At 50.6% G+C, this 485863-nt stretch overlaps 127 protein-coding genes and 5 non-coding genes across 132 annotated transcripts; 66 read left to right on the plus strand and 66 right to left on the minus strand.

Moving 5' to 3' along the window:
* Window positions 1-1499: 1499 nt before the first annotated feature.
* Window positions 1500-1904, minus strand: N0V96_005502 (uncharacterized protein; the record flags this gene model as incomplete). The annotated part of the gene is made up of 1 exon (XM_053199419.1): window positions 1500-1904. One exon carries the CDS (start codon window positions 1902-1904, stop codon window positions 1500-1502), a length of 405 nt encoding a protein of 134 aa, XP_053043144.1.
* A 1240-nt stretch (window positions 1905-3144) lies between these two features.
* N0V96_005503 (uncharacterized protein) lies at window positions 3145-4277 on the plus strand (the record flags this gene model as incomplete). The annotated part of the gene is made up of 3 exons (XM_065757417.1): window positions 3145-3219; window positions 3316-3895; window positions 3955-4277. The coding sequence occupies 3 exons, from the start codon at window positions 3145-3147 to the stop codon at window positions 4275-4277; spliced, it is 978 nt and encodes a 325-aa protein (XP_065613760.1).
* Window positions 4278-4929: 652 nt separating this feature from the next.
* Window positions 4930-7154, plus strand: N0V96_005504 (uncharacterized protein; the record flags this gene model as incomplete). Its single annotated transcript, XM_053199417.2, has 3 exons — window positions 4930-5183; window positions 5231-6963; window positions 7015-7154. 3 exons carry the CDS (start codon window positions 4930-4932, stop codon window positions 7152-7154), a joined length of 2127 nt encoding a protein of 708 aa, XP_053043142.2.
* Window positions 7155-11591: 4437 nt separating this feature from the next.
* N0V96_005505 (uncharacterized protein) lies at window positions 11592-12116 on the minus strand (the record flags this gene model as incomplete). The annotated part of the gene is made up of 1 exon (XM_065757418.1): window positions 11592-12116. The coding sequence occupies one exon, from the start codon at window positions 12114-12116 to the stop codon at window positions 11592-11594; it is 525 nt and encodes a 174-aa protein (XP_065613761.1).
* An 8214-nt stretch (window positions 12117-20330) lies between these two features.
* On the minus strand, window positions 20331-21273 carry N0V96_005506 (uncharacterized protein; the record flags this gene model as incomplete). The annotated part of the gene is made up of 2 exons (XM_053199415.2): window positions 20331-20763; window positions 20819-21273. 2 exons carry the CDS (start codon window positions 21271-21273, stop codon window positions 20331-20333), a joined length of 888 nt encoding a protein of 295 aa, XP_053043140.2.
* Window positions 21274-24693: 3420 nt separating this feature from the next.
* N0V96_005507 (uncharacterized protein) lies at window positions 24694-27396 on the plus strand (the record flags this gene model as incomplete). The annotated part of the gene is made up of 5 exons (XM_053199414.2): window positions 24694-24871; window positions 24942-25609; window positions 25689-26033; window positions 26102-26123; window positions 26945-27396. 5 exons carry the CDS (start codon window positions 24694-24696, stop codon window positions 27394-27396), a joined length of 1665 nt encoding a protein of 554 aa, XP_053043139.2.
* Window positions 27397-28030: 634 nt separating this feature from the next.
* N0V96_005508 (uncharacterized protein) lies at window positions 28031-29908 on the minus strand (the record flags this gene model as incomplete). The annotated part of the gene is made up of 1 exon (XM_053199413.2): window positions 28031-29908. One exon carries the CDS (start codon window positions 29906-29908, stop codon window positions 28031-28033), a length of 1878 nt encoding a protein of 625 aa, XP_053043138.2.
* Window positions 29909-36290: 6382 nt separating this feature from the next.
* N0V96_005509 (uncharacterized protein) lies at window positions 36291-38044 on the plus strand (the record flags this gene model as incomplete). Its single annotated transcript, XM_065757419.1, has 4 exons — window positions 36291-36559; window positions 36627-37003; window positions 37076-37619; window positions 37673-38044. Coding segments are annotated over 4 exons (1562 nt in total), but the record flags the coding sequence as incomplete, so codon positions are not given.
* A 27314-nt stretch (window positions 38045-65358) lies between these two features.
* Window positions 65359-65676, minus strand: N0V96_005510 (uncharacterized protein; the record flags this gene model as incomplete). The annotated part of the gene is made up of 1 exon (XM_053195674.1): window positions 65359-65676. The coding sequence occupies one exon, from the start codon at window positions 65674-65676 to the stop codon at window positions 65359-65361; it is 318 nt and encodes a 105-aa protein (XP_053047013.1).
* Window positions 65677-66170: 494 nt separating this feature from the next.
* Window positions 66171-66849, plus strand: N0V96_005511 (uncharacterized protein; the record flags this gene model as incomplete). The annotated part of the gene is made up of 2 exons (XM_065757420.1): window positions 66171-66495; window positions 66548-66849. The coding sequence occupies 2 exons, from the start codon at window positions 66171-66173 to the stop codon at window positions 66847-66849; spliced, it is 627 nt and encodes a 208-aa protein (XP_065613763.1).
* A 2309-nt stretch (window positions 66850-69158) lies between these two features.
* On the minus strand, window positions 69159-70303 carry GRE2_2 (methylglyoxal reductase (NADPH-dependent) gre2; the record flags this gene model as incomplete). Its single annotated transcript, XM_053195672.2, has 3 exons — window positions 69159-69929; window positions 69991-70220; window positions 70282-70303. The coding sequence occupies 3 exons, from the start codon at window positions 70301-70303 to the stop codon at window positions 69159-69161; spliced, it is 1023 nt and encodes a 340-aa protein (XP_053047011.1).
* Window positions 70304-71116: 813 nt separating this feature from the next.
* N0V96_005513 (uncharacterized protein) lies at window positions 71117-72160 on the plus strand (the record flags this gene model as incomplete). The annotated part of the gene is made up of 2 exons (XM_053195671.2): window positions 71117-71188; window positions 71252-72160. 2 exons carry the CDS (start codon window positions 71117-71119, stop codon window positions 72158-72160), a joined length of 981 nt encoding a protein of 326 aa, XP_053047010.2.
* Window positions 72161-79417: 7257 nt separating this feature from the next.
* N0V96_005514 (uncharacterized protein) lies at window positions 79418-79880 on the minus strand (the record flags this gene model as incomplete). Its single annotated transcript, XM_053195670.1, has 3 exons — window positions 79418-79519; window positions 79574-79775; window positions 79834-79880. The coding sequence occupies 3 exons, from the start codon at window positions 79878-79880 to the stop codon at window positions 79418-79420; spliced, it is 351 nt and encodes a 116-aa protein (XP_053047009.1).
* A 970-nt stretch (window positions 79881-80850) lies between these two features.
* On the plus strand, window positions 80851-81749 carry N0V96_005515 (uncharacterized protein; the record flags this gene model as incomplete). The annotated part of the gene is made up of 2 exons (XM_053195669.2): window positions 80851-81010; window positions 81076-81749. 2 exons carry the CDS (start codon window positions 80851-80853, stop codon window positions 81747-81749), a joined length of 834 nt encoding a protein of 277 aa, XP_053047008.2.
* A 799-nt stretch (window positions 81750-82548) lies between these two features.
* Window positions 82549-83453, plus strand: N0V96_005516 (uncharacterized protein; the record flags this gene model as incomplete). Its single annotated transcript, XM_053195668.2, has 3 exons — window positions 82549-82794; window positions 82857-83192; window positions 83352-83453. 3 exons carry the CDS (start codon window positions 82549-82551, stop codon window positions 83451-83453), a joined length of 684 nt encoding a protein of 227 aa, XP_053047007.1.
* A 1109-nt stretch (window positions 83454-84562) lies between these two features.
* Window positions 84563-85925, minus strand: N0V96_005517 (uncharacterized protein; the record flags this gene model as incomplete). The annotated part of the gene is made up of 3 exons (XM_065757421.1): window positions 84563-84598; window positions 84982-85354; window positions 85525-85925. The coding sequence occupies 3 exons, from the start codon at window positions 85923-85925 to the stop codon at window positions 84563-84565; spliced, it is 810 nt and encodes a 269-aa protein (XP_065613764.1).
* A 1582-nt stretch (window positions 85926-87507) lies between these two features.
* N0V96_005518 (uncharacterized protein) lies at window positions 87508-88482 on the minus strand (the record flags this gene model as incomplete). Its single annotated transcript, XM_065757422.1, has 3 exons — window positions 87508-88080; window positions 88142-88416; window positions 88470-88482. 3 exons carry the CDS (start codon window positions 88480-88482, stop codon window positions 87508-87510), a joined length of 861 nt encoding a protein of 286 aa, XP_065613765.1.
* Window positions 88483-90250: 1768 nt separating this feature from the next.
* Window positions 90251-91684, minus strand: N0V96_005519 (uncharacterized protein; the record flags this gene model as incomplete). Its single annotated transcript, XM_053195665.2, has 1 exon — window positions 90251-91684. One exon carries the CDS (start codon window positions 91682-91684, stop codon window positions 90251-90253), a length of 1434 nt encoding a protein of 477 aa, XP_053047004.2.
* Window positions 91685-93719: 2035 nt separating this feature from the next.
* On the plus strand, window positions 93720-95146 carry N0V96_005520 (uncharacterized protein; the record flags this gene model as incomplete). Its single annotated transcript, XM_065757423.1, has 4 exons — window positions 93720-93993; window positions 94059-94545; window positions 94598-94903; window positions 94954-95146. 4 exons carry the CDS (start codon window positions 93720-93722, stop codon window positions 95144-95146), a joined length of 1260 nt encoding a protein of 419 aa, XP_065613766.1.
* Window positions 95147-99234: 4088 nt separating this feature from the next.
* N0V96_005521 (uncharacterized protein) lies at window positions 99235-100522 on the plus strand (the record flags this gene model as incomplete). The annotated part of the gene is made up of 2 exons (XM_065757424.1): window positions 99235-99240; window positions 99368-100522. The coding sequence occupies 2 exons, from the start codon at window positions 99235-99237 to the stop codon at window positions 100520-100522; spliced, it is 1161 nt and encodes a 386-aa protein (XP_065613767.1).
* Window positions 100523-101414: 892 nt separating this feature from the next.
* N0V96_005522 (uncharacterized protein) lies at window positions 101415-102019 on the plus strand (the record flags this gene model as incomplete). Its single annotated transcript, XM_053195662.1, has 2 exons — window positions 101415-101507; window positions 101570-102019. 2 exons carry the CDS (start codon window positions 101415-101417, stop codon window positions 102017-102019), a joined length of 543 nt encoding a protein of 180 aa, XP_053047001.1.
* A 283-nt stretch (window positions 102020-102302) lies between these two features.
* N0V96_005523 (uncharacterized protein) lies at window positions 102303-103117 on the minus strand (the record flags this gene model as incomplete). Its single annotated transcript, XM_065757425.1, has 3 exons — window positions 102303-102682; window positions 102738-102797; window positions 102964-103117. 3 exons carry the CDS (start codon window positions 103115-103117, stop codon window positions 102303-102305), a joined length of 594 nt encoding a protein of 197 aa, XP_065613768.1.
* Window positions 103118-105078: 1961 nt separating this feature from the next.
* N0V96_005524 (uncharacterized protein) lies at window positions 105079-106803 on the plus strand (the record flags this gene model as incomplete). The annotated part of the gene is made up of 1 exon (XM_053195660.1): window positions 105079-106803. One exon carries the CDS (start codon window positions 105079-105081, stop codon window positions 106801-106803), a length of 1725 nt encoding a protein of 574 aa, XP_053046999.1.
* Window positions 106804-111471: 4668 nt separating this feature from the next.
* N0V96_005525 (uncharacterized protein) lies at window positions 111472-112171 on the plus strand (the record flags this gene model as incomplete). Its single annotated transcript, XM_065757426.1, is given in 2 exon segments — window positions 111472-111946; window positions 111963-112171. 2 exon segments carry the CDS (start codon window positions 111472-111474, stop codon window positions 112169-112171), a joined length of 684 nt encoding a protein of 227 aa, XP_065613769.1.
* A 1537-nt stretch (window positions 112172-113708) lies between these two features.
* On the plus strand, window positions 113709-114052 carry N0V96_005526 (uncharacterized protein; the record flags this gene model as incomplete). Its single annotated transcript, XM_053195658.1, has 2 exons — window positions 113709-113907; window positions 113961-114052. The coding sequence occupies 2 exons, from the start codon at window positions 113709-113711 to the stop codon at window positions 114050-114052; spliced, it is 291 nt and encodes a 96-aa protein (XP_053046997.1).
* A 240-nt stretch (window positions 114053-114292) lies between these two features.
* Window positions 114293-115536, plus strand: N0V96_005527 (uncharacterized protein; the record flags this gene model as incomplete). The annotated part of the gene is made up of 4 exons (XM_065757427.1): window positions 114293-114360; window positions 114417-114582; window positions 114634-114888; window positions 114949-115536. 4 exons carry the CDS (start codon window positions 114293-114295, stop codon window positions 115534-115536), a joined length of 1077 nt encoding a protein of 358 aa, XP_065613770.1.
* Window positions 115537-118417: 2881 nt separating this feature from the next.
* Window positions 118418-119806, plus strand: N0V96_005528 (uncharacterized protein; the record flags this gene model as incomplete). The annotated part of the gene is made up of 3 exons (XM_065757428.1): window positions 118418-118639; window positions 118710-118918; window positions 119038-119806. The coding sequence occupies 3 exons, from the start codon at window positions 118418-118420 to the stop codon at window positions 119804-119806; spliced, it is 1200 nt and encodes a 399-aa protein (XP_065613771.1).
* A 369-nt stretch (window positions 119807-120175) lies between these two features.
* Window positions 120176-121115, plus strand: N0V96_005529 (uncharacterized protein; the record flags this gene model as incomplete). Its single annotated transcript, XM_065757429.1, has 2 exons — window positions 120176-121039; window positions 121110-121115. 2 exons carry the CDS (start codon window positions 120176-120178, stop codon window positions 121113-121115), a joined length of 870 nt encoding a protein of 289 aa, XP_065613772.1.
* Window positions 121116-121352: 237 nt separating this feature from the next.
* Window positions 121353-122677, minus strand: N0V96_005530 (uncharacterized protein; the record flags this gene model as incomplete). The annotated part of the gene is made up of 2 exons (XM_065757430.1): window positions 121353-121694; window positions 122312-122677. The coding sequence occupies 2 exons, from the start codon at window positions 122675-122677 to the stop codon at window positions 121353-121355; spliced, it is 708 nt and encodes a 235-aa protein (XP_065613773.1).
* A 631-nt stretch (window positions 122678-123308) lies between these two features.
* N0V96_005531 (uncharacterized protein) lies at window positions 123309-124481 on the plus strand (the record flags this gene model as incomplete). Its single annotated transcript, XM_053195653.2, has 1 exon — window positions 123309-124481. The coding sequence occupies one exon, from the start codon at window positions 123309-123311 to the stop codon at window positions 124479-124481; it is 1173 nt and encodes a 390-aa protein (XP_053046992.2).
* A 4843-nt stretch (window positions 124482-129324) lies between these two features.
* Window positions 129325-130502, minus strand: N0V96_005532 (uncharacterized protein; the record flags this gene model as incomplete). The annotated part of the gene is made up of 3 exons (XM_065757431.1): window positions 129325-129793; window positions 129900-130289; window positions 130489-130502. The coding sequence occupies 3 exons, from the start codon at window positions 130500-130502 to the stop codon at window positions 129325-129327; spliced, it is 873 nt and encodes a 290-aa protein (XP_065613774.1).
* Window positions 130503-137112: 6610 nt separating this feature from the next.
* Window positions 137113-137403, plus strand: N0V96_005533 (uncharacterized protein; the record flags this gene model as incomplete). The annotated part of the gene is made up of 1 exon (XM_065757432.1): window positions 137113-137403. One exon carries the CDS (start codon window positions 137113-137115, stop codon window positions 137401-137403), a length of 291 nt encoding a protein of 96 aa, XP_065613775.1.
* Window positions 137404-139676: 2273 nt separating this feature from the next.
* N0V96_005534 (uncharacterized protein) lies at window positions 139677-140977 on the plus strand (the record flags this gene model as incomplete). The annotated part of the gene is made up of 3 exons (XM_053195651.2): window positions 139677-139700; window positions 139792-140027; window positions 140101-140977. The coding sequence occupies 3 exons, from the start codon at window positions 139677-139679 to the stop codon at window positions 140975-140977; spliced, it is 1137 nt and encodes a 378-aa protein (XP_053046990.2).
* Window positions 140978-141782: 805 nt separating this feature from the next.
* IMH1 (Golgin imh1) lies at window positions 141783-145648 on the plus strand (the record flags this gene model as incomplete). Its single annotated transcript, XM_053195650.2, has 4 exons — window positions 141783-141791; window positions 141989-142502; window positions 142587-145533; window positions 145597-145648. 4 exons carry the CDS (start codon window positions 141783-141785, stop codon window positions 145646-145648), a joined length of 3522 nt encoding a protein of 1173 aa, XP_053046989.2.
* Window positions 145649-146526: 878 nt separating this feature from the next.
* On the plus strand, window positions 146527-147488 carry N0V96_005536 (uncharacterized protein; the record flags this gene model as incomplete). The annotated part of the gene is made up of 2 exons (XM_053195649.2): window positions 146527-146623; window positions 146677-147488. The coding sequence occupies 2 exons, from the start codon at window positions 146527-146529 to the stop codon at window positions 147486-147488; spliced, it is 909 nt and encodes a 302-aa protein (XP_053046988.1).
* A 9623-nt stretch (window positions 147489-157111) lies between these two features.
* On the minus strand, window positions 157112-158119 carry N0V96_005537 (uncharacterized protein; the record flags this gene model as incomplete). Its single annotated transcript, XM_053195648.2, has 1 exon — window positions 157112-158119. One exon carries the CDS (start codon window positions 158117-158119, stop codon window positions 157112-157114), a length of 1008 nt encoding a protein of 335 aa, XP_053046987.2.
* Window positions 158120-161731: 3612 nt separating this feature from the next.
* On the minus strand, window positions 161732-163865 carry N0V96_005538 (uncharacterized protein; the record flags this gene model as incomplete). The annotated part of the gene is made up of 7 exons (XM_053195646.2): window positions 161732-162112; window positions 162184-162281; window positions 162336-162494; window positions 162562-162977; window positions 163044-163170; window positions 163252-163643; window positions 163786-163865. 7 exons carry the CDS (start codon window positions 163863-163865, stop codon window positions 161732-161734), a joined length of 1653 nt encoding a protein of 550 aa, XP_053046985.1.
* A 2385-nt stretch (window positions 163866-166250) lies between these two features.
* On the minus strand, window positions 166251-167846 carry N0V96_005539 (uncharacterized protein; the record flags this gene model as incomplete). The annotated part of the gene is made up of 1 exon (XM_053195645.2): window positions 166251-167846. One exon carries the CDS (start codon window positions 167844-167846, stop codon window positions 166251-166253), a length of 1596 nt encoding a protein of 531 aa, XP_053046984.2.
* Window positions 167847-170782: 2936 nt separating this feature from the next.
* Window positions 170783-171262, plus strand: N0V96_005540 (uncharacterized protein; the record flags this gene model as incomplete). Its single annotated transcript, XM_053195644.1, has 1 exon — window positions 170783-171262. One exon carries the CDS (start codon window positions 170783-170785, stop codon window positions 171260-171262), a length of 480 nt encoding a protein of 159 aa, XP_053046983.1.
* Window positions 171263-173404: 2142 nt separating this feature from the next.
* On the minus strand, window positions 173405-174574 carry N0V96_005541 (uncharacterized protein; the record flags this gene model as incomplete). The annotated part of the gene is made up of 1 exon (XM_053195642.2): window positions 173405-174574. The coding sequence occupies one exon, from the start codon at window positions 174572-174574 to the stop codon at window positions 173405-173407; it is 1170 nt and encodes a 389-aa protein (XP_053046981.2).
* Window positions 174575-176680: 2106 nt separating this feature from the next.
* On the minus strand, window positions 176681-177487 carry N0V96_005542 (uncharacterized protein; the record flags this gene model as incomplete). The annotated part of the gene is made up of 4 exons (XM_053195641.1): window positions 176681-176822; window positions 176873-177009; window positions 177165-177180; window positions 177264-177487. The coding sequence occupies 4 exons, from the start codon at window positions 177485-177487 to the stop codon at window positions 176681-176683; spliced, it is 519 nt and encodes a 172-aa protein (XP_053046980.1).
* A 721-nt stretch (window positions 177488-178208) lies between these two features.
* Window positions 178209-178802, plus strand: N0V96_005543 (uncharacterized protein; the record flags this gene model as incomplete). The annotated part of the gene is made up of 4 exons (XM_065757433.1): window positions 178209-178294; window positions 178470-178576; window positions 178644-178676; window positions 178744-178802. 4 exons carry the CDS (start codon window positions 178209-178211, stop codon window positions 178800-178802), a joined length of 285 nt encoding a protein of 94 aa, XP_065613776.1.
* Window positions 178803-179417: 615 nt separating this feature from the next.
* Window positions 179418-184054, minus strand: N0V96_005544 (uncharacterized protein; the record flags this gene model as incomplete). Its single annotated transcript, XM_065757434.1, has 3 exons — window positions 179418-181893; window positions 181953-183180; window positions 183232-184054. 3 exons carry the CDS (start codon window positions 184052-184054, stop codon window positions 179418-179420), a joined length of 4527 nt encoding a protein of 1508 aa, XP_065613777.1.
* A 1119-nt stretch (window positions 184055-185173) lies between these two features.
* Window positions 185174-185750, minus strand: N0V96_005545 (uncharacterized protein; the record flags this gene model as incomplete). The annotated part of the gene is made up of 3 exons (XM_053195638.2): window positions 185174-185266; window positions 185349-185681; window positions 185739-185750. 3 exons carry the CDS (start codon window positions 185748-185750, stop codon window positions 185174-185176), a joined length of 438 nt encoding a protein of 145 aa, XP_053046977.1.
* A 1130-nt stretch (window positions 185751-186880) lies between these two features.
* N0V96_005546 (uncharacterized protein) lies at window positions 186881-187343 on the plus strand (the record flags this gene model as incomplete). The annotated part of the gene is made up of 3 exons (XM_053195637.2): window positions 186881-187016; window positions 187069-187181; window positions 187245-187343. 3 exons carry the CDS (start codon window positions 186881-186883, stop codon window positions 187341-187343), a joined length of 348 nt encoding a protein of 115 aa, XP_053046976.1.
* Window positions 187344-188274: 931 nt separating this feature from the next.
* On the plus strand, window positions 188275-188845 carry N0V96_005547 (60S ribosomal protein eL14; the record flags this gene model as incomplete). The annotated part of the gene is made up of 2 exons (XM_053195636.1): window positions 188275-188403; window positions 188531-188845. The coding sequence occupies 2 exons, from the start codon at window positions 188275-188277 to the stop codon at window positions 188843-188845; spliced, it is 444 nt and encodes a 147-aa protein (XP_053046975.1).
* Window positions 188846-189815: 970 nt separating this feature from the next.
* On the plus strand, window positions 189816-190597 carry EGD2 (GAL4 enhancer protein; the record flags this gene model as incomplete). Its single annotated transcript, XM_053195635.1, has 3 exons — window positions 189816-190055; window positions 190160-190218; window positions 190279-190597. The coding sequence occupies 3 exons, from the start codon at window positions 189816-189818 to the stop codon at window positions 190595-190597; spliced, it is 618 nt and encodes a 205-aa protein (XP_053046974.1).
* A 514-nt stretch (window positions 190598-191111) lies between these two features.
* ATP7 (ATP synthase d subunit) lies at window positions 191112-191891 on the plus strand (the record flags this gene model as incomplete). Its single annotated transcript, XM_053195634.1, has 4 exons — window positions 191112-191120; window positions 191267-191662; window positions 191722-191808; window positions 191862-191891. The coding sequence occupies 4 exons, from the start codon at window positions 191112-191114 to the stop codon at window positions 191889-191891; spliced, it is 522 nt and encodes a 173-aa protein (XP_053046973.1).
* A 640-nt stretch (window positions 191892-192531) lies between these two features.
* On the plus strand, window positions 192532-193545 carry N0V96_005550 (uncharacterized protein; the record flags this gene model as incomplete). The annotated part of the gene is made up of 1 exon (XM_053195633.2): window positions 192532-193545. One exon carries the CDS (start codon window positions 192532-192534, stop codon window positions 193543-193545), a length of 1014 nt encoding a protein of 337 aa, XP_053046972.2.
* Window positions 193546-195085: 1540 nt separating this feature from the next.
* N0V96_005551 (uncharacterized protein) lies at window positions 195086-195961 on the plus strand (the record flags this gene model as incomplete). Its single annotated transcript, XM_053195632.1, has 2 exons — window positions 195086-195342; window positions 195652-195961. The coding sequence occupies 2 exons, from the start codon at window positions 195086-195088 to the stop codon at window positions 195959-195961; spliced, it is 567 nt and encodes a 188-aa protein (XP_053046971.1).
* Window positions 195962-197193: 1232 nt separating this feature from the next.
* Window positions 197194-197274, plus strand: N0V96_005552. Its single transcript has one exon. It is a non-coding gene; the product is annotated as a tRNA-Gly (tRNA).
* Window positions 197275-198695: 1421 nt separating this feature from the next.
* On the plus strand, window positions 198696-200459 carry N0V96_005553 (uncharacterized protein; the record flags this gene model as incomplete). The annotated part of the gene is made up of 3 exons (XM_065757435.1): window positions 198696-199379; window positions 199404-200018; window positions 200091-200459. 3 exons carry the CDS (start codon window positions 198696-198698, stop codon window positions 200457-200459), a joined length of 1668 nt encoding a protein of 555 aa, XP_065613778.1.
* Window positions 200460-201407: 948 nt separating this feature from the next.
* Window positions 201408-203666, minus strand: N0V96_005554 (uncharacterized protein; the record flags this gene model as incomplete). Its single annotated transcript, XM_053195630.1, has 3 exons — window positions 201408-202668; window positions 202724-203450; window positions 203513-203666. 3 exons carry the CDS (start codon window positions 203664-203666, stop codon window positions 201408-201410), a joined length of 2142 nt encoding a protein of 713 aa, XP_053046969.1.
* Window positions 203667-206843: 3177 nt separating this feature from the next.
* On the plus strand, window positions 206844-207474 carry N0V96_005555 (uncharacterized protein; the record flags this gene model as incomplete). Its single annotated transcript, XM_065757436.1, has 2 exons — window positions 206844-206852; window positions 207169-207474. The coding sequence occupies 2 exons, from the start codon at window positions 206844-206846 to the stop codon at window positions 207472-207474; spliced, it is 315 nt and encodes a 104-aa protein (XP_065613779.1).
* Window positions 207475-207663: 189 nt separating this feature from the next.
* N0V96_005556 (uncharacterized protein) lies at window positions 207664-208199 on the minus strand (the record flags this gene model as incomplete). Its single annotated transcript, XM_053195628.1, has 2 exons — window positions 207664-207890; window positions 207986-208199. 2 exons carry the CDS (start codon window positions 208197-208199, stop codon window positions 207664-207666), a joined length of 441 nt encoding a protein of 146 aa, XP_053046967.1.
* Window positions 208200-211495: 3296 nt separating this feature from the next.
* N0V96_005557 lies at window positions 211496-211576 on the plus strand. Its single transcript has one exon. It is a non-coding gene; the product is annotated as a tRNA-Gly (tRNA).
* A 586-nt stretch (window positions 211577-212162) lies between these two features.
* Window positions 212163-212272, minus strand: N0V96_005558. Its single transcript has one exon. It is a non-coding gene; the product is annotated as a tRNA-Met (tRNA).
* A 308-nt stretch (window positions 212273-212580) lies between these two features.
* On the minus strand, window positions 212581-213561 carry N0V96_005559 (uncharacterized protein; the record flags this gene model as incomplete). Its single annotated transcript, XM_053195627.1, has 1 exon — window positions 212581-213561. One exon carries the CDS (start codon window positions 213559-213561, stop codon window positions 212581-212583), a length of 981 nt encoding a protein of 326 aa, XP_053046966.1.
* Window positions 213562-214569: 1008 nt separating this feature from the next.
* Window positions 214570-216284, plus strand: N0V96_005560 (uncharacterized protein; the record flags this gene model as incomplete). Its single annotated transcript, XM_053195626.2, has 2 exons — window positions 214570-214597; window positions 215221-216284. 2 exons carry the CDS (start codon window positions 214570-214572, stop codon window positions 216282-216284), a joined length of 1092 nt encoding a protein of 363 aa, XP_053046965.2.
* A 2005-nt stretch (window positions 216285-218289) lies between these two features.
* Window positions 218290-220542, minus strand: N0V96_005561 (uncharacterized protein; the record flags this gene model as incomplete). The annotated part of the gene is made up of 1 exon (XM_053195625.2): window positions 218290-220542. One exon carries the CDS (start codon window positions 220540-220542, stop codon window positions 218290-218292), a length of 2253 nt encoding a protein of 750 aa, XP_053046964.2.
* Window positions 220543-225537: 4995 nt separating this feature from the next.
* On the minus strand, window positions 225538-226755 carry N0V96_005562 (uncharacterized protein; the record flags this gene model as incomplete). Its single annotated transcript, XM_053195624.2, has 2 exons — window positions 225538-226627; window positions 226688-226755. The coding sequence occupies 2 exons, from the start codon at window positions 226753-226755 to the stop codon at window positions 225538-225540; spliced, it is 1158 nt and encodes a 385-aa protein (XP_053046963.2).
* A 735-nt stretch (window positions 226756-227490) lies between these two features.
* N0V96_005563 (uncharacterized protein) lies at window positions 227491-228333 on the plus strand (the record flags this gene model as incomplete). Its single annotated transcript, XM_053195623.1, has 1 exon — window positions 227491-228333. One exon carries the CDS (start codon window positions 227491-227493, stop codon window positions 228331-228333), a length of 843 nt encoding a protein of 280 aa, XP_053046962.1.
* A 700-nt stretch (window positions 228334-229033) lies between these two features.
* Window positions 229034-229720, plus strand: RPL37B (60S ribosomal protein L37B; the record flags this gene model as incomplete). The annotated part of the gene is made up of 4 exons (XM_065757437.1): window positions 229034-229037; window positions 229140-229202; window positions 229317-229388; window positions 229575-229720. 4 exons carry the CDS (start codon window positions 229034-229036, stop codon window positions 229718-229720), a joined length of 285 nt encoding a protein of 94 aa, XP_065613780.1.
* Window positions 229721-230491: 771 nt separating this feature from the next.
* On the minus strand, window positions 230492-231689 carry N0V96_005565 (uncharacterized protein; the record flags this gene model as incomplete). Its single annotated transcript, XM_053195621.2, has 3 exons — window positions 230492-230779; window positions 230948-231250; window positions 231435-231689. The coding sequence occupies 3 exons, from the start codon at window positions 231687-231689 to the stop codon at window positions 230492-230494; spliced, it is 846 nt and encodes a 281-aa protein (XP_053046960.1).
* Window positions 231690-232277: 588 nt separating this feature from the next.
* Window positions 232278-232364, minus strand: N0V96_005566. The gene has a single exon. It is a non-coding gene; the product is annotated as a tRNA-Glu (tRNA).
* Window positions 232365-232728: 364 nt separating this feature from the next.
* Window positions 232729-234124, minus strand: N0V96_005567 (uncharacterized protein; the record flags this gene model as incomplete). Its single annotated transcript, XM_065757438.1, has 2 exons — window positions 232729-233041; window positions 233202-234124. 2 exons carry the CDS (start codon window positions 234122-234124, stop codon window positions 232729-232731), a joined length of 1236 nt encoding a protein of 411 aa, XP_065613781.1.
* A 716-nt stretch (window positions 234125-234840) lies between these two features.
* On the minus strand, window positions 234841-235259 carry N0V96_005568 (uncharacterized protein; the record flags this gene model as incomplete). The annotated part of the gene is made up of 2 exons (XM_053195619.1): window positions 234841-234903; window positions 235056-235259. The coding sequence occupies 2 exons, from the start codon at window positions 235257-235259 to the stop codon at window positions 234841-234843; spliced, it is 267 nt and encodes an 88-aa protein (XP_053046958.1).
* A 2329-nt stretch (window positions 235260-237588) lies between these two features.
* N0V96_005569 (uncharacterized protein) lies at window positions 237589-238512 on the minus strand (the record flags this gene model as incomplete). Its single annotated transcript, XM_065757439.1, has 2 exons — window positions 237589-238249; window positions 238301-238512. The coding sequence occupies 2 exons, from the start codon at window positions 238510-238512 to the stop codon at window positions 237589-237591; spliced, it is 873 nt and encodes a 290-aa protein (XP_065613782.1).
* A 1337-nt stretch (window positions 238513-239849) lies between these two features.
* On the minus strand, window positions 239850-241294 carry N0V96_005570 (uncharacterized protein; the record flags this gene model as incomplete). Its single annotated transcript, XM_053195617.1, has 3 exons — window positions 239850-240562; window positions 240612-241038; window positions 241088-241294. The coding sequence occupies 3 exons, from the start codon at window positions 241292-241294 to the stop codon at window positions 239850-239852; spliced, it is 1347 nt and encodes a 448-aa protein (XP_053046956.1).
* Window positions 241295-245855: 4561 nt separating this feature from the next.
* On the minus strand, window positions 245856-246454 carry N0V96_005571 (uncharacterized protein; the record flags this gene model as incomplete). Its single annotated transcript, XM_053195616.1, has 3 exons — window positions 245856-246062; window positions 246142-246307; window positions 246357-246454. 3 exons carry the CDS (start codon window positions 246452-246454, stop codon window positions 245856-245858), a joined length of 471 nt encoding a protein of 156 aa, XP_053046955.1.
* A 1422-nt stretch (window positions 246455-247876) lies between these two features.
* Window positions 247877-248828, plus strand: AHP1 (peroxiredoxin type-2; the record flags this gene model as incomplete). The annotated part of the gene is made up of 3 exons (XM_053195615.1): window positions 247877-248000; window positions 248095-248297; window positions 248652-248828. 3 exons carry the CDS (start codon window positions 247877-247879, stop codon window positions 248826-248828), a joined length of 504 nt encoding a protein of 167 aa, XP_053046954.1.
* Window positions 248829-250507: 1679 nt separating this feature from the next.
* Window positions 250508-251391, minus strand: RPL24 (60S ribosomal protein eL24; the record flags this gene model as incomplete). Its single annotated transcript, XM_053195614.1, has 3 exons — window positions 250508-250789; window positions 250913-251056; window positions 251341-251391. 3 exons carry the CDS (start codon window positions 251389-251391, stop codon window positions 250508-250510), a joined length of 477 nt encoding a protein of 158 aa, XP_053046953.1.
* A 663-nt stretch (window positions 251392-252054) lies between these two features.
* Window positions 252055-253590, plus strand: N0V96_005574 (uncharacterized protein; the record flags this gene model as incomplete). Its single annotated transcript, XM_053195613.2, has 2 exons — window positions 252055-252218; window positions 252435-253590. 2 exons carry the CDS (start codon window positions 252055-252057, stop codon window positions 253588-253590), a joined length of 1320 nt encoding a protein of 439 aa, XP_053046952.1.
* A 568-nt stretch (window positions 253591-254158) lies between these two features.
* Window positions 254159-255035, minus strand: EGD1 (Nascent polypeptide-associated complex subunit beta; the record flags this gene model as incomplete). Its single annotated transcript, XM_065757440.1, has 4 exons — window positions 254159-254388; window positions 254537-254709; window positions 254894-254918; window positions 254984-255035. The coding sequence occupies 4 exons, from the start codon at window positions 255033-255035 to the stop codon at window positions 254159-254161; spliced, it is 480 nt and encodes a 159-aa protein (XP_065613783.1).
* Window positions 255036-255878: 843 nt separating this feature from the next.
* On the minus strand, window positions 255879-256365 carry cbp4 (Assembly factor cbp4; the record flags this gene model as incomplete). Its single annotated transcript, XM_053195611.1, has 3 exons — window positions 255879-256015; window positions 256072-256256; window positions 256313-256365. The coding sequence occupies 3 exons, from the start codon at window positions 256363-256365 to the stop codon at window positions 255879-255881; spliced, it is 375 nt and encodes a 124-aa protein (XP_053046950.1).
* Window positions 256366-261350: 4985 nt separating this feature from the next.
* N0V96_005577 (uncharacterized protein) lies at window positions 261351-264271 on the plus strand (the record flags this gene model as incomplete). Its single annotated transcript, XM_053195610.2, has 3 exons — window positions 261351-261813; window positions 261864-264086; window positions 264138-264271. The coding sequence occupies 3 exons, from the start codon at window positions 261351-261353 to the stop codon at window positions 264269-264271; spliced, it is 2820 nt and encodes a 939-aa protein (XP_053046949.2).
* Window positions 264272-272940: 8669 nt separating this feature from the next.
* N0V96_005578 (uncharacterized protein) lies at window positions 272941-273474 on the minus strand (the record flags this gene model as incomplete). Its single annotated transcript, XM_053195609.1, has 1 exon — window positions 272941-273474. The coding sequence occupies one exon, from the start codon at window positions 273472-273474 to the stop codon at window positions 272941-272943; it is 534 nt and encodes a 177-aa protein (XP_053046948.1).
* A 2986-nt stretch (window positions 273475-276460) lies between these two features.
* Window positions 276461-276685, plus strand: N0V96_005579 (uncharacterized protein; the record flags this gene model as incomplete). Its single annotated transcript, XM_053195608.1, has 1 exon — window positions 276461-276685. One exon carries the CDS (start codon window positions 276461-276463, stop codon window positions 276683-276685), a length of 225 nt encoding a protein of 74 aa, XP_053046947.1.
* A 2236-nt stretch (window positions 276686-278921) lies between these two features.
* On the plus strand, window positions 278922-281667 carry N0V96_005580 (uncharacterized protein; the record flags this gene model as incomplete). Its single annotated transcript, XM_053195607.2, has 5 exons — window positions 278922-278983; window positions 279079-279158; window positions 279367-279399; window positions 280174-280518; window positions 280583-281667. 5 exons carry the CDS (start codon window positions 278922-278924, stop codon window positions 281665-281667), a joined length of 1605 nt encoding a protein of 534 aa, XP_053046946.2.
* Window positions 281668-282043: 376 nt separating this feature from the next.
* N0V96_005581 (uncharacterized protein) lies at window positions 282044-283115 on the minus strand (the record flags this gene model as incomplete). The annotated part of the gene is made up of 2 exons (XM_053195606.1): window positions 282044-282729; window positions 282851-283115. The coding sequence occupies 2 exons, from the start codon at window positions 283113-283115 to the stop codon at window positions 282044-282046; spliced, it is 951 nt and encodes a 316-aa protein (XP_053046945.1).
* Window positions 283116-284726: 1611 nt separating this feature from the next.
* On the plus strand, window positions 284727-285969 carry N0V96_005582 (uncharacterized protein; the record flags this gene model as incomplete). Its single annotated transcript, XM_065757441.1, has 4 exons — window positions 284727-285215; window positions 285330-285385; window positions 285462-285609; window positions 285718-285969. The coding sequence occupies 4 exons, from the start codon at window positions 284727-284729 to the stop codon at window positions 285967-285969; spliced, it is 945 nt and encodes a 314-aa protein (XP_065613784.1).
* A 797-nt stretch (window positions 285970-286766) lies between these two features.
* On the minus strand, window positions 286767-287469 carry EIF1B_1 (Eukaryotic translation initiation factor 1b; the record flags this gene model as incomplete). Its single annotated transcript, XM_053195604.1, has 4 exons — window positions 286767-286915; window positions 286979-287071; window positions 287198-287272; window positions 287442-287469. 4 exons carry the CDS (start codon window positions 287467-287469, stop codon window positions 286767-286769), a joined length of 345 nt encoding a protein of 114 aa, XP_053046943.1.
* Window positions 287470-289171: 1702 nt separating this feature from the next.
* On the minus strand, window positions 289172-290374 carry EIF1B_2 (Eukaryotic translation initiation factor 1b; the record flags this gene model as incomplete). The annotated part of the gene is made up of 3 exons (XM_053195603.2): window positions 289172-289445; window positions 289582-290063; window positions 290147-290374. The coding sequence occupies 3 exons, from the start codon at window positions 290372-290374 to the stop codon at window positions 289172-289174; spliced, it is 984 nt and encodes a 327-aa protein (XP_053046942.1).
* A 2814-nt stretch (window positions 290375-293188) lies between these two features.
* Window positions 293189-294485, plus strand: N0V96_005585 (uncharacterized protein; the record flags this gene model as incomplete). The annotated part of the gene is made up of 5 exons (XM_053195602.2): window positions 293189-293348; window positions 293432-293557; window positions 293627-293649; window positions 293710-293747; window positions 294179-294485. 5 exons carry the CDS (start codon window positions 293189-293191, stop codon window positions 294483-294485), a joined length of 654 nt encoding a protein of 217 aa, XP_053046941.2.
* Window positions 294486-300662: 6177 nt separating this feature from the next.
* N0V96_005586 (uncharacterized protein) lies at window positions 300663-301854 on the minus strand (the record flags this gene model as incomplete). The annotated part of the gene is made up of 6 exons (XM_053195600.2): window positions 300663-300763; window positions 300821-300891; window positions 300950-301023; window positions 301076-301107; window positions 301158-301699; window positions 301757-301854. The coding sequence occupies 6 exons, from the start codon at window positions 301852-301854 to the stop codon at window positions 300663-300665; spliced, it is 918 nt and encodes a 305-aa protein (XP_053046939.2).
* A 737-nt stretch (window positions 301855-302591) lies between these two features.
* N0V96_005587 (uncharacterized protein) lies at window positions 302592-303140 on the minus strand (the record flags this gene model as incomplete). Its single annotated transcript, XM_053195599.2, has 1 exon — window positions 302592-303140. One exon carries the CDS (start codon window positions 303138-303140, stop codon window positions 302592-302594), a length of 549 nt encoding a protein of 182 aa, XP_053046938.1.
* A 1110-nt stretch (window positions 303141-304250) lies between these two features.
* N0V96_005588 (uncharacterized protein) lies at window positions 304251-306469 on the minus strand (the record flags this gene model as incomplete). Its single annotated transcript, XM_065757442.1, has 4 exons — window positions 304251-305753; window positions 305804-305899; window positions 305940-306339; window positions 306420-306469. 4 exons carry the CDS (start codon window positions 306467-306469, stop codon window positions 304251-304253), a joined length of 2049 nt encoding a protein of 682 aa, XP_065613785.1.
* A 1592-nt stretch (window positions 306470-308061) lies between these two features.
* Window positions 308062-309770, plus strand: N0V96_005589 (uncharacterized protein; the record flags this gene model as incomplete). The annotated part of the gene is made up of 6 exons (XM_053195597.1): window positions 308062-308187; window positions 308289-308424; window positions 308526-308747; window positions 308803-308870; window positions 308944-309326; window positions 309404-309770. The coding sequence occupies 6 exons, from the start codon at window positions 308062-308064 to the stop codon at window positions 309768-309770; spliced, it is 1302 nt and encodes a 433-aa protein (XP_053046936.1).
* Window positions 309771-310501: 731 nt separating this feature from the next.
* N0V96_005590 (uncharacterized protein) lies at window positions 310502-312663 on the minus strand (the record flags this gene model as incomplete). Its single annotated transcript, XM_053195596.2, has 4 exons — window positions 310502-311333; window positions 311387-311594; window positions 311650-311707; window positions 311764-312663. 4 exons carry the CDS (start codon window positions 312661-312663, stop codon window positions 310502-310504), a joined length of 1998 nt encoding a protein of 665 aa, XP_053046935.2.
* Window positions 312664-314536: 1873 nt separating this feature from the next.
* On the plus strand, window positions 314537-315157 carry N0V96_005591 (uncharacterized protein; the record flags this gene model as incomplete). Its single annotated transcript, XM_053195595.2, has 1 exon — window positions 314537-315157. One exon carries the CDS (start codon window positions 314537-314539, stop codon window positions 315155-315157), a length of 621 nt encoding a protein of 206 aa, XP_053046934.2.
* Window positions 315158-317432: 2275 nt separating this feature from the next.
* N0V96_005592 (uncharacterized protein) lies at window positions 317433-318796 on the minus strand (the record flags this gene model as incomplete). The annotated part of the gene is made up of 3 exons (XM_053195594.2): window positions 317433-318238; window positions 318476-318575; window positions 318683-318796. 3 exons carry the CDS (start codon window positions 318794-318796, stop codon window positions 317433-317435), a joined length of 1020 nt encoding a protein of 339 aa, XP_053046933.1.
* A 1402-nt stretch (window positions 318797-320198) lies between these two features.
* On the plus strand, window positions 320199-321177 carry N0V96_005593 (uncharacterized protein; the record flags this gene model as incomplete). The annotated part of the gene is made up of 3 exons (XM_065757443.1): window positions 320199-320211; window positions 320286-320915; window positions 320990-321177. 3 exons carry the CDS (start codon window positions 320199-320201, stop codon window positions 321175-321177), a joined length of 831 nt encoding a protein of 276 aa, XP_065613786.1.
* Window positions 321178-326854: 5677 nt separating this feature from the next.
* On the plus strand, window positions 326855-328584 carry CLU5D (Pathogenicity cluster 5 protein d; the record flags this gene model as incomplete). The annotated part of the gene is made up of 4 exons (XM_065757444.1): window positions 326855-327135; window positions 327163-327815; window positions 327869-327994; window positions 328055-328584. 4 exons carry the CDS (start codon window positions 326855-326857, stop codon window positions 328582-328584), a joined length of 1590 nt encoding a protein of 529 aa, XP_065613787.1.
* A 4473-nt stretch (window positions 328585-333057) lies between these two features.
* Window positions 333058-334711, plus strand: N0V96_005595 (uncharacterized protein; the record flags this gene model as incomplete). Its single annotated transcript, XM_065757445.1, has 6 exons — window positions 333058-333224; window positions 333289-333603; window positions 333827-333928; window positions 333994-334162; window positions 334235-334297; window positions 334352-334711. The coding sequence occupies 6 exons, from the start codon at window positions 333058-333060 to the stop codon at window positions 334709-334711; spliced, it is 1176 nt and encodes a 391-aa protein (XP_065613788.1).
* A 390-nt stretch (window positions 334712-335101) lies between these two features.
* N0V96_005596 (uncharacterized protein) lies at window positions 335102-336172 on the plus strand (the record flags this gene model as incomplete). The annotated part of the gene is made up of 2 exons (XM_053195590.2): window positions 335102-335106; window positions 335635-336172. The coding sequence occupies 2 exons, from the start codon at window positions 335102-335104 to the stop codon at window positions 336170-336172; spliced, it is 543 nt and encodes a 180-aa protein (XP_053046929.2).
* A 2306-nt stretch (window positions 336173-338478) lies between these two features.
* N0V96_005597 (uncharacterized protein) lies at window positions 338479-340283 on the minus strand (the record flags this gene model as incomplete). Its single annotated transcript, XM_053195588.2, has 4 exons — window positions 338479-338660; window positions 338727-339451; window positions 339519-339696; window positions 340061-340283. The coding sequence occupies 4 exons, from the start codon at window positions 340281-340283 to the stop codon at window positions 338479-338481; spliced, it is 1308 nt and encodes a 435-aa protein (XP_053046927.2).
* Window positions 340284-341904: 1621 nt separating this feature from the next.
* Window positions 341905-342454, minus strand: N0V96_005598 (uncharacterized protein; the record flags this gene model as incomplete). The annotated part of the gene is made up of 2 exons (XM_065757446.1): window positions 341905-341953; window positions 342204-342454. The coding sequence occupies 2 exons, from the start codon at window positions 342452-342454 to the stop codon at window positions 341905-341907; spliced, it is 300 nt and encodes a 99-aa protein (XP_065613789.1).
* A 6239-nt stretch (window positions 342455-348693) lies between these two features.
* Window positions 348694-350230, plus strand: N0V96_005599 (uncharacterized protein; the record flags this gene model as incomplete). Its single annotated transcript, XM_053195585.2, has 4 exons — window positions 348694-348913; window positions 348971-349219; window positions 349274-349571; window positions 349624-350230. 4 exons carry the CDS (start codon window positions 348694-348696, stop codon window positions 350228-350230), a joined length of 1374 nt encoding a protein of 457 aa, XP_053046924.1.
* Window positions 350231-351240: 1010 nt separating this feature from the next.
* On the plus strand, window positions 351241-352393 carry BGL2 (glycoside hydrolase 3 protein; the record flags this gene model as incomplete). Its single annotated transcript, XM_053195584.2, has 3 exons — window positions 351241-351506; window positions 351595-351995; window positions 352155-352393. 3 exons carry the CDS (start codon window positions 351241-351243, stop codon window positions 352391-352393), a joined length of 906 nt encoding a protein of 301 aa, XP_053046923.2.
* A 9781-nt stretch (window positions 352394-362174) lies between these two features.
* On the plus strand, window positions 362175-363380 carry N0V96_005601 (uncharacterized protein; the record flags this gene model as incomplete). Its single annotated transcript, XM_053195583.2, has 4 exons — window positions 362175-362320; window positions 362374-362558; window positions 362615-362991; window positions 363057-363380. 4 exons carry the CDS (start codon window positions 362175-362177, stop codon window positions 363378-363380), a joined length of 1032 nt encoding a protein of 343 aa, XP_053046922.2.
* A 452-nt stretch (window positions 363381-363832) lies between these two features.
* N0V96_005602 (uncharacterized protein) lies at window positions 363833-365271 on the minus strand (the record flags this gene model as incomplete). The annotated part of the gene is made up of 2 exons (XM_065757447.1): window positions 363833-364719; window positions 364812-365271. The coding sequence occupies 2 exons, from the start codon at window positions 365269-365271 to the stop codon at window positions 363833-363835; spliced, it is 1347 nt and encodes a 448-aa protein (XP_065613790.1).
* A 708-nt stretch (window positions 365272-365979) lies between these two features.
* N0V96_005603 (uncharacterized protein) lies at window positions 365980-367413 on the plus strand (the record flags this gene model as incomplete). The annotated part of the gene is made up of 1 exon (XM_053195581.2): window positions 365980-367413. One exon carries the CDS (start codon window positions 365980-365982, stop codon window positions 367411-367413), a length of 1434 nt encoding a protein of 477 aa, XP_053046920.2.
* A 653-nt stretch (window positions 367414-368066) lies between these two features.
* Window positions 368067-369370, minus strand: N0V96_005604 (uncharacterized protein; the record flags this gene model as incomplete). Its single annotated transcript, XM_053195580.2, has 2 exons — window positions 368067-369044; window positions 369251-369370. The coding sequence occupies 2 exons, from the start codon at window positions 369368-369370 to the stop codon at window positions 368067-368069; spliced, it is 1098 nt and encodes a 365-aa protein (XP_053046919.2).
* A 601-nt stretch (window positions 369371-369971) lies between these two features.
* On the minus strand, window positions 369972-370581 carry N0V96_005605 (uncharacterized protein; the record flags this gene model as incomplete). The annotated part of the gene is made up of 4 exons (XM_053195579.1): window positions 369972-370075; window positions 370142-370239; window positions 370369-370480; window positions 370545-370581. 4 exons carry the CDS (start codon window positions 370579-370581, stop codon window positions 369972-369974), a joined length of 351 nt encoding a protein of 116 aa, XP_053046918.1.
* A 5699-nt stretch (window positions 370582-376280) lies between these two features.
* SRB8 (RNA polymerase II mediator complex subunit) lies at window positions 376281-380981 on the plus strand (the record flags this gene model as incomplete). The annotated part of the gene is made up of 3 exons (XM_053195578.1): window positions 376281-377497; window positions 377549-377753; window positions 377799-380981. The coding sequence occupies 3 exons, from the start codon at window positions 376281-376283 to the stop codon at window positions 380979-380981; spliced, it is 4605 nt and encodes a 1534-aa protein (XP_053046917.1).
* A 1327-nt stretch (window positions 380982-382308) lies between these two features.
* Window positions 382309-384022, minus strand: N0V96_005607 (uncharacterized protein; the record flags this gene model as incomplete). The annotated part of the gene is made up of 2 exons (XM_053195577.2): window positions 382309-383703; window positions 383807-384022. The coding sequence occupies 2 exons, from the start codon at window positions 384020-384022 to the stop codon at window positions 382309-382311; spliced, it is 1611 nt and encodes a 536-aa protein (XP_053046916.2).
* A 6341-nt stretch (window positions 384023-390363) lies between these two features.
* N0V96_005608 (uncharacterized protein) lies at window positions 390364-391668 on the minus strand (the record flags this gene model as incomplete). The annotated part of the gene is made up of 1 exon (XM_053195575.2): window positions 390364-391668. The coding sequence occupies one exon, from the start codon at window positions 391666-391668 to the stop codon at window positions 390364-390366; it is 1305 nt and encodes a 434-aa protein (XP_053046914.1).
* Window positions 391669-393396: 1728 nt separating this feature from the next.
* Window positions 393397-393805, minus strand: N0V96_005609 (uncharacterized protein; the record flags this gene model as incomplete). Its single annotated transcript, XM_065757448.1, has 2 exons — window positions 393397-393411; window positions 393611-393805. 2 exons carry the CDS (start codon window positions 393803-393805, stop codon window positions 393397-393399), a joined length of 210 nt encoding a protein of 69 aa, XP_065613791.1.
* A 1118-nt stretch (window positions 393806-394923) lies between these two features.
* On the minus strand, window positions 394924-398812 carry N0V96_005610 (uncharacterized protein; the record flags this gene model as incomplete). The annotated part of the gene is made up of 4 exons (XM_053195573.2): window positions 394924-394953; window positions 395075-395690; window positions 396284-398066; window positions 398152-398812. 4 exons carry the CDS (start codon window positions 398810-398812, stop codon window positions 394924-394926), a joined length of 3090 nt encoding a protein of 1029 aa, XP_053046912.2.
* A 1028-nt stretch (window positions 398813-399840) lies between these two features.
* GDT1 (GCR1-dependent translation factor 1) lies at window positions 399841-401504 on the minus strand (the record flags this gene model as incomplete). Its single annotated transcript, XM_053195572.1, has 3 exons — window positions 399841-399911; window positions 399962-400838; window positions 400896-401504. 3 exons carry the CDS (start codon window positions 401502-401504, stop codon window positions 399841-399843), a joined length of 1557 nt encoding a protein of 518 aa, XP_053046911.1.
* A 1114-nt stretch (window positions 401505-402618) lies between these two features.
* On the plus strand, window positions 402619-404715 carry N0V96_005612 (uncharacterized protein; the record flags this gene model as incomplete). Its single annotated transcript, XM_053195571.1, has 4 exons — window positions 402619-402808; window positions 402862-402990; window positions 403050-404519; window positions 404570-404715. 4 exons carry the CDS (start codon window positions 402619-402621, stop codon window positions 404713-404715), a joined length of 1935 nt encoding a protein of 644 aa, XP_053046910.1.
* A 330-nt stretch (window positions 404716-405045) lies between these two features.
* N0V96_005613 (uncharacterized protein) lies at window positions 405046-405320 on the minus strand (the record flags this gene model as incomplete). The annotated part of the gene is made up of 2 exons (XM_053195570.2): window positions 405046-405173; window positions 405236-405320. 2 exons carry the CDS (start codon window positions 405318-405320, stop codon window positions 405046-405048), a joined length of 213 nt encoding a protein of 70 aa, XP_053046909.1.
* Window positions 405321-406766: 1446 nt separating this feature from the next.
* Window positions 406767-408310, plus strand: N0V96_005614 (uncharacterized protein; the record flags this gene model as incomplete). Its single annotated transcript, XM_065757449.1, has 3 exons — window positions 406767-407158; window positions 407215-407792; window positions 408201-408310. The coding sequence occupies 3 exons, from the start codon at window positions 406767-406769 to the stop codon at window positions 408308-408310; spliced, it is 1080 nt and encodes a 359-aa protein (XP_065613792.1).
* Window positions 408311-408774: 464 nt separating this feature from the next.
* Window positions 408775-410051, minus strand: N0V96_005615 (uncharacterized protein; the record flags this gene model as incomplete). Its single annotated transcript, XM_065757450.1, has 2 exons — window positions 408775-409578; window positions 409932-410051. The coding sequence occupies 2 exons, from the start codon at window positions 410049-410051 to the stop codon at window positions 408775-408777; spliced, it is 924 nt and encodes a 307-aa protein (XP_065613793.1).
* Window positions 410052-410878: 827 nt separating this feature from the next.
* COQ4 (Ubiquinone biosynthesis protein) lies at window positions 410879-411760 on the plus strand (the record flags this gene model as incomplete). The annotated part of the gene is made up of 1 exon (XM_053195567.2): window positions 410879-411760. One exon carries the CDS (start codon window positions 410879-410881, stop codon window positions 411758-411760), a length of 882 nt encoding a protein of 293 aa, XP_053046906.2.
* A 354-nt stretch (window positions 411761-412114) lies between these two features.
* Window positions 412115-412774, minus strand: N0V96_005617 (uncharacterized protein; the record flags this gene model as incomplete). The annotated part of the gene is made up of 3 exons (XM_053195566.2): window positions 412115-412397; window positions 412573-412682; window positions 412751-412774. The coding sequence occupies 3 exons, from the start codon at window positions 412772-412774 to the stop codon at window positions 412115-412117; spliced, it is 417 nt and encodes a 138-aa protein (XP_053046905.2).
* A 372-nt stretch (window positions 412775-413146) lies between these two features.
* Window positions 413147-414495, minus strand: N0V96_005618 (uncharacterized protein; the record flags this gene model as incomplete). The annotated part of the gene is made up of 2 exons (XM_053195565.2): window positions 413147-414453; window positions 414492-414495. 2 exons carry the CDS (start codon window positions 414493-414495, stop codon window positions 413147-413149), a joined length of 1311 nt encoding a protein of 436 aa, XP_053046904.2.
* A 653-nt stretch (window positions 414496-415148) lies between these two features.
* Window positions 415149-415809, plus strand: N0V96_005619 (uncharacterized protein; the record flags this gene model as incomplete). Its single annotated transcript, XM_053195564.2, has 3 exons — window positions 415149-415326; window positions 415392-415558; window positions 415621-415809. 3 exons carry the CDS (start codon window positions 415149-415151, stop codon window positions 415807-415809), a joined length of 534 nt encoding a protein of 177 aa, XP_053046903.1.
* A 976-nt stretch (window positions 415810-416785) lies between these two features.
* Window positions 416786-417227, plus strand: N0V96_005620 (uncharacterized protein; the record flags this gene model as incomplete). Its single annotated transcript, XM_053195563.2, has 2 exons — window positions 416786-416802; window positions 416963-417227. The coding sequence occupies 2 exons, from the start codon at window positions 416786-416788 to the stop codon at window positions 417225-417227; spliced, it is 282 nt and encodes a 93-aa protein (XP_053046902.2).
* Window positions 417228-417589: 362 nt separating this feature from the next.
* On the minus strand, window positions 417590-419285 carry N0V96_005621 (uncharacterized protein; the record flags this gene model as incomplete). Its single annotated transcript, XM_053195562.2, has 4 exons — window positions 417590-417631; window positions 417710-419038; window positions 419100-419152; window positions 419207-419285. The coding sequence occupies 4 exons, from the start codon at window positions 419283-419285 to the stop codon at window positions 417590-417592; spliced, it is 1503 nt and encodes a 500-aa protein (XP_053046901.2).
* A 408-nt stretch (window positions 419286-419693) lies between these two features.
* On the plus strand, window positions 419694-421084 carry SHY1 (surf-like protein; the record flags this gene model as incomplete). Its single annotated transcript, XM_053195561.2, has 4 exons — window positions 419694-419711; window positions 420133-420706; window positions 420791-420896; window positions 420985-421084. 4 exons carry the CDS (start codon window positions 419694-419696, stop codon window positions 421082-421084), a joined length of 798 nt encoding a protein of 265 aa, XP_053046900.2.
* A 70-nt stretch (window positions 421085-421154) lies between these two features.
* N0V96_005623 (uncharacterized protein) lies at window positions 421155-423011 on the minus strand (the record flags this gene model as incomplete). The annotated part of the gene is made up of 3 exons (XM_053195560.2): window positions 421155-421317; window positions 421466-422083; window positions 422158-423011. 3 exons carry the CDS (start codon window positions 423009-423011, stop codon window positions 421155-421157), a joined length of 1635 nt encoding a protein of 544 aa, XP_053046899.1.
* Window positions 423012-425252: 2241 nt separating this feature from the next.
* N0V96_005624 (uncharacterized protein) lies at window positions 425253-426296 on the plus strand (the record flags this gene model as incomplete). Its single annotated transcript, XM_053195559.1, has 1 exon — window positions 425253-426296. The coding sequence occupies one exon, from the start codon at window positions 425253-425255 to the stop codon at window positions 426294-426296; it is 1044 nt and encodes a 347-aa protein (XP_053046898.1).
* A 5773-nt stretch (window positions 426297-432069) lies between these two features.
* On the plus strand, window positions 432070-432975 carry RAC1 (Rho GTPase protein rac1; the record flags this gene model as incomplete). The annotated part of the gene is made up of 6 exons (XM_065757451.1): window positions 432070-432099; window positions 432182-432214; window positions 432271-432329; window positions 432387-432567; window positions 432626-432858; window positions 432912-432975. 6 exons carry the CDS (start codon window positions 432070-432072, stop codon window positions 432973-432975), a joined length of 600 nt encoding a protein of 199 aa, XP_065613794.1.
* Window positions 432976-433741: 766 nt separating this feature from the next.
* On the minus strand, window positions 433742-435069 carry N0V96_005626 (uncharacterized protein; the record flags this gene model as incomplete). The annotated part of the gene is made up of 3 exons (XM_053195557.2): window positions 433742-433931; window positions 434087-434315; window positions 434436-435069. The coding sequence occupies 3 exons, from the start codon at window positions 435067-435069 to the stop codon at window positions 433742-433744; spliced, it is 1053 nt and encodes a 350-aa protein (XP_053046896.2).
* A 1604-nt stretch (window positions 435070-436673) lies between these two features.
* On the plus strand, window positions 436674-437913 carry cms1 (the record flags this gene model as incomplete). The annotated part of the gene is made up of 4 exons (XM_053195556.1): window positions 436674-436917; window positions 437072-437295; window positions 437500-437605; window positions 437732-437913. 4 exons carry the CDS (start codon window positions 436674-436676, stop codon window positions 437911-437913), a joined length of 756 nt encoding a protein of 251 aa, XP_053046895.1.
* A 3828-nt stretch (window positions 437914-441741) lies between these two features.
* On the plus strand, window positions 441742-444283 carry RGD1 (Rho GTPase-activating protein; the record flags this gene model as incomplete). The annotated part of the gene is made up of 5 exons (XM_053195555.1): window positions 441742-441960; window positions 442016-442069; window positions 442131-442743; window positions 442793-443956; window positions 444006-444283. 5 exons carry the CDS (start codon window positions 441742-441744, stop codon window positions 444281-444283), a joined length of 2328 nt encoding a protein of 775 aa, XP_053046894.1.
* A 4773-nt stretch (window positions 444284-449056) lies between these two features.
* N0V96_005629 (uncharacterized protein) lies at window positions 449057-450658 on the minus strand (the record flags this gene model as incomplete). Its single annotated transcript, XM_053195554.2, has 4 exons — window positions 449057-449227; window positions 449309-449623; window positions 449713-450537; window positions 450584-450658. The coding sequence occupies 4 exons, from the start codon at window positions 450656-450658 to the stop codon at window positions 449057-449059; spliced, it is 1386 nt and encodes a 461-aa protein (XP_053046893.2).
* A 1153-nt stretch (window positions 450659-451811) lies between these two features.
* On the minus strand, window positions 451812-451895 carry N0V96_005630. Its single transcript has one exon. It is a non-coding gene; the product is annotated as a tRNA-Cys (tRNA).
* Window positions 451896-453834: 1939 nt separating this feature from the next.
* On the plus strand, window positions 453835-455164 carry ISN1 (IMP 5'-nucleotidase; the record flags this gene model as incomplete). The annotated part of the gene is made up of 3 exons (XM_065757452.1): window positions 453835-453904; window positions 453994-454206; window positions 454272-455164. The coding sequence occupies 3 exons, from the start codon at window positions 453835-453837 to the stop codon at window positions 455162-455164; spliced, it is 1176 nt and encodes a 391-aa protein (XP_065613795.1).
* A 1237-nt stretch (window positions 455165-456401) lies between these two features.
* On the minus strand, window positions 456402-458270 carry N0V96_005632 (uncharacterized protein; the record flags this gene model as incomplete). The annotated part of the gene is made up of 1 exon (XM_065757453.1): window positions 456402-458270. One exon carries the CDS (start codon window positions 458268-458270, stop codon window positions 456402-456404), a length of 1869 nt encoding a protein of 622 aa, XP_065613796.1.
* Window positions 458271-474419: 16149 nt separating this feature from the next.
* Window positions 474420-476713, minus strand: N0V96_005633 (uncharacterized protein; the record flags this gene model as incomplete). Its single annotated transcript, XM_053195551.2, has 2 exons — window positions 474420-476530; window positions 476659-476713. 2 exons carry the CDS (start codon window positions 476711-476713, stop codon window positions 474420-474422), a joined length of 2166 nt encoding a protein of 721 aa, XP_053046890.2.
* Between the last annotated feature and the right edge of the window lie 9150 nt (window positions 476714-485863).

Genomic DNA, 485863 nt, shown 5'->3' on the forward strand with positions numbered 1-485863 from the left:
GCAGATTGTCGAGCTGGGTCATCTCTAGACCGGATTGAGCGCCGTCTGATCATGCCTATCACCGAACTATCGGTTAGAAATAGTCGGTCACCACCTTCTCGTGCAGTGGATATATTAGACGTTGCCGTTATGTGTAGATTGGTTGCGTTCTGGGCTCCTGGACCAGGGATGACATCTCCTACCCGTTCCTCGACGATATTCAAATTGATCGTGTCCGATTCCTCGAGTTCCTGAGATATGTTTGGAGTTGCAATAACTGCAGAAGTTCTTCTCGCAGGTCGTGCTGGCGACTGTGGGACACCGAGCGACTGTCGTGTAGAACTTTCATAGTTGCATAGATCCGGGTGTCCCCGTTTGTCGCAGGTCGAACACGGCAATTCCTTATCGCATTTAACCTTTCTTTCACGGCACGGTACACACGACTTAGGGTTACCACGGACGCCTTTACGATTCCGTTGACGGGATTTGAGGAGGTCGCGAAGGGCTGAGCGGTCATCGTTCGGGGTATTGGGAGATCGACGGATTGATAAGTCCATTGAGAACAACAGATGGGCGTTGGTATTGATGTCCAGATTACTCTCAGATAGTCTAAATCAGAAGACTTCAGATCTGGGCGAAATCTCCGGGGCTGTGGATTCTCAAACGCAATAAGAGCAAGGCAATTGCTGCCGAGAGTTCGTGACGTCCAAATCATGGTGTCAGGTTTATACCGGACTTTACCTAATCGAGACGCCGACTTCGGCCTTCGGAGAAACCTTGGCTCGGAGCAAGTCCGGATCCCGAATTTCTGTGGAGAGTCCACGACCGAGTGCGAATATGTCTAGACCAGAAAACGTGTTCAACCCACTTCTTCGCTGTGCTGTTTCAGAATGTCTCGAAGGCCATCCCAAGATTTGCCGATAATTCGAAAAGGCCATATGCCAATGTCAGGAATACCGTCGCTTATATCACAACCACCTACCATGACCTGTTGCTTACTCACTACATTGAAGCAAGAAAAGAGGATCCTAAACGAGGCCATGATGAACAGCAGAACTCTGATTGAATTATGAAATACCAGCTTTCCTTCAAGTATGGTAATCGCCGGGGTTATAAAATCGAAAAGTAACTACGAGATAAGATTTAGAGGGCGATATAAAGAGACGAACTAATACACTTTTACGCTTCTTGTGACCCTGAACTAATGTGGGTCTCATTGATGAGGCTGCGGCCTATCTTAGCGCCAGTTTCATAGGGGGTCGACAACCTGTTTTGGCCTCACAAGTTCACTTCTAGACGTTAATCAAGAATTGTAGAATCAGCAGTATGCTTCCCAGGGTAAGAGTGTCGATGTGCGATGTTTAAGATATCCTATTAGCTATCTGAATACCACCAGATAGACTACATGCCCCCTCTCCTCCCCCCAACCCCCCACCAACAATTTTCGACGTCTCCTTCCGTGATCGAACTCGACTTCGTTCAAAGCCGCTTGCCCCTCCTGATAGGCATTAAAATTTAACTTATTTGCCGGTAATACTCGTGATTCTGGGGTCCTTGGAGTTATATTCGACATAGTGAAGGCCATTGGTTCGAAAGACATTCAGGCCATATTGATCCGGCTCGTTGTCGAAGAAGGTATAGTTGTAGGAGTCAGTGGTCGAGATAGTCAAGCGGTACTTCTTGACCGAGTACCAGGGAGCCTCCTCGAGCTTGTAGTAGGTAATGCCCGTCTTGTTTCGGATCTCTTGGGAGGGTGAGCCCTCGGTGTTCAGTCTCCAGTCAACCTGGACATTGAAAGGGGGGCCGTTGGCAGCAGGGGCGTCGCCGCTCTGGTCGGTAATATCGTAGTGAGAGGCAGAAACCTGGTACTTCTGTCCGCCCTTGGACTCGGACTCTTTCCAGGGAGCAGAGGTCTGTTCGGCCATTGTGAAGATGTAAGGGGAAGATAAGGTTTACGTGAAGGCGCTTGTCTTTTTCGTGGAGGTAGTCGAAGAAGTGTTTCTTGATGATCATAAATTCTCATTAGAAAGTCGAATCCAGGGGCTATTTATACGTAAAGTGAACTGCTCATTGAGGGGTAGATAGTTTTCTCTTCACTTCTTTGATACATTCAGCAGGCCATGATAGGAGGACTCGGCGAAGCTGTGAGACAATGTAAGCAGGATCTCGCGAGACTTCCAAGCCATATGCCGTGATTCAGGTGGCTGCTATACCTATCACATCACCACAAGGTGGATCTAGAGTCTTCACTTGAGTATATCTCGCCATTACCAGCATGGCTTACATGACCTGAGACAACACGACCTCAGCCATATGTGAGGTGAGAGATCAGCTGGGATGCTTGGAGGCAGCTTCTGCATCAATAGTTTCACTGATAGTTTTGTACCCAGGCACTTACCTGATAGAGCGGGGTTGTGCAGTCATATTGGCTGCCAACTGTGCTTCTCAACAAATCCATCTGAGCCAATTATCTTAATTACCCATTATACCACTGCACCTGATTATGGCACAATGCCATAATGATACATACCACAGCTCTGTTCAATTCGGGTTAGTTTGCATGGTGGTTTGTCTAGATACATCAACTAGAGTTATCCGATAGGCTAGTGCCCCGGAATGTGGCGGGCGGGACGGTCCAGCCACGGGGCTATTGGGTCGAGACTCGCGCCTACGGTCGCTCCGCTTTCAGCCAGCCACTCTAGCGGAATTTTGCCTTCGCAAGGTGTTTCGCAAATATTTGGTCACTTAGTAGTGTTAACCTTTCGATTTTCGAGGCACAGCAATCACATCTAATTCTTGACCAGGACCTGCCCACCACTCTCCTTGGCTATCGCGATCACGACGGATGATCCGGAGCACAAATTCAAAACAAGACTCGGGAATTCATCTGGGCTGCAGTTAGACTGGCAGCTGAATCATTGATGGCTCAGGCGAGGTCAGCTGAAAGATAATGACCCGCACACTAGTCGTGAATGGCCTCCCATGCACTCGCACGGCGTCAACCCTGCTTTCGGAGTGTCTTGACTGCCATAGCTGATTCCAGCGTGCTTGCAGCCCAGAGCAATAAGTTATATAGGTTGTGAATTGTAGTATACACATTTGCATGTCAGACTTGTCTTTTCAGCTTCTTGCATCAGCAAAAGATTCCAGCGACGAGTACCAACCATGGCAACCTCAGCAGATCACGAAAATGCAGACACCAGAGGTCAAGCTGGGGAAGAGGTCACACCCCAAATGTCAGTCAGTGGAGGACTTTGGAATGGGAGCATCGGCAAACCATTCCATGAGTCTCTCACCTTGTCTGCTCTAATCAGCAGCAAATCTGGGACCCCACAGGGCACAATCCTTGAGAGCGCCACCGACGACGACTGGGAGCACATTCGCGGAGCAGTGTGGAACGACGATCCTGATTGTCAACTCTTTTCAGACAATCGCGACTCAAACCATTCATACACAATCGGCTTTGACTGGGCACTGAAGTTCAAGTCAGCAGAAAAGGAGTGGAACCCAAACAACCTTGGCTTTACTAGGATGAAAAATGTCACTGGTCGCTCACACTATGGTGACCTTCAGTTTCTTCACTGTATGGCATCTGACAGAGATGAAGAGCCTGAAGTCACAAAAACAAAGATCATGACCTGGATGGAAGTTATGTACAAGCTGGCAACCGGCGAAGATGACAAGATTACCCCCAGCACTGTGGTCTCCCAATCACCTCTTGGCGTTTTGTTTCCTGATGATTCTCTCCCGCCGAATTGGCTGTCTCTATCCTATCTATTGTCCAAGGACTCGAAGTACAAGGGCCTTGACATCGGGCGACGCGCACTCGGCAGTATGTTTCATGTTATCCAAGACTCGTATGCTATTGGCCATGCGAAGCGTGAACTGCTGAACGAAAAGGACAAGGTATCAGACGGTAAGGATCATCATTAGGCCCATCCAATTTCCACTGCTTACACTTCTTCTCTTCTCCAGACCCCCTCAAGTTCAAAGACGGGACAGCGGATCGTTGGGGACCTATTCAGATCTTCCACACTTATTACGGCCAAGACAGTGCTTCACATAAGCATTACGACCACTTCTTTGATCGTATTCCGGATCCGGAGCACTTAGATAATCTAGAACAGTGGAATAATATGATTGGTTGTCGTGACGCCGTTGACAGGTGTAAGGCTCTCGCAGAAAAGAAGCTGGAGGGTAAGAAATGGGAGGGCGATGATGGGGTGAGGCAGTTTCTCGATACAGAAGTGTTTGCGCTGTCTGGTCAGAAAGGCCCAGCCAACAACAAGGTTCTATAATAGCTTTACTGCAAAAGGAGTTAGACCTTATGGATATTTCCACATTATCTAGAAATTAGGATATGCTGGGATTTACGCTCTTAATTCATGTTGAAGATTAATGCCGGTAGTCTGTCATGTTTAACTTGAAAGACTAGCTGTACCGTGCATTTACTCACTATGTGGATCGCTTCAGTTCACTGTTCGTCGCAATAACCACCGACTTGCTTTGGTTAAGCTTCACCCCTATTCTTTGGACTAGGGTTACCACTCCGAGGCGCTTATGCATAAGTAAGTACATGGGCCAGAATCGGCTAGCCCATGTCCATTGTCTCAGGCTATTGCCTTTAGTCCTGCACATCTCAGGCCGCCACCTATGCTCTAGACCTAACCCTGGTATTCAGCTGTTGTTTCGATCACGATGCATACCTACTCAGCTCAAAGAGCTGAGATTGGCAATCACACCTTTTGCCGTTGGTCAGTACATACCGCCGAGCCATCAAGGGAGAAAGAGACCCGCAAAGCCACCCGATGCTGGTTGCTCACCTTTAGCCGGGCCTATTCCTCTCCACTCACTTCACTTCCAACCTCCATCTTCCATACAGGGTCACCTCACTCCGGTTCAACATCCTTTTTCCACTTTTTCAGGACCAATTTTCCATTTCATGCAAAGATGGCTACTGTCCAAATCAACGGCAACACAGCCAACCTCGCCAGGCTGCCTGATAGCGTGCCCAAGGATGCAGAGAGCACCAATTTTATCCTTATCCAGGGTCACAGTGACTTGACCCCCAGCCAAAAGCAGAACCTGGAGGACAGTAAAGCCAATATCCTGGAATATGTCTCGCGAAATACCTACCTATGTCGATATGAGCCGAAAGACCTCAGTGCTATTCGGGCTATGGCCTCCGTCAAGAGTGTCATCCCGTGAGTAGTCGTTGACATTGCAGAGTAGTGATCGCTAACTCTATCAGATATTTGCCCAATTTGAAAACCACTATATCTCTCAAGGAACTTATCGAGAGGGACGACAAAAAGACGCACTATGAAGTGGACTGTGTCCTTCATAAGAGCCCCAACGTCAATGCTGACAACCTGGCAACATCAATCGCACTGAAAGCCAGAGTAGATTTGCAAGATCTTCAAATCTCACCTTCAATCATCAGAGTCACTGTGCATCAAGATAACCTCTCAGAGATTGCTGAACTTGATAGTATCAGCAGAATTGAAGAGGTGCGGCCAGTGGAGGTGCTTAACAACGAGGCGCGCGGAATCCTCAATGTCGATCTTTTGACCTTGTCAAGCCCTTACGAAGGGGCTAACCAACGTATCTGCGTTGCAGACACAGGTTTCGACCTGGGAAGGTCAAATAACGAGCCTGGCGTTGAAGTTCACCCAGCACTTTGTGGGCGTGTTCAGCACTTAGACTCCGTCTGGGCCAATGACCCCAAAGGCCAGAACTTTACATATGAGAAATTCATGGACGAAGAAGGTCACGGCACTCATGTGTGCGCATCCATCTGCGGAAGTGGTGTTTACACAACCACTGAGCCAGAGAACGGTACAGTCACTATCACAGTCAGAGGAACAGCGCCGGCTGCCACTCTTATGGTGCAGTCTTTGATGTTATACAAGCCCGCAGGCAAGTACTGGAAGATGGAGACGCCGTTGGATCTGGCTACGCAGCTATTCAAAAAGCCATATAACCTAGGATTCCGGATCCATAATAATTCGTGGAGCAAGAACTGGGATGACGAAACGGGTCAGCTGGGCTATGAAACCCAAGCAAATGCCATCGATGGTTTCGTCTATGATCACCAAGACTTCATTGTGTTGATGGCAGCCGGTAATAACGGCCAAAAGACCGAAAACAAGGGCCAAATAGGAGCCGCTGCTGCTGCCAAAAACTGTATCACTGTCGGATCGACAGGCTCGACGCGACAAAATGATGGGCAGAACTTTATCAAGGTTCAAGACCTTGGAGATCCCGGAACACAAGTCAACGAAACTGCAATTTTCAGCAGCCGTGGTCCAACCCTACGCAGATCGCCCCATGTGGACGGATCTGACAACACGTCACCCGCAGTAGGTCGTATCAAGCCAGACATTGTTGCACCGGGTGTTGCTGTCCTTTCAGCAGCTTCGAGAGCCTTGAGTCAAATTTCTCGCAAGAAGAAGACATGGAGGACTTCGGATGACAACGATTGGATTTATGCCTCTGGTACAAGTATGTCGACACCACTAGTTGCAGGCTGTGTCGCTTTGCTACGTGAGGCATTACAAGAGGGAGGCAAGAAGCACCCAAGTGCAGCCCTAGTGAAAGCTTTACTTGTCAACGGCGCCGTCAATTATTCCGAAAGTCTGGGTCTTGGCGTCGGCTATGACTATGAACAAGGTTTTGGACGTGTTGATATTGACAGTTCCATCGCTATGATCAGACAGTCATCATTCATGGAGGGCGGTAACGCCTTCGAAGCCACCCAATTCGACGTGCTCCCTTTGCGACAGATTCCAGCGGCAGCCAGGAGATGGGCCAGTCCTGAGATACCGATTCCTTCTGGTCGGAACCGGCTGGTCGTGTCTCTCGCATATCCCGATCCAGCGTCTATCTTTGGGGAACTGCAGAATGATATCAACCTGTATGTTTTCTCAGCTGGGTCTGAGCGACATGGCAATATGGGGAAGAGCTCTGGGCTCGACCATACTAGTAAGCGAAATTTAATGCTGTCCCACTATATGAATACTTACAGTGCGACAGATAATGTTGAGAAGATTATATGGGAGAGTGTCCCTGGAAAGACGTTCAAGGTTGTCGTTTCCATAAATAACAACCTCAAACCAAAGGATCCAGCAGCATTCGCAGTTGCCTGGGATATTCGTCCTCTGGCAAGATTGTAAGGATGTTAGTTATAGCATCAGAGGTTACATAATATTTAATTTCCGTTTCCCTTTATTTTCCCTCTCACTATGTTATCTTCCTGGCCTAACCAGAAGACCAGTGGTAGTTTGGGCCAAAGTACTCCGTACCATCTGGGGTTGAGGGCATAGATCAATGGCCTTGCAGGCATGCACGTGGTGTGGATCACAGACGCGAACGGGAGGCCAGATTACTATTAGATTGGTGGCTGGGAATGGGCTCCCCTTCCCTTAAGTTGGTTTCAATACTATTAGTTTATTGAAAGTACCCCTCTCGTACAGAGTACCAAGAGAAACCAAATCGATAATCAATTATATTGTGACATTCTGCTTTCTATCTTGATACACTCACCCCGTTATATTGTGCAAATCTAATAACTCTTGTACCGCCACTAAAAGATCTTTACCGGGCCATTTGATCTCGACTAGAATGGTCTATTGTTATGAAACTCGCTTTTCAAAAGCTACTAGTATCTTTTTCCCGTGGACAAAATCGTGGTGATGAGCTTAGCTATCGCAATCGAGTCTTCCCTATCTCAATGGAATAGGTCAAACCAGCTATGGAAATTCCGATCCTAACGGAGGAAGGCTGGTTGCATGTTGCCCAGGTTGGCTACATAATTCCCTCCACAATACGAGGATTAGAGTCAATGTTGGAAGTATAGGTGAATTCCGCAGGCGAGGCTCTAATGAGATTACTCAAGTAGGCGGAGTCTCTGGGAAATGCTAAACTGTGACATATAAACCTTAGTCTTTGCTCTTGCTATGTTTAAGTGTCCACTTGCGACAGGGCTGCTTATTCATCTGTGCGCATAAGCGAAAACTTTGATAATCCTATCAGGTATCTGAGACACCATTGTTAGTTATCGATACAATAGTATACGTGAGCGTTGGGTAGTATAGCTTGCGATTTTGACAGTGGGGGCGGCGGACTGAAATCGATATTCGATTCTGCAAGTACATAAGTAAGCCGCCAGGTTATACTCCGGAGTTAGCACTCTATAATTAACACAGCTGCTATTTATTGACAACTTGCTGAGACAACAAGATATCTCTGGACCGGCTTTGTATGTGAGGAGAAGGTAACGTCATGCTGGATCGTGGAGTTATCAATACCCAGCTGCCCTTGTTAGTGTTTCCCTTAAATCGAAGTTCCGTTCGTTACTCGCATAAACAACACGGCCGGCCTCAAGGTTCTTGTAGTTGGTGCGACAGGCCCTGCAGGTCTCCTTTTGCTTCGAGAGTTGCTGCATCGACAACGTGGGGCCATTCCCTACGTCAGGAACGCGTCTTGGCGAGCAACCCACTGCTTCAGGTATGCCAGGAGCCTGTAGAACTTTCTTCTGAGCATGGAGTAGTAAACTCACTCTATTGATAGGTCATCTAGGTGTGGATGCACGAGTCTGACAAGCTCGAAAGCGCCGTCGCGAGAGGCAAAACAATCACCTCATTTCTGGGTCCAACACAATCGAGCGTCGTAGAGAAGATGACGTACTCGAGCATCTACTCAGCTCTCTTTCCCCTCATGCGCAAACACAGTGTGAAGGGCGTCTTAGCTACGGGCATGATATCTATAACCGGACCCTCAGACTCGTCCTCGTTTACCCGCTTCCTGCTGGCCATCTTCGTCCGCATCATCGCGTCGGCGGCGTACAATGCAATCATTGACCTCGGCCGCGGATTTCAGGAGGAGGCGGACGGGCTGTACTGGATACTGTTTCGAATTGGCTTCACTAGTGGCGAGTCGGACGGGGCTAGTTGGAGGGCGGATCGTGAGGATCAGCCGACGTATGCTTGGTATATTGCGAAGCCTAGATAGAAGGCTCATATAATGAGGGCTGCATTAGCGAGGTGGTTAGTTGATGAGGTCAAAGGCGGTGAATGGGTCAGGCAGTCGCCAGCGCTAAGCAAGTCCAGTCTCCAGGAGAAAAGGGTTTAGTGTCAGCAATCACCCATTTGAGCTCGCCTGTAGTTTGCAATGGTGAGTTCAAGTCCTAAGCGGCTAGTGATCACCAAAATGGGGCAGGTGATGCAGTCCTCTATGGATTAGATACTCGATCAGTCTATAGTGATTCACAGAAGTTGAATGTTTTCCATACGGTGTCTCCCCAAGGTAACAGTACTGGAGCTTCTAAGTAGATTTTATGACGCTACACCAGAACTAAGATTGACTAGTTACACAGATTCGCAATATGTATTGAGCTAACGATGGCACGAATGAAACGCGGTGATTGGCGGCAATAGCCAAGATAGCCTCAGAATCTGCACATGCCTTCGTGTCTGATGAAATCAATCTAAGAACTCCGAGGTCCGGGCCACTACATCTCGACTGGGCTTCGATATTAAAATACCACTATACGCGTGGTTACACTCGCATCAGCGATGCTTGTTTGTACTAAAGTTGAAGAAAAGCTGCTGATGAAGCGCTCCAGATGACACCGCCGCCCGGATCCTGACGAACGATAAAACAGACCCAGGCTTTGACGCCAGAAATACACCGTGAGAGCCTATGAAGCCATTCACGCCGGAAATGACGACTAGGCTACCATAAGGCACAGCCGGTTGAGGAGTTCTGAAAATGGGTATTGCGTAAGAGGTTAACGGATGTCACTCATACACTAGGGGATAGATACTAGTACTGAGGCCGTGGGTTGTACTGCCGTTGTCTACGTAGATGATTGTAGATGAAATCAGTTGAACAGCAAGCGGCGATAGAGTTTAGGCCCAGTCTTATACACAATGACACACTAGATTGATGTTGGTGTCAGCGGAGATTAGATCTACTAAATCCTTAGCTACCCCACCAGCTTCAGCGACTTTACGAATGACGGATTCTGCGTAGAGCGACACTTCTGCTGTTCTAGAGGGTGCCCTTTCCTACTACGCTGACTGTAAAGCGAACAGGTGGCAATTTCTGGGGCGTGTGCTAGCGAAGACTCCCTGAGTTTTCAACACTGACGACGGTGAACATCGTGGGCAGCTCTTGGAGTTTAGAGAAGTGTGAGATCAGTCTCTCATAGATAGCAGATAGTTCGGACGGAATGGGCGTTACGGCGTGAAGTAGGAGGAAGCCACTACCGATATATTGTCTACTATCGGAATCTGCGGGGCGTAGCTGAGTGTGCCAGCTAACCTGATTACTTATCTTCCCGATTATCTTTTCTTCAAGGTGCTGTTCGTGACTCCAAAGTGCTGTTGCAGGGCTGCAGTGCTAATTGTCTATATGTATAAGAGAAATGCGGAGCTGTATTAGTCCCGTGGCCTATCGAGGCTAAATAGATCGTCTCAAGTGTTCCTATCCTAATGACAATAGAACGACAGAAAGCTGCCGAGGAGAGAAGCAAGTCTGAGGATCCATATCTTGAAAAGAGATCCTAGACTCTACCGGATGCGTTGGCCTTTCCACGGGTCATCCGAGCTGCGTCGCCTGGGGGGCACGACGTGACGATGGAGGAATGGGCTTTTTGGTCGTGCATATTGCTAGGTGTTCACTGGACCATAATCAAGAAGTTTTCGAGATACTTTTACAGTAACGCCATCCTCCATGGGAGAGTAACACTCAAGAGGAGGTGATGTGGGTTGAGGAGGAACGTCACTATGCTGAGGCTAGCCCTGATGTTTCCGCAATGGTCAAATAGAACGTGAAAACGAATCGATGGCCTCCTTTGCTTGCCCCAGTCCCTCTTGAAGTTTATAAAGAAACAAATGGCTTGATACCCGTGCCTTATATCGAAAGAAGTAAGAACGCCACTCTCAGGGGATATAGTGAATGAAGGTGAACGCCATCTGACCCAATTCTACTTTCTGCGGTGCATGGAATGGGTTATTTGATGCTTTACACACTTACTCTCTCTTAAATGGCTCATTTACTCGACCTGACTCTGAGTCTGTATAAGTAGGTTATGCACTTAATCCAGGTAGGAACACCAGCTTATCTTGTTTAAAGTTTTGTGAGGCAGTCTTCGCTGCCTTTCCGAGTTTTGTGGATGAAGGAGCTCCCTAAGCGGTTTTAACTTTCACCTTAAAGCAATCACATATATTTTCTAATTTCCCTCTCTCCCTGCCTTCTCATTCGCTGAGCACCATGTTTTCCTTCATAACGGGCTCTTCTACCACGACTAGTACTTCCAGCACACTTTTCGCTTTTCCAAAGACCTTGCGAGAACTAATTCACCACTTCGACAGGAGTTGCTCGTCTTTCGAGACTTAGCGAGAAGTTGTAAGCCCTGCGGCATTGGCTACCTATTTTTCGGATACGTTTTGAAGGTCAACATTGCGTTGAAAACAGAATCATCAATGTCGAGACTACAAGTGGCATCTGCTCTCAAAGTTCAGGCTAAATTTCAGTGCGCATCCGCTTATCGGCGAGATTTCATTGTGAATAGAAACAAATCCTTGGTAATATTTTAGATCACTTCCCTAATGATCTCCTCTCGCTCCGTAGGGTGCTGACGACAATGCAACCCGTTCCTCATTATCGCCATCTAGTCTGTCATATCCTCCGCTATATCCCATCGAGCGCTCGATCTGCCCATAACCAGGATGAGTTCCTTGACCGTATGGAGATCCTTCTTGTCGAGGTGCTGCTCCGTCCTTCACCTTCTTATTCTTCTTTGAGACCATCTTCTTGATCTTCTTCGTGAACTTCTTGATGGCCTTCTTGATGTACTTTGTCGGATCGAGGTCTGTCTTTTTCCCGTTGCTGGCGTTGTCTTCCTTACTGCCTCCTTCGGTTCCCCTGCGCTTTCGCCTCCGGCAGCAACAGCAGCATGCAACGACAGAGACTAGGGCAAGAACGCAGACGACGATGATGGCGACTATCCCACCGGGAATGATGCGGATGCCGCCATCATTGTCGTCGTCATCTGAATCGCCATTGCGAGCTAGCAAGTGGTGGATGGGGCTGCTGTAGGCTGCTCGAGCCAAGTGTTGGATGACAGGCATTGTACGGAGATGGTTCTGATATCTGAGCTGGTTCCTGATGTTTGAATGCAGTTGGCTGTAGAATGGGCGATTCAGATGAGTTAATCTGATGCTGAGCGGACAATGTTGTTGTGACTGTGGTGTTAGGGTAAAGAGCGTGAATGAGGATAGGTTGAGTAGTGAGTGACTAGAACAATAAGTTTCCTAATGTTTGGAAACGCTGATGTTCTTATCTTCTCTTGGCCGGATTCTGCTCAAAGCCGTTGTGTCCAAATTAAGCATCATTCACCATTGGCATCCCACAGCATTGTGGCTTGGCGGGCCTGCCGCTGTATGAGGATCCCTTGAATTAATCAATTACCATAAATTTGTCAGTGCGGTAATATCCTGTCCAGTTGTCGGCTGTACCGATGATTGGCCGCTGCGGGGAACGTCTGACTCGCGCGAGCAAATTGAAAGCTCGTGCCGTAAGGCTTTACACCTAACTTGTCGGTGACGCCGTTAAAAGAATCAAATCCCTGCTGTGGGTAGTAGGGAAAAATTGCACTCTTGAAGTCCAGGATCTGCCGAATCAATCAACCCACTCTTGTATACCCTGTGTGCAGGTGAATAGGAGCACGCACAGAACGGCCTTTCCATATGAACGATCCCCAAAGCTCATCTTGCGATTCCCATCTATCTGACATGTCAACGAACGAAGAGGGCATGAATATTGATGTAACCTTTTTAAATTTGACTTGTGTTTGGCGAATTAGATATTCGCTGCTTTTTCCACCCTCGGATATCGCCAATACGCAATTGAATCACGTCCTTAGTCCCCAGACAATAACATTGCGACTTTTTGAACGTATCGAGCACAAATGCGACAATCCGACGTTGTGACAGTACTGAGTACTCAGCGCGATATACTGACTTTCCCATGTTGTCGAAGAATCCGGGGGACAGAACCAAGTCATGAGGTAGCATCTGACCATTGAACAATACGAAGCCTCATGTCGAGTTGACATGTGGAAAAGAAGATCCATGATGTGGGCCGACCTGACCGAACATCTTCAACATGCAACTTTATTTTGTCATACTTGAATGATCAAACCGGCCTCTTGATAATGGTCAAGTTAATATCATCCCGACGAAGTCTCCTGTGCTTATTTTTGGTTCGTGTATGAAGAGTGAGACAAACGTGCAAGTCAATCCCCCAAGTTCTATTTTCAGAAACGCTCCAACTGAACCGTCTGTCTATGATTATGATGGCTACTTGCAAAAGCCTAGCGATAATGATTGGCCGCTGGGGAGAATTGTCCCAAGGCACGAAGGAGTGCCAAAGATTCTCCCACGCGACACGTTTTTTTCGATGAGGACATGTAGGCTGCAGAAAACATGTCTTTACCCCCCCTCCTGTGAAAGACCATTTCTAGAAGTGCATTAGTTTTTGAGATGAACACGTCTAGAGTCTGAGAACCTACATCGGTGCTTAGTCTCATCCCATTACCAGAGGCTGTCTGCAGACAGCAAGTAGAACGGAGGCCGTGCATTCATCACCGCAGGGGCACGAGCATTTTTTGTCTCAATACGGCATGCCTGTTGAGAAAATACGTGTCATATCAAAGGATTGTCTTTGAGTCGTCCCACATTATCAATCTGATTGCATTTCCATAGCCCGCTATACAACTCCAACGAAGATGGCAGTATTGCAAGTATACTGAGCAGAAGAAGAGAGAATCAAGAAGGCCATAACCTAAAGAGAGTTTCGGATGGAAAGTCCAGTATCAGTGAAAAAAGACTCCAGATCTCAACCCAATTTTCCGTCATTGTGTGTCGGCCCCTGATACGCTCGTAAGTCCAACACTTCGGGTTCAGGCTCTGTCTCACGCTGCCTACGACGACGTCGCCGCCTACGCCAAACAAAGTATCCGGCCAATAGGAACACCAGTATGGTGACTGAGAACAGTGCCATGTTAGGATATGTAAGAATGTGGAGCAGATTCTATCATGGTTGTTCCACATACCTATTCCTGATACAAAGCCAAGAATCGCGATACCGACCTCGGTGAAGGTGGGAACGCCCTGTGTCATATTGATGTTGATCGCCGGTGGTTGGTATTGTTTCACACCATCCCCGCTGCCTAATGCCGTGTTCTGGTCAGCTGCTGGGATTTGTGTTGCGATTATGGTCACTGTCGGGGGTGCTAAGGTGACAAAGACGGTATTCGTTGGGCCTCTCGATGCCTGCGGAGGCGGTGGAGGCGGCGGTCCAAGGGGTAGAGGAGGCCCTCCTGGGGGTGGAGGCGGCGGCGGCGGCGGTCGAGGGAAGGGGAGGTGGTGGAGGAGGCGGTGATGGAGGCGGTGGTGGTGGTGGCCCCTCAAGGGGGCCCTCAGGGGGGAGGCGGCGGTGGCGATGGCGGAGGAGGAGGTCCTTCTGGCGGAGGAGGAGGGGGTGGTGAGTTCGGGGAGGTCCTTCTGGGGGCGGCGGTGATGGTAAAGGAGGCGGTGGTCCTTGAGGAGGCGGCGGTGGGGGTACTTGTCGTCCCTGATATTGGTGCCTTTGGTCAAGATTCAGCCTTGGTGGTGGAGGCTTTCTGCGAATTAACGAAAATCCTGCCATTTTGTCAAGTTGGACGATGATTTATCGTGTTTTCGATCCTAAAGGTGTGTTAGTGATCCAAAACTCTGATGACCAATCTGGAGTCCTCTACCGCAGCTAAGATGCCTCCCACGTTCATGTCATTACGCTGACACACAAAAGCGATAGTGTCTAGGAGAAGAGACACGATGTTTTGGAGGGTGAATAAGAGGCATGGACAATCTCGATCGTTCGGGCTAATGGTATATATCGAGGCTATCAACCAGTGAGAGAACACAGGGACGCTCGCTATTGATATTCACTTTTCATCGATTACTTTGTGATAGGAGGCTGTGCCTGGAATCCATCCGGAATACTTTGGTTCAAGTCGCCCTGTCGCTGCAACACTCGGCGCAGGAGAACCCATCTGAACTTCGGCAAGTTGAACTATCCAATTGGTTTGGTTTCAAGCTTTTTACACACGAACCACCTACGTCCAGTTGACAGGAATGAAACAGAATTAAAGTCTACGTCTGATGACCGCGACACATTGCTAAAAATAGCATGATTACCAACAAAGAGCACATAGCGTAGACACCCGAGACTGCATGGAAGATATTCTTCGAAAGTCTTTCAAGTTTTTAGTCGAGTAACCCCGCAGGAGGGGATGGTGTTCAAGCTCAAAAAAGGAGCTCTCATTCTCTGTCCGACTCATACACGCTGCGTCAATCGATGGCTGCAGCTTTCGTCCCATTAGAATGGATTACTTATTCTTAGAATATAGGTAGCATACGCTAGAAATTGGCTTTGACTAACTGCGATGACGGTACTTAAATCTTCAATCGTCGCAGGCTGTGTGTACATTTCGTAAGACTTAAGCAATAGCTGACATCATTTTACTATACAATCGAGACCACTCAAGAGTTTGCAAGTGGTTGGCCACTCAAGGAATTAAGACAATACTGCCCGGCGCAAAGCTCCTCACAATTACAGAATCAACATTCTCCATCACATCTCGATCGGGAATTTGAAACATTGTTTGACGTTATGATACTTCTGTTACAAGGTTCATCTTCGCTTTTTCGCTTTGCTAGAGGCATTCCGGAAGACGGAAGTTGCGCGGGCGAGTCACGAACCTAGCCTTAGACGTGCTGCTTTCCAATACATCTGTAGTAGTCAGCTGATGTTTCAAAATGGGCTCACAGCAACATTAGCAGCGTGTTATTGATCAGTCGTTGATTCGGCGTCGATGTAGAGCCGTCCGTGAGCTGATGATACCCACCCTCTCCTTCTCTCCCCCTTCCCCTCTCCTCTCTCTCTCTCTCTCTCTCTCTCTGTCAGACCAGATTCAGCTGCCGCTTGTCAAAGCTCAAGGGATGCTGAGATCTGGTTATGGAAAATGAGTTCAAGGTCTTCAAAGCATAGTGTTGCCCAAACGCGCTTGTGAAAAGGGGCGTGAGCTTCTATTGGTAAAGAATTACTAGCTCGTAACCTTCTTAGGAGTTAAGATCGCTTCTTCCAAAAAGGGCTTGCAGCCTTTTCACGAGATCGACGGACCGACCGCAAAAGCGCTAGTGTCATCTGGGGGGGCCTTGTCAGTTGGTCTCGGAAACATTCTGTCATCAAGTGCTATCCGTGCGATTCGACTGACAGGCTCATTACCGGCAAGCGACAACAGATAGCTCTAGGGTGTGCCGAACGGTGAAATTGGCGTTGCTACGCCATACTAAAATCTGTCTCAGCCACGAATGTGGATAGATGATCATTGGAAGGGTCGAGCCGGGGAAACATGTTTCACTTGCGTACCTTAGCCTGTAGGCCTAGTCCACTCAGCCCATCGAACCGATGATAAGGTTGACAAACCACTCGGCATCAGGTAATCCGGCAGTTGACTATCCGGGGATGGGTGACGCGTCGGTAAGTTATCCGGAGGCGGCTGAGTGGCCAAGGCGCTCTGCCAAAGTTCTAACGGAAAGGATTAATGCAGCTCGGCGACTTTAATCATCGGGGGTTTCCCGGGACCGGGTGGGCCATTGCGGAGGTGGGGTATTTCGCGTCCCGCAAGGTAGTATCCGGCACGGTCCGATTTGAAATGGTATAAATGGGGTCCGCCGATGATAGTAGATCTCATTGGTCGACTGAAGAAATCATTCGCGATTCTGAGGAAAATTTGACGCCCCGAAAAGACATGTTACATTGTCTTGTGTAAAGTGGTCCAGTAAATGATCATAGGTAGGTGTGCAAATAGCACATGCGGCATAGGTGCCTCGCTCATCAATTAGTCACAAAATAATGAACTCATCAGGACATGGTGTTACCCAACAAGCACAAGCTGCATTCAGCAAAGCTGACCAGGATGAATCAAGACTAAAATGCTGTGAGGTTCCAGGTCTTCTTTCATCCCCGGTACGGAGGCATTGTTGATGTTAACCTGCACTGGATTAACTGTACTCCCTCAGATGATCTACGCTAAGTTTGAACCCACACCTAGTCTATAAACTCAGCAGGATAATCCAGTGAGACCAAGTTCATTAACACTGCGTTAAGTTTGAACAGTAATGCGCGTCGTTCTGGGCAGTCGTCGAAGGTGTCTCACGAGTATGCCTCCCAAGTCCTCTTGTGTGTTTCTTATTAGACCTCTAGCACAGAGAGACTAGCATTCCTCTTGTGCCCAATCAATTGTGGGAACATAATTTCCGTCAGTGCCTGGAGGGCTGACTCGAAATTTTCTGACTAAGCCAGTAGACCGGAGCTTTGGCAGGCCCGGATCAGCTCGCACATCGTTAGGACCTAGAACAGCCTTGAAGAGCAAAAAGTGGTTACATGTTCCATCGAGATATTGTGCGTTATTGGCGCTTACGTAACCTTGGCGACGTAGTTGAACGAATATCAATATCCCTCGAATGCCGGTGGGAGAATAACATCTTCCGAGAAGCAGCATATCTGTATCCATTCATCAACCCAAGGATTGCCAATATTGGAAAAGCCACTGGTCAAGGTTGCTCTAGATACCTCGTTATCGAAGGAAACAAAGTCTGCGAGTCACAGGTACAAATTGGTGAAAGTTGCTTATATGAACCGGGATGCAAGTTTCTTATCTTGAATTCTTCGATTTGATGCTCCATGAAGGGGCGTTGGGCTACAGAATACGGCTTTCTAGGTAATAATTACTTCGTAGAGATGAAGGAAATAGCATTCGCCATACCCAGGTGAATCGCGTCATTGCGGGGTCCGGGGATTTCGACAGAAATTGACGCCGACTGCACCAAGAGGGCACGGGCATCATGGGACGCTCGACTTCGCGGCTTTTCTTCCAATCTCTGTCCAATGCCCTTCGATGCCCGCCTTTTCTTCTGTGGTTAAGTGGATCCCGAACCAATCCTCTAGTGCCTTGACCCTATCGCTCTCGTCTTGACAGTCTTTAACAACACGGGTCTTCCCTCCCAGATTCTCCTTCAAAACCGAACCTACTAACATCCTCTTTCCGACAATCTCCTCGTCACCTTCAGCACCATCGTCAAGAGTTTCCCTCTTTCTGAGAAACTTTACAACCAATGGGCAAAATCTCTGGAAAGAATCGGGTGACGTGCTTGTGTACCAGTTCATGACTTTGAAGTCCGCTTCCAAAAATTCCTGCTCGGAGAAGGCGTAAAAAGAGTTCCACTGCTTCGCTGGTCCATTTCGATACTGGTAAATCCAGAGCTTCGAAGCTTCTGTCCGAAGAACTTGATTCGCAAGGTAGTCCCGCACTAAACGGACCTCTTGAGTACCAAGATTTTGCAATGCCTGAGCATGCTTCAAGGGAATTGGCTTGGTAGCGCCGTCGCCTCCAAATGCTACATCCATCATGTAATGGGTTCTGTCTGGGAAGCCTACAAGGCTGACCATGTGTGTCCTGACTAACATGAGCTGATGACCTAGAATTGGAAGATACACCAGAAGTAACACATACTTACCAGCCGATGTAGTCACCGCTAGGCACACCATCCTTCCGCAGTCGGATTCGAACCCCAGTCATGTATGCCTGGAACCCAAGTGCTCTCAGAACATGGTTCATCAGAATACTGACTTCCATGCAGTAGCCACCTCGGCCCCGACCGCCTGTAACTAACTTTTCAAACAGCAGCTGAGGGTCTAGCTCAACTAGCCGCGATTTGGAGTAGTGTAAAGACAAATTTTCGTAAGGAATGGTTGAGATGGTGTGTACGTGGAGGGCAGTGAGATAAGCTAGATTGCGAACCGGCCCATTGCATTGCCTGTACTTTGTAGGGAGACAGATAAGCTCTTCGAAGAGAGCTATCTGCTCCTGGTTGTAAGCTGATTCAAGCAGCCCTGTCATTATCAGGTAGAGTTGCCGCAGAATGATGAAGGTCGTTGAGATTCAGGTTGTATCTGCGAAGTTATATGTGGGTAGGACGCAGTGCTCGAACTTGATCAGCATCGGAACGATCAAGGATTGTTGAGTCACACGAATTCTACGCCAATGATTGTCCCGGTGCAACCCGAAGATATGCCAACACTAGTCCAAGATCGATTCGAAGACTAATTCTCAAGGCATGAATGATTTCATTCCATCCTACGTCAACTCAATTTCGATTGTTAGTTATTGCTGAGCATAAATAGCATTGTTCGTGGAGGATAGAGACAATGATGCGGTTCTTTAGTGAACAACATGAGATTATCGCCACTGTGCGGATACCTGCATTGGCCACTAGCTGTCATCGCCTCGAAATCGCGAGCTAAGAACATCACGTTGCCTCCCATGATCACTTTGCCAAACCTCTCAGAACAGACTATGGGCGGTGCGATAATGAAACCAATGATTTGAAGATATAATCAAAGCGTCATTTGATCTTTAGCGTGGAAAACCTAGATGCGAAAAGCATACGAGTTCTTTGCATCAAAAGTTGATCAAGCAACGCAGCCTGCTGGAGAGACCCTTAAGTCCGATCAACCGCTAGACCACGGGAATAAAGTAGGTGTGTTCTTCTTTTCTCTTCCTATCTTCAGGTGAAGATTGGCCAGACAAGGTAGGAGAAAGAAGGAGAAAGATCCTTCACCATTGGCGACAATATTGGCAACGTCACGTCATTGAAGGCCAAGCTCCAGCCTACCTTGGGGTAATGTCGGTTTTTGTCGGTACTTTGGGAACTTTTCCAGGTTAGTACAGCTTCAATTCCACTCGTATTTCGTCTCAATAAATACCCATCGGTGCGTTATTTTTCAGACCCAGAGCTCGTGGTCGCAATATCTGACTCCATCTCAAGTACTCACTTTGTCGTCAACTTACTATGGATGAACCGCATGACAATTGCCGGGCGGGCGAAGGACTTTGACCCTGAATTGTTCACCTGGGCATGGCTTAAAGTTGGCCCTGACCCGAATAAGAGGTGCAGTGTACCTCGTGGCGAACGTCACTGGACCGAGACCAAAGAATCCGAAGCAATCACTCTATATTCATTCTCCGTCCAGAAACCCTTGACTGGGTGCTAATGGGGGAAGCTTTTTCATTTGAAAAGCTAATAATATATGATATGTACATTGAAAGATTCAGAAGGCTGCAGCATAGTTTGACAAGGAAATAGGCCTGCCTAGATAAACAAGATAGTCTACCCAATTGGGCGAGCCACAAGAAGAAAGCCTTTCGCGTCCGTTTCTCATTAATGTTAAGGGCTTTAGGCATTGTACACAGCAATATACTCAGCCTGGAGAGTACCCCCAGAGATTGTGCTCGCAAGAGGCGTGGTGCTCCCGTAGTTGTTGTTAGGGAATGCACCGCCAATTGCGAGATTCAGCAGGATGAAGTGAGGCGAGTGGACCGCCTGGGTCCAAACGTCTGCAGGCAAATCGGTCTCAACGACTTGCCAGAATAGGATGCCATCAACGAACCACCTCACAGCCTCGAGCTCAGCGGTGCGGTCAACTTCGAGGGTGTAGGTGTGGAAGTTGCCCTGACAGGCACTGTTGGGGCATTCGCGACTTCCAACAAGGCCGTCAGTCTCTTTGCAGGGACCTCCGGGATTCACACCGCAGTGCATGACACCCCAAACGCGGTTGATGCCATTGACGTTTTCCATAATATCAAATTCTCCAATGGCCGGCCAATTCCTTACATCAGTGTCAGTTCATAACTTAAGACCGCCCCCGTGCTATTGTGGCTCACCAATAGTTGCCGCGGTATGCATTTCCAAGAGTCCAAAATGCTGGCCAATAGCCAACACCATTGCTACCAACAACGGGCAGATTAAGGCTAGCTTGGACACGCATCTTGCCACCAGCTTGAGCCATGAAATCTCCACGTTGAGACTCAATACGAGCAGATGTCCATGAACCAGATGAAGCTTTGATGGCTGTAATCTGCAAGGCTCCGTTGCCGTTGAGACGAAGATTGTTGACGCTGCTGGTATAGGTTTGGATTTCTCCGGTACCCCAGTTGGCAGGTCCACCAGGATAGGAAGTGCCGGTGTCGATGATCCAGTTGCCGGTATTGGGCAAACTGTTCGCAGAGCCGACAAAGTCGTCACTCCACGTGAGACTGAAGCCAGGAATTGTTGGGACTGCACCATGAACAGCGGTAAGACCAACGGCAAGCGCCGCAACGACCTTGTTGATCGCCATTGAATTGAATCGTGATAGTGGTGTCTTAAATAGAACCCTTAGGAGCTGTGAATCAAATTTGGCAGAGTAACAAGGTGCAATTAGATTGTGAATGAAGCAAAGTAGGTGTAAATGAGCGACCTGGTTGTCCTTGAGACTGCACATTACTGTTTCACTTCTCACTCTCACTTTTTTGAGAGAGTTCCTCTCGTTATATACTCTCAAGCGTCTGTATCCTGTCATCCTTCTGGATGGCCTGTAGCCACATGTCGTTGTCCTGGGCTTCATTCCAGCAGATTGAATTAACCGGGTCGGCAAGTACTAGAACCGACTAGCCATACACGTATGGTGGTCCGTTACAACACAACGCGGGGACCACTGCCGAGAACCCCACGATCCATGCATGGTGTTGCCTCCTTTCCACCCCACACGCATTCACATGTCACTATCGAACGATGGTAAAGTACACGGGCTGGAAACGGCCCTTTTCAACTAGTCACACCCTCCTGAAATGTTACCGTAGAAGAAGTTGGAGAAATATATTGCGCAAATGGTGAATTGGAGAAGGTACCCAATATCCAATCTTTCTAGCCCCTAGGATGCCCAGACCGACAGTTCGTCTGATCTTGACTCTTGACAGGCATAGTAGCATTGGGGTTCCCCTTGGCAAGATTCTGAGTCGTCTTACCTACCACAGGGATCCAATTGGGCAAGAATTTTCAAAAGAGCACATACACAGAAATGAGCTATGATCCGGGCTGCTGAGAATCGCTCGCGAGTCACTTGCGGGTAGATCGAATGCATTTTATTTCACCATCTTCGGGGAGGCGCATTTCCCCCTTGCTGAAGGTCAGGTGCGGCGGGCTAGATGAGTCCTTTAGAGCGACGGTGTACTCCATACTGACTGGCAAAAAAAGGTCAAAGGGAATGAGCCTCTCTTGGCGGAGACAAGAAGCCCATGATCCAATATGGTGTAGATTGCAACCCCATACGTCGGGTGAATCGTCTTGTTTTTCCACCTGCTCGGCTCGGGGGTGTCGGCAGCGAGAGCGAGGTGGTCAGCACCTCCAGAGGTGGGTACTAGGCTGCCTGTAAGCATTTGTTGGGGTAAGCAGTAGGCAGAGGAGGCCAACGATGCACACCCTGGCATATGTCAGTGTCAATCTAGTACACAGCATCAGGCACGCGAGACGCGATACATTTACAGGGCAATAAGACGCCCCAAAATCATCTACTGCGGTGATAGACGACCGTTTAAGCTTGTTTCCCCGTACCTGTCGATCGGTCGATTGTCGGTTTCTTTCCCCTCATTTCACATGACTAGGGAGCATTCATATTTCTCAAACCCCCCCAGCTGCCCAATTCGGCTCAACGCCCGACCTTCTTCGGTGCTTTGCCGGCATCATTCAGAAATTTTCTCTGCTCATGAATGACCTTCTCGTTATTGCCCCGCTTGAAGCTTGTTCTCGAATCCCTGAGTCAAGCAATCCAAGATCACGCGGGGACGCGGAGGCGTGAGCTGCTTTGGGGTTAACGAGGTGGGTGAGCAAGGACCAGCCCCGGCCTAAGTTCCGGAACACCATGCCCGCGGGACCGAGTGCAGAGAATTTTGAAGCAACATGGCAGTAAAAATGAAGGGAGAAATTGAGAAGACCGTGGTAGGCGTAAAAGTTCCCCACAACGATCCGAATCTCGGTCTTGAAATGCCGCTGTGCCATCACGGGATCCAGGGGAGCTTCTAGTAAGAGATTTAGAGCCGAGACAACTTGCATGAGGATAAAGAATGGGGCTTTGGGAAACATGGGGTATTATTAGTGTTCACATTTGACGCGCACCTATGATGATAGATCAGTCAAGCTGAGGAGTTGGCCCTGGGCCTAGGCTGAAGCCTTTCATGTGGACTCCACGAAGATTGCTCTCACTGATCGGTCTTCGCTCGGTGACATGTCGGTAGCAGGCAGAACATTCCATATAGAGGCTTCCCGACGAGGCAAGCATTATTACCCATGTCGAAAGCATATTGTTACGTCGTCCGTTTTCCGGCCGCCTTGCCACAGTTTATCAAGCTCCAGTTGGCAGATCCAATTACCCACTCACAACGCGATGAAATCGAAAACTCTCCTGTGGTCGTTAACTTATTCTGTCTACAGGCCGTGACGCAATGAGATATTTCCATCGTCTCGCATGACCGACCGTGCCGAAGGGGACGCGAACACAACGACTCATCTGAATAGCCTTTCAATACCGCGTGCCGTCCCCGAGCGTCACGCACACCTCGCCCGAAATGGGAATGCACGCAAAACTTCGGCCTTGAATCTCGCCTACACTCAATGCACGAGCATTCCATTATCAGGGTTTCTAGTGATAATTTCAAGAACATGAACATGAACATGAACCCGACTTGGTAGATGGAGGTGCATCGGTCCGTCCCGCATCTGACGTGCAGGCGTGGCGCAAAGCTGGACCACATGGCTCTGTGCCAACTCTGCTTCCCATGCTCGCTGCGATTTGGGCCGCAAAATTTGATAGACATAAGGAATCTCCTAGAGTGCGTTGCGATTGGATAAGTTTGGTTTCGTTTGGCACAAATTTCCAGACCAACTTCAAAATCCGTATTTCTGGCGCAGGTCAGTTCACCTTGGGTGACGTGAATTGGTAGACGAGACTTGATTGTTGACCAACTTGCGTTGGAAAAGATATCGAACTCACGCTATCCTGTGTCTGTGCTGCAAGATAAGCGTCCAAAGTCCCTACGGCCTTCCGTTGGCGCAATGCCTCCCGCATCAGTCTAAAGCATCGACCGCTGCGTGGGCGGCGCAGTAATTAAACTCCGGATCCGGTGGAAGTGTGGTTTAAAAATTGGTTCGAGTCGATGGAGGGTGTAAAATCCGTCCCCTATCTGTGTTCAAGCTCAGTAAACTAATTGAATGTCAAACTCCGCTGGATGGAACCGGCGGGACTATTCCGCCGGTTTGAGGAGGCTAGACAAATCTTCGGTGTGGCTGGCATTAAAAACCAACTCCGCCATACCTCGGCACAAATCTCAGATACACCAAGATACATTGAACGGGCTGTTTTTGATCCGACGCAGTGGGGTTTCCCCGTTTCACCGGTGACTTGGTCTTTGTAATCGGTTCTCGATAAGACAAGACTCGGATGACGCCTGAGGTTTGATCTCCTATTGTGGGACTGTGGCGGCCTTGCGGCGGAGTTTTGTCCATGGAAACAGCGTAGTCGAGATTTAACTCAGTTGGAGTATCTGATGAGAGTGTGTTTTGATTCATCATTCAAAATTCACCGCGACCCCCTTTTTACGTAGAAACCGGACTCGACTCATTCAGTACTTGGCTTTTTACTTTTTACTCTACATTCCAAGTGAAGCAGATTCGTAATTGACTTGACTCGAACTACTAGCAAGACCAACATTCGAACACAAGAATCATGTCAAACTCGGCAATCGCGAAGCCATTGACGTTGGCATGTGGTCTGAGTCTGCCCAACCGCCTCACGAAAGCTGCGATGGCCGAGAACATGGCTGATAGTGAAGGATTACCTTCTCCTGCTTTCCACTCACCTTATGCTGAATGGGCCGATGGTGGTTGGGGATTGGTCTTGACTGGTACGCAAGCTGGCAGCTCTGGACTGATCGATCAAGTACGGCGAATCAACTGACTAATTTACGTGGGAAGGCAACGTGGAAGTTGACCAGAGGTACCTTGGTTCGCCCAAAGACATTGCATATAACGATTCAATTCCGTATGAGCGGCAGCTAGATGCGTGGAAGGCCTGGGCAAAGGTCTGCAACAAGAATGGCACCCCGACCATTGTCCAGGTCAACCATCCTGGCCGCCAATCTCCCCTTGGCGCAGGCAAGCGTGGCTTTTTCGAAAAGGCGATTGCACCCAGTGCGATACCTTTGAACTTTGGACAAGGTCTTGTCGCGCGTCTTATCAGCTCTTTGGTCTTCGGTACTCCTCGGCAAATGACTGTTGCTGATATCAAAGATGTTGTTCGTCGCTTTGCCCGGACGGCAAAATTGGCGTCGGACGCCGGTTTCGCCGGTATTGAAATTCATGGCGCCCACGGCTACCTGCTAGCTCAGTTCATGTCCGAAAAAAGCAATAAGCGAACCGACGATTACGGCGGATCACCGGCCGCCCGTGTGAACATTGTTGTTGAAATCATCCGGGCGATCCGTGAAGTGGTACCGAAGACCTTCTGTGTCGGAATCAAATTCAACTCAGTTGACCACCAGTCCCAATCTGAGCTCGATGCCTGCATCGAACAGCTCAAATTGATTACTGATGCTGGAGTTGACTTTTTGGAGGTCAGCGGTGGCACATATGAAGACCCCCTGGTAAGTGGCGACTAATCTCGTAATTACCAAGAATGCCTTTCAAGGTTGGGGTTCCAAGCTAAGTGAAGTTTTCAATAAGATGGCTACTGGCGTTGCCGATGAAAAGAAGTCAGATCGTACAAAGGCACGCGAAGCTTTCTTTCTTGAATTCGCTCGGGCGATCCGCCGCGACTTCCCAGACATTCCTTTGATGGTGACTGGCGGCTTTCGTAGTCGCCAAGGGATGGAGGCGGCTCTCGAAAACAGAGGCTGCGATCTCATCGGACTTGGCAGGCCTGCAGTGTTGAACCCGGCACTACCAAAGAATACCATTCTTGCAGCCACTATTAAGGATGAAGACGCTAAGTTGTACGTGCGCAAGATTGAGGCGCCCTGGTTCACTAAGAAGTTTGGACTCAAGGCGATTGGCGAGGGCGCTGCGACGGTAAGTCTCAACCCGTACAGATGGAATATTGCTTCTCTTTGCGACTCGACTGACGCTCGTTCACTTAGGCTTGGTACGGCGCTGAAATACGTAAGCTGGGAAAAGCAGAGTAGGACTTAAGAATGAGGTGAAAGATACAAAGATTTTTGATACCACTAAAGGCTGAGGGATCGCTGTCGATGTCTCCTTCCACCGCGTCTGTTCTTGATAAGCTACGTATTCTGTGAGAAAAATGAGGTGTAGTTGTAATCGTTATGAAATGCATGGTAGATTCCCATCAACCCTAGTGCTATGGGTATCGGCATTTTACCTCGGACAACATATGGCGTGTGTACCGACATTTGGTATTCACAAATCAACGAGAGTCACCTTCCATCTTCCCGAATGCATGGATGATAGATTCCAGTGGATCACCCCTATGGACCCCAGCTAATGATTCTGGTCTGCTGCTCCAATTTGCCGACCCCGTGATGTCGGTTCGGCCTACCCCTCATCCCCCGCCCATCTCCCAGAATTCCGGTTTTCAATGGGATACCGGATTATTATCCTACACGATAGGGACTCGAATTCCGATACCACCTTCCAGAGCCGTATGCGCTTCAGTTTCAAACATTGCGTTCGTTTGGAAGGTAGACACTGGAGTAAATCATAGCTTGTTTTGGTCTCGGTAGATGGTTACGCACCCCAGAAACTCAGACATGCAGATCCTGCTTGCTCACATATTTCCGAATAGAGAATATGAGTGCGTGTATAAAGTGGCTGATCGAGACGTCGAAATGCAACCCCTTCTTCTTAAGACTGTATTCGGTGTCAGACATTCATCATGAAAACCAACATCTCAACGTTGTGGAACGTAATGGCTTTGGCGGGTTTTGCCCATGCACAATTTGAATACTTCTTCAACATTACAGAATTTCCAAAGGAGCAAAAAGACAATGTCACAAGATGGTTGAACGATGCACGCACGCTTGCAGGCCCAGATTTGTACCCATACTTTGCAAACCGCTGCATTCTCGGCCAAGTCCACCCTGAACTTTCCTCCGCTACACAGATACCAGGGTTCATTGCCCCTCGCGAGGTCTTTGACCGATTATACTACATTGGGCAGAGTGCTGTCTCGGCATGGGCTTACGATACTGGTGATGGTCTCATCGTCTTCGATGCTCTCAACAACGCTGCCGAGGCCGAAGGTATCCTGATCCCCTCTCTCGAGACACTTGGATTCACTACCAGCGACATCAAACATCTCGTCATTACCCATGAACATTTTGATCATTATGGCGGGGCCCGATGGCTCCAAGACAACTTTTCCTTCGCCACATACGCCTCAGCTGCGGCTTGGGAAACTCTCTCGCAAATTTAAGACGGACCGATCAAGGATAAAACCATCTCAGATGGTGACCAACTGACGATCGGCAACATTACGTTCAACTTCTTCGTGACACCGGGTCATACACCGGGCACTGTGTCGACAATCTTCGAGGTGTCTGACAAGGGCGCAAAGCATGTCGCTGGCTTTTATGGCGGTGTTGTCATTCCGAGCAGTGCGTCAGCCAAAGACCAGCAAATCGTGTCCTTGAACCGGTTCGCGGACCTAGCAAAGGAGGCGGGCGTGGATACACTCATTGCCAACCACCAGAACCAAGACCGAGCGCTTTATCACTTCGATCTCCTGGATCACAGACCAGACGGCACTGAGCACCCATTTGTGATCGGCAGAGATGCCTTCGATCGATATCTGAAAGTGAATGGACAGTGTGTGAGGGCCAAGGCTGCTAGAGATGGGCAGTTTCTGCAAATCTCGTAATAGTCCGAGACAGGAATGTCAGTTACAGGCTCATAACTTGTATTTTTTCACACACCTCATATTATTGGTGTTTTCCCGGATACATTGCACATTCGATTTTCTTCGTGCTCAGAAAGGTTGAGGTGCTTGAGTACTTTATATACGGAAAGATAAAATAACAGAATCGAATTTGGATGAACCTTTTGGCCTCTCATGCAGGCAAGCTTCCGCTGATGGACCAGTACACGTTGTAATTGAAACCTTGAGCATCGTAGAAGGGACCAAGGTTAACAGTCTTGCCACCCGCTGTCGCCGTAAAAGCCAATCCCGTAGTTCCAGTTCTCTTGACCGTAGCTAAGTTCAGTGCCGGAGTAGTAGAAAGTGTTTCACTTCCATAATTCCCACTCAGAATGACAGGACCGTAGGCGATTGCGGCGACAGTGGGGTTGTCATTCGCAGGAATAGCTTGCAGCTTCATGGGCAGCTTCACAACCACGGTATCGCCCGAGACCCAAGCGCGGTCGATGGACGCGTATGTTCCAGCGGCACTGCTTATGACTTGACCATTCACAGTAACTTGGGCTCCCGAAGCCCATGCTGGGATACGGACACGCATGACCCATTTACCAGCGCCGGTGACCTTCAGAGTTGTTGTGTCACCGCGGGGAAAGTCGGTCGTTTGGGTGACAGTGACGCTGCGCTGAGTCCATGCTAGAACTGAGGGAATGAACAGGTTAACGTAAAGCGCAGAGGTGTCGTAAAAGTAGATGGAGTCCATGAGTTTTGTGTTTGTTTCCAATCCAGTTCCTTGGCAGCACCAGAAGGAGTCATAGTCTGTACTCCAGGTTCCTCCGCCCCAGGCTGGGCCGACGCCACGACGTCCACCGGGGTTCAAAGGGGTGAAGTATGTGACATGCCCATGACCATCAGATGGGTTCTGCTGACCCAGCAAATGGTTGAGTAAAGCACGCTCATAAAAGTCAAAGTAAGTCGTCGCGCTCGGATTCGTCAACCAAAGCTCTCGCGTTAGCTTGAGCATGTTATACGTGTTGCAAGCCTCGCAAGTGTCCTGATTCAAAAAGCCAGCGATAGCATTAGGTAGCCGAAAGTGCTCTGCCTGGCTGTTCCCGCCAATGGCGTACGAATGCGCGCTGACAGTGATGTTCCACGCGTTACGGGCGATGTCCTGGTATCGACTGGTCCCTGTCGCTTTGTACTCGCGTGAGGCACCGATCCATTTCGGAACTTGAGTGTTCGCATGCAAGCCGTTGAGGCTATCCTGATTCGAAGCTAGAGGATCGAAAATGGCGGCATGGTCAAATCGTTGTGCGACAGTGAGCCATCGTTGATCCCCGGTTTGGTGGAAGATATCGGCCAGGACTTCATTCATTCCTCCAAACTCTGTAGCCATCATGGCTTGCATCTGGGCATACGTGAGCTTCCCCGTGCGGGAGTCGACCCACGCTGCCATCGCAAGGAGAACGTCTCGCGCGTTGGTGTCACCGATGTGACGCCAAACGTCGAGCAAGCCAGCCATGGTCTTGTGAATGGCATAGTAAGGAACGTTGCCGTTGCTGAGAGTGCGGTTCTCAACAGCGGTGATTTCAGACTCCGGAAAGCCAGAAAGGTAGCCGGTGGTAAAGCCAACTTTGCTGTTATTGGCTTGGCACTTCTTCAGTTCGGCAGCAAAATAAGTGGCCCTACTTTTGCATTCGGCGTCGCGTAGCTGTGCGTAGCAAAATGCCCATGCATTCAGAAAGTGACCTTGGAAGTGAGTTCTGAATGGGAAATCCGGGGCATCCCATCCGCCGTTCGTCGCCGCGTTGTTTGTTGACAGTCCATGATTCTTTCGGAAGTTGTACAGCAAGCGCTCAACATCGACCCATTTAAGGTACGTCAGCGTGCGAGCCTGATTGTCGAAAAAGCGTCCACTGCTCAATGTGACCTGGCTCATATCGAAGGCCCAAGCCGAGACACCCTTCTCTTGATTGACAGGAGGCACGGCTTGTGCGGTCACGTCCAAGACGGACGATCCTACAAGTATCGCTAAGGACGCTAGCCATCCCAGGCTTTCTGTCGTAAACCACATTATCGCAACGAATTGGGCTGGAGCTCGACACGGAATTTGGTACCGAAAATTGAATGAAGGGTTCGAGCTTTGAAAGCCGTCATTCTTTGCCGATGTGAGGCAGCAAAGAAGTGCCGATGATTGTTTTATAGTTATCACTTAGTACCTTAAATAACATTGAATCAGCCCGCCGCCCTGATGCTTCCCCATGGGGAGCAACATCGCCCTTACACGAGGCAAACCTCGTGATACTGTAAACCCCACTATCAGCTCGTTCAACGACTGGTGCGCATGGTCGGTTGCGGAGGTGAGGTTACACTCATGAACTGGTGGTATGTTAAGCGCAGGCTTGTGCATGCTGGCCCCTGGTTCGCCTTCCCCGCACGATAAAGTGGATGCTGGCAACAAGTCGATTGGCGCGGTACTTCGAAGCTTTTCTCGTACTTCAGGATTTGCCAAGAAAGATTCTCCGTGAAGTTTTTCATTGGATGTGACCGTTGGTGGGTTAGTATAGAAGCGGGCCGAGAACGGGGAATAGCGTAACAACCAATGTTCTGTTGTAACCACACCCTAGGCGCTGGAATCCAAAAGTGTAGCGCAGGTCATCTTGAGGGTGCATCTTATTAAATGTTGACCGAAAGGAGATCTGCCCATTCTATCAAATTGCTGTGATTCACGACTACCTTAGTCGGTCCACTCGTGGTGCCGGCACAGCCGCTCCAGTAACATGATGGATGCTTCAGGCGAACGATAATTGGGACGCGTGACCTTAGTCTCTATCCATGAGTTAGCCATTTTATGTCAAGAATACTCGGCTAAGTCCACGATGCGACTTCGTCCTCATAACCTCAACATTAGGGTGCTACGACCCCAAGAAGGAGGGTGAAAGGACCTGGGTTACTATTCAAGCGCGTAAAAACGTACATCCCTTTTGGGAATCTGGTGGTGTCCAACGTAGGTTGTAGATCTCACCAAGGGCGATGTTAAGAAGATGAGAGTGAAATTCTGACGGCAGGCAATTTTCGTTGTGATACTGGCAAAGCAAAATTCTGCCAACCTCATAAGATGCCCAAAGTGCTCTCGGAGCAGTCTTCTCCGCCAACCACTCGACTTGGTGCGGGGCTGACGATATTGATGACTCTAATACCACCCATTTTTGGGCTGCTACTTACTTCTTTAGTCGAATGCGTAATAAGTCGGCAACTTTTGCAAAGGCAAGGATGCTTACACTCCTCAGGTTTGAGGTTTTCAACACGCCGACTAGTTGAGTATGGTAGAAACTTCTCTCGACGTCTAGGAGGCTGACAAGACTACTGCGTAGAATGGTTACCGTTGGTTCAAAGTTGCATAAATAAGATGCCCAAATGGCAGATATGTGGCCCATCAACTGCGGCATAAAGTCTGTACATAGGCCTCTAGTTTTTTCTAATACTTGATATTTTTAGTCAAATACATTGGGCGGGTTTTAGATAGGAATTATCCGGGTTATGGCGGAATAATATAAATTACATTACTTCCCTTTATGGCAGATATTTGACTATATTTTGGCGTCATGCCGCAGTTGATGGGATGGTATAACGTGGCATTATCGATTCATCTGCGAAGAAGATCTGCAGCGTGTCTTATCCATGGATACATATGACAAGCGCATGTATTGTAGTCACCGTTGCCTGGCGGTATTGTTAACCTACGTTAGTAAGTAGCGCCACATGCAGCGCGACGAAAACTTGCAAAATCATAGCCCCTGAATGGCAGCATGTGCCCGCAAGAAGCCCGTGAATCAGCCGTTAATGAACTCGATGGATGAGTCACTGTCGAACTCAGTACCAATCTGTCTCCCAGTGAAATACCAATGAGATGGTTGCATTGTGGCAGCGCGAGACTCGTCGCACGCCATCATAACACTATCGCGCCTCCAAACCATCTGTTCAGGTGATAAGCCTTTTTCTTGCTTCTAAGTTGGAGATTGTAGGCTCGTAGATTCTTTGCGAATCTTCTCTCAACATGGTCACTAGGAGTCCATTTATGCTATATAAAGTAGACTACGTATTAGCACCAAGTTTCTCTAAAGGCGGTAACTGCATGATGAAAGAACACAAGTCGGCTACGTCAATAGTCACAATAAAAGTGATGATTTTATGTTTCGCGAGGACTTAGCAAGTGACGACATCACGCCCTCTAAACTCAAACCACCTGCACTGGAAATATCTGTCCGATTCTGCGCCAGCGACCATCGTCGTCTTAGATGCCTCAACATATGCCGATAGGATTCATCATGGCGGCGACCAAGCAACACGTGGCGTAGACACGTCATATCGGTGAAGCAGCTCATGAATTTTATGCCTGGGGTTTCGGCAAATGCCAAAAGTCTATAATCAGAAGGATTCAGAATCAGACCTTGCATGGAATAAGTATGACATATTGAGTCAACAAACTAAAGATCTGCTGTTACTTCTAGATGGCCGGCTCTTAGTAGTTCTAGCTGACTTAACGAGGTGCCAAAAACCAATGATTTGACTTCACTTCCAACTCAGCATTAAAGTGTTCCCGATGGATGTTCACTCGCTGTTCGAGAATGGAACTCTACCTAGTGTAATACCTATACCGATTACAGTGTCCACGATCTGCTCGGTTCGAATTAGACTAACCTTTTTCAGTTTCTCAATCCGTCGAACTCAAATGCTTGATTAAAGTCTGGCTGGAACTGACTAGGCTACACGAGGAGAATATTCTCTTCGCTTTGAAGGTCTTGTTCAACTCGTTGCGCCACTCTGCCTAACGTCTGAAAGAATCTCGAATTCAGTTGGTTGTTATTAGATTGCGGCCTCCCGAGCAACTTTCAGCCTTAAAACATATCAAAATAACATAAATTAGGTAGATGGACTGTCTATTCGCAATCGAATTCCTGAACCAAGCGCTGTGGACGGCCTCTTGAGTACATTAGTAGCCCGGGCTCCTGAGTCCTCCCATGATCATAGAGCTTGGCGGGCCTATAACCACCGAGAAAGTACTATCCATGAATAATTCCGTTAAACTCGATCCTTACTTGACCGGGAATATCCATACAAGTAGCACAATCTGGCCGTGAGAACAGAAGTGGAAGATTAGCATAGTTGGTGAGCTCGATCGGAGTTCGCCGGTCCCCCGAACCGAACCGAGCCGAAGACCCGGCCCGGCGGAAACTACTCCCCGACTATCTTGCGGTGCGGGCTCGAAGTGTGTGGGGCCGCAGCTTCACAATTCAAGAATGAAAAGATTCAACCTATGTCTATTCATCAAAAGCAGAGGATACTACAAAACCAATGAATAGAACGCCACCAATATGTTATTTCACTGCCTCAACGTATTGGATCTTGTGACTACAAACCCCGCGCCGACGACTAAAAGCTATAAGCACCTGTCTCACTCACAACAAACCTCCGAAAACCGAAATGGCAACGCGAACACAGACTATCGATCCAGTAGATGTGAAGAGGACCTTTGCTGCTCAGTTCGAGAGCAAAGATCTCGTCACATTTGACGCAGGCAAACACTACGGAGATTGACGTAATGAGTTCCATCAAAATGGCTGCGTCATCATTAAGAATGTCATCAGCAAGGAGCGTGCTCAATACTATTGCGATAAGCAAATCAAATGGTTGAAGAAATTCGAACTTGGCTTTGACGAAAAGCATCCTACTACATGGACTGCGGATCACCTTCCAGTCAGTTTCAAGGGAGGGTAAGTTGAACCCCTGATTACTCGATGAAGGAAGGTCGGGACTAACATCTCTTATCATTGTAGTATGTATTCTGCGTACGGGGCGTCCCATGAGCAAATGGCATGGGAGGCTCGTATGGAGCCAACCGTCATCGAAGTGTTTGAGAAGCTTTGGGAAACCAATAAACTTACCACGTCTTTCGACGGCATGAACATTTCACTACCAAATCGCAAGGATAGCATGTGGAGTCCATGGCCGCACTGCGACCAGAATCCCGAGAGAAAAGGGTAAGTCGCATTATGAAAAAGTCGTCCCAAAACTCACACTCATGTTTATTAGCATGCAAGCTGTTCAAGGGCTTTTAAATTTCGCACCCAACGGCCCAAATGATGGTGGCCTTGTTCTGATGTGTGGCTCAGCTAAGCTTTTCGACGAATTCTTCGCCCACAAGCGCGAATCCGCCGACCATGAGGATGCCCCACCCCCAAAGATAAAATTCATGGACCTTTTTCTCTTCAACGAGAAGGATGTCAAATGGTTTGAAAGTAAAGGGTGCGAACTCTTCAAGGTGAACATGGCACCCGGTGATTTTGTATTGTGGGATTCGCGGACCATGCATTACGCCCAATTCCCCAAAGGTGATCAGATCAGACACGTGCAGTACATCTGTATGACACCACGAAAATTCGCCAAGGATGAAGCTTTGGAGGCAAAGAAATATTGCTTCGATAATTGGTTTGGCACGACACACTGGCCTCACTGGTAGGTTTGAACCCATCCAAATCTTCTGATGACCCCCCGCGCACTCGTTCACTAGGATTAGCAATATTCGTCCATCACAGGATCCTCCCAAAAGGAATGGCGAGGTCTGTCCCAAGCACCGTAAAGAGCCATTCGAGAAGCCTCAGATAACGGATAAGCTACTACAGTTGGCTGGGGTGAAGGATTATTAATCATTGCAAACAGAATCTGAGATTTGGTATTGCGAGAAGATCTCAGACACTCAGTGTACACTTCAGTGACGGAGCTCACTATCAACTGTCAAGCTACCTGATGACCAAGACAATGGACAGATGGGATAGAAACGTACTTCAGCAACCACATCGCCGTGACATGTTGAATTATACGGTTTGCAGCGACAACAATCCAATGGAACTCGCAGTGACAGCACTGCAAGTTTCAGACTTTGTCCCCAATGGCCAATTGCAAATTGTGCAAATGAGGTACTTCGGAAGGAGTAAGTTTGTGAAGTGCCTCAAAGTACCTGACTGTGGAGAAATCAAATCAGACTCCGAGTCAGCCCCTTGAATAAGGGCTAGCGAAACCAAAGGCGTCGTATTGAGTCTTGAGGCCGGCACGATAGGTGAAGGCAATGGCGGGCTTTCCAACGCTTTGAGTTCATTAGTCTGGACGCTATGTGCGATTGCTTGCGTGCACAGCATCCCATGACACGTCCCGTGCAACTCACATTCAAGCTTGCAGCATCCTGTCTTGCGTAGAAATTCAAGAGGACTTGAAGTGCATTGAGTCGAAGATAACACTCAGTCTCCTTGCATGGAGTCGGTTGCAACGCCGGGGCCAAGACCCTACAGTACTGAAGAGATATGTGCCTAGACTGTCATTACCACAAGCTTTACGACCCGCTCCAAGGAACTCTCCATTGGCCAAAATGAGCATGCCATCACATGAAAATGATCCATGTAGCCTCAATCTCTGCTAGACGAGACTGGAAGTTTCCGTTCTGGCTGGGGATAACGTAAGAAGCGATACCGGCTTGAAAGTAGCCAACTACAAGTATCCCCCCCAACTGACCAGAACCGCGTGGTCGGCACGTTTAGGCATGTCGTTTAGCTCCGACTCACGGATGAACTGACGGAAATATGTTTCCACCAGTTGAAAGTCAGATTCCATCATGAGTTGGGGCGGGAGGTGTGAAAGCGACGAACCATTATCCCGCAAGCCCGGGTGAACCCCCACCTCCAAACCCCAGGGCCGCCATTTCCCCACGGGCAATAAGCCGGAGAAGTCGCACTTCGGCGGGAACCCCGCGATATCGAAGTTAACAATTTTGGGCTTCTGAACACCGCCACAGCTTGGGTTCCCTAACTTGATAACTCTACACCATATCTCCCTGAGCTTCTCTCAAAGATCTATACCTCTGAAAGTATCTCAGGGGGCATTCAAAGCAGTCGCGAGCACTGATTGGCCCGATTAAGACTTATAAAGCACGGTTTGAGCTGCAGTGCTGATGTCCGAACCTTTGCTCTGTTAACCGAACCGCTATCATTGTTAGTCCTAGAGAGAAATTGATACCAGTGTGGAAGCACCCCGCACTCTGTGCGCGACTCATGGCACCCACTGTGATGTAGTCTTTGTCCATTCTTGCCTGGACCTACGAACTTGGGCTACGGGAGGGTGCGCCAAAGCTTGCCTAGCTCGCCCAACAGACGCCTCGACGATCCATGGCGGGAGTTGCCCGAAACCGCGGAGTTGGTATTAGCGGGAAAACAGTACAAGGCTATTCGAAGCGCTCGCTATCAGATATTCAAGTACTTGAGGAAAGAATATCCTCTCCCAGTCTCCCTCGAGGTTGCAAGTACATGTAAGCTTCAGGTCTTCACAGCGGCTAGACAATTCAGAAATATCTTTCACCGAGCAGTACTGAGAAAATCTCCCAAGCGAGCCCGCGACTCGCTGCCAATATGGTCGACACAATTCCAGACGTCGCGGACTCCAAGTCGCGCAAGAGCGATGTTGAACATGTCGAGCAAGATCTCCAGAAGCCGCAGCTTTTGCATGAAGACGGCCAGCAAGAATTCCCAGAGATCTATCTTGAAGCGCTGGCACGGTACCCAAACGACGAATCAATTGATCAAGCCGATGAGAGGCGTCTTCTCCGCAAACTCGACATGAGAATCTTGCCACTTCTTGGAATCTGTTACTTCTTCTACTACGTCGACAAGACCACCCTGTATAGCCCTCATTCCATAGACCACAAATTCTGGGCTCTCTGTAGCTTTTAGCTGATCATGCCACAGATCTTACGCGGCGATTTTCGGATTAAAGGACGGCCTCAACCTGAAAGGCGAAGAATACTCATGGCTTTCCAGTTGCTTCTACTTCGGCTGGCTCGTCTGGGCTATCCCGTCCAACCTGATTATGCAACGCTGCCGCCCAGCTTGGTATCTCTCTTTCAATATCTTCATGTGGGGCGCCCTTCTTATGGCCCAGGCCGCGGCTAAGAACTTCGGCGGTCTTCTCGCCCTCCGCGTACTCTCCGGTGCCTTTGAGGCCATCGCAGATCCTGCTTTCATGTTGATCACATCGATGTACTACACGCGATCTGAGCAGCCCTCTCGTATCTCAGCGTGGTATGCTTGGAATGGAATTGGTGTTGCTGGTGGCGGTCTTATTGGTAAGTTTGGACGATTCTCACGCTGTACATTGTTCTCTCCCAATAACCTTTTACTGACAATCTTCGTTCTAGGATACGGTATTGGACACATTAAAGGCGCCCTGGAGCCGTGGCGCTACGAGTTCCTTGTTGTCGGTGCTTTTTGTGCGTTCTGGGCAATCATCCTCGCTCTCTGCCTCCCCAACTCTCCGCGAACCATCTGGGGCTTCAATCACGAAGAGAAACTCATCATGATTGCTCGCATGCGTCGCAATCAAACTGGCATCGAGCAGCGGCGTATTAATTGGGGACAAATCAAGGAGGCTTATATGGATTACAAAACTTGGCTTTTCACCTTGTTAGGCTTCGTTTCCAACGTTCCCAACGGTGGCATCTCCAACTTCTCCACACTTGTTATTAAGGGTCTTGGCTTTGGGACGCTTGAGACGGCGCTGCTTGGCATCCCGCAAGGCGCTCTTGTGGTAATCTGGATTGGTCTTGGTGCCTTGGCGAACAGGTACATGCCGGCCAACAGTCGTACATTGGTTTGTGCTCTTTTCATGTTGCCAACCATTGGTGGTGCCTTGGGGTTCCTTCTTGCACCAGCCAATGCCTACATCGGCCGACTCATTTGCTTGTAAGATGCCTTCTCACTTGCACTATCGCGAGATGGATACTGACATTCATAAGCTATCTTACTGGTTCATACCAGGCTTCCTTCGTCATCTCTCTTTCGCTAATCACATCGAACACTGGCGGCCAATCAAAGAAGATGATTGTCTCCGGCATGATTTGGTTTGGCGCTTGCATCGGCAATATCGCAAGTCCGTTTTTTTACAAGACGAATCAGGCTCCCTCGTATCACCTCGGTATTGGTTCACTCTTGGTTGCAAATTGCATTGAGCTTGCCCTCTTCTTTGTCTTTCGGTATGCCTTTATCTGGGAGAACAAGCGCAAAGAGAAGCAAAGAGAAACTTTGCGTGCAAATGGCAACTATACCGCGGACGAGCTCAATGCCACAGCATTTACAGACCTGACTGACAAGGAGAATCCCAACTTTATGTACGTATATTGATTAGGGCGGTGTTGGTCTCGTTCTGTTTGGTGTTGGAAACCAGATGGTAGATATCTAAACGTAGCGGAGAACAACAAATCCAATGTTGAGGCTTATGTCGCTACATGCCACTTGACGAAATTAATTCCAATGACGCCCCGTCCCGTATGTTGACGGATTTAAAATGATGTCCAAAAGTATCCGCCTAGGCGCACGATTGTAAATCACAAGGACAGGATAGTCATCTCGAAACAAACTTCAGAACTCAAAACTGTCCGGCATGCCAAGTTAGGAAACAAATCACGGAACCCCTAACTCCTATATAGGCAGGACGCCTAAGCTTTCGAAATTTATTAATCAAGCCGCTTATGTCAGCGGTTCGCCACTGATAAGGATCCGCCTGGACCTACTTTCAGACGGGAATCCTAGTCCAAAGTGGTAACGGTTACCGCTGTCTGACTGTAAAACGAGACGAAATGTTCACCAGCTGAGGTTTTTGTGGATTTCAGCCAAGAGTACCGTGAGCTAAAACTTCTATCTAATATCAATGCTGTCAAGGGGTATTGGAAGCTTCGATAGCTTAGTTTTACTGACACATGTCCCCCGGTCTTGCCCAGCCTTGTCAAACTCAGACAATGATCTCGGCTGCTGGGCTCGTAGAAGGCCCGAACGGCACTTGTTGACTCCCGGCTTGCCATACTTACGAATAAAACCTCTGACTAAAAGGCTATATTTAAACTCTCTTGGTAATACTCGAATCGCGGACTTCTCTCAACTTCGTTACGAACTCTCCTCTCCCCGTTACAAGGCGTCATCTCACTCACTCTGTAGCAAGAAGTCTCATTGTCACGTGAAGCTTCTCGAAAATGTCTCTAATCATCAAGCCTATTCCGAAGAGCATTCTCATTTTCGGAGCAGCCGGTCATATTGGCAGCCCCTTGGCCGAATTTCTCACTCGAGAGGCTCCTTCTATCAAAATGCGACTGGCGACAAGCAGCCCGGGCAAGAAAGTACTGCTTCAAGATGCCTTTCCAAACGCCGAAGTTGTCGAGGCCAATTACTCAGACGTTACATCCCTCTCCGCTGCCCTCATCGACATTGAGGGTGTTTTTGTCATTACTCCAGGAGGCCTGTTGGAAGAGAAGGCCATGACGAACTTGGTCATAGCCCTAAAGCAGGCCAAGAACATCGTACACATCATTCGCTTGATAGGTGTTGGATTACGAAGGCAGAAAAGGTGGATTTAGGTAGGTAGGTAGGTAGGTGGTTAAGTAGGCAATCGGGGCCCGTATTAATAGACCTTTTTACCTACTTATACCCACAAAAGGATCATAAGCTCTACCTACGAACTTCCTCTTTTTTATATACTTAATAAATAATTTATTATTATTAACCTCGTTATAACTAAAAAAATCTAACTTACTTTACGTATATACTAAGATTAATTAATAATTAAATTATATATATATTTTTTATTATAAGTTAATTAAAATATAACTATAAAAAAAATAGCCTTAACTTATTTTACTAATTATTTTAACTTATTAATTTAGTTCTATTTATTTAATTAATAATATATAGCCTAGTTTATATTATTTTAACTCTTTTTTATTAATATTAGTTAATAATTAATTAATTAGTTAAAAATTATTAAGAGCGTATTTTATTATATAAAATTATTTTTATTAAGATTATTATTATAAAAAAAATTAATATTTTTACTTTTACTATTAGTTTTATTCTTATTATTAACCTTATTTTAAAAAATCGTTATTATTATTACTTTCTTCCTCTTTTTACTTAAACTATTTATAAAATAATTAATTTTAAATATATTATAACTAAGTAAAGTTTTAAATTATTAAAAAAAATAAAAGGGGATTACTTATTATTAAAAAATTAATTATAAAAATTATAAAATTAAAAAGTTTATTATTTTATAAAATTAAAAAGTTTATTATTTAACAAAATTTTAAAATATTTTATAACTATTATATTACTAAAAAAAACAAAAAAAACCTTAATAATAATAATAATAAGGTTCTATTTTATATTATTAATAAATTTATTTCTTTTTAACTTAATAAAAATAATAAAATAATATTTATAAAGCGGATATTTAAAAAATATTAAAAAAGAATTACTAATTAATAAAATCCTTTACTTATTACTAAAAATATAATTATAAAAAAAGCCTTTTACCTTTTTTTATAACTTTTTATTACTTTTAATAACTTTCTATTTATATACTTTATTAAAAGAATAAAATTTTTTCAATTACTAATAATAATAAGCTTATTATTATTAAAATAACCTCTGTAACTATTTTATTATTTTTTTTAATTTTACTAACTTTATATTATAAATAATTATAATAATTATTATATATAATTATTTTTTTATTATATATATATAAAATCTATTTTATAAGTATATTATAATAACTACTAGCTTTAGTAATAAATAAATAAAAAACTAATAATTAGCTAATATTACTTCTAACTTATTTATATATTTAAATTACGGAATTATATATAATTCTAATTTATTAATAAGATCTTATTAATCTAATTTAATAAAATATTTTTTAATATTATACTTACCCTTATTTTTTAATAAAAAACTTAATACTTTTATTATTTATATATTAAAATCTTATTATAAAAAAAGGCCTAATAAAAGAGGAGCTCTAAAAAAAACTTTAAAACTAACTTTAATAATTAAAACGTAAAGGACTTCTTAAAAATTAAAAATAAAATCCTTTAAAAAAATTTAAAAACTTCTTTATAAATAATAGTATTAATTTTATAATTAAAAATCGTAATTAAATTATAAATAAGCCCGCTAATACTTAAAAAAATATAATATTTTTTAACTTAAATTTCTAAAAAAATTACGGCCTATCAGGGGCTATATTAAATATTTTAACGTACTATATTAAAATCTTTACTTTTTTTATTTATTATTATTATAATTAATAAATACTAATAACCTTATTTAACGAGCTAAAAAAATAATAAAAAAAGTCTACGTAACCCTAATTAGCTTAATTTTTAATAAATAAAATTCTAACTTTAACCCTACTATTAGCTAACTAACCTACCCCTTTTAAACTAAAAAAAAACATTATTATATAATTATAAAATTAACCTCGTTAAGTAATATAATTTAATAAAGGGACTAATAATAACATTATACCTAATACCTATTAATTAATTAACCTTACTAAGCTCTATAATAATAAAAATAAGTATAATAATAAAAAAATATAACGTTTTTTAATAAAAAACTTTAAATTTTTAAAATACTCTATTAACGAGTAAGAATTAATAAATAATATTATACTAATACTTTCCTTAATATACTTAAAAATAAAGTATTAACTTTCTATTTTAACTAACTAAGTAATACCTCTAACCCGCTTAGTTTTAATATTATATACTAAAAAACTTGAAAATATTTCGAACCTCCTATTAGTTATTAAAACTACTTTACTAAGCTCTATAATTTTTACTAATACTCTATAGTTTATAAATATCTAAATAAGTTAAACTAATAAATTCTATAAATACTAACTAACCGTATTATAATCCTCTATAAAATACTAATTATTTAAAAATCTATTTTTTAATATAAATAACTAACTCCTTTATTATATAAGTAAAATATTAAAATATAAACTTATTATCCTTAATTTAATACTTATATTTATTAATATCTATTATTAGCTTAGTACTTTAATTAATATTATAAAAAGAAAAACGTAACTATAATAAGTAATAATAATATTTTTAAACTATTACTAATAATAAAAAAAATCCCTATTACTTATTAAACTAATTATATTTATAATAGCTTTAATAAAAAGACCTAGTTTATTAACTAGAACTAACAAGGACGTAGCGTTATTAATAAAAAAAATACTTTATTTATTACAAAACCGGTTACTAATTAACTAAATATTTAAAAAAAAATAATATTAAATATATTAAAAATATAAAAAATAATAAAAAAAAACGGGAGATTTATACTAAACTTATACTTATAATTCCTCGCGTTTTATAAAAAACTACCCCTATTAATAATAATAATAATAATAAAAATATTATAATTCAATACTTTAATAACCTTAACTTTAATTATAAAAACAATTATAAAAAATAACGTCTAGATTTTAATAACTTACTTTATAATTATTACTAATAACAAAGCTCTTATAAACATCCTCGCTATTTAAATAATAAAATATAATTTTATTAATACTACTTTTATTAATAAGTTAACTAAGCTTATAAAACTAATAACCTCGTTCTTATTAAGTAAAAAAATACTTATTAAATAACTTCTAAAATATTATACTAAATACTAAAATTACGGAGTTCTTTATTACTAAATATTTTTTAACTCCTTATTTTATAAAAATAATAGCTTAAAATTATTCTTAATACCTCTAGGGCTAGTAAAATAAGTATTTATTTTAATAATAGCGAGCTTATAAAGTTATTAAAATTTATAATCGTTAATACTTTATTTAGTAATATTACTTTTTATATATTACTAACTAATACTTCTTTTTTATATTATTTAAAAGATATAAATAAATTAAAAATATATTTTAATAACGTTAATAACTTACTGATTAAAAAAGATATTATAATACCTATCGTTTATAAATAAAAAAATACCCTTAGTTTCTACTCCTTAATAATAAAAAAAACTATTATTAATTACTTAATAAAAAGCGAGCTATACTATTTATATTAATATTTTAATTACCCCTCGGTTCTTTACCTCTTAAAGTTATTTTAATAATTTAATAATAACATAAAATTCGCTACTTTTAAAAAAGCTTATAAAAGTTTACTAATAATACTAACTAAATATAACTACTCCCTAATTAATTTAAATTTATCCTACGAAATAATTATAATTTTAATTATAAAATTATAATTAACGTAATATATTTATTAAATTATAATAATACGAACTAACTAATACTTTACGTTATTAATACTACTACTTTTTTTTAATTAATAAAATTCTTTATAAATATAATTATAAAGTATATATAAGAAGCTCTTTAGCTCTATTAAATTAATATCTACTTTAATTTACCAAATTAAATTATTATAAACGCTAATAAGAACTTTAGTATTATAAAATTTAAATCTTTTACTTAATTTATATTTATTAAAATTAAAAAAGTACTTATTAAAGCTTATAATAATATTAATAAGGCTAAGAAATACTATATAATACTTAAAAAGGTATACGACGTTATTTATAATAACTACTTATTAATAAATATTAAAGCTATATTTTAAGTTATAATTAAAGTTATTAATAATATTATTAGCCCTAATAGCTTCGTTTTTATACTCCTTATTTTTAAAACGTTTCTATATACTTTTAATAAATTTTTATTATTATTAAATATTACTTAACATATAAAAGTAGTTAAAAAAATAATAAAGGAAGTTTATAAATTTTATATTAATAAATAAATAAACGAAGCCCTAGTTATTTAAAATAGACTAAATATCTTTTATATTATTAATTTATTATTATAATTAAATATGAAAATTTAATAAAAAAAATAAAAAATAAAAAGGCCTATTTAAATTTATTTTAATAAGTAGTACTACTTATATAATAAAATTACTTTACGGCTTAACGAGCTTTTTAAACTATTATAATTAAACCCTAGTACTTAAAAAAAAGCTAACCCCGAGTTATTAATTATAATAATAAAATACGTCGGGCGCTTATTAATCCCTATAACTAACTAATTAATTAATAATAGTTCCCTTATTAATAAAATCCTTAATAAAATCGTTATAATAATTAATAATAACCCTTTATTATATTAAAAAAAATAAAAAAAATATTAATATAGCGCAGCTATAATAATACTTTTATAACCTAGGCCTACTTTATATTTAAAAAAAAATAAACCTTAAGTTAGTTATTAAACTCCGTAATAAAGTATTATAACTAGCTTATTATAATAAGTATATTAATAAAAGTTAAGGCTATAATAACTAAATAAATAATATCGTAATTATAAATAGCTTCCCTAAAACTATATTTATAAATTATAAAATAAGTAAAGCTTTAATAATTAATCGTAATCTTATTAAGAGGGTTTTTTAATAAAAATAATTAAAAATAATTATAAGATTTAATATTAAGTTAATTATTAAAGAAGTTATAGAAAGTTTATCCTTAAGCCTAGCTCGAGGTTATATTATATATAAATTTTATTTATAAATATATTTTTATAATACTATTACTTATAATTATTTAACTATTTATTAAACGGTTATTTATTTTATTTATATACGATCGTCCGTTTTATTTTTTTTATAAGCGTCCGTTCTTTATTTTATTATATAATTATAATTATATAACTTATTTATAATTTTTTTTATTTTAAGAGGAGTTATCCTAAGTTTATTTTTTTTATATATATAGTATAATAATTATTATAAGTTTTATAAAGTAGCCCCTAGTTTTATTATATTTATTAAATTATAATATTAACTTTTTTTTATAAAAAATCTAGTCCTCTAGGCTTATAAATAAGTTATTTATTCTTAGGTTAGGGAATTATTAAGTTTATTTTATTAAAAAATATATTAATATAATATTAAGTCGAATTAAAAAATCGAAGTCTTAAGTAGCTATATTTTATTATAAACTATTACGTATTATTTATTTTTTCTAATAAAAATATAAAAAATAATACTTTATTTAAATTATTATTTACGTAGTATTTAGTATTTAGTTTTTTTTAATTTTAATATTTATAGGATATATTATTATTTAAGTATATTATATAATATTTTTATTAATACTATTTATATTTATAAATAATTGTAGTTTTTATTTAATAATTTAAGCTAATTTAGTATAATTAATTATTTAATAATAAAATTTAATTAGTTAAATTGTAAAGAGTAAGTAGAGGAGTTATATTTTTTAAAAAAAGGGTTATAGAGTTATAAAAAAAGGCTAAGGCTTATTAAAAAGCTTAAGCTAAGTTAAATAAATTGTTATTTAAATTAGAGTATTTTTTATATTTAAAAATAAATAATATTTAAAAAAAAAGTTATATTATATTAAAAGAATTTTTTTAAGAATATTAAAAATATTTTATTAATAACTTACGAAGTATAAGTTAATAATATTTTTAGGGTTATTAACTAGGACGCTATAATAATTAAGAGTTCTAATTTTAATTTTAATTTTAATATTCTTTAAAAAGTTATTAAAAAATTCTAAAGGTTTATAATAAGTTTTTATATATTTTTTTTATATTTATAGTTTTTTTTATTTAATAAAGAATTTTTATATTTTGTCCTTAGTTCTATAATTAATAATTTTTTTAATTTTATATTCTAATTCGTTAAGTTTTATTATAATATAATTTTTTTATATATATATTTTTAAATACTAATTTAAAAAGTGAGATATAAAAAAATTAAATAATATTTTATTATATTTAGGAGTTTTAATTTATAATTAACGTTTAAAACTTTTTAAATAATTTTAAAAAATCTAAGTTTTTTTTATAATTTAATTTATTATTTAGTTATTTTATTTTAATATTATAGTAAAAGAAATAGGTATTATCCCCTTTTTTAAAATTAGTTTTTTTAATCTTTAATTTATCTACGTTCTTTTTTTATATATTAATATATAAACTTAAAATTTAAAAAATATTTTCTTTTAGATTTTTTCGGAGTTTTATTACGTTTATTACTACTTTAATAACTTATAATCCTTATTATATTTTTTTTATATACTATTAGTTAGTATTTATAGTTTAAGTAAAACAGGGGATTTTTTTTATACTTTTACTAATTATATTATTATATACGAATTAGGCTATTAATAATAATATTACTCAATTATTTTAATTGTAGTTTATATAATAATAGAGGTATATTTTAAAAATTTAATTAATTCTTTTTATTTATTTATTAGTTTATAAATAGAAAGTAGTTAATAATTTATAATTTATATTAAGTTACGAAATTAGGGAATCTCTAAAACTTTAAAATAAATAGAGTACTTTTTATTAAAAAATAATTTCCTTTAGTATATTATAAATAGTAATAATATTTTTTAAAAAACGTATATATTAATTTTTTTTATATTATTAGCTTTTTTATAAGGTATAAAATGAGCGAACTTAGTGAGTTAATTAATTATAATTAAAATATTATTATATTATATATTTATAAGTAGTTTTTTAGATTTTAATAGTTTAATAATAAAATTTTATAAAATTAATTACTATATTTTTATAAGTAATTATAATAGTTATAGCTCGTTATATAGTTTATACGGGCTATTCTTATTTTTTTATAAATTGTATAATTTTTAATTACGTTAATAACTTTAGTACGTATAATAAATTTATTATAATATTATTAGATTTATTTTTACGTTTTAATAACTCCTTAATAATCGTATATAAGTATATTATAAATTTTTATAATAAGCTTAGGGGTTATTTTTTTAGTTAGGCTAGTATTAATTTTTTTTAGCTATTATAAAACGTTTTATAGTTAGTATAAAGCTACTATTTTTTCTTTTTTTTAAAAATAACTTACGTTTTTTTAAAAACTATAATTTTATAATTAAGTTTTTTTATTAAAAGCGTTTACTTTACTATTTTTTTAAACCTTTTTAATAAATAATTTAGAAATTATACTTAGATAAGAACTCGCTCTATTTAACTTATTATTTATTTAGATTTTTTATTTATTATAAAGTTTATAAAGTTCTTATAATTTATATAAACTATAACTTTATATTTAGTTTTAAATAATTATAATTTTTATTTTTTAAAAATACTTTAATAATAGTTATTAATTCTTTATTATAAATTTACTAATTTAATTCTATTCTATAAAATACTTTAAAATAAAAAGTAATATAAATAAAGTTTTTTTTTATTTATTTTATTATTTTAGAACTACTTTTTATAATAAAGTCCGAAATATCGGTCTCGACTTTAAAAAAGTTTTTTAAGGTCTAGGATTATAATAATTAATTTAAAAAATAATTAGGTCCTTAATTTTAATAAATACTTTTTCGTATTTAAAGTCCTAAATAAATAAATTATTTTTTTTATATTAAGTTATTAAAAAAGTCTAATAATACTAATATAGTTTTTAAAAAATTATTAATAAAAAGTTAACGAATCCTAAAAAATCTTTATATATCCTTAACGTTTTATAATATAAACTAGTCCCTAATTATTTCTATTTTTTAATACTTATATATAGATTTGTCCTAGTATTATAATATATTTAAAGAAGTCTACTTTTTAAATATAGAATTTATATTTAAAGGGTTCGGTATATAATTTAACGTTTTAAAGTTTTTAAAATATTATATAAATATACTTTTTATATATTTTAAAGTTAGAAAAAAAGATAAGAACATCGTTAATATAAATAATAATAAAAATATTAACGTATTCCCGGAGTATATAATTAATTATTATTTAAAAAGTTATTAAAATATTAATAAGTCCGAAGGGTATAACGAGATACTTAAAGAGTTTTTTACGAGTTTAAAATATTATTTTTTATTTATCTCTTTTTTTAATTCGAATTTAGTTAAATACTTTTTTAAAATTTATTATAATAAACTAGTTAGCTTTATAAAATAGATCCCTAAATTTAATAATAAATAATAAAAAATAATAATTCTTTTTTATAATTTTATTAAGTTTTTTTATAGTTAATAATAAGTCTTAGTTAATATAAAAAATAAAAAGTAATTTAATAAGGGATTTTAAGGGTTAAATATATCCTTTCTCAAGTTTTTTTATTAATATATTTGTTAAAATAGTCTTATTTTTTCTTAGTTTATAAAGTATATAAGGAAGAATCTAGGTTATATTTTTTTTTAAATTCGATCTCTATATCCTAATTATTATATTTTAATAATCCTATTTTTTTTAAGTTTTATAAATAGTTTTATATATTTCTAATACTTTTTAAATATAGTTTAGAGTCGTTCTAATTTTTTAATTATTTATATTAAATATAAACTTCTTAAAATTCTTTATTATTCTAATAAAAGCTATATATCATAATAAGAATTATAATAAATTTATTTAAACCCTTTTTTTTAGTTATTTAATAATTAAATTTATTTATTAGACCTAGCTAGTAGTTTAATTTATTTATAAGTTATGTTTTCGTAACTACGAGATTCCTAGGATAATATCGATATTTCTAATTTTTATAATATTATATTATAATTAATTTTTATAATTATTAATATATATCGAGAAGTATATAGTTTTTTTAATTAATATATCCGTTATTATAATTAATTCTTTCTCTTTTACTATTTATAATTAATATAAGTTATTTTTTTATATTTATAATAGGTTAAGTTTATTTACTATTTTTAATAATATAAAACTTCTTTATACGCTATTATTAATTATAATACGTAGTTATTATCCGCATATAATAAGTTTAATTAATAAGTATACGTTATATTATTATTTAGTTATATATAGGAATTTATTTTTTAATATTTATTTTTTTGTTATTCTTTTATAATTAGCTTTTTTAGTTTTTTTAATATTCTATTTTTTTAATTATTTTTTTTTATTTCGTTTATTTTTATTATTCTCTTTAGGCTCGTATTTTTAAAAAATATAATAAATCTAATACTAGTTATACTTATAATTAGTTTATATTATATTATTATTATTTTAATACTATATAGGGAAGTCTAGACTTAGTCTAAATATTACTTTATAAATCTTATTAAAATATATAATTATTTAATTTAATAACTAGTCGTTAATATAAATATCTTTAATAAGTTAGTTATTATATTTTTGTAAATAAAAATAATTATTTTTTTTTAAATAAGAGGTATTAAAAGTATTTATTATTTAAATATTCTACTTAAAATAATTCCTTATAAAATATATCTTTAGTATTAAATAAGGAGCTATTTCCCTTTATTTAGGGTATTATAAAAACTTTTTTAAGTTCTATTATTTTATAAAACTATAATATTTATTTATTATTAAATAAGTTAATATTTTTGTATTAATTCTTATTAAAATCTTTTTTAAAACTAGTATTATTAATATTAAGATAGGATCTATAACTAATTCCTATTTAAGTATGTTATTAAATAATATTATAAAGTTTATCTAAGTTATATAATAATCTTTTATTAAAAAATAAGATTACTAAAACCTATATAAAGTTCTTTATTAAGTTAGAAATTAATCTTTTTTTTAACTTCTTTAAAATTAAGGTCTAGTTTTTTTATTTATTTTAATTCTATTTTTACGTAATAAGTCCCTAAGTTATTTTTTTAATTTTATAAATAAATTTCTTATTATTATTTTCTTATTTTATTATATAAATAGACTTAGTCCGAATTTTTTTTTATATCAGGGGCCTTTTTTTTTAAACTTAAGAAGTTATTTTTTTTATACTTATTTAAAGTTTTTTATATAATTCTTTTTTTTAAAAAAAATAAAGGGTATTTTTTTATAATAAGGTCCGTATTATAACCTAATAAATATAATAAGGCTAGGGGCTGCCCTATAAGACTTACAATAGCTACTATACTATATATATAAAAAAAAATAAACCTAGGATAACTCCTCTCGGGATAGAAGAATTATAAATAAGTTATATAATTATAATTATATAATAAAATAAAAAACGGATACTTATATAAAAGTAAGATAGATAATTATATATAAGTAGGACGGATAACTATTTAATAAATAGTTAAATAATTATAAATAATAGTATTATAAAAGATATATTTATAAATAAAACTTATATATAATATAGATTTAAACCGGGTTTAAAAAATAAATTTTTTATAATTTTTTTTAGTAATTAACTTAATATTAAATCTTATAATCGCTTTTAACTATTTTTTATTAAGAAACCCTTTTAATAAAATTATAATTAATTACTAAAACTTTATTTATTTTATAATTTATAAATATAGCTTTAGGGAAGCTATTTATAATTACGATATTATTTATTTAATATTTATAGTTTTAATTTTTATTAATATACTTATTATAACTAACTAACTATAATATTTTAATTATTCTTATTTAATAAGTTTATTTTTAAAAAAAACTAATTAAATAGTATAAATAATATTTTCTTATATTTTAACTAAATTACTTACTCCCGGGCTTTTTTTATTTTTTTCTAAATAACTTATTTAAAACTTAGCTAAAGAAATAAAAACGGCCTTAATAAACGTTAATTTTAATAATAAGGTTATACTTAAAAAAAAACTTATAAATAACTCTAAAAAAGAGTTAAAAAAAGAGATATAGATATTATTAAAATATAAACTATATATAACGAAATTATAAATAAGCTTTAGAACTTTAAAATTATATTTTAATAGTTTAAAAAATAGCCCTTAGTATATTTAAGCCTTAAAAAAACGAAATTATTTAACTTAGGGAATAAGAAGTAAGTATTAATATTTAAGCTTTTTTAAAAAAGAAGTTAATACCCTCTAAGCCGTTATTAATATTATTAATACCCTTTTTTAAAAAGAATAATAAAAGCTTAAACTTAATATACTTATTACTTATAATAATACCCTAAGTACTCTTAAAAGATTTTTAATTTAAATTAAAAACTATTAAAACTTTTATTATAAAGACTTTATTAATAAAATTAACAAAGTTATATATATTATTAACTTTTTTTAAGGGACGAGTTTTTAAATAGTTTAAACTAATTTAAAAAGAATATTTTAATAAGGAGACTTTTAATAAATATTTTATTAAAATACGTAATATTTATTATAAATTTAGTAGATTTAAAGAAGTTCTTAGGTCCTTATTCTAAGATTTTAATAAAAAAATAATAAGCTAAACGTAACTTAGCGTAGCTATAATAAACTAAATTAATAAAAAAATTACTTTACTAAATTTAGATATTTTAGTACTTAATTAAACTTTATTAATAATATTAAAATATTTATATTTTATTAAAGATTAAAAGACGAAGTTAAGGATAAACTAATTAAGTTTAATAAACTAAACAACTTCTTTTAATATAGCGAACTCGTTATTAAAATTAATAACTAACTTTATAAATATAAAAAAAAAGAAAAACGACCTAATATAGGACGTAAGTATTAATAATAACCCTAGTACAGTTTTTAAATAAACTAAAAAAACTTATAATAATTAAAATAATAATTAATAAAATACTATTTATAAATAATATAACGGTTTTATAGACCTTAGTATTATAAAAAAAGAAAATAATTATATAAAAAAAGACTTTAAGTACTATAACTATAATAAGCTAGGATATATAGCTAGAGATTATTAATAACTTAAGCGTATTTAATACTAATTTATCCTAGAAAAACAAATTAATATTACTAATAAAAAAAATCCCTTACAAATAACTTTTTTAAATAGCTTATTATAATAATAACTACTTTATTTATTAAAATAATAAGGAATAAACTAGTTAATATCTTAAAAAACCTAAAAATAATAAATAATTAGGATATAATACCCCTCTATTACTTATTAAAACGCTAACTATTATAACTAAAAAAAAATTATTTTAGTATATTAACTAAATACCTTCGAAAATAATAACTTTAAATATATCGCTATATTTTTTTTAAATTTATAAGAATATAAAAAAAAAGGCTAAAACGGACCCTATTATAAAGGATACGCTTTATTTTTTTTAAAAAAAGAATTATATAAAAACTCTAAGTAAGTATAAGGGAGTAATTTTTTAAGTTTAAAAAAAGAGGACTTAATATAAAAAAAATTATAAATAATCTCGTTTATATAATATAGTAAAATAATAAATAAAAACGACCCTTTAAATTTAGAAGACCTAATTTAAAAAAAAGTCCTGACTAAGTTTATTTATATAATAAGATAAGAGGATGGTAATAAAAAAATTTATTTATAAAATTAAAAAATAATTTAGAAACTTATTATATAAAAATAAAATTAAAATAATTAAAAAACTAGACCTTAATTTTAAGGAAATTAAAAAAAAGAATTGATTTTTTAATTTAATAAAGAACTTTATACGGGCTTTAGTAAACTTATTTTTAATAAAGAATTATTATATAATTTAGATAAACTTCGTAACGTTACTTAATAATATATTTAAATAAAAATAAGTTATGGATTTTATTTTAATATTAATTATATTAATTTTAAAGAGGATTTTAATAAAAATTAATATAAAGATATTAACCTATTTAATAATAAATAAATATTATAATTTTATAAAATAATAGAACTTAAAAAAGTTTTTATAATACCTTAAGTAAAAAGAAATAGCTCTTTATTTAATACTAAAAAATATATTTTATAAAGAATTATTTTAAGTAAAGTACTTAAATAATAAATATTTTTTAATACTTTTTATTTAAAAAGGATAGCTATTTTTATTTATAAAAATATAATAACTAACTTATTAAGGATATTTATATTAACGATTAATTACTAAACTAAACGATTTTATATTTTAATAAGATTTATAAAATAATATTCGGACTAAGTTTAGACTTTTCTATATAATATTAGAATAATAATAATATAATATAAACCGATTATAAGTATAATTAATATTAAATTTATTATATTTTTTAAAATACGAGTTTAAAGAGAATAATAAAAAATAAATAAAATAAAAAAGAATAATTAAAAAAAATAAAATATTAAAAAAATTAAAAAAAGCTAATTATAAAAGAACGATAAAAAAATAAATATTAAAAAATAAGTTCTTATACATAACTAAATAATAATACGACGTATATTTATTAATTAAACTTGTTATATATAAATAATTACTACGTATTATAATTAATAGTAATATATAAAAAAAGTTTTATATTATTAAAAATAATAAATAAACTTAACTTATTATAAATATAAAAAAAATAATTTATACTAATTATAAATAATAAAAAAAAAGAGTTAATTATAATAATAAATATATTAATTAAGAGACTATATACTTTTTAATATATATTAATAATTATAAAAATTAATTATAGTATAATATTACAAAAATCGGAGATATTAATATTATCCTAAGAATTTCGTAATTATAAAAAATATAACCTATAGATAAATTAGATTACTAGCTAAGTCTAATAAGTAAATTTAATTACTAAATAATTTAAAAAAAAGGGTTTAAATAAATTTTTTTATAACTCTTAAAAAAAAATATAATATATAGCTTTTATTAAAATAATAAAAAGCTTTTAAGAAGTTCGTATTTAATATAAATAATTAAGGATTAAAATAATTTTAAACTATATTTAAAAAGTATTAGAAATATATAAAACTATTTATAAAACTTAAAAAGATAAGATTATTAAAATATAGTAATTAAGATATAGAAATCGAATTTAAAAAAAGAATATAATTTAAGTTCTTTTTTATATACTTTATAAACTAAAAAAAATAAAACTATTTTAATAAATATATTAATAAAAAACTTAAAAAAAGATATATTTAACTCTTAAAATCTTTTACGAAATTACCTTTATTTTTTATATTAACTAAGACTTATTATTAATTATAAAAAACTTAACGAAATTATAAAGAAAAAATTATTCTTTTTTATTACTTATTATTAAACTTAAAAATTTATTTTATAAAACTAACTAGTTTATTATAATAGATTTTAAAAAAGTATTTAATTAAATCCGAATTAAAAAAAAGAGATAAGTAGAAAATAGTATTTTAAACTTATAAAGGACTTTTTAAGTATTTTATTATATTTTTTAGACTTATTAATACTTTAATAACTTTTTTAAATAATAGTTAATTATATACTCTGGGAGTTTATTAATATCTTTATTATTATTTATATTAATAATATTCTTATTTTTTCTTAACCTTAAGATATATAAAAAGTATATTTATATAATATTTTAAAAAATTTTAAGACTCTAAATTATATACTAAACTCTTTAAATATAAATTCTATATTTAGAAAATAAACTTTTTTAAATATATTATTATATTAAAATAAATTTATATATAAGTATTTAAAATAGAAGTAATTAGGGACTAGCTTATATTATAAAATATTAAAAAATATATAAAGACTTTTAGGTTTTATTAACTTTTATTAATAATTTTTTAAGGACTATATTAATATTATTAAACTTCTTAATAACTTAATATAAAAAGATAACTTATTTATTTAAAACTTTAAATATAAAAAAGTATTTACTAAAGTTAAAAAATATAGTTATTTTTAAATTAGTTATTATAATTTTAAACCCCTAAAAACCCTTCGAAATTAAAATTAACGTTTTAAACTTTATTATAAGAGCGGTTTTAAAATAATAAGATAAATAAAAAAAAGCTTTATTTATATTATTTTTTATTTTAAAATATTTTATAAAGCGGAATTAAATTAATAAATTTATAATAAAGAATTAATAGTTATTATCGAAGTATTTTTAAAAAATAAAGATTATAACTATTTAGAACTAAGTATAAAATTACGGTTTATATAGATTATAAAAACTTAGTAAATTTTATAATAAATAAGAATCTAAATAAATAATAAATTAAATAAAATAAGTTCTTATTTAAATATAATTTCTAAATTATTTATTAAAAAAGTTTAGAAAATAATAAAGTAAACAGTACTTAGTAAAAGACCTAATTATAAAATTATAATTCCCGAGGAAACGTAAATTATTTTTTTAAAAAAAAAGGGATAGTAGCTTTATACTAATTATAAAACTTCTTATAATAATTAGAAAAACTAATACTAACCTAATTAAAAAAAATAACTCCTAAGCTTATTTTAGAAATTTATAATATACTTATATATAGTTATTAAAGAGTTATTAAAATATAAAAACGGATTTATTAATATTATAATAAATCTATTATACGTATTAAAATTATTAACGTAATTAAAAACTGCGCGATTTATAAAAAAAAATAAGAATAACTTGTATAAACTATATAATAAACTATAACTATTATAACTACTTATAAAAATCTAGTAATCGATTTTATAAGACTTTATTATTAAATTATTAAAATTTAAAGAACTATTTATAAATATATAATACGATAATATCCTAGTTATAGTTAATTAACTTATTAAGTTCGCTTACTTTATACTTTATAAAAAAAGCTAGTAATATAAAGGAATTAGTATATACGTTTTTTTTAAAAAATATTATTATTACCTACGGTATACTAAAAAAATTATTTTTAATAAAAGTACTCTATTTATTTTAAAGTTTTAAAAATCCTTAATTTCGTAACTTAATATAAATTATAAATTATTAACCGCTTTTTATTTATAAACTAATAGTTAAATAAAAAGAATTAATTAGATTCTTAAAATATACCTCTATTATTATATAAACTATAATTAAAATAACTAAGTAATATTATTATTAATAGCTTAATTCGTATATAATAATATAGTTAATAAAAGTATAAAAGAATTCCCTGTTCTATTTAAATTACGAATACTAGTTAATAATATATAAAGAAATAAAATAAAAGCTATAGGTTATTAAAATAATAATAAACGTAACAAAACTTAAAGAAATTTAAAAAAAATATTTTTTAAATTTTAAATTTATATACTAATATATAAAGAAAAAACGCGGATAAATTAAGGATTAAAAAAATTAACTTTAAAAAAGGGGATAATACTTATCTCTTTTACTATAATATTAAAATAAAATAACTAAATAATAAACTAAATTATAAAAAACTTAAACTTTTTAAAATTATTTAAAAAATCTTAAACGTTAATTATAAACTAAAACTCCTAAACATAATAAAGTATTATTTAGTTTTTTTATATTTTACTTTTTAAACTAATATTTAAAAGTTTATATATAAAAAATTATATTATTATAAAACCTAACGAATTAGAATATAAAATTAAAAAAAATTATTAATTATAAGGTTAAGAATAAAATATAAAAATTCTAATTAAATAAAAAAACTATAGATATAAAAAAAAATATATAAGACCTTATTATAAACTTCTAGAATTCTTAATAATTTCTTAAGGAATATTAAAATTAAAATTAAAATTAAAACTCCTAATTATTATAACATCCTAATTAATAACCCTAAAAATATTATTAGCTTATATTTTATAAATTATTAATAAAATATTTTTTAGTATTTTTAAAAAATTCCTTTAATATAATATAACTCTTTTTAAATATTATTTATTTTTTAAATATAAAGACGTTTTAGTTTAGATAACGATTTATTTAACTTAGCCTAAGCCCTTTAATAAGCCTTAGTTTTTTTTATAACTTTATAGCCTTTTTTTTAAAAACGTAACTCCTTTATTTATTTTTTATAATTTAACTAATTAAATTCTATTACTAAATAATTAATTATACTAAATTAGCCTAAATTATTAAATAAGGACTACGATTACCTATAAATATAAATAGTATTAATAAAAGTATTATATAATATATTTAAATAATAATATATTTTATAAATATTAGAATTAAAAAAGGACTAAATATTAAATACTACGCGAGCAATAATTTAAATAAAATATTATTTTTATACTTTTATTAAAAAAAATAAATAATATATAATAATTTATAATAAAATATAACTACTTAAAATTTTAATTTTTTTAATTCAACTTAATATTATATTAGTATATTTTTTTAATAAAATAAACTTAATAATTCCCTAACTTAAGAATAAATAACCTACTTATAAGCTTAAAAGATTAGATTTTTAAAAAGAGAAACTAATATTATAACTTAATAAATATAATAAAACTAAGGGCCGCCTTATAAAACCTATAGTAATTATTATACTATATATATAAAAAGAACGAACTTAGGATAACTCCTCTTAGGATAAAAAGAATTATAAATAAGTTATATAATTATAATTATATAATAAAATAAAAAACGGACGTTTATAAAAAAAATAAAATAAATAATTATATATAAATAGGACGGATAACTATTTAATAAATAGTTAAATAATTATAAATAATAATATTATAAAAAATATATTTATAAATAAGATTTATATATAATATAAATTTAAGCCGGGCTTAAGAATAGACTTTTTATAACTTTTTTAATAATTAACTTAGTATTAAATCTTATGATCGTTTTTAATTATTTTTTATTAAAAAACTTTTTTAATAAGATTATAATTAATTATTAAAGCCTTATTTATTTTATAATTTATAAATATAGTTTTTAAAGAAGCTATTTATAATTACGATACTATTTATTTAATATTCGTAACCTTAACTTTTTATTAATATACTTATTATAACTAGCTAACTATAATAATCTATTTTAGTTTTTTTTTATATTTTTTATAAATTTAAGAAAATATAATAATATATTTAAAGTTATTATTTTTAAGAGGTATTTAGTTAATATATTAAAATAACCTCTTTTTTAGTTATAATAACTAGTGTTTTAATAAGTAATAGAATAGTACCGTATCCTATTTATCTATTGTTTTTAAGTTTCTTTAGATACTAATTAATTTATTCTTTACTATTTTAATAAATAAAATAGTTATTATTATAATAAGTTATTTAAAAAAGTTATTTATAAAGGACTTCTTTATTTATAATATTAACTCGTTTTTTTTTAAAATAAGCTAGTATTAAATACGCTTAGTTTATTAATAATTTCTAGCTATATATCCTAGCTTATTATAATTATAATATTTAAAGTTTTTTTTTAATAAGGTTATTTTTTTTTAATAATACTAAGATTTATAAGTCCACTATAATAATTAATAACAGTTATTAAAAGTTAATATTTTTTTTAATATTAAGTTTAAGTTAATTATTTTATATATTCTAACCCTTATATTTAAGGTATTATTTATAAAATCGGTTATTAATTTTAATTATTATATTTATATATTCGTAGAGCTTATTAAGTTGTTTTTTATATAAAAGTTCGTTTTTAATTTCTTTTTTTAGGCCGTAATAGAATAATATTATAAGTACTTCGTTACTTTAGTTAAGTTTAGAAGCGATTTATTAGAATTCCGAAGCGTACTTATTAATAAACCTTTTTTATTTAAAGTTTACGAGTTTTTTATTTAATAACTTATTTTTTTATTAAGATTACTAAAGGTTTTTTAATTTTTTTTTAAATTTAGTATAGTTTATAAAAAATCTTTTTAATATTTTTATTTTATATATAATAATTATTTTTAAAATACTCTTTTATTAAGGGTTTAAACTAAGCGAGGGCGTCCTTTTTTAAAAAAGAGGTTATATAGTAAATTTTATTTATTTTAGTAATAAAAGAGGTTTTATAATAGTATAAATAGGCCTTAGTTTAAGTAAGGAATCCTTAGAGTATGTCCGGGGACCTATTATAGGGTTCTAGTTTAAGGTACTTAGTTCTAAGTATTAAAAGAGGTCGGGGTATTATAAACTAAGTATAAAGCTATTTATTCTTATTTTTTAAGTTTAAGTATTATATTATATAATTATTAAATAATAAGTATAATTACTTTAATAAGCTACCCGGTACTATTATTATTAATAATTAATATATTTATACTATTTAGTTAGTTTTCGTAAAGTAAATTTATTAAATAGGAGTAATTAAAGTATTATAGCTAGTTTATTATAGTAAGTATATTAGTAGAAGTTAAGGTTACGATAATTAAATAAATAGTATTATAGTTATCAATAGTTTTTTTAAAATTATATTTATAAATTATAAAGTAAATAAGGTTTTAGTAATTAATTATAGTTTTATTAAGAGGGTTTTTTTAATAAAAATAGCTAAAAAATAATTATAAAATTTAATATTAAATTAATTATTAAAAAAAGCTATAAAAAGTTTATTTTTAAACCTAGCTCGAGGCTATATTATATATAAGTTTTATTTATAAATATATTTTTTTATAATATTATTATTTATAATTATTTAATTATTTATTAAATAGTTATCCGTCCTATTTATATACAATCGTCTATTTTATTTTTTTTATAAGTATTTATTTTTTTATTTTATTATACGATTATAATTATGTAATTTATTTATAATTTTTTCTATCCTAAGAGGAGTTATTTTAGGTTTATTCTTTTTATATATATAGTATAGTAGCCGCTATAGGTCTTATGGGGCGGCCCCTGGCCTTATTATGTTTATTAGGTTATAATATAAAGGTATTATTATTATCCTAAAAACCCCCTTTAAAAAAAATCTACTAATAAAGAGCTTTTAGGCCTTATTAAGTAAGAAATAATTAAATTTATTTAACTTAGCCCTAAGTATAATAATATAAAAATATTTAAGTCCTAATTTATTAATAAAATTAAAAACCTAGGCTTTAGCCTTATTAAAAAAATCTTACTTAATTATATATAAAAAATATAATAATATCTTTACGTAATTATTAATAATCTAAAAAACTAACTAATAACTAATCCTTATATTAGCCCTAACTTTATTTTAAAACGGTTATATTATTTAATTGCAAAATATTATTTAGGTATATATTTAATTAAATTAACCCTTTTATTATAAAGTTTTTACTTAACTACTAGCTCGGATTTATTATTTATACTTTAAAAAATACGGTTCTATATATTATATAACTATTATATAGCCTCGTAAAATCTAATATTTATTAATAAGTAACGTATAATAAGTATTATTTAAAAATATTCTATATAATAATATCTACCTTCGACCTATACTTATTAATTTTAATATACAAAAGCGGATTATTTAGTATGATTAAAATATAAATTAATAATATAATTAGTTTATTAAATAAGACTTTTTATTAAAAAAAAAGAGACTAAGCTTAAGCATATTAAACTACTAGTTAAATTAAAATAGCATTTCTTAACTAATAAACTACTTATTTTTTAATAATAAAATCGTCTTATTAAAGGGTAATAATATAATATTTAGATAAAAGAACTAAGAAAAAAAAACTAAAATAAATTAATTTTTTAGTATTAAATATAAAATAATAATTTATTAAATAACGAGCTCAAAATACTTATATTATATTAATTTACTAACTAAAAATAGCTTTTAATATATTATTTACTACTTAGTATTAAATAAATTTATTATTTACTAATTATATTACCCTAAATTAATATATTAAATAATAAATAAACTACTTAGACTAAGGCCTTATATTTATATTATTAAACCTAACTATAACTAAACTCTTTGTTTTTATAAATAAGTTATTTATAAATAATACTAATTATACCTCATAACTAAGTTATATTATTATCCTTATATAAAAAAAATAAACTAATAAAAAGCTTTATAATTCGTAATAATATTATTTATTATAGTTTTATAAAAAATAAAAAGATTATTTAGAGCGTATTAATATTAGAAGTTTATAAAATAATTATAAGCGTTAACGTTACTTATACTATTTTAATTATATTAAACTTTATTACTAAATAACTTAACGTTCTAAAAACCCTTATTATAGTTTATATAAACTCGTACTTATTATATAAATACTTTATTAAACTAAGTATTATAAAAAAAAGCACTTTATAATTAATATTATAATATTTTAATAATTATATAAATAATATAAGCTTTATAAAATTTATTAAATTAGTAATAATAATAACCTAACTAATAAGTTTATAAAGAGCATATTAAATAAGTCCTTTAAGTAGTTCGTTAGTAAAAGAACTATTATAATTAAAATAAAAAAAATAAGTAATATATAATTAAAATAATAATATATTATAAGTAATAAGTTATTTAGTAAATATATATACTTCTTAAGTTTTAGTTTAAAAAAGAAATATACGTATTTAAAATATAATTAAATTAATAAAAAGCTCTTTTTTAATTATACTAAATTCTTTAATTTTTTAAAAAGTTTAAATAATTAAATTATATAAATTATAAAATTATAAAATAATTAAAAAAATAAGATATTAAAAATTTTATACGTACTTTATAATAAAAAATTATATTAAAATTTTAATATATAGTTTTTTAACTTTTTTAAATAAAATATTTATAATAAATTTTATAGCTATATTACTAGCTTAAGAATTAACCCTATTCTACTCTTTTTTATTATAAAAATAAAAAAAATAAATTTAAATAAATAAATAAATAAGTAATTAAATAAATAATTAGGGCCCGTATTAACGGACTTTTTTTACTTATTTATATTTATAAAAAAAATCGCGGGCTCTATTTATAAACTTCCTCCTTTTTATATACTTAATAAATAATTCGTTATTATTAACCTCGTTGCGACTAAAAGGTCTGACCTACTTTACGTGTATACCAACAATGGGAGTTTTCCTAGAGATCTCGCCTTCACAAATTCCTACTACCCTCGGTCCAGGATCCCTTCCAATCGAACACCCAATCGCCAAGCGCATTCTCGATGCAAGCGGACTGCCTGTAACCTACATCAACTCCGGAGCAACTTTCATGGACAACTTTTGGATTCAAATCAAGTCAGTCGTGGCAAAGAAGACGCTGATCTGGCCAGAGCATCGTGTGCCCTTTGTGGACCCTCGTGACATCGCAGAGGTTGCGGGCAGACTGTTCTTGTCCAATAATGCGAAGCACATTGGTGCATTTCACACAATGAACAATGGTCATGACTGGCTCACGTTCGAGGAGGTGGCGGCTATGTTGTCCGAAGTACTGTGTGAACCAATTGCGTACGATGGAAGCCTCGAGGCATTTTCCGCTTTCTATGGATCTGTTATGGGACCTCATTTGGTGCAAGCCATGTGGAACTTTTTCAAGTATGAAGAAGCTCATGAGGAATTTTGGTCCCTGAATAACTTTGCGGAGAGGACCCTTGGTAGGAAGCCTACAACTGTCAGAGATTGGCTGGAGGAACACAAGGCTGTATTGAAGAAAGGCACCGGAGATGTCCCTTGGGCTTCAAAAGCGTAGAACAATTTGTGTCGCATGATAAATCGTTCAGTTTCAAGAGTGCCAGTAAATGAACAACCTAATTCGCTATCCATAGCAATGATTCTATTACACGGGCTTCAAGGTCCCAACGCCCCCTGGGTTGCATCTCTCTCGCCATTGACCAGCTTCGGAATTCAGCAAACGGAGGAAATAGCCGTCATATCATAGGGAGAAACAAAGAATGCAATGTTCAAGCTGACTTCCAAAAGTCCACTACTCATACGAAACAAGACCTGCACAGACACACAAACGCTGGTTCACATCGATATTTGCGGTGATCGGATGATCTGAGAGGGTCAGGCTCTCTCGATCCAACGATAGCATTGAGCGACTGGAGGGGAGGTTTGAAAAGTGCGGGTAGAGAATGCTCCCCTTTAACGTAGGCGGTCTTCGCTGCGTTCCCGCCTGTTATACGACTTTGATCGAATACCCGTAGATGGGTGCCACATGTTGAGAGTTATCTCAATTGGACGTGATTAGTCCTACTGCCAAATGCGACATGTTCTCAGCTCTTATATTTCCAATGGCCAAAAAATGAGCGAAGTTGAACTATGAGATCGCTCGGGACGTGTCGCTAACATTGATTCATGCATATGAGAGTCTATGACCATCCACGATTCAGGGCTAGTAGGCACGCGTCCCCATCATAAGCCAATGTTTTGGTTTGCTCCTGAGTTGCAGGGAGCACACGGCACTGCAGACAAAAGGTCCAAGTCGTTGTTCATGAAAATGCAAAAGCAGCTGATTGATTGGTGGGGTTAGATTCGATCAGCCCAGACACTTGACAAAAAGGGACTTGAGAAGCTCAACGGCAGGCAAAACCCCGACGCCCGCTGCATCAATCGCAAAAGGGCGTCAAATCAGCCTTGACTAGCACGTCAAGAGATATTGCTAGAGCCTCATCATGGCCTACTTTATTAGCAATCCGGACTCGGGAGGGAAGGTTGGGGCGCCGGTACGCTAGCAAATAAGTGGACTGAGTCACACTGGGCCGAGTTAACTCAATAATCGTGGGATAGAATGGCGGGGAAAAGCGTTCCCGCCCCGGCTGGGTTCCGCTGGGGAACTAATCTTGGGGCCGAGTTCGGAGACCATCGACTAGGGACGGACGATCCCAACCGCGGTGAATTACCTATAATAGTGAGAATGCCCTTTGATCCGCAGCTGAGAATGGCAGTTATCTGCGACTTTATCATTTTTCGAATGAGAGCGCCTTTAAAGTCTCATCTTTTCAAAAGAATCCTTTCATTGTCGATTCGTTGCTCCTGGAGGTTTGGCCTCTTCCCCTTGCAGTCTACAACCGCACTCTCGAAACCGTTCTTCCCGTCCGAATTTCGCAGAATGGGTGAAAAGTCAGAAGCTTTGCCCAATGAGCCGCCGACACCAAAAATATGCAATACACCTCGAGAACACTCTTACAATACCGAGACGAGCACTGAGAGGATGGCCACTCACAGCAGCATCGAGGGAAGCGTGTCGCGACCAAGTTTAGTAATCGATACGCCGCCAGATGGAGGCGCTAGAGCGTGGATGGTAGGTAGGTAAAACTCAGCAACGCGCAAATGTTGTACCAAACTATACATTATTGATAATGTGTCAGTTTTCAGCACGTTCTTAGTCGTTATGAACACCTGGTTCGTGGTTCGAATCTTGTTGTCGCATGATTTGGGGCGCTAACACATGATAGGGGGGTCGCAAACTCCTTTGGCGTCTTCCAGCCATACTTCACCAGTGTGTTTTCGCGGCCACAGTCTGATGTCTCGTGGATCGGTTCGTTTGAAGTATTCCTGCTCTTTTTCGTCGGGACATTCACAGGACGATGGACAGATATGGGATTTTTCCGTCCCTTGTTTATTGCCGGCTTCTTCCTTGTCATTTTGGGAATGGTTGCTGCCTCGTTTTGTACTACGTACTGGCAGTTTTTTCTTGCCCAGGGTATCTGCCTCGGGCTCGGAAATGGTTGTCTGTTCTGCCCCTGTATGGCAGTGACCTCCACGTACTTTGCGAAACGTCGCTCATTAGCGTTTGGCCTCACAGCTGCCGGGGCTGTTGTCGGAGGTCTTACTATACCAAGCATGGTTCGGGAGCTTTTGCCTAAGATTGGGCTTGGCTGGACTATCAGAGCAATTGCCTTAATTCAGGTCGTGTCCTTGATTGTTGCTGGCCTACTGATCAAGACTAGGATTCCACCACGGCAGGCAGCACCTCTGGTAGAATGGGCAGCCTTCCGAGAATCAGAGTATAGTTTCTATGCTATTGGAGCGTTCATGGTAAGCATCTTGATCCAGAGCGAGCATAAAGCACTAAAAGATATCCAGTGCTTCTGGGGAACCTACTTTGCCTTTCACTTTCTTGCGGCCTTCTCCCGGGACGTCTTGGGACTATCTTACACAGACTCACTTGACCTGCTGTTGGTTCTCAATGGTGTGGGTGCACTCGGAAGAATCATTCCGGCCCAAATTGGGGACATTATAGGCACTATTAACATTTTTGCTCCAATGGCGTTCATGACCGGCACCGTCATGTTTTGTTGGATTGGCGTGCGGAACACAACTGGGCTCTATGTCTGGACGGTTTTCTATGGGTTTGCTGTTGGTGGAGTCCAGTCTCTATTTCCATCCGTGCTTAGCAGTTTGACTACGGACCCTCAAAAGCAGGGTACGAGGATGGGCATGGTCTTCACGGTGGTCAGCTTCGCATCCCTCACTGGATCGCCGATTGCAGGAGCCATTATCGATGCGATGGGGGGGAGATATGTTGGCGCGCAAGCATTTGCCGGTTGTTGCATGATTTTGGGAATGGCATTCGTTCTTTCTGCACGGATTTGCAAAACGCGGAAGATGGGAGCGGGGGCATTCGCCTTAATTAAAGTTTGATATGACTTCTACGAGATCCTCATCGAGTACTTGCACGGTCTCTAAACGGTTATAACACTACGGGAACACGGCAATCGCGGACTACTTTAAATTTTGTGGTAGAATTTCTTGCGATTCATACATGCACAGATTATACCATCGAAACGAGTTTACAATCTGCGTCATGTCTCTCTGCAATGAACCACCGTATTACGAAGGATCATGCATGTACATTTGACTTCGACCTGGCGGTGTCGCATGAAAATATCGAGTAGGAGGAGTCTGACTTCGAAAATGCTGAAGAACTGGGAGCTGGCACATAAGGTATTCAAGTAAAAGCCATTCCGCTATGTCATTGATAATCTTGATCCGAATTTGATACATCAACTCTCTACAGTCCTCTTGAGTACCTTTGAACTGTCGTAGATTGACTAATTCTAAGCCATGATACTCCTACATTCTCATGCAAGTACCTCGCCTGTGAGGAAGATGGGCTGCTTGTTGGAGAAGTTGGGAACGTCTCCCATAATCCCACCAGCTTCGGGCCCAGCGAAAGCAGCCTTGATCTGCTGGAAGCTGTCCCAAGTAACGGTTGATCCAAAGGCGTACAATGGCGGAGTACCGTCAGCGCCAGGTTGGAATTTCGTTACTGACCAGGACGTCACGCCGTACTTTCTCCATCGCTCTTGGATCAATGGCATATGCTTGGTGGTATAGTAGTTGATATCATACTCGGCGTCCGGGTCGTTGGGGAAAACGACAGTGATGGTGACAGTCATGATGGGCGATATCTGTGATGTCTGAGAGAACCGAAGGTCTGTGTGGTGAAAGGTCTGGAATCGATTCTTAGATATAGCTTGTGATAGTTGAGAGTGTGTGAGAGAAGGTAGGACAAATGAGGGATAAGTTCGGAGTGTGAAGCGACATGATATAGGGACTTGGGTACTTATAGTTCGAGCCCCTAACGCTTCAAGACATATCCAGACGATGTCCACAGGCCGCTAAGCCAGGAAAGTTCTTGTACCTAAGATGCACGACGCGAGTAATGAGATGCCGTAAACTACATTCGGTATTCCTTCCGTTCCATTTAGTAAGACTACGGCGATGCCCGTAGTCTTACTTAATCGTTGTCCCAGGCGATGGGCTGTCTGTATGCATATTTAAGTATGCGATACCCTATACCCATTCCTGACCATCATCGCATTCTAGCATCTACTTTCCAGCAGCCTTCACTCTCTGGTTCTCCCTAGTTACCTACTTCATCATACCAGCCATGTCGACCAGGCCCAAGCTTCTCGTTGTCTTGACATCTCAGGATATCATGCCAACCCGGGAGAATTTCAGGACCGGATGGTATCTTCCTGAGTTTGTTCACCCATACAACGCTCTCGCCCTCCATGTGGACCTCGTCGTCGCTTCTCCCAAGGGTGGTGTTGCTCCCATCGACCCCTACTCCATTGAAGACAGCAAAAATGACGGAGAGTGTCAGAGATTTCTGAAAGAACAGAAGGATCTTTGGGAAAAAACGGAGACCCTTTCGTCGTTTTTCGGAAGGTCTTCTGAGTTTGCGGGAGTATTCTACGTTGGCGGGCATGGACGTGAGTAGGACCCAGACAAATATGGCCTCATTGAAAGCTTACACAGATCCAGCCATGTTTGATCTCGCCGTCGACCAGGTCTCACATTCCATCATCCGAGAGTTCTACGAAGCAGGCAAGATTGTCTCGGCTGTTTGCCATGGCCCCGGCGCCCTCGTCAATTTCAAGCTCACAAACGGGGAGTACTTGATCAATGACAACGAAGTCACAGGATTTTCGAATGCGGAAGAAGACGCATACAGCTTTACGGATGCAATGCCATTCCTGTTGGAAACAGAACTCAAAAACCACGGCGGGAGGTACGTGAAGGCGGATCAGCCCTTCGGAATAAAAGTCGTGGCGAGCGGCAAGTAGGGACGACTGATTACCGGGCAGAATCCACCTAGCGCAGGAGTAATTGGTAACGTATTGTTGGAAGCAATCAGGAAGCAGCAGATACCTTGAGACGTTTAGCACTATATAGTCAATGCGAAAAGACGAACAAGTATTTGACGCCGCGGATGTAAATTTCCAACCTAGAGCTAGCATTAGAAGCAATGAGGGCATTTATGAGACTTTGTCTTGATCTCAAAAAATGTAATTGTCTCGTCATATTACACTTTAGTGTCTAGATACGGGTCGGACAGGGAATCAAATTTGGGAATTCACTCATTCTCCGACGAGAACTCCACAAATTTAGAGTTGTGAGGCCGGAACGCTAGCCCCTTTAGGAAACAGCCAAAGACCTCAATGGGACGACGCACCATGAGACAAATCCAACTTCATCCCTTAGCAAAATGGTGCAGAATTGCAAAACTTGCATCTCGCCTCACTAATTATAGTACCAGCTGGAAACTTTCCGGAAGGTCTCTGCTTCGCTCACAGACTTCCCTTCGATATTCGCACATTTGTTAGATTATTCGGGCAAAGATTGTGGGATAGACCCCTGAGGTTCAGACCAATGGTGAACCGAGGGCGTCTTTCGCCGGCATGCCTTCCATGCAGGGCGAGGAAACTCAAGGCAAGTTCTTTAGACCCACCGTACATTCCGATTGCATAATATTTTCCAGGAAAGATCTTTTGACTGACGGGCCGTCGCCATTAGTGTGATCTCCGGCCGGATAGGTGTGGCCAGTGTGCCAGAGCTAAGATAACATGCCATGGATATCGGGATCCTGACGCACTTCAATTCCACAGTGAGAACATTTCAGCAGAACAAAAGGTTATTGCTCGTCGTAGCCGTGTTCTACATGCAGAAAATCATCCAGCCTCTTTGGAGCTGAGCTGGGATACGCGAGCACGATACGCATTTTTCTCGACGTACATCTAAGGATTCACTCGGAGCATGGGTGAGATAGCTTACCATTACCGGAACTCAAAGACCCTAGATCATATTTCAGCGAGCGTCGAAGCAGTCAGTCTAGCCTTTATGGCTGTTCAGCTCGCCAGCCCGAATCTTCTCCTATTAGCCAACTCAAGTTACGTCACTGCTATTCAACGACTCAATCACGCTCTCAGCTCGCTCAATCCTAACGAAGCGGAAAAAGCACTTCAAACCATTTTGCTGCTGGATATGTACGAAAAGCTTGTCCACCGGGATCCGGCACAATCTCAGTCATGGCTGAGTCACGCACAAGGTGGCTTATCACTACTCGGTGCCCGTGAGACGAGTATTGTGTCTACCCCAACAGGCTGTCAAGTTGCAGCTCGACTTGTGACGGCGGTGACCGTAAGCTGTGCCACAGTCGGAGATAAAGTACCTCCAGAGCTTACAAAGATCCGTCGAAATATTGGCTATCGTGTCAAGAGCGTGAAATGGACATTTTTAGGTGTCCTTGCGCACGTCGTCAACCTTAAGTCCGACATCATTCACGGGAGAGTTTCGACATTGGAACTTCTCGTCAAGGCAAAAGGTCTGGACGAAAGAATCAATGCGTTGGACAAAGCCCGTCCACCATCTTGGAAGCCAAAAACCATACAAGTCACTGCAGATGAGCGGATTCTGGAATGTTTCTACGACATCTACCCGGACCACTACATCACTCAAGTCTCGAATGCAATCTGCACAATCCGCCTCATTCTTTACCACCTCATCAAGACTTACGTCCCCGAGGAGAGTCGCCCGAAAGAGGACACATTCCACGGAACAAGTCGCGACTCGGTCAATCAGATATGCGCCTCCGTGCCTCAGTTTATCTTACCAGGAGTACATGAAACAAATTCATTACCTTTTTCGCCTGTACAACAGCTTCACTGCAGCACCTTTCTGGCGCCCCTTTATCTAATCAATCAGGTATCAGAAGACAAGAAAGTAAAGGCATGGGTGCAACGATGTTTGAGCTTCATGTGGGAATCTGGTGGATTCAAATCAGCTAAAGAGATTCTTCATGTCACGCAAACAGCACCAGACCTAGATTACTGGACCGTGTTTGCTATGACCGGTAGCTACGCACTTGGAGCCTAGAACAACACCCCTGAACCTTCGATACATCCTCAGTCGTTCATAAGATGTAGAATGATAAAATGTTGAATATTCATCTCAAGTAGATAACCCGTGTGTAAAGGAAGGAGAACAAGCTCCTGCATCAACTCAAGGTGCAAGCAGGCTGGTATCATTTGCGATACGACAATAGCAACCTCGGGCAAGCTCGATCATTCATCGATAGGGGCGCATGAGTCACTGTCTACTTCTTTAATCCATCCAAAGACATAGCTGAGTCAACGACAGTCCTTTCATACGGCGTCCATTCTAAGCCCAAAATCTCCCTCGCCCGGGACGTGTTGTAACCAAAGGACTTCAAAGCCGAATTGGGCACTCCTCCAAAGCTACTAGGCTCTGGCAACTTTTCCCGCATTGAAGGGAAGCTGTTCCAAAGTGCATTGGCCATCTCCTTATTGCTGTAGAAGCCAGCTGTGGTAAGAAAACGCTTGCCCCCGGCGCCCTGGACCTCCATGGCCCTTACGTGTGCCAGGGCGACGTCACGGACGTCAACCCAGAGCGGCAATCCTGTGGGCGGTAGACCTGCCTTGTGCTTTCCCAAAATGACTTCCGCCAGAAGTTGGTTCGAAGTGTTGATCGCGGAGAGGGACTTGACCGGCAATCTCACGGGGCCATATATCATGGGCGGGCAGATTGTGGACAAGGTAAAGTTTGGCTTCTCGGCCTCGACAAAGTTCCAGGCCGCCTTTTCGGCAAAGACCTTTGAAGTAACATATGCCATCATGCCATTCGAGTAGGCATCTTCGAGAGTCACTGGGCTCCAATCTTCCTCCGAGTACGTCTTTTCTGCACCCATTGCTGCAAATCCAGGGTTCAGAATGGCTGCGAAGGAAGAGGTTACGACGACACGTTTGACACCGGGACAGGAATCCTTAATCGCCTTAAGAACGCCCGTTGTACCAAGAACAGCAGGATCAATGATATCTTTCTTTGGGTCGGTTACATTGTAATGAAACTGTGCATCGTTAAGTAGGGGGTTCAAGGAACGGTAATAGCCAAGTTTCCCAGAGACTTACTGGGCTTGCCACGTGTATCACAGCTTCGAGTCCAAGAGAGCCCAGACCTTCGAAAGCCTCATCCGCCGCAATATCTGGGACAATCACAGTGTTGAGGTTGTCCTGAGAAACGTCTGTGTATGCACCCAGTAAGGCCTGAGACTTTTCCTGAGATCGGACAGTGGTGATAACGGAGTGCCCACGCTTCAGCAGAGTGTCAATGACATGACCGGCCACGAAGCCAGTGCCCCCTATGTTCCAAACAGGTTGTGCATTAGCCTAATTTCACTCTCATAATACACTCATTCGTACCGGTGACAAGAACTTTCGTCATGATTGTGCGTGATAGCAATGGAGGAGATAGGACAAGTGCCTGCTTTGCGTTTGTGGATGACTTGAATAATACTAGTAGTTTGAGAGACGAAACTTGAGAAGGAATCCTGAATATTTTTCCAGCACTTTATAAGTCGACCGCTGCATCATTTCCCGCCGTGAAAAAGTTACACGTACTTCCTGATAAAAATCAGGAGAATGATCCGCGTCAGGTCCGGATGACGAAGCAAGGTGAAATTAGCAAGCAAAGGAACTTTCCCAGTGGCTCGATCTTAGCTTCCACAAGCTTCCAAGTCATTGCAGAATCAGTCATGAACGTTGCAATCATGGAGGCACTGGCCTTGGAATACCCCTAGCAACAGCATAAGGTTCGAAATGGCTTGCGGGGCGTGATGCATGCCGTAACGCTAGCCATTCTCGGACACGGGCAGCAACTTTCAGCGCGAGCTAGGAACCGGCGGACGATAAGAACAGTCCGGCTTCGGATCCGCGGCGGTGTAACCATAACATTACTCAAAATGGCGCTGACAGTTAACTCCACTAGCTCCGATATATGGTTCATCAAGGTTGACTTACATTGGAACATTCCAAGATCAGATCTGTTTAGGAAGCAAGTAGATCTATCAGAAATATTAAACACATCGGCAGGCCCTCTCAGATTCCAATGATTTGGAAACCAGTTGAAAAATGAGTTTGACAACGACCATACTTTCCCTGCCTTTCCAACCTCTATTGCAGAAATTTCCATCTGATTTTATTAGTGTCAAAGTTGCCTCGCAGTTTGAACATCCACTCTATCCCAACTAGAGACAAAATGGTCGGAGGCTTTGCGCGAGATGCTCCTAAGGGGTTCGAGAACTTCATCCAGAAGGTGGCCATTATAGAAGTAAGTGATTCCGGAGAAGATTTTCATGTGAATATGAGCTTAAGTAGACAAAATAACTTGTAGGCTGGCGGTAACATTGGGAAAGCCATCGCAGAGGAACTTCTAAAGACAGGGAAGCATACAGTGACCGCAATCACGCGTAAAGAAAGCACCAGCTCCCTGTCGAATGGTGTCAAAAAGGCTTTTGTCGATTACGAGGACAAAGAGTCTTTGGTCGCAGCTCTGAATGGTCAAGACTTTCTCGTCATCACGCTTTCACTAAGCGCTCCTCCGGGTACTCACACGTCTCTGATTCAAGCTGCCGCCGAGGCAGGCGTTTCATACGTCATGCCCAACGCCTACAATATCAACACACACAGCGCAGCCATCAGGAAGGACATTCCAATCACGAACGCCGTCATGGAAAACATCGCCGAGGTTCAGAAAGCGGGCCTAACTTCGATTACGCTGATGAACGGGTTTTGGTACGAGTACAGCCTCATCGCAGGCCCGGCCACCTTTGGATTCGACTTGAAGAATCGCACGATTACTTTGTATGACGACGGCGAACAAGCTATCAAGGTCGCTACATGCGCGCAATGCGGTCTCGCCGTAGCATCTGTCTTGAGCCTGAAGATCATCCCCGAGGATGCCGATGATAAGTCGATAACCATCTCTCAATTCCATAACAAGACTGTTTTTGCCTCAAGCTTCAACATTAGCCAGCATGACATGCTGGAGAGTGTCAAACGAGTGACAGGGACAGTCGATTCTGCCTGGAATATTGATCATGAGACCACCCAAAAGAGGTACAACGACGGTCTTGAAGAGCTGAAGCAAGGCAAGCAAGAGGGCTTTTATAAGTTGATGTACGCTCGTGTCTTCCAACCGACCGATGATGCGGACTTCTCTTCTGACAACAATCTTCTGAGGCTTCCAATCGAAGATCTGGATGAAGCTACACGCACTGCCATGTTAATGTATACTGCTTAAATTACTGATCAATAGATAAGCCATTTAGCACTCATTACAGGAAAACACGCTATTACCGCCATTCTGCTTCTACTTGCAATGAGCTTCCACTCGCAATCTCTTTCCTGTCCTCTGCCAGGCTACGTACGTAGGGTTCGCCATGCATTAAGATTCGACAGCCAATCTATTAGCTGAGAGAGTGGATCATTTAACGAGATCGGCTTGCTTCTCTTTCGCCGCCTTCTCTGCCTCAAGAGTCTCTGCCCAGGTCATCTTGGATATGCGTGGAGGTGGTTCCCGCTGTCCCTTGGAATTTCGAGGGACACTGTCTGCTGCGACACAATCGGGGCCACCGGAATAATAAGAGCGGCTATCGGCTTGATGATATTAGTGGCTGAACATTACAAGACAGATTCAATGTCTACAGACCCATTGTGTTTGTGACAGACAATGCCACTCTGTCCGCCTTCTCGCCGAAGGTCTTCAACTAGATAACGTCAGCACATACGATATACAAGTTGCAACCTGTCCAAGAGCTTAAAATACATACGAAGTCCATGTTAAATTCGAGAAAGAATAGATTTCGGAAGTCAAAGACACTATGAAGTGATACTTAATCTCACAATATACTGAAAAATCGGTGGGCCTTTGGGCAACGTGTTCTCTTGTTTAACCAACTTTTGTGCCGTTGTTCCTGTTTTCGACGGCTACGTTCACATTTAGCACACAGCACAGCCGCAATGCTTCGCCCAGAGTCCTACGCATTAAGCGACAAGTTGCGTCATTTTTGGCTGCATCTGGCCACCTCAGCAACCGGCTGTCGTTTTGCGAAGGGAAATTTACCGCCAATCCAAGTTGAGAGGTGCTGCGCCGCTGACACTTGGCATGATCGCCATGTGAACAGCCAGGGAAGCAGTGAATGGCTGGATTGATATTCGGACTCTGTTGGATGGCTGCGAAACAGGGTTAGCCGATACGCCCGAGTTATATGGCTTACTGTTCTTTCCACACCCGCCCCCTGTAGTAACGAAACCTTTAATTACGTATGGCGTTTTCCATTCTTACATTCCCGAGGAAAGGAAGTATAATGTATCTTTGCTCAGTCAAGTTTCTTCTACAATGGTGGAATGGCCCTTGATTGATCAATCTAGAGTTTTTGAATATCAAGCTCGAGATGTTTGTACTAGTCAATGTTCGCCAGCAATTCTTCGATCGTATCAGCTCAATTCGCAGTGACGACATAGACGATACCACCTGCACCTGATTTCAGTTAGTCTCCGCGCCACTTCTATTGCATAAAATAAGCCGATTTGTTTCGTTCGGGATACTGACGAGCAAATGGATCTTTTTGGGATAGCGGACGCGACTGTCTGAGACATTGAAGCCAACGGAAACAGGAAGACGCGGGTATGGGTGATGGCAACGGTCGCTCGAACAATGCCGTTCGCAGCTATAAATGTGGTAGAAAATAGTGTTGGCTAGAAGTGATACTGTATCAAATGAGTCATTCAGTACGAGCTTTTGGACTTGGATGGGTGGCTAGTGAACAAAAATGGCAACATCGAAGGGCCTGGATACTGTAAGATCGGCTCGTAACTGAAGTTCGTTTTCCTCACACAGCATGACCTAAAGTACTTTGCCATTGCACCCCAATCGAGGAGACGAATTCGAGTTTGTGAAGGTGAAGGGCAGGTGTTTGCTGGGAAAGGTTGAGACTCTGGAGTTCCGATACATTATCGTGGCACTGGTGTTCTTCACGGAATACCTTAATTACTAGCACTTGCCTGCCGGAAATCAGTACAAATGAGATCACGGGCAGCCCTACCACGAAGCTTCATTTCTATAAAAATTTCTAACATTATCAGTTTTCAGTAGAAGCTAGAATTGCTGCATAAGGAGTTCCCGGTGCACTTGCCCCCGTGCTGCTGACATTGACAGGCCTCCTGACTACATGTAGGTGGTGATTGTAGGTCACCGCCACACCTTTATGAACACAAGGTTACCTATCATTTTGCTATCGATTAGCGCCTCCATATTTGCGACTTTTTGAGGCTTTTGCTGAAACAGAACGACACAGGGGTGAGTCATTGCAGGCGACAACTCTGATCTCGGTGTACGCTGCATCGCTGCGAGATACGTCAAGGTGTCTACGTCCGTACTCAAGAAGATACATTGATTTCGTTGCAATATTTGGCGCGAGACTGTTTTCTCTCCGCTCTATGGTATATGTGAAGCATTGTCCCACATCAATCGCTGAGACTTTTGTTGGCTCTGATTTCTGCCCGCGACTCAATCCGGCCTCTTGCATCTCGTGAGTACACGTCTGTGTGGGAATACCATGTCACAAATTCTTCAAAATCATGCAGAAAACCTTTCGAGTAGTATCAATTTGCCGACCTACGTTATTGACGCCCGCTTGCGATCAACATGTACATCTCGGCCACATCGTTTCGCGTCCTCATGCCGAACAATTGGCCGAATGTGCGGATAATGTCGATTGAAGCCGACCGTTTCCCCTTAGAGTAAATGCATGTTGATTTTTGATTTGCAGTTTGAGTCTGTCCGTGATGGCGTTTCCGGGAACGGAGTATCGTCGGCAAACATTGTCAATAGAAGCAATGGAATGTGTACTCAGGTATTCGCTTTTTGGGTAGCGCGGAACATCTACATGTAAAGTAGGTACCTTAGCTCAGTATAATGGGGTGCATCTCTCTTCAAAATTTCAGCGACCGGATTATATATCTATTTCATCAACTTGGGTTACTGCTGTCGCATCAAGCGTGAAGTTGGTAAGTAGTAAATTTACAAAGGCTACATTTCACTATCTTATGCCAGTACGGAGAGCTCCAAGCTTCCATAATGGATGCACTGCCGGTGACTTTAGTTGTCCTTTGACTTCACGTTTCATATGAAGGATCACATATGACTATCCAATGTTTGACTTCAATCTCCAATTTTTGAAATGTCTGAATCGTTCAACTCTAGTAGAGCCCACCAAGATACATGTAGAGTCGGTCCAAAGGGCTTTGTTCCCGCAGTCAGGCATCGACTCCCTATCTTCTTTTCTAGGAAAGATCTTCATCTTTAAGTTTCAATTGACCTGCGGGTGTTGAGGTTTCTGAATCGAACATTCCGTCTGTATCACTTATCCTATTCCTTCATGTAGCTGTCTCAAAGAGGAAATACCTTCAGACTTCTCCGACTTGCGGCGCAATATGACTCCCGGGATCGCGGAGTGTACGAATACTGTCTCTCTATGCCAGTAGAATATCCGTAGTACAAGCGAGCATTTATCACGAACGTCTCAGTTGAGTTCCATTGCAACGACTCACCGCGCACCTTGATAGCACCCTCTGCAGTGAAGCCGAGAAAAATGCCTGAAATCACGGCTGCTGAGCGGCGACGCCTTTTACCCGACCGTCAAACATCACTAATCCAGCAACACCGCCTACCGCTCGGTGCAATCACGGCTGATTGACCATGACCCGAGGGCCTGGGAATAACGGAGTTGCTCCGCCTTGACCGAATTCGCTGCACGGGCAGCCATATACGGCACTACCGGCATTGGTGAGCAATAGAAGAGAAAGCTCCATAGCGGCCGTGGACCCAGCCTCCAAAGACGCAATCGAGAAAAAGAAAGTTTCAATCCAATCACGGGAGCGGTATCAAATTCGGGTGCGCTGGCCAAACTAACGGAAAGAATTTGAGCGAAAATGGCGCTCGAGATCGAAGGGGGTTGGAAGGTTTGAGGCCGGTGGGGATATTGGTAGAAATTCTAACCCAAGCTGATATGTGATAGCACCAAGCACATGGACAACACCCTTGAGGCTTGCCCACCCATTGGCGTGATTTTCAACTTGCTCCGACGTCCAACTACCGCAAGGATTTTCAGGGTCTCTTGTCGACTCATTAGGTTTTTCCATACGGATACCCGTCCCCTGTTAGCCACGTCAGTGTCGTGGCACTCTGGATAGACCCGAATGTAAGCGCGTGCACAAGTTACGGCATGTTCCGTTATGTATAGTCGCGCCTGGGATTGTTGCATTAACGAATTGATTCGTGACAATTAGATCATGGCCGGTGTATAAGATATCAACCGCTTGATCACATGATTAAGCCCAAGTGCAATAAGGTTGATAACATCACCCACCATCCGGATCCCCATATCGTACACTGTCACAAGTGACATCTGCTTAGCGAACAACAAACAATCCGCGCCAAGCTTTCACTCCGCGTTGCCAAGATGGACGATAATCCGATTCAATGACCTCCTCCGCGTTTTCCATAACACTTGTAGCTCGAGTTACGTTATTCCAACTCGTTTACGCCCCTCACCTCCGTACAGAATCTCGTGACTTGTGATGAAATAAATATCCACTAAGTGACTAGCAGCGCGTGAACTGTTGAAACTCAAATTAGAGTCTCCCTTGGCACAAACTAAGTTATGCTTCTCAGCGGCGGTGAGTACACAGGCCCGGGCTTTTCCATCTTGCCTGCCGCAGTGAAATATCAATATGGGCGGGATGATCCTTTGTCGTTATCAGAGCACTTGAGCACGTTTCTCAGTTGGCAAATTCCCTTCATCTTCAGTCGGCGGTCATGCACAGGTGATGTTTGGAGGTCCTTGCTATTACAGCTCCACCTGCCATTGGTAGACACAGCAGAGCACAGTAACCAAGGGCATTTCACGCCTAAGATGACGAGCTTAGGCAACTGCTTCCGCGAGCGGCTCTTAACGCCTGTATGTCAGTATTTCAGATGTGACTGCTTGAGATATAGTGCTTCATCTCTAGAGTAACGATTACGACCACGTCAATTTGATTGGGAGGACAACTGAACTAGCCTTAGGGTGCCGCGCGTTGTGTCCACACACATAGTTTTCACGTACATTATGTTTACGTACAGAAAAAGGAGCAAAAACTATAGTTTCGAAGCTTAGCATTGAAATCTCTGCCCAGTTCGCCATAGCACGTGTAGATTCCACCACAATGGAGACGCACTTGACTTATCTGATCTTTACTAGCTCGATCGGAGGCCAAAGCTCGGATTTAAAGAATTATCAATCTATTCCGGCAGAAACATTCCCATTGCGGGAAAAAGGCAAAAATCCCGCCAGCTGGCTCCCATTGATGGCCTGGAATGTGGATAATTTTGTGAGTCTAGAACCTCCTTCCAGATCCACCCGAAAGTCAGTCATGAGGTCGGAGATTCACCGACTCCAACACTCCGTGACTCTTCTGAGTGTCTTTGTTGCTATCGAGCTGCTTTCCCTGTCGATTGATAAGACATGGAGCGCTATGAGCACGTGGAGAATGCTCTCCAGGTCTTCCACTCAGCAATGAGATGAGAGGTCATTCCCTGGACAAATAAAGGCATCTGCGTAACATTCAGCCAATAACCTCGAAGACGTTCAACACGATGCGTTGCTGATTTGAACCGAAAAGGTCGAAGAGTAGGCCAATAACAGGGCAACTGACTCGGAAGAGCCCCGTCCCCTTCTAAGCTTCTCCGTAGAGGCGGCGCCCTATGGCCCGAGAGCTAGTTGGCCCACAAGGATCATCCGGATTGTTCGCACTAATATATGGCTTATTACGCATGGGTGGTTCCAGTTGTGCCGCATCCTCCTAATCTTTCAGGTCAAAGCTGGTTGGCCACGGAAATTGTAGTGAGATCTTAGTCGAATTAACGTATAGAGTAGCAGACTTCCGGAGAGACGTGATCGCCCCCAGTTGAGAGCAATCTTATCGCACTCGCATTATTCTTCAATTTGAAACACCGGCCATAGGGAGACCTATAAGCAATCTTAAGTTAGTTACTATGGTGAGTATCATGTAGTTTCGGCTTCTCCGATCATATCGCGTTCCTTTTTCTGGCGAATTTGCCTCGTAAATGCAAGATTTACAACTTCGGCGTGCGCTTGGCACCTTAAGCTTATATCTATGTCATAGATACTCATGGTGGCATCATTCCCAATTTCAACCCATGGCCTGCAAAAAACCTTTGCTATTCGCACAACCGAAGATCTGTACGCAGGCTGACTCATGCGACGGCGAGAACCACAGCGAAGAGTGGGACACGTGCCTCTGCAAACCACTTTGCGTATATTGCCCTTGCCGTTGATCGGTCCCTCTTCCGTAAGGTCCTACAAGGCCAATCCTACCGTAGCAACGCGCCAGGTACCCGCCGTTACAACGGTTAGCCTGGCGAACCTCATCGGGGGCTGAAATGGCGAGCTGCACCCCGAGGAGCTAATTACTTGAGACGATCCATAGATTCCATCTGTACAAAAGTCTAATCATCGGATGCTGGTGTGAGCCAGCTGGACGGTAGACACCATTCCCCACAAGGGACCCCTAGTTAGCGCAAACTATGCGGCGATTCCGTCGCTAAAACAACGCACCAACCCGAGTCACGGTTGGCTTTTTCTTCTTGACGCAGTATTGAACCAAAGTCCAAACTCACCTTCCTTCCAGCGGCGAGAAGCCCGCGGCGATTAAAGCCGCTTCTGCATCGGAGCCGAACTGAAGGCAATGTGAAGACACGCAGACACGCCGAACCAACCCAAAGAGTTCCCGAGATGGGGTGCTGGCCATAGCCTCTTGGCACGACAAGTGCCAACCAACCACAATCCACTTACCCCATTGCGTTGCGACGTCGTATTACTGCACAAGAGAGGAGATTGCGGAGGGGTCCCGTTTTTGAACCAAGAGGTAGCATCCGTCCAAGGCGGCTCAAGGAGCCGAGAATTCGAAAGGTCAACGACAGCTGCGTGAGCGTGATGTTCTCAGCATCGTATGTTGAGGCGACGAGCTCGAAACATAAGGCTCTTTCGGCGTCAAAATAAGATTGATGAAAAGAGTCGGTCGTAAGTCAGAAGAGGTTAGTGAAGTCCCCTCCCGACGTCATTTTGCCTTTTTACTTCCCGTGGCTGGTTAAAGTATAATCGGAGACGGGAGTCGAACGAGTCAAACAACGTTGCGGCCTGTGCGTGCGGGCAAACGTCTCAATCCCACTCTACAAGCGCCGCGTGGGCTGAACCCTCTGCGGCCCGGTTATGAAACACACGGAGTTACTGGGTCGGAAAAATTGAAGTTCAAGGAATAGGGAATTATGGTTATCAGAATATGTACTAATGTCGATAGGTATCTACTTTCGAAGCGAGTCCCAGCCCAACCTCATGGTAATCAAGTATGTGCAGCCATGAATAAAAACGTGGTATCTCAATGTTCGTCCGTCATCGTCCCGGCAAAAAAACTCGAAAACAGTAATGGCAAGAGACTAGTTGGCCTCGGAGCCCTGGGCGCCGCACTTCTTGCTGCAGTAGTAGTTCAGCTCATCGCCTCCAATATGCCAGCCAGCAGAGTTGCACTGGAAGCCATCCTAGAATCATAATATTAGACTACGATCGACTGAACGCGGCTGAAGACAACTTACAAAGGTGCAGTCGGGGCACTTGTCCCATTGCTTGTTTCCGGTATTGCGGTTCTTGTAGTAGTTGCAGGCGCACTTGGTCGCATCGGGCAAGATCTCGTACTTCTTGCTCCAGGTGTAGCTCACACTCCAGCCAGTGCCGCCGACGGGCATCTCTTGTCTGTTTGTCACGCAGACACCAGCGTTGTGGAGTTTTGCGTTGGCACTAGGAAAGGACCGTCAGTATCTATGTAGGATCGAGACAGATTTAGGACAAGGCATACCCGGCGGCCATGAGGCCAACAGAGAGGAAGATGGATGAGAGCTGCATCTTAAACGATTAAGGTGCTTTTGGGACGTGCTTCTAGGAGCTTTGGCGATGATGAGGGGGGGACAGATATTGTGAAAACGTGGTAAAGACGAGATGTAGAAGGTTGATTTGTGGGTAGATTGGGACGAGGCGACGGGAAGTTGAAATACTTGTATGATGGCCGGCTCGAGGGAGAAGCTCGCTATTTTCGCATCTTGCCTCATCCAGGAGGCCCCAATCTATTGGACACTGCACTATCGAATGTGCATTACTCGACGAGAGATGAGCTCGGCGGCCGAGGACGCTGCGAATGACCACCTTCTCTCGCGTGCGACTTTCGGTGTGAATTTCAGCGAGGACTAGATATCCAACTTTACCCGCAAAAGAGATTGATAACATGATCAGGCCATCAAGCTCTCTCCCCCCGTGACACGGCGCTGAATCGTGCAAGTATGGAACTTCCTATGCTTAATAAGGCAAGTAGTTACGGTGACGATGGGGATTTGTCTGGGGCGGCACCCATCTGTTGGTGTCTGGTTCCGACGAAACGGGGCTGATCTTTACCCACTCAGACGGTGAAACGAGGACACATGCGCACGATTGCAGCGGGTTACCTTGAGAGGTACTCGGTCGGAGAAAAGCTACATTTTTTGATACGAGGCGGGTTGGGTCAGCGTACCCATGAATGAGGGTCTGCCACCATGACTCGCAAGGTAAACGCTGTCGTCCGAAAGAAGGAAGATGCATGGGAGGGGAACCCCAACTATCAGATGAACGCCGCTCGCAGCGCGGTGTAATTCAACAGCAAAATGTAGATCACGTCTCGAAATGATTGTTATCAGCTATCGAGATACCTCGATGATCTTGAACACCAGTGTATAAAGTCGTGAGAATCTCCCGGGTCCTCTTGGCAATATCCAGTCTCTCATCCTCATCAACTTCTTTCTCTCCTCTCTCACATCCAGATCTCATATATCATCAGCCGTCCAAAATGATTTCCCCCATCCTCATCACCCTTCTGATGGCCTCGGCCGTCAACGCCGCTCCCTTCTTTTCGGTCCCGCTCAACGAGCGCGGCATCAATCTCACCACGTGGACTCCCGACCACAGAGTAACCGACAACGAGGTTGTTCTCCTGACCAACGGCGAGGGTAAGCCTTCCTCCACTTACGACCACTCTTATACTGTATGCCACGTGCTGACTCCGATCTTGCAGAGAAAATCATCAAGACAGAGGACTGGTACAAGCTCCTCGATGACGAAGGCATCCTCAGCGAGGCCCCGGAGATCGACCATGACTGGATCGAGTCCGCCGCCAACATGTCCGCGCTCGAGTACGACCCCTCCGTCCACGAGAAGCGCGACTGCGCCTACACCACCTCCACTATCATCGACAAGACTGAGCGCTTCGTCGACTGGGACGTGCAGATGTCCCCTGTTGTTATCGGGCCCCGCGGCGGCATGGACCTCACGGTCTCCAAGTCTTACTCCATCGCCAACTCGGTCTCGCTCTCGGCCGGCTTAAGCCTCACCGGCACCAAGAACATGATTGTCGACGCCATCAGCCGCGGCAGCGGCGCCGCCGCCCCTAACATTGGCATCAGCCTCACCCGCACCTGGACCACCCAGTCCGGTAACCTCATCCGCGGCAACGTCGGCGAGGGCTACACCGGTGTCGTCATCACCACCCCCTGGACCACCCGCCGCTACGGCCGCTTCTTCCAGGGCTGCATCGGCTCCCTGCGCCAGACCGGTACCTGGATGGCTGACACCCATGACGAGGGCTCTTACGAGGGCGTTAGCTGGGTCTCCGGCGCCATCACCGTCTGCAGCAAGAAGCAGAGCTGGATCCCCCTCACCCGCTGCCACGGCAAGGGCGAGTTCAAATGAGGTGCTTGCATCACACGGCGAACGCGGACCGGCAAACTATCATCACCTGTGGTGATGCACAACAACAATTACTACTACTACATGACGGGGTTTGGCGCAGGGCTTCTTCGACATCCTCGCCCGGTGTGTCGCGACGCGAATGGGTTAATGAGGGATGAGAGGATTCTGGATACCCATTGACATTTTCTTCTTGACACACATATTCTTGACTGTATATAGCTTTTCCAGAGACGGACATATTACGACACTCGCCGCGCAACGGGCTTTAATAAATTGACGTATCACGAATACTTGACTTCTCGTTTCGGTTTGGTAAATCCTTGTTTTTCAATGCTTTATTGACACTGAGCATTTCAATAGCGATGGCACAATTGATGGTGCGGTCCCCAACGGGATGCTACGGAGGGACCGGATGGCGCCGGAAGACTGCCAGAAATAAAGTGGATACCGACGCCGGCGGTTCACCCGAGACTCGGAGACAGGATGATCGGCACGGATGCGGAAGCCGAAGCTTCAAGGAGACCGACACGTCTCTGTTTAAGGCAATAACCATCCCCGATCGAGACTGCCATCTCAGAAGCGAATGCGCGGAGCATCGTCCCCGGATCCGAGTCATGACGTCAGCGCTCATCATCATCCCTTCGTCACGTCAGCCCAGTGACGCGACGAATATGCGCCGGACGTGTCTTTGACGACCAACAGCTCCAACCCAGAGTTAACGAAACCTCACAAAACCTCACAAGTCCTCTCACATATCTCATATGTTCTCACCCCTACCAACCCTACTCCTACCATTCCCATGCACTCAACAGCCCGTCACATCGCAAAGAAGATTGCAACCCACCCCGAGACTAAGTCCTTTGCAAAGTCTGTCCAGAGAAACATGGCGTCCGGCACCCCCTCCGAAACGGCAAAGGTCCAGGCTAACGCTGGGGCCGACGCGCCCACCTTTGAGTCCATCGGCATTAAGAACAGCGATATTGTCCAAAAGTCTGGGGTATCACTGTCCCAGCCGCAGAAAGTCCTGGTCGGCAGCGTACTAGATGTATGCATCACCCTTTCCCTACGTAGGTAATTTCCTAATCTCCGGCTAATCATTCTCCAAAGCTCTTTGAGGGAAACCCTACCCTGAAGCACCTGTCTTTGTGGTCCAAGACGGCTACGTTCCAGGACAACATCACCGTCGCAGAGGGGTACGACAAGTTCGCCGCCCAGTGGTACGGTCTTCCGGCGCTGTTCAACCCCATCAGAATCCAGTCGCACATCGTCACATCGGCGGGTAATCCCATCGAGCTAGAGTTGAAGAACAGCTACACGGTCAAGGGAATCAAGACCGAGCAGACCATGGAGAGTGTCGTGCAGATTCAGGTCGGCGACGATGGCAAGATTATCAAGGTCAACGACAAGTGGAACAATGATCTTCCCGAGGGGGCATTCTCCCAGGTACGTAGCGCTTTCAATGTATCTATTTCTAATGCCGCCAAGACCCTGCTGGGGCTACTCGGTCAGGCAAGCTTTGCCGTCTTTTGCCGAGTCTCGTTGTGGCGGCCCTTTTGGGTAGGCGGTATCGCACCGTGGGGTGACGTTCGCTGACTTTTGCAGGCTTTACGCAAGCTCAACGCTGTCACTGTACCGGCATTTGTTAAGGTTCCCAAGACGGAGGAAGAGGACCAGAAACTCAAGGCTGAGCGAGAGAAACAGTGAAAATGCATGTAACTCTAAGTTAGCAAACATACACGAGAATACTTACCTGTGCCCAAAGCTGTTTGGCTCGCATCACCCGGGGATTCGCAAAGTGCCTTATACCCCAATTAAGCCATTCGAGTGCTTGAATTTACTTGGATATTAAACCGAGCCTGTAGCATACAATAGTAACTAGCAGTCAACAAGACCCTGATAACTCCATTATAAGCGGCCTAGTCGACGGCAGCACATAGAGACAAATACTTGTCGCGCCATTTATATAGCTATGGCGGGACGAAAACTAGGTCGCTGTCGCCTATGAGTCTGTCATCTTTAATTGAAGACAAGATGGGTCCCATGCCTTTGAATGGAGTGGCAACTTCTGTGGACATTTATTTGTTATCAAGAATGTTTGCCTCCGTATTGTCCATGTGGTAGCTCACGACACAAGCCGTCGATGCTTGGTAGTTATTTCATTTGACACCAGGGTGGTTGAATATTCGGAATACTAGTCGCTAGATCTGGTTGTAACCCCTCTAAAGGACCCTACTCGTTCTCCATCACCAACCATGAACTCATGGCTTCACTTGCCAAGGTCTTGTTCCAGCGCCCCAAAGCCACCGAGAGCCATCTGCGAAGTCCATGTGGTTTTCTTACCTGAATGACGGGGCCGCTCCTGTTATCTTTCATATCATGCCCATTCACATGATCAAAATCAATCCCGAGCTGAGCACCAACTGTTAGTTTCGGATTGCGCGCTCAGCTCGAGCTCCTCAATTCCATACTGACGTCATCGCCATTGCCACAATGTCACAGCCGGGACTTCAAAGAGCATGATCGTGCTGACAGCTGACGGAGCTTCAGGTCCGTAGACAGAGATATTTTTCGTCCACTAGAAATATGGAACATGAACCGCGACTACTTCAGAGACAAGGTCCGGAGAAAGCGCCAGCTCATTGTCAGCAATTCGAAAGTGGACGCGAGCGAGGCAGGTTGAGGCTGATCGGAGTGGAACAAGGTCAATGCTACATCGTATATAACCGCCGAGTCTAGGTGCTAGGCGCAGGACAAGCGTACTGTGTGAATGGTCAGCCGCACCGCAGATCATGGCTGTCAAGAAATACTTTGCTCTACGCCATGACGAGGAAGGTGTTATACCTGATTGACTTTCCAAGAGTAAGACTTTGGGGAAGATGACTCCGTGGCAAGGGGACTCATGGGACAGTCACCCGTCTCATTCACCCTATGAGTGTTTGAATGGAGCCTGCAATGTGTCCATGATAGAAACCCCACATCACAAGACATTGTATAGAAAAGATAACCATACGGTGCACGTGAATGCGGGGGCTCCAAAGGTGGGCATGGCTAGATGAGGCGCCATGCATCAACGTGATAACGTCTCTGGCACTTTGTTGTTTTGAGTAACGGTCGCGAGTAGGACGTGTGCGAAACCATACTAATAACTTCCTCTCCACCATCTAGAATAGGTACTATAGTCTGCTATCATGGGTCAGTTACCTTGAAAAGCAGTGCGCGCCAAAGGTATAACCATACCTCTTTGAGTGCTGATACCGAGCTGCTCAGCCACATTGACATATCCCTCACGTGTGATCTTGCCGCCTTTCTTGATGTTCTTGATCATGTCATCATCACCCTGCCATATACTACGGCAGTATGGACAAGTCACATCGCTTGAGCCATAGCTGCCGCGACGTTTGGTCGCAGCCCAAGTCTCGAAACATTGCTTGTGTATGTTTTGACCGCAAGCTGCGCGGCACCACACAATCGTGTCTTTGTTATCAGATTCGAGCTCGCAGAAGCAGATGGGGCAGTCGCCGTCGATGGGCTTGCGATTCTTGTCCTTGGAATCGTCGGCTTGGGGATCGATGGGCGGAGCCTTGTCGAAGATCTCATTGAGTTCACTGGGGACCAAAGCCAGTTGGTATGTGTGTTCGAATTTGGCGCGGAGGACTCGCGACATGACCTAGCTATGGTCAGAATTATCCAGCAAAGATGGAACAGGTCTGAGGAAGGACGCACATAAAGCCAGTGTTTGCATTGATTTCCCTTCATGGAGTGCGGGCAACTACACGACGGGGTCTGGCCGATCTTAACGGTGTATACATTACCAGTAGAGCCAGTCAACTCAACCTCCTCCTCGGGCGCATCTGGGATACCGCATCGCCGCCGCTCGAGAACGTAGAAGCGCTGTGTTGTTGCTCGATGGTACACCTCGTGGAAGCTTTGAGGTGGTTTCGATCGGTATCGGCGCAGTCGCTTCTCGCCGGTACTCGTGCCGACCGTGTTGGGCTTCTTCACTTTGCGAGACGATGGGGATGAAAATAGTGCATCGTCAGAGGTATCAGCTTTTCGTTTGCGCGCCGACGAGGGCGTCGCCGTTGCCGACTTCGTTGTGGAGCTTCCGGCGGGCTTAGAACGGCTGGAGACGGAGCGGGTCGCAGCCGTCGACATCGAGGCGCGGGGTCCCGCCATTAGGATCGATCGGTGTGGCGAAAGCGTACACACAATGGGCGTTGATGAGGGGCACTTCTCAGTGAACGGGGGACGGGAGTCGCTCGCAGACAAATCGCTGGTGTTCAGTTAAGCTAGGTCGATGATGGAAAAAGACTGTGAGGATAATTCTAAAATAATGCGAAGTTTCGCAAACTTTAGTGATTATCACATTGATTGACAAGAACCTGATTGACCTTAGTGGCAAGAGCGGCTGCCCCTGACCTAGGTAGCTACCTTAACTTCCCCCTCTAAATGGACGACGGCGGGGGAGAACCTCGATGACGACATGCACGGACCTTGGGTGCCACACGCCCAACACACGAGATCATGTGATTGGCATCCCAGACCAAGTCAGGTGACTGAACGCTGCCGGATTCGAAAGGAGCCCTGACGAGAGTCTCGGTCTCGAAACATTGCTTTCCTTAATGAGTTGCCGCCGTGATTATCTTCACAACAGGTTTAACACCTCCTCCTCATGGCTGCGCGCCGTTTTCTTCCTGTCAAAGAGGAAAGGCATCTCTTTGAGGGTCAGCCCCTTTGGCTCGACCCACTCGAAATAGACATGAAGCCAGATCAGAGTGTTCCACGAAGCAGTGGCAACGACTGAAGGGAACCAACGGCCCAGCACGAGAAACACAGACGCAGTGCCAAAGATCGGACAGATGTCGCAGCCGTTTCCGCCACTTAGGTTCCCGCAGAAGTCTGCGCCAGCCCCATGCTGATTCCAATGATCGGGCGCACGCCCGGCAATAAAATTCCAATGTTGACAATCTGCGCCAGCGACGACGGCTCAAATCATGTCGGCAATGGCTGCCGCGTAAAGCCCCACTTTGCGCCCTCTCTTGTTGATGAGAATGCCGGTGAAGGGCAGGACGAGGAGAGCCCCTAGGAATGTTGCGCAGGTATTGACAGCCGTTGTGGCCGTTGTGAGCTCGAAGTACCTCTGATAGCAGATTATTACGTTGAGAGATCCTAACAAGGACCCATCATACGCAGTGGTGACTGAGAAGACGACGCAAACTGAGACGGCCAACGCTGTGGTCATGCTCATCTGCAGGGAGGTGAAGGGTGACTTTTGTTGTAACGGGGACGCTCGAAGGCGATCTTGGATTGCAAATCATCGTCTTCTTGACTTTGAACCCGACAAGTTGACGTTGCTCTGTTATGAGAATCGCTGGACACGCAACGCACTCAAGTCGCCGCCTAGCCTCACATAACGCAATCAAGTTCATATCACTTCCTGCAAGGTGTCGGTCGGAAATATGATGGCTTTGGTGAAAGCCGAGCCGCTCGAGCCCATGCAAATCTGCCGCAGAAAATAGGGTTACGCGCTCGACCACTTGATGCTTCCCTCAAAAGTTTGAGGATAGGAACGTAGACATCGTGTGCAACTTATTTTTCATTGTCTATCAGATACCTGCCTAGTATCTCGATTAAACCTGAGTTGTCAACGCACGAATGCCTAATCGATAACCTCAATCTCAGAGGATTATGAAGTGTGGGTAGAGAAATGCCATTCAATCATGCAGAGAAGTGGATTCCTTTCGATGAGAACCAGACTTTATTCAACTATGGTCGAGTGAAATATTTGCTGGAACCAATCATCAAAATCTTCAGAGGGGTCGCCAGACATCGTGAAATGCTCTTCCGGAACGTCAAACTGTCCGAGACCAGCCGTGGAAGAATCAAGTATAAACCAATCGGTCTTGAACCTAGCCGCAATTTCCTCAAAGTTGATAGCATCAGGCCTAGCAGCAAGCGTCCGATCAGAAAACGACTCTATGCCTCCCACCTCGGAGAAGATGGCATCAATAAGCACCACGCCACGGTGTGCTAGGATATCACTCGTCGTCCGGCCCAGGAGGTGCTCTCGCGCGTCGCGAATCGCGTCGAGGTAACCTTCTTGTCGGTTGTCTCTTTCTTTGCTCTGATCGCATATGACCTCGAACGAGAGGATGATGGCAGCGGTGATGCTGAAGGCGACGTGCGTCCAGAGCGAGACTTCGCCTGATTCTACGATGCTCTTGTGCTCGCGTAGGATGGTGACCGCTGCTGCGACGCAGGTACGGCGCGTGTGGACGTAGGAGTCAGATTGGAACGAGAGGAAGAGGAATGGTCGGTGGATCATGACAATCTGGCGGAATTGATTAGCATCACCGCGATATATCTGAGGGTTCGTTAGGGTCTGATCGAACCTTTTCAGCGGCGGTAATGGCTAGACTCTGACGTGCAACCCCAAGCCAGGCATACTGGCCCTCAAGCAGCTCATCCTTCTGCAGAAGAAAACGCGGTATTGATTGGACCTTCTCTCTCATCTTTTGGTCCATCTTGAGAACATGGGCATACTGCTCTCTTGCTGGCTTCTGGGCTCTCAGGGGTCCCATACCATCCGCGAGCTCGGGCATCAGCTGCGCAATACCACCCAAGACACGAGTATACGTGCTTACCGTCAGTACTTCATCTGGTGCTTCTATCAGGTCCGCATCGTTGGAATTTCTGGGGAAAGAAGTGGAGTAGTGAGACGGATTAATGCCATATGAGTCGGTAAAGGGGATTGCAAAGTGGTCTTGGATGACCATCTGGAGCCAGACCCTACGACCGACTTCTCTTTGCAGAGTATCATCCCATATTTCATCTGGAGTCTGCAAGTCGAGGCTGCATTTAGTGATTTTATGAATTCCCAGGCACTCGGCAATTCGAATCGCAGCGCTGAATAAGGTAGCGTTGAGTTGACTGAGCCCAAGATTGTGAGCTACTTCGGTTGAGATGACGATGGCTTGGATGGAGTAGATTGAAACATTTTGCAGGAAATGAGCCTTGTAGAGAGTGTCGACCATGAAGTTGAATAACTCTTGAGGCGAACAGCCCGGTAGAGTGAGCGGGTATGCATCGCGATGTTTCCAGCTATTCTGCCAACTCAGGAGCGACGAGGAGAGCACCGCGCTATACAGCGCAAGCCACTGTGGCTGGTCGTATACGCCGGTTGCCCAGAACACGGTGCACTGCTGCAGGAAAGTCGGGCAGTGTAAGGAGTTGTGGTGCCATGCTATGTGCTCCAGGTGAAACGAGATGAGTATTTCGGCTGTGACTCTCTCGGGGAGGAGGGCAAGAGATGGAACAGTATGATCAGGTAGTCCGAGGGACGGCGACAGACCTGTTGTTGAGGTTGTGATGGTGGGATCTCTTCTTTGATGGCAATTGCAGTGTAGATGAGGATAGCAGTTTCCATAGCTCCTACCCCATGCCATGTGCTCTAACGCAGTCACCGTGAGCGAACTGCGAGCTTTAGAATGTGAACCTGTGGCTTCGTCTTGTCCCGAGTCATCTTCTAGCCCACTCCCGGACTCAACAAGATTAGCTATCCGTGTGTTCTCAGTGAGTTGCCCCGAACCAGACCGTAGACCCTCCAGTCTAGCTGCCACCAAATCGGCTGCCCTCCTCGCCGAAGTGGGATCGTTGCTCTGAAGCATGCTGCGCAGAGTCTCGAGAAACTCAATCTCGACACTATGGCGAACGGCGTTGCGCCTGAGGTGAACGACTTCGCGGTCGCAATGGAGCCCTAGACGACTGCATCTTGCGCATGGAATCTCTTTGTTGCACTTTCTCTTCTTCCTAGTACACTCTATGGGCGGTGGCACTGTGTCAGGACTGTAGGCCGAGCGGCTTTCTGGCTGGGGATAGATCACGAACCGCGACACGCGAGGGATTGGCGCTGCGACAAACGCGCTGACATGCTATGTGCTCAAGATCGACCCTCCAAAAATTAGCAATTGCACATACGATTGCTGTCCTGTTGCTGCATGGGAAACAAGATTATTTGTGTTGGCAACATAGACAAGTTGGGGCGCGCTCGGAGAACTCAGACAATCAATCATGGCTGGAAATGACTTGTTGAGATTACATAAGCGGATTTGACTCGACAACAGACCAGCACAATACCCGAGCAAAATCGTCGGAAATGATCCAAAGGTCTTTCTTCAATTGCTGGCGAAGGTTGACAAGATGAATATCGGTAGAAAATCTCTTGTTATGGCTTGCCCACTTTGTATTGCGGCTACCAAGAATGTTCACCACCGATTTGACCGCCATAAGCACAAGTAGCATGGGGATTTCCCATGATCAAGATGTTTTACCACCAAGGTTTACTGCTATGGAAAATGAAGTATCTTTTTCTGTGCATCGTTATAGATCAGGGTTGTGTCAATCCTTATGACTTCGCCACCAGTTGTGTTCTAGGCTTCATCGAGACTATAGAAATCGAAATGGTCAGCATCGGCCCTTCAATTAACATCCAAAGGTTCCACTCACATGTCCCTTGCTTTCAATCCAATTGCAGCTCCCTGCTGCGAAGCCGGCTCAACCATGATGTAATCTTTGATGATGCCCGTCCCGTTCCGTAGAGCATCAACCTGCTCGTCGCTGCAGGTGCTCGGGTCAAGGATGTAACAGAAATCTTCGTACTGCGGCGGAATCTCGTTCTTGATTCCAAATGTATCGGCAGGCCCCTCGGTGGCATAAGTCAGGTTCGTCGCGGTATCAACAAGGCCTGTCGCGATGTCCTTGTTGAAGAGAGCGCGGTTGAAGATTTGATACGCGGATTCCGGCTGATACGACGGCACGGCGTGTCCGGCCTGGTAGACTCGGATGAATGACAAGTTGCCATATTGCCGAACCTGGCCGCCTTCGTAAGTAACATTGGTCTGCAGAGGCTCGTAGCCCGCATTGGCAAAGTTCTCTTGGTCTGCCCAGGGAATCGCCAGCGCCACTTGCTCTCCGCCGATCCAGTTGCATGCGAAGTCGCGGTCGCCGAACATGAGAGAGACCTTGATGCCGCTGTGCAGGAGGTAGGCGATATCTTCGATCCAGCCTGGCCGGGGGTAGTCTCCGATACTGCGGAAAGCGGAGGACGACGCGCTTGAGCTACCTGTCCAGTTCAAGGGAACCCCGAGGGCAGATTGGACGTAGGGCTGATTCAGATATCCGGCTGTGAAGGGGGGCGGGAACAGCGTTGGGTCGATCTGTGTTACGTCGTAGTAGTCGCGGCCCGAGACATCGAGATAGGGGTCGCGAACATTTTCCGTGCAGTATGTTTCCGCGTCTTGACAGACACTGTTCACGGTCGCGTTGATGCCGATATTATCTGGGTCATAGACTGCAGAGATTTCACGACAGGCATCAATCCTGTCACGGCAGCCTCCTTCCGCGTAGTAAGCATCGACCATACCCTGATATACCGTCTCGTTGACCGTTTGTATGCCATACGTGTTGTTGAACGCCATCTCCGGATATGAGGGCCACTGCACTTGGCGATCAATGCACCCGTTAACGATGAGGAGTGTGTCCAGCTTCAAGGTGTATTTCTCGCCTTCGGTACCATCCCAGGTGCCGTTCGCGATCTTTTCATTCTGCTCCTGAAAGTAGGCGGCAAAGGCGGGTCCGTACCGGCCTCCATAGGACTGCGTTGCAATGCTGATGCGGTCGTCGTTGGGGTGATAACCCGGGAACTCCTGAAACCATACCTGGGCGAAGTGCCATAGGGCAATAGCTGCATTGCGACTACCAAAGCTCGTCGTGTTCCTTCCGCCGCTGGCCAATGTGCCGGTCTGGAAAGTGACATTCTGTGCTGGGATTGGGGATGAGGCGTTCAGAGTTTGGGTGCTTCCGAGGAGGTTCCTGGTCACGTTTCGCAGTGAATCGTATGAGAAGCCGACTTGAACTGGCTGATCAATGTACAACATGTTGACTAAAAAAGAGTGTCTGAGCAATGAACCAGATTTCAATTGATTGTGAGAAAGGGCTCTCACCTTTGTTATTCCAAGACCACTCACTAGGTCTTGTCGAGTTTGAGTCCGGATTGATATAGCATGGTCCATTCTCATTGAATAGTCCAGGCATCGAAGAGCTGCCGGGACCGCCGTTCATCCATATAGAGAGTGGTGCGTTCTCTGGATCCTCCTTGGCCTCAAAAAACCAGAAGAATGTGTTGATCTCAAAATCTTGCTCCTGGCCAACGCCCTCGAGGGTTCCCGGCGGAAGTTTGATGTATCCAGCATAGGATTTCACACTTTCAGTCTCCTCGCACAGACCGGGCTAGATATGTGGATCACGTCAGCTCCTATTCCCGCCAATGTGCTTGCTTCCACCTTGCCTCTTTGTAACTAATCTGGATGCCTTCATCGAACTTCGACTTCAAGACCGTAACCCCCTGAGGCGCTGGTGGAAATTGAGCGAATGAGTGCGGAGTGAGTGCCGCGGCAAGGGCGATGAACGACAGTCGATTCCTCATTACGAAGACACCAAAAGAGGACCGGATAAAATATGAAAGTAGTCACTAAAAAGAGGCTCCTGTTCTCGAAGACATCGTTCAGTGACTTCCGGCACAGCTTCGATATATATCATTTGATCTTCCCCGCTCGTCAGCACCTTCCTACTTGGGTACACTCTACGCCAGTGAATCATTATCTTCTTGATGCTTGTGCAAGTCGTACCGCCAAGACAGCCGTATCGAATCTTTTCGGAAGCCGATTTGGTTGAGCGACAAAGTAGCAGGGGCTGGGATGCGGGGTCGATGGTAATACCGGCGAGGGCCAAGACTCAAATGGAGGACCAGTTCAGTCTTAGTTTGCACAACGCGAAGAGTTGGCCAATGAAGGCAATGATGCCATGGACGATTCCCGCTTTGAATGCACCGTCGTTGAGGGAAGGTTCCTATCATTAATTGCGGTTGAATGAGTAACCAGGGGTTCAATCTCCTCAGCAGCTACCGGGTTTTTTTTTTTCTTTTTTTCCTTTTTTGGTTTTTTTTGCGGAAGTGCACCAAGAATTGTCTTGGAAGCTGACCGAAGCTAGCGTTGGTTATCATGTGTCGTGACGGCAGCTACCCTGCTCGGAGTCGAGGCATACTGCCACTGCATCCATTCATTTCGCCGTCATTGAGAAGGAATTGTTTTCCAGCACGTTGTTTAGGCGGAATGGACTGCTGCCACTGTATTAAACCTTACTAACAGGGGACGGTTACCGCACGTTCCGGAACGTTCGGAGTGATCAAAGCTAGAACACATGACTTGCACCTTGCGACCTAGGTGGGGCCATGTCTGAACTCGCTGGAGTGAACAGTCGACCGTGTGGGGTGCGTTCCCCTGGAGTCGGAGAGGCGGAGAGGAAAGCCGGGCGGGGCATCGGAAGGAAGAAGCGGGCACCAGGCAGGTGCTCTGGCAGAGCCTCATGGTGTCCGAATTGTCCTAGGATATGCCGTGACACTTCGGCTCCTTATCCGCTTGACACCGTCTATCTCGCCGAGATTCTAACTTCCGATGGCGACATTCCCGTGAGGATGACGCCGTCGAATCGGGTCTCAGGGTTCCCCGCAGAAAGACAACTGATGCGGCATGACGCCTTCTCAGCGCAAGATGGGCAAACCGAGTAAACTGCTTGCTAGCCACTGAGATTCAGAGATTGACGCATTTTCTCAATGCGTCCGCAGAAAGAGGAGAGCGTCTTACAAATGCAATACCGATTCACCGAATCTAAATGCAGTGATTGGTTCCTATTGCCGAAGCAGCGCCAGTTGTTCCAAGAGTTCTCCTCAGATGAGACTTCCGCTTGAATTCGTCATCCAATGGTCTCCACAGCAGAATGTTTGAGTCAAGGCGACGTCTGATGACCCAATCGAAATCAATAAGGGACGATATAAACACCTGTGACTCCTTTTTCTTTTTTGACGCTAAGAGTAATTTACCATAAGGGTCAGATCAAGTCCAAGGAATCGTCACAATGGCCGCGGCTGATGTTCAAGCCCCATTCTACCCAGGCCCTCCGGGCCAACCGGACATTGGATATGCCCCTGATTATGGCAGCTTTGTCGCCAGAACAAAGCGACGCCAAGAGCAGGAGAATCTCGACAAGTATTTGCCTACAGGCTTCCCGCAGAAACTAGAGTCGAAGCTGGTATGGGATGGAAATACCTTGGCTCAGCACTACGACTGGAACTACGTCTTGACAGACGCTGATAGGAAAGAAATTGATGATGCTCTCGGGCACTTCAAGTGTACGTGAATCATCTCATCAGCATGTCGCATAAGACCTCGGTGCATTTTCTAATTTCAAGCACAGCCTCGGAAAAGCCACTTGGAGACATCAGTCAGGAGACATTTCCCTTACTACACCTTCACAAAACTCTGCGTGAGATCTCGGAAGAGATTCACAACGGTCACGGCATCAAGGTCATACGTGGCGTTCCAGTAACAAAGTATACTCGCGAAGAAAACGTCATCATCTACGCCGGAATCTCCTCCCACGTGGCTCCGATCCGCGGCAGACAAGACAACCAGTTCCAAGGCGAGCCTGCAGACGTTGTTCTGGCACATATTAAAGACCTCACTAAGATAGTTGACCCCCATAAGATTGGAGCACCGGCCTATACGACTGACAAGCAAGTCTTCCACACCGACTCGGGTGATGTAATTGCGCTCTTTGCACTCGGCGAAGCCGCTGAAGGTGGTCAGAGCTACCTCTCGAGCAGTTGGCATGTGTACAACGAGCTGGCTAGGACAAGGCCCGATTTGATCCGCACCTTGGCTGAGCCTTGGAATGCCGACGAGTAAGTTATGTCCTGGAAGAGGAACTGATTTGCTGCTGACCTCCATACGAAGGTTCGGAAAGGACGGTAGATCATATAGCACCAGGCCCTTGCTTCATCACCAGCCAGCAGCAGACGGTAAGCCCGAGCGCTTGATCATTCAATATGCCAGACGCAGCTTCACGGGCTACTGGGGTTTGCCACGGTCCTCCGACATACCCCCCATCACCGAAGCGCAGGCCGAGGCTCTCGACGCGCTACACTTCCTCGCCGAAAAATATGCCGCCCACTTGAACTTTCATCAAGGCGACATCCAGTATGCCAACAATCTGAGCATATTCCACGCCCGTGGAGGCTTCATAGATTCTGAGGAAAAGCAGTAAGTGATGTTAGGGGTCTAAATAGGTATTCGCAAGCTGATGTAGATAGGCGGCATTTGATCAGACTATGGCTCCGGGATCCTGAGCACGCATGGAAGACGCCTAATGCCTTGCGGGAGCGGTGGGATCGTGTGTACTCGGGTGTCACGCCTGAGAAGTCCGTGTTTCCTCTAGAGCCTCAGATTCGCAGTGCCAGTCGAGGAGAATTCAAGCCTGACGAGAAGGCAGCGCCGACTTTATGATGCGACGTCGGATACCTTACAGTCTTTAGCGTAGCACCTCAAATCAAGACTAGTGTACTTGGGCAACGAAACTTTAAACAACCTTACGATACTTTTGCTGTTTGCTTTGCAAATCTATTACAGGAGGTTCTTAGCAAGTTCCAGTTTTACTGAGATTTGAGGAGTTTGCCGAAAAACCCATCTAAAAACTCAATATTCGCACGATAATAGAAGTGCGCAGATTGAAGCCGTTGACTTGCGAGTAAGCTAAAGGTGACAACTTTCGCACAGAAGACACGGAAGAGTTGTAATAAAGTGAAGTTATGTAGAAGATGTCGTGAAGTGGGCGTGCCGGTGTGAAATGATGCATGCAAGAGGTAGTCTTCAATACCTGGGGAGTAATCACTCTGGTTTCATAGTCACGAAGCCAAATGCGAGTGACTGACTCTTTAATTATCGCGGGCAGCATTTGCGGAACGGGCGAAGCTGCGTAGGGTTCCCGCCGGTGCAAGCTTACCAAACGATCCGGAACCGTTTTCCAGCCGCAGTTGCCCAAAAATGGACATGACCAAATTCTGGCAACCACTGCAAGTGACCAGAAAAGGCGATTCTCAAAAAAGAAGGCAGCTCAACTTGGACTAGCCCGGCAAAATTTGGCGCTCGCATTTGCTCCGCCGTGGGCCTTTCCGCACGTTGCATCCCGGAAGCACCCCACAAGACGATCGGCCGGCTCGCCGGAACCTGCCACCGCTACCCGGACGACACCACGGCACCCCGGCATCCGTCCTATTGCGGGGGTGCGCCTTCACTCCGCCGACATGCCTAACTATTAGATGCGCTAGTCAGGACGACGACTGCAAGTACGTATGTTGCTGACGATCGGGGCTGGGTGCGTAAGTCCGTGACCCCTATCCCCATGCATAAAGCACAGCGGCTTTGGTATCGTCTTTGGGTATTGCCAAGTTCGGCATGGTGTATTATTCGGATCATCGTCAACTGTTGCTAGCTTTAGCTAAACAAGGGTCGGTTATTTGGATCTACACCCACTTCGCAAGGTCGGCAAGCTGGGCCTACGATTGGCACATGTCTGTTGAAGTGAACAGGTCGGAGGGCTTCGGGCATAATTACTAGTCTACCACATCAACTTATCTTTTAAGAGAGACTAGCTCTATGAATAGCTTGTTAGATGCCCGCAAAGTGCAAGCGCACTACACTGCCGCGTCAGCTGAATGGTGCAGATCACAGCCTCAGGCAAGATAGTCATGTAGACAACGTGGTCAATCGCCAAGTGTTCTGGCCTAGGTAGAGTCAAGCATGGCTCAACGCGATATTATCACGCACGATATGCAGTCTGCTTCCTTTCGCATATGCGATTACAGTTAATCCGAAGCAGATGAGCAGAGTCCGTCGGGATTATCAGCAACTTACAGGGTGGCGAAGTCGATCTCGACATACTTTGGAAAGACCTTGCTCGACGTGAGACTATGTTGCACTGCGGTTGCCAAGCCGAGACTGAGGGCCATGGTGAATCACCAGAAATCCCATAATTGTGCTTTCTCTGGGCGTTGATGGATACTTAAATGTAACAGAACTGCAGCGCGGCGTTCCCTTCATTACAATCTCGTGTATGTACACTTTTGCACGGTGGTTTTATGCTTCTCTGGAAATTATCCAGAAAGCACACATTGATATCATGATACAAGCAATATCAAGTGAACAGATTGTATCAAGCTGTCGAGTTCCCTGTTCCTGTTGCAATATAGACAACAAGGCGCCATGTTCCGCGACCAGCAGTGAGTAAATGGCTGGAAGAGTATCAATCCCAGTCAATCTAGAAAAATTTATATAGACCCTTGCATTGCCAGGGATAATGCGATGAAAAAAGCAGTTTGCACGTGACAAGGCTCGTTGAAATGTCTCTGAGGAAAGCAAGACCCGTCTGATTGGTTCGCCGACGCCGTGACTATGTATGTCATTGGGTGTATCAGTCGAGCTGAGTTCACGAGATCATGAAACTAATGAGGGCGCATGGCTGTGGCATATAGGACGGGTATCGTATCAGAAATTGATATTTGAACCAGCTTTCACTCCTTCATTCGATCGGACTGACTGACTTATTGAATTGGATGTTGCTTCAAAGTCCATACGCTGTTCCTAGTTGATTACAGGCAAAAGCACTGCCTAACCGAGACTTGAATGTAAGTGTTGACACAAACTAAAATCATCTATTACCAATCCAGTTGAAGTTGAATCAGCTCTTCTCAACTTCAAAGCTTGATGTCCTCAAATGACATCAAAGTATGATCATGCACAAATCTGGTCCGAATCTGGCAACGCAATGTTCTACTTGATACACAATGAGGGCTCTCGATGAAGTTGAATAGATGTCAACTCGACATTCATTCAAGTTGGATTTTCTCACGCAGTCTCTAGAGTGATTAAACTTTTTGAGTAGGCGCGAACTGGTTGGTAAGTTCTTTTAGTGAAAACGATGCTAATGACAATTTCTCAACTCGACTGAGTTCATGAAAGGAATACCTCGAACTATCAATTTGTAGTTGCAGAGCCTTGATTCAAGTCAAAGGCTAGTGACGAATGCATGCAGACAAGGTATTGAGGTATGCCTTCATTCCTCATGAGCCTGTGAAGTGGGTCAGCGAAAACTCATTCTGACAATCTAATCTTCGTTGGATTCATGCACCAACGGCTCAATCGCTGGTATTGATCACTAATCATACGAAATGATTAATGGACCTCATGACGGCATGACGTCTTGTGTCATTGAGATTGCCCCAAACTGCCCATTCAACAAGTATTCTTGCCACAACATTTCTTAGGATTACAAGGAATGCCTAGACGTATTAGTGATTACCCTGACGCTTTTGCAACTAGTAGTTTTGGATCTATTATACTATTTAATCTTGGAAAGGCCATGTCAGGACCTCCTACCATTAAAGGCATTAGGAAGTTACCAAAACCTCCAATTAAGTGTACTTCAATTTTAGTCGCTCAGATTTATTTGCTTATGGCAGACATCACCCATTCAGAGTTTCTAGAGATGGAGGTATTGAGGGTGCACGTGATGATGAGGCTCAAGTAACCCCTCGCCAATCGATCTTTCTGCGCACTGCACGACTTGCCAGTTCACCATTGCATAACTTTGGACAAATGAAAGTCACCAAGGCCAGTCATGCCTGCGTCAAGAATGCAAACCATATTGCCTCACTGTCAAGGCAGAGATTGCGAGATAGCTGGACAGCCCATCCTCGGCATGCCTTACACCCGAAGGTTGCCTTGCGAGATGGTGCGCACTTGGTTCGCCAGGAACCGAATTCATGGTGTTCAGCCCTTTGTGGCTAAGTCAGAAACTCAGACCCCATTAATTATGCATGGTACTTTGCTGTGACTGGTCAAATTGCGATGCATCTTATTCATCCCTGTGGAATTGTGTCACTACAATTGGTCGGCATGACGGAATCTCACCTGCAGCTGTCAGCGAGTTCGTTGGCAAACTCCATCGACATGCAAACCCATCGCACAATTCATAAATCGATCCATTCCAATGTCCGTTGTGCCGCAAACCGTTTGCATACATGTATGTTTACGCCAGACCGCTTTCCCCTCTCACGCTGCCCCCGCCTCCCGAGTTCTCGTCACATTGACCGGTGCCACTGTACGCCGACTACATCGCTGATAGTTCGTCCGGACGGGTCGACTTGACCGCCGTCGCAATGCCTGAACAGCCGACTGCCGAGCAATGGGAGAAGCACAGGCCCCTCATTACCAAATTATATACCACCAGAACCCTCAAGCACATCAAAGATGAGCTGTATAAAAGACATGGATTCTATGCGACGTAAGATTATCTTCAGTTGTCTCGGGCCTTTGGTATCTGTACAGTGCTAAGGAAACGTGTACAGAGAGCGCATGTATAAAGGACGCTTCAAGACCTGGGGCATCGGGAAAAACAAGAAGCGCAAGCCCTTTGAGGCATCACTACCCAGAGACGTTGACCAGGGGTCGAATCTTGCCGCCGCACCTCCTAGCGATATCTCAAGCCCTACCTCTCCAATCGAACCACCCGCTTTCTTCTCGCCAGCACTAACGCCATGTGCGTCTCCTCACGAAGCTCATCAAGTCTTTGACACGCGCTCGACGACGTATGTCGAGACCCCACGCCCAGGGACCCTTCCACCGACACCGGCCACGTATGGATACAGATCCCCATTTGAAGTAAACCAGAAAGAAGCTGGCATGACCCCTGACATGCTTTGCAAAGAGATCGTGACATTAGCGACGTTGATCCTCTCGAAGCTCGTTCCAGGGCGGCCGCCGACTATGGCGTGGGACGACTGTACCCCCACAGACGACCATCTCGCGATTTACCGCACGCTTCAAAAGGAGCTTAAGCACGAAAGTTACCTGAGAGGTTGCCTTGTGAACAATCCATCAGTTGCAGTCAAGTCGCGAATGAACGACCATGTCAATGAGCTGTTGAAGTCATTTCACCCTGCGGTACCAATTGGCATTTTGAGCTCATTCAACCAATCATCTGATACTGCAGCCATTAACGAGTTGGTGCGCTGCTTGGTGACATCCTCAATGGTCATCCTACCGAGAGACCACGAGTTTGTCCAATTAGCGCAGAGAGTAGAACAACTCCTCACAAACACTCTGTTCCCAGAATTTAAAGCCTGCATGGAACGCATTTGCGATGATCTGCAAGCCAACGTGCTCAAAGTCCTTGGCAGATGGAGTTTGGTGATGATTTACCTGATTTTCGTCCTGAACGCCAAAAAGGCAAAAGATGAACAGCAGACGGATCCCAAGATCCTGAATATGGCATTGGAGCGGTACACACACGTACAGTGCTCCTACTCAGATGACCCGAAGCTTATTGTTCAATTTGGACACTTCATCCTAGGCTACTGCGTCCTCGTCGCCTCAGAAGTAGAGCTTGCAACTGGCGTGCGCGATATGGCAGAGCAATGCTACGACCGCGCTGAGGCGTACCTTTTGGAGCGGGAGTCTTCGCCAAACTCCAGATACGCAGATATCCAAGATGCAAAGTCCCATTTCGGAAAAGCATGTGCCGTTCTGGCGGACTGTCGCTACGCTCAGGGCTCGCAGCAAGCGGACAAGATGCTTCGTGACGAGATCCACGACTCGTCGCGGAGACTTCTGCTCATGTCGATAGGGTGTCACGTCGATACGGACATGGCGACGATGGCGCAGTTTGAGCGGCAGAAGAAGAAGCTTGAGGGGTGGTGCAAAGATGCGGGTGATTTGGAAAGGCAGAAACAACTGGATTGTATTCGTGACCTCATACTGGGAAACGAGCAACGGCCAAACGATGGTCCTCTTCTCCCTAGATTGAAGGTATTAGCTGGAAATTGAAGTGCGAAGTGGAGAAGAGATGAAGAGAAGGTCACAAGCCGCGGGCAAAAGCCTGGCAAGAGATGGGGTTGGAGAGGAGGATTTCGTTGAGGTCAGTCCGAATCATGATGAAACATCCGCAAAATGTTGTCATTGTGGGAACTTAGCGATGCATATATGTGTACCGCAGTTTGTGTTCTTGATAAGGCGTGGGCTGGGGCAGTCGAAGATTCACGAATTGGCCCGGTCCACTGTTTGGACCAAGCAATCAGTCGCAGATTTGCGGATAAGTGGGCTACGTTGTACGTCATGTCGTCTCTTTTCTGCGTTGATCCATCTTGGTGTGGAAACCAACAGTGGTCGGTGAGACTCGGTGAGCCTGACCATACCCACCGAAACTCAGCGACCCAAAAAGCCGGACGAAAATGTCCGAAAGCTGATCTCATTATTGCGTCTGGGCGGCTCTGTGGCGACCAGATCTCCAATTCTCGCCCACTCAACACTGGAGCCTGCAGGCATGAGTCTTTGGGTTGCGTTTACCTTTGGCTAATTCCTCGTTTCCGCCGTTGTCCCTCGTCACTGGTCAGTTCACATCTTCCATCGGCCCTTCAAACATTTACTTCACTCAACTCGCAGAAAAGTGGCTCAGTTATTTCATTCCTTGTAACGTTGATGTAATCTGAAAGTGACATCATACGCACTTCAGCTGGAATAATCATGGCAATGTCGATGCGGCAGATTCAATACTTAAGCGTATAATGACTGCCGAAGGATATGAGCTTTTCGGATCCTTCTATTAACACAATCTTAATAACAAGGCTTAGGATTAACCATCACCAACGAACCATCGCCAACTCCAAATTCAACCAATCACAAGCTTAGTCCATACCTTGCAACACTTCAACCAATCACAATGTCAGTCAACCGTAACGTTGAGTCCATCAACAACAAGCAGGGCGAATTCCACCCCAGCGTCCCTCGCTCAGAGCCCCTCACAACCAAAGGCGTAAGTTATCAACCCCAATCCTACACATTCGTAATTACTTCTTCTGTCTGACCAACCAATAGCACGCCCCGGGCACCAAAGTCGGCAACGACGCATACCCCGAGTTCCACGCCCAAGCATACCCCGCCGGCACAGCACCCAGAGAAAACACCTTTCAGCCCCAGAACGCGCAAGAGATCCCCGGTCAGGCCCTGAACCCCGAGGCTACCACGTATACGGCCGCGCACGATTTTCCCGGTGCCACGAGCGGGGACGTTCACACTGGGTTGGGTAAGCCTGTGCAGGGCCAGACCAGCGCCGAGCTGCACGGGGCTAACCTCGGTCGCCGTGACAAGGAGAGCGCCGGGCTTGAGGGAGTTGGAGCTTCTGGCAAAGATAACTTTAGGGAGCGGCGTTTGGATGTTGACCAGGAGCCCGACACTCGTGGCAAGACGAAGAATGCATCGAATGTTCTCGGCGCGGAAGAGAGATTGCCTGTGTCGGCTGAAGAGGTTGCCAGCGAGCGTCGATAAGTTAGAGACTTCTTGTACTAGTACCATAATGTCACGAGCATGAATGATGTTCTCACGAGTTTGGGGGGGAAAGAGTGATTTGGTCCGAATTGTAAACATTCACGCCCGTTTATTGCATGTTCTAAGTGCATCCGCTATCCCTGATCCTCCTAAACACCCTAGTAGCCTTACTCGTAATGCATCTTGATTCCAGTGTTCTAACCCAAATACACTACGAGAGAAGAAAATCGCGCCAATTTCCAAAGCTCCATCAGTTCACAAAGATGACGAGGTGTGTCACCATCTAAATGGATCGGTTCTTGGTCTTGCTGGCGTTGGAAGGCGCAGTCTTCTTGAGGGTGAGGACGATCTTGTCTTCAGTGGTGTCGCTGGTGTCGTTCCACTTGAGAGAGTAGATGCCGTTGATGGAGCTGGGGGTCGCATACCACAGAGACTCCATGCCGCCAGAGGAGGCCTCGACGAAAATGAAGGAACCGTAGAAGACGAAGCCGCTGGTCTGGCGGTCGGAAGAAGATGAGTTGGAGCTGAGGAAGCCGACGTCGTGATCCGAAGAGCCCTCGGCGGGGATGGAGAAGGTGAGGTTGGACCAGGTGGGAGGGGAGGTGGAGTTGAGAGCCGTAGTGTTCGGGGCTCCGAGCCAGCCGTTGTTGTCGGTGGGGGTGACTATCAAATACATTAGTTTCTTATTGAATACCAAACCGAAAGATAATGGACATACAGATCACCGGGGCGGCGTTGGAGTCGTTGAACTTGGTGTGGTCACCAAAGTAAGCGTCGCCTAGTCACAATCGTGTTAGTCTAGAGCTTTCTTAGGGGGGGTTTTCGCAACCCGGGCTGGACGGGTTATCAACAAAAGAGAGACAGGAAGAGAATGATGGCAAAGTTCTGAATAGAACTCTTTCAACCCTCTTAAAAGATAAAATTTCTTGAACCAGCCTTACTACCTCCTGCAGAGAACATGGACAGGCCGCCGATTCCTTGGCCGTAGGCGTAGACCTGGAAAGGGCTGGTGTTATCGCTGGCAACAGCGCGGGGTTCCGAAGGAGCCGCAACCGCAAGAGCGGCGAACGACAGCAGGATAGTGCCGAAGAATTGCATTTTTGCGTATGGGTTTGTTAAGTTGTGTTTCGGAACGAAAGGAGTTGTGATGGAGTAAACGACTGGATGAGACTGTAAGGAGACTCGATGGGGGAAAACGATGGACTGAATGAGAGTGATCGTGATGAAAGGAACCGGAGTGGTGGGGGGGCCGGGAAAGTGAAGCTGGAGAGGGGATGGAGTTGGTTAAATAAAAGTGCGGTAAATCGATGCCGTTCGGATGATCCGCCGCAAGCCGCCCTGGTCGGCATGTCATGACTTGCGACTTTACGTGCAAATTTTCGGGCTACGCTACCGCGGCACCACAACTCATCCAAGTCAGGTAGCAAAGGCCCGAAGACGGTTCCTGTTGGCCATGGTTGCAAGGGAAACTTTGGTTTCCAAAACAGGCTGCAATCAACAAATCACTGCGCGGATGCGGAATAGGCGCGTTGACTCTTGAGGCTCCGACTCCACCGTGTTGATCACAGTGGAGGCACAATCAACCCCATCAACCACAGTAGTGTAATTGAGACCATCACAACCTCCTTGAGGCATCGGTCATTGCCGTTCGGCATCCAGTCAAGCTTTTGCCGCGAGATTGGACGGAAACGACCATTGGCCATTCAGATCCAGCGGGAGCGCCGTTGTCGTTTACTTGCGGCTAGGGCCATCCCGGGAGGGGCGCCTGTCAACCGGGGTTTTCAGAGTTCTCGTTTCGGTATGTGGGATGAACAGGGGCCCGTGATAGGGCCCGGGATCTGTGGATACTGATTCCCGGGGTGAGCTTGATATATAGCAGGGATACTATAGGTCTGGCCCATCACATCGCATCCATCATCGTCACAAAAGGGGGATGGTGTCGCCATGGGACCACGTAAGGAGAGGAGGCTGCGCAAGGGACCACGAACTCCTCCTCTCCCGACCTGCAGTGTAACCAACCCACTCAAGGCCATCTACATAGATTGATAGTCCTCGCAGACGGCCACCCGCGAGGCTCAAGCTATGTCGCACAGACGTTCCCCTTCCGCAAAGCGGAGCCGGAAGTTTCTAAATCAGGAGCGATCTGGTGGAGCTCATCGGCCGGCTTGGCTCTCCGGAGTGCCTCCCACCCTCCCGACATGTCGGGCAGACCGGCCACCCAAGTCTGACGGCTCTACCGACGGCACACCGGCCCTTGATCATCCCCCTTCACATCCACTTGATAAACCCATTACGCCTGTCGACAAGTTGAGTTGCCGTGCCTTGCGAGGCTGCAGTGGAGCACAACACCCTACCAACCCCAGCTTCCCCTGACCTATGCCTCGCATAGAGGAAATAAGACTCAGCTGCTTGCGAGTCAGCCCAACTGCGGTTCGTTTTACACGTACCACCTTACGACCCCCGTACAGCCCGCGCATGGATCTCAAAGGGGTCAGTCTCAGGTTAACCCCTTCGGGCCTTCATCGACATGGGAATTATCGTGAAATCATCCGCATCCAAAATGTTTTTCCTTCGCTGAATCTCGAGCCGGACTAGCCTTTGCATTGACGATCTTTAACCTACTGGGGCAAGTGCGAGCTGTGGCTCCAGTGGATAGCTTCGGGATGCCCATGGTATCGTCAGATTCGGTTCAAGCGGCTCCAAAGAAACAGGACCGATAGACGACTTCTGTCATTGTGGACCGAATGAGGAAACACCTGCAGGGTAAACACACCCAAGTTCAATGGGGAAATAGAGTTTTTAGCATCCGTTGACTATCGCGCTTCCCGTGAGCCGCCCGTGAAGCCGACATTGCGTTGCGGGCTCACAAGAATACTTAAGCTATAGACATCCGTTGCTTGTTTGATGCTATTCTCACTCACTCCTCATCCAGCACAGTATTGGCTGCGCTTCCATTCGCTTTCGTCTTTCTCTCCCTCACTCCCTCTCCAGTCCTTCCAACTTGTGTCATATAGTCTTTCTTTCAGCCTTCTCTTGGCACACACAATCACTACATCATCATGTTCAAGTCTATCTTCATGGCCGGTGCCCTTGCGGGCTCCATGGCCTCTGCCTTGCCCGGCTTCGGCGCCCTCTCCGATGGCCCCGAGGCCCAACTCTTTCCTCGCGCTACCTGCAGCGGCAACACTGCTAGCACAAGAAGCGAGTGGTGCGACTACTCCGTCGACACCGACTACTGGACCGAGGCGCCCGACACCGGTGTCACTCGCGAGTACTACCTTGAGCTGACCGACGTCACCGTCGCTCCCGATGGAGTCTCCCGCTCCGCCATGGCCGTCAACGGCTCCATTCCGGGCCCGACCATCTTCGCCGACTGGGGTGATACCGTCGTCGTTCACGTCACCAACTCTCTGACGACTTCCAACAACGGTACCAGCATTCACTTCCACGGCATTCGCCAGAACTACACCAACCAGAACGACGGCGTCAGCTCCATCACTCAGTGCCCCACGGCCCCCAATGACACCATCACCTACACCTGGAGAGCTCTGCAGTATGGTTCTACCTGGTACCACTCCCACTTCGCCCTTCAGGCGTGGCAGGGTATCTTTGGCGGCATCATCATCAACGGCCCCGCCACTGCCAACTACGACGAGGACCTCGGCATGATGTTCCTCAACGACTGGGATCACCAGACCGTCGACGAGCTCTACTCCACTGCCGAGACCTCCGGCCCGCCAACCCTTGACAACGGTCTCATTAACGGTACCAACGTCTACGGCGACGACGACTCCACCACTCAGACCGGCTACCGCTACAACGTCACCTGGACCTCCGGCACCTCTTACCGTCTGAGACTGGTCAACGCCGCCGTCGACACCCACTGGAAGTTCATGATTGACAACCACACCATGGAGGTCATCGCTTCCGACCTGGTTCCCATCACCCCCTACAACGCCACCGTCCTCGACATCGGCATGGGCCAGCGCTACGACATCATCGTCACTGCCGACCAGGCCGACGTCGCCGACAACTTCTGGATCCGCGCCATTCCCCAGTCCGCCTGCTCCGACAACGACAGCACAGACAACATCAAGGGTATCATCTCCTACACCGGCACCATCACCACCCCCACCACCAGCGCCTACTCCTACACCGACTCCTGCGACGACGAGACGGACAACATCTCCCCCTACGTCTCCAAGACTGTCGACAGCGCCAACTGGGATGAGCTCGAGAGCGCCTCCGTCAGCAAGAACACCGCCGGCCTCTTCAAGTGGTACCTCAACAGCACCTCCATGCTCGTCGACTGGGCCAACCCGACCCTTGAGTCCGTCATCAACGGCAACACCACCTGGGAGGACGACGACGCCGTCATCCAGCTCGACGAGGCCAACCAGTGGGTCTACTTTGTCATCGAGACCACCCTCGCCGTCCCCCACCCCATTCATCTCCACGGCCACGACTTCTTCATCCTCGCACAGGGCTCCGGAACCTACTCCAGCTCCATCACCCTCAACACTAGCAACCCGCCCCGTCGCGATACCGCTATGCTTCCCTCCTCTGGATACCTCGTCATGGCTTGGGAGACTGATAACCCGGGCGCCTGGCTCATGCACTGCCACATTGGCTGGCACACGTCCGAGGGTTTCTCGATGCAGTTTGTCGAGCGCTACAGCGAGATTGCTGCCATCACTGACAACTCTACCCTCACCGACACTTGCGACACCTGGACCACCTTCCAGGAGGAGTACTCCATCGAGCAGGAGGACTCTGGTGTCTAAATGGTTTATGAGGAACATCTACAGTACAGCATAATCATTGGGTAGACTAGCATCGGGTTAGCGGTTTCCTTGAGTCTTGAGATAAAGGGGCGGGTTGGCGAATAGGGTTTCAATTTGTGTATTGCATAGTTCAAGTTCCATCCATACACGAAAAAGGAAATATTTATATCTTGACCACGTTTAAAATTTTGATTGTTAGTGAAAATTGATTGTTGGATTGTCTTTGGAGCTATTTTGTGGTCTGAATCCTTACGATGTAATGGAGCATTCTAATATCGAGCCTACTAACCATCGTGATATTCACAGTTTGCCTTGTGAATGATCTATCCTAGCCCCCTGACATGACTATTGGACACTTAAAGTCAGTCAACGGGTGTCATGAAGCTCCGTTTTTCTTGATATATCATCGGCAAAAAGGTCGTCATTTTCTATGTACGGCGTGCTCCTGCCGTCATCTATATTTACATTAACACTTAGTATAAAGCAGGAATAATAATTTTACGCAACTCATTTGGTTCACAGATAGCTTGCAGATAGGTCTCTTGGTATTGGCTTCACGTTTTCTAATAGTGATATTGTAGGGTCTTGCTCGCAATATTTTCGATTTCTGCCGAAAGACTCGAAAATGGCGAGCTCTCAATTGTGAATCACCGGAGGTGGGCATAGGAAAATTATCCAAGTAACCGCAATAGGAGTAGGTGATTATTTTAATATTCAAAAACTTACTGGGCTTTTCGCTCAAGTTCAACATGTTTGTTCAAGCCTATCAAGTGGGCTTCACTAAACAGCTCTCATGTGAATAATGCCTTCTTATTTGGTAGTTGATTATGAGTTTTTTGTATTCTTTTCAGAATACATTTGGTATTAAACAACTGCAAATATATTTTCTCTATATATAGTCCTTTGATTCCAAGTATAGACTTTGAATACATTTTACTTTCTACTGATCTCCAGGAGTATCATACTCATGACTAAGATTCCATAAGTTCCTGCTTCAAACTACAAACAAAGAGTTTCCTCCAGTTTCCTCCAGTATTTGAAAAACTCAATGACCAGGCTTTTATTCTTTGAAATGGCCGAATGAAATACCATAAGATGTACTCGATTTTGCACGATTGCTACCTAGGGTATTCATAAAGGTTGGCCTGAAGAGCTTGGCTGTTTGAGGTCTGGGAAACGCATTTAAGTTCATCTAAACCCTCAGCTAATTCCAGAAACGCTTGTACGATTTATCACTAGCACGAAAGTTGCTATCTACCTCAGCCCACGAGTCTTCCACTGTTGTTTCTTGTTCAAGTTATTTGTACTTGCGGACGTAAGGCTTTATTCTTCAGCATGTTCCTCTCAGCACTGCAGCAGCAGATCCACCTCTCAAGTTCCACCCAACTCCATGCTTGCATCGTGACGGTAGCCTTGTCCCCACGGAATCTTTTCAGAGCCTCTTCACGTGAACCTCCTGCGTTTCAGCATAGTTACGACTGCATTTTAGGGACGCTATTCCTCCGGCGTCGTTTCCCTCTACCCCAATAACGTGTTGTCGTCTTTCTCTATTTGTCCTACGTAATAAGCATGACCCTCGGTCAAGGCGCGACTTGCACTCCTCGACGTCGGATGTCTGCAACTTTTACAGCCACGGGGAAAGGAAAAGCTTCATTGCTCTCTAGTACTCTACTGTTGATACAATCCTACTGCCTTGATAGAATTTTGTCTATCGCCACCAAGTCATGGCGAAAAAATGCAAAACGCTGGATCCTTTGACACAACTTGTATTTATGTTCTTTGCGGTCCACGAGCGTATGTGTCTGTTGTTTCTAAGGACTTGCCACAGACTCATGATGGTGATTACTCATCAGCTTTGAAGTTGTGCCCATCGAAGCTATTCTAGCCTCCTCGAAATTCACCAGGGTTTCGGCTCTTTCAGGCTTGGATCTCATCGTTCTTATGAGAATTACTCGCGTCATTAATGGGGAGACGGACTGCAGAATGCTTTTATACAGACGCACTTGATAACAAAAAGCCGTAGAGAATCATTGAAAACTCGTAGTGCTTGTCCACTGTATTGAGCACGATAGTCTTTCTCGCAGTCGAGAGTTTGTTGTTCATTCACGCCATGCTCAAGCCTTCGAGTGTTCCGTTCATCCCACATCGCCGAGCAAGGCAGACAATCTGCGCTCTCTTCATTAAAAAACCGGCAGCTTCCTATCTGGTACGAGCGCGCTTTGATGCAAACTGGCGAGCAAAAGTTCCATCGATTCAAAGTTGTCATATTTAATTGTAATCGCAACATCAACAAGCAAGCTTGAACTGCCAAAAAGCCTTGAGTTGCCGACGAGTCACCTCGGTAAGCAAGCACTAGTTTATCCATTCGAAATCGCGCATCATTTTATTAGTCCATCTCAAAAGTCTCAAGGCTTGTTCTTTGTCTCTCTCTCTCTCCGATCATGATCATCGCCAAATTCAGATCAGCTTGCGCTGTCCTGAAAACAACATCACACATGGTGTCAGAATAATTGAGCCGCTTTGCACTTGAGCTTTGGTCTTTTCTCGGGGTTGCACTGGGCATAGGTGGTCAGTACATGAATCGCGTTGCAACGATTCGTAAGTGCTGCGGACATACAGTGGACATTCAGCGAAGATCATCATTTTGCTTGATAGCATTCAGCCTATACCTCCGGCTAAGTCCCAAAAAACTTGGTATACACTTAGAAATGTCTATTTTGGTTTATCTCGGTGCTGATGACGACGCAACTATGTTTTCCCCTCCTCTCTCAGTAATAACTCACAGAGTAAGGTTGTTGAGTATAATCCCACGTGTATGGTGTGCCGTCTATCCGACCTTTGTTGGAAACTTTTTTCAGCCCCCAAGGATGGCTTCGTCATCATCACCAGCCCTAGGTCATACTTGTAAGTCACGGGTTGGCAGTATTGGCCTATTGAGGGAGGGCAGTCAAAGTCAAACAGGCCAACTTCAGCCCCCAACGCCAACGCGGTCAAGAAGGGAGCGTCGTGCCGTCGCACCCGCACTTATTATTATCTATAGTTATCGTAGTTGTTTAGCACTATAGACAGGGCTCTACGTCTGCAATATGCGTAAGGTCAGTTTTCCCCCCTCTTTCAGGGCCTCAGCCTCACAAGAATCGAAGAGCCCCAACCAAAAAGAACCAAGGGGAAATTGCAAGCATATTTTCGGAATGGGTGTTTCTCTCGCCAAAAGCTGCAGCAGGGTGTTCCAGGGACTGCCAATTGCTGAATGGGGAGCGTTGTCCGGTCTCACAGGCTTTGTTGGGGAATCAGCACCGGGAATGCCTTACGATGTTAACCCACTTCACTTGAGGCTTGAGGGGGTACCCACGCAAATCAGGGCTCGTCAAGCCTCAAGAGGGTCGAAAAGAAGGGGAAGCTTCTTCGTAGCGGCGGGATTTTACCCCTGAACCCGCACCGTCACCCCCTGAATCGGCTTCCCGGAATGGCACTCTTCTGGAATGTGGGGGATTTAGAGCGCCGGGAACCGCAAAGCTTGGGCGGATGCAATGCAGGGGTATCCACGTCCTTTCTTTGCACATCCCCAGCCATGTTGTTGCCCGTCTGAGTGTTGCCATCTGGTACCTAGTGTCCACAGTTTGGCAGTTGTGTTGCGGTGCCCCGTTGACGGCAGCCCGGCAGGGCTTATTACTTTCTAGCTTCTTTAGGCATTAAGCCTCATGCTTGGCATCGAAGCTTTTTTGGTATTCCCCACGTCGGGAGTGGCTTGTGAACCGTAACGTCAGATCTGTAACTGTGCATGATGGAACGCTCGCTTGTTACGTTATCGGGAATCCCCCTCTCTGATACTGTCCCGAACGTCTGTCTGTTCATGAAGCTCGAGGCTCACGAGTGTATCCCAAGGAGCCTCAATGAGTCCCGAAAAGTTCCAAGGAGTCGCCGACCTCGGTCTCGCCCCGGCTCATCAAGCCTCAGCCGTCGCAGGGTCCAAGCGTAGGAGACCTTGTTGGCTTTCCCTCAACCCTTAGTTTGGGATCATCCAGCCAGTAGGGACAATAGGAGAATTTCGATCGCATGAAGATGCCCCGGACGAACGGTTTGAAACGCTCAGGTTGGTCGCCCACATCGCGGGTTAAACCTGCCATCTCATGAGGCTGTGGCATGGCCAAACATACTGCTATAGTCTGTTAGCGAAGAGAACATGGGACGGCAGGAGGCCTTCTCACTGGTTCTCGAAGGCCGCTCCTTGCACCTAGCCAGGTGATGACGAGGGCCTCAACGTCGACAGAGTGACATCCGGGACGTCGATCGTCAACTTTCACCCACCACGCGTTCCGGAGACTGGCTGTGTAAGACGCTCGTGCAATGCGTCGTAAGACTCTCCATCGACGTACCCAGTCTATTGTAGATCGTCAGTCGAGCTTCTAGTCAAGCTCGGGAAAGGGAGTCAAAGAAGCCCTCGAAACGCAGAGCTCAACTTGACCATAAAAGAAGACCTTTGTCCTGTCCAAATCACAACCTTTCTCTTTCTCCTCACCACCAACAACCAGTTCAATCTTCAATCACTCTCAAGCATCTCTCACTCTTCCATCTTTCGCTCTCTCAGCACCACTTTCGCTCTACTACACATTTCAGTCTTCACACTTCTTTTTCAACAACCACCACCAACCACCCCCAACCATCAAAATGCAGTTCACCATCGCCACCATCATTGCCTTCGCTGCCGCCGCTCAGGCCGGTCCCCTCGCCATCCGCGATGTCTGCAACTCTGCTCCCTCCGGCCCTACCACCGCCAACGTCGAGCCCCGCTCCCAGCCCGCCGCCGCCACCGCGGACGCCTGCCAAAAGCTTTGCGAGGCCGACTCTGGCTGCCAGTCCTTCGTCTTCGGCCTTCCCCCCTCCGGCACCACCCCTCTCTGCTACCTCTACGCCGTCCCGGCTTCTCAGGTCCCCAAGCAGTCCAACACCAACTTGGTGGTCTTTGACAAGGCTTGCACCAGCGTCCCCACCGTCGCTCCTACCCAGACCAACACCGGCGCCAACAACGGCAACACCGGCTCCAACACTGGTGCCAACACCGGCAACGCCAACACCGGCAGCAACAACAACGGGGGCGAACAGCCCAAGAAGCGCGCTAACGTCTGCGGCGCCGCCCCCGCCGGTCCCGCGACAAGCAGCCCCACCCCCTCTCCTGAGCCGCGAGGATATCACCACCCAGGACGCCTGCTTGGCTCTCTGCAAGCAGACCACTGGATGCCAGGCCATCGAGTTCGGCAAGCCTTCCGCCAACGAGCCGGTCCAGTGCCGCCTCTTCAACGTCCCGGCTTCCAGCCTGCCCGCTCCCACCAACGGTCAGACCTTCGTCGCCTTCGACATTGGCTGCTAAATGCACACACGTGCATAGCATCACGATAAATTCCACGGCGTGCCTTCGCTTGACGCGGCTCGAATCGGCGAGTTGGCTCAGAAGGTAGTGCTTTACTCTTCTACTCTCTCTCATAGCGTGGTTGGCCACAATGACTTCTGCTTTGTATACATCGGAACGGAAAATTCGACAATCCTCCTCTTGGGACTTGGATCTTTGGGGGAATGGGGTACAACAGACGCTTGTGAATGAATGAATGGTTTTCCTGGTTGGTCATGGATAGAACACTCTTTTGGTATGCACTTTTTCTTAGCTCGATTTTTCGGAACAGTCATTCGTTTGGATATAGAAAAGGAACAACAGAAAAGGAAAAAAGAAAAAAAAGGAAATTGTATAGTAGGCAGCAAAATAGACTCGAGTTGGGAAATTCTTCCAGTGCCAACCATTGTGCGACCTATGCCTTTGTGATACTCACCTTTTGAATCATCGTTGAGGTACCTGAGCAACCACTTCAGCCACTAGCTGGTTAGCAAGAGCTGAGCTCAGTCAGTCGCCTTGCAGAGGATTGCAGGCAGCTCAAACGAAAGGGACCGGATCTGTTGAAATGAAGTAGACTACTTCTGGAAACCATCTGCGAGGTCGCAACCATCGGCCGACACCTACCGGAATGGGTCGAAACCGGGAATCGGAGAAAAGGTGGGACGACGGACTCTTAAGTGGAACCGTATTGCTGACCGGTCGGCACCGTGGGGTCGGATGGAAGCCGCCATTATCGAACAGGCGCCGGACAGCGGAGATGCAAGCCGCGGTCTAGCGTCAGATGCGCGGAGAAACAAGACTTTAAGCTGAATCGACGGGACGTGGGGGGTTCATCTCTAAAGTTGCCAAGCCGAGCCGAGCCAAGGCATTTTAACAAGAAATTGCACCAGGTACTACACAGTTGCCATGTTGGGGGCCGTTGGAGAGAGCAAAGAGACCCAGTCAGCAATGTCGCCATCGACTTCAACATGAGGTGATTCAAATGAGCCAATCACACAACTCGCAAACGAATTTCACCACCCACCTTTGTTGGCGCCATCCACCCGGCAGTGGTGACCTGCAACGGCTTCTACGCAATTACAGGAATGGTGCCCCGGGAAAATGTCATCATTGACTGATGATGCCATGCGGGCCCTGTGAAAACGACACTGAGGAACCGCTGGCAAAATGGACATTAAGTTGCGAAAACCTCTAAGCGAGGCAGTACCACCTAAGAAGGAAAGGAAACCTGCCCACTCGAGCAATCTATTCGCCAATCTCATTTTCCCTCGTGCAGAGATCTGCTCCGACAGTCTGGTCCGGATCGTTTGGGGTCCGCATTGATAAGCCGTGCGCGTGGCCGCAGAGTTTCTTTTCCAAACACGCAAACGACCTTAGAAATCGACTGCAGCCGGACACGCGCGGGTGTTCTTGGTACCGAGTAAAGCTGAGACCTCACCTTCTTCGAACACCAAGGCAGACAAGATAGCCACAAGCACTAGGGAGACAAGCTGAGAACTCACAACATCAGCGACGCACAATGAGCGCGCAAAATAATCCTCCGCCCGAGAAGGCGCTAGATACACCGGCGAATGATAACAGCGGGACAGATAGCCCGTCCGAGGTTGAGCTTGAGCAGGATATCGTCAATGAGAAGTCGCTGTTGAGGAAGCTTGATCTCAAGCTTCTGCCGGCGGTGGGCATCTTGTACCTTCTCTCATTCCTCGACCGATCTAATGGTGAGATTCTCAAGGAAACCCTGCTATGAGGCAATCTACTGATATCTACGTAGTGGGCAATGCTCGAATTGAAGGCCTTACCACTGATCTCAACATGAGTATGCTGCCTCAATCCGACAAATGGGTTAAAACCGAACCGATGTAGCTGACATTTGACAGGCGGTAACCAGTATCTGACTGGTCTAACTCTGTACTTCATCGGTTATGTCCTCTTTGAAGTAGGTGCTTTCGCAACAATGTTTCGAAGGGACATGTGCTCGTGCAATGCTAAACGTTCCAGATTCCATGCAACATCATCCTGAAAAGGACTACTCCACGCTTTTGGCTTCCAACACTCACTATCGCATGGGGCATTGTCGCGACGCTCATGGGAATCGTTACCAACATGGCCGGGTTCTTTGTCGCCCGCTTCTTCCTCGGTGTCACTGAGAGCGGTCTCTTTCCCGGAGTGGTGTACTACTTTTCAATGTGGTTGGTTTCAATAAGCCAGAAGCTTAAGGATGATATAGTTCTGACCCGAACTTCCTCAGGTATAAGCGTCGCGAGAGACAGTTCCGCATCTCCCTCTTCTTCAGCGCTGCCTCTCTTGCCGGTGCTTTCGGCGGTATCCTGGCATGGGGAATTGGACACATGAGAGTTGTATGGAACAATGGCTGGAGATGGATCTTTATCTTGGTTTGTGGCCCCCGATTGGATTCCAAAAAACGGTGCCTGACAATCTGATAGGAGGGTATCGCAACCGTGGTCATTGCTGTCGGCGCCTACTGGTTCATTCAGAACTACCCCGACACAGCCAAGTTCGTTTCCGAACAAGAGCGCCGCTTTATCAGGGCCAGATTGGCTTCCGACAGCGATGCCACTCATAACGAGAAGTTCTCGTGGAGCAATGTGATGGACGCTATCAAGGACCCAAAGTGCTGGTTGTACGGTCTTGGTTTCCACACCATGAGCTTGCCGCTGTACACATTCTCTTTGTTCATTGTGAGTGACTCTCACAAACTCACCCAAGGTCTAGTGGACCATCCCACTGACTTTACCTAGCCTACGATCATTAAGAACCTTGGATACACCGCGGCCGTTGCCCAACTGCTCACTATCCCCCCCTACGCGGTCGCCTTTGTCACAACATTGACGGTTGCGATCTACTCCGAACGCACCGGCCGCCGTGCCTTCTTCATCATGGGATCATCTGCGGTCGCAGCGATTGGTTACATCATTCTTTTAGCCAACTCAGACCCCGTAGGGAAGCCTGGCGTCTCCTACCTTGGAACCTTCTTCGCAGCTGCGGGAATCTACCCTGCCACCGCTCTCGTCCTCTCGTGGCCGGCAATCAACGTCTCCGGGCAGACCAAGCGTGCTGTAGGCAACGCAATGCAGATCACCATTGGAAATTTAGGAGCCGTGTTGGGAACACAGTTGTATCGTGCCAATGATGGTCCGAGGTACATTGTCGGCCACTCTTTTGCTTTGGGATATCTTTTGGCAAATATCATCGTCTGTGGTATCTTGTACCTTGTGTTGAAGGGCGAGAATAAGAGACGTGAGGCTATTGCACCCGAAGTTCAAGCAATTGGGGACTTGGAGGACTGGCCCGGTGACAAGGACCCTAGATGGAGATTCCAATACTAGTGCAGATCGGCCCTGGCTGGTTCAGAGCGTAAAGGGCAGTTCCATGCACAGGTAGTGCCGAGACTGAGTGCTTGGGTATGAAACCTAATTTGATCACGAACTTCTCAAGTTGAAGATCGAACCGCGAGTAGATTTTAATACCTCTAGAAGAATTAAGAGCATCCCTCACATTGGTTGCTGTATACAGCAAGCTGTGACCTCCCTCATGAAGCCATGCGTGTGCTTCACCAATAGTACGAAGAGAAGCATGAACTCGGAAATGGTAGGGTCAGTCGTTAAAGCAATGCCTTGTTTAGAAGCGCTTTTGTCCTTGTTGGCGGTAAAATCGGGAATCGCTAGACCACCTCACCCAGCAAAAGTCGGAAGTTGACTGTGACGCTTAGTTGGAGGAATTGAGGTTACATTAAGACTTGCTCGACTCAATGCTAACGCTGATTACATCTGTTCTTACAATATTTCTGCCCACGGCCTTCCCTTGAAGAATGCTCTCTTGGCTTCCCTTTGTGGCCATCGTTGTTGTTACCGTATCGTCAAAGCTGATCGCATCAGCATCGTGTTGCCTTCTGGCTACTCTCTTCTTCGCTTCCTTGGATCAAGACATTTCGATATCGGATCGATGTTGACCACTCTGACCCGAACCATAGTTCTCATACATATACCGGCCTCCCCTAGAACTGAAGAGGCGCTTGCCAAAGATGAGCTCGCCGAGAGGTTGGAGGACGGGAATACATGCAGCAATGATCATTATGCTGCCCTCGACTCTAGAAAAGGGAATTAGCACAAATTCTCAACACCCAATCGTGGCCGCCAATATTGAAGACAGTTGCGTAACTCACATGGTCCAAATTACCAAGTCCGAAGTGTTATCTGGAACATCACACCACTTTTTTAGACCCGGCGCGCTGTCACAAGCGGGAGTTCCGACAAACTTACATGAAAAGTCCAAGCTTGCGAGACTTGGAAGCCGAGAGCATTTGTATATGGCAACGATCGATGAGCTTTCCGTCAAGAATGTCAGTTTTCGGAAAGAAAAAAGAAAAATATTAAACTCCAACACGCACATTGACCCAATCCCAAGAGCGATGCTCAGAGCTACCTTCTTTCTCACACTCATCTGTAGCTTCGCAAGGACGACGGCTGGATAGATGGCCAAGTAAAGGTCCACAAACGCGCAGAAGCCTAAGTAACCTGTCAGAAATAGGATTCTAAAAGACAGGAATAGAGGGGGGTGAAGCACCTCCAGAATAGATAGCAAAGTAAACCAGAATCCACTTGTCCCAGCACGTCTTGTCTGTGACCAAAAAGTCCCACTGTGAGTGAGAAGGTTGGCATTGCGCAAAAAGAATGATTACGCATCCAATCAAGTTGATGAGACAAAATGTGGCGATGAACCACAGGAAAAGCGCATGCCATTTGCTGGGGTTCATGATTCGGGTGAGGAGCGCGACGACAGCAAGCTTCGGGAGTCCGAAAGACATGACGCCAGGAGGAAAGCCAGCAATGGTCCAGAGTATCGCTCCGGACTTCTGCTCGAGTGTTAGCACGTCAAAGTGCCGGCCATTTCCGTGCGCCACCGCCGCGATAGCCGTTCCAACATTCGTCCATCCGCAGACCTGTAGCAAAGATCGTCAGCAACTAGGAAACCTCGGATGATATGTCGCACTGGAGACGATCGAATTGAAGCTGAACTGTTGCTTAATACAGACGCGACAATCAAGTAGTCGTCGAGATGAAACTGCTTCAATATTCTTCCTCTGACGAAAAGTCTCCCAGCGGTGAAGAGGGTGCTGAGGACCGACATAGAGATGACAATGCCAAGAGCCACGGGGCCCTTGTCTTCGGCGTTTCGGTTGAGCGGCACTTTTCCAGACATTGCTCCAGAAAATAGAGATGTATGAGAATAACGAATCGAACAAGAAGAATGCCTCAAAGACAGATCGAAAAGTTGGCGGCGGCAGTCACCAAATAGGAGAACTGTGATACGCGGTTGTCGGAAAGAATAGACAAGCTTTACTTGGCCTCGGTCAGAGGGCCGGATTCATGATGATATGAAGACTGCGGCATTTCTCGAACTGCGATCAACAGTTGGACATGTGTAATGCGCAATTGCCCCTTCTCCTATCGACATCAAAAGTTCTCAATCAGTCCATCGATGACACTTTGGCAAATACCTCGCGTGAGCTTCCACCGCTATCGGCGATAATTTAGTTTTGGATGACAAGGAACGGTGATTAAAGGACCGATTTTCGATTTTCAATTCTCAAGTTCCAACTCATGTATTCCGACAAAATGTAGGAGCGTATTGAAGACTTTCGTATTCCTCACAACATGGGTGAACCAACAGCCCGGGGACCCGGCGACGCGCACGCACTGAACCAACAAACAACACCAACACAAGATTCTCATTCGCCGCCAGGGTGGAAATTCTACAAAACCCTTGACAAAAGATGTTTGCTTTCGCCTGATTTTTGAGTCTCCTGTTCTCCCCGCCCCTTGCCCGGGTCTTGGTATAGAGCCATGCCAGAACGTTATCACCAGATACGCTGAAGAACCCAAGACTTTTTTGTTGCCGTCGTTGGTGCAGAGTCGCAAATAATCCCAGACAGAAGTTTTCATTATCCGCAAGACTTCCCTTTTGGGAGTGCAATTTACAGAATCAGGTACCGACGCTAGAATGTTGTGGTCAGAATCGGCATGAGAATCGCCGCCTCCATGTTGGAAAAGCCAAAGGTGGTCCCTCTTGGGCAAACCGAGTTTCTCAAATCCTTTGCTTCGCATTTATACATCCCCTCCTTTTTGTTGTGCTTTACTTTCGGCAACATCTCTAATTCATTTCCAAACTTCCCATCACCATTGTAACTTGACCATTTCAATCCTAAAAATGGGCTCTATCCCGGAGCAGACGCTTTTGGACACCTCCATCGCTACCCAGGCTAACGATGCCGAGAGCGTAGCACTCCTTGCCAACGCCATCGGCACTCTTGGTACATCCTTCCTCCCCGGCAATGAAGAGAGTCGTCTTGCGCTTCTGAAGCAGGCCCGATCGCTGCTACAGGCACTGGAGACCCCAAGAGAAACAATGATTAAACATTGTTGGGCTCAGGTGAGGACATCTGCCTTCTGCATCTACTTCCGTTTTGTGAAAGCACTTACTAAGTAGCCGTTACCATCAGCCGGCTGTGACCTTCGTCATTGCGACCGGCATTGAGTCGGGCCTGTTTCAGTACCTGGCCCAAAACCCTGGTCCGAAGACCGTGGATCACCTAGGCAAAGCACTTCGCTTCGATATTGATGTACTTTCTCGCACACTGCGTCATCTCTGCTCGATGGGATACCTCAAGGAAGTTAACTCAGATGAGTACGACGGCACGAACTTCACCAAGTCGCTGAGTTTACCGATTATAGCCGGTGGATATCCTTGTCTGTAAGACTTGCTTCAAGCTACTTTTCCTTCGTTGTGCTGCCGTTTCTATGGACTGACCATCCTGCCACATCACTTAGCGTCGAAAGTTGCTGGCCGACATTCTCGAATTTCCCCTTCTACCTCAAGAAGCACGACTGGTCCATCTCGCCGGATCCAAGAGATGGGCCGATGCAGGATGTTATTGGTAAAGACAACAACTTCTTCAAGCACATGATGACCAACCATCCCGCTGGAGAATTCCAGAACCATATGGCCGGATACAGGCAAGGACGGCCTTCCTGGATGGATGACGGATTCTTTCCTGTTTCAGAGCGCCTTGTCAAAGACGCAGACAATTCACCAGAGGCGACTTTTCTGGTCGATATTGGCGGTAGCATTGGTCACAATCTAGACGAATTCTGTCGAAAGCATCCCACTGCTCCGGGCCGACACGTCCTTCAAGATCTTGAATATGTGCTATCTCAGATTCAGAAGGTTGACCCTAAGATTGAGCCCATGTCGTACGATTTCCACACAGAGCAGCCCATCAAAGGCGCAAGAGCCTATTATATGCACTCTGTCTTACACGACTGGACGGATGATGTTTGCGGGAGCATCTTGTCGCGCGTCACTGCGGCAATGAAACCGGATTACAGCAAACTGCTCATCAATGAGAATGTGATTCCCTCGATTGGGGCTGATTGGCAGGCTACGGCGCTAGATATGATGATGATGACACTCTTCAGTTCCAGGGAGCGAACAGAAGAGCAATGGCGCAAGCTTCTGGAACCTACTGGTCTCAGGATTATCAAGATTTGGTCAGCGGGTGAAGGCGTGGAGAGCTTGATCGAGTGTGAATTGGCATGAGTGAAGGCCTTGGAACATACGTGAATGCTCGCAATGATGAAGGATGAATGGTGAGATGTTATTGCCTTGGTCTTTAAAACCACGGTGCTTGGGAACGCCGTCATGATACTGGTGGATGCAATTAGTTAGAGAGCGTAGTTGCATTAGATCAGTAAGCGGGACTGGGATCTGTGGTCCGGCGGCAACAGAAAAAGCACCGAGAGATAGACATATCATTCCAACTTCTCGTGCCAACATTAGAACGATTCGTTGCCACCAAGCGTCGTCCGTGTCCAAGTACCTTAGTAAGATTGCATTTGATCAAGCCAGATATCCGGTGTTTTGAGCATTCTATATCAGCCTGCGCAAGCTCAGCTTTCACCCGCGACTATGTCTACCCCAATTCGAGTCGCCGCCTGCCACGTCTCGCCTATCTTTCTCTCCGCGCGACGCACAACCGAAAAGGCAATCTCCCTCATTCACCAAGCATCCAGGAACAAAGCAAACCTCATTGTCTTCCCAGAGACCTACATCCCAGCGTTCCCTATCTGGTCCTCCCTGCGCGCTCCCTTTGAGAACCACGACCTCTTCAAGTCCATGGTGCAGGAATCCGTCCACATTGACGGCGAAGAAGTCGACGCTCTCCGCTCCACGGCAAAGAAGCTCAACGTGCTGCTTAGCGTCGGCATTTCTGAAAAGGCCCGCTACAGCAGCGCGACGCTTTTCAATACTAACATCATCATCGGTACTGAGGGAGAGATCCTAGTCCATCACCGAAAACTCATGCCAACGTTTTTCGAAAAGTTGACGTGGGCGCCCGGAGATGGCTACGGCCTGCGCGTCGCAGAGACGCGATTTGGAAAGATTGGGAATCTCATTTGCGGGGAGAACACAAACCCGCTTGCGAGGTATGCGCTCATGGCGCAGGGAGAGCAGATTCACATCTCCACATGGCCTGCGATATGGCCGACGAGAGTTCCGAAATCCGAGGAGACAAGCTCTCGAGAGGGCTCAAGCGCAGCTAAAGGAGCCAACTATGACAATCTTGCTGCCAACAGGACAAGAGCGGCTGCACACTGCTTTGAGGCTAAAAGTTTTGGTGTTCTCTGCTCAGGAGTCCTGGGTGAGGATGCAGTTGAGGCTGTTTCTTTGGGTGCGAGTCAAGAAGAAGTGGTCTCCCAGGCGTTGCGGGATTCGCAACGGGGCGCGACCATGTTCTTGGACTCAACGGGCGCATTATTGCCGGGGTTTACAGTTGAAGAGGGAACTCTCCGAGAAACCCCGTCAGCATTCTTGCAAAACGAAGAAGACATTCTATACGCAGACTTAGATTTTGGTGATTGTGTTGAGGGGAAGCAGTATCATGATGTGGTTGGCGGGTATCAACGCCTCGATGTGTTCGATGTCAAGGTTGACCGTAGACGGCGGGAACCGGTTTTGTTCAAGGGGGGTCATCTCACACTGAAAAGAGAAATATGAGCTTTTGAAGAAGATTGAATCAATCGAAGACACATCATAAGATTATTATGACAATTGGTTGGGTACGGACTAGCTACAGCCTTGTCGCTCATGCCGCCTTCGCGAACCCAGTCTCAACAACCCCAGGCTGTTTCCTGAACGGCTGCGGCGCCGTGCCACTAGTCATCGTACACTGCCACATCAGTCTCTTCTTTTCCTCGTCCTCCTTATACTGAGCCAATTGTCCTGTGATGCTGTGCATGACGCCGCGATTGTGGAAGATGACGACGTCACCTTCCTCCCACCGGTGAGCGTAGATATTCTCCGCCGCCCAGATTCTCTTCTGGAAGCCGTAGATGATTTCGCGGACCTTGGCGACATCTTCTACAACGGACACCTCGCCCGTCACCGGATTCCGAGTTGTCAATTTGAATACGCAGCAACCATGGACCTGGAGAAATGGTCGGTCGGGGTTAAGGGGGTTGCGCCAGACCATCTGAAGCTTGTCAGGACAACATCGAGAAGAATCTAGAAGGGACTGAGTGACTTACGGGATGTTCAGCAACATTTTCCCAAGCCCATTCGGAGAGTTGCTCTATGGGTATCTCTTTCCCCATTGTTGGGATTGACAAGCCGTCCTCCGTCGCTTTACATTGTCTGATGTATTCGTAGGCTTGAGGGGCGTATGTTACGGTTGTGTTCAGAGCAAACTCTTGCTCAGCCGGGGTAAGCAATTGGAATGCTCGTGCCCCGGAGAAGACTGTCGAAAAGGTTAACTATGCTTCTTCAGAGTACGAACTCGAGTACTAGACTTACAGGCCGTGGATCCAGCGGCGATACTCTTTTCTTTCCCGTCTGGAAATTTGAGTTTCTGGTCAGGCAGGTTCGGCACCTTAACCGCGTGAAGGATGGTGACTTCGCCAGGCAAACGCTGGTAGAAGGGAGTGTCCATGTGCCACCGGTATGGACGGGTATATCCATGGCTTAGCTCCTGGTCCGACAGAGGCTTCTCATGGAACAAAGTATGATCCTAGCCGGGTTTGTTAGCTCAGATCGCCAATGACTCACGGTTTTCGAAATTTGATTAATCAGTTGATCGAAGAAAGGCTCCAGGCATACCAGATGAATCACCTCCAGCTCTTCAACTCCTTCATAGTTCTTAAACTTGCCGCTACCGATGATGCCCACCTGCGGTGCTCTTGGAATTCTTCCTGCCTTGTATGCCGAAAGAATATTCCTGGGGTCACTGACGGCTTTCTCGCCAGCAGAATGAATATCAGTCGCAGTCGGGTCGAAGACTTTGGTCAGCTTAGGCAAAGTCTCAGGCGCGATGCCCTTCTGGTTCTTGATGACCACGACCTGGTTTTCGAACAGGGCTCTTCTAAAGGTGTCGAGGTCTTCTTCTGACAAAGCGTCTACTTCCAGGACATCCATTGATGATGGCAGGTGAACTTCGGCCCCAATCAAAGAAGACTCACGAAGAGAGGTCGGGAGCTCTTTGAATGAGAGTCCCTGAGATGGGGAGTTGAGACTACCCATTGTAAGTGAATGATTGACGTGATGAAGATGACAAGGCTAGAGTGTAAGATTGACAGAGTCTTTAAGTTGATGGGCGGTGTATGAGCCCGGGTAGTCGCCTGAACTTATAGCCAACCACCACTCTTACCTTGACATCAACGACTTCAAACTTTCTTCCAATTCAGAGCGGGTGAGTTGAACACGCTCTTCCGCACCGCGAGGTTCGTACTTCTCCTTTCATGTAACACGCAGTGACGCGTAGTAATCGTATTGTCATAGTCTCTCATTGGCCGAGCGATAGGATGCATGCGGGCGAGTCCTTCATCTCACCCGCATGTCACAGGATCGGCCCAAACACTGTTCCCGTCGATTATCTCCGGGCACACAGAGACGCGGGCCAGTTTGTGCAACTTGCCCGCACTAGCCAAATGCATCTCTGAAAGAACGTCTTGGTTGGTATATATACGGTAATGAAGTCCAAGTGTCTCTCCTTCAGGGGATATTCAACTCCCCGAATGCGAATCATTGCTTTGTTCTTATCTTCATCATGGCAGTCGTTGGGGTCAAGATTTCCCCTCTCCCAAAGCCGTTCGAGAAATCAGCGGTCGATTTCGGAGCCCAACTTTCGGGCATTGATCTCGAACGCATCGACGGCAAGTTCATGTGTCCAGGAACAAACACACCCATCAAGCTAACCACATGCGTAGATGGAAGTTTCCAAGTTATTAGAGATGCCCTCTATAACAACAACGTTGTCCTGATTAAAGGCCAGCACAACCTCTCACCAAAAGCCCAATACGAACTCACCCGCCTATTCGACCCTGAAGCAAGCACATACAGCCATGGTTCCCGTATCGACAAACGCAGCGTCCTCCACAAAGATCTAACCACCCTGCCGTCCCAGCCGCAAGTGCAGGTCATCGGCCACGGCGCAGTAGCCGAGTTCGAAGGACTGAAGGATCTCAAGCTCACTCACCCTCACCACAAGACATTTCACAAGCATCCTATCACGGAAGCCGAGGACTACGATTATACCCACTTTTACCGATGGCACATTGACTCCGCCATGTACAACCTGGATCCGCCTCTCGTCACGTCGCTTTTTGCGTGCAAGGTGCCTAAGGGGCGGCGGCAAATCTGTCGCTACGACGACGGGACTGGAGACGAGCTCGAGGTACCCTTGGGAACGACAGCTTTCATCAGTGGATACCGCATGTTTGAATTGCTGTCGGAGGAGGATCAGGAGTTTGTCAAGACTAGTTCCGTTGAGTACAGTCCACACCCGTACATCTGGATGAGCAAGGCAAAGGCGAGATCAAACGGCCTGGGTCTTTTCTCAGAAGGTCTAGAGTTGTCCGAAGACCAGCTCCCAGAGATTGACGAGAAAAAGATCAGGAGATACCCAATGGCATGGAAGAATCCGGTGACGGGGAAGTTTGCCATGATGGTGTACCCGACGCCGGCGCGCAGGATTCATCTTAAGGACGGAACGGTGATGGAGGACTTGAAAGAGGTCAGAGAGTTGATTTACAGACTGCAACGACCAGCCATCAGCCCGCAATACGTGTATCCTCATGATTGGGAGGAGGGTGATCTCATTCTCTTCAACAATCACGGCGTTATGCATTCCATTGTTGGAGCTTTCGCGGAGAACGAGGTCCGCCTATTCAGACAGTGTAATATGGCAGCTAGCAGGCCACCTCAAGGTTACGACAGCTGAGAACATGAATAAATTGTAAGCCAGCTTATATTCATTGATATGCCCCTGTTAGGTTGTGAATCCCATTAGAAGAACGAAGCCTACCTCATCCGGATATGCCCCTTTTAATCACCGTGATCATTGAAGTTTACAAGCCAATTTCACGATAACCTCGTCTGCTGAACCTCCAACTTTCTCAAACTTCAAAAGACGGACGATATTAGAAGATCTGGTTACAAGAATTAGAACTAAGTAGCGTTGCGTACTTCAAATTGGCTCACCAAAGTAGCCACAACTTTCAACACCTCGAAAACGAATATATTCTTGCCAATGCACGGTCGAGATCCCTGCCCAAAAATGAGCTCCGTCTTCTCCATTAACCCTTTCCTTTCGAGGCATTCCTCGTTACTCTCCGCCTCTTTCTTCATCCATCTCTCCGGGTTGTATACATCCGCATCCTGACCGTACACACGGCGGTCCCGGTTGATCTGAGAAGCTGGGCAGCCGATAATGATGTTACCTGGTATAAACACGCCATTGGGCAGTTGCAAGCCCGCAGAAGAAGTGATCCGCTGCAGATAAACGAGGCTGTGCTGTGAATACGTAAAGCTTCTTTGACGACACCCACAAGATAAGGCGATTCCTGAAGTTCGTTAAAAGTCGAAAACGGACCACATCCACCTTCTTGAAGTTCCGCGTACAACTTGTCCTGCGAGGCTGGGTTGCTCGCCAGGCACTTGCACGTTTCGTGGAAAGTCTTCCCGGGGCTGAGACTTCCGGCAATCAGGTTCCCTGATGCCGATATTGCGATCTGCTTGATCGTCATGAGCTGAGGCTGAGTCTTATGCGTAGCGACGGGAAGCCCAATGATGTTATCTATCAGAAAGCTTGACGTCCTAGCCAGTGCGACCCGCGAGATGGAAGGAAGGATCCTAAGGGCTGGGGCCGACCTGCAGGCCTCGATAGTCGGTCTTGTGGCAGCATTCACACACCCTTGAGCGTAGGAATCGCACTCATTTTTGCCGCCTCACACATTCCGCTTCGGATGCTGTGAGACTAAGCCCAAAGAACACGGCTGCGGTGAGGAAGGAAATCTTCATTTTTAATGGTTTTCGATTTTTGAGTGGAGCTGGAGCGCGCGGTGCTAGAGTAAGTCAGTTTGATTCTACGAGTTATTCGACGTCTTGATTTTTGATCTTAAAAGAGAATGCGCCTTCTAAACTGCAGAACGCTATGCGTATAATCATACCAAGAGTGGAGGTAGAGACTAGATATATCGCTTTTCGGCTTTCATAGCGTCTGTCCGCCCGGCCTCTCTTCGCGGTCTCCTGTGCGGACTCCCCGAGCGAGATTGTCGATGCTGGAGATCGAGCGACACAGACAGGTGATATCTATCTCAGCTATTGAATGACTCGTCGAACGTTTACCGCCTGTCCTGTCGGTATCTTACGGAGCTTCAGAGACCGAAAGTTTGATTTGGTGCGAACCTGGTAAATCAACTCGTTGGGTAGTGGGCAAAACCGCTACATCAATATTTATACTATCGATACGATGTCCATCATCACTTGAGCGCTTACATAGTGGAGTGTACCGATCAGTCACTGGCTACATGTTTCTGGTCAGGAAGGATGTAGATGCTCAGCACGTATGCATATCGCAGTTTCCCGCCAGCTAGTCCGTCGTCCAAGGCGGCGTTCGAGACTGATCTTCTAGATGTTATGCGAACTCCACTACCCATATCGCCTGGTGTTTGGTTCAATCTTCTCCGTCGGCCACCGCGAGAAGTCCATATGAAAATCTAGCCTTGAATATAACGCTGCGTCTCAATAGCCCGAGCCAGAAGAAAGCTGTTCACCAGTGGGAAAATGAATAAGACTAGTCCTTTGCAGCATAGCGACATAATTAGAATGAGCACAAATGGGTTGGGATTGTGTGTCAAATCTGTAGCATAAGAAACTTCTCTCGTATAGCAATCCAGTCTACTGCCATCAAATAGCATCTCAGAATACCCAATTATCATTCAGCTCCCGGATCGGGACGTGAATGGGCCCATCAGCTAACACATTCACCCGTTGCGCCGCAAGTCGATGCTCGCGCGCCGGGAGCTGCTGACTCTGCCTACTCGTTCTCCTCCACAGTTCGACGGCGAGAAACAAGAAAATGATAATCGGCGACAGCCTGAATGTCCAGATACTTAGCCACGGAACTGACGTAGTGACCCATTGCGCTAATCTGAGCCATAGGACTATTTGGATGAGGATTGGTAAGAAGTAAATACCCACAGGCCAATCACCCCAAACTCCCTTCTCAAAACGATTACGAACGCGTTGTTCTTCAAAACACCAATACCGTGACTGATAATGAATATAGTACATGGCAAGACGAAGAGCAGGGATGGGTTCAGGAGATCGTGTGCTGTGCGGTTGCTGTAAACGAATTTGACGATCTGATAGTGTATGGCGATGCTTGAAAGAATGAAGGCGACCTTGGGAACGAGTCTCAGACGTCTAGGAGGAGTATCCATTTGGCGACTTGGTCTCAAGCGTGTATGATTTTGTTTATATTTGCGTACGTGGGTGTAGTGTGTGTGTTTGTGTCTTCACTGACGATTAGCTTACATCTGCTTCCCACGTGTTGGGTCGCGTTCTCTTATACATGTTTGGTTTACCACCAGCTTTGTTGCAGTCACGATGGTTTACCTTTGATCATCAGACTGGTGTTCTGGTTTACCCAGATTCAGCGAGAGAAAGCTGCCTGTGAACCAGTCACTTTCCAAACAGTGGACAAAGGAGAGCATGCCAACTATGTTTCTACTCGTACTGTTTGAAAACCCACGCGACAATTTCAATCATCTCAAAGCTAGGATATTCAAAACAGAACCACAAGTATTCTTTAAAGGCTTTGAATGAGCTAGGCTTCTTTCTTCGGACAAGAGTATTGTTACGATCTACCATTGTGGATGAATGACGGTGACTCTTATAAACCGCTCTTGAGCAAATTCCTTCAATTCCCAATTAGTATGTGTTCAAGTGGGTAACAATTCTTCGCAACTCAACACAACACTGGCCTCTACTAGGAAACACTCAACGGCGTCGTCAAATTGTACGTTTATGAGATTGGTCCGGCCACCCCCCTGCTTTCAACTCACGTGTGGTCACAGGCTCTACTCTCTCCGACTAGTGCTTCAAAGTCGTTCTCAGACCTCGATAACCGGCATTGTGTAGTGTGCATTTCTACAAAAATAGTTTTCCTTGTCTATGGAACATCATTGACCCAATTATTAGGCCTTTGCGAAGGTACGTCCGCATTGTCCTGCACCTGTCTCTCTCTGTTTCATTTTGGCGTCCAAATCACGTTGTTTGGAATCTCACTGAGATGTATACTTTATCTCACAACGCTTTGCTCGAGTTCACTGTACACACTTAGAAGCGACGGTCTACTTTGCCACAAGAGCCATGGAAACTTACGCGGCAAGCACCACTGTCCTTACCTTGGATATTTGGTCTAGCCGAAGTTTTTTTTTTTGTGACTGCAGGTACTTGTCCCCGTGATTTCACGGATGGATCAACTCCATCCATTTTATTCACGTTGGGATAGCCACTTCACCTCGGGTCATTCGAGGAACCTTGCTGCTCGCAGCGGGCGGACGCCACTTTTAGTGCACGCGGGACTGACGTCCGAGAGTTGCACCTGGAGCCGAAGGATCGCGCGTCTCGGCCGACGGGTTCGGTTCCGCTGGTGGGGGTGGGTTGTGACCCGCGCCGAGGATAAAAGCGGGCTGCGTGTCGGGCGTTGGGGGTGTATTTTCCCTTGGGCCGCCCGAGTTTTCCGATTTTCGGAGATGGGCTGCTGGGCTAGTACATACGTTACTCCAGCATGTCAAACCGAATGGAATGGAGGAAATGAGGAACAGGTGGTTTTTCAGAAAGAGTATTGGTGCTTTTGCGACTCGTGAGTTTGCAAATATCTGGGTACCATAATTGTAGGAGTGTTTTGTTACTATTCAAAGGGGGCTGGCCTACTGTTCTTTTACGACCGTTTCCAGAGGTGACACAGGACACTGAAGATGTAGATAGGTATGATGGGGTCGGTCTCAATGGCATCGCTCGCCTTGGAAGAAGAGCTGGCCACGGGGAAAAGGCCAGAGCTTGAGCAATGGTGTCACTGGATTCTCCGAGTGGTTGACGGGCTCGAGATACAGTTTTTATTGGATTCAATGGACTTTGACATGCAATTATACTGCACAGGTCACAGGTGACAGCACCAAGATGCGCCAACTCAGATGATGGCAATCAACCTAAAAAGTCCGGGCTGCCTTGACCTCACGAACAGCTGCACCCAAAAGTATTTCACAGTGTTTAACATTTCTCTTCATTATTCGCATCTTTCATGCGAAGCAAGAAAGCGGAGAGTTTCGGTAAACCAATGGTCACCTTTTCCTAGACAAAACCTCTGTATCTTCCAACCAAGGTAAAAACAATAGTCTCCCTTGACTAAATCTCCCCAAGTATCCTCTTCAAATGTCCCTACTCAAACAACCCGTGCAACGCCTTCTTTGATGATCGAATCATCCCCGTGGTATACATTTCAGAACAATCGAGTTTCCCCCTTTCTTCCCAACGAGTTTCCCCGCCAAGTACCGTAAAAGAACGCCCTTGTAAAATAGATGTTGCCAAAGTCGTCAAAAATAGTGTCAACTGCCAGGAACTCGCGCCTTTTCCTTTCTTTCCTTCTACCCAATGGTCGTCGGTTTTTGTAAAAACATCCTTCTATGATGCACTCACTCCATCTCTTACTTGTTTTTTGTTTTTTTTTTGGTTTTTTTTCGTATTCGATAATGCGTGCAAGGACAAGACACAACCCATCAAGACCAAAAAGGTCCCTCGGCCTGAGCCCGCTGCCACTGCTGCGCCTCCGCAAGCCTCTTCTCCAACGCCTCATTCTCCTTCCAGAGCTGCGAATTCTTCTTCTCCAAGTGCGAGATATACTCGGTCGCCTTGCTCAGAATCGTCGCCTTGTTAAGCTTGCGCGCGGGCATCAGCCCGCCGAGCTCCTCGACAACGTCAATCGCCTCGTCGCTCTCGGCGGCGGCGGCGGCGGCTTGCGGGTTTTCGGTGTGCTGGACGACGCACCGCAGCGAGGGGACGGCGTCGCGGAGGGCAATGATTTTCTCGTTGATGTTGACGCGGTAGCGCTTCTCAATCATGTTGTGCGGATTCTTTGAGGGTTCCGAGTGCTTTGTGCGGCGGGCGGGGGGCTCGGGAGAGGCGGAGCGGGAGGAGGCGGAGGAGGCGGAGGATTTGCGCTTGAGGTCGTTGTTGCGCGAGGATGTTCTTTGTGTTGTTTGTGTCTGTTGCTGTTGGCGTTGCTGCTGGTGGTGTTGTTGAGGGCGGGATTGCTCCGGGCGGGAGGAGGGTGCGGATGTCGTCCGGGCTTGACGGGGGCGACTTTGCGGGCTGCTGGGGTTGAGGCTGTGGCCGGGCGGGCGCGTCGAGGGTCTGGAAGAGGGGCTGTGTGTCGTTGATGCCCTCGCGGCCAAAGGCGACGGCGTCGGACATGAGATCGGACGGGTTGGCGCTGGGGCTGAGGGTGAGATTTTGGGGCGAGAGGAAGGACATTGGGCTGCCGAAGGATTCGCCGTAAAAGACGTCGAGGTCCGGGGAGAGGGCGGGCTTCTCAAAGTAGGCGGGCCAGTCGCCGCCCGTGGGGGAGCTGGAAGGAGGAGGTCGGGAAGACGGGGGAGACGGGAGAGCCGCGGGACGGGGCCGAGTCTGCGCTGAAGTCGGCTTGGGTGTCGTAGAAGGAGAGCGGGGAGAGCTCCGGGGGGCTCTGTTGGAGATGAAGTGTTAGTTGGGTGCCGAGGCAGAGTGAAGAAGTGTTGGTTATGCAGGTGTGAGAGACTTGATGCCAATTGGTTCAAGTCGTCGTGTGTAAGTCGGGAATGACAGTTTGGTTTAAAGGGTGGGAAGGAAAAAGCCTACACACCATTGATTGAGGCATCGGAGGTACTTGATAATAGTCAAAAGACTGTTGTTGAGCCATGGTGCGATTCATGGAGGGGTAGGTTGACTGGGGTGTGGGAGGTGAGGGGGTTGGATCTGACGATGGACCGGTCTGGAGGAATTGTCGTTGATTGAAGATGCGAGAGGTTGGTGGCGTTACTCGGGAAGTGAGTTGACGAGGGGCCGGTATTGAGATATGTGTGTGTGCGTGTGTGTGTCGAGATGCCGATGGCGAGAGGAGACGATATTGAATGTTGGTATGATGTTACTTTAGATGAGGCTGATGGTTCGAGAGTGGACAGGTGGGGAGACACAAGACGGACGGCAAAGCTATATACTAGAAGGCGAGTAAGAAAAAAAAAAAGACATGGTGAAGCATGGGTACTGACTGCGTACACTAAGGAGAGTCAATGGCTAAGAAATCGGCCATGAGCCGGGGTAGAGGTCCGAATGCTGGGATACGGGTAGGGTGGGCGAGGAGGATGGGAGGATGGGGGTGATGGTAAGGCGTGGCGCGGGTTGGAACGGCGAGCACAACTGGCGATGGACGGGCTCGTCATACGAGCACGGGGTGGTTGACGAAAGGAAAATGTGACGAAAAGTACACTCCCACGACTTCACGCGGATCATACAGAGTCGACAGAATGAAATGGTACACAACAAATGGTACGGGCGGACGGATCCGACGGTGGGAAAGACTGATGATTGACATGAGAGGTGCTGTGGGGAGTCTCTTTGACACATGCACGAAAGAGGGTCTATCTGTACAGGTACGGGTACAGGGTACTTCTCTTGAGTGCTTCACCAAGGACTCTTCTCCTTGGACACTCACTGCTAGACTACGAGAGACTACGAGAGACGAAACCGCAGGGATGATTTTGGGAATAGGGCCATCTCGACGCCGGGAACAGCTCGGTGCGGGTGCAGTGCAGTGCAGAGTGCAGGCGCGGGTGGATATCCGGTCTTCCCAACGGCCTCTTTTCCTCACTATTACTGTGTATCCGTACTGCGTATGCAGCAGCTGTCAGGTCCAACAGGGAACTTTGTGCTCTCTCTCTCTCTCCCCCCTTCCCACTCTCTTTCGACATTAAGGTACTGTGTATGCTGCATATGTTAGGGCGTCGTATGCAAGACCTGCACTGAATCTATACACGGGTAGGTAGTCCAATAATGCACAGCCGCCCTCTGCGGAACAGTTCCCGTAGAGTGTCCTGTCTTGTCTAACCCGCGAAACGAAACGAAGATGAAAACTATGGTTAACCTCGGACTTGGTTGAGAGACAGAGAAAGGGAGAGGTTTGGGAATAGGTTCTAGGTACTAGGTACTCGCTACCTACTACTTGCTGCCCATGCCTAATTCCAGACCAAAGCTAGGCGGGAAAAAGCAAAAGAGCGGCTGACAAGGTCCAGGGGGTCAGGGTGCCCGGGGCCCGGGGGGTGTGTACTGTGTTTTTTGGTTGTCAAATCCCGGAAGGGGGAAAACACTGAACACCTCACGACGAGATGGAAACAGAATAGAACGATCGAGGGGCATCTCGGGAACCTTGGCGGGACTTGCGTAGCCCGTCGCCAACTCTGCGGAACGCCCATGTTGACTAAACTGCCTGCGAAATTAGGGGGAGAGGAAACGGTTTCCATGAGGCCATTGGGGAGCCATTGAGGGGCGCATCTCATCGGAAGCGAGCGCGCCTTTTTTTTTTTCTTTCTTTCTATCATCGCGATCTGGTCTGCCTTTGACCAGGGCACCGTCATCATCTTGCATGCAATCTGACGATATGTTTGCGGTTCAATCTTTTGGCGATTCATCCAAAGCGAAAAACCTTGGAAATCGGATATTTCGACCTTGGTTGTGGTGCCGAACGTGCCTTCAATCTCGTGCGATGGAAGTGGAATGCATCTGAATCAGGGACCCCCTCCCGTGTCCCCCGTGCCCCCCAGGGCTCCCCAGAGGAACCCAAATCTGTCAGAAAATGCGCCCAAGACTCAGAAGCTCAAAGGACCATAGTTGCGAGCTAAAACCAAGATCTCGTTCATCTTGACCGAGATGGGGAGGAGGCTAAGTCTCTACGGTAGGAAAGGGGGGGGCGTGTGAGACTGTGAGGTGTCGAGTCGTGAAGCTGTTCGAGTTCAAACTTGGACGTCTGGCATTATTACCTAATTGGACGTAAACAGCGGATGGGGCCGGTGATGGTTACACATTGGATGGAAAAGGTAAATCCTGTTGGAGCTTTTGAGGACATTCACCATCATCGTGTATCCATAGGTAGGCAGCTAGAGAGATGTTATTTTCCTGACGTGCATAACGACATCCTGGACAATGCTGCTCCATAGACTGGTGGGATCATGGCTGACGTCGTTGCTCGGTGTGCTATCGACGATCAAGACAGGACCTCAAGAGTGTGTTTCTACCTCATAGACGGGAGTGTGTTGAAGCTGTCACTGCTCCTCCTGGCGGCCGTTGCGTCTCGTTCCTGTTCCTGTGGGTGACCGTTTAACAGGTGGCCCGCGGCAGGCAGAAAGCGATCGAGATCTCCAGGGTCCCTCCCACCCACACTGAGACTTTTACAATATGGCACTAACAGCCCAACACCTTACTGTACATAGTGTCAGGTAGCTGAATTCCACTTCTCTGGCATGCCATGTCGCCGGTCTCGTCAGCCCCCGAATAGGGAGGGCGACGGAGAAGGATTCAAAACTTTTGTCGGGCGCATCGCCGTGCGTCGAGGCTTGCCGGGCCACTCGACCCAAGAGGCAAGAGACATGTCGATGATTTTGCGCGCTGTGCTGGCTCAGCGACTCGGACACTCACTCCCCTCTTGGCGATTGCCAGGTTCCCGCCCGAGTCCCCAGACGTTCCGAGTGGTCGGGCTTCTGATGCTGCCGAGCACTCCAGCACTGATTGCAGCTGCCAGTATTCTTCATTCGGAATGAGCAAGATACCTAGGTCAGGTAGATATTCTCACTGCCCGGCTACTATTGGGCAAGGCAAGCAACATGAGGAGTTGGCAGTTGGCAGAGCTAAGAGAGTAGCGGACGTTTGCGACCGAAGGGTTGCTCAGTCAAGGCCCGAGGATGCCGAGTCACGGAGCCGAAGCGTACAGGATTCGCGTCCAGGGCGTTGAGTGTTCTGGGAGCAGCAAGGGCCCGCCGGTCTCCGGCAACGGTATTCAGGTCTCATGGATGACGGCGGTGCGTGCGGATAGTAGTGTTGTAGACGAGAAACGACATGGAACGAGTCATCTGTAATGATCGCTTTGCGTTGCCTCGCATCGCACACATCGCCGGAACTTCGACGCAATTGGTACGGCAGACAGCAACATGAGTAAGTAGACCAATGGAGAGATTAACAATATTGAAGGGCCTAGGAAGATTGCCAAGCTCGCTAAGGCTGAGTCTGATGGGTTCCTTGGTTGTGGGATGGCACGTTGGAGGTCTATGGAACGCATAATGGGCGCATGGCGGACATGAAGGGGCAGCGATGCGCCGATGCAGCACTGTCGAGTGTTGGTTCCAAGGTTGAGAGATGAAGTGTCGATATGATGGATGATGGGTGATGGAGTATCCGCAAGGTATGGTTGATGGTGTTCGGATATTGGACTGTTGGACTGTTGAATCGTTGATGATGATGTACTGCGTACTCTGTTGTTTGGTGATGTTGTCAAAATGGAGGGAGGGAGGGAGGGAGGGAGGGGGGTGTCTGGAAGGGAAGGGGGTGTGGTGTGTATGTGGTGTGTGGTGTGCAGTGGAGGCAGGTGGTCTGATTTTCTTGCAGTGTCGAACGTCGCTGCCAAAAGTGACAAACAGCCCATCCGCCGGGGGAATCGAACGAGGCAGGAACCGCCCCAGGGCAGGGAAGGGACCCGCTCGGTCCAGACCGGAGCCAATGGGACGAGCGAACATGCGAACGAGTAGTCATCAAGTATCATCACTGCAATCATTGTATGGTAAAATACATGGCGAGGGTCCTCCCGACTGTTCCCGTGCTCCTGTTGAATTTTCAAAGTGGCCGTCTTCTCGTAACATTTTCATCTTTGATTCTAACAACAACATCTCATCCAATTTCTACTTCGTACCTTTTTTCTTTCATTCTCTTCCTGGCCCCTGTCTGTTTCCTCTTTTTTTTTTTTTTCTTTCCTTCTTCTTTTCTTAATTTATCCGAACCCAGCAGGTCAGCAGCATGTCACTTTGGGCCTTGTGGTGACGGCATCCCAGTGTATACCATCTTCCATGGATGATCATTGATCATGGGGGATTGACATGTGCAAGCGCAAATGCCACGGAAAGCTTGCAATGAGCTATAGCTCCTCGCTCTGATCATAGCTCTAATGTTTGGCTGACAACCATCTTTGCCCAAACAACATGGCATATTAACAACACTCACACTCACTTGTGCAGCAAGCATCACAAAAAACTCCAACCCAGTCGACAGTGCTGATCGCCGCTACGGATCGCCCTGTTCCCTGCACCCGCGCCCATCCTACGGTGCCAACGTGCTCGCTTCTCCTCACTTACACGCACAGCTCTCCGGCTTTCTTCCACCACGAACCCCCCTCCAATTTCGCGGGTCTAGCCACCGTCTGCACATCATGTCGCACTCTCTCCCTCTCTGCGCAGTACCTCCCAGCCGAGGGAATACAATGTCAAAACTCACAATTCACTTATAACTTGAAAGGCAGTGACAGCAACTACAACAGGCAGCATCTGCGAACCGAGTGACGTCTAGACCACTGGCCAAGTCCTATTTCACGCAGTTCCTCTCCAGCCTTCCCTCCAACCCTTCCGACTCACTGCTATGCGGCCTGCGGCTTGCCTGCCGCTTCGAGGACACTTTGCTATTGATCCAAATTGATTCAAATATAGATTCGATACATACGACCAACGGATGCATTGCAGACCTCCGACCGCGAGACACATTTGCGCCATGCGGACCAACGGATTGCATGTAGATTGTGGTCCTGCCATCGGCCGTCAATCAGCCGCCGCCCCCCGCCCGTTTCCGCCCGGGCTTCATCCACATCCAGATCCCGAGCATACCACTCGCCGTCTACGGAGTACACTAACATGGAACCTGGACCTCGGGAATAACATTCTCTGTGCCTCGCCTTTTCTTTCTACTTGCGTAAAGGACAACGGATTGAGCAGTCCGGTGGTCCCGGTCCGCTCTCCGCCATTCGCCGATTGAAGAAATACCAAGAGCCCGAAAGGAGCACCAGCATCTTCCAAGTTCCGTGTTCGGCGAATCACTTACCCAAAGCTGCAACGACAGTTGGCACTCGCCATTGACCACACGACAGCTCGCCTCTCCGAAAAGCAAAAGAAAGGAAAGAATTACAAGAAGAGAATAAGCAAGAAACCGGAACGCATAGGTACTCGTCCCGTTCCCCAAGACACCACTTGCACATCACGGCGGCCGGCGCAAACGCACTCGCGGAGGGCCTCCCGGGCGGTCGACCTGCAGGATCTGTGCTGTGTTGCGCTGTGCTTTTGGGTAGCAAACGTACATATCAGTATCCCGTACTTCGTACATGACAACTCAACCCTACACTATGTGACTACCTACCCTGCTGCCTTAGTTCAAGGAGCTGAGGTGGTAGGAAGAGGACCCTGCAGCTCTTGTCCTCCGAGAAGCTAAACCTCTCTTGGAGTCTTGAGAGGAAATAAGGCGGGGGTTAATACAGAGTACCTCTGGCGAACTACCTATTTTTGCAGTTTGAGTTGGCTGGCACCGCTGGCAGGCCGCAGAGTGGCAGAGGCACACTTTCAACTTGCGCGCAACTATCCGTACAGAGGCAGAGAGTGTGGTTCGCATGGTCTCGGTTCGTCCCTTTTCTTGCAGGAAAATTGCTTTTTCCTCTACCCAGTACACTTTTTCTTCTCCTCCTTTTGCCTACATCCCCTGTCAATGTCCAGTCATAAGCACATACTTTCCAACGGCGCGAATGTGACGGGCTGTTTGTATCCGTATCTTGCTGCAGGTTTGCTCTCTCTTGCCCCCCTCCTTCCAGGGGCCCTCCTCAATGTTTGCCTGTCAAGTTCACATCCCAACGTCGCTTACCGTGGGGAACTTTGATGTGGCGATGAGAGGGGGCATCGCACTCCACGTCGGTCTGCAGGAGTTGCAGCTCGCGCACATTGGCACGTTGTTGGCACGCAAGGCACGTTTGGCGACAAACTTTCAACGGTTTGTGACGAGTCAAGACATGCATGCCTTTTTTGTCCCTTCGTTTCGTTTTTAGTTTTGTTCCAATTCGCACAATCGTGTCTGTCAATGTAACGCGGACCCTCGGCTACGCAAGTTGCCCTAGTTGGGGGCGACGTACTGGCCGGACGTGGATGTGTTGGATGTCGAAGGTGACAGATGGAGTGATTCAATGAGTCTGGGGCGCTGACTCCTCGCCCGACTGATTGTCTCTTGGCGTGGTTTCTGCCACATCTTGACTAAAGTGACTATCGACATACTCCGAACCTCTTGAGACTCACGATGTGGCTCCCCAAAGTCAGAAGCTGCGATGCTCAGTGGATATATCAACACTGAGATGGCGACTGGACCATCAATACTTGCTATTCCATCATCACCAGAAAGCACTCACCATTACAGGAGCGTTTCTAGAACAGAAAAACTACTCACCAACCATATCAAACAAACCCATCATGCCCTCTAGTAACCCCAACCCAGAACGCTCACCAGCGCCCGCCCACCTCCCCGCCGCCATCACAGACACGAACCCATTCTACATCGACATGAGCCAAGGTACGCACCGCAAGGCCCTCCAACCCTTCACCTTCACTTCCATCCTCACCCGCCGAAAAAACACCCATCCTCGGCCCTCGCACCTCAGCAGAGATCCTCGCAGAACACGTCGCCTCCCGCCCATCGACACCAACGCCATCCCGTCCTCCACGAACCCCCGAGATGCCGTCTCCAGGATCACCACGCAGTAGCAGCAGCAGCCTGTCCCAAGAAATCTTCAAAACCCCAGAAAGTGACCACAGCAAACCCCGCACACGCATCATCTTCCCCCCCACCCCGGCCGTCACCTCCTCAGCCTCCTCACACCGCAGCATCGACACAGACGGCGACATCCACATGAAAAACACCACCCCAGAAACCCACCCCCACCAACAACACGCCCTCCGCGTGTAACACAAACAGTCCGCGACACCTTTTCCCTCGAACGCGCGCGTCTGGCAGACGAGATTCGTCAAGAGGTCCTCGTTTCGCTGGAAGCAGGGATTGGACCGCTTGTAAGGGAGAACTTTGAGGCTGCGCTTGCGGAGGCGTTGGAGGAGCCGTTTGAGGAGGGGGAGGGGGCAGAGGAAGAGGGAAGTCGCTGTTGTCAGGGTTGTGAGGGAAAGGTTGAGGGGGTTGAGTTGTGATGGGCTTATGGAAGTGTTTTGTAATGAGGAGGTTTTGGGGGTGCTTAGACGGGTTGTTGGGGTTGTTGAGGCGGAGGTTTTGATGCAGGGTTGGGATGTGGTTGGGTGATGGGGGTTTGAGGTAGGTTGAGGGTGTGATTTAGGGATTAGGGGAGAAGAATTTTGGATGTGGTGATGATGTAAGTTGGTGGTGATGGAGAGTTTAGATAGTCAAGTTGCCCATGAGGCTTATATTCCTTTGTGCTCGATACTTGAGGTGAGGTTCTTGAGGTTGTTAGTTCCCAGTGAAACTTGCTAGCCTTACGTGAGATATCATATCGGAAATTTATGGTCCTTCGATGCTCCTGTAGCAAAGTTGATATCTCGAAGCATCCGAGTGATTCGCTCATACAAGAGTTATAAGTTGGATTTCCGGCTTAGCTAGTCCCCGGAACAGCCTGATCGGGATTGACTACTTGGGGGAGACGACATAGTAGGCACCACAGACTATATCCTACACGGTACGACTGCCTCGAACACGTCTTATACCAACAACATGATAGAATGGTGTTGGTGAGAACACACATACGAAAGATTCTGGGCGTGTCTATCATGAGACAGCGTGGGCTAGAGAGATTGACGGTGGTCATTGTAATGTAAATCTCTCTCGGCGGACTCAGTCACTCTCGATAGTGATATCGTCAAATGACTTTGTCCTTGATGAGACGAGATGTTGCATTACTCCGGGTACGAGATTCAATGATCGCTAAAGGCAACTTTTGTGACATTGGTCAGGTGATTCCAGCCCGTTGCTGCCTCGTTTCTTTCCCTTCGAGGCCTATTCACTCTGAGATAATGAGGTTATATTATGAACCGTTTGATTATGGCTACTAAGTACTTGTTCCTAGCAGCGAGTTCAAGTATAATTTGAATGCACTTCATCCCGAACCTCGGTGTTTGGTCCACGTATTATTTTCACCTTGGCCTACCTTGGACGAACTCAAGCGAGAATGAGAGATGATTCGATTTCGATTCAAAGAGGGACTTGAGTTCGGTGTATTTAAAGAATTTGTTAATAGTCATCACGGGAGTTTATTGCTGTATCTCTTCCCCTCAATCCCCTTGAATTTTTTTATTAGAGTCTGCGAATTGTTTTTTTTTCATACTTTTTGACGAAATAATCAACATTAAGGAGGGATAATACAAATTCTGGGAGAATTTGTGTCTCACTTAAAAACTCAGTCTTTCCCTCCAGGGAAGAAACGGATCCATTTGAGTCGAAGCAAATTGTGTCGTTCAAGCTACTATTCGATAGTGCTTACACGCTTGTCAACGTGATGTGAGGCTGATATTGCACAGGGCAGCTGAGGCTTGATCCCGGAGCTGTCAGGACGCTAAAACAGCTCTACCTTAGCAGTGGCTTCCAGCTCCGGTTAGCTGGCAGGGAGAGCTCAGACCCACTGTTTCCTCTTTCAGCGCCGGGAGCAGCTGTTTGCTGGTGTCCTGCAAGGCTGCGTCATAACCTAACAGCTGTCCATCTGCCTGAGGTGGGCACTAGACCTAATGGAAGGTGGACCGTCTGTGTCGCGAAAGCTCCTCCCCTCCCAGGCCATCACCATCTCAGCCTCTCGACTCTCTCGATCCCGCACTTCTTCCCGTCGACCACTGCCGCCACGACGGCCACACACATACGGCGGCGCTGCTCGTCTGATCTCCCACTGCGCATAACATTGCCTTCGCCGCGATCCATTATAGTCCATTTTATTCCACTTGCGCTTCTCTCCTGTCTTTTCTGCCACGGTCCCTCGAATTGGGCCATGCCGCTTTGAGCACGGCACGTGTCCGCATCATCTTTCGCCATGGTCTCCTTCTGGCCCTGGAGGGTACGTCTGCCACGACCTAGGACTTCCTCATTATGCGCATAATGTGTATATTCTTAAAGACGGAATAAATCACTGACCGACCAAATCATAGCGTGACGACTCCTCCCCCGCCTCCTTTGAGAAGACGCTCTCTGCGCTGTCTACCAAGATCACAGATACCCAGGCGAGACTCGATGGCGCGCGAGCCACCTCCCGTCGCATCAGAGTGCTCTGGTCCCTCTACCTCGCCTTTGCCTACCTCGTCTACTCCATCGTCATCTTCCTCGTGGTAGGATGGAACGACATGGGCGCCTCGGAATGGACCGGCGTCGCTGGAGGCCCCCTCCTGTATGTTGTTCTTCTGCTTTTCTCATAGAAATCTGTCTGCGCAAACTTGAGATACTGACCATGCCCTTCTCAGCATCTACCTCACGCGAACCACTGTCACGGCCGTGTTCAACTATCGCATCGATTCTCTCGCCGCTCGCCTCAAGGAGCAGCAGGCGGACCGCGCAAAGACGATCCAGAAGCTCAAGGACGCCACAAAGTACAACTCTACCCTGGAGCTCCTCGAAAAGTACGGAGGCGACGAAGGCAAGGGCAAGGGCAAGAAGCAGAATGCAGGGGAAGACGACAAGAAGCCGCGCCAGCAGCAGCAGCAGCAGGGCGGCAGGCAACATGAAGGCGTCGCACCAGGCGGCCGTACCAACATGGCACCCCCTCCCACCGCCAACATCCAACGCCGCGACGGACCCCCTCCTGGCTTCCAAGCAGGACGTCCCCCGCAGCAGCCGCCCAACGGCCTCGAGCCTACCGAAGAATTCGCGCCAAACGCCTACGCCCACCCGCCTCCGCCGCCCCCACAATCGCAGCAATTCGCGCAAGCCGAGGGACTGCCGGGCTCTTCGCACTGGTACGACCGCATCATGGACCTGCTTCTCGGCGAGGACGAGACGGCGTCCAAGAACAGGATCGCCCTCATTTGCAAAACTTGCAGGCTGGTCAACGGGCAGGCCCCACCGGGCACAAAGGCCCTCTCAGATATCGGCACGTGGAAGTGCATGGGCTGCGGGGCCACGAACGGCGAGATGGAGGAGGGAAAACGCATCATGCAGGAGGTCCTCGGCTCGTCGCGGGGAGTTGATGTTCCCACGGGCGAGGAGTTTAAGGAGTCTGATGAGGATGTTCCTATTAAGGAGGAGGAGGATTCTGATGAGCAATCTGCCGGCGCGAAGACGACGGGACGACAGGGTGGGTCGGCAGCGGTGAAGAAGAGGAAGGGCAAGGGTGGCAAGTGAAATAAACAAAAATAAGGGATGTGGTGATGGGGAACCGCTGCGCTGGCTAGCTACAGCCAATTATTTCATACCATGATTGCAGCGTACAAAATAGAAAACATATCGACAGACTGGTCTTCCTTGTGCCCTTACCTTTGGTCACGGAGACACACTTACGCGTCGATGCCCACAATGCGTTCCGGGACCCGGAGGCTTGAAGATGGGATGCACCGCAGCGCCGGTGGATCGGAAGGCCGAATGTGGCTAGTGGTGAGGCTGAACGCTAAAGGAAGCAGAGGTCCCCACACACGCAACGCAACGCAACGCTCCTCGGTGTCCCTGGTACAGCTGCTGCAGGGCAGGCTGAGCACCTCACCAACGTACCTTACTATGTACTGCGTACCTTAAGGAAAGGACACTTGTGAATTCAAACCCGACGCATCCAATGTACGAAGGGTCCCTTTGGATGAAATTCCTCCCCGTCCACCACCACACCCACACACACACACACGCATAGTCACCTTACTCACACACACCTCTTTCGCATTCTCTCGTCCCAAACAACCTCGTCAAAAGACCAACGCTGGCCCAAACGTTCCTTTTCTCCCTCTCTCCCTTTCTCCACGTAGTGCTTGCGCCACCAATAATGCAGCGCCCTTCGATCCTCGACATCGACCATTGCGCATAGCTCTCTCAGACTTTGAGCCACTTTTACCATTTCCTTCCCTGCTGCACCTTTAATTGTAAACGACACACACACAAAGAGAGAGAGAGAGAGAGAGAGTCCATGGTCACAGGGTAATCCCATCATCCCTAGATCGGCAACATGTTCCAGGTTCGTCTCTGGTTTTCCTTTCCAAACCCTCTTACTCTCTTTCCACAGACCCTCTTCCCCGGGACAAGAAAACCTTGATCTAGACCTACACGTGGTGGTTTCGGCTCTCTTTTCCTCCCATTCTCCGTTCCTGCCCTCTCTGCTTCCTCCACCCCACGCAGGACCTATCCCCGCTGACAATGATGGGAATCCAACAGAGGCTCAAGGGTGCCATCGATCGGACAATCGCGGAGGAACAGGCTCGACAGGAGCAAGCACGACAGCGCATCGAACCAGGAGGAGGCACAGGCACAGGCACCCCGCGCAGGTCCGACTCCACCTCGCGGAGCAATCAGTCGCCCGCCCGACGACCCCGTCCCAAGAAGGCGGCAGCCGACGCCGGCGCAAAGGACGACGGCGGAAGCCCCTCGAACCCGGACCCTGCTGTCTTTGAGGCGGCGTTTGCGCTTGACGACAGCGAGGAGCCGAGTCGCGCAGGCACACCAAAGCCTGCTGCGGATAAGGACGGCAATATGGAGAAGAGCGAGGAGAACGTCAAGGATAAGGCGGAGGAGGGCCAGAACGGGGAGAAGGAGCAGGAAAGGGGCGCTGAGGGCTCTGCTGCTTCTGCTGCTGCTGCTGCTGCTGCGCCGCCGGCTGCTGCGGCAGAGATGTCTCCCGAGGTCAAGATGAAGCTTCGCAAGTTGGAGAAGCTGGAGAAGACGTACCCTGGTGCGTATACTACTCACTCGCATGCGCGCACCCAGATTACTGTATTACCGCGATGGGACTCGACACGCTAACACGAAAATGCAGAACTCCTCCGGTCCTACAGAATCGCCCACGGCCGCGCCACCTCCATCGAGCCCTTTGAGCGTGTGCTTAAGGAACACACCAGCGTCGGTTCGATCCGGGAACCCGAGGCCCTCGTCGAGTATCTCAACTCCTTGAAGCAGAAGGAGCAGATGATTATGGACGAGTACAAGCGGGTGTCGATCGAAAAGGATGACTTCAAGAAGAAGTGCGAAGCCGCCGAGAAGGACGTGGAGAAGTTCAAAAAGGAGGTTGAGGAGCTCAAGGCGGCGCAGGCTGCGGCACCGGCACCTGCACCTGCCCCTCCGACGGAAGAGTCCGAGGGCAAGGTGGACGCCGCCACGGATACAAAGGACGACGGCTCCGTCAAGTCTCCCGATGCGTCCGCTGTCAAGTCTCCCTTGCAGCAGGCTCTCGGCATCTTCTCTCCCAAGCAAAAGGCGCAGGAGCCTGGAGAGGAGAAGCCGAACGAGGCTGCGGGCGACTTCTTTTCCTACGACGAGGAGGCTCCCAAGTATGAATCCGACATGGCGGCCAAGGACGAGGAGATTGAGAAGCTCAAGGCGCAGGTCGAGACCGTCAAGGCGGAGCTCAAGACTGAGGTCGACTCGCTCAAGGCCGAACTCGCCGCCGCCAAGGAATCCAGTGCCGATCTGACGGAGAACCTCGACAAGGTGACCAAGGAGGCTGGTGAGCTGCGCGACGTGGCTGCCGTCAAGACTTCTCTGGAGACGCAGCTCGAGGCAAGGAACAACGAGATCAAGTCTCTCACCGAACGTCTGGAAGCCTCGCAGAAGCAGCTCAAGGAGGTCGAAGCCAAACTCAAGGGCGAAGTCGAGTCTGCTAAGAAGAACGCAAAGGAGGCGCAGTCGAAGCTTACACAGTCCAACGCACGCGCAGACAAGGAGGAAGCTCGCGTCAAGGAGGTGGAGGCCGCCAAGACGGACGTGGAGAAGAACATCAAGACCTTCACCAGCCAGATTGACACCTTGAAGAAGGAGAAGACTGATAACGAGAAGAAGATTGACGAACTTACTAAGCAGCTGGAGAAACAGGCGAGCGAATCCGTGCCCGCTACACCCACAACATCTGGGCCAACCGAGACGCCTGCGGCTGGAGGTGCTACTGGTACTTCAAAGAACGCCAAGAAGAACAAGAAGAAGAAGGGCAAGGGTGGTGCTGCCGCCGCCCCTACGACGCCTGCGACGCCTGCCACAACCGCAGGAACCGCGACACCGCCCACAGCCGAGGAGGCCAAGGATGTTGACACAGATGCTCTGGAAGCGGAGATTACCCGTCTCAAGGAGGAGGTAACGACCAAGGACTCCCAGATTGAGAGGCTGACGAAGCAGCGCAAGACGGAGGAGGATCTCCGCGAGGAAATCGAGACGCTACGTGACGAGGTCACTGAGATTGGCCAGGAGCACGTTGTGGCCAAGGAGAAGATCAAGAACCTCGAGGCCGAGAAGAAGGCTCTGCAGACGCGGATCGAGGAGCTTGAGAAGGAGCTCGGGTCTTCGGCAAATGACGCCAAGGCGACGGAGAAGCTCCAGGGCGAGTTCGACAACCTCCAGCGCGAGTACGAGGACCTCAAGAGCAAGTCCTCGACGTTGCAGTCTGACCTCGGTGCCGCGCAACAGCTGGCGCAGAGCAGGTACAAGGATCTCACCGACCTGCGTGAGGTTCTGCAAAAGGCGCAGCCTGAGATGAAGAGCTTGCGTCAGGACTCTGCTGCCCTCAAGACAACCAAGGAGGAGCTTACCGCGAAGAACGCGGAGCTGCGTAATCTCGAGAAGAAGGAGAAGGATCTCAAAGCAGAATTGACAAGGGCGCAACGTCTGGCGTCGGACCGCGAGACCGAGATCAAGGCGCTCCGCGGCAAAGTCGAGGCCGAGACGAACACCAAGCTCCGTCTTGAGGATGCCCAGCGGGTGTCTGCGCGCGACTTGCGTCGCTCCGAGGCCGAAAAGGTCGAGCTCGCCGCCAAGGAGGAGAAGACGGCCCGGGAGCTCCAGCGGGTGCAGGAAGACGCCAACAAACTCCGGCCCAAGGTCAAGGAGCTCGAAGAGCAGATTGAAAAGCTGGAAAAAGAGAAGAAGTCCATTCAAGAGGAGGCGGACCTCAAGACGCAGCAGTACTCCAACGCGCAGGGTCTGCTGGGCAGTATGCGCGACCAGACGGGCGAGCTGACAATCCAGCTGAAGGAGGCGCGGTCGCAGTCCGAGTCGCTCGAAGAGGAGCTAGCCGAGATTCAGAAGCACCTCTCAGAGCGGTCGCGCGAGGCGGAGCGGATGCGTGGGCTCCTTGCCGACGTGGACGAGCGCGCCGATAGCAAAGTGCGGGAGATGCGGGCGCGGATGGAGGCTGCGATTGAGGAGCGGGACCGGATGGAGGACGAGTCGAGCACGCTCGCGCGCCGCAAGACGAGGGAGACGGAGGAGCTCAAGCAGAAGATCCGCGACCTGGAGCGGGATATCAAGACGCTTTCGACGGAGAAGGAGGAGCTGGAGGGCCGGGAGAGGGAGTGGAGGCGGAGGCGGGAGGAGCTCGAGTCCGTGGAGGAGAAGGCCGAGGCGGAGGTGAAGGAGATGCGGTCTGCTGTTTCGGATCTGCGGACGACGCTGGACGCCTCGGAGCAGCAGGTTCGGGACGCCGAGAGGCAAAAGTCTGATTTGAGGCGGTTGCTTGAGGAGTCGAAGCAGAGGTTCGATAAGGTGAACAAGGAGCTCAAGACAGTGCAGACCAAGCTTGGGGCGAGTGTCACGAGTGGCCGGAGTTCGATGGACTCGAATCGGTCTGGGTTGAACGGCGGACCTGCGGCTGGAGGTGCAGGGGGCTCTGCGGATACGTTGTATCTCAAGACGATTATGTTGCAGTTTTTGGAGCAAAAGGATAACAAGTTGCGGGAGCAGCTTGTGCCTGTCTTGGGGAGGATTCTCAAGTTTGACAAGTAAGTTTTGGTCTCTTTTGGTATGGAGCTGATGAATAATTTTTGCTAACATGAATTTCACAGGAGCGATGAGCAGAAGTGGAAGAGTGCGATTCAGCACATCACTGTCAGGTGAGGGTAGCTTTGGAGACGGATTGTATTAGTTTTGTATGAATAAATACCCCAGGATGGCTTGTTCCTATGCACATGATGGTTAAGCTATTTCTACGTGCCGTCAGTGGGGTATGTCTTTGTTACTGGTGCTGTGGTGTGATTGAGTTGAGGAGGCTCAATGTAAGGTAAGCCAAGGTAAGTGTAGTAAGGTGTGCTCGGTGAGAAAAGGTAAGTTGGGCCGGTCTAGAATGTCAAACTGGCGGGGCAGACGTCGGCTTACCTCATGCCATGTGCCCACCCATAGCTCCAGTCCCCCCGCGCCCGGAGCTCTTGCCGGATCTTTCCCTCCGCATGCCCAAGGATTGAGGCGACTGCATGTGGGTGTCGTCATGGAGGCTTCACTGACCTCATCCGTTCGTGTGCCTACCTCTCATGGCGGACACCAATTCGCTGCGATCCTTACCTGAGGAGCATTTTATTGTGTGTACGTCTTATTGTAGAATCTCGATGAAAGGGCTGCTTTCCTTAAAAGCACCGCTTGGGGCTTGTTGCAGTTGCTCCCGCTCGTGCATTGCATTGTGTTTAAGACGAATGGTCCTTCTGTGCTTCCCACACTTCAATTGGCGCCTTCTGCATCTAGCCTCAACGTATTAGACAACGATGAGATCATCCCTTGTACTTTCCCGTCCAGTCGTCATCTTGGGGCGTCGTTTATATAGCTCCCGCCTTCTGGCCTCGACTTCACCTCTTCTTCTACTCCCCCCCGCCACCAACACCAACACAACCAGATTGAGGATTCCCACCTCACTCATCACGCGAGCACACACGACAGTATCTTCTCCCGCCATCACACCAGCCACTCACACCACATCCCGCAAACATCCCTCCCAACAAGTCAAAATGTCCACTGGCCAAAAGACCTCTGGCCCCGAGGGCAACAAGCTCTTCACCCGCAGTCACCTCTTTGATCTCACCGGCAAAGTCGCCCTCGTCACCGGTAAGATCAATCCTTACCCCCTCCCCTAAACATCTCAATCTAACTCCCTCTAGGCGGTGGTACAGGCATAGGCCTAATGGCAACCCAAGCCCTCGCCTCAAACGGCGCGAAAGTCTACATCACCTCCCGCAACCAATCCAAGCTCGACAACACTGTCCAAACTTACGGCCAAAACGTCCCCGGCTCCATCATTCCCATCGTCGCAGATGTGACCAAGAAATCCGACATTGACAAGCTCTACAAGGAGATCGAATCCAAGGAATCCGCCCTCGATATCCTCGTCAATAATGCCGGGGTGTCGAGCGCCCCGATTGAAGTTGAGAGCGATTCCGCGCAAGACATGAAAGCCAGCCTCTTCGATGCTGAATCCGCCGATTTCGAAGACTGGACGGAGACATACCGCACAAACGTCGCGGCCGTCTTTTACGTCGCGGCAAGCTTCCTTCCCTTGTTGCAGAAATCCACAGACAAACAGCACGGCTGGTCCGGCACCGTCATCAACATCAGCAGCATCAGTGGCATGATCAAGAAATCGCAGCATCACTTTTCGTATAACGCGTCCAAGGCGGCGACGATCCACGTGAACCGCATGCTCGCCGAGGAGATCGCGTCCAATGGGCTCAAGATCCGGGTCAACAGTATCGCGCCGGGTGTTTTCCCCAGTGAGATGACGACAAAGGAGCCGTCTGACGAGGAGCAGAAGAGCGAGATTCCAAAGGAGAAGTATGCTGATAAGGTTATTGCGGGACGGCCTGGCAAGGATGAGGATATGGCGTCCACGGTGCTGTTTTTTGCGTGTAATCAGTATTTGAACGGGCAGACGCTTGCTGTTGATGGGGGGTATACTCTCGCTGCGGGGATGTGAGGTGGGGGATGCAAGGTGCATCGTGAGAGGAGGTTGTGGTACTACACGGGTTTGCTGCGGCGTTGGGGGTCATAAACATATGTTAGTGTAGGGGGCGATGCGAATAAAATTAATCGAATTATGCAAACGGACTTATTTCGAACCCTTATTGGGAGGGAGGGTCATGTGGTTGCCAACAATCAGTGTCTGTTGTAGTCGATTGCTGGCCGGTAGCATTCTAGCTCCCGTGAGCGAGAATGTATGTTGGCCTACGGTCCTACACAATGCTATAGATAGCTTTTTCTTTGTGCATTTCTCGGTGTGACAATTTTGGTGGGTTTTCGATGTTTGGGGAATATGCGTTATGTATCCATGATTGTACTGGTACGGTACTTTGTTGCTGGACCCCGGTTCCTTGGGCTAAGAAGTCGCTGTTGAACGAAGGTATGGGAAGTGTAATTGGAGGTGTATTGGTTGAACCAGACAGAGGTATGGAGGTGGGCGGCAGGCCCTTTTATACATTCAGTGTTCAGAGAGCTCCTGTCAACCACTGTTGGGTCGCACATTTCAACAGTCGCAAGTTTGCACTGGGTTGCTCTGCCTCTTTATTTCTTGCTGCTTCCTGTTCAACGTGGAATACCTGGAGTTTGATCAAGCATTTTCATCCCCTTCGCCTGGCTAGACAACACCCTGACATCTAGTGACGGGTCCCGGTGGGCCTTGACCAGGTGAATGTCGATTTGGCCAAGTAATGACGATGCAATTGTGGCATACATGGTGTGACAAGTGAATTACTAGTATTCAATCGGGTCGCGGGACACGTTATTGCCATATATCTAGTCCGTACGACAAGGTGAGGAATCGCGTTGAAAGTTGCATTTGACTGGCGCACGAGTTAGCCACGGTGTTTCTATGTCATTTTATCACATACTTGGTTGTTTTATTCTGTTCAAAATAGGAAGTATAGGGTGTTACCTTGGTAGTCCGTTGGTCTGGTTCACTACAGGGTCAATCAAGTGCTTTGCCGAATCCCAAGATGCTGTGGCTAGCATAATAATATTTATTGAATTATAAATCCAAGTCCAATCTCCAAGCGCATAATATTAAGCCCCCTAGCTAAAAGATATCTTTCATGAACTTCCAGCTCGGCTTAGCCCCAATCCGACGTCCTCCTACACCTATTACAACCTGAATGCATACTGAGCGCCTTTTAGAGCGAGCTGATGAAACGATGGTGTCGACACTAATGAAGCATGCCAGCGTGACATTTCCCGACCACTTCACCCTCGGCAGTGTATCCAGTGACCAACATCCCTGTAGAAGAATGCGATTCCAGAGCTATAGTTAAGACCCTCAGCCATGGCCTTGTTCGTGCGCACAATCATAGCTTGCACGGCCCGATGATGCGCTTCGAGAACTGGGGAAACTTTGATAGAATACATAGTCTACCCCGGCCAGCGCCTTCGCCACCCGTACGGTTCAAGATACCGGGGGCGATGAATCGTTGATATTCAAAGCGCCATAGGTTTCCACCAAGTGAGTCAAGATTTGACTTTTCTCGTCGTCGTCAGCTTTAACAATACCTACTGGCCAGTGGCTTCGTACGGCCTGCGGCAGGCCCTTTTCTCTATTGTCAGGAAATTCGCTCTCGTTCACTGTGTCTTTCAGCAATGTCAACTCTTGTGGGCGCATGCGCCCCCCGAATAACTCGGAATAGAGCATTGGCCAGGAAATGATTGTGGCTCTGGTTGCCGAGGCCGTTTGCAACTAGAAAGAGTGTTGACCGCAGGGTTTCGAGGTCATAATCGGGCGGTTGAGGTTCTAACTGCATCGTTTCGATACAGTCTAGTCCAACAGCCATGAGGGGTATGACAATGAAAAGGTCCATGGCCTGAAATCCGTGACGGAGGAAATACAGCCGCGTCAAAGTCCCCAAAAATATTTTGGCCTTGGCTACGACATCGCGTGAAAAGGCCGATTTGGTCTTCTCCGACCCCAGTAATGGTTCATGAATCGCCAGTGTCAGATGGTGATAATACATACTATTGTCATTCTTGGTTAGTAAGTGCATGACCGAGTACCGCTTGAGTCTAGGATCGCGACGTTTGCCTCTTCCTAGATTTGTTTTCAATCGAACGCTTTCTGAGTCAATGGACCTTACTGAAGTTGCAGGTGTGCAGGAAGAACGATTGCTCTTGGCTGAAGTGATCTAGGCAAGCCGTTGAACCAACTTTTCAATCGCTCTGAAAGCGCTCCAGCTAGCCTAAGGCCAACCTCTGACGTGCCAGAATGGGCTCCCGCACAGAAATCATTCATAATCTCTCGAAAATGAGATCTAGCATGTAGGACTTGACCAAGGTTTGACGGCACAAGACTGTGCGCCAAAGGGTACTGCAGCCATATCTCTCCATACCATCCAGGATCATCCGCTGGATCTGGTAATGAGAGCACAGGAGGTGTTGTCACCAAGGGGTGAAGCCTGAATGAGAAGGCAACAAGTCTGAACAGGTAAAACAGTTAGCAACGAGCCGCGTGTGGCTGATGAATGCTCACGTTTCCCAATTGTACAAGGCCCAAGCAGCGTATGCCCAGCCTCTCCGTGTCCTTTCACTCTGATCTTTCGAACCACCATCAAAGAGACTCAGCTTCGATGCCAGCTTTACAGAATGAATTCGGTATGGCTGGCCAATTTCGTCGAGACCCCACAGGTTGTGGAAAACACTGAAGATAATCCCTGCCTGAATAGTCGTGACGCACGGTACTGAGGCCTCTAGTTCCCAGATACGTTTCGCCTCAGCAAGAAAGAGATATATCAGCTTCCGAGTGTTCCAGTACTCCGAGCGATCAGAAAATCCAGGGTAGCAGGTCTTTGGCTAAGTTCAGTACATCCCTAAGTAACAATGAGAGGTTGTTGGCGACGTACACATGCATAGGCTAGAGTGATATTTACGAGTAACGACGAGCAAAAATCAGTTCTTCGGGCAGTCAGATCTTCCAAGAATAAGTCTTTCTGAAATGCTGCAGTGAACTGATATTCGCATCTGAGGAACACGGCGAGGAGATCCCGCATGAGCACGTCGTCATCGCAAACCGAGGTCCACAATGATACCTTTGCATCATAAAGTAGTGGTTCAATAACACTAGCCCCATGGTGTGGCTTGAGATAGAGGCTTTCAAAGGCATATGGGCTCTGGAGATGTTCTGACGCAGCTCGTGCTATGTCATTGGAACATGTAGCAGGGGTTTGTGTGGAAAGCGACGCGGCTTCATAGATCAATGAAGTCATGTAGGGGTTGTTGTGGGCGTATATTTGAGGAATTTCGGAGCGATACGGAAGCACATATCGATATTGGGTTTCGGGAACCGTTGCCATTTGACGCCAGACATCGCCAACTTTGAGATGGTTAACGATAGCTGTAATATCGCCTCCAGATCTGATTCTCGAGACGAGTTCTTGAGCTTCTTGATGAGGAAGGGTTCTCAATAGAGCAATTGCTTCTTCATGTATGGTTGAATGACCTTGAAAATTATCATGATGTCGGTCGGAAACTTGCCCTCGTATGTCCGTGGGTCGTGTAGTGTACGCACATGGGCACCGCCGAGTGATACACCGACGGCATGACGGTCTTTCGCCTGAACACTGAAGAGCAAATCTTAATGTCTCATCGAAGTTCTCAGAGCCGAACCCATAGTCACGCACCTTCGTTTTGTACTTGCGACACGCGTTACAAGCAATTGAGATGTTATTCCGCCGCTGCCTCGGGAGGCTGGACTCTGACGTTGTCGTTGACCGTGAGGTCTGCCTGCTTGACGGAAGAAGACGACGCAGAGGCCTGGCGCTATGATTCAAGTAGCTTTCCGCCATTTCTTATCCATTCCGGTAACGAAATCAACTCAGAAGCATCGTCGCCATTTACGAACTTTTCTGTTGGCGGGGATGAAGCCTTTGACATTTATCAGGATGGCAGGATGATGTCACTTTTTCGTCACAGCGGTGGTAGAAAGGGAGGATCACCCAATCAATCCATGCATCTATAATCCGAACATCCCGTAATTCGTGATAAGAGAAGCGGAAGACTTCCCGCGACGGCTAATTAACGATTCCCCGCACAAGCAATAACCTGTTCGAGAAAAACGGACTTTACCGATCCAGCTAACGCCCACCACTAGATAACACCCCCTCGCCCTATGAGTAGAATGCACCTCGTCAACTGCTTGTTCTAATATTCTTGACCTATGTAGATCCAAACCATGGATACTTAGCCCGAAATAGTCAGCGATGAACATACTGAGACTTGGTTCTCAGTTTGATGAATACCAAATTACTGGTAGTGGCAACCTCGCCGATAAGGTTTTGTCAAACTAGCATACCAGGCTCGCATGCTTAGGTCGAGATGAGAGCAAATATATCCAATAATACCATGTTTCCCGTCCTTCTTGATGACGACAACATCAACAACTTGTAGGAATGTTCCAGAGACGGTGAATTTAACAAAGGTATGACACGCGACAACAAGGATTGCAAGGAGATCTACAAAAGTCGCTTCGAATTGCTTTTGAGGACCACGCCCTCAGTGGACTTTAGTCATAGTTACTTACTGTCCCATCTGTGGTCCATTCCTCTCTCTTCCTCACTTTTGAATCTTGCTAGTAACACTGCTTTTTGTCTGTCGCTCAATCCACGGACTCTACTGAAATCCTTGGTTAGGAAAGGCCAGTATCCCCTCCCTCCAGCGAGCCAGATATATGACCTCTGCTTCTCCGACTGCACTACGTTATCGACTGTCCATGATTCATGCGCCCTGCGGAAGAAAGGCTCCATGAACAACACCTCATCAGACCTCTCTTTCAACATCCCTGTGTCTTCGATGTCCCACATGAGATATGCGGCGTCCCAGTGGTTTCTCAAAGAGTATGGGTCAACTGATACACTGCGGACTGATTCGTGGCCATGTGCAGCGACCCAAAATCTAATCGGTGTCGACAATTCTGATTCATGTATGCAATCCGAAGGTCGTGATAATTTACGAATGTTTTCGAATGGACAAGATCGTAATGTGGCCCGGGGTCTGCTAGGGCTGAGACTGTTGGGAAATCTATTCTCCGGCAGCATGAGTGTTAGGTTGTAAAACGGCTCGTTGACCTCTCGCCAGTCCTCCCCAAGATGCAAAGGTAGTAGCTCGTGTCTTTCGTCAAACAATTTGGCTTTGAGAAGGCTCAGCACAAAGGGAAGGCCGCGCGACAGCTAGACAAAAAGGGATGAGTGGACAGCCGAGACTGTGTGGAAGATGACTTCTCACATGCCACTGAATCTGAGAAGACTCAGCTCCATTTTCACTCCAGTCGACAGCAGTACTGCCCCATTCTATATCATTCATGGCGACGTCGTCGAACGCTGTTGGATGGTCAGCCTGTTTCATAATAAGTTGGCCATCAGATGGAGACACCAACCATCAGTAATCTTGCGCTCGAGATAGACGTATACGCACATAAGCTGTTCATTTACCCAGGGAGAGAAGGTGCTGAAAAAGCGTTGGTAAATTTCTTGACCCCGAAGTGGTTTTCCAGCTCTATTTGCAACACAGAAAAGATTGCACATAAGCTGATATCTGAGGAAGGCTCGGTTCAGTCGAAAGTGCTCCTGTTCTGAGATCTCTTCTCGATGCTCCATCTGGAACATGCTTGTGAATGCTGGAAGTGACTCGCGTATACAGTCGTGTTTGAGAATCTCGGTCGCTGCGAGGTCACGACTTAAGGAAGCGCACTCCGGTAGGGTCAAGCGGCTGAAAAACGCCCCGTGATTGAAAGAATGACCATGTATGCGAGCTTTGAGACGTAGGAGAACATTCTCCACCGCCGTATGGTTCTCTGGGTTGGTCCGTTTCGATTCAATCACGGCGGCCGCGAAAGGGAGAATGTTCGGCGGAACCTGTCTTGCAACGATGCTTCGAGCGATTGTATGGGTGCCGATTTTGAAAGCTTCCCAAAAGATGCGATGGCTCACAATCGCAGGACGGATATCGGCGAATGTATCTAACCAGGTGAGAATTTCAATAAGAATGTGTAAGGGGAGGTACTTGACGAGGCATGGCGATCTCATTGCGTCTGGCATTGAGTGCACGATGAAGCCGACTTGGACACCACAATGTTTTGGCTGGGATGAGTGGGTAAGTATGTCAAGGCCAGGAAGGAATTTGCGAAGCGGACTCTTATGTGGATGGCCGCCTGCGGTTACGCTAAAATATCCTCCCCCATTTAACAGTCTAACTATAGCCATGATAAGGTAGATATGACCCAGTCCAAGGTTAACGGACAGACGCAAAGAATATAGGCTCTAGGATGTACTATTCCATCCTAAAGCAGAGTAATGATCATACTGCTCATCCCAAACTGTGTTGTTCCTTGAGCCCAGACTTTTCGTACCTTTCCTTTCTTTAGATTGTCATGGGCATCTCTCAAAGCATTTACAGTGAGCACACTTCTCATCAAGTGTAGGCACGCTGTCCAGGAGTGGGATCGCGATGATCTGGGTTCTACCAATCGGAGGCGCCGCAGGGCTCGCTCCGGAACGATCATAATAAGATCATTGACCGTGAAAGAGACTGAGCAATCCAAACCAGCAGAAGCTTGACGATACCTGCTAGGTATCGGTTTAGTCTTTACGAGGTACCTAGCGTGGCAAGACAAGGGATGAGCTCCTATACAGTGCCGGGCTTATCAGGATACGAGCAAAGAACCAGGCGTCTGATACGATGAAGTTGGGCGCGCGGTGGGGAAGATGTGACGACATGCCGACGAATCGTATGGTCAAGTAAGAAGCTCCTCCGACAACGAGGGGTAAGCTACAGCACCGCTTACCCCATCGTGCTACCCAAAGCGTGATCGCTATATTGCTATTGGGTAAGAGTTCACCAACCATATCTCATCTACCGCGCCGGTCTCTATCCGGGAGACTTAAAGGTCCGACACGTAAATATGTAGAGCATCTAATTCTTACTATATAATATAGTAAAGTTATAGATCCGAGGTATTATTAAGATTATTTTCCCTAAAATGAGATAATAAAAGGACATAATATAATTTGAAACGTAATGCATTGATAATACTTTTATTTTTCTTTAAATCTTTTATAAATTATAGAATATAAAAAGCGTTAATAACGAAGAGAACTATAAAGAATTTAATACTATTTTAAGTATATTAAGTTCTTTATAATAAATTATATTCTCTTAAAAATCTGCATGCTCTTAGATAGAGAGCTGTGTAACTACACCCTAATCAAAGGATACCGAATGCCCCCCGAACTATGTTCGTGAATGAGTACTGACTCTCTGTATAATCGAAGGGGGGGCTGCTTTTCGATCCCACTAAGCTTTGATATCGCACTTCATTCACTGGCTTTCACATACATCTTCAAGCCTATCTTCGTTCGAGGATATTTAGGGTTGTGGTCCCGCATAGTATCATCGTGGCTGCTATTAAGGTGATATAGGCAGCAGCAACCACCACTCGATTGCTACCTACACGATGGAAATACAGCTTTGCCTGTTGTTCCAAGATTTTTTAAAGTCGAATTTTCAGAAGGCTTCCCAAGACCCACCAATTACGTTATTGGCAGTCCTAATGATGTACCGTTGTATCGCCTCGCACTCACATTCGCCATGCTCCAAAATCTGGCTTCTCAATGACAGAACCTCGTTCTTAAGCATTGTCACATAGGCTTCAAGATACGCCCGATCTTGCATTACCTGCTTCTCCTTGGCGACAAGATCGGCCTCGTATTGCTTCGTCTTTTCCCGGCATCGTTTTGCAGCGGCTTTATTCTTGACACGATATGGGCCCTTCTTGATTCGGCTAAGGCTTTCAGTCTTAGTCACTTTATGACTATGCGTTGTGGGCACATAGCAACGTGTAAGTTTGGAGTTCGTCTCGCTGATAGGCGCCTCCTGAAGAGTCGTCGGCTTTTTCTTGAACCGCTTATTCGTCGTTTTGCGCAATTCTTTGGTCATCCATCCGCTGTTTTCAGTTGAAATAGGCTCGGTATAGTCCTCCGAGAAGTGTTTGCGGGCCGCAGTCATGGTAGAAAGAGTCTCGACGGGAGTTGACCCTTGTGCCGACTGGCTTGGATCAATCCGATCGATCTGAGTCTCCGGCCAAAGATACGCAGACCTGGCGCGGGAGAATGGTGGCCAGTCGATAATTGAATAGCCCGAGACGACCAAAGTTCCTATACTGGATGGATAATGACCCTGTGCTTCGGGCCCCCAGTGACAAGAGCTCATTATATTGAGTAAGACATCTGAGTAAGGCAAAGGCTCCATCCCAGATCCGTGACAATCTCGGTGCGACCACTGTTGAGATTGTTCGTCGTCGCTGGAATGTAATCGACAGAGTTCCAGTGGCAAAGGCTCGATGTACGGGTCCATATTTTGCAACTCGATTGCTGAAGAAAGTCATTAATGAACATAATAAATTGGATGGAGATTCATGATAAACAGTCACTGCATCAGTCGGCTGCATGTGGTGATGTCGACCGGTAGGAACAAGACACGGTTCCTACCAGTGGATTTGGGAGAGAAAATGGGGGTTGTCGGAGCTGGGTTGTCCTGCCTCTTGCACAGAGAGGACTTGGGGGAAAGATAAGAGCTCGGCGGGTGGATGACCTATGAATAGATTGGTTTGAGCGACAAGACATCAGAGGCTCCAGTTCCAGCATAAGTACGCTAGTAAATGCCGAAGTTGCGGAGAAATATCTTGGTGAACATCCAGTCAGCATGCGGGTCACACATGTCAAGTAGCGAGAGTGACATTTGCGGTGAGGAGAACCTCCTCGCTACATGTAGCAAACGCCACCTGGGCCATTTGACATGCTTGGGGAACCCCCAGGATCCTGTAGGGCGAGGATGACTTGCAAGGTTGTCATGATTGGACCGCGGAAGAGACAGCCACCTCTACATGGCGCGGTGGCCGAAAGAAAAGAAATTCTAACGGCCAGCTCATCCAGCTCCTGCATATCGTCATAAGCAAGTAACATCTCTCAGTACCAAAAACTCGCTAATCTCTGCTACCTTGTTGAGATCTTGATTCTGAACAGGGGCACTTATTGGCCAAAATCTGTGTAAGACAGCGGGAGCACGAGCTAACGCAAGCTCGAGTTGCTCAAGTTTCTGTGGTAGTCCTCGGGCGGGGGTAGGCATAGCACGTCCAAAGGCTTTTACTGTTTAACGACCTAACATATATAATAAAGACAGGGACCACTCCATAATCCTATAGCGGCTATTACATATTCAACACGAAAACTCAAAGATTTTTCAATAAAAACAAAGATAAAAACAAATTATATTATAATAGAAGAGGATTTTATCTTGAATATCATAATAAATTCTCAAATATTAAATAGTTATGCTTTATTGATTATTATACTCTCAACCTAAATGCAATCTTTTTATTATAGTTATATAATAATATTACTACCAGTTTTTTATAATGAGAGAACCATTGAGGCCGTCTCAATTACATCTCTACAAATATACTACGAGGGCGGTCATCATCTCTCGCGTTATTGATTATCAATATATTGTCTTACCACTACACTAGGCTATACACAAGTCTTCATTGGTATAAAAGCCATTCCATTTGGAGTGCTAAGCGGAAGTTTCCTCCTCCAAAGGCTTTCGGCCATAGATAACGTATCCATTCCAGTACGCATGTATACGTGTGTCTGCCAATTCCTTTCTCACTTGAGCGCAGAGTATCAATGCCTCTTCCTTGGACCAATCCATATAACGGGTGAGAAGTGCAAGAGTCAGGCCCTCCAAGCCGCCCGAGAGCATGGAGCGATTCCAGTCACCAAGCTCCTTCAGCTTCTTGTCTTTGGGCCACCCTGTGGACGGGAATTTGAACGGAACCCTCTTCACGTCCTCAAATCCTGTCTCCTCCATCTTTCCAACCAACTGAACCGTCTCCTTGTCAACGGGACGACCAATCTTAGTGCAGGCCTCGACCAAAAGATCGCCCCATTGGTCCATGGCGGTGCCTTTCATCGTATCATCATCAGCGACCGGGGGCCAGTGGCTATCTTGAATCTCAAAGTAGCCGCCGGGCTCGAGGTGATCGTACGCCTGCTTGATGATGTTGTTCCAATCCGAAAAGCTCGCATTCATGTTTCGGCAGAGGATAAAGTCAAAGGGATTGGTCCAGGTCCACTCCTTTTCCAAGTCGTCTACCTCGAAGCTGCAGTTGGGGGGAACGAACCCGGGCTGGATAGGACTGAGGTCAACGCCGAGGACTGTGGCCTCCGGGAAAGTCTCGGCGTAGTCGAGGGCCCAGGTGCCCGTACCGGTTCCGATGTCGAGGACTCTCTTGGCCTTGGTGCCGTCGTTCTTGGGGCACAGGCAGAAGGCATTGTCGAGCGCCAGCATCCAGATGTGATTGACAATGTCAAGACGATCTTGCTCGCGCTCGTCATTCGGGAAGACGTACTTTCCATCGCTCATGCGATGGTACGTCCGTCCGTTCTCACGGCGGTAATCCAGAATGCTCGATCTCAGCGATGCGCTGGATTCGTCTGTTGAGACACCCCCGATGGAGGAGGCGTCGTCGATTCCAGAGTCATCGGCCTCAATAGGTGGCTGATCTTCATTTTGTTGCATCTTTGATAGCTCGTTGGTCTTGTGAACGTCTTAACTAGAAGTTGGGGGCTGCTGCTTTGGTTTATGGGATGAACGGATATGGGCGTGATGCTGTTCTGGAGAAGATCGCCTTACTTTACCCCTCTTTTTCGACAGAGCCCCCGACTTTGAACAGTTTCTCCGCTTTTTCGGTCACATTTCCGTTGGCTGGGAAGATAACAACTGTTCAAGTTTGCTCTGTTGGTTGGAAGTTCCAACTCCCAACTTCCAAGTTGGGATCCCAGCCCTGGCCAATTAGCGAGGGTACCGTAACCTCGGCTCGGATATAGGGCAGGATCTTCCAACCTTGCCAAGACACAGGACATAGAGTGAGTTGATCAAACTCACATGGTAAAAGCAGATTAACAGATCTACTACAAGATAATGAAAGGCGTCCCTGTTATTGCATCAAACATTCTGGCTGACCCACTGAATGTGAACTACACAATTGCACAGACCAGGTTGAAGATGTGAGCTATCTCTCCATAATGGAAAGCCAGAGGCCCACCTTCAGTGCCTGCAGAGTTCAATTCGTCTTTTCCTAACCACTATGTATCTGGTCGACAATGGATCTTGAGCGGGAGGCAACACTCTTATTGCTAATTTACAGGAATAGTGTTAGTTGGGTCTAGGTATTTCGAGGGAACATTGGTTTCAGCTCAACATTCCATGTAACCAAGAGAGGCTTCAGCAAGGCCATAAAACGACATTCAGGAAATTCATATCTTAGCGATATTGACTTCACTGGTAACACAATTAATTAGTGCTCCAGCAAAAGCCTATCTATGATGTGCAAGAATTGCGGCAATACCTTCAATCTAGTCGAGACTAGCCAATTCAACATTCAACTCAAGTCGCTACTAAACGTGAGATCCAAAGAAGCATTCGACCTCACTACCTGAGAGTGTTCCGACATGTTGTTGGCAATCTAACACTTAGGGAAAACACATGCTAAAATGACTGGCTGAGAAAAGACGTAAAATTGCGGCATGGCGCCTTGGCAAGGCACTTTTTCAGGGCAACACAGCTCAGCTGGTTCGAATCAGCCGCACACTAGCGCTCTTTCGCAGAACATGAAAGCGACGAGGGTAACCTTACATGAACAGACAATTGCGAATTCGTGATACATATGATGGAAACATAGAACCATAAAAAGACCGATCGAAGGTGGTTGCACGAGCCCGACCAATAATAGATCTTGGACCAAACATGGACCATACTTCGATCCCAAGTCGCCTGTAAGTCCATCCAGCACCCTCCTCATCAATCAGTCCTCTCATAGAGCCACTGCTGAAGAACAGATAGAGGCATATTCCGTCTCAAGGAAGCCGACACCAAAACAGGACTCTTTTCGCGACTCGGCAAAAAGTACATATTCGCAGTGGCTGAGAAATATCCTCTGAATTTAGACGACGCCTTTGTCCTCGTCTATTTCCCACTGATACCATACGGTTCAAGCGATGCCATAATCTTTATACGAAGTGAATCCGACAGGGGCTTTCGCAGATATGCTGCGGTTGTCGCAAGGGGCGATCCGCAGTTCGAGATTGAGATGCGGCATTATCCGGCTGTAGGGGCGACTGGTCAGTACTCTGGAACTCAGGGCTCGGTCTCTGAGAGGTAGTGCTAGACGTGAATGGATCCCAGTTCCTAATGATCAAGGAACACAGCCCACTTTCACTCACTTGTGGACGTAATCTCCCAACGCCAAGACAAAAAGACAATCGACACAGTCAAAATCGGTCTCAAGTTCCGGCGAAGTTGGGTCGGATCGCCAGAGTACACGGAGTGGAAAGAAGAGGCCGGAACTCCCGTAAAGTACAGGACTGAAGATGTAAGTCTTCTTGCATCTCATGAGTTTCAACTATCTCCAAAAATGAAGCAAGATTGTTGACGTCTGGAGCAATGTAGTTCAAAGTATGGGACGACACCAACGCGCAGGTCGTGATGCTGTTTCATCACTTCAACCGAGCCAAGAAAGTACGTCGGGAAACCGTTTTCGACAGTTGAATGGCCAGTGAAAGGCTAACTACTCATTCAAATCCAGCCCTCGGGGGCCAGATTCTCCATAGACTTGGTGCAGAAAAGCAGCGATTCGAACGAGTATCTCATCTACCAGGAGCACGTGCTTCCGGTTCTCGCCAAGGCCACGATGCATGCTCTCTTGGCTTGGAAATATTGGACGCATGATCTGCAGGAAGCATCACCGATCCGGAGAGACGAAGAAAAAGCTACTTGATGTCGTTGGCCGCGACTCGGAGGTCGCTGCGGGAGGTCGTTTGGAAGTAGACATTTGCTATCGACAACGTAAAGGGTAGCAACCACAATCATTCTTCTCTTGCTCCTTCTTCGACGCGAGCGATCAGCTCCTTGATCCCGCTCACCTTTTCGTAGTGAATCTCTTCCGCCGCCATCCCACGCTGCCCATCCCGTCTGCGGTCAAACAAAGTTGGCAGGATACCGGGTCCATGGAATCGATGAGAGCCGTGTTCTCTCTAGTGGCTCTCCGCGACCCAGCTGAAATCCTGCCTCTGAGCGTTCCACTCGATCGCCGCCGTCGTAGGTTCGCCATTGTCGAAGTGAAGCCCTTTGGTACCTTTGACCCTTTTGTCAGCGACTTGCGCAAGGTAGAGGAGGACAAGAAGAAAAACGATACCATTAAAAACAACCACGACCAGGGTACCTCGATTATCAGCCCCGACATCTCGCGCTTCGAGCCCACCACCCAGAAATGGCTGAAGCATATCGCAGACACCTGCCTCAGCCTCCGAATTAACCACGCCGCTGTCACCGACCACGTCCGCCTCATCATGCTCGTGTTCCCCGCGATGAACATCAGCCAAGACTCCTCTTCTGCCCCTGGTCAGCTTCTCCCCCCCCGGGGCCCACGGAGGTACCTTTTCGGCTTCCATTGTCAGAAGAAGCAGAGAGAAGCCTGTGGCCCACGCAGGATGGCTGAGAGCTGCGGCGCGGGATACGCCTTTTGACGTTTGAGAAAATGGCAAGCTTAGGGTCTTGGTGTGAGTACTATCTATGGGATAGGCGGCGCGAGCCTGTGTTTCTCTCTCTTCGCTACTGACTGACTATTCCGTGAGGTAGATGACCGGGTTTTATTCTACCGACGAGAAAGCCAAGGATCGATACAGAAGGGGAATCAGAATGGGTGACAGGGAAGGGCAAAGAGGCAGAGCGGAGAGAGCTGGAGCGGACAAGACGAAGCTGGGGAGGGGCATTGAGGGCAAAATGACGTCCGCGGACTGACAGATTGACGACAGACCCCCCGAGACCTCATCCAGACCGAATCAGATCAGCATAGACAGATCCATAAAATGGAATCACCCTGGATCTGAGAAAACTGCTCAAAGATGGAACATCTGCCGTGTCCATTTTTCTCTACAACAAGGGTCCATCAAGGTCCCCTGGCGACCGCAGCCATCAGACAGTTATGCCAGAAGATGGCATTCCAAACTTCACAGGGAAATCGTTGAAGAATAGTGTCTGATGATCATCATATCTCATGAAACTTCTACCATCATAAGTCATAAATACCCCGTCTAAATCGTACACTCCACGAACAAATACAGGAGGCCCCGCCTACGTCCTTTCCTTATGCTCCCCAAACGCCATCTCTTCATCCTCACCTCCCTTCTTCATCTTCTCCACAGCTCCTCTCCGCCTCAACATATCCTCTTCCTCCCCACCGGGCACACCGCCTCGACTGTTCCGCTTCATAATCGCCTCTTCCTCCTGCGCGATGTACTTCATCGGCCTCTTTGAGCTCGTGGCGTCCTTATCGCGGAAGACGAAAATATCGTGGTTGTCTGCGAAGAAGCGGTCCACATCCTCGAGGGAGCGGTCTGCTGTTTCGGGGTAGAAGAGGTAGACGATGGGGATGAAGGAGAAGTTGAAGACTGTCCAGATGATGTAGAATTGCCAGCCGAGGGCGGAGATGCCTGGTGGTGTGATTTCGACAACCTGTTGGGAGATTTGTTAGGATCTGGGTCATATTGTTTACATTGTAGGGGAGGGATGAGGAGGAGACGTACCATGAAGTTGACGATCCAGTTTGTTGCGGTACCGAGAGCGGCTCCCTTTGTACGCATGGACAAGCTGTTGATTTCGGTGGGGTACAACCAAGGCACACCTATATTGGATTAGCGCATGTTCACCCAAAGACTCAGAGAAGGATCTCACGTACCCTGCCAGCAAATGCCAAAGAAGACATAGTACAAGAAGAAGAAGGCGATAGAGGCCTTTGCCCATTGGGATTGGGTCTCTGGTGCCAGGCCAGCCATCTCATTATAACGAATACAGATGGTAATAACGGCGTAGCACATGAATTGGCCAAAGGCACCGTCTGTTTACAACAATTAGCTGTCCTGTGCGTATTCATCGGACCTGGATTCGACGTTTCCACAACTTACACATCATCATTTTTCGCCTTCCCCATCTCTCCACGTTGGGGATTCCAATCAAGCTGAACAAGAAGTAGCTGACAGAGTTACACGCTGCCAATAATCTCGCAAGTTTATTGTCCAAACCGACGGAATTGATGAGAACGAGGGGCAAGTAATATGATGTCACGTTTATTCCGCTGAATTGTTGCATGGCCTGTGTTCCACACCCCAGGAATATACGCCGGATGGTGGACGTTCCCGCTGACTCGCCGGTCCGGCCTCGGAGGAGGTCCGACCAGGGGACGGTGTTCTCTCTTTCGTAGTTGATCGCCCACTGGATGTCCTTTGACTGGGTCTGGATGTAGGCATCGTCGACAGGCATGTCTTCAAGGTCGGCGAGGATCTGCTCGGCTTCGGGGACGCGGCCTTGTGCCATGAGCCAGCTGGGGTTATTATCAGTCATAGGAGTCCGGTGGGGGAGGGTATTGGGGACAGAGAAGGGGACGTACCGAGGTGACTCAGGTAACCAGGGGACGGTGCCGTAGAGGATGAAGATGAAGAAGAACTGGAAGGCCAGGGGAACGCGCCATGAAATGGAGCCGGTGAGGTATGAGAAGCCAAATGTGACCCAATTACCTGCTCGTCGTTAGTGTCTGGCACCGAAGAACGAGGCCCTGGAGAAACCCAGCCAGGGAAAGGAAGACGAGGAAGACATACTCAGCGAGAACCCAAAGATGTTCATAATCATCTCAATGACAATCAGCTTGCCTCTCCAACTCGCCTTACTAGTCTCGCCCTGCCACACGGGCGCGGTACTGGTATTGATACCGTTTCCGATACCCGCCACGACGCGGCCGACAAACATTTGCGGGAGGCCGAAAGCGGCGGTCTGCAGGATGGCGCCGATGGACATGATTGTGGTACCAACGAGAATGGTGTTCTTGCGGCCGAGGCGCTCACCGATCCATATTGTGGAAATTGCGCCGAGGAAGCAGCCAATGTCGTAGATTGCGGTGACGGTGGACTGGAGCTTGTCGTTGCCGACGATGCCCATTGTTTGGAGGAAATCGTCTGTTACGATGACGCCGCCGAAGACGCCTTGGTCATAGCTAGTGAATTGTTAGATTGGAGATCCTAAGAGCGGAAGGTTGGAAGACGAGGCTCTGGGGGAGGAGTTTGAGGGTGAAAAGACTTGGTGAGTGATGGAGTGTGAGTTGAGGCGAAGAGGAAGGAAGGAAGGAGCAGACGTACCCGAAGAGTGTCATGTCTGTCGCGCAGGCGATGGTGACCCAAAAGGTGAGCCACCCGCCCTTCAAGCCAAACCAACCCATGATGAAAGGCTCAGTCTGAGAGATCGATCAAGTTGTGTGTTGCCGTCAATTGGTAAGAGTGGTTGGAGTGGATGAAAGGGAAGGTGAAAAAAAAAAAAGGTGAAGAGCAAATGGCGAGTGCGGACCGAGCGTTGAAGAATTAGTGCTGGAAACCGTGCTGTATATTCCTAATTCCGATGAATACCAGAAAGACCCTGGACTAGACTAGACCAACAAACATTTGCCTTGGACTACAATCGTTTGGGAAAGCGGCAACAGACGTAGTCTATATAGAAAGCCAAGAAAGGGAATTACATACGTTCGCTTCCTCTAACTAGCGGCATCATCGCTCCTGTGATGGGGACCCAGTCAATTAGTCCCGAACCAACATGGGGCCGGGGCACGCCAGCCAACCCCAGACAAGCTCTGCCAGCAACAAGGCGTCGCCGCTAAATCTATCGCGGCTACCTGCCCGGAGGTACTCCTAGTGTGCCCGTCGCCAGTCTGTGGGGTAATGGGTAACGGATCGAGTGGTGGTGGTGGGAAAGGCGACTGACTAGTGTGGATAACAAAACGATGTCATCGTCATGGTGCAGCGGCGTTAGTGACCTGCGTCCCAGGGATCTCGGGTATCGGTACTACCTTACGGCTGCCAAGGTAGAACATGCAGCTTCAGCAGCAGCAACGCAGGAAACCAAGGCCAAGACCCATGGTTGGTCCCAGGGAGCGATGGCCGCTCGCTGGTATCGATGCTGATTAGGCCGGGCCGACTCGAACGATGGCAATGGATGGATGGATGGCGGGGAATCAGTCAGCCCCAATGCATCAAAGACAGACTCGAGGTCAGTGGTCCATTGGCCACAGGTGGGAGCAGGGATACTGAGAGTTTCGGGGTTGAGCCCGGCCGGCTGTGTGTGAACTGTGTTTTTTGTGTGCCTGTTTCTCTTGTCTCTGCTCTCACTGGTCGGAGGGATGACATGATGGTTCGGCCAAACCGTGGCTGTCCACGACGCGAACTGAGTCAAGAGTCGCACCAAAGCATGGCAGCAGGGGAAAAGATGGAAAAGAATGGAGATGGAATCTGCACCCCGCATACTTGATCACCGCTACGTACCCACGTTCTCCTTCGCAGTAGGTACATGACCTGGGAGGTAAGGCAAGGCGAGAAGGCGCGCTGTTGACGTTGACGTTTGACGTTGGCGAAGGGGCAGCGATGACGTCGCTTGGTGAGGACTCCACCCGCGGCTCTGAAACGGGCGAGGCGTGCCGGGGCCATCGCTGTAGTCGAAGCTTAATTCTGTCGATCCGTGGCGTCTTAGGCGTCCTCCTCTCGGCGGTCAGCGCCGCGAGTACGTACCTGCCTTACGTGAAGGTACCCTAGCCAAAGAAGTACCTTATCTTTCACAACTTGGATCCTTGACAGGACAAAGTCAGGACAGTAAGGAATCAAGACTGTGGTTTGTTTCTACCTGGCTCGTCGGTTGGGTTGTGCGGGAACGCTGAACAATGAGAATGCGGAACAAACAACCTGGTCGAATTCTCCAATTTATCCGACGATAGAACGAGGCGGGCATAATCCACAAAAAAACGACGACTCACTGCATCTCCCACCCCGAATCTTGCATTGCTCAACCCCCATTGAAAAGTCCCGTCCCGGAGAGGCTCATGGGGCCCGATCGGACCGAATAGCAAAGCCCACAGCAGACGATGCAATCGTCACACTATCACGATGCGGGGACTCCACGTTGGCCGCTTTTTTTTGCCTCGTCTCCATTTCCATTTACAGATAGACACCTTCTTTCCTCTCCTCTTGTCAGTCTGATGTAATCTCTTCCCCTTTCCAAAGGCCCCCACCGTAGTGCCATTGCAACGACGTCTCATTCCATACACATACAAACTCCTAGGTGTCTAAACATCGGTGCTAACCTCCTCCACATAAAGTAGCTGTCAACTCGACTTGGTGGAAAAGGAGGCTCTGCGGAGGAGGGAACATGGCTGCTTCCGCGGCCGTTGGCTCGGAGAGTCTCCGGCCCCTCGGACGTTGAAGTCGCAACCCGTTCCCTCCCTTGCCCCTCACTCGACACGCCGCGCCAGGTACCGGCGCGCTTGCGGCTACGGCCTTCATCAATTCGATTCGGTTGAGCCGCCGAGCGTAAGGCCGAGCAATGCAGTACACTGTTGAGTGGTTTCATTCAAACCGCCTTCTCGCCAAGACAATAAGTAACGACTCCGCTGAATTCGATTCTGCACTTTGTTGTAGAGCGGAGTGATTTATCCTCGTCTTCCCAAACTCCCGGCTTTGTCTCAACAACTCCCTTTTCTTTTCTTCTTGACACCTAACCCATTACGATTACTCCTGGCCATCTTCACACTCTTCCCAACCCTATCGGTATACAGACCCCGCCATTACATCGACAAAAACTCCTCCACGCACTCCGCCGGACCGATAAACCCAACATACCCATCCGGCCTCACAACCACCATCCCGGCCCCCTTTTCGAACCCGTACCGCTTGTGCAGCACCCCGTCCACGTCCTTGTAGCCCCCTTTTCCCACCGTCTCACCGGCGTAGATCTTGATGACACCGTACTCCTTGAACCTTCCATCTGTGACAATCTTCTCCTCCGCCTTGTCCAAATTCTCCTCGTCGTCCGCCGCACCGCCCGCAAACAGGAAAATCGTGTGGTCCCGCGCGCTCGTCATCCCAAGCAACCACTTGCCCTTTTCGCCCCTCTCGTCCGTGATTTGCCCGTCCGGCGCCCGCCAGCCGCCCCTGACAGGCCCTTCGAAGCCGACTGCCGTGCCGACAATGGAGCTGTTGCGGTACTTGATGGCCATTTGCGAGATAAAGGTGTACAGCGACAGGCGTCGCGCCTTATTGCTCCAAATCCGGGGTACGATCCACGGCATCAAACAATTCCGCACCGTCGTGAAGATTGTGTTTTGCGACGACACCATGGTGAACATGCGATCCGTGCCCGTGAGGAGATGTTGCCCGACAGGGTGTCGCTCCTCGTTGTATGTGTCCAGGAACGCCTCCTCCTTCTCGCCGCGGATCACCGCCGCGAGTTTCCAGCCTAGGTTGATGGCGTCCTGGATGCCGGTGTTCATACCCTGGCCGCCCGCAGGAGAATGGATATGCGCCGCATCGCCGGCCATGAATAGCCGTCCGTCGCGATAGTTATTGACACCACGGCAGTTCCAGCGGAAGCTCGTCAGCCACAGCGTCTCCTCAATCTCCAACTTCTTCCCCATCATCTCTTCTACGAACTCTTCAATCTCCTCCTTGTCCGGGTCGCCCTCACGCCTGCTCCTCGATGACCTTTCGCCCACGAAGCGGACCACGCCGTCCTTGAGAGGAAACACGACCATTACCCTGCTACCGAGAAATAGGGAGACACGCTCTGTGTCGTAGTCGCCTTTCACTTTGGCGTCGCAGAGCATGAACTGCTGGGGATATTGCGCACCCTCAAACGTCACGTCGGCGCTGTGCCGCACGACGCTATGTGCGCCGTCGCAGCCGACAATGTACTTTGCCCGTACAACCTCCTTCGAAGTGCCTTTTGTTAAAGAGGTGCTCGCGCGGACGCCGTCTTGCTTGATATCGTCCGCCGACACGCCCCGCTCCACATTGCCGCCATACACCTCCAGCTGCCGCAGCATGGCAGCCTCGGTGTCGACCTGGGAGATCCACAGCGGCAGGCCGAAGCGGGTATCGTCGAAGCCCAGGTCGTCAAAGGTGCCGGTGACGAGATGGCGCTTATTGCAGTAGATGTTGACGCCGGGTCCTGCGGTGCCCTCAGCGAGCATGGACTCTGCGATGTGGGGGTGACGGTGGAGGAGCTCCTGTGAGCGCGGCTGCACAGCCAGGGCGCGGGACTTGTCTGACGGGATGGGGGCCTTGTCGATGATGCGGAAGGGGATGCTCTGCACCGAGAGCTCGAGTGCGAGAGTAAGGCCCGTGGGGCCGGCACCGATGATGAGGACGTCTGTTTCGCTCATTTTTGGTAGTGATGATCTCTTGGTTGACGATGTCAATGGTCTTTTCTCTGATGGTGAATGCATTGGTGTGTTGGTGCTTCTGAGTGGGTAATGGCAGCAGATGCCGACCGCGACCACGCAAGGCGGGATGCTCCTTTAAATAACATCCTTTGTCCGCGTACTTTTGTTTGGATCATACTTTATCTAGGGAACTCGACATGCTTCGAAGAGGACCAGAGTTTCCATGCCCAACATCAGCTGAACGAACACGTCGGCACCTCGCCTTCACAAGCTCCGTGCTTCATCATAACCGCGTACGTCACGTTTCTTGCCAGCTTGTCGAGGGAGATATCCGCGGGCGGGAGGTAAGACGGGGAAACACACAATTTGAACGAGGTGCAGGGTTGTTCACACAACGCATGTCAAGGACAGATACGGGAACCGGGGCCGGATTGAGGCCGGTCGCACGCGGGGCAACTGGGTCATGACATCCTTCTGGCTGGCGATGGCGTTACTTTGAGCAGCAAAGTGTATTATGCCTGGACTTGGTTGTCCTTCCTGAGCCTACTTGGGACGATGAATGCGTAGGCTGGTGTGGTTGGAATTAGCTTGTAGTCGGCGGGCGGGAGTTGCAGCTGGGATCTATGGCTGAGGAGAGTCACGTGAGGGTCGGAGGTCGGTCGTTTTGACTCCCGATGCTCCGATATTGTGGGTCGCCAGGTCTTGGAAAGTGGGCCCGACTGAAGGCAACGATGATCATCTAGAGGCTGCGGCGAAGATCCAACGGAGAGCTTTCCTCGTCGATCTCGGGTAATGCAGGAATTGATTATAAGTCCAGTCATGGAAACTCCTCACTCGAATCTTTGTAAAGCAACCAAGATCAGTATTCATGCCTTTGAGGGTTTACTTGGGGTGTTTCAAGACGCATTTCCTCAGACATTGTTATGTGGCCCTTGTTTATTGGGGAAAATGCATCTGATGTGTCTCTTGGCAAAAGTCAAACAAGATAGACTTTGAATTCTCGAGATAAGGGCCATTCAGAATCCTTAACTGAGAGTCTGTCACTTACCTCACAGGACGAACAGTTCGGAAGAAAACGATCTCGGCTCCGACATTGATTTAGATGTCCAGATCAAAGATCTCACTCTGACGCCTTGGAAAGTCTCATTTCAACGGCTCAATGCACACTCAAAGCTGTTGCTGGTTGGCTGTTGGCATGAACCTTGTCGGCTTCCTAGTTCGGTACCTTGGAAGACATCTCCTTGGTCAACGGCAGTCTTCCCTTCCTAAACCCACTTCAGCTTCTTTTACATTCTGGAAACTACAGAAAATAAGGTAGTGTAGCTCGGGCATATCTCGCCCGTATCACACGATATGGGGAGGGTCTTGAAGAACGCTTGACACCCAATGCTCTCAACGTCCCGTTGAATCGGGGTAAACACACTGAAAGCATTTGGTCTTGACTCTTCCTCTACCTTCACAAACTGAAGACAACAGAAGAATCAACTGAAAATTCTTCAAACTTGGGGCCTCCTCCACGTATACCATTAATCCCAGTTTCCGAGTGTCGTTGATTAGCCGACACTTCCTCCTTTGTTTCTGCTCGCATGCCATATTAGGAAGCACCGGTGTTCGCGAATTATTTTAAATTTCCCCTGGTACCAAACTGTTAGTGGAAGGAAGGATAAGTTACCTTAATAGAATGGGAGGCTCACCGAGGGGACTTACCTTTCTAAGGGGCCTCTTGTTGCTAACGTCTACTGTGTGTTGCTGCCTAATTTGGAGCTGTAAGCCTCCGCTGCGAGCCTGTGACCGCTCTTTCCTCTCTTACACCTTTACATGAACAAGAAATACCCGATTCTCGTCTCATCTTACCTGTTACTTAATCCTTCTACCTCCTGTTCATCGCATGGGATAATTGTCTTTACATCTTCCCAACCAAGCGAAGTCTACTTCTTATGTCCTCTCATCCGACATCAACCCTTCAGAGTTCTCAGTCTCAACGTCTAACATTCCAGCTCAGTATCGTCTCATCCGTCTATCTTACTGGGCCAATCCAAGATTGCGCATTGCGTCTAATACCACATCGTCCTTTTTGATGAGATGTAAGTATCCGAATTCACCTCGCTCCCTCCTTTCATCGCATCAATATTTCTATGAACATTTCGGGTGAAGCCTTTGGGCGTCCAACTGACATACCAAAGTCTAGAATCCATCCTGACATCGACGATGCCCCCTCCCGGCGCTAAGTCTGGCACAGGTCTTGGACAAGTTCTTCTCTTGCAAACGCAACTTATCCTGGGAGATTGCAGAGGTCGCATAGTAGCACAAGGGTGCTTTACTCCCTATCATAGGTGCTCATTTCCTGGCATAGACCACTTTTATCTTAGTTTCCTTCCTAGGCCTCGTCTGGCAAAAGTCGTGAATTCTTCATGAGGCACTTGTTAGGGTGCCTTCTAAAAAATTTGAATCTCCTGCAGGCATTTTCATTCTTTGGCATTTCGTCGCTTACCTGCTTACCAACTACCTCCTGCTAGTTGGTCGGGTGAATGCAAACATCTTGGACTCAGTCGTTCAGCGTTATTCTGCCTGAGACAGGGCAGCTTCCCTTGTCGGTTCTGCCTGGCCGTAGCTTGCTCCCGACTTTTGTTCCATCCCTCCATCACAGAGGCCTGAGGTCTTTCTTTTCATCCGGCCCGTATTCAGGGAACTTTAGGAACCTTGAGGTGCCTCATTTCATTCGTTTATACTTTTGCGGGGACCCAAGGGAGTCCGAAGTCATACGCCGCTGAAGGTAACTCTGCCCTCTCTCTAAGTCTGTTTTCCTTCCACTTTCGCACGGCGCAAACTTTTTCTCCCTACACACGATTATTCTTGAGTCCTCACCGTTTAGTCTTCTCGCGTCTTGAGAAAGCTCTTTTCCCCTTCTTCCTTACCACGTTCTACTCATCTCCAGCATGTCTTGGCCCTGGATGCCAAGAAATGACCTCGGTGACGAGCAACTCCGCAACCTTCAGCAAGGCTTTGAGCGTTACAAGCCCGGAACAAGATTGACGCTCTGCCCTCGAGAGCCAGGTATACCGTACGGCCTTCCAGAGTACGGACCAGGAATCCGCCCCGAGTCCAACGAGTGGTTCCTCCCAAATTTCGACCCAACCATCGACCAGCCGGACCACGAAGCGCAAGTCGAGATCATCGAATGCTTGAAGGGTGGTGTCAAGGGTGGTGTCCTAGTCCTTTTGTGCAAGATCATCAAGGTGCCATCTATCAGGCGTACTACTCACCATCCTCTCACTCGCGAACTAGAGGTTGTGCTCAAAGTATTCGACTCAGTGTTCTTCCCTCAGTCTCTGGAAATATTTCTGCGCGAGCACGTTCCAGATGACTTGCCCAATCAGCTCCTGAGCCGGGAGGCTAATGCTTATGAGTATTTCTAAGACCAACGCATGACGGGCAATCCCCATATGGTACCACAGTACTATGGCAGCTGGGCAATCAAGTTTCACGTCATCGGATCAGCTGGATCTGGTAGCTTCCCGTCATTCCAGACACGTCGATGGAGATGTGCTGGCGCTGTGCTTATCGAACACATTCAAGGCTAATCGATTGAGAAGATATGCGATGGATACGAGAGCAGATTCCTGATCCCTGGCCAGGTAATGCTTCCCTTCCCCGATTCTGCAAGTGGTCATAGAGAAGGACTCTCTTTGACGGATGTGCCATCCCGACTGAAGGTTCTCAAGCACATCGTTCATGTCGGCGCTGACGTCACAGTGTTCACCGATTTTGCACCACGCAACATGTTCCTTACCTTCAGCAACAAGAGCCAACTGGCCCTAGAAAACGTCCGCCCCGTTCTTCTTGACTACAGTCGCTGTGTCATATGGTCTCAGAGCAATCGAGGTATGCACGGACGGCTCGACGAAGTGTACTATGACGCCCCGCCCATTCCCAAGAGATACGTCCTAGACAAAAGCCCAATGCAGCGACTTCCGAAGCCTCCACACCCTCTGATGGTCTATCCTAATGCCAGCTGGCTGCAGGACTTTGCAGGTTGGTTTCCCGTCGACTAGATGGAGAGAGGGTCGGACAAGCTCGAAGTCTGGATCAAGAGCGAGTTTGGGGAGCCCGAGCAGCAGCGTATCTACTCGACTGAAAAGATGCTCAAAGAACAGATGCAGGAGTTGTGAAAAGTCGGCCAAGAGATATACGAAATGGAGAACCCATTCCTCATCGCACAGGGAAGATACGACCTCATCATCAAGGATTGCGATATTCATCCAACTCCCCAGGAGAAGCGCGAGGCCGAGGCAGAGGCACAGCACAAAGCACATGTCATGCATTCTAGAAACATGAGAGAAATCCATCGGGAATATGGATGGCCTATTTCGAGTAAACTGAATGCAGCATGCGAGGATCCGCCGGCTCCTGAGATGGGCTCCTAGGAGGAGCCAGTTCAGAGAGCTGAGGAACGTCCGCGAAAGAGTTATGGCCGCCTGGGCACCAAGGGCAGAAGAGTTGAGAAGTTTTCAAGACAAATTGCTCAGCGGTTTGCATCAGGAAAGGCTTCTTCAGCCGCTGGTGGACCAAGCAAGGAAGGCGAGGACGCTAAGAGTGATAGCGCAAAGGAGGGTACTTTGACTTCTCTTCGGGAGAAGATGAAGAGAGTGCCATCGCTGGAGAACAGTCTGGAGAGTGGTTTGGAGAAATTCGTGGCTAAACGGTCGTATTGAGAGGATTGAGCGTGGGCCTCTGCAGTGCGCAGAGATATAGAACGAGTATGAGTAGAGAATTGACCCGAAGTACAAAGTGCATCTCGACTCGTGGCGTTATCCCTTAGTAGCTCAATAAGTGGCCGTGATAGTGATAGGTTTGCAAGTTGTGCACACGATCATGATCCGAGTGAGGAATTAACCTTTAAAGATACCACCTATCGAAATACACGTACAAGGACAATGGCCTTTTGGCTGAGACGAACTGCATTGCATTTGACCTGCGAGATCAGGATAGGGACAATATAATCACACCAGTCTGTCCCAGCCCAAATAGCCCTCACCATCCGAAGTACGCCGAGAATCACCTCCCCATCCCTCACGCCCTCCCAACAACACCCAGCAACTCATCGACAACGACTCCCCTAAAAGCCCGATCCAGTCCACAACTGCCACTCTTACCAAACACACTCTCATCTTCGTCCTCGCCCGCGTCCTCACCACCGCCTCCTCTTCCTTCTGTTCCACCTCCGGCCTCCATGGCCGAGAACGCGACAGCCAACTGCCGCGGATCCAACGCCGCCCGCACGGCAGCCGTGTACCTCCCCCCCATGACCGCATTCAACGTCCCGAGATGCTCTGCCGCAGAAACAGCACCAACGCCGACACCAGAACCAGCACCACCCAGAGTCGAAGCCGGAGACGAAGACGAGGTCGCAGACGCAGATGCAACATCCGCAACGGACCGCCCCAGCCCAATCTCCAGCAACAACACCCCCAACGCAAGTATATCCCTCCTCTTACCCTCCTCCAGCGCCTCTCCCCCATCACCACGATCCCCACCACCACCACTAACCCGACACCGCCTCACCTCCCCTCCTCGAACCCAGCCCCGACAAGCAGCGGCACCGACACTTTCGCCTCATACTCCCCGCCCCTAACCCCAAACCACACATTTTCAGCACGCACGGCGCCATGCACCCGATCAACAGCATGAAGCTCGCTCACCGCCCTCGCAAGCTGTCCCGCAAACCGTATCTTGTCCGAGAGGATCCTCGCCGCCGCCTCCCGCCGCCCGCGCGTGAAGTGGCCCGTCGGCGAGCCGAGGTGCTCCGACAGTCTGTAAATCTCGGCGCGGCGACAGCCCTGCAGCGGGGAGGCGTCGTAGATGTATTCCAGCCGCTGGTCCCGCTCCCGCTCCCTCTCCTGATTCCGGTTCTGGGTGAGGACTCGGAAGCCCGTGCAGCGGAGGAGGTACGGCGACCGCGTGGCGTGTAACAAGGTAGCGAGCTTGAGCGTTTTGCGGCATATATCCGGGTCATCCCGCAGCATGGCCCTCGTCTCGACAATGGTATTCGCGTCGCGGAACCGCAGGCACGAGGCCGTAGCAAACACGCCGTCGACTTCGTCAACATCAGGGGTATGACACGTATCATCACTCGCGAGGAGCAAGCTCGCAATCAAAGGGGCATCCCCCCTCTGGATCCGAATCTGCCAGATATCGTGCTCGAGACTCGGGTCCCGCCCCACGGCGATATTGCGCAGCTGCACGGCGCGCGTGTCCCGGCTGAAGAGGTCTTGGTTGAGCACGCGCTTGATGGCGAGCACGACGTCGGCGCGGATCTCGTCGTTGAGGGCTTTCACGTGCTTGTGAGTTTCGAGGAGGAGTTTCGGGTACTGGGGGCTTGCTAGGGATGCCTCCGCCGCCCCCGCCGTCACCGGGCTCTGTTCAAAGAGGCGGAGGGTCTCGTTGGCTCGTCTGAAAGAGTATCTGCAAATGTTGAGGTCCGCCGGGGCGAGGCTGCGGAACGTGGTTGAGGATGTGTCTAGGTGGTAGATTTGGTCGTTATAGATTAGTCTGTATAGCGCGGTTGTGCGGTGTAGTTCGGACTGGAGCTGGTTCATCTGTCTTCGCGTCTGTAACTGGAACGTCTTGGTGGTGTTAGCCAAGTCGACTAGTCTACGGGCAGTCTCCTCGGCTCTGAAAACCACCTCCCCCAGACCAATGGTACCGTCGTTGCTATTGCTATTCGTCATGTCTGCGTCGATATATCGAAGTCTTACTCAACTTGTTGACGAGCACATTAACGACGCAGCAGCGGGTTGTTATACACAACCCGGATCCATGTTGGAGGGTATCCCGACACAACGGTTCACTCTCCCCGTTCCGGGGGGTGTTCCCACAGTCGTCGAACCGGCAGCATGAACGTTACCTCGGGAAACACACGCAGCGCACAAGAAAAATTGCGGTACAGTAACTGAATCGGGTTTCAAGAATCAGATTCTGCCCGACTGGCGGCACACGTAGATTTCTGCGGGACACCGAGTCGTGAATCATGCCATTGCTGCAGACACTCAGCTTCCAACGACTCGTCTTTTGGTCGTTTTGCCATCCAACAAAGACCCCTCCCCCTCCTTCTTTTCCATTTCAGCCTTGCTAGGTTCATCAACGGAGAGGGGCCCCCCAAGTATCCAGGAACGAAGCCAGACCCATGACATCACACCCGAGAGAATGCATATCATCGGCTTCGAAGGCCGAAATGCTGGTTCCGACGCAGTAACTCATGTGACATACGCGAAGGAGACGGAGAGGGTTCGGGAACTAGACATATTGGCGGGCCAATGATTCAAGCGCTTACCAGCCATACCATATGCCAAACGACCCAGCAATCTTGCCAGCGTGGTGTGGACAACCCTATTCCAACCACCATGTGGGCTGGTCCGACTCATTGTCGAACAGAGACCCTGACCCGAGCGATCTAAGATGTTGGTTATGGGTACAGAGTACGGAGTGCGGGTATGCAAGCTGAAAGCAAGTCAAAAAAAGAAAACGTGCCCAGCTTCTTCTGATGGACGGTGAAGGCCCCAGGGTACCTTTCGCCTGGGACTGACGCGTCACTTGGCGTATCTTAGCTGCCCGTATCGGCCAGGTTCCGCCTGACAACTCCCATCTTGCCCTCATGGCCCCATGGTTTTAGTTCCAGACGGTCGCGGCGGTGTGTGAGAGAGACAGAGAGAAAAAAAAAAACGAAAGACGGAGAGGCATTTCGACGTCAGCGATGGATGGTCAGGGGTTTCATGACATTATGGCAGGTCGGCCGAGCTTACTCGTCTTCGGCGGCCACGCCGATTCGGGGAGCCTAGTAGTAGTCCCCTCAAGTCTGGCCCGTTGATAGGACCTCTGAGCGGATTCCCATATGCCCGCATATGCAGCTGACCCTTTCAGGCATGTAGTCCATCTGGGAGTTCGACGTCCCATTGACACCGTCGTGGGCGGGGTCACTTTTTGCTGCCTGAGCAGCTTGCCACTTCAAACAAAGCGATCCGGCATCCCAAGATTCCCAGGGAGACGCTCTTACCGAAGATGTCGTCGGCGTTGGAACTTGGTACCTATGCAAGGGGGGGGGGGGGGTTCCGCTTCGTACACGGCCCGGTCACCATGTTCTCGCATCAGCCAAGGTTGTATTCCATTATCGAGCTGATTAGTAATAAGATGAAATCCCACAGAAAGCGGCCAGGCCAAATCTCCTCATTCGAAATCAGGGTTCGATCAAAGCCTCGACTCTCGGTTGCGGGATCTTGCGTGGGGGTGCCTGGGCGGATATGTCGCACAGAGCTCGAATGACACAATGGCGCAGATGTCTCGGGATTTCCGTCGAGGATCCATACTGGCGGTACACTGGTCAAGCTGGCTATCAAGCCGCCTTCTGGTCACATTACTACGCGGGGGAATCGCGGAATGCTACCGCGGGTACCCATTTGGCGATTCCGTAAGGAATATATTTTTCGGCCAAATCACATACGGCACGAGGACCAGAACGCATGATTCGAGTCAAGAACGCGGTTCGCTTTCTTTCTCTTGCAATCTCTTCGGCCGTGAAACATTGGCCTTGTTGTATATCGAATTAGAAAAGGAAGTGTCTAGAAACCAGATCTGAGAAGCGTGACGTGTCTGATGCATGACATGACATGACAGGGTGGGTAGTCCGAAGCGCTCTGCGCCGTCTCCTCTTGCCTCCGCGACTGTTTCTGGATCGTCGCCGCAGCTGGTACGTCAGTTTGGAACCATGCTGCAACTTTACCTCGTCCCTCCCATGGACCCCTTACTGTACCCCACTTTGCTCGGCATTTGCGATTCTAGGTCTAGGAAGAGACAGCCTCCTTGACGTCCTCCTTGACATCCTTGGCCAGGTCGCCAACACTCTTCTGAGATTGCTGCCACATGAGGATACGGGAGCACTGGACGACACCAACAACACCGAGGAAGAAGTTGACAGCAGCAAGACTGAAAAGGTTAGTTGACACGTTCCTTTTCCGAGACCCTTCATGACGTACAGGTAGTTCTTGGGCTTGATGATCAAGCACCAACGGGTCCAGATGATACCAGTGGCCGTCAGGGCACCGTTCTGGGTGAGAGACAGCTTCTCGGCGGGACGGGCAAAGTCAGCAACACCGGCAAGAACGAGAGCCCACTGCGTGTTGCGTTGACAGTCAGCATTCGTTCCTTGGAGGTATTCCCAATCCTCCCGGGTATATCTTCCTCCGGTTTATATCGACCTCCGACATCGCGACCGGACATCTGCAAGGGAGATACCCGGAGGTAGCTTCAGCAAGCAGGACTTCATACCTTCATAACAGGGGCCCTGGAACCATCTGAGTCAGCGAACATGTCCAAAGAATACCATCCGAGGCTTTCATATCGCATGTCGGGGCAAAGTCTACTCACCAGAAGTGCACCGTCTTGATTCCGATGGGGCTGTCCCACATGCGCTTGAACCAGCTAACCTGGGCATCGGCGGACGCGGTCGAGCTCTGCCATCTCTTGGAGCTCTCGCGGAACTGGGCGCGGAACTGGGAGGTGCGGAAAGCGTTGCGAATCTGGGCACCGGCGAAGACCTGCTGGCGGAACGCAGGGCGCGCAGCCTTGAAGAAGTTGTTGGCGGGGGCCATTGTGACGGATTTTGAAAGCTATAGCTTTTCTTTTCGTGTATATGTCGTCGGAGACTCGGGTTCGGGGGACCGATTGAGAAGCGATCTCAATTCACGCGGAGGTAGAAGTGGTTTGGAGCGGAGAGGGTTTTCCTTTCGATGGACGCACGGGAGGGATGGAGGGGAGAGGTTGAGGCGAGGTTGAGAGACGCAGATGCGTTGAGGTTTGGGACGTCCGAAGATGAGCGGGCAGCTTTTTTGGCCCGGGAGCGCGAGCGAGCGCATACGGTGCACTGGGAGGTAGGCGCACGGCAGCTCTCAGCGAGCAAACAGCAACCGCCAAACCGGAGATAAGCGGGGACAACCCGTCGAGGGGAAAAAAAAGTTGTCGGCGGAAGCACTGACCAGGTCGACCTCACCTTTGAACCTTATGTAATACTTGTTTGTAGCTTCGTACCTCAAGAAACGGCCCCTAGATCGGTGGTGTCGAATTGTGCATATGCATAAATCCAAAGCTTCAAGTCTCCCACCAATCAGCAATACCCAATTAGACCATTTATGTCCACCCCGAGTTCCCGACCGTCTTATGCAAGATTCCCTGACCCACCTGGAGCCGTGAGCATCTCGTCAACTTCAATCCTCGCCAGTCCACCAGCAAAGAGGCACCTCCAATCGACCCGAATTACGCCAATTGACCCCTACCGCCGCCCGTCCGCACCTCCTCCGCACAGCCCCAGTCACGATGTCGAGCAAGTACGCATTCACAAAGGCCCTCAAGGAGGTGCGCTTCCTTTTCTGCCAGACGGGCGAGCACAGCGCCGCGACCCGGTACGTTTCCTCGACTTCCCTACACACGCTCAGCACATACACACCCCAACCTCGAAACCTCCCGACGACGACGACGACACCAACCGCCCTCATCACCTCGATCCCCCGCTTGCCTTCGCTACCGCGCCACTGCGCCACCAGAGATCTCCAAACCGCTAACCTCTCCTCGCAATAGCAACTTCGTCGCAAGAGCCTACCCCACGATGAAGAAGAACAACCCCCAGACTCCCATCCTCATCCGCGAGGCCGCCGGCACACTACCCAAGATCTACGCGAGATATGGTCAGAAACATTTCCCAATGATACAGAACGAATAGTGAATGCTGATTATGTACTCTTGCTCAAACAGAATTCGGCGTTGAAAAGAGCCAATCGCTGGAAGGTGAGAACGCCTCCCCCTCCTTCAATGTCTCTCGAGGACGCTCAGTAGCTAACACGCTCCACAAAAGGCCTGTCGGACAAGCAGATTGAGGATACAGTTACGACCCTGGTGAAGAACGGCGCATAAACGTATAAATCCAGACGGGAACAATTGAACGAACAGACCAAAACAAGGACCTTTTGTACCATCACCGTGTTGAGAATGACGAGCCGAGAGTTGTATTGAGACTGAACTCAGCGAGCTGCCGATGAATGAACCAGGCGCCGTGGTCACAATTCGGGGTGATCTGTGTTTCCAAGGAACTATTCCTACGACGATCCCATATACGGTCTGCTAGATAGTGTCCACGTTCCCCGGGATGTTCACTCTACCGTTGATCAGACAAGGCTCTGGGCGAAGACGAGTTTACTCCAGGCCACCTATGACGGGTCTCACGACCAACCAAGTGAGCATTCAAACAACCAACGATCAAACAGAGAGTCTTCCGAGCAATATTCGTTCTATTTCTGCGCAACTACCAAGCCACAAGCGCGAGCTACGGGTATCACTCAAACACAAATCCTTCTCAAGGAACGAATCTAAATCCTTCCTATCACCTGCTTTCGAGCCACCTCCCCCACAGGCTCTCCAATCTACAGAAAAGCTTTCAGCCAACCCTGTCCTGTCACATCTGCTTCGGTCTTTCCGTATTCGTTCGTATCGCGCCCAAATCATTTCTCCCCAAACATCGAACATCCTTCTCTAATGCTTGCCACTGTCCTCCTGAGGGAGTGCGCCTGAAGATGTCTTATCCTTAGTCTTGTCCTCACTGCTCATGCTGCTGATAGGAGGGATGATGCTGCCCTTTGTAGCAGTTGATGTTGCACGCGCTTTACCCCAGACGCTGGTCGCAGGTAGGCTGGAAGTAGGCAAGGGGGCAGGCGGCAGGGACGGGAAGTCTTCTTTACTGGCAACAGATAGCTTCCTGTTGTGCGTTTCTGGGGCATTTTGCGATTGTTGAACGTGCTTGTGTCCTCGAACATTCTGCTTCTTAGGCGAAGGTTTGCTCTTCTGGGGTTCTTGCTTACCCTGTTGCTGCTGTCCTTGCTGCTCGCGATCGCTGCTAAGCTGTTGCTGCTTTTTTTTGCTAGCGCCCTTCTTTGAACGCTGTTTCTGGTTGTTGCCGCTGCTAGCATTTGATGATCGAGAGACGGACGTATCGCCTTCAGCGGGATAATCCTGCTTTGTCTTCCCCATGCTCTCGGGAGCCGACTTTTGTATGCCTTCATCTTGGATTCGCGCTTCATCAAATGTAGAATTCTGTCCATTATCGACGCCATCTCCAGCAGTATCTCCCTGACACTGTTCAACTTTCGCTTTGGGAGGCGTTGGTCCTGGAGTGAGAGTTCGGGATGTGACCGACGAACTGCGAGAGAAGTTGCGTTGATGCTGAGTGGTCTTCACTGGGATCAGTACCAATGGAATTGGCGCCAGCTTCACTCTATGAACAACAGGGCGCGGTGCAGGTGACACAAACTCCTTTGCCTTTGGATTGAGTTGCATGGTTGACTTTGCCGTCGCCTCGCTCTCAACCACGAACCTTTCTGGTGAAACCTTCGGTTCAGGCGTCCTATCTGATGATGGAGTTGCTGGGGTCGATAGGACCTTGGGCGAGCTGTTGCCAGAGCGGCTCTCCTGGGCTGTGGTGAAGCTCATCTGTGAAGTACTCGCAGCAGATGGAAGACCGCCGTCGATGACCTGGGCCTCCTTCAAGACGATGGCGGCTCCAGAAGCAGAACCTTCCCGTACAGCAAGATTCAGCCGAGTCGGCTGCTTGTTGCGATTCTTCCGAATTCGAAGTGAGCCGCCAGCGTTGGCTCGAAAATTCTTGTTGGGCGGCTCCGGGAGACTTGACTTTCCTAGAGATGCTTCTGTTGCAACGACATCCTTGGCCGCAGTGATGATGTCGGCCGTCTCTGATGCACCAGTCTGGGTTTCCGTCGGAATATGAGGAGTCTTGTCATCGGCGGCCACAGTCGAGGCGTCTCCAATGGGGAGAGACTCATCTTGGCTTCCTGATGCCGGCTTCTTCTTCTTCTTTTTGTTTTTCTTGGTCTTCTTGTTTGAAGCGCCGTCGGCCATGGTGGTCATTGGAACCCCTGAGATTAAGCCCGCATCGATCAAGCTGTCCAGTGCATGTCCAGACTTCAAGCGAAGGCTATCGCTAGGCCCATCTTCGTCAGGAAACGAAGTCTTGAGAAACGAAGAGCTACTTCTTCCTGGCATGTGAGGCACCACGTCGAAGACCTCGACACTGCTAGTATCTCTGTGAGAGAAAATCTTTCTGTACTTTCCCTTGCCATACGTGGGGCTTTGCGCAAGAGGCTCAGGGACTGTGACTCCCTTTTCCGGAACAGGCGAGACATGAGGTTTAACATTCGCAGATTCCTCAGACGGTCCCTGGTCACGAAGAGCGCCAGACTTGTTTTCCTTGTCACCGGAAGAAGCAGGAGAGCTCTTCTTGACCGGAGAGGCTACCGATTCGCTGTTTTCCGTAGTGAAAACAGCCTTGCCAGATGAGTCAGATTCCCCGTGTGCTTCAGTGCCCATCGAGGTTTTCATCAGCTTTTGAGGTGTTGCCGGCAAGTTGACGACAATGGCTTTGCAAGGACTGCTGGATATCCGAGGGCTGTCATGCTTGGTTGACTTCTCTTCATCGGGAATAACCTCTTCGGAAGGCGGCTTCGATTGCGACTCGGCTTCACTTGACTGTTGCAAGGCTAGATCGATAGTCGTTTGGGCTTGTGTCGGCTTGACGTCTTCAAGCAGTTCAGTTTTCTGCTGCTGTAGAGTGACTTCGTCTGCGGTGGGCATCGAAACCGTTATATCAGGTGCCGCTTCGGACGGAGGACACTGTACTGGTTTGCCCTGCGGTTTTGATGGACGAGGGATCATGTACTGCTCCAAGGAGACTGCTTGTGATCGAGAGTCCATACGAGCAGATATGGACTGGCTTTGGGCGAACGGATTCTGGCTGCTAGGCCGAGGAGGTTGCTGGGACTCTTCGTACTGGCTCGGCATTCTATTCTGTTCATTCGCGTCCCGGCTGGCTTTGGAATACATCAAGCTTCCATAACGCGTATGGTGAATAGGTCGCGTCTGAAGCATGCAGTGCAGCTCTGCACATTCAATATCTTTCGCGCACGCAATCTCAGTGATGCGCGATCCATCTTTGAATCTGAACGAGAGCACCTGATATCAGTAGAACTCCTAGCCTGGACGAATATTGCCACTTACCTGACAAAAAAGTTGGGGTATTCTCTCTGGTCCTTGAGAGCCAACCTGTTGACTTTCTCAACCTCTCCCCACCGAGACATCACAGCATGGACCTTCTCGGACAGGTCATCTCTAATCGTATGAGAGGTGAGCTGAACGAAGACAGAACGCTCACGAGCCTCGCAAGAAGGACACTCGCAAGGCGCGTAGGCCCATTTGTTATCGCCAAACTTTTCATGTTGATTCGTGCAAGTGAAAGTTTGTCTAGACGCGGAAGAACGGGATAATGCACGGGCGCGATTATCCTTGGTTGGAGAACGACGGAAAACGGGCCCATGAATCGAGTCGTCTGCATTGTGGACCTTCTCCCATCCTTTTGAATCGCCACAGGGGCGCTGCTGGTGATGAGATGGGCCGTTCGAGTTAGGCGCTACTCGCGAGTTGAATTTCGTTTCAAATCGCGGATGGCCCATTTGTGAGCCGCGGTCGCCTGCCTGACCAAAATGGGGGTCTGTCGATGCATTGCGCTTACCGCCGTTGTGTCTCTGGAAGGGAACCGGCTCAGGTGCCACTCCAGGAAAAGCAGCAGATTGAGCACGCTGTGCGCCGCCCATGGGGACAGAGCCCGGCATTTGCGCCGAATGGCCACCGTTGTTGAAGCGGTTGTCATTAGGTCTTTGAGGAGACGGTACGACCTGCGAGGGTGGGCCATAACGGCGATTTCCAGGACCAGCAGGAGGTTCCAGGGGGCCATGAGGGAGGCCATGAGGGGGGCTAACAGGACCAAGATAGGGCTGAGGCATACCATGAGGACCTGTAGTAAAAGGTGTGTTGAATGGATGAGCACCGGGTCTAATGGCATGAGGGTAGAAGGTGGACCCTCCTGGACCTGCATTTCCACCGCTGGATATCGGTGTTTGATTCGTTTGAACAACGTTGGGGCGCAAATGACCAGGCAACTGACGAGACTCATCGTTATCAAGGCTATGACCTGCCGAAAAGGTCTGCCGGTTGTCCGCTGAGGTACCCTCAGGGTGGCTGACGCGATTCACGGCCGTAGCAACATCGTGATGGAGATGGTCGGGCTGATTTTGCCTGGATGTGCCGCTCACGATCAATGGCTTCGGAGGGGAGGGTTTGGCAGCCGGGCTCATTTGAGACAGCGGGGAGTCGGGGTTGCCCTTCTTCAGGCTCGGGGCGGTCGATGCCGGGGCAAGTCCACTAGGAGTATCTTGAACGGGTTGGCCCGCTAACAAGGTTAGGTTAGACGCGATTTCAGTATGGAATAAAGTCAACTCACCAAGCCAATGTTGCAGTGTGCCTTCTTCCCACTGGAACCCGAGGCTATTTTGCGGGTACGAGGCCGCCTGAGCCCATGGCTTGCCTAGAAGCTGATCATGTCGAAATTTCAGAGCATTGCGGACAAGTTCCATGCTGACGGGAGGCAGTCCCTGAAGGTCGACGCGATCCTCTGAGCTCAGAAGATTGAGAACGTCGCCGTGGAAGTCTTTGAAGTCTAGCATCTTCTTCTTGTTCTCGCTCTTTGCAGCCCATTCGTCGCACCAATGGCCGACTTCCGCGACGATTTCTTGATGGAGGTTGCGAACGAGACATTGATTTTCGTGGTAGAGATGAAGCATGAGATTCCACAGGTTCATCGCGCCTTGGAAGTAGATGTCATAGCAGTCGAAATAATCGTACAGGTCTTCCCAGAATTCCAGCTGCGGCATGGACTTCATGTGGCTCCAATGCTTCTTGCGGATGGCATTGGCCCTCTCTTGGAGCTCTTTAGCGCTCCATAGATCAATCTGGCGTGCTGGAAGGACGTGACTGAGACCGCGAGTGGGAAACTCGCCATTGTTAGTGCTAAAAATAGCCTTGATCTCCTTCGTAGGCTGGTTGTAGAAGGCGATCGGAAGATTGTCTTCGATGTAAAGTCTGGGCGTCTCTCCCTCCTTGGTACTGACCATCTTGTAGCCGTCGGGAATTCCGTTGGGGTAGTAATGAGAGGAGGGCTTGGTAGGCATAGAGTTTGCCATCGTAGCGCGACCGTCGTGATCGTTGTTCATGGGAAAGCGCTGATCTTGGAAGGAGCCAGGTCCTCCGTGGATGTTGGAAGCCATACTGCAAAGCTGCGTATATCCAACGTCGTTTGGCAACGGGATAGGAGCCTTGCGGTGACGGGGTCGAGGGCAATCGAGGTAGAGAAAATGAGGATATTTCTGGTGGCGATTTTGGGGTAGAAGAGGGATTGATTTGGTGGTGGGAAGGAAGAAGAAGTGATGAAGTGGGTGGTGTTGTTGTTGGGACGAAGAGGGAGGAGAAGTGCAAGACTCACAAGGCAGGTGAAAAAAAAGAAGCAGGAGAGGGGGAGGGGGGGCAGGAGGCAGGTGCCAAAGATGTTTGTTGGGAAGGAATCATGAGGGGTGCGCCTGCCTGTAGATGAGGGCAGCAGTAGCATCAACCGGATGAACGAAATATTCAGACGTTTACAGTGACACTCTTTAGGACAGTGAAGTGGAGGACGCAGGACTCAGGCAGCAACATAGTTCATGATAGCTATATTTTCAGTAAGGATACCAGAAACAGCTCTCACACGGTAATCACATGAGCCTCATGGGTCTTCCTTTCGGTGCGATGACTCCTATTTGTTATGATATGTAGACGCGATTTACTGCATAGGTGGGCAGCCAGAATCTTCTTCCCCTTCTTTCGGAGGAACTTGCATGAAAAAAGCCAAGGTTCTCTTCTTTCAACCGTCTGTTGTCTTTCGCAAGTCATCAGATACCTCATCGTACTGTCTATAGAGACAAACAAGTCTTACTCATTTGATCCCAATAATGAGTCGATGTAATTGATGCAGCACACTTCCATTCAGGATCAGTAATGGAGTTGAATATCGTGGGCCCTGGGAAATTGAGATAGCAGTGCTTGCATATGAGGTGAGGCTTTGCTCAACAGAGTGAACGAGCGCTAGTACAGAGACTATAGTACTCATCGGAACTCAACTTGGGTCCTCGGACCGTCCGATAGCTATCAACGGATCGACGGCAGCCTACAGGCAGAGCTACTAGCTTAATTTGGGCTTAATCGGAACATTGGACGAGGGTTTAGACGACATAGAAGAGAGAAGAGTATATTCATCATTTAACTAATGTACCACTTGGGGAAAGAGGACGCAGGTATCTGGATAACAAGAACAAAGGAGCTGCTTTTGAACATTCGGAGAGAGCGTTCTCCTTTCAGCTCTTGTCATTGCTCAAGGCGTTGAGCATCTTGAGGATCTCAGATTCACTCTCACCAGAGACAGCCTTGCCGTTGTTCCAGTCCACAGTCTGCATGTCTTGGTCAGCCAGGTTTATTCTCAAAGAAGTACAAGTTTGAACAGGTCCATGAGCTCTGAGAGGAAACACATACCACGGGTCTTTGGAAAACTTCGGCATTCTGCTGGAACTTCTTCAGGGCATCCTGCTCAGTGGAAGCACCTTTGATGATTGATGGGATCTTGCTCTTTCCGACGTATTCCAGGATAGTCTTGACCTGGTCGGCTGTTGGGGGATCTTCGGTGATGTTGAGCTCGAAGTCGGCGCGGGACTTCTTGGGGCTTGTTTGGACGCTGTGGTCGCTGGCCTGGTCCTCGGTTGCGCCGGCGGCGGCGTTGGCCGACACCTGCTTGAGGAGGTTGACAACTCTCACAGAGGCGGGGGAGCTCGCCTTGTGGAAGACAGTGACGATGTCGAGGGTCTTGCGCTACAGTTTGTGTCAGCAATCAATTGATTCGTATCGGGTATGGTTGAGCTGCCTTACGAATCCGAACATTGTGGCAGGTCGTTGGGGAGCTATTTTGGTGGTGTGTTTGTATTGTGTGAGCTCTGCTTCGTGCAGTGTGATGCGATGAAGTCGGCAGTGGAGCTCTGGAGCTCCGGAGCTATCAGGTTTACGTCATTTAGCCGGGCGGCTTAGTTTTAGACGCCAATGCCGGATTAGCGCACAGGCGGGGTCTGCCGCGCTTGACCCCTGGCCCCATGCACCTGGAAGCGGCCACAGGAGGCACAGCGATGGAGCTTCACGTCTTGGGACCCCTCACTCTGTCATTTGGATGGGCCTGGAGCCTCTTGGGCATCGATTTGGGTTTTTTCGTAACGGTATAGATGGGGGGCGCGGCTCCGATGGGTCGTCTTCTATGTCATGTTACCCTTCCACAGCAACAGGGCAATCGATCTCATTGCCTAGATTCACAGGATGTGCAGCACGCGATCAGGGTGCCGCACAGTATGAAGTTCGGAAGTGACAGGTCGGTTGTCAAGGCAAGGAGGTATCGGCGGGGTAAGATTTCAATGCACCAGGCAGAGTCACCTTCTTCGATGCTTTCATTTACTAATTAAAGGCTTGCTGAAAGAAGCAGCAGCTGGATAAGATATCTAGGTCAATATCGACCTTGAGCCTTCGCGCTCATTCGTTGTCGACCGTGGAGCAGGGGTAGCCAGGCTTGAGGCAGGCGATGAGCTGAACTCAAGCTCACTCAGCTTCAGCATCAAAGACAGGGCTGAACATTGGCAACGAAGATGCACCGTAAAGTCAGAGCCGCCAATTCCCCTCCGCCCCAAGTGCATCGCCGATTTCCCATGTGGCATGAGCAGATCTGTCATGGCTTTTTTGCGGAGAATGACAATTGCATGACGTAGGAGGGAGTTTTGCCCGTCTGAGCTGAGAATCGGCGCTGGAGACGTCATGACGTAGATGTACTGAAGGGGGGTCGTTGCGCAGGTGCAGCTAAGACAGCTTCCTTCCCATCCATATAGAAACCTCATCTGCTGTACACAAAAAAACGTTTGCTTTCCTTCTTAATCCAAACATTAACCATTTCTCATCAATCAACACTCCGTCCCGACTCTTTAGCAGTAAACATACTCTTGAAATCCTACCTCACCAACCAAACAACCAGCATCATGTCCGGAAACTCCAATGTTGGCAACAGTGCCGTCTACGAGGCTGGCGATCAGAGAAACGCCAAGGAAGAGGAGACCAACAACGCCGAGCGTTTCCACGAGGGCAAGGAGCACTCTCACTTGGCCACGGACTCCAGTGAGTTGCTCGTACAGCGGCCGGGACTGTGCAGTTGTTAACCATCAATTAGAGGATGAGCGATCCATCGCCAACAGACTCGCTGCGGAGGAGAAGAAGGACAAGGAAGGTGACGAGGAAGAGTCCCTCGAGACCCGTCTTGGCAAGGAAGACGCCACCCTCCCCGTAAGTAGCACTGCTGAGCCTGCAGAGCATGAAGTACCTTAACCAGCGCTAATTGACAATCAGGCCAAGCTGCACGGCAACAAGCCTTCCAGGGGCGCCGAGATTGACAAGCAGCTCCAAGAGGAGGATGAGCTTCGTCTGAAGCAAAAGGCTGGAAAATAGATTATGGAAAGAGCAAAAATGATTTTTGGACCGGCGTTGGCAGGGGTGCACCAGCATACTATATGAGTTCATAGGATGAATATCAAAAGTCATGACGAACGATGCATTTTCATTAATGTATTCATGGTGGTGGCGAGGCATTATCAAGGAACAAAACGTGGTCACATATTTGGTAGGGAGCAGCGCGCGACACGATGTTTGAAATACACAATTGTTCGTGTGTCATTTATTATTCTATGAAGTCGCTCATACTGTTAATTATACCTGGATGACGAATTAGTCAAACGCATCCCAAGAGGAGTTCCAGAGAACAGAAAGGTGGTGTTGGGTTTGGAGGTCAGAATATGTAAGAATTGAATATCATATATTCAGACGATATAGCCACTCCGGCGAAAGAGAGCCACCGAAAGAAATCAATCGCAAATTTTTCTCATCATTCCAAAGGGGGTGTGTATCAGACGGTGCAAACGTACCTTTTGTTTTGTTGCAACTTCGTCGGCAGATGCCAGATTTTGAGCACCTCGAAGCTGATGAAGAATCAGGTAAGATCAACAAACCAGAGGGAAAGCTCATCAAGCTGCACCTTTATGCGAATGGGAAAAAAAAGTTCTGTCGTCGGTGGAGCCTGCGCGGTGAGTGGCCACTGACCGCCCAAGCTAAGCCGTTTTGGGAAGGGAGGGACTCGGCTCGGTTAATCAGCAAATCCGTCTCAATACGGCTTTCTGACTTGCCCTAAGTCGCACCATCCTCCCAGGGAAAAAAAAAGAAGTGTGCCGAAGTGACTTCGAACTCCATCCACCACTAACCACCAGCAGCACATCTTCGACGTCTGGTAAGTTGACGCGCCCCTCCAAGACAAGCAAGACGCAACACCACGAAATCCGCAACCCCGATTCTAACTTCGCGATCCAACTTCAGACCGACCAGCAAAATGGGTGACGCTACCATCGAGGGTTCTAAGTGGCGACTGGTCGAGGTCGGCCGTGTCGTCCTCATCCAGGGCAACGGCCCCTACGCCGGCCGCCTTGCGACTATCGTCGAGATCATCGACCACAAGCGCGTACGTTGCGACAGCACCTCCTCTCTCCCCCGATACGATTCGAATGTTTTTGAAATTGGGCGCACGAGCGCGCGCTCTATGGACGATATAGGAAACCTGGAAGACTAACATGAATATCAAATTGCAGGCTCTGGTCGACGGCCCCTCCTCAGACGCCAAGCTCGCCGTCCCCCGCCAGCCCATCTCTCTCTCCAACACTCTTCTCTCCTCGCTCGTTGTCGCGGACCTGCCCCGTGGCGCCCGTACCGGCACCGTCAAGAAGTTCTGGGAGAAGTCCGAGATCGACAAGAAGTGGAAGGAGACCAACTGGTTCAAGCGCAGCACCCAGATCGAGCGGAGAAAGAACCTGAGCGACTTCGACCGCTTCAAGGTCCTCCGCCTCAAGAAGCAGCGCCGTTTCGAAGAGCGCAAGGCCCTGGTCAAGGTCAAGGCCTCGGCGTAATGGACTCACGATTAGGATGTCTATGGGGTTGACTTTGAAGACTACGGGGCTGGTTTAGAGCGTGACAGCATGGGATCCGGTTTGGTCTGCATCACCGCAGCATTGGGTTGCTGCACATCTCTTTTGCTCCGTAACTGGAAGGGCTGTATGTCACATTCATCATCAATCATATGATGACCGGCGTCAAATACGGAAATTCAGAGACAAAAATGAATTCATGGCACAATCAGAAAAATAGATTGGTTGGCTCGTGACGGGGACACGGAGTAAAGACTTTTTTTTCGGTTTTCCTTTTGAGACTCTGTAAATCTTCATGACGAACCTATTCTTGATGTGAATGCCATGGCCAGGAGTCGGTTATCGATATGCCTTTTTTTTATCCATCCCGTTCAAGCCCAGATATCATAGTGAGCACATGTACGGCCAGTCTCTGCCTTAGCATTGTAGAAATGACGGGCAGAATGTCATCCATTTGCTTGAGGCGGCGGCCGTGGCTCAAGATGCCCGGCGTGCACCGCGTCCCATCCGGGGGATCTGAACTGGGGGGGCCACTCAGGACGGGAGCGCTGGCAGACTCGCAGACGGTTGTCTTCTGCTTACCTAATCCACTTTAACACAGTAGGTGCTGCTAACCCTAGAATTTCTCTGCGATCTTTCCTACAAACCACAAAGCCACCGAACATAATCCCCCACGCCGAGTTAAGGATCCCTCGTTCTAGTCTTTGGTAAGTGTTGCTGTCCCTCTGTCGAATTTTTGACGCCATTGCCCGATCAACGAACCCGCGACTGCACCGACGAATTTTTGTGCGAAAAGTTGGCAATTTCCCCTTCCCACAGACACCCAAATCCGAGCTCGCCAAATCAGCTCTGCGCGCGATCCTAGCTCCCACCACCACCACCACCACCACCACACCAGAAGCACCCCGCAGCTAACAATTTTTTTCTTCCCCTCGGTTCAGCAGTCGACAAAATGGCCAATCCCCGCGTTGAAGAGCTTCCCGATGACGAGACCAAGAAGGTCTCCGTCGAGGAGCACGAGGACGAGAGCTCCGACTCCGAGATTGAGGGCGAGGATGCCGAGGGCCTTCCCTCCGGCTCCACCGCCGTCATCCACTCCCGCAACGAGAAGAAGGCCCGCAAGGCTCTCGAGAAGCTGCACTTGACCAGAGTGCAGGGCATCACCCGCGTCACTCTCCGCCGCCCCAAGAACGTGAGTTGCCTGGCATGATATGATATGGCTGTTGTTGGTGGTGGTGGTGGCACGCACGGCGCAATGCGGGGGGGTATATTGAACAAGGCTGACCCACGTCCCAGATCCTCTTCGTCATCAACAGCCCCGAGGTCTACAAGTCCCCCAACAGCAACACTTACATGTAAGTAGCATACTGCATCATGGACCATGCAATGTGTGGAAACTGACATGTGCATTCAAGCGTCTTCGGTGAGGCCAAGATTGAGGACCTCAACGCTACTGCTCAGCAGGCCGCCGCCCAGCAGCTTGCCGCTGCTGGTGGTGAGCACGACCACGCCGGCCACGACCACTCCAGCCACGGCAAGGCCGTCGAGGCTGACGCCGAGGCTAAGAAGGACGAGGAGGAGGACGATGGTGAGGAGGTTGATGCCGAGGGCATCGAGGACAAGGACATTGAGCTCGTCATGACCCAGGCCAACGTTAGCCGGAAGAAGGCCATCAAGGCCCTGAAGGAGAACGACAACGATATCGTCAACTCTATTATGGCATTGAGTATTTAGCGGCGGCCCCGGTCAAAGGTAGTTTCTCAAAATCTCGACACAGCAAAAAGGACGGAACGGGTTGGCATGTACAATTCCCAGGGAGTTGACTCCGAAAAGTCTCTTTCGCAATGAGAGGTCATGATAATCGGCGCTTTTCTTGCACTCTGGACACTGCGATCAAGACATACGTGATGTGTGATTGGCTGATGCCATTTTTGGGCTGACTCCTGCTCGAGATTCCTTTGAAGACCAGCCTCGTCTGGTTGAATTTACAGCTACCCCTCGATCTGGCGGGAATTGGCTCAGACCAGATTCGCAAAAGCCGGGAGCTCTGCCCCACCATTGAACCGTTCGTTCCCGTACAGCCAACCAGACCCCGGTACATTCAGTCGGAGAAATATCACGTGATAGTCCGCGTGACACCGTTCATCCCGGCTCTTTCTCTGCTCTCCGGTCGGCAAAGTCAATCATCAACCTCACGACGACGCAACTCCCTCTCCACTCCCCCCGAACCCTCAACAAATCCTCCAAAATGGCCGCAGTACGTGTATCCCATCGAAATCCGCTCGTCTCTCGTCGCCGGTTGATGCAATTGCCGCCGATGTCGCCAATTGGGTCGCGCATCCGCGCATCCGCTCCCTTGAAGCTGGGGCACCTGAGCTAATTTCTCTCCTTGTCCTGCAATAGCGAAGCGCAGCTCTCAAGCTCGACTGGGCCAAGGTCACCACCTCCCTCGGCCTCAAGGGTCAGACCGCCGCCTCCCTTCAGGCTTTCAAGCAGCGCAACGAGAACGCCCGCCGCAGGGTCCAGCAGCTGTCGGAGCTCCCCACGACCGTCGACTTCGCTCAGTACCGCTCCGTCCTCAAGAACCAGGCCGTCATCGACGAGATCGAGAAGCGCTTCTCCGCCTTCAAGCCCGCCACCTACGATGTCTCCCGCCAGATCAAGGCCATCGAGGCCTTTGAGGTCGAGGCCGTGAAGAACGCCGAGGCCACCAAGCAGAAGGTCGACCTCGAGCTCAAGGACCTCGAGAAGACCCTGACCAACATCGAGTCCGCTCGCCCCTTCGAGGACCTCACTGTCGTACGTACCGCCGGAATACGTGGAGGATGCGGATGGCCGGATACTTATCATGACTACAGGACGACGTCGCCGCCGCCGAGCCCTCAATCGACGAGAAGACTTCCCAGCTCGTCTCCAAGGGCCGCTGGACCGTTCCGGGATACAAGGTACGGTCAAAATACCACCCCGATATGATTCGACATACTAATACCCTCTACAGGAGAAGTTCGGCGATCTTTCCGTGCTATAGACGCGTTCGTTCTTCGATTCCCTTTGTGTACTCTAGCATTGTAGATAGGCGATCGGTCCGAGGGGAGGGAATCAACCCAGTGGACATTAATATCGACCTGCTGTACCAAGCGCTCTGCCCATCTTATGATGTACTGGTTCATTCTGAGCGGCCAACTCTGTAGAGTCGGTTTGAAGGATGCTGATGTTCGGTTGAATTTTTCCGGTTCGGAGTTTGTCTCCTCGGCGCTAACCGTAGTGGTGGCCGTTCACCGAGCCGCCAAGTCCAACAGCGTGACCGTCCACACGGATCGTCTAGCAATATGCTATGAATTCGGTCACTCCATACGCACGCGGTGAGTATCGAGATTTTGACATGTCATGATCTGGTTCTCGGGGCCGAGCTCACACACGACCTGCCCGGCTCACCCCGGAACTACGGCCGGATAAACGGGATCTCGTCGCGACAACAACAGCCCGGAAGCCCCGACTTCCCCACTATCGGACCTTGAGTCTAACCTCATCTCACAAAGTATCTCAGCACCAAAGCCGCGTACAAATGTGGTGACCTTCGCTCTTGAGCCTTCCGTTATCCAATTGTTACACTTGATCGATTCTATTCTACTGACCTTATTTGATCACATACATCTCACTCACTCAACATGACCTCACTAAACCATCTCATACTCAAAGAGGCACCTCTCTTAGATCCCGCCTGGCTAGCGTACGAGGAAGGAGTAAAAGCCAAAGGCCCAAAGAAGACGTACGCATCACCGCTCGACCGCCAGCCTATCTACGCAGAAGAATGCAGACAGCTCAACGCCCGCATGCTCGCCCCCGGCGCGTCATACCACCACCTATCGAGCATCACAACACAGCCACTCACGACCCCCTCGAGCCTAGACCAGTTCGCCATCCCGATCCTCCGCTTCTCCGACGACACCGACAACAACCTCACCGGCGACGAGATCGTCATGATTTACTACCACGGCGGCGGGCTCTACGTCGGCGAGGCAGACAGCGAAGAGCTGTCATGCAGACGCATCGCCAAGGACCTGGAGGGCGCGACGGTGTACTCGGTAGGATACAGACTCATGCCCTCGTCCCCGGCCTCAACCTGCGTCTCCGACTCTCTCGACGCCTTCCACCACATCCGCTCTCTACACCCGTCCCCCGCAACCAGACTCATCATCGTCGGCTCCTCCAGCGGCGGCCAGCTCGCCGCCGCCGTCTCGCAAGCCGCGCCCCGCGGATCCCTCCACGGCGTTCTCTTGCGCTGCCCAGTCACCAGCGACGGCGGGAGCTCTCTGGACTATGTGCCTCCTTCCTTGCGACACGCGTATACCTCCTCCACCTCGCCGTCCTTCGTCACGAGTTTGTTGGGCGTCTTCTCGCGCGCTGTCCCGCGCGACGGGCTGGAGAGGATGCCGCTTGAGGCTGGGGCGGAGACGCTGGCTGCGCTGCCGAGGACGTGGGTGCAGGTTTGTAGTAATGACACGCTGTACTCTGACGGTGTTTGTTATGCATTGGCGCTTGCGGGGGCGGGTGTCGAGGTGAGGGTTGAGGTTGTGAGGGGGTGGCCGCATACGTTTTGGTTGAAGGCGCCTTGGTTGACGAGGGCTGTCGAGGCGGAGGAGGAGATGGTTTGTGGGTTGAGGTGGGTTCTTGGAGGGTGAAGATGGGGGGGGAGGTTTTCGGATCTAGGTTGAAGTGGTCATTTGGAGGGTGTTCTCTTGGCGGATGACTCGATTCGAGATTATTAGGCGTGGCGATGGAAAAGTAGATTGCGAGAGGTTGTCTTGGAGCGTCGGTTTGTGTCTCATGATTCTAGAAAATGAAAGGACGAGAAGAGCTTTCAATGGGCTCGTATTATCTGGGCGATCTGATGTAGTGATAGTGTTCTGTCTGTGAAGATTCAGTCCCTTCGCGAGGAAGCGCATTTTGACCTGTCGGTCTACTAAAACGAGGCGGTCTTGCGACACGCTGGTAATTTGTCGCCTGGATCGACGCAAGAGATACTCGGTCTCAAGGAGTCTCGCCGGCGGTCGGCAAAGGGTTGTGATCGTAGGTGGCTGGTGGTTTGGGCATATTCGAAGCCGTCTAAGGATTGACTGCCGAATTCCATTAACGAAGGAACCGTGTTGCAAATATAGACTTCCGAGCTGATTATATCCATTCTTTCTCTAGATATCAATGGATGAATGGGAAGACTGACTGCGACCATGACCCTACGTACGACTCTCGTCGTATTGAGCTCGTAAGTCCATGTCGAAAGATCTGTTATGTTTTTGCTTGCCCTGGTATTTCCGTACCATTAAGTTGGCTAAGCATGATGATGGCCCATTATGGAGAGGACACTAGCTTGCATGGCCTTGGCTGGTATTGTCGATATCGTCAGAGTTTGGTCTCATGAACCCTGATTGACATGATCGATGAGATCAAGAAGCAGCTCAAGACTGGGCTCCAAGTATTAGAGCGTTAGTTTGTTTCTATGAATGAGAAGAGGTTAAGGTCTCACCACCCCCAGAAAACTACGGCTCGGCGACAATGGACTGGTTCATGAAATCGGTAAAAGCTCAACCAAATGATGCTAAGATTCCATTTGACAGGAGGCCTTGTATACATAATGTAATGAGCTATCCAATATTAGTTCTTGAGATAATGCCAGTGGTTGTATGGACGCCTCGTTGAGCCCGGCCTGGCTCTCAGGTGTTGGCACTCACTGCACCATGGAAGGCCCAAGTGACGACCTCATAGCTCTAGATGGTCTGGAAATCTCAAGATACCTGCCATATTTATGGGCTATATTAGAAGGAAGGGGCCGATTATCATTATGAGGACTTTCTTTGAGACTATTGCAATCACATGACGGGCTGTTTCCTAGGTAGCGAAAAACAACATCTTGAGACTTCACTCACCGCCCACACACGTGCAACTATTCACATCCCACTCTTTTATTCCCTCTTTTGGGATTCAGTCTCTCCTTCCTTCTGCTCCCTTCTGCGCTTTCCTTGTGAATATCTTTCTCACTGCCTGAGTGACCCGCCAGAATTATCCCGCCTGCCGGCCAGATTATTTATTCCCTTCTTTTCTCTTCCACCCACCACTTCCACTTCTTCACCCACACAACAACCCATCTATGAGAATTCCTCACTTCAAACAAACAAAATCACCAACAAGATCCTCCAATCAACCCACCCACTACCAACATTCACAATGGCTGGTGAAAACGGTGACGCGCGCCGCAAGGGAGGCGAGTACTCGACCAACCCCAACACTCAGCGCACTCGAACCTACCTCGCCAACCAGACTCCTGAGCAGAGAGCCCTCAAGTCCAAGGTCTTCTCCGAGTACCGTGCCTTCCGCACCACCTGCATCAAGCGCGCCAGCATGTCCGACTACATCTACGAGCGCGACCGTGATGCCAAGGTCAAGATGCTGTCTGACGCCCTCAACAAGCTTGTTGCGAACCGGTAAGCAGTGCTGTTTGTTGTCTTATCACCTCGCCTTCTACCAGTTTTGCCTCTCCCATTGTTTTCAATTCCAATCATTCCTACTCACTGCTCTTGTTCTTCATCCATCATGCGGCTTTATGAACGAAACCGCATCCTCTTATTATCTATTCACTACTCCAGTTCTTTAGCTTCTATCAGCCTTGGCTTTCCCATAGTCTGCAGTTTCCCTCATTTCTACTTAGCACTCCTGTCCTTCACTTTCTCATGCGGCTTCACGTGTGAAACCGCATCCCCGGGGAAGGAATATATACTAATGATGAATAATAGTACTGCCCGCAACATCCAGTACATGGGCCAGTCTGTGAAGCGCTTTGCCGAGCGCTACCATGACAAGGCGTTCCTTCGGAGCGTTGAGCAGGCCAACGCCTCGCCTGCCCCTGCTCAGAAGAGCACCACTGGCACCACTAGCCCTGGCCAGCAGGGCTCTGAGGAGGAGAGCGCCAACAATGGTGGCACTGCGGCCGCTGACATCTCGGAGGAGTTGACCACCATCAGCCAGCTTCTCGACATGCAGGCTAGAGCCAGCATGGAGACCTACAACGGCCTGACTGACATCATGCGCGGCCTCGGCTTCTAAGGAAGCACTACATACATGTACACTGGGCACACTCGACACTCTTGGGATTGGACTGTCTTCTCTTCTTGGCGGATCTTCTTGAGCTTTCTGTTTTTTCGGGTTCCGACTTGGGATATACGAAGGGTTTAGGAAGGAGTGCTGGATTGAGAAAACCCCGGTGGACTACATGGGACGGCTTGAAAACGCGATACCAGACGGGTTTTAAGGAAATGCGAATAAAAGACATGTTCGCCTGAGCAATAACTTTGACACAAGACCAAGTGATGCATATGAGGTGTGATGTTGGGAAGGCAAGTCCTTTGGTGGAGGATTGAGCTGAGCGATTGAACACAACAATTTACGACACGTCTACTTTCTTGACCTTTTCTACAGGATTACGTGGTCCACGCGACACGAGTGAGATCTCTGTACTACATTGTGGGCAAGTATCTTGGGGAAGGTGATCATGACATACCGGACATAGGTCTGATTACATCACGCGTGGCTGGCAGGTACAATGGGCCGAATGACGACAAGTGTAGAAATGATGGTCGTCGATGAGGGGACGTGACGTGAGGTCAAGCATGACTCGAGGTCCCGCCGAGCCTCAATATATGCATGTGCAAGGAACCTTGTGTTATGATTCTCGACCCAAATCACTGGACAGCGGCGGGATCGAGGCGGGACATCTCATCGTGTAACCAACCCCATTCTCCCCCACAACCACCAAAGCATGCGAGATGAGGCTGAGGCGGAACATCCTAAAGCTGGCGGAGTGGATGGTGATTTGATGGCATAGCCACTCAAAATGCCTAGCTAAGGGTAAATTGTATATTCAACTGTAAGGTAGAATTGAGCATATCTCAAGTAATAGAAGGGTCACATCGAAATGGTGGCGCGTCAATACCTCGTCGTCGGATGGAGGATGTCAGATTAAAGTCAAGCACGGTTGGAGCACCAGTCGAGGTGGTTTTAGTGTTGTAGCGCGCCGGGTGGAATGTTAGGTACCCACAAACCCCGAAGCGGGCCCAACAGGCTTGCACTAAGGAAGGTACGGGTCCGTTTTGACGACCCCACCTTCCAGGTGCGCGTGGTGGGGCCCGGCGGACCCGGCAGAGACTTGGGCGACTCACGAAAATGCAAAATTGCCTTTTGCTGTCTGGTTTTCTCATCAGAATACATCCACAAGCCCCAACATGAATCTGCCCTGGTCTCGCAAACATCCATCCACAACAGACTCGATAGAGCGAATCGCGCCGATGGTTTAGTGGTAAAATTCTCCGTTGCCATCCAGCAGCGTCGGGGAGCCGGGGGTTCGATTCCCCCTCGGCGCAACAATGGGCGAGTGTCTCTTTTTGCAGGTCTGCGGCACGCGTCCAATTCCGTGAGGAGAGATTGGGCTGCTTCTATCACGTCTTCGTGGTCACGGGACGAACAGCAGGAAGATACCTTGGACAAGGTAAGTACTTAGGTAGCTGAACTGAATGAAAACCGAGGTACCTGACCCTTACCTTATTCGCGGGCAGATCAATACGTTCACATCACTGAGGCCGTACTTCATCCTCTGCGAGACCAATGAAGGGATCTTAATTTTCTGTTGCTCTGCGTCTGCTACGTTTCCTTTCATGTGACCATTAGGTGTCCCTCTTTGCGTGTGCCCGTCACGTTGTACGTCTCTACTACCAAGGGACTGAGTAAGGCTAAAACTATGGGATCGGTACTGAAGGGTTTTCTCCGCCTGTCTGACAGGCGATACTAGCATCGATATCTTTACATGTTTTCCAATCATGCTGCTTGTCTCATGCGTAGCCAGCGATAAAATCACAGCTAATGATAAAACCTTGGGCAAGACCTCCTCCGCGGCTGCCCGTCTGAATGAAGACTGAGAGCTCTCTCATCAAGCAGCGGCTTATCCCTGGAAGTATCCAGCTAAGCATGTCGCGCCCTATATTGCTGGGGACAGTTGTATATGGTGATTCCACTTCGAGGACCCGAACTCTGTAGTCCGCCAAGTCTAGGAGCATAGACTTTGGGCTTCCAGTAGCAACGATTAACTAGCTACTCTTGATTCTGTCGACGGTACATCTTCTCCTTCCACCTTGCTCTATCAACGATACTCGATTTGTTTCCGTTTCGCGTTCGTACTGAAGGTGACGAGAGGGGATGGTTTCGATGCAGCGGAGGGCCCCAGGCCTTCTTCGTCACCTCTGTAGCTACCCGGATGGCATTTCGCAGCTTGCTATGTATGCGGGGCATCCGATCATTGCAAGTGAGAGCGGCCGGCGAACCTTTGCGCGTTGTGTCTCTTTCTACAGTTTTGTTCTTGATTGATTCTTCGCGAGGAAATTACAGAGCCTGATACCGCCTTCCAAGCACAATTTCACGTTCATGTCCACGGGCATCTCCCACAAACTATTTCCCGGTCAGTTTACCTATCTCCGTCTAATTCTCATTCTCTTGCCTTCTCCTCTCCTCTTCTCTCTTTTCCGCTCTTTCCCACAACAACACCTCCGAACGACAATTCTTCCTTCAGCGTCCCCAGTCCGGCAGCAACCATCACTTCTGCGCCACAAGTCTCCCACCATCTTGTTTGCATGAGTTGTATTGGCAGGTTCCTCCTCTCTCTCACTCAGTTGGTGACTTGGCCGGCCATTCGGCCTTTTCTCCCTTTCACAATCCCGCATCTTTTTACCACCATCTTATCGACGAAGCGATTTATCACTTTCATTTGACACCAAACCTCCCTCTACCCATTATGGATGAGTTGGCCAACCGTAACGCAGCCGTCAGGAGATATGCGCCTGGAGAGAAGCTCGACATCGTCCCCCATGACCCATCGGAGCCATTTGGCTCAGGGGATTTCCCGCCCTTCCAAGACGACTACCAACCGCGCTCGCTCCAGCCTACAGCGGAGGAGCTCAAGCTGAAGAAGCCCCGGCTCAAGATCGTGGAGCCACTGCGAGCCGGTAGAGACGTCGGCTCTCAGATTCTGGTCTGCAAGGTCGTTCGAGCACCTACGGACCGCAGCAACATCAAGAAGCATGCACCCTTCCCGAGTTTCCCCAAGCACAGCAAGGTGAGGCGAGGAGACAGCTTCGTCGTCGCAAAGGTATTCGACCCTCGCCTGTATCCACCGCGCGACACCATCGACTTGCCCAACGAGCCCCCCTTTGACGACGCCACCGTCGCGTACAGCGAGCTCTGCCGCGAGGCCGCGGTGTACCAGTTCTTCTACGAGAAGGGAAAGTCCGGACACCCTCACATGACCGCTCAATACTACGGCTGCTGGGTCACCAATCGCAAGGTTTTCGACAACGCCACGACTCCAGACGAATGGGTTGGTCTCATTCTCATCGAGTACATTGAAGGCCGTTCAATCGAGAACATTTGTCCTGTTGACCCTAGTACCGGCTACCTCGAGCCGCCGCTGAACACCGAAGTGATTCTACATCTCGATACTTAGTCGGAGCAGCAGGGTAAGAAGTTGAAGTTGGATCGTCAAGTATGCTTGGACGTCATGAAGAGTCTTCTTGGTCAAGCCGTTGTCTGTGTTCATTTAGGTGTCTCCATCCGGTACATTCTACCCCACAACGTCTTCCTCACGATCCGCAACAATGGTCACGACCTCGAGACGCCCCGCGTCGTTCTACTGGACCACACCTTCTCAGCCGTATGGGCGCACTCCAGGCCTGGCAAGGAAGGAGTACCAGCCCCCTTTGGCGAACTCGAGCTTCCTCCTCACCCTTGGGAACAGTGTTGCGTCAGCGCTGTCAGTGAGTTCCTCGGCTGGATCCCTCCACAGTGGGCTGATAGGAGATGGCTGCCGGCGAAGACTCCCCCTGCCGCCACCGCTCCGGCAACCGGTCGAGCTTCCGACGTGCCCGGGGTCACTGAAGAGACGGGAATCGCAAAGTCGTTTAGTGACTGGCTCTTGGAATGTTTCGGTCCTCTGGATGACAGCAACCTATACTACACCGTATACCCAGAGGAGGTCTCTGACAGTGGCGAGGAAGATGAAGAGGGAGTCGACATCTTAGACGAGGAAAAACCCGAACCAGACGTGGAGACCGTGATTGAGGTAAGTCCGTTAAACCCTTCACCCCGACAAAATGCGCCTCTCAAGTTGTTATTTGCTGACTTTCTTCTTCAGAATCCACAAGAGCAGGCGTATGCGGAGATGCTAAGACGACGAAGAGAATGGGGGGGTTTGCGTATCCAGGATGCCTCGATCCCGCAAGGCCCATGCCTGCGCCCCGCCCGCATCCAGGGCATCTCCTCCCGCTCACCCACGCGCAAGGCCGAAGCAGAAGGAGGAGAAGGAGGAGGAGGAGGAGGAGGAGGAGGAGGAGGAGGAGGAGGAGAGCAGGAACTCTCAATGACATCAACCAGCCTCACGTCCCAGATCGCCAACAGCCCCTCTCGCCAGTATCTTGGCGGACTCATTGTTCGGGAAGCCACCGGCTCGGGCTCGGATAGCCACGACGAGCAGCAGCAACAGAAGCCGCCCGCGCGGTCTTGATGCCCCAGGGTGTAGGGTGACAAGAAGGCCCAACTTTCTCTCACCCAGCTGCGAGTCGTGATCGATTTCGGCTGATGGGATATCGGCGTACCTTGGCGAGGTGGTGAAGACGGCTAGCTTACTAGATTTCTGTCGGATTTGAAACGAGGGAGGGGGAGGGGATAGGGTTTGGACAGTCAGTTTTTTTCAAGGTATATCTACACCGTCTATCATTCTTTTCCCAAAAAAGGGGGGGAAAGAAAAGTCAGTTTTGCTCTTCCATCCATTCTTCCAAACGAAGTCTTCTCCGTGTGATGTCTCGTGAACTGTTGCCTCTTCAATCATTGCGTACCACTCGCCTCAATATGAAAAACGGGATGTAAGATACTGTATCGAAAGGGGAAGAGGTCGACCTTTCGAGTGCCATTCCAAGTAACGCGTAAAAGTCGAAGCAGATATTCAGTACCTCACATCCATCAGCGACTAAGACTCAGCTCAACGACCTTCAACCCGCGATCAGCTCAGACACAAAATTCATCGGCGATGGCATACCTAAGCAGAGCCCATATCCCACAAGTGAAGTTTCCAGAGCACTCCAGACCTCAAGAACCTCAGGAAAATAGCTTCATCTAGATTCGATTGATTTCTTCTGGAACTTGTTCTAGGTCATATAAACTCTAAAGGTATCATGAGAACAAATGTTGACGAAAAAAGGCCATGCATTAGCCCCGGTTTCAACGTGGAGGGGGAAGAAAATGCAAAAGTCGTCAAATTCCAATCCATCCAACAAATGCATACCTGGGCCTCATTCCCACGTGAAATATGCTACCCGACTCATTGGGAAACCCCGTCCAGTGGTGGATAAACCTTGTAAGACGCTGCGATGCAATGCACGTGTAGATCCCCTAAACACCAACTCCATGCAGAAAAATAATCAGAGAAGGAGAGAAAAAAACAGACAATGCGCCTCTAAAACTTCTCCATAAAGTTCTTCCTCACAGTCCACATGCGCGCCCGCTTCCCGTAGATGAACATGGGAACCGTGGCAAACAGGAAAATGAGCTGAATCACGCCCAGCCAGATAAACACCATCTTGGGTCCGTCCGAGGTAAGCCAGTGCGTGACAAACAGACTAAACACGAGACCGTGGAAAATATTCTTGCTAAAGTTGAGGGTGACGAGCGCCTCGCCCGCGTATTGCCGGTAGCTATCGACGCAAAAGGTAATGGACGTCGTGGACCCCAGCGTGCAGCCGAACGAGATGAGGCCAAAAAAGATGGTCGGAACGATCCAGTGGTCGCGCTCCTGCGCGGACCAGCCGAAGCCCATAAGGCCGATGACGGTGGTCACGAGCACCGGCGCCGCCATGACGAGGCGGAACTCTGGCTCGTAGAGGCCGCCGTTGCGGCGCGCCATGGCCTTGACGATGATGTCGCTCACTTTTCCTGCAACGGCGGTGCCGAGGATGCCACCGACAAAGGGGGATAGGTAGACGAGGCCCGTCTGCAGGGCGTCAAAGTTATACGACGCGCGGTTGCGGTAGATTAGAGCGACCGACTCAGAGACGACAATGAGCCAGCCGACGGAGAGGGAGTAGACTGCGGCTGACCACAACACGGCGGGATAGGCGAAGAGGACAAAGGGCCGGAGCATGACCTTGAACCAGCTGTCGTGGTTCAGACGGCCGTTCCAAGGCTTGAGCTGCTCGGTGAAGGATTTCGCCGGTTGGTGACGGAGGGTGTGGGTGTAGGCTAAGGCCTTCGGCGGCGAACTGACGTCGGACGCTTGCATTTTGAATTTTTCGCTTTCGATAGCTGGGGCGTTGTGGAAGTAATCCGATCCGGAGGTGGGTGTGCCGGACGCACCAGATGTCCGAGAGACGGGCACTGGGTTGGAAGAGTCCGGCGTCTCATCCTTGGCGCCTTTCGCCTGCTTGTCGATGCTGTCATCCTGTTTCTCGTTTGGGTCTGGTGCAAATCCAACGTGGAGGTCCTTGTGCGTATGCGAAGCAACGTGGGGCGACTGTGGTGCAGGGCTCGTTGCAGCTACAACGGCATCTTCATGAGCGTCGTGGACCTGGGGAACGTGATGGCGTGATGAGAATCGGTGAGCAAAGCTCGGTCTGCGGGATGGCTTTCGTGACTTGGGGAGCGGTGTTCGGTCCCAGAAAGTCTCCGGCACGAACAGAAACAGGAGCACGCCACAAAAGGCAACAATCATGGCAACAATCCTGACGACATATTAGCAATAAAGTCTTGTGAAACCCGTACGTATCGACTGCTTACCAGAAAGTCCAACGCCATCCAAGACCTTGAATGATGAGGGCGCTGACGAGCGGGATGAGATTCTTGCCGCCGAGCAGCAGGAGTGTATAGATGCCGATCCGGAACGCTCTCTCATGAAGGAAGAAAATTTCTGCAATGGTGGCTGAGGGAAGACACTCCACGGGACTGACAGCAATACCCTGAAAGATTCTGGCCAAGATGAGAGAGGTGAAGTTTGGTGACAGGGCTGCCCACACGGAGCTGAGGATAAAGATGACGGAGCTGAAGAGGTAAACGGGCCTCTTTCCGTACAAAATAGCCGTGGGAGAAAAGATGACGGAACCGAGGCCCATGCCCATCATGTACAGACCTGTCGTCAGGGAGACTGTCTCGGTCTCGATGTGGTAGTCCTCGGCGACGTTGGTGAAGCCGGCGGCAAGCAAGGGAGTCATGCCACCACCGACCATGCAGTAGAAGCCAAGAGACAGAAGAGCGCAATCGCGCCGCCATGAAGGCCAGTTAAGAGGGTCATTTGCAGACTCCTCAGGCTGGGGGTTGAGGATGATTCCGTCCTTGGTCGTCTTTGCATCGGGCTCAGGTGGGGCCGCGTTGGCCGGAGACTGGCGGCCGGTTGGTGTGTCTACCGGCTCCGGGAAACCAGTGGGGATGGATGAGTGGGAGGTCCTTGCGGGCGCGTTGCGTAAGCCGAGTGGCTCGTTGCGATGCGCAGCGAGGAGAAGCACAGAACCTGCAGGGCTGTCAACTTGGTGGCCTTGGCATGGGCGGGAAACCGAAAAGGGGGTTGCTTACCAGGGACTTCAATCGTTTTGGGGTCGTTGAGAACACCCATACTCCATTTTGGAATATTGGCATTCTCGTCATCTGTGGCTTCGGCACTGTCGGATTTGTTCTTGTTCCCAAAGACGCCACCGAAGCGACTCTTCCACGTGAGAACACCCGCCATTTTGACGTGTTCTACAGGATGTCTTCCCAGCCAGGGGCAGCAGGGCCAAGGAACTCTGTTTGCTGTCGCTTTGATTGACTACAACGGCAACCTATGCGGATTCTGTTGATGGGAGAGGGAGGGGAAAAAAAACCAAAAAAAAACAGCAAAAGGACGAGCGAGAAGGGTCAGGTGAAAAAAAAGGATGTCGTTGGGCACGAGGGGTCGACGGAAAATTTGTCCTAAAATCGGTCGAGCATAGTCTGTTTGGTTCGACCGTGCATCCAAAAGATGAGATAAGGTTGCAGATGTCCAAGAGCCGGATGAAGGAAGATGCCGAGACAGTACTACTATGCGCTTTCAGAAGAAACACAAAATTTTCTGGAAAGCCCTGCGCCGGTGCGAGACGATGTATGCGGAGGCGGTGGAAAAGCAACAACTCTGGAAAGAGATCTTGAATGGAGGAGAGGAGGGAAGAAGCGGGAGATATGGGGTTGAAGAGGTGTCGGCGCAACGAAGCTGTCGATAGAAATAGCGTTTGGATGTCAACAACGAGGCCAACCTCGATGGCAGATGATGGGCTGCGCGCAGTGTGAGGGGAGAAACTATCCAGGTCCGTGCAGAGCGATGGCGTCAGACTGGTAACGCGCCGTTTGATTGTGATTAAGAGAGCGAGAGGGGCTGCGTCTCACGTAGGGGCAGGCGACCAGGAGATCAAGGATGAACCTCGAGCTTTATGTTGGTGTGAAGAGGGACGCAATGTTATCGTGCCCTGGCAAACCGCAAGCCGCAAGCCTGGGGGAATGGAACATGGGATGGAAATGAAATATCGGCGCTTGGTTGTCAGGATTGGCCGGCCGCCGAGTCAAGCAACGCGCACAGGAGGCAAGGAAGACGAGATGCAATTCATGCCCAGCAGCAGCAGCAGAAACAGCATCAGCGGTATGGCAAGGTATCCGTAATAAAGTACCAATAGGACCGTATTCGTACGCAGTACGGAGTACATAGTAGTGGAATATTCGCAGTAGCTTGCAGGCTCGTAGAATCAGCTGCTGGGGTTTTCTGTTTGTGGGTGCCAGGTGCGTCGCGTCGGGCGGGTTCCGTGGGGAATTTTTTGAGCAACTGGAGGGGTCGAGATGGTCCTTCATCCACTGGATAGACTCGACGCGGCCTAGACAGATTGGCAGGTGACTCGACGTTGGCGGGTGCGTGCGACGGGACTGCGCGCTTGAAGTGCGATGATCGATCAAGGATTCAAGGATGGATGCGGCGTTGGCGGCGAGGGCGGCGGTGTCTCTCCTCAGTCCTGGCAGCCCGCAGCCTGCAGGTTGTATCCGTACTTTCCACTTTTGTAGTATTGGCACCAGGCAATATGCAGCAGAAAGCCTGCGGGGGGGACGCTTGAGAGGCACTTGAAGACTGGAGGATGGCGGCGACAGCCTTGGTGGACAAAGGAGGTGAGGAAAAAGGGCCACATGTCCAACTCCAAATCCCGCCCACAGCCAATACGCGTCTGCATGCTGGCCCCGGATTGTAGGACCCCTAAAAGCGAGGCTAAAATCCCTTGCTCAAGTCCGTGGGTGACTGGGTGGGTGACAGGGAGACTTCCAGGTGCTGGCAGGTTGCATCCTCTCCACTTGGACCATGTGAATCAGCGGTCGAAGATGGTGGCGACTGGCGAGGGCGGTGACACCAGATCCATCATCCAAGGAATATCCAATAATCCAACTTTCACCACCCATCATCCGGCGCTGTGCGGGCGATGGGCGGCTACTCCAACGTTGTTGACAGTACGGATAGACTTCCAGGTTCCCTCGTCCAGTCACCGAAAGTTGAGAATACGCAGTCAGGAAGCATAGTGTACTATAAGTAGGTATTCGTCAATGTCGTGGGGTCTCGGAGCAACCCGAGCAGTGCCAGACCACCACCACCACCATGGCACTATCTGCATGTTTGGTCGTCTCTGCTGACCTCGGACTCGGATGTAATGGAGCTTTCTTGTTTCTCCCCAAAGTGAGACCGACCCCATGGTGAGATTCGTGATGGAGGGATGGGCGGGCGCATGTGTTATTTCTGTGGCCTGCCCGTCGCATAGAGAAAGGTTGGGTGAAGCGCGTGTGTCTGATGTAGAGCCTCGTCGTTGTCTTGCGCCGCAATTAAAATGCGGCTGAGTGGTTTGACGGAAAATAAGACAAGGACTAATTAATCGGGAGCCTCCCGTCGTTGGGCAAGAAGTACGGATACGGAGCACCTGCCAAGCCAAGCCTGGGCAGTTGCGCAGAGTGCGAAGTGCGACAGCAATGGAAGCTGAAGACAAAATCAGCAGGCGCCATGTCTGGGCGCCCAGGATGCACCTGCACTTCCCTTGCTTTACCGCACTTGCCGTTGGTGTCCTCATTCCTTGAGTCGTTCCTTCCCTGAGGTACGCTTCCCTGGGGCCTGAGGTGGATCCCTGCAGAATCTTGCTTATGTCATGCAGCCTCCCTCAAGGTGCCCTTCCGTGCTGTCACTGCCGAGGTGTGTGCCTCGCTGTGCCTCGACGTCATCGTGCCGCGCTCACGCACGAGTCGCGACTACCTGACCCCACATATTCCTACGCCGCCTTCCCCAATGGAGCCTGCCGTGGTTAAAGCGTGACGGCGCCTGTCAGGAAGGAAGGTGCAGCTCTTGTCAATGTTGATTGCGACCGAACCTCCAGATGAACGTCGGAGTTCCCCGTTATTGACAACGACAGCTACCTGCCTCAAGTAATACGACCTACCTATCCTATAACATTCCCTCCCTACCTTAAGCCTCGACTAAACTGTCCAGCTGCTCGGAAAACCGTTGACGCTACATACATAACCATCCATCCATCCACCTCCCTGTACTATATCGAACCATTGGCTTCAAAGATATCTTTGTTAGCTCGCTCCATACCATAGGCACTCCAGTAGCTACCACCTGCAGCCCTCCACTTGTTCTTGTCCAAGAATTCTGTCGCATCTCATCGGTACGGCTCGCATCACAACACATCACGGGATAATCTTCGACGACGTCAGTCGGCAGCACACTGCATATATCCTTGGCATCTGGACAGACCAAGCTATCCAAATAATCGACATTCACCATACTCCGTATACTGCAGTAGAATCACCATGCAACTGCTACGACATACCGCCCGCATCGCTTTCCGGGGCTGCAACACCAACCTCACCAATGGCATCCGTATGCCACCCCCCAAGCAATCCATCTCTGCCGCCGCTGCCCACTTCTCCACGTCTCGTACCAGCCCGGCCAAAAACCAGATCTACGCATCGTAAGTGGGCCGCCGCAGATTCTCCAAGCTCTCTATCCAATCCTTGCCCTGGCCTCTCCTCTCGAAAGCACCCGCCCGCTAACCTCTGCTTCGGGTGCCAGTGTTCGCCGTCCTGACGACTTCCACACCTATCAACTTCTCTCTTCCTCTTCTCGCACACCACTGATAACACTGTGGACCACGTCTTGGTGCGGGACATGTCGAGTCGTTGCCCCTCTGATACAGTCCATCATAGAGTCTGGTGTCGGTGAAGCCGAGGGCGGCGTTGGCTATTGCACCGTCGAATTCGACTCTCCCGACGTCATGAGCGGAGGACTGGGCATGACCTACATGATCACTTCCATCCCGACTCTGCTAAGCTTCGACAATCAAGAGGCTCAAATACAGACCAAGGTTCACGACGCCAAGAAGCTGACAGACCGCGCTTTCCTTGAAGAGTGGATCCGGTCTGAGGCTCGGCGGCACGGCCAGCGCGGAGGAGGCGGGGGATCCGGCGGCGTCTTTGGAGGACTGTTTGGCGGTTTCAAATAATCAAGACGAACGGTCGGTTGGTCACCAATCGGACGTGCCTCCAGCGAAACCATGTGCCTGGTGCATCTGGCGGCACAAGGCAGACAAGGTCACCAAACGTGATCAAAACGAAACGCTCATCATTCGGCTGGTCGTTGACTAATAATGCAATCCACTCGATCCCCCCATCCCACCAAACTTTTTTCTCTTTCAAGGCGTGTAGAACACCTCCTCGACGGGCTTCCACCACGCCGGCTCGCCTGCCTCACTGCTCACCGCGCCGGGAACCAGAGACTCTTGCCAGCCGTCGGTCATGGCCCACCATTCGCGGACCTTGGGGTTCTCCTTCATCTTCTCCATGTCTCCGGCAAAGTCGTAGCCGACGTACTTCATGGTTGCAAACAAAATACGTGAATCGGGCTCGTGCCAAATGCTGTCTGTTGAGAGTCAGCCTTTGTGAAGCTTGAAAAGTCATGGCGACGTCGGGGCTCGCAGTCTGCCGTGTTGAGGCCGACACCGGCGGATGACCTACAGTCGACAATGTTGCACTCCTTGATCTGCTTGAGCACCTCGGGCCACACGTTGGCGTGAACCTCCTTGTACTTATCGATGAACTCGGGCTTGAGCTTCACAATCTGGGCAATGCGACGACCGGGGTTCTTCTGTCTGGAGGAGACGGGCGCAGGAGCCTCCACCTCGGTTGGGCTACCGGGCGCGGGGGGAGAAGAACGTTTGTTGGACCACATGATGCTCGTTGGACGCGTTTGAAGGGTTCGTCGTCGATGGCGGAGGTGGTGAAGTTTTTGCTCGCAAAATGTGCTCGGCGGAGGGCTGACCCAAGTGCGTCCCGTGGACTCGGCCGTCGGCCTGGCGAAGCTGGAGCGTCTGCTTAGAGCCGATCGATCAGCGGGGGGTGGACTTGGACTCGAGAGTCGACGGCCGGCGGAGAAAACGACGGAACTCGGCCAAGTCGGGGGAAGAATGTCGCGAGGCGGGGCGCGAGGGTAAACAGAGTGCGGGGATTTGGGGAGGGGGTACCACGACGGATATTCGTCCACACCAACAAACACACTGCGCAGATACACGGCACACGCCCAAGTAATTCTGCAGCGCGGGATGGAGGAAACGGCTGCGCAAACAATCGCTACACACAAACACACACACACAATGATGCACACCTATCTGTTGGAGAGCCGTTGTTGCGACTGTGATGCGTGAAGAGGCCGCTGAGCGACGTGAGAAGAGAAGACCACGAGGAGGACACTCTCTTAAATACTGGCGCCGGAAGTATCTTGTTCTCTTCCGCTTCATCCGTCGGCCAAATCTCGTCTTTGGTGCGATGTACGGTAGACAATACGGCAATACGTCGTACGGTTGGGACACGGATTAGTCAACTGCAGCAATCTGTTGGGCGGTAATCATGGGGATCGCGATAAGTCCGGTTCGCCCGCGCGGGAGATGCATGGCAGGCCTGACAAGCTTCTTATACACCCGTCCACCCAACTCAAAGGTGTCCATTCCTCCTCCTCGGTCCAGCAAGCCTGCAGCAGTCGCAGCAGACCTTAGTACCGGGGCCCCGCGTCAGGTGCTCCACGGTGCCGCACCGTCTGAAGTCGATAATGATCTGAGCGTCTCCGGGCGCGTCTCACTGACCTCACTGAATTTTGAGAGTCTTGTATCTTGTCAGCCCTCCAACCTAGAATAATCGTATCCGCGGGCCGCAGGAGCAACGGCGGATGGGCTGTCAAGGTTCCAAGTCTGGAACGGGATGCTCGAATTAACCCAGCCAGTAGAGTTCCTTCGAACTGCCTCCATCCCTGACACCTTTCCGACCCCAGTCAACCCGGGTTTCCGGTCTCGACTAAAATGGATTCACGAACTCAACACCCCCACGAAACCGCACGGAATTCCCTGTCCCAGCCTTGATGGGGGGGGGGTTTCCCCCATTTCTCCGATTGCGGTCCGTATTCTGTGTGGTCGTCCGCTCCCTCACGGCTCTGATTTCTATTTACCCGTAACGTGCCGCGCGTATCGTGCGTTGCTTGCGTTGCTTGCGTTGCTTCCGCCATGGCCTGGTTTATTAATCTGGCCCGATGGCGCTGACCGAGAGAGGTGAAAGGTCAGAGGTGCGCTTGTCGCGTGCGCCGATGGGTGCGGAGCTGACGTCGGTTATCTGCCCGCATATGGCGGGGTTCTGATCGGCGAATCATGGCATTCCATGCTGCATGGGTCCGCGGACGATTAGACTGCTCTCGTGGTTGCATTGCATGCCCAGTGGTCGCCGTGAGCTTATGCTGTTCTACTTCACAGGCTTTTAGAAGTGCTAGTAGCCTGTATGATGTCTCATTGCGAGTAAAAGTTAAGAAATATGTATGATTCTCTTGAGATACAACGCCGAGGGTTCTCAGACTAGAGTCCCCCCGTCACGTCACGCATGAAGCTACGTTATCTTGTGAGCATGCAGCAGGGATGAAGTTGAAATGTCTTTTTTCTTCAATTTTTTATTCTAGGCTTTCTTTCATCAACCATATTTCAGCCCACGATCGAGATACTCACACAGAAGTAGGGAACACGTACTGGTGCCAGCGTCTTTTGGATGAGATGAGGAAGAATCTGCGCGGTGAGTGGCAAGCCCGCTTAGATATCGGTCTAGGTTAGTGATGGGGAGTATACCGTGGAACTCGTGCTTTTTTGAGGATATCATCTTCGAACATAGGGTAAGGTAGGTAAGGCATGTTGCTTTGGAGCTGTCGTGGGCTTGAGGGGGTGAATCGTATGAAGACTGAACCGTTCCGCCATAAGCTGATCATGGAAAGTAAGAGACGGATTTACGTCATCTGTAGGTGCTTTGACTTGGATAGATAGTTTGTGATTTAGAAATACGTGTTTCCTTCCGGGATATGGTGTCGTGGTGATGTGTGAGAGGTGGGCAGGCTGAGCGGATGCTATGATAGTATGTCGTTCAATACCTTTGCTCTGTTTCTACTATTCCCTATTTATCACTGCTGCTGCTGCTATGATCACTACTTATTCCCTATCTAAAGTACGCTTCAGAAAGCATATATCAATTATAATAGTTATGGTGGCTATAAGAAGGGGGCTAGTCGTGTTTTGGTCAGCAATCTATTCGGTCACCCACTTGCCGGCTAATGAAGAGCTATAAATTCGAGGGTACTTGCGGCTTCTTATCACCTACGCCACGTTATTGCGGAGAGATGGTGCAAGATCCTCGTACACGTCTACTCTTCAATCGTCTTACTGAGGAGATAGAGTACAGCTCACTATTTTCAAAGGGAATCATTCGCTTGTAGCCTCTCAGTCAGTCTCGTGGCTGGTCGAATCAAAATGTGATTGATGCCGACATACGTTAAATTTACGGTACCCGCCTTCTCTGCCAAAGTTCAACACTTCCATATCTTCCTCATTTAATCCGGAGATTTCCAGGGCAAGGGATTTCGCCTGCAGGTTGATCTTCAAGTCTTTCTTCCTATCAAGCAGAACTCCAGAGAACCTGCGAATTTCGGAAATCACCAAAATAATAAGAAAAGAGATGATCGGAACGCGTCTTCAAAAGCTCGAGCCAGCAGTAAAAGAATCATGTAAAGACAACCCCTTCCCTCTTCCAATGGGATGGGATATCGGTTACAAGACTGTTTGCCCAGCCTTCCCAAGGTGATTCCACCAGTAGTTAAACCTCAGCTGATTCGTGACTGATAGAATAAAGTATATTCATCGTTGCTTCCAAGTTGAGTAAATTCAAGAACATCGCGGAGCCTCCAAACCTACCTAGGTCCACGATTCTGAAGACGTCACGCCCCAGAACTATTCCAACCTCACAAGTCACATTCCTCGTGGCCCGTCATCGGAAACATCCTCACCCCGGCCGAACACGGACCCCCGGACCCAGAACCGGCCCCGTTTTCCAGATTTACACAACGCCAACAATACCAACCTCCAGCCCTAAGCTACACTCCACTTAACACAAATATAATCTCACTCCCAGGCCCAGCCCGCATCTCAAATCACGAGTTCACCTCGTCAAGCGTCGATGGTTTAGTGGTAAAATTCTCCGTTGCCATCCAGCAGCGTCGGGGAGCCGGGGGTTCGATTCCCCCTCGACGCAACTCTTTTGAATGTTCCATTGATGTACACGCCGGGGCGACGTCGTGGGTTGCGGATTTTTGGATTTTGGTATTTTTGGGGTGGAGTTGAGGTGAGTGAGGTTGTGTGCTGCGGGGTCGGAGGGGGCCCACTTCATAAACACACGAGTTTGCAAAGTGGAAAGATTGGAAGGACGAGATGATGGGATGGATGCTCGGTGAGGTCAGTCAATATGCAGTGGCATGTTGCCGCTAAACAGATGTTTGTAGGATCACATCATGGCAAAGTGGTTGGCTGCGAAATATACTTTGAAGCTTGTTCATATTCATGGGGGAGTTGTCTTTTGCGGTCTAGAACAAAGTCGATAGACAGACTTGCAAAATTCAATCAACAATATCAAACTGACAACTTGTTGCACCAGCTCTGTTGACCAGAGAGCAAGTTGCGGGTGTGTTCTAAAGGCTGATTTAATGTAACAACATAGCTCCCATGAGCCTATTCGTTCAGATACCAAAACATGATCCAGGCTGTGTGAGCATTCGCATACACTCTGCCAAAGCACGCCCTTGCCAAAAAAGCCAACTACCTGCACAACCAGCAAAATGAAATGTCCCTAGCAAGGCTCGAACTTGCGACCTTTGGATAACCCCCGGGATATTTCCCAGAGTCATATATATTTGATATGAGACCAACGCTCTACCGACTGAGCCATAGAGACGATCTTGTGTGGGAGCAATCCGGGTGGGTGGTACCAAGAAGCGAGAGAGGGAATCGTGGACGGGGCGGAAGGGGAGGAGATGATTCATTGTGGGAGGGGAACGGGGTTGTGGAGATGGGGGGGTTCTAGGCCAGTCACGACTCACGATCGTGATGGATGGAGAGGGAAACGGGGTCCTTTGATTTCCTCAGCATCCAACCAGGTGTGTATACGAAGACTGTGTGCCCAAGAACGAAACTAGACTCGATATCCCCTCGAGACCACTTCCCAGTCACCCACTTACACAGTACACTCCCACCCACGCACCATCACGGCGCCTCAACCCTGAACAACCTCTCAGCATTCCGAAACGCAATCATCTCAAGCTGTTCCCCCGTCACCATCCCGCTATCCCTCAACTCCCTCATCCACACAAGCCCGTTCTCGTTCTTTTCAAACGGGTAATCGACGCTATACAAAATATGGTCCACGGGCGTATTCCTCAACACGCACGCCAGCGGCGCGAGACCCCACACCCCGCTCGTGGTAACCCACACGTTGCCCTCCCACACCTCCCGCCACCCGCGCCGCCGCGAACCCCACCGCACCGAGAGCTTTTCCACGCGCTCCATCATGAAGGGTAACATCTCCCCGAAATGCCCAATAATGATTTTCAGAGACGGGATTTCGTCAAAGAGCCCCGCGGCAAAGAGCTTGAGGACGGCGAGCCCGGTCTCAGAGTGCCACCCGAAGCCGCTGGATCCCATACTCCGCGCCGCGCCGGGGTCAAAGTTGCCCTCGTACGCGGGCCGCTGACCCTCGGAGGGGTAGGTAGGGTGTAAGTACACCGGCACGTCGAGCTCCGCAGCCGCCTTGAAGACGGGCCAGAAGCGTCTGTCGTCGTAGTGTTGTCCGTCGACGTGCGCGTCCACCAACGCGCCAACGAACCCCAGCTCCCGGACACAGCGCCGGAGTTCCGTCGCCGCGGCGTCCGGGTCAGCCATCGGTAGCACGGCGAACCCTGCGAAGCGGGTGGCGTTGGCGCGTACGGCGGCCGCGAGGTGGTCGTTTGCGAGGCGGCTTAGGTGCGGGGCGCGGGGGCCGAGGCCGGGCGCGTGGGATACGATTTGCAGGCTGATGCGGGTTTCGTCCATGTTGGCGAGGCGGAGGGGCCCGACGTCTTTGAGGCGGGATGCTACTTCGGGGAGGTGTTTGAGTTGTTCTGCGTATATGTCGGAGAGTTCTGTGAAGAGGTCTTCTGCGACGAAGTGTTCTTCTAGGGTGATTAGTTTTGGTAGCGGGTCGGACATGTTTGCGGATTGGGTGAGTCGTGTTTGGACTTTAGAGGGCTTGCTATGTGATGACGAGAAGAGGTTTGAATTATATGAGGTGAGGTTCAAATAGGTGAGATTGCCTCTTTAAGTCGTTCGAAGCCAAGGTAGTGGTGGCGGACGCCTCGGCCGACGTCTCCCGAAAGGTGTAACCCCGCATACTGTATTCAGATGAATTCATGTGAGACATGCGGCTCACGAACCTCGACCCAACAAGTTCTTTTGCGTTTTGGTAATCAAGAGCTGTTGAAAGATGTCTCAGTTGCTACTGGCATCTTGATGTGTGGGATTTTATCTGCGAGACTCATTGACGGTCTACCGTGTAGTGTGCTTTATTGTGGACGGCTCTGTCATTCTCCACACCTTCACTCATTAACCATCTTCTAATCACGCAACGACATCTCAAACTTTCCTTACTAGAAAAAAAGCTTGAGAAATTGTGAGACTCTACTGAAGCTGTAGATTCACAGACGATACGACATCCTGTGGCTACCTCCTAACGCTAATATGGTTCCTGTCGAATATAGACCTTTGAGTGAGGGGAAGTCATAGACAGACTTAAAACCGAAACTAGGTAGACTGGTATAGGAGGGCTTGTTGATACAATGTAAACAATGCGTATATGGTACGAATTGATGATGACTCTCTAAGCAGAGTTTCAGCAGTTCAGTTTCAAAGGCTCGGCGCCATATCATCTCGGGGCGAACAATCTCAAGATGAACACCAAGTAAAGTGAAGACCTTGTACTTGATTTGAGACCTTCACGAATATGAGAAGACGTTTGTACTTCCTTAACTCATTAAGTTTATCTAGGGACCCAATATTGAACATCTTCCCAAAAGCCCCGACGAGGAAGTCTCACGTTGAGAATTGAGATTCAAACCCTCTCTGCAAATATGGCCAGAAAGACGCACTATGTATCCACCGTCCTCGTACTTATACGGTCAATCTGAGGGTTAAGCGTCACCCAAATGACAATCACGAAACATGGCCACTGTGCCCGTGGTGATCGTCCGTACCTAGCATCCACCCTTCTGAGTCCACGGAGGAGAGCCCCACTTCAGCGCCCCGGACCCCAGGGCCAAGCCCGCGCGTTCCCCGCCACGACGATCCGAAGCCCCGCGGCTCCCCCAACCTCCCACCGGGAGCCCCTGAGTGTCAGTGCCTGGTACCCTGGGTGCAGCATGCGACTCCCACCGCCTCTAACCCCGCATTCCTGCCCCCCACACCCGGAACGGTCACCGCCGCCTTACACCGACCTCACACGACCACAGCTGAAAGCAAGGCACCTCACCTTACCCAAGCTCCATGAGAATCACGACGCCGCGCCGGTCAAGATAATCTCACCTACGCATCTCACATCACATCTCACTCACTCACCCACTAACTCACTCATCCACTTTCCACACACACACCCCTCATCTCATTCAACTTAACTCAACTCATCCCAATACCTCTACACTTCAAAAAAACAAAAAACAAAGCAATGGACGACCCCTCAACCCAAACAACCAAAATCCTAACCCAAACAACCAAAATCCTAACCCACCTCTCCAAAACCCTCTCCCTCTCCCCTGCCCCAATCAACCCACCTGCCCGCAACCCTCACCGGCCTCCTGACATCACACACCGGCACAGCCTACCTCTTCCTCTCCGTCTCGGCCCACCACCCCCGAATCCAGATTCACTCCTACCCGGCCATCCACTGGGCCCGCGCCTACATCTCCAACATCCCGACCCCGTCCGCCCCGATATCTCTGCCGTCTACACAAGAGACAGCACAAGGAAGGCTCGTCCTAGGCCTCCTCTCCGATGACCTAGCTGGTCCCGCCATCCGCGCCTGCGTGACAAAAGACCTCCTCCACGTCCGCAAGTTCCTCGCGATCCTCTCTCCCGTGTTGGAATACATCATCTCCTCCAATGCAAATGCCAACTCCTCGTCCTCCTCAGCACCGACGACAAACTCCTCGACAGCAATGGACCTAGACGCCCCGGAACCGACAACAACGACAACACCACCCCTACCGAGCTGCCTCCTCCACGGCCTCGCAGGAACACTCTACCTCCTCCGCCTAATTCGCCACTGGGTCCCCTCCTCCGCACCCCTCGTCTGCGGCGCGATAGTCCACGTGTCAGACTACCTCCTCGGCCCACATCCCTGGACATGTCCCTCTCGATCACCGTCTTCGCCTCAATCTCCTCATTCATCACCACCGCCGCCACCAGAAGACGCCCACGGCACGATCCACGGCGACCTAGGCATACTGACCCAACTCGTCCTCACATCCCCGCCCCTCGCCGCATCCCCGTCCCTGACATCCCGCCTCGCAGCCCTCCTAGACCTCCAGCTTCCCGACGGCGACTGGCCGGCCCCATCACCCACTTCACCTCCACCACATTCACAACCTCTTCAAAACGATGTACAACAGTCATCAGAGGTACCACCAACACAACAAGAACCCCCAGAAGCATCAGCAGCAGCAGTAGCATCATCACCACGACAACCACACGGCTTCGCCTCCGGCCCCCAAGGTCTCGTTCTCTCCCTCCTCTCCCTACGCCCCTTCTTCCCGAGCCTACACGACCGCATCGACGAGGCTGTTGAGAAGGCGCGCGAGTTTCTCTGGGCTAGGGCGGTTGATTCTGAGGGGCCGACTGAAGAGGCGAATTTATTTTACGGATCATTGAGTACCGCGTTGTAAGTTCTCTCTTCTCATTTCATCGTGTGCTATTTGGATGCGAGAAGTGGACATGGATTTTCTAGCCCCTTATTCCTCTGATGCAGAAGACGCGAGTATCAGTGAAACGTGTTCATTCCATCATGTCATTGACATCAACCTGATATCTCTCGCTCATGAGTCTTCCTCGCCTATCCTTCCCCGCCGTCTTCAAACCTCTCGTATATCTCGCAACACCGACCCTCTCATACACGTATCTAAGCCTCACATCCAAACCTCACCTCTAATCTCACTCTCATCACACCCATTTCAAACATCATCCCAATCTCATCAACCTCACTAACAACCACCCCCAGAACCTTCCCAAAAGGCCCCAAAGAACCCACCTCCTAAACCAACAACCCCCTCGCCAAACCAACCCCTCTCCCCGCCCACAACCACCAACACCACCACATCTCAAAACCCATCAACACCATCCACCTCGACCTCCTCCTCAACAACACCAACAGCACCACCAATAGCAGGCTCCGTGACAACCGCACCCCACCCAGGCTCCGCGTACCTCCACGCCGTGAGCGAGCGCGATATGCCTCGCATGATCTTCTACAATGACATTTGAACCTTTCATCCACTCGGAATTCTTCCACTTTCATGGTTTGGCAAAATCGTATGAGCATAAAAACTTCATCTCTGGCTTAAACTGGTACAAGTACCCCCCGTCTATACCAAGTCTTCTACACCTGGATTACAACATCATACGTCTTGGAAAAACTTACACTCACCTTGCCAATTTACTGCCACTCTTCCTTCATCAGGGAAGTATTTCACACTGTCACATATACTCTTCATCCGGTAGGAACAGGAAACCGTGGTAGGGGAGATAATTCAACTACGAAGGGGCAAACTCCTTGTATAGCTCGGACAAAAAAAAAAAAACAGAAACACAGCTTCAAAACGCGGACTTTACCAGGCGTATACAGGATACAAGATACCCCACGCATAGATTCCATCTTTCCTTGACACCAGCCTAGATACTGCTACAACAATCGTGATACCAATACTTCACTTCCTTATTCCTTCACATGGAACACATCTGACGAACTCGCCCATCATGATTCTAACAAATCACAAAGTCACAAACAAAAAGTGTCATAGTCAATGGAATTCATTATTCCAAGAGCGCGTCCGCCCCCCGATCGCCAGCTGGGGACGAGACGACGGGTATATTGGCCACCTCACACCCACCACAGCCAGAGCCACTCTCTTGACCTCATTCGCATATCTAGTCTCATCCTTCAGGCCTGAAGGATCACGGCCATCCGCAAAAAAGCAGCAAAATAAAACTCTGACGTCCAGGACAACAATCGAAACGAGTGTAGTGAGGTCCCTCCCATTTCTCTCCCGGGCCATTTCGAGTTTTGGTTTCTTTCTTCACCCCTCGGCCATGCTGCCCCCAAAAAAAAACTCTTTGCCAATGTGCCCAGAGAAAGCCCTTCTCTCTCCAAGAAACCCCAAATTACGCCATGTGTCCCGTTTCCCGTGGGACTAGTGCTTCCCAGTCCATGCCCGAAAGAAAAAGTAACCTCCAAAGTGCCAAACGTAAAAATCAGGAAAAAAACAAAATGCTAGCGTTGAGAGGTGATGCGACGTCCTCGATCGATGAGCGAACCGACTTTACCGGTTACGATCATCCTGCGACGATCGACTGGCGCGGGACGACGCCCCAAAGCTACCCGACAACATCCCCAACCACCCGTCGGGCCGGGTCTGGCGTCCCCTGGGCGCGGGCGAGAGGATGCCCCCCTGTTCCACGTCCTCGTCTCTGTCTCGCGAACCTGACGCCTCGGCTTCCACCTCGTCGTCAGAGTCGTCGTGATACGGTTCATAGCGAGGGCTGGAGGGAGAGCCGCGTGCAAGAGAGCGTACAACATCACCCTTGCAGATGGGGCATGTGCGGCGGCGCGTCGTCAACCAAGGCGTGCTGCAAATATCAGTACTAATAAACATATAAAAAGAGGGGCAGATAAACTCACATGCACTCAGCGTGGAATTCGTGGCCACAAGGCAAGCTCATGACGCGGCTGACGCCGTCGACGTACTCCTCCAAGCAAACCACGCATTCGACCTGTCTGCCCATGTACTTCTTCCACTCGCTTGAGTAGCTACCGTTTGCCTTTTCATGCTCTGTCCGCAGTGGTGACCTAGGCATTTGCAGGGCCGAGTTGACAGACAGCAAGCTCTCCGACTCGGGGATGCCCGTCGTCGTTCTAGAACGAGGCCTTGGTCGGGAAGGGGTCTGCTGTAGCAGAGGCGTAGTGGGTGTTGGGCTCGTCGGTGACGGGATTCTCGGCGAGGGAACAGGTGATGCCGCGACGGTGTGGTATGTGCGGACGGGCAAACGCTCGACGACTGACTTGGGTGCCCTCCAGCGTCTTCTGCGAATGCGCGCACGGAGGATCAGCAAGGCATAGACGACGCTCAGAGTGATCAGAGGGCTGATCACAAGCACCAGCAGAGTATCGAAGAAGGGGCTGGAGCTGCTTGAAGGTGTAATCGTAACCCAGAGACCATCGTGCCCAATAGGCTCGTTGCCGCCGTCGTTGTCACCATCGTCGGGGATGGGCTCCTCGGGCCGCGGGGGATCCTTGGGCTTGTCCTCCTTGGAAAAGTCGGCGCCGTCGTCTTCTCCAAAAATCTTGGACATGATACCTCCGTGGGCTGTGGTCTCCTTCCCGGAGGTGGATCCCTCGGTCTCAACGGGCGGCAAATCGGGGTTGTACTCGCCGCTTCCAGGAGTGATGCTTCCGCCCTTGGGGCCGGTGACGTCCTTGCCAGTTTTCGCGGTGCTGCCAGGCTTGCCGACCTGCTGCTCCTTGGCCGCGCCCTCGGCCTTGTCTTTCGAGCTGGGGGCATCCACCAAGTCGGGATCGCGCCAGTCCTGGACACCGATTTGGAACGTGTCTTCGCTCTTGCGAGCGTCGGGAACCTTGCCTTTGCCCCTCTTGGCGGCCTTGCCGAGACCGTCTCGGATGACCCTGTCCTTTTCCTCGCTCCAGTCGTCAACGAGAACCCAGTTATGACGACCGCTGCTCGGGGGCTGGATGCTGTCGCCCGATCGTGAACTGCGGCCCCAGCTAAACAGCCATCGGAACAGGCTGGTGCGGGGTTTGGCCGCCTTGTGCTCGGCCTTGGCCGGCTTTCCCTTTGCGGCAGCCTTGGCCTTGGGCGTTGCCGTGGCCTTGGGGGTCGGTGTCGGCGTCGTCACCGCAGCCTTTTGCTTGTTCTTCCTGTTCTTCCGGCTCCCCGCGTCGGATTGCAGCACCTTGAGGGCTGGGCGGCCGTGCTCGTCGAGAGTGTCTTCGATGAAGCTGCCGGGTTGCGTCAGCGACGACAGCAAGTGTGCTGTGGTCCGAGTGGTGAAGACGGAGGGAATGGAGACGTTGGAGGTATCACCCCTCGCAAACATCTGGATCAAGGGACCCCCCTTTGTGTTATCGCCCACGATGAGGGCCATGGCACCACGTCGCTGCGCCCACTTGACCTTTTCCAAGAAACCGCAGCCGCCGCGACTGAGCAGCACAATCTTCCCGGCGATCTCCGCAGCCTCTTGTATCGATTGGATATCGGCGTGGGTCGACTCGGTGGACAGGGCGCTATCGTGGTTGGGCTGAGGCTTCCGGGCGAGGCCTTGGTGGAGGTAGTCGTCGGTGCCGTCGTCGGCTGGACGGATCTTGGACCTGAGGCGAGTGACGGGGACACCCACGGCGTCGGGCACGGCGTCCTTGTCGGGTTTATCGCGCTTGTGGTGACCAGGCTTGCCGGCAGCAGCAGCAGCCTTGTTGGAGGACTTGGACATGCCTTTGGTGGCAGTCTTGAGGACGGCGTTGGCCTTGCCATCGTCCCAGCCGGGGATGTCACTGCATCCCAACTCACCCTCGCCCTCGCCCTCCTGGAGGTTATCGTCGGCGAAACCACTGCCGATCCATAATTGACCGCTCAAGCCTTTATTGGGCAGGTTGGGGCCAAAGGCAGCAGGGCGAGCGACAAAGGAAGTGCTGTTGTCATCGGTCAGACTGATGGCGGCATTTGGTTGGAAAATGGAAAAAGGCGCTGTGAAGGAGAAGAAACTCGTGAATCGTGATCGCGGTACGGCGACTGGGGCGGCGATGACGGGAGAGGAGGAGGTGGAGGAGGACCGCGCCAGTGAGGTGATGGAGCGGCAGAAGAGGAAGAGCGAAGCGGCGAAGAAGAGGACGAGAATGGCTATTCTAGGAGTACGCATGGTTGGATATCGTATCGGGTCGTTACTAGATGAAAGGGAGAAAAGAAAGGGGCCAGAGGTCGAGGATATGTGTCGTGAGTATGGTATCTAGAAGTGGCGGAGGGTTCGGCGCACGGCGCGGCAGCCGAGGGGGGAATCGAGTCTGGCGATAGTGGCGCCAGAAAGGCTTGTCGACGTTGGATAAGGTGAGGTATCGACCGGCAGCCGGCAGTGGCTCAGCGGCAAACTGCACAGGGGCCCGGCATGCGCGAAGTCATTCGGTGATAGAAGGCGAGGAGAGGTCGTCTGTCTGGCTGCTGTCGGTGGAAATGTCAAATGTATGACGAGGCTGAAGGAAGGTAGAGTAAAGTAGTGGCGAGGAGGGGAGGTGAAGGTACGAGAGTTGGTAGGTATCCGTAGGGCCCTCAGTTAGAGCCAGGAGGGTTGGAGGGGTGAAGAGGTTGGGCAGCAGCCTTTTCCACACAAAGACACACTCTCCGGGTCTCTCTTTCGTGTGCCGGCGGGAAGCGTCGGGCCAAAAGACGAGAGGAAACGGGACTGGTATTTCGGTGGTCGGGAAGCGACAGGAGAAAGAAAGTTGTATGACGAGGTGCCGATCAGGTTCTTCAGGTTCGGGACCGCAGTAAGGTAAGGTAACCTGAGGTAGAGTGGGAGAAGTCAATTTGATTGTGGGCGGCACGGCGGGTTGGGTGAGGTATTGGGTGTGCACGCAGCGCAGAGCAGTGCAGCAGGCGCCATGCAGAGACACCGTCGGATGAGGTAAGGTAGGGTAGAGTAAGTAGAGGCGTGGGATGGAACGACTTGAGCAATGGAAGAGAAAAGGACGGAATGACACCTCAAAAGTGGTGACTTGTGACTAGAGGAGACCGAGAGAGCGAGAGAGACAATGGAGATGGAAAACCGAACCAAAGTGACACACCAGGAGGGTCTGTCCCGTCCGCATTTGGTGGCGGGGCGCGGCGTTGCTGTTTAGGTGCTGGGGCCTCCCGTCTGTCGCTCACTCGCTCTGCTCTCGTGCAATTATCAATGACATACCTCACTCACTCTCGAGTCTACGGTGAGTACTTACCTCAGCGGCCTGTCATTTGGCAACAACTGCACATGAAAGCGTGACCGCCAGCGGGAGTGGTGGTCCCAAAATGGACTTATCCATGCACCATGGGCTCATGGATGATGGAGTCGTCGAGTCGGGGGGTTTGGGGGCCCCTGTCTGGCTGAAAGGTGAAATTCGGATGCACTGCGCATCGGGGCACACCTCACGCGTGCACTTTTCAGTTTGATGGCGTGGGCACGCGGGACAGGACTGGTCATGAGCCACACATGTATTTCGCCTCACAATTGACTTTCACTCTTACTCTCACTCTCACTCTCATCAAGGTAGCAATGTCACTCAGTGAGACCCTCAAGTGAGTGGGCAATCGGCTCACTCATCGTTTCTTCCCAGTCATGAGAAAGACCATAATCCATCAATATTGTCATTTACATGCTTCAAGTGTATCCGTATTAATCGCCTTTTCTTTTTTCAGGTGACAGTCCAATGGCCCACCGCGATCCACGGCTGTCAGATATACACCCCATCCCAGCCACGCTCGTCCGCAGGGTGTGGCAGGGCCGCAGGGGATGGGTCGCAGGGTCGACCGGCTTTGGCGGCACACACACACAGAGTCTCACTCAAGCTTGGTATCTTGGTATCCAACTATCGACCTATCGAGGGGTCCTGGGCCCGACCCTAGAGTGAGCCAGAGGGAGCCAGAGGGAGGGTAGTTTGTCCTGGATGCTGCTTGTCGTCGCGTGCTCGTCGCTGCTGCACCATTGATTCAGTAAACTCAACTTTCATGTTCCACCGTCTCAACTTTCACTCCTATTCTCCACATCCGATGCTTCAGGGCGGACAAACGACACTAGCAGGAAAGCACATGAGAGGCAGACCTTGACGCCCAGCCGCGCATGGGGAGATTGTACCACAACCATAGGGGTTCTAACAATTCTTGATCGTCTCACACCAAGCGCCAGAGCCGACTTGGCCAAAGACTTGGTCCCCTCCCCTCACTCTCACCAATTCCTCAAGCTGCTCCTTTCCCTATCCCGTCGAGTTTCCAGAAGCGTCCAAACACCAACTAAGCTCAACTTACAACCTCGCGTGGGATACGACAACACGGGAAATGAGGGTGACGAGTTATCCGTATTCCCGTACGGCCCGCACGTCGTACCCAAGGCAGCAGAGTCCAGAGGTCGCCTCGCTCGCCTCTTACATCGTTCCCGAGGGACAAGTGAACCACATACCCTGGAAACCGGGCGCAGCAGCTTAGCTCTAGACGCGCGGTATCCCGTACGGGCCCTACAGATACCTTTAGCAAAACACGCACGCAAACAAAGAATCTCTCGATCAAGTCAGGGTTGCCAATGACTTCCTTCACACGCGACTTCTCAGTTCTCACTAAGAAAGCACACTGACTGAATTGAATCCCCTCCCCTCCAACTGCCCCTCGTGACTAAACCCCCAACTGAGACGAGGGGGGAGCATCTGAACCACCAAATAAGGGGTGTGTGCGTTTGCAGCAGTCCCTTGCTTTTTCTGGATGCCAGAAACGCCCAGACTCGTCTCGGCTTAGCGGTCCTGAAAGAAACCTAACCCAAATCTCAAAGAGTCAAGACAGCGGCGGGGGGCCGATTCGGCGAGGTCATGATCGAGAACCTGCAAGCTGCTTACTGCCGAAGATATCTCATACTGGTCAAGAGAGACAATCAACAAAGGCAGAAGCGCTTCTGCGTCCCAGATTACCCCCCTGCCTGAACGAGGAAATCCGACCTAATCCGGGCTTTTGAAAAGTGAAAGAGGCTGACAGAGACGCGAGTTTACGAGGTAGCCGTTCATCAATCAACAGCTTCCCGCCGAGTTCAAAGTGCTTGCATGAGCCATCCGTACCTCGTCCCACATAACCCCATCCACCCTGCCAAGTCGAGCATGTCACCCTAACGTGAGCTTGCCCAGCATCGTGAACCTCTTCCACCTCAATCCAAGCTCCATCCAATCCTCACCCACAACGAGCCGTGCGTCGTCCGTTGAAATCATACCGCACGCAAATAACCTTACCTTGCTTTAGCCTACGTATCTACCTGCCGTGCTATCTAAAGCTCTAAAGGTATCTAAGCCCTCCGAGGTGGACAGAGTAGCGGGCGAACAGACAATCACAGTGCGTCAACGCGTCTCACCTCGCCAACCCTCCCAGTGTTTATCCCGTTTTCAGTGACACGCAGGGTATTGCGTACAGCACCTTGAAATCGAACCTCGAACCGCCGAGGGGAAGATGGTGGCACAGGGGAAAAACTCAATTCAACCCCAAGCTCCTCTAAATCCTACCAACCAACCAACCAACCAACCTCACCTTGAAGTTTGAACTGAGACTTGAGGACCAGGCTCGACACCAACCCAGCCAAACAAAACAAAACAAACCATGCTCCCAACGTCGTATCGTCCAGCCCCCTTCACCAGAGTTAGAAACGCGTTACAGAACCAAGCACCCCATGCATCTCATCCCTCTCCATGTACTGTACGGAGTACGTACACTCTCCATCTCACTCTCACTCGAAACCAACAGCGGTCCACCAGCTCCATGACGTCCGACACATCACCCACCGTCCGCCCGCTGCCCCCCGGCATATACCCCCGGAGCTCCATTCCCGCCGTCCTCAATACCAACCCTCACCCGGCGACGGACAACCCGCGGCAGTGCCGTCCCGGCTGTGGCGCAGAACCTTTATTCACCTTTTCCCCCATCCCACATTCCTCCTCCTTCCATGCCGCATTCATCCACTCGAAGAAGTTCGGCATCCTTTCATTCCCCTGGTATCCGCATTCCTTTCCCTCTCCTTCGTACCTGAATCCCGCACGCGCGCGGAAACGCCACTCCCGTCATCTGTTTCTCTACCCATCACATTCCCTTTCTCCCATTCCCAAACGGACAAACCACGTACAAAGAAAGACGCCGGTACTCGTATCCCGTATATGTTATATCCCACCTTTCCAACCCCTTCACCCCCTCCTCGCCGAATCAAGTTAGCCCCCCACTCACGAAATGGACCCCTTCTCGCCATGGATGACGGGGTTCTCTTTCCCGACTTTTTTTTTTTGTTTCACAGCCTCTCTCGGGCAGGGGTAAGCATCGAGAACGTTCCCACCCTGCTTCCCTGGTAAAGAAAAGGATGAAACGCCGTTTGCGAATGAATCACCCCCGCGCCGCTAAAATCTCAGGCCTCGAGTCGAAGAACAAGAGTGATATGTTTTCCCCCTTCTACCCGTAACTTGTGGCTTTCTAATCCGAAAATCCCCTCACGTCCGTACGGCAATTGAGACTCAGAAAACGTGTCGTAGGTGATGTGCCTGTGGGGTCTCATGTTGAGTCGAAACAAACGTCATCCCTGAGAGCCAGTGTCGTGGCTTTCACGGCCTTCTGCCCCTCCAGGGGAGGCTGAGGCTAGGAGGTCAAGACAAGTCTTACTTAAAATGCTCACCATCTATTCCCAAAGCCTCAATCACCTCATCCGCGATCCCTGGGTTTGACCATGCTTTTCTTCTCGCAGAGGGTTCGGATGAGGGCGTCGAATCTTAGCCTCAATCCTTCTTTTGACATGAATGTCCATAGATATATTAATTTCGATGAATGTTGAGATATCCAAAGCGATGCCGATTATGTCTACAGCTTTCTCAGTAAAGATGGGCCTAAACACAGCATCCAGAAGTTCCTCCTACAGCTACTCGCACGTGTTTACCGCTCAAGTCACACCGCGCTGCCATAATGCGACATCCAGTTAAAATTCATCATCGATCATCAACGTGCCAAAACTCCACCCAACTAGTGCAAATGCTTCAAGCAACACCTCGGGATGTAATTCAACAATGCAGACGCCTCCCTGCCATGACCCAAAGCGCGCTTCCCGAAAAGACGACGCAATGCAACAAGAAAGCCCAGGTCCGCCACCTCGCGCGTCGGGGACTCAATTGAACTCGGAAAACAACCCGCTCAACTCATCCTCCTTGCCGCGATCCCACTCCCGCTTCTCCCCAGCCTTGGCCCACCGCACATCCCGCTCGTCCTTCTGCTCGTCGGCCGTGCCGCCCTCCCTCCACTTCTTCAGCATCACATCGGTGTACCCGGCCGCCCGCATCCGCTCCTCCTGGTTCTGCCGCCACTTCTGCCTATCCCTGAACGCCTCCACGGCGTCGTCCCAGTTCTCTCCCGGGTGCTTGTCGTCGTCAGCCATCTCCACGTCCGTTTTGGGGTTGTAGCCCGCTTCAAAGCGCTTGTCGATGCCCGAGGCCCCTGAAGCGGTGCCCCGGCCGCGCGAACGGATTTGCTGCGGCGGTTCCGGCCCGATGAACTCATCCAACGGGTCTGAGTCTGATGCTGTCGTCTGAGGCTCCTGCTCGTGCACTCGCCCTCCGTCGCCGCGGCGGCTGCTGCCCTTGATCGAGAATCCCGACAATGGCCTCTCTCGGCTCCGGTCTCTGCGTGACCGATGACTCTTCGACATTAGATCCTGTCCTTCTTCGTCTCGTCTCCTTTCCCTATCACTTCGCCGGGACTTTGACGCAGTCTCCCTATCCTCGATTGGCGACCGATGGCGGTGCCTCCTGTGCTTTTCGTCGGGTGAGCGTGACCTCCGGCGATCGCTCTTATGCCGTCGACGATCGTCCCGCTCCGAGTCCGCTTCGTCCCTTCTACTCCGCCGGTGCTTCCTACCGCTCTCGCGTTCTGGAGATTCGCTCCTGCGTTCTTTTTGATGTGTCTTCCGCGATGGCGAGTCTCCCCTCTTGTGCGACTTCTCGTTCGATGTCCCTGAACGACTGGGCCTGGCCCTGTCCTTGCGGTCTCCCAAGATGGATAGGATGTCTCCCATCTGTCTCTTTCGAATATCCTGCGGGCCTGCCTTTCTCCGCCTCTCCTTCTCCTCGGCGTGTTCCAAATCCTTCAAGCGCGCGCGAGATTCGGCGGCCTCTTTGGCCAGGAGGTTCTTGTTATGCGTGTTCGTGTCCTTGATGATGTGGCGCAGGAAACGGGTGTTTGGTTTGGGCATGTTTGCCGGTCTAAAGGGAGGATCCAATTAGATGGTGACGTGAGGAAACCGGGAGAGTCGTGGGACGTACTTCTTGTCTGCCCTGCCCATAACTGCCTCTTTGGCGAGCAAGTCGGCGACATAGTCGTCCGTGATCATGTCGTGGCTTGACATTGTGAGGCCTTGGTAACCAAAGTGTAGATTCAAAAAGTGTTGAGATGACCACGCGCCTTCCGAGCACGCAAGATCAGGCTGATGGCTGCGGCATCCGGCGGCTGGCTGAGATATGTGCCTCTTTTTGTCGCGAATAGAAGAGAAACGCGGGGGTTCTAGAAGTGCCGGTCTCGGATCGATGAAAGAAGTCAGAAATGACAGTGGCAGGGCTCTTCGCTGAGGCTGTTGACTGAGGCGATGGAGAGGGGCAGCGGGGGTTCGCTTAGTTGGAAGGTGTCGTTGTCGCAAACTGCGGCGTTTGGAGGATTGATCGACGACAGCAGCAAAGGCCGCCAGAGTCACTTCAACAAGGAACTTGGCGCGCAGTGGGATGAGCCTGCGCCATGCCTGCCGTTTTCCGCACGGCCAGGTACCTTATCAGCAGATACAACATGTCGGAGATAGCGATAAGATAACGATGGCACCTTCCCAAATCTAGACCTAAGTAAACAAACGACACAAAGATGAAGCGCCCACCTTACCATTGGTTACTTTACTGACAGACTTTGGGCGCTCAAGGGCAAAGAATTAACAACCGCGACAGACCTCCCCCGCCGACATCATCTCCGACGCGCCAACGACGAAACTTGAATCGCCAGCGCACCTACTGGGACCAAGATATACGACAACAACACAGCTAATCAACCTTCCAAAAAAAAAAAAAAAAAAAAAAAAAAAAAAATGGACGCGGGAAAGGCGGCCCAAGTGTTGCGCAAAATCGAAGACCTTAACGAAAACCATGAAATCTCAATCATCAGACTCAGCGAACCCATCTCCAGCGCCGTTGCGCAAGAATCACGGCAAAGGACGTCAGACGCATCCAACGCATCCCAAGATGCCGCGACACCAGCCAGCCTAGAGGCCGACCTCGAGCACTATAAGGAGCTCTTCGCCAAGCTCCGCTTCTCCTACGTCGAGCAAGTCACGAAAGAAAAGTTTATACGCGCCATCGTTGGCGATCCGCCCGTCATCGTCACGCCGCAGGAGAATCTGGAGCTGGAAAAGGCGAACCTCGAGGCCAAGGCGCAACTCAAGGCGCTCAAGGTGGAGGTCGCGGATATGGTGACGGAGCTGGAGAGGAAGGGCAAGGAGCTGGCGAAGCGGTACGAGAACGTGTCGCTGGACACGACGAAGCTGAGGGAGCTGCCCGACAAAATTGCCGAGTTGGACGAGCAGGTGGCGGAGCTCAAAGAGTCGCAAGCACCGGGACAGAGCCCGATGATGAACCTGCCTCTTGCGAGGACCCTCGAACTGGTGGACGAGAAGAAGAGGCAGCAGCAGCAGTTGGATCGTGAGCTGGAGCAGTTGCAGGCCAGGGTGCCGCGCAAGAGAAAGGAGCTGGAAAGGCTGCAGGCTGAGTTGATGCCCTTGGAGGCCAAAAGGCAGAATAGTACGGCAGCTGCCAAGGAGGCGCGAAGGCGGAAGGATAGAGCCGGTGGTGATGCAGACGACCTCGAGGAGCGGGGCCGCTGGTTGAGAGCTAGCGAGGCGGCGCTCAAGCAGATGTTGGATATTCAGGGTTGAGAGTGGGTTGGTATCAAGGGCGGATGGGAAGATGGTGGACGACATGATGATTTTGTATACCCGCACACAGCAGACCCAGTCATGGGTCAAGAAACGGCGTTCCCAGGCGTTTGGAGATGACATGAATTCACCGACACGCTTTTACTGATACATGGTCGATTGTTTAATGGCGCCAAGTAATGCCATCACCCAATGGTGGAATGCGACTTTACCTTTTTCTTACCTCTCGTCCTCACCTCATCTCTTTCTGAGTGTCAATTGCTGTATTATTACGTGGTAGCTGGCATACGATACGAGGTACGAGGAGCATCCGCTGCAGTCTCAAAGAGACAAAATAGTCCCAAATGGGGCTGTCCAGGGGTTTGTCACCAGCAAAAAAATGATGGATTGGCGGCTGGAAAACAAGACCCACCAAGAATTGAGGACAGGGATGCGGCGGCGGTGCACAGGCAGGTCAAGTCCCCTGGCTCGCCGGGAAAGGCGTTGATTGGACGAAGATCGAACCCTCGGTCACGTGTCGTGCCATCCACGAATTTTCAGAGTGGCCGGATGGGTAGGCCCCACCAAGCCCAATCCTCTCGCTTAGGTCACGCACCACGAAATTTGACAATCGAGCGTCTTTCTCGATTGATTCCTCCGCGAACCAACTAACCGACCAGCAACCACCGAACACCATCGTCGACCACCGAATACCGCCAAGATGAGTACGTTTTAGCCGCCGCCGTCGTCGCCATCGTCTTCGCGACGAAAGGTTGACCATTTTACGCCGTTCCGATGGACTGACCGATGTTTTTTTTCTCGTATAGCGAAGGGTACCTCCTCGTTTGGTAAGAGACACAACAAGACGCACACCTTGTGCCGTCGTTGCGGTAAGTGGCATCTACCTGGGAGGGAGTCAAGTTCTGGTTCACTAGGACGCGACTACTTGCCAAAATTCGAGATTTGAGACGGGTTCAAGAGACTGATAAATATTTTGTTTTCAGGTCGCCGATCGCTTCACATCCAGAAGCACACCTGCTCTTCCTGCGGTTACCCCTCGGCCAAGACCCGCAAGTGTACGTTTATCCCCCCGAGCGACGAATCCAATCCGAATCCCCAGGCATACCCAATATACCAATCCCCCAAGATGATCTCAATTCACGCCGCATCTTTTACGCCTACCCAATACACGCAACAACCACACAAGAACTATGAATCGAGAAAGATGAAGAGGAGTTACTGACCTAGGATGCGATTTACAGACAACTGGTCCGAGAAGGCCAAGCGGAGAAAGACCGTCGGCACCGGCCGCATGCGCTACATGAAGGACGTCTCCCGCCGCTTCAAGAACGGCTTCCAGTCCGGTGTCCCCAAGGGTTCCGCCGGCCCCACCGCGCAGGAGTCGTGAGCGATGATTGGAATGTGATTCGGGTCGACATGGGGAGGTATCTGTGCAATCGAGGGCATTCGGGCGATGGGGGAATGAAAAATTGAGATCGAGGCGGGGGCCAGGGAAGGCGTGGCAACGCCGCCGGAGTCTTGTCTACTCGGGAAACGATATCACGAAAAGAAATCAAAGGGAAAAATCAGCTCCTTTTTTTTCTTCTGCTTTTTCTTCCCTCCCTCTCTGTCTCTCTCACCCCTCCCCTCGGTTTTTTGACTCGGAAGCAAAGCCAATATCAAAAAAAGGAGTCAAAACAAAACCAAAGCATATGGCCAAAAATCGAAACGGGTGTTTTTACGTCTTCTCATGTTATCTCGCGCGCGGGCTCTTCAAGGGGATAAACTCACTTTTTTTTTACACGGGAAAAACGGATCCTGAGGGAAAAGAGAAATGACTTTGCTTGTCTTGTTCACTCACTGATCCCACGCGCAACTGGATAATGGTGACTGATCGATTCGTGGATACTTCCGATGCCGATTCGCCTCATCCCGATAATTTTTGATGCCATGCGTGCCCACGGCCGCACGGGTCATGACGAAACATCGTACTTTGACGTGACAGCTTGGATATCCCCTCATCATGAGGTGATACCTTGCCTTCGAGGGGTATATCATATCCGGACTCCAAACCGGTAGCAACCTTCCGACTTCCCTCCGTAGGATGAACAGCTTGACCGCAACCCAGCAGGTGATGACATGCAACTTCATACCTCATCACCCCCTTCCTTACATTGCATCACTGTCCCCTGCCAAACACCTTGACGCTCCCATCCCCACCAACAAAGTACAACAGTTCCATCTCCTCGACCGCCCTCTCCTCCTCGCCACCCCCTCCAGCCGTGACCCTCAACACCCCGCTGACGTCGCTCGCGTTTCCCGTGTCGAGCAGCCTCAGACCAATCACCGTCTCTGCGGCATGCGCCAGCCCGAGAACGAGACTCGCGTGCTCCTTCTCCAGCGTCGTGGTCTGCGCCGCTATGAGCGGCTCATCTGCTGCGACGGTGATGATGGAGGCGTGGACTTTCTGGATGATGTGTCAGTGAAGGGACCCTCTCTTGATCTGGGAATGATGAAACTGGGACGGGGAAGGACATATCCTCATTGGTGTAAAATAAGTTTTACACAAATGGAAAAGAAGTCATTCAAAAGGAGAAGAAAATGGGCCAGAAAGTAAGGTAGTAAGTGTACATACCTCTTGCACACCAAGCAACATATCCCTCAACGCAAGACCCGTGAGATCCTCGCCAGACGCAGCGAGCAAGAGGTCCGGCTGGTCCACAACCAGAACCGTCTTCGCATCCGCCGCGGACACATCGGATATCGCGCCGTCGAGCTCGCGCTGTATATCAGCCAGCCTTGCCCCACGGATGGTCCTCCGACCTTTGGGCGTCGTCATCGTCGTCGGCGGCGCCTGGTGAGGGGAGGAGAAAAGCCCACTCAGCCCGTCCACGAAGACGAATTTGCCGCTTCTTCCCAGTCCTTCTAAATCGAGGCCCTATGGTGCACGGTTAGTTTTGTTTCATTAGATTTCAAACGTGCTGGGTACTGGTAGGCAAAATGAGTTGGTGAGTAAAAAACTCTCATTGAAAATCTCATCGATGGAGGGGGGTTGGAACTTCGAGTGAGGGGCAATTTTTTCACCCGTCAAGAAGCAAGACGCGGAAAAAAACAAAACATACCAATCTCCCAGCGCCTTCCTTCCAAAACGCAAAATCTCTCATGAAGCTGACGAGAATGACGCGGACACCATCGCTCTGCGATGCAGAGCTGGCCCCTTCCTCAGCAGCGGCGTTGAGTTTCCTGAGGTACGTGTACAGGTACCGCAGGACGAGCCAGTTGGTGCTGGCGCCTAGGACGCTGGTGAGGAGGATCTGAGCGTATTCGGACGGCAGGGCGAGGTAGCTCTCCAGCAGGTGCGGTATCCTCGTCGCCATTTTCCTAACTCGCGTATGCTCTTGTGAGTCAATTCTGTATGAGGCGGACACTTGGTTGTTATGGTCATGTAATTGAAGGCTTCACTTGGATTCAGTAGAGTCAGGGTGCTATTTTCCATTGCGCCTGGGTGTGGTGGGGCTCTTTTAGCAGTGTTGAGAGTGGGTTGGCACTGTATAGAAATGGTCCTCTCATCAAAGCTGACCCTGGAATGAAGATTCTCCTGTCGCTGTCATGAGCTTCGCATTTTGATCATCTGCCCTTCAGTGTTAGGGATGATTTGGTTCCTCTTCGTCTTGGTTCAGGATTCTTGCGCTTCAAATGCGTGTTCAGAATGCTTAGAAACCAACCTACAGAGTCAAGCCCAATCCATTTAATGATAACTTTTGGAACTTATCACGATTCCACTCAGTCTTACAAAGGCTGTTGAATGGACACGTACGGTACCACCACTTGGACAAGTAAAATATGCAGCGCTATCGATTGGTGTAAGGCATCTGACATTCATTGAATTCTTCGTCTTGACGTGTCAGTCCCTAAAACAAGCCAAGGCGAGTGAATATTAGCGCCAACATAGCAAAAGCAAAATATTCCGAAACCGAGAATCGAACTCGGGGCTATGCCTAACCTCTCACTAAGATGAGAGGGCATCATGTTGGCCACTACACCATATCGGATTGGATAAAAGGTTCAAATAGCAAAGGAAAATAAGAATGGTGGGCGGCGTGACTGGCGGGATGTTAGGTGGATCTGGAGATACTTTTCGCGGAATTTGACGCAAGTTGAAGCACACTGAACAAAGTCCAATGTCTTGAAATTTAGCTTCCAGTTCAATGTAATACTTGTGGGTTGTATGCGTTCAGCATTAAAGGACCAATGCGCATCAACGTCGTGAGGTTGGACGTTGGAAGCGGGAAAGCTCAGTTGTGTAAGGGGCATTAGGCCTTAATTATGTGTTAAACGCAACGAACCTCCTGAAAGATGACTTACGCCCGTTGAAAGTCCAGCCGCAAGCCAACTCCGCCGTGACCTGTTACATTATCAACGCCGTTTGGTACGAGACTCTAGGGAACTCCCCTCATCCATCGAGCTGTTAGTGGCCTGTGATACACGTCCATCCGAATCGTAGAGGACCACTATCCCCATCTTAGCTGCTAAAGCAACTGAATGACTGCTAGGGTCATCCCTCGATAGCTTGGCCTCGGAGTTATCTTTGGTAGCCTTCCTCTTCGCCTCGAGCTCCTGTCTCTTCGCTCGCCTTTCCAACTCTTGCTTGATCTGCTTCTCGCGCAACAGCCATTGTCGACGGTATACAACTTTGTAAGAATACTTCTCAGAGTCCAGAGGTCCAAACCTTTCGAGGAGCCAGTCTTTGAAGAGCGAGACCTCTCCCTCTTCCACTTTTTTTCCCCACTTGAGAGGCCACCAGCCACCAAACCCGTGCAGGGTCGAAACATTTGGATGGATGCGGAGTGTGAGGAAATCTCTCCCATCTGTTCATGGGCTTCTTGCACTTGGAATCTATCGTGCAGATGTCGTAGGCGATGAGGGCAACTCTAGGCGCCTCGAGGATGGCTGACTTGTTCCGCATGGTGATGAGTACGTTCTCAGGCTCCACGTACTCATGCCAGACTCCTTTGTATACCTGTTCGACAACGCCAGCAAGTAGTAGCGCTAGAATGTCCAAGCGTTTCTCTTCGGTGAATTTGAACGAGTCGGGGCCGTCGGTGTGTACGCAAATTCGTCCCTTGGGAGGGATCAGGACCTCATCGGCACCGTGGCGGCATATATCTCGGATGCTCGTTCCCTGGATGTACTCCAGGAGCACAAGGCCTACATGTCGTGTCTTGCCCTCGAAGTCTGGAGAGTGGCTGGTAAGACAGGTCGTCCAACAGCCGTAATACTGAGGAGCAAGATGAGGATAGCCAGTCAGGTTGTAAGCGTGCAGTTCCTTGTATGCACCAGCCTCGCGGCTGAGTTTCATGTCAGCTCTGGAGGTCACCTTCCAAGGACCTTCTTCTTCGGGGACATCCTCCGGGAAGAACAGGGGGTCAAAGATCTTGACGACCGCAAGTTCGTGGGTGTCGGGAACGGGGAACTTGAGGTCGGTCGTAGGTTTGTGAAGAATCTTGACCAAGAGCACTTGATTATCGCCATCGTTGCCGTTGGAAAGGGACTCTATAATCTCGACGCCCAAGCTGTTGGCTGGATCACCGTGCTGGCTTGTGTCAAGTAGGTGAGGTTGGTTGTCGTCGTCGAAGCAAAGAGCAGTCATGGACATATCTTCCTCTCGCTCTAAGAGTATCCTCTTTTCTTTGAGACCATCTGGGACTTTGTAAGTCGAGCGGCCATGGGCATCTGGCGGCGAGTGAGGGAATAGTGTGAGCTTCTTTCCCGGACCATATTGCCTAAGGTCGGCACGGAGAGTGTCCATCATGTGTGATGAACAACGTGGTGTTCCAGTAGGTGTGTCAGCTTAAGAAGCGATCGTGCTAAATGAAGATGTGAGAGTGGTAGATAGAACAATAAGAGTGTCAGGAGAAGAGGATAGAATTTTGAGTGAGGAGGTAGGTCGGCAGGCGATCCTAAGAGGTTAAGAAGTAAGGTAGGAGCTAGAGAGGTCGAGTCAAGAACGATCGGAGATAATTAGAGCCCCCGGTAGACGATGCAGGCAGGAAAGCCTCATGATCTATTTGAAATTAGCAGAACTTCCTTCTCCATAAGTTTTCTCAAACCTTGAAGCTCTTGACCCGTCACTGCACCGCAGATACCCGGAAGGTGGCAGCTAGACGCAGCGGAGTACGTAGAGTTTATGGGTTGTACTGCCGCAGAAAGCTTGGATTTAAGCTCAGTCTGTCAGCGCTGGAAACCTAAGCTGCCCATAAGATTTTGGCCTCTCCGCCGTGAGAGTTTCGCGGGAGGTTTAACTTTGCTGAAGATCAAATTGATGGAGGAAAAAATGTTTTGAGATGGAATTTACTGGGCAGGACATTTATCTTTCCACGTGTGAGGGTATCATTGCCATCATGTTATCAGCGCTTGAGGAAGACTTGGAATTTTGAAGGATATTTCAAGTTTGATGGTAACGTGAGTCGCTAGTCTATCACTAAATATGTTTATCTTTTTCCAAGAAGAAAAGGAGGCGTCCATCTTTCACCTCCGCCATTTGAGAAGAGGAGGGTCAAACTCGCCGGGTTTACGAGCACCAAGACGCGCCTGCGTCTCGAGGTGTTTTAAATACAGTGTTGTTTGCGTAACTTAGTTGCAGCAGCAGACCTAAAAAGTAACAAAAAAAAATTAGAAAATCATTTTCCTCTTCATGTTTCATTGCAAGCCAAAGCAACAAGAGAGAGGGAGAGGGCACTTACCTGTCCGCCACGACCAGACTTGGAATTGCTACAGCACTTTAACGCGGAGCAGCTCTCGCCCTTGTCGCCGCCCTTGGAGCATGTTCCCGCCTTTGCGCATTGGCGGGTCTCGAGGAGGGAGGGGAGGTTGACGGAGTCGAGGTTGCTTGGGACGGCAACGGCGAGGGTGGCGAAGAGAGCCATGAGAACTGCTGAGGCGCGCATCTTGGGCTGTGGGAGGTGTGTCGTGCGGGTTTGCTTTGTTTGTGGGTTTGGCAAGCTGTTGTGAGGTTGTTTTTGGCGTGCTGGAGGATCGATGGAAGAAAGGGTAAATATGTAGTTTGATTATGCTGTGTAGAGAATGGTTTTAGATGTTGATGGCGGGGAGGACGAAGTTGGAGGGATTCGCGGCGAGTTATATATCGACTATACCTTGGCTGATCACCCACGCGTGGTTTGCGATCGACTCGCATCCTCTCGTGGGAGGCACCCCATCCCCAGATGGATGAGAACGTTTGACATTTCTTAGGCGAGAACCGAATCCAGACTGCTGGGTGAACCGGTCCCGCTCGTTTGGGGCCTGTCTGGTCTGGTCTGATGTCGTGCTGGCTTACCGTCTGGGAGGGAGATCCGGAGTACTGGGGTTGTCTGTATGCTTTGGACGGGACGTATTCGACAATGAGTTGGCGTGCTTGCCCTGTAGATCATCATCATCCTCCCCCTTGTTCGAGATGAACCGCGCATGAAGAAAGCTCGACCTGTTTGGAAGGCATCACGAGTGGCACGAGTCAATATTACCACCTTCTGAAGGGTAACTTGAAGAGGAACTTTGAAAAGTCTCCGGGCGTTTTGGTACCTGGGTATCCTGCTCGTCTCGTGAGGCAAGAGAGACCCGTCCCAAGATTTGGTAGAAGCGAGTTGATTGACATGACTTGGCGCGCGCGTAGGTCTCGTTTCAAGGCATCCTAGAAAGTGAGGGTTTGAGTCAAGATGCCGCGTGGTAGGCCTTGTTCCTGACGCGTGGGAAGCCGGGCGCCTTGCACGCGCCCCCAAAGAGGGGGTGGGGGGAAACCTGTAATGAAGAACGGGGAAAACACAGGGGTCGGGGTGGTCATTTTCCTATTTTAGGGGACGGTATCATTGAGTCGTCTGATAGTCGTGTTCTTTTCTTCCGACGGAGTTTGTTATGACTGACTGGTCTGATATTTTTGGCATTTAAACTTTGGATGTCAAAACGTGTATGCTTCGTCAGCCTCCATCTCTCTCTTGTCTACCTTATGTATTCTTGGCCCGTCGTTCTGATCGAATAACGCTGTCTGCCGTAGGCGCGCATACACTATCATCTACGAATCGGGATTGTGCGTGTACGGGGTAGAGGGACCTGTTCGGGATCTGCCCAAGGATGGATATCTGAACCGCACTATGCTCTTGGCGAATATCGGTTGTGATCACTGGATGTTCTGTATGCTACACCGTCACGATTCTCGTCAGTTCAACAAGGAGACGCGGGATACACGAAGATGTTGCTGGTCAACGAATTCCGCGTCCTCTCAGGCTCTCCCGTGGCCATTGCCGCATCAGGTAGTCGCTACTTAAAAACGGCGCGTCTTACTGGTTCGATGAGAGTTCCATGCGACAGGGGTTTGCTCCCCACCGAATGAGGTACACGCCAACGATGGATGAGAAAAGACCATATCCGTAGACTTTCCCGTCTGTGCCCATGTCTGACGGATACACTAGAACATTGTTCCGATTCTGTATCGTAGTCTCGATACAATACGATGATGGGGTTACCTAGATGGCTTGTTCCGTGGAGACCACCGGCGGATGACCAGACCGCATGCCTCAGCTCTCTGACAAAGTCCGAATGTCGCATGGGGAGGGAGACCCGCTATTTACGGCATTGCCCGTTTCTAGAAGGAAGCGCTCGTCTCGGGTTTCCCTGCATCAGCCGGATTTACACCGCTGAGGGGGGGAGGGTAAACGTCTCGGTTTCACCTTGTAGAATTTAAACTTTTATTGGGTTTGAATTTTCCCGCCGCTAGGAATCTTTGGATGGCGGGAAGCATATTTTGGGTTGAGAGGGAGTCAGATGGGTTGTGTTCATGCATGATCAGGGTATCTCCCCCCCCTCCTTTTTTTCCGTCTGCAGTCTTCGAGGCGCAGGCGTATCTCGATGCTTTCAAACACGCCAAACCGGGCCTTTCCTCTTAGCTGGCGGAGACGGGAGATGTATACTTGCCTCATTCTTCATCTTCATCAACACGAATTCAGCGATGGACTGGCGTTTCACTCGATTATTAAATTAAAGTACTTCGTGCTAGTCAACTTTCCCCAGGCGTTGGTCACGAAACAGCCAAGATGCCCTTACTCATGATAGCAGAAATGAGCGAAACCCTCTCTCAAAACCATCATACAATTCATCTCAGACCAACTCCCCCCCGTAACTTGAACAACAGACCTCCCTCGAAACCTTCACGCTGGAAGGCATTCCAGCATACAGCATGGAAGATGCACAATCCATCCTCCAATTCCCCCTTCAGCTATCCCACTATCATTCTGTCAGCATACTTGAATCATGTCCATTGACAATGGAGCAAAGTACCTTACGAAAGTGCTTGAAACACTTCAAGAGGGAGCCCATGAAATTGAGGCAAAACTCTCCACGCTTCCCGCTCGTCGCGATGCGCATGACTCCAGTCCCGGCAGCAAGTCGACCCGCCACCGTCGACTCTTTAGCCATGTCTGGGCATTCCATCGTGATTTGGCAGTTTGTGTTGCCGATAGTGAACTCGGGCAAACCCGTCACAGCAAGGTAAGCAACTCCATATTTGACCAGGTAGGCCATGGCCGTCGGGAGCTTTGAGCCGGGACTTGGAGTCTTGAAATTCTTGATGATGCAGTCTCGCTCTTCCCGGTTCTGAAAACGTTCGTCTTCGTCGTCGTCACCGTCGTCGTCTTCGCTATCGTCGTCCTCCTCATCGTCATCCTCATCGTAGTCGTCATCGTCTTCGTCGTCTTCATCATCGTCATCCTCTTCGTCCGAAGAATCGTCTTCATCTTCTCCATCGGACGGATCATCTTGGTCGATAGGTACTCCATCCGATGGCTCGCCTCCCTCATTCTCCCAGAACCATGGGCGCAATGCCACCTGAAGTCCCTCCATAGCCATAAAGTCGTATGATCCAAGGATTCGGGGTTCGTGCTGATCATCACTCTTGAAGGGCTCCACGATCTATATATCGGGTCGAAGCGGGCGAGTAAACCCGGACATGTGATCCTGGAGAGCCCAGAACTGTCTGCCATTGATAATTTCCATCGCGTGGATGAGGAAATCCATGACGGGGCAGATGACGTGCATTCGAAGGAGATACACCGCCGTCTTCCTGTCGAAATTCATAAGAAACACCGAGGTGTCCTTTTCCAGCCAGGGATGATGCTGCAGCTCGCCAAACTGGCCCTTGAGACCCTCAATCATCTCGGTCGCCAGTTTCTGATGCTCGTCATGGTCGACGCGGACAATTCGTTCGGGAAGCGAGCGGGATCGAATCCGCCTGCTTGGCTTGAAAATCATTCGCCCCCGACTAGGCGGCCTGTATGCGGGAAATATGATCGGGTACCATGGCGGCACAGGATGCACTTGGTACTCGGGCCAATCTTCCTTCTGGAGGATGGCTCGGACGAGCCGGGGGTAAGGATTTAATGCCATCGTATTTGGCGTTTCGATCTGTAGTTGGTGAAGAGAAAAATTAGCTTGGAGATGAGATCAAAGGCTAGTGATGCGATGGCGGGAAAATAATGAACCAAGCAATCATACATACGTCCTTTTTTTCGTAAGTCCCGATGGAACTTTCTGTCGCGACTCTGGTACGAAGCTAGAGTGACGTGATGAAGTCGTCTTTGTTGGTGGGCGGGAGTAAGGAAGGAAGGCAAGGAATCCTGTAGACCGCAGTGGGAAAAGAAAAAAAGAAGAAGAGTTTTCAGAAAGCCCAAGGTGAAGTCTGACACCATGACCAGACCCTCTCTGGCCTGAGGTTTTGGCACTGGATAAGATGAATATATCGCGGGTTGAATATACAGACAGGACCAGGCACTTACCGGCCCATTTTAACGAGGCCGGTTGCCCACTGGTGATCACCAACATCATGCAGACGTCGACTCCATGAATCACTCTAGCCAAGTAAGGTCAGCGAGTCCTCCCGGGAGTCTGGGACTGGATCTTTCTGCCTTTATTTTTCTGGTGTTCCCATCTCTCAGATGGGTACCATCATCGCTCAAGCCCCAACCTTACCTGAACACCCGACTGCTGGTAGTAAAGGCTGGGTACTCGGGTTGTCACCTCTGCCCTCTTCCGCTACCTAAGTAAGGCACGTTATATCTTACCCTACCTTGGATAATACCTAAGCCAAGCCAACGAGTGCCTACTAGTGGTAAATTATCTAAGGTAAGGTAGTTCACACAAGTTCTCGAGTCCTCCCGGCAGAGCTGATCCTCTTCCTATTGTCCATTTCCTTTCCAATACTCCATGTTTAATAGATCACTCACGTAGTCTGTAGATACGATACCGTGGAAGAGACCTTCAAAGACGATCGAAAATTTGGGACTACAAGCCCAATTACGTGTTACACATACGAAGCCATACGACTAAACATGGTTCCTGCACCGTAGACGCCGCGCCCAAGCAAAATGGTATTTTGGTTCTCACCGTCCGTTCCAAGCATTATTTGCATACCCGATTACACCTATCAAGGCCACCAACAAACAGAAGCTTTGTGATACAAGCTGTCCCAGCTGTCTGTCTCGGAAATGACACACTCAAAAGTAACCATGCTTTGGGATGGCGACGAAGATGGCGGTGAAGACACCGCCAACGAGTACGGCACAGAGCATTGCCTGAAGGAAGATGGTATCCTGGATGGTGCGCAGAGCAGGCTCCTCAATCCAAACCTCGCGGTCAAAGATCTTGCGGACAATGTTGCGCTTCTCATACTTGATGACCCAAGGCTCCGACTCGTAGCTATTGTTAGATCCAAACGTGTCGAAGGAAGTCTTGCGGTCGTCATTCTCCTCGTCCACGAAGAGCTCCCAGGGACGAACGTGACGATGGTGCATACCGTGGAGGACAACACACATGCCCTTGTAGGCTGCGACCAAGGTGGAAATGCCCAAAACCCATCCAATGGCAGCCAGTGCTCGCCATCCGCGGCCCGCACGGCTGAGAGTAATCAAGATGGCGACGACAAAGGCGATAGCAATGAGACCAACACCGAGAGCCCGGGCGAAGAAGACGCGAGCGGGGTTACCGTTGCAGATGGACCAACGAATGAAGTTGGGGTGAGCCTGCTGGCGGAGAGAGTTCTCAATTACTTTAATGGCCAAGCGGCAGGCCGTAGGGTGGGTAGTGTACGCGAGGGCGTGAAGAGTGGCGTCACGTTCCTTGGCCGAGAGGTTGAGCTGTCGCGGTGCACCCTCCATAATGTACGTGGCGATAACACGGTCAATCTCTTCACGGAATGGCTGGATGGTGACTAGAATCTGTCAACAAATGACTTTGAGCCCTCGAGTCTGACAACTTACAGGGCTGCTTGGCACCCACGGCCGCGAACGCATCACTGGCCTGAGAGCGGTACGAATCGGCATTCGACACGCCTTGAGACCCCGTGTAGACTGAGCCTTCGTAGTCGTTTGGGGTGCGTGGAGGGGTGTGGAAAGGGTTGCTGGAGTCTTGCACGATGCCGCTCGTGGCACCCTTCTTCTCGAAATCGGTCCCCTTGAATATCTCTTGGCCGGGCTTCTTGCGCATCCTCTGTGACTTTTCCTTGTTCATGCGTTGAAGCAGATCAGTCTCCATGGCTTCGGTCCACTCGGGGGCGAGAGACATGTCAGACGTCTTTGCTTCCCCAAAACGCTTCTGGAAGTCCCGGTGCCAGAGGAAGAATTGAAGGTTTTCCGCCGCATGCTCAATGTAGATGAGGTAATTCATGAAGTCACGTACGGTACAAGGCTATCAGATCAGTACTTTGGACAGTATCAAAGTCGTGAGGCCAACCTACAGGACATGTGCCGCCGTTGATAATCTTGTCGAAAGTGAGCGACTCCGGGATGCCCTGCAATTTTCCAGAACTGCCGGAGCGTAACGATGAAGAGGTGTTGCTCTGCTTTTCATCGCCACTATCAGATACATCTGAAGTGCTCTCGCGGGCGGAGCTGGTCTTGCTGACGTATACCGGTCGGCGGTAGGTGAGAGGTAGAAGACCCATAGTTGGATGTTTGATAGAGGTGACACGAAATGTCACAGACTTGTTGATAGTAGGTGGAGAAGCGAATGAAGTAGGTGATCTTAGGTTCTAGGTTGTATGACGGTGAGGATGTGTGAATGCCCAGAAACCTTTGGTCGAAAAAGGCCGCCTCTCAGTTGTAGTATCCAGGTTCAGGAATGACGTTCCACGAGTAAGACCGGACAAAGTTGAGGGAAAGAGAGTGGTGTTGGGCTTAAGATAGGGTTGGAACGAACTACAAGCTACTGCACGGTGAAGAATAGTGCTCGCCTTGAGGGAGGGGTGGAAGGGCTGGGAGTAGCGAAGAACACAACTAAGCTTGGAGATGAAGGAACGAGTGAACCGGTCGAGGGCACGGGGAGACTGATATAGCAGCGAGAGGAGAAACGCAGGCGTAGGCGTGCCCTTCAACCCGTGCCCAGATATCTCGAGAGTCGAGGCCTGATGGGCAGGGCCAGGTCGATGGCCAGACCCCACACACATTTCGACGGAAAGACGACTTTGTTTGGCCATGACTGGCTTCCGTTGACGGAGAGGGCTGAAGCTGGGCCAATCCAGAAAGCGCGAAATCGACCTGTGGCCGGGGTTCCTGTGGGACACTGGGACTTGGGATGGGTGAGGCGTCCAGACGTTTGTTGTTTCCTGGTGGAATGCGGACGGGTGGGAACGACATGGTGGGTAGGGATGGTGCTTTCTTCTCGGACTTGCTTGGTGATGCTGATATTGAGGCACGCTTGGCAGGCATGGAGGACGACGCAGAAGGAATAGCGCACCCGCGTGAGGGTGGAGGCGATGTACGAATACCGTGTAGTATGTATCTGTGTTTCTGAATTCTGTACGCAGCATAGGGTAGTAGGACATTGAGAGACATAGCCTTGGCCGTGGATGCATGTGGGTATGAAGGAGAAGAAGCAAGAATGGTGCTAGCATCCGTATCGTTGGTTTCCATAGTTTACGCAGCGAGCCTTGCTTACCTACCACGCCTTGCGTTGTTGTGACCATTGTTTTGGACAATACGAAAGATCACAGCGCTTTGCGTTTGCAAGGTGAAGGCCCAAACTGCTGTACTATGGCGACAAGACAAATGAGGACTGAGTGAGCCAAAAGCATTGCGACGACATGACCAAGTGACTGGACGCCTCAGGAGCGCCCTATTCTCCCATTGCAGACCTGCTCCCAAGACATAGGTGACGAGCCTCCCGAAACAGCGAAATCACTGTCGATCTCTTGCAACATCGTGGCGATTGGTGGAGTGGCCCGGCACTAGCATCGAGGCTTTCCTGAACGAGTAAGGAGCGTGTGTTCGGCTGAGACAGTTCACAGCTGGGCTTGTCTTCCCTGCTTGGGGAAAATCGACTCTGCAGAGTGCAGAATTGGCTGATAGTAGGTACGGATACCTGTCGCATGGGAGATTGCAGGAGATCGGCAAGAGGAGAGCGGGGAGAAGAGACCCAAAGGCTTGGAATTTTTTTCGACCGGCGTGAGAGTTATGAGTGATGTCTTTGGAAGTTGGGTGAAATCCGTCAAATGTTCATCGGGTGCTGCTTTCGCCTCAAGTTGTTGCAGCAACAAGCGACACGACAGCAGCCAGCATCAGAAGTTGGGTCCGGAGTCGAGTGAGGCACGGGCGAATCCCTTAGGACTCGTTTCTCTCTTTTCTCCAGGGGACCGGGCCCGGGGCACGGAGGCGTAGGAGGCGGCCGTAAGGAGGTGGACCATGACGAGAGCAGGCGGCGCCTCCCACATCAAGCCTCCAAGATACAGACTTCCTGTCGTCGTCTGGCTGTGGACGGAGAAGAGGCCCGGGTCCGAGAGGCCAACGCAGGACTCCCTTTGTTCGCCATGGCGCTGAGTTCATCAACGGATCAGGCGAATGCTTCCGCGCTGGGGAAGCTCAGGTCCGTTAGCCCCCATACCCAAAGCCCGTCAAGTCGGATCACGAAGGGTACTAGGTACTAGGTAACGTAACGTGGTCCAAGTCAAGTTTGACTTTGAGCCTAGGTGTGCCACTCGCCTAACGGCGCTCAGGAGAACTTGATCCGGCGTAGGGCAGGCTGTGAACAGACGCTGGGGCTAACGACACAAGCGCGGGATTGCTGAGAGGCGTGCCTGGAGTGGGCTTTGCTTGATGAGAAGTATCCGTATGTAGGTATACCCATCTGACCAGGGGAAGAGAGAGGAACAAGATGAGAAGAAGAAAGATTAAAATGCTGCCCAGGTGGAGGTGGAGGAGAAAAAAGAGGCAAGGGGTTAGGTAGTTGGTGGTGGTGGTGGTGGTGAAGGTACCTATTACGAAGTACCTTACGGATATTCTGTGCGGATACTGAGGTAGGAACTGTAAGGTAAGGTAGGCCGGAAGGTACCTTCCTTACTGGCAGGGTCCCCTGCATCGATGGTCTGTGCGCGTTCCTTCCCCGAGATCGATTGACGATGTTTCCTTCCTTCCCTCTCTGCATCTGTGCCTTGTTCGTACCTGTCATATGACTTTCAAGAAGCGACTTCCATTTGTAAAGAACCTTGCCCGATTCACTGAGGTTGAGCATTCGACTTATGTAATATGTCCGTCTGAATTCCTTTTCTTCGCAAACTTCATCAGACGAATTCAACGACAGACATCCCATAGATCAGACGAGATTACTTACACGAATGCTCCCCACCAGGATCGACCACCTTTGGCAAGTTTCAAACAGCAATTGCTTTTTGCCATATTATCACCTCATGCTGATACTCCCCTGCCTGGTTACCATGCTAGCCAAGGTCCTCATCAGCGAACCAGATCGGTAAGGCGAGATGTAAGATCGGGACGACTAGCCTCTTCAACCCATCCCTGCGAAGAATGTGAAGAGCTTGAAGGGGCGCCTCAATCACGTCTAGGTTTTCGCCAATCGATACATTTATCCCTGCTTACATCAACGGCCAATCAAACCCTCGCTCAATCACCACCTTATCCTAGCTCCTGACCTTCACCCACCGTCACCCACCCGCCAGACAAGTCCAGCCAGCCTGAGTAAATTTCATATCCAGCCTGTCACATCAAATCACTACCTACCAAAAGCCTTGGTGGACTACCTCGGCTTATTCGGGCTCGCTACCTAGCGTCGCCGACCATGGTCGCCGTAGCTGTCGCCCCGAGGTCAGTCTTCGTGCGTCCATCCCCCCTCCAAGATGTGTGCCAACCGTCTTCCGAGCAGCGCCTTTTCTGTGTAGCGTCGATGAGCCAGCTATCCGATCGAGCCAGCTCTCAGTAGCTCTACTTTGCGAATCGGCCGCCTGTAACATTGGCAAAGACCACATCTTACTCCAACCTCACTTTCGCACCATCGCACCGCAGCAGCTGTCGATACAAAGGACAAGATAGCATTCAATTCAGGTCACAAAGCTGAGGACATCCCTGGTGCAAATCATTGCAGTCATCTCGAAGCGACCCCCCTCCAGCGGGACGGACGGCCCAACGAATGGCCAGAACCCCTGTGCCGAGCCAAACGTCACACGTTACCCGATTGCGACGCTGCTTCCGGCCCGAGAGGAACAGATCGCCAGGCATGTTTCCAGCTGCGTCCGGTACAAAGTATTGGCTCGCCTATCGTGCCGTACAATGGCCATGGTGTGTAGGTATCTGTGCTGCTCTGAACGCGGCGTGATCATATGCAAGCTGATGGTTTTCGTCACAGCCCGTCTCTGCTCTTTCTGTCGGGGCTTCTGGTAAACCTACCCACACTTCTTGATATCCTCAAAGGTCTCGATTGAAACGACGACAGGCTCGGACGACCTCATTTATCAACACGAACCGTCAGCCAGGGTCGATGGTTTGCTGATTGCCATCATCTCGTCCTCGCGCAGGGGCCGCTCTCTTCCCCTAGCTCTCACACCGTCTCTCCAGTCTCCATAACCGCCTCTTTGGATCGTGGCGTCAAGCTCCTGTCATTCGCTTGGCGACCTGCACCACACGACGCTAGCTCTCCCCTACGTCTTTTTACTCAAAACCAAGAAAATTCTCTAGCGTGAACCATGGCTTCAGTCACTTTGCTATCTTCGATGGCAAGATGCGTTCCATTAACGTCGGGAGCGTGCCGCCCATGCCATGCGCTGGCCCAAGGATCTCGACCTGGGTGTTTGGGTGCTTGGCTCCCAAAATTAGAGGGGACAGTCACTCGTACTTCCCGCCTCGTGGAGAACTCGCGAGTTCCTCGCTGTCGGCTTGCTGGTCATGTTTACTCCTGTCTTTGATATCTCGAACATGGGCCTCCTATGGGATGTCTTGACAAGAAATGTGGCTGTCTCGCTCCTCATCTGGTTGATAACATTTCCACAAACCTCAAGACACCATGGCGCAATTTCTACAGTGGCTTCACGCTGGATGAATTTATCCAACAGACGCACAGGTGTCAGCCTGCAAACTTCTGGACTTATTACTTCGAGACAAAAGCCCTGCCGCCAGAAACATTAATCATAGTACGAGCCATTGGAAGTTATGCCCTATTAGTCTCCGGGAAGGATTCAGATCTTCCCAGTTCAAACAATGTCTTGGCCCAGGGTATACAATCTACCAGTGCCTCTCAGAGATATCAACGGTATTGGCATCAACGCCATCCCGGAACCACCTCTCTGTGTCTTCAATTTTGACATCGTTCCCGCTCATCTGTCTCTTGCGCATAAGCCCGTTCTCAGCAAACGTCCAATCCTCGAGACCATACGTCCGCCACCACTGTCCCGACTCATCATGCCACTCGTACCAGAATTGAACGGCAATCTTATTCCAAAGGTCAGTCAGTGCACTCTCAAAAGCGCAGCCACAGCTCCAGGGTCAATGATGACTCTGGGGAGCCTACCTTGTTATCGGTGAAGGCGAACAACTCCTTGCGCAGCCGGTAGCCATTCTCTTTCTCCCACTTCTTGGTGAGCCATTGCTCAATCTCATCTCGACCTTGGAGAAAAGTGTCTCTGTTGCGCCAGATGGAGTCGGGCGTGTAAGCCATCTTCACTTTTGCGGGGTTTCTGTGACGATGTCAGTGGGCGTCTGCTTCGGCCGCTGATGGGCACGGACTTGGAGTTCCATCCATCCTGGGCCGCCTTCACCTTGATCCTCGCGGTTTCTTCGGTGAAGGGCGGGAACGGCGGTCTGGCTTCGTCCTGGCTAGCCATGATTCAAACAATCGGTCTTTCCAAGTGATGATGTCTAGAGTAATGGAGTTAATAACATGGCAATGGACAGCAGTTTTGAACTTGTCAGTCATGCTGGAAGAGGACACAGGCACCGGACGATGCAACCAATCACAGGCACAGGCTGCCGGAAGTTCGGCCTTTGTCAGCTGTCATCAGCGCGCCCTTGGCAAACACCGCGGGTTCTGCTCTTACGGAACGACGTCAGATGAGGCGTAAAAGTTTTTGAATTTCAACTTCTCAGCTCTGACTGAGAAATTCCAATCTGGTTTGAGCATGATGAGTCTTTCACACTCCGGATGGCTTTCGGAGAGAACACTGCAGTCACAAGCAAAGGCCGACGCCGGCGCAGCTTCTGCCTCAGCACACAGAGCCGCGCTGACATGCAGTGCGGTCTGTCGTGGTGAACCAGGTACCGGACGATTGACTTTCCTAGGTCCCGGCGGCCGGTTCTTCGGACGATAAAGTCAGGCAAATCCAGACAAGCACATGCTCGCCGACTTTGTACCAACTGCACGCCAACGACCACAACATCAGGAATGCCACGCCGCCGGGTCTTGAGCACCCGGACCTCGCCATGATGACAAAAGCTCCTAGAGGTCAACCTCTTGGCGCAGTAACTCCGAAGGACGTTGGTAGAGGGCCGACAGGCTGGATGCTCGGACGGCCGAGAGGGGCCCTTGTTCGCCTCCCCCCACCGGGGGAGAGAGGCCGGGGATCGGAGCCCAAACGGACGCGGCATAAATTCCCGGTCTTGCGTCATGTCACTCTGTGGGCCGAAAAGGTGCGCATTTGCTGCTGTTGTTATCAGAGTTCAAGGTACATGCCATCTATTCGTACCCTCCCCATACGGATATTCTGTCTGTTGTCACTTTGAATGCTGCTGGTGTCTACTTACTTAGTACCTTGAGCAGGGGGGAAAAAATACTTTGCATCATTGCGTGACTTTTCAAAGGGAAGGCGGGCAAAAAAAAACTCCAGAGTTCAAACCGTTGAGTCCTTCTTCTTAGTGCGACGGTAGGTCCCCGTGGTCCGCACTTTTTTGCCCACTTGTATTTCGTCACAAAGACACTTTGCCTGTTGTACCTGTGCCTGAGATGGTCGGCGGTGGTCCCAGGAAGGAGTGGCCGCCCCGCGCCTAAGGAGCGTAGTATCCGTATCTCAAATACAAATCATCACGAGCTCCACTTCCCTGGAAGCTCGCAGAATTGCGCCTGGGACCCTGACTCGGCGATCCCTCGATATCCCGCCCACTACTAATTCGCCCTACCTTCCTTTCCTTTATCTGATCTTCTTTTCCCTTTTTCCCATTCTTCAACAATCACTCTACCAATCCACTCTCAAATCTCCAACGTACCTCTCTTCCTTTACCAATCTTCAACCAACCCAAACCAAATCATCAAAATGTCTGGTCTCAAGGTCGGCGAGCAGTTCCCCGAGGGCGTTGCCTTCCAGTACATCCCCCACCAGGAGGAGACTGCCGACTTCAAGGTCTGCGGTATCCCCATTAAGTACGACACCGCCAAGGGTAAGTCTCTCTCTGCCTCTCTCTCTCTCTCTCAAGTGAAGCATCACGAGAAAAAAAAAAAGACATTCGTGGCTAACTTCTCCCGTCCACACAGAGTTCAAGGACAAGAAGGTTGTTATCGTCTCCATCCCCGGTGCCTTCACTCCCACTTGCTCCGCCTCCCACCTGCCCGGCTACATTGAGCACAAGGACGAGCTCAAGGCCAAGGGTGTCGACCAGGTCATCTTCCTCGCCTACAACGACCCCTTTGTCATGTCCGGCTGGGGCAAGGCCAACAACATCAAGGACGACTTCATTGTGAGTTTTGCCCGTCTCTGTCTTCGCTGCTGTGTCTTTTTTCCCCCTTTTTTTCTCGACATGTTTTGTTCAGCTGGCAGCTCTAGCTGTGCTGTGCTGTTGTGTTGTTTTACCCTCCCCCCTCTTTCCGTGGAGCTCACCCCTTCACCGACTCCGATAAACGCCGCCCGCCCCCCACCCCCACTCTGCCCCTCCTCAAGGGGGTGGGAAAAAGAGTCTCAACATGATACCACGATACGCTCAAGTCGCCTCACCTGCGACCCTGCATTCGTGTCCCTCTCCTTACCATCTTTTCGTCGCGCAATCTCACAATCACCGTCACAAGCAATGATGAACTAACCCTGGCTTTCCCAGGTCTTCGCCTCCGATGCCAACGCCGCCTTCTCCACCTCCATCGGCTGGAACCACGGCGAGCGCACTGCCCGCTACGCCATCGTCATCGACCACGGCAAGGTCGTCTACGCCGAGAAGGAGACTGAGCTCCAGGGTCTCGAGGTCTCTGGCGCCGAGCCCGTTCTCAAGGCTCTGTAAAGAGTTGGTACCTTGTGCCACTTGAAGATTTAATGAATTTTGCGTTGGGCGGGTTACTTCTTTTTTTTTTATTACAAATGATGAGAAATGCCTTTTTTTGAGAAAACCAAGACATTGGTCTCTTTTTATAGACGAAAGAGGGGAAAGAATGGAAAACTTTTCCGACGACGCGTTTAGAACAAAAGATCATATAGAATTTTGAACTTTCGTTAGACGAAGGGTGCGGGGGTTTTCGAATCACGAGATACTTCTTCCGCTTATAGAAATAGAGACAATCTGAATGGTTCATGAGACTTGGTCACATTTCTGCCTGGCTTGATAACCCAGTCTCTTGGGGACATGATGGGTGTAATTAATCTGACAGCTGCAATTTGAGTGAGCTGCGCGGTATGAACTATGAACTACGTGTCACTGTTAGATGCCTTGGGAGAGCGCAGTAGAGCAGACGGACTTCGTCTCGGTAGCGGAGCTCGGAGATGCGATATTGCCGCGAAGAGGGACAGACGGACGGGGGGTAAAGGAACCGAAGGAGAGGAATAGGTTGCGTTTTTTCCCAACGCTGATCATGGCGTTGTTGAATGCTTTCACTTGGGTTGATCTCCTACGCAGATGTATGATATACGTGCGTCTTGTTCTCATATTAGGGATGATACGGGTAATCTTGGGATATCGTGACACGAAAAGACGATGAATGTCAGTCATGGAGGTGTGCGTTTGATATGTTCTTATAATATGTTCTTATAAGGCTAGTGATGATGTTAACTTGGAACCTACCTAGGTAGCTGGCTTGATGTACTTGAGTGAAGACGATGTCATGGATGTTTATCAATGATCGTCTTTGTAGTGAATGGATGTAGAGGATTGACTTGGATTGTTGCGTAGTCATGTTGCGCATGAAGCCGTGGAATCGAAGGAGTATTATTGTCTCTCCACTGCCAAGGAGGGGATTATATGATATGACAGCCACTTGGGGGTGCAATTTGCTTGGTAACTTTTCTTTCCCCCGTCATGTAGCCTCGCCCTGTGAGCGACGAAGGAAAGGGGTGGGAAAGGTCGGCTTCGGAATGACACTCAGGTCCATGATATACTTCCCCCTTTGGGATAATTGAGAGACAGTCCCTCAATTTTATGTCAAGCTCCTGGAACTACATCGTCAACCACAAGGCACTGAGCACAACAAGCTCACAAAGTCATCGAATACCCGAAGAAGAATGAAGTCATATCACTGGCAACAATAACAAAGTCTTGAAAACGTTGGTAAGAATCCCCCGTTGGGACAATTCCATGCAAATTCCGTGCTACCCGTGAGATTGTGTAGTTATAGAACCCCAAAGTCCCGTTTCAAAGCACAATGAACCCTCGACTCCAATCAAGTTTTTTTGAACCTGGTCGTATTGTGCCTTTCACCAATCGTTTGTTGTCAGAAGCGTTCGTTCCTTCTCTAAAAAGCGGTCCCCCTCACCAGCCAGAGGGGAAAGAAACCTAACCCTCGGCCGGGATTGGTTCGGCCGTTTTTGTTCTTGCTTCCCGCATGTCACACCAGCCTCACGCCGTCTCGACAGAGAAATGTTTTTACTCTTTTTTTATTTCATCATGTCAAGAGAAGAAAAAACCCATCACGAAAACCCAATTCTTTTTTTCCCCATCCTCGAAAAGAGACTAGAAGAAAAAAAAGCTGTTTAACGGGTACGGGCCTGGACCTTGGGAGCGGCGCCCTTGGAGCCCTGCTTGGAGGCGATGGGGCCCTTCTTGCCACCGGCGGCAGCGGACTTGGCCTTCTCGGCCTTCTTGGCGGCGGCGTCGGCGTTCTTCTTGTCCTTGGACTCCTTGATGGCGGCGGCGCGGGCGGCGGAGCGGGCCTCGGGGCGCATGGAGCGCTTCTCCTTGATCACATCGAGGGAGGCACCGACGATGGCACGCTGGGCCTTGACGGTGCGGCGGGTGCGCTTCTTGGCGACCTCCTGTTGTGGGGGTCAGTCATCTGCTCTCTTGAGGATCAAAGTTCGCGACGCGTGAATGGGTTCGAGATATTGTTATCTCGAATGGGGAACCCTTGTGGCAGCGTCGCGAAGGTTGGCACTCACCTCAGAGATACCCTTGCGGTGCTGGCGACGGTACAGAACAGTCCAGGCAATGCGGCGGGGGTTCTTGCGCTGGAGGAAGAGGGACTCGGACTTTCCGTTCTGGAAACGGAAGATCTTGGAGTCACCGCGGACGTAGAGCTTACCCTGTATCATCAGAGTCTCGTCAGCGTCTTGTTCTCATGTGTGGTTTATGTCTTTTGCCTCCTCCGTGTAGTCGTCTCCTTGCAATCATCCTTCCCCTGTCGATCGATCGTCGGCCCCTGGCCTGCTCATTCATCCAAGTCGTTGCCCCTCATGTCCCAACTCTTCCATCTGGGTTGGAGCTCCCAAACGACCCGGCCATGCTTCAAACAGGTTCCCTCGATCGACGGGAGAAAAGATGATATCGGAGACGTAGGGAGGGGTGGGTGGCGTTGTCATCATCGTACCTTTCCAGGGTAGATTCTCTGTCCGGAGAACGTGTCGTCGTACGTGCGCATCTTTATAAATCAGTCAGAAAACAATCCCTCTTAATATTCGGAGTATCCTCCTATAATCGACCCTCAATTCGTTCTTTTCGTCTGGCCCAGCAAAGTTTGTCGTGGAAAGCGGCTGTCTTTCGGGGATGGTGACGTTGCGTTGTGTTGGGTAATCGCTAGGCCAGCAGTCGGAAAGAAAAAATCGAGGATCGACCGGACGAGGGGGTAATCTATTGAACGTACATTGGCGGTATTGAATGCGAACGTTGGCTGACTTGTCGATGAGGTCAAAGGGTTCGGGAAGGGGAGGGTAAGACCAGGCTGGCACTCTTCGCGAGATTCAACAATTTTCGACTCTGGTTCGGAAATTCGTCGTGGGAGGGTAGAATAGCCTAGTGGGCGTCAACCCTACGCGGACGGGACGAAAGAGTGGGCCCGTTCGCGGGTGCGTATGTCACGTGAAGATAGCCATCACCGATACTGACAGACTTGTGCTGCGCCACATTTCAAAGTGCTGTGGGTGTGTGGCTTGCGTGCCCCAGAAGCTCCACTCTCAACTTCAACTCGGGTTGTGTGGTCTACGACACAGGTTCATGCTTGAGAGAAGACGTCGAGAAGACAGTGGTGATGAAAATTTGGCTGAGGGCGACGAGACCGCTCATGAGCAAATCACGGTCGCCAAAAATGCCAGTCGACCCCGATGAGATTGCAGATGTTGTCCTAGAGCATTTCAAGAAACTGCCCGCAAAACGTAGGCCCCAGGTTAGAGACAATGGCCTACATGAATGGGTTCCCCTGAGCGGCATTGTTGCTGAAAAAGATGGCGTCTTGACGTGCCTATCGCTTGCGTAAGTGCCATGGCCACATCGATGATATAGTACAGCGGAATACGGATCATATACCTGGTCACTGGTTCATGATGGTACACTCTCAAGACGGTCTGATCTTGCTCATTTCTAGATGTTACACATGGACTGTAGTAGCTCCCATGATCCGTAGCAATATCAAACTTCATTCCACTTCATTACCATCACCCATGACCACCTGGCTAACACCCACCGCAGAACGGGCATGAAGTGTCTCCCAGCCAGCAAACTCCCCCTAGCAAAAGGAAATGCCCTCCACGACTGGCATGCCGAAGTCCTCGCCATCCGCGCCTTCAACCGTTACCTCTTGGACGAATGCGACACCCACTCGCAGGGCAGCTCACCCACCTCCGACATCATCACAGGACGCCCCCCCTCCTCCATCTCTCCCTCCTCACCCCAACCCTTTGCAATCAGAGACGACGTCACGCTACACATGTACTGCTCCGAAGCCCCCTGCGGCGACGCAAGCATGGAACTCACAATGGCCGCCCAAGAAGACGCTTCACCCTGGGAAGTGCCCCGATCCTCATCCTCTCCATCTGGCGTAGCTACTACCACTACTCCACCCGCTCCCGCTTCCAGGACAACAACAGACACAACCCCCCTCCCAGGAAGAGCCTACTTCTCCCACCTAGGCATCGTCCGCCGCAAACCAGCCCGCGGCGACGCGCCCCCAACAGCCTCCAAATCCTGCTCCGACAAGCTCGCGCTCAAACAGTGCACCTCTCTCCTCGCCTCGCTGACCTCCCTGCTCGTTCACCCAGGCAACGCCTACATCTCGTCCGTCATCCTCCCGGAATCGGAGTTCTCCGCCACAGGCTGCGAGCGCGCCTTCTCAGAGAGGGGACGGATGAAGGCCGTAGCGGCGGGTGAAGCGGCGCGTTGGAAGGGCGGGTACCGGTTCTCGCCGTTCGAGGTGTGCACTACGTCTAGAGACTTTGAGTTCTCGAAAAGGCGTGTTAGGGGACGGCTTGGTGTTGGAGCGGAGAAGATTGCGGCGAGTAACCTCGCTGCTGTCTGGACGCGGGGTGGTGGCGTGGACGAGGGCACGATGGGCGGCGTGCTGCAGGGGCGGAAAGCGTTTGACGTCCGGGGCGCGAGTTTGGTTTCTAGGCGGAGGATGTGGGAGCTCGCGGCGGCGGTGGCGGAGCGGGTGGCTAGGCAAGGTAACGATGATGACGAGGGTGAGGTAGGGGGTTTGTTGCGGCGGGCGTTGGATGTTGATGCGTATGGCGAGATCAAGGGCGGGGAGATGCTTGCTTGTCGGAGGGAGGTCAAGGAAGCTGCGAGGAGGGTTGCGTTGGCGGGGTGGGTTGTTAATGTTGGGGATGAGGAGTTTGCGAGGTTGTAGAATGGAATTCGCCACGGTGATATGGATGCTGAGAGGCATGAGTGCGGCGCAATTGGGCGAGCATTCTGATTCACTCTTCACATCCTATCAACTCACAATCTCATCACGCTGAGTTTAAATGGTTGACTTTGTCGAGACCTCAATACTGCGCAGTTTGGGCATGAACGGTGAGCCTTACGTGTCTCCTCAGAGCTTGTCATCTCCCCTCGCCGTCTCGAGACACCACGTCCATGCACACACATAATTTCAACCGCCGGGAAACACATTGGGGCGTCTTCGTATCGATCGATCTTTGCGTTGGAAGTCAAGTTTGTATCTCGTTAATTTTTCCCATTCCTTAAAACCCACGCGCTCGTTCATAGATGATAGGCAATCCGCGGAACCCCAGGACGGTTTCGATCTTAAAAAAACTCTCTCTTCTCTCTTTCTCTCTCGAACTCCCATGACAAAAATATAAAGGTAGTCGCAGAGAGAGGGGGGGCACCGTTTGGTTTGGGAGCTTTTTTTCATTTATTGATCTTTTTTCGGCAAATCTTTCATCCTCTGTTGTGAAGTATTTTTTTGCCGCTTACTCGACCTTGCTCTCAAAGTTCTCACCCTCGACCAGGTCGGGGATGTCGTCCTCCTCACCATCCTTGCCCTCCTTCTGCATGTTCTGGTAGCTCTCGGCGAGCTTGCGGAGCGAGGCGAGGGAGTCGGGGCCAAGCTGGTTGAGGATGCCGGGGACGAGCTCGGTGAGCTCCTTGTCCTCACCGTTGCCGTAGATGGCGAAGGTGTTGGCAGGGACGGCAGCGTGAACTAGAAGAGTTTCATCTTTAGCATAGGTCCGAGTACTTCGTGCGATGAGAGAGGTATGGGAGGGTAGAAGAGCTATCCTCTGGTGAAAGAACAGAGGTATATCGGGGAAGGGTATGACGGTGATTGTGGCTGCTTGGTGGTCATTTACCCTTGGGAGCAGCAAAGTGGATGACGTTGCCGTCAGACTTGAACATGTTGACCTCCTCAATGGCCTGGATGGGCTGGACGTTGAGCTTCTTCAGGGCAGCCTGGAGCTTCTTGTCGTCGGCGGCGGAGCGCGCGGGCGCACGCTTCATCTTGCGGCGGGGAGTGCCCTTGCCGCTATCGTCGGGCGAAACATCGACACGTTAGTCATCATTTCCTTCTTTGTAAACACTTCGCGAATGGGCGGGTTCGGGAGTTGCGTTTGTATGCAATTTTGTCTTTTTTCTGGATATTCCGCGGTGTTCTCGGTGAAGGGAAGGGTGTAGGAAAAAATGAGGGGTCAATTTTCGGAGGTTCACACATACCCTGCGCATCGCGTATATTAGCTACCAATTTCAAAACCGACAGCATCACGACAGCATAGAGACAAAAGACATTGATATAAACATACCGATACGCGCGGAGGCGCCGAGCTTCTTGAGGCGTTCCTGAACGTCCGACATGGTGGGCAGATTGGCTCGAAAATTGACGAGTTTGGGGAGGGAGAGGGACGATTTGGCGTGGTGGTTTTGCGGGTGGGGGAAAGGGAAGCAAGCTGATGCTGTGCGGTCGGCCTCAGGGCAATTAGCAAAAATGTGTGGTATGGAGGTGGGAAAAACCCGGGCGGGCAGCCACCGGCCGACCCCCCTCAGGCGAGGACGGGAGCTACGACCACACGCATATTCCCACCCGCCCTCTTTCCTTTCCCCTCCCGTCCCGTGTGTGCAGCGCCCGAGGGAAGTAAAATTCACTTGAGGTGGGCAAACTACTCACCGCGATTCGTCTTGCGTTTGTCACACGTTTAATTATCTACCACAAGGCTGAAGCTGCCTCTGTCAGCTTTGCGTGACGAGGGGGATGCGATGATGGAGGTTTTGTGCGTGCCAAGAATTCCCTTCGCTTGCGGAAATAGTATGTGCCGAGGTACGTTCCTTTTTTCCAACCTCACCGGGAGCACACCGAATGAGGTGGGGCCAACTGGGTGATGAGCTTTTCGGCTTGCCCTCTTGGGTGGTGTTGGATGAGGTTGATTCTCTTTGTCAATGACAATCACTGTCTCCTGACACGATGCATGCTTTTATGTCTCCATCGATAGGCCGATATTGATACGCCCATACCAACAACGCAACACTGCTGCCGCGAAGTTTGTCAATTTCATTCAAATGTCTTTGAGCCCTCGAACGCCAGAAAGCAACCCTCAGAGGTCGGCATGGTATCTTTCGTTGTTATACAGCCAAACATGGCAGAATCCCAGACCCTCCGAGTCCACATTGATATAGTACAATCCGTCGCAGAGTGACAGGGCATCAATCCAAGTCATCCGACATTCCCGACTCCTTGCGCATCGCCGCTTGCTGTGCCTTGAGATCTGCCTCTCTTCTCCTCTGCTCGTTCACGCGTGCTTGCTTTTGTCTCTCGATATCTTCGTCTCGCACCGTCCAGACTGTCGGCTGTGTTAGCTTCATGCTGAGCAATGATTCCAAGGTGTGATTGGCGTACTCGGCTTGTTCGACTTGGAGTATTCCTTCAGCTTCGTGACAAATTGGTCAAACTCCTCCTGCGTCTTTTCGCGGTTCGCAAGACTCCTCGCCTGCAGCTCGGGGTTGTATCTCTTGAAAAGCTCCTCCTCCGTCGGTGACACCCACATGGTGAAGGCCGGACCGCCCACGCAAAAGATTCCACCACTATGCCCATCTGTCAGTTTGCCATTCGCTGAAGTCCTCGGACAGTCTCAACGTACCCAAGCAGCATCTTTCCCCACAACTTCCAGTTCGTAGCCTTCTTTGTCGCCATGGTGATTGAATTTGTGCGATGCAGCGGAATAGCAGTTAGGCTGTGACGATTTGGCGAAGCTCCGGCAATGGAGGCTTGAGTTCGGGGCTTTGCGACACAGAGGCAACCCTCTCACAATCGATGACGAACCTGACGCGCTTGATTGGAGATCTACCAGTAGGCACCCACTTTGGAAGGCGGTGGGAAGCTGCCATGTCGGGCCTCCTTAGGTAAGCTTGGACTCATTGACTTACGGTGGTCCATGCGCTCTCTCGAGATGGCGTGGCTAGTGCTTCCTGCGAGACAACACCTTTCATCCGCACTTTCTTTGACTGGAGGTTCAATCACCAACGTGAACAAGACATGGGCTCGAATCCGTTCGAAAGTGTGGCACACTAATACACCATCAACTTTCCATGATCGTCAAAACCCACAGACCAGTTCTCATCTACCCAGCGCATCTCCGCAACCTCGTGGCGCAGGCGGAAGACCACATGTCCGAGTGGGCTGTGCTCACTGTCACCAACATCGAACAAAACGTTTGTGGTTGGACGATGCCACAGCCCTTTTTGGAGACAGGCAACGCTCCAGATCGACATGCAGGAACGCAAGAAAACGTTTCCCGTGCTCCCCTCCCCCCAATGACAGGACGAAATTGAGCACCGACCGTCGTGAGTTGCGGCGGGATATCCCCAGAAAGGGAGGCCACTTACGGTCCATCAGAAACCCATGTGCTGGCCAAGTCATCAGTAGTTCAGTTACAATTGTTCACTTTCTGTCGTTGTGGCAAAAAAATTCAAAAGGCCTCCGTCTTCAGGGGCGTAGTGTCTTCCGCGCGTCTGAGGTCTTCCTATGCATCGTGATTTGACCGTTGAGGATTAAAGCCATAAACCCCACCTCACGTGGAAACGCTGGTCTTGGCCGCTCAGCCCTTCCTTCGAGGCGGGAAAGAAACCGCTCTACTCCGAACGGGACGGAAGCTGACGAAATGTCTAACCCTCCTCACCGCATGCTTGGCTGCTTGGCCGTACGTTGACCGGGCCGAACGGCCTTGCTATTCGACCTTGGTTGTTTCCACACTAATTACATTGTAGAGGTGGTCGAGAAGTGGAGGCGACGAAGGCGACCGTCGTAAAGCAATACGATAGGGTAGAGGCCTCCTGAGCGTGACCAGAGAGGCTGATATACCTTCGACGAATAGCAGGACGGCAGAGACTCCGTCACAAGGACATCTAGTAGTTGCTCTCGAGTTCCTGCCGAGTGACTTTCCCGCTGAATGATGCATTTCCATGTAAGAAGGAATGCCACAACGAAAAGCAGAGACTAGCGGCGCTGCCTCGGGGTGGTTGCATAAACAGGCATTGCTGTTACTGAATCCCGCAACCGTCCACCAGCATCAGTTCAGTATGGTGTACCAGCACCCGCGCTCCGGGCAACAGGACGGGAGTTGACGGGAAGCGAGAGAGATGAGACGAAATGTCGCGGACAGGCTCAGCGCACAGAGACTCTGCGAACCTAATTCCCCCTCGTCTCGCCGAGGGTCCTGTCGGTACACCAGAACACCAGACATACCCGAAAACGGGGTTTAACAGGAGCCTGGACTGTTTCTGCACCCTTGCTTTTTCGGTTCTCGATACTTGGGAATAGGGTCATCCTCATACTCTCCTGATAGATTGCTTCATGTTTTGGGAAGAGGTGAGCAGGAGCCGAGTAACAGCCGGGCCCCTGATGCTCACGGCTGACGGCTGATGGGTGATAATACTGGATCCCTATAAGGCAGAGGCCCTGGGAACAGCAGACTCAAAAGGGGCGTCAGGCCAATGAGATTCGCCACTGGGGAGTTTCTGATACAGCGCTCTTGTTGTGTGCACCTCGAGAGAGAGACGCGGAGCCGGAACGCATTGCAGCAATGCTCGTTCAACGGGTCCTAGGGGGTTTGTGATTGATCCCTGCTTCTTAATAAGGCACATTGTGCAACCCGGGTCAGGCAGTCAGGTGAGAGCAGGCGACATGCCTGATCAGCGTCGTTTTTCTTAGGGCACAAGATTGCATCGTTTGTGGTGGCTGATGAAATAGGTATCCGTACTGGAAAGAGCAAAAAGGAGGAGGTTGTCAAATGAAGCTTTTTGGGGGTGTTGCCATAGAGGCACCTAATTGAGGTTAGAATGTCTCTGGTCCTATATGCCTCGTGACGACGAAGACGGAAACAGAGTGGTCGTTGCAAATCATTTGTTAAAGACAACTGTGACATTCCATTGATGGTTTGCTGGACTGACATCTTTTTTTCTTTTCTGTTCGCAAAATGGATGAATGAGTGTGGAGGGGAAGTGGGTTGTGGAATGTAAAGGCTGGGAAGCATGGAGTCAATAGACCCATCCACTTGGAGTAAGGTACAGTAGGTACCTATGGATGGACCCAGTCATACCAGTAAGGTGCGGTACCTTGCCGTGGCCATGACCTCAGTTCCATGCCGCGACACCGGGAAGACCCTCGTTGCAGCGCTCGGATGAACCTTTCCTGTGAGGGCTTCGTGCTGCGGCTGTCCAGGCGCATGGTGTACCTCGCTGAGGGCAGGAGGGTAGAAAAGCGGGAGTTGAAAATTGTCGTGGGGCCGGCGGCGTTTTAGGCATGATTGCCCAACTGATCCGGGATATCCTCCCTCTAGCTGCGGTACTCATGGAAGGCTGTTGGTTTTTCGACCATAGGTACTCTGTAGTGTGTAATCTATCCAGTCTGGAAGCTGAGGGGCGGATCGCGGGTGGCCCCAGAGAATTAAGAGTACAGGATCCAGAGAAAAAAGATTAATGTTGTTGTAAATGCAACGAACAGGCTGGCGCAAATTGAGGGCGGTGCTTCTGTTGGATCCCGCTTCTTTCAATGCGCCTGAAGTTCTGAAGTACAGTACTGGTTTGCTGTAGCCCCTTCCCCCTCTGCAAATGCAAAGTCAGGCAGAGTTCTCCGTAAGAGGAACCTTGAGCTAGCGGCGGCAGTGCGAACGCTGCTTCCGTACCTTGCCTTAGTGAGGTACTTTATTACTTGCCTTAGTAGCGCAAGTACCGAAGTAGCGTCGTATCGAGTGGATGAGCTTCGTCTCTGGTGTTGAAACCATCTTGACAGGCCGAAAGGTACGGATCCTTGTGATCGCGAAGACGGTGATGGTGAAAGAGTACAATCATCAACGCTGTTCGATAGGTGTCACTTTTACCATCTACAGACTCTGGCCATGGTGTTGACACCAGAGATGTCAATTATAGAGCACCTCCTTCCGGGTGGCATATCATCACTTGGTAGGTAAGGTAAGGTGCCTCAAATGTAAGATCGGGTACCTTAAGGGATGGTGGGGAAGCAGGAGCGACATGGACAGAAGATGGAAGGACACGGCCCCGACAAGCGCCTTCTCAAACACGCTGTCGTCATTTTGTCGCTGTTGCTCAGGGACCTTGATTTGTTCTCTTTTTCTGCAACAAACAAGACGCAGACATCAGTCCTATACTGAATTGCCGTATCCGAATGTGTATCTTGCTAACGCTGCTAGAACAATCCAACTCATTTCACGAGTCCAAGTACCTTAATGTATCCGTTAGTAAGCACTGCACAGTTGTATTCCAACGATATGATTCTTCTCAAATCTGCGACGTGGTGCAAAAGAGAGGGAGTGTAGAAGAAAGGTACAAAAGGTACATGGCCATGGGAGCACTTGCCTTGACAACCGCCGCAGGAACGCCTCGTAACCGGGGACCCTGGGAAAGCGAGACACCACCTCCCCGATGCTCCAATGCTTCCCCCTCCGTAATTCATCTCTCTGCAAAGAGGAAAGGTACCTTTTCGCCCCGTGCCTTACATGCGCGAATCGAGGCACCCGTCCCCCCGGGCGACCGTCCAACAACCCAATCCCGTCCACGCATCCCGCCCAGTCCAGTCAAAATCCTTCTTCCCCCAGTCTTCCGTCTTGTCTTAATTCATCTGCGCGTTGCACCGCATCCGACAGCGCCTCCTGAGGTGCTGTGCTCTTCTTCTTTTCTTCCAGTAATTCCCTCCCAAGTCCCAGTCCCAATCCACACACCCGTACGAATAGAGCACCTACCGCACCGCACCGCACCGCACCGCACACACGTCGTTCCTTTGGTGTGTGGACTGTGGACGCGTGCATGAGCCAGACCTCCTCCTCGCTCTCTATCTCTTACCGATACCCTTTACGAATATCCGTACACTTCTCCCACTCCAACTCACTCTCCTTAAGCAACTCGAGTTGCTCAACCTTGAACGGCACGGCCATAATACACACACTGCCCACACAAAAGAGAGCTCGGCCCAACCTCCTCCACCCCTCCAGCATCAACTTCCATTTGCATCCCCACTGCCACACTCCTTCAACTGCCACCAATAGACGCCGTGTTCTGGAAACAACTGCGATCTCCCCTTAACGGCGGCTCTATTGAACCTACCACCCGGCATTGCCCAACGCGCGGCTCTACTTCATTTCTTATTCTCTCCTATTCCCTCCGTCCCTCTCTCTATCGGTTACTATTCCCCTTGAAATTCGGCTCACTCCGTCCTGCGCGCATCGTTTTCCTCGAAATTGCAGTGGACTGTTCTCTCGTCCCGGACACCAACTTGAATCGTCCGCTCTTGCGCATAGCCTGGCCCGCCGAAACTGTCGATCAACATTGAGCCGAAACGTGCGGGAATCCCAGCCTACAAGACCACAACAACAAGCCGCCAACCCTTGGCCTTCTCGACAACGTCAGCTATGCGCCTGTTGTAGTCTGTCCAATTCCCAAAGCTGTGGAGCTACACCTAATTTTCTCCTTTACGGTAACCTTATGCGATCCCGGGCCGCCTAGGAGCTGTTACCGAAGCCAACACTTTTTCGACCTCGAACTACCCATCTTTTACCCCAACACACACCCCAAAAACACTCTCGACCGAAAACACGCACATTGCGCCACTGAAATCGAAAAGTTGACGACGCGATTCCGACACGAGAAGTGGTGGTATAGCAGACGATGGCAGGATATCCGGGTCAGCGTCCTTACGGCGGTGGCCCTCCCGCGCCTCGTCCTGGCCCCGGACCCGGCCCATCGCCCGCGCAGCGGGGTCCTCCTCAGCAGTATGATAACTACCAGCAGGACGGATATGGCTACGACTACTATGATGACGGCGGCTACGACCAAAACTATGGCGGACAGTACCAGGACCCCAACTACGGTAGAGGTCCGCCGCCGAACCAAGGCTACCCGCCACAGGATTACTATGGTGGCGGCCCAGGGCCCAATGGCCCGCCGAGAGGAGGACGACCGCCTCAAATGGGAAGAGGTGGTCCCATTGCACGTCCTCCGACCGCAGATGGTAATCGCGGCGGATACCCGCCGCGTGGCGGTGGCGGTCCTCCAGGTCGAGGAGGTTTCCCCATGGGCCGGGGCGGTCGTCCCGCTCCGTATGAGCGATCGGCCAATTCAGATCCAGCTGGTGAGTTGCGCGCGTGCCAGAAGTGCCCTTGTATGCTAATCATTTCCTAGCAAACCGTCCTCGACCACAGGAACACGCACCGATCAGTCCTCCTGGCGCCCAGGGCTTCAGTGGTGGCGCTTTCCCGTCATTTCCAGGACAAGGCCGTAAGACGGACCTCGATGCTGAAAATGCGATTCTGAACAAGATGGCCGGAATCGACATCTCGTCCCAACCTGTCCAGCAACGGCCTCCTGGTGGACCTCCAAATGGCAGAGCGCCGCCACCTCGTGGTTACTCTGACCCGCGACGTGGTCCTGAGCCGGGTTACGGACAAGACTTTCGAGGAGATGGCTACGGCCAGCAAGGCCCTCCGAGGGACGAGTTTGGCCCACCTTCTAGAAGCATGACCATGCCGGTCAACGATCAAGCACAAAGGCGTGGGGCCCCGCCACGCCAGGACACATATGGTGGTCCAGGGGGACCGCCACGTGGTGGTGTTCCTCCTCGACCTTCAACAGCACAAGGAAATCGGCCGCCACCGCAGCGCATGTATCCCTCAAACCCGATGCCTCCGCCGCCGCAACAGCAGCAGCAGCAGCAACTGCCTCCGCCTCAGAATGCAGGTTATGGAGGCCCTGGAGAGTTCGGAGGCGATCAAGACGGATACCGAGATACTAGGGCATCATTCGGCGATGTCTACGACGCCTATTACCAACCTTCTCGCATGAGTAACCAAAGCGCCCACAGTTACGGTCACCATGATGCTCCAGAGTACAATGGGGCACCCTCGCATGCTCCTCGCGGTTCTTTCGAACAGCACATGCGCCCAGGCATTGCCGAACACACGCAGCCAGGCGCTAAGCGCGTTCCGGAAATGAGTCGGACCAAATCGCAGCCAGATCTTCGACAGTCGCAGCAGGCTGTCTTTGAGATGGCCGGCGACGCTCCTCCGATGCCGCCAATGGGTAACGGCTACCAGGACGCATACAACCAGCCCAACGGCTGGGATCAACCACCGAACCCGCAGATGGGGCGCCCTGGCCTGCCCCAAGGCCCTTCCCCTAATCGAGGCCCCGATTCTTTGCCATCTCACCCGGCCCCCGTGCGACCTGGCCACATGCCTAATTCCATGGTCAATATGAATGATAAGCCCGCGCCTGTTCGCAACTACGCCGGCGCTCCTGGCGTTCACGTACCGACACCTCCCGCTGGGCCTGGCGGCGCACCTCCGCCTCAGCAGCAAATGCTCCCTCAGCAACCGAGCAAGGCCTCGCTTCAAGAAACGACACCCGTCACACAGGAAGAGCTGGAGCGTCTACGCCAGGTTGTCAAGTCAACACCGAATGATCAAGAGACTGCCATGAGACTGGCGAAGCGACTGGTGGAGGCGGCCGATGTTCTGGCCCCAAACCTTGCCGATCCGAAGATGAAGACCCGTGCCCGGGAGAGGTATCTTGCTGACGCAAACAAGATTCTCAAGAAGCTGTCAAGCGCCCAAAACTCCGAAGCAATGTTCTTCTATGCTGACTGCCTAGGCCGTGGCTTGTTTGGACTGGAGCCTGATAACAAGGAGGCCTTCACATTGTACCAGTCGGCTGCTAAGCTCGGACATGCGGCTGCGGCGTACAGAACGGCAGTCTGCTGTGAGATTGGCCACGAAGAAGGTGGCGGCACAAGAAAGGATCCCCTCAAGGCGATCCAATGGTACAAGAGAGCTGCCACGCTTGGCGATACGCCAGCCATGTACAAGGTCGGCATGATCTTACTCAAGGGGCTTCTTGGCCAGCCAAAGAATCCTCGCGAGGCTGTTGGGTGGCTTAAGAGGGCTGCTGAAAGAGCTGATGCGGAGAACCCCCACGCATTGCATGAATTGGGTCTGCTCTACGAATCTGCAGCACCCAATGATGCCATTATCAAGGACGAGGCTTATGCCTTCCAGCTGTTCCGAGAGGCGGCCGACCTCGGCTATAAATTTTCACAATATCGTCTCGGCTGCGCCTTCGAGTACGGTCTGATGGGCTGCCCTGTTGACCCCCGCCAGTCTATTATGTGGTACTCCCGCGCAGCTCAGCAAGGCGAGCACCAGTCTGAGCTGTCACTCAGTGGATGGTATCTTACAGGCACCGATAACGTCTTGCAGCAAAGCGACACGGAGGCTTACCTGTGGGCGCGCAAGGCTGCCACAGCCGGTCTGGCCAAGGCCGAGTACGCGATGGGTTACTTTACCGAGGTGGGCATTGGTGTGCCGGCCAACATGGAGGACGCAAAGCGATGGTACTGGAGAGCAGCTGGTAAGTTGTAATTGCTTCCATGTGGCGATGTATGCTAACCCGTTTCGACAGCCCAAGATTTCCCCAAGGCACGCGAACGACTGGAAGACCTCAAGCGCGCCGGCAAGAACGGACCCCGACAGCGCGAGCGTATTTCTCGCAGTAAGATCGGCAAGCAACAAGAGGGCGAGTGTTCCGTCATGTAGGCGGCAAGTCATTACCCAACGCAACAACTTGATGTATTAGGAGCGGTCCGGGCTGGGTTCCTGTGTCGACCGCAACGACGACCATGAACAGAGGATGAAGAGACGACGACGAGGTACAACTCTGTGTACTTGTACGGCATCAACCGACAACAGGATGTTTGATCTAAACGGAACAGGAAAGAAACGGCTCACGAAAGAAGGAAGAGAATGGGGGGGAACCACAATAGGCGTTCTGGACAAACGGTAGTCTAATTCCTCCGTTGGATGGGAGGCTCCTTTGTTTCATGGGGGGGCCATTCGTATTCTCTTTCTCCCCCACACAGGCCATTGAATGAGAATGGTTCTGGTGAGGGGCTGGATTTCCAGCATTCATGTCAATGTCTCATCTGAGGGCAAATTGACATGGCTCATACAGCCGATGTTTGGCGTTTAGCATATATAATTATTCATCAACGTCTTCTTTGATGCTCTATCGCTTTCTAACCCTTGGATTATGTTTTACATGAGGCTACTACAGGAAGCTATAAACCTAACTATTGTGACACGCGGGGTCCTTGGCGAGCGAAATCAGTCTTCTCTTCCCCACCAATTTCCCCCAACGAAACTATTCGATTACAATGACCTCGTCTTTGTTTGATTCCGACTAAGTAGTGGGTATCTCAGCTTGGTGTTGTTCAGGGTTGGGATAGCTGTAGCTGCGACTGTCAGCAGGTGAGTCTCGTTCGGTTTCGGTCTCGGGTCGTGCTTCATCAGTGAGGCTGAGGTTCTTATACGGGATGAAGATGGCTTGTTTGGGATGATGAGGGTTTCTTGGCTGCATTATTTGTCATTTTTTGGTCAAAATAGTCTGGGGGAGGCAAAATTATCTTCTCTAAGGATTCTCTAGGGAAGCCGGGTCAAGCAGGTAGGCAATAAGTTAGGCGGCGAGGAATGTTTGGTTGGCGGGGGTTTTGTGCGGGCCGGGACGGACTTTTGGAGATGACAGTGCAGGATCTGGGCGCCGGAGCCCGCGGCCGGAGGGTCTGTAGGGTCGGAGGACGCGGATGGCATCAGAGGGAGAGTAACGGCCTGTATGTGTATCAGCCGTTCGCGTCCTCGGAGTGGCGCTGATAATCTGACCTTTGTAAGTCGCGATTAATCGTCGTAAAGGTGATGTGTTATATCATTGGAGAAACCAGCCTCGGCGTATATTTGAATATGGACCGCGGCATGCAACCTGTCTTTCCTGAGCTTCATGTAAGGGAAGCAACCTATCCTAAACATGAGAGATGAATCAGGGGGAAAAACACCCACGTGTCCCTCCTTCCTCGACGTACTTACCTTCCATCTGAATATACGGAAAGGGCATATACCCCCTCAATCTCATTCCTGTCACCAGCCAGCAGGCGCCCCCCCTAGGGGGGTCAGGTTAAAACTGGCTGGATGGTGGAGTGGTTGAAGTCCACGAATAGCCTAATCAGTGAAAGCTTAGAGGTCCCGAGTTCGAGTCGACAAAATCCCAGCGTGTGCACCAAGAGATGTAGCCCCCGGTGGCGAACGGGGGGGTGAACTCTTTTGTCTTTTTGAATCTTATTAACATCGTGAATACTATTAGGAGTATGAGGCCTTCTTTGGGATGTGATATTGAATCATCCGTTATGTCTCGGCCGTATTTATACTTCTTGCTTCAAATCTTCCTTCCACGTCATCTCTTGATTCAGAATCACTAGCCGATATCAACGTGAATTCGGGGAAAACTGGAGGAAGGATTAAGAGGCCATAGGGGAACTCGAACCGCAAGATATTAGACCAGCCTTAGATCTTATTCGTAACTTAAGTAGACTGTTTTCCCACCCATCGTCCACTCAAGCTAGAGTATTGACAAAAACAGGCTCATGATGCCAGCAACCAACAAGAAACCCCAACTCAAAGACCCCGAGCCGACCGCCGCGCTCGTGGCAACGCGAGTCGAATTCACCCTCATACAATGAATATTCGGTCTCGCCAACTTGACATTAAACCGCTCCTCCCCAACCCACGTATTAAAGATAAGAATCCGCACGCGGTTCGAAGCATTCAAATACGCCTCCCTCGCATCCGCGCCATCAACCAACCCGCTCCCAAACCCCAAAATCTCACTCCCACTCGTAACCGGCGGCGTGTCGCCTCCCCCCATCGAGGTGGAATCCCTCGCAACGTTGGGGTTGAGGTCACTCGTCCTAGCTCCATGAATCACAGCACCGTACCCAAACGTAGCATTACACTCCGGAATCGTCTTCCACGAGGGCATACTCCCATCGCAGCCGTCTCGGTTGAGTGTTCTATCAGAGACGTAGAGGGCCTCGAGGCATGCTTCGCCGAGGACCGGTTCGCAGTCTGTGCTGTTGCCGTTCTCCTCGGTCCAGAGGTTTGTGACGTTGGGAGAGAACTCGACGTCTAGAGAAGTCACGCAAAAAGGGGAATCAGAGCCACGCAGGCCGCCGGATGACAGGTTTCCTCCGCGGGACCAGGATAGGGAGTACGAGGTGGCGATGTAGTGCGGGTCGATGACGTTTCGGCCTAGGTTGACCTCTGTGGTGTTTTGGGTGAGGTGAGGGAGACCGAATTCAGATATGTTTACGCCTGGTGGTAAGATGTAAGTCTATTTAAGTTCTTGTTTTAAAATCGGGAAGAGGGAATTGGAATCGTACGCCATGTCCATTCGTCTTGTCCAAGCTGCGGGGCGTTGCCCAAGAAGATCTCAAAGGGGCGGAACGATATCTGGCGTGTGGTGTTGGGCTCTGCTATTGCTTGTTGGAGGATCTCGATGGATTGGTTATCGAATACGGTGGGTGGTGATGCTCTGAACGTTTGAGCCCGGTCGTTCCAATAAGTAAAAGGCGCAGAAGCGTGAGAGAATAGAAGGCCAACGATGGAGAGTTTCATTCTGGACAGACGGGTTCCATTGATGATGATTAAGTTGAGATAGAGTACACGAAAAAGAGCTTGGTGATGTGTTTCAGCCCGCGGTATCCTCATGTGCGACTTTTGACCTTTTGTTTAGAGATCTGGAGATCTGGATAGAGGAGGCTCAAGAGGAGGGCCTTTTCGCCCCGGGCGTAAGCTGGTCTTGCCGATCTTGTCAGCCCTACGCCGAGTAGATATATGGGGTAGCTGACACCGCTACGTGCGCCTAGGCACTATGCGGCACCCATGATGCCATTTCTCGTGATGGTGTAAAATGGCATCCATGGATGGCTATTCGCAATTAGGGAAGAGAAATGGATGCTGATTCTGGAGACATTGACAGGCGTCAAAATGACGAGACAGGAGCACCCTTCAGGACGGAATACCAAAACGATTAGTTCGGATTGATGGTTTTTTTGACGTCTCACCAGGCTTTAGTGACCTTCCAACGGTGCCTCGGGGATTTTCTCTGACGAAGTCAGCAGTCTAGACTGCGTGGAAAAATAAGTAGCTGCGGTCAAGGCATGATGTGAAGAGAACCTATTCATTTGAGAACATGTCAGCCGTGAACTTATCGACGGCTCTCATCTGAGAACTCTAGAAACAATTGTTCATGTAAATACGAGGATGCGTATAGGGCTTCTTCAAAAGGTAGAGTCCATTGCGTCTAGCACTCGAGTAAATCGACTAGCAAGGAAACAAGCATTCGAGCACATATTTGGTACAGCACGAGCCTGTCCAGACGCGGACATTCGTGTGTAGATATCTACATGTACTCATCGCAACTTCAGTTCTTCACTTACTAGTCTTTCTGTCCCTTCATTGCGCCTGACTCCACCCTCCTATCCGCGTTCAACAATAGACCTCGGGCCGATGGGAAAAGACAATACTGGTCACATCAAAGACAGGAAGATTGCTAATCAATCAATGCTACATGCGACGCGGTGGAAGAATGACGGAGTCGCTTCTGGGTTGTAGGAAAGCCCAATGCCGGCTCTATAATCTTACCACCGTGTAGATAGATACCTTTCCGGCCCATCCCTTCTTTGGCAAACCCTACCATCAGAGCAATCCAAATCGGCCCATTGGAGATCAAGACCTCAAATTACCTCATTGATAGATGACCTCACGACTCTGGTGATCCTGTTTCGAGTATGGACACTCATCTTCTTCGTCCTGTACCACTCGGAATCCCCCCACGCGGGCCCGAATCTAGAACTCAACCGACCTGGGTACGGCCGGCGTGTCATCCGATGTTTCGCAACACAGTGGTAGCAACCAGAAAGATGGCCCCCGGAGCCCGAAAGGGGGATCGTCCCGTGCCTTGCGTCAGGGTTAGGCAGGGCCAAAAGGGAGAAAGAGAACCTCCTATTCGGGGGAGTGGATCTAAGGGTTGGGCTGGAAATTGAAAAGTCCCTATCCATGCATCATGCCAGCGCAGCGAACTACGTGTAACGGTCGAATTCGAATTTCTTTTTTCCCATGGTGACCCAACACGGCTGGGGCAGATTTTGGTAAAAGTCTCGCCGATTCCGGATAGGCTGGGCATCGAAAACTACGGACGAACTATCTGATTCTGACGTGAACGCCCCATTCCGATAATGATAATTCTCCGGCATCATCCGCCGGGTAAGAGGGAGTTGCAGAGCCGGATGGACATGAGTGAAGGGGCGACGAGCCGGGGAGGAACCGAAAGACTGAAGTGAAGGGGTCAGAAAAGTTTAAAAGATTGGATGAGTCTTGGTATCTCGGAAGAAGCAACGAGGAGCCTTCTTGTCGAGGGCAGAGCGAGACAAGGTAAGGCGCTGAAGGAAGAAAGAGGAGGGTATTGTTCAAGCAAAACGGTCGGAGACGGGTCGACGGCGATGGACGTGGCGGGTCGCAGGGGAGCGAGTCTCTCTCCTCGAGTTCTTTCGAAGAGATTACGGAACGTCTGACTTGAGACTTTCCAATCTCAGACGTTTCGTTTTATTCCTTGTCTCTCGTGCCTCTCGCCTCTTTCCCTTTCTGCCTTTTGACATTTCTGTATTCGGCATTCTGCATTCTGCATTACAAAGGAAGAAAAAAAGAGTGGGAAAGCATTTCATCCGCGGCTTCCACGAACCGGCGATGCCGCGATACTGGCCGAGATTACGGATGCTTGGGAGAGAGACATCCCCAGTTCGTGGTGTACGGAGTATTGTGCGCTGGCAGAATTCTGGGGACCGTATCCTTCAAATCATCGTCACACGTGGTTGTTGCTTTTCTGGAAACTTTCTGGATGGGGAGGGGTTACACTCTCGGCGGGGTTGGCAAGGCTGGGTTGCGTTTTCGTTGCTTATTCTTGCCAGACTAGGTACCAGACTACCATCCACACGACCCTGTCACCTTCGGATCCTTTTTGAAAGCAGGCAGACACATTCTGAGATGCTAGGGGCGTGGGAACTTATCTGGGAATTGTGAAGGGTTCAGCAGAACTTCTTGGAGGAGAGGAAGAAAAACCTCATGCTTTGAGACCCACAACAGATAGAGAGAGAGAGAGAGAGAGAGAGAAAGGGTTTTCATGTATGACAGCACAAGTTGGGACGTTCCTGTTGCAGTGTTGGAGGGCTTCCTGCCATCCGATGTTTCGCGGTCCTGTCTGTGTTTGATCACCAGTTCATCCCAGCATGGCGAAGCCCCCCTGCCCTGAGATGTCTTGTCTCTCACTCTATTGAGTCTCAAGTCTCTCTTTGCCTTGCTGCCAAACCGATGATAGGCGCGCCCGCATACGACACCACATGAGGACCACATGACGAGCATGCGGCACAGCAGCACATGGAGTACACGAGACAGAAATGCACTACAAGATATGCACGGGCGATCATCGACGCGAGGGTGCGCACAACTGCGCAACAAGGCACCGCGGCCTTGCACTTCTTCTCCCCCTCCATTTCGACGTCGAGTGTACCTAAGTATCGCCGTCGATTTGTGATCTCGCACCCGAATGGGATTGAGAGGGGGTGGTAATGGCGGCTGCTGACTGTCCATCGTCCTTTTGCGTGGGCTTTTATGCGGGATGCTTATGCTGTAGAAGGGGGAAAGGCAGAAATTTGACATATCACCTCATGCAAGCCCCTCCAGCCACATTACTGTATACGATGCAGCAAGCCTCTCGGTTCAAGAAGGTCACCGCCATCGAGATCGGTAGAATATCACATATGCCGCTGTACATGACGCGATGACTCCCCCCCACCACGGCTCGATTCCAGGCGGAGGGGACAGAGCGAGAGAGATCTCGCGATCTCACGATCGATGTGGTCAAATGTCCGACCACACTTTTCCAACCGGTATCATATTTCTCCGAACCAATGAAGACGGATGGGAACAGCACACCGCGGAGCCGAAGTGGACGGAGTATCCAGAAAGGGAGCCCGAGAGGGGGGACGTGGCGGGCAGATGAAGATCCCAAGATCGTGGCATGCGAGCGCAAGGACAGCCGAAGGAGGGGGGATCCCGAGGACAGCAGCGCCAACAAACAACGCACAGATGTTGGGAAAATGATGTGTCTTTTTGGGGACCATGTTCATGATCCTTGCTGATGAGCAGGGATATGTGTTCATGAAGGGATAGGTAGCAGGGGTGGGTGATGGAAAGACGGCGTTCCAAATCCTTGAGATAATTGCTTTTTCTTGCATTTTCTTTAACCAGAGTTTTTCTGCTTGTCTCTGGAGGGGAGAGGAAGTGAGAGAGATACGGTCTCGGATTCTGGGGGTCTGGCGTGCTGGCTCAAGGCGGCTGATACATGAAATCGGTTACGATGACCTGAAGCAGTTCAAGATCATCTCTAGTTGATCGATCATGTCGCTATCCGAGACTCAAGCACCGGGGGTAACTAGGAGACTGTGACGCCTCTTGAGGCAAGGAGGCGGAGGGTTGGGCTGAGGCTCAACCAGAGGCGTTTGGGAGGCGTTCAGGGAGCCCAGAATATCAAACATGGCGATTCTTAGGTCCGGATTCACTGTGTATGGAAAAGGTTTGACAGGACGGAAGCTCCCGTCAGACGGCGTCCGATCTAGAGTACTTGGTAGTATACCAGGGCAGCAAGGGGGAAATGAAGTGGAAAGGGGGCGGCCAGATGTTGATATCGAAAAGAAAGGAAATGGAAGGAAGCTATGAACGGGAGGACGGCAACCTCCGGGGTAGAAACCGTGTAATTGGCTGATGACGTCCCGAGCTGTTTCTTTCGAGTCAGTAATGGAATCTTGATTTCGATAGTATCGGCTGGAGCGATGCGCGGGTACGTCCGTAGATGAGCAGTTTCTGACGTGGCTGGCTGGCGGGCAAACGTGGACCCAAACAATGTCTCTATCCACGTGCCAACCTGCATCTAAAGATCAGCGGTACACCATGCCATTGCCACGCATAGTTTCCTGTTGTGAATCAAACTGGGAGGCGAATCAGGAGGGTATGAGGAACGCATAGGATAAAGGGTACCTGGGAGACGTTGAAGGCGTGGCACGCCAAGTATTTTGTCGAACGAGAATCGCATGGCAGATACCGGGCGACGGACCAGGGGCGGAGGAGACGTTGATGAAGTTGCGAATCGAGGGTTTGAAGCATGGTTAGCCGTGATTGGTGGGCGGCATAGTGACATCCCGCTTGGAATCATGATTACTGAATCGAGATGATCAGATGGTGCCGTCAAGGATAAGAGATCTGGTAGAAGTACTATTTCCTTCTTCCACTGCCTCGTACAGCCGTACCTAAGTTTTGATGTGAGAGTTTTGGATCGTCAAAAGTCTATCATACTTACTCGTGTAAGCGCCACGATTCTGTGTTCGACGGCGCCCCTTCGTGGCTTACACTACTCCATACGTATTCGGGAGATGGATGGTGGTCAGGCCCAGAGATGGGGATCTGCCGCAGGGGAAGGACGAAAAGTACGGGGACATAAGGGGAGAACCTGTTCGGGGAATGAGGGGTCCCCAGTTCCGCGGCCGGGATTCCACCCATGGCTTGTCTTGGCTCCTCTTGAACTCTCTTACCTTCCTTGTTACCTACATTCCTTGTCTCTTCCATGCGGGACATGGTTCCTCGGGGCATGACAATTGGTATGTAAGCCCGGCGCGGGCGCGCGGGAAGGCTGCATCGTGGGGGGCCGTCATCTGGCTGCAAGTCTACAAACAAAAGTCTTGAATCTGACGAGAAAGGTGTGGATGGTAGACGAGGGTCGTGGCGCGGGTGCTGACGATGTTTGCTCTCCCGGTTCCATGGACGGAGATACAGCTGGAAATAGTAGAAGCGGGACGGGTTGGACGGGTACACTTACATATCTATAACATCACCAACATTTGCAATTACTCTACCTGCCTACCTAAGCTAATACTACGGCTACATACTTGGTTATTGAAGCAAACAGACCGACTCGTCTCGTTCCAGACCTTTCGCCCGTTCACCATGCAACCACACCCAAGCACCCGTTTGGTTCCCTCCCCCATGGTCCAACGACACCACCTTCCCGGAATCCATCCAAGGTGAGAAATGATATTACAAACGATAATTAAAAACCTTGTAAGTCCTAAAGCCTCACGCGCTAGCGGAGGATTAAAGCACTTTCCACCCAAAGAAACGAATTAGCGAGCCCCTCGGTTCCAGCCCTGTTAACCGCTTCCCTTTTTTTTCCTTGCCCCCCCACCATGCATTCCATCCATTATGGTCCCATGACAAGCGCCGATGCAACATCCTAGAAGACCTTCACCGCAAGTGACCTACATGCCCAAAGCTCAAGCGCAAGAAGACGCCCGTCGCCGCAAACCGCCGGGCCAATGCGGCTTCACGCAGCCCTCGCAGCCAGGACTAAGCACATCCGGCTCCTTGCCCTCAAACAACTCGGGCTTATACACATACCACTCGCGGTACGACTTCCACTCCTCGAGAAACTCGACCCAGTACGCGAGCTGCTCCACGAGCCAGCTATCGCGGAGTCGGTCGCGGATCCACTCTGCCGTCTCCTCCTTTTTGCCATTGCCGTTGCCTTGCTGCCCCACTCCCGCTCCCGCTCCCGCTCCCGGACGTCCCGCCGCCCAGGTCCGAAGAAGATCCGGCCGGACGTCGGCGACGCGCTCGGCCGTGTAATAGACAAACTCGGCTCGTTTGCCCCGCGCCGTGAAGTACGGGACGGAGCCCCACTCCACGACGGCGCGTTGCTTGGTCAGCTCCACCACGCGCACCGTGCAGCAGGTGCATTTTGCCTGGTTGAGAAAGTCGCGGAGGACTGTCGAGGCCGAAGGCGTGCTGGTGCGCGGGTGGAGCTGCATGGTTGAGGTTGTGGAGCGATGATGGTGTTTTCTGTGGTTGTGGTGTGGCGGGTGAGTACCTGCGTCACGGGGACTTGACGGGCGAAGCTGCGTTTGACATGTTAGTTTGTGTTGGTCTGGTTTGAGGGTTCGCGTGGATAGAGTTGGAACACAGAGAATGTGTGATTGTGAGTCCTGTTGTGTGGCCGATATTCAAGGTGGTGGGGTGAAGCATGAAAAAGGCTGAACGAATAAAAAGTAAAGAGTGAAAAAATGAAGAAGAAAAAAAGAGCTCACGAGGTTTAGCGGCCGATCTGTCGTCATCTCAGCTGCGAGGATATCCAGGGTCTGTCGGCAAGTCGCAGACTCTAGACTCGTTTGTTTTTTTGTTTGTATCCACCCCGAGTTGCTTTCTGCGGCTTTCCTTCCTGGCGGCCAAGGATTCCTTTCGATATCATCACCGACGACTAACACGACACGACTCGACACACACGGGCTGTTCCGATGCTGATGCTGGCTGCGTGCGTACCGGATACGTCCCAAACTTCCTAAAATTGGCAGGGCTGGCTTGGGCTGCAGAGGTGACAGAACGGGAATGGGGGTGGAGAGCATGAGCTGAGCTGGAGTTTGTTGTCTTTGATCCTCAGGGCAAGGGAGAGAGAAAGGAAAACAAGGCCCGGCCGCCCCTCCAAAAAGTCTCTTGAGGGTTTTTTTTATTTGCCCGCAATAAGATGGATCAACAATTCATTTATAGCAAGGTTTTGCTTCTCCCTCATGTCCCTCCCGTTACCCCAGTTCTGGCTCTGCGTGCCTTGTCCCCCATCATGTCTTACTCTTCTTACTCTTCTTGGCAAGGCTCGAAGGTCTTTGCAGTTACTATGAGGTACAGCCAGATATTCCGCCATATGTGTCACTGGCAACACTAAGGTAGGTCAGTATGTGTGAGTGACAAAGAGAAGCGTGTGTATGTGTCTGTAGCAATCCGTCATAGTATCTCAGCATGAGCGTCATAAGGGGGGGGGGGTGCTCCTTGAAGATTCTGCTCTGCTTCTTGGTCGCACAGGAAGGAGAAAAAAGAAGAGTGAGAAGTGCAAGGAGAAGCGAAATATGTATGGTATGGTGTCAGTTCGTGCTACCGTGCTGCTGTGGGCGTGGGATTGCCAGCTTGGTGGTGGGTTGTCCCTCACTTCATGCTAGGTATCGTTGCCACGAATGTTTTCTTTTTCCGCCCCGTCTCTGTGGACACCCCATTTCGAGGAATGTTGACAACCCTGGCCTCCTCGCCGGGGTGGATTACCCGGGCGATCGTCCGCCCCAATCGCGCGGATACCCCATCTCGGGACGTCCGTCATATTTCACTTTTTCCTTTCCGCCGCATGACAGCGCCACCTTTGTGAGAGTTCCTCTGTTTTTGGGGGAACCGAGAGAGAAACATGGTGCCTGAAGCCCAAGTGTGCCAGTATCCGTACCTTACCTACACAGTAGTTGTATCAAACAGCAAGCCTGGCGCGGCCCCCTCCTCCCCTTTCCCCTTCATCTCGCTGCCCAATCTTCGATACCACGCACGTCTCTCGGGGATATGCCAGACAGGGATTCATGCAGAAAATGAGATTTCACACTCCCGCCCGCAAATCGCCCATAGCTCTGGTTCATTGGCCTGAAGCTCCGTGACCACTGCGGCTCGTTACACTGTCACTATCGAGTCTTCTCGAGTCTCTTCTCTAACAAAGACCAGAAAAGTGCTGGAATCCCTCTATTATTCGCTGGGATTGCCGTCTTCCGAAGATAGTAGCGCTGGGAGAGGTTGGTCCCAAGGAAATCATCAGAAAAGGAGGGAAAAACCATTCGTGATCCCTCCAAGTTCGTGGATCGGACACTTGCTTTTTCTTTCCTTTTTTTCTTTCTTTCTGGTCCTTCCTTGCAACAAGGAAATCCGCTGAACAGAATGGCCCTTTGCCCATGCCCCCTCGGGAGTAGGTATCCGTACTTTGCTGACTCGAATCAACTCATTCCACCCGTGTCGTCGGTGACAACCAGGCGTGGTCTGGTCTTGGAAACACAACCTGGGGGCTGCCTGGCCACGGCCGAAGAAAAAAGAATGCGGCAAACGGCACGAAGAGAGACAAACGGATCCCAGTCGTGCCAGCGGCTTTCCACAAGGGCCCTTGAGAAGGGGAAGGGGGCGAGAGCAATAGGCCCGGCTGATTGCTTTTGGGAAGTTGATGAGGAAGAAGAGAAAGAGTAAGAGGGAAAATGAAGGCTAATTATCCTACCTTTTTTTTCCTTTTGGTTTGAGACAAGGGCAAAAAAACATCCACCTTTTCCCTTGTTAATTTGGCGGACTCTCATCATCGATACGCAACACAAACAAAATGGATGTGTACATGCGTAGTCCCCGCCTTTTTCTTTCCCAAAAGAAACCGTTTTCTCGAGGCCAGGCCCGCAGGTTGTGCCCATGCCTTCTCATCCAGCACATACGCCCGCTAAGTAATCCCAGATAGAGGGTGGGCAGAATATCGAAGGGGAGGGGGTATGGGATCGAGGGATGGGAAGGGTAGGTATTAAGCGGCAACCTTTTTTTCTGAGATCTTATACAATAATTACCCTCGGACCTTTTCCCCTTAAGCCGTATCGATCCCGCTCCTGCAGCCACCTGAGCTTAAGATCTTACATATACCCGCTTGAACCATCACCTCGGGACGTCGTCTGACAGGCTGCTCTCGCTCACCGGTATCTGTCGGCCCTTGCAACTTGCCTTGACCGAGTTGTCATGCCAAGTCCCCTCTTTTCAGTCTAAATCAACCTCTCGCACGCACACACACGCACACACACATACATACAATACCGTCTTGTAGGTTCCGACGTCTGTTGATGAAGAAGTCCGATGCTGACGAAGAAGATTTCGATAGCTTCTTATAGCTACCGCCAACCTCCGCTCTGTCTCTGTTTCATCAATATCTCTTCACTCGCCGCCGCCGCCACCGCCCACCGCCCCGCGCCGCCCGTCATGTGCGAGTGGTACCGACGCAACTACGCCTGCGGGCACCACTTCACGGGCGCCTCCGAGTGGTGCTACCGGTACAGCCAGACGCAGAAGCGGTGCAAGGTGGTGGTGACGCAGGTCGACTACGATTCGTCTGTGTGCAAGAGCTGTATGAAGAAGGGCGTCAAGACCGAGGTGCCCTGGGAGCACATGATTGACCGGTCCAAATTCGATCCCAACCAGGAATGAGCGACGCCAACCACCACCACCACCATCATCAGCATCGTCTTCCGGTGTCGTTGAAACGAACCGTGAAAGATGACAGAAACACCTACACAACCTTTTCCTAATCATGTATTTGTTCGACCAAAACCGCTCATCGAAAGGCGCGAAAACTTATTTCCAGGGCAAGAGAGAGAGAGAGATGGATCCTCCCAAGGCGTATCGGTATACACGGGGCGGTAATTGGGGTCGTGTGGCCAGGCACGTCTATGGCTTATTAGAGCAACTGGGAGCGGCGCACCTTATACCCATTTGATTTTATGTGCTTGAAAACAACTTTTTGGACTGGATCATGTCCTTCGATGGCGGTTGCATTTGGAGTTTTGGAAGCGGGACCTTCAACAAAAAAAAAGTGTTTTTTCTTGAATCCTCACCTTGGTTGGATTTTGTTTATTTTACGCGTGTAATGGTCGGTTGAACCGATCGCCTTAATGCCGGATAGGATATGACTCGTCTTTCGAGATATCGTGGTGCATCCTCTATGCTGCTTGATGAGCTTGGTGAGCGACGCGGTTATGCTAGCGTAAGGTATTGACTGTCTGTGCAATGGATGCAAACCGACGAAGGCTCTCTCGTCTCGACGCAAGTTTCGATATCGGCTTCGCGGCGTAGTGGCGTACTGAGTCGAGCATCGATCCTGCCACGGGTTATGGAATGCCAAGTCTCAGATCTCAGACATGAAGCAATCTGGAGGGGTTGGCAAGCTGTGGCAACTGGATCAGAGCCTGGAGATCTGTCTAGCCTTTTTGACAAATGACGATCGAAGACAGAGTTTCATGACCCATTTGCGTTCCGTAGTGAGCGATACAACGCATGGCATCCCATGTGCAGGTCGAGACGTGCCCAGCCTGGACACGAGGTCGCCAGGTAGCTATCGCATGGTAGAAAGAGGGGGAAGAAGACCTAGGTTTCGGAACAAACAGTGGTTGCGAATACCTTGATCTCGAATTGACACGGGTAATTCAGTGGTAAGACAGACAGCCGCGATGATCCACGATCCGCGTTCCACACGGCACCAAGATCCTGAGACGCGCGCGTGCCTGTGGCCCAGCCAGTGACGTTCAGACCGAAACAAGAGCTGACGGAAGGATAAGCCACTGAACAGCTGAGATCTGAGGTTTTGGGGTGGTCTTGCGAGGCTAGAGTACCGGTAGCCGTGACAACGGCTGTCTACGGCGCTTGTTGGAATCGGAATATGCCTTGGTGACCTCCGTATCGGTCCCGCATTTTCCGGTGAGATACCGGAAGCTCACTGCTTTCGGAGGTTTTACATCGCAAAATAGCTTCAAACTGGGGGAAGTCGGCCAGTACAGCGTCCCGGGGCCGAAGATGTTCGGCACTGTGGTCGTTACATATCGGAAGATGCACGGGCTTAGACCGGGCGCCCAGGCATTGTGGCAGTCACGCGCGGCGCGGCGTCCCTTCCCTCCATGGCCCGGTGGCTCGACCCTGCAATATGATTACCTAAGACATGGGTACGTACTCGAACTTGACAATTGAATTCTACGGTACCTCGCATCTCAGGCCAAGGTCTTATCGTATCATGGGAACGGATTCCTTGAGTACTGACAATTCATGGCAGATTGTTCCTCACTCAAACCAACATAAAGTCTCCTCGAGTCCTCGTAACTGAAGCAGACGCTCCAGAACCAAGACTAGAGAAGAGAATCAAGAACGGCACAACTGACTCCCCACCACCTCTGGACCCATCCACATCGGTAACGCGGCGCCACACCAAGAACCCAAGCAAAGAGCTCTGAATGGCCCGTCGCCGCAGTCAGCCAGTTGATCGCTGCGACTTTACTTTGACAGCCCCCCACACCACGGAGCAAAGATATCCACTCTTTCTCAGACCATAAGCTAATCCCATCAGAGGATTAGAATGTTGTGGTGCACCCGGTGTAGTGGTTACCCAATGCCAAACCACGCTGCTCCGGGTCTAGCCATGTCACTATCTGACTATCTAATTCGCCGAGCGTGAGAGGATTTTTTCTCTCTAATAATCGTCTACTTTTATTCGCGCGCAAATCTCGCTTGTTACTCACGCTACGCGCTTTGTATCATCGTCACCTTTTGACTTCTCTTTCTCTCTCACGACGTTTGACAGAGATTGAAATTTCATTGCAACTTTTGCGCCGCAGCCTCCTAACCTGCTCTTTACCGCATAAGATTCTAGATCGACAATCGCCCTTAAGCTGCAACCATGGGCCAGCCATCATTCGCGGCGTCCAACGCCCTCATCTACGTCACTTATGGACTCTTCCTGTATGAACTCTACGCAGCTCTCTCAAACTCAACCCTCTCCATCGCTGCTATTTCCCATCACTTTTAGAGAGTACAAGATGCTAACATTTTTGCAGTATCATCGGCACTGCCATTGCGTGGAAGTTCCGCAATCAGTCCAAGGGAGAGTTCCTGTCTGGAAATAGAACTCAGACGGGTCAGGAACTCTTCCCTTTTGCATCATGAGAATGAGAGTGAGAGCGAGTGTGAGAGTCCATGTGTTTGATGGGGTCAGATGAGGCCGAGCCTCTTATACCTGACCGCATCTGCAACACTTGGCTCTCATTCCCTCGACATACAGTCAACACGCTCTACTCTCATTCGAATCCCCCAATGTGTAGCAAACTAACGCACCCTCCCCGCAGCCTTCCCCTTGGCCCTCAACTTCATCGCCTCTGGTGAGTGAAGAAGACGCAGACGGTCTAGCCACTGCGCTTCTTAACCCAATAGCAAAAAGCATCTTCTTCGAGAAAGAAGAGCGGCAGAACGGCACGGAAGACAGCAAAGACTACGAGACAACTTTCCCACGAACCACACAGCACAACGCAAGCCTACAACAGATGACATGGGATTATCGACTTCTCTATCCCCGATTCTCTTCATGAGCAGAGTAATCATGAGACGAATGACCACGGGCGAGGAATCCAATCGAATGACTGACAGGCAGGTTCGTAACCCAACAACAAAAGATCAACAATTACTCCTCGACTTCCATTTCCCCCATCCTCTTTTTTCTAATCTCATCTTCTGAATTGGGGAGACAAGCCTACTAACCTTTCTGGCCACTATGAGGCAAACCTTGAGCGTGGCCAGAATACTCTATGGGAAACCCTCCCCCCCTTTCTGAAGATGCTATTAGAAAAAAGGGGGTGGGGGGAGATGGAATCATCGGGGATGCGGCTCACTACGGGCGCGGATTTGAAGCAGTCGCCGCGCATCCACCCTCTTCCGTTCTCATCGTCTCTGGAAAGTCCTTTTTGGAGGGCCTTCCTAGACGACACAACAGAAGAGGAGATGCCGCGACGTGTGGAAATGAAGCTGAGATTGCACCGTAATTACTCGATCAAGTTAATGCTTGCGTGGGAAACGTGCTGCCGCTCGAACATCTCCCCCCTCCCTCCCCCTTTATACCTTGCCCCAGCCCTCGTGAAGTACTAACACACTTCATCAAGCCCTCGGCTCCGGCATTCTCTTCTCCTACCCGGAGCTCGCCACGATCACCGGCGTCCAGGGCGTCCTCGTCTACGCCCTCTCGTCCTCGCTCCCGCTCCTCATCTTTGCCGTCCTCGGCCCCGTCATCCGCCGCAAGACGCCCGAGGGGTTCGTCCTCACGGCCTGGACGAGGCAGCGCTACGGCACCGTCGCCATGCTCTACCTCAGCTTCATGACCCTCGTCACGCTATTCTTGTACATGGTCGCCGAGCTATCCGCCATCGGGCAAGTCGTCAACGCCCTGACGAGTCTGGATGGCTTGCCCGTCATGATTGTGCAGTGCGTTATCACCACTATTTACACATGTAAGTTACGGGTACTTGGAATCCAAAAAAACAAGACACTCTTGACTTACAAACCACCCAACAGCCCTCGGCGGTTTCCGCATCTCCTTTGTGACGGACAACATCCAAGGCGCAATGGTAATTTGCCTCATCATCATCGTCGCAATCACAATGGGCGTCAAAACCGACATCGACACCTCCTTAATCGAGACCTCGGGCCTCCTCAAACCCACCCTCTTAGGCTGGCAACTCCTCTACATCCTCCCCATCTGCATCCTCACAAACGATTTCTTTCTCTCGGGCTTCTGGCTCCGCACCTTCGCCTCCAAAACAGATAAAGACCTCCGCGTAGGCGTCTCCATCGCCGTCGTCATCATCCTCTGCATCCTGACCATGGTCGGCGTGACCGGCCTCGTCGCAGCCTGGTCCGGCGCCCTCCCGCTAGACCAAATCGCAGACAGCGGCTCCATCGCCTTCTTCCTACTCCTCCAACAACTCCCCGCCTGGGTCGTCGGCATCGTCCTCGTCATGGTCTGCACACTCTCCACCGCGGCGTTCGACAGCCTGCAATGCGCAATGGTCTCCTCCGCCTCAAACGACCTCTTCCGCAACCGCCTCAACATCTGGTGGATCCGCGCCGGCGTGGTGCTCATCATCTTCCCCACCGTCGTCATCGCCCTTAAAGCCCCCTCGGTTCTGCAAATCTACCTTATCTCCGACCTCGTCTCCGCCTCCGTCATCCCCGTCCTCGTGTTCGGTCTGGTCGACCGCTTCTACTGGTGGCGCGGCTTCGAGGTCGTCGCCGGCGGGCTGGGCGGCATCCTCACCGTTTTTCTCTTTGGTCTCGTCTTCTACGACGGCGACGCGCAAAAGGCGGGCAACCTGCTCATCATCTCCGAGGGCCTGTACGCCAACGACTGGAGCGTGTTTGGCGCCTTTGTCGCTGCGCCGGTGGGTAGTTTCCTCTGGGGTTTCGGCGCGTTGGGGTGCCGGCTTGCGTTCCAGTATGTCTTGGCCAAGAAGAGCGGTCGTCGCTTCGACGCGCTGGATCGGCCTGTTGGGCCTGGGTTCACGCCCGAGGCTGACGGCGCCCCTCGCTACGTTGAGAGGGACGAGTATGAGGCCAACTCCGAGGTCGAGGTCGTCAAGCCCGCTGGCAAGTTCTTCTGAGGGCCCATGCCTCGATGTCAAAAGTGAGCATGCTCCTCAAGAGTAAGCAAAGCATAAGCGATCCAAAAGTGTCTTTCTGAAGCACTACTTGGTTCTTACGCGGTACTCCATGTCAATTTATGGACAGTGGAATAGATACCCACGGAAAGGAATATTACCCTAGAAAAAGGGGGAGAAGGGGGAGATTTTGATTCTTGTATTTGGTGGTCGGAGAGTCTTCTGCTCCTATGCAATCAGGCTCGTTCTATAGCCAGCCATTTAATCAGACACATATAATACACTCATTACATGTTTTTGTTTTACTCCTCATACACATGTCCGCCACCACCTCTGCCGTTGTTGCCCCAACTGACTTCTAGCAAGAAGTGATCAGGCCTCACAGACGTTCCCCCCGTCTCTTGGAATAATCCTTCCTCTCCATATCCCTCATGCCCTTCTGGATCAGTTTCCAGTCCTCCATCGTCGTGGCCTGCGTGTTGCCCCACGCGATCCACTTCTTGGGCTCCCACGTCTTGGGGTTGAACTGCCTGGTCATGACAAAGTACTCTGTCTGATTCTGCACCCGCAGCCCGCCCTTGACGGGCTTGTTCGTCAACTTATCAATCTTATCCAGCTTCTGCGAGCTCGAGATGGCGACAACGACCTGCTGGATGATCGGCGCCTTGCCCAACGGCGGCATCATCGCGACCTTGTGGCTCACGATGCGCGGCTTGCCGTCGTACCGGAGCAGCTCCCACGTCAGCTTCTCCGTCGCCTTGCGGCGCGAGATGACGGCCGACAGGGTCTGGTAGAGGGCCGGGGTGCAGATCTCGCGGAGGGTGTCCTTGTCGCCCGCGGCCAGGGCCTCGCCCAGGCTGCGGTGGAGGGCCTTGGCTTCGGGGACGATCTTGGTGTAGCTGAGCTGGCAGCGCGGCTTGGTGGTCCAGGTCGGCATGGAGGCGACCTTTGCGCCAAAGACGGCGAGGAAGTCTTGAACGCGTTGTTTGAGGCGGGCGTAGGTGTATGCCCAGAGGGCCTTGGGGGACTTGTCGAGTTGGGAGAAGGGAACGGTGACAAAGGTTCCTGTTGTGAGTGCCGTGTTAACGAGCCATCCTCTGTCTTTCTCTTTCCTGACACCTCCTTCGTTCCCTCCACGTGGAAAGTGCGCTTGTTCAACAACACTGTCTCGACACTGGGAACGCACCTGGGAGCATAATGTGTGCCATGGTCATGGACTTTTCAATCTCGCTGGCAGAATACCCGCCATCGCCCTGCGAAGCTTTCTTGTTCTGGCGCGAACTCATCCGCATATCCGCTGCAAATTTACTTGCGTAGCCCCTCGTCGCCGTCACGGTAACGGCAGGCGACACTGCTATCCTCTTGGCCGCGGGGAGAACTCTGGTGAAGGGCTGCTGGGGGCGCATGGCTGCGCTGCCGAGGCCGAGCAGCGGCCTCGCGGATCGGTACATGGCGCGCGACGGGTAGGTCAATCGGTCTCGATTCGTGTTCGTGGCTTATGCCAGGTTCGAAGTCGCCGTTTTCGTCGTCGTCGTCAAGTACGGGAATAGGTGGACTCTGGAAATGGTCTGATTCCAAACAGGTCGTCCTGTCCTTCCCGGAGAGCTCTATCACGAACACGCACCTCTCTGCTGACCAAAAATTCCAATTGGAAAATGGATGGTCCAAGCTTTCGGGGGGACATTTTTCTCGAGGATCCACAATTCGGTCGGAATCCTCCGCGGCAAGCGCTTCGGCCATGGCATCTTTTGCAAACTGCGGAGTGCACGGCTCATGTTCTTGTCGCGATAGTCATTTGCGCCACACTGTGGCTCGAGAAGCTCTGCTCTCCCCCCCGCTGAAGTCGACTTACACCAATAACAACGTCGATAATCATCAAGCCACCTCGAGTGGATAATTGCTTCCAAAAATGACGACGAAGCAGGCACTCGCAGGGTTGTGGTATCCGTTCATGATGTGTGTGTCGGACTCCGCAATGAGGGAGAGAGGCATTCGTACCTTACGCTACGTATACGTACCTTACCCACGGTCGGGCAGGACCCTGCTGTCATTGTCTCAATTCCGCATCCACAAGGGAAGCCCGACTAAAACGTACCTGTACCTGCTCGTGCTGCTCGGTGCTCAGTGCCCAGCCCAGTACTCAGGGACGACGTAGCAATCAAGATAATGTGAGGTAGCGAACCTGGAAGGTGGGAGGATGGATGCTTCACCTCTTTGGAATCCTCATTAATCAATCCAAACCTTTTTTCTTTTCTAATCTGGTCTGCAACTTTGACCAATAGCTCAGCTTCTGGACCAGCTAGACTCGGCCATTTTGGTATTATCTCACGCACACACACATTCCCGCAATTGACACTTGTCGACACAATTGCGGGCAACGGCACGCGACCTACCAACCTGACTTGGTTTCCATTTCCCCTCCTCGTCTTCGTCTTCGTCCGTCCTCCGAATAAACCCCCAAAAAGGGTCCCTTCGCACTTGAGCTCCAATCCCCTCATTTACATCCCGGCCGCCTCCAACTCTCGGGTGCTCTCCGTTCCTTGGAATATTCCTGTCCAAAAAACAAGAATAGAGGGAGAAAATCGACCGCAGCCCCCAGAAACGAGCTGCAGGACCACCCAATCCCAAGTGCTGGAGCACGACGCCGAGACACAATCTTGGAAGCACCAGTGTGCCAGGCTACCTTTTTGTCTGCCACTAGGTAGTCCTCGACTGGGCTTTTCTTCTTCCAAACTTCCAGAAACCCGCTCCGCTCTATTGCTACACTACGCTACTCGCCAACCTTACCTACCTTGGGGTTCAAGGTACCAAAAGGCCTAGACGCCTACGGATACCGGACTCAACGACCAGTCGACCAACTCACAATAGCTTCGAGCCTAAGCCTCCTTCTCGTCCATCACACGCTCTCTTCTTCTCTCCGTCTGGCCCTTGCCTCCTTCGACACTTTTCCAATCCCCATGCCGCCATCGCCGCCGTCGCCGCAGCCGCAGACCACCGCATCCGAATCCCCTCCATCAATGGCAGCGCAATCCGCCGCAACACCACCGCCTCACAGAGCTTAGATGGCACCCCTCGCGCGCGCCGTCTCAAATCACCACCACCAGCACCAACACCACCACACAAACGGTACCCCGATCCCCACGAACGGCGCTCCTCCAGACCAAAATGTAGACGACACCACCTCCGGCCACCCGCCGCCCTACAACCCGGACCTCGTCTCCTCCTCCCTCCTCGAACCCCGCATCGCCGTCGTCCTCAATGTTCCTAAGCCATGGCGGCCATGGCTCTTCGCCTGCCGCCTCCTCTCCATCGGCCCGGCCATCTTTTGGGCCCTGCAGCCCGCCCTGACTCTCCTCGTTCAGATAATCCCCGTCGCCGTCCCGGGGGGCAAGAAGGCTGTTGATGCTGCCGCTGCGGCGGCCTCTGGAGTCGGGGTCGGCGGCGTCGTCGGTGGCGGGTTCGCGGGTAGCACGTGTCCCCCGCCCAATTGGCCCCCCGGACACCCCGAGATACCATTCCCATGGACTGAAATGTCCCTGGGACTCATGTGGGTATGTGGAAGCATTGCTCTTCTCTGGTCGAGCACACAATGGCCTACGCTGGGTTGTGCCGTTGAGTTAGCCCCCGAAAGATGATCTAACACGCTGACTTGAATATCGTGTTAGTGCGGAGCTTCAGCGTACCTCTCCTTCTTCTTCATAGACTGCCTGATGTCACGATGGTAAGTGGGTGAAGCGCGCCTCCCTTCTCTACATGCTGTGTTCCGTATCCGAAAAAGCTCGTCTAACACCAACCAGGCTCATCAACTACACCCCGCAAGCGACAATCATCCGCCTCCTAACAATCAACTCTACAAACGCCTTCCTCACCGAACGAATCCTCACATTTTCAGGCGGCTTCGAGGACCCAAGACTCCTACTCCCCGGCTGGGTCACCATAGCTACGGTCAGTCGAACGCTCTCCTGTTCCCCCAGCAGCTTTCTATACCTGGGCCCCCTCCCGAAAGCATTAGTTGAACAACAGCTAATATCTTGCCCTCCGCGCGCATAACAGACCCTTACGATAGCATACCACATCACCCAACGAAGCATAAACATCCAAAAGGAAACCTCCACCTCGATCAACATCTTTTCCATCGCTAGTTTCATCAGCATGATCTCCCTTCTCGCGCATCTCCACTACAACGGCTCAGACTATCCCGAGAAGCCGTTCGAATCCCTGGCCAGATTCATCCTGCAGCAGTTTGAGCGTGTCACCGGCGAGGCCATCTTGCCTTCCTATTCGCCTTCGCACAGCGAACTCTAGGGGTCATTTCACGAATCTAAAGTTCAGAGCATTGTCATTTCTGTTTGATATTTATTGGTGAATGTAGGTGGACACGAAATACATGCCATGACGAAAGGGCCCCACGATAGAAGGCGACCCATGAATTCAGGGGAGGGAAGCACGCGAACGAGGAAACACGACCTCGTTGAAAGCAACGTGTGCTAAAGTGTACTTTGAGAAACATAGATACCCCAAATTCACAGTTATGCTGCCAATGAAGTGGTTTTCTCCTGCGCTGGGATCAGATAGCTACGGTGTGAGCACTGTCAACCATACAATGTTCAAACTTCCATATGTCAGCTGCTGTGCGCCTGAGCACAACTGGCCTGAAGCAGTGAATCATTCTAGACGAGTTGCCTCAAAAATTGTCGTTTTACAAGATATTCAGCGGATTATTCAATGAGACGGGCCACGCTCCAGAATAACAGCACACATCACGAACAGGGCAATAGGAGTTAGGATAAGTGTGTCAATTTCAAGACTAAATCTCTGGACCACCCTAACTGTCAGTGAGAGTACGGTGGGCCCTTTGTGAGATGCTCGAGATCTAACTATCTCATCATGCGTCGAAGCTGACGCAAGTCGCCCTCAACCTCCACCAATAACCTCTTCCGTCGGTGGTAGGTATACCGTCCTACTACGTCACATCGGGTGCCGACACTGAGCGGCGTCGAAAGGCGGGAGGCTGCTATGCCTCGTGGCTATTCTCAGGCCCGGACGTCAGTCGTGGCCGATTTGGCCATGGCTGGTAGGAACGGTGGCGACTTGCGGCGTGCTTAGAAACCGTGGACCTTGATGGTCTTGGAATCCAATCCGAGTCCCTCCTTGGTGTTGATGAGGAACTCTTGCACGACCTTGCGCTGGTCACCCTGGAGCTGGATGACCTCGCCCATCTCGCTGTCAGCTACGATGGTGCCATTGCAAGCTGGAGGGAGGTATGTTAGCGGGCTGCCATGTCATGTTGGGGTTGAAGCGGGGTAATCCGAACCAAATTGCTTCTTGATGACCTTGAGAATCTTCTTCTGGTCGAATTTCTTGGGGAGACCCTGAACGGTGGTCAAAGTCTTTCGTCCATTGCGCTCTGCAGGTCATTTGTTAGTCACCATGTTGTGATTGGTTGCCTGGGGTCGCCGCGCGTGACACCGCTCTGTCGGGACGTGCGGCATTTGTGTCTCTCGACATCAAGGTTTGGAGGTTCGCGACGTACGTTGGATCCGAATATGGATATAATTTTGAGACTGTTTGGTCTCGCCGGTGTCTTCGTCGGCTTCGGCGAAGGGGTCTGAAGCGCGAAAATGGTCAGCATTCTGGTAGGCAAGTTGGTGACGGTCAGGGGGGAGGGGGCAACGCGACGTGTTCCGATCTCTAGGCGGACAGCAAGCCAGAAGACTTGAAGGAACACATCGGTGATGATTGTAGATCGAGGGAAGACGACTGTGGTGGCGACATACCGTAGGACTTGAGATTTTCAATTGACATAAACTCGTCTGTTCGGGGGTGACCTTGGGAAACGGGTTGGGTGACGATTGTCGGGGTTTAGCGACGGACGGCGTGAGAGCGGTCTCGCTGTACTAAGTGTTCGAGTAGTCGGGTTGTTAACACGAGAATGTAGCTATTCGCGGTTGATGTAGCGGTTATCTGATGTTGTTGATGCTTGTACTGAGTCGATGATGATGAGGTGGTGGGAGACGAATGAAAGAGGGATCGCTGGGCTGGGTGGTTATATACGTCGGAAGATTTATGGGGGGTGGACGGGGTCTGCAGATCAGTGACTGATGTTAGGGTGGGCAGGCGGGTAGCCCGCAAAATTGGTAACTTGGGACGGAAGGAATGACGGACTCGGGTTCGGGCGGGCACTGAACAGAGTCACAAAGAGCGCTGCAGTCAGGTACCTATCTCGACTTATCTGCCTGTATTAGGTAGCGACGTGTAGATAAGGTACCTGACCTGGCTGGGTCTTAGGCCCTGCCGCTCTGGTATGAGCAACTGGGGGACTTGGAAGGCGCAGGTGGGCACGAGGGGCAACTATTGCTCAGGGTAGGCACAGGCCACTGGCCGTTTCCCGTGCCTGCCCTGGCTGAACCAGCGGGATACGGAATCGCGTGAGCCGCTGACTGCGCCGATAAGGTACCTTGACTTGGAGAGATAAGGCAATGGAACCTCTCATCACCCGCATCTTCTTCTGCCTTAGGTACGATCCCTTAGTTTTTCCATAATGTGCTCCTTCTCTTTACCTCGCATAGCTTAATGTGTCTCTCACCCTCCGCCCATCATCCTAAATTCAGCCCTCGCTGTGAGCACGTTGTTTCTGACAACCCCGTCCGAGTCCTGCCCTGCACAAGATGACGACTATGGGAATGGATATCTCATTGCAGAGGTTTGGTTGGTGGTCACATTTGGCACAGAAGCAACAGTCACACCAACACCAGCACGTCCCACACCTAGTTGTGGCTGGACTCGTCGACTCGCGCGCCGTCGCTGCGACCCCATGATTGTCCCTGGCTATTTGCGGTTTAGTCGGCGGGATGCCCAAACAATCTATGGATGCCATCTGCAGTTCGTATCTCGGCACCTTGCGCTACCCGGCCTCCAAGTACAGCCACCGTGAGGCCTCTGCCAGCTCTCTGCCAGGACGTCAGCGCCACCGGAGCTTCCTCGATGCATCATACAGCTGCGAGAGGTCTCTCGTCGGCAGCCACTACCTCCAACGATCACGCACTTTCCAGGACTGAGACATGGGCAATCATCTGATAGGGGACCCCCTGGGAGACCGCCAGCCCAAGTAAGGCACAATGTTGTTTGTTTCGTCTGCAAGACAAATCCTGACTCCCTGCGTCTGCGGCGTCTGCATCAACGCCATCTCGGCCGGCTTCCAGACCTTACGCCTCGACCAGTCCCGACTCTCCAATGACCATCTGCTGCCAGCCGGCCCTCCCGCTTTCGGCGCCCAGCCCTACAACTTGCAAGTCTCCGGATGCGGCTCCACGATGCGTCACTGGGAGCTGACTAGCATGTCCCTATCCTCCGTCACAGTCTAACAATCCTACGAACGGAACCTTTCAGACTGACATGGCCGGGCAAACACAGATTCGGTGTCAGAGCGCCCAAGCTACTCGCTCGTGAAGTTACAAAATGGAAATTCATATGACTTCAAATTTCACTACAATTCGCCCTTCATCCATCAGTCCAGCTCTGGCACTGGCAAATGGTCGACTAGCTTCAGATGTGTCAGACCCAGCTTTCCCAACGCTTCGATAGCGTTCCGGTCCCGCAGCTCCTGCGTCTCCTCCTCCGAGACCAGCACAAAGTCCTGCTTCAGCAACCAACTGCCTTCCTTGACGCTGTACTCCTCCGCCGTCGCCTTGTCCACCTTGTCGAGGTCGACGACAAGACTCTTCTTGACACCAAACACCGCATCCGATTTCTCATATGGATCTCCCCGGATATAGAGTGCGCTAGTTGATTGCGTCAGCCAGATCCATGATCCATCTCACCCAACCCTGGCCATCCGCGTCGGAACGGAACGAACGGCGGGTTCTTGAAAGAGCTAGCTCCTGCAATGGAGCAAGAGAAAAGAGCGGGGAAACCTACGTGATTAAGTGGTCCCAGCCTTCCTTTTGGAACATGAAGTGTAGATGCGCTGGCCGCCAGCAATGACGCCCCAGCAGAGACAGCAATTTTCCAACCGGCCCATCGTGGGGAATTGGGTAGCTCACGGGCTTGATTCCCTGGAAAAAGAAGCGACCTTCTTTGTCCGAGATCATGACACAGCGCTCGCTCGCTTCTGTCCTCCCTTCGTGCTGCACATCGTAGTGGCCACTGCTGTCCGTCTCCCAGATATCAATTTTGACCCCGGAGATGGGGTTGCCTTGCCGGTCCTTGATCGTGCACACAACCAGCAGCGGTTCGCCCTCGGGATCTCCCGACATGTTGGCTCCGTTTTCCAGAGTTGGCGCATCGTGTGTATGAAATGGCCCCAGGACGGAGCCTTCGGTGGAGTCGGGCGGCTTGGGGTGGTTGATGCTGTCGACGAGCAGGGAGAGGCCTAGGATATCGGAGAGAAGAATGAACTCCTAGTCGGGCGGTCAGCGTCGTTCGTCAGGAGTCCTCAGGTCACCCGCTAAATTCACGACAGGTGCACCGCGCGCCGACTTACATGCCGCACGTCGCTACTAATCTGTCCGCAGCCGACGAGGAAATTCAGCGCCGCCATCCACTCGTCGGTGCTCAACCGCGTCTCCCGCGCAAAGTCGTGCAGATGGGTGACCAGCCGTTCCATGAGGTACTTGAGTCGTGCATTGTCGCTCTGCGAGTTGATGCGAACGGTGTTGGGTGTGATGTTGTCGATCGTCAGATCCAGGAGCTCTGGTGTGTTTTGAGCCATTGTTGCTTGCTAATCTTTTATGATCTAGATGCGGGCAATAGCAAGAGTCCAAATCCGCTTTTCAAATGTCCAGCCGAGATATTAACGGCCTTCTCTTTGCTCGTCACGTCTGTCTTTAATGTCAAGGACCCCGGATTTATCTGGAAGAGGCGGTCTTCTTCTGAGGGAGGGCCACTCTTTATGTAATGCTCTGTAATCGCTGATTTCCGAGTGGGCTACCTAGCTGTACCATGCAGTACAGATGGTCTGAATTTCGAGTGTCGGTTGACGGGTGATACCTTAGCCGCGCCGCCGCAAATCCGCCGTACCTTGGACGCAGTCGCACACTTCAAGGCACAACGGATTTACGGAACAAGTCTCTAAGTCCTAGGATTAACTGCTTGGAAAGAGGTATGTCAGCACATTGTCATTTGATAGTTCCCCAAGACTCGAGCATACGGTAATTCTCTCCCTCTACCCCTCCCCCTCACCATCCCCAGCTAGGTAACTACTTGGGTGTTAATCCCCCTTCCCTCTCCGGCACTCAGTCTGAGTCTCTGACTTCATGTTCTGCGGGGTATTAGCGCTGCCCCGCCCCCACAACCTGTCACGGAAGATGGTGAAGTCGGTGGAGGGCTTGGAGGGGTAGTGTAGATAGGGGCCCGAGCGTCACCCCCCGGGTCCTGGCTCGGGACTTGCGATGGGCGGGCGGATTGTGTAAGCGGCCTTTTTCGGCACTCGCTCCCGGCCGGGATGTCCGGGGGATAATCCAAGTGGGGGATTGTAGTGATGAGAGTGATTGGAGGTGGTGAACGTAAGTTGACCTGAGGCGAAGAAATACTGTTCACTGTTGTATGGAGCTTTGGTCCCCTTGTGTTTTGCGTGAGGTGGTTACTATGGTATGTAGAGACGCTGGAATAGTATGAACTCACATGGCGACGAGTACATTATATGCCAGAAAGACACTTGTAAACAACAATTCAATCATTGATCTATGTGTTTGTAGGAACTTGAAACGATGAGTAGCAAGTGTGAGAGGATACTATCGAGATTGGGCAGCGATACTACTGCCTTTGGCTCAGTGAAGTAAGCTACCTCGTGCATTTTAGAAGTGTGTTATTTAATTGACCTTCTTCTGAACTGGAACTTTAGTACAGTGTTGAGGTATGATATGATGCCAGCCTCTCTGACCCTTTCTTCCCATCAGCTACTGATTGTGGGCTTTCCTTCCGGTAAGGCATCTTAGATACCGTGGCATAATGGCCAGTAGCCCCAAGTCCCATTATCACCTCTGTCGATTACGAGCTGCCGTGTGAGGCCCACTTTCTCCGACTGAGCCCTCGGCTCCGGCAGCGGCGTAAGATTCTCGGGGCGAAAATTCGGTACGGAGTACTTCCCTTTTTACCTTCAACACAATGTCGTGCAGACGCGGACTAACAAACCCACTAATAAAGCAAACGCGGTTCACCAGAAAACCCAACGGGGAGTATACGGTGTGCCCTATCGACGACGCGACAATACGACACAATGCGACTCGAAAGATTGGATAGAATTTCTCTCGCACAAGGGGAGAAGAAACCTAAATCCGAGTCATGACATTCACAAAACAGCGCATTATTCACAAGAATATGAACAGAGAAGCAATAATTCAGCAAGCATGGAACGCGCAGGGTCAGTACTCCGTATAAATTACTCTACCTAGGTATTCACAATAAAGATAACTCCGCGGATAAAGCGGCTTTGAAATTCTGAATCCAGCAATTTGACAAATGCCCTCCGTCATTTCCCAACCCCTTCCCGGACGCCGACGAATCAATCTCGGCACTTGTTGGTCCCTGCATGATCATCACAACTCAAAGTTCACCACCGTGCCCGAGCTTTTGCCTTTTCTCTTCAGGACACTTTTTTTTTTTTGAAGCGATGTCATGTTCTTCGCGCACTACCTTACACCAGTCTCCGTGATAAGGTATTCGCAGTCTGCATTATAAGTTTCCCCGTAGCAGCCGGCGTTAGATAAGGTAGGTTCGCTCCCGCCTTGGTACCCGGCCAAGGCTGGGGAGGTGCGGCATGTATGATGTGCCTGATTGTCCAGAAAGGGGGGGCCGTCCCTACTTTATTCACCCGTTTACGCGTTTACGGAAGGCCGGGATTGAGATTGGGATTGGGATTGCTCTACAAGGTAATTACGGACAAGAAAATTGTAATCGTAAGGTATGCCCGGTGTTGATGTTGCGTGCAAGTGCCATCGGATTAAGCTCCGACCTGACTCCTCTTCCCCTTTCCCCTTTCGTGCCCTCTTCACGCAGTAGTCCTCGGGGCCCTCTTCCCCGTACCCTCACCATCCCTGGAACGACCGTTATCCACCTTTTGGTTTTCCCGAACCCAAACCGGGGTTGGCTCTCTCAATCTACCAACCTTCATACATTCCACATCGAGAAACGACCGAAGAGAGCTCCAAAGCGAAGAGATATGGCTGCCACTGGGCAACCTCTGGTGCGTTTTGATGAGAGCTCATACTACGTGGTATTTGTTTGAACTAATCAATTATGTCCTAGGAGCCCGATACATTTGATTCGGACTCGGCAATCTCGGAGGTATGTGTGTGTTTTATTCTGCCCAGCTTACGTTCTTCACCCCCACCCAATTTGTAGCTTCTCATGTTTAGTTACGTGGCGGCGTTTCACGTCACATCCCGCGCTGCTGGAGCTCCAAAGATGTCACCAGAAACGCCATTAGAGCATGGCTCTCGCAATATTTCCAGATAGCATCAGCAGAGACTGACGCTAACATGTCCCGCAGCTTCGGAATGGCAGTACCGACTCGCCTACCCCGAGTATGTTGACGGTGCTGGAGGAGAATGGCAGGACATATCACGCAATGAGTTCCGGGAGTGAGCAGTGCCTTACGAGCCACCTCCTCAATGCTGTGTCCTTGACTGACGATATCAAAAAAGAATACCCGTTCCCCAACGATATTGTTGAGCAGGAACGCCTAGGTTTGCATCTCTTCCACTTACCTTCTGTTCGCGGCTTCGGAACAAGGGAGCCCAGAAGCTCACATGTTATCATCTCAAACCAGATTTCCAGCATCTCATGTGGAGTGTGACGCTGGACGACAAGCTCTGCCTATGTCCCAAGGGCTCACAAAAGGCAAAGCGCGTGCTGGACGCCGGTACGGGCACCGGGATCTGGGCGATGGATTATGGTGAGATACAACTTCATTCTGCCTCACCTTGCTTCGGGGTTTGTGAGATTGACACTCTTGAAATTGTAGCGGACGCACATCCGGAAGCCAAGGTAAGTCTATGAGCTCCTTGTCATCACGGCTGACGGCTACTAACACGGTACTCAATCTAGGTCATTGGTGTAGATCTGAGCAACATCCAGCCGAAATGGTAGGCTCATCAAGCAAGAAACAATCTCACCACCGCGTTCACTAACGTGAGGATGACAGGACACCTCCGAACTTGACGTGGGAACTTGACGACCTGGAGCAGAATTGGACCTGGTCTCAGGCGTTCGACTTCATCTTTGTCCGCATGCTAGCAGGGAGTCTCAAAAACTATCAAGACTTTATAAACCAAGCTTTCGAGTGTGTTAATCTTTCTCTCGCAACCTCACCCTCACCCTCACCCTCACACCCATTCCTCTCATTCTATATGCACATAACCCCTGCAAATATTCAAATACTCACCTGTTCAACCCCCAGAAACCTTGAACCAGGCGGCTACCTCGAAATGCAAGACCTCTCCCTCCCTTACCGCTGTGACGACGCATCCCTAACCCCAGATTCCCCAATTCACAAACTCTCCGACCTTTTCCTGAGGGGCGGCCGCGTCACAGGCCGCAACATGGACGCAGCGCCCACCTACGCCGCTCTCATGCGCACCGCGGGTTTCGTCGACGTTGAAGAACACCAATTCAAGTGGCCCGTTAACGCGTGGCCGCGCGACCCGCACTTCAAGACGTTGGGCGCGTACACGCATTGTAATCTCGACCACGGGCTCGAGGGGTTGACGTTGGGGCTCGCGACGAGGAATTTGGGGTGGAGTAAAGAGGAGACGCTGCTTTTTTGCGCGACGGTGAGGAAGAGTTTAAGGAGTCATAGGGTGCATGCTTATGTTCCTTTGTGAGTTGGGTTCCTCTTGATGATCGAGGTGAAGAGGTGCATGTGCTGACTTGCCTGGTATAGATACGTTGTGTACGGGCGGAAACCGACGGCGGTGGAGAGGAGTGGTTCTAATCCACCGGACGGTATCCAGTAGCCCGTTCATATTTCTCCAGTTAGGGACATTATTGGGAGTAGGGAAATCATAATAGACTTTCTGGCTGGCGGTTTGCTAGGGGGGGCTCCATTTCGCATATGGATGATGGTGTCTTGGCGTATTGCAATAGGGGGCATGCTCCATCAATGGCAGAGAAAGGGCAAAAGGGCGTTTTACCACGGCAAGGGCCTGAGACACTTTATTGGTTCATCAGGAAGGCCGTTTCATTGTTTTCATTCACTCTAGCTAGGAAATAACTCTGGCACTTCATCCTCCGGGTTGCGGTACAAAAGAAACTCTTGGTATGGGTACGTGTGCACTGGTCCATCAATAGACGCGGTTCAAATGAGACCAGGATAGAAGAAAACAGGTATTCGTCCTTGTCGTGCGACTCAAGCACCCCAATCCCTTACTCGAGCACGAGATGCGATTCGATCCATGTGTTTCTTCCAGCCAGCCCACCAGACACGGTTTCTCTCCTGGACCACTGGCCCGTCGGGCGACCCCGCATCATCATCAACAGGGTCAGTTCCGCTGTGGTGTCGGAAAATGGGACCGAGTCCTCCCCAGGGGTAAGCCGGGCTCGAAGGTAGAGGCACGTTAGAGATGGTTGTGGTAGGCGTGCCGGCCACGGAGAAACTGGTATCGGGGAGAGCACCTCTGTCTCTGCTGGGATTGCTCAAGCGACTTGTCGTTGACGTGATAAACGTCGTGGCTGGGTCTACAGATGTCCATGTTCCTGTGATGTTGTTAGATTGACTACAATAGGTCGGTAGGGTCTGACTTACGATTTGTTCTGGCTGAAGATGTCCATGTACTTGTGAACCCTGCCGACGACGCTATCGTGATGTTCTGCCATCTGGAACTGCAGGAAGATCTGGGTGGGTACGCGGTGTACGCTGTGTTGTTTGAAGAGGATGGTGGATAGACCACGGTTGGATCAGCCTTCGCCGTGGCGGAAGTAATGAGAATACTTGTGGTGAAGACCTGAGTTACGGTGCCGTTTGTTACGGTGACAGTGTTGCAAGGCGAAGGAGTTCCAGATGGAAAGCTAGCAGAGTTGGTAAACGCTGGGCCCGCCGACTCGGTAAGAGCAGAGGGTCCAGAAGGCGGCGCGGTGCCGGAAGAAACCCGAGAACTAGATGAGTTGAAAGATAACAGTGTAGGTACAGGTAATATAGACACAGAAGAGAAGCCAGTTCCTGACATGGTCCAGGTGAAACGAGACGTTGAGATTGGTCCAGAGATGGTGGTCGAGTTACTAAAGGGAGGTAACGAGGAGGGATTACCACTTGTAATGGGTGAAGATCCCGTTGAGAAGGCCGTGCCGTTTGATTTCGTGACCGTCGTCGTATTTCGCGGAGTAGGCAAAGGAGCGGTACCAGATGATGTTATTGGTACACTAGTGGTTGACAACATGTTTGACGCAGTTGAATTGGGCCACTGACCCCAAGTTGAACTTGAGTCGGTCGGAGCACTGAATGGACCGCCTGTGCCTCCCCAGGTGACACTGACTCCCGTGCCGGCCGAGGTGCCAGTTGCGCCTGGAGTTGCCGTACCATTGAAGGTTGGGAAAGGAGGCAAGGGGAAAATCGTGAGTGTTTGGGTAGTGCTGCCATTTGCTCCCGTGGCGGTCAAGGTAGTGACGGGGAGTGCCGATGCTGTGCCAGGGATCCAAGTTGGCCTTGGAATAGCAGTGGCATTTCCTGTTGTTGGGAATGGCGGCAAATTGACGGTAGACGAAGTGCTGTTGGATGTTTCTGGGGGCTCAGATGTTTGAAATAACGTCCCTGAAGCCCATGTGCCGCTTCCTGTAGGCCCGGGAAGCTTGGTGGAGTTGGTCGTGGGGAAAGGTGGCCGACCACTTCCGATGGAAGTGTAAGTGATGGCAGCGGTTCCTGAGAACACCGTGGAAGGGGGCATACCAGAGTTGTTGACCGTAGTGGGCCAGGGGATCTGGGTTGAATTGAATGTGGGAAAGGGGGGTGATGCTGCTGCAGACGTCAAACTGCTTGTTGCATTGGCTGTAGACGTGTGCAGAACCGTTCCGTTCGAGGACGAAGTAAGGCTGGGAGTCATCCCGGTTGGCCACAAAGTGATTGTGCTGCCTCCACTTACGGTAATGACTGAAGCCGTTAGGCCCCCGCTAGATGTCGAGTTGGTCCAAGGGAACGATGGCGAGACTGAGCTCGTAATATTTGATATACTAGTTGCCGACGAGGTGATGACAGGGATTGAAACGGTGCCAGTCAGTGATGCCTGGGTGGAGTTGAATATTGGCCATGGAGGTAAAGTGGCCGAAGCTCCTATCGAGGTCATATTTGAGGTTGCTGGATCCCCGGAATGGCTTGTTGCCGTCCAAGTGGCGTTAGCACTCGCGGCCCACGTCGAGTTCGGTAGCTGAGGAGGGGTGGCAATCGTCGCTGTTATGCTTGTGGCATTCCCGATCGTTGTGATGACTACTGTTCCCACAGAGGAACCTCTTGTTAGAGTCATGGTCATGCTTGAGCTCCATGGAGCAGTAAAGCCCGTGCTGTTCGCGGGAATAGTGATTGAAGTACCTGACACTAGACTGCTGACACTTCCTGCCGGCAGCATCAGAGTAGTCGTGTTCGACGCAGGATATGGCACCGTTGCGCTGGAGCTGTTGACTGCCGAAGGAAATGTACCGGTGCCAGATGGGACAGGTGGTGGACTTTCTTCACTAATAGAGACAAGCGTACCGCTTGGCCATATTGTCGAGTTGGCCGGAAACCATGGCGCGGCAGTGACAGCAATGCTCGTTCGGATGATGGAGCCTGTTCCTGAGATGACGAGAGTTGAAGTAGGCAGAATGACGGTAATGACGGGGCGGGAGGTCCAGTTTCCGGTCGGGCTACTTGAAGTGGTTCCGTTTACATGGCCAACAACCGTCGAGGAGTTGACTGGTAGAGCGCCCGAGACTCGAGAGCTGATTGATACGCTGGTGGGGACGCCTGTGCCAAGTGTGGTCTGGCTGCCTGTGACCAGAGCACCTGATTGTGTACTATTCCATCCGACAGTGGCTTGTAGGGTATGCGAGAGAGTTGTCAACCGAACGGTTTCATTGCCGCTGAGAGTTACGACGGAAGGTACTACGATGAATGAACTCGCGGACTCCGAGATGCCAGCGGAAGAAGTTCCCAACGAGGACGAGTTGGGTGGGTAAGTCTGGGAGATGGTCACCGGGGTGGGGAAAGCAGTTGAGTTCCAGAGCGTGGGCCACGGGCTTTCCACAGGTTGAGTCAACGTAGGAGCTTGTCCCGAAGAGATGAAGAGAGATGTTATCGACGCGGACGTGTTGAAAGAGGCTGAAATTGGACCACCGGTGGCAGTCTGCATCTGGGACGATGAATTGAATGCAGTGAATGGCGGCAAGGGCGTGTAAGTGGCTGATGCTGGACCAGTCGCGGATACGGCTGTGCCGTTATTGATTTCAGACGCTGAAGCAAGGGTGCCAGATATGGTCTCTGAAGAAGCTGCTTGGTTGGCGCTCAGTGACGTTGCAATAATGGATGACGTTGCGGTTCTGGTGGAGGTGTTGGCTGGCAGCCAAAGAGTTGACTCTGTTAAAACTGATGATGATACACTTGAGGCGATGGAGCTGGACGAATTCAATGATACAATGGTGCTAGCCACCTTTGAAGATGTAGAACGTGAAGTTCTATCAGAACTAGGGGGATACGTGACGGCATTGGAGAGAGTGGCGGTAACTCCAGCAGAAGTAGTCAAGCTCAGAGTAACAGAGCCAGAGACGCCATATGTGCTGGAGTCGCTGGCGACCGAGCCGACTTCAGTTGAAGTTGCTACGTATGTCAGTCTGAGAGCAGCATCAGAAATACATGATCGACGAACCATAGTCACTATTAGCAGAGGATATCACGGTCGATGGCGGCTGGTCACCGTAAGAGGTGGGAGAGGGAGGCGGCGGGTAGGTGTATCCATAGTCGTAGCTGATGAATGCATTGGGATCTTGAGGGCTCCTCGCGTGATGTTTAACTTTGAGGGCAGCGGCGTGGGACTCGACTTCGTGCCGCTGCTTGAGATCATCGGCATTGGCGGAAGCTGTCACGCCTGTAGCAAAGAATGGCAGACCAACTATCGTCACAAGGACGACAGTGAGAAACGAGGCTTTCATATTCGGGGTTCCTTCTGAAGCGGCGTCAGTACTATGTATGTAGCACATGACAGGGTCTTGATGATCATACCTGGTGAGGCACTGGTGCTAGGGGTATTCAAACAAACGAAAGTCGAGGCTATGAGTAGAAGTGAACGAATGAAGGTCGGCTCACTCGTATTCGAGTGACTGGGGATGGGTATAGGAGAAGAAACGAAGGAGGGTGAAGGGCGAGAGAGAAGGAGAAGAGGAGACGACCAAGGTGGGAAAACGGGGGAAGGAATTTTGTGTGTGCAAGTATCTGAAGAAGGGGAAGACGTAATTATAGCAGGAAAGAGCTCACGGCTTGCCTAATGAAAGGAAGGTGTGATGCCGGGAAGGTAATACCACCAACTGGCTTACACATGCTCCTCCTTCCTTCCGAATTCATAACAGCTTCCATATCATTCGGGAATGCCTCATCTTGCAATATACCTTCATATTACTACAGAAATCGAATGTTACTACTTCGTTCAGTCTTGCCATGAGCCGAAATCAGTTGCTGAAGCGGGCCGAAGAGAGGTAGTCAGAATATCATTCAACTCTGAGGCCTAGTTTGGTGGGGAGCTGTGGAAGAAACGACCTTTCCTGCATTGGAATTCTCCTTTCGCACGATGTCAGAAGATTGCGAAGAATGGAGCAGCTTGTACTCGAAGCTATCCAGGTGGTCACAAGAGAAGAATACCCGACTGCTATGCGGCCCCGGACCGAGCCCGACACAACATATAGGTACGAGCTGGCAGTATCATGATCGGCTCGCGGTCATCGACCACATCGATGCCATACATCCGTAGTAGTGAAACGAGAAGAGGGATGGACTTCACGTTCCGTCCTATGTCGGCTGGTATGAAGAGTCAATGCTGATGGAGAGGTGCCGCATCACCAGGCTCGCCCCTGCGAATGTGAACCAGTTCCTGATCAGGATATCGCCGAAGAGCACGCATCGTGACATCCACTAGCAAGTCATCAAGCACAGCGTGATATGTTGGCAGTCACAGACACGGGACGTTATCCCGAGGTGGTTACACTCACCAAGGAACACCTACTAGTGACCTACCAGAAAGCCACTGGCCGGCGAGACTCGAGCGGCCTCTCCGGCAGAACCTCGATAAGTTTGCACCGAGTCTTGTCCCGTCTTGGTCATCCCCTAGTGCCGAACACGATTGCAACCAGTTATAGTTATAAAATCCAATCTTTGACAGTGGGTGTCATGTAGCCACCCGTGTACCTCGAAACAAGATTACCTGTTCCTGAAGCAAGTAGTACGCCATAATGGCAGGCTCGGTGCGGGGGCTCGTGATGTCTTGTCCTACTCGTTTTGTTTATGTTAGGCCCAGATGAGTCTCGCTTGATTAGTGAGATGTACTGCTTCGCCGGAGCACATGTTAATGTGCCGTATCAGGTGGCAAACGTCTGGGTTTGAAGAGCGATCGTCTAGCTGGTCGTCGGCGAACAATGGTAAAGCCTGTGCTGCAGCGCCTGAAACAAGTCGCGGCAGGCGAAATCAGGGCAAGACCTAAGAGTGTTACATCAAGGATATCGTGATGCGTAGGGTTGTAATTCGTAAATTAATTATTACGGTAAAAGTTCCTTCTTCCCATGTTCGTCGGGGCCAAAACACTCTGCCTCGTCGACTGCTACTAGAGATACGCTTCATCAACTTTGCCAGACGCATAGAATAACGCCGCCCCGCCAAGAGATGCGAGTGCTCTCAGCTGAAAGCTTCGGCCCTTGTCGTACTAGATCCGTCACTGCTGTCAAGATGCTGTGGCACGAGGATCCGATCAAAAGAGGGGTCGGTACTTCCTAATGCCAAGCTGATCCCACCGTCGAACTTAGAGACATGACTCCAAAATGCAGTCGTCCGTCGTTTACTCGGCCTTTTGTGCCGTCTCTCGAAGCGTGGGAGCGGTGCTATCCGTCATGGAAGTATCCTTGGCCTCGATATCGGCAGCCCAAAGAGCAGCGCCGACTTTAGATAAGCGTCAGTGGTTACTCAAGACGAAAGTCCAATCTTCGCCAAACATACCTGCGTTTGTGAATGTGAAAAGAACGCTAGCGAAAGGGATCATCTCAAGGGCGGTTGCAACTAGGCCGAAGCTGTGACAGAAGTCAGTCAAATGCACACAATACATGCGCGGGTGGACCCCAAACATACGCAGTGTAAGGCCCGGCGTGTCTCTTCAGCCAGTCGGCTCTTCTGGAAGACGACCAGTTCTTGAGTTGGAAGTACTGGGTTGAAGGGTCAGTATGATGTCCGAGTTATGGGAAGGAAGAAACATACACGGCCGTGGACAGCTTGACCTCTGCTGCGAGCTGCAGAAATATTAGCTGTGAAATACACGAAAGCGACCTACAGGACTTACCCTGAAGAGAGATGAAAATGACGGTTCCCACGACAGGAATGAAGTTCAAGGGCAGGTAGATGAGGTATCTGATGAGTGCCTTGGGGCTGTACTTCTCAAAGGGACTCTTGAGAACCTTGCCCAGCTTCTGCATGGGGTCAGATCCGGGCCTGAGCTGTCTGCCTTCCCTCACAATGCCGTCCTCGTCTCTGAGGAGAAGAGTGCCATCAAAGGTGTCCAGAATCGCGTCCTGGAGCAGGAATGATCGCGAAAGGAAGTTGATGATTGCCGAACTCTCATTCAGAATCAAAAGAACAGTGGTGAAGACGGCTAGCGGACCGTTCACGAAAACGAGGAGCGCAAGTTGTGGCACGTAAGTGAAGACGAACATGCCAGTGACAACACCGGCAGACAGGAGCAGGTAGGATCCGACGCGTGACAGGAGGGGCTTCCAAAGCGTTCGGTGAGTTGCGAAGTAGATGATTCCCTTGATAGGGTACAGGTAGGCCTTGCTCTTGGCAGCATCGGCGACCAAACCTCTCGCCTTGTCGTAGTCCTCTTGCCTGTTATACGTGTGTTAGGTTGAAGCGCGAGCACACGAGATGGTGGGCAATACGTACAGGACTTCCTGGGCCTTGGTCTGCACAGAGTCGACCATCCTGTTCCTTCCGCCGGAGCTGGAAGCTTGGCCCTGGGAAACAGTTCGTTCGTCAGACATGATAGGATAGCGTTCGTCGGGGTGCCGTTTGAGGTTGCAAAGGAGGCTTCCGAAGAGTAAGTTGGTGATGGTAGACGGAACGACGCAAAGATGGGGAAGCTAGAAGAGAGTGTTTGCGACGTGGCTTGGACAAGACACAGTTCTGGCGTATTTATTTGGCGCCGAAGATCGTGATCTGACTCCTGCGTGCCTGCCAAAGGCAAGCTATGGCAGCTGAGGTACGTAGAGCTAGCTCCCTCGCTTTGGTTTGGTGATGGCTGTATGACGTAGTGCTGTGGCGGGAGCTTGACTTCCCTGTGGCTGCATGTGATGTGGCTGAACCACGGACCAAACCTTCCGCGGAGAACCCTTGGCAGCAGCAGCGCAAGACACGACATGGTGCAGATCAACTCTGCTCAACAATGGTCTAGACTTTCATCTGGTTCCTAGCACTGGTTCACACCTTCACAGCGAACCGCACTTGTGCGGCTGTTGATGTAAATCATACAGATGCGAGTCACGAGTCATCCGATGGTCTTAGCTGGGCTCGATGCTTGCTAACGACAGGGGTCTTGTTGGTGCATAATTAAGGTACCGCCAACTAAAGTCAATCCCTTCCTCACACGTTCATTTTGACAGCTCCAAACAGTTGAATAACCACTGACCCCTCGAAAGATTCTATCAAAACCAACCCAAAAACATACTCCAGCCGCCTTCACTACTATCAAGTCGCTTCTGGTCCGTCGCTTCTTGCAAGATCAACGACGAGAGTTAGGAGCTCGGCCTAATCCCGATGGGCCTGTGCCCTCAGGCGTGGAGTTGGCTGGCATGATGGCAAGAGCAGCGTCGCCCAACCGGCGGAAGGCATCCTCCCGGGCGTCGTGAGCGTTGTCAACAGCCTTGAAGGCGTACGAGATACCGTGCCGAGCATCGCTTTGACGAACGTCACGATGCAGCGCGTCAACCACGAGCCGAACCAAGTGATCCGATGGTCCGATCGCTTGCGGGTCTCGCCCCGCAGTCCAAACTGCTCGTCCCAGGCGGCGAGATGCTTCTGCCTTTTCCTCATCGAGTCTTCTGATATCTACCATGGCCTTCGAGATCTTTGAGAGGCCATTGGTGTTGGGCGGACGGCTACCTCCGCTCGTTCCTGCGAAGCTCAGGGTGCAATGAATCTCGTCGCCCACCTCTTCGTCGTCAGACTCCAGGTTAGAGGCCATCGAAGAACCAGCTTCCGAAGCCGCTGATTGTTGATCGTCTTGCAAATGGGCGTCGTGGTAAGCCCTGGTCGCCTTGTCCACTTGCATATATAAATCTTTGATGGCTGCCCGGTCCTATGAGGTGAGTGTGAGCAAGTCTTCGGGAAAAAGAAAGGATTGGTTATCTTCATTCTCAACTTGCCTGGCCAAAAATCTTGCCCTCAGACTGTTCCGCCAGCATGATGTCCCTGGTCTTTTCGATGATCTCCAATGTTTTGGGCCACTGCTCCTTTTGAATCTAGATGGAACTCAGCATCTCCGACCAACTACTAAGAAAGAAGCGAATACCATGAGACAGGGCTTCTTCTTCCTGTTGAAATTGGCACATCTTCCGCATTTCAAAACTGGAACGACGTAGCGCGAGTAAGCAAAAGACCAATGAATCGGGTACTTCGCAATACGTTCGTCTTCTCTCACAAAAGTAGTTCGCAGGAGGTTCCTCTTTACCTCGGTAGACACCAGCATACCAGCCAAGGCATCGTAGGCACCAGCGGTTGTCCTCGTGCAACGAAGCAGCTGAAGCTTGTGATCGGGGGAACATTTTTTTGAAGGCAGATCGAAGATGCCGAGTTGATAGTGGAGGGAAAGGCAATTCCTGGAGGATGTGCTGGCAAAACACCATTATATGACACCAGAAGTCCGCTTAGGCAGCCAAGGTCTGTAAAAGGGGCTTTTTGGGAATTGCCAGATGCTTCTAGTTGAGATAGGTCTGAAAGGAGCCGCATGCATGGCTACGGAGCTGAGCGACCTCTTCCTTTCAACACCCAGCGTCAAGACATACATCTGAGAGGCGTCTTTGAGAAATAGCTCACTAAGTCCAAGCTGATATCATCGGCGTCTCAGCTACTGGGATATGTATTTTCCAAAGAATCTGAGGGGAAAGCTGCTGACTTGTCCCTTTCATTCTCGACTGACTCTTGTCCTAGGCATATCAGTTGAAGCGCAAGGTAAACACACTTTGGCAAGAGGATGCACAGTGACTATGGAAACCGCTTTACTGGGATACCTTGCTTTCCTCCTGAAAGATAAATGAATCAGAATCTGGTTTTAGTATTAGGCGCATCATGGAAGATGATGTTATTAAGAATATCGGACTCTTTGACGCTTCCAAGCGATCCTTGTCTCTATCGACGTCCATCAATGGCGAACTCTGACACACTACGCCGCTTGTGCCTCAGCGATGATCACATCAGCGGCCTTCTCACTCGCCATGTAGATACCGAGAACGATATAGAACCCGGGAATCTTGGGGAAGATGGAGGCATCGACCACGCGCAATCCGTCAACTCCACGAACCTTGAAGTTGGAATCCAGGACAGCCAGCGGGTCGTCGTCGGCACCAATAGGCGCAGTGCAGCTAGCATGATGACCCCAGGCCTCGTCTTTGGCAAATTGCTTGAGGTCAGCCTCGGACGAGATCTCCTTGGGTGGCCAGATGCGCTCGAAGGAGCCATCAAGTGGGATCAGGTTCTCGAACGCCTCGATGCCGTACTGCATTCCCTCGTACACAGCCTGCAGGTCCTCTTCGCCACCAATGCCCTCGAAAAGGCTGTGGAAGGTGATGTTGGGCGTGTCGCGCGGGTTGGTGCTTGTCAGGTTGACCACACCGGCGTTATTACGGCTGTGGCCCTTGAGGGTAAGCCAGGTCCAGACGCTGAGGTCGGCGAGGGCGTGCTCGGCATAATTGGGGAAGTAACCGTTGAAGTAGGCCGGTACACCACCGAGGAAGAGGTCAGGGTTGCCGTTCTCCGCGACGGAAGAGTGTTTGAAGTACCCGAAAGCAATGCCGTTGGTCGTGTAGCCGCCCTTGAGGCCGCCGATGCCCGACTGCCACTGGGAGAAGCAGGGGTCCTCGCCATTGTGCGTGCCGTTCATGTCGAGGAAGGTGCACTTCTCGAGGAGGGAAAAGTCGGTGGGCGCCTTGCCCACGATGCCGACCTCGTAACGGTCCTGCATGTTGCCGCCGACACCAGGGAGGTCTTTAACCACGGGAATGCCAAAGGATTCGAGTTCGGAGGCAGGACCGATGCCACTGAGCTTAAGCAGCTGAGGGGTATTGAAGGTGCCCGCGGACACGATGACTTCCCTGCTCGCGAACACACGTCCGGGGACGCCGCCATCCTCCTTGGTGGCCCGGGGATCGGCGCGGTACAGGCTCTTGCCGACAAGGTACTCAACGCCAGTTGCCTTGGGCTTCTCGCCCGTCGTGTTAAAGTTGACCTTGGTCACGAGCGTGTTGAGAGCCACGTCCAACTTGTACTTCCTGGATCCGTCATCGTTGGTCGCGGTGACAACGTCGAAGATGAAGTCACGAGGGGATGAGCGAGTGAAGGAAGGGTCCTTCATGGAGAGGGGAATTTGGTAGATCTTCTCTCCACTGTCACGGTCGGGTGAGTCGTTGTTGACATCGACGGCCAAGATCTCGAGGAGGCCGGTGACGGTGTTGATCACCTTGCCGAGAAGGGACTTGCCCATCGTGGTGGCGGCCGCGAGAACCAGAGACAGCACCTTTTGGTCTTGAACGATGAGGATTGGGGGAGTCGTCTGAGTTTCAAGCCATCCGTCGTAGCCATGTACGGAACTATCGAGGCCACCGGGAAGATAGTGACACTTCTCGAGCTTTTTGTAGTACTCTCGCATCTTGGAAGCCTTTGCACACCACTATTGTCAGCACTTTCCAGCCATCGCCGAGAAAGTCAGCAATTTCTTACCTCCCACGAGCTGTCACCAGTGATGGTGGCAATGTTGTCCCAGTCACTGTCTTGAGGCAGAATGGTAACGAGAGCATTGTGCTTCGGGACCGTCAGCTTATAGAACACCAGTCAAGGCAAGGTTGAGACATCTTACTTGGGAGCAACCACCAAGGGCACCGACACGAGGGTACAGGATTCCCAACTGCTCAGACCCCTGTGGTGGATCGAGACCGACATAGATCTCTCCATCCGGCTTTCGATAAGACATCTTGCTGTCTCTCTTGGCCTGCTCTGGATCAGAGTAATGATTGACGAAGAAATCCCATGCGATCGGCTGATGTTGAGAAGCAAGTACGTGCAGAGCCGGAACCCGGACGGCCGGGTCTTCGCCTCGATCCTCACCGGCGTCGATGAGTAGGACGCTGAAGCCGGCCATGGCCAGGCGGGCAGCGAGAGGAGCACCGCCGGGACCGGAGCCAACTACGACGTAGTCGTACGTCGAGTTAGCTGAAGGTCCCGTGGCATTGAGTGTTGGACCAAGGGGTTGATCGAAGCTGGTTTGTGTAAGCCAATGATTCGCACGATAAGTATGTAAGTATTGACTAAAGACTAAAGACTAGGTGTGAGAACTTACGCCGCATGAGCAGCCGCGAGAAGCGCCGCAACGGAGAAGAGGAACTTCATGGTAACATCCAATGAAGGTAACTAGAATGCAACCGAAAGCAAAAACGCGATAAATGAACGACTGGCTGGCGAGTTTGTTGAGATGCGAAGGAATGACTACTGCCAAATGGCTAAGAGTTAGTGGAACCAAGACGGGCGAAGCGACTCAAAAAGTCAGACCCCAAACGTTAAGTATGGGTTCATGAGAACACTCCTTTTCGGACTCATTTCGAACGCAACTCCACTGATTGGCGATGCTGATGTGATGAGAGGCATCATCTCCCGCGAAGCCGGCGCGCTCATGAAGGGGGCATGAGAAGTGAGACATGGGGAAAAGATGCTTTGATCTGCCAGTTTGCTTTCCTAACTCGAGGTTGCATTGGCGCCGACGACTCTTTGGCAGGCCTGTCGAGGATCCAACCAGGGTCGTAGACGAAATGAAAGAAAACATGGGTCCTGTCAAAACGTCAAAACACCACCCCCGGATCCTGCTCCGCCAATGGGGAAAAGTGCTGCCCACACCAATGAAGCTCTATGGCAACTTGGCAAGCAACTGTCCAATGGAGCAAACATGGCAGAGCCTTGCTGAGCGAGCAGAATCCGACGTGGACACATCCACAGCCAGGGGTTACGGATTGAGAAACGATAGCCCTACACTTGGCCCCATTGTCCGAACGCTCTTTGGATGACGGGTATGGAGATTCTAGAGGGGCCCATTGCTTCAATGGCACTACGATTCACGCAACGAACGATAGACGGGAGACAGACTGGGGGCAGAACAGACAGATCAGGCGCGCAAGCACTTACCGCCTCCTTGTTGTCGGGTTGGCCCCGGTCTGAAGAACTGTTGATCTCACTCTTACTGTCGTTGCAGTGCATATACAGAATACTAGGAATAACGAAAAGCATGTTAGCGATCCCCTGCGGTTCATTGGCCACTCACGAACCCCTCCCCTTCCCCCATCGTGACAATTTAACCGCTTTGGGACTGAGCTCAACGGTTTGGACGTTAGCAGGCGGGAGATGGAGAGATGAAGAGATTTGGCTTTTACGTAGCCAAGTCAAGCCAACTGCCGCCGCTAAGAAATCGGACCACTCTTTCGGAAACTTTACTCGTAAGTTTGCTGGTCGAGCACTCTAGCGAACCGTTTTGACCGGCATCTGCATCCGGCGCAGGCCACATCCAAGTCTCTTCAGTCTTCTTGCGGAATTTTCCTTCTCAACTACACCAGGGGTTCGACGACGATCCAAAGCAAGATCGTCGGCTACAAGGCAACGCAGAAATGACTCGCCCACTTCAGAGCGACTCCAGAATGAAGAAATTCAGGGACAGAGTCCAGAGAGAGTCGAACCCGAGAGCCAAGGATCACGGCAGATGCCGCCATATATGAGACGAACTAGACAAGCGGAGGGAGAACGGCACGCAAGCCACGATATGAGGTTAAAAGTAATACCCCCTTCTTCCTCTTCTCTAAATCCGGTCTAGGGAATTCCGTCTCTCTCTCGGCTACGATTTACATACTTGAAAAGGAAACCCGGAATCCCGCTCGTGCTTCTCTTCACCATCCTTTCTCTTTCTCGTACGACATCCCCCCTTCACAATATCGGTCGCCATGAAGCTTTCAGGCATGCTGGCGGCCACGGCCACAGCCCTCGCGGCCTTCTCTTCAACGGCCCAAGCCGCGACCTCAGCTGCGGAAGCATTGGCCATGGCTCAGAAACTATACCCGGAATGCGCAGTAAGTATTGAATAGTGGGCGGATCTCCCGGGCTTAGCGTCAAGATGGTGGCATTTTTTTTGGCTGATCAGTGCGGCATCCCCATCTTTTCCCGACTATAGCTCGTTTGTCTCACCAAGCTTGTCCCGACGTCGGGTTGCCAGCTCACGGACACTGCGTGTCTTTGCACCAACGAGGAGCTCAATGCCAACCTCTCCGTCTGCGTGTTGCAGGGATGCAACTATGAAGATGCCCTCAGTGAGTGCCTTTGCTTGGCTTTTGCTTCGAGACCTCAATATGAGACTGTCTAAGCATCTCACATGGGGAAATTCGACTGACTCGTTGTGATGCTATACTAGAAACTAAGAATGGCTCGGCGACCATGTGCGGGCTACCTGTCCGCGATGACACGATGAAGCCTCCTCTCGTTGCGGGTGTTGGATTCGGCATAGCTCTCATCATTTACATACTTCGTATGTGTTCTGCTCTGCCTGGATGCAACAGAGAACTCAGCTGGGATGACTGGACCATCACCGCTTGCGTTCTTCTCACGATCCCGCCAACCGTCTTTGCTTTCACACGTGAGTGTCCCTCCACAACCAGTTATCATGTGTAAGCTGGAACTGACTGATGTAGTTTCTGCAAATGGACTGGGAAAGGACATCTGGACTCTGCCCCTCGAGAACGTCGAGAACGTGCTGTTTGTAAGTGACCACACTCACACACGCCTGGTCACTATGAAGAACAACGACTAACACTAGCGGCTTCCTGCCACAGTTCTACTTCCTCGGCGAGCTCTTCTACTTCCTTGCCCAGGCAATGAACAAGGTCTCCATTCTCCTCTTCCTCCACCGCATCTTCCAGCACAATAGCCTCGGGAAGGCAATCTGGGTCACAATCGGCCTTACCTTGGCCTACGCCGCCGCCTTCTTCTTCGCCACGCTCTTCCAGTGCTGGCCCATCAACCACGCCTGGCTGCAGCTCGAGTCGGATCACCTGGGCCGCTGCAACAATATCCATCTCCAGGGGTGGCTGAGCGCGGCCTTCAACATCGTGCTGGATATTGTCATCCTTGCGCTCCCCTTGCACCAGCTCTACCAGCTGCAGATGCCTCTGAAGAAGAAGCTCATGGTCATGGTTGTATTCTCCATGGGCATCTTGTGAGTCTCTCTCCGGTCCCGCTCCTCTATTACCCCGCCATCTCAATAAAGGGGCAAGACTAACCGGCTTCCCACAGCGTCACCCTCGCCAGCGTAATCCGCCTCCGCACCCTTGTCGTCTTCGCGAACTCAACAAACATCACGTACGACTACGTCGACGCGGCCTACTGGAGCACAATCGAGCTCTACGCCGGCATCATCACGGCCTCCCTACCTGCCGTCTACAAGTTCCTTTCCAGCGCCTTATCCCAGAACGCCGCCTGGTCGGCCGTCAAGTCCAAGCTGTCTGGCGCGTCGTCGAGCTCGGGGGGTACCGGCAACTCACACTCGGCGGTGGCGACTGGGTCCAGTGGTCTGAATCGACGGCTTACACCAAAGAGGTCTGAGGCTGAATTTGTTCTTTTGACGGATGTGGAGAGTGGGAAGAGTCAGAGGTGGGATTAGGTGACGCACAGCTTGTAAACAGCGTAATCCTACGGTAACGCAATGTACATAACATCTTTAATTTCTTCTCTTACACGCGATGTGTGCACTCCACTGAATACTTACATTACACAAGCAAACCTGATGTGTTTACACATCCTTTCTCAAAGGTCTACCCGAATGAAACTGTTGGCGAAGACCCGGCAAAGTATAAGAACACTTCGAGAGCATCCTGAACTCAGATATTCACCAGCATTGCCAGATTGGGGGATTTGGGCCCCCAGGTCGAACCATGCGGCAGCCTTGTGCTTTGGCCGAAGTGGACGTACTAAGTTAGACTACCGCCATGATCGGGAAGATCCCACGATCCGTTGGAGGGCATCTCTGTCTCGTCAAGTGAACAAAACGCAGTTCTGCCCATCAGTGAAGGTAGACGTCCCCTGCGTATTCGCACATGAAAGAGACAATGAGCAAGGGCAGTTGCGACGAATAGAAACCCTTATGATAAATTTTATCTACCTCGGTCCCGGTGCCCTTAGGGATCGCAATCCTTCAGAAGACGACATTATGGAATCAGATTGCACCGACCAAGCAAATCATTAAGGAGCTCTGGAATCACGGAGTTGATTGTTTGCAACAAGACCGAGCCTCTGGGAGCTAGCTACTGTCCGTTTTTATAGAGCTCAAGATTGCAATTCGGTAAACGCTAATCCAAGCGCACCACAGACCCCTGAAGGGAAGGAAGGATGAGGCTAAATGTTAATTGTTGTATTACCTTTTCCACCATTAACCCAGACGGACCGTTGCCCTGGGAGCACCAAATATCCCCGAGTCGACGCCGGCGTATCCCATTCCACGACAGCATCTCCAGCATTTTCAACTGTAAACTTTGCAGAAAACTTGCCCAAACTCGTCGTGAATCCAGCCTCGGCCTCCGAGAGCTCGCTAAACACAGGCTTGAGCTGCCACTCGCTTCCGCCGGGCTTGGTAACCCTCAGTCCGACAAGATACTCCGTCATAGTCGAAGTCGGGCCGCTGCTCCACCCATGCGCATGCGAAACATAAGACGGGTCGTTGCGGTACCCCCGATCTCCTCTATAGCCCCAGGTTCCATCGATGAGATACCCCTCCACGACGGTAGACTGCGTGCCGTTGGGGTTGTTCAGGTACCAGCCCCACGCGTCTCGGATAAGCTGCAAGGCCCGGTCGGCGCGTCCCGTCCGGAAGTGTGAGGCGATCTCGATGCTGGAGATGAATGGCGATACGTTGTTCTTGAGTTCGGGGCAGTGAGGACCGATCGGGGTCCAGTTTGATTCGAGGTAGTCGGACACCCTTTGCGCTTCGGCGCTGTCTGCGGAGATGACGCCAAAGGCAACTGCCATACTGTTCGCGTCTTGAGGGTACAGCGATGTGTCGTTGGGACTTTCTTTGAACGCCCCCTTGCTGTCATCCCATAGTTCAGTCATGATGGACGTTTGCAGCTTGCTCGCGGCACTCGTCCACTCTCTCTGGTAGCTGCTCGCGTTCGTGAGAGTGGAAGACCAGGAGGCGATGTCGGCGCCGGTGCGCAGGGCTCGATACAATCTGGTCCTTGTTTTAGTACCTCTATCCCTTGGCCGGCAAGAACATTCACCTACAGCATGCTCGCTGAACTGCGCTCAGTGGAGTATGTCCATCGACCCCAGTCCGCAGTGCCGGTCACGTTCATGATTCCCTTGGATGTGACTTTACTTCTGCTGAGGTTGATCGCCTTGAGGTACTTGGGCCAGATAGAAGTCATGAAATCCGTGTCGCCGGTGTACAAGAAGTAGTTGAAAGTGCCGACCAGCGTCCACAGATGATAGGCTATGTTAGCAACGTCAGCTTGGCTACACACCATCCTCACTGTGTCTCAACTTACTGTCGCTATCCTTTGAGAGATAAGGTGGGCCAGCCTTAGGCAAAGTACCATCGGCAGACTATTGAATCAGTCGTTCAGCAGATTCCAATCCCATGATCTTTGGGGCAGACTCACCTGGTAATTGTAGATCGCCAAGAGCGCATTTTTGGTGCTCTCCATGTCCCCGGTGCTCACAAACGCAGAAGGTACCGCAGTCCCCATATCCCCAATCCAGACCCAGCGATCACGTTTCGCTCCATCCAGAAGAACGGTATCCCCAGGTCCAATGTACGCGTCATTCTGCCAGCTTGTCCGTCCGTTCGATCCCGAAACGCGACCAGTCTTGCCCGGCACGGAGTTCGCCTGGATAGTATACGCCCCGCTATACCAAATCTTGTTTAGGAGTTCGTCGCTGGAGTGGAAGTAGCCCTGATAGGCCCTGAGATCGGACCATGTCGGCTGGAAGCTGATCTCCAAACTGATATTGCGGATCTCCAATGAGACGGTGGACGATGAGTCGGAAGGCGTGAGGAACAACGTCAGGTACCGGAAGCCGCCGCGTAGCCTCGGGTCGGGCATAACGTAGGTTCCCGCTGCGTCGGAGGTGATGTTGTACGCGAGAGCGCCGTCTTGTCCGGTCCCACCGTTTGAGTTGTCTGACTTGCGACCAATGTAGTTCTTCGCCTCTGTAAAAGCGAGGCCGAGAGTGGCGTTGGTGGACTGGGAGAGCTTGTAGTCGATGGTTACGATGCCACCTACCTCAACGCCAAAGTCAAAGACTAGGCCGTCGATTTGGCTGGAAAGATCAACTGGTGCGTTAAAGTTGGAGATATTCGCTCCGGATGGTGAGGATAAGATGTACTTTGGTGTTACGTTCCGAGAAGTGGGAGCATAATTGTACTGGTCCCAGACTCCTGGAAAAGAGGCAGAGCCTGGTCCGTTGCAGGTCGAGTTTCGCCAGCATTCAGCAGAACAGTAATTTGCAAGGAGAGTTGTTGCCGCGAGGGCTCGAATGGACGGTCGTGATATCAACATGCTGGACTTGAGTTTGCCGTTCTGACTGCAACGGTGCAGAAGGGAGTGATGCGATCTTGCCAAGTTCCGATGACACGAGACATGTCAAGCGTCTTAAATTTTATGCTCAATGTTCTGGGAGAGATCATCTTCACCCAAAAAGAAGCCTTGGTGGAATATTTTGATTGTATCCCTAATCCTTTGACAGCTGAGCTTCGGCTACCGTCATATCTCTTTGCGGGGAGTCACACTCAATTGAGCCCATCTTCGGTATAGGTTGCCGCGGGTGACACCAATCAACAACGTCACAACCCAGGCACCGATCCAGAAGCGAAATACCTGCGCGTACCCCTGGCCAGCACTTTACCAGATTGAGGACCGAACTTCACGTCAGTCGTGGGGTTCCCCAAGTTCTGCTTGTGTACCCCGCAATACCTCTCCATACGAATTTGTACACAAAAGGGATGTGGGTAGGTTTCCTTTGGGCCGACGATGCTGGTTTGCGTGGAACGTGGATTTCGATTTGACATGGGTCTGCAATGCTGTGATGTAACCTGCAAGTCCCCGCCCGGATAGCTCCAGGAGAGCGGCCGGAGTAGGCTTCCTCTTTCTCTCGGGATAGAATGATCCGAAGATATCATGGAAGTCTTCAGATAGTATCAATTCCTGTCCAGTGCAAGGTATCCCGTGACGCCCTTAGTGATATCAGAAAGCTCGTCTCTTTGACTTGAGGCGGGCTTTGGAGGATTAGACGGATTAAGCTTAATGGTTATCCTCCATCGCCAAAGTTGAACATGGGAGTACGATTTAGAGCCACTTCAGAGAGGTCAAGACAGATGCATCGTATGAGCAGAACCTCGCTGTCTAGAGGCTGGATGCTACGGCTCGTACACTAAGACGGAAGAGAGAGACAGCAACTTGATAGGACTCATCTGTTAGTTTTTTCGTCGCCATTAGCTTTACGACTCCAGATGTTTCCTGTAGGCATTCCTCGACGCTGAAGCTAGAAATCCTTGCTTCTACCACCGTTCCAACCTGAGTCCTCGAAACAAAGGAAGAGGCAATGATGATGGGTTAGTCAGAGGATATGATGAGCTCGGAGGTTTTTTTCCCAAAGCTTCGTGGTCCGAGTCTCAACTGATGGACTCCAGACAAAAGGGTACTCCGAGGACCCAAATCTCTAACAAACCGTCCTTCCAGGTATTGGCGACGGCCTGAATAGTCGCGTGAAGAAGAAGTCTTACATCCGTAGTAAATTAACATAATGTGACTTGATCTTCCTCGTCACTCGGTCGCTTCGGTCAACGAGATTCAGACTTCGATACTTTTGGCGATATCACTTTATCCTCGCAGCTCTCTCGACTTCAACATTCACCGTCTCAGTCACCCCATCAGCCAGCTATAATTTACACAATTCTATCAAAGCAAGATGGATCGTCTCAGACGGCTCCTCGTCCACCACAACCACCATCTCTTCCAACGATTCCCAACGGAAACAACAAAGCCGTCTTCTCCAGACAACGCCTCACCGATCCAGTGCCTCCCAAATGAAATCCTCTACCAAATACTCGCTTTACTCCAACTACACGACGAATTCGCCCTCTCCCACACCTGCAAAGACCTCCGCGCTCTCACACATAGAGACTGGATCCTCGCCCTCGTCCTGCTCCCCCGCAACCACAAACTCGCCTTCTGGACGGGCCTCGCCTACACCAAGCCGAATCACTGGGTCTGCAGCCCCTGCTGCCATCTCCATAGGATCTGTACGCAAGACATCCCCGGAGACAAGAACTATAATCCCTTTTCCTGTCAGCAAAATTCCCGCCACATTTTCAGTCAGAGGCAATACAAACTCCGGCATGCGCACGTACAGCTCGCACTTAAATTGACTCGTATGGGCAACGGCGGGGGTCTAGACAAGAACCAGCAACGACTCCTCCAGAACATCATGGCGCCGTTCGCATCGCGAGTAAACATACCTACAAGCCTCACATCCACCGCGAGCGCGTACGCCGTCACGCCCAAGATTGTCGACGGCAGGTTCCTGATCCACGTGGAGCACGAGGTACGCGATGAACCCGAGGCCAGTTTCTTGTTGCTTCGGATGACCTGCTCCAGACGTGTCTGCCCGCACCTGATGATCTTGCTGGAACCCAATAGCCAGGTTGTGTTCGACGACGACGGCGTCAATATCAACCAGTGGCTGGGCTGGGGCCACACCCGGTATGTCAGTAGATACATGGCGTCTTCGGATGTCATGGACGGCATCCGCGTGGCTGTCGACGGGCATGGGTACGAGTCGATTGGCCACTGTCAGCGTTGCGCGATGGATTACTTGATTATTGCTTCGCATGGTATTGTGACGCTTCACTCGTGGCATGACTTGGGGGCGTATGGGTCACCTGAAAGTGACGAGTGGATGGTGCATATTCAGACGGCCGAGAATGACTCGTCGAGGGGTCCGACGGTGTACCATGAGTCTGGGAGTGTGCAGGAGATGTATTTGGAGGGCTGATGGACTCGATACAGCGTTGTGAGACTGATCAGCGAAATATCTTTGTCTTCTAGTAGGAATCGTAGTACAATACAGCTTTGTACTAGCCATTGCCCGAAATGTTCATTCGTTTTATTTCCTGATCCAAAAATAGGCTCATGTGCGTTTTCGCCACTCACTTTACCTCCTCAAGGACTTAGATTCAACCACTTTCCCTCGTAATTCGTGATAGCATGTACACACTCTTCGTAAAACATACCTTCAAGAAAAGAAACACAGTCTTGCCTCGAACGGCAGCCAAAGACTGATGCTTGGCCTGGTTCAGGGAACACTCCAGCCCCGATATATGAGGAATGCGGAAGCGCATGCTCACCCAATCTTGGCGCACGAGGAGACATATTTGATTTCTGTCTATGCCACAGAGACAGAGGCATTCACAAGCAAACCTACAATATAAGGTAGGCTAGGCGCTCAAGGGGCTGCTAGCTAACCAAAGTATATTAGCAGGCTCCCCTGCTCCCACACTTCCATGCTATTCAAGCCAGCATCATATGCTTCTTGACCTTTAAAGTGCCCATAACTCCGGCGGTCATTTTAAGTGCAACCGACAACGCTTCTACACACGGAGGATATCAAATAGAGTAAAAGGCCCCAGCCGTCATCCCCAAACGCGTATTCAGAGCCCCCATTAAGGAGATGGGAAGTCACCGAGCCGGGCGGCAATAAGTTTGGATGGTGACTTGAGGATTCCAAACAGTAGCGCCCTCTTCCACCTCTTCCTTACTACCCGTTGCTCCGTCACTTGCCGCCCTGGGTCATAGGAGGTAGAGGGCGAACTCGAGAAGACTTGCCTGCGTTGTGAGAGTTTTAATCGGCTCGTATGTTTGTATAGAAATATTCTCGAACACTATATCGAAAGATATATCTATGGGCTGTTGGGGGATGGGGCCGAGGCTGTTGAAGTATGTAGCAGAGCTTTCTAACTTTGTTTACGATTGCACAGAGCATTGTTGTTGAATATTTCCGTGAAGCCAATTCACAAAACTTCTTTCATAGACTAAGTGTGAAAAAAAAGAAAGAAAAAAAAAAAGTCCTTTGTAGTGAAGCATTTCCAGCAAATCTTCAATTTTCAAGGATTCCAAATACTGCTTCAACGAATCAAATATCTTTCGTTGCCCGAGTATCCTCATCACCGTTCTCAACTATCGTGGAACTCTACTTCTACCACCTCAACCACGATCACGCACCGAATCACTCATAAAAGCTCCACCAATGTCAACATGCACCCGTACCCAGCCATAGACAGCACGTCCAACATCATTGAAGCGTTCCTGATCCCTGATCCCCATCCCCATCGCCCGTCCTTCATTGCGATACTCATTGCGATACCATTCAAGCTCCTAGCTCAGGCTTCCGGCCCCCGGCTTCGCGTCATCCCGTGTAGAAACTCCGCCCCGAGCACCGTCCACCATCGTCGGTCACTCCGGCACCCCGAACTCGAACCCTCCAAGGATGACCGCCGTAGACTACACCTCTCTCCTCTCTCCATCCCGCACCGCCCTTTCCCTTCTCCGAACCCCCCCCTCTCCCACTTCATTGTTGAGTTGCATACCTCGAACACACTAGAGCCTCAGTCCGTTCATCCGTGCCTTCACCTCCCCTATTATACTTACGTAACCCATCTGCATCCTCCACCTGAATTTTACGTACGAATTTCGTCATCAGGGAAAAGGGATCTTACTCTAGATGTAAGTCACGTTCACTCTATTCCAATACCGGCCTCAAAAGCCACTCCATCAGCAGTCTCAGGGTCTTTGAGTCGGACATCATCGGCTTCAAGGATTCCCTTCTCATAACCTTTCAACATTAATCACCACCACAGAGTCTCTATAGTAGAAGAAACGCAGACGTCAATAATTTCAATACTGTTCAAAAGGCAAAAAGCTATCATTATATGTGCCTTCATGATGGTAAACAAATGGGTTGGAGATAAAAACAATCAAACCCGCGTACCATGCAAATCCTTAATGTACCCGCAAACCCTCTTATAAACGCCATGGGAACAATGCTCATCAGACCAATGCCCTCAACAATCACAAACCGTAATAATACAGTTCCCTTAAGTTCTCCCAGATGCAGCAATCATCTCACAAAACCATCACCTCAGATGCGTCTAGTCCACACCTCGTCAACATGCAATCCCCACACGCGTCGTATCCCTTCATGAAGATGCCAAAAGGACACACACACCCGTAACCCACCTCAATGCAGACAGCGACTACGCGCAATGCTTAACTTACGCCACATCATCCCTCTTCCCCTCCCGCTTGGGGGCATACAGATGAAACTGCCCAAAAATCACAAAATCCTCCACCATCGTGCCTAGCGACCCCAGCAACCACGGCAGCGCGTTGAGCAAATACGCCCGGTCCTGCTTAAACGCAACAAGACTCGCGCCGTACGTCAGATTCCCCGTAAGCGAAAGCAGGAAAAACAGCAGCGCGAGCCCCTCGCACGACTTCTCCCTGTAATTCTTGATGATCTGCGGGATGCGCGCGCAGAGGTAGCACACGGCGCTGAAGTAGCCCAGCGCCAGACCAATCTTCTCCCAGGTGCCGTCCGCCGCCGCGGGGGAACCCGCACCCGCACCGGTGTTGTCGCCGCTGTCGGGGGCGTCCCACGCGCCGGCCTTGTAGGAGAGGAACCAGCCCGCCGCGCCGACGAGGTATACCGCGAGAATGCTCAGCGTGTTGTGGAGCCACGGGTTGCTGTCGGGCGTGTCGTCCTCGCCCGTGACCATCTTGCGCAGGGGGTCGAGCGAGCTCTCCTCGTGGTGAGCGTGACGGCGCTGCGAGCCGGGGAGGCCAGCTGCCGCAGAAGAGCTGCGGCGGCGGGGGGCCGCAAGAAGGGGTTCATCTTCCCGTGCTTCGGTCGGGTTTGCGCCGGTGGCGGTCACGGGCGCGGAGGAGCGGCGGCGGGACGATGCGCGGCGGGCGTTCTTGGTGTTGTAATAGACGCATTGGGTGATTAGGACGAGGTCGGCGAAGCAGAAGTAGCTTGCGAGCGCGACGGCCGTTGGAGCGAGGTGGGTGAAGAGAGCGCCTGAAGCATTTTTGTTAGTAGGAGCACGCGCCAAAAAGTTAAAAAAAATTTTGGCGTTGGTAGTGTTGGTGTTGGTGTTGGTTGGAGAAATTTTCGGTATGACAAGAGACGCATTTTTTTCTTCTTAGAGAACGGTAGCGGTGTGGGAGAAAACTCGCAAGGCGCAGATAACATGGAACATTGGCAAATGCGCCAGGAAAAAAGAGTGAGGAGCCGGGAAGATGGTTTTCTGCGTACCCATGAGATTCGTCACGTCGCCAATCAACCAAATGATCAGAAAGCCCATGGACAAGCCATCAGCGCTTTGCGACTTGTAGTTTGTGAGCAGCTGGGGAAGCTATTTTGCGTAGATAAGCATGGTCAGTCTACTTGGACAGAAAAAGCAGGCAAGAAAAGTCGTGATCCGAGGTCGCGTGACCTTCGCGAACAGAGAGAGGGACGTACGAGGAGACATATCCACGCGGTCAAGCTGATGCTGCCAAAGATTCCCGACAGGGCCTCTTCGACTTTTGGAGTGGACGATAAGGCGGCAAAGGCCGTAACCGCAACGGAAGCCATTGTGTGTGTGATTTCGATATGCGACTTTGGTGAAGCTCACAACAACGAACGTGAAGGGTGAAAAGAACGGGTAAGAAGAGCCGCAGCGACAGACAGGTTTTGGGGGAAGCTCTTCTCTCGTGTGCCGTTCCTCGGTCAGGTGGGCTTTGGAATGGGGTCAAGTGGGATGGTTTTCTCGATGGAGAGTCACGCAGACAAGACATTGTTGGTGCGGCACAGGTAGAGGGGACTGATAGCGCCCACATCTTGTCCAATCCGAGTGCAGCATTCTGCTTTTCCCCCGTTATCGCTTTTCTTATCGCTGACCGCATTCGATAAGAGACCCCTGCCGCCGCATGACATAACCAAAAGACCAAGAACGGCCTTGGCGACGTAAAAGTGCGGGTTGACGAAGAGGGCAATTAGTGGGGGCATGTTGAGCATCCAGCAAGGGTCACTCCAGGAAAACTTGGAAAGATTTTGGCGGGCAGAGCGGGTTGAGCGTTGACCACCGTAAAGGTCCTATTTTCGGAGGGGCCCAATGACGGAGAAAATGTCGAGCTGAGAGACTTGCGCCAATGAAGAGGCCTGATTTGGTCATCTCGCACTACCGGTATTTTACGCAGTATGACTAACGTGAGCTGAGTGCTGCTGGAGCTGTCACTGTAGCTGACAACGTGGGCTTATGTAATTCTTCCAAGATGCTTCTGCGCATTTGCACCTGCACCAATATCGAGATGAACTGCACGCATGGTCTAGATAACATGCCCGAATGCATGCAGCGAAAGCCATCAACCAAAAGTCTAAATAAAAAATTGTCTCCAATCACAGGAGCAGAGGCGCACCGCACGATCGATAGGCTGAGATACCGCATTCCAGCGGTCACCGGACATCCGCCGATCGTCAGCATTCCCCTCCCAAGTGGTGTTTCACGTGGTTCCCCCCGTGCACCGCCATGATTCGCCCTCCGTGGCTGAGGCGGCACCGGGTGTGGATGGTCACGGACGAGCACCCCGGCGCAGGCGTTCCTCGGCCAACTCACCTCTGCCGGGCACCCACACCAGCGGCCCGCTCAGCGCCAGTCATCCGTATTGACGTTAACCTGGAAGGTAACGTGAGCTGGCGTGCATCGCTCCCGTCCCCAAGACCGGTGACCCGACCACGCGTCAAGCTCCCATATAATCGCGCGTCCATCCTGTCCCTGTCTTGCTTGTCGTTATCCAGTCAATTTGACGGACCCAAATTATAGTTCCAAAACAGTGAAGCCTGATCGCACCTCAGTGCATACCTACTTACTCGCCAATAAGAATCGCAAGCCATCATGAGGCTTTTGGGCACCGTCGCACTGCTCGGTGCATCACTGCACGGGGTTGCTGCATGGGGAAGTATGTCATCAATTCCCAACATCCACGATAGCTTCAAAATGGCCTCGAGCTGTAAAGTGCCCCGAGCTCCCTTGCTGACCGACTTGACCTACCAGGTCTGGGTCATATTGCGACTGCGTACCTAGCCAGCCACTTTGTCGCCAACACAACCGAAGTCTTCTTCCAGGACCTCCTGCGTAATGACTCCGAGCACTACCTTGCCGGCGTCGCCACCTGGGCCGACACGATCCGGTACACGCGCTGGGGACACTTCACCGGGCCCTTTCACTTCATCGATGCCAAAGATAGTCCGCCCGACTACTGCGGCGTCGACCTCGAGCGGGACTGCAAAGATCAAGGCTGCGTCGTGACGGCTCTCGCAAACTACACTGCTCGGTCTCTGGATCCCAAGCTGAGCGGGTGGGAACGCAACCAGGCGGCGAGGTTTGTCGTGCACTTCATCGGCGACATGCACCAGCCTCTCCACAACGAAGATGTGGCTCGGGGAGGTAATGGCATTCACGTCAAATGGCAGGGCTCCGATTACAACCTGCACCACGTCTGGGACAGCTCCATTGCCGAAAAGCTGATAGGAGGTTCTCGTCGGAGGCCCTACGACAACGCGAAGAAATGGGCGGATGAGCTTGCTGACGAGGTCAAGACTGGAAAGTTTGCTGCGCAAAAGGCAGAGTGGCTCAAGAGTCTGGATTTCAACAACGTCAACGCTACCGGCCTGGAGTGGGCGAGAGAGGGAAACGCTTTCGTGTGCACCCACGGTATGTTGATTCCCGAGTCATCGATGACCCCCCACAAACCGGAAGGGCGACGTCAAAACTGACTCTTGTATTAGTATTTCCTGAGGGGCCGCGAGCTATTGTCGGCCAAGAGCTTAGCGGCGAGTACTTCCAAAAAGCGGCACCTGTAATTGAGCTTCAGGTCGCCCGCGCGGGTGTGAGAATGGCTGCTTGGCTGGACCTCATCGCCGCGGCATACCAAGACCAGGCGAAGGCGGCCGAACCTGTCATGGAAGACTTGTAAGATTTTGAGATGAGACGCCAAGCAAGTTGCGCTGTTTGCTCCGCGCGACTTTCTGTAGAAGAACCTCGTTTATCACACAGCAAAACGTGTTTTGATGCAGTGAAAGCTTGGCTTTGCCGGGGTCCTCTGTGTGTATTTGATTTCGAGACCTAAAACCTAGCAGTAAACATCTCTGGAAACTGGGCTAGTATAATGCCATGTCCAATGACGAAACGAGGCTCATTTTGGGCTCATCTGCGTAGTAGTGCTAAAGATCGTGACAGCTGCCACGCGGCAGCTCACAGACTTGCCAATTTGCCATACGCAGTAGGTTAAAGAGCTCGGAATCATGTTGATCACACTGGTCGCGACAGATCCTTGGCCGGGCCTTCGTCAGCAAAGAGTGTGTCTGCAATGGCTGAGGCGGCCCAGTTTGATTCACATGGAAGAGCTGTTTCCCAGAGGCGTAGTCGGCAAACGTTGCCTAGCTACGAGAAAGTGGCGTGACTTGAACACATTTCCCTTCTCGCGGTGGGGAATTTGGAATCAGACTAAGAACGGGTTGGAGGTCTAGCCGTGACGGCAGAGGACAGCAATTGGGATGATAGGTGACGTCTGACAAGTGAAGTTCGATGACAGCCCTTGCCGGGGGTCCGGGAGCAGCTGGGCGAGCAATACGTCCAAGGAGATTGGATGCCGGAGGAAGCGCATCCTGTGTGCATGGGAGTGGACGCAACGGGATTGGCACGGGTTCTGCATCTCAAGTTTGCGATGACGGTTCAACCGAGCTGGTTGACTGGGACCGTGAGCGAGCGTGGTCGCCGTGGTGCAGGCAATGAGCGACGATAGATAGTGCAAGGCGTTTGCCTCTGTGACAGTCGATGGGTTTCAACTCGTCTTCCCGAGCTGGGATGAAAGACAGCCCTGCATGCCGGATCCGAGGAGAATGCCTGCGTGTTGAAGGTGAAGACGAGGTTGCGCCGGTTGGCTTGAGTGACAAATGGACGGAAGTTGAGGTGAACCTGTTTCACCATTGGATTTTTGGCACAGGCTTCAAACTCAGCCTCGTGTCGCAGGATGGTGCGCCTCCTTGGCGCAAGTGGAGGTTCGCGACAGGGGCGCTGTCCACACTAGCACTCTCACTCCACGAGTCCACCGCAAGCAACCCCGGTGGCTCGGATCCAGATGATGGAAAGATTGATGACAAGCCCTTTAATTGATGTTGGAATTGGATGGCATCTCAGGGGGGAAACAATCTGCTCGTTTACGGGATCTCGGAAGGGATGAGACGAATATGGGGGAGGCGTCGGCTGTGGTGCCGGTCATTTGGGTGCGTCTGTGGAAATGCGAGGTTTCGCCAGGTGATCTTTTGCGATGCAGCTTCAAGCATCAAGCCGTAGAGCCGTGCCGTTCGCTACCAGGCGCAGGCGAGGCCGCGAAGGCATCGTCATGTGGTGCCGTGGGCCGTGGGTGCCGCATTCGAGTGTCAATCGGCGAGAAGACAGGCCGTACCCATCAAAAGAACCGGCACAGTCATCCACACGATGTGGTATCAGTGGGATCCGTAGGTAAAAGTAGAAATTTGAATGGCGGGATCAAGACCGAGCATATGTTTCCAACGGTGACAATGGCGGATCTGTCAGTGCAGTGAGCAAAACGTCGTAGGGCAATTTTAGGCGTGGACGATCAATAGCATTAAACTCAGCGTCGTTTGCAAAATGTCCGACAATTGGCAGCCCAGAAAGGAAAGTTCTCGACTCGAGCACTTGGGTTGACAGCAGAAAATAGTAGACGAGATGAAAATCGAAACCGTCATCTCATGGATAAGCATCTCACGCACTAGGGTTGGCCATGAGGAAGATCAGATTAACCTTTTGCTCGGATGGCTGATGCAGGACTGACCGGTTGTCCAACGCGCGAGGGGGACAAGGGGGGGAAAGGGGTGAACTCGGTGCCAGGTGGTATGAGGTAGGTTGGTGTCGTCGTTGACGGTTGGGGTGGCAGATATCCAAGGATTCGGTGGACAATGACATGGGAGAGAAGAAGGGGAGGGGGAAAAGACTCGAGGTGAAGCACCACCGTTGACAAGGGACACCCCTTCCCCTTGCAATTCTTCCAGGGCTGCGGTGGTGGGGCGGGTTTCTGGCGGGCGGGATGCTAAGGACAACCTTAAACGTGGTAAGAGGGGATGAGATAATCAACCTTTCCCGTTTCGGCGACCCAAGTGGAGCCGGGGATCTCCACGGGTCTTGGGCCGCTGCAGGTACCGAGTGTAAACGGCGCTTGGCACTCCTGCTGGGACGTGGAAGGTGCCCTCCTCTCACCTCACCACGCTTTCCTTCCAGTTGCGATTGAAAGTGTCAGGAACGATACCTTAGGTACGTAGAGATAAGGTAAGTTACGGCCTCCGTTTTGACAATAGAAGATAAGGCACCAGGGGAAAGAAGACAGATCACTTTCCAATCCCACGGTTCCGTAGGTACGGAGCAGTGTCTATCTTGATTCCTTTGCGCACCTTCCATTGTCTTGCAATACCTTACCCGCACCTACCTTACTATGCGAGATGACGGGAGGCACGAATGCTACTCAACTCCTTCTTGGGCAACTTCATGGGTTTCCTTGGCACTCATCGTTTGACGGGAGGAAGATCATCCCCGACGCTCCAACCACAGTAAGGTACGGTGGACCACACCGACAAGTCAAGTTTTTTTCTTTCTCTCTCTTTCCCTCACCCACTCACCCTGGAAACCCCTTTGCTTCTCGCCCTCTTTTCTCAAACCGACAATCGACGGTACCGTGACTGGTCATCCCAGGGGCCCTTGCCGTCATCCGAACTTGCCGAATAACAGATTAAGTTTATTGGATGTTTGATGCCATCATTACTGCGCGCCCGCTGCTGACCTTGGTTTTCCGCTCGCTTCGCCAACTCCACATTCCGACCAGCAACGCCAACGTACATACCTTAGGTACTCCGTATACGAGGTGCTTCTCGTTTGCTTCCACATTCTGCAAAACGGCAGAGAAGTCCACTAGGTTTCTAGATAGGCTCCGCCGTCCTTCCGCCGAAAAGCCTCCGTGCACCTCTGGCCAAGCACATACATGATACGAGGCATTCGCTCGCGATGCAGACGAGGCACACGATACACTATCCCACCCTTATCTGCGGGACGGATTCCATAAGGGCAAGCTTTGAAGTGGAACAAAATGCAGTGGAGTTGATGCGTTGCATTTCGCCCACCGGAATTAGACGGGCGCTTCCATCCTAATGCAAAGTTGCAGACACGAACTGACTGATAGAAAGAACCGCCAGAACCGACGGTCGAGGTCAATGTCAATGTTAATGTTCTGGTTTTGCTGGCCGGCGGTCGCACTAGCACGGCATGTCTCACCCGTCTAAACGGTCCGTCGCCAATCATCCACATTGCCGCTTTCTCCCGGCCAAGCTTGAGACCGTTGTCGTGTCGCTGGTATCCGCTGAAGCACCGTGGAAAAGAAACATAGCGCGGCTCGGGGGATCTTCAAGCGGTAACGTCAATCAAGAGAACCCCCATCGCGAACATGATGATGTGTGCGCGCTGTCAGCAAACAGCAACAGCTTTGCCTCTGCGTGGCACAGTCTTGGCGTTAATACAGGCGTGCCAGGCCTCTCAGGAAAGCCAGCGTCCGGAGGCAAATCATGGCCGATCCTCAAAGGCTTAGCATGAGGAGCTAAACCCATGACGACTCATGGCTCAAGAGCCAAAATCAGTTGCATACGCATCCGCAGTCCAGTGTGCCATTTGTCTCGACAGGGTGCGGCTCTCACATATTGGTCCACTACCTAGGTATCAACGGTCCGTAGGGGGAATACGGATGAATAGATGCTTGTCCTGACGGACATTGGCCTAACGGTCACAAATTTGCCAGCTGATGAGCGCAACTTGACGTGCGACGGTGCAGGCATCGAGGAGCGAACTGCCAGTTTTGCCAGTGCTCCAGGGAAATTAGGACGGAGGAGGCTTCGCTCAGAGAGCCAGCGAGCGAGCATTTGCGGGTGGTTGTGGAAAGAAGGCGCTTCACAAGCTCACCTCAGTGCGGTCGGCATCTTGAACGGTGACAATACGTTGGTCGAGTACGGCGACGAGGCGCTCCGTAAAGTGCCGCGCTTAAGAGACGGCAAGGACACAAAAATGTCGTCCAGTGTCTCGTTTCGCTTCATCGACGCCTCGGGCGAAACGCCATTTGCCTGATGTGCCGGACAGCACGCCCCGCTATTGGCTCGCTAAGCCGCGCCGGGGCTAGGTGGAGACTCCATGACCCCATTCTGCGACGACAGGAGCCGCATCAGACCTTCCCAGACCTCGCGACGGCACAAGCCACCACCGGACCGGGGGGGTTCCTTCCAACTACCTTATCCTTACCCTTACCATACCTTACTCTTACCTTACTGCGTAGTCTCTTACTGTCGTGTCTGGTGCCAACAACCTTTTTCTTTGCCTCGCATCTTTAACCCCTACCAATACTTGTGTGGTCGACACCTGCCACAGAGACCAGAGACACCACACTGACGTTACCCGAGCCGCCCTGTTCGACTCAACTTCGTTACCTGCCATCCTGAAAGAGTCGGGAACCGTCCGGCAAGGGTGCCCACCCTCTTCCAGTCTTGGACAACGACATCCCCTGCTCGTCTGTAGCTTGACTGCCTTTTTCTATCCGTTTACGCTACTCCGTTCCTTACACTACGGAGACTCTTCATACACTACGCCTCTGACCAACATCTTTGTCGCCGTTCCCGTCCCATCCATGCAGCTAAACTCGACGACCCCTGCCAAAGCTCAGATCTCTATTCTCCCATCTCTTCACTCAACACCCCCGATCCATCATCCCTACTCATCCTCCTCCTCCTTCTCGGAGCCTGGAGGCGTCTGCCCTTGTCAACTAGTTGTCGCATACCATCTCATCAGACAGATGCTACCTACCTATCCGTAGTCTCTCTCTCATCCCTCCACGGACACCTGCACACAGAGAGCAGACCCCCATTCACTACCTTTTCCCACCCCCGGTTCGTCACCCACTGCGGGCCTGCCAATTGCCCGCACGGGGATCAGATGCTAAGCAGCATCCATGTACTCACACCCCCGGCCAACAGTTTGAGCCGTGTACTCTCCGTATACTCAGTAGTATGGTGTATGGCTAGGTACCTGTCAGCCCTTGTCTCCTCCTCCTTCTCCTCCTCTCCCATCTCCCCTGCGCCGCGTTTTGGACTCGTGGAGACGATTCCTCCCTCCCCAAGCCGCCATGGAGCCTGTCTCCGTTCATACGACCCCTTGGTCGAACCGGCACCAGCCTGCAACCGCAGCCCTGTGCATATAAGACTTGAAAGCTTGGCACTGATCGCATATTTGTCTCGGCCTTTCCCTTCTTAATCCCCAGCAGCGCTCAGTCTCGATCATTCTTTTCGCCTTCCACCCTTTACTTTTATTTCCATTCATCCTGTTGCCTCACGCTGGGAGTGTGTCTTCACATTCATTCATTCATTTCTTTTCAGCTTGTGCTACGTATTCAGGTGTCTGTGACCGTTCCTTTCGTATTCTACTCTTGTTCGCTCCTCGGTCTGGAACCAACCCCTTTCGAACGACAATCTAGTATTTTATTGATAGCGACTCGGTCGACAACTCCCTCGGATTTATCCCCAACGATCAACAAGAAAGAGACAAAGATGCAAATTCAAAAGCTCATCACCGCCCTCGCGGGCATGGCCGTCGTCGCCGAGGCCTCCGTCGCCTTCCTCGATGCCTCGCCATTGAGCGCCGCCCTCGCCAAGCGTCAACAACGTGGTGGTAACCGTGGCGGACAAGGCGGAAACCAGGGTGGAAACGCAAACCAGGGTGGAAATGCCAACGCTGGTAACAACGGAGCTCTGTGTTTGCAAACGAACGCGGTGCAAAAGGGTTCGCAGCAGGCCGGACAGCCCAATGCCCAACAAGCCAACTCCAAGACGTAAGTATTTACACAAACACAGCACAGGCAACCCCCGAAACGCGCTAATCAGCTGCTTTGCAGCGACAATGCCAACTTTATCAACGTTTGCTCCGGCTCTACCCTCACCGATGGTGAGCAGAAGACTGGCGGTTCCTGCAACGGTATTCCCATGGGCAAGATCCCCGCCCAGACCAAGATGGTGTCTACCGTCATCAACAACCCCCCTCACAACGGCAACATCCAGGCCAACCAGGACTTTGATGTCGAGCTCAAGGTCAACAACCTGCAAGCCGGCTCCTTCACTGACGCTCAGTCTACCTACTACTCGGCTCCCCAGGATCTTAGCGGCGGCGGTACCATTATCGGCCATGTTCACGTCACGGTTCAGGATATGGGTAACTCCTTGACGCCCAACACTCCCCTGGATGCTTCCAAGTTTGTCTTCTTCAAGGGTATCAACGATGCCGGCGATGGCAATGGTAACCTGAAGGCCACCGTCACTGGAGGCCTGCCCGCTGGAAACTACCGTGTCTGCACCATGTCTAGTGCTTCCAACCATCAGCCCGTTCTGATGCCCGTCGCCCAGCGTGGTGCCCAGGATGACTGCAACAAATTCACTGTTGGTGGCAACGGTGGCGGCGGCGGCAACAACGGAGGTGGCAACAACGGCGGCAACGCTGCCAACGGAGGCCAGCAGAGTAAGTCCATCAGGGATACATGAAGCTTTAGACAAGGTACTAACGGGTACAAGACAACAACCAGGGCGGAGCTGCCCGTGGAGGTAAGCAAGCCGGTGGCAGACAAGGCGCCGGTGCTGCTGCAGGCGGTGCTGCAGGAGGTGCCGGTCGTGGCGGTGCTGGACGAGGCGCTGGTCAAGGTAATGCTCAAGCAACACCTCAGAACCCCCCTCAAGGATTTCCAAACACACAGTTCCCAGGCCAATTCCCCGGCCAATTTCCTCAATTCCCTGGAAGCGCACCCCCTGGACAGGCCACAACACAATCACAGACCGGAAACACACAGGGAACTCCCAATGCTAACAACTCCGGCCAGGACGGGGACGCCGCCAGTAATTCGAAGAACGCGACGGCGACTCCTTCGGTAGACCCGGCGGCAGCGACGCCGACGCCCACCCAGGGCGGAGGTGCCTCCAACAATGGCAACGCCAACAGCAATGGATCCGGACAGAACGGCAACGGTAACACTTCTTCTGGATCTGGCAAGGGAGGCGCGACGTCGAACGCTATCGGCGGAATCGCGGCCCCGGCGGTCTCGGACTCTGGCGATAGCAGCCGACCATTCTCCGTCAACGGCAACTCGTTCGTTTCCAAGGCCAATGCGGCGCAGCGTGCTTGCGATGTTCAACGGAATGCCTGTTTCAATGCTTTCAACGGTGGAAAGTTGAACGGGGTCACCACGGCCGACTGTGATGCCCAGGTTCAGACCTGCATCCAGGAGCTCTCATAATCGAATGCCTTTCGACGACAAGGACGACAAACAACCGAGGGATTATTGGGATATGCACGCGCGCGCTCATACGGACAACACGGGCCTTTTACATCATACAACGACAAGTCTCCATGCTTTTGGGTTCACCCGGGTCGCCAAAAAGTGTTCTGGTGTTTTTTCTGTTTTTAATTTCTTGGGTTGTTATATTCTACACGAACTGGCAGGAGGTTATTAGATGAGCAGGTTGGCGTGGATGGTTTTTTCTTTTGTTTGATGAAAACCAGCGCTCCCCGTGCTTCGATACCACACACTCACACACATCAACGACAACACTGGCAAACTCCTCCCCCTCTATATTATTGTTCTAATGTCCCCCCTCCCCGACAACCCTTACGCACACACACACACACATCTCATCACCTCATCACCTCATCACCTCATCACCATGACACAAAATCTTACGATCCGACCTTTCTGTACATTTAGAGGGAGTTGTTTTTCCGTTGACAGGACACGCAGCATGGCTTGGAAAGAAATGGAAGACACAATTCCAGTAGAGAGTGCACACAGTTTTTTGGATTACCTTTGCCTGGTTTCTTGGTTCTTGTTGATTTGACACGTCGTGACATTTACACTAGGAGTTCAGCGATTGACTTACAGATGACAAGTCACGATGTCACCCCATCTTACTGAAAGTCGGGGTGGCAGGAGGTATACCGGTAACACTGCGCCGAACGTCCTTTCTCTCTGATGTTGGTGAACCTGTACAATGAGGGCTGCCGTGCCGAGCAGCGGTCCGAGCTGCGGCGTCTGATCTGCGTGTCGCGATGATGGGGGGGACATGTCTCGGCCGGGGGGCCGTGTTATGCGCTGGGGTAGTGTCTAGGGTGCCTGGTTGAGGCTGGGATCTTTTAGTAGGTCTGGTGGGAGGATTTTGTACATGACTAAGCTGGATTCTCCAGTGTTGCGTGCCATTGAGTGGGATAAGTGTGTGGGTTGGAGACTGGCGTTCGACTTGGCAGGTCCTGAGAGGGGTTCAGGCCCATGGAAGAAGGAAAAAAATAGGGTAGAAGAAGAGTTGAGACGCGTTTCATGTTGCCTGTTGTCGTTGCCGGAGTTGGGACGGATCACGGATGGGAGGGATCTTGCGACGCAGAGGGGGGGCTTGCGGTACCATATAACAGCCTTAACAGACAGAGTTATATTTACGAATACAGGGCTTGAGGCTTAAGGTCCGGCTCTGTGATATCACGAGTCGAGGCTAGAATGTAGATACGGATGAGGGGCATGTGTCATGGGTTGGGATGGCACTTTTTGTGTCGTGCGAGGGTTTCTGGGCAGGGGGTGTTTGAGGTCTTTTGGGAGGGAAATGGGTTTGCACGCTTGCTAGCAGTTGTGGAGGTATATTAATTAGGAGATTTCTTTTTAACGTTTCGGAAGGGGGAGAGCGCAAAGAGAGATTAATTGATGTTTATTTTCTTTCTTTGGGGAGCTTATTTTGAGGTTTCCCTTCGTTTCGGCGATTCGCATCTCACACACACACACATACGCGCGCGCGCAAGATGTTCTTGATGGAGAACAGTCGGCGAGTCGGTGGGGAGAGTTGAAAAGGTTTATTTCCATGACTCTTGACTTTGAACGCTGTTCCTGACTTGACTTTACCTTATTCTTCTCTTTTCCCTTCTCCTTGACCGTCTGTTCCTGCGAGGGCCGTTATAACCGTTTTCCCCCAATCCCCCCCTTTTTGGGGGGTTTTAAGCGCGTGTAGGCTCTGAGTTGGATTTATCGTCAGTTTTCGCAAGTGTGCCACTGAATGAGCAAGTGCACGATAAAACGTCAACCCCCTGCCCCCGCCCCTCTCCCCAAAACCACCATCTTCAAGGTTCCAACAGATGGAAGGATCCTGCATGTCGAAGTTTTGTGCAATGGGATTATGACTATTTTACGCAATTTCGGCGACATGACTTCGGGTCGTTTGCCCCTTTTTCCTTTGCCCTCTGCTCTCGATCTCTGCCATATGGCTGCGCACGCCTAAAGTAAGGTAGGTAGGTAGGTGCGTTATCACAGTTGGCCTATGATGATGCAAGGTACCAAAACCTTGCAATTGAATCGCACAATCTTGCGAATCATCCACCCAAGGGACTCATTCTCGGCGAGCTCGATCAAGATCAAAAGTCCGTGTTTTCTCCGTCGAGGAGGAGAAAAAAAAGAACACGACTTACGCGCCGTAGGGAAGTCACCACTTTTTTTTCCCGGATCAGTGCCGAGAGGCGTGGGCCGCTGTCGTCGTCCCGAGTTTACCTGCATCGCGGCGTTCTGCTGCAAGTAGAACGTAAAAGCTGCAAAAAAATGCCTAATATCAGGAGTTTCGCCTGATCACTGAAGCAAAAGCATCATAATGTCCCGAGATAAAGGGAAAGGCTGGATTAGCGCCGCCCCCGTCTGAGACTCGGGGACGACCCGACCGACGTGAACTGGCATCTTGGCCTTGCTTCCTTTCTTGTCATTTTTGCTTTCTACTTAAGTTTTTCCCTTGTTTTTTTTTCTTTTTTCGCCTTGGCTTCCTTATTGTTACACACCCTTTTGGAAATGAAAGGTTGGAGTGTGCCGAGAGATGGTGAGGTAAGGCGAGATTTGAGTTCCTCGGGGAAGGGGGGAACGACAGTCTTGGAGGTAGCCTTTTGGGTTTGCTATTGACTCTTTTTTGGTTCTCTCAGTCTTTTTCAACGTTCCATATGTGTCTGGCAATGATGTTTCCTCTATAATCGAGGGAACTTACGTTGAGCATACGGTTTGGATACGTTTTACTTGTTGGGCCAACACGGCGGCGTCGCCGACTTGGTCTAGGTTTTTCTGATGGGAGAGTTGTAATCGTATTTGCGCCGACGTACACATTATACCGGAAAGTGGAGGATACGTCAAATAGACAACGGGGCTCATGGGACCGCCGCAGGAAATTCGGCAGCGCTTGATCGGGCAGGGGCTCCTTCGCCCACCGGCTTGGGATGGCCGCACCGCCGGGTCCCGCTCCGTTTAGTAAGTGGGGGCGCTGCCGATCCGGAAGCCCGGAGGCACGAGGCGGATCATGGTATGGCAATTCGGGCGCCTAGCGGTCTAATCCCAGGTGGTGTAGCTTCTCCCGGCCATGTCTCAAATCCCTCGTTTCCAATAGGGAGCTTCCAACACAAAAAAGTGGTATCCAACGAAGACGCTAGCTTCTTTCAAAGTGCATTGTTTGACAAACAATCGCATACCTAGCTCACGGGCAGCAACCAACAAGCGTTGGAACCAAGGAACGCAACAGGATTGGACACGATCAATGACTGAGGCTGCCCACACCTAAGTCATTCCCCCTCCATATCCTCAGCCCCTCGAAAATGTGCCAGACCATTGGTCCAATGGATTGAGATATGTTGGCTCAGGTCGATTTCTGGGTGCAGAAATACCACCCGGCCAGATCCACGGGTCCCGGATCAGGCTGTCGTTAGCTCCGCTGTTGGTCCAACCGGCCTGGGAGAGTTGCGTTATCCCTGCATTCGAGCCACAACGTACACTTTCGCAACGGGGGAAAGCAGGCTGGCTGGGGATAAGTGATCCAGCCAGGTCTCACACGCCATGAGAGACACAGAGACGCAGGGAGCAAACAACTCACAAACCCGGGACTAACTAGGTACTTAGGTACCTTTGACAGCGCCTCCTCCGTAGCCTTATATCGAGAAACCCTGGATTCTTCAGCTCAAAAGCTCCAAGTCCGGCGCATATCTCCGGTCTATGAGGACCTTTGGGCCGAGGAAGGGAACAAGAATCGCTTTAGAAAGACAGAGAATCAGTTCTTGAGCCTCCCTGCGTGGGGGGGTCGTTCTTTCAACTGGCCAATTGTTCTGCCCGTATTGCAACGTATCGTTGACCGATGTTTCGACTCTTGAGTCTAAGGACTCTATTGGATGCAATTAGCAAGACACTTCCGATGACATAGAGGCTGAATAATCTCTACGCTGGACTGTTTGCTCTGTTGGAACGCCCACCAGGTTGGCGCGGTGGTCGCGGTGATGTTGCGAAAGCCGGCAAGTCCGGCGGAGCCTGACCATACGTTGGCTTGTTGGCTGTAAATGAGGTTAATCAAGAGAAAGCAGCTGTGCGACATAAGAAGGGAACAATGGCTTGTCACCAGTAATAGCCCATCTCGTTGAGAAGAACTCATGACCGCCAGAATGCAGTTCGCCGAAGCTCTTTTACGTCTCTTGTGGACTTACAGATCCATCACGGCCTTCGGCGTGGTTTTCGTCTTCCTTGCCATCTTTACATACGTTCGAAGCCCAAGACGGCGTCTCCCGCCAGGCCCGAGAGGGCTGCCCCTCCTTGGGAAATGCACTCGACACTCTCCAGGATCCGTGGCTGACTTTCGGCAGCTGGATGAAGACGTATGGTATGCTCGTTCCGCTGTTCTCGTCTACTGGCCAGACGCTGATCCGATTTAAAACAGGCCCCATAATGCACTTCACCGCCGCTGGAAGCGATGTAGTCGTCCTCAACGACCTCAAGACCTCGTTCGACATACTAGATCGCCGCGCGGGCGTCACAGCAGACCGGCCCGGGAATGTCATCATAGACATGATGACGGGGTCCTGCTTCGTGCCGTTCCAGAGCCAGAACGCAATGTAGGTCCCCTTTCCTCGCAGGGCTGTGTAACAAACTTCAAAGACTCACTGTGTCCGTCCATAGGTGGCTGCGCATGCGTAAAGCCTCCCACGGAGCCCTCCGCAACATCTCCTTCCCAGATATCCGTCTCGTCCAGCAAAAGGAGGCCGCTCTCCTGGCCGCGGACATGCTCAAGGACCCGCGGGACTGGCTGTCGCACCTGCACCGCGCGGTATCGTCGGCGAATATGAACCTGGTGTACGGGACGCCTTCCCTTGCGTCTGCGAGCGATTTAAAGCTGGTTTGGCTCGAGGACTTTGTCGCGCGGTTGACCAAGGCTGCGCTGCCTGGTGCGCATTTGAGTCAGGTTTTCCCCTGGTTGAGACACATGCCGTCTAGGTAAGTTTTTGGTATACCGAGAACTATTTATTGTCATGGAATAGGACGGTGATGCTGAGCTTCTCCTTCTAGATTCGCGCCATGGAAGAGGCGGGTGGAGGATTCGTTTGCGGCGGATTCTGCTATCTTTGGGAGTTGGTTTGAGGAGGCCCGACTTGTGAGTGCTGAATCGAGGAGCTGTATTATTCATTTACGAGTTTTCTATGCTGAAAGATGACTAGAGAGGCATCGATGGCGGCAACTGCCTCGTCAAGAGCTTTGTGAAAGACCAGAGCCGGTGCAACTTGTCCGACACCGAAATCAACTGGCTCGCGGCGAGCGTAATGTAAGTCCGTCCGCGGGGTCAACCAATCTCTTTGAAAAGCCACTTTCCTGATAGGAACATTCCAGCGCTGGGGCAAAGTCGATCACCGGCGTGCTGGAGTGGTGGATGCTAGCCATGGTCGTGTATCCCGAGGTGCAGCAGCTCGCCCAGGAGGAGCTGGATCGCGTCGTGGGACGCGAGGCGTCCCCAAACTTTGCCGATCACTATGGGAAGCTACCTTACATTCAAGCCATGGTGAGTTGTCAAATTTCCAGTAAATCTTCTCTGTCGCGCAAACCCACATTGCTGACGATCAAACTTGTCCAGGTCAAGGAGTCACTTCGCTGGCGACCCGTCGACCCAATAGGTCTTCCACACCAGAGCTCCGAAGTACGTCGCAACATCGAGTCTATCGTTTATCGATTTTCTAATCCTTTTACATAGGACATCTGGTACGAAGGGCACTTTATACCAAAAGGCTCACTGCTCATTCCCAACGTCTGGGCCATGAACCGCGATCCGCACACGTACGGCCCGGACGCCCATCACTTCAATCCCGCCAGGTACCTCGATCCCAAGACCGGGCAGCTTAAGCCGCTGGGAGCGGAGACGAAAGACCAGGGCCACGTCACGTTTGGCTTCGGCCGTAGGTTGTGTGTCGGGCGCCAGATTGCGAATGAGGATCTCTTCATTACTATGGCAACGGTGCTTTGGACGATGAAGATTGAGCCAAAGGTGGGATACGACGGGATGAATGTCCCTATAGATATTGATGGATGCGTCGATGACGGTGTCGTTGTGTGAGATCCCCCTTGGACTCTTGCCGGTTTGTTGCTGTCGCTGACTTTGGATGACAGACGCCCGGTCCCGTTCGAGTGTACCACCAAGTCTCGTTTTCCTGAGGCGTTCAAGGTCTTGCAGGCTGCGGAGAACTACGGTGTAAGTTGAGGAAGTACTATCTCATGCCGCGAAAAGGGTGACATTGCGCACTTGAGAGCCAGCTTTACCGTTAGTTATCCCCGTCGCAAGGCTAGAGGATGGCGACCTTGGCCACCTAGATGTCGCATCTGCGGGCAAATTTAGTCTCTGTCCAGGCTAAGATCTTACTTTGAGCGAAATTTCCGCGTCAAGAGTCTCGTTTATCTATACTAGCGATAGTCAGAAACTCCGTCCCTGGCTCAGTGTCCTGCCGACATGCTGTTCTTGATTACTGATACTCATGTTCATGCCAAGCCCATGCACCCCCATGATACAAATTGAGTCTGCCGGCACATGTTTCCTTTGCTATTCTGACGATTCAGCAACCATAGATTTACTGGAGTTTTTATCTAAGTTTTCCTGAACCTAGCGTTTTCATGGGCCTTTGAGAACTTTCCCGAAGTTCACTAATCAGACCACCACTCACCTTATCGCGATACTCCGGACAGTTGCACCTGATTTAATCTCCGTCACTTCTGCTGATTCCCTCTAGTTGCGAGAGCTGTCCTATTTAGGAACTGTTCTGGCCCTACCAGACATCATGGTACTGGGTAGAAGCGACCGAAGGATAAGTGATCTTCACCATTGCACCACGGAAGAACTTCAAGTTGCGCTCGCTCAGTTTGATCTCCGTCTGAACATTCTGTTTACTCTCTCACCATGCCGGAACCATGGGAAGATCAAATCGCGCATTTCCAAGGGATACCGTGGTGCGCCAAAGTCCTCTCGGAACCAGGCGTCATCGCCAGACCCCTCGTCAGCCGCGAATTCGACCCCGACAACCGCATCTTTGAATTCTGGGGCTCGACGCTCTTCAGCGCGGCCACGGTGCCATTCTTCATCGGCTGTTTTCACATGCCTTCACCACCATCGCATGCCGACGAACAATCCCCGGACAACCGGCCCCTCGACGAACTGTACATGACCAAAGTCCGCTGCTTCCTGACTCTCGGCCACGGGCTGAGTACGCTGAAGAAGGAGTGGTGCCACGGCGGTGCCGTCGCGGCCATATTCGACGAATGCATGGGCGCCATCGGGTTCATCAATAAGCTGCTGGGGTTCATGCCCATGTTGCCGCAGGTTACGCAGAACTTGAACATCACGTACATACAGCCGGTGCCGACCATGTCGACGGTGGCCTGCACGGCGGCCTTGAAGCGGATGGACGGGCCCAGGAAGTTCTCTGTCGAGGCGGAGATCACTGATGAGCATGGGACGGTTCTCGCTAAAGCGGAAGCGTACTTTGTTGGGATGGAGAAGCGCAAGAAGAGGCAAGAGAAGCTTTGACGAGTTATGGAGAAGTTCAACAGAAGATGCTTTAGAGAAGACTTTGTTTTGATATAGACATAGACCTCTGCCGCCATAGCCCTTGGGCTGTCTGCATAAGGTCGGGTGCGGCCAGCTTGGTACCTCTCTCTGCTTAGATTGCCAACGCACCGTTGACGCCGCGATGATAGAATATACTATCCAGTCTTCAACCCTGTATGCATGCAAGAATCCCTATGGATTCGAAGCGAGAGATGGTTCTGTGACGAACGATCCCAATCATACCTTACATGATCCGTCCTGGTCAAACTCAGTCCGAACTTGGCTTGGCAGGCTTTCTGGCGTAGATCGAATGACTGATAACATTAGTAGAGCAACTGACAAGACATTATTGCGAACTCACACTGGAAAGTATGCGTGAATGCTTCGATCGCTGAACTCCTTGCGCACCTGCATCATGAGAACTAAGACCTCCTCTCTAGACCAGTTCAAGGCCCTGGTAAACGGAGCCATGCAGAAGCCCTCCCAGCCAGCCACGAGATTCTCGTGGGTCCAGATCCCAAGCTCCTTATGACGGGCATCTCTCGGCCAAGGATTCGTGGGCCACTTGAACCTCTGTACGGTCACGTCCTCGAAGCCGACTCGAGTCAAAGTCTCTTGGAGTGCTTGTGCGGTGTGGTAAGGGCGGCCGAAAATGTTAGCAGCCTGTTCCAGCATGCGGACTGACTTGATGACTGCGGACGTCTCCTGGAGGGTGCCGTCATCGGACAGAGGGCAGGGGTCGATTTCGTTTAGCTCGAGATATCCCCCGGGGCTAAGGTTTCTGGATTTCACTTTTCAGCTTCCACCCGCTACTGTGGATGAGCAGGGATGAATGACTTACTCGAAGCACTTGCGGATGAAATCTTCCCAGCTCTTGACCGACGAGGTCATGACCCGACTGTGGATGTAGTCGAATGGCCGAGAGAATGTCCAAGTGTCCTCAACATCGTCAATCTCGAAACGAACGTTGGGAGGGGTGCTACTTGCGATCAGCTACTTCGCCTATGAGAAAGAAGGGGTGGTAGTCGCACTAGTTGGGCCATGTGGCAGACAGATCGACTCCGAGAACCTGACATAAGAGTGAGCAAAAAGTCAGACCATAGCAGTCAAGCTTACCTCAGCCTCGGGGTGCTCGTCGCCAAAGTCGATTGCCCAAATTCCCGTGCCTGTGCCGATGTCAAGAACACGACGGACTCCAGAGTCAGCTGCATTCGGTGGAGCTGTTCCGAGTTTATTGTCAAAAGTCATGAGAAAGAGGTTGTGTGACAGGTATGCGGGGTTATCTGAATTAGTCTCAGAAGGCCAGATTTGAGTTGCGCTTCGTACCAAGTCTATCAAGCTCCCGTTCATCGTTGGGAAGTGCATATTCTACTTGAGTGAGTCTCAAGAAACATCATCAAATGTAGTAGTGCGATGTGGAACTCACTGCCGTCTTTGTACTTGTGATACGTGCGTCCGTTCTCTATGCGGTAATCGAGAATCGAACTGCTTACACTCGTACTGGAGGACGCAATGCTCTGGTAAAGTCATCATTAATTCGCTCCTAATAAGTGGGCTTGATCTTGATGCTGAACTTACGGGTCCAATTGTTGAAGCGTCCTCATGGTTGATCTGAGCGCATGATTAGCAACAGCTCTCAGAAAAGACATAAACGCCCGAGAAAGACCTCATCTGGAATGATAGCATCGATAGTATCATCGCCAGTGTTTAGGGACGAGTTAGGCGACGATTTCGGAGAGGATTTGGGCGGAGAAGATGCCATCTTCGTCGCGCGCGGGGGAGAGTAATGTGGGGTGTAACGAAGACAATGCGTCAAGTTCTCTCTTTCCACTTTCTCAATGTATTTATATCTGTGACACTTCTTCTATCACATTTTACCCCTCTCTTGGCGCGTGATGGTTATGCATGTCGTCGGCATGCAAGTCCTGTTGGTACGATTCCTGCATGAGTATCTCTAAATCTGGAAGGCCATGGGACAACCAACAGATGTTGAGAGGGCCAGCCGCCGCAACCCGCATCATTGCTTACTTCTATCTACAGAAACTGGTTCAATGAATATCAACGGCGGAAAAAAGTTGCAAGGGTTGTGAGAGATTGCGGGTTCGATCCGTTTGTCGATCCGAATTATTGGACTCAGTCTGCCATAAGCGCTCGCTGTATTTCCCTAGTGGATCTGAGAGATATCTACTCAAACAAATCGTCCCAAGGGAAGATTTCATCTACTTGTTGAAGTATATTGATTGTATATGATACGGCATGAAGGGGGTGCAAGTGGCATGTAGCTCTTAGAGACAACTGACCACGGCCCGTCCAGAAACCTCTCCTTTCTCTAGCTGGGCCATGATCTCGGGAACATGCGAGAAGGAGAATAGATCTATGGAAGCCCGGATCGTGCCCTTCTCAGCGGCCTGAAGAAGCTCCGTCATTTGCTCTTCCGTCCCGACCATAGCCCCCTTAATTGTCAGAGCTAGTGCGAACGTGTCAGCCTGCATCTTCACCTACAGAGGCTGCGGCCCAGAGCTAGAGAACTTACCTTTCAGGGCACACTGAGCCACTGAAATGGGCAACTCGAAATCATTCCGAGGTAGCCCAACGCAGACAATCGTTCCCATTGACCTCAAAAGCTTTGGCGCAATCCGGTAGGCGTCCTCTGAACCAGGAACAACGATGACAGCATGGGCTCCCTCCCCGGTCAAACTCATGATCGATTTTTCCACGTCGTCAGTTGCATAGTCAATGAATGCATCCGCTCTACTCTCCAGGTACTTTCGCTTCTCATCACCCGTGTCTACCGCGATGACACGGAATTCCTTTAGCTTAGATGCGATTTGCACTCCTAGATGACCAAGCCCTCCTCCAGCGCCTTGGATTACGACCCAGTCGCCTCGAGACAAGTCATTATCCAGCATCGACAGCGCGCCCATCATCGTGAGGCCCGCACAGAGCAAAGGTCCTGCCTCTTCGTCACTCAAGCTCTCCGGTATCAGGGTCAAGTATCTCGAGTCCGCGACGACGTATCGCTGTAGGGTCCCAGGACGGTGCTTGCCGGTATTCAACTGCTTGGAGCAGTTGTTGGGGAACCCGCGCACACACACAGAACACTCTCCGCAGGCGCTGTAGAGCCACTTGACTCCGACCTTCTTCTTCAAGAAAGACTCTGAGACATTCTCTCCCAATTTCACGACTCTGCCGATACCTTCATGGCCCACGATGGGATCGTAAGCACCCCAACCACGGAGCGCTCGGACTTCTGAGCCGCTAAGTAGGTGAACATGGAGTTAGAGATGCTGGATTCAGCGAAAAAGGTGGCTGTCTATTAACTTACCACAATCCAGTGAAATCAAGCTGGACAAGAACTTCAAACGGTCCGGGGGTTCCGACTGGGACATCCTCCCGAACAACGACCTTGGCATCGGGACCAGGGTTCTCAAAAAGAACTGCTCGTTGCAGTGTAGGAATATCGGAGCTCATCTTGCTTGAAAGATAACATCGCAATGAGATGTCTGGGAAGTGACTCTAGAATGTGTCAAGTGAACATTGGGGGTGGTCTGTAGGGTGGTTGGATGTCCAACGGAGTTTGTTACCTCGGGAATAGTGGGGTGTACCCCGCGCCGGGAACGCACACGGCAGTCAAGAAAACGGAAATAGTGGATCACATCACGGGCCATGAACGGCGCCGGTTAATCGGTAGATCGCTACGTTGAAACTCAATTAACTTCATGCATTTGACTTTTGGTTATAGAAGCTACACGCCCATTTTTGCTCCATCACTCCTTTCTCTGCCAAAACAACACCATCAGCCACACTCCTTCCTGCTCTCAGTACACTGCCTACATACCTAGACGCGAGTAGATGTAGTAGCCTAACAAGTCCAGACGTAGGTGCACTTAGTGCCAGCCGGGACGCAACCAGTCTTTCCTGCGTTGCCGTCGCCAGAGAAATGTCCGTTTTGGTTGCCGCAAACCAGCGTAGGGCTGGTGTACTGGTCGTCGATCTCGCACGTAAGGTCGTTGGAGCATGTGCCGGAAAGGTTCCAGGTCTCGGCGAGGGCCAGAGGCGCCAGGAGAGCGATGATGGTGAAGAACTGCATCTTTTATTTTGGTGGAAAAGTAATGGGCTGGAATTTGTCGAGAAGCTGAAACGAGGGACTGAGAGTGGGATGCGATATTGAGAATGATGCTGTAGCTATTTGACAGGTTAAAGGCTTCTTGCAACCTTTAAATCTCCTATTGTTCTCCTTCTTCTTTTTTGCCGCATTTTACTCAACGTGAATCTCGGTCGCTAAGCGGCCTTCGAGAGGGCGTTACGGAGCGAAGCATTGCTGGGAACATCAAGAGCCTGACTCGTCCAGGTAGATCATCATTTACGGTGTAAGCGAGGGGTTTTAAGAGGTGAGGGCCATCAAGCGGGTTTACGTCTGTTGAGTGCTGACTCGCTGATTCTTTGACGGACATCAGCTGCAGGGAGGTACGCGTACGGTGTGATCCACCTCGCCCTCAAGCATTTTATTGAGTATGTATCATTATCGGTGCGAACGGGAACATGATCTCTCCACGACGACGATCCGAAATCAATTAATTTTCTTAAGGGGTTTTACTTTACGAGCCGAAAAAAACGGCGGCGAATTGCGACGCAGTCGGAAGTTCTCAACGATTTTGGATTATCGGTCAGGAGTTTGGCTACGACCCAAAAACTCTAGTATTCAGGAATTACTGTTTTGATATGTGAGTTGATAGCTCGAATACCATTGTATTCAATACGACGAATTCGCCATTCCAATTGTGATCAGGAGTGCTTGCATAAAGCAGCCTTGACTCGCTTCCGATCCATCTTCCCGGTGGGAGTTTCAAGGCGAGAGACATCCCTGACCGCCATGTTCTCGTATAGAAGACGAGGCGTGGGCATGACTTAATCAAACACACGTCCACCGAAGGACAAAAGGACGTTGCCAATAGTTAGCAATTGTCAATGATGTGTTCATTGTGGCACTGGAAATTTCTTTAACGGGTTTAAATGGAAGCCACAATGGAGCACCTACCTACCTCTTTTCCTATCTCCCAGTGTCCAGTCGGGGACTGCACAAAGATACCCAAACGAAGCAATGATTATACAAGTAGACGTCTCACAGAGTCCCTGTGGTCTCTTTCCCATGAAAAACTCGCAGACCCAAGCCTATCCGTACAGAGTCATGAATCAATTGCTTATTGTGGGTCAAGTTCGGAAACCCCCCACATGCGGCACGCCGAGTCGTGGACGGCCGAAGTGGGAGGGAGCAAGCCGGTAGTCTGAAAGCCATAAATGGTAGATTCCTTTTTCCGAGGTAAGAAGGAAGACAGGAGGGAAAAACAAAGAGTTCACCTCGGGAGGCTACATCTCTTGTTGCTCATGATGGAAATCGAGCTCGTAGCCTATCGTCGAGTAGGCTGTGGGCGTGACTGATTGTTGGCCTTGAACCACTCCACCACCCAGCCAGTTTGACCAGACCCGTCGACCTAGACGGGCGCCTGCTGGCTGGGGACAGGAATGGGACTGGAGGGGTCTATATAGGCTTTCTGTATATTCAGATGGAAGGTAGGCATGGATGTTCCCAATTGGATCCCCAAATATTCATATGAGTATTCGGTATTGAAATATTCCATTGGCGAACGTGCCTCGGCCTTCGGAGCAGGCCTATAGCATATTCGAAAACTGGCCTGTTATTACGATATCACTTACGAAGAGTGATGACATGAAAGTGAGGGCAATTGAGAATCCCATTGGCTATCCTTTTGTTAGACTCCAATTAGAGTAAGATTCGAAACTAGATCTACCCATTTGGATAGTCACAACAAAGCTTCCTCTTGATTCATCTAGAAGATGAAGTGCAACAACCGCCAAACAGAAGTCTGAAGCCTACGCCAGTGCCAATTCGATGCCCTCTCACGCTCGAGACCCAAAGGCATTAATGGTCCTACCACCCAGACTAATACATGCTCCCCTCTTCCACGAGTTATTCTCATGATCAGCGTACCACGGACCAGCAATCTCCTGTCCAGCAACGCATCCCTTGCTGGAGTAAAAGTACGCCTTCTGGTTGTAGCCCCCGTAGACCTCGACCCTGACGGATCTAGGGGCAAAGTCGGTAGTCGCGCAAGTGTTGTCGTAAATGTTGCGTCTCTGCGAGGCACCTCCGCAGCCTTCGTTTTTGTAGAGGGTGAGGACGTAGCCGGATGTAGTAGAAGCGAGGCCGAGGGCGACGGTGAGGATGGATGAGAGCTGCATTTTTGTTGATTTTTATCGTTGTCGTTGTTGAGGTGGTTGGAGCTGGTCTGGAACAACGGAAAGAAGGAAGAATTAATGAACTGGGCTTATGTCGTATTGAGGTGCTAACTTTCTTACTATCTTGGAGCTTCAGAGCAGGTTTCTGTGAGTGTATGGGAGAAGAGTTGCGTGATGTTGTAATAAACCTCTCAAGCGGGATCATGGCTCCCTATTTATACTCAAGAGCGCAGACTCACACATGGCCCTGATAGAATCAATGTAGGCGGGATTTACGACCAGGCACATCGAGTTACTAACTACATGTAGTGTAATGATTGCAATCGTGCACAATTTCCAAATCTGCGACACGTTTTTGCCCGGGATACGTGGGGCTTGACATATCATGAGATCTTCAAGCCCTCTGGATCGCCGAAGACTGTGTGAACTATGACCTTGGATTTCCGAGTAGGGCTAATATGACTTGGCATCTGACATATGCTTACCTCAATGCTGTGTCTGTCTTCGTGATACTGAGACCTGAGCATGCAGGATTATACTGAGACAAAGAGGAAAGTGTGCATGTGCTCACCGGCCCAAAAAGAAAACTTGACAGCCGGCCGATCCAGACCTTTTACATTTAACAGTATGTCTTGTTTTGGTCCTCCTTTTGGGACCTCGTAAAAGATCAATCTGACAGAAATGAAGTTACTTTGAACAACCTGACAGAGATCGATTTAGGAGTATTATATTCATCTATACTCTCAAATGCGTATGGATGGAAAGTGTTTACAAATACACCTTGATTTCAAGATTGTCTCAAAACCGTTGGTTGGAATAGAACTCTGGCAGGGAAGCAATGACGACAATACAATACATGGAGCTGATCTTGTACCTCCATGGAAAGTGTACATGCAGACAAATCACCCTGTGCTAAACGCTCTTGTCCCACTGCCACGCGTCGATCCTCACCCTTTTGTTGAACAGCCTGCTCAAATTTCAATTGAATGCCTTTGAGACTAGAGTTCGAACAGCAGACACGATGCACCAGAATCTTTGCCGTACCACCTCGGTACCAACTAGATATTGTCTTGGGAGCTCACGGAGATGGGCTGTCGCGTGATATGCCCTAACTTACCCAGCGACAAACATTGGCAAACACAAGTGTAATTAAAGGATTACTTGTACCAAAGGTAGAGAAGTGGTCTAAAAAGGATGTAAAGAGCCCTTTGGTCCGAATGTAACGAAGAAGAACAGCCTTTGGGTTCTAAATCTGCGTGAAGAAGTGATAAGTTATGTAGAGACCTAGCCCCCCCGAAAAGGGGGAGGGGGCATGACATAGAAGGACATTATGAAGAAAGGGAGGGGTAAAATGGGAGCAACGCATCTCGATAGTAAACAGATAATTGATAAAAAGCCCGTAACATGATATACTCTCCTTGAGAACACCAACTAGGCTTGTACTTAGTCACTTTCAGCTCATAATAAAAACGTTTCTGCATCCGCCTTGTCAATACTCTGCACCCTCGACCGCGGAGCCGCCGAAACCTCACAACGATAAAGGTTTCTCCCGGTAACTTAACATGCAAAATAGACCTCTACATCACTTAGAAGTAATTTCTACAGGGAGTCTCAAACAGTCGGTTGTGATATCTGATAAGTCCTACAGCAACCTAAAGAAGGGCAATTTCAACTTCACACTTGGAAGCATACCACTATCACACGACGAAGTGCAGAGGATATGCCCTGGTGCATCATATCCTTCACTGCCGATTCTTCGGGGCGAAACGAGGAGATCTACGCGGCGACGTAGGGTTGGTAGCTGCGTTGTCGAGGTGTCAGAGGATTGTGCTCTTGGCTAAATCGCGTCGTTGACAAGAAGCCAAACTACGTGTTTATGATGAAACATAGAAGCTAGCTCAGTATCCAAAAAGGCACAGTATCTGCGCAGTTTGAGCAACATTTCTACGTCTTGATTTGGCGTTCGTCAGTGGCTGCAAGGGCTCACGACGATGCGAACTGGCAGGACGTGCCTCATCACATCTGGCGAGGAGAAACTGGTGCAGAATGGGCCGTCGTGCATGTTGACGTCTTTGGTGTTGCATCACTTGGCAATCAACGGAAGCGTTCGGATGCCTCCTTTAGGCGGGAATTTAGTTCTGCGCAGTTGAAGTTGGCTGTGTATGATGACACCATTGCACCACCGCGCAAGATTTTGATATAGTTTCCCTTACAAGCGGATCAGGTCGATAATGTTGCTCTCGGTCGACTAAATATCACTACTTGCGACGGGAACCAAAACATAGCCTAATGGACCGAACAGTTGCGAACTTGTCTTGTGTTGCGTTCTAATGTTGAGCATCTTATCTCTAGGATCCTTATTTTGACATGCGTCAGTAAGACACTAGCCAGCAAAACGTCCCGTATTCAGCGATGGTCATTTTCCTTGATGGAAGAACAATAAGGGGGAAGAGAGAAAGAGGGAAGGGCGAAGAAGAGAAGACATGATAGAGAGAAGAAGCCCCAAAGCCCTTGAACATCATCCATCGATGTTGCTGCGATACACCTTTGGAGCCATAATCTCGAGCGTAGACTACCTTATGCCATGAGGTATTATTGCAGGGCTGTGGTACACATATCCACATTGGTGGCGTCGGCGCAGCAATTCTGTGGCAGGCGAATAAGTGGCAGCTGAACATTCCACCGTGAGAAGCTAGCCAGGTTGGTCCTCTTGCGAGACAACCTGGCTCCAGCCGTTGAGATGAGCTGAGTGGCGTATTTGCAATTGATTGGGGTTACAACGGTCTTGGATGACATGCCCTACCAGTGCCATCCCCGAGAGATGCTTCAATCGATACTATTCTTTCACTACAACGTCTCGGATAGACAGATTCCCTAGCACAATTCTCTGCGTAGGGCTGGAGGATATGGAGCTGCGGAGGCTCCAGAACAGAGAATTGCAATTGCAAGACGATTATCCTACCCTAAGACTGCTGCGGCTGGGAGCAGGAGAAAACAAATGCCAAGTCGAGGTATCCGAGAAGGCGAATGTGGTTACACAAAGAGGACTCGAATTCAAATCGGATGACAGCAGAAGGCTTGCAACGGAGTCCGCGCGGTGTGACAATGTCACATTAAGGTTAAACAAAACATCTGCCAGCCATAAGTGCAGGGATCTGGTTGTAGATCTTGGATAGACTTTGAGGTTTACGGAGTACTTGAGCGAAGCATTTCAAGGGACCATGCTAGCCGTATGAAAGATGGTGACAAGGCAGCCAGGTGATAGAAAACTGGCCTTACTCGTGCAATCAGCTAGCAAATTTGCTCAACGATTGACACGAGCGACAGAACGGCGCGGAGTTACCGCAAAGAAGCCTGGAAAGTGCATTAAGGTGCGGGAGAGGAGCGGATGAGGCTGTTGTAGTCTGCCTGGCGGTCTCACTAGATTTCAGCTAGCTGCAGGACGTAACCACAACCTCGAAGGATGTGGAAAAGCTATCCGCCAACTCGTTCGTATCTGGCAGTTCTGCCTCAGGGCTGAGAGCTAGTGCGAAGAAACTGACTGGGGCCTGGTGCCCGAGAATCCCGATTAAGCGTACAGTGCCAGATTTTGCCGTAGGGTCGGAACGGGTCCGCGCGAGTGAAAGAAGCATGATTTCGTGAAGATGGGGAAGCCGAAGGCCCGAAAGCCCCTGGGTCGAGCGGTGCCCGCTTTGGCTTTGCGGTGCCGAATCAACAGAGCGAGCCAGGCGAGCCACGCTGGGGCTGGGAAAATCGGAATCTTTGGTTTCTCCACTGCGGGTTCCGTTCCGAGGGAGATCTGCGCCCCTGCAGCTTCAACGATCAGGCTCTGGTGCACTGAGACTGAAAGTCACGCGGTGGCACGGTGAGTAAAAGCAGGACTATTGGAAATTCAATCAAAGTCGGGTGCCAAGACCTGTGTACGGCATCGTGGTAACAATAGCGTAGACAGAGCCTGTGGCCTCGTTTATTTTCCCTCTGGGTTTTGAGCGTCATCGATTGGCTTACCGGCAGAAACCGCCTACGCTAGTGAGAGACAGCGCGGTGGCTTGAGGGGCGGATGGAGGCTTGCCCGAGTCGCGGCGGCGGACTGGCTTCAAGTCCTTGTATCGACGTCGATCGCCTCATTCCTTTATTGCCCGGTTAAATCCCGACAGAGGTTGCAGTTCCTGAGAGTCAGGAGGTGTGACACTGCAAGCCAACAGAGACCGTTTGCCTCGGTGCCACGACAGCCAAGACTGATGAATAGCAGCCGCGCATTGAATAGTGTTGATGTCAAAGACAATTGTGCATGTGCCTGTGGCAGACTAGCGACTAGAAAATCAGCCGAGACGGATAGCGGCGTGGCCGCATAGTTGCCATGGCCTTTGTGCAGTTTCGAGAAAAGAGATGCCAAGGGAACCTTTCGAGTTTACATAAGTATTCGTCCGGACATGTTGACGAGGGACTGCGGGGAGAGACGAGAGATGAGGCGACGGCGCGGACGGGCCCCTGGAGGGCCTGTGTACACTAAGATGGTAAAGAAAGAACCTTGGTGTTAGCTTGATGCGCGTGACGGCAACAATTCGTGGCCTTGTCCTCGAAAGATGGTTTACTCAAGTTTCTGAATAAAGAGGGTCAAGGGCGATTGTTGGTAAAGAGAGGGTGTACGGATGTCGTCGTAATCCTCCCGCCACGACGTCCAGTCAGGAAGAGGCTGGGCGTGCTGATGGTGGACCAGCCACACGTGTCTCGAAGAGAGCGCTGTAGTGGTGGCAGGTAAGAGAAGCCAAACACCAATCGATGGTTCGCAAGAGGAACTGTTTGACGAGGGCCAGTATTGCTCTGACACGCTGAGCATGCCCGTAGCCCAGGCAGAGAAACAAGACAGCGACGGGAATGGGGCCAAGGTTTGTGCTGTGCATTGAATGTCAGTCATCCATCCACCGGGAGCTTCAATGTGGTCGTGCCGAAAGCCGGCGCCTTCCTGGAGGGGGCTGTGCACGGCCGTTGCTTCCGTTGCCACGTCTGGGCTGCTTGCTGGCGCCAATTTCTGGTGGGAGGCGGCGCCTGAATCCTTTGCTGGTGTCTCGCAGTAAGAATTAGGTATCTGTCATGGTCAGTATCCGATAACAAGTGGTGGAGTGAAGATGAGTACCCGTAGGTCATACCTTCATTGTGTGAGGTGCCTATGCAGGCAGAGTATCCGTAGATTAGAGAAGACGAACCTGCCTCAATAGAGTGCGGGCGATGCTGGCGGCATCCCGGTCGTCGGTCATTGCTTTCGCTGGGGGGATGATGCAGGCGCTGCCCGAAAAAGGCTGTCGCTTTCTTTCCCTTCCCATTTTGCGACCAACAGTTAATTGTTGCCAAACCCTTGGGATTTCCAATCCTGGGAAGGTGAGAAGGAGCGATATTCAGGGACTGGGCTTGCTGCTTCAACCCATCATCTGGAAATGTAGGCCAATTAGAAATTGCATTGCAAGCAGGTCCCCGCAGTTCTCCAGGAACCAGCGAATGGAATCTTTGTGTGGCTGGCAGTTGCCTGATGTGTAAGCATGGCAATGCCTGCTGAGTCTGTTGGCGGTCTCAGCAGAGTTCGGCTGAGCTCAGCCTCAAGAAAGCTCTTTCTCGCGCAACTTTGGGCGGATTTGAAGGTACTCTTTCGCAGGCCCCACCACCAAAAAGTACCTTACTTGGTCAGCAATGACGGCAATACGCCCACACAGTGCAGTGCAGTGCCACTCTCCCGCGCCTTCCTTGCCGAATTCAGTGAGGTCACCAACGCACCTGCAGTGCAGTCACTACTGCTGCCCCCGGTCGACTGCCCTCCAGCTGTGTCTTCTTTCTGGGGGCGGTCTCTCGGTGATGCAGGCGCCTAGACAAACACAGCTCGCGTATCCATACCTACTCCTCCACGCCTTCCTTGGCCTCTCCTTTCCCAATCCACGCTACGAGTCTGGGCAACCAATCTGCCAAGGCACCACCCTCAGCCCTTAAAAGCATTGCCATCCCACTTCTTTTCTTTGGCCTCCCCCCCAGTCGCCGTCATCGTCTCCCCAGTCATCAGCTTTTCGTGTTTTTGGCATCTCTATCGAATTCGGTTCTCGTGGCTTGGAATCCTGCATTTGCGAATCTGCATCTACAAACTCTCGCCGGTATTTCTTAGATAGCGTTCACAACGTCACATCGCTAGACGTACACCACCCCGACGACATCGATCCGGAACCCCCAAAACCGAATAGAACCCGAATATCATCACTATGGTCGCTCGCAACCTGCCTCTTGCCGCTCTCGCGGCGAGCGCATCCGCTCTGTCGGTTCGTAGCGACGACACACAGTCCTCTGGTAGTGTCGGCGCCATTTCTCTTCCCGTCTACCAAGACGTCAGATTGCACCCGTTGGAGAAGCTGCGTAGAAGACAGGTCTCGGATACAGACGCCCCAGTCCTCAACGTGACGACAACCACCTATCTGATTGAGCGTGAGTATTATCCCAGGCGCTTGAAGCCCAATCGCTTTTACTAATCATTGTTCTCAGTGAACATTGGTACGCCTGGTCAAGACACAAAGGTTGCCATTGATACTGGTTCCTCCGAACTTTGGGTCAACCCCAACTGCGCCAATGCCGGCAGCACCGCACAGACACAATCCTGCAAAGCCAATGGCCAGTACGACCCTCAAGACTCTTCGACTTCGTCTGTTTATCGCCAGACGGGCCGCATTAAGTATGGCAAGGGAGAGGTTGTCCTGCAATATGTCAGCGATAACATCACGCTTCCCGGCAGTGGTAAGTGCTACTTCGCTCTGGCGCCTGACCAACCCCACTAATCGCCACATATAGACATCGCACTTCGAGACACAATTTTTGGCTACGCCACTGACAGTGTTGACCTTAACAGAGGTATCCTTGGCCTGAGTTTCGGCGAGGCGACCAACAACACCGGGTACCCGACTGTGCTTGACGAGATGAAGGCTCAGAACATCGTTGAATCTCTCACCATTGGTATTGCGCTCGGAACCAAGGACGAGAAGACTGGTAGCGGTCTCATCTCCTTCGGCGGTGTCGACACGAAGAAGTTCAGTGGCAACCTGCACTCGGCACCTATCCTTGGGCCCCAGAACAACGAGAACTTGTGGAGGTGAGTAGTTACTCTTCTGTTCTGACCGACAATGACTGATCAAATTTCTTAGGTACTGGGTTCAGCTTGATTCTGTGGGCTTGAGCAAGTCGGGAAGCAGCTCCAAGACTTATGCCAACTCCCAATTCCCCGTCTTCTTCGACACTGGCGCAACCCTAAGCTATCTGCCTTCAGCTGTGGTCGACTCACTCGGATCTGACTTGGGAGGTCAGCTTGACTCATCCGTCAACATGTATGTGGTACCTTGCAGCACCACAGGCACCATCGACTTCAAGTTTGGTGACTACACCATGAAGGTGCCCATCCAGGAGTTCATCTGGAACGTTGGCAACAACCAGTGTGTGCTCGGAGCTGACAAGGCGACCGACGGCTCATACCTTCTCGGTGACTCGTTCCTCCGTTCGACTTATGTCGTTTTCGACCAGGAGACACCCGCCCTCCACTTTGCCCCCTACAACAACTGCGGTTCGAACCTTCAGAAGATTCCCCTGGGCGCGAATGCGGCGGCAAAGTTCACTGGCGAGTGCTCTACTTCCACGGCTCCCAGTGGTAGCAACCCGACTGGCACTGGCAACGCTGCTGGTCGCTCTACGTCCACCAACCTCTGGCTTGCCGCCGGTGCTTTGGTTGGCGTACAGACCTTTATGTCCTTCCTTTAAATCCGCATACATAATTGAACGGCTGAATATCACTGCATGAATCGGGAGTTGGGGCAGGATCAAGATGGTCGCCACATTGGCGAATAGATGACGACGAATCGAGCCTCCTGTACATGGCGGATCGCTTTATACCCTCTTTCCCTGGCCATGGGACTACATAGTTTCTGTTATTGATTAATGAACAATTGAAATCCGCTAGGGGTTTCTAGATTATTTCACGACACTTGCGTTTTTCAGTTGAATTGTGATGTGATGCCACGAATAGCTGCGACTCATTCTAGTAATTGAACCGTTGGACACACTTATGTGTGAGAGGTACTGTGGATGACAGCAAATAATGATGAAATATGGGCAGAACTCCCTTTCTGATCCAGCTTGAATCGGATTCGCCATAAGTGTCTTGACAGGTGAAGAAAGAAAGCAACAGCAATTCCCTTTGAGAATGCAATTGAAGCAACTTATTTCCAAGCAATGATATCCGAGATCGAGCTATCGATCGGGGTGCGCAAACCCCAACATTGTCAGGATCAACAACAACGATCCCAAGGCTGCCAACATCTGACAGAAATTCGATAGTTTAGAAAGCACAAATGATCAATGCATGTTTGTGAGCTGCTGGTTCGTCCTGAGTTGTGATGGAGGTGCGGGATGTCAAGGTTGGACCCTGCCTGCATCTCGTTCTTGCCCAATCTGGACATGTAGCACATGGCAAGAAGCCTCCTTCCCAAACCGGTGGTGAATACCCTCACTTCCTGCCTTTTGAGAATCATCATTGATGAGAGTTGATTGTGGATGTCTGTGGATCTCTGGCTCCCTCTTTTCCTCCAACTTCATCTTTTTCGCTAATCGATCAAGATATTCTTTTCCTGCATCGCCCTTTGACGCCAACTCACTCACGTCTCTACCTTTCTTCCTATCCCTTTACCCTTGCGAGACTCTTGTCGAAGCTATACCTTTTACCGCCTCAGATCCCTTACTTACGGACAAGCACCAACAGATTGACCTTTAACATGCGCTCCACCTCAGTCCTCGCCGCCTTTCTGGCCTCTGCCCCTGGCCTGGCCCTTGCATCCGGATATCTGGGCTTCGCTCTCGGTTCGAAGCAGCCAGACGGGCAGTGCAAGTATCAGGCAGACTACGAAGCGGACTTCAGAGCCATCCGAGATGCTTCGGGAAGCAGCATCGTCCGCATCTATGCTGCTGACCAGTGCAACACTGCCCAGTATATCCTTCCTGCGGCCAAGAAGGAGGAATTCCAGGTGGTTCTGGGCATTTGGTAAGCCAACCACGTTTGGCGATAGACTTCGCCTTACCCCAAATCGAGTGAAGTTTAATTGGGAAAGGGCCCCCGCTGACTCGGACAGGCCCGATACCGAAGAGTCGTACGCCGCCGACAAGGCCGCAATCCTGAAGCACACCCCCGGCTACGAGGACCAAGTTTACGCCATCACTGTCGGATCCGAGTCCATGTACCGCGGCAACTTCACCGGCACCGAGCTGGCGGACAAGATCAAAGACATGAAGAAGGCGGCCCCGCTCTTCAAGATCGGCACCGCGGACAGCTGGAACAAGTACCAAGACGGCACGGCCGATGCCGTCATCAAGGAAGCCGACATTCTTCTCACCAACGCCTTCTCGTACTGGCAGGGTCAGACGCGCGACAACGCCACTGCCTGCTTCTTCGACTCCATCATGCAGGCGTTTGGACGCATCCAGAGCGTTAGCGGATCGCTCACCAAGCCTGAGCTGTGGGTTGGCGAGACGGGTAAGTCGAATTGCTTTGCTCATCACTCCGATCTTGGTGGTAGCCTTTTCGGTCACCTTCTTCAACACCTATGTCATACATTCTGAGCACTGATCGCCATACCAAATGATTCTCCACGGTCATCGTGAGCGGATTGCTGACAAGTTCGATTGAAATTAGGTTGGCCCAGTGAGGGTGCAAAGTATCAACAGGCGATCCCGGGACAGGACAACGCTCAGGCTTTCTACGACTCTGGTGTCTGCGGTATGGTCAACTGGGGCTTTAACGTGTTCTTCTTCGAGGCCTTTGACGAGCCCTGGAAGCCGCACGCCATTGGCGAAGATGGCAGCGAGGCACCCGAGACTCACTGGGGCGGAATGAAGGCCGATCGTGCCCCCAAGTACCCCCTCAGATGTTGAGCGACGGCGGCTACTGATTCACTTGATTGCACACGCCTGGGAAGGATTGTTTAGTATCGGACAGAGGAAGGCATTTCAGATGGCATGGGCGGCGTTTGTTTCGTTGACGAGAGACTGACAGAAACTATGATACCCTAAGAAACGGAATTCAATATTTACACTTTGCTTCCTCATCTGGTAGTTGATGAAATGAATCCCAAAGAAGTGTGACACGCGAATGAAAGGCTTCGATCGGGAGGGCCTGTTTCTATTTTCTGCGCATCTGACGCGTGGGCAAAGTGGTTGGTGTGGGTGTCGAAGACTCGAGTTGTCTCAGGACCGAGGGGGAGAGAAGAGCGTGAGGCCCAGGTATCCAGGTCGACGGCTAGGTACGCGCGCATGCAGAGCGGTAGTGTACGTGCTCACGTAGGCCAAGCTCTCGGTGGGAAAAAGAGCGAGGTTAGAGTACCCTATTCTCCGTGCCTGTCTGTGTGGGTGCTCGAGGGTACGATGTCATAGGTCATAGGTCCCATAGGGAGGTGGTTGAGTTTGGGGGGGATTTTGAGTTGCGACATTAAGGTTTTTGCGGCTCACGTATAGCGCATGGTACCGCCCCAGTGCCGCAATACCTTAAGAGTAGGGTAAGGTATTTCGTGGGCTTTATGGTGTGGAAGGTTACAACGGTTGCCGCTGGCTGGGGGTGGAGTTTGGGGGCAAGAACAAGAGACAAAGGAGGGGGAAGAGTGACGGATTGGGGGATCTGGAACATGGCCAAGTCGGGACGAAACCGAGGCACGGGCGGGGGATTGGGTAATTGGTCTCGGATTTTGCTGGACAGGTTGAGCATCTGAAGTCTGAGGTGGTTTCGCGTATCAGAATTTTGCGGCTTGGGGAGTTTTAGCATTTCAGGCACGCGGAAGTCTAAGACGTCTATGCCGTTGGGACCTGGCAGGGGTGGATGGACGACGTGCGTTTGTCGCGGTGGGAGGGGGGGAAGACGCTGTAGCAGCCGCTGGGCGAGGCGTTGCGCCACCTGGTATGGTTGTTGGTGTTTGATGGGCGCCATGGCTTGTCTGGCGTGAGTATCATCCGCGTTCGCTTAGATTCATTGGTGGGGGGTGAGCTTTCTGTTAGTGACAGTCTCAGGCAGTTAGTCGCATCATCAACGAAGGGGGAAACGGGGGTGATGTCCAATATTTTTGAAATTCTTTTGTAAGTTGGGAAAAAGGGTGATCTAGTATATGGTAAAAATTTGGAGGGGGAATAAGAAGAGAAATTTGGTGAAGAAAATGCCAAGACTGCGCTGATGCTGCTGTGCTGCAAGCGCTTCTACCCTGCGGAGGTCCGTAGGGGAAGCGCAAGCGGCAAGACGAGCAAAAACAAACAGACGCATCGTCTTGGATGCCAACATTAGTTTTGGGGTGACCATAATCCTCCACTGTAAGGTCCACTGACGACGTCCTCCCATGTCTCTCTGCCACTTCCGTCCCTCTCTCTCACTCCCTCATGTCGTCAGTCATCGTCGTTTTGATGAAAATGCCCAAATAATAGTCCGCCCGAAATGACAACCGCTGATGCTGATGGATGCTTTGTTGTGAACCGGTCACATATGTAATAAGTCGTAAATGGTACAGACGACGAGCCCGATGGCGTCGTGGTCCTCTCCTTCGTGAAAATTGGCCGTAGAGAAAGGAGAGGCGAGGCCAGGAGTGAGGCGGTTCATCGGAATCGTCGGAGCAAGTGATGTTCACACGTCCGCCCAAACTGGCTTCAGTAGTGAGGCAACAAGTTGCTTTGGGGTTGACTTGCTCCCGACGAGCTCCGGCCTGTCTCTTTCCCGCCGTTTCCTCTCATCGCTCATGATGATACGTTTGATGCTTCGCATAGTAAAGCCAGGCTCACGTTCTCAAAGGACTGTGTTACCATATTAGCTGTGATTCTAGTGAGGACTAGTCGAGAATGAAGACTTACGCGCAACCTTGAGGCGTCACAACACCAAAGAAGCAGTCGCCCGAGACCTTTTGTGCTGCAGGCACGACTTGATTTTGACGGACGGGAGTAATGACTACGCCTGCAGTGGCGAGTGACGCGCACAGCGTCGTCAGAATCGCGAGTGAGACCTTCATCTTGTCGTCGTCGGTTGTTGGTGTTCGCGGAGAGGGCGTATTAAACAAAAAAAGAAGGCTGCTCAAGATAGCTGCCTTTGCGTTCACGCGAATCGGACCGGGTTCGTTGACGGGGTTCCCAAATTCCAGTCTCTTTCTGATATCCCGCTTTCTTGTTTGTCTTGTTCCCTTTGATTTCCAGAATCCTCCTTCTCTCCGAATGATCGTGGATTTGTTGTTGTTACGGACGTCGAGCTAGCGACGAATCGTCTGGGTTGGTGAAAGAGTAGCGTTGGGGAAGTATGTACCGGCAGGTCGGCAGAAAATATGTATAGCGAAGGCAAGGTTTTTGGATCAGACCAGCTGGACTAGCAGAGACGAGTGCGGGCGGGCGCTCGGTAGGTAAAAAGAGAGAGGCGAGGTGCAGCTTCTGCTGTCCGGGATACGAGCAACACACGGTAGAGGTGTGATGTTGGTGATGGTGTGTAAAAAGGATTAGACTTTGCGTAGGAAGAATGTGTGGGATGTCGGTGTGTTAAGAGTGAAAGCCCGAAAAGGTGTGTGTGAGCGTGCAGATCTCTTGGCGTGCGTGTGCGGGTTCGTGCGTTGGATGCGTCTTGCTTGAGGCCGTGTGTTCGTTGTATGGTAGGGAGTATTGGTGGCTGTTTGGTGGTATAGGTATGGGAGGTGCGTACTTGGTCGGTGATCGTGAGACGAGGAGATGAGATGGTGAGAGAAGACGAGGAAGAAAAAAGAGGGACACGGGTTTTGTGATATCGGACGATGATGGGCTGTGACGAAACTCGTCTCGACAGGGGTGGTGGGACCGGGTAGGCGCGAGTACCTCACTTTTCGACCTCGTACGCACCAAAGGCAGGGAGGGGAGACTGGGACAGAGAGGGGCAAAATATGGTGTCGGAGACGAGGCCCAGCTGCGTCTCTGGACCCGTACCCAAGCCTTCTTTGAGTGGGAACATCTTTTGACTATTGATGCTAAGCATTCGAGGGACAGGGCATGCTCGACCTCGAGAGCTTGAAGACAGGGGGGCATGGTGACCCCTTTGGGGATGGAGGACCGAGATGAGCGGGTGGAGTTTCAGGGTTGAAACCCATTGCGGCGGTGCGCGGTTGCGGTGAGAGTTGGCTTAATGAGTGTGGTCACTCTGGTGAGTCGGTTTTGATTTGCTTCTTGGGGTGGTGGTGGTCGGTTCATTTCACGGCAGGTCTTGGAAGGTGGTCGTGATGGTTCGTGATGGTGTTGTTGACGCTCGTGGTCGAACGTTGGTGAGTCGACATATCTCACAGTGCTTCCTTCTCATGGTTACTGACTCTGTGCCGTGTGGCTGCGGACCAGCGCTCGGAGAATAATAACCTAATGCACAGCGCGGACTGCACAAACACAACCGCCGAAGCCGCCGCCAGCAGACCGAGACTAGGACAACCAGGCCAGCGTCAGGACTCCAGGAGGGGAAGGGCGGATCGTCAGAGGCTGGACTTGCCTGAAAGGTTTCCCGAGTCCAGCCGCCAAAACCGAGCAGGGCCAAGGAATTAAGGTTGTGCGATTAAAGCAAGGGGGAAAGAATCGATTCGATTGGACAGTTGAGGCGACGATATGTCGACAGATACGATGGATGTGGAAAAAAGCAGAGCCGTTGGCATTGGCAGTGTGGGCTCCAGACCTTCTGGAATGGCAGCGGGGATCGATTGGATGAGAGAAGGAACGGCAATTCGGTGCCTGAACCCCTGACTCTTTCCCTGCAGATTATTGGGTGTGATTGGCTGGAATGGATGGACTTGGAGGTGACATGCGACACGCCCGGATTCTGAGCCGCGCCACAGCAGGTGACCAGGGGCCACTCAGATGGGCGGGTTCGCCGTTCTGTGGTGGGGAAAGTCGCTGGGTGGGGCTGCATGTCACGGACGGGACCGAGGGATGTAAGGGGGAAAGAGAGACGGGGTGGTTGATTGGCCAGAGATGGGAGGAAGGGGGAAGGAGGGATCTTAACAGGTCACGTTATCAATCAGTCCTCAAGGAAGGAGGCACCATGAGAAGGCAAGCACGACAAGGAGGCTTGCGCCACAAGCAAGAGGTAATTGTTAGTGTGCCTGGCTGACGGGTTCCTACTTGCTTACTTAATGGAAGGTAGCGACCCTCCAACGACGACCCGAGACATCAACGACAAGGTAAAACCTGGCTGTCGCAACTCCAACGCACATGGCGCACTTGACGGCGTGCCTGGCTGGACCAGGGGCTTCGCTGTCACTTTGGCGGTTTGGGTTTCCAACTTATCAGTCTTGATGGAAAAGCCACTGAAAACTTCCTTCCCCCTTGACATGGATCCCGGGATTTTGGTTTGGGAGATCCCATTTGCATTGAGACTCATCAGCCCCCTCATGGGCATCATCATCAGTCCACAATCCCACTCCATTGTGCCCGTCAGCGATTCATCGACGTGATCCCTGGTGGTGATCTGGCGACTTTTTCTCTTGGGGGCCACTGTCGTTCGTGGATCACTGGCCATCTCTGAGCGCGGCGCCAACTTCAGACTACCGGTGCCTTGTCCCGTCCCTTACTTGATGCCCAGCCCAGCCAACTCGACTTTCAAGACTTGACGGGGGGCTCGGCGCTGGGCGCGGCCTCCTAGGGAAGCTAGACGCGTGGCGGTCATGTCTGGACGAGGAGGATCTACTTGATCCAAGGGGGCTTGGGTGAATCGCAGTTGCAGTCATGGATACAGGCATAAGATGCGTGGTGCCGGCATTTAATGCATCGTGACGAACCCTCGAAACGTGGCTGATGGGCCTCTGAGAAGTGGACTGAGTCTTAACTCACTAGCCTTCTGCTTAATCCTGTCAAGCAAGCCGCATTGCCCTAGATAAGCACGCAAGATACCACGGTACCTAGCACGCGGTCCTGACTGCAGTGGCCCACGATAAACGCAGACAATGCAGCATCCCGCTGATGTAAGTCGCGCTCGTCCTCATCGGCCTCCAACGGGATCCAATTGCCGGGCAACATCTGCCGGGACATACCCTGTCCTCAAAGCGCAATATTGAAAGGGGGAAGAAACTCTCTCGTCGTCGTCGAGTTCAGCTGAAGCGGCATATGCAAGTCACAAACCGTCGTGCTTCCCCCCTTCTACCGTGACCCCTCACCATCTCTCCCCTTTCTTGCAGGACTTGCGCCCACGCACAAGCCAGATACTGGACGATTCTCTAGTCTCCCTCTCTGAATGGATGAGTGGATAGATGACTACCTACGCCTGGCTGACTCTCCCTTGCCCTCCGTCGCCCGCGTCCCCCTCCTGCGATGCGGCTCTGCCGCTCCGTTCCGTGGGTCCGCCTGTTCTGCGCTGATCTTTTGATACGCGCCGGGAGGAAACTGATGTATCTTCCGCGCTTTTTCCTTCATGCTGTATACAAACGTGTTCTCACCTGAGGGGGCCTTAATACCACCAGGTCGTCCGTGAGCTCACGGAAACAGAACGACCTCTCTCCCGGACGTCTTCCGGATGAAGGGTTTTCATCAAGACGATACCGGCACATGTACATAGTCTAACGCGTTGAATACCTGCCCAGTTGCCCATCCCTTTCGCTGACCTGTCGATTTCTGTGCCGTCTTGCCCGAGACCCCTCTGTCTCGGTGCGGTCGTGATGGAGAAGGGTCCCGACTCCTTGTTACACAATGTCTCGCTAGGGCGGGTTGACGGCGGGTGGAACGACTGGATGGGTCTAACGGGTGAATTTTTCATCACAAGGAGACCGCAGAACCGTTGTCGATGATGTTTGGTGGCTTGTGTGAGGAATGTGATCGAGTCATTGGCCACGTACGCGCCTTGCGGCCGCGAGTATGAGAATTCGTCATACTTCATTCCTCGGTCGTGCTCTCTGGTAAGTTGAAGCGACGTCATCAGCCTTGGTCTGTGTTACTTCTGAACTCAGATGGGTAAGTGAACTACTCTTTGACTACTCTGGTTCAAGAGAATGTGCCACGAGATATTTGGTAAGTGCTGCCCACATCAAACGCATTGCTCTCAAAGCATTCATCCCATCGGGTGCCGAACAGCACTGTCCCACAGATGAACGCGTTCACTTAAGGTAGTAACGAGTAACATGTTGATCTTTCCTATTTCGATTACATCTTGAAGTAGAATATCTATATTAGGAGCAGTCAAAAAAGGATCCGGGGACGATATTGATGCGGTTTGGCACTCGCTTGTGCCACCATGTCAATATGGCCTGGAATGCAGCCCTACTACACTTTGGTCACTCCAACCCTCAGAGCGGTGTTACAATCATGTTCCGATAAATGCCATACCTACTGGTTCCCCCTGCGGAAACTGTTACTCGACAAGCACCTAGCAAAGGCGTCTACATCTTTTTTCAAATTCAGGCATCTAGGTAACGTATCACAAGATAGATGTGGTGCTGTTCGCATTAATGGTATCATTTTTGTGACACGAAATATCGGAATTCAAGTTGCCAACCTGTACTGTCTAACAGTTACCTAGGCGATAATTCGAGACAGGTTGGTATTTTCGTGCCTCATCGGCAAAGAATGGAAGTTGGTATTCTTGACTCCCAACTTACCATACAGCAGTTATCATGAATTTATGAATATTTCATCGTGCATACGTGTTTCTTCTTTTACCGCTTCAATAGCTAGACTCGTGACATACTCCACTACTCAAGCAGACAATCCTGAGCTTTCATAACTTTCTGCTCGTTCCAACATCCTGGCTTTCATCCTCACTCTTTTTCGTGCACTCCACCATCTCGAGATCTTGTTGGTATACACGTAAGCAGGTCAGACCTTTCGGTCGCGACGAGGCCAATAACTAGGTTGATCTATTGCGCGTAGTCGAAGAAGGAAGTTCGTGGGCAGAGCCCGCGATTCCTCTGTGGGTGCAAGTAGGTGGAAGGGTCCGTCTACATGTGCCCAAACTGCCTACCTACCTACCTACCCACCTACCTAGGACCTTTTCTGTCTTCTGCCTTTGTAATCCAATAGATCTAATGACTACTGACAGACCGTCCAAAACACTTTTAAAGTCATGTGTTAACTTGTGGTCCGAGCCCATTACACTGACACTGCGCCGGTAACCGTTCTCCATCATATTCTTTGATTCCTCCCACTTGCCAAGTTTGCACTTGATGAGTCCCAGATGATACGTGCACTGAAGTACAGGCAATCCAGTGTCGCCATATATGCCTTGACGCAACAGAAGCGCGTGAGCCATACTCTCTTCTGCGTCCGCGAACGACTTTTGCTTGGTTTGTAGAATGGCCAAAGCTCGAAGTGCGTTGGCTTCTGCTTCCGATCTAGATCGAAGGTTCTTCAAGTGCTTACTCAAATGCACAACTTGGCGCTGGATATCGATAGCTTCTTGATCGCGATCTTGTTTGCCTAAAACATCTGCCAGCGCGCCCAATATTTGGATATGTACTGTAGACGACGTGGCACTATCCAATTTAGTGGATAGTAGCTGACGAAATATTGTCTCTGCCTCTTGCAATTTTCCTTGGGCGGCAAACGTGAGAGCCACTTCGTAGACAAACCTAGAATCGGCGACTTTTCCCGATGCCAATGCCTCTTCCACTATGCTGAGTACCTGCAAGCATGTTTTTTCTGCTTTTTCAGATTCTCCCAGTTTGTTGAATGCCGTGCCTAAGTACATCATCAGGCATGCTTTTTGCCTGAAGGATGGAGCATCGCTATTCTCAAGTTGTCCGATCGCACCAACTAGCAGGTCTCTTGCTTCTCTGTAGTCCCCTAAGTCAAAGTGTAGAAACAACCTGACAAGGTGGTCTACAAAAGTAGGCATGGCTACACTACCATGAGGCTGGATGGTTGATGAGATGTCTCAGCCGCATGAAAGGGGCATAGACTAACGAGGGCCCCTGTCGATTCATTGAGGCACAGCCTGATCACGCGTGACCAACACATTTCGACCAATCAAAAAGACACCTCATTTTTGGCAGATTAAGTTGCAAAAGCAAAGAAAAGTCACGTTTTGCACCTTCTACGTGAGAGAAACCCTTCATGCGGTCGAGTATATCGAAACTGAAGGCTCATCATCGAAGCCGAGGCGCTAGGAGGACACCGGTCTCATAGTACAAAGGTTTATTCAACACCTGATTTCTCACGAAGACTGAGTATGTACAGTGGCTTACTTTGAATAGATGCATTCTTCAGCTTGAGATGCTCCGGATCCTACCCTTTTAAAAACCTTTCATGGTGAATTGAATCTGTGGGTATTTGGCAAGTCGCCGTGTTTCTATCCACTTTTCGAGCAAAGGCTCGGAGGAGACTAACACGCTGGTGACAAAATACATGGCCCGTCACCATACTGCTCTTACAACAACACGCCCCAGAAGCCTCGTATCAGAGTCTTAAAAACAGAAAAAGCTACTAAGACTATAAGGTAGAGTTGAATTATTATTATTTTGACTTAGTTCGAGGCGAAATAGTGCTATGTAGCTGGTGTTGAGAGGTAGTTCTGTGGGTGCCGAATAGTAAAGAGGCCATGTGTTTTGTCACCCGCGTGACTACAAGTAGTAAACGGCTGTATGTAAATATAGCACTAATGAAGGAAAAGTCATTACAGGGATCATCTACCCACAAACTTGCTGTAATGGTCTTTCCCGCAGTCACGGTGACCTACGCGAGGTGGGGGTCAGTGGGGGCAGGTAGGTAACATGTGGCGATTCATTTCCTACAGAGGCACAGAGGCTAGAGATAAGAGGAATGTAAAGACGATAACCTCGACCGTTCTCCGACGACGGAGAGCCCGTTACCGCCGAGACGTTACTGTACTACTACTAAGACTAGCGACCAGCGAGAAGCTGCCTCTGTTTAAGGAATGTCTGGTTACACTTTTGGATAAACACGCATTCTCTGTTTTCTAGCTCAACTGTTCCTTCTCTATACTTTCCTTGCGTAACGGAAAAAGTATGCGCAAGACAGGTCATGTTTCCTGAGAGAATAGCTCAATTAGTCGTCTGCAAAGCCTTTAGCGTTGTTGGGTTACAGTCTCTACATGCCAGAAACCCCTAGAAGGGCTGCGTTCTGACTACCGGCCAGAACCGCTCGGAGCAGCCCCAGCCGAGCCGGGCCACAATGATTAAAGAATTACCAGTGAAAGCTTGTATTGACGAGTTAAGCTTCTCGGACCACAATTAGTGGGCCAAACAAACAAGCAGCGGTAGGGATCGGTATGCATAACGGAACTGCAGGCTCGATTTGGCCAACGCCCCTTTCCCCATCCTTAAACTTACCGAGGCTTTCTTCGTATGCACCGTATTGACGTACAAAAGTTCCATCCACTTGGTCTCCAGCGCGGTCTTCGTTATGTGGCGTGCAACGGAACGGAGCTTAGTTTCTCTACGACCTGTAAAGAATTATCTCCTTACAACTACAGTAAATTCGAGATCGCACTCGGTGATATCGGTCGGCATGCCCTCTCGTAAGCGATTAGTCGAGACTTGAGTCAGAGAGACGGAAAGTTGAATCCAATCTAGGTCGGAAAATCCAGAGAAAAGAGGAGAAACAGTCAAGGAAGATCAGTGGGCTTTTCGTCTTGATCACTATAGACTATGAAATGTAAATAACGAGTCTCGTCCTATGAATTCTCTTTCCCATATCATCAGCTCTTCGCCCTGTACTCGCATCAAACTGTCTCATAGCAGTAGCCAAAATGTCCTCTTCCCTGAAGTTCCTCGTTTATGGCTGCGCAGCTGCCATGGCCGTGGCAAGCTGGCTGCCTTCGTCGAACTCGAGTGCCACCAGAGCAGCTGTGAAGGAGTTCCCTGAGTGCACCTCGTTGCACCAGAGAAAGTCCTGGTATGTTGAATCGGTTTCGGGTTCCTCAAATTGCTTCTCTAACGAAATTTCAGGACTGCGATGACGACCACCGAGAAGAAGGCCTATATCGATGCCGAGCTCTGCTTGATGAACAAGGCCCCCAAGCTGGGCGTCGCCGGCTCGCAGAACCTGTGGGATGACATGATGTACGCCCACATCTACCAGGCCAACGTCATCCACAACGACGGTCCTTTCCTTCCCTGGCACAGACTGTACAGTAAGTCTCCTGTCGTCATCATTGTTGAGGACAAGTAATAACGAGCAACATCGCAGTGCGTGTCCATGAAGTCTACCTCCAGACCGAGTGCGGCTACGAGGGAGGCCAACCCTACTGGAACGAGCTGGAGGATGCGGAGGCCGGTTTCCTGAACCAGTCCACCGTCTTCGATGCCGAAACCGGATTCGGAAGCTTCAGGAACGGCGACAATGGCTGCGTTGCCGATGGGCCGTTTGTGAACCTGACGATGCACTTGAACCAGACCAGCAGCGATGCGAACTTCTGCTTGACCCGCGATCTCGACCAGGACAGCTTCTACCAGGCCAACAGCACCTACGTCAACGAATGCATGGCCATCGACACCTACGTCGACTCTTGGAACTGTTGGGGCACGGCACCTCATCTTGCCGGTCATATGGGCGTCGGCGGTACTGTAAGTCAAAAGTCGAGCTTCCACCATACTGGAGTGTCATGACTGACTTTGTTTTGCCTTTCCAGATGCTGGATGTTGTCTCCAGTCCTGGTGACCCTTTGTTCTTCCTCCACCACACCAACCTCGACCGGCTGTGGTGGGAGTGGCAATCCGTCAAGCTCACCGCTCGTCTAAACGAGATTGGAGGGCCTGTGGTTGCTTCAGATGCCTTCCTAACGATGTCCAACCTTGATTACCCCGGTGCTGACCTCCTGGACTACAACGGGGAGAACGGCGGCAACGTGACCACCATGGCTCACAACCTTTGGACTGCGGGACTATTGCCTAATGTTACGATCGCGGATCTGATGGACATTCGCGGACCCATCAGCTGTGCAATCTACGTCTAAGTAGACTGCAACATACTCGTGAGGTTGAAAGGCGGCACGGCTAATGCTTCATGCGGTGGAATACCGATGTATGATGTGGGAGCCTTACCACACACCACCTTACATATAGCTTTGGGTCTATTGATCTCTTTCACTCACCCATAGCCCAGCCTACGAGAGTGCATAGTTATGGATACGCTCCTCAATCAAGGTACCTGCAATGCCTCATTAGCTTTACTTTCTTCTATAAATATTTAAAGTCGGACAACGGCAATAGACTGTACTTACTCTTCAAATGACTATATCTGTAATGCAACTCTTTCTACTCGCCTCGGAGAGGAACTGTGAGTCTGCTTCGATGTTTGGATCTGGGTTTGACTCCTGATGTATTGAGACAAAGAAAGGAGACTGGAGTGGCATAACCCGTGGCTAACAAACCACCGAATATGGGACTGTCTGGTGACATCCTTTATCTACAGGATTGCGAATGGACTCCATCCAACTCGAGCCACCTTGGCCCCCATCAGAGCAACAAGAGAAAGAACATAGATAAGACCAGTGAACAAAATTAACCCCCAATACTCCCCGTTTTGCGCAGAGATGATCTCTCCAGCCACAGGGACATCGAAAAGGCAAGCAAAGGAGGCCGCCGTATAAGCCGTCGCATAGTACCGCCCATAGCTCTCTGTCTTACAGAGTTTACCTATACAAACCGGGCTGATGCTGATGTTGTTCCCGCTAGCGAAGCCAAACAGTACCACAAAGACGACGATGCCCGCCATAGAAGAGCCCGCCGGTAGCCACACGGCCAAGCAAGCGATGATGCTCAGCACGAGAGCCAGGATATTGGAGTTGAAAGGTCCGGCAAAGTCGCCGAACCACCCTGCCAAGATACGTCCGGCTACACTTCCCGCGTTGAGAATCGTAGGGATCTGATAGGCAAAGTCGATATCGAAGCCCTTGTGAATGGCGTAGCTCGATATGTACGTGAGAGGAATGAAGAGCGACCACTCAAGGAGGAAGATACCGAGTGTAGTCAACGCAAATGCCGGATCTCGGAGTATGCGGATGTTGGGATGAACCGAGGCGTTGGGGTTGGGTGGTAGTCGTCTGTCGATAAGAAGGGTCGCAGCCCCGCAGAAAACGAGGACGATGAATCCAACGGTCCGGATCGCCCATGCCCAGCCAGCTCGTTCGAAGAGGGCGCGGAGCATCATGGGATACACGATGCCTCCGAAACAACCTCCAGTGGAAGCAATGCCGGTGGCAAGTCCTCTGCGATGGTAGAACCAGTGACCGACGGCTGCGAATGATGGCGTGAATAGGAGGGAGGCACCAACGCCATTGAGGACTCCGAAAACTAGCATGAAATGCCAAAACTCTGATGGAAGATCATTGTCAATTGACTGCATCTCTTCAATTTTCACAGAACAGTGTAGATGGTATACTTACGGGTAGAAATGCTCAACAGCATCTGAGCTGTCACAACACAGACGGTGCCGGACAAGATCAACCATTTCGGGCCATACTTGTCAAAAACGGGACCGATATAAATCCCACAGAAGAAGCAGAGGAACATGTACATGGAGAAAATCCAGCCGATGGTGCCTTCGCTGTAACCTTGTAGCTGGTGAGAGCTGATGTAAGCGTGGATGGTCGCCACGCTGTTTGAGATGCCCAAGGCCGAGAAGGATGCGAACCAGGACCCTAGCACGACGGACCAAGCGCGCAGGCCTCCTTCGGGGTATTCATCTTCTGGGTTCGGAATGGTCTCGTCGATGCTTGGGTTATACTGGGGTTCCGGTTTCGAGTCTCGGATTTCGGCCTGGTTGGTAGTGTGGTTGGGAGCCATGTCGTGGATTCCCTCAGGCGCGGCCTGGTTCTGCTCAGGAGATCTCAGTGGTTGAGCCATCTCCAACTTCTTAACTCGCGTGAGAAAACTGATGACTTGGAGAAAAAACAAGCAAGCATCTTACAAAACCCTTGGGGGCTCTAGCGAAATAAATAGTTTTCGCAGCAGAGTGGTTAGTGACTCAAGTAACAATGGTAACAATCTCACTCCCCTAAGGGTAAGTGTAATCGATGTCTTGACCTCAAAAAACCAACGCAAGGAAAGCCGTTGAGACTCCATAGGGAAAAAAGCATGGGTCACCCTACATATTTCTACATATGCACTCCACGCAAAGCGCGCCCTACAACTGACATCCTGGAAAGAAGCGGGCTAGACCTGTAAAGGAAAGGGGGAAAAAAAATCAAGACTGTGAGAGCAGCGTCTTCAACTCGGCCACTTCTTTGTTTCCTTGACAAAAGGATACGGACACCAGCCAATGACTTGTCGTCTTCCTCTTCCACGTTTTCTTAGAAAGGTAAGTTACGCCTATGTGGGACCGGCGTCGGCATCGGCTCCGGCTCAACGACCGGTGTCGCAATCGCGGGAAAACAGGGGACCCCACAAGTGGGGCGGCCCGAAAGGCAGTTTAAACGTCACATCTCCCACCTCCAAATGACTCCGAGACTCGGAACCAACGCTAGATCTTACCTTTAGAAGACAAGCCGTCAACCCACACGAATCTCCCGCCAGGGTCACGCAGGGTCACGCCAGGGAAGGAAACTCGAGACGATGCTCCTCCAGATCCTGGGGTCTCTCCAACACCTCCGGGCCTCGACCATCGTCTACGCTGTCATCGCCCTCCTCCTCCCGGTTACCCTCACCGTAGCCTTCATCCTTCATAATGGCGAAGCCGCGTCCACGCGCAGGAAGCTCCGGAACTTGGAGTCCATAGGTGTCCCGGCCAACAAAAGCCACATGGCAGATCAATTCGACTCCAAATATGCCCTGCCGGAAGACACACCATCGGGCAACCAGGGGCCGATCCGCATCAAGTCAATCTACATCCACCCGATAAAATCCTGTGGCTTCATCGAAGTAGACAGAGCCCTCCTCACGAAAACAGGCTTCGCGTACGACAGATGCTTCGCCCTCGCAGCCGAGACGCCCGACCCGGAAACGGGCGCCGTCTCCTGGAAACTCATCAGCCAGCGCACAAAGCCAAACATGTGCCACATCCACACAGAAATCTACCTCCCCAAGAAGAACAGCGACCAGCGAGACCTCCTAGTCCAAGCCGGCGGCTGCGTCCTCGTAACCTTCTCAGACCCAGACCCCCCAACCTGGGCCCAACGCATCGAGACCTTCCTCTCAAACCCCTTCAACCCTTCCTTAACACCCCAAATCTCCTTCATCGTACCCCTGAACCCCCCTTCAACCCTCGTCGATGAATTCAACATTGGCCTCAAAACCTTTGGCATTCACGCCCGCGACGCCTCCGGGCTAGACATGTCCCGCATCCCCTCCGTCGCCACAACCCTCCTCCCGAAACTGAAGAAATTCCTCGCCATCCCGCCGAACCGCGGCCTGACGCTCACGCGCTGCACGCCCGAGACCTTGACGCGGACGACCCTCAACCTCGCGCCCGTGAGCTACATCGGCTCGCCCGCCGTCCACGGGTATACGGACCAGCAGCCCGTCAACCTCAACAGCCTATCCTCCATCCACGCCGTCTCCGCGCTGCTGCCGCCGGAGAACAGACCGCTTGACGCCCTCCGCTTCCGCGCGAACTTATGGGTCACGGGAGCGCCGGCGTACGTGGAAGAGACGTGGAAGCGATACCGCATCATCCCCAAAGGAAACCTCTCGAACAACAGAAAGCCGAGGGCGGACGTCTCACCAAAACTCTCCGTCGTCTGCAGAACATCCCGCTGTACGATGCCAAACGTCAATCTCGCTACAGCGACCTTTGACAAGGAGAACCCTGCGTCAACTGAGAAGAAGAAGGGGAAGCCGCAGCCCAGCACGACGCTGATTGAGCACCGCACCCCTGAGACGGGGAACCCCAAGGCGCTGGGCTACCTCGGGATGCACTGCGTGCCAGAGGACGACGACCTGGACGAGGCTAGGAGGCAGGGGAAGGGGTTGTATGTCCATGTCGGCGATGAGGTCGAAGTTCTTGAGACGGGGGAGCATTTGTATGGGTCTACTGCGAATGATTATTGAGGTGGTTACCTCTTGAGAGGGTTTGGGCTAGGATGACCTGAGTGGCAATGAGAGGGCTGCTCTTGTAGACTTGCGCTGAATGATGATGTACAATAATGTCTATAATATGAAAGGTTTCTGGCTCAAGTTGTCTAGGAGCCAGAGTGACGTTGAGAAGTTCATCCTTATGGTTAAGGATTACAATTTGATGGGAGACCCGAATGGCTTTACTAGCCACTGCAAGTTGTCACGCCGGCATTACTCACAGACTCATAAATTCTCCCTTATTTGGTCTCATTCAATGGCAAATCTGATGTTTAGAAAAAGCAGTCAAATAGACCAAAACTAGCTGTGATGAATTTAGGCCGGTACAGACCAACATGATGTCCTTCACAAAGCAAGAACCATGGTCTGCAAAAAGGGGTTTGGTTTATGAACAAGATGAATGGAAGACCTCGATGCAATGAATCTTTTTATCATCTATATGTTGCTGACTTCCATGGCCTGCTGTGTACCACTCTGAGTCTATATCTACCTATACCAATCCGTCTATACCACATCACTCCATCACAACCCATAGTCTCTAAAGCCCATCTTCCCAAACTCTCAAACCACCTCGACCCTTTTTCGAACCTCCCATTCCACCAAAATCCCCAAACTCACCCATAACTTGTTCACCTCCCAACGCCAACCTCCCCAAGCACCCTCCTCGCCCCCAACTCCTTCCACTTCCCCACCGTCTCCGGCCTCGAAGCCCACACGACACCAAGCATACCAACAGCATTTACATCCGCCCCGTCAACGCCCGCCTTCACCCTAGGCACCACAACAATCCACCGCCTCCCGAGGATAACATTATGCGGCACCGCCACGGCCCTCCCGTCCCCGTCCTCCTCGACAATCTTCTCCCGGCCGGGGATCAGCTCCGTCGTCTGGCGGAGCATGTCTCTGTACTTCGCCGTGAGGTCCTTTGTCGAGGGCGGTGATGTGCCGCTGAAGCGGTGGATGAAGTATCGGAACGGCGGCTCCTGCTCCCCATCGCCGACCGCTTCCGTCTCCGTCCCGTACCCGGAGTCGACGAGGTCAGGCCACATGGGAATCGCCTCCGGCGCAGGGATAACCTGCATATGCTTATGCAACCGACTACACCCGCCCTCTTTACCACAGTTGAAGATGACCAGATACTCTTGTCCATTCTTCCCGCCATCAACACCCTTCACCTCACCACCCCATCGTCCATTCAACCCCCCCAGAACCTCCATCGCAGCCCCTAGATCCCGCTCACCCAACCCCTCAAACTGCCTCCTCCTCCCGTCGGCAGTCAAAAGGAGAAGATGCGGCCTGTACGCGCAGAACTTGTTGAACGCCAGCACGTGTGTGGCTTCTTCGTCCCCGCCACCGCTGATGGTCGTGAGCTCGAAGCCCGCGATGCTAATGTCACCTCCGGGAAGGTTCCCTTCTTCATCGAGGGTGATTCGATTGTTCTTATCACGGTGTTTCTCTTTGCCGTGGGTGTGACTGTGAGCGCGCGAGGCTGCGCTTGCGGTCGTCTGAGACGGCGGGCTCGTTTCGTCGTCTGCGTCGTCTAGCTCCGCGTTATCTTCTACCGCGGCGGGTTTACTCTTCAACGCGGCCGTCAAGCGGAACTCAAACTTAAGGCAGAATCGTCAGTCTCTGTAGTACCCATGATCTCTTGCCACTGAAGCCTTTCAATGTCCTTCTCTGAACCCTTATCACCGCCTGTCTCGTCCCTCTCGTAAAGCGAAGAGAAAGAGGAACATTCGAATTACAACCGTTATCCGTGCCCCAGTAATAGGCGTGAAAATCCAGTAAAGAAGAGTAAGGAAAAAGGACTTACCTTGAAACCTCCGTCCTCATGATAAATTTTCTCCATGTCTTCGGCGTACATCACGATCCCGTCCCGAACCTTTTCATCAAAGGCAGCGAGGACCGAGGCCTCAGTTATCGGTGAGGCCATTGCGCTTTTCTCTGCTCTGGTGAGTCTTTACTGTTGGAGATGATTTAAAAGCGACAACTCAGGAAGGGTATGCCGAATTATAAATTGGAATGAAATATCAACGGGACGTTAATGAGAGTTGTAGGCCGTAGGTAGGTGAATCGACATGTCGAAAGTCGCAGGAGTGGCAGTCGGAATGAAAGCAGGTTATTGGTCGGTTCCATATGACGACATCAGAAAGTTACCCCCTTGCATTGATACTTGCACAACGCGACAACGTTCAGGCTTAGTTTTTAAACCCCCAGAATAGTTTCTAGGGATGGTGTTTTGCGAAAGTCATAGTTGAACTTGATGCTATTAAGATTTTAGAGTATCAACCGCGTGACGTTCCTCTCGCGCCCGCTTTTACGTTTTGTCTCCAAAGGAGGTATTATACTACAATTTTCCACTACGCTTGAACCCCCCTGACGCCATCATCGACTCGTCGAAATGCTGCTGTCCCTTAGACACTGACTGTACGTCTCGTATCATCTCGGCAACGGCTTATATGCCGCATATACTTCCAGCCTACACCATCGTCGATCCCGTCCCTCCTCCTATACCGTTGTATGGACAGCTATATCTACGCAGGAGGAACGGGGGCAGCGGGACCGGTGCCAGTCGCGGCGCCTCGTTGGGCGGGAGGAGGGAGGAAGAGGGGCAGGTAGCTGACGGCGAGAGCCATGACTATTATACAAGCGTCAGTGAACAAGCTTATGGAAATGCGACTTGGGGCAGAGAAAAGTGACATACCTGACATGCCCACGGAGAAGTACCCCGGCGTCGCGGAGCTCTTCTTCGTCTCCTCGCTCTCTCCAAGCCAAGTCTGAATGCTGAAGACGACGGAAGCCCTGTCATTATTGTCCTGTCAGTAAGTCTGATCGCCAAGCTATGCCCATTTAGACCGGTGCTGTAGTTGCTTGGGGAAGACCCAGTAACGCTGTCCATCTCGTTGAGGAAGAACAGAAAATGAGCCATACCATCCGATGAACTTGTTGCGCGTAAGCATCGCAGCCATTGGCAGGGTAGAAGACAGCGTCGAGGAGAGCTCGGTGGAGTCGCCCTTAGCCTTGGGCTCCTGATAGGGGACGACTGCGCGGAAAGGCAGAGAGGTTAGCAGACATTCGCGACAGGATAGGAGTGGTGCAAAACATACTCAGGTCCGGCCGACGCATATCCCGCTTGGACGCCATTGTGAAAGCTCTGGTTGAATTGAATGTGCTGTACAAAGTGGGAGACGTGGAGAGCTATGGTGGAGGGGGGGGTCGATAGTGCCACAGTCCTGGATGCGTGAATGAAGCTCTCACCCGAAGTGACGGGCCGCAATTACAACACTCCAACAGAGACGTGGCGCCTAAATTCTCAGGCAGAAACACACGCGACCCCAAAGAGCTGGGGAAGGTGAGAGGAAATGGGAAAGGGAAGGCCGGCCGATTGCCCCGCCCCGCTTGCACACACTCAGTCGACGACACGTTTTGTGCTATATCCACGCCCCCCTTTTCTTCTCTCCCGGAAGGTGCCTGGGGATGTGTAATGTGTGCCCGCGCGAGCCGTCAAGCGGCCCCTCCGAACGCCGCCGCCCCTCCGAACGCCGCCGCCCCACGAACCGATCTGACAGTGGGAAGTGGAAGCAAAAGTTGCAGAGATTCCGAGGGACGCGGATTCCGATAACGAACAGGCTCACACTTTGCGAGCCCGGGATTTTCAGAAACCTGATACTAAAAAGATGGGGATCGCCGTCTGCCCAGTGCGAACGTGGGAGGACGCTCCCGCCGACGGGCTTAACCTTGCCATGGTGTTCGTTCCGTTGCCGAATTCGACTTCACGAGTACGCCCCGGGGAATTGGAGAGCCAAGTTTACAGGCTGCAACGGATAACCTCCGCAGGACATTGTCTACGTGTGCCAACGCTCCGTAGGGGAAAGACATGACAGGATCCCGAAATGTCTGACTTTGGGACGTGGACCACTGGACTCTCTGGGAGCCGAAGTTTGCGGGGCCTCGGAAGATGCGGCCTACGGAGGGTCCAAAAGAAAGGAGAAGGGCAGAACAGCTGCATATTACTCCGGCGTCTTCTCCGTGGTCGTGGTAATCATTCGCAGCATGGAGCTTTGCCGGAGCATTTTGTTTTGCGCGCCTGCACGGCACCCTTACGAAACCCCCCTCCGTTATCTGGCGCGGAAAGTATCGCCCGTATGCGGGCCCTCTGCAGCCAAAAAAGCACGAGATAACAGCTAGGCCGCGGCCGTCTGCCCTTGCAGGCACAGCTACCTATTTCCCCCACACGGGTCCTGCAGGAGAAGGAAAGGAGGGCCCTGGTGGCTCTTTTTGGAGCTCGCTTGGAACTTTCGAAAGAAGGTTTTCGACATCTTCTAGGGCCTGGGGCTGGGCGTTGTCGGGGAACTGGGCTTGGAGTCTGGAGATGCGGTGTGCTAAACTGTTGCCATACCATCGTGGCCTGTGCTTGTCCAAATAGCACTTCGGACGCGGGCTTTGGTCGCAGCGACGCGGAGCCTAATATTATAGATGTCGTTTGGCGAATAAGGGCCGGACAGCTTCAGTTGGGCTCCGCGAAACGTGGATGCCGTTGGAGAGGAGTCTTGGAGAGTGGTGGAACACAGAACAAAAGCCAACGAAAGGCCTCCAGCTGGCATAGTTGACGGGTCTGTTTGACCTGCGAAAGTCCACCCAGCACCAGCAGAGCCCGAACCAAGTTAGTCACGGCGACCCGACTATGATTGCACACACCTCCTTCGAAAATGTCTCGAGTGTTGGTGACCGCGAACACACGAGAGCAGGTCGTGTCAGCTGAAAGGGGATGGCCGATAACATCGTGTGTTTTTCTTGTGTTTATGGGCCATGGCAGGTGTTGGGCGGGTTCTCGGTGGTTACCCCCGCCAGGTACCACCTGATTTGCAGCGGCGGATCGCATGCAGCATGATGGCAGATTGCGTGACACCTGGCGGCGATTCAGCCATCAAAGACATGGACAGCGCGTGGGCAGCGCAAACCAAGCAGCCGCGGTGCCACGGCGGCCCGGTGCCTGGTCTGGTGTAGTAAGACCGGCGGGCGTGGTTTGGCACATTTTGGTTCGCCGGCGGAAGACAAACTTTCCCAGGGCCTGGAGAAGGAGACTACCCCAGGGCCCAAGGAGAGTTGGGACATTCGACCGGGATGCTGTTCGATATAAGCCGAAGGGTACTATAGCCCCCCCTCCTTCGAGGCCCTCCTTCGAGAGTTGAACCAGTGGTTGAAAAGGCCCCGGGGATGTGAGGACCAGAGAGAGATGTCCCAGGAGACCGGAGAGTCTGGACGAAACGCGGGAAGAGGTAGGGCCGGTTCTTTGTGTCCAACGGGGATGGTGGGTGCTGTGAATCTGGTGGGCGTTCTTTGCGGATAGCAGTGCCGCTCGCTCAGATCGTCTACCAATTTTTCAGAGTTGGGCCTGTTCTTCTTGTTCCCTCACCACCTGTTCGGGAGTCGGGAGAGCGGGCTGATGGGACGGTGGGAGAGGGAGGGGGGAAGGGATGAGACAAAACACACGGGGTCGTAGACAAATCAGATGCAAGAGGGAGAAGACAAGACAAGCGCTGCTCGAAGCGAGAGTGTCGATATGGGCGATGATGCGTCGTCCTGTCGATTTTGGGTTGGATGGATGGTGGCGTTGGAGCAAAGCACCCGAAAATGGCAGCTAAGATGCAAGTGGCAGTTAGTTACGGAGACGAATACCTACCTGCCACTCTGCGAAAGCGACGACTGCCTGGGTCTATTCCATAGATGCTAAGGACTGACAAACTGCCCATGGAAGGGACGTTTGGTGCGATTGGACGGGGTAAGAGGATAAGAGGATAGCAAAAGGCCAGGCCCGGCGATAGGAGCAGCTGTACTGTAAGGTAGTTGTCTTGGGGTGTTGGATCTTGGACCGAGTGCGGCTAACAACATCCCAACAGCCTATTCCGGCTTCCTCCCTCCGCCCTTCCGTCTGGCGATGCCGATGCGTGATGGGCTCTGCCATTCCAGCGGGACGGAACCCCGAAGGAAGCAAGATTTAGACCTGGGCGAAGGGGACACCCGGGCGTTTGGGTTCCCTAGCCTGTCGGGGTTTCCAGTGTGCTGCCCACTCCAGGTACCTCTAGACCAGACATTACCTTGGGTATCCGTAGTCAGGATGGTGTATCCGTACTCCGTACAGGTAGGAAGAGTCTAAGAGAGGGCAAGTGTCTTTACTAAGCAGTGGCTCGATCCTTGTCAGCATCGACTGCGAACTGACACTTGTCTAATTTAGCATGCTTCGGGTTATTTTGATGACCTCCAAAGTTTATACGCGAGGATGCAAGTCTGATACGGAGCTCGGAAAAGGCAAAAGGGGGCTTACGATGATGATGATATTGATAATGACGATAGGTAGGTATCTGTAATCCATCGTTGTCTTACGTCTCAGTACGAAAACACTGGGTGAGTGACAAGGAACGCCTTTTGGAACTGGGCAAGCCACAAAGGAAACAAGACCGGGGCGAAAGTGACTTGGAGGCGGGAGTGGGCGAATCAGCTGTAAGACATTGGCTGAACAAACCAATGAGACGGACAAGGCCCCATGGCGGTGAACGGGGGTTGTCCTTGGGCTGACGGATTCTCGAGGTTCCATTGGCACCAGGGGACTGAGAGGAGAGAGAGGACAAGAGATAGAAGGGGGGAGGTGTGTGTTCCTCTTCCCCAGCTGATCGAAAAACCCGACCTTACCTATTGAGGCTAGGGCCTTAGCTCGGCCGGGTTGTCGTCGATAATTTGTTGACAGGAAGCTTCCGATTTCCGTTCCTAGTTTATTACATCGCATCGTTAGCAATCGTTCGTCGTACAACCCGTCTCAGGTTACGGTTCGCAAGTAGACAACCGAAAATATTGAATCTGCCTATTGCCTACTGTGTTGCTGTAGCAAATGAATCTCCCAGCCTCGTCTTTTATCGACACGTTATTGTTTTTTTCTTCTCCATATTGCCGCCGCCGCCGCCGACGCCTTAAAGTCTGCCGCGTATCCGCCTACTTCATGCCGAAACATCAAACTGTTCTTTTTCCTCAGCCAAGAACGGGACGTTGCTGTTTGGTCCTTGTCCGCATCGTGTGGCCTGAGAAGTGGGTGTAAACTCTGTCCCAAGTACAGATGTTCCCAGTTAAGAATGCTTGGTAAACTCGGGTCGGCATCCGAGTTTGTAGAGTTGGAACTTGCGCACCACAGAGACAATGTTTTAACTACACAATACTGCGTAGGTAGTTTGCGTATCGACACAGAAAGTGTGCGCAGAAAGATCAAACTGTCCCTGCGCTTATCGGGAGCTTCCCGCAACTCGGCGCAACTCATCAGCCTAGACATGTCCATGAACACGAACCCATCCATCTCGGAGAAAGTCCCAATACAAAAGTCACACACACAATAAGCCGTATGGGATTGAAGTACGGAACACAGCGTGTGAATGAGGCGCTTAATTCAACCAGCCCACTCACCCCAAGTCGCGGTGCTGGTTCCAAGGCTCCAAGCTACAGACTGAGAGAAAAACTCCCGCTCCCTGGAACCGCAGATCCCATCGGCTCCCGCCCCACGACTAAAAGCAATTTAGCTGCTGTTCCCTGGACGCCCACTCCCCCTCTCACACATACCTTCTTTTCACTCACTCCGCTGTCCCTCTCACTCTCACCACTCACTTTCGCTCACTTACTCATTTAAATCCCCCTTCTCAACTCACGCCCCCTTCCCTTACCATCTCATCCCGTATCACACGCCACACCCTCCGCTCTCCGTTCCGTCCACCAGCACCAGCACCCGCACAGGGTGTTTGTCAGATTGCTTGTGGTTGCCTTTTCCATTTTCAGTTACCATTCCCATTCCCCATTCCTAGCCTGAATTCGGTCGGATTGAATTCGTCGGGTCCTTACTGCGTGACTAGATACCCAGTCCTAGGCTGAGCTGAGCCAAGGCACACTTTGACCCCGAGCCATCTTTGCCGACCATCTAATGGTCTCCTGCACCACTTAGTACCTACCTACGCTTCGCTGCGCTCTGCCTGCAATCGTAAACCCCAACCCACGGCAACTCTGCCTGTCACATTCAAACACCTTCTCAGGCGCCCTCTCTCTGTTTTCCTTTCCCCCTCTCTGCCCTTTGAAGTTCTATCTCTCTCCAATCGTCAACTCTTTTGGGAATAAGACTCTCTCATACCTGGACTACGAGTTTCTCCGCTCCCCGCCTCCTGACTTTGTTCACGTTACCTGATCTTAACGCTTGCAACCGGTCATCACCATACGACTTCCCCCCTCGCCTTGACACTCATAATCAACGGCTTCAACACAATAACATAGGCGCCTTCATCCTCAATAGTGTCAGCAACCAGCAGGATTTCCAGCGGGCCGTCGCGAGTCATCCGACATCAGCGAACCTGGCATACGCGGGAACCCTCGGAGATACTGCGCCCCCCGTCTCTCTATCCGTGGTTGTAGCCAGCCGTACGAAAGATCCAACGCGCACTTTGCAAATCCGCCGCCGCTGTACCGTACACGGTACCGCACCAAGGGCCCTGCACACTCCACCGCTGCATGCACCCACCCTACCAGTGCCTGCTAATCCAGTCCCAATCTGCAAACCGCTTTTGCACCCCCGACCGCTGCACAGATAGCGCGGCTGACGCCGTCAGATCCCCGACATCAATCCGTCGACCGATTAATCCTCCTCCCCCCCTTCCATCCAACATCACTTCCGCATCGTCAACCCGTTGGCACTCGGCATCGCAGCCTCGGCGCTTCGACTTAATCGCCCCTTCACTACATCCAACACACCGATCATCTCTTGAGAAACCAGCAATGTCGCCTCGGAATTTCCGCCTGCGATGACCTCAAGGACCCCAATGGGCGTCCAGCCGCGACCGCCCCAGCAGCGAACACTGAGCAGCTCGGGCTTGTCGGTCCAACGGCCAACCCAACAGCGTACCCTATCCGCCCAGTATCTGCCCCAGTCGCCCGTTCGAAAGGATAATCTCATCGACCTGACTGGCGATGCCAACGATGCCGCCGTCGCACAGAACAGATATGGCACGTTACCGCGGAGGGGAGGCTCTCGCCTCAAGCTGGAGTTGTCCAACGAGGCCATGCTCGCCCAGCACGGCGTTAGCGAGTCCCCAAAGACTCTGACGCCTTCCCGCCTCATTCCCAAGAACGAAACCTCAAACCTTACCGATATGAGCTCGCCGGCCTCGGCCAAGGGCCAGCCCATCGACGCAGATAACCCTCCGATGCCCATGCCGAAACGTCGTCCGCGATTCGTCGTACCCGCCGCTGTCAAAGATGCGCCGGCGCCTGTCATGGCAGTTAAGAAGGACGGCCGACCGAAACCGTACCACATCGAGACCCCAAACATCGCCCCCCGATATGCGCCGTTTAGCAAGCCGAGGCCCGACGCGGCAGCAAAACCAGGCTCTGGCTTTGGAGGTTCGAGCAGCGGCGCGCGAGATATCCCGGACATGGGTCACGCCGACTTCTTCCCGTGGACCGGAAACCACCCCGAAGACCAATACACCGAATCGATTATCAAGAATGGATACTATGATAAACAACCGCAGGCCTCGGTCGAGACACAATCTGCCAAGGCTGCATTATTTCCCGCCCTCAAGCATAAGAGCGGGCTGAACTTGCTGTCCAACATCTTCATCGGAGTGCTAAATCAGAGAAAGCTGAATGGCCAGATCTCGTCGCCTTCGACCTTCAAGCCGCCGCCGCGCGTTACCCTGACCGATACGAAGCGAGAAATGTGGCTGAGGGACTTGGCAAACCCATCGATATCGTTGCGCCGACTGAGCCGAACGATTCCCCACGGTATCAGAGGCAAAGTGCTGCTGGACCACTGCCTCAATAAGAACGTGCCGACAGAAAGAGCAGTCTGGCTAGTCAAGTGCGTCGGCGCCAATGAGATACGAGCCTTTAAGAGAAAGGGGAACGGCCCGGGACCTTTTGTGCTCGGTGGCGAGGCGAAGTGGCTCAGAGATTGGACGGTTTTCGTGGAGCAGTTTGTGGAAGGAGTTTCGACGGCATTTGGCGATAACGACTGGAAAGCCAAGGTTCAATATGCGTAAGCCTATATCATGCGATGCTCCATGTGTGCGAGCTAACCTTTCTATAGCATCCGACTCGCGACACACCTCTATGCGGAACAGTTACTTGACCGTGACCACTACATGGATTGGCTCGTCTCCGGATTGGAGAACTCGACACAGTCAAAGTTGCCCATGTGGATTCTCACAACACAGATTTACTGGAAAGACTTGCTTCGTTTGAGGAGATATGGCCGGCGATTAGTGAACGCATTGCTCAGCCACCTCAACACGGTACGTCAACTCAGACCAATAAGAAGTTCGCCACTAATTGCTCAGATTCATAACGATCCTGACCGCGATATTCTCACCCAACTATCGACGAGGTTGACATCTCTACTCACTCCCCTCTTGTCCGCCTACTCAGACAACTTCGTGTCTCCTGCAACTTGGTTCAAGTACAGAGACGCTCTGCTCGCATCTATTCCAATCGATAACGACTTTGCCCAAAACACATTCAAGTGGATCAATGTCAGAAACGAGCAGCTAGTTGCATCGGCTAGCAACTCCCAGCCGGCAAACCGACAGATACTGGTCAAGCATCTCGACACCTCATTCATGTCTTTGTACAGTCCCGACTTGGCTACGCAGTGTTGGGCTGTTAGTGAAGACAAGGGAATGATAGTTCGCACATTATTGGAGTGGTGCACCTCGCCTCACCGACCAGGCACCGCAAAGGTCTACATCACTGCCTGCCTTCTTCGAGCTTGGGCGGCTGCTGGAGTGGATGTGACGACAGCGATTCTCGAGTTTCTTAGTGCAAACCCACCAACCGAGACGAGATCGAAGAGGGTTTTCCACCAGCTGGTGTCAGAAATCGTACGATCAGGAGACTTCCAACTTCAGGGGTACATATTCTGGCTCATTGCCCGAGGCGGACTGAGAGAACCGGCCGATACTGAGGCAGAAGGGTCTTGTGCTACAAGGCTGCTTGTCGACCTCCCTCTCCACGCCCTCAACTCTTCTGCTCAAGCCACACGAGCAAGTCTCCTGCGACGAGCATCCTACGACGTCAACGACGAAGCCGAGGATATTAACACAGCTCTCAAATGCATTCAGCATGTTATGGGACTTCCTCTTCCGCCAGGAGATCCGATGCTTCAGCGGAAGCCCGTACCAGTCGGAAAGCTTTGCAGGCTGATTTCCAACAGCAACCGTGCACTGCAAACAGAGGTTGGAGCCAGGCTCCTACAAATATTCACCAAGGAAATAATTATGACGAAGAACGGCCCCCAGGTCTCACCAGCCATGTTCAACTTCGCTCGTGCTGTTCTCGAGGCAGCCTCCGACTACTCGGTTCTCGTCGAAATTGTCAAGGTGGTTTCAAGAGCTTCCAACCCCGAGATTCTCGCCTCCTGCGCCGATACTCTCAACGTCCACCTACCGATTTTTGCAGCACTAGGCGTGGCCAAGGAGCTATTTGACGCGCTGATGGAAAGGTTGAAGGCGGTTAGCGACGAGCAAGGACCTGCTGCGCGACCTCTCTTGGCGTCCCTGGCCAATCTTTCGACTCTGATACCCGGTTACACGAACACTGCTGTCTACTTGCGTCAGCAGCTCCACCAATGCGACCGAAACAACCCTATCGACGCATGCTCGCCCGTATCTGATAACATGACAGCACAGCTCCAGGATGCTGAGGGCGAACTCCACGAAGAGATTGAAAAGCTTCTGACGAGCGGGACCAGCGTCGATCGGCCCACGATGGACCGCCTTTTCCAGACTGTCGTCGGACGGCTGGAATCTTGCTGGTTGAAGTCGGCGGACAGACAGCGTGCCTATAGCGCACTTCTAGGGAGGCTGCGCATTTTCGACGCTCAGCACTTTGACGTGCGCATGACTGACTGGGTCCATCACATCAGCGCATTGAAGACTCGCCCTGCGCTCGAAAACATCTACCCCCTTCTCATCAGCATGGGCTGTCTGACCTTGCCCATTATTCTTACCACGACATCCGTCGAGGCAGGGAGGATCGGTCTGAACCCGTCGACGCCCCCTAACAGCACCACGACTTACATGCAGGAAGTCCTCTCTTTGACGACGATGCCCCTTCCGGCCAAGACCGCATTAACACCCGAAGAGACCTACCGATTCTATATCCAGCAACGAGTAGCGCCACGTCAAAACCACAAGGATATGGTCTATCTTGTGAGAAATGCTCTCGTTGAGTTCTCGAGGCTGCAAGAAGTCGTCGAATTTTCCACACTACCACTCGCGAACCCCGAAATCAAGGACACCGCATTGCAATTGCTCAAGTTCCTGGTCCTGCGGGATCCTCCTTCAGTGGTTCAAGCGCTGGGTATCAAGAACCCTGAGCCCGCGTTGACAAGTCTGTTTGCACAGATTACGACCAAGCTGCTGCTACCGGATGCTGGCGACGATTCACCACTGACGTTCGAGACGGTTCTGGAATTGGCAAACGAGTTCACTCTCCCATTCTGCCAGCTCAAGCTCTCGGTTGGGCTCGCGGCGGATAGCACGACGAGCCCGGGAGGAGGCGAACAGGCTCTCACTCAGTTCGACATGTTCTCGAGGGCGATGGATCGCGCTGTGTCAGCCAACAACGTCATGTGGACTAGCATGCTACCGTACTTGAGCGAGGACATCACCGAACATCTTAAGAAGCAGGCTCATCTGCGTTTCCTAGGGCTGTTCCCGTCAAATAAAAACCCACCTGCTGCGGATCCTCTTTCTCAAGAGAGCACTCAGCTCGCGGGAAGTCTACTTTCAGTAGTCGAGGCGATCTTGAGAGGTCGTCCACCTGTCCGAACATCGCAGCTCACTTCAGGCATGGTCGAAAAGCTTGCGGAGCTGTGGGAACTCCTGGCAACCGACGATATCAACAAGAGAGACCTGCGCGCTTCAATCCTCCGGTACTGGCTCCCTGCCTTGTTGCGGTTCATCACGCTCCACACGACTGCAAACGAACCTGCGCCGGTAGCGACTCAACCCCAGGCTGCCAACAACATGAAGCCGCCCGCCAACGCTGCTGTTTTTGAGATTCGGGCGAGAATCTTGATTGTTCTTTCTGGTCTTACTCTCGAATTGGACAACCTAGCATTCCAGGACGCTCAAAATGGCCGACCGCTTGGCCAACAGGTTTTCGATCTGGCCCTACTGCTAGTCGATACTTTGCCGGACGACGTACGCCTGCAGTGCGTGCGAGTCCTACTTACAGGCGGCACCATGCAGAATCCAGCATCTTCAGATGCCCGTCTCCGATACCTATTCAGCCACATGCCCCCACCGACGGAGCAGTTTGTGCTTGCTCATAGACAGCAATCTACTACACAACCAAACGGGCCGCAGAGAATCAAGATGCCGATCTCGATGCAAGGCACCGATAAATTAACGCCGTTCATCTACCGCAAATGGGAGATGCTCAGCGAGCCAACTCCCAACGTTGGAGAAAACGATACGGCTCTCAGTCTCACATTATTTGAGGCGATTAAGATTCAGTAAACAAATTGGAGGAAGTGTCAGGGATACACACACAAACAAACACACACACACATACACACACAAACATTTCATTACTGTCATGCATACGTTGGAAGAAAGGCGGGGTGTTCATTTATAGATACCATTACTGGTCCAAATCGGGATTGTAGAATCAGGCAGGCGACGGGGGAGCAACGAGAAAAAAATCCTTTTTTGATACCAGGATGGAAACTCAACTGTTGGTCGGCGTCGGCTGGCTTGGAAAGATTGAAGGAGAGGGATGAAGGGGGTCGACATGACTGTATTAGTGAGACGGGCATAGGAGGGGTTTTCCTTTTTCATCATCATGACAACAATATTATTATTCAAACGTGTTAACGACGGTTTTGGCCGTTGCAGATTGCGTGAGGTTGTGATTTCCTTTGACAGTGCGGTGGCTGGAAACTATGATGCTCCAGGCATCCAATATAAATGCGGCATGCGCCTAAATCACTCCAAGTAAGACGTTCTTACTGTGCTTTCTGTACCAGCAACTCTGGAATTCCTTTACACCAAACGCACTGCTTTTGGCGGTTGAAATTCATCCTTTCTTTCCCTTCAGGCTCTCCAAATATCAAGGGACGTATTGGCTTTTCGCCCACCTTGATTGATATCGAAGAACTCGGCTGGATTCATGTAGCTAGCCTACCTTATCTCCAAACCATATATGGCGATGACAACGAGATAGATGAACATGACGGCTTGAGCCCGTAGAAGCGTGGGGCGTTTTTGACCAGACACGTGTACATGGCGCTGGGTGGTTATATGGAGATGCAAATCATTTTTTTGACGAAAGCCTCTAAGATTCCCTCCCTTTCGGTGGTGTGGTTGGAAAGTTATCAAGAAGGTAAAGTCGGACGTTTCGAGCTGGCCTCAGAGATTGTCTGCAACACAAGGTATGATTCACTTCCAATATGTTGCCGCTCTCGTATATATTTGCATATGCATACAGAGGCCAGCGATTCTATTGGATGATGGCAACATGGCTGTCTCCTTCAGCTCGCCAATAAGGAATCCATCTCGATGGCTTGCTCACCGAGATATTTAGCCTCTCGGGCCAAGCATAATCTCATGCTCTTCACTGCTCTGTGAGTGGTACGGCTACGAGACTTGCTGCAATTCGCGTGTACTATCACAACTCCTGCATCAAACTATCGTCTGCCCCATTCTGTAGTCCTTCCAACGGATCCTCGTTACGGTTGTAGACCTGACCCTGTTCACAATCTGGCACTCACTGTAACATCCGCTTAGGCAATGCTACCCATATCGAATCCCCCTGCACTCTTCTGGTCTCTTTCCTCCTCTAGTCTCATTCCTCCTCCACCTGCCTGATCCGATCCGGGTTCACATTCTTGATCACCTTACTCTGGAACTGCAAGGCGAAGATGCTGTCCCTGTGCAAGAACGCTTCAAATGCCCCATCCAGGCAACTCTCCACGGCTTTCTGGTACGCAGGTCCCATGGTATGTCCCAGCCGCTCCTTAGTCTTGGTTTTGAAGATATCCTGCATGGGCCCGACGTTGCGACTGGAGAGCATCCCTTCCTGCTTTAACCTTGCGTTCCTCATCGACAAGGCGGTTTGCCATACGCCGATTTCCAGGAGAACCACCCCCAGAGAGTACAAATCGTGCGTCTTATTGAAACGCACATTCGGCCGCGACCCCTGGCGGTCCGGGTGGCGATACACGTTCCGGGCGAGGTCATCGTCGGCCGTCATGTTGGTCTCAGCCGTGTCGGGCCGCGAGTACTCAAAATTTACGAGATACGGCCGAAGATACATGCAGCGGTCGTTCTCATCGAAGAAAAAGAGGATCGATCTGCTGCTAATCTCCTTATGGAGCCAGCCGTTGGCATGAAATGCCGCGATGGCGCGGGTGATGGTTAGGGCAATGTGGAAGCGCTGGGACAGAGACGGAGCGCCTGACTTCTTCGAGAGGATTGTCTGCAGGCTGACCGGTTCTCGATCGGACGCTCCATCCGGAAACCCGAAAGAGAAGGTGAATTGATGCCCGCCTGGGTTATCCACACAGCTCTGCAGAGGAAGCGTATGGAAATCGTGCACACCGGCCGCTCCCAACAGAGCTGCTAGTTGGCGCAGGGCATCCTTGGCCCTGGTGACCTCCTCTCCGGACTGAGGATAACTCTTCTTTTCCAGTCGCCTCCTAGGAGGCACCTCAGTAGGCAGCGTACCCATCGATGGCACATCGGGGTCAGCTGGAACGGTAGGCAAAGTGGCATCCCCTGTCAGCAGCGAAATTTTGACATGGGGGACGAATGCTTCCTGATCTGAATGCGGATCGCTCTTGATCGTGGACTCCAACGCTCGCCGCGCATCGTTACTGACGAACAGACCACCAACGATCATGGGTTCGAAAACTTTCAGCTCGCTGTTCCACTCCTGAAAGCTTTCAGTAGCCTTTTGAAGCGTAGAACGTTTAAACAAGGCCCATTTCCAGGCCCTGAGACTGAAGATGGATTGGTTTTTCAAGGCCGCTGGCGAGGAGCCGGGCTGGAGCAAAGGTGGAGGGGGAAGAATGTCGTTCAAGTTCATTGAGAGTAACGCTTCGCGAGTGGGCTCTTCCCTGGTCGAAGAATCACTCTGCTTACGGTACTCCTCGTCTTCTGCGTGGACAAGGTCACGGTAGCGCGCGAGAGCCTGTCCAAGGCAGCTGATAATCTCGTTCACCTGGGTCACCAGGACCTCCTGCGATGGGATTGTCAAATTGGCGTCCACATAGGCTAGATAAGCACCCAAGGCTGCGTGTCCCGTGCCGGAGCGACTGTGCAATTCAGAGAATGGTACGTACTTCGATCTCAGACAACGCCTCTGATGTTCCCACTCGTAAAACGGCGATGAAGAAATACTTGAACATTCGCAAGTACAGACATTGGGTGCGGAACTTGATGAGCAGCTGGTGATTCTCTTCTCTATAGTGCTGTGCTGACATTCCCAGACGGTATATGCCTTTGGCCAGGTAGTAGACGTCCTTGTACACGGAAAGGGCCAGGCCAGCGGCTTCCATTGTGAGCACTCCGGTATCTTGGATGATTTTGGTCGATGTTTGGAACGCGGAGAGGGTCACCATCCAACGCTCGTGGCGTTCCAACGGAGAACCATATTGGGCGCGGCGTGCGCGGTATTTGTAATGCGGCACAAAGGTCACAGGAGCCGTGAACCCCCATGCGGTGTCACCATATAGGCAGTTAAAGAGTACACGAAATCCAATGGGGGACCGGATAGGGCGCGTTCACGAGGCATTGGGCATCCATGTAGTGGATCCACGTACATTCAATATATGTAAGCATACATGAAGTCCAATGTAGAGGGGGCCTCACATATCATGCTAATTGGTCTAGTACCTCAGCTCGCAGCCCAGCCTGCAGCCTCTCGACCCTTGAAGGCTTGGACACGAATAGCCTTCCCGTGAAGTGAACGGAGAGAGCCAAGTTAAATGGAACAAAAGCGACACGCAGTCTGCTGACCCTTCAAGCCTCCAGGGTATGCAGCTCATGGGAGGGCGGGCGTGGCCGCCGGGCATAGATTGTCGGGAAACAGACCCTACTGATCTTTATGCGTTCCATTCTGCGCCGCTGACGGTCGCCGTGGTCATAAGGGGATCCCCGCGCCTTAGGGGGACGATATCTACTCGTCTCCCAGTTTCTCTTGTTCTCGAAGCAGCTAGGCGCGCATGCCACTCGACGTCGGTGTTCGTGAACCTCGATACGTGACCAGCACTGTACTTGTCTCCTCTTGTCGCTATCATGTCGAAGGAGTCCAATATTGAGGCTTGGATTCGAGTTATGAATCAGGGTACAATTCTCTCTAATCTCAATGTCAAAGAATTTGGGAAACTACTCAAGTTGTATCCGAGATTCGTTGCGACTGGAATGGAATCTCTCGACAAGTTGCGTTTCCGGGGTATAACTCCCCTTGAAGCACACCACATTCAGGAAGAAAACGAAGAAGGAGGAGAAGAAGATGACAAAGAAGAAAACGACGAAGAAGACGACGACGACGAAGAAGAAGAAGAGAAGTTTCAAGTTGACCTGCGTCGAACCATCATCCATCTCAGTCGCTGGCTTTAGTATGAAGTCCCCGCCGTTCTGTGTTAAGTACTAGGCCCAAATGGCTCGTTGACCAGTCCGTAGTAAACGCTGTCGCGGTGATCAGCGAGATGTCTGCAAGTCCCACCACAAGTACCTGAAGTCATATCCCTGTACAACAATTGAGGCCGCTGTCAAGGAAGCCTTCAGACTTTTCGACGCGAACAAACATGCTTGTGCCGTATCTAAGCTTCAAAAGCTACTCGAAAAGAGCGAGGGACCCGATTGTACGAAATTTGAGTTTGCCATCTTGATCCTTTCCGCAAAGTACCCGAACCAGGTGCCATACTGCTCACCGGAGCTGCAAAACTGCATCACCAAGGAGTTGCCCAAAACCGTTGCCGACGAAGACAAGTGGGGAAAAGAAGAATACGCTCGGAATTACGCCCTATTCCAGTCTAATTGTGATACATTAATGGACAACATTCACAAGTCAGAACAAAAAACTACGCTCCAAGACGTCGAGAAGGTAGCGTATGTGTTGGACCACTGGAGTGTCCTGAAAGGTATTCGTACGCGGAGCAGAACGGTAATCTCATAATATCTTAGTAACGCATGCAGACACCTACATTGACGACCTGGACTCTGAAGATGACCAAGGGCAAGTAAAATCGACGGCTGGTAGCAAGCTCATTCACAAGTTTTCGGGACGCCTGAAACACAAGTCGCTCCCAAAAGATGCTTTTGCCGTGAAAAGCATTTCAGAGTATGATAGCGCTGTCGTCAGATATCTGAGTGAGATTCGAATTCTAGCCACCGAAAATATTTCTAAGGTAATGTCCGCCAAATTTTGTTACCAAGACCGCATAATTTGACTCACCGCGTACCCCAGGACCATATTGTTGCATATTACGGTTGGTCTTTTTGGAACGGCCATTTCCGCATCGCTATGCAGCTGATGTACAAAGATCTGGAGGACCTACTGACACGAAGGAAAAAGCTCATAAGCTGGGGAGAAGCAGTCACAAAATGGAAGGATCCGAAAAAACAAAAAATTAAGTGGCCGCTAGTTCAATTACTAAATGGCTTGCGTACCTTACATGCCGAGGGAATCACGCACCGGGATCTCAAGCCGCGTGTGAGTAAAACAATTACTTTCCATGGGCATTTACTCTGTATTCCAGTGCATAAGCTGACACATTTGATAAACGGTAAGAATATACTGCTTGACAGTGAGTACAATGTGAAGATCGCGGATTTCGGCGTCTCCAAACAGGCCCGTAACCGCGTGCAAACCACAATGGCTACAAACACTGGCACAACTGGATACACAGCGCCCGAAGTTCTTCGAACTGGAAAGCAATTCCATGGCAATTACACCCCGAAGGCGGATCTCTGGTCGCTGGGATGTGTCGTATATAGGATGATCAAGGGGGAACAAATCTTGGAGCACGACGATGAGACTAAAAGAGAAGCTGAGAACAAAGTCAAAGCCTTAGCTGAGAATGATTGGGAAGGGTTTGAGAGCCCAGAGACAAACTTGTTGAAGAAGCTGCTTTGCATTGATCCGGAGAAGAGGTCGGCCGCCAAGTATGCACTGGAAAGTTACCGGAAGTCAAGTGAATTGTGAGATGTCAGCTGCAGGCAGGCCAGGGTCTCTCGTTAAGGTTCCGTAAATGGATTTATTGCTCAAAGAATGACTTGAATGACTATCTGATTAAAGGATTGATCAGCTCAATAATCAAGTACACGAAATGCTTCCTTAATAGTCAAGGAGAGCGGTGAATGAGTAAACATTTAAAAGGGGCTTTAGGCAAATCGGGAATCGAGAAATTTCAACGGAGAACCAACAGCTCAGTCTACTTATGTGAAGGGTTTAGCAAGATTCCCAGCGAGGCACCCAGCGGAAGAGGGCAGCATCTATTACTATGTAGGCAAAGAGGCGGAACATGTCGACAATGAGGAGTGATTGGCCCGCAGTGCGCCAAGCTGTGATGAATTATATACATGCTCGGCGCCCAGTTCTTACCACAACTGTCCGCAAGTACTTTGATACATAGCCAACGCTAGTCCTCCTCCAGAGACATGAACGAGGCTCTCGCCCCGCACTATGATATCTCCCGCAGTAGATTCCATTTTCAACCAGAGCACCCTACCCCGCCTTGGATAAACGATTTGAATAAAGCTATTTGGTTGATAGTTTCAGTCCAATTCGAGGTCTCTCCTCATCGAACTCGTATTATATTCAATAAGTCGAGACTTTCTTAGTCGTTATCACTACTCCATCCCGCAGACACTGACCTTTGTGTGTCCAGGGCGTTCGACAGAAGATCTGCGACACTAAAATCAAGATGTCAAACCTGGAAGTTGCTAGATCTTTGGAGCTATTGTGGAGGCGACCTAGCTTTGACGTGATCACCGGTGATGACTTCCAGGCATTTCTTGAAGTATACTGTCATCACATTCCGAATCCGATGCGGGACCTTGACACGTTTCGCTTCGAAAAGATACCCACAGCATGCGCCTCGCGCGATCCCAAATACCTCGAACGTCATGAATTGCTTCGCCTCGCCAAATGGATGTAGTAAGTCCCAAATTGATCCTACTTCTGTCATGTTTCTGGAATTTCGTGGCTTCAGTTCTTATACTTTCATAGCTCAGCTGGCCATAGGCTCGTGACACGATCTCACCGACGTATTCCTGTGGCAGCAGCTTCTAATCTTGCTAAAATGAGGCGGAACTGGTCGGAGAAGGTGGTGGACTTGACGCGTGAAGCCTTCAAGATCTATTCCAAGAACAAAAACATTCCATGTGCCATCGAAATTATCAAATCACTCCAGGGGGTAGGTTTGACTACCGCGACGTTGGTCCTTTCGTCAGCATACCCTGACGATGTGCCGTTCTTCTCCGACGCTCTCTGCGATTGGATAGGCCTAAAAGACCTTGAAAAGAGTGTCTCGGGGTACATGAGACTTGTAGGGAGGGTTAATACTGTGAGGAAGCGATTACAAAGCTCGTCGCCGCGCCGCTGTCGAATCACTGCTCTCAACGTGGAAAAGGTGGCGTTCGTGATAGCCGCCTCTGAGTCCATGCAAGGTATCTGACGCGCAAGCGACCCAAAACACTATATCGTGGATTGACTAATTCTCCGATAGTTAGAAGGCTGTCGATTGATATCATGCAGGTCGAGTTGCAGAGGCAGTTGGGGAATGGTGGTGAGAGCGTGGCAGTCTTTGCTGCCCGGAGAACGCAATCCCATGAACTGCTGCCTACAGCATTCGCAGTCAAGGTCGTATCCAGCCTGAACTTCCGTGTCCGTTATCTGCAGATGCTGAAGGAACTTACCATACTGGCGCAATTGTCAAAGGTGGGTGGCATCTGGTCCTCCCTTCATAGCACATCCGAGAAGCGGGGAACTTACATGCCCTAGCTCCCGTTGATCAAAGATAACTTCGCCCAATTCTACGGGTGGAAATTCTCGCACGGCCACTTCTTCATCGCTATGCAGTTATTGCAGTGCGATCTGGAGACCTATCTCCAAACAGGCAGCGGATGTCATGCCAAGGAGATTACCTGGAACCAGCGCCGGCCAGGAGTGCCTCTGCAAAGACCGATAGGACAGCTAATTGAGGGCCTGCGTGCTCTTCACAAAGCAGGATTCACTCATCGCGACCTACGGCCCAAGGTATGTAGCCTGAACACATGATCGCTATACTTTTACTGATGCAACGGGGGACGTCAGAATATTCTGCTTGACGGCAAGGGGTCCCTCAAGATCGGAGACTTCGGCATCTCGAAGCACGTTATCGATGGTCTGAAGACCAAGATGAGCCATGCACCCGAGACATGGGGTTACTCGGCCCCCGAAATCATCGAGGCCGGAGCTTCCCCGCTCCGGACCTATTCGCAAAAAGTGGACATCTGGTCTCTGGGCTGCATCATGTACAGAATGCTGATGGGCAGACGACTATTCACGAATCTGGATGATGTCAGACAGAATCGTGGGTCCAGGCTTGAGTTACTTAGATCCATGAGGCATGAGCGGGATGATGTAACTACTCTGGATATCAATTTCTTGCAATGCCTTCTCTGTGAGGAGCAGGAGCGTAGATTGGACGCCGAGGGAGCTCGTGGGCATTCCTGGTTTAGTGTTTCTGACAGTTCAGTTTGACAGATTATCTAAACAGTCCGATCAAACACATGACAAGAGAAGCATAGGACTCGTCTCCTGTTGAATTTTCTAAAGATTTTTTAAAAGTCATGGCCGATCGTAGTGTTCAAATTCTAACAATTCTCTTAGATAGGGGCAATAGGCTAAAGCCCGTAAGTATCTTAAAGGAACTTTAGTCCATATTAATCATTGGTAGTATTGCCATTAGCGGCGATAAAGGTCTAAGTGAAATAGGGCACGACCTTGCAATTATCCACCATCGACTAACTATGACTAAAGACCCCATCCTTTCTCAATTTAATATATCAATCGAAACGGCCAGAGGCAACCTAATAGTTTCCCATACATCCAAGAGCTCACTCTTTCCTGAGTCTAACATCAGACTTCGAGTTCTTAGTCTTCGGAATCCTTCGACGAAAGCAACACCAAAGTCAGCATATGATTGCGAAGAGGCCCGAATAAGCATATAGGTATTGCAGCCAACAAAATCTCGTCACAAGCCTGCAAAATCGGTGGCTTCAAAGACCCAGTTCTCGATATTGTAGACAGAGCAGTGCCGTCGATTGAGCGGCATGGCGCATTTTCTGGTTCTTACATAGTAAGCAGGCCCTCTCACCTTTATACTTTGATTCGTTGTCTGATGATAAACCAGAAGTCGGTCGGATTGACCAGTTCAAGGTGGAACAAAGCTCAGAAGGTTGCTAGAGGATGCATGATATCATTGACTCCCGCGTTGCGATGGATCTCCATTATTCTGCTTTGTCTACATAGTGGGTTCGACAGGATGATGAACGTGCACAAGATGCCATGATTGCAGGAGTCTACACTTCCGAAGGTGAAGATCCAAGAATAACATAGAGACTGCGATGGGCGCCTTATTCCAAAACAAGTAGTGTGAGTGATTAACAGCTAACCTATCTAAAAAGGGGTCACTGCACCTCAGATCCGATAACAGTAAATCTAAGTAGCCAAGCATCCAGCCAAAATCAATTAGAAAAGAACCCTCCCTCCCGCCTCCCCCCCAACCCTACATTAGAAGCTAGAAATGATTCTAGACTTAGTTGCCAGTTAGAAGAGTTCTTTTCACGAGGCTGCATAAATTCAATGTGTGTTCTTCAATCTATGAAACTTTCCTGAGTCCTAAGTCTACTATGTTAACAAACTACTTTCGCAGCGTTTCGTCTGCCTCGCTGCTTTCATCTTGGCAAAAGCATCGTCTTCTAGACCCTGATAATCAGCAGGAGAAAGTACAAGTTGCGCTGCTTCTTCATCTTTTGGTACCCAACCAAGGTAAGGATCCTCATCCCTCCGCAACTGCAGTCTCTGCATGAATCCCTCGCGGACCAGTGCCCCGACGTTGACGCCTTCCACTAGTCGCCTTTGGCTGGATTCAAAAATAAGTCCCATGGCCTGCAGCAAGGAGACCTGTGACGGTGAACGGGGCACAATATCCTTCATCTGGCTCTTCAAGAGCGAGTAGAAGGAATTTAGGCGGTAGCCCCTGCCGAGATAGGTATCTTGGAGGCTCAGTTCATATGAAGCGGGGTAAAATCCGGAGAGCTCCCAGTCGATGATGGCGGAAAGCTTGTAGTCGGAGGCTCCGTGAAGAGAGGTAGAGGCAGAGGCAGAGGCAGATTCGCGTGGCCTGCTGACGATGATGTTGCTGGGGGTAAGGTCGTTGTGGCAGAGGACGGCCTCGCGGTACCACTCCTCCATGCTGCTCTTTTCGACTTTTACGGAGGCGAAGTCTTGGTATTCCGACTGTATGATGATATCACCAGCGTCCGTGGTGGTCATGGTGTGGAAGGGTCTTCCACTCAGCTCCCACCTGTTGGCGATGGCGCAGAGAAGAGATGGCCCGTCCTTGGGAGCGAAGAATCCCGTGCTTGGCCCGCCCATGACCTCTGCTCCCCCAAGAATGTGCTCTCCTGGGGTGCCCGGGTCTCTAAGTAACACATTCTGGCCAAAGAAGTATTGTATTCGGTCTAGGAAGTCGCGTATCCTAAAAGAGTGCAATTTTCTCAATGCTTCGACCAGATCAGTCACAACGGACCGTTGATTTTCGTGACTCATCTGCTCCCAAACGTCTTCCAGTGTCTCCCCCTCGACAAACTCCGTCAAACTGAAATATACTCGTTTGTCTTGGGCATTGTTGGCCACATCAGTTTCATACGTCTTTGGGATGAGTTTATGAATGGCAAACGAGGCGATCTGCTGCATGGCCGAGACGGTGGCAAATCGTATAGCTTCCTCGTCCCCGAATGCGACCTCCAGGCGGACTAAATACGAGGAAGGAGGCTTGCTGGTATCTGGCTTGCAGGCATCTGTAAAGCTGGCCTTGAAGACGCATTTGTCCCAAGTTTGTACGAAGATAGTATCTATGGAGACGTGAGGTTGATTGGGGAAGATGTGGTTGAGGAGGACGTCGTCAGGAGCGAGATCTCGAGGGTCCATGTTGTATGACAGTATGAAAAAGTGGTGTCAGAATGGTGAAGGAAGGAGAAGTGAAGGCCATATCAAGTTTCATGGAAATTAGAGGATGGCCATCAGTTGTTAAGTAGCGGCGTAGCCTCATACCTCCACCGCCTTGCTGCAGGTGCAACAAGGGGTGTCTTTGTCAAAATGAACAATTAGAACCAATGGCCTGCGCAACCGGAATAGGAGCGGCTCAGACGTTGTTTGCTCTCCGATTTCTGGTAACATTGAAACATTATTGATCCCAGGTTAGACAAGGAAATGCTTCAAAGTGGGGGGAAGCACAGAAGTCTGGCTTTGTCCATGGACAGTCAGTTGCGCAATTCGATAACAAGGAAGTTTTTCAAAAGATACAGCACAAGGTACATCGTGTTCTGGCCCCTAACTATGCTCAATTACACAAATCTACACAAGTAAACCAATATCGAAACTGCAATTTCAGGTTTCGCCATGCCCAATTCAGACATCTCAGGCTCTCAGAGCCGATACCAACTGTCACAATCCACCAACACTGAATCCCAGCACGGTAACCAATCTCAACAGACATCTGAGGCGCAACGCTGTGCGTCAGGCCGAGTGAGTACGTTTGGAACCCAAATGACGGTTCAGAAGACCTATGCGGTTAGGTGCAATGTTCTCCTCAAACTCGGTTCTCGGAATTGACTTTAGAAGAGGCGTTGCATCTGCAAATGTTTGTTGCTCCAGTAAAGTTCTTACCACACTTGCCGCATTTGTTCTGGTTAACTAGTGCAACCTGGGTTGTAGACTTCTCCGGGGTGGGGTTTATCTCGATGTGGTTCGTCATGATTTCGGGTCTACAGGAAGTGATGGCTAGTTGAAGATGGAGTTTTCTTATTTGTTGATGTCTGGTTCTTTGTCTGTGTGTGTGTGCGTGTGGAGTTGAAGACTGAGATTGACAGGAAAGACATCCATTTCGCCTTCTTAAGTATCAAATGCTTCTGCGTAGGTTCTACCTCAAGAGAGTCTTGTTGAACTTGAGGCTCTTTGATACAGCTTGTCTCAATATTCAATGTTCGCTGTCCTTGCTCAATTCTTTACTGCACCAGTTCACACGCTACCTAGCTGCAAGATATTTCGATAAGGAATTTGCGTATGCACAATAAATTCAGACAAGCGCCTTTCTCATCTCTCTCTCCATTCGTTCCTTCTGAGTGATTTACTGCTGATGTGTACACTAAAAGAACCTTTGTCTAATTGCATGCTAGCAGCCAGCCTTTCGCCAGAACAATCAGTCTGAGGTGATTCAAAGCTCTAAGGAATGCTCAAAGAGTAGAAACTACTCAGGGACAAGAATCAGTGACTCCAGCCTTCCAATATTTTCTTTCTTGGTTGCTGGACAGAAACGTAGTCTACGTGCTTGGGCGATGTAGTTCACTTAGCATGCCCAGGTCCGGCAGGTATGCGTACTGTACCTAAACGTACTTGCATGTATCCCTACAGAGCTCATGGGCTTTTTTCGTTTTACTAAATTCAAAGACCTAATTCAGTTGGGGTGCCTACTTGAAAAGATTCAATAGAAGCAGAGACTTTATAGTTTGCAATTTGCATCAAATCTCTTATCAAAGGTGGAACCACGTGAGTGACGTGACCGTACCAAAACCGCAGTCAGTATAGATGCATCCTCTATGGTCTTCATAACACAACATTCATCAGCAGGACACAGACCAAGCTTGCCACTTCCCAAGCTTAGAGCTTGATAACCTATATCGGTGTCAGTCAACATTCATCCTGTTTCTTCATTGCAGACTGGAACGACTCACTGGACACATCCGTCCTGGACCTGATTGACACGCTGCCAGTTGGTAGGCTCGCTAATGGACGCCACACAACCTGCAAGCCCGGGCCGTGTAAGCCTGTCGGTAAAGATATCTATCGTGCAGCCTCCAAAGACGATGTTGACGCTTTTTGCGTCATAGTTTGCGTAGCTCTTGTTGATGCTCGTCATGGTGAAGCATTGGGCGAGGTGTTCGGTTCCCGTGTTGGAGCCACCACTGTAGTGGAATGTCGAACCGCCGGCGCATTGATCGTGGTCGTGGAATGTTACTGACCAGGCTGAGACGGCGGTCACGGCGGAAAGGAGAAGAGCGAGCTTCATTTTGGAAGTAACTGAACAATAGTAAAATTAAGTGATAGTAATAATTAACAAGGAATGATGGGTTGAGCGTTGACTCTGGCTTGGCAATGCTTGGTTTATGTAGTGTCGTTGGCGACGTGCGTGTACGAAAGACATTTAGGATTTGAACTTTTCATATTTGTAGATCAAGGGCTTATCAAAGTCACGCGTGTCGTTACAGTCATGAAAGTTTTCATAGTCTACTATCTAATAGATTGCTACTTGCTTGCTTTCATCAAGTTGCGCGGATACTCGGCAGGCTTTGAACATGGGATATGCGGGGCCATTGCAAGTTTACATACTGATAGTCAACGAAGTACTTATTAAGACTCATAAGAGCTGCACGTTTTTAGGAATCATTAGGTTTAGAGTTACGGGATGACCGAAATTTGATGCGAGCTGTGCGAGTAATTCGGCTTCGTCTATCTGTTCTAGGGGATTTGTTCCCGAAACCGAGGGGCGTAACGACTAACGCGCTTGTACCTGACTCGCCCTTTTCCTCAATACTAGCACGCTCAGAATATCACTAAAAAGAGAATGGATAACCCCCTCAGAGAGCCTGACAAACGCTATGAATGATTGCCAATAGACGGCTATTAGTACATTCTGCCTGTTCAGAGCGACTCGGTATCTCCTTTTCCAAGTATAGTGATTTGTTCCTTATGTCATCGTAATGCTTAGCAGATTCTTGAGAAGTGGTATCAAGTCTGAAGATGTCCTGATAAGAGCTGGGAGTCATTAGCTCTTATGCTATCCATATAAATTGAAATCTTCGCGTGGGTTCATTGCCATCTTTCGACTCCGAGTGTGTTTTAGGACGAGCCACATAGGCAGGATGAGAACGAAAGGAAGCGGTTGGAAGGCAGAACCACTGTCGAATGACTCTGTGATCATTGTGTAAAGCAGCACTACTGTATCGGAATAAAGAATAAATCGCGGAGTGTTCACCTAAACAAGCCCAAATTCTTCAATGTGGGCAGTTCCAGCAGACACATTCTCGGACATTTGTCCCTCCATGAGCCCACATACATATGTATCCCCAATAACTTGATGAGCTTCGCTCTGATTCCGAAGAGCAAGAGGTACGGGACATCCTCCTATCAAGACAACGTGTTCTCCAACCTGCGCGCCTAATGGGGCCAGTCCCATATAACCATGCTCAGTAAGAACGAAGGACCTATCCCGTGTTATCCTGTCGACCTCGTTGGCTAGACTAAATTCTAAAACTCCTAGCATCTTTTCACCTATTACCTTATCGTTAGCTGGTAATAATTCGAAGCTGGGCTGTTTTTCTTCGCCAAGATAGAGGTCGTTGAGCTGAGAGTCTTGATTCTTCTGAAGCCAGTATGATCGTTCTGCCTGGACGGAGGGGATAGGGTGAATCGGTGGGTGATGACCAATTTCTGCCTGAGACTCTTTCCTCGAATAGAACCCGAAAATGAACTGCATCATTAGGATACATGCGTCTCTCACGCTGATGGAATGGATGAGGTCGAGGGGCATCCGCTCGTCGACGAAATCCATCGCTCCGTTGCCAGTCTTGAACAACAGCCTGATGTCTATCATGCGGTCACGATCCATAAGAATCGTGCGGTAAAATTCCCGCCTCGAACTGATGTACGTATGATCTGTGGTATTGGTTGCTGCGCAGCAGTTCCACTTGACCATTCTCTCGCGGAAGGGTGTATTTGGGCTTAGAACAGGCGTTGTGCGGTTCTCATTGCCCCATGCGTATGAGAGAGCTTTGAAACGAGATGGTTTATCCAAGCTCTTGGTGTAGAGATTGACTTTGATGGCTTCGCCGTTGCTCTTTGCTGATTCGATCCTAAGTAAACGGATCTGAGGGGAGTTCCCTCGACGTAGTTTCCTTACGGTATGTCAGAGTACAACTTGAATCTCAGATGCATTGTCTCCTTCCTTATAAGGGGTCCGATTTTCCATGATGGCTAAACACACGCACTTAAGTTGGCCTTGGCTCCAAGATTTCTGAATACCCGGTTTAATCTAATATCAATGGTATCCGCCGCCTCATATGTATTCGAAGTGATGGCTAGGTCGCCGTTGGGCATCTAGGCTGAGAGCCTAGCTGATCTGCCTTGGGCTGGGCCACCAACCACTCATGCAGTCAAGCTGTACCAACTCCTGATTCTCAAATTGATAGGCTGAGCCCCGCACACCACGAATCTCTTCTCCTTTTGGGCTGGATTACGTCTAGAGTAGGCAGGTATTGAAGGACTCAAATGTTATTCGGACTGCGGCATATACAAAGTCTAAGTATGCACACTTTGGTAAGAGAACATGAAAGCAAAGAAGCATTCTCCCTTGAAAGTATTTACTCTTGCTTTCCGTACAGAGCTGGTACGCTCTTCTCAGCAAAGAACCACAGTCTCCCAACGAGGATTACAGTCCTTCCACTGGCTAAGCCAAACATATCCCACCCCAACCCTCCTCGCAACAAACGGTGTACACGGCAACCTCTCAACAAGCATGACATTAAACCGCCACATCTCATGAAACTGCCCCTCGATGAACGCCCACTCGTTGTTCTCGCTGACTTCGGTGTCAACAGAAGCACTAACAACGATGAAATCGAGCAACGTCCTCCGATCCCTCGCCCCCTTCCGTCCTGAAATCCATCGGGTGTCCATCTTATCCAAATACCCAACATGTCTCCCCATCATATCCAGAATCTCTGCATCCTCGTGGTTACCCCTCCTCGCGCCCATCATCCTCCGGTCCCGCCCGACTCGCAGCGAGGCAACAGTCGTGTTGAACACCAGCGCCCCAGGAAAGCCGGCCGCTACCTCAACGGCCTCCGGATCGAGCTCCGCGTGCGCGAGAGCCTCCCACGGACTGTGCGGACACTCCCGCCACATGGCGGTGTACTTCTCGTTCGTCTCCTCAGAGACGTTGAACTTGCCGCCAGCCATCTTCCTCTGCAAGGGCGGCAGCTTCTCGATCCCGCTCATCCTGGCCATTTGCATGCAGCTGCCCAGCCACCGTTCCGTCACCCGGACCTTGCGCAGCCCATTCCCGTCGTCTTGAGGCTTTGAGGCGGCGCGTCTGGCATCGTGTACGTGAAATTGCACGATTGTCACGATCCGAACAAGCTTGGTATCGTACAGTCGCGCATCACCGTGAATCCACCGGTAACTCGCGGCACTCTCTCCCTCGACCGATGACCACGCCGCCCAGCTCCAGCTCGGTATCCTCAAACCCGCATCATCTCGCCGACGGACGGCGCCCCTGTGGCTCCACATGAGCGTCTGGGGGAGGTACATGTCCGGCAGGCCGAACGTCATCTTTGTGCGCATAGATTCGCCTACGGCGTTGCCTACTCCCGCAAAGGCGTTGAGGATGTCTGTTTTGCGGGAGAGCTGTCGCGATGTATAGTCTTCGACCCATTGACAGTAGTTTGCTAGGGATACTTGGCCTCGTAGCCTGACTGGTGCGTCTTTGCTGTGGAGCGCTCGGCGGTAGAAGCCGGGAATGCTGGGTATGCGGTGTGTCTTCTTCTCGGTCATTGATTCGTCAATGTCTGTTTGAGCCGTATGATGAGCTTCTGGATCGTGTTCGTCAATGGGCTCTTCAGCTCGTGGTGGATCTGCCCCCTCAACCAGCACGGGGGTAGGAACTTCATGTCGTGCTCGTCCCCAAGTAAGTTCCTCGGCGGCGTGACCCCGACAGCATTGAAACAGGACCTGGTGCTCCGTGATGAAGATGCTGCGCCTTGAAAGCAACCTCTCTTGGAATGTCCATCCTCTCCGGTTCCACAGGGATGCGTCCACTACTGTTTGCAGACCGTTCGGGTCAATACCCTTCCCAACGTTCCGGTTCCGCGGTGGGCACCACAGAGAGGCGCGAGGCCTCCTCGGGTTGCCAGCATACCCAGGAAACCCATTTCCCTGTCGATCATTCAGCGCGGCCAGGATTGAGAAAGACGCAGACTGGTAGATCCGGTCCATCCCGTCTATCTGGTCAGGCTTCGATCGCTCGTCATCCTGGACGATACAAAGGCGGTCCACCCATAGATAGCCCTCTCCGAGATGCCTGCAAAGAGACATCGCGTCCAAAATGATGCGTGGTAGCTTTACAGACTCGAGGCTCCCCGGAGATTCCAAGTCCTCTGCGTTTGTCGTCTCCAGCTGGGCATGTCCCGGTGCCTCGGATGCTTCCCACATGTAGCTGAGAGCAACGAAGCGGACCGGCCTTGACGGCTTGACAATCTTCATTCCACGAACATCTATGACCCTAAACCCGATAGGAAGATGATCTGTTCTCCTGTCAGAAATCATGCGCACAGAGTCGAGCTGCACATGGCCACTCACCAATCGACTTGTACTTGCTCACGCAGTGGTGGCCGTGAAGGATCTCGCAGCCATCAATCCAGACCTTCAATGTCTTGACATCAAAGTATTCAGCCTCCCAATCTTCAATTGCCTGAAGTCTCTGAGGTTCGGCTGTCGAGTATCTGAAGAGAAACTGCGGCGTGACCGCAAAGGGAGACGGCAACGAATCCAAAGCCCCCGACTTCGATCTGTCTGGCACGGCACTCAGAGTCAACTCCAGAAACAACCTCAGAGACACTTCATCATCAGAGGAAGCGAACAATCGGTACTTCTGGTCCTCAGCTAGCCCCGAGTCAAGGAAGAAAGGGCCTTGGAGTGTGACGAATAAGCACGCTTCGGAGCAGTCACGTAACCACTCATCCTCCCGCCGCCGGGCTTCGACAGCCGCCGCGATCGCGCAGCAAAAGAGACACTTTGACGATCGAAGTGAGATGTTCTCAAAAGAGATATAGTGGTGTGCTTTGGATCCCAGACCGGCAGCGAAGTCGGGGACGTCCCAGTCCTGACACCGCTCACATAGTCGTGGGTTGGGGTTGGTCTGTCGGCGCTTCTGTACGAGGTGCGCGACGCGCGGGAGGTTGGTGGCGGAGGCGAGGCCCCCAAATGAGACGGCTTCGGGTCTCTTGGTTCTCGGGAGCATTCAATGGGTTGGGGATTGAAATTGACGATATTCGGATCATGCGAACGTTTGTGAATGGAGATGGTGCCGCAACAAAGGCTTATGTTGGTGTTTGTTGAATGGTGCCAGAGGTGCCACTTCAGAGTGTAAACAAAAAGTGAAAGGACAAACTTTGCCTTTGTTGGAGTTGCGGCAATTGTATAAGACAAAGGCTCAATGTTTAAGAGGAGGACGTTGGTGATGATTGAATCGTCATGTAGATCTGAGCGAGAAGGTGTGGGGTCTGCTGTTTCCCGAGCCACCAAACGGGATTTCGGTTTGCTGACCAAGATGGCGCTGATTCCGCTACTACCTTAGCTTGAGACTAGATCAGCCATGACGACGAGGACGACGTTGCGCTTGTCTCGCCTTAGCAAAGGCAAAGTGATCAAAATTAGTTGATATACGCGAATGCATACTGATTGGCGATGGTGGTTCATTTGATCTGTTGTGGAATCGGCTGAGTGAACGTCAGAGCGTTTTGCACAGAAGAGAACGCCGGAGGCTGGACTGAAGACAGACAGATCATATAAGATGAACAACCGAGTCAAGGCCTCTTCGACAGCATAGCAAGCCCCAAAGATAGACCTCTTGCATTCCGTTGAACTCCCACCCTATGCCCCATGGCCAGCGACCTTCCTATTGTACAAAATTCGAAATCTCCACGCTCTGTTTCTTTTTTCGACTTTCCGCTGCAACCCGTAAATTGCGTACTGAGTTTTCCAAGGAGAATCCCTTTCCCCTTTACCGTTGATTTCGTATACATGACCAGACAGTGTAGGACGGTCTGCTGCATGTAGTCTTCCAGACACAAAGTCCCCATCCTGTATCAGGGTGATAGACCGGTTGGAAGACCACACACTGTGATTAATAATTTGTAGGTAACGAACGTGGAGTGTACTGTAATGCTGTCCATCACTCAAGGGTGATGAGACATGAGAAAAGACGTATTCTATACATGTAAGAAGGTTATAGGAAATGAACAGCACAGTAGACATTGGCTTCGTTGATCATGCGTAGAAAGCCTCGAAGAAGTAGATGAATCCGAACACCAGGAAAGCAACAGCGCCACCAACCGTGACTGAGATATGTTAGCTAGGAGCTTGTAGCGTAGATACCATGGCAACTTACCAACTTTGAGACTGACACGACCTGCGATGGCGCGGCCGCCGATAACGGCAGCGCCTGTGCAGATGCAGTGGCCGACCATGGCACCAAGAATAACCCACCAGTAGTCCTGTCCTGCAGCCATGGCAATCGTTGCGATTTGACTGCGGTCGCCCCATTCGCCCAGGAAAGTCATGACAAATGTTTGAACCCAAGCAGGGCTGAGAAGAAGACCGAGAAGGTTGTTCAGACCGTTAAGAGAGCCTCGGATGCCACCGGAACCAGGAGAAGGGCTGCGAGGCGGCGAAGAGGAAGGCGAGCGCGGGGGCGAGGGGAAACGGCTCTTAGACCTAGACTTCCTGCTGCCGTTGAGACCCATTTCCAGCGCGTAGGGAGACACAGCAGAGCCCCGTCTCTTGCCCTCCTTTTCCTTCTCGGCCAGCTCGCGCTCGACCTCGTGCAGCTCGGCAGTCACACCCTCGTTAGGGTCCATACCCAAACCTTCACGAAGGAGCTTCGCGCCAAAGACAAAGAACAAGCCAGCAGCGAGGAAGCTGGTCACACGCTTGGGGATCAAAGTCGGGACAGCGTGGCCGAGAACGGCCGACAGGACAGTCATAACCAAGAGAGCACCAAAGGCGGCTGAGAAAACGACCATCCGGTCATGCTTCATGGCCATAAGGGCAGCCACAAGGAAGGTCTTGTCGCCAACTTCGGAAACGAGGATCATGGTGAGAGACAGGACGAAGGAGTGGAAGGGTTGGATGACACCCTCGGCTTCGTCATCGAGGCTGGAAGAAGACTTGCCCTTGGACTTTGAAAGATCCAAGTGGTCCTTATGCGCCGAGTTGGGAAGCGGGTTGGGCTTGTCGTCGAGCTTGTCAGGGAGACCGGCCGGTTTCTGTCGCATGTCAGCATTTCACGTCTCGACCAATGGGGTGGTAACCAGGAAACTCACCTCGAGCCCCGCAACCTCGTCGGCAGTGTGGTGATCATGATCGTGTTCTTTGCCGGTGGTGGTGTCCTTTTCGCTCGAAAGCTTCTCTTGTTCACTGTGCGGCAGAGGGGGCTTCTCCTTGGGGGCCTCTGGCTTGTTGTCGGCCTTTTCGCCAGTCCGGCCCTCAGCTGCCTTGCGCGCCTTATCCTTTTCACTGACACCTCCTTCGGTGCCCGTGGTTCCCTCCTTGGGCTTCTGGCGTGTCTTGTCGTTCATGACACCGTCGTTGGTCTCGGGAATCTTCTTGCCATCGACAACGGTTGGATCGGACGGGCGTCCCTTCAAGGGAGGCAGTCCCTTCTTGCCATCTGTATCGACACTCTCTTTCTTGGTCTCTCGGGTCTGGTCAACAAAGGGACCTTCGTGGGGCATGCCATCTTTGCCATCGACAGGCGCGTGGTCGGTGCCGTATCTGGTCTTGATGCCAGAGATGACGGTCGATTCGGTGGCCTTTTCGGTGGAAGCTACGGCCTTGCCGCCATTCTTGTCTTTGGTTTCGACGGCGAGACCAGCAACGAGAGATGGGATGAGGAGGAGGAGCAAAGGGGAGGGTCGAGTGCGCAGCCTCATGATGACTCGTTCGGGCTGTCGAGCCTCGCTGGTATCTGAACAATGGGTGTGAAATGTAAAGGAGAGTTTGGAAGTAAGCTCGAGAAATATGCTGCTCCTCTGCTAAGGGGGGAAAAGAAAAGGAAGGATGTTTTGGTGGTTTCTGATTTCCTCTGGCAATGCGACTGCTCAGCCACGGGTTCTAAAATTGTTACGTATCTTTTGCTGCACGGCCACGGGGTAAGCAAGTACCTGAGGGTACCTGGGACGTGAGGTGGGAAGAACTGGACGCGCCGCCGCCCGCCATGGCCCCCCATGTTCCGAATCCCTTGAGGCGCCCCACAAGGGGCGACATTGGGGATCATGGAACCCCTAGAATGTTTCCGCCTGAGAGGCTCTGAGGGGGATATTTACATAGAGGAGAGTTGAAATGTCGGATAACGGCTTAAGACATATAGGCGTATTAAGCAATTGAACTGCAGACAATCGAGTGTTCATGCATGCGTAGGGTGTAAAACAGACTTTCAATGCCGCCTTACATATGTATAATAGCTACATTAACGAATAGGAACGTCCTCGCTGAACCCTTCTCCATCATTTCGTGAACCGTTTTGGTGTACTTGAATACACACGACAGTCAAAGGTGTGTTGCGCTGCGTTTGACTCGCATTTGACCAGGTTGCATCCAGGCGACCCCAGATTTGCTGACAGAATTCCAAGAAGCTGCTTGGCTCGACCCGAAAAAGGTACGTATCTTTAAAGTGTCCGAGGAGAGCTTCAACAGCTGGCGCCACTGACTTGCCGGAGCTTACAGCAGCTGTGCTATCTTATCTCCGCCGTTCGGTCCAGGACACCCCACCTCCGCCGGGGACTGAATGAATGTCGTCACGAACGACCGCTTCTTCATGAAACATAATCTGAGCGTTGCCTCTTATTGTCTTTCCTGTTCACTTCAATCGTCTTACTCTACTGCAAATCAGCCTTAGAACGCACCACGTACATATAGCTCGGCATCTAGACGATTGCCACGGACATTCCTGCATAGGGCCCTCCATCACACGTCGGCAGTCTCAAATCCGAGCTCCGTTGTATCACTAAGCATCAATCCGAACTTCCGTGTGAACCCAAAGCCAAAATGGACGACTCTGGAGACAGCATTCGATCGCCATCAGCAAGCATGAATTTGATTGAAGAGGATGATGAGCCTGCCTGGACTTATACCTATGATCCGGAAGATGCCGAAGGAATGGACGACGATGAGTACGACCCCGACTTTCAAGATGAGCCAGAGGAAGAAGAAGGGGACGATGATGATGAGTATCATGGTAATGGTCATCTCCCTTTCGCGTTGAGTCATACAGAGACTAACCATGCGCAGATGCCGAGGACGGCGAGGACAGCAACGTAGAGGTGGAAGTGTTCATGGGTGCTGGCGACGAGGACGACGATGATGCTGAGGAAGACGGCATGGCCGCTAATCCAATATCGAGACTCATGACTCTCATCAGTGAGTCAAACTTCGGTTCAAGTAAAATCGTTTGTCAATCTCGCTAATCTACGATACAGCTGGTGCTGCGGGCAACGGAACAGGGTTTCTTACACGAGCACAACTGCTAGGCTTGATTCAAAGTGGCGAAGTAACATTGCGCAGTACTCTCGACGACGAAGATGACGACGAAGATATCGGCTGGGGAAGAAGACGCAGGCGGCCTCGCGCACAGGAGCCGAATCGCTTCCCCAAAGTACCGAGCGAAGAGGGCACAAAGTTGATGCACTCTGGCGTTTTCGGCGCAAACGATTATCGAGTCACGAAGAAGAAGCAACTAGCACGCAGGATATTAGACCGTGAGCTTGGTCTGGGGGATAGGCGCGACCGGAAGCAGAATCAAGATCTCATGGCTCAGGGCATGATACCCTCGACGAACCCCGAAATGATTGTGCACTACGACGACCCTGTCTACTCCGGCCAGTTCTCCGATGACGGTAATTTCTTTTACGCCTGCGGTCACGACTTCAAGGTCCGCATGTATGACACCTCGAATCCGTACAACTGGAAATATTACAAGACGGTCAATTACCCATGGGGACAGTGGACACTGACCGACGCATCCCTAAGTCCTGACAACCGCTGGCTGGCTTACACATCAATTCAAAGCAACGTTTGCCTGGCACCTACGGATCCCAACGACACGGGAGACCCATACACTTTGGATCTGGCAGAGAGGAGTGCGGGAACTCGACACGCAGGATGGCGATCAAGACATTCCTTTGGTATTTGGTCTGTGAGATTTTCGGGAGATGGCCGTGAGCTCGTGGCCGGCACCAACATGCAGTCAATCGTCGTCTACGATATTGAGTCGCGCACTGTGTTACACAATGTTGTTGGCCACGAAGACGACGTGAACGCTGTGTGCTTTGCAGACAAATCTTCTCCGCACATTCTCTACTCTGGATCAGACGATGCCACCATCAAAGTCTGGGATCGACGTAGCATGGGAGACGGCCGGCCAGCTGGCGCTTTTGTGGGCCATGTGGAAGGCCTCACGTACATTGACAGTAAAGGCGACGGTCGATACATTTTGAGTAACGGCAAAGACCAGACGATGAAGCTTTGGGATCTAAGGATGGTCATGTCCACGGCCAAATACGACGAAGTCAACCCCACGAGGTTGACCAGCAACAGCGACTTCGACTACCGGTGGGGAACCTATAGGGACGAAGACTGGTTCCCGCACCCCAACGACAACTCGCTGGTAACATTCCGAGGACATCGTGTAATGCGCACGCTGATTCGATGCCATTTTTCACCTCCATCAAGTACGAATTCGCGTTACGTCTACTCTGGTAGCCAGGATGGCAAGGTTTACATTTGGAATATGGACGCCACGCTCGCTGGTACCATCGATGTGAGGAAGGCCACCAAGAACTCGCGACCATTGGAGCGCAGATACCGCATATATCACGGTGACGACTTCCCTGGCTGGAATACGTGCGTGCGCGACGTGAGCTGGCATCCCAACGCGCCAGTTCTCGCTGGTAAGTCCTTCGTACTCTGTAAGTTTCGGGCCATAGCTAACCTCTTCCAGCGTCTGCATGGAACGGATTCAACATGGCTCATGGGACCTGCACGCTGCATTCATACAACGAAGCCGAAGATGACGAGGCAGAGCCGCCAATGGGTCGCAATGTCGACGAGAAGCTGCGCCCCGTTGGGGAATCATTCCAAAGCTAATTCTTCTCGTCAGGAATCGGTTCACTGTTGGAAAAGCGCTGTGGGATGATTATTTTAATTAATTTGTACATCTTCCACACATGTCCAACCCCTCTTTTGGCAATGATACATGATCGATGAAGCCTCTTTGGTCTCGGGGTATCTCCCATCACTCCCACACAGCACCTGTTCCAAGTGTTGCTGCGCTGCTTCTGCAATCTGCCCGTGCAATGCTTTTTGAGACCCATCCCTGCGTTTGAAATCATGTTTGGTCGTCACGTGTTCTCGTGAACGTGTTTGAGAAGCCGGCCCGACATATTGGTGCTTCCGTTGAAGGTAGATACATGGCGTCTATGCGCCTCCGACAAGGATGTTGTTAAGGGGAATGTGAATCAGCTTAACGATGTAGCCGACAGCACCCATGATGAGGAAACCGACACCGACGGCCTGGCAGAGCTTCAGGAACTCGAGCTTGTCGGCTAAAGGACATGTTAGTATTCGAAAAGCTGACGGATAATGCAACACGAGGGGCGCAACATACGCTTGGTGCACCTTCTCATGAACTGAACACCTTCCTGAGCGAACTCGGAGGGAACCTCGAGGATCTCCTTGACTTGGTCGGCCATTGTGGATAGAAGCGCGCGTGGGTTGCGAGAAGAGAAAGGGGTGGATAACTTGATGAAAGTCGCAAAGAAAATCCCAATGGGCCGCAGGGTAACAGAAAGCTGCAAAGTCGATGAAGGAAAGGCGCGACGACGTGTGTTTAAGGCGTTGCAGGTCGGGGAGGTGGAAGATTCGAGAGGTTCGAATGGGTAGAAGGGAGATGTGTTAAATTGAGCGCGCTGTCACCAAATGGTCCCCAAAATTTCGGGACAAGCTCCCGCTGTGGAAGGAAGAGCCAGATTGCCATTAAGGAGGTATGGAGGAATAATGCGCCGGCCGCCGAGGCGCACGCCACTGGACAGATTGCTTATCTAAGGTTGGGATGATAGGAAGTCCCCTTGGTGTTCCCCCTTCAGACTTCAGTGGAGGAGGACCCCCTGGATTCCCCCGCTAGTGGGCAGAGAGGGTCTGGTCTGGGCCATTTTGACCAGCCACAGCTCAGCGCATTCAAGCACATGACAGGGAGATGAGGGAAGGTACGTACCGGCTCAGCGGGCAGTTGCGAACCCCCATAAGGTACCTTACGGGCATCCACTGGCGGAGTCTGTGCCTGCCGCAGCCTGGCGGCCATGGCCCTTGTCCAGTCCCGCCTGGCTCAAGATGCGACCTCAGCTCCTGAAAGAGCTCCCCCCAGTTTTCTTTCCCTTCCCAAACGTTCCTCCACTCACCTTCGTCGACCGCATCTCTTTCTTCGCGTCAACATCAAACCGAGACGTCCATACCTGAGCTGCACGACAACATCACAGCTCTATCCAAGCTAACCTACGCGTCGATTTTCCAGTCAACGCGATAGACGCCAGACACTTAGCGAAACGACGCGCAGCAGCTGCTTACCCGCAGACCCGCCGGAAACCTTCGTTGGGCTTCCTTGATCACTAACTCATCACGGCTAACAGCATCGCCCACATAGTGAGCGGGCAGGAAAGCGGTTGGAGCGTCGGTCAAAGGCGGTGGCAGAACGAGCAAACAGTCTCTGGAATCTCGGGATCCTGTTTCCATTCTCCCTCGTCCCAACTACATCATCTTGTTCCCTGTACCTAAGGCTTCTGAGCCGAACAAGGAAAGAACTACAGTCACGTCGCCATTAGGGAAGACCGAAGCACAGAGCTTCGTCTTCATTTTTATTTGGCTAAAGGAGAGGATTATATTGGCTTGGCAATTTCCATCCAACCTCTTCCATCCTGTCTGCGGAACGAGGAGTGTACGTATCAGATGTTCTCTGTTTTCTATCCTACGTTCGAGTTTGTCTTTTGGCTTCAGATTTTGGCAATGACCCTGTATTGGCAGCGGCTGATGATCATGTTCAAGACTGCAGACATATCCTGTATCTCGCAGACTAATAACAACCTTTTTCCAACTACAACCAAGCTCACTGCCCCAACTCACGGCTACCAGATAACAACGTCACCATGGCTGAGGAGGAATTCGAGATCGACATCTACGGCGATGCGCCTCAGGATCACCAAGACGGAAACGCTGAGAACTACGACGGAGCCAACGGTCATGCGGACAACCACCAGGAACAGCATGACCAGCAGGAGCACCACGACGATCAGCAGAAGCACGACCAGCAGGAAGAATATCACGACCAGCAAGAGGCGCCTGCTCCCCAACAGGGTGTCAAGAGAAAGGGTGACGACCGACCGATCGATCCTGGCGCAACCACAGCCCTGATGGTCTCGGATCTCAATTGGTGGAACACGGACGACGACATCAGAGGATACGCCAGAACAGGCCATTGCGAGGACGAGCTTAAGGACATCACTTTCAGTGAACACAAAGTGAACGGAAAGAGCAAGGGGTATGATTCGTGGTGTGATGTAGACTTGCATGCAGAAATGCTGACTCCGCCTACAGACAAGCCTACATTGAGTTCACATCGCAGCAAGCTGCCACAGCCGCCAAGCACGCTTTCGAGTCGACAGACAGCGCCCAAGGCGTACCGAAGAAGTACCAGGTTACTTACTCGAACCCCCACGTCAACCCGTTCCGCACGCTGCCTAAGGATGCACCGAACCGCGCAGGTAAAGACCAGGGCAGCCGACCGAACAACAACTACAACAACCAGGGTTCCTCGATGGGTGGCAGCGACTTCCGTGGAAACGGGTACCGCGGTCGTGGAGGCTTCAATGGTCCCCGTGGCGGCATGAACCAGGGCGGGTTCAACCGCAACTTCTCGGGCGGCATGGGAGGTGGGTTCAACAATAACAACATGGGAGGCGGCGGCTTCAACAACGGCATGGGCGGCGGCAATTTCGGTGGCGGCGGTTTCCAGCGGGGCGGCGGCTTCGGTGGTGGCATGCGTGGCGGCCCCGGCATGCGTGGTGGCCGAGGCGGTATGCACAACCCGATGGGCGGTATGAACATGGGCCCGATGGGAGGCATGCCCAACATGGGTATGCCTAACATGGGCATGATGGGTGGCGGAATGCCTGGTACGACTCCCCTTGCTTTTGAACCTCCCCAGCGAAATCACAAACCCCCAATATCTCGGCTTGCCTCTGCTTCAACCCAGAAGCGCAAGCACTCTGGTCGGCGAAAAGGCAAAGCTGCCAACACCGGCCGAGACGAGATCTCTTCGAGGTCCAAACGGCGTAAGGTGCAGCCAAACCATGTATCCGAACAACCAAAGCCTGTAACTGCACCAGAGGCTGGCCGGTGGACAAAGGAGCGCGGTTTGGAGTTTACCATCGTTGCCCCTCAACTCCCCGCAGCTACTCGGTTCGGCTTGAGGATGCCGCCTCACTACTCGGCTCCTCGCTGAATTTTATTGACTGGTTTCTGTGCTGTTCGCGTTCTCATTTGTTCTTCGTCAAAGAACACTCAAGCTGACTCTTTCCCAGGATTCCAAGGCATGCCACAGCAATTCAACCCTGCATTTTTTGGCGGTAACCAGGGTGGTGGTAACGACTGGGGCAACCCTCACGGTGCTAAGCGACCTCGACCCGAGTAGGATTACCGGCCAAGGCAGTTTTCGCGATCTTGAGGTAATAGCCGAATCGACTTGTTGCGGCGCGACCCAGTTGCCACCGCGTCGTAGAGGTTTCGGTCAAGACCTCCTCATCGCATCACAGTTAGGATTCATTCCTTCGACCAAGGCTATCTCATCGACGAGATCCCCTTGCGTTTATCAGAGAGAATCAGTGGATCAAGGCCTCTTGTCTTCAGATAAGTGGCGGATATATTGGCTGCGACCTCACGAAGCTCATTGTTGCTGCGGATGGATGATAGTGACCACCAAAATGCCAGATGTTTGCTTTGAGTTATCGTATGTGTACTATTAGAATATGGCTGCATGGGAACGGTCCCTAGCACCTCGGTTACGGCGTTACAGTTCAGACCTGAAAAGCACAATCTACGACTGCGTTTCGTCATTTCGCCCTCGTTGCTCTTTGCTTTGCAGAAACCGGTAGATTATTATGTATTGGAGACGTTCAACTTTTCTATCGTGCTGCGTACGAGCAGCTGTATCTGCTTCCAGCGAGCCACAACCATGTCCCGCTGAAACTGCTCACCTTCATCCAGGCCACGCACTGTCTTAATCTTGGACTCAATGTCCACGTCATACGCCGACAACATCTCGCGCAGCAACACATCGACCTCGGGCTGCTCCGCTTCTCCGTCCGCAAACCCGTCCACGAACTGCGCCCATCGCCTCGCCGGTAACACGAGCGTCCGCAACGCCACCTGCGTACGGTAACACACCGTCTCCGCGTCAATGACATAATTCCCCAGGAACCCCCTCTCCTCCAACCGCCGCCTATGCGCGGCGCTCAGGCGAGGCAGCAGCACGTCGTCGATGCAGACCTCGTCCCACTCGTTTTCGCCCTGGGCCATGATGAAGCCGTACTCGACCAGCAAGAAATCGTTGCTGTGGCGGCCGTAGCAGATGTGGATCTCCTCGCCGGCATCATAGGCGCGATTGGCTTTGATGGTGAAGGAGTGCTTGTCGAAGGCGACGGAGCAGCCGCGGGAGGCGTGGTTGAGGAGGTCAGCGACGGGTTGGAGGATCATATGGTCGTCGCGGTGGCGTTTTGCGGTTTTGGGGGTGACGTGGTAGAATGTGCGCGAGTTCACGAGGAGCCAGGCATGAAGGTAGGATTCGTATGTGAGTTTGTCGTCGCTGCCTTCTGGGTACTGGTACTGGTGCTGCTCGTCCTGGGGCAGGTCTGGGAGCGGGGTGGAGGAGACGAGGGACCAGTGGGATTCGAATTTCTCGCGCTGGGCTTTGAGGAGGGTGAGAGCTTGGGAGGGGAGGAGGGAGGAGAGGGTTGGCGAGGAGGAGGACCAGGTCAGCGGGCAGGAGGAGAGGTCTTTGGCTGTTGGGAAGACGGCGGACCAGGTTTTGAAGGAGGGGAGGCGTCGAGGGCGATGTCTAGGGGCTAGGAGGGCGTGGACGTGCGTTTCTTTTGGGAAGGGGCGGGTTAGGGATTTGGGGATTGTTGCGACTGTTTTTAGGCAGGGGATTGGGACGTCTAGGATTGTGTCGTCTTTCTGGGGTGGTGGTGGCGGTGGTGTTAGTGAGATGAAGGTAGATGGTGATGGTTGTGAGAAGTGTGAGAGCAGTGGCTTACTTTGAGGGGTGATGTCACGACGATTCCTATGCCTCTTCCTGGAAGGGCGCGGGGGCCGACGTTTGATACTGTTATTCCTTGGGTCTGGGCCCAGGATAAAAGGTTCTCGATTGCGTCCATTTGGCGTTTTGTTCAGAGCTCGGGATTGGATTAGATGGTAGAGGTTGAGGCAAAGGTAGTGGTATTTTAGAACAGTGATGAAAGCTCATGCAAGTATGACTTGACAAATGGGTAGTCAAATGCAGTCTCTGTGAGAGAAAGTTATAAAGGAGTAGTTGCCTTATGAGATGTAATCCTTTAGTCTTATACTGGCACGGTGAGCAGATCTCTCATTCGTAGAACGTCGACAGGTTTGAATGAGACTGAGATGCGTCAGTCCTGAAGGCCCAAATGCCGAGTATCTCTGCCTCTTAGAGAATTTGGAGTTGCACTCAAACCTTGTGAGTCCGAGAATAAGAGTCGGTTGGCAGCAGAGTCTTGTTGTTGTGAAAGCTTCAAGATTGACAAGACGGAGGAAGTTGAGATGAATTTCACCTTAAAGCTACAGTGACGAATCAAATGCGCCGGGGTGCAATTCCAACGATCTGGAACGGCAGGCCCTGTCCTACCACCAAAATGCTCACCTAAACCACTGCCGAAGAAAAGTACAGCAGCGGGCAGCTATTGCCAATGGGACAAGGTCGGCGCTAGTACCCACCGACTCCCCGATCCGACCTTACGGTACCCCTAGCTGTCCAAATTCTCGGGAGACCGTCGCTGAGGTGAGGTAATGGAGCTGCCCCAAGCTTCCAAAAAGTGTTCCGGTCATCGAACCACTTTCAACTCCGAATTGAGCACATAGCTCTCGACAGCCCCCAGCAACTCCCTCGTCCACAATCTTCAACCTCTCGACGACTTCCAACGGCATGCCACTAATCCAAAGACCATAAACCGAACAAAACAGCAAAATGAAAGCCCTCACAACCCTTCCCGCGGCTCAAACCCGCCGTGCCCTCCCCGCCATCTGCGCCGCCTGCACATCAACGACAGCTTCCTCCTCCTCTTCCACCCCCTCGCGCCGCCCCTTCTCCGTCCTGAACCGCCCACCGCCAAACTACCCAGGCCACGTCCCCCTCACCAAAATCGAGCGCGCCGCCCTTGGCCTCAGCGCAGGCATCTGGTCCCTCCTGAGCCCCTACCGAGGCGACCTCATCGCCGCCGTAGGCGAGACCACCGCGACGCCCTACTTCATTTACCGCCTCCGCGACGCCATGCTCGCCGACCCGACCGGCCGCCGCATCCTCCGCGACCGGCCGCGCATCACATCCACCTCGCTCAACCTGGCCCGCCTGCGCGCCATGCCGGACAACAGCGTCGGGCGCGCCTACGTCGCCTGGCTGGACGCCGAGGGCGTGAGCCCGGATACGAGGCCCGTGGTGCGGTATATCGACGACCCGGAGTGCGCGTACGTGATGCAGCGGTACCGCGAGTGTCACGACTTCTTCCACGCGCTGACGGGTCTGCCGATCGTGCGGGAGGGCGAGGTGGCGCTCAAGGCGTTCGAGTTTGCGAATACGTTGATCCCGATGACGGGGTTCGCGGTGCTGAGCTACGCGACTATGAAGGCTGGGGAGAGGAAGCGGTTCAGGGAGATTTATGGACCCTGGGCGGTGAAGAATGGGATGAAGGCGAAGGAGGTGATTAATGTCTACTGGGAGGAGCAGCTGGAGAGGGACGTGGATGAGTTGAGAGCCGAGTTGGGGATCGAGAGGCCGCCTAATATGAGGGAGATTCGGAAGCGGGAGAGGGAGGAGAGGAGGAGGGCGCAGGAGGCTTTGAAGGGGGTTTGAGACGGTGTGTGCGTGTGTGTTGTGTATAGACTCGGGGTTTGTACAGATACTGTATAGTTTTTGTTTGATTTTTTTGGTAACCTTAGAGTCCTGGTGGAAATCCCACTCGGACGGAAGCCAATCTGCTACATTTTGCAGTCATGCTTTATTAACGCCCTCCAACGCCGGCATGTTGTCCCCTCCAGCAGATGTAGGTTCATAGTCTCCCCGCTCGACGATTCAAAATCGACGCGGTAAACATCATTGAGAGAGACCCCTACACACAGCGGAAAGAGCACGCATGCTTGATGAAACGAACCAACCATCACCCCAACCTCTCTCCCTCCCTCTCCCGTCTCTCTCTGCAGATTGCACCTACAAATCCAACAAATCATCATCGTCATCATCCCACCCCTTACGCCTGCTCACCACAATCTTCTCCTCCTCCTTGGTCCCCGCCACAGCCTCAAGCAGCTCCTTGAGCTGCGTCTCGGTAACTTTACTGCGCAGCTGCCCGCTCTGCGCCAGCATGATGAGCCTGTTCTCCACGTCCTGCGCGCGCTGCTCCTTGACGAGGCGGATGCGGCCCAGGCGGTCCGCCGCTTCCGGGTGGAGGATCTGGTTGAGGATTTGCTGGCGGGCTTCTTGTTCTTGTTGTCTGCGTGGACGCTGGGTTAGCTGATGCTTTATGTCTTTTTTTTTTTCTCTCACCATGGTGGGTGGAGGATAGAGGGGAGAGGGAGGTCGGGATGGTATGGGGAGTCGGTCGCGATTGTTGGAGATCTTCTCCAGATGCTTTGGGAATGGAGATTAGGGAACGAAAGACGACGTACTGGCGCTGTTCTTGCTGCTGCTGCTTGTTCGAGCCGCCGCCGCCGCCGCCGGCGGAGCTGCCTCCCGCGCCGCCTTGCGCCTTGAGCTGTTCGAGGCGGGCCTTGCGGATCTGTAGTCGCTTGCGTCAGTCCCAGGTGTTCAAACCCTGTGTCGAGAGAAAAGGTATGATTTGCGTACTTGTTCTAGTTCGGAGTCGTCCATGGTTGCGGGTATCTGGTTTGCGGGTTTGCGCGGAGTGGTTTGGTGGAGGTTAGGTTGTTTGGGTCAGAGAAACGCGGGGCTCTTTCTGATGTGCCTGACATCCAAGTTTTTGGCGGGGTTGGAGCTTGGGTCCTTTTGGCGCCTTACAAATTTCATGACGACGTGCGGTACCAAAGATTAACAACGTAAGCTAGCACAAGAGACCGAATCATCTCTCACTTTCTTTACTAATGGTTATGATATTCAAAATATGTGATGAGATATTTAAAATGTGTCTAGATTCTGTGCTTGAATGTAGTCATACAATGCTAAAACCGCCCATCAAGTAAAATACACACAGACGTCCAGTCGTACAGCCGTTGACCGCTTCATTCACCTCCTCGAGGTCAGCTCTAATGGCATGTACGACCGGTTCTTCTCTACTTGCGCCTTATGCTTTGCCTTCACCATACCCACGACCATCTCGTTCGCCGGCAGCTTCACGCCCAGCCTGCGGCCCCTCTCGATGAAGAAGCCGTTCAAATAGTCAATATCCGTCAACATGCCCCGCTGGATCTGCAACGCCATCTTACTCGGCGCGGACCCCTTCCCTCTAAGCTTCCCCATAATCTCCTTACGCATGCCCTCCCCCCGCAGGACGCTCTGCAGCTCGGGCGAGTTCTTGACCTCGGGCATGCGCGCGACCACGTCGGCGATCTCGTTTAAAAGCTGGTTGATGAGCTTGTTGGCCGTCGGGTTGTAGATGAGCTCATTGTAGCGGTAGTCCAGCATGACGCAGATGGGGTCGCAGACGGCCGAGAACATAAGCGACGGGATCTTGACCTTCATCCAACTATCGAGAGCGAGACCTTTCGCCTTGAGGAGGTCCGACGACGCAAACTGTTTCATCATCCCTTGCGTCCGCAGCCAGCTGTCTGTCGAGAGGTGCTTAGATTTCTTGGGACCGTAATAGGGTCGCACGCCGGCGAGCGCCGTCTCGTATTTGGGCGTCATCACCTTGACCGACTTTGCCTTTCGGTCAAATGCCAGGGAATGCGTCATGTGTCCGAGCATAATCGACGGGCGCTTATCTTTCTCCGGGAAGACTCGGTTGGTGGCCGCCTCCGCGACGCCGAGTCCGTCTTGAACGTAGCAGACGGCCGTCCGGTCGTCGATCCGGTGCTTGACCTTTTCGAGCAACTTGATGCTCTCGCTCGGTCTCCCGGACACCACGAGGTTGCTGATATGTGTATCGTCCTTCTCCACTTCCGGCGACGTCTCTAATGCGGCATTCGGTTCGATCCAGCCTTTTGGGTTCTTCCTGGTGCCTAGGTTTCCGGCAATGCCCCGATATGGTGTGTTGGCCGGTATGTCTAGCGTCTTGACCGAATCGTAGATGCCGTGCAGAGCATGTGACAGAAATAGCGATCGCTCGTCGTTTCCGAGAACGTGAACCGTACGCGACGAAGGTGGCGGCGTCGAGTTGTGTCCCATCATGACGGCCGGCACGTAGAACCGCGACGTCGAATCCGCCCTGAAGATGGCGTATAGCTCCTTTTCGTTTTGCTCGGGCTGTAGACCCAGTACTTTATTGAATTTTTGTTTCGTCTGGCCCGGTACACCCAGGGTTGTGCCTCCAGGAACCGTAGCTGCCATCTCTTTAGGTGCCACCCTTCCAGGGGCGATGCCCTGCGGCGGCGCTGCTCCCGTCCCGAGACCGAGTCTATTATCAATCGACACATATCTGATGGCTCCCCGGCCCGTAGAGGCGCTACCGGTCCTCCATATCGTATGTGTTTTGGGTATCCGCGCGGAGAGCCGCGGTCTCGGGAGGCTTGCCAGAGTGCCTGCCACGATGAAGGCTTCGAGGGTTCGGCGCAAATCACTGCGCAATGCTCATTAAGGGGAGGATTGAGGCGCGGTCTCAAGCGGTTATAGCTGTAACGACTCGATGATAGTGTACGTCGTCGTTGAAATTGTTGGGGATGGTGTTCGGGTATTACAGGCGTTCTTTTTCGTGGTTAATGAGCGTGTGGTCTTGTCTTTGTCGCAAGAAGGAGGCGTTGAGATGGGTGTGGATGACGGGGACACTCGTTAGGTTCTCTCTCAAAATTTGGCGCGTGGTAGGTGGTAGCCGTAGAATCCCGGCTGGCAGGAACCCGACCCACCGAGCTCGCGGCGATCCCTGCGCCCCGTTAGATACATGCAAATCCTTCAACGCCCGGATTTCTGAATTTTCAACGACTAGTCTCATCGATGAGAAGGAGCTAGCCACGGGCACTCACTTACATCCATCGTCTCCATCTCATTGTTACTTTTGACCAAGGGACTATATCCATTTTCCACCCCGTATTTATCAGCTTTGTTTCTGTCGGCCCAATAAAGATCAACCATCATGGCGCTCAAGGACATGACCTCCGACCTGAAGAAGCTCGATTCTCACATCGACTCTCTTGAGGATGCGCTCAAGCCCCTGATTGACAATCTTCCCGAGATGGCCAACGAGCTCCCCCTTCTCGACAAGGCCAAGATGTATGCTCTGACTGCCTACGCTATCGAGACTCTTCTCTTCTGTGAGTATCATTATACAGCAAACATATATCGTTGTGGTCGTCCCCCTGACTAACCGAAATGACAGCATCACTCCGTCTCCAAGGCGTCGACGCCAAGGACCACCAGGTCATGACAGAACTGAAGCGCGTGCAACAGTACTTTGGCAAGATCAAGGGTGCAGAGGAGACACCCGCGCAGCGCACAACGACGGTCAACACGGAAGCCGCGACGCGCATTCTGAAAGCGGACCTTGTAAGTCGCACGGGGGGAAGAAGGTCCGGACCTGAGCACACGAAACTGACCAACCGCCATAGGGAAGCAACGACCAGACGCTGAAGAAGAGGCTGGAGGAAAAGCTGGCCGAGGAGCGCGCCAAGGCGCTGCTCAACTCGATGCAGAAGACCAAGAGGCCGGCTCCCGAGTCGCCGTCCGCCAGCTCCTCTGGCCCGGAGAAGAAGCAGAGAAACTCAAGAAGGAAGAGCTCCAACAAGAACAAGTCTTGAGAGCGGATTTCCGTGAAGACCTCGATGGACGTCCATAATGCCGCTTCCAAAGAAAAGTCTTTGTTTGGCTGTCACAGGACATGGAGGAAGAATCGCCGAAACAGTCAGACGCCTCCGAGCCACGAAAGATGCTGCGAGTTTGAGGTGCGCATGGCTGTCTGACACCATGTTAGGCACATTGAAGATCACAGCCGACCTTACTGCACCCTAACGCGGAAGTAGGTCAACATTGGCTGGAGATTACCCTTACGGACTGGAGTGGTAGTATTATTTTGCGCACTGGGAGAAAGGATACCCCGGAGATAGAGATGAAGACCAAGTAATGAGCAAAGACTTTTCTATCCCTAGTCGTTATTGTCTAGATACCCTTATTTCATGTTTAGAAGTATGCCACTGCGTTGCCACTCAGACTGCCATATCCGCCCCCTTTACTACATATACCTTATCCTCCGCTACGCCCCAGCAAAATATCCACCTAACCAGAAAGGACCCCTTCCCCAATTCCTGACCACGACCAAATTCACCCTCCCCTGATTGGCCACACCTCGCCACCCACCCCCGGCCCGCCGAGCTGTGCAACTCACGCCGAAAGGCACCTCTACAGCTTTTGTCACCTTAACCCCGGGGCGCATAACTTCTGCCGACTTCCTCCCCATCCACCCGGCATTTCTGCTCTCTTCAAAACACCACCCGCTCCTTCACCTCACGAAGTCACGATCAACGCTACCAAACACACCACCTCATCTCACCAGAGTCCTTCACCCACACAAATCCTTCAAGATGCCTCGTCAACGCTCCGCCGGCCGCCCCAGCGCCCCCTCGCGCCCTACCGTCTCGGCCGCGAAGCCCGCTCCCACCCAGACTCGCCCGGCAACGACCATGGCTGCTCCCCCAACAGCACGCCGCTCCCCGGCCGCGGCACCCGCTGCTCCCGCCGCCGCTGCGCCCTCCCAGGGCCCCCGGCCTCTTTGGCCAGATGGCTAGCACCGCTGCGTACGTCCCCCGTCCCTACAAAAGACACCTACACCCGCAGAAGGAGACATCTAGGCTTTTCCCTAGCTCAAGAACCTCTCCCCTTTCTTCGACAATCATTCCCCTCAAAAAAGAAATCTCAAGAAAGAACCAGAAGCTAACTTAATCGTTCCCTCAACAGCGGTGTCGCAATCGGCTCATCCATTGGCCACGCCATTGGCGGCATGTTCGGCGGCGGCTCCTCCGCGCCCGCCGAGGCCGCGCCCCAGAACAACTCCCCCGTCGCCTCGGGCGAGTCCTCGACCACCCAGCAGTGGGGCAACAACTGCGCCGGCGCCACCCAGCAGTTCACAAAGTGCATGGACGAGCAGGGCGGCAACATGCAGATCTGCAACTGGTACCTCGAGCAGCTCAAGGCCTGCCAGGCTGCTGCTAGTCAGTACTAGGACAGACACCCGACAATCTCTATTCGTGAGAGAACGGGGTTTGTAGCCACTGGCACGTGTTTGGAAAATTCAACTTTCTCGGCTGAAGGATAGTCGGGGCGGTGATATGTGTAACTTAATAGTCAAAAACGGGAATGGGAGGGAAAGCAAAACAAAGGAGACAAAACTGGGCCTTGGAGCTTTCACGGAATTCATATAGCATTTTTTGCATTGGCGGAAGCATTGAAAGATGGGCCATTGAGGAAGAACTACATCTCCCGACGGTGTACAATACATGACATTCCCACTCGTTAAACCACATTTGCGCTTCATCTAATGCGTTGTTGTGATGTTGAACATGTCTGTAATACAGCCCGGCTCCCTTACTCGTCCTTCTTCTCATCCGGCCGTGGTTCAAAGTTGAGCTATAGAGAAAGTCAGCACTCACCCAATACCCCAGCGTCATCTAACCCCTATTCTAGGAAAAGACAGCGAAAACTTACCGAGTTGCCATTGTAAAGCTGATGATCACCCCTCCGATCATCAGGGTTCGCAAACTGCGAAAACTTGCCCTTCCTCTGCTCCCTTACCGTAACCGGCTCCGCGCCCTGCTCCTCAGCCGCCGCCGCAGCCCGCTGCCTCGCCCCCAGCCCAGAAAACACACCAGAGACGAGTCCCCAAAGCCACTGCAGTAAACTCAACGGCAGTAAAAGAAACGTCACAGCCATCTCTCCAAACGACGATCCCCCAGCGTACGCACCAACGTGCGCGCCAACAGGCGCCAGCACGAGCGTCGACGACGGCGACAGCCCCAGCTCCGCGAGACTCTTGCCCTCCTCCGTGTCGTCGATGAGCCTACTCGGCCGCGGCGCAAGCACAACTTTGAACCGGAACGGCGCCCCGTTGCTCCCGCTGCCTGTCAGCTCGCTTTCAACCCACTTGCGCACCTCCCCGCCAAGCGTCTTCCCGCTAGGAAACCGCGAGCGGATCGTCGACCCATCCAGAAGCCGAACCTGCAGCGCCGTCATCCCGCTCGCAGCCGAGCTCGACGGCGCAAGCGAACTCGACTCAGACCTCGTCAGCGCGGCCGCGACCTCGCCAAGCTTAGGCGACGTAGCCTGGGTCCTAAGCGCAGCGCGCTCCGCGGCTTTCGCCCTCCTCTCGGCGCGGTCGTCCTCAATCTTCCGCAGGATGCGCGCCTTTTCGTCGGCCGCCTCCTGGCGCGCCTTCTTCAGGGCCTCCTTGTGGTTGCGTGTCTGCTCAGCCTGCTTGGAGTTGTCCGTCTCGGCCTTCTCCGCCGCGGCGGCGCGGGCTGCTTTGGCCTTCTTTTCGGACTCGAGGCGCTGGGCTTCCAGGCGCGCACCGCGCTCTGCGAGGACGGCGCGGAGGGTGGCGGCGTTGTCTTCTTCTTGGGTCGGGAGTGGCGCGGCCGCGCGGGCTGGGGAGGAGGTGCCGGGCCTGGCGGGTTGCTGGTCCGTGGTGACGGGGGCGGCTGCAGCGCGGGGAGGGTTGTACGGGGTCTCGTCGTAGAGATCATCGGTGGATTGGGCGGCCGGCGCGGGAGCTGAAACTGGTGCTGGAGTAGCTGACGCGGGATGATCTGCTGCTGCTGCTGCTGGTTGACCCTGAGCGCCGCGGAATGCGGTTGTGACGCGTCTGACGAACTCATCCTTGCTGGTGCCGGCGACGATGTACTCCTTGAGGTCGCCGTTCTTGATCACGATGACGGTGGGTGTGTTGGGCAGGGGAAAGATGGCGGCCAGGTAGCCCGCCTCTTCCGATCCCTTCTTCAGGCGCAGCGCGACGGCTTCGTCTTGAAGTAAAGCCGCAATCTGGTCCAGTCATTAGCCCCTGAGCCAAGGTGTTTTTGTCTTGGGAAGCTCAGATACGTACCGAGCTCTCTGCCAGATACTCAGTCTCCCAAGTCTGGCTCTCGGCTTCCTCATCTGCGTCTCATTAGTGAAAAGTCCTATGGTATGAGCTATGAGAGGTAAGCTTACCTGTGACAAAGCAAAAGACGCATTTGCTCTGCTGCAGTGCAGTGGCAATCCCCTCTTGCAGACCTCCCGTGAAGAACATGATGATGGCGATGAGGATATATGTAGGTCTCCAATGATTGCTCTTTGGGTTGGGTCTAGGAAGTTTGTAAGTTTATGATCGAGTGTTGCTCTGAGAAGAAGAGGGATACGAACGCTGTGGAGCTCAATCTAGGACGATGCTGAACCTAGATCTGAAATAAACCCACCAAAGCTTTCAAGGTGTCAATTATAGCTCGCTCCTGTATTCTTCACAGCTGCACTTCGTTTCGATACTGAGCGATATAGTCTTGTCGTCTGATGAATATCCGAGAGCTCAAAGATGACGAAGGAACAAGTGTCGTTCATGTTGCTGCGAACGGCGCCAGGGGACCTTGCCTTAGTCCAATGTATCCCTCTCTTCCGGGGGCGAATAGTGAGCCACCCTATTGGCGCCGCCCCCACCTTTTCCATGCCACTCCACACTGAGGTACGTCCCATTGCTTCTGCAGCTTTTAGAGCTCCCCAGCTCATCCGTTTTGGATTTCCCACTGCTCAGGTACCCTAGAACGGGCCGGCGGGACCCCAAAAAACCGAAATATCCTGACCTCATCATCCGTGCCGGTAAGCTCCCAGTTGAGAAAGTCTACCACCCACATCACCACCGGGGAAACCACCAATACAACAGCCCCGACCTCTCACAATGCCGCCTCCTTTACCAAGAGCGCTCTTCCGGGCCCCAGGCCCCGCGGCGCAAACCTGTCTACGCTCAATCGCCCGCCCAAGAACTTTCCCTTCAGCGCAATCACCACCATCATCAGCATCATCACCACGCGCACCAACAACCCGCAAATTCCACACCACCCCCCGCGCCCACGCCTCCGAACCGGCCCCAGACTTCCACTCCATAGTCGACAACCCCCGAGCTCGTCCGCGCAGGAAACCGCCACGGCCCAGGCCTCATCATCCTCGCCCTGATCCCCATCACAGCCTTCGCCCTCGGCACATGGCAAGTCCAGCGCCTCGGCTGGAAGACGGACCTCATTGCCAAATTCGAAGACCGCCTCGTCCGCGACCCCCTCCCGCTCCCGCCCAAGATCGACCCGGACGCCGTCGCGGACTTTGACTACCGCCGCGTCTACGCCACGGGCCACTTCCGCCACGATAAGGAGATGCTCATCGGCCCGCGCATGTGGGAGGGCGAGCAGGGGTACATGGTCGTGACGCCGCTCGAGAGGGAGGGGGAGGGCACGACGGTCCTGGTGAATCGCGGGTGGATTAGCAAGGAGATGGCGGATCAGCGGCGGAGGCCCGGCGCGCTGCCGAGGGGGGAGGTCACGGTCGAAGGGTTGCTGCGGGAGCCGTGGAAGAAGAACATGTTCACGCCCGACAATAGACCTGATCGCTGGGAGTTTTTCTTCCCTGACGTGCACCAGATGGCGCAGCTGACGGGCAGTCAGCCTGTTTGGATTGAGGCTACTATAGGTATGTCGTGGCCGACTTCCTTTTTGGAGGTTCCTTTCGGGGCTTTGCTACGAGATACAAAGCTCATACTGACATTCCTCGCAGAGCACGAGTTCTTCCGCATCGTGGACCTCAAGTCCAAGGGTATCCCTATTGGAAGAGCCGCGGAGGTGAACCTGCGGAATAACCATGCCCAGTATATCTTCACATGGTAAGTCCAACCAGTCCCTGATTCATACATCATTTGTCCACCCTCCTTGCACCGTCTGTCACAATCGGTACTAACATCCGATAAACAGGTACGGTCTTGCATTCGCCACCTCAATCATGTTGTGGATGGTCGTAAAGAAGCCGCCAACCGACACCGCTCGAAAGGTGCGCATGAATAAGCATTGGTAAGGACTTGTTCGATTTTTCCTTTTCAGGGAGGAATCAACATCGCAGTCGTAATGGGAGCAAGTCAGACTTCTCAAGTCACTTCCTCCTGTCCGCCGTCGGTCACGCGGCGGCGCTTCTTCCTCGGCTCTGCCGGTGGCAGCGGCTTGGGCATCCTCAACTCTTGTAACAGCTCCCGGGGCAGGTGTCTGTGTGCCAGTGAAAAGGGGGTCGTCGTCGAGCTGGTCTGGCGTTGTCTGTAAGGATATTAGACAACATTGTATTTGTACCAAAAGAACAAAAAGCTTGTGGATATGAAAGGGGAACCCCTCAAAAACTTGTCGATACCCCTAGTTTGGATCTTGCACAATACGAACAGTGAAAATTTCATCAAAAAAGACATACCTTCGCATAAGAGTGAGCATATCACTCTCATCAATAGTCTTGCGCTTGGCGTGCTTCGCATACGCAGACAAATCGTCGCCCAGCTGCTCAAAAAACCAGTCCGACGCCCTCTGAATCTCAGCCAGCGTGTCCGGGCTAATCTTGGTCTTGCTGATGCCGCTCGACTTGGCAAAGGTGTTGGCCAGCCGCTTCACCACCGCGGGCGGCAGGGACGGGTACTCCACGTTATACTTTGACAGCTTCACGCCGCGCTTCGTCTTGCGCGGCCTCTGTCCTTGCTCCTGTTCCAGCTGCGCGACGCTCAACTCCGTCTGTCCGTCCAATTCTCCTTGCGTCGTCTCGTGGGGTTCGATGGGCGTCGAGCTGCGCATGTCGTAGTACGAGTTTCCGAAACCTAAGCCCTCGTCCAGCGGGGCCGCAGGTTCGTCGTCTACCGGCGCGATATTGAGCGACGGCTGTTCGTCTGTGATTTCGGGCAGCGGTCGTGCGGGTGAGCTCTGTCCGTCCACCGCCATCATGAACGTCGTCTGGTTATCCGCGTCAACGGGCACCTCGAACCCGAAATCGCTATCCCGCGCCGAAGCCAAAGTCTGCCGCCTCAAGTCTTCCTCCTCGACTCTATTTTTTACCCCCCGTCAGTAATGAGACTCACCAACGCTCACGTGGAAAAATTCTCTGCCGCAAAAACTCACCTGTCCAACGTATCCTCCGGCTCCCTCCCCTCCTCATCCAACGCCCCGACCTCAAACGCAGGAAAGAACCCTTCCCCGCGATCATCATCGTCGTCGTCGTCGAGGTCCCCGTAATTCCTAAACTCGCTCAACCGCGCGCTCCCCATCGACATGCGCGACGGCTGATCCACATACGCCCGCCGCGGGAACTCAATCGTCGCATTCTCATCAATCTGCGACAACTCAGGCGCAACAAGCTCGTCCTCGTCGTCGTCCTCGACGTCGAGCGGTAACGACAACCGCGGCCTATCGATCGGAAGCTCATCATCGTCGTCGTCGTCATCGTACATCGTACCCCTCCGATTCACCGTCCGTATCGGCAGACTCGCGCTCGGCCCTGCCGCTCTGGTTCCCACGTCGCTGGGCGACGAGGACGACGAGATGGGCTGCGTGGTGTGCTTTACCACGCGACTCAAACCGCGCAGGACATCGTGCAGCGACTCCCTCCGCGGCCGGAAGCTCTCGCGGCGTTTGTTCCCGCCGGGTGTCAGCGCGGCGGCGCGGCGCTGGTCGATTGTGCGGTAGGCTGCGCGGGCGTGGGGTGTCGCGGCGAGGGAGCGGCGGCCCGAGGCGGAGAGGCCGCGGTAGCCGCCGGCTGAGCTGCGTAGGGAGGAGCGCAGTGGGTTGCTGTTGTTGTTGGAGGGCGTGCGTGGGAGGAGGGAAGCGCGACTGGAAGGAGGGTCGAGGCTGAGGGCGCGGCGGTTCGGGGTTACGGTGTCGAGGGCGGAGGAGAAGAGGGGGTCGTCGTCTTCTGCGCCGGCGGCTGCTGCGAGGCGCGGGTTGAGGGGGGTTGTGAATGTTGGTGAGGAGGACATGGTTGGTTTTGGTTTGCGACGAGGTCGCTGTGCGCCGGTGTGGTGTTGGTGGTGGTGGTATTGTTTGTGCTCTCGGCGAGCGCAGGGTGTTAATATGGATCAGTGTTGGGAGGACTTCGTGATGTTTGGGACGCGGTCGTCCTGTCGCAAGACAATTAGGTCACTGGACGGGCTTGCAGTATGCCGACGTCAATCTTTCGCAAAAGGCGATCGGAAGCGACAATCGGTGGTGTGGAGTTTGTCGACGGTAGTATGTGGTGGGCGCGGCGTCAAGGTGCCCCCCGCTGTCTCGGAGCTTTACCTTGAGAAGACGCGACTCTCGACGCGCCTGCTAAGATGCGGCGGATGTCATCAAAAAGGCAGATTGGCGCACAGACCATCTTCAGATGTCCGGTATATCGGCCCCACTTCGCCGGTTCTTCAACGGGACGCGGGGGTTCCTACAGCTAGCTACCTTACACTGTCAGTAAGAAGACGGCTCCAAATTGACCTGATTCACGAGTCCTACCACTCGAAATTTTCAGAACAAACATCCATTTGTTATAGGTCATTTCTACGCGAGCGAAATCTCAAGTCGGACCAACTGCTTCTCTTGGTGCGCTCTCGTACTGGCTTTTGGTCTCTGAGGTAAGGCATACAAGGCAAATTCCACCCCCAAGAGCCCATGATCACCACGGCGCCTGCGTGCGAGGGTCGGCTTTGACTATGGAGCAACGGCCTCAAGCAGCAGCTCTCGCTTCTCTCTTCTCACGGCTTCTCGTATGAGATGGTTCCGCTGACGCTTGGTCCCTGGGCAGATATCGCGTTCAACTATCTTAGCTCAGTTAACAGTTCTCCTCCTCCTCCTCCCCTCGGCTTCTCTATTATTCATAGCTTCCTCGATGAATAATATCGGGATAAGTCTTACTGGAAGGTAACATGCGCGCCCATGCGCACCCATGCACACCCCTTTTGAAATATTGAACACCCTCTTTCCTTGAAGAAAAAGCTTAGGGTAGTTTCATCATCACTGGGATGCCGAGTTGCAATGGCGGCGGGAGCTAGAGTCAGAACCTGGAACTATCTCTTCCCTTCTTATTAGGATCGACATTAGGTACAAGACGACACGGCAGGAAATCGTTCATTCACATCAAGGCACTTGCTTGGGTGGGAATAGGAAGTTTCCATCAGCAAAGTAGGGAGATAATATATAGGAGTCATTGAATATGAGATACTTGTGCCAGGGACGTTGTGCGATGACAGGTCTCTAATCGAAATGAGCAACTTGAGTATCAATCTATAATATCTCACCACAAAATAACTACCTTAGCTGATGCTCTTGATACATCTCAACCAACACTCTCTAATTATCAATAGTCATAACTCAAATATTCGTTCCGCAATATACTCACAAAAGTGCGGACCTTACATAAATGCTGATATGTCCTCCGTGACCGGCTCGTGCCGTCCAAGTTCGCGAACGCGTAGACGATTTCCAGACCTATCTCAAGCCTTCCTTCCTTCCTTCCTTCCCTACCCGCGCCCATGCTATTAAGTCGAAGCGGCCAAGAGACGGTGCTGCGTCATACCACGAGGGAAAGATGTCTTTTATCTCCCACACAGAAAGATGACGCAGCAAGCTTGGCATGCCCTTCTGCGCCGAGGTGTGGCATTCAAGAACACTTCACTACGAAGAAGACTACTGACTTTTGAGGAGCTCAGTGAGCACGGCTCGATGAGTTGCATCTCGTACTTGGAAGGTTTTGCCTACCTTGGCCACGCCATGTACAACCGTTGAGTCCGAACCGTTCTACTTGCAACCCGGAGATGAGTCTGGAAGCCGGTGTGTAGGACTAGCTTGTGTAGCACATTCTAAATGACAAGGTCTCTATGAACCAGTCGGAAACATATCTCAACTTCTTTCATTAGTGAAGCCAAACACTTGGGTTGATGATCGTCCCTCGGTAGTCCAGGGTCTGACCAGACTAGCCACCCAAAAAACCGACTGGCTTCAGGATAATGCTCAGCCGCTCTACCACGGAACTTCCGACCCTCGCATTCAGCCTGTCTGCAAGGGTGGAGAACATCTATTAGATTGCCTAGATTGCGGGGGGTGGTCATCTTCGCGAGATATGAGAAATATTAGATATGCGTGACACCATCGCCGAGGGCATTGAAGGCGGTCTGCGATGAGGTACATCACCAACCAGAACCCACCTTAGTATACCTCTCATCACAACCCCCAACAACCAAACGCACACCATGACGGACAACCTCATCCTCTTAACCGGCGCAACGGGTTTCGTAGGCTACAAAACCCTCATCACCGCCCTCGAAGCAGGCTTCCGCGTCCGCTGCGCCGTACGATCGAAAGCCGGTATCGACAAGATCCTCGCGGCGCCGAGCATCAAATGCATCAACCCAACAAAAGACCAGCTCTCCTGGGTCATCGTACCCAACATCTCCCACCCAGGCGCGTACGACGAGGCCGTCCCGGGCGTGACGTACATCATCCACTGCGCGTCCCCTGTGCCCACCTTTGGTAAAGACGAGCGCGTCGGGACGGAAGAGGAGGTATACGTCAAACCGGCCGTCGCAGGCGTTCTAAATCTCCTCGAGAGCGCGAAACGGCACGCGGCAGATACCCTCAGGCGCATAGTCGTCACGAGCTCGATCGTGGCCGTCGTCCCGATGGAATGTTTCATGGGCCAGGGCCTAGACCGGCCGGCCATTGATGGAGAGTCCCGGGTGGCGACACCGGCTGCCCCGTACGGATCCGGATTCGGAGCCTACCGCGCGAGCAAGATCGCCGCCCTGCGCGCCTCGGAAGCCTGGATGGAGGAGCACGGTACAAGTACCAACTTCGACCTCGTCTCCATCATCCCGGCGTGGATCTGGGGCCGCGACGAGCTGTCGACGACGGCCGAATCGCTCCTTTCGGGGTCAAATAGCGTGCTGCTCGAGTACTTGAGAGGCAGGAAGAGTGACACGCCCATCCTCTCCAGCTTCGTCTCCGTCGACGATGTTGCTGCAGCACATGTGCGCGCATTGTCCCCATCGGTATCCGACAAGCAGAGTTTCCTCTTGGGCAGGCATGTAGCCATAGAGGAAGTCAGGGTCATCACGATGGAGAACTTTCCCCAGGCGTTTGCGGAGGGCGTCTTTAGCGCGGACGGCAGCCAACCGACTGTCAGCGTACCGACGGATGCTTCCGAGGGCGAAAGACTGCTCGGCCGCAAGTTTGTAAGCGGGGAAGACATGGTGAGGGATGTAGCTGGCCAGTTTTTGCAGCTTGATGCGAACTAGTCCGTAAACCTTTGGAAGACTAGCTTGCACAGCAGACCGTGGCTGTCTCCCTGGTTGTTAACCCCGTATCAGACGAGACAAGGCCATATTGCTCTCGAGAAGGAAAAGTTCGTGGTGCATTCAATGTCTCAAACCGGATCCAAGGAACAGATACGGTCGACGAGCATCTTGAAGCTCACAGCCTCACCTGCGACTGGGTGAGGTGAAGATGGACCCAACTCGCCCTTGCCGGCGATCCCGTGCGTCAAGCTATCTGACAAGGTGATGTGATGGCGTCCGTGGGCTAGAGTGCGTAATCGGGCACGATGGGGAAACGGGTACGGTTACATGTGAAGAAGCGATCTGTGCGACGTGCGGCGGATTGGACCGGGTTTGTGACGGGAAACAAGCGACACTTGTCGAGCGTTTCGAAGAATGTTCTTCTAGAGCCAGCAACTTAAATCCCCTGCCGGGTTGAAGGGCCGGAGGGTCCCTTCCTCAGCATATAGAGAATGGCCGCAATGCAAGAGTTGATGGATTGGAAATACTTGTCGCCAAGGAAGTCGATGATCTGACCCGTGTTTCCTTGACTTGACAGGAGGTGTCTGACAAGGAAGAGATAGGATGGGTGAGTGTGACAGAGATCAGAAAAAGTCAGTCAGTAAAGAACATATGGATAGCTCTGATCTGATGGTCCTGTAAGGCCTATGCCGATGGGTCTGTTGGGACGTCGAACGGCGAGTCACTTGAGGCAAGTAGACGTTTCCTATGTGTAGAGGCTATTAAGGGTGGTGAGTGAAGACGGCTCAATATCTCTGTCCTTTGGCATGAAGACGAGCGTAGATGAGGTGAACTGATAGGTCGCCGAATTCGATACCAGCGCTAGGCCGTTCAATCTCGGCGAATCAGACCAGGCGTCTTTCCGCCTCGAACTCGACAATCTCAATATTGCGGAGCAGTGATACGGATACTCTATCGCCTGTAGCGTGGGACATGGCAATATGGATTCGAAGATGTGGATGTAAGTGAGAATGCGCATGGCCAGTTGGGTGGATCAGCGCCAGAGCCGGGTGCTCCTTGTGAGAGTTCGAGTCGGCAAGGTCGGGTGGACGGGTTGGAAGGCGAAAAGAAGGAGCTTCAAAACGTTCCTCCAAGTGTTCCATCAAAGGCAGAAGTTTGTTACAAGACGTGCGTCAAGTGGCGCCTGAACTCTCATTCTGGGGCGAGCGAGCGGGCGGGCGGGCGGCGAAGGGGACGGACGTTTCTCTTGCATGTGTGAGTGTGTGTATCCGTACTCCGTACTGCGTATGAGTGTGTGAGTGAGTGTGTGTGGATTGTGGAATGCCTTAGCCACAACCCGGCAGAAAGGCGAGACGAGACTGGTGATGGAGACGGTTAGATGGAGACTGACAGGAAACAAAGGAGGCGTGACCCGACTCATCGTCACAAAGGAAACGGAAACAACGCCCACGTACCTCAGGTCACGTCTTGGGAGCGACCTACCACTGCGGTTCAGTACCCGTAGTCTGTAGCAAAGGCTTTTGGTGGTGGGGGGCACGAGAGTTGGCTCCAGGTTGGCAGTGGCTAACTGGATTCCTAGAGGCTGCCGCGATTGACAGACATCGTGGCCCGGCCCCTGGCAAGTTTCGCAAAGCCTCCCAGTTCGATGGACGGGCCGGGGCTAAGCCGTTTTGAGAATATGCATCCACTTTTACAGTCGAAGGCCCTTCCACCCCTTGACTGTATCTCCTTCCCCTTCAGTTTCCTATTGCCTGTTCAGTGAGGTGACGTTGAGATGAGAGGGCCTTCGGTGTCTTCAGGAAAGCACGGGTCAGGAAAGTCTCAGGAGAACGGCAAGAAGTTGCTCATGAGGGAAGGAAAGGGGGTCAGCCGTATCCGTATCCGTACCTGATGGTATAACAGGCCGGACTGACCTGATTTCCTGATGATTTACTCCTGAAAAGTCCCAAGGAGGGAAAGATGGCCGATGCGATGATCCAAATTGCAAAGTGAGAAAATGGACGGTCGGCCGGTGCGATTATTGAATATTGGACATTGACGGGGCCCTCAGGGATTAACCAAGGCTCCCCTGGGATGCCGCGAGAGCTCCCTGTGCGCGCTACTTTTTAGCTCTGGCTCATCACGAACCGTCAGTGGTGACATTCGAGGTACATGCCTACCTTAACTTTTCTTTGCTCACCTCACTGTTCAAGGCATGAAAGAGATGGATGGAGCTTTTGGCAAAGCGAGCCGATATCAGAGTTGACGAATGTCTTCCGCATTGCCCCGTTGTGACTGTGATATGGAATGGCGACTGTTTAACATCGTGAGGATTACCAGTAGAGTTCTACTGTACATCAAATCGGTGCAGATGCGTCTTCATGTTGGAGTTATCGTCATCGCCATACCTCTATGGCTGATCAGACGAGACGAGTCGAGTCGACAGGATGTTGAGTAGGTCCCAGCGGCACCAAAGTTCATCAAGTTATCAAGTAACACGTTGCGCCATAGAGTTGACGTTGGTTTAGCGCTTGACCGGCTGAGCTCTTGTTCAGGCATCGCCATTCGTCTGGGTTGGTGTCTTGGAGTAGCATCCCTGGTCAAGGTCGTTGTTTTTCCAGAGCGTGCGTGGTTCGGTTTCCAAAGTAGCGGCACCATCGCTTAGCTAGGTACTTTGGTAAAGGTTGAACAGCTTTCTTGTTTCCCTATCAACGTCTCATTCCCGTGACGATCCCAGACAGAGTCCAGGTCGAGTTCGGTTCATTCCTCGAGGTACGACATTGGCATCGTCATGAGCCGCTCTTAGTGGCTGGTGTTTGTTGCACGTACCTCCGAGTACCTCATCTGCCAGTGGCCCGTCAAAAAAACCCGCCGACAGTAGAACGCCAATCGCAGCACTAACCACCGACGACGGAGGTGAGAGGTCAACACGGACCACCTACACCGCCGCCAACCACAAGTATCCATAGGTATTGGGTCCATCAGCCAGATCCAGATCCAGACCCAGTCCGGGATCCAACACCAGCCTCCCGTACTTCTTAGTTCGAATTCTGACTCCAAGGAAAGAAGGGAGCGTGGGAAGGCACCTGCTACATCACCGCCGACCATCTAGTGCCTCTCGGCAGACAATTTTCGCATCGTTTCCAAGGTGAACACCTACAACCTAAGGAAAAGATGCTCTTGTCTTGCTTCCATCGTCATCTTCATCCTCAGATGGGACCCAGCCAATATTGACCATCAGAAATTCAGAACCCACATCTCACCTACCATCCACCGTCCACCCCCGAAGAATATCGCCGCTGACTGACCTGCGCCGTGCCCGCCTGCCGGATCTTGACCACCCAATCCAGCCTGTTCTCCTTCCCAAGTCCCAAAACCATCCCGCGCCTTCAAACGCAGTGCACCGTCCACTGTTACCTTGCGCAGTGCCTTACCTAAGGTACCTTACTCCATGCAAGCCTCAAGTTCCCTCCCTTGGGCCTGTGAACCGCCAGTGACCTCCCACACGCGCCCGGCTGGTCTAATCCTTCTCGCCTCACCTTGCACACCATCAGATCCATCCAGTCAATCACATCAATCACTCTGCCATACCAAACTTACCTTGGTCTACTACCGCCCAGTAATCAGTCCGTCAGTCTTCGTCTGGTCGCGATGCATCATTGCTTCCATTCTCCATTGGCAACTCTACCCCGGACCCCCAACTCAGAAACTGATGACTCTTTTGCCCTCTTTGCCGCTGTTCAGTAGGTCGTTGCAAGGTAAAGCACGTTGACGCCGAAACTGTTGCAGCCAGGAGCTCCTTGCTGCCCGCGACGCACTGCACTGCAGCGCATCGCATCGCATCGCAGACCGCACACCGGTACGTGCCACCCATATCCCCCCCCTCTTTTCCCCTCCTTACCAAACCCACGCCTGGCTATCTGTGTACTTCTTTACCGCTCTCTACCGACTAGTTACGTTAGAGAGCGAGGTACCCTACCTTACCTTACCTTACCTAACCAAAGGTACGTTGGTTTTTGGTGCTTCTTGCCTCATCCTCACCTCAACTCACCTCGCACCTCGCACCTCGCCAATCCTTTGCCTTCCGTTGCATTGAATTTGCTTGTTCGTCACTTTGTGCCTGTACTGTGTAGCCGTGCCTTCTCTCTATCCATTATCCAACGTTGGCAATACCCGCCATCTCCTCCCAATCCATAACCAATCTCTTGAAGCCTCCAGTCAGTCATCCTTTGCCTCGACATCATCGGTCACTGCCACGACCGGCCGCTTCCACTGCCACCGCCTTCTTGTCTTTGTTGCCCAAAGTCAACTCACCCAACGTGACAACCTAACATCCCATCCCGTCTCCAGGTTCTCTTCAACACTCTTACTAGCTTGCAGCCGGGGCACCTTCCCACCTCTGACAGCAAAAGTAAGGTAGCCGCCAACCTCGAAACATTGGATACCTGTCCCATCAGCAGTGACTTCTTTGCTGCTCTAATCTGGATCCGTCCAGTACCAATACTGCGTACAGCACACTGGTGACTGTCTACCTGTTAACACCTTATCCTGGTGAGTGTTTTGTCCTGCTTGGTCTCGGCTGTCCTTGGGCTCGCTCCTCTTCTCTTTTCATCCTTCTCCTCCCATCCGGACGGATACTCCTCTCCTCAGACTCCTCTCCCGTCGTCCAACGCTTTCGCTTTCCCTTTCCCACCACCTTCAACACACCCCCTGTCGGCTCCCCCCTTGCCCTGTCCCAAGACCAGACAGACCCCTGTACCAAAAGGTACCTACCTAGTTAACTACCTAAGGACCAAGTTACTAAGGTAGCCATTCCGATTCCACCTCAGCACTGCTCTCGGCTCTCCTCACCTTGCCTTGCCTTGCCTTACCTCACCACCTCACCTCATCATACCTTACCTCTCTTTCCCTGGACCTTACGACAACCCTACCGCGCTGCGACTCTAAACCGCCTGCCCAGTGCCAGTGTGCCCAGTGCCCACCCCGACCCCCTCCACTTCCCTTCCCTCAGGTTTCCCAATTGCCCCCATCCCCACTTTCTTTGCCTGAGAAGAAGGTTAGATATACAGGGTACCGTTATCACCCTTCCAGCTTCACCTCCTGCGGCACTAATCCCTTCCGCTGTGTCAAAACATTTCTGACCTCGACTTTTTATGCAGCCATCGGAACCCACCAGAGCTCAGACTCCCCATCTCCAGTCCAGTCGTCTTTTGCTGCTGCCGCGCAGTGTGCCTGCTTCGTTTTCTTCTGCCACCTTACGCCAACTCTGCTCACTTCTGTACGGATACCCAAGTCCCAAACCCTCACCTCACTCTCGTACCCTCTGACTCTTTCTCGCCCACCTTGCCTCGCTCTGTATCCGACCCTAACCTTGCCGTCAAACAGAGACTCGTCGTCTAGACCCTCCCGCTCTCGCCTCGTTCCTTCCGCTCTCCTGCTCCCTGGAACCTGAATCTCCTCTGCCGCTTTGTCTGTTCGACACGACGCGACACGACACGACGCTTGTCGCCAGCCCAGGCCGCCCCCATCGTACCATACTATACCAAAGCTCTCTATACCACACCCATAATTGCGATCCCTCAGGACCAAACACACATCCGAGCGACCACCGCCTAATCCAAACGCTCGCCAGTTCTCCTTGTCCCTCCAACCTGGTGCCACACTTGACTTTGCAGAATCCCATTTCGGATCGATTTCCAATTCGACGCCGCTTCTCCTAACCTAACCTGCGAACTCTATTCGCATCAACGACTGTCGTGGAATCCAACTACACATCGTTAAGAATATCACAGAAATGGCTCAGCCAGGAGTCCAGTCGTTGAAGGTGCGTTGCGCTTGGCGACATTCATCACCCTGACATCGATAGTGGGAAGGAACGAATCGCTAATGGTGTTGTGATCTTGCAGTGCGTGGTGACAGGTGACGGTGCTGTCGGAAAGGTAAGCTGCTCCCATCATCATACCCCTCGGTATTTCGCGACTAATTCACCTTGTAGACATGCCTGCTTATTTCCTACACAACGAACGCCTTCCCCGGCGAGTACATTCCTACCGTGTAAGCATTCTACATGGCGATTAACGATGGACTCCCGATCTGACCTCAATCTTCTAGCTTCGACAACTACTCGGCGAGTGTGATGGTTGATGGAAAGCCAATCAGCCTGGGACTTTGGGATACTGCTGGTCAGGAAGATTACGACAGACTGCGACCGCTTTCATACCCCCAGACCGACGTCTTCCTCATTTGCTTCTCCATTGTCAGCCCGCCGTCATTTGACAACGTCAAGGCCAAGGTACGGCATCCTGCACCACTGCCACCACCACATGGAGATCAGCACTAATTTGATGCAGTGGTACCCCGAGATCGACCACCATGCGCCAAACATTCCCATCATCCTCGTCGGCACCAAGTTGGACTTGAGAGAGGACCCCAACACCCTCGAGTCCCTCCGCCAAAAGCGCATGGAGCCTGTTTCCTACGATCAGGCTTTGGTTTGCGCCAAGGAGATCAAGGCGCACAAGTACCTGGAGTGCTCTGCCCTGACACAGAGAAATCTGAAGAGCGTTTTCGATGAGGCTATTCGGTCAGGATTCATCAGTGCCAGTGTGCAAGAAGAAATGGCTAACCTGGAATTAGTGCCGTCCTGAACCCCCGCCCGGTCGCTACGCAGAAGAAGAAGTCCAAGTGCACGATTTTGTAAACGCTTTTTACTTGACCTTTAGCGTTGCGGGTTAACATTTGGATTGGCGTTAGGCTGTGTACAACACGCCTAGTTCTCCGCTGCCTTTTCGTCAGGGCTCTCCCATGTTGCACAACCCGGTGCCTCACGCTTATTCAACGAAAAGAGACATTTACTTTCAGAGGCACAACCCCGTTCGAGAGCCCCCAGCCGAGCACAGCCTGCGAAGATCGCAACAACCCCCAAATATCAGATTTTGCCCACCTCCCACACCGGATTTGTGAATGGCACTCGTTGTGTCTCTGGAATCGGCCATGGCAGTTGAGCAAAGTCAGTGCTTTCGTTATTGCTCTTTTGTCTCTTTTTCAGGAGCAAAAGGCAAAGAAGAGAATGACAGACACAAGGGGGCATCGTTGGTAGCAGGCATGCTTTGCAACACAATCACACAAGGATATCCCACGTTTTCTGTAGATAGCACTCACTCTCACAAAGACACTACTTTTTCATGGAGGAATTTAGACACTGGGTCAGGAAGGAATGAGCTTCGTCTTGAGAATTGACTGCCATTGCAAATGCACTTGATTGTTGGATGCGTGAGAACTTAATGTTGCAATACTGTGATGGCTCGTCTATTGGACCCCTGTTTTTTTCTCCATACCACAACTCCTGGTTCTCCAAGACCAGTCCCTGATCCAGAGGTCTGTAGGTATATCCAGATCCAGCTTTTTGTTCAACAGTCGAACACGACCAAATTACACCCCTCCAACATACACGCTCGTCCGTCCGTCTACTGGTACATCATAGCCAAGCGACTGGGGTGGATGCTATCCTGCTGGGAGTTGACCCCGCCCTGCTTGGCCCTCTCCTTCTTGTACTCCTCCTCCTTTTGCATGCGCCTGTGGCGGTTCTCGTCGAGCTGGACGTTGCGCTCCTTGATCTTGTCCTTGCGGAACTTGCTCTTGCCTCCGCCGCCGGCGCTGTGGTGGTTGTTAGTTGGGTGTTTGTATTATGTATTAGGGGTGTAAGGGGGTGGTTTTAGGGGAGGGGTATGATGAGTGTGAGTGTAGAGGTAAGGCTTAGGTTAAGAGGGAAGGGAAGGGTGAAAGGGGACGGATACGGGACGCAAACGTACGAAAGCTCGAGGTTAATCTGGCGCGCGGGCGAGAGGCCGTCGTCGAACGAGGTGTGGTGCATCTTGTCGAGGCAGGTTCGCATGTTGGAGCCGTTGGAGAACTCGAGAAAGGCGATGCCGCGGCAGACGTTGGGGTTGCCGTCCTTGTGGAGGCAGCGGATGGCGCTGGGCTTGTAGGCTGCGAAGTGGGCGTTGATGGAGTCCTTGTTTGCCGTGTAGGGGAGGTTTCCTGGGGGGAGGGCAGTTGGTTAGCTTGGGTTTACTCCGCGTTTGCTGGTTTGAGAGGGGTATGTATGGGTGGTTATTGGTGGTGATGGTGATGATGGGAGGGCTGTAGGTTGAAACTCACCGACAAAGACAATGTACTTTTCCCTCTTTCCTCCCTCGGCGGTCTCTTCTTCTTGGGCCGCTGGCTCAGCCGCTGCTTCTTCGACGGGTGCTGCCGCAGCCTCGTCCTTTGCCTTCTTCGCCTTCTTTGACTTTTTCTCCTTCTTCTCCGTCTTCTCCTCGGCGGCAGCGGTCTCTACGCCATTGGCCTCGGTCTCAACCTCCTTCTTCTTCTTATCCTTCTTCTCCTTCTTGTCCTTCTTCTCCTTCTTCTCCGTCTTGACATCCAAGTCCTCCTTCTTGCTCTTCTTGACCTTCTTCTCTTGCGCGGGCGGGTCAACGTCCATTGCGTCGGCGTCTGCTGGTGCGTCCTCTACGGCGGCCTCGGCGGCTTTACGCGCTTCCTTTTCCTTGCGCTTGCGTTCCTTCTTTTCGGCCTTTGATTCCTCGAGGGCGATGAATTCTCCGCCTTCTTCGGTTGCGGCTTCTGCGGCGGCGGCGGCAGCCTTCTTTTCTTTCTTTTCCTTCTTCTCCTTCTTGTCCTTCTTTTCGGATTTGGACTTCTTCGTCGAGGACTCGTCTGCAACGGCGGCGGCGGCGTCGGCCGTGGTGGGCTCGGCGCGCTTGCGCTTCTTGGAGAGTTCTGCGGAGGCCATTGTTGCTGCTGTGGTGGTCTTGGACTCGAGAGGGGGAGATTTCAATGGGAGATGGGACTCGGGTTCGAGATCGTAGGTGTTGAAGAGAAAAACAAACTGAAGCCCCGTAGCGGTCACCGGACTGTGGAGTAAAACAATGCGGTCAAGAAGGAGGACTTGAACAAAATATTTCCCCTTTGAAAATTGTTGCCCAGAGACTGACTACTCGGGGGACCAAAAAAAGTTTCGGTGTGGGGGCGCGCGCGAGCGATAAGGAAGGATAAGGAGCGGCGGGCAGCGATTAGGAAAATTTTATGGGGCTGGCTGGCCGTGCTTGGCAAGTTCTGGCGCCAAACAACCTACGCGCTCACTCGCATACCGGCATAGATGCGGCCGGCTTGTGGGGTACGAACTTCTCGGAGCGCGGGATCTCGGAGAGGAAGAGGAGAAGTACGGGACGCAGGTTTAGATATCGGCGAGGAGGGCGATTCGTTTTCTTCTGGCTCCGCTTGCGTTGTTTCTATGCAGTCGCAATCTGATTTGACTTGCCGACACTTTGGAAAGCCAAGTATCGTGTCTCTTGAAGGTAGGCTGCCAGCTTCGTGATGTTCATGTAAGCCCAGAGGTTACCTCATATCAATCGTACTTCCAAGCTGCTATTGGTATTAACGTCATCTGGATGACTTGGGTTTTCAAATGAGAGCCATGAATCTTTAAAAATAAATGAGATATATCTTCCCTTGTTTGACAGATGGTTATGGATCGCGAGTTCGTGCATGCAAAAACCACGCATGTTGTGAAAGGTATGGTTATCATCATCTGCCTTTCTTCCTTTGCGACGGAAATGAGTGTGTTGGCTGTTTCCCGAGCAAATCGAACACCGATTGACAAGTTAACCGGCAGTATTGTACCGTCATCTGCCAGAGGTCGTAAGAGCATCTACCAAAGCATCGAATGGGTTGCCTCGTGAACATTACAGAGTACCTTACCTTATAGAAAGAAGGACTGTACGCTGCCCTCTCTTCTAGGGTATCTGGCGCAGGTCGACGTGGAATTGATTCGTGACAGCTTAGGAACCTTAGGAGTAGTTACTTAGGCCCCCCTTCTTCTCAACGACCACTCGGCCGTTATTCCCCAGTTACGTAGTGAACTGGACAGGCAAAATGACATATATGTCCTCTCTACAAGCTTGGTTTGCGTACATCAGGTAGTGTACTCCCAGGCAAGGCAATGTTTTTGTTTTCTCTTGATGTCGGTCACTCAGTCAGTCTGTCGGCAACTGCACGCCTTTAGGTGCACTCCAGCAGACGAAGCATGCGCACTGTGAGTGCTCCAGTGCGGGCCCAAGCACCTAACGGATCTTTCCCTAGGTGTCACCCAAGGGGCTTGCCTCTCTCGAGCACAGTGCGATACCAAATTTTTCTTCCTCTCAATGCTTCCATGAAATTTTTCATACACGGCCAAGTTCTCATATCAACTACACCCCAAATATTCACCGAAACTTGTAAACCACCAAAAAAAGTCTTTACCTGAAAAGACGTCCACCTCACCGGAACTCACTCTATTAAAACCCCTATACTACATCAAGACTTTTTCAGAAAGAAACCCCACACAAACACACAACAATGTCCAACACGAAAAAGAGAGCGGCGCCCAGCCAAGACGGCGGCGAGGGCGGCCAAAAGGCAAAGAAGCAGAAGAAGAAGTCCGCCTACCAGGTCGACGAGACGCTCCTCAACGCCGAGCTGGGCATCAACGAGTCCTTTGCCGTCATGGACAACCAGCTCCTCGCAGACTACACGGCGCAAAAGATTTCTCGCTTCGGTACGGATCTGAGTCCGGTTGAGCTTTCGGATCTGTCCATGTCTGGTGAGTTTTTAGCCACCTCGTCGTTTTCACTTTCCCAATACCTCTTTTTCTCATACATATTATGCTATTCACATAAAGAGAAGAAGAGACTTTGGAGGAAAGAGAGAGAGAGAGAGAGAAAAATAATGAAAGATTCATACTGATACAAAAACAGCAAACGTCATCAAGGACACCACATCCTGGACGCAACCCCGCGCCCTGGACAAGCTACCCGCCTTCCTCGAGAACTTTGCAGAGCGGCCCGACAGGCTCTTCACGGCGCCCAAGGTCAAGGGCGCGCCGCACACCATCATCGTCGCTGCCGCGGGCTTGAGGGCGGCGGACGTCGTGAGGGCCGTGAGGAAGTTTCAGGGGAAGGAGAGTACTGTTTCCAAGCTGGTGAGTTTTTATCTCTCCTCTTCTCTTCTCTTCTCTTCCCTCGTCTTTTTCAGCTCTGGATTTTCCGTTCAATTTGGATCCCCTCACTCTTTTGTGATTTGAGGATTGAGGGGGTAGAAGGAATGAGAGAGAGCGTCTTTGTTCATACCGGTATTCAGCGGGGGGGCAAAGATGGAAAGAAGGCTAACGTGGGTATGCTCGTAGTTTGCAAAGCATATGAAGGTAGATGAGCAAGTCCAGTTCCTCCAAAAGACACGAACGGGCATCGCGGTCGGAACGCCTGCCAGACTCATGGAGTTGGTAGACAATGGTGAGTATCGCAAACTACTTCTTTCTCTCTTACACTTATAAATCACTGCGGTTATGATCCCTCTCCCAAATAGCCACAACACCAGAGCACAGTAAAACACAGAAAACTAATCATACACAAAAACAGGAGCGCTAAACCTAGATAAACTCCAGCGCCTCGTGGTCGACGCCTCGCACATTGACCAGAAGAAGCGCGGCATCATGGACATGAAGGACACGATGCTCCCGCTGGCGCGGTGGTTGTCGAGGAAGGAGTTCAAGGAGCGGTACGGGGATGAGCAGAAGCCTTTGGATTTGATTTTTTACTAGTCTGGGACGGGAGGCGGCAGAGAGAGGGTGTGATGCTGGTTGCGGGATTGGCAGTCATGCACATATTGTTGGAAACCGAATATGTTCCTCGGCAAGAAGAGTTGAAGCAAAAGCATGGTGAAGCATTTGGGGAGAAGTGTGGGTTTCTTGTTGGAAGCAAAGGACGCAGAGAGACGGATTTGATAGGATTCGGTCTCGGTAGGCCTTGATCTCGGCAGACCTTACCCACCGAGGTCACGATGGCGGGGGGGAAGAGCATCTGATGAAGGGGCATAGAAAAGGCATGCTAGGAGCTTGCTGGTCCCATATCATAGAATAGGCGTGTTAAGACGCGGGTCAAAAAGACAAATCGGAATCTACGGCGACAGCCGGTACTTGTTCAGACGTCACGCCCCGTCCCCTGTGTCCAGTGTCACATTTCTCGGGACGGGTTGACAGGGAATGGGGGATGTGGTTGCTCGTTAGCATCACCTGGGAATGGGTACACCGGCACATCACGGTCGTGGTCTCTGGTCAAGAGGAAGGCATAAAAGGCATTTGACACCGAGCAACTAGCCCCCGGCACTCAACACTTAAAGCCGGGTCTGCCCCAAGTCCGGCATGTCCGGCACGTTGCTTGTTGAAAGACTACTATCGCGGCAAAGAGCTTGAAACGCGGACGTCTGTCATGCCCGTTCTGACATCTACAGTGGACCACGACAAGGTCCTTGGACGAAGTCGGTGGGGTTTGAGAACGGTCTTGTGCGGGCGAGATTGGTGGTTGAGATCCCTCCCGCAGCATTCATGAGAGTTCTGTTCACTTGATAGTCCCCTTGCCTTGTAAAGGGAAGAGTGGTCGATGCATTGGATGGCATCCCCTCCCCCACTTCGTCCATGGAAGACTGCAGAATAGCGCTCATGCATCATGGAATGTCCCTTATGCAATTGCTGGCACTGGATCAGTGACTGGAGGTGATGGTGGTGATATATCACATCCTGATATCACCAAAATCAATGAAGCTTGGCGGTCTGAAGTCAGTCAGATGTTCCCCGCCAAAGTCTAGAAGGTAGGGATCGCCTGCGTAGAGTTAAAGTCGGCTCGGCAAGCGTTTGAGGTGACAATTCGAGCCCACACCTCCGGTACCAGGGGCTTTTTGTGTTTCTGATCCGTCACTTTAAATATAAGTCTAGACTAGACGAACACGGTCGCGGGGAGGGGATTGAATTAGGCGAAGAATGGAATGTCGATGGCCGAGGTGAGTGTTACAATGAAAGGGGGTACATGGCCAAGCAAAACCAAACTAGGGGTTTGGGATGAATGGGACTTGAAGAGGATATCCAGAAGTGGGCGGGTTTGAAGATCTTCTGTCGCAGTTGTCGGACTCGGGATGCCAAGTCGACATCGTGCCGTAGTGTCTGGGACAGGGGACGGCAGGCGTGATACACTTTGTACGAGATCGACGTCGAGGGGACGGTTTTGGGATGACAAGAGGATGGGGACAGGCCGAGACATGGGACGTCCAAGGGGTTGATTTTCAATTGCTGGCAAATCTTTAGTCGGTAGATGGATGTGATTATGCGAAAGGCTACATGTGTGAGTGTGAATAATGGAGGAAGCTGTGTAGCTTGAGTTCTAACAATAAAACATCGTTGAATTGTAAGCGGAACCTATCGACGCCTCGACAGTTGAAGAGATTGGGAACTCAGAACATTCCATTGTCGAACGTTGAAGGAATCAAACCCTTGGCTAGCTCGAAAGCTTCAGTACGACTATTCGATAGACTTTCCTACGACTGTCGCTGGTTAATAGTGATGGTCGAGCTGGAAGTGACCAGATGAAGATACGAGCACCACGAAGCAGGGCCCGCCCTGGATCGGCGGGCCACTTGAGGCATCTACAAAGCTCAACGTATCCGTATAAAGTGTAATGGTGTTTCCATTTCGTATCCGAGTTGAATTAAACCTGCGCGATGGCTATTTGGTACCCTTTAGCGATGTGTCACTGGGCTGATGTTGCGTTCCGTGGGTCTGAGATGATCTGCTGGTTTGGTGCTTCAGGTTGCCGTGAACTGCTACCTCGTGCCTCGATACCAGAACAAATCGAGAGACATGCTACGTTGGATGGTGACCTTCGTCATTCTTCAACGCTGAGCACGGGTGGGTAGGCACGGCAGGGCAGTGCTCAGCTCTCAACTGAGGGAAGCTAAGCTCGAAAGAGACTACGTGCCCGTTTTGTCGATTGGGGCGGCGGTGGCGGGTGGTGCGAGGTCTGTGTGATTTGCGAATGGAGTTGAAGAGGGGTGGGAGGCTGGGGGCTCCAGTTTATTCGTTTTAGCCCCGATAGTGGAGAAAGGGACGCCTCAGCGAAAGAAACCATTTGATGGTGATGGAGGGGAGGAGATTAAGGTAGTCGACTGTCACCGGGGTCTCGATCTGATTGCGCTACAGTAGACATCAGTGTCGCTATTCATAGCATCCAACTGAATCGTCCTCAAGATATCCGTAGATTGTAGAGGAACATACTCACTGTCCGCAGCTGAGGTGTGGTTGTCCATCACGTACCGACTTACGTCCATTTCTGGGGCGCATTGCAGTGGCACTCGTCATGTAAATGGTCTTGTGCCTCTGAACCGTAAAGTATCGCAAACACTGCCGGCGTCGAGGACGAACTGCTTCGGTCTCATGCTTCGTTTGCATCTTCCTTGTCGGGTATCAAAACAAGTACGTAAACGCAGGTTGTAGCAATAAGGTACAAACGAATAATGTAAGGTAAACGAAAGCAAGGCCGTGCGACGAGGACGTTTCTTCCAGCTGTCGCTTGCCGATTTAAGACGTTTCTCTGCCTCTCTCTCGCTCTTTCTATCCCGTCGCTTTACTCCACCGCGCAGCTTCCTTCCGCCGCGACCCAAGGACCCCGTGTGCCCATCACCTCAGGTTCCTTCCTTCCCTCAGTTCTGCACCTGCGGCCCGGCTTCCATGCCTGATGTACATGCCTAAGTAACTGTGTGTACGCTAAGACCACGGCACTGTACCTTCGTAGTCTCGTCCCAAAAAATTCGAGAGTTAAAGAGAAAAAAAAATAGCCCGAGACATCCATTCCATTGTCGATTCAAGCATTATTCCAGATCAAGTCTCTTCAAGTTCGAATTCCACGCGTCAACACCGTTAAACGTCCGCTACCCTACCTTCAGCCACCTACCTTACCAAAGGTAGATAGGACCCTGACGTACCACTCTCGCCCGTCTCCGTCGATTTGCTCCAGGTCGTGGTCCCTCACTCGTCCCACGTTAATCCGTTCTCCGTGTGCTCCCCCGGTCCATCAGCAGCTGCCCAGGTACCCACGCACAAGCGACGCCCATCTTCCATTGTGCAGCACACCACCACTACTACCACCACCACAACCACCTCCTCCATCGCCGTCCCGCGCTCATCCGTGTATCCAAGGCCACATTTCATCCGCACGATACCCATCACTTCCCCGTCCGACCGGTCACATTGGACGACCCATCCTCCCACGAACCCATCATCGAGCCTCTCGCATGAATTACCTCCGTTTCACCCCCTGCCTCTCCACCTAAACACATCCCCCAACTCTCTTCGCTCACGGTCACCACCACCGTCGCACCGGGAATCTACCTTACCTCTCACCACGGCAAAGCCGCAAACCCGCAAAGCTCGCGCCCTCACTCACCTCACTCCTCCACGCCTCGAAACCACGCCTGTCCTGGCTTCTTCCTTGCCTCGTCCCGTCTTCGCAAGCAGCCTGCCGCCACCTGAGCCCGAGCCTCCATCTCGTATTACCTGACTAGACTTGCGCCGCATTGCTCAACTCCCCCCCGACCTCTCAAAATGGCCGACCTCCGCTCCCCATCCGACGATAATTTACCCTCCCACAACGATCAGCGCGACAGAGCAAGCAGCATGTCGCTAGGAAACACAGAAACCGCAGCTTCCTCACAGAATGGAGGAGCCGCAACGGCAAACGGCGGCCCTCCCGCCGGTAACGACACGGGCTCGGCGCCTACTTCTGAGGTCTCGCGCCAGGTCCAGGAAGTGCTATCATCAGACGTAAGGAGGCCGTCTGCTCTCTCTCCGGACCACCCGAATACTGACAGTGGCCCAGATTGGTGTCGCAACCATGCTGAACCAGCTCAAGGCGAGTATTGCTTCCGCAAAGGTGAGACCGAATCCCGACACCCATTCCCGGCGAGGATGACAGCTGCTGACGGAGACTCCAGGAATTTGCACTCTTTCTCAAGAAGCGATCACACATCGAAGAAAGCCACGCCTCCTCACTCAAGAAGTTGTCCCGTATAAGCCAGGAAACAATGCACCAGCCCGATCACAGGCAAGGCTCTTTTGCGCAGGCCTACAGCGAAATGATGTACATCCACGAGCGCATGGCCGAAAACGGAACACAATTCGCCCTCTCACTACAACAGATGCACGACGACCTGCTCGAGCTGGCCGCCGTGGCGGAGCGCAGCAGAAAAGGATGGAAGGCCAACGGCTTGGCGGCAGAACACAGGGTGGCAGAATTGGAGGCTGCAATGCGCAAGTCCAAGGCCAAATACGACAGTCTGGCAGAGGAGTACGACCGCGCGCGCACTGGCGACACCAGCAGGAACAGCGGCAAGATGTTTAGCTTGAAGTCCAAGTCTGGCCCCCAACACGAGGAGGATCTTTTGCGCAAAGCCCAAGGCGCCGATCAGGACTACCAGGCCAAAGTACAGACCCTGCAGAGTGAGAAGGCCGAATTGATTGCGAGGACGAGACCGGAGGCCATCTCTGCTCTGCAGGATTTGGTTAAGGAGACCGACTCTGGTCTGGCGCTGCAAATGCAGAAGTTTGGTAGGTCAACACATCGCCTCTAAGAAAACCTGAGTTAACGCAGTCACAGCCTCCTTCAACGAGAAGCTGCTCTTGAGTAACGGCCTTAGTATCAGCCCCATCAAGGGCCAAGGTTCTGGCGGAGGACCGCGCAGCCTTCGCGAGGCCGTTCTGGCCATTAACAACGAAAAGGACCTCCACGATTACCTGACATCTCACCACTCGAAGGTGGCAAACAACAACGGCGAGGTCAAATACGAGAAGAACCCGATCTTGGCAACCGCCCGCCAGCAAGCAATGGGCCACCAGCCCAATGCTTCGGTATCAAACGTACCGCAGGCGGCGCCATCCGGATCATTCTCTGGGCCGCCAGGAGGACCAAATCAGCAACAGCAACGAGATATGCCACCTCCTGCTAGACCCGGCAATCTCCAGCCGCCATCTGACTCTCCCCAAAGCTTTGCGCCGCCCAATATGCCGGCTGCCCAACAGCCAAGGCCATCGTCTCAGCAGCAACATCCTCCTGCTCAAGCGCAGCAGCACGGCCGTAGCTTCAGTACAAACAACATGCTGAACCAGCCCAGCCAACAGCAACAGTTCCAGTCGAACCGCAACTCTGGTGTTGTAGCGCCAACATACAATAGCGGTGGCATGTCCTCTCAAGGACCGCCACAGCTGGGAGCATTGCCGTTCCAGACATCGCAGTCGCCTCCGCCGCCGCAACAGCAACCGCAGCAACGAGCGCCGCCGCCGCAAAGCCAGTACCAGCCTCCTCAGCAGCACCAGGCTCCTCCAGCACAACAGTACCCTCCTCAAGGACCACCGCCAGGTGCAGGAGGATACCCGCAACAGAACAGACAGTCCCCTCCTCTCGGTGGTCCCTCCGGACCATCGCCCAATGCCGCGAGGCCCACATTCGGGCTAAGCCTACCTCGCTTGTATGAGCGAGACGGCTTGCCTGTGCCCATGGTCGTCTATCAGTGTATCCAGGCAGTGGACCTCTACGGACTTGGCGTCGAGGGTATCTACCGACAGTCTGGCTCGTTGACGCATATCAACAAGCTCAAGACCATGTTCGACACCGACTCGAGCAACCCAGCGTTGGATTTCAGAAATCCCGAGAACTTTTACCATGACGTCAATAGTGTTACTGGCCTGTTGAAGCAATTCTTGCGTGATCTCCCCAACCCCCTGCTCACTACAGAGCATCACAGCGAGTTGATTGAGGCAGCCAGTAAGTTGTCCTTTCTTGATTGCTTCTGAGTATCACTGACCTTTCCTAGAACAAGAAGATGACATTGTTCGCCGAGACTCCCTCCACGCCATCATCAACAGCCTCCCCGATCCCAACTACGCCACTCTGCGCTCGCTGACCCTCCACCTCCACCGCGTCATGGAGAACTCCCATGTCAACCGGATGAACTCCCACAACCTCTCCGTCATCTTTGGCCCCACGGTCATGGGCACCGATCCGGCAACTAGCATTGCCGACGCCGGATGGCAGATCAAAGTTGTTGATACAATTCTGCAAAACACCTACGAGATCTTTGACGACGAATGATTGCGGCCTGGCTTGCACTCATTTTAGCGTCCCTGTTTCAAGTCCTCAAAAATTCGCAGGTCTCCTTTCTGATCTAGGTCAGACTAGGCCGAAACGTACATACAATCGCCCATGTATTCAGGCGAGGAATTGTCCGCCGACAACACGTCTTTCAAGATCGGTTGCAAGACAGGGATATTCAAAAAGAAGACTATTGGTCTGGATTCAACGGCTTTCGGCAAAGCGTAAGGGTGGCGTTTGGGGGTTCAGAACTCCATCCTTTTTCTTTTCAATTTCAGGGATACCAGGGTTCTGTAGCACATCACAGCACAGCGTCGCGTTCAGCGTCCTCTTTTGATTTCTCTTTTTCTGTTTGCAGCTCTCTCCCTCCTTTCTCATGTGGTCCTTTTGTCGGATGACTGCCGGGTCGGCCTGGGAAGCATCAAAGGGAAGGTCACCGTAGGATTATGTAGCAACCTGGATGAAGGGGATGAGCGGGAAACATGAGCAATCAATTCGTTCATATGTCATTTACCTCGTGCCTTTGCGTGAACGATGGTATACGTCTTGGGAGGCCGTGATGTGGCGTGTACAAATGTCCCAATCATTGTGATGGCACTACAAGACCGCCTCGTTCTTGATTATGACTTGAGGGCATGGCTGGCTTGTGTCACATTGATGGTATGTCTAGCAAGGAATGCGCAACTGGCATCGTTCAGGGCGTGAATACAAAAGGACGGCTGCACTGGAGTGGGATTCTTGCTCAATCAGGGCATACGTGGGCAATTTCAACCTCGGCCGAGAGCCGCAGAGGGTGTTTCTGCGCAGGCGACGGGCTGCCGTTTTGGGGAGGCGTAGGTTGATAGGAGGCAGATCCTTTCAGTTACTATAACTAGGGTTTTCATTTTGATAGTAACGTGCTCGTTCTGTATCGTCGTGTACCACGCTCGTATTCGTCCCCTTGGATATATAGGATAACGAATGTTAGAATGTAATGCTGTCTTATAAATACTATGACCTGTACACTCTAAAGGTAATACGTTCGCAGTAAAGACCAGATGTTACGGACCTGAGAGAGAGCCCGCTCCCTTCTTGAACTCAAAGAGGGGCTCTTAGAACAAAGAGTCTCAAACGCATAGCGCATAAGGGATGTGATGGCGGTGGGCAATGGGTCCAGCACCAGTTAAGCAAGTGAGCGAAGTAGAAAAGGAGGTCACATTCAAACGAACGCGAGAAGCTGACTACACATCACATCAAAATAGTGAGCACAGGGGAAGCGGGCCGAGCGAAATTGATCGAGGGAGCGGAGCTAACTGACACCTCCATTCTTAGGGCTAAGGTAAAGGGGAAAATAGACCTCTGCAAACACCACGGTCGTCTATCCTCATTCATCGTACCGCCGTTCGGGGTGACGAATACGTTAGGGAAGCGGGATCTGGAAAAGATGACGTCGCTGGGTTGGGCTTTAGGTCTTTTTTATTACAAGGATAAGGGGATAGTCAAGAGGATCAATGTGCGGAAGAGAGACGAACAAGGAAGGAATTTAGAGTCTTTCAACTTCCTCTCGATCATCATTTCGGACAAATACAATGGCTTGATCTGTTTTAGGCTTATCATTGTGCGTTTTGTAAGGTTTTATGTGATTGGTCTATGTAGGCTCGTGAGCAAGCCCGTCTTTTTTTTGTTGTTGTTTTTTTTGTGCTCTGATATGAATTGACGTGGGCGCCGCCTTCATCGTTTTCCATGCTATACATAGCAGGTACATAGTTGGAGAACCTGAAGGGGGTGCTATCCAGCAGCAAGGCTCTTATAGTGGTAGAGATCCCATGTGTTATCCGAGTTGGTAGGTGTCTTGCTCTGATCTGACCGGAGGGTGTCACAGGCTCGAAGCATTTTGTATCCCTCAGCCGGTACTCGGAGCCTGGGAATTGATTGGATAGATGAGCCTTATCTTCCCTCACGTTCCTGTGCACCATCAGTGATGATGGCCCGACTCCTCCCGGGGCTCGTCAGGGGGGCAAGGGGGGTAATAAACTCATACCCCCTAACTATACGCGGGATTCACCCATATATGAAAAAGAAGAGATGACTACAGGAAAGAGATTTGAATCCTGCAAGTCGGAAGTATCTCCTTTGGAGACGTTCTTGTCACGCGACAGAGTGTCACCATCTATCCCAAGTCCCCGACCTTCTGACAAACTCCTAGAAGATAAAATGCTAGAGTAAGGATCAACGAAGGCATATAAGAAGCACTCCTAAAAGGAAATAACAGAGCGAACGGAAGTTCTGGTCTTTCCTTGGTTATCTCGGAGGCAGTGGATTTAGACCTTACTGCCGGGTATAGGCAAACCAGCCCAGGCTAGCAATCTCGGACAGAGAGACCATGTCCAGCGTTCTTGCTATATGTTTGGCTCGGACGTATTCGTGAACGAAGACGATAAGAACGCGAGATAGGTAAAGAGCGTGATGAGTTTATTGTCCTTGCTTACTTTCTTTTGAACGTCCCTTTAGATAAATGTAAAGACATATGATCTAAGTGGTGCCAAGATGTATTTGGTCAGCCCAGCTCAAGATCTGCTCAAGCTGAGGATATTGCCACAAACCTTGACGGCCCTTGAGCACGTGATATACGAAGAGTTTCTGGGCACTTGATGTCCTTTTGGCAATTTTCCTGTCAAAGGTCACTTGTCGAAGAGCATGGGATAGTCACAAAGACTGGCAAATCCCTTTCCCTTGATGTGAATAAGCTTGAGGGCAGATTCACGTGATACTGGTAGAGCCAATATATTGTCAGGAGAGAGACTCCATGTTCGTATGGCAGTGTACACCTCATGCAATGATCGATTACCCAAAGGCATACTACGGGCACAAAATTTATTCCACTGCTTACGCAAAGGGGCAGAAAGGCATCTGCAGACCGAACGTAATTGCTTCATCGGTCCTTCCGAGACATTCAGAATCTATTGGTCCCACGGAGTCCTTTGGGTTGGATGGCGTAGTCAAGGCCATGGGCTTGCTGCCAAACTGCCAATCTGCCAGATATCCGTCAAGCAGTCTCACTTCTCTTCAACCATAGGATGGATCATCAAATACATGGATGCCGACAATCAAGGTTCGATATGATGCAAGCCATCAAGGAGTCAGGTTGAACAAGTCATGAAGAGAGGTCGAGCTGTCTGATGGATCACCTTAAACTGCTGCCTCACACTTTTGTTCGATGGAGTTCGTCCACAAGCTCAGTGATGTGTGGTTCGATCCTAAGGGCCAGAAAAGACAGTTCTAATGCAGTTAGGCCATTCTACAAAATCAACTGGCGGGTCTGGAAATCACTGGCACGACGCGCGACAATCCATCCCATTCTAATCAAGAGATGTTGGGTGGCGTCTCGGTCTCCAAAACCGATGACTAAGCATCTGAAACGAAGGATCACGATATCAAAAACACCAAAAACATCACCAAGGCACTTTAGAACATCACCAAAAAGAAAAAGAAACAATCCAGATGGCAAAAGAGTTCACCCCCCCGGTACCGATTTGGGGGCTACATCTCTTGGTGCTCATGCTGGGAATCGAACTCGGTCGCTAAGCCTGTCGTCGAGTAGGCTGATTGGCGTGAATAATTGTTGACCATTAACCATTCCACCACCCACGCCACAGTTTGACCTGACCCCCGACTTAGAGGGCCCCTGCTGTGCTGGTGACAGAAACTGAGTTGGAGGGGCCTATATGGGACAGCAGCCTTGTCACCTGGCCATCAAGGTGCTTTTCACCCTGGGCCTGACCTAGGTAGGCTGCACATCTTCTTCATACCATCGCACGCAGCAGACGGACATAATGAAAATGAAAAGGGTGAGAATCAAAAATTGCCACAGCGATGGCCCCGAAGGACAATCGAGAGAGGTCTACTCCGCGATGTGCAATGCAGGCATCCCTCTCTGCGGTCCGGATTTCTTGATCCCCAGACCGCCCATGAAGGTAAGTATGAAGAAAAGAAGAAGAGAAAACAAGCAAAGGAGAGGAGGAGGTCGGGATTATATAGGTGTTTCCATGGGGAGTAGGTGGAGACTGAGGCCACCATTTCCCGCCAGGTACCTATGCAAGGGTGGAGCTTTGGGAACAGACCAATGGAAGAGCACAGATGGGGGAGCTGCCTGCCGGAGCGGAGATGAGTCCGGATCAATTCCGGAGCTACCAGAAGTCACAGAAACCTCCAACAACAACCGGCCAAGGTACCTTACGTGACCAAAGTGCTGCCTTGAGCTGCTGATTACTTCTGTCACTATAGATGTTGAGTGTATGATGAGAGATAGGCTCTGTTTTGAGGATCTGATTCAACTAGTTGTCCCGAAAGGACAATCATTCTCGATCCTCAGGATGGTCGGCGATGTTTGAGATGCGACTCGTTGAAGGTGCTCTATCCCTTGTGATTCCTTCGACCGGACTTGCCAACTCCATGGATGCACAGATTGATCAACGCTATACTTGCACATAGGCCTCCCATCCCTCTCTCTCTTTCAAGACGCATGACCGCGATATCGGACACCTCTCATTCAGCTTTCAAGACCCGAGGGGTCAGCTGAACATCCAGGCCGCCCTTCTCCCATAGAATGTAGACTTTTGTCTCGGCGTACCAGTTCGCCGTCTCCGCAGCTGGGCGGATATCGAAGTTCCAGATCAGTCTTGCGAGAATCAACCTCATCTCGGCATAGGCAAGACTAGATAATCATCTGTCAGCGGGGATCTCCAACGGTTTCGACTCCATCGTGTGCGCCATGAAGCACGTCTTGAGAGCTACTTACTTCTTCCCAATGCAATTGCGAGGACCGATGGAAAACGGTTGCAGAGCCTGCTTCGCATCATTCGCAAATCGCGGGTCACCCAAGAATCGCTCGGGGACGAATTCCTCCGGCAAAGCAAAGTGGTCGGGGTTATGGTAGACAGACCAGTGCCAGACATCCACCACAGTCTAGAACACGCGATTCCCAAAGTCAGCGCACACACAACCTCCCATAACACCATGAACAAGACACCGCGGGAAGGAGCTTACATCTTGCGGAATAAACTCGCCCAGAATCGTATCGCCCCCTTCGCCGATGGCTCGCGGGCTGGGACCAGGCACGGGCGGGAACATTCGCAAGCTCTCGTCCAAGACGGCCAGGAGATACGGCAGGCTTTGCACGCTGAGCATGTCGATCTCGTCTTCCGTCGTGAACGCCGATCTGACCTCGTCGTTGAGCTTGACTAACACGTGTGGGTTGGTTGCGAGGAAGTACGTTGCCGCAGTCAGCAGCGTGGCTGTCGTTTCCGACCCGGCGATGATAAGGACCATGGCGTTGGAGGTCATCTCTTCGAACGACATGATCTGGGTTTTGGATGTCAGTAACCAGCCTGCAGCACCTAGCTGATTTTTGGTCTCTTTCGAAACATTCTGAGTGAATTGGCGGCACTCACTTGTCCTGCTGATTCTGACTTCCTGATCATTGCATCCACAAAATCAGGCCGGCTCTTCCCAAGCTCCAATCTCTTCCGCAACTTCTCCCTTGATAGCTTCCGGTTCTGAGCATACTTACCCATTAGCTCCTTAGGAAGCGTCAACATGAGGAGCGGCTTCAGCCACGGCAGACGCCGAAAACTCGTCAACATGGCCATGTTCTTGATACTCTTAAAGATGAGGTCGACCCAAGGGTGATACGTGCTATCCTCAAGACATCCAAAAGGCTCCCCAAACGCCAAGTCGCCAATAACGTCGAACGTGGTAAAGTTGAACCACTTTTCGACATTCACCGCCTCCTCGTCACCATCCCGCGATACCTCCTCCCGCAACTTCTCAAAGAGGGTATCGACGTACCCCTTGATAATAGGCTGCTGCGCAAGCATAGACTGCGCCGAGAACCCGTGCGCCAGCGCCCTGCGAAAGCGGCTATGGTCCCCGCGCTCGGAGCCGAGAATGTTGTCGCGGTTCGGCAGGGCGTTGACGGGGTCTTTGCCGTTCTCGCCGGTATAGCTCTTGCGGTGGCCCCGGAGCTCTGCCATGCCGTCTGGGTGGTTGATGGAGAGGTGGTTGGGGCCTACCCGCACGATGGGGCCGTACTTTTGATGAAGTCTGAGGATTTCGAGGTGACAGGTACCGGCGATGAATTCGCGGACGTAGGGAATGGAGGAGATTGACCATACTTTTGGGCCGGGGAATCTGCGCAAGGGGTTGAGATAGAGCTGGTAGACGGCATATCCTATGAGGTATGCGATGAGCTGGGTGAGGGGTAAGTTCGGGTCCGTCTAAATATGCCCATGGGTTGTGACTGAACAAGAAGGTCTAACTTACAGAACAGAACGCCGCGACTGGCAGAACCAGCATCAAAGACCACCGAGCCTCGTCGAGGCTGAAGGATTGCAACATATCGTTTCCTTGATCTGAAGAGTGGTTTGGGTGTCAGTAGTTGATGTCCAGCAATGTCCGGAGATCGACCAAGCAGCCTCTTTATAAAATGAAAAAATGAACCCTTCACTCTTTGCGCTTCCATTCAAATATGATATCACTACACACCCTCTCTCTCCACGTCTCCTCGAAGCTGTTCGTCGGCTTTCACTCGCCCGCACCCCCGATTCCGTCCCAATTACCAAGCGAACCCCTCCCATTCGTCGCAAGATACACAAGGTCCTTAGCTCCATGTAACCATAACGTGTTGCATTGATTCAAGCTCTCTCGACTTTCAAATTCGCTACCGTCGTGTCTTCTTTACCCAGACTTCGACCGAAATTGCGGTGCCCGAACTCCGCCAGCTCCATGCAGGAGCGGACTACTCCGTTGCGGAACGTGCTTCGGGCGGCCGTTCTACGAGCTCCGGGGCCGAGAAGATTGGCCCGGTCTCTTATTGACAACGTTCGCCTCTTCTTCTTCAGTTCCATTCAAGCCAGATAACTTCACAAGTGGTTGCTTGCGATTGGCTTGGTCTGCAAAAGAAGCCTCGGATTCAATCGTCTTGCGTCTTCCGTATCCCGGTAAACCTTGAAGATACTTTCGGGTTGTTAGGGCGTAGAACGACACATCATTGAATTGACTCAGCATCACTCAAAGCTTTCCGCTCGGGATTAGAGTGATTTGAGTCTCTATTCCGATATCGTCTTAGACCTATCGCGAGGGTGAATGAGGGCTTCATCCGTGAGGTTTATAATTATTATTTTTTATTTCAGGCTCACATGTAGGCTTCAGGAACATGACTCAGACCGAGTTTGGTGATTTTCTGGTGTAATGCTTGTGTGAACATGACAGCATTCGCTGCGAAAAGATATCGCTGCCGTTCTGTAAATGACGAAGGTTTTGCTAGGTGGATAGCTTATACCGACGTAAGTGTGTCTGAATGTGACGATGCTTGCCAAACCAGCCTTGGGCTGTATGAACTTTACTGCTTCATGCTCGTCAAAAGCTAGAAACCACACCCGCCAGCTTGGATTTCTGGCTCGCTGAGCATACTAGATATCAAAAATTCATACCTATGGATGGATGCCCAAGACAAAAAAGGGACTAAAGTTCGTGATATGGGCAAAAGGACAGGACCGACCGCGATTCGAACGCGGGGCCTAGAGATAACTGCGTAGAACTGCAATCTCTCGCTCTACCACTGAGCTATCGATCCTGCTCAGCTGATGACAAAAGATGGAGATTTGTGCGACTAAGAAAGTAGCATCCCCGCCGCTTCAACATTTCGTCTCGCGCCTCCCTTCCAGTCGCAGTTTTCCTTTGGGGAGGCATTCTTAGTTTGTTACTTTTGTTGGTCGTGAAATGCGCAACGTGAGCCAAGTATTCCAGACGATGCTTGGTTTTAGATGCTCTACCATGAATGCTGTGCAAAGTCATCCACGTGGTGCCGCGAAGACGGAGAGACGAGGGATACATGTTGACTCGGAACTGTGCTTGCTTTTATTCATGGATCCAATCAACAATGGTGATTGCCTGTAGTGGGAAGTCTATGTTGGCCTTTTCTGAGGTGATGATTGAACGCGATGCCTTATTCCTTCAATTGTTCGGCGCCCAATTTTGACTTTGCTGTTTGTTCTTGAGCGCTTTCTAAGGGATGATCACGGTTTACTGTTTATACCATCTCAACTTTATGCCATCCATGTCACCGAATGACCTTGAGTACTGTCCTGGCAGACACAACAGCGATAATGGGTAATCTGAAGTACAAGTGTTTGCCTCTGTACAAGAGCTGAGCAATTGTGACGACAGTAGTGAGAATAGGTATACTCTGATAAGTTATCAGTGACCTTGGTGATATTTACGTAGATACCGAGGTTGGAGCAACGCAATTTACGCAGTGCTAGATCCGTACGGCATACGCACAAGGCCTCGCGAGTCTATCTATCAGTGACTCAACTACTCATTGTGTGGATCCCCCATTGGAGAAAGCCAGAGCGACGGAAATGAAGCCGGCGAAGCACGCTATCAATCTCACAGTCTTTCCGACTCTCGCTCAGAATCCATGTTCCGTGATACTCGAAATCCAACTATTAGGTAAACCACAACCGCAGGAGTCACAGACACGAACCGTGAGGTACGAATACACCCCCAAAGCGGGGTCCAAGCAGTTGCGTTTCCCCAATCTCTCCCAGTGAACCCTGAACATTTACAACTGAGCCAGCCGGGTAGCGGCGGCCTCCGGTAGATGTTAGCGTTGCAGCGCACCCCTGGCACTGGTGCATTCCGCCTGCGACAGGTGCAGCTCTCCCCCGAATCTGGACCACCCGACCACCGGGGCCCTGCACCTTAGAACTCCTCAGTTGGGGAAAAGTGGATCCCACGAGCTCCATGGGGCGGTGGAATTCAACATCACTTCGTTACTCACCACGGAGACTCTGACTGCATTCCTTCTTACAACCTCTCTCTCTCTCTGCTTCTCGATACTGCTTCAACCTTCTTCCATATACACAACTTGTAAAGCTTCACTTCTTCTTTGGGAGTCTCATAATCTCACAGATTTGATACCAGACTAAAAGACAGTGATACCAACCAGCTACCCCTTCAAATAGCCGTTACCCCTCCTCGCCCCGCCATCTTCAACCTCGCCGTCACTCAACCTCAACCTCGAATCCGAAGGTAGCCCATCATGACGACAAGATACAGGGTAGAGTGTAAGCAAAACATACTGCAATCTTTACATTGAGATAACCTCACCAACTAACGCTCGTGCAGATGCTCTCAAGACCCACAGACGAGATCAGTTCATAGGTATGACAGCATCCGCCAAGCTCATCGAGTCTCATGACAAGTGTCAGGAGACTCATATTACAGCTTCGGCAACAACAGATCTCTTACTCCAGTGAAGCCTGGAAGAGTGGCGATGATCAAGAATCTGGTCGGCAGCGAAGTCGCTGTCCCGTTGTTTTCCCAGCTTATCGTCATTGGCCACCTCACAACCACCGCAATGTCCAAAGCCTCCCGACCAAGCTCTCTCTTAACCGGCAACTAGCTAACCCTCACTTCCAGAATGGATCAAAGGTCTCCTGGCAGTCCCCTTCGTCCTCTACTCTCAGCCCACCGGCGTCTTCGACACGAGAGCGACGAGCATAGCCCGCATGGCGGAGGAATCCCACCGCCGCTACGCCGAAATCTTTCGCGACGTTGAGCACATGATTGACGACCACAGTAAGCTACTTCCAGTCTCATCTCACTGAATTCAGCTCATTCGCTTCCCTTCCCTATGAATCAAGCTACCAAAACTAACACCCCCACAGTAACCCGTCAAGACGAAGACCTCCCCTCAAAACTAAAAATGCTCGTCCCGTCAGCAGGGCCCTTCTTCACCCGCCTCCCCCTCGAAGCAGCCTTCACCCTCATGGACGCAAAACGCCTCATCTCCTCCCGCCGCTACGTCTCCCCTTCCTTCAACGACGTCCGCCTCATCCTCAACGCCGCCCAGATCCTCGCCGTCACCAGTCCCAGCCCTAGTCCAAACCCATCCTCCACCACCACCTCCCCTGCCGCCTCCTCCAACTCGCAACCTTTGACGGAGACGTAACCCTCTACGACGACGGCGACTCCTCCTCCCAACCTCCCCTTATTCCCCGCCTCCTCTCCCTCCTCCGCCGCGACATCAAAATCGGCATCGTCACAGCAGCAGGCTACACGACAGCAGACCGCTACTACGACCGTCTCCACGGCCTCCTCGACGCCATCGCCGCCTCCCCTGACCTAACCCCGACCCAAAAGGCCTCCATCGTCATCATGGGCGGCGAAGCAAACTATCTCTTCGAATACGACCCGTCCTCCCCGCACCTGCTAGCCCCCGTCCCGCAGGAACAGTGGCTCACGCCCGAAATGGCATCCTGGTCCGACGCCGACATTTCCGCGCTCCTCGACGTCGCGGAGGGCGCCCTGCTCGAGTGCATCCGCACACTCAACCTCCCCGCCACCCTCCTCCGCAAAGACCGCGCCGTCGGCATCGTCGCCACCGACCCGGCCGTCCGCATCCCGCGCGAGTCCCTCGAGGAAACCGTCCTCGTCGTCCAGAAAATCCTCGAGCTCTCCGCGCTAGGATCCCCCGCCCAAGCAGCCGGCCACAGCACAATCACATCCTCCGCCTCTGCCACTGATGGAAGGGACGGTTCGGCTGCCGCCACCACCACCCGCCGCCGCGTCCCCTTCTGCGCCTTCAACGGCGGCCGCGACGTCTTCGTCGACATCGGCGACAAGTCGTGGGGCGTGACCGTCTGCCAGCGCTGGTTCGCCGCCAAGGCGGGACACCCGGAGACCCCCATCGCCGGCGAGAAGACGCTGCACATTGGCGACCAGTTCCTCAGCGCCGGCAGCAACGACTTCAAGGCCCGGAGCGTGGGTACCACGGCCTGGATCGCGAGTCCCGGCGAGACGGGCGAGCTTTTGGATGATTTGATTGCGAGGATTTGAAGGGGGAACAAAAGAAAAGAAAGTAAAAAAAAAACAAAGAGAGAGGGAAATCGACAAAGCATGGTGATGATTTACCTCGGACAACGTTCCCCGCCCTCCCTTCTCTGGCTGCCTAACACCAGCCACTAATAACCTAATTCCTTACGAGACCTTGAGGCCATGCAAATGATATCAAAAGAATAACTTTGTCAAATTCAAGGCAGTATTCGTCCACGAATAGGGAAAGGGCTAGAGGGGAACTCAGGGAGAGAGAGAGAGGACACTGGGTTGTCGATGTAGAAGACTATCAGACGAGGTTCACTAGCAGGTTCATGAATAATGCTTGTCTCCGAATGGGGGTTGCTGGCCTGCCGCCTGCGATATAGGGAACGGGGAAAGGGGAAAGGAGAAAGGGACAAGAGGAAGGAGAATGCATATCATAAGCTATATCAACATCAAATTTAATACCATTGTTTGGACACTCAAGATTGAATCAGTCAACTTCTCACACAAACCCACTCCTTGTGGCGATTTGGTCACACCAGCTTGCAATCACAGGCATAAGAATGGGAACAACACGTGCGTTGACAAATAACGGTCAGTGACCGTGATAGCAATGTTATTTCTTGTTCGGCTATGCCTATACATCGCTTCTTGCAACCAACCTCCAGACATCACGCACCGGCCGTCTATGTAGTTGTTGCATTGTCATCTGCTGATGGATCGGCTTAGGAATAAACTCCGAAGTGCCTCTCATATACGACGTCTATCGCGTCGATTTGTTCCTGCTGCCGCTTCTCCCCCGTACCTAGGTGTATGCGCCTCCATCGGCACCGTATCCATTGAGAAAAAAAAAAAAAACCAAGCCAATTCGTGAGAAGGAATTCCAATCCTCCGGGGGGTATTGTGCATTTTTGTGTAAACACCGTGAAATCCGTTCCATGAGAAAAATCGAGTGATGCTGCTCCGTGGAGCACTGAGGGAACCCTTCCAGTCATCCTGTCTATCGCCGGGGAATTGAAAAACAAGCCGCCCACCGTGTGGGGATATACATAGGAAAAGAGGTCAAGGGGCTGGTCTATTGTGAAAAGCCAAAGCCAAGTGAGTGTAGAAAGTCCATAACTTTGTACAGAGAGGCGGATCGTATGTGCAGAATGGGATCGGAGATTATGAAAAGTCTATGCGCGGGTTTCGGCTGTAGTGATGAGGAGAGCTGGCTCCTGCGAAGAAGAGTCGTCGAAAATTGGTTCTGCGACGTTTAGAACATGGCGCCCAAGGGAGCTCCAAAGTTGGTGCTCTGCTTGAGCTTGAGGGGAATGTCGATTTCCTCGAGCTTGCTTTGCGACTCGGAGACGTCGTCTCTATCGGAGGAAGAAGCTCTGTCGCTGGTCGAACCCTTGTCGCTGGCGGCATCCGTATCTGCCTTCGCTACGTAAAGGTTCTCTTTCGCCTCCAAAGGCTCTTCGACGAGTTCCGGAGTTGGCGCCTTCATGCAAGTCGGCACAGCATCGGCGCCGCTGCTCACATCTTCAAGCTTTTCGGACAAACGCTTGAAGAAGATTTCGTCATGAGCAGGAATGTTGCGAACCATCAAGGGGCCCTTCAGAGCAACGTCGTCTGCCGCCTCCAACGTGGGGAGGGGTTCTTCGGTACCGCCGTAAGCGTCATGCTGAAGATCAGATGAGTCTGCTCTGGCCCTGACATCATACAGCGTTGCCGGGTTCGAGCTCATGTCAGTTGGTGCCAAGGTCGGTGTAGAGCCTCCACTACCATCAGCAACTGTCGCAACTTCTGTGCCAGGAGCTGTTCCCAGGACGGAGAGGGAGTGGCTGGGCGTATGGCCGGCGTGCATTACGAGTCTGGCAGGCTCGGGAGCAGCGAGCACCTCGAGTGTGTGTTCCTGAGTAGGGCTTCGCCTTGACTTGCCAGACTCTCCGGGCGGGGAAACAGCTCTGGAGGAGTTCTTTGAGTTTTCCGGAGGGGTCATGCCAGAGTCGATGAATGTGCTCTTCTGAATAGCGGGTGCCTTGAGGGGGACGCCCTCCAGCTGAGGGTTGATGATTTGAATGTCGACAATGGGGACGGGCTCCTCGTCCTTTGGAGAGCCGAGGAAGTCGACGGGATCGGCGGTAGTGGGCTGCATGTTGGGGTTGAGCGGGATGAATGGCGAGGACTCTGGTTGCCTGGAGGGAGAAATCCGGGAACTGCCAGGACTAATAAAGTGAGATCGGATCTGGGCTGGCGAGACGGAGGCTGAGGAAGAGCCATTGATTGGCCTCCGCTGTGCAGTGCCGTTCGAGAGGCCGAACCGCGCGTCATTGGATTGCGAGGAGAATCCTGGGAAAGAAAGTTCAGTGGAGCCGTCGGCCCCACCTCGCGTTCCTGTTCCTGGAATTGCAACAGTGACGCCGGCGACTTTGCCCGCCTTCTCTAGCTCGGCTCTTTGCAGCGCACTTTGCAGCCGAATCTTGTCATTGTCGATCGCTGCAACTTGTTCTTTGAGGCGGCGAATCTGTTCCGTCAAGTCGTTCTTCTCGGCTTCCCATGCAAGACGTTCGTCTTCCATAATCATCCGCTCCTCCTTGTAGACTTCCTCTACACGTTCGCGGTTGGCTTCCATGTATTTACGCTCGGCTTCCCAGGCCTCTCGGATCCGCGCATTTTGCTGAGCGAGCCGTCTAATAATTTGTGCAGACGCAGGAGCCGAGGCTGCATCGGCAGAAACCGATCGTGGATGGGGCATTCCGTTGGGAGAGACTCTGGCCGTCGATGCAAACGCGGAGGGGTTGTGGCTGTTGAAATGCTCGAAATGAGTCGGCGAGACGACCCTTGGTATCTGGTCGTTCGAAATCGTCTCTCTAAAGCCGTTTGTGCCGTTGACGCCGTTGGTGTGTAAATGGGGTGAAAGAAGGCTTTGCGTTTGCGGCGGATAGCGCACAGCGCCGGATGATTGGGGAGAGTAAATGGAGTTGCCCGTGGCACTTGTTGTCGTCGTCGTTGATCTATTATCGAAGTAACAGGAGCTCGCCATTCGATTGAGTGACAACGGAGAGATGACGGCAGAGGGCGGCATGTTGGGATCGTGGTCGGTAAAGGCCGATGGCAGGAAAGAGTCGGAGGCGAACATGATTAAGACTCTTGAGAAAGAAGGAGGCAGCTGGGGGTTGAGACCCAGGTAAGGAGCATCGACACCGGTGGTGGGATGGATGTCTTGGGGGGGCTTGCCGGCAGGGAGTGAGCGAAGCGCAGTTGCAGCGTGCGTGCAGGAGGGATGACGCAAAAGCTGTTGGATGGCTTATTAGCGCAATTGCTCTCTCTCAGGGCGAGCGCCTCGTTGTGCCTTGGTCTTGGGGATACCTCGGCCGTGGGAAATTCTTGGGGGATGGTGAATTCCACAGCGAGGTATGCCAAAGAGCGAAGCCGAATTGGAATTTACCTAGCAATCGATTCGTCGAAAATCCGCCCTGGGGGAGAATGTCGAGATGCAAAGATCCGCGCAGTGATCGTGGTCTGGTAATTTGGTTTGGTGGCGGAGAGTCGTCCGTTCCTTGGGTGAATCAGGAACAAGTGCTCCACTGGTGCGGGTGTTGTATTCGTGGATGGGAGTGTAGTTGTGTATGTGTGTGTGTGTTTACTTGTAAGGTTCGGATGCAAGGTACCGGTTCAATAGCGTCCAGCTCTGTATCGAGGGAGAGACGAGAGTTGGTGGTGAGTCGGAATCGCGATCCAGATCACGGCATGACCAGCCCGATGCATGAAAGTTGTTTCCTTGTTGAGAGCTTTTTGAGTCGCGAGGGAGAGGATAGAAGACGGAGAGCGGGAGAAAGGGCGGCGGCGATGGGGTGGTTATTGTAAAATGGGATGAGTCGTCTCCTATGGATGTGTGTACTTCGTACCTCAGGTGCACCGCTGCGGAGAGGCAGACCTAACGGAGACGCAGTGAGGACGGGGAGCAAGAGGTGACCAGGGCGACGAAAAAGGGAACCTTGGGGCAAGCGCTACAGGGCAAGGTACTTGATGGTCAGCCGGACAGAAGTGAATTTCGGAGGCAGTCTATTAGCGGGTGGGCAAGGTATCCGTACCAACCAGTGACTGATTTCAGAGCGGGTTCTTGGGTGGATGTGCCGGTGAGGTGAGAGTAGGTAATCGGTACCGCACCGTATTGCGGGTACAAGATGCTGAGGTGCGGTCTGTGACTCTGATGATGTACCTTAGTATTATAGTAAGGTATCGGGAGGGAACGTAAGGTGCCTTCGGTGCAGAGGTTGGGCTGGACTGCCTGCCTTGGGTACTACCGAGTACGTATTCGTAGGTGAGAGGTGCGCAACCTAAGTGTGGAACTGTGGATTTGGGCGACTGGGGGCAGCAGGGTAATAATGGGGAAATTCAGCAATTCAATTGCTTCGGTAGGGCGGCGCCAGCGGTAACTCCCATGCCTGATCCGCCTTTTATTCTCTCCGTCTCCAATGTCTGTCGCTCTCGTGACACGCGATCAGCCGGGGGAGAAGGGGTTGCCGGGTGTCTGTGTGCGTGTGTGTGGGTATTCGTGCAAAGAAGCGTGGAAGCATAGGCGGGCAGCAAGCAGATCAAGGGCCGGGTTGGTTTGGGGGCGGAAGAAGAGGATAAAGCAGAAGGAACTGGACGAGTTCGGACTGCGTCTGGCGGTCCCTCGAGCCTTTGAATGCTTGTTCTTGAGTGGCTGTCCCTTCTTGAGTTTGAAGAATACCAATAAAAGATCTGCCTGAGTGAGTGTCGTGAGGGAGGCGGGATGTGCAGCCGTCGCCCAACGGAAGTGATTGCCTCGAAGCCGAATGCCCCTGTTCCTGCAACCTGCGCCTGTTCCCTTTCAGCTGGACCCTGAAGCCTCAAGAGCCCCGATGGGGGATAAAGACAGAGCTGTGGTGCTGAATTTGTCCGTCGGCACAGCAGGCGAGATTTGACAGCTCAGAGTGCAGGAGGACGAATGACCATCTAACAGGGGGGACGGGACAGCAAAGGGACGGGATGCAGGCAAAGTTGGGGGGAAAGCGCGCCAACGCGGAGGAAAGGGTCGTGGTTAATTGGTGGCAATATCCCCCTTGGTCTTCTTGGTCTCCTAAGGTATCCGTAGACCGTAGGACTTTGGCGGTGGGGGAAGAGATAGACCTGGACCAAGAAATGTTCTAGACAAGCTCTAGACGAGAAGAAGGAAGGTGAAGACTCAATTTCGGGTTGTCGGTTCGGTAAAGCGGGAATTGGAGAGTTGAGGGGAAGATGGAGTAACCGGGGAAGGTTGGTGTAAGCAACCGTCGTGAGGCACGCGGTAAACGAAGGCGGGAAGAGAACCTGAGCCCAAAGCAACAAAGAGAATGGTCCAGAACAAGAGAGGAATCACATGGCCGTCAAAGGGAAAGAAACAATGCGAGATTCAGGACTCTAGACTGTCTTCCTACCTTACCTACCCGACTCTGGAGGTACTATCCTGGATTCAAAGTTCAGGCCGACGACGCTTGGAAGGAAAGGGCAGAAGGGGAACAGGCTAAATGGGACAACCCGAGCAATAACACTTTAGTACCTACTCCGTACACATTACAGTCGCAATGGAACCTCATTTGATCCCTTGGAGGCTCGGACGTGTTAACCTTTTCCTTTCCCTTACATGAGCTCCGATGGGAATTGCGGTATTGTCCACTCCTGATGGCCATGTTCCTTACCTTTACACGTGTACCGAGTCGGGTAGCACCTTGCCCATCTCAGGGTCCTCCACACCACACCCATTTCCCAACCAGCCCCCTCCCCTGCGCCTTCCAAGACGTCCAAGGACAGCCCGGACCTGCCTTACTTTACTTTTGCAACTCGGAAAGTATCTTCTGAGCTCTCGACTAAGACTTGGCTTGTGGGAGGGACGGGAGATGAGGAAAGACGACAGAAGTGTGTGCCTCAGGATTAGTACACACGCAAGGTAGCGCCTACCTGCCTGCCAAACATCCCAAGCTCGTTTCATCCTTTGCATCGCAGTCGCTCAAACGGTACAAGTCAAGTCACTCCCATGAGGAGGGCTGTTCACATGTATCCGTTTTCCCCAATTTTACCAACATTTGTCTAAAGTGCTCTCTGAAATTCTTGATCGAATACCACATATTCAACCAAGGATAAGATCGCATGGCCTTGAGCTCTCTGTCTCTAGACCGCATCATCTACAATCAATAACCACCAGATCGTGGCGCGCGCTGAGCACAAGATGATCGTCTAGAGCGCCGCTCAGGTACCACCGTACCAATATCCCGGGACACCTCACCGCACCACACACTCAAGTACACGTTGCTGGTGCTGTCGTCCCAAACCCAGCTCAGCACAGGATGCAGGGGGAGCTTTTCCAGGGCGCAGCATTGGATCGAGCTGTTGTTTGGGTTCCAATCGGAGAGGGACGGCTTCGGGCCGCGAGGTTTGACTGATGATTCGACTGACTCTTAGTCTCTTCTTCGCCCTCCTTTCAACGTCCCAGTCCATGTCCACGTTGCGCCGGAGCCATGCTTCAGATTGAGGTACGGAGTACAAAGAACCAAAAAGCCAAAAGAGGATGATGGAAACGGGCGCATCAACGCTGTCCCTGCTCTCTCTGTCTCTCTCTCACCCCTCTTCTCTCATGTCTACCTCTTTTTTGACACGTGAAAGGGGACCGGCGAGCGTTTGTCTGCTTTGCGCCTTTCCCTTGATACTCGTGCCACTCAATGCACTGTCAACTACCTACTCGCAGTACGTACCTTTTGCTCTTCCATTGGTGACTGACATTGTTAGCTCGAAACGTCTGAACGGGAGCTGCCCTGATCTGCGTCTACCTGAACTGTTTGGCAGCAGGTGGTCGCAGTCCGGTCCAGCTCGGACGTATGTACCTGCTTCATTGTCCGGCAGCCTGTCAACACCCATCGAGGCAACAAAGATACATACGGCGAGACCAGAATGAGGAAGGAGGTACGTATACGGAGGTCCTGACCTATGAGATGTCTGCCCTGCCTTACGGACCATCGTGCCAGGGACGCGGAATCGTTCCTGATGCTCCCTCCTGCTGTCGCTCTCTGCCCTAAAGTGCCTGCTGGACGATCGAGGTACGTACCCCTCCGTACCTGGCTGTTCCGTCGAGACGCCTGTCCGGGGCGATAAGATGCCGACCCGTCTTTCCGGTTTGCAATTATTGGATCGCTTCCTATTGGATCGGCCTTATTCGACTCGCCCGCTGAGGGGGTGAGGGGCGGAGGGTCGTGCCTATCCATCATTCAAAGTAGGTGCAAAGTTCCAAAGTTAACGGAACTGGTGACAGGCTTCGAGAGCACCTCTTGACTGGTATCTTCACAAGTGAATTCTCTCTCTCTTTACCGGGAAACAGCTTGATCATTCCTCGTCATCGTATCTTAGCCAAGGACTGCCAGGACGCGTATCTCTCCGTCACCTCTGCCGCTAAACACAAACACCTCGCAGAGAGTATCTTGGCCACAAGCACAACCCGCCTACAACCTCTTCAAGGACAAACATTGACCCTTTCGCCCTGTGCTGACTCCAGCTCCCCAGCTCCTCCAAGGCTAATCCCAACGTGGTCCTGGCTAGACAATTCTTAGGGATCCAGAAACTCACTAATCCCATACCGACACTACGGGCCATCTTCTCCGTCTACCCGGCCTTGAATGGCCATGACAAAGGGAACGGGAGCCACGCACGCAGCACCGGGCGACACCCTCAGTTTCACTCAACGCCTCGGGGTCCAGGCTCGTCAAATTTGCTCGCCCAAGGTCAAGATGGCACAGTCTGGTACCCAGACAATGCTCTCCCCCTCTCTCTTATACTGGAGATGCGAGAAAGCAACGGGCGGTCCAATCCTTGACAGGGGCGCCCGAGACGAAAAACTGCAGCTCGTGGCACAGGAGCCTGGGATTGCTGAGTTGGGAATGCAGTTGTGACTTCCAAGAGCTATACAGTAGCAACATAGCGGAGACTGATAGCAACCACGGTGACATGCAACCGATGCAAGCAGCAAGGGGAATTTGAGGGCTCACTCTGCTTGCGGTCTCTACTACTCAGCTTTCTTATCATGACTCACAAACGCCAGCAAACGACCTCCCACACATTGCACATACACTCCAAGATCTCGCTGCCTTACTGTTGTGTTGCACTTGGAGCCGGATCGCTTGCTCGAGACTTGCGACGAAACGGACGTCAGCGGGAACGGGAACGGGAGCGGGAACGGCACCTCAGCCGTCCAACCCACGCCCTACATCGATCTCTACCGTGTGCGATGGTTCGTCAACGGATCCTCCCAACAGCAACAGGTCTACGGATACCACCTCACGTTTCGTTCCAGAATATCTGAAAGGATCCCGCAGCCCACACACTGCGGCGGACCGCGGGCGATGGCTGCAGGTCCCAACATCGGTGACACCCAACTGCCACGTTGGCCAGCCTTCGCTCTTGTGCCTGAACTATCAGCCCTCCCACCGCCCGTCAACGCCGCCGGATCTGGATTGGACTGCAGAAACCACATGGTTTGCTGGCGTTGTCAGCTGTCACCCGCGACTCTTGTCCAGTTGGGCTTAACTGCTGAGGACCCGAGACGATTGGGGGCGGTGTAAGCCCTTGGACGGTCGAGAGCTTATTCTCGGTCAGGTTCCAGTCCAGGACCACACCGCTGACGGGCCAATCGATGCGTCTCTCGGAACATTTTCCCTCGCTCAATCGATCGGGCCTTTTCCACATTACTCGATCCACCGTCTTTATGCCCACCTCGACTACCCGTACTCCTTACGGATACAGAAGACAGCGTACCAGTCACGCCAGCTTAGCAATTTTCCGTCGTAGAGGCTCTAGTCAAGTCGTTGTGCGGTGTACCCGTTCTGTTGAAGAAATCCGTGGAAGCCTCCGGTTTCAAGCATCAATCTAATTCTAGCGCGTTCTCCCGGCTGCGTGACGCCGCAATCGTCCCACACCCTATCATCGCGTTGCTATTTTTTGCCTTGAGGCTGAGTTTTCAGGATAATGGTACGAAGTACTTTGCTTGATCGAACTGTCGCCGGCCGACTGGCTGACTAACCTCGAGTGGGCACAACCCAATCTGTCACCCTTTGGAGCCTTTCTTTGGTGACTTGTCCCCAATCATCAGCCACGCCTTGGGCGAATAATTCGAGAACAAGTGGCGCAGAGGCAACGGAAATCATCCTCGCCAGAGAAGAAATCTCATCCGCAAGAGAATGATCATGGCTATGGGCCATCATGTCATCACAGTTGCCTCACTGGCGACACCCTGACTCGTTAAGTCCGATGGCTTCCGCTCTTCGTCACGGGACGCCTCCGGGCTTTCAACCCCGAATTATGGGCCCGAACCGTCGCCGGCTTTTATCTCTCTGTCTCTGCTCCGGAACGCAGGCGGTAGGACGCCTCGGCAACCACGGCAGCCTGTCGGCCCTACTTTTCTCAATCTGGTGGCATTTTGAGTCCCACTATTCCCTTGTCAGAGACTGATCTGATGGAAGAGGATCTGCGAGATGTGGTCCCCTTCTAGAGCCCACCTAGAACATTTTCTGCGGCGCCATCTTGCTCTGGCGTGTCTCGCTCTTAGGAGTCCGAACAAATGCTGTCGAACCCACTGCCCTCTACTGCTCGCGTCATACTGGGCGAGTCTGCTTTAGACGGAAACTTTTTGACTACAGACGCGTCTCAGCCCTGGCTTACCAAGCCCTGGTCGTCCCGTTTGAGGAGCCTCCTCCATTGATTCGCTCGGCGGAAATGTCATTCGTCAGCCGAGCCACAAGTGTGGTGCTGGTATCGCTTCCTGTTCAGAATACCGCCGTTAACTGCCCGGTTGACGTCAACCATGCCTGCTGGGAGAGGAGTTACCGCGAGTGATGCTCCTTTCTGTCCGTGGATATCTAGCTTGATGACTTTTCTCCCATCCCCGAACGCTACTTTGCCATCCCAACCTCGAAGGTTTCTGAGTGGGATTCTCAGAGACGCCCGTTGGATATCGTGACCCATGGCATTGCATATCATACGGCACTAACGCAGGGCCAGGTGACTGTCCGGACAACTTCGCCTATGCACAGATTTTTGGCGCTGCTGCCCAAATCGCAACGGCCTTCACTGACCAAAAACCCGAACGTAGTGGGGCTGGAACGGCGCGTAAGGGGAGAAAAGTCGACCGACCGACAGGTTTTCTGCTTCACCGACTTATCTCAAAATCCTAGCCCCCAACCAACCTCCTCTCTCAAACTTCTCATCTGGGCCTGCAATTCCAGACCAGCATCGTGAAAAGCCCCGCTTTGCGCCAGCTCACTTGTTGTTTGACCCTGTTGTCGACCAGCTCTTGTGCCGTAGAGGTTTTAGTGTATGAGCCTGAATTGATGGGCTTTCTTGTGACTCCTTGGCAGTTTTGGGCAGCAATGTTGGCTGGACGATGGGGAACTTGAGGCTTCGATTGTTGACTTTTTGTAGAAGAGGAAGGCGGTGAGTTGTTACTTGCACATTGAGAGGATGAATTGGGTCGGTAGGCGTGTGTTTACTTTGTTCCCCTTCGTGGGATATTCGCTTGCCTGACATCGAGCGCGGCTTTGTATAGCCATATTGTTTTATTATTCGTCCAGGAGATACTGCGGAAGCAAGATAGAGAGACCGGAGCACTAGGTCTTTGATTGTATGACGGAGGATGGATCATATGATGAAGAGATTTATACACTTCTCGCTGATCTGCTTTCCGCTGTGCAGCAGCTCTGATGGAACAGACTTTAATGGCTGTGCCTCGATGAGGTTGTCTCTGGAGGTGTACCTCATAGTAACGGTCTAGGGCGTTTACTCTAAGCATGAACGTTGGCGATGGTAAGTGAGTATCTAGGCTTTAAGGGAAGAGGATGAGCCGGAGAAGGTGTAAGCGTGGTATTGAAGTTCAGTGCGCAACGTGGGCTTCTGTCGAGAGCAGAGCTACAGGCTCGTCGGAGACAGTTGACTCAACGGTCCTTGAGGATGGTTTGTAGAGGATCTCGGATATTGTTTTGAGTTCGCTAGACCTGGCCAAGGGCCTTGATGAGCTCCTGCCATGAGAGTCATGGCCGGGCATATCTTCACTCTTGGCAAGGAAGACAGTATGAAGGTTTGGTGCTTCATTTCTTTGTACGTTGTACATGCTGAAACTACCCTTGACATGACTGCTTTTCGGATCCTTTCGTGTTCCCCGATGATTGAGGGTTCTAGCGTATAGATTGTGGCCATTTTCGAGAATTTCTTTTGGAATCAATATCATTATGGGGCAAGCTTGAATTGCTAGAAGGGTGAAGATTTGTTCTCCGGAGATGAGTAGAATGGATATATAGGATACAATAACAAATCCATCACTTTTCCCAAATGAAATATGGGTGGGAATAGCCTCTCACTTGTGCAAGTAAGAAACACTCCCTTCCTTGATGAAGCAATGCTGTGTCTTGGCTAGTGACCAGATGATCTTATACGTGCGAGCAGGGAAGTGGAAGCGCAAAACATAGTCACCGAAAATAGAAATTCTTGACTAAGGCGGACCATCACGGTCTCAGAGTTGGGATATCAAATCTGTCCGCGATGTCGTCTGCCGCGAGGTTTCTTCGATGGTGTCTACGGAGAGTCCAAAACAGTTTCTCTCCCATTAGCCGAGCTCTAGGTCTCATAAACTCTTGGCTTCGTTCACATCACGAAGAGTCTCATGACGACGGCTTGGTTTTGGATTACCACCGCCTAATAACGGGAAGGAGTCAGCTCTGTACTTTCCTTCGTCTGCGGCACTTGATCGTTCACTGCTAATGTACCCCTATTTAAGGCACCCGAATCGACCAAGTAACTTGGCCCATGGCCCAACGTGAGTCCAGAAGCTACACTACCTAAGAGAACATTCTGGCTTCTCTAACCTCTCGGTTGTAGGTCAAATGGTAATATCTGCCTCTCAGACTTACGGCAGGCATTCTATAGTGAACTTCACATCACCGGCGGTCTTCTTCTCGCCTGGAGTATTCGGGTCGGTACATGCGCAGCACGACGAGCGATAACTATCGACTGGTGGTCATGAGATTGAGCTATGTGAACTGAACTGGCTTACGAGGCATGAATTATACGAATCGACTTCATCACCCTATGGTCCATAGCGCATGAACAATTGGTGAAGGAGCTCATCAATGAGCGAACCGTTTGGCTCGTGAAGGACCCCACCGTAACGGTAGATACCTTGGCAAACCACTTTAGCCAGCGACTCCAGCACCTAGACGTTTAAATACTCACTTACCAGCCGGTCCCTGAACTTCATAGCAACGAGTTTGATCTTCCTGCGCGTACCCCGAACGCCGTGCCTGCTACCTCCCCTGGGCCCCTGTAACTTCTCACCTGCCGGGATGATGCCATCCAACTTTGTCGTCGTTACAAAGGAACGAGCCATATGGTAGGTTTTGTGTGAGGCTGAAATCTGCGGCCGGCTCTAGGCTGTTCAAGTCCTACACCGACTTGATTGTATGCACTACTGTCGTTGGAGATCTTGATATTTCTAGCGAATTGGTCCGGCTTTGTTGGCGGTTAAGTAAGGTTTGTCGTTCCTCGGATCGAGCTTTTTCAATGGTGGTAATGAACCACGGTAAGATGGGGGTTCGACCAAAATGTTAGTTGACGCTGCGTCTCTTGTTCGTCCGCCGTTGATATTCTCGTCAAACCGATCGCCTCCTAAAAAGTCGATTCGTATTTACCATTAATGGGAGACAGACCAGTGAGTATAAGATCCAGAACCACGGATCAAGCTCTTTGGTCCTCACGGCAGTATCTCTCTGCGCTCAAGTATTCCTAGGCCGAGCTCTCCGCCTTTACAAATATTCTAATCGAATCGTCCACCCGGGAGTCATCGTCAGCCATGCGTCCTAAGTCCAGTTGAAGTCTCGACGCTATTTTGCTCCAATCCTCACTGCTAAGTGAGTATTCGTCATGCATTAAAAACTGAAGATGGGGGATTTTTGAGCTGTTATACCAAGCTCCTAGGCTAGAGCCCTGGTCATGAAGACCTTCCATCCTCTGAGTTGTTTCGGCGGTTTGCGAGATACACGAGTACCTTGACGCAAGATAGGACGGCAGGGCAATTGACAGGGAGCTCTGCAATGATCTCGAAGACAAGTGAGCGGAAGTTTGCTGGATATGCCCAGCCCTCGGCATCTTCTGGCCCAGTACAGAAGGCTTCACCAGCTACTTTACGCAGACGTGGCCGCTGTAATACTATAACTATCATCCCGAGACAGTGTTTGAAGAGAACGCCGCTTTCCGATCCGAACCAGCCTATGAAACACAACGAACGGTGAACTAGCTCTATCGAAGCAGACCCGGATGCCTCCAAGTTCATGTCTTAAGAAATCCCCATACCGGGATTTGAAGCGATGCCCTCGAATTTAGTACCTGACGACGACGACTCTGCTTGGTGACGGCCTGGTCGGACACTTCATTGAGAACACCAAGTCTCGGCCAGTGACGGACTAAGAAGTCCCAATGCATTGACGGGCTTCGATCATTGCCATACGGAAGCCACAGGCGATCTGGGAGGAGAGGAAACGTCTGCTCACCATCTTGAAGTGGGTAGTGGAGCATAAGTCAAGTGGTTTCTTTCTGGACACTTGTACCGCACGTTAACACCAATCGACTAATACAGACATACCTTTGGGGAAACCAGCAGTGATTTTCATGAGAATCTTCAGATATGGAAACGTGTGTTCTTGGAGGTGACCACGAAACTTCATAAGCGAAGCCCGAAAGTCTTCGAAATGGGCCAGAGTGAGATACATTCACGCTTTACCCTGAGATTATGTGATGAATCTCATCGTCTCTTCCCGGTAATCTCAAGTCAGTCTCCAGAGTCTGTCTATTTGAGGTCGTCCAGTTACATGAGCGACGTATGACGACCCCCCTCGCCTCCCTGCTAAGGGGAACGAAGTCGTCCATTTCTTGCTCGCTGTCTAGGAGAAGAACTCGATATCTTCATTAACATCAGGATGTGAGGAGTTATGTCTTGTCTTTGGGGGCTTCTCCGTTTTACAGAGTCACATTAATCAAATTGGAACTGGGCTGACGACTGAATCTGTATGAGAGAGTCAATTTGCAAATGAAGTTCGGTAATCGTTCGGTCAACTGAGAAGCATGTGTAGGGGGTGCTCCTTCAAATGGGCACTGATACCATGGATCCAGAACTCGCTCAAAGGATCGGGAACGAGGCAAATTTCTCTACTGTGGGCCCAAGATAGAGCCAGCATTCTGTCCTAGGTCTTCCGAGGCGTGACCGCGTGCTTAGAGTATACGAGATGCGGATGCGGCCTCTCTCAGTTAATTAGTGCTATGTGGATGAGTTATCCCTCGAATGGAAAGAGAAGTTTATACATGTACAACGAGACTGGCTCATGACTTCGAGCGTATTGGCTTGTTGTCTGTGAGTTTAGGACTGTAAGTTGAATTAAGTGAGCAGTGCGATATCGTCTTCTTGAGAAATGTGGTCTAGGTTTGATGGCATAAGTTGCTATCTATGTAATAGCCTAGCTCTAAAATCCTAACTACATGTTTTGTGCTTATCCAGCACTTCAACTTGAGATATTCCACGTCTCTTCAGGGACGCTCAGTTTAGAGTGGCGAGCATTTGCAAGAAATTTGCCGAGATGACGAACCGTAGAAAACATCGGCAATCATTAAAAGGAGATAGAAGGGCAATAAATACCCCAAACAGTGAAGCGCTCTGACTTGGTCTTCATTCCAAGAGAAAATTGTGTCAAGAGGCTCATCACCACATCCGGATTGGAGACAAGCCGGATGACTGATCGAGACGCCTGCAGGCAGTGCCATCCTATCAGTCATTGTGGTACAAGAATATAATCTAATGGCTAGGAGATAATGTGAGATATAATGAAAGTACGTATGTCATGATACTCGCGTTCTTGGACCCGTTAAGTAGATACCGTTTGAATGCAAAAACACACAAGCAGATGTTAATGTGTGCTACTTGACACAATTGTAAGGCTTTCCCCATAAGCTTCTGATAGATTAATCTCTCTTTAGTCGGCCACGATTCATTAATCTCACTCATCTACAGACCTAAATCAGTGCTGGGTCGTGGATTGTCAGCCGATGGCTGCCCTGATGGGAGCGTGACCCGACTTTCCATCGGACAATCCAAGATCTTCTATACGGTTGAAAGACCGCTCTTGCCTGATGAGTTGTCTGTCTGCCTGCCTTAATTGAATACTGTGAAGTGGCCTGGGCTGCTCTTGCAATTTTCGTAATGTCACACTGATCGATGGGAAAGAACACGCAGTATGGACACTTGGCATGTTTCCAGTGTTGTTTGTAGGAAAGGAGAGACATTCTCTTGGCCTGCTAGTTCGAACTTGGTTTCCTCTTGCGTCACTGACGATTTGCTCAACACACATTAGTTGCATCTACAGGGCTCAACGGGCCATCGATGGGACTTACTTCCACCTGATATTTTGACATGCCCAAAGTACCTCCCCAACAACAGGTCATCAGTCATGGACTATCGGCTTCTTCATGCCGAGCAACGTTGATCCGGAGGTTCGTCACTTTGCAATGAACGGTTGTAGAACAAGTAGCATTGAGTGAGCAAGATAACCAACGACTTACACGAGTCGATGGTCGAGCCGGATGTAGTTCCTCCCGGAGCACGGCATATGTGGTAGCAACAACAGAGGAGAGCATGCATCCAACAGGGCATCCCACAACCCCTGCCCAGCAAAAATTGACCATGGCTACCAGCATGCGGCATCGCAGCTATCGCGGAACACAACATCTGGCACTTGCGGGGAAAGAACACCGGTCAAGCTCCGTACAAGGACGGTGCGGGTGCGCCGTTGGTCTGTGAATAGCCGGATGCCCATTCCCGGCTCACCGTCTGCCTCGTTTGACGGCACGACTTGCCCTTCCGGACACCGAAGCCATGGCCAGGACGGCAGTCAGGCTGCAGACTGCTCCTCGTGCGGCGAATGTCCTGCCTCATGTGCAGTCCACAGAGTACCAGCTCCTGCAAATCCGTTGTATTTCCATCGAAACCCCCATCCCATCGGCTGCCCTACGATATGCCGTCTTCATCACACAACATCCCAACAGCATAAGGTGGCTTGCATCCAGCCTGTCCCACGCTCCAACTCAAGGTATGTTACCTCAGTCATGCAAGAAACCCCCATTCAGAAAGCCAAAGTACCCGGTACACTTAGCAACCGCTCCCACAAATGCTTTATCTTTTCTCCCTCTCTCCACCACCCACTCTCTTCTGCGATTCGTCCATGCCACGCGTCCCTTGGATCCCACTAACAAGACCAAAGTTACCAAACCAACCGCCGCCATCACGCGCGCCAGATTAGAGAAGAGCTAATGCCGAGAGAGACTTAAGCACCGCCCATCAGGTTCAGCTGGGTCACATCTTATACAACCCCCCACCCCAAAGAGCGAGCGCGAGAAAAAAGACAACGCATTGTCTGACCCAACCAGCAAGAAACGACGGCGCATCTCGAGTATCCCAGCGCGAAGGAGGAACCCGCATGACAGGCCTCCCTCCTGCTGCCTGCTGCCGACCTACCCGCTTCCACCGCCGTCTTGGCAAATGCTTGACTCAATGTCGGGTTCTTCTCCTGGGACCGCGCAAGACCCCCATTCAGGTCTTCCAGGTCGCCTTTTCCCCCGGCTCATCGGACCCGATTAAGGATGCCCGTTTTCGGACCGACAGAGAGACGGTGTGAAATGCTGTAGCCACCTGCCGGGCGGCCAACTCTCCAAAACGTGGACTCCGGATCCAGTCACCGTCACCATCCTCAAATGGGATTCTCAGATGGGGTTCAACCCCCGGTATATCCGTATTTGCCGTCAGAAGGAAGAAAATGAGGAGAGGGGGGTACCAGCAGGCTCAGCAAGCCCCGAGGCATAACGAGGCCGACTTGGCGCGGCTCACGCTCGCCACAAGAACACCGGAGGAATGACGTCTCCGCGCCGTCGCGGGCATGGTCCTGCACCTGCAAAGCAGCACACAAGTACGCGGAAATGATCCACACACCGCCGTCGCCCGCGCAAAGTCCCGGCCATGATGGGCAAGGGGAAATACCCGTTGCCAAGACTGTCATCAGTCTTCGGTCCCGCGTCTCTCGATCTCGCAGTGTGTGACGGTCATGGACTAAGACGGACGTCCTGGGGTACTTTGCCTCTCTAGTCGTCCACAACACTATAGCACATGCATTCTTGTTTCCCTCTCTTATGCGACGCTATACTAACCTGACCGCTGAGGTGGAATGAAGAAGGAGGATGACGGGGTCACTCGGTGCAGCAGCTAAGGAGCGCCGCTTGATCTCTCGCTGTTCCATCGCCCAACTCACGCGCAACATTCGGGAAGGGGCACCCATCGATCGTTGCTGAATTCCATATTTCCCGCATCAGCCCAACCCCTTGAAGCGCGTGCATAATCGCGCATGGCCTCTCGTTGCCAGTCGGTTGCGGTCGCGGCCGTCCCAGCGTGGTATTGACAGAAGCCAACAGCACCACATGCTGCTACTGCTGCTACAATATCAACAGCGAAATAAACTAACTATCCAAGACTAGGAATCCGAGGAGGGGCACCGGGAGAAAGGGAAGGGAGGGGGCGTGTACCCACCCTAACCACAGACAAACCAGACACACGGAAAACCCTCCCAACGAGAGAATATTTCGGGAAGAGACGCCGTCGAATCACTCTTGCTAGCTGTGAGACTGAAAACCTGAGACATGGGATGCACACAGGGCTGGGCTGACGGGCTTTGTCGGCCATCGGCTGGTCGTAACGTAGCTCTACTTCAGTACTTAGCCAGTCGCCCATTTTCATTCCCCCTAGCAGCCCGCAGGTTAGCAACAATCACTTGCCGAGGGGTCGGGTCGTCGTCGCCCGTCCCAGGATTCCCAAACAGGCTTTCCGCGGCGACCTACGCCAGTAGATGACGGTACGGTACCTCCAGCCATCCGGGCAACTCATCGAACCTAACCTCGAAAAGGTACGAGGATATCGAGAAAAAGGCGGGGAAAATCAAGATTCATTGGGTCCGCTAGCCGGCTGATTGGGTCGCATACACATTCGCATACAGCATGTTTTCCCAGCCCGGCTGATTCCAGCAGCTTGGCGACGGATCGGTGACGGTGGTGACGGTCGTTGCAAGAGAAGGAAACGTTGTGCTGGGTTTGTTGGCTTTTGGTTTCCTTGCGTTGGATACCGTTTCATTCACCCCTCTCCGCCTCTTCTTCAGCTGAGCCTGCTGCTGCTGCTGCTGCTGGGCTAGGTACTCTCCCTTACCCTGCTTGGCTTTCGAAACTCCGTTCACTTTCCCCCATGACATTGGCCGCTGCTGTTGGTTGTCTGTGCCGCTGGCCATGAAGGAGGGGAGAGATGAGGTCAAGTACGTCAGGAAGAAGTAAGATGATTATGTTACGATGTACCCCGTGTCTCTAGAGACATTGCGCGCATTTGCGGGGGGAGGGATTAGAAGTTCGTCCGAGTTTGGTCCCATCCTCTACCCCCTCCTCCAGGTCGTATCGAGACAATACTTGGCGAATCCTTCAACGACAGCCAGATAGCCTTGGGGTCTCATAGACAAGAGGTCTACACGGCCCAAATCATGTTTCTTCGATTTCATACACACACAAGTGTGGGTTAGGCCACACATTCAAGTTAACTATTGATTGAATTGTTGAACTGCAAGGAGCTTCTTTCTAGGAGTGCTTTTGATCTATCCCGTGACTGACTGTCAAAGAAAGTATCTCTGATTCCGTGTGCTTCCCCCCTCAGGACATTGTCCCCCAATCCCTTGTCATCCAGTTCCCTTGCACTACACGGGCGCACATCACCAATGAACTTCGCTTGTCTCTGGCGCGCGCATAGTATCAAAGAAGGTAATTTGATTATGTACGGCGACGTACCATCCTTGGGCCTCTTCTAGAGCCAGAGATGGTCGTTCTTGTGTCTGCGTGTGCGTGCACACACATACACTTCCTCTTTGTAAACTCGCAACACGGCATATCGTAGCCGATGTTGCTTTCCCAAGGTAATTATGGGTTGTATTCGAACACAAATCAAGGCCAATTCCTTTCCCCTCCTTGCTGGACCCTTTTCCTCGAGCCTTTGTGAACGCCAAAATGTAAAATAAAAAAAGTAGGTCTTTCTGCATGCTCATAAGCTGAAACCGATTCCAAAGGATAGAACCGCAGCTATGCAGAAAAACAAACACGTAATGAGTCGTACAGTCGTTTCCGGGTGCAGTCAATAGCCCGACTGGCCCGGCATCTTTCCGAGTGAGTGACCGTGGCTCTCCAATGGCAGATGGTTGTGGCAGAACACCCTCTTGGTGTTGAGCTGTGCACTGCCCTTCTTGGTAGCGTCAATGAGAAGAGCTGGATCGTCGTAGTTCTCAAGCTGGCAGCACTCAATATTCTTGACCCAGCGATGGTTGGCGATTTCCGAGATGGTGGCGCGCTTTGCGGGGTTGGGGTTGAGCATTGAGAGGAGCACACGACGGAGTGCTGGCGGGGAGACAAATCCATCAAACGCATTGAAGAATGGGTAGTCCGACTCGGTAATGCGCGATCCAGGCTCAGGGTGCTTTGCTTCCCACTTCTGCCATCCCTTGAGCAGCTCAGCGTACTGAGGGTTTCCCTTGACCTCAGCCTTACTCCAGATATTTCCTCCAAAAGTCACGTAAATCATGACAATCGCCGCGCTCCACACATCGAGACCTCGCGGGTCATACTCAGTCTCCTTCAGGAGCACCTCAGGTGCCGTGTATGGCTCGCTGCCACACATGCCAGGCTTGCACAGGCGGATTTCGGCGCACATGCCCTTGCCACACTGGCCGCCAGCTTCTCTGAAGCCGGGGTGGTGGCCAGTGAAGACTTCGGAGACACCAAAGTCGGTGATCTTGAGCTTGCTGTCTTTGGTGATGAGAAGGTTCTCGAGTTTGATGTCGCGGTGGGCAATACCGTTGCTGTGCAGATAGTTGATTCCCTGCACAAGTTGCTTGAATAGACAGAGGCGATCAGGAAGTCTCGCCGGATCTTGGAGGTATTTCTTTGCAATCAATCCGAAGAGGTCACCCTCCGAGCAATACTCCATAATGTGGTTCCAACGCCCGTGGTCGGTGCAAAGCCGGATTGTCTCGACAACGTTGGGGTGGTGCAAGCTCTTGGCGATGCTGTACTCGGACTTGATCTTCTTCTCGTACTCTTCCTGTGTCTCCTGCTTTCTCTTGGCTCTGAACTCCTTGACTGCATAAAGCTCATTAGGGCACCCCTTTCGGCTCATCATAGTGACCTTGGAAGTAGCACCCTTTCCAAGATGTTTGCCATGGCGGCCAAACTTGGATAGGTACTCAAATTCCGCAAGGAGGTCGGCAACATCGACTTGGAAGTCGTCCGGGAGACTTAAGCTCATGCGTCGAGCCTTGACACCAACACCGGCGTCAGGCATCTGAGCCCATGGAGACGATCCCTCCAAGGGAAGAACAGGGTTGTCAGAATGAGGGTTGGGTGCAGACGCTAGATGACGGCTCTTCACGCGGCCCTCGAAGCTGCTGGCCCGTCTTCTGCCCAAGACAGGCTTGACCTTCTCGGCGTGCTTTTCTCGTCCGGAAACATTGGCGCCGACGAAGTTAACAGCGCGTCCTCGGAGGTTAAGGCCGGTAGAAGCCCTGTTCTTCTTCTTGAAGTCATCTTGAGTAGGCATATGCGAAGATTGCTTGTAGGAAGAAATGGTGTCGACAGGAGAACCTGGTGACGGAGGTGAGTTAGACCTCGTGGTGGTGTGTGACTTGTTCATCGAGAATCGTCTGCGGTTTGAGGGTGCAGTATCAATCAATGCACTCTCGGAGGAAACGTCGTTGGACTGGTCCAACGTAAATCCGAGATCTGGTCTGTTTTGGGACGAGTTGGATCGTCGGAAGATGCTGGACATTGTCCGCTTAAAGCTTGAAGTAGAGCCGCGAGTGGGCCGTCTGGACAAGGGAGTTGGTGGCGGTTCTTGGTCAGCAGCAGATTCGACTGCAGTTGAAGGGTTAGTGGCGGTGGTAGCTTTCGGTGTGAGGTCTGACTTTGCAGGCGAAACCGAAGGTGTGGGTGCGGTGTCGACCAGGAGAGGTTTCGGAGTGGTCTGCACCTGATGGGTAGCGGTGAGATTGATGTCGTGATGGTCCTGACTGGGGCGGGTGGTAAACTCTTGGGATTGTCTCCCGCTGCTAATGGGGGTCACAGGTTCATTCGGAGACTCGCTTTCGGACTCATCGGCTTCTTCGAGGATGGGAGAAGTAAGATCAGTGGGAAACTGGCGGGGAGACGAGGACAGGCTACTCGAGTTTTGTTGCTCGGCGGAATGTTGCTTGTCTATAATCGCAAGCGTTTATTAGCGACGGACGCCTTCAAGGGTGCTGCGGACGGAAACAGGGCGGGTTGGGAACAGCTGCTGAATGACGGAGGTGCAGCCAGGGTGCAATGACCATCAGACAACGTACCTTGGGGGATGGAAGCGGGCTGGGGCACCGCCATGCTGGTGAGGACGGTCGCCATCGCTGTTCGGAGTGTGGCCGGTGGGCACAAGGACGACAGCGGAGGAGGGTGCTCTGATCAAGTATGGGCCAATACGTAATTGGGCCACACACCACCAAGAGAGAACGCTTGGTGCTGGTGCTGGTGCTGGTATCGGTACCGGCTGGTGTCTGGGAGGGCCAAGTCGGTAGGTAGTGTTGTCCGCGGCGTTTCCGAGGGGTCTCCAATTCTTTGGCCTGGGCCTTGACGAATGGAGGGGAGATTTGGTTGGGCGACGCGCGAGTAGTGTGTCCCCCAATTATCGATTCTTAAGCACCAACGTGAATGTCGACCTAAGCGATAAGTCGAGTCCAGAGCTGGCGAGGTGGGTTTATTGTAAGAGAAACCGGGGGGCTTGGAGGCCAAAATCCGAAGACGCAAAGGAAAAGGGAAAACAAGAGAGTTGGGTTTTCTTGGTCTTTATCCCATTGCTTGAGACTGCATGCGTATCTTCGGCGTCGGGATGTTGTCCGGCGTTGGTGGATTTCCGCGACGAATCAGGACCACGACGAGGCTTTTTTTTTTGAGTATGAAGCGACTGCAGAATTAGAATAGGTAGGCTGGCTCCTTTGCCTGTGTATACGTTCTTGTTGAGCGGGAAGCTGTACGTGTCTGCGCACGCGAGCGTATGCGGTTCTTGGTGTAAGGTATCGGGAGAAGCAAGCAAGCTGAATGTCGGGTCCGGGTCCTTGTCGAAGGAATTCGCCTTGGTATCGGGGTGACTTGCGTAGGGTTTTTGGAAGACTGCAGGTGCCAGAGGAGGTATATGTAGAAAAGCAAGGTGAATTGCCGATCGATGCCTTTTTGCCTTGGTGAATGTTGTCTTGGTATTGACCAAGGTAGACGACCGTGATGAGGTAAAAGTTTGAGGTGTTTGGGATAGATATTAGTCGAGGATTAGGTCAGAGTAAGGGCAGAAAGAGAGGAGAAGAGGGCATGAAAATAATTCAGGCGTCCATCCTTATTCCGTCCTGGTCTTGGGAGGTGGGAAGGCTGCGAGTTTTGAATCGTCTCGCAGGGGAAGATGGCTCGCGGGAGTAGGGGGGGAGGAACGGGGTCTCGATTTGGATGAAGACAAACTCGAAGAAGGACCCCGCCGCTGCGCTTAGAGGGGCGTGGGAGTTGGAAAGAAGAGAAAAAAAAGACGCTCAAGAGAGAGAGCTATTTTCCGCCTCGGCCGGGTGTGGGAGTGGAAGATGATACTGTATGAAAGTGAGCAGAAAAAGTTGGGTGCACCAAGTGGGAGGACTGGGGACTGTGAACCGGGGGGAAAAAGTGAGAGTGGAGGGTCTGCAGTTACAGTTGCAGGTGTGCAGGTGCAGACAGGTCAGTCAGGTACGGGGTACGAAAGCGTGGGTGGAAGAGACGCCATGTATCTTTTACTTCTGGTGTTGTCTGGCACTCGCTCACCACTCTGCGGCCTGCCCCGGTTGGGGTTCTCGAAGGGATAATGTACGAATAATCACAATAGATGGTACTTGGTCCTTTGGTGATGAGACTGAGAAGGGATACTCCGATACAGTCACAGCAATACCTTAGGAAACGAAACCTACGGCATCCAATGGGATGGAGGGGTTCTGGTGGCGGCATGCTTTCCTTCCCTCTGAGGCCGTCTGGGAAAACAGAAACAAAAACGGCAAGTGCACGCAGGCAGAAGGGAGGCAGGCAAGAGCAACAAACGTCGGTCGGTACCTACCTTACCTTACCTTCTACAGAGTACATGAAAGATGGAAGCCAAGACAATTTGTCTTGGAAGGCAGGAAGATGCAAGAGAGGTAAGTACGGATACCTTCACCTCAGCTTTCCACTGCTTTCTCTGGAATACATACACTCCTTACACACATGCCACTGCGTTAATCTCATCGGCGGCATTCTGGGCGATGCAGCAAAATGAAGAGCAACACTTGGCATCCTCCGTCCTCTCAACAAGCGTCAACGGAAGCAACAATAACACAACCTTTGCAGCAGTGCTCCGTCTACCAGTTCTAGCCAAGCCCAAACTACGCCAGCGTCCAATATCCCACGTCCATTCAGCAAGCCGTATTCGCGAGGGTTACGGCCAAGATGGTGCGCAGCCAAGAAACGACCATAGACACAAAAGAGTACGAGGCGTTACCAGCAAGTTGTCACTCAGTACGCAGTAATCTCTACTTGCCTTACTTTTATCTACAGATACTCCGTACGCAGTACACAGCATGGATGATGGGATGGGACCAGAGAGCGCCCTCGGCCTGAGTGGGGACCGTTTCTCTGGGGGGGCACTTGGGGCTTCCATGCAGCTATCTGGGGGGCCCACCCGACTGACAAGACACCCTCATCTCACAGATTCTCACCCACCTCGCTCACTCTCATCACTCCACTCTCTCACTCTCACTCTTACTCTCACTCTCACTGCTCAGTCCCGGTTCACCTCATCAGTCTCTCCCACGCTCCTCAAACCTAAGCTCACGGTTCACCCACAGGCTACGGTCCCTCATCGGCCCTTGTCACCCACCCAAGGGCCAACACCGACGAGCCCTGCCCTACCCTGCCATCCGGATCCTGTCCACCCCTCCATTTTTGGTCTGGTGCTCTGTGCGCCTTGCTTGCACTGCACCTCAACCCGCGCACCAAAGCACATCAGACGGGACGGCATTCTGTGCCTATCATCGGCTGCTGCACAAGACTGGAGCATCACCCTGCGACTTCGCACCCTGCTTGCTTCCAGCGTTTTCCTGTGTCCCTCCTCTGCCACTCACTCAAGGCCAAGGCTTCACCACCTCGTGGTCCGGACCTGGCCGAGGAGCCAAGTGACTGAATTCAGAGACCGCGGATCCTGCCAGGAACACAACCATGAAGTGACCACCAGGGCGAACAAGAATCGCCCGAAGCCGCGGGTCGTGGAACCCGGAAAGAAGCCCCAACGGAACATGAAGAAATGTCCAACCATGTTTTTCAATTTCTGCTCGACAAGCCGACGGTGTCAAATTGCCAACCATGTCAAGCAACGATCAACATGAGCGGGTACGGAGACCATACGGAAACCAAAGAAACACTAATGCCTCCCAGAAGACTTTCTAGGAGACATCGTCTTAGCCAATCCAGTACGTACACATTGGACATGTATCTGTAACAGCAACTGTCATGACAAACAAGCGTCGGTGTTGGCATTAGGCTTCGCGTAGTGCCTTGTGTGTATTATTGGCACCGGCGGCGTGGCGCTCGTCACTGACTGACAAGCATTGGTAGGCAACACAAGCAGGATGGCAGCTTCATTCTTGGCCATCCATGTCTTATTCCACAGTAATTACCATATTGCCAGCGTACGGGTACCAATTCAGAGTATTATCCTCTCATCTGTCGCCGACCACATGCGGGCCTGAAGTGCCCTGAACTGCTAGGCTTGTTGCGGGTACGGAGTACGGAGTACGGATACTTGAGGAGGGGCGTGTTCGTGGGTACGCCGCCGGCCCCAACGTGCGTCGTGACCACGGTCAATGATCAATCCGAATTGATACAATACAACACAGCACAGCACAACGCCAGCACCACCACGGGGTTGACAGGCGAGACAAGATCAGAGGGCGTGAACGGGGGGCCTTGGAACAGGAGCATGGGGGTTCCAACTCCGACTCGCTCCTTCACAGACGGACGAATGAGACACCACTGGAGGTTGTGTGGGGTGAATGATGCGATATTTGCTTGGCTGCAAACCGCTGTTCTGCTTCTTTGCGGGAGAACCACCTTTTCACTCAACAGGACTGGTCCAAGTGGTTTCCTTCCTCGTCCCTGCTTTTCTCTGGAACCGCGAATGGCTTGGTCTCTGGAGAAAAGGAAATGCGGAATGGGGAAGTTTGCCCTCGCGTATCTGCGTAGCGCCGCAGGAGCCCATCTGGGCCTTCTGTCTTGCTGCTTTTCTCTCCGTGTATTTCTCTTGTCGTGTGCCTCACTGACCTTCGCCGCCTGTCCCCTCACGTCTTGCCTAGCCAACGACGGTGCGGCAATTCATCAGTTATCTGGCAGTCGAGGGCTGAGGCGAATCCAGCGCGAAAGCATTGGACGCATCCGCTCCAGGTACTAGAATCCACAGCACGCGCTACACATAACGGCATCCGCATATGCGATCCACTCTGCACATCCATGCCGAACCCGATAATGACGATGGCACGGATGGGTTCTTTGCTTCCTTTGGGTCGTGGACTCCTGGGGGGAAAGGGGGGAGGAGCCCATATCGTGACCCTGACCCGCACAATATCCGTATTCCCGTGTTTCTATCCGTGTACGGATATCTATCCACCAAATGGATTATGGGGACTAGAGCGAACGAATGGATCAACATGATGACATTACAATATGACCTGCCGAGGCATCTTGGGGGACGTTCTCTGTTTTCATTTGGATCTTCTTACCTCAGTGGCCTACCTGAATGTACACTACAAGACTAACGATGTGGTCATTTGTTGTCCTTGGCTTTCCCTTGGCTGTGACTGACCATCGCCATTGACACATTCCACCGCCTTGAAGACTCATTGTCATCTACCAACCCAATGTTTCGTCTCACTCATTTCATGACTAGAGAAACAACTGGAGCACATGCGGAGGTGGAGGAGCGGAATCCGTCAACCTGGCAATGTCTTGTCTTGGTCTTGGCCGACCCTGGCTGACGTTGCCATTGCCCCCCCTCCCCCCTGGGCCGCACCGTGGGCAAATGCGATTGCGGCTGCGGCTGCGGTTTCCACATGGATTTTGATCTCGAAAAATGCCCTGCCTGTCAACTCATGTCTTGAAGGCGCATTTCGCAAGCCTCCAGCTGACGAAGATGACTGCGAAAGCAGGCATTGAGGCAGATACTTTGATTATGCAGTAGCAGTGGGATATACTCAACACGCAATTGCAGTCCTGCTACTGGTCGAATGCGTTACAAAATAACGTGGGCTCCCAGTTTCACGCCGCCGAGATATCTCGTTCGGAGGCTGCCCGTGAGTCGTAACCATCGACTATGATTTAGCTAGAGTTGAGTTGATAGACCAACTTTACACAGGGCACACAGTGGCACGCCGATACAATGGAAGTTCAGCCCGGATAGGGACGTAGTACACGCCTCAGACACGATACGTATACATACACAGCAGCGGTATGGCGGTTCGTGCGCTACGAGATGACAGCCGAGCCTGCTGAGGTAAGAAAGGCTGGCCGGCTTCCTTCTATTGTTGCGTGGGACTCGAGAGAAGGAAAGAGGAGGCAAGGAATGGAAATATCTCGGCTTGCGTATCGCACACTAACGAATACTTGCTATCGCGAAGGCAGGAAACAGTGAGAAACAAGAATCAGACGGCAGACGAAGGGTCCACGTTCCCCCCCTCCCCCCTTCTGTCATACTCATGGGAAGATCCCAGAACGTTAGGAGACCGAGGCCCTCTTCTTCTGCCATGCTCCATTGTTCCAAGCTCTCCATTCGACGGGCTCCTCCAGTTCTGCCCTCCCTCTTCCTCCTAGGCTCCTTCACCTCCACCACCCCGAATCCGCGATTCCGCCCATTGTCACTGTCACCCACAAGCAACCCTTCAATCCAAGAGAAACCCCATCCGTCCAACCAGCCGCAATCCTCCAGGTGGCCCAGTGGGCCTGTCAGGGCTCTTCCTCGGAGCGCTGTTCAGACCGGAGGGGCAGCCACACCGTCACTGGGCACTTGAGACCCAGCAGACAGCAGATCGAATACGGTGAGCGATCCCCTAGGCCCGCTGTGGTGTCCGGCCCTCGATGGTCAGTGGTCGAAGCGACGGAGTGTCTCCGATAATAACAGCGACCCAAAGGGCCGACAGGGCCGACTGGCATCCTGCTCGTCGGCTGCTACGGCGCGAAAACAGAAGGGCCTCTTGCGATCACTCAGCACACCAAACGCTCGGCAGACCCGGCACAACCTGACGCTCTCGCCTTGAGGATACTCATGTGGTTGTTTATCGGGCACCTTGATTCATATGGTGCCTGACAAAGTACGGACACAGGTACACGAAGCAAGATGAAGCGAAGTTACTGGTCAGGCAGGTTCCGAGGGAAAGATCGTGTCACATCAATCTATCAGATGCCATAACTTCGCTGGAAAGCAGAGGAAATATCGGTGAAGTACCAGCTTTCACCACAGCGGCATTTGCGCCAAAAGCATCCATCACCTTGAAACACCCTTCAGGTTCGCGTGTCTATAGCAATACAGGCGACGGGAGTCCAGATACTCGAGCGTCCACTAAGAACGCCTTGCATCGTCCATCATCCATCATCTTGTCACCGCCAGGAACAGTCTAGCACCCGGACGCCACATCCTTGTCAGTGGTTGTTTGGCTGAAGATTCTCGACTCCAGAGTAGACTTTTCGTTGTCGCTCTCGCTTGTACTGGCACAAGTGACAAGAGCCTCCCCGAATCCCGATAGACTTTACCAACCCTCAGATCTGGACGAGCCTTGTTGAAGGGCCGAAAAGTCAATGGAACTTGAACGGCTGAACTTCCAATCAATCTCTGTTCGCGTCAAGCTCCTACCGCTCTACGGTTCAGCAACTACCACTACTTTTCGTCATCTCGGTCTTGGCTTGCTGTCTGGTGTCATGATTCTACAACTCGGGGACAACTGCGTTAAGGAGGATTCGGACTGCTCTTCAGTCTTGGGTGACCGATCGGCCTTTCGCCCAGGTCACTGCTCACTCTCGCAGCCAAGACCGCGTTGACTGCTCCAGGTCCCCAATTGTTTAAGGATCGCCATTCGATAAACGCTATCGCAACTTGCTAGGGGTTCCTGGTTTGAAAATAAACGGCCCTAATTTGAACCCTGCGCGAAGCCCCAGCACCTCCGTCCACTGTTTGCCTCGAGTCCTCAAGGAGTATAGAGTACTCTGGATACGTACCTTCTTTTGTCCGTCCTTGGAACTCATCTCTCACATCACTTCAAGCATTGCGTCGACTGGCATTCTTCTTGATGTGCTACAGGTGACAGTCACATGTTGTTACTGACCGCAAAACAATGCGTCTCGACCGCGTGATCAACTCCGGACCGCCACGTGCGTTACTGATTGAAGTTGAAGAACAGAAACTTCGAAAGACGCGAAGAAGCCTTGATGCACAAGCGCGTAAAGCGGCACTCTACCAAAAATGGATACCAGCTAGGATCGCACAACGAGTTGCCGACTCTCCGATACTCTACCCGCCTCCCTTGGGCATGGAATACAGACGACAGGGGTACTCCGTATGCTCACGATACAAGTGCGTCACGCTCCCCAGACCATGGTGGACATCTTCAAGTCGGTCGCACCAATGCCGAGCATTGGAAACGTCGCCTTGGACGACACATGATATCCAATACCGTCTTCTCCTACTTACCGCCTCGCCTCACCTTTCTCCGAAACGCGACAATCTTCCGCTGGCGCTATTGGCAGATGTATCATGGCCATTACTCCGGGATAGACGCAATCATGGAGATTTTCACATGATGATGAGACTTTGAACAGGTGTTGAGTTGTCTTACCAAATAGACGGCAAATTCCTTGGCCTCACCGTTGTTGAGATGACAAGACAGATTGGAGCGGGCTATGCCACCGTCTGATGTTTTACCTCTCGCTCATCATTAGCACGGGCACTGCGCAGCCGCTCTTGGCGGTGCTTCACCACTTATGTGTTTGCTACCACGAAATTACTTCGGAATGGGACGAGATGTTCCAGGAGGTTGTACTCGCCAAAAACCCGCGCTTCGTCACAGCGCCTTGAGCAAAACGTACCGAGCGGCGCAACTGCTAGTGGTACTGGCCCTTATGAGACTTCGATGCGGCAAAAGCATTTACCCCGTGATATTGTCAATATCTAAGCTCGCTTGCTCAATAAGCCGAAATAAGGCTGTAGAGATCGTCAGAATTCCCTTGGCAATTGAAAGCAAAGCGTGCGCCGAGCAACTCAATTTCAGCACTGGCGCCGAGCGCAAGCAGTAAACGATGTATCCAAGCACGATGCATATCGACTCTTGCTTTCTAAGTTGCTCACTCAATATAGCCAGCATGCCGCAACGTCCCTGGAGGCAATCAAGCGCGAGGTATCGTCATCAGTCGAATGGCTTTAAGACTAACATTCGAACGGAAACTTGCAGACGCTGGTGCGTTGTCTGTGCCCCTTGCCGGCGGCGTGCTTCCGGGATTCTTCAACGGCACCGGGATAAGCATACCCAGATATTGGAATGTATCTAGCTTCGAGCACTGTCTCATCAACTTGGACTAGCCACTTGTTCAGGACAGTGTTGTTGTTTCACTGGTGGCTGTCATATATGCATTTGGCGATCACCATAAACGAGGTTCCGGCTCAGGCCGTTGAGTTTTGACAGCATATCAAGCGGGCCACTCTAGCAGCTGACACGCAGCAACAAGGCTCAGCCGTACTCTGTGCCTTACATGGACTGGACTTGAGAAGCTACACGGTTCTGGGTACCGCAGGCTCGGCGCGCCAAATCTAGTGGTCGAGAGGTAGGCATGTTGCGTATGCCAAGCAGCTTGTCGCCCTGCAAACTCGCTTCCTGTCGACCGAACTCTGTTTTCGTTGATGGCTCGCCTGAACTGAACTTGGCCTAACTTCGCCATTCTGTGTTGAAGGCTTCAGAGTCGCCAAAATCACCCTACGGATACTGCGAACTGAAACAAAGTTGTGAGCGAGGGACCAAAGATTATCGCTAATGTGGCAGGTTACCCCCCCTCTTCCTTAGATTGCGTTCCAGGCTTCAGATGGGCTCACCAACAGCGGCGCACAGGTCGTCAAGTTGGCCGACTGCCACCGCTTCTGTACCGACCCATCAGACTTCGTAGTTACCCGCGTCGTACCCAGCCATCAGTAATATTCGCTTGGATCGGAATCAAGCAAAGCGGCATTTCATGGGAGGTAAGGGTGTGCTCCCGAGGTTTGATGACAATCTTGTTGGCCACGAACTGTTTCAGCAGACATTCACGACTGGTGTTGATCCCCCACGCTTGTCGTGACTGCTGCACCCCTCAAGTAGAGAAGGTGAGTGGCTCGCTTGTTACACTACTGCAGGTGGCCCGAAAGAGATGTTCAACACATAGCGAAGTGAGCCAGGCCTTGGCGCTGGTGCTGCTAGGCCGTGCGGAGGAGAGGAGTGGATTGTGGGAAAA

Source organism: Colletotrichum fioriniae (assembly GCF_027942845.1).
Source record: "Colletotrichum fioriniae strain IMI 355084 chromosome Unknown scaffold_6, whole genome shotgun sequence".
In the NCBI taxonomy this organism is placed as follows: Eukaryota; Fungi; Ascomycota; class Sordariomycetes; order Glomerellales; family Glomerellaceae; genus Colletotrichum; species Colletotrichum fioriniae.